We start from the raw sequence: 499124 nt of genomic DNA on the forward strand, positions 1-499124 counted from the left end.
CAGCCCCGCGCCCGGCCCGCCCCCCTCCCTCCCGCGGAAGCGCGCCTTGCTCCCGACCCACACCCCGCCTGGGGAGAAGCGCGTCTGCCTCGCCGGGCTGCCGTTCTCAGGACTTCTAGCCGATCATTTCTCGAAACGGAACTGGAAAGTTAAAAGAGTTGCTTGCTTGCTGGTGTCTCTTGCCCCTCCGTACTGTGCAGAAAAAAAAAAAAAAAAAAAGACCTCCGTGCGTCTCCGCGTGTGCAGAATTGGGAGTGATTACTGCATAAAAGAGCTCAAAAAATAAGTTGGGGGCGAGGGTGGGTGAAAGTAAAAGTTGATGAATGTTTTCCAAAAAAAGACCATCCTTGCCGGTGTTGTGCACTCTGTGCAGTAGAGCAGCTCTTAAAAAAAAAAAAACAAAAAAAGTAAACGGACGATCTAAATAGAAAATTGTAAGTAATGCACTTGTTTAGGGAAACTATCCAGTGTTCATCTTGTGTTAGGGGGTATGGTTTCTAGAAAGTTCCAATTCGTCCCCATGCCGCCGCTGAGTCCCCTGCTAGAAAATCCCAAAGCAAATTACAGCATTTGCTAAAATTTATAGATGCAGTGTGGCTTTCTACACACCTACACACGTAAGACACACCAGGGATTGGGCATCTTGTACATAAAAGAGCAGTCTAATAGTTCGGGAAAAATACAACAAGGTTATTGCTCTCTGAAAAAACCAAATTGAATAGAACACTAAACAGATTATGATATAGAGCAACTGCATAGACATGAGGAAATGGTATGATTACCAGGAGGACAAAAATGTCATTTCTATTTTTTATTTTTATGACTTTGCATTTCTCATAGTAATGTTGTGTTCAGATAAGCTATCATGCTGGAATAGGACCTTGGTTGTCAGTTATCTCCAGAAGTAATTTTAGTTTTCTTATGCTGCAGATTCTTCAGTGAGTTTTTAGTCATGTTCTGCTTCTCAAACTTAAGAGGCGGATCTCAACAAATTAAAAAACTTGTGAGGTATAACCGACGTACATAAACCCATATTTAAAGGGTACCATATGAGAAGTTTTGATGTGTATACAACCCCAAAATGGATTCCATAATCAAGATAATGAATGTAGCCACCAGTCTCCACAAGTGTCCTCTACCCTGTTGATGTTCTCTTGCACTCCAACCCCACAACCAAGTAACCACAGGCCTGCTTTCTGTCACTTAGTTTGTATTTTCCAGAATTTTAGATACAGTGTGTACTTGTCTAGCTTCTTTTTCTCAACCTGAGTTTCATCTACATTATTGCACTTAATCATTTATTTTTTTATTGCTGAGTAGTCCATTGTATGAATATGCTCCTCTTTGTTGATCCATTCACCTGTTGATAAACATTTGCTTGGTATCCAGGATCAGGCTATTACAAATAATGAACTTTCACTCCTATAGAAGTCTTTGTGTGCACATGCCCTCTTTTCTCTCAGATACATATCTAGGACCTTACCATTAGACTTGTATACCAAAGTATGTGCACTCTAAGGAAGCAGAGTTCCTATAAAGGATATGCAGGTAAATATATGATCTTTTCTGTATTTTAAGAGTAAGCCTAATCAGCTGATTGTGGTGAAATGCGCATAGGACAGAGGATGTCTAGACACCTGGGAATTATTCTCAGCAGGTAACAATCCCTCTTGATTCAATATCCGCACCTGTGAAAAAGAGGGTAGCGACACTAGATGATCTCTAAAGCCCGTACCAATGCCTAGACTTCATACAGAGCTTAGCTCCTCTCCAGTAGTAAACAAAACCCAACCAAAGAGACTTGATGGTAGGTTATCTTCTGCCCAACCTTCTCCACAGCTTCAGGTTATCTTTATACCAACCCAGGCTACATTTTATGCAGACCTGCTCCTTTTACTTTAAGTGGTAAATAGAGGACCACAGTATATACATATTTCAATTTACATATATTGTTAGTACTGCCTAGGAAGGACAATTAAATGATTGATTCCTGCTTTCTTGTGGTTTATGTTAAAGATGGTCAACACCGGGCAGCCCAGGTGGCTCAGCAGTTTAGCACCGTCTTAAGCCCAGGGCGTGATCCTGGAGACCCAGGATCGAGTCCCAGGTTAGGCTCCCTGCATGGAACCTGCTTCTCTCTCTCTTCCCTCTCTCTTCTCTGTGTGTGTGTGTGTGTGTGTGACTCTCATGAATAAATAAATCTTTAAAAAAAATAATAAAGATGGTCAACACTAACTTGTGTAAAGAGGCTACTGCCAGCAGTAGGGAGCTAATTAAGTAAACTGGTTTAGCGAGAAAATGGAATATTATGCCATCATTTAAAATCAGGTTTTTAAAAAAATACTGAAAAAATGATAAAATTTTCACAGTGCTGTAAGGGAAAAGGGGAGTATGGTCCCAATTTGTGTAAAAGTATGCATAAGAAATTACTGCAAGGGTGTATCCCAAACAGTTAATAATAGCTATCTTTCGGTTGTGAGATTAATTATTCTTTCCTCCTTTATGATTTTCCAAATTTGGTACAATGGATCAATTTTAAGTCATTAAAACTTATACAAATATGTAACTTTATAAAATTATTATGATAAATGAAAACCTCAAGGTGAGTAGAGGCTCCCACATCCTGCACATCAGCTAGTTCATAGGCATTCAAATAGAGATAGATGGGACGGCTAGAGTGGTAACTTGCACAATAGGACAAGGTATGGAATAGTCAGGAGAGTCCAGATTCAGACAACAAGGGATACCTGCCACTCTGGGGAAGGAGAAATCGAAAGAAGAGCAAGAAAAGATCATTGAAAGGGGGGTTTTGGCAGCTTCTTTGGGAAAATAATCCCAGAGGAAAAGCCAGCATGAGAACATAGAAGTGAACTGAGCAAGTAAAAGGAGAAGACAGTAAACCTGCCCAGAAAGAAAGGGGATGACCGGGGAAAATGCTCTTTCTGTGAATTGAGTGCTCCGTGAGGACAGACTCAAACCCTTGTTACAGTGCCTGGCACAGACCAAGGGCTCGGTCAGTGTTTGTGGAATCAATGAATGAATGTAGGATAAAGATCAGCAAACTGGGATACAAGTGAGGGAGCAATGCAGGAAAAAATGTCCTCCAGGGTCTCCTGATAGGTCACACACAAAAGGGAATATCCAAGCCCTAACCTATATACACTGATCGTAATTTATAACATATTTATTAGGCTCCATTTACATACATCATAGTAAAAATATTTACAAAGCAGACAATACTATAGATAAAATGAATGCATTTTATACCTCTTATCATTTGATTCCTTCCAAATTTGAGGAAATAATGCCTAAGTTCCTTTCCCCCAAACCTAAATTCCTTTCTCCTCTCTTTCCGGGCAGAAATGAGCCTAGAGAATGGATGTGAAGTGGCCTTTCTAAATATTCCTCCATAGGGGATCCCTGGGTGGCGCAGCGGTTTGGCGCCTGCCTTTGGCCCAGGGCCCGATCCTGGAAACCCGGGATCGAATCCCACGTCGGGCTCCCGGTGCATGGAGCCTGCTTCTCCCTCTGCCTATGTCTCTGCTCTGCCTCTCTGTGTGTGTATGTGTGTGACTATCATAAAAAAATAAAATAAATATTCCTCCATATTGTGGGGTGCTACAGCCAGTTCATACTGCCCAGAGAGCAGATTGTGTACATCTTTCCCCATTTCAGTTAGTGATGTCACACTGGTAGCTTGAAATCAGTATTTACAACTCCAAAGTCATCAAAAGCTACAAATCAGGGCTCCCTCACCAGCATACTGTTCTTCCCATAGTGCATACATCATTTCCTTGCTGTCCTCTGTTTCCCTGCCTTGGCTAAAAGCCTAGGGAGGACAAGGACCTCGTCTGTCATGTTTATAGTTGTATTCCCAATGTCTAGCACCTGCCTGGCATCAAACTGATGCCATATACATATTGATTGAGCCAAATAATCACCCGCATACTGGTTAGCAAGCATTTGAGCACCCTGAGCTAACAACTGGGTTGGCTGCTCTGGCAGAGGAAGAAAGGATCAAATACTCCACCATCCCCTCACATTTCGTTGGCCAATGTTTGTGATTTGGTAAAGTTTCCTAACCCTGTTCGGGTTGCCAGATGAAATATAATTTTTGCACGGACCATACTAAAACCAAAAAAGTATTGATTGTTTTTGTGAAATTTGAATTTAGTTGATCCTCCTATATTTTTATTTATTATATCTGGCAACCCTGGCCTTTTTGAACTAAGCAGAAAATAGTTAATGAGTTATTACCTTGTAAAGTTGAAAACTATGACCTAGAAATTCCATTCCAAAGAACATATCCTACAGGAATTCTTGCTCATGTGTTACAGGACATAAGAACAAGAATGACCATAGCAGCCAAAAACTGGAAGCCACCCAGATGTCCATCAACAAGAGAATGGATAAGTAAACAGTTATATATATTCACTCAATAGGATATTACTCAACAATTAAAATGCTCGCAAGCATAATGCTGATTTAAAAGGACAAAATAAAGAAGGATGAAGTCTGTTTGACTCCATGTATAAATATCCAAAAACATTCAAACTAAATATGTTGCTTAGGAATAGATATGTGGGCAAAAGTAGGAAGAGGAGAGAAAAGAGGATGAGAAGCCAAAATCAGAGCGGTTACTTCTGTCAAGGAAAAGGGGGGATGTGATGGTGGAGAACTGGCAGGAGCTTCGAAAGCATCAGTAAATGTGCTACTTCTTAAGCTGCATGGGAGTATGGAGGTATGTTCATCTTAATTTTTTTCTTTAAGCTACGCGTGTGTATGTTTTACTTTTCTATACAAAATATTATCTTACAAATGTTTAGGACATGAAGAAAGCTGTGCCTTCTTTATCAGACTGATCTCAGATGCCCTCCTTGTCTCCTCTGCTTGGACTCATCCCCAGATTTGATTTTCTTCCTTGTGCAAATGTACGCGCACAGATGGAAACTCTAAAGATGCCTGTCCTACCATTGCAACATGCCACCTCAATAGTGTTTTGGTGGATGCTTAGATAAATTACTCCATCACATTGGATTATGAAGAATTCTCATTTCACTGAGTTTGCTCTAACTGCCCTGCACAATTCACAAAGCCTGCTTGAAGATTTTGGTGTCCATATTCCTGTAGAGCTAGTTCTAAGGTTTTGTGCATAATATGCTAGGTTATACTTTCTCTGCTCTCTCCAGCATTGGAAATGGTTTCCTACAGGTTTATCAACTCATGGAGGAGAGGGGTTGATCTATATGTAACAAAACTGGAATTACTAGATTCTCAAAACTGATTCATTTCGCCTGAGGTTAAAAAATTGTAATCAACTTCAGCACAATATTACCTCCCCAGAGTGTACTAGAAGCTGTCCTCCAAGGACATGAGTATTACAACATGTTTACGAAAACAAAGTACAACAAGCAAACAGTGCTCATGCAGCAGATTTAAAATCAACAATGTACCTCTTAACAGAGCAGTCTACTTAGAAAAGTGATTAAGAAAACATAAAACCATGTAATCTAGTGTTCCGCTTCACTCAAAATTTTACTGATTAAATTGAAATATAAATTCATCACATTAGAGGAAAGATGAAAGATTCCCAAAACTTTACAATGAACTTTGTTTCTATGATATGAAATTTTTTGTAGGCACAGGAAATCATGTTACTTTTAATAAAAATTAATATCCAACATTCTTGATTTTTGACAATATCTTTCCAATGACACAGTTTAAAGACTTTCAAAATCACTTAATGCTTTTTCCAGGAAATATAAAGTGCTAAATCTTTCTTAATCAGATACGTGACAAAAATAAGTAGAGATGTCTATAACCTTATACATATTCAGAAACTTTGAAACAATATAGAAATGTCAAATATTGATGAGAATTTCTTTCCCCTCCAAAAAGAAGTAAAAATGCCACCATAAAGCAAATGGAGGCATTCTAAGGTGCAAGTAATATTCTGTTCCTTAAATTAGGTGCTGGTTGGAAGTGAATGTTAAACAGTTTGTGAAAATTCATCAAACTGTACACACAATAAAAAGTTAGAAAAAGGGGCACCTGGGTGGCTCAGTGGTTGAGTGTCTGCCTTTGGCTCAGGTCATGATCCGGGGTCCTGGGATTGAGTCCCACATCAAGCTCCCTACAGGGAGCCTGCTTCTCCCTCTGCCTAGGTTTCTGCCTCTCTCTGTGTCTCTCGTGAATAAATAAATCGAATCTTAAAAAAAAAAAAAAATTAGAAAAAATGGAAAAAAAACAACCCTGCCACTTGTGATGATAAGTAAATACATACACATATAGACAAATATTTAAGGGAAAATAATTTTGTTTAATGAGAAAATGAGAAAGAGGGTTTTTTTCTTGTTAAGGAAAATGTTAATACAAGGGGAAATGATTGGTGGTTTCTTATGGGAAGAAGTTAAGAAAACGATGTCTTAAAATCAATAAACATACTATGAAATTTCTAAAACTGCTGCTATGAGAAAATCCTCAAATATCTAATTCACTATTGTTCATTTTGTACATTTGGTAAAGAAAGTTGTTTGGCAATGGTTGATAACCTGTATATCCACCAGTAGAAACAGTTATGGACTGATAAACATTCGTTTCCGGAAATACATGTTGAACACCTACCTGCATAAAGCAATTTGCCAGGTGCTGTGGGAGTACAGAGGTGAGTCAGACAAGGAGCTTAGAGGTGATAGCAAAGAAGAGTCAGGAAAATGACTACCATCCAAAGTTAAAATGATCCATACCAGAGATAAAGTATAGGTAAGGGGGAGATCACATTTGAGGCTTCCTAAAAGAGTAGCCAATTTTAGCTGGGCCTCGAAATGCACCAAAAAAGTGATCTAAACTGTTATTTCTTTTTCAAGATTCAAAACTCAACCATCAGAACCTGAATCTATTCCATAGACAAACTTAAGGCTTTCTTCTATTTTTTATTATAGCTTCAGTTTCATACAATCTTAAACTTTTAGTTCAGTCTTTGCTTTCTTCTCTTTTGTTGCCTTGTTTAGAGGCCTCTACACACTTTCCAATCCCTTGTAGAACTGCATCTTTTCATTTAGCATTCTCTTTGCTCTAGGGTTTGGGATGGTTTGAGAGAGAACAGGGACATAGTAACAATAGTAATTTTACCGAAGAAACTAAGTCATCTATTACTCAAAATGCAAAAGAGAAGCCTTCTAATTAAGTCAAAAGCATTACTTATATTGGTAATCAACAAAAAAGCATACAGGAACATTCTCCCATAAATTGACACAATGTGATGAATCATAAAATCATGAATCATAAAAAGAACTCATGATTTGGAAGATAGAGGTTGGAAAGAATTGGTAGAGATCTCTAAAAAAGACTTTAGCTATAGACATTAATTAATATAAACACTAATAATGATAAATGAATTGATACTAAGTCTAAAATGCTAATTGAACTATAGTAAAATATAATTATATTAAGATTTTATTTATAATGATGGGATTTCCTTGGGAAGGCAATTTAGCAATATGTATTGAGACTATTTTTTAAAAAATTATTCCTGGGGCGCCTGGGTGGCTCAGTCTGATAAACATCTAACTCTTGATTTCAGCTCAGGTCTGAATATCAGGGTCATGAGATCCAGCCCTTCCTAAGGCTCTTTTATCATCAATGAGGAGTCAGCTTCCTCCTTCTTCCTTTCCCTCTGCCCTTCTCCACCCTGTCTCTCAAATAAATAAATAAATCTTTAAAAAAAAAATATTCCTTCGATCCACTAATTTCATTCTGGGAATCTATTCTAAGAAAACAATCCTTCTTTTTTTTTTTTTTTTTTTGAGAGAGGGTGCAGGGGCTGGGGAGGGCAGGTAGAGAAAGAGTCTTAGGTAGACTCCATGCTGAATGTGGAGCACTGAGCCCCACCAGCAGCTGGATCTCACAACCCTGAGATCAGGACCTGAACTGAAACCAAGAATCCAGTGCTTAACCAACTGCACCATCCAGGTGCCCCTCTAAGAAAATAATCTTAAATTAGAAAAAAATGTGAGTTTTCTCTTTCTGCACAAAGATAACCTGCAACATTATTTATAATAATAAAAAGTTGAAAATAACCTAGATGTACAATAAAGGTATATAATAACTTATGGATCATCTACTTTATAGAATATAATAAGGTCATTAAAATGATTGTGAAGGAGCTCCTGAGTGGCCCAGTCGGTTGAGTGCCCTATTCTTGATTTTAGTTCAGGTCACGATCTGAGTCAGGAGATCGAGCCCCACCTCCTGCTTTGTGCCAGCAGGGAGTCTACTTAAGACTCTCCCTCTGCCCCTCCCCACTCAAATAAATAAATAAATCTTTTAATTAAAAAAAATGATTATGAAGATTTTATAATAACCAACGGCTGATTTGCTGATTTCAGAAAATAAAGCAGAATATGAAAACTTTATATATAATATAGTCTCAATCATATAAAATGTGTATATTAAAAAAGAGGGGCACCTGGTTGGCTTAAATGGTTAAGCTTCTCCCTTTAGCTCAGGTCATGATCATGGAGTCCTGGGATGGAGCCTCAGGCTCACCGCTCAGTGGGGAATCTGCTTGTCCTTCTCCCTCTGCCCCTCCCCCTGCTTTTGTGCTCTCTCCCTCTCAAATCAATAAATAAAATCTAAAAAGAAAAAAAATTGAAAGGAAGTATACTAAAATATTAACAGTGGTTGTCTTTGTGTGATAGAATGATGGCAGATTTTTGTTGCTGGCCTTTGTACAACTGGGTATTATCTAAATGTTTTAAAGGAATAACAATTACTTAATGAGAAAAAAAAACTTGTATATTTTCAAATGACTGGATTTACTACCCCAGATTAGATTAATAAAGAGCAACAAAAGAAGCATTAACAGGAGATAAGGGAAAAGATGTTTGGTGCCTCCTTTCCCATAGAACTTCTGAGTGTTATTGTTTGACTTTTTATTGGTACAATTAAACAAATGTAGATTTTAAAAGTATTTGTTTAAAACTCTCAGGAACCCACCAGTAGAATCAGAGGAATGTCGACCTTCTCAAATCACAGTAGAAAATAAGAGCAAACAAAACCAAGTCTGCAGAGCAAATGACAAAACTGAAAAGAAACAGCATGAAAGCAAAGGCACAGAAACATGGCAATAGAGAGACTAAGCATTGTAAGTTTAGTTATTAAATTTAGATTCCCTATTAACAGAAAAAGCTTCTCAGTTTGTGTTAAAAATTAAAATCCAATACTTTGCTGCTTATAAAAAATACATCTAAATAAAATAACACAAAAAGACTAGAAAAGAAAGAGTGGGTAAAAATGTAGTAAGCAAGCTTGCAATATATTAGAGATAGCAGTATTAGGTTACAATGGAATTCAAGGAAGACATTTTAAAGGTTATTTTCATTTAATACAAACATTAGTTACTCCTTGTGTATGCCATAGACACCAGCAATTCACAAAATGAAAAATATGATTACTTAATGATGGGAATGTAGTAGAACCACTACCTCTCCTAGTTTTCCTCTCCACCTTGAGAACAAGGGAAAACTATCCCCAGGTTCCTTTCAAGGTCAGGGGCCCATGTTTCCAGGTATAGACAATAGAACAGGGGCAAAAATAAGGTGTGTCCCAGGCAGACCAGGATTTGAAAGTCTGCATGCCACCACCACACTCTTCTCTTTTAACAGAGATTACAGAAGCCACATAATAATATGAAGCCACAAGATGAAAGTGACCTGGATCTCCCAGCCACTGCAGGGAGACCAGCTGCCTTATAAGTTGACCCACTGGCAATGGACTTTGGATGAGGAAAAAAAAAAACCTATGTTGTTTTAAGCCTCTGAAATTTGGTGCTTTATTTGCTATATATAGCCTGTCTTGTGTTAATTAATATAATAGAGAAATGTCAAACTGCCCAAATAACCAAGAAATTCAAATTAAACAAAGAGGTACCATTTTCCATATGTTAAACTGGAAAAATGACAACAACAAACCTTAAAATATTAATACTCAGGGGAATGGGGGAAAGAATAATCTTTTCTTTTTTTAAGTAAGCTCTATGTCCAGTGTGGGGCTTGAACTCACAAACCTGAGGTCAAGAGTCATGTGTTCTACCAACTAAGCCTGGCAGGTAGCCCAAGGATAATCTTTTCAATAAATTAGGCTGTCAAATGGATATCCACAGGAAAAATAAAGGCCAGATGGATTGTTGATCTAAATATGAAAATAAAAAATAAAGTTCTTAAAAGAAAAGATAGGGAAATATCTCCATGATTTATAGGTAGGCAAAGATATAAGGTATATTAAATAGGACACAAATTATGCTGACTATAATGAACAAGTTTGATAAACTATATTAATATAATATAATCACAAGGGAGCCAGGGTGGCTCAGTTGGTTAAGCATCTGCCTTTGGTTCAGGCCATGATCCCAAGGTCCTAGGATCAAGCCCTATGTCAGGCTCCCTGCTCAGTGGGGAGCCTGCTTCCCCCTCTCCCTTCTGCTTGTGCTCTCTCTCTTGCTATCTCTCTCTCTCTCTCAAATAAATAAAGTCTTTTTTTTCAAATAAATAAAGTCTTAAAAAATATATATGTATATACATAATATAATCACCAAAAGACTTTTGATCACCAAAAGATTTGATTTAAGATAATAGAAACAAACGTAGAGTGGGGAAATATATTGGCGATACATATATTTATAAGGACTTGTATTCAGAATATGTAAAACAACAACAACAAAAATGTCCTACAAATCGATAAGGAAAAGGCAAACAAAATAGTAGAAAAATAAACAAAAAACTCGAAGTTACTTCACAAAAGAGAAGTGGCCAAATGGCCAAAAAAAAAAAAAAAAAAAAAGAAAAGATGCTAAACATCTTGAGTTAACAAGTAAATGCAAATAAAAGCCAAATGAGATAGCACTCACCAGAAAGACTAAAGTGAAAAAGACAAAATGTCAGCAAGTGTGTGGAGCACTGGGAATTCCCATACATTTGGTGGGATTGAAAAGTGATACCCTTAAAAACTGAGGGCAGTATAACTAAACGAAACATATACATATGCTGCATCTGTCAGTTCTATTCCTAGGAATATTCCCAACAGCAATGCATACATGTATTCATCAAAAGACATCTATAGGAATTTCATAAAGCAGCACTACTCATAGTAGCCCCAAACCAGAAACTATTCAAATGTCCACCAGAATAAATACATTGCAGAACATTCACACAATGGAGTACTATACAGAAATGAGAATTAATGGATGACTAACACAGTGACGGATGAATTGTACAAACAATGCTGAACAACAGAAGATAGACAAGAAAGATCACATACTACACGATTCCATTTACATAAAGTTCAAAAACAGGCAAACCCTTCTATGGCATTAAAAATCAAGACAGTGGTTACCTTTGAGGGTGTGTGAGGGAGACTTCTGAGGTGGTGGTAATGTGCTGTTTCTTTTCTTTTTTTTTTTTTAAGATTTTATTTATTTATGCATGAGAGAGAGAGAGAGAGAGAGAGGCAGAGACATAGGCAGAAGGAGAAGCAGGCTCCATGCAGGGAGCCTGACGTGGGACTCCATCCTGGTCTCCAGGATCACGCCTTGGGCTGAAGGCGGCGCTAAACCGCTGAGCCATGGGGGCTGCCCTAATGTGCTGTTTCTTGATTTAAGTTTCAAGTTACATAGTGTGTTCACTTTGAAAATTCATCAAACTGTACACTTAGATTTGTACATTTTGGTGTACCTATATTTTACTTCAATAAAATATTTAACATACATAACAAAAATATATGTATGCCACAAATATATAATACCAAATTATGGCAAGTACCTAGTTAAACTTGTATTTTTTAATACAATTTAATTTTAAGTAATCTCTACACCTAATGTGGGCTCAAACCTGTAGCCTCAAGATCAAATGTCACACATTCCACCCACTGAGCCAGCCAGCCTCCTCTAAACTTGTATTCTTATGCATTGTTTTGTATAAAGGAAAAACTGGTACAACCAGTTTGGAATGTAATTTGGATATACATGTATAACACATATTACCTATATAACAGACAAATATATTCTCATTTCTGAGAATCTGTCCTAAGGAGAAAAAAAAAAAAAAGTGGGGGGAAAACTATGAATAAAAATGTTTATCAGAACTAAAGTCAACTATAACTATAGCATATCCTTTGATGTGTTTTTATTCAGCCACTGGTATGTCTGCTTTGAAAACTCTGTGAAACATGACAAAAGCTTTTGGTATAATGTCAAATACAAAAAGGAAAAGGAAAATTATGTACACCTGATTATTATAATTAAAGATATATTAGAAGAAAATAACTAGAAAGGAAAACACACAAATGATACACATACATCTTCCCTGCCTGGTCTCATCAATTCCTGTAACTCCAAGAATCACTTATGTATTGATGACTCTTAAATCTGTATCTCCAGCCCGCACATCTCTCTCGAACTCCAGGATATTCAAACTGGTCACTTCACATGTCCTCTTGGATGTTCCATGAGTCCCTCAATTTCTTCCTCCTACATTTGTTATCTTGGGTAGAAAGGTGGCCAGGAATAGGAACAGAGGTAGGGATTCAGTTATCCAAACCAGAGATCTGAGAGTCATTCTTGTTTCCCCTCATTCCTCATACCCGACATCCCCATCCTTTACCATTCCCTAAGTCCGCAAGGTCTCCTCAAGAGCCTTTGAATTCGTCCCATCCATCCATCCATCCATCCATCCATCCATCATCCTTCTGCCATTGCCTATATTATTACCCACCTAGATTATTGCAAAAGCTCTCTTTCTTTTCTTTTCTTTTTTTTTTAAAGATTTTATTTATTTATTCATGACAGACACACAGAGAGAGGCAGGGACACAGACAGAAGGAGAAGCAGGTTCCATGCAGGGAACCTGACATGGGACTTGATCCTGGGTCTCTAGGATCACACCCCGGGCTGAAGGTGGCACTAAACCCCTGAGCCACCGGGGCTGCCCTGCAAAAGCTTTCCAACTGGTGTTCCATCCTTCAGTTTCAGGCCCTTTCAGTCCAGCTGCTTATGATTATATTTGTAATACCAACTCTGAGCCTGCTTTTCCACTTTAAAAGTCTTCTGTGGCTACTTGTAAGTGATTGGATAAAGTGCAAACTCTCTAATATAGTTTATGTGATTCTTTTTATCTTTTTTATCTTGTTATCACTGGCCTGTCTTTCCAGTTTTATGCCTGGTTCATCAGAAGCCCACACTCCAGTCACACCAAAGTTATTACAGTGGCCAAACAGGTTATACTCTGTGTTTCACTCCCCTGCCTTTTTCCACCTCAGAACTCTCTTTTGTCCTCCACTTTTCCTGACCTTATTTGCTTGGCCCATTGTCTAAGACTCAGGTCACACCTTTCCTTGACTGGGAAGTCTTCAGGGATCACATTTTTACATGATTGGACTCATGGGGAACACCTAACTTTCCATCTTGTTTTTTTTTTTTTTTTTGGTGTTTTTTTTTTTAAGATTTTATTTATTCATGAGAGAGAGAGAGAGAGAGAGAGGCAGAGACACAGGCAGAGGGAGAAGCAGGCTCCATGCAGGGAGACTGATGTGGGACTTGATCCCGGGACTCCAGGATCACGTCCTGGGCTGAAGGTGGGTGCTAAACTGCTGAGCCACCCAAAGATCCCCTCCATCTTCTTTTTGTCACTAAAGTTGGAACATGAGCCATTTTCAGGATGCCCAGGCTGCTCAGTGGTTGAGCATCTGTCTTTGGCTCAGGGCATGATCCCAGGGTCCTGGGATTGAGTCCCATATCAGGCTCCCCACGGGGAGCCTGCTTCTTTCTCTGCCTGTGTCTCTGCCTGTCTCTGTGTCTCTCGTGAATAAATAAATTAAATCTTTTTAAAAAAAAAAAAAACAATTTTCTAGTTTGCCAAGGTACTCTTCATAATTATAATTTAATACCCGATGTTAACTTCCCTAGTTTCTCTGCTCCCTCAGTGTATTGCATATAATAATCTTTATCACATCACTTATGGCTTTGTTTTGTAATTTTTTTTAACGTATCCACTTCCTCCACTAGCCCCTGAATTACTTGAGGGCAAAGATTTGTGTTGTTTATTTCTATGACCTCAGCACAGAGTCTGCTGCAGAGTAGGAATTCACTAAATGAAAGTGAATGACTGAGTAAATAATGGTGGTTGTGTTAGTACAATAGAATATGAGTGATAGTTTTTTGCTTTTTCTCAGGTGCCCAAACTTAGTGGCTACTTATTCATAGATTCACCATCTTAAAAAAAATGGGGAGGCAGAGTAGTAGATTTAGAATAAAACTTTCAGTAATATTTTATCACCTTTACCATCTTCAATGATTTTTTTTCAATTCTCTGATTTATCAAACATCTCACAACCCCCAATTTTGTCTAATATGTGTATATGCAATGAAGAAAGACTGGAAGAGCATTTGTTATCTCCTGTTCTGTTTGCAACACAATCATCATGCCTAATTAATAGTTAACTCTCAGTCCTGATCTTACTAGTTCTTCTAGCAGGATTTGACTCAGCTGATTACTCCCTCCACCATGAACCTCTGTCTATTTTTTTCTTTTTTTACCTCTAGGGCATGATCCGAGTTTCCCTCCTACCTGGAGGGCTTCATTTGTTCAATCGGTCCGTTGCCAGACTCTCTGCCTCCTCTTATGATCCACTGAATGCTGGAGCCCACCAAGGCTTAGTTTTTTGCTTCCCTCTCTTCTTGTCTTGCCCCTCCTCTTTTTACCATCAGCTACCTCATTTCCTTTAGTCCTGGTTCTCAAGTCTGGCTACACATTTGAATCACTGGAGAAACTTTTTAAAACATGTCAAATCCAGGCCCTTTTTATATTAGAGTGTCTTCAGGCAGAGCCAGGATTTCAGAGGTTTTAAAGTCTCCAAGTGATTCTAATATGGGGCCAGTGTTAAGGATCACCTTGGGTGGAGTTAAGTGTGTTCTCCATGCAGATTAGTCCAAAATATATGGCCCCAGCCCTGACCTCTCTTTAAGCTTCAACCTCGAATATCCAACTGGTTCATAGCAGCTTCCCTTGGCCTATCCAATGACAAGCATATCTAAATTTTAACTCTTTTTTTTTTTTTTAATTTTAACTCTTGATTTTTGCCCCCAAACCCACTCCTTCCCCAGTCTTATTCTAGAAAGGGTCCCATTATTTAATAGTTGCTCACTCTAAAACCCTAGGAATAATTTTTGATTCTACACTCTCTTCACTTTCCACATCCATACAATTCGATCCTGATCTGCTGTACACTAAAAGAATTTTCCAAAGTTTACCATTTTTCCTCTCCTCCAAGGCTATTGTCCTAGCCTAGGCTATTATTATCTCTTACTGGTAATTGGGTCCTTGCTTCCACTCCTGGATTTCTCCCCTTCATTTCTCACACAGTGGCCAGAGAGATCTTGAATAAATATATAATTGATCATCTCATTCTCTTGCTTAAAACCCTTCAGGAGGGGGCAGGGGTGGCTCAGTGATTGAGTGTCTGCTTTCGGCTCAGGTTGCGATCCTGGAGTCCTAGGATGGAGTCCCACATTGGGCTCCCCATGGGGAGGCTGCTTGTCCTTCTGCCTCTATGTCTCTGCCTCTCTCTCTCTGTCTCTCATAAACAAATAAAATCTTAAAAAAGAAAAAAAAAAGAGAAAAGAAAAACCTTCAGTACCTATCTTCATGCTTTGAAGAAAATCCAGGTTTTGTTCACAAATGACCTGGCCTCTGTCTACATCCCCAGCCTTCCTTCTGATCCTCTCTGCCTTGCTTGCTCTGCTTTACTACATTGGCTTTCTTAAAAGTTTTTCCTGAAACAGAGCTGGCACATTCCCATCTCAGGGCCTTTTTCTTTTAATGTAAACTCCTCCCCCACTGTGGGGCTCAAACTCACAGCCCGGAGATCAAGAGTCACATGCTCTACTGACTGAGCCAGCTAGGGGCCCCCCACCTCAGGACTTTGCACTTTGTTTTCTCTGCCTAGAAAGCTCTTCCACCAGAACTTAACATGGCCTGTTTCCTCACTTCATTCAGGTCTATGCACCACTGTCTCCTCTTCAGAGAAACCCCCCTCAACCACTCTACCTGTAGTTCTCCCTCTGACCAGCTTTATTTTTCTTTATATTTTTAAAAGGTTCATTTCTTGATTTTTGAAGGAGAGAGAGGGGGAAAGAGAAAGAAAGAGAGTGAATGGGGAGAAGAGGCAGAAAGAGTGAAAGAGGGAAAGCAGACTCCCCGCTGAGCAGGGATTCCAGGACCTGAGCTAAAACCAAGAATTGACCCTTAACCAACTGAGCTACCCAGGTGCCTGCTTTATTTTTCTCTAGACGTCTTCTTCGCTATCTGAAATTATATTACATATATGTATTTTTTCTGTGTTAGTAGTCGGTGTTTTTCACCCTAGAATGCAAGCTCCCTGAGGGTCAACTTTTATTTATGTATATCTGGTTTCCCATCACCTGTTTTTATCTTTAACATATCTAAAATTGGGATGCCTCTTAAAATTAATGGCATGACATAGTGAAATTAGCAGTGTTTTTGTCTTTGTATAATACAAAATAAAAGTGAACATTATAGTCAATGTATTTTACTTTTTTCCTTTCAATTTTATTGAGATGTAATTGACATATAGCACTGTATAAGTTTAAGGTATACCACATAGTGACTTACATATATTGTGAAATGATTACCACAATAAGCTTAGTTAACATCTGTCACCTCATATACTTACCAAAAAGAGAAAAAAAAAAAAAAAAAAAGAAGGAAAAAGAAAAAATGTTTTACCTTGAGATGAGAACTTTTAGGGTCTACTCTCCCTAGCAACTTTCATATACATGTACAGCAGTGTTACTATGGTCATCATGTTATATTTCACCTCTCCGGTACTATTTTATTTTATTTTATTTTATTTTATTATTTTTTAAAGATTTTATTTATTCATTCATGATACACAGAGAGAGGCAGAGACACAGGCAGAGGGAGAAGCAGGGAGCCCGACGCGGGATTCGATCCTGGGACTCCAGATCACGCCCTGGGCCAAAGGCAGGCGCTAAACCACTGAGCCATCCAGGGATCGCCCCTTATTTATTTTATACCTCAAAGCTTATACCTTTTGACCCTCTTCATCCAATTCCCCCACCCACTACCAATAGTCAATGTGTTTTAGACTCAATGAAATATGGTGGTAGGCACTCAATAAGTAATATAATGGGCTGGGAGCACTGAATTACCATATAAATAATTAGAATAAATGTTAACATACCTGGACCCAAAAAATTATATCCTGGTTACCAAATAAATAGAAGAAATGCACCATAGAGACACCTGGGTGGCTCAGTGGTTGAGTGTCAGCTTTCGGCTCAGGTCTGATCCTGAAGTTCCTGGATCAAGTCCCACATCAGGCTCCCAGCAGGGAGCCTGCCTCTCCTTCTGCCTATGTCTCTACCTCTCTCTCTGCCTCTTTCATGAATAAACAAATAAAAAATCTTAAAAAGAAGAAGAAGAAGAAGAAGAAGAAGAAGAAGAAGAAGAAGAAGAAGAAGAAGAAGAAGAAGAATGAAGAGGAGGAGGAGGAATAGAAGAAATAGAGTTTCATTGGTACGAAGGGGACAAAGCCCTGGTTGCACCTCAAACACTATTGTGAGTTCCCTTGGAATGAAGAACCCTGTAGTCTTGAGGGTGGAGAGGGAGTCACTGGAAAGAAAAATAAAATTTGAAACTGAACTGTCGGGACACCTGGGTGGCTCAGTGGTTGAGTGTCTGCCTTTGGCTCAGGGAGTGATCCCGGGATCTGGGATCAAGTCCCACATTGGGTTCTTTGCAGGAAGCCTGCTTCTCCCTCTGCTTGTGTCTCTGCCTCTCTCTCTCTCTCTGTCTCATGAATAAATAAATAAAACCTTAAAAAAAACCCAAAAAGAAACAGAACTGTTCACCAAAGAAAAAGAAGTATCAAAGATACTGGAGAAAGTTTTGTCCAAAACCTGTATCTTCTCAACGATGCAAATATAGCGGATCACACCCTGGGTCAAAGACAGGTGCTAAACCACTGAGCCACCCAGGGATCCCCAGTAATCCTCATTTTACAAATGAGAAAGCTGATGTTTGGAGGGCTTAGGAAACTTGTCTAAAGTCACACAGGGATTAAAGAAGAAACAAGAATAGGACCCCAGGTCTGCTTGAGGCCAGGATCCATGGTCTCAACTGCTCTGCACACTGACTTTTATTTTTTTCCATTTCCAAAGACTATGCCCCTTAATTTCAGTATGGAATGTCATGGAGCTTTTGATTACAGACAAGAGCTGAAGGGGAGTGTGCCCTCACCATTTCCTACTGCCTGACTGTCTTTCTTTTTCCCTGAAAAAGAAACAGAAGGCTTGGGTGCAGACAAACTTTGTGACAACAGTGGTAACAAAAGCTCTAGAACAGGCAAAACAACAGTGAAAAGATAACTCCAAGGCTGACAAAATAACCAAGACATATTTAAGCAATTCATTAGCTGAAAGGGATTAAGAATCAGTCAGCTTTATAAGGAAAATTATCAAGAAACCTAAGATCTTACTTGTCTAAATGGACTCAAACCAAGCTGCTGTAATGTACCTTGCTTTTATTCTTTTTGTTAAACATTTATAGACTTATTAAACTAAAGAAATATAAGGTGGGTTTAAGCTTTGTACCCCTTTCCTGGTTTGGGGTATCAATTTAACTGAACATTATCAGAACACTCTTAATTTTCAAATATTATGGACTTTTACACTGATGACTATTAAATTTTATATATACTTTTTATTGCATTGGATAATTCAGTGGATTTTCAGTGCTGTAATATTTGAATGGCTCCTTCCAAGTTTCTGAGGTAGCTTGCACCTGCACTAGTTACAGCTTTTTATAGCCTCATCTAAAGATGGATTTGAAGACTATTCTAATATTTATTGTTATACCAGAATGGGTCTTACATTCCATATAAGAAGATATGGAATAGCATTTACTGACTGTATAGGGAAATTGGCAATGCTACTGTGATGACAAGAACAGTTGTAGTGGTGTGACCGATTTATTCATTTCCTTAATAACCTTCATAGTTGTAATGAGTCATCCCTGTCTCTTGTTTTAAATTATAGGGCACCCTTTTATTCCCAAACCAAATGAATATACAGGATGACATTTTTTTTCTTTCTCGCTCTCATTTCAAAGACCTAATTTTTCATAATCTAGCAGTTAAGAGAATCAGACAGACGTGAGTTGGAATCCTAGCTAAGAGTAAGAAAAGGTTAAAGAAGGTGTGGATTCCTCCACTGTCCCCGACTTGTCCTCTAGACATCTTTCAGAGGCTTTGAAACATGGCCAGGCTCTGTTGCTGTGAGTCTGACATTTAAGCAGCTAGCCCCTTCCATTCCTTATATGACAAAAGGAAGAAGAGAAGAAGATGAAGTCGTTTTTGGTTTGACAGTCAAGCAGACAGTGTTTGCTCTATCCATTAATTTCATAATTCATAAATAAGGAACTTTTTAAGGAGCCATTAAAGAATAGTCATCTGAGAAGGCAGGAGAATGCATCCACCTTCCAGGTCCCAGTGTGTTAGTAAGTGGTGTTTGTCATAGAAATTAAAATATTGAGCTGATAAGAGAAAAATCCCCAACATATTATTAGCTGTTGTATCCATATTAATATATTTCTTCTTCAGCATAGATAATTGAAATCACAGATTAGTAACATAGTAGTGCTGCAAACTAGAGAGACCTATGATTCCTGGAAACAGAGGAGGAACTGTAGGAGCTGAGAAGATTGCAACATGTTTTAACTTGTTGCTCCAGTAGCACACAAGGCTGTTCTACATTGGCTTAAAAATGAGTGACTGTTATTTAGACAAAGGTTTGAAACCAAATTTTCAATCATGTAAATTCTGCAAATGAGTCACTTGACATGTTAGAAAGAGTATGTGGACATAGAAACAATGCTAGGAGGTATTTTTGACTTTAACATCAAGTCCAAAATTAGAGAAGATGCCCCTCATGAGATATAAAACTATAGGCCTAATGAAAACGTTGAAAAGTTCAGAGATGATTAACTCTTATAATGATGATTGAGGAGTTATATTTAGATCAAGGAACAAATTCATTCTGTAAGAAACCTTGAGCACAAGAAAGTTTCTGTTTGTGTTGTGAACAAAAACAGTAAAGGTCTGCCATTTGTTCTGATCTTTCAACAGAAGCCAGAAGAATTACTGTCTCATTAAGGGAAAGAGTAGCTGAAACAAAATATGGTGTTTCTTTTATGAGCTGGAAATAAAACATCAAAGTTGGTGGTGTAAAACTATAATATCACCAAGACCCCCAAATTGTCAGACTCGCAAGTGAAAGCAATGTTGATTTATTTCTTGACTTCAATTAGTATGAATCATTTCTTGTGCTTAAGCAAGGAGGTGTAAATACAAAAACCCTGAAGCATTAATGAGCATTTGAGAAATCCAAAGTCAAAAACCGAGCCAACACATGAACCAAAGTGCTCTAAAGTTGTCATATGTCTCCAGAGCTGCTCTCCACCATGGTAACAACATGGTTAACTTCAATGTTCTAGGTCTGATGGCTTCACTTCCTAACTTGTCCAGCCAGACCTCACAATCCATCACTTCAGCCCCACTCTTGGAAAGGCAATTAACTTCATTATTTTTCTGAACAGTTATTCACTGAAATTCTGGATCAATCCAACCATTGGCTTCTCCCTGATATACCTGAACATCTGGAGAAAAAAAATCATGAAGCTATCAAAAATTAATGTTAGTAATGGATATCTCTAGGGACAGGGTTATGGGGACATTGCACTCTTTGTACTAATAAATGTAGAAGAGATGATGGAATTAGAAAAAAAAAAGTCACTTTTTGGCTATCAGCATAGTGATAATTCAGATAAGAGGCATCAATGGATGCTATTACCAAAGGGTGAAAGTGGAACGAGAAACAAAATCTTACATAGTCTCAAAGTACCTCTTTCAAATACTAATTATAAAAGGGTGGAGAGGGCAGCCCTGCTGGCTCAGCAGTTTAGTGCCACCTTCAGCCCAGGGCGTGATCCTGGAGACCCGAGATCGAGTCCCACATTGGGCTCCCTGCATGGAGCCTGCTTCTCCCTCTGCCTGTGTCTCTGCCTCTCATGAATAAAGAAATGAAATCTTCAAAAAAAAAAAGTTTAAAAATAAAATAAAAGGGTGGAGAAGTAATTTTTCAGTCAAGAGACCTCTCAGATACCATCTTAAGCAACTGATCCAATTAATGTCACCAGAAATGGGACAAACTGAAATTGTGGGCTACCCATTGGGATTCAATAAGAAGAATCCAACTTCAACACTCTGATGTTCCAGGATGATCTGTCTTATTATAAGGAAACTTCAAATAAACCTACATTGAGAGATATACGAATTTATTGGTTTGTAGTCTTAAAAAAATGTCAAGGTCATGGAATTAAGGAATGATTGAAGAACTCTTTCAGAGTAAAAGAGATGAGAGAGACGTGACAACTGGGTACAACATGACAATATGTGTTTTTTAGCACCATGACACAGTTAACTCAATTCTGACACTACCTGGAGAAAGCATCAGATCCCACAAGTTAAGGGCTCACTCTGACAAGACTGCCTCTCCCCAGTTCAGATGCCACTTGCAAGTCCAGGTTGTTACCTGTACTTCTGACCAACTAGCTATAAACCAGGGTTCCCACCCCTTCCTCAGGTTTGATTACTTTGCAAGAGCAGCAAATAGAACTCAGAGGAACATCTGCTTATGTTTATTAGATTATTATAAAAGGATAACTACCAGATGGAAGAGATGCATATGCAAGACATGAGGTAAGGGTCAAGAAGCTTCCATGATCTCTAGGTGTGCCACTCTCCCCTCATCTCTATGTGTTCACAAACTGAACTCCATCTTTTGAGTTTTATGGAGACTTCATTACACAGGCATGATTAATAAAATCATACCCAGGGCAGCCCTGGTGGCCCAGTGGTTTAGCGCTGCCTTTGACCAGGGTATGATCCTGGAGACCCGGGATCAAGTCCCACGTCAGGCTCCCTGCATGGAGCCTGCTTCTCCCTCTGCCTGTGTCTCTGCCTCTCTCTCTCTCTCTGTGTATGTGTCTGTCATGAATAAATAAATAAAATAAAGATATCTGAGGGGTGAAACTAAATTTCCAACCTCCTAACTACAGGTTTGGCTCCACCAGCAACCAGCCCCCATCCTACAGGGCTTTCCAAATCACCTGTGGTTAAAAGGGGTTTGTAATGAATATCAAGACACCTTTCCTGCTCTTATGACTTAGGAAATTCCAAGAGGGGATCCCTGGGTGGCGCAGCGGTTTGGCGCCTGCCTTTGGCCCAGGGCGCGATCCTGGAGACCCGGGATCGAATCCCACGTCGGGCTCCCTGCATGGAGTCTGTTTCTCCCTCTGCCTGTGTCTCTGCCTCTCTCTCTCTTTCTCTGTGTCTCTCATGAATAAATAAATAAAATCTTAAAAAATATAAATAAAAATAAAGATGAGTGTCTATGAATTTCCACTCATTTTGAGAAATAGAATATCAATAATGTTAAAGTTCCCAGCATGCTCCTTTCTATCTCACCTCTCTGCCCAGGAAACATTATTCTGAATGTGTTTTGTTTTGTTTTTTTAAGATTTAGCACATAGGGACCCCTGGGTGGCTCAGTGGTTGAGCGTTTGCCTTCAGCTGGCTCAGGGCGTGATCTTGGATCCTGGGATCTAGTCCCACATCGGGCTCCCTGCACGGAGCTTGCTTCTCCCTCTGCCTGTGTCTCTGACTCTCTCTCTCTATGTCTGTCATGAATGAATAAATAAAATCAATTAAAAATATTTAGCACATATATAGAAATTCCTAAATACTATTTTCAATAAATAAATTTAGCTTCCCCCTCTTCTTTATTGTTTACTTTTATTTCTTCTTTAAATCATCTGTTTTATCTTTTACCCATTTTTCTATCAGCTTGGGATTTTCCTTATTTGTTTTGGAAATAATCTTAACATACTATGGATATTATCTTTATCTGTTGTATATGTTGCAAGTATTTTTTTTCCTAGTCTGATGCTTGTCTCTTAATTTTGTAGCTTTGTGTAGTGACTTTTATTGCACAGATTTTTAAAAATATTTTATTTATTTATTCATGAGAGACACAGAGAGAGAGAGGCAGAGACACAGGCAGAGGGAGAAGCAGGCTCCATGCAGGGAGCCCGATGCGGGACTCGATCCTGGGGCTCCAGGATCATGCCCTGGGCTGAAGGCAGGCGCTAAACCGCTGAGCCACCCAGGAATCCCCCACTGTACAGATGTTTTAAATATTTATGGGGTCAAGTCTGCCTCATAAATTTATTTATGACCACTTGGTTTCTCATCCTATCCAGGAAGATCTTCTTGTTTAAAGATATCCTCCTATATTTTCTTCTAATACTTTGGTAGTTTTGTTTGTTTTTATGGTAGATCTTTAATCCATAAATAATTTATTATTTGTTTATGGTGTGAGGTAAGAATCTAAATTGTCTTTTTTTTTTCACTTGTGATAGAATAATAGCCCAGAAGAGATGTCAACACCCTAACCCCCAAAACTTATAAACATTACCTTACCTGGCAAATGATATTTTACAGAGGTGATTAAGGTTATGGAATTTGAAATGAGAAAATTATCCTGGATTATCTGGGTGGGCCCAATCTAATAACATGAATCCTTAAAAACAGAGAATTATTCATGGCTGTGGTCAGAGGGAAACATGACTGTGGAATGGTTAGAGAAATGCAATGCTGTTAGCTTTGGAGATGGAAAAGGAGGCCAAGAACCAAGGAATAAGGGTGGCATCTAGAACTGGGAAAAGCAAGGAAATAGAGGCTTACCTATAGTCTTCCAGAAAAAATGCAGTCCTGCTGACACTTCACTTTTCGTCCACTGATATCTGTGTCAGACCTTTGACCTATAGAACTGTAAGATAATGAATTTGTACTGTTTAAGGCACCAGGTTTTGGTAACTTATTAATTAGAACTTATTAATTAGAATCCATTCCTGTTCCTACTAAATTAAAATGCCATCTTTATTGCATAAATAATTCCCATGCACATGTTGGTTTCTGAACTCTTTATTTTGATAACACTGGTCAGCATGGATCTCTTTTCCTGACCCAAAACCATATTGTTTTAATTACCATTACTTTATAATTTTTTTAATGTCTTGAATCCTTCCTTTCCTTTTTTTTTTTTTTTTTTTTTTAAATAAGCTCCATGCGTAGCTGGAGCCCAATGCCAGGCTTGAACTTACAACCCTGAGATCAAGACCTGACTGAGATCAAGAGTCAGAGTCTTAACTGACTGAGCCACACAGGTGCCTTTTAATCTCCAACCCTACCTCTTTTTTAAAGACCTCATCATTTTTCTCTTTCCTCGCATCTTAACCACTTTCTCCAGCTTCACCCTCTAGTTTATTTTCCATATATTACTAGCATGATTTAAAATAAAGGTATCATCAGATTTCTACCCTTTAAGTCCTTCATGGTCATCCTTCATCTTCAATACAAAGTCCACATTCCTTGGTAAGGTGCATAAAAATGGTATGATGAAGGATGCTGCCTATCTCACAGTGTCATCTCCTGCCCCTTTGCTCCAGACATCAAAGAACTTGAAGCTCACAGAGTGCACCACACTTTCAACCCTTTGTATCTTTGGATATGTTGCTGCCTCTGCCTAGAATACCTTCCATTTCTTCTCCAAGCCAATTAGCACTGTACATTCAAAACTCAGAAGAGCATCAAATTCCCTCAGCAGACTTTCTGCACTCCTCACTGTTAGACTGAACTAGTGCTCCTCCCTTGCACTCCCATAGCAGCACAAATACATCTCTTCTAGCATTTACTTACAACTGCAATTGTTGGTTTACTTGTCTACCTCCTTCACTAGATAGTGATCTCTTCAAAGGCAGGAATTGTCTTTCATTTATGTATCCATGTGCTTAACAGAATACTAACAATCTTGTAATAATAATAAGAGTATGAAAAATAATGAAATAAGTGGTGCCTCTTATTAAAACCTGGGCTAGGTGGTTTCCATAATTTAATAGCCACTAAGTGTCAGCTCATAATTTTGTGTTCTGTGAAACTATTTTTACCTAAAAATAATATTGTCCAGCTTGTTCACTCATCTTATTCACAAGACTTGGCTACAAGCAACTTTGGGATGTTTCCAAAGGAAGAAAGTTTCCTACGTTGAACAAATTCAAAAGAACATGACTCAGGCTCTAAAAGTAATCCAGAAAAGAATTTCTTAAATATTTTGAATAGAATGGTATTATTGGATTATTTTGATAGGAATAACCCTTATTTAAATGCCTGTGAGAACCACCAGATTTGGTTAGGTGCCCCTCTTCTGTGTTCCCATAGCAATGAACACAAATATTTAGCCAACCTCGTATTGTGTGATATGGAAGTGATGTGTTTATTTTTTTCCCATTACCAGTGGTTTTCAATCAGGAGGACAGTGCAGCCCTTCAGCCCTTGTAGGGGTGTTTGGGGAAATTTTTGATTGTCATAATGACAAGAGGGAGGCGCTACTGTCATTTAGTGTCTAGAAGCCAGAGATGCTGAATATCCTACACTGAGCAGGATAACCTAGTACAACAAAGAATTATCCTGCCTAATATGCCCACAGTGACCTCATAAAGAAGCTGATTTTATTTATCTTTGATTTCCTATTGGCTAGAAGAAATCCAGCCCTGAAAGGCACTATGAATTGGAACTGCAAAGTAATGGGGGCAGGAACACCTTGTCATAATGTGTAGGTTATATGGGTTTAAATAATCCGATTACTTTGTAATCACCATTCATAGTTGATTTCTACTTTTCTGTATTATATAATTGATGAAAGGCAAATGGTAAGAGAGTAAAGTCATTAAATCAGATATCTCTTTTTCTTTTTTTGGTCCAGGTAAAGTTAATTCTGATAGAAATAGGAAAAACAAACCATCTTTAGTATTTTCTTCCATCAATCCACCCACTCAGAGTCTCCTTCATATTTTGGCATCTACCTCCAGAAACCTCCCCAATTTGGCACCACCTGGGAAAGATATCTTGGCCTGGAATATATACACCTGGAATATACCCAGCCCATCAGGGTCCAAAATCTAATTGTTTAAACTGATAATCCAAGTGGATTCTAGATAATATGGTTTCCAAATTATCTCTAAATTCCCTTCCAGTTTTAACATTCTATGATTCAATACTCATTAAAAGTCTATAATAGTTCACAAGTCCTTCCTAAGTTTGTTCATGACTCTAACCTATTAATAAGCACTTACATTTTGTGCCAGTATCATAAGTTGAAGGTCAAGAGAAAATTTTAAGAAGGGAGCACAAGACCATTTCAGTCAAGAGGGAGATATTTTCTGGGCTGCTGGGTTTTAGGTTACTCTGATCATGATTTTTAGGAAACCAGTTTCCACCATTCCCTAGGCCCATTGCCTAGTTGTAAAACAGTATTGTTTATTGTCCACTTTGGCTGGAATGTCAACTTCATAAGAACAAGATCCTTGTCAGCTCAATTTGCACTGCATTCCCAAGACCTAGAACTGTATCCATTATATCATGGCCCTCATTAAATAATTGTTGAATAAATGAATGGACTAATAAGTAATTTATTGTAAGTAGAGACTTAATCGTTTACAAATAAAAGAATAGAGTAGCATATTCTACAGCAAAAGGAAACTTCATGTTGAGGGGCAACTGTGTGACAGATTGTAAACTTTGGACTGAATTGCAAAGTCATGGGAGGGGTGAGGAACCTATATGCATGACATGAAATATAAAAACAGATATGGGTGAATTATAAAGAGCCCTTAAGCCTGCTATGAAGGTCAAATAAAATTCATTGATCCCTCAAGTCTGATTTGGGTGAAGAATATCTGATAAGCTCTCGGCAAAAATAAGATCAATTCTCAAGTGTTACCCTGAAAAATTTAGTCTTTTAGCTTAACCAATAATCTGGACACTCTTAAACTCTTATTTTACAGGATCCTCATATGCACATTAGGAACTGAGCAAAATATCTCATAAGAGTAATATTTAATACCTATCAGTGGTATACAGAGAAATGACAACTCATTTACATCATTTGTGTTTATAAGAACCAGTAATTATTTCCATTTTATAAAAGGACAAAATAAAGATATATGAAATATATAAGTCAACTATGGACCAACCTAAGTGAAATTTCACATCCTAAGTGAAATTTCTATGCAACCAGACTAAAGCAAAAGAATTTAAATAAAATTGAAAAATCAATTCAAACATTGACAGTACCATAGTTTTAAGACTTCAAATATTTCCTGATTTTATTTTATTTTTTAAGATTTTATTTATTTATTCATGAGACACACACACACACACACACACACACACACACAGAGGCAAAGACACAGGCAGAGGGAGAAGCAGGCTCCATGCAGGGAGCCTGACATGGGACTCGATCCTTGGTCTCCAGGATCACACCCTGGGCTGAAGGCGGCGCTAAACCACTGAGCCACCGGGGCTCCTATTTCTTGATTTTAAAATGTCAATGAGAAATATGGGAAAGACTTGTGAAAATAATGTGCATTATTTATTGCATAGGCTAACAAATTTTTTAAATGTTCAAAGTTCTACAGAGGATTGCAAAAGAAATTTTATCTCCTGGATCCTTAATTCAAAATCACTATTATAGGAAGTGTTTCAATTTGCAATTGTATGCAGCAGCAAATAACAGAAAAACATAATAATTTTTTTTCATGTAATGAGGAGTGTGAGGGTAAACAGTGACATCAGTCCAGAAGCCTTCCTTTCTACCTTTCTGCATCTCTATCTTAGCACATGGTGTTTGGCACTCATGTTATTTTGTGGTCACAAGACCGCTGCTCCACCTCTGGCATTGCACCTGAATTCCAAGCAGGAAGAAAGTGACAAAGGGCAAAAGGTATGTGCTAGCTAAAACCTGGAAGAGATTTTTCAGAAATCTCTATTCAGTGACTTTTCGCTAATGTCTCCTTGACTAGAACTTGTCTCACGTGGCCACCCCAAGCTGTAAGGAAAGCTGTGAAATGTACTGTTTTGCTGACACATTGCCATACTCTTGGTCTCTGTAGGATAGATGCAACTATCAAGATAGATACAACTGTTCAAGTTGATGCAGATTGAAGATCCAACTCAGAGACACCTGGTTTTGAAAGGGTGTGAACCTCAGAGGCAAATTTACCCTGATGCTGATGAAACCTACACTTTAACCTCCTCACTTATATGGATCCCTCCAAGGCCTTGGGAGAAATCCTGGACATGTGTTCGTTCACAAAGTCATATATTTTTGTAAAATTTGCACAATTGAGATATTTTAATGGCAATTAATAAATATCATTGTTCTTGCCCCTCTGAACTTTCCACCGTCATGACAGGTGAGTGTGTTGGAATGGCATGGATAGTTGGGGAATCAGGCTAAGTCAGAGCTAAATTGAGGACACATTCAGTTTGAATTAAGTGGGATATATCAAGGAGGTTCACACATTAAGGAGGTTTTGTGTATGGTTGAGTTCTTGCCAGTGTAGGAATTGTTTCCAGGGATACCCCTACTGCCCACTATGCTAATTCACCTGGCACCATGATGTGAAGGTACAGGGTTCAACATAAAGCTTGTCGATCAACCACTATAATAGGACATCAGTGACAAATTGTTCAGTGAGGGTCTTCAACTCAATGAGTAGTCAGTCACTGACGAGAATGTTTGAAATGCTCTAAAATCTCATATATGAAGAAACTAGGTAAAAGTTTCCCCAAATTTGACAATAACCCTGATACTTTACTTGACATTTCTGATAAATTTTGATGCTGAAAGAAACTTTTCTAAGTTTTAAATAACAGATTTCAAGCTTGTGTAGAGGAAAGGCAGGATTACCTTTCTAGTCCATGTAAAATGGACTTCCTATGAAGAGGAAATGGAAACCTTCCCATGAAGAGGCAAACCACAAGCATGCAGCAAAAAATATACTTTAAAAATAGAAATGTGTCAAGCAGTTAATCAAATTTGTGTTGTTTTCCCTAGACTTTGTGATATTCATGGTATGTGTCAGTTTAAAACATCTAATTTGTTGTGATTCCTTTCTTCATTTTAAATAGTTGCTTTTGTTCCTAATTTTGTATTCTTTCTACTAACAAGTCCTTCCTACCTACAAATTGGGTAACTTTCAAGTCTCATGGAACCTAGATCTGCCATTGAGCTTCAGGAAACCTGTGAGTCCCCCAATAAGAAGTAATCTCTCAGGCCTTCCAGATTTACTTTTACATCCATTGGGGAAAAAAGGAGTGTAAGGAGAGTAACAGTCTCCTCAAGTAGAATCAGACTGGCTACGATACCCACTTGAGGTGTCCTTTCCCCTGCTCTGTATCCTGAATTCACTTGGTCTTTTTAGGTGAAGGTCATTGTCGGGACCTTCATCCCACAGCATCCAGGAGTGGGCCACAGGAAGAAGCAAAATGGAGTTGAGTTGTTAATTCTTTTACTCTTCCCATGGTATCCTCACAGACTCCATTTGTCACATACCCATATTAACACTCTTTCTGCCTAGATGTAAGAAGGACATGTCCAGTAAAACATCAATCCCACAAATTTCTCCTTCTTTGGTAGGATACACTGGGGGGAGTGCTGCCTACTAGAATTTTCTCTGAAGATTCCCAAAGCACACTAGATCTTCAGAGTTTTGAAAAGTGCAGGTGGGTTGACTTTGATTCTATCAATTCCCAATGTAATTTAATCGTAAGATCCCATGAACCTTAGAATACATCTTAAGAATTTTTGCTCAAAATTGGTATACAAATGTTATATTCATATTATTGTTGCTTTCACTACACAAATGTCAAGGCTCCAAGGGCATTTGGATTTTAAGCAGCTCTTGGTAACAAGAGAAACCAATCTGTTACAATGGACTTTAGGGCGTCATGGCCCAAAGGGTAGATATAGTTTAAGACAATGTTAGTGCACCATCTGTACACACTTCAGATTCCGAGGTGTTGATGACTGTTTTTCTAGCCATTCATACAGCAGTTATTGAACCTGGTTACAAAAGAGAAGATTACAATGGAGGATGTTGTTACTTGATTATGTTTCCATGCTGTATTCTCAGATTTGGAATTAGTTCCTTTTTTTTTTTTTTTGCAAGATAACAAATTCTTTTATTTGCCAGCGAAGAGCAACACAGGTATCCAGAGATAGGACGCTACTGCCTAACCTGACCTCCTGGCTGGAGTAATGCCACAAAGGCTTCGTTGTTCACTGGCTGTAGGCACAGTAGCTTCTCAAGGAAAAATAGGGTTTTTCTACAAAAAAACTTATGTGAGGTTAACTGGGGAGAGGACAACTAGAATGGAAACAGTACCAGGGCACTCAGCTTCCCTAACCAAGTTCAACGTTGACACACATTTCCCACCGTGGAAATAACCACTGGAATAGGAAATAACCTATTATATCAATAATACTTTAACACAGGCACTTTTCAGTTTTTAGTTACAGAATCCATGGAATGATTAAGGTATAAAAGCTGCTAGTTTTCCTTGGTTAATAATAAAGCCAGTTTGGATTGCTATAAGAAATCTTGTTTAAATTTGCTCTTTAAAACATTCAGCTTAGGGACTCCTGGGTGGCTCAGTGGTTGAGGGTCTGCCTTTTAGCTCAGGACGTGATTCTAGTCTGGAACCGAGTCCCACATTAGGCTCCCTACAAGGAGCCTGCTTCTTTGTGTATGTCTCTGCCTCTCTCTGTGTCTCTCATGAATAAATAAATAAAATCTTTAAAAAATAAAAATAAAACATTCTGCTTGGGTATAAACTTGTATAGTATCATAACCAAGCATTTGGTCAAAGAAGGGAATCTATGAGTTCACCCATATGCTAAGATAAAGCAAATGCATGAAGTTAGGAGCCATGCTTAGAAATATCAATCCTAACAGTGAACGAATGAAAGGCCTACTTTAGAAGGAGAATCACTACCACCATGGCTTCAGAAACCTTACCAAAACTCTGTGTCTTAAATAACACAAGATACTTCTCCATGTTGACTTAGAGTTTTTTGTTTGCATTTATTATTTATTTATTTATTTATTTATTTATTTATTTATTTAATAATACAATTGACTGGCCTTGGACATATTTGGATTAAAAAAATTTTTGTTTTTACTTTTTGCTCTAAAAGCAAACGGTTTACATGCCAGTACATAGAGGGCATAACTGGGGCTCTCCATTGATGAAATATATTTTTTTGGTTTCTATTCACATTAGTCTGTAAACACAAAGCCCAGGAAAGTAGGGAAATCAGCCTCTGCAATCAGAGCTGCCACATACAATTGTGCAGGTTGTGAACTATACAACTGGCACAGCTATATACAGCAGCCTCCTGCTGCAATCCTTCATGGGGATCTGTGCTGTAATCTTCCATACTTGCAGAAGTCGACTGAAGAAGGGGAATCTTATGAAATCCTGTGATTTTTTTTCACACATGAAGCCAAGTTGATAATTTATTCTCTAACTTTGAGTTCCACACTCTTTATTATGGAGTACATTTTTATAGTTGGGAGAAAATCTTAGTGAAATAAAATTTGAATAAAAATTAGAAGTGGGGCTACCTGGCTGGCTCAATTGGAAGAGCATGCAACTCTTGGCCTCGGGGTTGTGACTTTGAGCCCGCCGTTGGATAGAGAGATTACTAAAAAAAAAAAAAAAAAAAAAAAAAGGAATAAACTATTTAAAAAAATTAGAACTAGGGCAGCCCCAGTGGCGCAGCGGTTTGGCGCCGCCTGCAGCCTGGGGTGTGATCCTAGAGACCCAGGATCGAGTCCTGCATCAGGCTCCCTGCATGGAGCCTGCTTCTCCCTCTGCCTCTCTCTCTCTCTGTCTCTATGTTAAATAAATAAAATCTTAAAAAAAAATTAGAACTAAAAAAACAAAATACAAATTAGAAGGGAAAGTCATTGTAATTATTTTCTATTAAGAGAAAAACATCCTTTTTAAGATATTTTAATTGAAGTGCAAGGTTTCTGGCAACCACTGCATGAATCATTATTCTGCTCATTTCCTGCTCTTTTTCTAACACACCACTTTCCTCAATGAGTTCAAAATACAGAATGTCTATGGCTGGCAAGTTGGAGTCAGTAACAGGCGTCCCTACTTTAAATCTTCTTATACTTAACTGGTAATCTCAGAATATGAGATTTCTTGCCTTAAATATGTTAGAAAAAAAGATTATGGAAAAGGAAACTGGTTAGATAACATTTTCCTCGAAATAGCATTTTTTAAAACTTCATAACAGTACAGAACTATAGGAACAAATATAAAACATTTAAAAGAATTTAATATTGTGTTTTAAAAGTGTTATCAATAGGGGCACCTGCATGGCTCAGTCAGTTAAGCATCTGCTTTCAGCTCAGGACATGATCTTGGGGTCCTGGGATGGAGCCCCACCTCAGGCTCTCTGCTCAGCAGAAAGCCTGCTTCTCCCTTTCCCTCTGCCTGCTGCTCCCCCTGCTTATATTCTCTCTCTGTGTCAAATAAATAAATAAAAATCTTTTTAAAAATAATAAATAAAAATGAAAGTTTATCAATGGATTGCCTGCATCAGAATCACTGGGAGGGCTTGCTAAAATAGAGGTTCCTGGCTCCACCCCAGACTTTTAAAATTGGGGTAGATGAGAACTCCAGAATCTGCATTTCAGCTAATACCCTCACATAACTCCTTAGAAGGCTAAGATTTGAGAACCACTGCACTAAAGTTTCTTGTTAATGGAATAGACATTATTTGTTCCTCTTGTATCCTTAATACCTAACATGCCACCTGAATCAGAGAAGATGGTCAATAAATGTTACATACGCAACTCGTATAGAGGAGATGGTCTTTCTCCTCTTAAATCACAAGTAAGTCCAATCAAGAGTTTACCTAAAGAAAGTATTCATCTAGGGACACCGGAGTGGCTCAGTGGTTGAGCATCTGCCTTCAGCTCAGGGAGTGATCCCGGGGTTCCAGGATTGAGTACCACATCGGCTCCCTGTGTGGAGCCTGCTTCTTCCTTTGCCTGTGTCCCTGCCTCTCTCTTTCTGTGTCTCTCATGAAGAAATAAATAAAATCTTTAAAAAAGAAAGAAAGAAAGAAAGAAAGAAAGAAAGAAAGAAAGAAGAAAAAGAAAAGGAAGAAAGAAGAAAGAAAGAAAGAAAAAGAAAGAAAGAAAGAAAGAAAGAAAAAGAAAGAAAGAAAGAAAGAAAGAAGAAAGAAAGAAAGAAAGAAAGAAAGAAAGAAAGAAAGAAAGAAAGAAAGAAAAAAGAAAGAAAGAAAGAAAGAATGAATCTAGAGGCGCCTGGCTGGCTCAGTCCATAAAACATATATGACTTTTGATCTCAGGGTTGTGAGTTCAAGTACCGTGTTGGATATAGAGATCACTTAAAAATAAAATATTTTTTTTAAAAAAAGGTATTTATCTATATTCTATAGTTACTAGGGAAAAACAAGTAGAAAAAAAAGTGAGGCAAAGGACATAGGATGGCCAACTGGAAATACATTGTGAATGTATTTGACATGCATATTTAATGTGTGATATAAATGCATAGCCTCACTTAATGTGCTATAAATTTGTCAGCTCAATTAATTAAAGCATGAATTTTTTTTGCTCAGAGGCACCATTTAAGAAATAACGATGGATCAACAGAGTCCCAATATCTCAACTGCAAAAAATATGTAAAATACTTGCATCTTATGGATAAGTAGAACGATTTTCGATATAAAAATTTGCACATTTAAAACTGCAATGGAAAAATCCTAGAATGAATGTGCCAAAGTAAAGGATTGAAGTGGTTTGGATAGGATGTATAAAAGGGCCATTATAACTATTGAATGAGCAGGTTGTGAGAGCAGCTGGGCTGGATAGAGTTGGTGGTTGGGTTGGCGGTGATGAGAATGGGCGGTTAGACCAGTATCCAAAGATGATTCAGAAATAAGGCCTGATTGACTAAGGGACAGAAATGATAAATGATAACAAATGGCCTTCAAAACCCTGTATGATCAGAGAAATTGGACCCTAATAAGTTTATCCTTCAATCTGGATAAGCAAATCTTTGCTTATTTCAATTCTTTACTGATTATAACTTAAAGTCTTTCATATCTATTTACCTATTGATCAAATTTAATGTAAATTATAGCACATTTCCACATTTTGGTACCTTATTTAATTGATTACAATGAATAGAGCATGGCTCTGATATCACCAGAATCAACATTCTTGGTAATGTGTAACATAAATTATTAAAAAATAAGCCTTAAGTCCTGTTCATCCAGTAAGTTTCTAATGAAAGGGCCATGTACCCAAATTCATTTTTCAAAATAATGAAAAGATTGTTTTCTAAAAGCATCTGTAACTAAATTGTTTACTACTTGGAAGTATTTCTCTTAGAAGTACTACTTTATTAGCAGCGTATATGTGTATCTTTTAGATTGGTTTTGTAGGCTAGCCCATAAAATCATGCTAGAGTCACTCTGAACTCAAAAAGCCCCAAGAATAATGAGTCTTTCTGAGCCTTGATATCTAAAGCCCTGTGTCACTCTGAAGTTCGAAGGATCACCCAGCCAGTAGGTTTTCCTGTATGTTTGTTTTGGGAGTGAGGCATAGCTGAAGAGGCAGATCCCCTTTGTCGGGGAAGTGTTTTTTCATGAGGAAGGGTTATCTTGCAGATTCAGAATTGAACCTGTACATTTCAGAGCCTAATCTCCCAAAAAGGTTCTACACAGTTGAAATTATGGAATTTGAGGTTTGGTATTTTTGTGTCTTCATCATATAGAATGCCAGTGAAAAACTTGAAATTCTGTTGTTATTTTAAATAGAGAAAGTCGGGGATCCCTGGGTGGCGCAGCGGTTTAGCGCCTGCCTTTGACCCAGGGCGCGATCCTGGAGACCCGGGATCGAATCCCACGTCGGGCTACTGGTGCATGGAGCCTGCTTCTCCCTCTGCCTATGTCTCTCTCTCTCTCTCTCTCTCTGTGACTATCATAAATAAATAAAAATTTAAAAAAATGCTTCAGTGCATCCTTCAGGTGTTTCTTTAGGCATCCCGTATACTGGGTAGTTAAATTTCAGCAGAGTAATACCCTCACATACAGGAGTTTTAAATTTTGGGGTGTACAACAATAACGATTTGAACATATTTGTATCATATGATTATCCGGAAGCTATGATTCTTTACTCTGCATACCATTCAGATGACTTACATAGCCCACATTCCACAATCCTGGTGTGATGTATAGGGATCCATAAAGGTAAACTTGAGTTTAGAAATTTTAAAATTCAGGCGAACTAAATTAGACAAAATTAAAACTATTTGGGAGATTCATATCAGGTACTAATCAGCATCAGAAATATATTAGGATCAATCACTTTGTATTATTTTTTATTTATTTAAATTACTTAAAAATTGCTTCTAAGTCACATTAGGCACTCAACTGAAACTTCGTTTTATATTATCAGCTTTCCTTATTCTAATTTCATCACAAAAGCCTGCATATTTATAGAGCAAGTTTGTGATTAGTTTCATTTATTTATTTATTTATTTATTTATTTATTTATTTATAAAGGTTTTATTTATTTATTTATGAGAGACCCAGAGAGGGAGAGAGAGAGAAAGGCAGAGACACAGGCAGAGGGAGAAGCAGGCTCCATGCAGGGAGCCCGATGCGGGACTGGATCCTGGGTCTCCAGGATCACGCCCTGAGCCAAAGGCAGATGCTCAACCACTGAGCCACCCAGGCATCCCATGTGATTAGTTTTAAATTCACTTTACCAGTGTTTGTCAATTAATTATGATTTAATTGCCACTACATTGTTTACAGATATATATGCAATGTTTCATTATCAGTCATTGAACCTTCTTAAAATCACTGGCTGGAGAGCCACTATTTGGTAAGAGCCACATTATCAACACTAACCCTGCCTGGCCTTAGTTCCGAGGATTTGAGAGGACAATTGGGCCATATATATATATATATTTTAAAGGTTTTATTTATTTATTCATAGAGATGCAGAGAGAGAGAGAGAGAGGCAGAGACACAGGCAGAGGGAGAAGCAGGCCCCATGCAGGGAGCCCGACGCGGGACTCGATCCAGGGTCTCCAGATCACGCCCCTGGCTGCAGGCGGCGCTAAACCGCTGGGCCACCAGGGCTGCCCACAATTGGGCCATGTATACAACCATTCCATTAGGAAATCACCCTTGTGACACTTTTGACAGGGGTCATCCAGCCATGGTTGGTGAGAAATTCAACTGCTCTTTAGATTTTAGCTTCCTGGATGTATAGACTGATCTAACCCATGAGAATTTTCCTCACGGTGGCCTCACAGCTGCTTCAAAGTCACTCTTTCACTTTGGTTCTAATCTTTGCTCTGGGACAACTCTCAAGAAATCTAAGTGGTTCTTTAAAGGGAGCTTTTCTATCACCCTGAAGTCATATCTTTTCTGTCAAGTCTTCCCAATGTTTACTACAGCTTAATCAGACCACAGCAAAGGGAGATGAGACTCTCAGCTCCCTTGGTCTGGACTTTACCATTAATTTAGCCTAAAACTACTTCTAGTAGACTCTCTCTCTCTATCTATCCATTCATATATTTAAACAATTTGCCTCACACTGGGACCTCATGCAGAAGCTAGTCCCAAATCCTCCCAGAGTTTGGGACTGTTACTGGGTTTTGGTAACATTTATTGAGTTCCTACTATGCCCTAAGGCATAGGGTTGTCGATGAAATATAGGACATTTAGTTAAATTTGAGTCAGATAAACAATGAATTATTTTTTAGTATAAGTATGTCCCAAATAGTGTGTGATTATACTTTGCTAAAAAATTATTCATTGTTTATCTAAAATTTAAATTTAACTGTGTCTTCTAGTTTTACTTACTAAATCTGGCAACACTTTTAAGGCATTAACTCATTTTACCTTCATGATAATACGGTGAAATTGGGTACAATTTTACTCCCATTTTATAGATAAATAATCTAATGCTAGCAGAGCCCCTACAGCTAGTGACATGGGAGTAGGGATTCAATTTTAAGCTGTCTAAAACCACGATGCTTAACTCAGGACAAGGGTTAGTTAGAAACAACTGCTGAACTTCAGAAAATACAGATGCTAGGGCCTACACAGACCTACTGAATTAAAATCTTCAGTGGAATAGCCCAGGCATTTCTGTTTGGATTGAGCTGCCAAAATTCTGGCGTGCAGCTGAGGTAGAGAAGATTGCTCTTACTGCTCCCAGATGTTTTCATATGAAGTGCTATTAAGCTGGTGTTCTGCTTGAGAAATTAATTTTTTGAACATAAAAGTAAAACTTTATATTTACCTGTTAGATTATTAGGTTTGGTCTATTTTGATAGCATTTTAAATTATTTTCAAATCTTAATTCTGGCAGTTTGGAAGATTTCTATTTCTGCAGAATAGTAGACTTAAGTTTCTTTTAGAGTCACATAAATTTTTGGGAATTTGACATACGTTATAGATTCTCTCACAGGGAGCAGGAAACACAAATGAACACCCACGCGTTTTGGCACACAATATCAGGGGTTCTGCAACCTATTGATAGATCTAAAAATCCAGGGCTAAGACTGCATTTGTAGAGGATTTTTCACTCTCCACTGAAAAATTTATTAAAAGTGTTATTAATATATTAAGTATTGTTAATTCTTTCAATGAACTTCATTAACTTTGAAAAACAAAGCTGGCTGCTTTTTTCATTGTAAAAGTAATTTTAGGAGAAATAAGTACTCCTATACCTTATTGATGAATTATATTTTTCTTCTTACTTGTGGTAAAATACACTTTACATAAAATTTACTATCTTAATCATAGTTAAGTAGTGTTAAGTGCATTCACATTGCTGTGTAACCAATCTCCAGAATGCTTTTCATCTTACAAAGCTCAAACTCTATACCCATTAAACAACAACTCCCCTTTCCTGCATTCCTAGCCCTGGCAACTACCATTCTACTTTCTATCTCTGTGAATTTCACTATTCGAGGTAACTCATATAAGTTGATTTATACAATATTTGTCTTTTTTGGAAATAGCTTATTTCATCTATGTTGTAGCATAGATGTCAGAATTTCTTTCCTTTTGAAGTTAGGATAATATTCTATTTTATGTATATACCACATTTTGTTTATCCACTCACTCATCTGTCAACAGAGACTTGGATTGCTTCTGTCTTTTGGCTATTGTGAGTAATGCCGCCGTGGACATGAGTGGTGACAGTAGAAATTTATAGAAAATTTCTTGAAGGAAATTTAGTGGTGTCAATAAAGTTACTACAGATTGGTGAATGATAAGATATATAAGTATCATAAGAAAAGGGATGAGGGATACCTGGCTGGCTCAGTTGGTGGAACACGCAACTCTTGATCTGGGGGTCATGGGTTCCAGCCCCGTGTTGGGTGTAGAGATAACTTCAAAAAATATATATATATTTTTTTTTAAAAGTAAGAGAAGGCATGATAAAATTATGGTTAAGTGAGGGATTAAACATTTAAGGAGGTCTGGTGTACAGCAAACAAATTCAAAATTTCTCTACTGGGTCAGAATTTAGAGGGATTAAAGTTAGATTGGAATATCACTGTTAAGATGGAGAAATCAATGTCAAGTCAAGATTATCAAGAGGAATATTTTTTCCAGCTCTACCATCAAAGTGACCCAGCAGAGTTAATGTCCCTGCTCTGTTGGTCATGGAATCTAATTTGTGACTCTAGGTGTGCCCAGATTTTGATCTTTAATCCTAGCAGCCATTAAAAGTATCGAATCCTATGTCCTATAATAAAGAGAAGAATCAAGATAGGCTTAATATATCGTAATGTTTTCTGAAAGCAAGCATGTTTGTAAAATGTCAGGGTGATGTCAAAAGGACAATGGAGCCAACCTAAAGAAAAAAGATACTTATGGCTACTTAAAGAATTTCATCTGTGAAAAGCCATGAATCTTTAATGATATGTAGAAAGGGAAAAGTCTACATATGTTGTATAAAATGGAAATTGTAACCTAAAAAGGTGAATGCAACAGAATATGCTTAATTCTTTTTTTTTTTTTAATTTTTATTTATTTATGATAGTCACACAGAGAGAGAGAGAGAGAGAGAGAGAGAGAGAGGGAGGCAGAGACACAGGCAGAGGGAGAAGCAGGCTCCATGCACCGGGAGCCCGACGTGGGATTCGATCCCGGGTCTCCAGGATCGCGCCCTGGGCCAAAGGCGGGCGCCATACCGCTGCGCCACCCAGGGATCCCAGAATATGCTTAATTCTTAATAAATAGGGGGATGTTGACATGTTTGGATGTTGTATTCTTTTTCCTAATGGAAGATGACAATTAATAAATTATAGATACATATTTATTTTTATTTTATTTTTTAAAAAATATTTTATTTATTTATTTATTTATGAGAGACACAAGAGTGAGAGAAAGAGAAGCAGAGACACAGGCAGAGGGAGAAGCAGGCTCTCTGCAAGGAGCCTGATGCAGAACTCCATCCCAGGACCACAGGATCATGACCTGAGCCAAAGGCAGACGCTTAACAGCTGAGGCACCTGGGCGTTCCTATAGATACATATTTATTGATTCTTTTTTTATTTTTTTTTTTTATTGATTGATTCTAAGACAATTTTGGTGCTTTTTTTTTTCTACATTTTTCACATGTAAAATTGTGCTTCTACTGTGGATGCTGTTAGTGAAGAGCTGCCCGTACATCCGTGGTCACAGCAGTTGATAACGCTTCACTTTCATTGAGTAAATGTACATTGTTGGTAGCTCAGGTTGAATTTAACTGCCACTTATAATGTCTAAAAAAAAGTTTCTTCTGTAATTTTGGCATTTGTTGAAATGAGGTATTATGTACATAGTAAAGGCAATGAACAGAGCAATGGAGTGTGCATTTGATATTAGTGAGGCCTTCATATTCAGAGGAATGTCAACATATTTTCCATATTTTTGTTCAGTGAAACAACCAAGTGCTTTATGGAAACCAAAGAAGAAAAATACCCACAAATAGATGGAGCTATGTTATATTTTGTTACTAAGATACATACAAAAAACTCTTACTATACACCAAGAAATACAACTGAAGGCCGGAAAAATGGCCAAATCCCTCTTAAGAAATGAGAGAATCTCAGTGGTGAGAGGCTAGTTTAACTAATTCCTAACTCATCCCAGACTATTGTTAAGGCATTGTGTATAGTTTAGTAAGATTTTTCTTTCTTAGGGGCACCAGGGTGGCTCCGTCAGTCAAGCATCCGGACTCGATTTCAGCTCAGGTCATGATCTCAGGGTCGTGGGATCCAGTACTCCCCCCGTCAGACTCTGAGCTTGGCACAGAGTCTGTTTGAGATTTTTTTTTTTTAAAGACTTATTTATTTATGATAGACATAGAGAGAGAGAGAGGCAGAGACACAGGAGGAGGGAGAAGCAGGCTCCATGCACCGGGAGCCCGACGCGGGACTCGATCCCGGGACTCCAGGATCGCGCCCTGGGCCAAAGGCAGGCGCTAAACCACTGAGCCACCCAGGGATCCCCTTGAGATTTTTTTTTTAAGATATTATTTATTTATTCATGAGAGACACAGAGAGAAAGAGAGAGAGGAGCAGAGACACAGGCAGAGGGAGAAGCAGGCTCCATGCAGGGAGCCCAACGTGGGACTCGATCCCGGGTCTCCAGGATAACGCCCTGGGCTGAAGGCGGCGCTAAACCACTGAGCCACCCGGGCTGCCCCTCTGTTTGAGATTCTTTCTCTTCTTCTCCCTCTGTCCCTCCCCCTGCTCACACTCTATAAATAAATAAATAAATAAATAAATAAATAAATAAATAAATAAATAAATAAATTTTATAAAAGATTTTATTTGTTCATGAAACACACACACACACAGAGGCAGAGACACAGGCAGAGGGAGAAGCAGGCTCCATGCAGGGAGCCCGATGCAGGATTCCATCCCAGGACTCTGGGACCATGACCTAACTCAAAGGCAGACACTCAACCACTGACCTAGCCAGGTGCCCTAAATCAAATCTTTTTTTTTTTTTTTTAAGATTCTGTTTATTTATTCATGAGACACACACACACACACACACACACACACAGAATGAGAGAAAGGCGAGATAGATACAGGCAGAGGGAGAAGCAGGCTCCCTGCCGTGAGCCCAATGTGGGACTCGATCTCTGAACTCCAGGATGACGCCCTGAGCCAAAGGCAGATACACTCAACTGTTGAGACACCCAGCGTCCCATCAAATCTTTTTTTAAAAAGGTTTTTTTTCCTTCTTTAAAGTATATAGACTAATGACACAGCTGATAATCGATAGTATCTTATATTTGATAAAATATGGTATATATTTTTCTCTATTTGATTAAGGAGGGAAAGGGAAAGTCTTGGAACTGTGAAATAGCCGAATAAATGAAAAAAGTAGAAACTCTACCAAAGATAGGATGAACTAAGAGATGAGGGTCCAAGAGATGGTGGAAAGATGATTAGCCACATTCTTTAAAGAGGAGGGAGGCAGTTCAATTTCTATCCCTTGTCTCCATGGAGATCAACTTCCAGATTTTTTGTTTGTGTGGGTTTATTTTTATAACATTTTATTTATTTATTTATTTTAAGTAGGCTCCATGCCTAATGTGGGGCTTGAATTCATGACCTTGAGATCAAGAGTTGCATGCTCCACTGACTAAGCCAGCCAGGCATGCCTCTGTGGAGATGAACCTTTAAAGGGTCTATTATTTCTAAGGCCTAGTAAGACTTATCTAGTTTCCCTTTAGGGGAATATACTCAATACTTAATTGGGATGTGATATTGGTTTATATAATGCTGACCAAGCAAACAAAAAAGTACATTATTTTAGGAAAAGAGATCATCTAGCAGCAAACTAAAATCTATGTGAAAACGTGGACATGAAAAGCCTCCTTCGTGTGAGTAAAACCTAACTATTAAAAAGGGGGCTTTTTTTTTTTTTTTACCAAGGAAGACACACAGATGGCAAATAATCATAAGAAAAGATGTTCAGCATCATATTTCATTAGGGAATTACAAATTAAAATATTCATGAAATATTACTACACACCTGTTAGAATGGCCTAAATCCAAAACACTGGAAACATCACGTATTGGTGTGGATGTGGAGGAACCAGAACTCTCATTCGTTGCTGGTGGAAATGCAAAATGGCACAGCTGCTTTGAAAGATAGTTATAGGTGTGGTTTGTTTGGGGTTTTTTTTACAAAAATTTAACACATTGTCACAATATAATCCAGCAATTGTGTGCCTTGGTATTTATCCAAATGAATTTAAAATGTATGTATACACAAAAATCTGCACACTGATGTTATAGCAGCTTTAGTTATAGTTACCAAAACTTGGAAGCAACCAAGATGTCCTTTAGTAAGTGAATGGATAAACAAACTGTGATACATCTAGACTATGGAATATTATTCAGCACTAAAAAGAAATAAGCTATCAAGCCATAAAAGACAGGGGCGCCTGGATGGTTCAGTCAGTTGAGCATCTGATTTTTTATTTCAGCTCAGGTCAGGAGCAGGGTTGCATAGGGCTCTGTGCTGAATTAAGGAGCCTTCTTAAGATTCTCTCTCCCTCTCCTTCTGCCCTCCCCTCCCTGCTCACATGCTATCTCTCTCTAAACAAACAGACACCAAAATAGACTCATAAAAGACATTGAGGAACTTTAGATGCATATTATTAAAGGAAGTCAGTCTGAAAAACCTACATACTGTATGATTTCAACTATATGACATTCTGGGAAAGGCAAAACTGGAGACAGTAAGAAAAGACCAATGGTTGCCAGGGCTTAGGTGGAATGGGAGGATGAATAAACAGAACACAGAGGATTTTCAGGGCAGTAAAATTATGCTGTATGATACTATAATGATGGATGCATGCCATTGATTTGTCTAAACCCATAGAACGCACAACAATAAGTTTACACCAAGGTAAACTATGGACTTTAGGTCATAATGATCTGTCAGTGTAGATTCATCAGTGGTAACAAAAGTACCACATTGGTGGGGGATATTGATAGTGGGCGAGGTTGTGCATGTGCAGGGACAGGAGAATACAGGAATTCCCTGAACCTAGTGCTCAATTTTGCTGTGAACATGAAACTGCTCTAAAAAAAGAAAGCTCTATAAAGGGGGTGGGGGTGGGCAGAGGGAGGAGAAGTATTCTGATGACACATGATTTAGGTTTGAATCACCTTGGAAAATAAAACTACAAGTCAACAAAATTGATAATTCAGGCTCTCTGACCTGGTCTGAAGCAGTCTATTTTCTTTCCTTCTTTCTTTTTTTAATTTGTCTCTCATAAAATTACCAGAAAAGTGTAATTCCAGGAAAGCATAGAAATTAGTATGTTGCAACCTTAGGAAAGTATAAAAAGAAATATAGAGATAATTTTTATTTTTATCTTTTTTTAAAAGATTTTATTGATTTGAGAGAGAGCTCACACACATGAGATGGGGGAAGGGCAGAGAGGGAGAAGTGTGGTCCCTGCCGAGCGGGGAGCCCAATGCAGGGCTCAATCACAGGACCCCCAGATCATGACCTGAGCTGGAGGTAGACACTTAACCTTAGCTCACCGAGCCACTCAGGCACCCCTTACAGGTAATTTTTAAAAATGAATTGGGCTGGCTGACTTAGTCAGTAAAGCATGTGACTCTTAATCTCAGGATCATGAGTTCGAGCTCTGCATGGGGTATAGAGATTACTTAAATAATTTTAAAAAGTAATAAAAAATTTAAAATCTTTTAAAAAGTAATAAAAGAAATGAACTCATGGTGTTGCTGTTTAGAAAAAAATATATATATATATAAATTTGATTATCACTGCTGTTTAAAGCATTTGAAATATTCTAAAAAATTCTTTACAGGGTTGTCTGGGTGGTTCAGTGGTTAAGTGTGTCTGCCTTCAGTCCAGGGCGTGATCCTGGAGTCCGGGATTGAGTCCCACGTCGGGCTCCCTGCATGGAGCCTGCTTCTCCCTCTACCTATGTCTCTGCCTCTCTCTCTCTCTCTCTCTTTGTCTCTTATGAATAAATAAATAAAATCTTTAAAAAAATAAAAATAGATAATTCTTTACATTATATTAAATTTATAATTAAATTTTATTTTTAATTTTTAAAAAAATTTCATTTATTTGACAGAGAGAGAGAACACAAGCAAGGGAAGTGGCAGGCAGAAGGAGAGAGAGAAGTAGACTCTCTGCTGAGCAGAGAGCCCAATGTGGGGCTCAATCCCAGGACACTGGGATCCTGACCCAACCTGAAGGCAGACCCTTAACTCACTGAGTCACCCAGGTGCCCCTATAATGAAATTTTAAATCATTGAAGAGAATCAATGTTTAAATGCTTAAGGAAAAATACTTTTCTAGTTTTGATTATTAGTTGTGTATGCTTAGAGCATTAATTACATTACAGAGTGGAGAGTGTTCCTCTCTATGTTTAAAAGCCCATGAGACTTCAAGAATCCCCTAAATAAGTACATATAAAAAGCCTAAAAATGCAGATACTCCTGGAACAACATAATCAAGTTTAAGAAATGTATTTTAAAGGAATAATTAAAATATGAGTGAAGGTAAAGCTATAGGATATTAATCATAGGGTTATTAAGTGTAACAAAAGTGGAAACAAATGTTCAAAAATGAGGCATTTGATGTGGATAAACATCCAGAAGTTTGCAGCTCATCCTACTAGGGAGGCTGTGAAAAATTAGTTGCTGCTCACAAAATGGTGCAGCCCCTATGCAGGGTGACTTGGCAGTGTCTTCCCAAACTACAAAGGCATTTTGACTCAGCAGTCCCACTTCTAGGAATTTATCTTTGCAACACACCTGTAATTGTAGGAAATGACATATGTATAAGTTTATTCTTTGTCCCTCCGCCTGTAATAGAAAAAAGGTGAGAAATAACCTGCCATAGAGGATACTGGTTAAAGAAACTATAGTTCATTCATACAATTTTATGCTTTGTGGCTGTAGGAGACAATGACGATGCTCTTGCAGTTCTGATAATGGAGAGGTTCTAGAAATATATTAAGTAAGAAAAAAATTGCAGAGCAGTGTAAACAGTATGTTCCCTTTTGTGTAAGAAAGCAGGGGAAATAAGAATGTATATTTGCATTTGCTTTTATTTGCATAAGAAAACACTAGAAGACACAAGAAACTAATAAAAGGAGTTACTTATAAAGAAAGGGAGGTAGGATAGGAATGAGACTTAGTGCTTACCTTTTCTATACTGTTTTGATTTTCAATTGCATGAATGTATTTCCTATTCAAAAAACTAAATTAAAAATAGAAGAATTGCTAACTAAATTATGATGTTTGTATGACAGCATACTAGATAATGATTAAAAATGATGTTGTGTTTAAATACATAGAGAGGGATCCCTGGGTGGCGCAGTGGTTTGGCGCCTGCCTTTGGCCCAGGGTGCAATCCTGGAGACCCGGGATCGAATCCCACGTCTGGCTCCTGGTGCATGGAGCCTGCTTCTCCCTCTGCCTGTGTCTCTGCCTCTCTCTCTCTGTGTGACTATCATAAATAAATAAATAAAAATAAAAAAAATACATAGAGAAATATTCAATTCTTACCTATTCACACAATAGGTAAGAAAAGCAGGTTGTAAGAAAGTAATATATGATCCTACAATCTGAGGAATTATATTTCCTTCTTTAGGATCACTTCCTAAAAGAATAACTCAGTAAAGTGTCCCTTCTTAAGTCTATTTGTTGAAACCCTAACCCCTAGTACCTCAGAATGTGACTGTATGTGGAGACAGAGTCTTCAAAGGGAAAACTAAGTTAAAATGCAGTTATTAGAGTGGGTCCTAATCCAAGATGACTGATGTCCTCATAAAAAAACAACATCTGGACACAGATAGGTACAAAAGGAAGCCTATGTGAAGAAACAGAGAAGATGACTACCCATAAGCCAAGGAGAGGGGCCTCAGAAGAAAAAAATCCTGCCTACATACACCTTGACCTTGGACACCTAATTTCCAGAATGATGAGAAAGTAAATTTCTGTTGTTTAAGGTACCTAGTCTGTGGTACTTTGTACATAGGTACAGCAGCCCTAGCAAACTAATACACTATGATCCATATTCTCAAAATTTTCAGGAGCTTATACTCAGTGGTGATGTATGACAATGATGTTTCATGCCTTCTACTAGCTAATTAGGTAGGTCAAAATATGATATCATGCCCTAATTTGCATTTCTTATTTTCTTTGCATTAAAAAAGTCATAACACTTTTCTTCTGAATTTGTTTTTTTTTTTTTTAATTTTTTTAAATTTATTTATGATAGTCACACAGAGAGAGAGAGAGAGAGAGAGAGGCAGAGACATAGGCAGAGGGAGAAGCAGGCTCCATGCACCAGGAGCCCAACGTGGGATTCGATCCTGGGTCTCCAGGATCGCGCCCTGGGCCAAAGGCAGGCGCCAAACCACTGCGCCACCCAGGGATCCCTTCTTCTGAATTTGAATGTCATGCCACTGCCATGACCTGTGAACCAACTGATTATTCTTAGATGAATGAAGCTGTGCTGGAGCATGGTGACCAAGGTGCGTGTGTATATTGCCCCTCCCAGAAAGAGGAATAAGGTTATGGTGCCACCTACACCTTCATGGTCAATATTGTTTGCTTTACATGTAACAGTCCTGGCTGGGCTGCTCCACTCCAACCCTCCTCCCGTCACCTGCCAGGCCTCATTAATCTGTTCTCCGGCTTTAACACCAGATCTCCCAGAGACCCCACCTAGGCGAGTATGTGGGACAGGCAGATATTTCAACCCCAGAAATAATCAGAAAAATCTCCATAATAAGCCCATCTAGTGGGCTAAGTGCCACACCTGTACAAAAACAAAGCAAAGCAAAGACAAACGAACAAAAACTCAGTGTGAAAGCTCAGAGATGGTTTGGAGTTGAAGTTTTTTTCCCATTATATTGCAACATCCTTATTTTGGAACCATCTAGTGACTAAATAAGACTGCTTTACATGGAAGACCTTGCTGGCTAATTAAGTTGGGGCAAGGTTAATTTATTGGCAGTGCCATGAAATGTAAAGAGGGAAGCTAGGAAGTGCTAACAGGAAATAGTTTTTCTGACTTACCAGCAGGAGAAAGGAAGCTGCGTTTGAACCTGAATGCATCCCAGAAGCTGTTGAGTAACTTCACCCAGCAGATGTATACAGCTGGGTCCACCCCGGAGAACAGTTGTGACCAACCCGCACCAAAGGCCCTTCTAAAGACAAGTCTATCTCATAAGATCTTTGTGGCAACCTCCTTAGGGCACATGAAAACCATACTTCTGGTTGATTTCTCTACTTCCTGCCCCATGTTAGATTCTTAGAAACCAAAAAGTGCTCTGAAGACAGTTGTTCAACATTTCAGAGAATTCCAATCTTACACAATTGCCAGTGCCTACAACACAGTAACGTACTGCCACAGAACCTTTTATGCAACAAAAATTTAACGTATTGTTTTGTTACTTACCTGGCTCACTTTCTGTAACAGATTTGGTTGTAGGAAGCCTTTTGGGTTTTCACCACAAATGATTTCAAACCGTTTGTCATGGTAAATTCACTTCCTCTTCCTTTTTTTGCATAGTTCAACTCACTTAAGATGCCACAGTGTGGTTACCCCATATTTTAACACATCAGAAACATAACATATAAATATACTCTGTTGATGTGCACACCGAAGTTTAATTTTTCAGTACTGTTTTCTTATGTGGGAGACAAAGGCAAGAGAAAAATTAAATTTCCTTACTACTTACAGCCCATTGGCAAGTCCTTGAAACAGGCAGAGTAACCTTCCTCTGGGAGCTCAGCTGCCTCAGTGTTGACACTTTGCTAAGGGCAAAGAGCAATCTTAGCCCGACCCCCTCGGATCCTGTGAGTCTGCTTCAAACATATAGAAATTCCTCTGGAAACTTCCTTTATCTCATCCCGCCAAGATAATGTTAGCAATCACCCTCCAAACTTAGAGCCCACCAATATACATCTGAAGGGTCTCATGACTTGAGTTTTTCCTAAACAGTAATCAATAACCTTTACCCAACAAAAACTAGCCCTCTCTGGAAACCTTGTTCCCAAAATACCTTGGAGGCTTGTGCTGTCCCTAACCCCTTCCCAACTTGAAAGTATATAATCAGCTACCCCTCACACCCCCAGTGCAGCTCTTTCCACCCATGGGTCTTGCCCCTGTGCTTTAATAAAACCACCTTCTTGCACTGCAGATGTCTCAAGAATTTTTTCTTGGCTGTCGGCTCCAAACCCCAACATTTCTACATCAGTTTCCACTGACCACTCTTAGTCCAGTATTCTACATCATGAATATATGTGGTGATACAGGAGTTAAATGATGCTCCGTTCCCCTCTCCCTCTCAGTTTAAAGCCTGTCTAACAAGCCCTGCCAGTTTGGAACTCCAGGAATTGATCAGCATCTGCACAAGTTCAGCCTGGCCAGAGGTTGTGGTTTATCACACAAACACATTTCTGGTCCCCTCCCTGCAAACTCCACTCCTTCCAATGCTACCTTCTTGCCACTTGGACCTAACATCGCCAAATTTCCTGAGATCTCTTGGGTTGATATTATCTTCAAATCTTGTAATAAGTCCTGACGTTTGATTTTATCGTGTCTTTCTTGCCTGAGTAAGTTAATATGTTCCCTCAAGCGAATAAGAGACATCCTATTAGGCTTCCTTTATCAACATCAGTGTGGTCTAAGGGAGAAGGACTCGGAACCAGGAGATAGAAGATTTCAATTCCAGCACCAGCTCTTTTTATAACTGGTTATGTGACCTTGGAAAAGCAATTTAAGTCCTCTGTTCTTCTAGCATGTAGTTTCCCAACTGTAATAAATATTATAAATCCATTCTGTCCTCATCACTTTTATCATCAAAGAACATTTATCAAATTCCTACTTGATGATGGCACCTTGCAGGGTGAGGCAGGTAGTCAAGGTCCCTGTTAGTCAGGGGTCTGAGGCAGAGCATTCGAGCTTCATATGAGGCTTTGTTCAGATGAGCCTCTTATCAGCATTTGTTCACAAAGTTTTACTGCTTTTGGAGGAATAAGAAAAACAAACAGTAAAAATCTTTTTTAAAAAATAGCCAGATTTATTTAATATTTTTTAAAAATCCATCCTTTATCTTAAGATTATACCTAATATAATTTTTAAGATTTTATTTATTTATTCATGAGAGACACAGAGAGAGAGGCAGAGACACAGGCAGAGAGAGAAGCAGGCTCTCCGGGGGAAGCCTGATGTAGAACTCAATCCCAGAACCCGGGGATCACGACCTAAGCCAAAGGCAGATACTCAACCACTGAGCCACCCAGGTGCCTCTATACGTAATATTTTATTTTGATATTTTAAAAAAAATCACTGCTTTTATGAAGTTGTGGTCAGAGTAGATGCTATTTTCTTTTAAGTAGGCTTCATGCCCAGTGTGGAGCCCAATGTGGGGCTTGAGCTCATAACCTTGACACCAAGAAGAGTGGGATGCTTAACCCACTGAGCTACGGAGGTGCCCAAGTAGATGCTACTTTCTAAAATTATACTCACCAAAATAAGAGATTTTTGCTTATAAAAAATGTTTTTCTCCAAAAACTTTGCTAATAGTTGAATTCCAAGTCCAACCTCTGGACTAGGCCATATCTCCTTGAGAAAGGGTTTGCATCCTGTCTCTAGAAGCCAATATCTTCTTCTAGACTCTGTGGTGTGGTTTTAGAACATTCTAAGCTGGTGGTCTCTGGGCAGTTGGAGGCCTAGTGTCTGCACTGCACTTGCAGTGTCCAGTGGTGTGGATAAGTCCTTTAATCCTTTTACATCTCAGGCTCCTCATCTGTAAAATAGAGTCAAGAGAGGTGTTGGGAATGGGAAAATTTTCTTCCTCCCCTCTTAGTTTTTTTGGCTGGTTGAATAATTAAGATGACATAAAACAGGTTAACAGGAGTAAAACAAAATTAATTACATACTTACCAAGACTCCACATCAATATGAGAGATTTCAGACAGGCCAAATAAGGTATATAAGTTATCTTGAATGAAGGAGAAGTGGGTATGGGTCTGGGACTTCAAAAGGAAGGAAGACAAATCACAGGAAGATGGAAAAGAGTAAATGTTTGCTAAACAAAAGTTTACTGGAATATATATATCATCCTAAAATGAACCACATGCCAAAAAGACATATTTGGGTGGTAAATTTTGCTTCCTTATAGTGTTTTTATCCTAATGAGTGACAAAGACTTTCTTCTTGACCTAACTCTACTCTGGCTCCTCTAAACTCGCAAGGTCCTGACCTTGGGCACTGTCCTTGAGCCATTAGTCTGGGTTTAGCAAGAACCTTGTTGGGTCAGTTTAGCAGAAAATCCCCCATCCCTGATATCTGATCAAATTCTTCATTCTCTTCCCTGAATATCTTATCACTTTGGCCTGCCTTCAGCAAGAATCCTGTTCAGTCAGTCAAGCAAGAATCCCATAAGCCTTGATGTTTTATCTTAGTAATTTTCCATACCCTGATCTCTACTCTGCTTTTTGGCTATAGGTCTCCACTTGGCCTTGTATTCAGAGCCAGATTTTTCCTTCCCTGCTATAAACCCCATTGTAGTAGTCTTCTTGAGTAAAATCTTCCTTTTAACAAGTGTCATGAATAACTTTTTAAAAGACTTATTTATTTGTTTGAGAGAGAGAGAGAGAGAGAGTGTGTGTGTGTGTGTGTGTGTGTACAGCCAGAAGGGGCAGAGGGAGAGGGAGTCTTAAGCAGATTCCATGCTGAGTGTGGAGCCCGGCTTGGGGCTCTATCTCAGGACTCTGAGATCACTACTTGAGCTGAAACCAAGAGTTGGCCACTTCACTACACCATCCAGGTGCCCCAATAATTCTTTTTTTAACATGCATACACAAAGGAGCCTGGATGGTAGTTGCAGTATACGTCTTCAGCCCTTTCACTCTCCCTTGGTAAGGCACATCTGAATGCCAGGTGAGTTAAATTAATGCTGCTTTTACAATGGTTCTCAAACTGAAGTGACCTCAGAATACCCTCCAGCACTCGTGGATGACAGGTTGCCAGGTCCCATCTAGAGCCTCTGATTCAGTAGGTCTGGGATATGCTGCTACTGGTGGTCCTGGAACCACACATTAAGAACTATGGTAGGAGAAGAACTTTGAATCCACTAGAATATTGTAATCAACCAATCAATCATTCACAAACTGTACTCATTTGTAATAAATTACTACATTTTGGTTCAACCGCTGAGTTTGCAACCAACCTCTCAAGGGTCTTCCAACTATAAAATTCTATGATTTTTTAAAAAAAGATTTTATTTATTTATTTGAGAGAGAGACAGAGAGAGCATGAATGAGGGGGTTGGGGAGAGGCAGAGGGAGAAGCAGACAACTCCCTGCCAAGCTAGGAGCCCAATGTTGGGCTCCATCCAAGAGCCCTGGGATCATGACCTGTGCTGAAGGCAGACACTTAACTGACTGAGCCATCCAGGTGCCCCAAAATTCTATGATGTTTAAGTGAAGCAAGACAATGAATTCAACAATTGAAGCCTGGCTCCCACTGCAATCATATCCTCTTTCAATTCTTTCTGGTATCTCCTCCTACCTGAAAACTCTAACACTCAGTGATAAGGACCAGGAATGGCAAACTGTGGCTTAGTTTCCTGTATGAATACAGAACAGAGTATTCTCCTACACGTCCTGTCAGTTGTGATGAGAATCCTTTATTCACCTCAGGTATCTCTCTAAGGAGATCAAATCTACATTCTGACTTTTCTGGGGCTGGAGGGAGGTCATCCAGCCCTAGCAAATGCTGCAATTTGCTTTCAAGAACGTCCAAGACAGGTACCATAGTGATGCATTGCCCTCAGATCAGTTTAAGTTGAAATTCAAAAGGAAACAAAGAAAATATAAATTTTATATATAGGCTTTCCTAATACTGGTGTATTTTCTTTGGAAACATTTCAGTCAATTGTTCTTCAGAGGCTGATTGTCCAAAAGAAAAAAAGGAATGTTCCCCTGTGGGTTTTGGAAGTCCATTGGCTTATGGGTCTGCAAGAAGCCAGGAAAGGCAATTTAGCAGCATAGGGAGTGAGAAGTACACTGGGCAGCTGCCCCTCCAACCAGGTGCTGTTTCTCTTAGAAGGAGGCTCTGATAGGGGTGCCTGGGTGGCTCAGTCAGTTAAATGCCTAACTCTTGATCTCCACTCAGATCTTGATCTCAGGGTCACAAGTTCAAGCCCTATGTTGGGTTCCATGCTGGATGTGGAGCTTACTTTAAAAAAAAAAAAAAAAAAAGGAGGCTCTGATGGGTGAATTCACACAGTGGAACGCTTTATTTCCTCAGGTTTTTTTTTTGTTTTGTTTTGTTTTTTTGTTTGTTTTTTTTTTTTTTTTTTTTTTTTTTTTTTTTTTTTTTACAACATACCCCACCACTACACCTTTCTAATGGGAACTGATTATAAGAATAGTCAATTCTGGTGCCTGGCTGGCTCAGTTGGTAGAGCATGTGACTCTTGATCTTGGGGTTGTAAGTTCAAGCTCCACATTAGGTGTAGAGATCACCTAAAAATAAAATGTTTAAATGGGCACCTGAGTGGCTCAATCAGGTAAGCGTCTGACTCTTGGTTTTGGCTCAGGTCATGATCTCAGGGTCGTGGAATTGAACCCCATATAGAGCTCCATGCTCAGTGAGGAGTCTGCTTGAGATTCTCTCTCCTCCCTCTGTCTCTCCCTGCTCTCATGTTCTCTCTCTCTCTCTAAAATGAAATAAATTAGCCTTTAAAAAATTAAGTAAAATCTTTTGAAAAAATAAGAATAGTCAATTCATGGTTACTCATTTTTAATTAAAAAAGCTAACATTAGGCATCTGGGTGTCAGTTAAGCATCTGCCTTCTGCTCAGGTCATGATCCCTACTCAGCAGGGAGTCTGCCTCTCCCTCTGCCCTTCCTCCCTGCTCCCGATCTCTCTCGCTCACTCTCTCTCTCAAATAAATAAATAAAATCTTTAAAAAAAAATTAAAAAGCCAACATGTATCGAGGTCCTCCACATGGTGGACACTATTATAAGAACTTTCCTCACATTAATTTATTTAACCCTTATAATAGTCCCATCAGTACTATTATCTCCATTTCCCAGACAAAGAAACTACGGTACAAAGAATTAAATAATTTGCCCAAGGTTAGTAACAGGTAAAGATAGAATTATAATCAACTCTGGTCTCAGAGTTGTATTCTATATTGCCTTTTTTTTTTTTTAAACTGAGAACAACATTTAGATTAATTGAATTCATAATTCAAATGTTTTATCGAACCACTTGACAATCAGAATGTGTTATGGGTTGAATTGTATTCCCCCCACAAAAGATATGTTGAAATCTTAACCCCCAGTTTTACAGAATGTGAACTTCTTTAGAAATAGGGTCATTGCGGATGTAATTAGTTATACTGAAATAAAGGAGGTCCTTAATCCAAGATAACAAGTGTCCTTACAAGAAGGCCATGTGAAGACAGAGACCACAGAGAGAATACCAAATGACTACAAAGGTAGATATTAGGGTTAGGCAGCTGCAAGACAAGGAATGCCAAAGACTGCCAGCAAACCATTAGAAGCTACGAAGAGGCAAGAAAGGATTCTCCTACAGAATTCAGAGGGAATTTGGCTTTGCCCCAACATCTTAATTTTAGACATCTAACTTCCAGAACTATGGGGACGATAAACTTTTATTATTTTAAGCCACCCGGTTCATGGTTACCTCGTTCTGACAGCCCTGGGAAACTAATGCAGAACAGATAACATTTTTTCTCCATTTGCTTCACACACATTCCCCCACACCCCGCCCCAACTTTCAACAGGAATGCCTTGGAATAGCAGATCCACTTGGTAGGACAAAAGGCAAAAATCTGACTTGTTCATTCATTCAGACAGCCCTGTCTGGCATGATTCCCAGAATGCTGTAGTTGCTTAATAAATGTTTGTTCATTGGATGGATTCTTCCAACATTTACTAAAGGACCATTTTTTGTCATGATTATCTAGAAATGGCACAAGTCCTGAAAACCAAGAAGAGGCAGTTAGTCACAATCCTCCTTTCAAATCTACAGATGACTTGATAAGAATTATCTACCAGAATGTCTTCCAACTATCCCTAACATAAGTAAAAATGACTGTTAAGATTTAATTTCTGTGCCCTCTGGTTCCATTGATCTGTGTATTTTTGCGTAGTAGTTCACCTCTTTTCCATTTTCTTGCCCTCCTCTGGTGGAGGTGCTAATGAATGGAGAAAAGTATGAAAAGCAGACGGCAGGAGGGAGAAGTACAACCCCAAATCTGATCATGAGGGCTTGGATAATTGAGAGGACACCATTGTCAAACGGTAGAAAAAGCCCTCTGAACACATTTTAGACACATTAGTATATAATGAAGGCTTATAAAGATACTTTTAAAATGGTTTGCCCAAAGACAAAGCATGAAATGATTTTTTTCTGAAAGTAAATTAAAGATACTGAATGAAAAGAGCAGAAGAAAAATATATATAATATAGTCTCATTTTTATAAAACAATGACAAAAGTATTTGTGTGTATAAAACTGTTTATGTATATACTGGGGTATAGTTGTTTCTAGGCACTGTCAATGAATAAAGCTGGGGTTTTGGGCATTAGTTTTAAAAAATAAAGCATTCTAATTTATAAATGTATAAGATATTCACCCACTCACTCATACTCCCCTTCCCCAGTAGTACTTCTGTGAGTACTAACAGATTTCCATTGGTTGAGCACCACATACTAGAGCCCCAAGGAAATAAGTTGCATACTAATCTATGGAAAATGTTGGAACATGGAGTGAAAATAAGAAATAAACTTTCATTATTATAGGCCATTGAAATTTGAGGTCCTTTGTTGCAACCATGGAATCTAATCTAACCTGACTATTACAGTAATTATGCACAAGGAACTGGGCTAGGTACAAATAGTCATTTTATTTTATTTTTGATTTTTTAATTTTTAAAAATTTTTAAAGATTTTATTTGTTTATTTGAGAGAGAGAGAGATAGCAAGAGAGAGCACTAGCAGTGGGGAGAGGGAGCAGCAGGTTCCCTGCTGAGTAGGGAGGCTGATGCAGGACTTGATCCCAGGACCCTGGGATCATGACCTGAGCTGAAGGCAGATACTTAACCAACTGAGCCACGTAGGCACCCCTATTTTTTATTTATTTATTTATTTATTTATTTATTTATTTATTTATTGTGCACACATGAGTAGGGGGAAGGGGCAGAGGAAGAGAAGAGAGAGAATTTTTTAAAAAGATTTTACTTACTTACTTGAGAGAGAGTAAGAGCACGGAGGGAGAGAGAGAAGCAGACTCCCTGCTGAGCAAAGAGTCCTACATGCCGCTCAATTCCAGAACCCTGAGATCATGGCCTGAGCCAAAGGCAGACACTTAATTGACTGAGCCACCTAGGAGCCCCAAGAGAGAGCATTTTAAGTAGGCTCCACAACTAGTACAGAGCCTGACCCGGGGCTCAATCTCACAACCCTGAAATCATGACCTGAACCAAAATAAAAAGTCAGACATTTAACCAACTGAACCCCAAATAGTGATTTTAATAGAAGTAGCAAGAAGTATTAGGAAATTAAAATCTTGTTTGCTTTCACATAAATCGGTAAGACATCAATCAACAAAGCAGAAGACCTACGAGAAATTAAAAACTGGCCAAATTTCCCTAAAGGCATCTGGTACTCAATTCTGATATAATAAGGGCCAGTCTCTCTGTAACAGAGGTTAAAACCCCAAGAGAAATGGAGTAGCAAGGGTATGTTTTCCATATAAAAATCACTTTGCTAGAATATGAGGACTCCATGTCACTGTACAGATTTATGAAGAAAACAGAATTCTTAATAGAGCCTTAGGCATCTGCTCCTATCATGGAGGGAAAGCACTCCCAGAAGCAAGTAGACAACATTTGCCTAGAACCTGCTATTATTACACTCTGTGCATATGGTAGCTAAAAACTCATTAGTTCTATAATTCTGGCTGAAGTTGGCAAGCCACCTCCAGAAATATTTCATACAAGCAAAGTGACAGATGGCAATTTCCTTTGTTATAGGAGGAGCTGGTTAGGGTAGTGGTCACACGAAAGTCATCTAGAGAAGAGTGAAGCTACTCTTATGTAAAGTAATTACAGCAACCTGTGATAAGTCAATCGTCATAAAACTGGCCTCATTTTTGTCATCCAAGAATGTATTATTGGTCAAACTTACATAATTTCTTTCAAATAGGATTAAAATATATTTCAGTGGACATTGTGAGGTAGATATATAATTATTTTGTAGCAGCAAAAAAAAAAGAGGGTAGCCATTTTGTTCTAATTTCCCTACAAAGCTGCAATTCCTTCTGTAAGGGCTGTTTGTTTTCTTCTCCAACATACCATCCCCATCCTCCTTCTTTTAGTAAAAATGCCGCAATGAAACTTTGAGGCTCCTGAACCCTCCCTGTGCTTCAGGTAGAGCTGACCCTCACTCACATCCCCCTGGGCTAAGTGATGAATATATAACTCAAACCAGTCAAAATACAGTATCTCCTGACCTCTTGATTTATTCAGAGATGGCCATGTGACCCAGAGTGAGCCAATGAGAGCCTTAGTCCAACTCTGTGCTGGAACTGTTCAGGAAAAGATATTCCCGCATTTCCTCGGTGGCCCAGTCAAGCGACGGACTCGTGGTTCCAGCTCATGTCATGACCTCATGGGTCCTGAGATTGAGCCCCATGGGGCTCTGCACTCAGTGGGGAGTCTGCTTGAGATTTTCTCTCTCTCCTTTTTCCTCTCCTCCCCCTACTCTCTTTCTCTCAAATAAATCTTTAAAAAGAAAAAAAAAATCAAAGAAAAGAAAAGAAAGAGATATTCTCTTTCCAATGGACAGAATGAATACAAGCCTAAATTGTTTTTGGAATCTTTGCTACCACTTCAAGAGAGTCTGTCAGACAATGCAGACATATAGAGGAAAGCAAAATCAAGAGATTTCTGGCTTCATTTTTGTATATATGGGTCCAAATAATCTTGAAGCTATCATACTCTACACTTCTTCATTTATATGAGTCAGTAAATTTCCTCTTTTGCTTTAAGCCAGTTGGGTTTTTGTTTTTTGTTTTTTTTCCTTTTGCTACCATGAGAGTTCTGACTAAGGGACTCACTATCATAGGACAAACAGCCAGAAAAAATAATATAGTCTTCCTTGGTCTTATGTCTATGACCCACTGAACCAGAAACACAAAACAAATAAATCAAACTTCAAATAAAATTTCTTACCAATAAAGTACATTTTCCCAAAGAATCTCAAAGCGTTTACAAACCATAGAGAATAAGTCCCTGGAGTTGCACAAGGCATCTTGGAAGGATAGTTAGTAAAGTTAAGAATAACACTGACCTTCTCCTGAGAATAATCTATGTGACAAAAAACTGTACAAGGCATTTTATAGCTTTACCTTATTTAATAGTCACAACTACTCTATTAAATTGGTATTATTATGCCCATTTAACAGGGGAATTGAGGTCAGAGAAGTTCATTTTCCTCAGGTAATACAGGTTGTTAGTGATCTCTCCTACATTTACTTCATGTCTTTCTGCCCCAGAATCTGTATTCTTCTAAGCAACATGGCATGTCTCTTTTTTTATATCCATATTGCCCTTTTTGTCAATATCTCCCTACTTATCCCTTCTGATTGGCCCTCCTCCTTCTGAGGTCCTAGCTGTATGGACCAGAAATAGACACCTGACCTGGGCAAGGGAATTGTATCCACTCACTTGAGAATTTAAATATGAGAGACAGAAGGAAGTTCCACTCAGTGGTAGATTCTTGAGCTGAATGGCATACATGTTACTTCTAAGACACACTTTTTTAGCTTAGGGAACAATATGGTCTTAAATCTTTCACTTTTCCAATAATTTACTCAAATTCTCATATGTTCTTTCCAAGACTTTCCAAGTCTTTCAGGGGCTTTCTTGGTACAAAAGGATCCACCCTGTCAAATCTCAAGAACACAGAACTTGAAATCTGATTAGGTCACTTCTAGTAATAGTCTTGTCCCTGATCACAGCATCACACTTCAGGGTTGGTCTTGTGCAGGCTGATGGATGCTTGCCTGTCTTCATTAGCCCAGAGTCTCATTCTTGGCCTCCAAGGTCAGAGTTTTGTTGACTTGCATTCACATATTCAACACAATGCTGGAGAGCTGGGTCTCACAGGGAAACCAACCATTGGAATTTTGTGTTTTGTTCAAGTCAACAACTTAAATTCACTCTTCTCTCTCAGTGCCAGCCTTTTGTGAAACTGTGATGTCCTATTCTACCAGAGGAGAGAACCTCTTGGTTGACACTGATGGGCTACTGGACTTTAATTCTAAGGAAAAATGGATGGGTGGGGGTCTCTTCTTTTTCCCAGGAAGTCCCTTCCTCAAGAGTAAAGGGTGCTAATAGCCCTGATATCACTAACTCTTTATCCATTAATTGCCATAAAACACACTAGCATTTCATCACTTTACATGAATAATAAAGAAATACTAAAAGACTTTGTGTAATCATTCTTGAAAGTGTTGGTGTTGGGCTTGATGCAAGAATTTTTTAGTCATTCTATGGAGAACACCAAAATCAAGGACAATGAAAACTTTTTGGTCAAACAGCTGGAATTAGGCAAAAGAGAAATGGAGTAGAGGACTGACTTTATTCTCCACTATCAAGTTTGTATGTCTATCTGGAGCCAAAGGCAGCTGGGTGGGAGACATGCAAGAGTATTTTCTCATAGGTTGGATGGGCCTCTCCTTCCCATCTATATTGCATTGACACACACTTTTAAATTATGAGTTATTTGAACTATATAGAAAAATACAGTGGTTGGTGCCCCAAGCTCAGGACCTTTAGGGAGGACAGATGTGTGGAACCTGCAAAGATCCCAGTGAAATATCCTGACCGGGTTCTGGTGGTTGTGGAAAAAGTCTCAGGCTCTTAGATCGTTGACATTGACAAATAGAAGTGGCTCAGTTCATGTGGATTTTTAAACGTGATTTATTATTTTATTATACACTTTATAAAAAGTCCAAACACACACATACCCTCCCATTATGGTCAGGAAGGGGGCTCACATCTTTAATGTAAACTGGCCACCTTCTAAAGTAGGCCATATGTTTGTTTTTCAATCCCAAGATACTTCTCATCCCAACTACAAAAAAAAAAAAAAAAAAAAAAAAGGAGCTGTAAAGGGTATATAAAGACAAATGAGGTGGTTTTCTTGCTCTTGTTACAGTACAATCACTTAAGATGACTAACAAACCAGAAGTATAAGAAGGAAGGGGGGAAAAATCACCTTAATTAAGGAATGGAATATGTATGTTACCTGCAAGCAGCGGATGTATTTGTGGTCATTGGCATCTCCTCTAAATTAACTGGTTTGTAGGGACATGGGTACATGAAACAGTGAGACAACACGTGCCAGGCAATTGCTTGTACTTGTTTCCAGAGGGCACCTGTTTCCTGCACTCTTTAATAACTAAAGACAAATTACAGGAGGACTTGGCATTTAGATTTTGCCCACTTTGAGAAGCGATCTTCCTGTTTGTGGATAAAACAGTCCCACAGTCCAGCCTAACTGTGGGACAGCTTCATGAGAAGGAAAAAGATGAAGATGGATTCTTGTATGTGAGCTACAGTGGAGACAACACTTTTGGCTTCTGAGGGCCAATGCTGGGCTAGCTGCATCGTTCCTGCTTGTGTAACTTGTTAACAGCCGGCCGTTTTCAGTTACCAGACCGCTTCACAGAGACCTGCTAGTACATTTGTAACTGGGTTTATTTCTTAATATATTGGAAGGTTGTGTTTCCTGAGGCTAGTAAATTATCATACAGAATTCTATTTTGAATTTTCCTTTCCTTTTTGTGCACTGTCCTCATGGCTGTACTCCAGGGAACTTGTTCCTCTGAGGATTATATTTAATGAAGATATTTCCAGATTAAAGTGAGGTAGGGGGCCATTAAAGTAAATGGAAGGGAGATGATGGATTTCTTCTGGATTATGTTTGAAGTGTTAAAGCTGGCTAAGTATGAAAAGCAATCCAAATGGCATCCTTAGCAATCAAAACACTTGCTTCACTAGATTTGGGCAACTGCCAATCATATTGGACTGAGCTAATGTCTTTCTCTTTCTGAAACTATTAAGGTATATCACTAACAACAAAACTTCCCCTTATAAAGGCAAAAAAAAAAAAAAAAAAAAAAAGGAAAAAGAAAAAGAAAAAGAAAAATACAGAGAATAATTCCCAATAAGTAATACCCAATTTACCTCCAAGCTTTGACATATTTTAACTTTTTGCACTATTATATTAGTTTCCTGGGGCTGCCATAACCTATTAGCACAAAATTGATGGCTTAAAACCATAAAAATTTATTCTGTCAAAGTTCTAGGTGCCATAAGTCCAAAACGAAGATGTCACCATGGTTGATTCCTTCTGGAGGCTTTGAGGAAGAATCTTTTGCATCCCTCTCTCCTATCTAGTGGCTGCCGGCAAACCTTGACTTTCCTCTACGTGTTTTCTCCCCTTCTCTCCTCTTCAGAAAGATACTTCTTGGATTGAGGGCTCACTCTGATTCAGGATGATCTAGTCTCCAGATCCTTAACTGAATTACAGCTGCAAAGACCCTTTTCCCAAATAAGGTGATGAACATAGGCTTTTGATGGAACATACTCTTTTGGAGGCCACCATTCAAACCCAGTATAACTATTCACTTTAACTCTTACAAATAAAATGGTGCACATATTGTTGAAATTCCCTCCTCAACCCCCTTCTATCTATTTTGCTTTATTCCCACATGTAATAACTATCCTAAGTGTCACTGCCATATATGCTCTAGTACTTTTACTACCTTTGTATCCACAAATAACATGCAGTTGTTTCTATACAGACATTACCTTTATAAGACTAAAAGATTTTTATAAGTGATATGGCTCAGTATATTTTCTTTGCAACTTATTTTTTTTTCACTGAACCTTAATATTTTAAGATTGATACATGTAGCTTTGATTTATCGCTTTTGACAATAGTATGAATATCCCACACTTTATTTATACAGTCTTCTGTTGAAAGAGACTTAGTCTTTTATAATTGGTGTATTATAAACTTTATGGTCATGATCATCCCAGGGTGTATCTCCTTATCCTTATACACATACATATGTGAGAATTTTTACAGTGAAGACCCTGGAGTGGAACCAATAGGTTTTTTCCACCTCTATTTTTCTATTTCCTAGAAGAGACTAGGTAAATATTAAGTGTTGTTCTTAAAGGTTTGCTAATATTAAACTATAAACTGTCAGGGTCTCATTCTGTTTTGGGGATGGATTTTTTTCACTATAGTTCAATTTCTTTAATGATTATAAGCATATTAAGGTTTTAAAACTTCCTTTTTAGTTAATTTTGGTCATTTACTTTTGTCTAGAAAATTATCCACTCTGTTTTTATATTTTCAAACGTCTGGGCTTACGGTTATTTATAGTAACACACGCTCTCTCCTAAAAAATAAAATAGATTTTTAAAAAGGAGAGGTGCTTGGGTGGCTCAGTTGGTTAAACTTCTGACTCTGGATTTCAGCTCAGGTCATGATCTCCAGGTTGTGAGATGGAGCCCCACATAGGGTTCCTGCTGGACATGGAGTCTGCTTAAGATTTTCTCTCTCCCTCTCCCTCTGCCCCTCTCCTCCTTCTCCTTCTTTAAAATAAATAAAATATATAATAACATGAAATTGTGGTTTTATAAGGTCAAAATGTTGAATATTGGCCATTTCATAAGATTTAATTGACATAATTTCTTGTGGCTTTATTTTATTTATTTATTAAAGATTTTATTTATTTGACACAGAAAGAGAGAGAATGAGTACACAAGCAGGGGGAACTATAGAGGGAGAAGCAGGCGATCCACTAATCAGGGATCCTGGGACCCTAAGATCATGACCTGCGCCTAAGGCAGTTGCTCAACTGACTGAGCCACCCAGGCACCACTCTTATGGCTTTAAATTTTCCTTCTTTATCTGTAATTATAAACCCCTTCCAATCTTAATATCATTACACGTACCTCCTGTATATTTTTAGTTTATCACCAAACATTTTATTAATCTTTCAAAATATGATTATCTCTTCATTTTTAAAGAATTTCTACTTAAAAAATTTCTTCTGGCTACCTTTGAATTTACTCTGCTGCTGTTTCTCCAACTTATTGAACTGAACATGGAGCCATGGATTTTTAATACTTCTATTATCATATATGCATACATTGAAGGCTATGGTCTCTCAGGTGTATCCAAATTTCAATAAGTAATATTTTTATTGTCATTTAGCTCTACATATTTATTTATATCTTAATTTTTCACTGAAAAACAAATTGTAAATTATTTAGGGGTGCCTGGGTGGCTCAATCAGCTGAGCATCTGCCTTCAGCTCGTCATGGTCCCCAGAGTTCTGGGATCAAGCCCTGCATCAGGCTTCCTGCTTGGCAGGGAGCCTGCTTCTCCCTCTCCTGCTCTCCTTGCTTGTGCTCTCTTTCTTTCTCTGTGTCAAATAAATAAATCTTTTTAAAAAATTTTAAAAATAAGATTAAAAAAAGAGTAAATTATTTTAAAATGTATTTTTTAGTTTCTTCAATATATGTCTTGTTTATTCATTTACTTGCCATCTTTTTAATAATTCACTTCAAATTTTATTACATTTTTTTAGAGAAAATATCTCTTTTTTTTTGGAATTTCTCCTTTTATGGTCTAAGGTATGACTTTTTTTTTTTTTTTAAGATTTTATTTATTTATTCATGAGAGACACACAGAGAGAGAAAAAGGCAGAGACATAGGCAGAGGGAGAAGCAGGCTCCATGCAGGGAGCCCAGTGTGGGACTCGATCCTGGGTCTCCAGGATCACGCCTTGGGCTAAAAGCAGTGCTAAACCACTGAGCCACTGAGGCTGACCAATTGTTTTTGGAAGAGTTCATGTATGTTTGAAAAGAATGGGCATATTTTCATTTTGATGGTAGAATATTGTTTTTACATGAAGCTCATAATTGTATAATTCAAGTCTGCTAGAGGCTTAATGCTTATTTTCCCTGTTAGATCTATTAGTTTTAGATAGATGTATTAAAATCTTCTGCTATGATTTAGATTTGTAAAATTTTCTTGTGATCCTGTTCATTTTTGCCTTTTATACTTTAGCTTGGTTATTAGGAATATACAAAGATGGCAGTTATTTTCTCTAAGTGCTTTTACAACATTATTCTTTTGCCTCTATTTTGTTATCTATCCAATGTAGGCAATCTGTTTTTCCTTTTTGTTTATTTTTTTTTAGATATTTCTCTTTGTCTTTAATGTTCTGCTGTTCCAGAACATTAAAGACATGTTCATGATGTTTCTAGGTAGATTCCTACTTGGAAATCTAAGAGAGTACCAAGACTGCAAAGGTGCTGCCACTCAGCACCCATACCTGAGGGCCAATATCCTGATTTAGTCTTACCTTGAGCTATTGGCAAATTTTGGATTTTACTACTCTGGCTTTGAGCTTTTGCTTCATTTCCAGAATTAATTGTTTCTCATACTATTTTCTTTATTCATTTCTTCCCTTAAAGAAGGATTTAGTAGGAGCTTCTGGGTTGCTCAGTCAGTTAAGCATCCAGCTCTTGGTTTCAGCTCAGGTCATGATCTCAGGGTCCCACACTCAGTATGGAGTCTACTTAAGATTCTTTACCCCTCCCTCTCCTTCCTCCTCCACTCCTCCTCCCCCACTCAAGTTCACTCTCTCTCTAAAATAAGTAAATAAACAAGCAAACAAATAAGTAAATAAATGTCTTCTAAAAATGATTTAATAATATTTTCCCCAGCACTGCTATGTGTTTATAGTGGGAAGAGGTGCTTTGTCAGCTCTGTTGTCAATATTAATAAATCAGTAAATTAGAAGGGTCTGGAATCTTCTTTACTCTTCTGTGAAAGCATGAAGAAGCAATGAAGAGTCAGCTGCTTTCCACTGAGAACTTGGCATTGAGAATCAAGAAACAATATTCTTTCATCCAAAATCCCTGCATGACTTAATATCACTGCAACTTAAAATTGTGACAACTTGAAGATTAAAATGTATAAAAGTGAGTGATGCTATTGTGAAAGGACATGTTTTATTCACATTTTATAGAGGAAGAATTGAGGCTCAGAAGTTAAGTAACTTGGGACACCTGGCTGGCTCAGTTGGTGGAGCATGTGACTCTTGATCTCAGGGTTGTGAGTTTAAACTCCACATTAGGTACAGAGGTTACTTAAAAATAAAATCTTAAGGGTGCCTGGGTTGATCTAAGCTGAGGTCTTAATCTCAGGATTGTGAGTCCGAGCCCTGCATTGGGCTCCACGCTATGCATGGAGCCTATTAAAAAGAGAGAGAGAGAGAGGTAATTTGTCCAAAGTTACAAAGACTCTAAGTGAAAGAACTGAGATTTTAAGCTATGATTCTGAGACCAAAGCACACACTTTCCCTACTATGTTGCTTTCTAGGAAATTGTAATCTTTATAACAAGAAGAAACACATTTAAAAGGTAAAAACTAAAGAATCAGAATATATATATAAGGGCTAAACTGTAGTCCAGAAAAAACTATAAAAGGAAGATATCAATGTGGTGTGTATATATATATATATATATATCTTTATTCCTTTGGAGAGAAATGAAATAGCTACATGCCAGTTGAATGCATTCCTCACAGATAGAATTACCTGTTGAGTACAGTTTTGGAGGAGCTCACCAGATGGCATTCCAAATGAGAGATGCCCACATGGACTGTGAAGGTATAACGGCTTTCAAACATCTATGTCTGTCTCTCTGGTAAATGACACTGCTTTGAAAGGTAGAACTTTTTTTTTTTTTTTTTTTTTTTTTGTCTTTTGAAGGTTATGTTCATTTGTAAAGAGAGGCACATCTGCCTTATATTGGATGGATCTGTGTAGACATCAGATTGTATGTGGTAGTTAACTCAATGATATTGGGTGATTCTGAGGGCAAAGATGCTCTAGCTAATTTTATTGCCCCTAATATTCCTATTCTTATTTCTTCATATGACAAAGGGATATGATTTTACAAGCAAATATACTATTTCCTGATGTAAAGTTGATGATATCTGATGTTCTGAATTTTAATTCTAATGTTTTATGCTGTATATAACAGAAAACCCAAATTGAAAGTAGCTTAAACAGTAAGGAATTAATTATTCCATATAGGACTTCTGAGATAGAGTGATTTCCAGAGTGGTTAAGAGCCCAGCAGTGTCATCAAAGACTATTTCCATGAAAAATGTGGCTCTTAAATTAAAAAAAGAAAAAAAAAAAAAAAGGGATCCCTGGGTGGCGCAGCGGTTTGGCGCCTGCCTTTGGCCCAGGGCGCGATCCTGGAGACCTGGGATCGAATCCCATGTCGGGCTCCCGGTGCATGGAGCCTGCTTCTCCCTCTGCCTGTGTCTCTGCCCCTCTCTCTCTCTCTCTCTCTCTGTGACTATCATAAATAAATGAAAATTAAAAAAAAAAAAAGAAAAATGTGGCTCTTTCCATGTTTTCTTGCTCCTATCCACAGTGTGTCATTTTTTGTCCTCCTGCTTTTCTCATCATGGTTCCAAGATGGCTGCCTCATCCCCAGGCATCTTTTCCTATACAATAATGTTAAGATATCAAAAAGCGGCAACTTTCCCTCACAATGGCAGAAAAACCTTTCCCAGAAGCTGTCGTAGAAAAGTTTCTTTCAAGTCTTTCAAAAGCAACTTTCAAGTTGCTAGAATTACCTTACACATCCATTCCTGAACAATCAATGACAAGAAAGATGGAATTTCCACAATGGACTTTGCTATCAGAGACTTACTCTTTGAAGCTAGAGAAGTACTCCTTCACTGAGCACATGGCCATGATAAGGGTGAACCAAGTCAGAGTTCCGTTGGTAAGCAATATAGGAGGGAGTGGCTGTTGATAGGCAACTAACAGTACTTGCAACATTTAAGACCTGTTGGACAACGGAAATGTGCTAACAATTATCAATTATTAGCTTGGTCTTGATTGAAGAAGGGGGACTATCATTATTTAACCACCAAAGTGCTATGAATGACATTTTGGCTTTAGCCACAAATACATTTTCTTTTTCAGTTCATGAAGCTTGAGTTTGTATCTTAAAATAGTATAGTTTTGCCTGCTCAAAATAGCATCCCCCTCCTTTTTGTTTTTGGTTTTTGAAAATCAAAATTTTCACCACTCCAAACAAATGAATATTTTGGGCACTGCTAACCACTTAACTCCTTCTCTAACCATAGAACTGAGTATGTGACTTAGCATAGCCAAATATACTCCTCTCTCTGCACACAATGATTGGTCTATGATGAGCACATGGCACAGACTAGGTCAGTGTCTTTCTCAAGACTTATCTTACTGGAGAGGAAAGAAAATAATACATTTCTGAGAGTTAGTTAGAATTATAAACCTACACACAAATGCAGCCATGATTCTAGATGCATAGCTACAGCTGTCTTGAAACAATGAGAGCACACGTAGAAAAAAACAAGCAAGATTTGGAATAGAGCAGCAGCTCGGGTGGCTCAGGGTTTAGTGCCACCTTCAGCCCAGGGCCTGATCCTGGGGACCCGGGATCGAGTCCCATGTTGGGCTGCCTGTATGGAGCCTGCTTCTCCCTCTGCCTGTGTCTCTGATGAATAAATAAATAAAATCTTAAAAAAAAAAATTGGAATAGAGAGAGGGAGAAAAAAAGGACAGAGACAGGGTAGCATTTAATTCCCTGAACCCCGCATTTCTGCCCCTCTTAAGACTTCGTGATTTGAACTTACAAATTCTTTTTTGTTTTAAGTTTAACTTGAATTAGACTACTCTTAATTGCAACAAGAAGAGTCCTGATTAAATTGTCTTTAATTACCTAAAGTATAGTTGGTTAAACTATAGTAGAGGAGGATCCATTGTACAATAGAGGGACTGTATCAGTCAGGATTCAATCAGGAGGTAGAAACCATACAGTAATCTGAACAGATGAAGTTTAACATGAAGAAATATTAATCATAACAGAGAACAGCACAATGAAGGAACGGGATAGTAAGAAGTAAAGGAAGCTCTAAATAATATAGGAATAGCAGCTATAATGGAGCTGCCTCTACCCCAAGGGCTGAGATAGGGTAAATGTGGAAGAATTTCCCAGCCTGACTAGATTTAGAGCCAGACCTTGTTGGAGTGGGTGGGGCAGGCAACTCACTGAAGGGCAGAGAAGTCTCTGTGGTGCCATATTAGTGCAACTTTCTGGAAATACTGCTAAGAAAAGCTGTTAAAGGAGAGGTATCTTTCTGGAAACATTCCACTACAAAACCACCTGAGTGGGTGCCAAGGGAAGCTTCTGGCTGCAGTGGTCCAGTTCTGGAGAAAACTCTTGTATTGCTGGTTGCCAGAGTTGCCACCTACACTTCAGGAGCCTGCTGCAAGGCACGCAGGAACCAGGAAGGAAAACAATTTCTACCTGCAGTGTATCTCCAGCAGTTCCTGCTGTCAAAGCTTAATGTCCCATTGGTTGGCAAAGAAAAAAATATTTAAAATATTTGAATATTAAAAGATCAGAGCCTGATAGGAATTTTTATTAGGCCTTCTTCCCTATGCTAAAATGAAACTATGTACCCAGAGGGAAAGGAAAACTTTCTGAAGACTTTGTGGAAGAATTTACTAAAATATTCCAAAGACAGATAGCTCTAAATCCAGAACACCACAGCCTTTTGATTTCCATCTAACCTGGAAATATTCTCCCCTATTTAAAGATGCAAACTAGGATAATGTAACTGGATGGGTAGATCAACGTGTGACGTGATTTCAGTAGAAACCACATTCTTAGAGGAATTGAAAGCAAATATCTTTATATCTTTATCCTACAAATGTTTGCAAGACCAGATATCCAGCTCTGGACATAATTCAAAATCTACCTATCTATCCTTTCTTTTTTTTTTTTTTTTTTTTACAAATGCCAAAGCCTTCCCTACTTATCTCAAAAGGATTATAAGTATTGTAAAACTTCTGGCCTTAGGAAACAAAAATTCCTCCTAGAGGAACTGGCATTCTTTCCCTGTGCCTTTGAGATGTAAATGTTCTATGTGGTCTTCTCCAGCAACTCTCATCTAGGTGATCTCCTCGAAATACTAACTTTAGAGAGGTAATCCTTATCAGAAGAAACACAATAAGGGAAGTTGATGCGAATGAAGAATCTAAAATGTCTTCTCCACAAATAATAGAAAAAGCTTTTGCCATCAGAGCAGGTTAACTTATTCCAACTATTCTTAAAACAGCTAGTGAGTTGGGACGCCTGGGTGGCTCAGTGGTTGGGTGTCTGCCTTGGGCTCAGGGAGTGATCCTGGGGTCCTGGGATGGAGTCCTGCATCAGGCTCCCCTCAGGAATCCTGCTTCTCCCTCTGCCTGGGTCTCTGCCTCTCTCTCCATGTCTCTCATGAATAAATAAATAAAATATTAAAAAAAAAAGGAAAAAAATAAAAAAAGGAGAAACTCAAGCAGATTCCACTGAGTTTTGCATTATCATACATGTCTCAGGACTAAAATTTGAAAATGAAAACCATGCTTACATGTTTACATGCCTACATGTTTAAATGTATCTCTATACATGTGTAGCAAATGTGTGGCATTTTCCACTTGGGATCATATTGTTAAAATTACTTTGTAGAAGAGCTCTGTTTAATTGGCTTAAAGAAAACTAAATGTGTTGGGGCCTGTGTAGCCCAGTTGGTTATGCATTTTGCCTTCGGCTCAGGTCATGATCCCAGGGTTCTGGGATGGAGCCCCACATCAGGCTCCCCACTCAACCCTCCCTATCTCTCTGTCAAATAAATAAATAAAATCTTAAAAAAAAAAAGAAAACTAAGTACTAATATGAATTAGTATTAGTACTAATATAAATAGTACTCAAAAATATAATATATTATATTTATATAATATATTATCTCAAAAATATAATAGAAATTAACCCAAATGCTCTACAAGTTCATGTGATATTGGAAATATTTGGTATTAAAGCTAATTTAAGTTTGTTCATTTAATTAAAATAGAAATGTCTTTGGAATTATTAACATTTTTTTAAGATTTTATTTATTTATTCATGAGAGAGACAGAGAGAGGCAGAGACACAGGCACAGGGAGAAGCAGGCTCAATGCAGGGAGCCCGATGTGGGACTCCATCCCAGGACTCCAGGATCACACCCTGGGCTGAAGGCAGGCACTAAACTGCTGAACCACCCAGGGATCCCTGGAATTATTAACACTGAAGGTAATGCAGACACACAACTTTTATTCTACCTGGATTTATTAGTCAAACAAGTTTATGTTATGCCTTTTATGAAATTTGTCAGCAAGAAAAATAATGGTCTTTATGATATGCCTACATTTAAAAAGTTTCCAAATCATTTTGACAACCTAAAACTTTAAAGTTTATTAAGTTAAATTAAATGACAGATGGCTAATAAAGATCTATATAATTTCCAAATAAGATATAATACTGAAACCTTAATTCCTGAATATAGGCTTATTCATTTTTGGTTTGCTCCTACAGAGAAAATTAAAAAATAATTTATATTAGGAAACATGTCTAATACATGAATACTGAAAAATGTACAAGAAAGTGCATTTCTAAAGGTTACAGAAAGAATTTATAGGCCTGCTAATCCATAGACTGCTAATGTAAGAGATAGCTCGCAATTGTTTTCTTCTTAATTTCCACTAGAAACTAAAGTTTTTAAGGGTTAAGAATTCTAGCATATGTAATTAAAACTACTTGAAATATTAAGGGAAACATCTCTATATGCAAGGATGCATGTTTTCAAAAAGAGAAGGGATGAGGAATGGGGACATGTTTTTGCCAAGGGAAAAGAATATAAATTTGTCCCAAAGTAAAAAAGAAAAACTGGTTATTTCAGAATGGGAAAAGGGAAAATAAAATAGAAAATTATATAGAAAATTGGGAAGAAAAAAAAAAAGAAAATTGGGAAGAGAGGAGCACCTGGGTGGTGTAGTTCAGTAAGTGATGGACTCTTGGTTTTGGCTCATGTCATGAGCCGTGTGTCAGGCTCTGCACAGAGCGTGGAATCTGCTTGAGTTTCTCTCTCCTCCCTCTGCTCTTCCCCCTCATGTGCTCTCTCTAAAACAAACAAACAAACAAATATTTCTTTAAAAAGAAAGAAAATTGGGAAGAGAGAAAACTTTTACGTAGTCAAGTTAGCTAAAAATGGAATTTTTAATATAAGGATTTAAAATATAAGGTTTAATATCAAGTGTACTTATATAAAACTAAAACTTATTTTTTTCCCTTTTTTAAAAAAGATTTTATTTTTTTATGTTTTTAAAGATTTTATTTATTTATTCATGACAGACACACAGAGAGACACAGGCAGCAGGAGAAGCAGGCACCATGCAAGAAGCCCTATGTGGGACTCGATTCTGGGTCTCCAGGATCAGGCCCCAGGCTGAAGGTGGCGCCAAACCACTGAGCCCCCCCAGGCTGCCCTTTTCTTTATGTTTTTAAGATTTTATTTATTTATTCATGAGAGACAGAGAGAGGCAGAGACACAGGCAAAGGGAGAAGCAGGCTCCATGCACTAAGCCCGATGTGGGACTCAATCCCACATCCCCAGGATCATGCCCTGGGCCAAAGCCAGGTGCTAAACTGCTGAGCCACCCAGGCATTCCTCCTTTTGATATTTTTGACAAATTTTCCAAATTCAAATTCTAAATGAATTCCTTTTGATCTCAAGCTAGCTGGAATTTTAAAGAGCATCCCTGGAATATTTCAAAGGATTTGTTCTCCCTCTTCATAAAAGAGAAATACTAGACAAATTGTATGAAAGCCTAGAAATCTGATATGTCCTGGTATAATGTTTTCAGTCATAATTTTACTACTATCTTATGTTGTCACAGAAATAACCAAATGTGTTTGTCAAGTGCACTGTAATGAACTCTAATCAGATCTTTAATTGTGGCCATTTTTAAGTCTTTGTCATTTATAGAAGTTACTGTTTTACTCTGACATTTTTGTGGGTGTGTTTCATCTTCAGAGAGAGATTCATAGAAAGGACCCTAACAAGTACAGATTTCTCATAACTTTAAGATCATCCCATTGAGCTGAATAAGAATTTACAGAACTCTAAGGGAAAACCTGATTCATGAAACTTAACAGCAGAACAAGAGTTAATAACATGGAATTGAATGAACTGATGAGGATAATTATAATTTGTTATGACTTTTTTTTGTTATGACTTTTTGTTTGAACTGCTGATCATTTAATGCTTTGTTTTTCTGGATTTGAGGAAATCTTTTTCTCTTTTCTCTTAACCTATCTATGACCTATAGCAATTTGGAACAAAGAGGAAATAATTATTTTTCCCCACACCTGGTCCCTCCAGAACTCAGAAACTAAGATCTTAATGAATATTCTTATTTTTCATGTCAATATAGTTACTTGCATAAATCAATAAGAATCTGTTCTCCTTGTAATGGGACACAGTTGGAAACATTGGTTATATTACCAAGGCTTTGGATGGAATGTCATATTTGAAAATGATGTGCATAAAATCAGGTAAGACCAGTTTAAATAAACTAAGGTTGACTTTACAGAGCCAATAAAGCCCCTTGGAAAAACAGCCTGGTTTCTTACTTACAGAGTTCCTGACAGCTTTTACCAGGTGAGTAAGAGAGGTCATTTCCTGGCAGATGCAAGAATCTCAGGATATTTGGGAAACCTTGAAAAGAGAGGAATTCACCCAAATTATAGGTATTGCAGGCAAAATCTGAAGGCAAGTCCTTGGCTTCCTAGCTTCAAGAGACTTTTAAAAGACCAATTTGAGATTCCTTATGAAAAGTTTCAGCAAAGCAGATTTAAAAGGGTCTGTCTATACAGGGATACCTAGCTAGCTCAGCTGATAGATCATGCAGCTCTTGGTCTCAGGGTCTTGAGTTCAAGCCCCATGTTGGGTGTGGGCGCGTACTTATAAATAAGTAAGTCTATATGGCCAATCACTATTCTTGTTGTACTCGTGTATATATGGGACAAGTTTATTGAAACTAGATTTATTTTGTTTTGTTTTTAAATATTTTATTTATTTATTAGAGAGACAGAGTGAGAGAGAGTGCACAAGACAGGGGAGGGTCAGAGGGAGAAGCAGACTCCCTGCTGAATGGGGAGCCCAATGTGGGGCTTGATTCTGGGACTCTGGGATTATGAACTGAACCAAAAGTAGATAGCCAACTGACTGAGCCACCCAGGCACCCCTAAATTAGACTTATTTTGTAAACAAATTTGTATTATTTGGTTATCTCTGGTAGAAATAAGGATGGTTTTAAAGAGAAAAATTATGTTTCAATAGAAACTATAATACACACTTCTGGATATCAGATTCTAGTTCTGTTAATTGTCTTTGAGGTTTTGTTTTCTAACTATAAACTGGACTGGATTCTAAATTTTAGTTTCTCCAAATATCTGGCTACAATTCTCCAAACTAATGTTTCCATTTTCTCCCATCGTTCTTTTTTTTTTTTTTTTCTCCCATCGTTCTGATTTGGAATTACTACAATGACTGCCCTTGAATGTCCTAGGATAGTACTATATCAGTTTTCCTCATTATCCAAATGGAGGCCAATTTCAAAGACTTGAACCTTGGTTACACATCTCACAGCTAAAAAAGGGTCCACTTGACATCTAGTCCTGTGCAGACACCGGAGACCTCTAAATCACATCAACTAGGAAGAGAAGTAAGTGACATCAATGTAGCCCACTTCTACACAAGGTGCTGGGTCAAGACTTCATACTCTAAATAAACATAAAACCTTTTCTTTTTCTCTTTCTCCCCTTTACTCTGACATTGGCCTGAAAAGATAATGTCATCATCTGTATCTGCCAGACCACTGTTAAGGGGGATAACTCTCAGACTGTTGGATTTATCTCCAAAAACTCTGATCTGTCTATTAACAATACCACCTTAGTGGGAGTGGTTTGTGCCCAGAGTTTATCTTTTTTTTTAAATTGAAGTTTGATTTGCCAACATATAGTGTAACACCCAATGCTCATCCTATGAAGTGTCCTCCTCAGTGCCCGTCACCCAGTTACTCCGTTCACCTGCCTGCCTCCCCTTCCACTACCCTTTGTTCCTTTCCCAGAGTTAGGAGAGACAGAATTTATCTTTGTCTGCGGTGATTATCATTCCCCTTGGGCCTATACATGCCTCAATGACTGGTGTATAACTGGGCAATGTCTCCTAGGTTGCCTAACTGTGCCCCTAACTATTTATAGATAAAGAGACAGCTTTTTTTGTCAACTCCCCCAAATTTACACTGTTAAGTTAGAAAAGACCTATCAGGAGACATTCATGATTCAGGATTTATTTCCTTTGCCAGGGCCCTATTTCCTTTGTTAGGAACAGAAGCAAATGAGGCTATGATCAGGAACCTCTCCTGAACTTTTGAAGATATCATAGCATCTGCTACTAAAGCAATGGCTGCCCAATAAAAATCCTTAGGCTCTCTGGCCAAAATTGTTCTTGATCATAGGATATGCCTTCACCGTCTTTTAGCTGAGCAGAAGGTGTCTGTACAGTGGTGAGTACCACCTGCTACACTTGGATTAACACTTCTGGGCAAGTTGAAATTCAGGAACATAAGATCACAGAGCAAGCCACATGGCTTAAAAAAGTGACTCAACAAGATCTTTCTTTGGCTTATTTTATTTTTTAAAATATTTTTTAAAGTTATTTTTTTAAAAGACTTTATTTATTTATTCATGAGAGACACACAGAGAGAGGCAGAGACGTAGGCAGAGGGAGAAGTAGGCTCCACTCAGGGAGCCTGATGCGGGACTCAATCCCAGGTCTCCAGGATCATGCCCTGGGACAAAGGCAGGCACTAAACTGCTGAGCCACCCACGGATCCCCTAAAAAGTTATTTTTAAGTAATCTCTACACTCACTGTGGGGCTCAAACTTAAAACCAAGGGTTTTAAGGGTTGCATGTTCCACCAACTGAGCCAGCCAGGCACTCCTGATTTATTTATGATTGATTTGAGTCTTGAGGACCATGACTTTGAAGTGCACTCTAGACATTGTGAATTATCCTGCTTATAATAATCATAGGAGATCCCCTGGTGAGCTATATTTTCTCAAAAGTTTTAAATGTATGTTTGTAGCTGCTAACCACCAAGCAATTGATCTCCCTAAGACTGGAACATCAGAAAAGGAATGATGAGAATAACTGACTTTAAAAAAATGTGAACATGAAGTTATGATCTGTGAATACTACAGAAATTCAGCAAAAAATTCCATGACCTGTGAACGCCACACAAAAAATCAGCAAGAACTGCAAAGACTTCAGACTGGTAGCTGGGAGTTGTGCTAATGCCTTAAATTTCGATCACATCTCTCAGTTATGCTGAGAGTCTGATCAAAAAGGGGGAATTATTAAAAAGAGATAACAGGTCCAAAATGGAGTCACTAGGACTAAGCCCCCCATCAGCACATCAAGACTTAATACCTAACCTAATTGCAGTTTCAACCTCCCCAGGAATATAATCTTAACTAGTCAATCTGGAATTATCTGGTCAGCACTAATAAGGTTATCTGACGGTCTTTCCACAAAGGAAAGTGACCTTCCTTGAAATACTTCACTGTTTGCTAGAATAACTTCCTTGCCCTGCCTCCTTCTGCATATAAAAGTCTATAGACATTTTGTACAGCCCCTTGGAGCTCCTTTCTATCTGTTAGATGGGATATTGCAGCTTCATGATTTGTTGAATAAAGCCAATTAGATCTTAAAATTTACTCAGTTGAATTTTGAATTTTGTTTTTCTTTAACACTATGTATTAGACATTGTGCAGGATCTGGAGTTGGGTAGCCTGAGTTTGAATTTTCATTTGACCCTTTACTGGTTATGCAGGATACTCAACCATTCCCTTTCCTATTTCTTTCATTTATAAACTGATCATAATAGTACCTCCCTCAATGGTTGGTTTGAGGATTGAGTAAATTAATATGCTCAATTGGTTAGAACAATTCCATTCCTCATAGTAAGTAGCATGAGGGAAGAAAAAGATTTTTAACTCTACCCTTCTGGATTCTTGGCTGAGACATCCCTGTAATAAAAAGTCAGATTAGGGATGCCTGGGTGGCTCAGCAGTTAAAATGTCTGCCTTTGGCTCAGGGTGTGGTCCTGGAGTCCTAGGATTGGGTCCCATGTTGGGCTCCCTGCATGGAGCCTGCTTCTCCCTCTGCCTGTGTCTCTGCCTCTCTCTCTCTCTCTCTCTCTGTGTCTCTCATGAATAAATAAATAAAATCTTAAAAAAAAAGATTGACAGTAGAAAAACAAACAGAAGTTTAATAATGTATATATCTTCTGTATATACTAGATAGAAATCAAGGAAAACTCAGTAACTCTCTGAAATGGCCCAGGCCATCACCTTAAATACCATCTTCAGCTGAAGACAAAAGAAAGACATTGGGGTTGAGGAGTCACTTAACCTGTGACGTTACCAGGAAGGCACAGTAAACAATGGTATGGTGGCTAAGCAGATTTGTCTCAATGCCTTCTCCATCAATAAGAATTTCTAGAGATTTGGTCATCCCCCTCTTCCTGGCACAACAAGGAAGACACCCTTATGAATGGAGATTTTCCTTATATGTGTATATGTCTTTCAGGAAAGGATAACTTCTACTTGTTTTTCAGATCTTCTCCAGTGTCTGTGATTTTTTTTTTTTAAATAACCAGCTTCAAATAATCAATATGCCAAAGAGGCATATTTTGGGGTGACAAATTCTGTTTGCCTTCAGTAGTTTTTATTATTAAAATCAAACCCTGGAAAATACAACCACCAGAGGCCTATAAAAGAAGACAAGGCTGAATTATTTGCAGACCCAAACCGTTCTACGCTCTAATTCTTGACACTTTCCTCTACCAAAAGAGCTTTTCTAAGTGAGTAAAACAAAGAAATAGAGAAGAAAGGTGGACAGATAAAGAGACAGAGAGATACTGCAGTGTTTTCTTAGTCCTTCAGTAACCAAGTGACCAGTTTCTGCTCTTTCCTCCCATGTTCCTAATTAGGTTCTACTTGACGGAAGAACCCACCATTCTTTAATTTCTATAGTGAAGCCTGGGTCAGTGGCAAGAGGAGTCTATACTCTTTAGTTGATGCTTTCTTAGAGAAGCTCTGTTCTGATTTTATTATGTAACAGATGATTGATAAAGTGAACAATCATCATGTCAGTTTAAATTATGTCTTTGAGGCACTTGGATGGCTCAGTTGGTCAAGTGACCTTGCCTTCGGCTCAGGTCATGATCCTAGGGTCCTGGGATGGAGCCCCACATTGGGCTCCCTTCACATCAGAGTCTGCTTGTCCTTTTCTCTCTGCCCCTCCCCCTCCTCCTACTTGTGCTCTCTCAAATTAAATCTTAATAAAATAAAATAAATAAATTATGCCCTTTATCCTGACTCTAACCAAAAATTTGCAAAAGATCCTCTCTTTGTCAATTTGCTATGATCAGAAGTGCACTTTCTGTGAAGCTTTTCCTCCGATTCACAAGCACCAAAATGCAGCAGTGGGATGGCGGTGGTGGTGGTGGTGGTGTAAAAGAGCCTGGAAAAGAGGAGTCCTATGGTAGTGGGTGCAGGGCCTATTTGTAGATTGAAATAAGGAAAGGACGAACTGTACACATTCCAGGTTGTAGAACAAAGACTTAAGAGTAGAAGTGAAGGGTGGATTTTGGCTGAATATAAGCTAAAATTTCCTAAAAGAGCCACTCTAAAGCAAGTTAGGCTATCACATTAAGTAGTGACTTCTCCAAAGTAGACATGTTCAAACTCAAGTAATAGGTTTTATAAAGCAGATTCTTGTGTTGGTGGGAAGAATGGAAGAGGTGACCTCTAGGCTTTCTATGAGTCCATGGCATTTGATGGTATGAGGGACAGCTGGGTGCTGACAATCTTACAGGGAGCTACTTAGTAATGGTCACTTGTTCAAAGGGTTGGTCATAAATGGATTCTTACTTGGGTATGCTGACTCACCAGACATTGTCAAAGCTCTCATTATTTGATCTTCTCAGCAAACCAAGTATCAATTATTATGCTGCTTTTACAAAGGAAGCAACTGAGGGTCGGAGAATTAAGGTTGCCAATCTTAAATTGAATCCAATCTTGTCTGTCTTTGACGATTGTGTTCTTAAACACTTTACTAAACTGAAACAGTGATTGCAAACATGTAAACATATTTTAGACCCTCAAGCACACTTTAAAGGTAGTAAAACAGGGGCAGCCCGGGTGGCCCAGCGGTTTAGCGCTGCCTTCAGCCCAGGGCATGATCCCAGGATCAAGTCCCAAGTTGGAGCTCCCTGCAAGGAGCCTGCTTCTCCCTCTGCCTGTGTCTCTGCCTCTCTCTGTGTCGCTCATGAATAAATTTTTAAAAATCTTTTTAAAAAGGTAGTAAAACAAGTTTAGATACAAAACACTATAACTACAATGCCCTTAATAGCCACTCATTAACAAAATCTCTTCTGCTTTTCAGAAAATCTTCCTCCCCACCCTCCATACCCCCCACCCCCCTCAGTTTTAAAGCCTCCAGGCCTAAGGCATGCTATGAATAAATCACTCTTTAAAGGTCATCATAGACTTTACAGTTTCTCCTTTTGTGTATGCTAATTTAGAATTTTGAATAGTAAGACCCGCGTGTTTTTAATGACATCACTGTTCTTATATCCTCTTTCCTTGACCCTTCTAGTTCCTGCTTAGAAAAAAAAATCATGTTCTTATAGGTGAGGAAATTGTTTTCCTTCTATCCTTTTAGGTTCTGTGGCTAGTCTAAGAATTAAGTTGCCATAAAGCAGATTAATGGAGGGGGGGTTGGATTTAATTAGGGGCCTGGGAGCCTCCTAAAGATAGGAGACTCACAAGTCAGCCAGGTGACTGAGACGGTATACCATCCTGAACTATGAAAAAGGATAAGGATTTGGGGCTTCTGGGTGTGTGGGTGTGTGGAGGCAATTTCTGAGAAGATGGAGGAGGAAAGGCAAGGTAAATAACAGATTTGTTTTGCAGATGATTTGTTATACAGATGATCTCTCAGGTGAAAAAAGTTATCCCTGGTAGTAATTCTCTTCCTTGTCCAGGTACCCTTTTCTAATGGAAATTCCTTTTATAAATATAGATTTACCCAATACATGGAGAATTTTATACCTACTTTTAGGCCAGGAGGAAGATAAAAAGCTTCTCCTAAGACTTCTGGGTCTTCATTCTCTTCAGTTCAAAATAATCCACAAGCCTGAGTGGTATGTTTTGGGGTAGCATGTTCTGAACACCTTCACTTTCCTTTTTGTTGTTGTTGGTTTTTTTCCTTCTACCAGTGTCCAAAGTCTGTCTAACCAATTTGTTTCCTTCAAACCAGGAAAATTTGTTCTAGTAACTGAGTTACTAATTTGTTCAATTAACCTCCTCCTTTCATCACTTCTCAATTAGCTGAAGTGTGTTCTTTGCTAAACCCTGCGGTTTTACAATCTGCTCTGGTCAACCTGCATCTTCAAAGAGACTTTTTTTGCTTAATCAAAAATACTTTAATTGCTTCTTAATAAGACTAGAACCATTTAAAAATAAGTTACACATGGTAAAGGTACAGGGCTAGGTAGTCTATACACCTCACTTGATTTATAGTCTCAAAAATGATGCTGTCAATAAAAATGATGTCAGTTGAATCTGATTGTCCCCTTGGAAGCCATAGAAAGGAGATGAAGCATCTGACAAGGGCCTGAAGCCCATGATTTAATGAATGCTAGGAATTCATTAAAATGAAAGAAGTGAGAAACTGGAAGGAATTTTAAAAATCAACCAGAGACTCCATTTCTTCTACTTCACAAGTAAGAAAAGCAACCTCACACTCCACAGTCAATAAATCATATATTTAATGCTGAATAGTGTGTAGTTTTCAAAAATATATGTAATCCAAATAGTAATTCATCACACACAACTTCAATTTTCATGATAATAACATATGAACACGCTATAAAAAGTCTTTTTTAATATTCTTCGTAATTTGTTCCTTATTTTTACCATAGCAAAGCAAAAATTGAAGGATCATTATACCTCAAGCCAAGGAACTGAAAACAATTTCTAAAGTAGATTTTGAGAAAGCTTCCTGGGAAGGTAACTTTGAGGAATATTTGGGGGAGAGTTTTGGGCACATTGTTTAGGAAAGTTTGTTTCACTGTCTAACTTCCTAGCTTTGTAACTGAAATTAGTGGTGTTAAACTGAGGTACTGTAAAAATACATATTTGGTCTTTGCCCTCAGTTCCTGGCACTGGATCTCTTTAAACCCTTGGAATGTCCTGAGTGGTGGGAGTGTCTTTTGTGGTTCATAAGGAGCCCCTTTTAAACATATCAAAGTATATGCTAATGAAATGACTCCAGGTGGGAGCCCCTAGATAGCTTCAGGATGGGGACTGGTCCAGGAATGGCCAAACTGTGTGATTAATGCCTTGGAACTTTCAGTGTCCCCTCCTTTCTAGTGAGGGGAGGAGCTGGAGATTGAGTTCAATCACCAATGACCAATGATTTAATCAATCATGTCTACTTAATGAAACTTCAATAAAAACTCTTGAACAATGAGATTCAGAAAGTTTTGAGTTGGTAACGTCAATGTGCTGGGAAGGATAGCATGGCAGCTCTGCACTGGCACACACTCCCACCTCCACAAGCATTCCTTTTGCATCTCTTACATTTAGCTGTTACCGAGTTGTATCCTTTAAAATAGACTGGTAAACATAAGTAAAGCTCTTTCCTAGGTTCTATGAATTGTTCTAGAGAATTATCACACCTGAGGGAGAGTCATGGGAACCCCTAAATTTGTAGCCAAGTTGGACAGAAGTGCAGGTAGCCTGGAGATCTAGGATATTTGACTGGCATCTGAAGTGGGTATTCTTGTGGTACAGAGTGCTCGGAGTGATTACGGAATTGAATAGAATTTCAAGACACTCAGTGTGGGATGGAGAATTGGTGTTGGAATAATGCATTTGTTGTTGGAAAGAAACCAGATTTGGTGTCAGAAAAAAATACACATAGGTATATGCAAGATTAGGATCTATTAAATGTTTGTTTCCATGCAAAAATTCATATGTTGAAGTCCTAACACCAACTGTGATGGTATTTGGATATGGTAAGTAATTAGGTCATGAAGGTGCTGCCCTCCTAAATGGGATGGGATTAGCGCCCTTTTAAGAGGATGACAGTACTAGGGTTTTCTCTTTTAGCCACATGAGGATATAGAAAGTCAGCAGTCTGCAACCTGAAAGAGGATTTTCACCAGAACCTGACCATACTAGCACCCTGATCCCAGACTTCTAGCTTCCAGACTGCGAGAGAGAAATTTCTGTTGTTTGTAAGCCACCTAGTCTTTGGTGCTTTGTTACAGAACAGACTAAGACAGGATCCATTTTCTCCCAATTGGTCAGATGATGCTACATCACAGTACTTGTTACACTGTGTTGAACTGCTTCTTTCTTTATCTGACCTCCTAGACAGGAGCACTTGAAAGTGTATCTGTGTTCCAAAGCCACACATAAGGGGTAAATGTAAGTTCTGTGGGCCTAAGGCTTATAAGTTGGGGGAGGGGAGAATCCTTCAGTAGAATACAAAATTAGGTGGGAAGAAATCACAGCAAATTACAAATATTAAGACCTGATTAGTACTGTAAAACTTATAAAAATGAAATCTTTTTATTTAACTGCCCAACAACTCTATAATGCATTTCTTATATTAAAGATTTTATTTATTTATTTGACAGAGAGTATACAAGTAAGAAGAGAGGCAGGCAGAGGAGAGGAAGAAGCAGGATCCCCACTGAGCAGGAAGCTGGACATGGACTCGATCCCAGGACCTTGGATCACGACCTGAGCCAAAGGCAGAAGCTTAACTGACTGAGCTACCGAGGCGCCTCCTACTTTTTTGATTCATACTTTTTGATTGCCTCTTATGAAAACAGTTTAGAAGTTCATTTCCTACATAGGGATTAGAAAGATAGTTCATTCCTAAACTGGGATGGCCAGCAATAACCGAACTATTCACAGAAATGACTGCCAACCAAATAAAGGTATCCCACTAAAACCAAACAAAATGTATTCCTAACTTAACTTCCCTTAGATGGGTCCCTGAAGTGACCACAGACTTTCTAAGGCCATCAGACACAAGGGAAAATTATGATATCAGACTGGAAAGAGATAACAGTCTTAACCAACTGTGGTTAAAATATTTTACTTTTGCAAATTTTGCAAAAACATATGATCACGTGAATATATTGCTAGATGCCCCATGAAATAATGAGTCCTTGAAAAATCCAGATTTTTGACTTCACAACAAATCCTCTTCCTAGCACAGTGCCAGGCACAAAATCAGTGCCTAATAAGTACTTGAAGAGTCCATCAGTGAAAGAGGTCACCTGTGTGCAGTCTGTCAAAGGGCAGTAACTACTACATGAGTGGGGAAGGCAGAAGTAAGCGCTTTGAGTTCATTATTCCAAGTCAGGGTGTGTCTGAGCTTTCCTTTTATTTATTTATTAAAAAAATTTTTTTTGCCTTTAAGATTCCATTTATTTATTCATGAGAGACACACAGAGAGAGGCAGAGACACAGGCAGAGGGAGAAGCAGGCTCCCTGTAGGGAGCCCGATGTGGGACTCGATCCCAGGACCCTGGGATCATGCCCTGGGCCAAAGGCAGGCACCAAACCAATGAGCCACCCAGGGATCCCCTGAGCTTTCCTTTTAAACATTTGTTCCAATGTAGTAAATAATAATAATAAGTTCCTCTGGTTGAAAACAGTGAAGTGATTAAGTCCCAACAACTCTGAAAATAACTTTTGCAGCACATACCTCGTGTTCTCTTCTTGCTGCATAAAAGCAAAGAGAAGGCAGGCAAATCTCTTGGAAGATAGGGACTTTTTCCACATCCCTCCTGCCCTGATTCTGAATATCCCTTTAACTGCTTAGCCTCATCGCACTGGTGAGTATCACCATAATTTGGGACAAAGTTCTTTAAAAACTTTGATATGATAAATTCTTTCTCATCTTCAGATGAGGGCTTACATTTTATATTCATCAAATAAAAATATGAAAAGATTTTTTTTTTTTAGATTTTATTTATTTATTCATGAGAGACACAGAGAGAGAGAGAGATTGGCAGAGACACAGGCAGAGGGAGAAGCAGGTCCATGCAGAAGCCCGATGTGGGACTCGATCCCAGGTTTCCAGGATCATACCCCGGGCTGAAGGCAGACGCTAAACTGCTGAGCCACCCAGGGATCCCCTGAAAAGAAGTTTTAAAAATTTTTAGCTGGCACTTAATAGTCACCATCAGGAAAAGGCCTTCACAAACTATTTAGGGAACACTTCTGATCATGAAAATAACAAACATTTTCAGAGTTTGAAAGAGTAACTTCAAGAGTTCATATAAAAAACACACTCCATCCTAATCATATAGGCCACCTACATCCTAGCTGAAAAATGAGCTATGTGCTAATATTATGGAATATGGCAAAGGTCTGTATTGCTGTGTAGATTATGGTTTCTTTTATAGCCTCAATCTGGGTTGCACCCCAAGTCGTGACTATGGGGACAAATGGTTGTGACCTCACTGGGAATCAGACAGGCGTGTCAGACTAACAAGATCAAGTCCAAAGTTGGAGAAAAGTAAAGCTAATAAATATAGGCTATATAATGGATAAGGAGTCACAGATAGAAACACTGGAAACATACCCAAGTTAGACATGAGTCCTGTTGGATGTGTATCTATAGTTTCTCCAACATTAGGTAGTCAATTCCCCTTAAAAATTCTACATAGGAGATATTTACTATTGCTGGGGTGGTTACTCATCATCTGAAACTCCTTGTGTTTGGGAATGAACGTCGTTTTATGAGTCTTAGTGGGAAATGGTCCTTACTTCTCACTTTAGAAGTAGAAAATCCAGATGCTCATTTCCCAGTTTCCTTGCTGGGAGGTTGGGTCACACAGTGGGCAAAGCTAATGAGAAATACCTGTCTTAGACTTTGAATCAGCGATGGGAAACACACATATTGCCGAGAATCTTTGTGTGTGTGTGTGTCTGTTGGGGGGTGGGGAGTGGCAATGTCACCAGCTAGACCACAAGACCCTGGCCTTTACTGTCCACCTGCTTGAACTCACCTTTGTCTTAACATTTTCCCCTGAGCGGGATCCCTGGGTGGCGCAGCGGTTTGGCGCCTGCCTTTGGCCCAGGGCGCGATCCTGGAGACCCGGGATCGAATCCCACATCGGGCTCCCGGTGCATGGAGCCTGCTTCTCCCTCTGCCTATGTCTCTGCCTCTCTCTCTCTATCTCTGTGTGACTATCATAAATAAATAAAAATTAAAAAAAAAAAAAAGTTAAAAAAAAAAAAAAAAACATTTTCCCCTGAGCTATTCTTTCTGGGTTTCCTCTTAACTCAGACAAATGCAACCCAAAACCACCCCCCAGGTGATGGCAACTGTCCCGACAAAATCTCCCACTGGCCCAGACCACCTAGATGGTTGGAGCTAAGCCTGTACAGATGGACCATGGAGTGACATCTAGAATGACCTACAACTAATTTTACTTCATTATAATACTAATATCTCTGCCCAAGGAGACAGGATGAATAATACAATGTTTATGTATAGACATTTCCTTAAGCTGTGTATGTGACCTTATGCCCGCCTCTACATAGGATGACAAGTCTTCCCTATCTAATAATCATTCTAACCCTAAACAAAAGAAACCCATTCACCCTCTGTCAGGGAGTCATGGTTTTGGAAACCATTCTCAGCAATCTCCTTACTTGCTGCAAATAGAAGTTTTCTTTGTGTGACAACTCAGCCTGATGCAGTTTCTGACTCACCAAGGAGCCAACTCAGGTTGGTTTGGTTACATCAACAGTAGCAACATCAAGTGTGTGTAGGGGGGGTAGTGTTTGATGACATGGTTTTTGATGCAGCAAACAAAGGCAGAAGAAAATTTACTCCATTTCCTTACTACCTACAGCCCACTGACAAATCCTTGAAACAGGCAGAGCGACATTCCTCTAGGAACTCAGCTGCCTGGATGTTAATGCCTTGCTAACCTTAGCCCAACCCTCAGGGTCCTGTAAGTCTACTTGAACATATAAAAATTCCTTTAGAAAGTTCCTTTATCTCTATCCCCCAAGATACATGTTGGCAATCACCCCCCAAGCGTATGACACACCAACATACATCTGAAGGGTCTCATGACTGGTTTTTTTTTTTTTGTTTGTTTGTTTTTTGTTTTTTTTTTTCATGACTGGTTTTATTAGACAGTAATAAATGACCTTTTCCCAACAATAGCTAGGCCCTCAAGGTCCTGGAAATCTTATTTTCAAAATTCCTCAGAGACTTACACTCTCCCAACTTGAAAGTGTCTACTGGGCCACTCATGACCCCAGTGCAGCTCTTTTGGCCCACAGGTCCTGTCCCCATGCTTTAATAAAATAATTTTTTCTTGGCCTGTTTGCTTTGAACCCTAACGTTCTTTCCTACATCAGTTTTGGCCATGGTCCTGGCTGCTTTGTGCCCTCCTTGTTCTTACCCATTTTTCAAGCCTGGCAATTGTAGGAATTATTCAATATTGTTTCCAAAATTTTTTTCTCTCACACATCCTTGATCGTCTTTCTTTCTTTCTTTCTTTCTTTCTTTCTTTCTTTCTTTCTTTCCTTTCTTTCTTTTTTTTTTTTTTTTTTACTTAAATCAGCCAGAAGGGGCATCTGGGTGGCTTAGTGGTTGAGCATCTGCCTTTGGCTCAGGTCGGGATCCCCAGGTCCTAGGATAGATTCCCACATCAGGCTCCCCGCAGGGAACCTGCTTCTCCTTCTGCCTGTGTCTCTGCCTCTTTCTCTGTGTCTCTCATGAGTAAATAAATAAAATCTTAAAAAAAAAATCAGCCAGATTTAGCTTCTGTTGTGTGAAACTTGTGACCAAATTGTAGCTCTGACACCTTGGTCACAAGTTAACTGCTATTTTAGGGGGCTTAAAGGGCACTTTGAAATTTTGAGTAGTTCTCTTTAAGTATTTAAACATAACTTCATTCTGCATTTTAAACCAAAAAAAAAAAAGTTAACATCTATTATGATCATTGATCCTCATAGTAACACTTAAATAGTATTACTTAATTGTATTAAGAATGTATTAAGAATAAGCATGTATTAAGAATACAACTTTATGGCTTAGGAAACTGAGGCAGAGAACCAAAGTGCTCTGCCGAAGTAACAAAACCCATTTCATGGCAGAGCTAAGAATGCTAAAACATAGACTTAAAAAATAAAATAAAAATAAAACATAGACTTATATCTTTCTTTTTGTCTTTAATAATCTTTATTGTGAAAGAAAAAGAAAAATGGAGAGAAAAGTGCAGCCTTAACTCAATTCATATAAAGAGCAAAAAGGTAATGACCAGTGTCAAAATAGTTCCTTCTGTCAAGGCAGCCCCCAAACTCTGAAACCAGAAGTCAGCAGAAAAGGGCTTTTAAGTTCCTCACTTGTTTTACTGCTAAAGACCCAAATCAAGAGATTCCTCCTTTTTCTGTGGCCAGCTTAGATTGTGACCAATGGAGGAGGGCAGTCACCAGATAACCAATCATCAATTCTCTCTGTTTAAGAATGACCTCTGTAAGGTTATCTTAAGGGGAGCAATTGCTGCTAAAAACACAGCCATGAAGTAATCAGAAAGGCTTTTTCTAGCACAATTCCCAAAGGAGATATTTGTACCAAATAACATATTTAAAACAAACCTACTCTGAAGAATACATTTCAGTTCCCTCATAATGCTTCTGCTTTATATAAAACTCAACTCTGTAAAGAGTAACTTGAACAATCATAGCTCCCAGGATATCAACCCCAAAACAGTAATGTGCATTTAATGAGAACCTCAAGGAACGTTCCTTAATTTGGAAGAGGTGCTGTCTACAGGCAATGGTTGTAGTTATTGCAGGCAACCACTGAGAGTTCAGCTGTTGTGTTAAAAATAAAAGGTCGGATTCCATCTTGGAGTTTCTCACAGATGATGTTCTATTCACTCTGACAAATAACAAAATGCTTTGGGAAGTTAATTCTTTTGTGTACACTGCTTTAATTCTGTTTTTTTTTTTTTTTGTCTAGATTTATTTTTAAAATGTATGGCTGCTCATTTATATCCTGTATTATCTAGCCCCAGATAATGAACGGCAGCCTGAACGAAGCGTCCATAGCAACTGCTGCCTCTGCTTGTCGCTGGAGGGCAGGGGAATGAGTAAGTCTAGCAAAAGGGAAAGCCGATTTTTTTTTCTTTTGAATAAGCTTTTTATTTTAAAAGAATTTTAGATGGACGGGATTATTGTGAAGATGGTACTAGGAGGTTCCATATACCCCACACCAAGTTTCCCCTATTGTTAACGTCTTACATTAGTACATTCATTACAGTTAATGGACCAAGATTGATATATTGCTATAAACCAAAGTCTGCCATTTAGTCGGATTTCCTCAGTTTTTTCCCCTAAAGTCCTCTTTCTATTCCAGTATCCCACCTAGAATGCCACATATTTAGTTGTTGTGTCTCCTTAGGCTTTTGGCTCTTAGAGTTCCTCAGTCTTTCCTTGTTTTTGATGACCTTTTGAGGAGGACTGGTCAAGAATTTTATAGAATGTTCCTCTAATGAGATTTGTCTGATATTTTTCTCATGATGAGACTGGGCTTATGGATTTGGGGGAGGAAGACCACAGAGGTAAAGCGCCATTCTCATCCAATCATATCGGGGGGTACATACCATTAACATGGCTTCTCATGTTAATGTTAGGGAAGGCTCACTCTTTCTCCCACTCCTCGGTACTTTTCTCTAGGTCCCCAAATAACACTGACTTGCTTTCCCTTTTGCTTATTTAATTATTGTAATTTCGAAAATAAAATTGAAGATCTAATATTCAAAGGTAGAAAGAGTCCCTAATGCAGTCAGGAAGTCTATAAATTGCAGACCTGCACCCAAGGAGAGGCAGGGACAGACCTTTGTGTCTGAGCCTCTGCCTTCTCATTGTTCCCCTGACAAATCAAATCACCCCAGACTGATGAGACTTCTCACATCAGAATATAAACCAGGTGATACTGTCAGTAAAGGACAAGAGGAACTGCCAATCGTGTCAATCATATTGTCCAGAAGATTTTTATACGGCTTTGGTTTAGCTAAATACAGTTGTAATCCATTTCTGTTGCTAAGCATCTTATTTTTATTAGGCAAGTTACACTATTTGAAATGCAAACAGAATCTGGGTTTTGTAGTGTAGTGCCTGGGAAAAGAAAGCGGGGGGTGGACTAAATGTCAATGACTTTGGTCAGTTTGAGCTTCCAGAATAGTGTGGTACAGTTTCCTAAATCCACCTTACAAATGAGTCCAGGGAATGACCTGCTTTCATCTTGCAGCCTACTTTATTTTATTGCCATCTCTGTATGTCTTATTTCACATATCTTTCCTGTCAGCTACAGAAAGGCTGAGCTACGGCTATGGCTGCTGAGCTCTGTCTATCCACAGTCATGTGGCTCAGGTGACAATGAAACAAATGGCTCACTCAGATGAGCAAGGGCTCTCCAGAGCAGAGTAATCTATAGGAGAGGGAAACAAAAAGCTATTTAAAATCTTTCCTCATGAGAAGACTCTGGAAATATATTAGACAGTACAAGGAGTCTATGGGTTGCTAAAAATTGCAGCAGGTGACCCAGGGAGGTTTATGTAGAAAATTCTTCTCTGGCAGTTGAAGAAAAGCAGAATGGGTATTTGTCTATCTCAGTGGCTTAAGAATAAGCTTCTCTTAAAACAAGCATAGACTAAATGTACTAGTGTTCATAGTTGCAAATGAGAAACCAACAGTAGGCTGTTTGAGCAGAAAAGGAATGTTTTTACAGAGGTCAGCAAATGTGACCTGCCATTTATTTCTGTATGGCCCGCAAACTAAGAATAACTTTAAAAGGGTATTTCATGACCCAAGAAAATTATATGAAAGTCAAACTTCCATGTCCATAAGTAGAATGTTATTGGAGCACAGGCACACTTATTTGATTATATATTTTCCATAGCTGCTTTCCTGCTATATTGGCAAAACTGAATAGTTGGGACAAAGACTGTGTGCCCCACAAAACCTAAAGTATTTACTAATGCCTTAGTCAGTTTGGCTGCCATAACAAAATACCATAGACTGGCCTAAACAAAGAAATTTATCTTCTCAAATTCTGGACATGAGAAGTCCAAGATCAAGGTGCCAGCATGGTCAGTTTCTGGTGAGTGTTCTCTCCTGCGGTTGCAGACTTGGTTGCCTTCTTGCTGGTCCTCAGAAAGAAAGAAAGAAAGAAAGAAAGAAAGAAAGAAAGAAAAAGCAAGATCTCTGGTGTCTCTTCCTATAAGGGCATTAGTCTGGGCCCCACTCTCATTATTCCATCTAAACCTAATTACCTCCCATATCCCGATTTGAAATAATCATCATTTTGGGAGTTAGGACTTCAACATATGAATTTTCCGGGGGACACAATTCAGTCCATAGTCCATTCTATAAACTATCCCTTTACAGAAAAGTTCTGCTAATCCCTGTATTAAAAGATAGCAGGACACTCACAAATTCTCCTAGAAAGCCAGAGTATCATGCTACACTGTCAGAGGCAACACAGCCAGGAAATTCACAAAATCATATTGAAAACTGGTTCAGGGAGACTCCACTTCTTCCGCCCCAAGGTGCTGCTAGTACTTCCAACACCAGGCAGTAGACAGAACTCTAGGAGCCTTAGCACTGCAGCCTCTGTAAACTGGAATGTTGCTCTTTGCACATCACCAGAATAGATGCATCCAGTGCCTGCTACTTTCACACAAACTTTTGACTTAAAGTCTGGTGGAGGTGGAGGTTGTTGGCTGGCTCAGTCAGAGAAGCATGCAACTCTTGATCCTGGGGTAGTAAGTTTGAGCCCCATGTTGGGTATAGAGAATACTTAAATAAATAAATAAACAAACAAACAAACAGACAAATAAACTTGAAATAAATAAATACTTAAAGTTCTGTGAGGGTGGATCTGTTTACTGTGTTCCAGATCACGTGACTATGTTACCTACAGCTGCAAGGGAGGCTGAGACAATGAGCATCTGGAGGTGCAGTGATTTTTGCAGTGATGGGGGTAGGGAACCCATCATGTGGGGAATTTCCTAAATATGTAATGGTACTATCTGGTAGCCAGACACAGTGTTAAAATGACTTGTTTCTGCCTTGTTTTCCCTTCACCGTTTCCCCTGATGACTATTACCTCTTAAATGAACTCTTGTTCTCTTTGGGAAGTATCCCCATGTGGCATCCCAATATTTGACAAGCCTTCATGGATCTAGAGATTGTTCTTGACAAAATGAGAAGTGGGATAAAGTAGGGCTCAGTGATAAGGAACCCTTCTTCAATGGCAAGACATGCTTCTGTCTCTCCCTCCTTTCCTTTCTAAATTCTCTGCACCAGAGATGAGCTGCTATCAGTCTTTACCACTTTGGAATTGGGATTTTTCTCCTCTCTCTGGGCCAGAATTTATTTTGATTCTGACCAAAACAACACAGACATTTGGGGATAACTAGACCAAAAAACATCAGGGTTTTGCATTCCCTTTGTTCTCTTTAAAATCCCAGGTTAGGTGAATTTCCACTTGTAGCCAAGGTTGGGTAACAGACACCAGCTTTGACTTTGTGCCCCTGAACAACCAAATTTCCTGACTTCCACTAAAATGACAACAACAGTGACAATAACAACAAAAACCCAAACCCACAAAAACCCACATGAAATATATAAAACAATAGGTTTCAAACACTGGACATCAGGCATTGAAAGATACAAGATGAAGCACTATAATTCACGTAACTGGTCCTCACAGAGAGAAAGACTGAGCTTACTGCCTTGGGAGAATTTCTAGGTAGCAGGTACTGGTACAGGTACGGAGATCCTGGGAGGAGTATGGCCCACTTCTGGTGCTGAAAGTCCTGGTTGATCAAGAAATCTAGTGTTCCGGGGAGGAACGAGCTCCACAGAGAGAATTCTGGCAATCTGTAGAGTCCCTTTTGAGTGCTAAGCAGAATACTCATCAGCCCATGTCAGCAAGAGAGCTGTCCAAGGCTGGGGAAAGAGCAATCTTCCGATTGGAAAGAACAGTGCTCATTGGTAACACAGGACCAGGAATTTTGCCTGCTTCCACCAGCTATACTGGTAAACCTCAAAGTTCAGAGGGCATTTAGGAGAGTATAAAGTAAGATCTTAATGGGGAACTGGTCCTACTTAACAGAACTTAGAAGCAAGATAAAAGATACTTAAGCTCTTTCTAGGTAACTTAACTGTATCCCGGAACAAAGTTTAAAATACAAGAATGCAAAAATATCCAGCACCTAAGAGAGTAAAATCACAATATTTGCTTCCAGTTAAAACCTACCAGGCATCAAAGAAGCAGGAAAATACAACCATAATAAGTAGAAAAACCAACCAACTGAAACTGATGCAAAACTGACAGGAATTAGTGACAAGACGTTAAAACAGTTATTATTATATTCCAGATGTTCAAAAAGTTAAGCAGATACATGAGAAAAAAAAAACAAATTTCTAGAGATCAAAAAACATCTGAGATGAAAATTACAGATTAATGGCAGAAGAACAGATTAATGAACTTGAGACACAGCAATAAAGATGAAACAAAAATGAAAGAAAGAAAAGAGGATTATAAAACAACAGAAAGAGAATCAGTGAGACAACTTCAAGCATCCTCATATACATGTAATCAGTGTCCCCAAGTGGGGAGAGGGACAGAAAAATTATTTGAAGAAATTATAGCTGGAAATATTCCAGCTTTTTTGAAAACTATAAATCCACTGATCCAAGAAGCTCAATAAATTCCAAGTACAAGAAACGTGAGGAAAACTACACTAAGATACCTCAGAATCAAATTGCTCAAAATTAGCAACAGAGGAAATCTTAAAAAAAAAAGAGAGAGAGAGAGAGAATCTTAATAGCAGCCATAGAAGAAAAGGCACATTATGTATAGAAAATCAAAGATAAGAATGTTTCCTTATGGGAAACAATGCAAGGATAAGACAGTGGAGCAACATCTTTAAACTGTTGTAAAAAGCATTGAACTATGACCCAGAAATTTATACCCAGCAAAAATATTTTTCAAAGGGTAAGACAGAACAGACTTTTTCAGATATACAAAAACTGAAAGACTTCATCACTAATAGACATATGCTACCATAAATTGTAAAGGAAATCTTTTAGGTAGAAGAAAAGTAACACCAAATTGAAATATGGACCTACATAAGAATGCAGAGCAACAAAAATGGTAACTATGTGAGCAAATATGTAAGATCTGCATTTTTTTAGTTTTTTGTTTTGTTTTTTTGTTTTTGTAAAGTCAATCCTCAACATGGGGCTGGAATTCACGACCCAAGATCCAGTCACATGCTCTAGCAACTGAGCCAGCCAGGCGACCGGTAAGATTGTTTTTTAAAAAATTTAAATATCTTTAAAAGATAATTTATGGCTCAAACAAAAATAATAACAATGTATTGGGGGGATTATAACTTATGCATGAGTAAAACATGCAAAAACAATAGCATAACTGTTGGGAGGGAGAAATGGAAGTATACCATTATAAAATTCTTATAGTATATGTGAAGTGGTATAATATCACTTGAAGGTGGACTGTGACACACCTCACACCTACCAGAATAGCTAAAATCAACAACACAATAGGTATTGGTGAGGATGTAGAGAAAAAGGAACCCTCCTACACTGTCAGTGGGTACGCAAAGTGTAGAAAACAGTATAGAGGTTCCTTAAAAAGTTAAAAATAGAACTACCCTGTGATTCAGCATCATACTATTGGGTATTTACCCAAAGAATACAAGAACAGTAATTCATAGGGATACATGCACCCTTGTGTTTATTGCAGCATTATCTATGATAGCCAAGATATGGAAGTAGCCCAAGTGTCCACTGAAAGATGAATGGATATAAATGTGACACATATATATATAATATATATATTATATAATTATATATATATATGAAAGAATGAAATCTCGCCATCTGAAACAACATGGATGAAGCAAGAGAGTATAATGCTAAGCAAAATCAGTCAGAGAAAGACAAATACCAAATGATTTGACTTATATGTACAATTTAAGAAACAAAATACATAAGCAAAAGGGGGGAAAAAAAAGAGAGGCAAATCAAGAAATAGGTCTTAACTAATAGAGAACAAACAAACTTATGGTTACCAGAGGGGAGGCAGATGGGGGATGAGTTAAATAAGTAATGGGGATTTTACAGTTTTACAAGCGTAGGAGTACACTTGTGATGAGCACCGGGTGTTGTATGGAAGAGCTGAATCACTATATTGCACACCTGAAACTAATATAACATTGTATGTTAACTAACTGGAATTAAAATAAAAACAAAAAAAAAAGAAGAAGAAGAAGAAGAAAAGAAAGTAGGGGCACTTGGTTGGCTCAGTTGGTTGAGTATCCAACTCTTGATTTCTGCTCAGGTCATGATTTTAGGGTCATGGGATCAAGCCCTGTGTTGGGCTCTCCACTCAGTGGGGAGTCTGAGAGTCTCTCCCTCTCCCTCTGCCCCTCCTCCTCCTGCTCTATTGCACTCTCTCTCTCCTAAATAAATAAATATTAAAAAAATAAGAAAGTAGACTGTGCTAAGTTAAACATATATACTAACAATCCTAAAACAACCACTAAAATAACAAAACTAGGGATCCCTGGGTGGCACAGCAGTTTAGCGCCTGCCTTTGGCCCAGGGCGCGATCCTGGAGACCCAGGATCGAATCCCACATCGGGCTCCCGGTGCATGGAGCCTGCTTCTCCCTCTGCCTGTGTCTCTGCCTCTCTCTCTCTCTGTGACTATCATAAGTAAATAAATAAAAATTTAAAAAATAAAAATAAAAAAAATAAAATAAAATAACAAAACTAAAAGTTTTAGCTAATAAGTCAACAAAGGAGATAAAATGGAATCATAAAATATACTTACTTAATCTAAAAGAAGACAAAAAAAGAGAAATCAAGAATATAGAGGTCAAAGAGAAAACAAATAGATGATAGATTTAAATTTAACTATGGCAATAACCACATTATATATAATGGACTAAACATCCCAATGACAAGTCAGGTTGGATACAAAAAGAAAGACCTAAAAAACAAACAAACAAACAAAGACTTTCCTTTATGCTGCTTAAAAGGAATCTACACATATAATGGACACAAATAGGTTAAAAGAAAGAGGGAAAAAATATATGCCATATAGCACTAGTCAAAGAAGTTTGAGTGGCTATCTAACTAAATGAAAAGTAGATTTCAGAATGAAAAATATTGCCAAGGATAAAGAAGGTTATTTTATAATGATAAAGGGGTCAATTCATCAATAGGACAAAATGATGAGCTGCAAAAAAAAAAAAAAAAAAAATCAACAATCCCATCCAAAAATTATAATAGTACTCTTTCAGTAATAGAACACTACTAGCAACCAAGACTTAATTGGCATCAACAAACATCAGCAAAATAACATTCTTTTTAATTGCATACAAAATATTTGCCAACATGGACCTTAGCATAGGTCTATTTAACAGGTCTCAATACATTTAATAATTTAAATATATTTTCTCTGCCCACAGTGAACTTATATTACTAATCAAAAAGGTCCCAAATATTTGGAATTAAATAACATGCTTCAAAGTAACCCATGGGTCAGAAAAAGAGTCAAAGGAGAAATTAGAAAACTATTTGACTTGGATGTAAATACAACACACCAAAATTTGTACAGGGCTACTGAAGATGTACTTACAAGACAATTTATGGCTCCAAATGCCTGTATTAAAATAAAGGACTCAAATGAGTGACTTCACTTTCCACTGTGAGAAACTAGGAAAAGAAGAGCAAATGACACTTAAAGTAGGCCGAAAAAACAGTAATAGTAAAGATCAGAGTGGAAATCAATGAAATAGAACACAGAAAACCAATAAAGAAAAATCAATGAAACCCAAAGCTGGTTTATCATCCTTATTTGGAAATAGAGTCTTGTAAATGGGACTTGCAGAGCTTCTATCTGACAAAGGACTTGCACATAGAATATATTTTTACAAAGCCTTCAAAGATCAATAATAAAAATAAGCAACCCAATTAAAAAAAATGATCTGGAGATTCAAACAGACGTGGATGGCAGATAAGCATATTTTAAAAAATGGTCAGCATCATTAGTTATTAGGGAAATGCAGATTAAAAACATAACTAAATACCATGATACATTTACTGAATGGCTAAAATTAAAAAGATTGATCATACCAAGTGTTGACAAGGAGGTGAAAGAACTTGAACTCTTCATACTGCTGGTTGGAAAACGGTTTGGCAGTTTCCTAAAAAGTTAAACATACACCTACCATATGATCCAGACATTCACTCCTAGGTATTTACCTTAGAGAAAATAAGTATATGTTGACTTATACATGAATGTTCATAGCATCCTCATGTGTAATAGCCCCAAACTGAAAACAATTCACATGTCCATCTATAGGTGAGTGGATAAACAAACTGTGGTATATGTACCCAAGGGAAAACTCCCCAGCAATAGAAAGGAATCAACTGCTGATATACTCAACCACATGGATAAATCCCCAAATAATTACATTGGGCAAAAACAGCAGACACAAAAGAGTATGTACTGCATGAGTTCATTTATATAATATTCTAGAAATTCAAACTGACGTATAGCTATAGAAAACAGATTAGTGAATGAGGAGATGGGCAGGTACAAGAGGAAGAGATTATAAAAGGGCATGAGGAAACTTTTAGGGGTGATATTTAAACTATCTTGATTGTGGTGATGATTTCTTGGGTATAACTCATACATCAAAACCTATCAAATTGTGCATTTCAACCATATGTTATTTACTGTATGTTAGTCATACCTAACGAAAGTTGAAGTTTAAAAATAATAAATATCAGTTATTTTAAAAAATCAATGTTAGCCAGTCATCACCCATACTGTGTCTGACCTCCTCACTCTTTGAAGTGGGGATTCTTCATTCATCATAATGGTTCATGCCCAGAACTGGTAGTTCTTTTGTGGAGTTTGCTCTGTTCTCTTAGAGCCATGTCTTTGCAAGCCATCCAAGGTGATAGGAACGGGTGGGGGCCATGATGTTGAGCTTTTGTATTTCTCTCTTCAAGGCAGAAATTGAGGACCCTTGGGATCTTCCAATCACAATTTTCTTATCTCATTTGAGTGGCTGCAGGCAGGTTTCTTTGTTTTATTTTACAGAAACATAAAAAACGAGCATGATTCCTAAACAAAGTAAGATATTTGAAGATGTTCTTGTCCCTCAATGCAGATATAAAGCCCTATCTTGTGAGAAAGGACACAAAGATTCATACGCGCCTTGCTTGAGAACAAGAGATGTCTCAGTTTGGTAATCTCATCTGCTTCCCATGAGAAAAAAGAATTTTTACAATGAAGTGTCAGAGGGTCTTCAGCCCCCATGGAAGGGATTTTCCTGAGGGGATCCCTTAACAATCTTCCTGTGTATTTAAGCCAATATCCTCTACCTCCTAGGGTACTTTGCCTTACCTCTAACTGTGGAATAAAAGGTTTTGTCTTATTAAGAGATTCTGAGGCATGGGGAGAATGGAAAGTATTTTGGTTGGTGGGGGATGAAGTCACATGGTTGCATTCTTCCCTGGATATGATGAAATCATAGGGGAGAAACACTCAAGGTAAAGTACTGTCAACTACCATATTCCAGAGATCATTAGCTTTCCTGAAGCAGTCAGTGACTGGAGCAGATAAACTGCTGGCAATAGATGGTAAGGACCATAAAGCAAATGGGTTCAACTTTGTAGGCCTTATTTCTCCATTCTTTCTTTTCTGGATTTGTGGGTGCCCCTTTAGCCCCCTTCCCTAGCAAAATTTCCCAAACCTTGGCTGCCTCCCAAGCTTCAGAGTCACCTCTATCCCATCAGGCCAAGTGGCAGGCTACTCTGCAATGTGATGTGTGGGTGTCCAAAGGGCTCCCACTCAAAAAACTTCCCTTCTTTTAGGATGATTCGAGCATTCTTTCCAGTCTTCTGCACACGTGGACTATGTGAGAGGAATCCTCAAGGGGGAATTACTCAGGATTGCAGACGTTCCTCCTGGCAAGTTTCCCTGACAGGGAAAACTGATTGGGCTCTGGCCTCAATCAGCTGGATGGGGCTGGGATGTGTTTTGCATGCCTGGGTCCCAGGATATGGGTTCCTGCTTTGTGAGAGTGAGGAACTGAGGGTCAGCTTTACGGCTGGGGATGTGTGTGAAAAAACAGTGTGTGCATTTTGTATTGTGCCTGAAAATTACTATGGAACTCTAGGGAGACCCTCAAAAATGAATAAAAAGACCATTTGGTCTTTTAGTAAATGTAAGCTCTCCTCATAGGAAGCACCTCAGAGAATATTTTCAAAGGTAAGATCTGAATAAAGTGAAAAGTATTACTTTTATCTCTATTACTTGATGGGCAACAAGCTATTCTATTCTTTAAGGCCTAGTAATCAGTCCCAGAAATTATCTGAGTACAGGAATACTTTAAGTGGACATAAAACATTAAAATAAACTACATCGATCAACTTTCAGCAAAACCCAACTCGACATTTTGTTCCCCCTCAAAAAGTACCTAGTAAATCAGTTTGAACAAAAATGAACCCCATATGTAATTCAATTGAGAAATAAGTACATAAACATGAAAAATATTCAACAATAAAAAAGGAGACTACAATAAAAGTAGTTTCTTATCTAATCTCCGTCCCTTGTTACCCTGTCCCCTCCATGGAGCATTGTTAACAATTACTTAATCTATACATGCTGTTGATATATACATTGTGTATATACATAGATACAAACACACATACACAGAGCAGATAGGTAAGTAGATAGATATATAGGTATCTCTTATCTCCTTTTTTATTATCGTCTTCAAACTTATAGAAGAATTTATTTATTTATTTATTTATTTATTTATTTACTTACTTACTTATTTAAAGATTTTTAAATTTTATTTATTCATAGAGACACAGAGAGAGAGGCAGAGACACAGGCAGAGGGAGAAGCAAGCTCCATGCAGGGAGCCCGACGTGGGATTCGATCCAGGGTCTCCAGGATCACTCCCTGGGCTGCAGGCGGCGCTAAACCGCTGCGCCACCAGGGCTGCCCCTTATAGAAGAATTTAATGCATCAATGACAAAGATTACAACTAACATGAACATTGTTTTATCAGTCATGGTACTGGAACAGGCGGCATGCTCATATTGGGGAAATTGAGTAGAGTTTAGTAAAATAACAATTTTCCAAGTTGCAAGCAGGTTTAAGGAAAACAATAAAGTATAATGCAGTATTCAATGGCTTATCCAGGTTTTGTGGTGTCTAAGGCATACTCAATTTTTAAAACCTTCTTTAAGAAAGGAATGCAAAATAATTGATGCAAAAACAATTTAGAGGTTAAGATGAGAAAGAAAGCATATCAAATCACAAACCTATAAAACTACAAATACCACATGTCACAAAAGCTAGATAATACCATCCTCATATCACTATTAAACGTATCACATCTCTTTCATATTCTTTTTGGTTTTTGTTTTGCTACATGCTCTTTGATTGCCACTTCATATGGCATTGACATTATCCTCTATGGAAAGAACAGAAAGCTAATTTAGTCTTTCCTCTAACAAGTCTCTTTCTGGATTCTCTACCCTGTTCAGTTGGTCCATGAGTTCCTCCCTATGAAAACAGTCCAGTGTCACAATTGGAAAAATAATTTATAGCACATGTCCTGCCAAGCATTGCTCACAGATGCTTTTTTTTTTTTTTTTTTTTAAGTGCAAAGGCCAAGGCATTTTATAAAGCTAAGGAAATTTAGTCCACCTTCCATGTCTAAGAATGATTTTATCATTCTTATCCCTTCAGGATAAAATCTAAACTTTTCTGCATGACAAATGAGGCTTCTTATCCTCCCATTCCTTCTTACCAACCTGGCCTCATCCCTTATCACCTCCTTTCTACCACCTCCACCTGTTCTTTACGGCATATTGCACTAACACTCAGCTATCTATTGCTCCAGAACATGCTATGCTCAGTCCCATTCCTGAGCATTTGCACGCCATGTTCTCTCTGCTTGGAATATCCTCCTGAGCTTGTCCACCTGGCAAACCTACCCCATGCCTTCCAGTCACAGATGAAATGCTATTCCCTCGGTACAGCTTTTTTTGACTCCCTCAGACACATGTCAGGTTTTCTTCTCCTTTGTCACTATCCCATTGATAACAATTTTCTTATCCTCATTCATAACTTTCTGGAGGTCACAGCCAGAGACTTCTCATCTTTGTATCCAGGTACCCAGCACGGGGCTTGGCATGCAGTAGGCATTCAATGACTGTGTTTTCAATGAATGAACACTGAGCAAACTTCTTTATGCCTAGCACTGTGTTAAAATGTTATCTCACTTTTTGTTCATAACAACCTTATGTAGAAGTATCATTATTCTTATTTTACAGATGAAGAAACTGATGCTTAATGAGTTTAGATGATTTGCCCATAGCTACTTCAACCCAGTTGACACCAAAAATTTATGTTGTTTCCTACATTATGCTCTTCCCCTTACAGGTAAATTGTGCAATTTTGGTAGTACTTATGCTAGCTGCGAATGGCATGCTGATATTATTTTTTTGAAATAATATACTGTTCTTCATTCCTTGAGAGATCAAAACCCCATTATGTTTCTGACCCACCACCCCCACTGAAATTGTTCTTTTTTCAAGGTCAACAAGTGATCTTTTTACTGCTGAATCCAATGATCACTTTTATCTTTTTGACTCTCAATAGTTTTCTACAAAGTTGACTCTCTCTTCATTCTGGAAATAAGTTTCTCTCTTGGCTTTTGTGACATTCTTTCAGTTTTTTCTTTTTTTTTTCTTACCTCAGTGGGCACTCTGTCTCAATTCCCTTTTCTGACTCTTCTCTTACCTACCTCTAAATACTAGACTCCTTAGAATGAGGTCTTGAACTGGCCCCTCTTCTCTGCCCACTCACTGCCCTAAGTGGACTCATCCAGTCCCAGGAAAGTAGATAGGATCCGTACGCTGCTTGCCAATAGCCTATCTTCAGTCCAGTTGTCTGCTTACACTCATGAGTCCAACAAACGACTTGATGTCTCTACTCAATTGCTTCAGTTTATGCCCTCAGTTTTCATTGGCATCTTTTAGTTTCTCCCCTCAAAGATGTTCCTCTCTCAGTGGTACAATTACTATTTGCTATGTGACAAACCATTTCAAATCTTAATAGGTTAGGAATTCAGACAGGGCACAGCAGAAATGACTTATCTCTGAATAAAAATATCTTGGGACCTCAGCTGGAAAGACTGAGACTGAGGGTGACTTAATAACGCAGGGCTGAAATTATCTGAAGACATCTTTTACACATCTGATTGCTGATCCTGGCTGTGAGCTGGGACCTCAGCTAGGACTGTTAACTGGAACACTTACACATGGCCCCTTTATGTGCCTAGGTTCCTTCACAGCCTAGAGAAGCCTCAGCGTAGGTGGACTTACATGGTGGATCAAGCAAACTTCCAGCAGAGAAGGTATGATTTTTTTTGGTCTAAATTCAGAAGTCCCAGCGTCAATTCCACTGTTACTCTATTGGGAGAAGTAGTCATAAGCCCGCTCGAACTCAAGGAGAAGGGATGTAGACCCCACTTCTCAGTAGGATAAATAGATAAATAGATATCACTTGCATCTCCTAACTGGTCTCACTACTTCCATGTTTGTTCTATTTCAATATACTTTCTTTTAAAAAAATATTTTATTTATTTGAGAGAGAGAGAGAGAGTGCACGTGCACCAGAAAGAGAGTACAAGTGAGGTGAGGGGCAGAGGGAGAAGCAGACATCCCGTTGAGCAGGGAACCTGATGTGGGGCTTGATCCCAGGACCCAGGATCATGACCTAAGGCTGAGGGCAGTTGCTTAACTGACTGAGCCATCCAGGCGCCCCTCCAATATACTTTCAATATAATAGTAAAGTGATCTTACTAAAATGATCAATCTTTTTCTCCTGCTTGAAAACCATCAATGATTTCCTAAAACCACTAATTATAGCAAACTTTATTTATTTTAGTGAACTTTTTATTCACTCTCTCATCACCCTCAGAGCTCATTTACAATCTGTAAGTATAATGCTTATTTGTGTACCTGTTTATTTTGGGACTTCTCCATTAGAATGTAAACTCCATGAGGGTCTCTTTAACTGACTTATCTTCAGCACCCACATTGCTTGGCATATAGTAAGTGCTGAGAAAAAAATTGTTGAATATAATAAATGGATAGGTGATGGATGGATGATCTATTTATCCAATGGCAGCAAAAAGAAAACAAATTTCCTCCTGAGTGCCTTTTTGGTCAAGAAGAAATGATAATTTCCTTAAGAAGTCCTCCCCCATGAGAGCCAGTCCAGTTCCTTGCCTTCTGAGATTCCCAAACTTCATGAGATTCCAGACATCAGATCCAGTCCTAGAATGTACCTGGCATCTTGGGCCACACTCTGTCCCTAGAGGAGGTTGTCAAATGATCAAAGCAATATATCACCTGCTCTCTCTTAGAGGTATGGACATCATTAAACCATGCTGGTTTTTGAAGCTCAGAGAGATCTATAATGGGTTTCCTAATATCCCCATTTGTTGTTGTTGTTGTTGTTGTTGTTCAGGTAGCCTTTTAAAGCCAGGCGTGACCATCCACTTTTAGATCATCATCTTTGCAAACATTTTGTAATCCCAAACATTCAAAGACAGAGACACAATGGTTTCCAAATACTTTGAATTCATTACAATACCACATCTATGCATTTTAGTCCCTATTCCTCTAAGAGCTATAGGCATTTTTTGATTTTCCCAAACTAACTAAAGAGAATCAGAATGAAGTAATTTTGAAAGCATTTTTTTGAGAATTTTGTCTATTTCTTTAAGCTTAATAAACAGCTTTAGGTGTCAAAAGACCAGCACTCCAAATCACCCATCTAAAGGCTTTTTGACAATCACATTCAGTACTAAAGGTTGGTTTACCATTTCATTTGGCCTTATCACTATGTTATTTCTTTTTTTTTTTCCCTTTTATTCACACTGGATCTTCAGCCAAGGAAATGTACTTCCAGTTTCCATTCAAGGAAGATTTTGTTTTTATTGTTTTTGCTGCACTTCTTTTTCTTTATTTTTTTCTTACCTTATGATAGCTTGCTATGTTCTCTCTATAGTTTACTCTTAAAACAGTATTTAGGCTCTTTACAACTTGCTACCTTTATTGATAACAAAATGGAAGCTTATTTGTCTCTTCCCTTTGAATCTCAGGAAGGATTTGTCAAGTGTGATGTTTAAAAAAAAAAAAAACCCAACAAACCAACTGTATCTGTTTGGCAAAGATTCACTGCTGCATTTGTGATTCTCCTCTCTAGTACTTTTCCTGGGACTGACAGTTTTTTGGTCTATTTCACTGGCTGCTGTTAACATGTTCCCCTACACTGTCTCATTCCCAATGGTTTGGTAGCAAGTCTGCGATGAATGAGTCTGGTGAACTGGAAAATAGAGTTAACATCTGGATCCCTCCACATTCTCCCTTGACCCATGTATAGGCTACTTCTTATCCTTAACCCTTGCAAAGAGCCAGGCAACTACTCTAATACCTATTCATTTATCTACAAGTGGAGACTGTGAAACCTTTATGAATGCAAAACATGGCTGCCATATGTGGGATTTTTCTCCCCTACATTTTCTCCTTGGAGAGTTTAAGATTTAACTCTCTGATATTTAAAGGATAGTTTTATGGTGAGGAAAAAGAGAGAGTGAATGTTAATGAGCAACATTTTTATCAATTCTCTCAGGCTTTACCCAAACCATTCAACTATTTTATTTCTAAGAAGAATTCTACAAAGTCTTTTCAGATGGAAATCCTTTGGACTAGTGCCTTCCAGACCAACCTTGAGAACAATTTAATGTGACTGGGTTTTTATTGTTTTCAGTTCCTTCAAAGAAAGGCAAATATTTACTACATCTGATACTTTGTCTCTAGTCAACTGATTTTCTAAAAAGACAGGGTCTTTTTGAGCACTTTATTTTCTTCTAAGTACTCTGAAAAGTATTCTGTTTTGCAGTGCACTTCGTAATGTTCCATCTGTTCTGATTTTTCAGAGGCTTTTTTTTTAATCTCCTCAGAAAATTCAATGAAAAAAGGTAAAGGCTTTACTGCCAGTAAATTTTTGTTTCTCTTCTTTCTGGGAAAGAGCCAGTTTGAGTTTAAAAATAGACTTGAGAAATGTCTACAGCTTGAGATTCATTCAATCCACTAATATTTGCTCTAGAATAATAAGGAGATTTGATACATCTGAACTAAAATGATCCCCATATTTGTCACCTTTCCATTTCACATCAAATTAAACACCATAGCAGCCTTCTGTCAAAGCAAATTCCATTATGTTAACCACCCCCTCTCTCTTATTTTTAATTTATCCTGAAAAATGTGAAGTTGGCTGTATAGGTCATTCTATGTTAAACATTTATCAATTGATGGTATTTATTATTAATTTCCAATAGCAGTTTACTGTGGTCCTAGTATCAGATAGCCACTGGAATAAAAATATTGGGGCAATAAAAAGAATGGCTTAATTTTAAAGTTTTGTTTTTTTTTAAATCAGCATTATTGAGGAATAATTGACTACAGTAAAATTCACAAAATTTAAGCGTACAATTAATTCTCATAAGTACATATATTTATTTAATAACCCTCACAATTGGGGTTACTGTGTGGCGCAGTCAGTTGAGCATCCAATTCTTGGTTTCAGCTGGGGTTGTGATCTCAGAGTAATGAGATTGAGCCCTGCATGGAGCATAGAGCTCCATGCAGAGTCTGCTTGGGATTCTCTCTCCCTTTCCTTCTGGCCACCATCCTCCTCCCCTATACTCTCTCTCTCTCGAATTAATAAATCTTTTTTTTTTTTTAAGTTCAAGTTCTTTTTTTTTTTAAGATTTTATTTATTCATGAGACACAGAGAGAGAGAGAGAGAGAGGCAGAGACATAGGCAGAGGGAGAAACAGACTCCCTCTGTTTCAGGAGCCCGATGTGGGACTTGATCCCGGGACTCCTGGATCACACCTTGGGCCAAAGGCAGGTGCTAAACCACTAAGCCACCCAGGCGTCCCTAAATAAATCTTAAAAAAAACAAAAAACAAAAAAACCCCTCACAATTATGGCATAGGACATTTCCATCAAAGCTAAAAGATTCCCTCCTGCCCTTTGCAATTCCCTTCCTATCTTTGGGACCAGCCAACCACTAATCTGCTTTCAGTAATTCTAGTTTTGACCTGCCCAGTATGTTACATAAATGAAATTATAGTGTGTGGTCTTTCAGATCTGCCTTCTTTTTCTTAGCATAATGCTTTTGGGATTCATTCATGTTATGTCTATGAGTAGTATGTTCCTTTTAAATTCGGAGTAGTATTCTACTGTATAGACATAGAACACGTTATCTATTCATGCATTAGCTGGTGAACATTTGGGTGAATCCAGTTTTTGATGATTATAAACAAAGTTGTTAAGAATACTCAAGTACAAGTCTTTGAGTGAAGTATGTTTTCATTTCTGTTGAGTGAATATCTAGGAGTGGGATTGCTGGATCAAATAGTAAGTCTAGGGATCCCTGGGTGGCTCAGTGGTTTAGCACCTGCCTTTGGCCCAGGGCATGATCCTGGAGTCCTGGGATCGAGTCCCACATCGGTCTCCCTGCATGGAGCCTGCTTCTCCCTCTGCCTGTGTCTCTGCCTCTCTCTCTGTGTGTCTCATGAGTAAATAAATAAAATATATTTTTTAAAAATGGTAAGTCTATGTTTAATTTTCTAATTAAACATAGCTATATTGCATTCCATAGTAGATGTATAATTTTACATTCCCACCAGCAATGTACAAACATTGTAGTCATGCCACATTCTTGACAATACTTGGTATTGCCAGTGTTTTTAAATTTTAGCCTAAATTTTAGTGCCTGTGTAGTGGTATTTTATTGCCATTTTAATTTGCATTTCCCTAATGACTAATGGTATTAAACATCTTTTGATGCACTTATTTGCTATGTTCTTCTTCAGTGACATGTCCTCAATTTTTTTTGCCTTAAAAATTAGGTTATTATTACTGAGGTTTAAGAGTTCCTTATTCTGTGTATAAGCCCTTTATCAGATTTATATTTTAGAAATATTTTCTTCCAAAAGAATGATAGAATTTAGCTAAGTCAGAGGATCTCTGATTAGCTGGTAAATCTAAAATTGTGGCTTCTTGAGTTTCTAATGTCAAATGAAAGTTTTAGATATTAACACATTGACACTTTGATATAGACTTATGAACAATGTCAAAAAAACTTATATAATAAGATGCTTTGATGCTTTGCCCTAGAAGCAATTCATCTATGCTTATAAAATCAATTCTGAAGTTGCTGTGGGTAAATTCCCATATAGAATGTTTCCAGAGTAAAGTAAATATTTCCCACAGTGGGGATGGACTTAAATTATGGCAACTCTAATGCTTACAGGAAAAGTAGAGTGTACTCTAGGAAGAGAGGCAGATAAAGGACACTTAGGCAAGTTCCTGTATGTCCTCTTCTGGTTTTTATCTTACTTTCCTTAAAATATATTTTTCTTCTTTTTCTTAGTAACTTTTAATCTTTATAATTTCAAACTTACAGAAAAGTGACAAGAATAATACAAGGAAATCCTAAATACTCTTTATCCAAGTCCATCAGTTTTTACATTTTGCCCTAACTTACATCTGATATTTTTAATATTTCATAAAAAAATAAAGGTTAGGCTTTTCTGATATTTTTATTTCCGTTTATCTTTAACCTAAGTGATAGAAAAAGTAGTAATTAACATGCCAATTTAATGTCCTGGAAGAGGGCAGCCCTGGTGGTTCAGTGGTTTAGCGCCGCCTTCAGCCCAGGGTGTGATCCTGGAGACCAGGAATCGAGTCCCATGTCGGGCTCCCTGCATGCTCCCTGCATGGAGCCTGCTTCTCTCTCTGCCTCTCTCTCTCTCTCTCTCATGAATAAATAAATAAAATCTTTAAAAAATAATAATAATATCCTGGAAGACAGAGACACAAAGAATTCTGTCACAGAGGTTTGGAGACCCAGCACTATGTATAGCTACCATATGAAGCCAACCACCATTCACCTCTGTAGGCTAGCTTTGCAGCCCATTTCCTGACCTCTTTCTGGTATCATTGGCTCCCACCAAAAGCTCTTGTACTTGACTCTTAGTTTTGATAACTGATACTGTTTTTATTAACCTAATATCTTTTTATAATAGTAATTCTTAAAAAAGATTATTTATTTATTCATGAGAGACACAGAGAGGCAGAGACATAGGCAGAGGGAGAAGCAGGCTCCATGCAGGGAGCCTGATGTGGGACTCGATCCTGGGTCTCCAGGATCAGGCCCTTATCTGAAAGCAGACACTCAACTGCTGAGCCACCAAGGCATCCCTAACCTAATCCTTTATGTATCCTCTACCATTGGTAAAGCCAACCCAATTCAACCCACCAGGGACCTTAATTCCGGTATGCTGCTTTCTTAAGCACTGACAGCAGGCAAGGTATCCAAGCAAAACTAGTGATACTAGGTATCCCAGCACTGAGAATCAGAGAAGACACATTAGTACTGAAAAAAACCTTGAGATCATTCAGTACAACTTGCTCATCTTCAGATGAAGACATTGAGGCCCTAAGTGATTTAATATATTATTTGAGGTCACAAGTAAGTTAGTAGCAAAGGCATGACTAAAATTCTAGTTTCATGCTTTTTTTCAACAATATAATTCTGCTTCAAATAGTTATTACTACTAATAATTAATTTTCAGGTAAAAAATTCATATATTTGCTCATGGAGTTAACATATATTTATTGAGCATTTACAATGTAGTAGGCACTAGGTGTACAAGATACCTAATGTGCCTTCCCAGAACTTACTGTCTAGCAGAGAAATAGATTATTAAAAAGTAATTATGTGCGGAGGCTGGGTGGCTCAGTCAGTTAAACAACTGATATTGGGTTCAGGTCATGATGTTGGGATCCTGGACTAACCCTGCATCTGGCTCGGTACTCAGTGTAGAGTCTGGTTGTCTCTCTCTCTCTCTGGTCCTCCCCCAGCTCTCTCTCTCTCTCACACACACACAAACCCACAGACTCCCTCTCTCTCTTACATAAATAAACAAACAAACAAACAAATACAGTCTTTTTTAAAAAGGTAATTACACACAGCAGAAAACAGTACAGAAGTTCCTCAAAAAATTCAAAGCAGCTCCACTTCTGGAATTCAAAGCAGGGATTTGAACAGATACCTGTACACTGTATTAGTCATTTCAAGCTGATGTAACAAAATACCACAGACTGGGTGACTTAAACAACAGAAATATGTTTTATCTCTTTTCTCTTAAAAGAGAAGTCCAAGACCAGGGTGGTTTCAAGGCCATTTCTGGTGATGTCTGTCTTTCTAGCTTGTAGATAGCTGCCTTTTTGCTGTGTCCTCATTTAGCCTCTTCTCTGTGCATGCAGACAGATCAAACTCTGATCTCTTTCTCTGCTCTTAATTAAGGACAACAGCCCTATCTGATTAAAGTCCCACCCTTATGATGTCGTTTGGCTCAGGACATTATCTTGGGGTCCTAGGATCAAGCCCTCTGTTGGGCTCCATGCTCAGCTGGAAATCTGCTTCTCCCTCTCCTTATGCCCCTCCCCCCACTCTTGCTCGCACTCTCATTCTAATAAATAAATGAAATCTTTATATTCAGTGAAAGAAGCCACACATAAAAGGATAGATATTATATGATTCCACATGTATGAGGTATCTAGTGAACCCAAATTCATGGAGACAGAGAGCAGAACAGTGGTTTTCAAAGGCTGAAGAGAAAAGGAAATGGAGAGTTATTGTTTGATGGGTACTGGGTTTCAGTTTAGGATGATGGAAAAGTTGTGGAGGTAGATGGTGGAGATGGTTGCACAACAATGTAAATGTACTCAATGCCACCGAACTATACACTTAAAATAGTTAAATATAAGTTTAATGATATGTATATTTTACCACAATAAAACAAAAAAATAATTTTGACTTCACTATGTGTCCATACTATGAAGAAACTGGATTTAGTATTTTCACTTAAAATTGAGAAACAAACAAAACAAAAACAAAAACAAAAAAACCCTACCAGTGAAGGGTACTAGCCCTTTATTTATTTTCTTTAATTTTTATTTATTTATGATAGGCACACAGTGAGAGAGAGAGAGAGAGGCAGAGACACAGGCAGAGGGAGAAGCAGGCTCCATGCACCGGGAGCCCGACATGGGACTCGATCCCAGGTCTCCAGGATCACGCCCCGGGCCAAAGGCAGGCGCTAAACCGCTGTGCCACCCAGGGATCCCTACTAACCCTTTATTACAGACAGAAAATCTGAGGCTCAGATACATTTACAGCTTGCCCGTTATCATAAAATGAGTAAGCATCAGAGCTATCTCTGTAATCATAGCCATTCCTGAGTATAGAACCTGAGTTCCTTCCATTGCACTAAGAAAGGTTCAAGCCAACAATAAAAATTTTTTTAAAAAAGGAAAAACAGGTAATAAATAAATAAATAAATAAATAAATAAATAAAGTTGAGAAACAAGTCCTAGGATGTGCTCACTTTGGCAGCACATATACTAAATAAAGTTGAGAAACAAGTCCTAGGATGTGCTCACTTTGGCAGCACATATACTAAAATTGGAACAATAGAGAGATTAGCATGGTCCCATGAAAGGATGACAGACAAATTCGTGATGTGTTCCATTAAAAACAAAATTGAGGCATCTGGGTGGCCTTTGCCTTTGCCCCAGGCCATGATATCCAGGTCCTGGGATCCAGCCTCACATCAGGATCCCCACTCAGCAGGAAGTCTGCTTCTCCCTTTACCTCTGTCCTTCCCCACTATCCCACTCCCATCCCCTACCCCCACCCCACTCCCACTTGTGTTTTCTCTCTCAAACAGGTAATAAAATCTTTTAAAAAATTGAGACACAAGACAAAGTATGAAGTAATGGTTTTCAGACAGTGGACATATGAAACATATGAATCCCTCAGTGAAAAGAAGTAAATGAGGTGATCCCTATGATGGCCCTAGTTTAGTACCTAGAGAGTTTCCAGGCTATAGCACAGGGAGAAAAATCCCAAACAGAGCCCAGCAATCTCCCTGAGTTGAGTAGCCAGAGTTGAGAGTTTGGAGGAAGCAAGGTAGACAGAATTCACAGGGCAGAGTGCCAGAGAGAAGAGAGTTGTATGAGAGAGCAAGGGCTCCAGAAAACTATGGTTCCTTTTCAGTCTTCAGGTAAGTAGCAACTGGACATGTGAATGAGGAACCTACCCAAGTAAGGGAAAAGACCCAGCAGAAAGAAGCTTACAATCTTCAGACTTCACACAGGGCCAGAAATATTTTATGTTCCTAGCACCCAGATTGGAAAACTTTGTGCTATACTCGTTATCAAGAAGAATGCTCAGAAGGGTATTGTTCTGGTATGGCTAAACTCAGTACTCTAATCCAATCATGAAAATAAACCAGATAAAATCCAAAAGAGAGGCATCCTATTATAACCTAACCAGACCTCTGAAAACTTGAAAGGTCATTAAAAACAAGGAAATTCTGGGGATCCCTGGGTGGCTCAGCCATTTAGCCTCTGCCTTCAGGGCAGGGCGTGATCCTTGAGTCCCGGGATCAAGTCCCACATCGGGCTCCCTGCATGGAGCCTGCTTCTCCCTCTGCCTGTGTCTCTGCCTCTCTCTCTCATGAATAAATAAATAAAATCTTTAAAAACAAAAAACAAAAAACAAGGAAATTCTAAGAAACTGTCACAACCAACAGGAACCTAAGGAGACATGACAAATAAATGTTAATTTGGTATGCTAAAAGAATCCTGAAAATAAAAAGTATATTAGGGAAAGAATAAAGAAATCTGAATAAACTATGGACGTTAGCTGATAATATGTAATATTGGTTCATTACTGCAACAAATATACCATACTAATGTAGGCTGTTGGTAATAGGGGAAACTGGATATGGGAGGGGGAGTGAGTGGAATGGCTAAAATGGGAACTCTCTGAACTGTTTTATTAGCCTTCTACAGTTGTCATAACAAATTACCACAGATCAGAAGGCTTAAACCTTATTTTCTCACAGTTCTGGAGGTGGGAAGTCCAAGATCATGGTACCTTCAGGATTGGTTTCTGGTGAGATCTCTCTTCCTGGCTTGTAGACAGCTGCCTTCTAACTGTGTCCTCATTTGGCTCTTCCTTTGTGCATAGGTGTGGAAAGAGATTTATCTCTGGTGTCTCTTCCTCTTCTTACAAGGACACATGCCAGGGCCTCACCCTTATGATGTTACTTAACCTTAATTACCTTCCTAAATGCACTATTTCCAAATACAGTCACATTGAGGATTAGAGTTTCAACATATAAATTTTGAAGGGACACAATTCAGGCCATAACAGAAGAAAGAGATAGGAGGACAAAACATTTTGAAGAAATAATGGCTGAAAAATTTCCAAATTTAATGAAAATCCTAAGCCCACAGATCTAGGAAGCTCAACAAACCAAAGCATAAGAAACAAAAAGAGAACTACACCAAAGCACACATCAGAATCAAATTGTTCAAAACCAGTCAAAAGAGAAAAATCTTATGAACTTCCAGAAGAACAAAGAATGACAGTAGACCAATCAAGTCTTTGTCTGAAAAAAATGCAAACCAGAAGACAATGAAGCAATGTCTTTAATGTACTAACAGAAAAAAACAAAACAAAATAAAACAACTGTCATCCTAGAATTTTATACCCAGTGAAAACATCTTTCGAAGTGAAAGGACAAATAGAAACTTCTTCAGATATACAAAAGCTGAAAAAATTTGCACCAGTGGATCTACACTAATAAGAGATGCTAAAGGACACCCAGGAAAAAGGAAAATTATACCACATGGAAATCTGGATTGTACAAAGGAAACAAGAATACCAGGAATGGTAACTCTGTGGCTGGATAGAAAAGACTTTTTTTTGGTTATTTTTTAAAAATCTCTTTAAAATAGAATTGATTATTTGGGGCATCTGGGTGGCTCAGTTAGGCATCTGCCTTTGGCATAGATTGTGATCCCAGGGTCCTGGGATGAAGCTCCACATAGGGCTTCCTGCTCAGTGGGGATCCTTTTTCCCCTTCTTCCCTGCTCATACTTTCTCTCTCTCTCTCTCTCTCTCTCTCTCTCACACACACACAGATAAATAAATAAAACCTTGGAAAAAAATACAGTTGATTATTTAAGGAAAAATTATATGTTGTTGGGGTATGGTAAATTATTAAAAGTGAGTTCAAAATAATGCTATGGGAATGACCCAAAGCTATGAAATAGGGAGAACTGTAGGAGTTTTAACTAAAACTGCTTGCTTATTCCCTCAGCTTACAAAATAAGACATTTTGAAGCTCTTTCAGCATTAGTTTGATCACAAAGCAAGGTGATTACAGTTCCTCTGATCTTTTTACCACTTATTGCACCCTTAGTATAGTAATCTCTAGGCTTACAATTCCTCTGGAAATAAGACTCCATTTTTAATAATGTCTGTCGGGAAAACTGTAGTAGCTCCGAGTCCTATCTTTACTGATTTCAAACAAGTGTCATTTAAAACAAACTTAGGCTTAGCTTCTGGTACATGGACTCCTTTTGGGAAAAATTGGACATGAGATCTGGGTTAAAGATAGGATAATGGGAATGGATTTGTAAAATGGTTTGCATATTTCCATATTCCCATATATGCCCTTATTGGAAGCACCATTTTGCGTCACTTTTTTATAGTCTTATCTTTTTGTTCTTTTCCCAAGAATATGGGTCTTTTTTCATCAAGTATAAGGCAGACTCCTTGATGGGAGGGACCCCACTTTGGCCTCTGAAAGTACAGAAACTACTCCATAATAGGTGTGGCAAATTGAATAAGGAGAAAAAAATGCTTCATGTTTATGTAAAAATAAATGAGTTACAAATGGTTGTTAGTAGGGATCAACCATGTAGGTTGGAGGGGGTTTGGGAAGAAATGAGTTACCATTTGATTGTTTTTTCCAGCTTTATTGAGGTGTTATTCATAAATAAAATTATAAGATATTTAAAGTGTACATTGTGATAATTTGATATATGTATACATTATGAAAGGATAGAATATGCTATTTAATAAAATAAACAGGTAACACGATAGTGTATAGTGTGGAAAGATAAATATTCATCAAACTGAGTGGTGTGACTTTAGATGTTTTTCCTTGTGTGCCCATTTGTATGTTCTACTTTCTTTATAAGATACATGTTTTATTTTTTTTATTTTTATTTTTTTAAATTTGTATTTATTTATGATAGTCACACAGAGAGAGAAAGAGGCAGAGACATAGGCAGAGGGAGAAGCAGGCTCCATGCACCGGGAGTCCGACGTGGGATTCGATCCCGGGTCTCCAGGATCGCGCCCTGGGTCAAAGGCAGGCGCCAAACCGCTGCGCCACCCAGGGATCCCAAGATACATGTTTTATTTACAAAACTAGGAAGGAAAAATTACACAAAGTTGTTTTTTTTATTGAGTGAAATTCTGGACTCTTATTGAGAATTTGGACACTCAAGAGAATTTTCTCAATTATCACTTGGTTTCAATGGTTCAGAGGTGTTCTCATTTGGCAAGAAGTACGTGAACACATTCCCTTTAATAGAAGATAGACCATTCTTCCAATAGCAGTTCTTGAAATATGAAGCTAAAGTATCCTCAAGAAACCAACAGAGAAGTTTCAGGAACATTGGAAACAACCCAATGGTCCAGTGAGATTTTATGAGATTTTAAAAGTAAATTATGATACCTCCAGATAATTGGAATATTTGCAGCTATTAAAATCTATGTTCATAAGAACATTTAATAACATGGGAAGATACTCAAATTTTAACATTAAATTTAAAAATTTATATGCAGTGTTATGCTATTTGAAAAGAGAATTATATATGTAATTTAATTTCTAAAAGGAAACAGACCCAAATATTAATAAGTCTTATCCCTGGGTGATAAAAATATGAATAATTTGGCTTCTTTACTCCTTTCTCTGTTTTCAAAAATTCCTACCATGAGTTACTTTTATAATTAGAACACAATGTTATTATTATAATTATTTTTAAAGAAGTTGGCTTATAGAGCTGGAGAGTGGTTCACTGTATGGGCCTTGAAGCAGTGTGAATGTAAATCCCAGTTCTGTCAGACAGGCAAGCTACTGTCCCTTTCTCTGCCTCATTTACCTTTTAAAAAAAAAGTTTATTTTAGAGAGAGAGCACAAGGGAGGAGAAGAGGGAGAGGGATAGAGAGTCTTAAGCAGACTCCATGCTGAGTGCTGCACCTGACTTGGCTCGATCTCATGACCCTGAGATTACAACCTAAGCCAAAACCAAGTCAGTCGCTCAACTGACTGGGCCACCTTAATTTCCTTATCTTAAAATAGAGATAAATGATAGCACCTACATTATAGTGGTTGTTAAAGACTGAAAGAGTTAATTCATAATAAAGTGCTTAACACAGTGCCTGGTGGATAGTAAGCACCCTCAAATCAACCTATTATTGCTATTGTTATTATTGTAGGTTAGAAATTTTAACCTCCTACCTATTTACAAATTCAGTTATTTCAAAAAAGGCTATTTTCTGAGTACAATCACAGATCTCCAGAACTCACTGGGGCCTAAAGACAATATTTACTGTAAAAAACCCTAACAATTTTCTTGAGAATCAGATATTTAACCTGCTGAATTAGGCAGTGGAGAATAAACTAGTTAGAGACCAGCCTCTGGTTTCTTTTCCTCTTTCTTGATGACTTTAATGCTGCTGATGTGATCATTGAATTACTCTTGTTTATTCAAAGAATAGAAGGGTAAAAGAGCTCTCTCGGAATTTTTCCTTGATAGGCTCCAGATTTAGAACTGTATCTCCGCTTCTCAGAGTTTGAGAATCCTGTGATCCAAATTTGGGAGTAGAGATTTCAATCCCAAGATCATCCAGCTAATAAGGGGCAGATATAGGATTTGAACTTGTGTCTACCTGACTCCACTCTTCAATGTTCAACTTTTATCTTATAATACTTTCCAACTAAAAGAAGAAAAGCTTAAAGAAGGAAATTTTATCCATCAAAATCCAATAGTGAGACATGGAGACGATCAAGTTTGCTTCCCATTTCTTAAACAAATCAAGAGCCAGTGTGGCAGCAGTGCAAAGATCAGCTCCTGATTCTAAAACAGAGCAAACTGCAGAAGAGACCTACTTCCTTCATAAAACGGAGCATGAATTATAAAAAAAGGCCCCATGTGCACCATGAATTGGGCTAGAAATCTGTGTCCCGGTGTCATTATCTCAGGGAAATCAATTTTCTCAGTTGAGGCAACAACTCTAGGTGAATGTGTAGAAGGGAGGGGTAACTTGGTGCTCTGAGAGCCTGGAGTTTCTCTACCTCCTGCAGTACTTCTAGTCTGTGTTCTCAAACCCAATCTGTCTGCCTGTTGTCTACATCCCTGCCTGCCCAGTAGTATCTCTTTGATGTGTCTTGTTCCTGCTTCATTTTTTTTAAGGTTTTATTTATTTATTCATGAGAGATAGAGAGAGAGGCAAAGACACAGGCAGAGGGAGAAGTAGGTTCCCCACAGGGAGCCCAATGCAAGACTTGATCTCAGGACCCCAGGGTCACAACCAGAGCCAAAGGCAGATACTCAACCAGGCGCCCCTCATTCCTGTTTTTAAAGTAGGATGCCATCACTTCTGTGAAGCCTCACCCTGCTCTCTGGAGACAGCGAATCATTTTGCCTTCTACAGAGCTTACCAGCTCTGGGCCTGTTCCTTTTCACACTGTGTATGGTTGTTTGCTGTCCTGTCATACCCTAATTAACTCTCTGAGGTCAAAGATTATAACTTTACTTTTAGGTCAATGGGAGAGTAAATTAAGATAATGTAAGGAAAGTGATAGTGTCTGGTATGTAATAGGTCCTCAATAAATGTTCTGCTTTGTTGGTTCTCTCACTTGAAGACCCAGGACTTAGTGCAATTTATTCAAGGTCATGGTTACTAAACAGTTTTTTCTTTTCTTTTTAAAGATGTATTTATTTATTTTACAAAGAGAGAGAATATAAGAGCTGTGGGGAGAGGCACAGGGAGAGCTAGAAAGAGAATCTCAATCAGACTCTTGGCTGACTCTTGGCCTGATGTGGGGCTTGATTCTATGGCTCTGAGATCATGACCTGAGCTGAAATCAAGAATTGGATTCTTAATGGAATAAGCCACCCAGGCACCTCTAGACAGATTTTTCTTGAATGTATGAATGAGTAAATTAACAAATGCATTCCACCTCCTGCCTCTAGGGCAGGCATCCTATCTTATACTGATCTATATCCCCTCAAAATTTTCTTTCTTCTATTTATATCCTCTGAAATATCCATAACAACACTGGTCATATGGCTAGGTACAGTGAATAATTTGATTGATTTTCTCTTGTTGTAGAGAATATTGATAGATTGACTACTTACCTCTGGGACCGCTATAGGAAACATGTCTTCCATTGTCTGTTCCATCTTGAATAGAATAAAATTGCCAGAGGTCTTACAGACAGAGCTTTCCTCTAGTAAAACTTTAGCTTAACCCACTTTCCAAGGTCTGATTTCCTTTCTGTTTTTTTTCCTAAACAGTTAATAGCCAATATAAACTCTAGAAAAATAAGCCCTCCAAAGTGAAAACCCTGCTGAAATCCAAGTTTTTACTGTTATGATCCTATATAAGGCTTGGAGAGTCTTATTTATTTTAAATCCCAGTGCCAGGGCAGCCTGGGTGGCTCAGCAGTTTAGCGCCGCCTTCGGCCCAGGGTGTGATCCTGGAGACCCGGGATCGAGTCCCGCATGGGGCTCCCTGCATGGAGCCTGTTTCTCCCTCTACCTGTGTCTCTGCCTCTCTCTCTCTCCCTGTGTCTCTCAGGAATAAATAAATAAAATCTTAAAAAACAAAAAACAAAAAACCCAGTGCCAGCCTAGTATTTAATACATAGTAGATACTCAAAAAGCATTTCTTTAATAAATAGTCCCCCCCCTTTTTAAAAATAGTCCTTTTAAAAAAATAAAGAGAAGTTACAAATTCTATAGTATAATTTTGTGGTGGTCTTTGGCTTTAAAAACCATATAGTACAGGGGAAAGATGAAAAAATAATAATTCACATACCTGGATAGCATTATGCACTTGTAAAAGCATTTTCCCACATGTTATATAATATTACTTACATAGCATTAATTGAACCTCTATTGTATAATAGATTTAAATACCAGTGTGTCCTGACAAATCTGTAATTATGATAATGCCCATTTTATAGCTAGATAAAATAAGCTGAGATAAACTAAATGATTTACCAAGGCCACAGACTAATACTGATCCCCCTATGCTCAATTAAAATGTAAGCTTCACGAGGGCAGCCTCTCTAGCACTTAACATAGTACTTCACATATAGTAGATGCTAAATAAAGATTTGCTGAGGAAATGTTGAGGTTGGGTGACTCCAAAGCCTTTGCTCTTTCCATAACATCACCTACTACTCTGCAAAATGGTCTTTTGAAGCATCCAGAGAAAGGAGTACATCTTTTTACACTCATGAGGAACTGAGGTCCTGGGAGATAAGGCTAATTTGCCTATAGCTCACAAGGGTGACTAGGCCAGCACCAAAATTCAAGCTTCCAATTTCCTACCACTATGTTTTGTTGGCCAGTCTGCATAAAGGTCATAAGGCAGAGACAAGTTGTAGCCTACTTCCTTTCCCCAGGAAAATCCAGGGAGCCTGTTCTAGAGATACAACCAAGACTTTCTGCCTAAAAACCAAAAAGCATCCTGATGCTGGAATAAAGTTATGTTCCCCAGTAGGTAGGTGGATATTTGGGGGTTACTGGTATATAATAAAAATTACTGGTGTATAGTTACTGGTATATAATAAAAATGATACCAGAATCTGGTGTTTTGAGGTAGGGCTAAGTCTTGTGGTGATGTTCCAACTAGGCAGCTGCTACCTGACAGTAGCCACTTCACACAATTTTTTTTCCTCTTAATTGTAACATTTTATTTATTTATTTATTATAAGATTTTATTTTTTTAGTAATCTCTACACCCAGCATGAGGCTTAACTCACAGCTCTGAGATCCAGAGTTGCATGCTCTACTGACTGAGTCAGCCAGGTGCCCCAAATAGTCACGGGCCTTGACCTTTCCAAGGAAAAGATATGTGTTCAATTAAACATCTTAGGGTTATAAATACCATATATATATATATATATATATATATACTTTTTTTTTTTTTGCCAAATAGACATTTTTTTCTTCTTTTTCTTTTTCTTTTCAATACCAAAGAAAACATCCATGCACATTCTACTATGGTAATCGCTTTATCTATTTGCTAAGTCCCAACTGGGTATGTCCCTATGCTGAGTATAGTATAAAGTATGTAAGTAAATATATACATAAATAAGTAGAAGTGTATAATATTCCATATAGCATTAAAGAAGCCATGTAAAAATAGGCAAACATATACCAAACCTATAGACAATCAAATAAACCTATTATTATCTGATCTAAAGGACAATGACGTTTTTATAGCTATAGTCAAGGGACAAGCCCATCTGAATGTCATTTCTCTTTTGCTTTCTTTCTGTCTTTCCTCTTTTCTTCTGCTGCTCCTTATTTTAATCTCTGAGTTTGTTGCTCACTAATCTTTTCAAAGCATCAAAACCCATGGAGATGAACCAGATTGTATTCTGGTTACATTCACCTCTGGAATCCCAAACTTAAGTTTCTGGTCCGAGCTTGCAGAAGAGCCATACAGACTATGCCTGATGGGGAAAGAAGTCATTGGCCTCCCCATCAGCTCATGTGTTGACAAAGCCACCAAGAGAGATGATGTGTGATTATCATAGCACAAGGATATGCCTTTTATAGCTACATATCAGTCCTTGTATTCTCACACTTTCTGCTGTATGTCCTGGCAAAGCTTACTCTGAGGATGCCATGGAGTACTGAAGCTGTGTTTCCTTTGGCTATTGTTCTTTTCCTCATCTCCACACTTAATAACTCCATGTTGGGCAGTGAAATACTTGGCAAATAAAGAAAGAAATCAAGCCTGAGTGCCAGGGGCAGCCCTTTGTCATCAAAAAGGATCTGTGACTATCTTTTGCCCTTCTGTCTCCTCTTCAGTGCACTTCTGCTCCCCTCTAATTTTTCCATCTTATACATCTTTTATTGTTTTCTAAATATAGACATGCTAAAACCTCAGTGGAAAGACCATCTATTGAAACCAGAGTGATAGCAAGTAATGTGCCCAGCAGGCAAATCGCAAAACAAATAGAGGGTGCACTCAGCACTTTTGCTTCTGCTGCACAAAAGAACCCAAATAAGGCTCCTGGAAACATGGGTTGAGTAATCAAGTCCTTTTCCTGGATGTACAACAGCACAGCTTTGGGAGATAACGAATTCAGCTCATGTAATTGTACACCCGTCTAGAAGAGTAAAAGGAAGCACAAAAAGAGAAAAAAGGCGAGTGGGCCAAACTTTTAACTGCTTGCCCTCCTTCTGCACCTGCCATGACTTGCAAACATAATATTGTGTCCCAGCTGTCTACTTGTCCTGAATTCCGAGACCCCAAGACATCCATTGCCCTTGGAATTAAAGAATTACAAATGGAATTTTTGCACCTGCAAATTAAAAAAAATATAGTGAGAGAACTTAGGAAAGATCCTTTGAAACATTTCTATCACCCTTGTCAGGCTGTTTTCTGCCCCCGGTGAATACTAACCAGACATATGAGTAAGGACTCCAGAGGACCATTTGGCTGTTTCATTGAAATTAATTTTGGTTTCTACAGATTAACCATAAAGATACGCATTGGTTGCAGGTGTGCCAAAGCAGCATCGGGAAGAAAACCCAGCAAATTTTGCAGAGATGGTTAATGACTCCTGCAAAATTAATTTAAATTGAAATAGGATAAGAACATATGGAAAAAATCAATCATTCCCCGTTTTGAGTGAATATTATTTTAGCATGCATAGATTTGATATAATTTTCTTTCCTTCCTTTAAGCATCAGGATACACTCACACACAAAGTCTTTTTGCAAAAGACAAGGTTTTTTAGGGTTTTTTTTCCTCCCCAGGAAAAAGGAGATAAGTGTTTCATAAATCTTTTTCCTTGTCTAATGCTGAAACATACATCTGGGGCTCCACAGACACTGATAAAAGCCCTTCCAGAAAACCTAACTCTGTTTTTGGGGTAATTATGCTTTTCTAGTGTCTGGACACTGGTTCTGGTTTCCATTTGGAATAAGATCTGGGCCCACTTATTATGCATGTCCACATTAACTGGACAGTTTATAGAATTTAAATGTGAAATGAGGAGAAAGCATAGACACAATGGCAATAGAATGGAAAATATAAAAGAAAAATATTTTTCAAGTGTTTGAAAGGATATGACTACATTAACAAAAAACCCACAGCCACATGTTCACACTCTTATATTCCCATTTCAAAGCCATCTCCAAAGTTCGGCTCCAGTTTCTCTCGAGGGAAAAGAAACAGAAGTAGGCACACCCATTCTCAGGGATGGGTTCCCAGAGCAGGAGTTACACCAATGCAGTCTCTTCTCCACAGACATTCTTCTAATGTTATTTATAGTTTATTTACCTAGGTTACTTATACCTTGTTCCAGGAAATATTCAAAGTAACATTATTGATATAAATCTTTGTCTATATTATCCACAAATATTTAATGATATTCACTCTTCATTCAGCAATATAAATTAAGATTTGTTCTGTACCAGATATTGTTTTGTGTTAGGTATACAAAGAAGGACAAAACTAATCCCTATTCTTGAGGACCAGATAATTTAGGAATAAAACCTATATGTAACCCCCTAAATTTAAATACAGCAATACTGTTCACACAAAAATGATTTACCATTTTTTTTCCCTTTTCACTTTGGGTTTATTTTCACATATACTTATTGGACATCTATTATGTGCCAGGCAGTATGCAAGGAATTGGGGATACAAATTTGGAAACAAAAATCCAGAGAAGAATTTCAAAACAACATTCCACAATTCTAGGGACAGTGGAAAAGAAGTCAGAAGACATCTATTTGTAAATATCTGTGCCAATGGAAGTGGAGAAGAGAACTAAGAAAATACAAAAAAAAAAAAAAAAATATTCCTGTGTGGCTTTGGAAGAGATCCTAAATTTTGTGGAGTGCAGGGGGGAACAGGGAGTGGTGAAGAACTACTGACTGTCTAATTCAGCTTTCCTTAGGCTAATGTTACCACAAATCCCTGTTCCTTCAGCGTTCATTAGCTAGGGGTGGGGGTGCTGGTAGGGAAGATTAAATCCAGATTCCAGTAGTAGGGTTCAAATGTTAACTGTACAAAATCCACAAAAGAGACCATCTTGAATTAGCTGTAATTCATACAACGTCAAGAAGGAAAAGGGACAGGAGACAGCTAAAAAAGGAAAGGAAAAGGAAAGCTGGAGTAAAATAGAAGACAGAATCAGATAGTAACAGACCAAAAGAATAGTAGCCTTCTTCCAGTATTGCTGATTAGAATCCTGGTGTCAGCACTTAACCAACTGGTGTAATCAGTTTATGTGCTCCGCCTGCCTCGCTAATCCCCATGGGTCTGTGACTGTGCTCTCCAAACTTCAGCACAGTACCTGGCCCAAAGCTGGCCTTCAGTAAGCGTTGATTAAGTAGATAAGACAGTGAACCAAGTGAAGAAGACAGAAATAAGCATGCACATGTGTTCTGTATGTAGGAGGCTTTAGCTGCATTCCCTAAGTTTTGGTGTGTTGTATCCTTATTGTCATCATCTCATTTCTGACTTCTTTGACCCATTGGTTCTTCAGGCATCTGTTGTTCAATTTCTATACATTTATGAGTTTTCCAGATTTTCCATAAGGAAAGGATAACATTAAACTACGTCATTTTGGGACACCCAAGATGAACATGATTTGGAGGGGACATGAGGACACAGATTAAACACAAGGTTTCCGGATGACCTCTGCTTAGACTGAACCCATCTCTGTAAACCTGCCCTCCAGCTCTCCATCCAGAGGACACAGATGTGCTCAGTAAGTGCATATTCTTCCAAATTTCAGGTGAGGAATATATGTCCAATGACACATGGTGGCAGGCAGGGTGAGGTGGGGCATATAGCAGAATGAGGATTCCAGGGCAGGCCACGAAGCATCATGGCTGTGAGCTTAGATTCAAATTCCTATTCTGCCATTTTTAGGCCATATGATCTTTGGAAAGGTACTTAATCTTTCTAGGTTTCAATTTCTTCATTTATAAGATGGGGATAATAGTAGTACCTATTTTACAAGGTTATTGTAATAATAATAATCCATATCAAACACAGCACCATAGGAAGCTTTCAATAAATGTTAGCCAGTATTATTGTTAGCACTTTGGACCTGAAATCTGAAGGCTTTAATATCAGTTGTGCTGCTGTGCCTCTGGGTCCCCACTGGGTAAAAGAATTGGAGCAAGACTTCCTCAGTTTGAATCCTGGCTCTCCCAGGTAACAGCTATGCGACCTTTATCAGATTATTCATCTCTCTGTCTCCATGTCCTCAATCTCTAAAAAGGGGTCCAGAACGACCCTCACAAGGATATTATGAGCAGATAAATTAATACAGGTAAATGTCTTTACAATAATGTCCCATCCATGCAAAACAGGGACCCAGTCCCAGCAACAAGGAGATTTAAATTTTTGTTAAGGAAACAGACAAGAACCAATAAGGAGACAATGAAACAAAACAGTTACAAATTGTGAAAAGTGCTATGAAAGCAACAAGATAGGGTAGAAATAGAGATTGGGGAGGGGAACCTAATTAGGATACTAGGTGATCAGGGAAGCCTTTCCTGAAGTAGAAACAGTTGAGCTGCCAGCTAAAGGAGAAAAGGATGAAAAGGACTGAGAAATATCCTAATCTCAACCTTGCCAAGGACTGAAAGAATAACCTTCCAGGCATAGGGAATGGGAGATACAAGAGGCCAGAAGTCCCTTTCAAACAGAATTCCTAACAATATGTACAACTGCATAATTCTTTAGCATAAATATATCATGTTTACACAAACATGATATATAATGACATAACATGATTAGATATAAGAACATGGGCAGGTAAACATGCTTAAAACATGCCAGGCATTTCATTGGGCTACGCACATGTGCTACAGTGGTCTCCTAATGCGTACAATTATATGTAAGTGGACATGTATAGACCTGAATTTTCATAAAAAGACTAATGCAGACCTAAGTCTTCCTAATTAATGATACATTTAAGACATTCAAATAAAAGTACAGAAGAGGCAGGGGGACTCTTATTTTTAGGCTTGCATAAAGCCAAATTTACCTGGTAGCACAAGTTTATGGTGACTTATTTCCCATGTGTTAAAAATGTCGATATATAACACAATTGGGTATACATGTTGTGTTTAGCAGAGTATCCTGATGATTATATACATATACATATAACATAAGAAGAAATGGCTGTGGAATCACTAAAGTAATTTCACTAAACTCGTAGTGTCACAGAAGAGTTTGAAAAGCCCCAGTGCAAAAAGATCCCAGGTGGGAAAACATTATAACTGTCCCCATTGGCTAGTTTCATCTCATTCAGTCATTTAACATTTATTGAGCTCTATGTTATTCTTTATTCTCTGCCCCCTTCTTGCTGTGATCAATTCTCTACTCTTCCCTCTCTTGCCTAGTGTCTTGGAAGGTTGGAGGTGACCTCTTAAGGATGGCATCATTCAGGATCCCTTGCCTTGTGGCTTTTGATTCTCCATAGCCAGTGGGAACATAGCAGAAGATCAAAGGCAGGTTGTCTCCCTGCTTGGTTCCAATGGTTCCGGCAGTGACTGGTCCCTCTATAACTAAAGCACCTGCTAGCTGATCCTCCGATAGGCCTCAAGTGCTCACTAGCTCTAGAGACATCATCTCCTCTTCTTGTTTAGGCTGAGTGTTAACTGCTCCCCTCTGTTGCTAGTCTCTCAATGCTTCAGCATCCTTTGTAGATTTCCTGCCCACACTTCTGTAAATCGTCCCTTCATTAACATTTCTTCAAAATCCATTGGAGATTTTCTTTTTGCTGCTAAGACCCTGACTTGAACAAGCCTCTCTATGTTCTAAACTGGTCCTGTCCAATAAAAGATATAATGGGAGTCACATATATAATTGTAAACTTTCTGGTGGTAAAAGAAGCAGATGAAATTAATTTTGCTTTATTTAACTCAATATATCCAAAAATATATAATTTTTACATGTAATCAATATAAAAATGTACTAATAACATTTTACCTTCTCTTATTCATATGTCAGATTCTGACATACTTTACAGCTGAAGCTGTCTCACTTTACGCTAGTCACACTTCAAATGCTCAATAGCCACAGTTTTAGCTACTGTGTTAGGGCTGGAGATACAAAGATGAAGACTACTGTCCCTACATCACAGAGTAGATGGTCTGGTAAGAATGACAGACAAGCAAATCATCCCAAAAGAATATAGTGAACACATAATTAGTGATGTGAACAAGATCCTTTGGAAGTAGAGCTCTTTCTAAAGACCAGTGGTGCTTAGAGAGAGGAGATAATAGGTAATACTTGAGTGGATCCTGAATGCTGATTAGGATTTCGCCAAGAAAATGAGAGTGAAGAGGATAATGCAAGCAGATAAAGATGCCTTTGCATCTGCTCTAGCTACATCTGCTCTTCTTTGACCCTACACCTAAGATGGATATGCTGACCACCTAGGGTACACTTGAATCTCTCCAGGTACTCTGGTTCAGATTTGGGTAGCTCTCCACAGTCTTAGCATAGGCTCTGGAATGAGAAATTTTCAAAGGAAACTCAACCAGGAAATAATGGAGAGGGTGCTTGTAAGATACATGTGTGTGAGGAAAATGCCTGTAAACAGACACATTGACAAAGCCCGGAATCATTTTCCTATGGCAATGTAAATCTAGCCACTGATCGCCTTAGCTGGCTCAGGTTCCTGGGCACAAAGCTCAGCTTTATTTTCCTCATTTTATCTGTTTTCTTCACTATTCAATAAGCATTGTCACTGGACTGATATTAACATTTTTCCATTTTGTTTGTTCCAATCCTTGGGAGATGCTTCTTTTGTTGTTTTTCATCTATTGTCCTTACATGAACCTCATTTTTCTAGTGGTTCTGAGGACTTAAAGACCAAAATGGACATTCCCAAAGTCTGTCTTTCTTACATGAAAATCCTTGCCTTTAGCCAAATATGTGTCTTTTCCCATTTCAAAACACAGACTCCCAATACAACAGTTCAAGAAGTTCTATGTCTTGTCTGAGAGACAGTGACAGTTCTCTGCCCTTTGAGGGGAGGATATAACTTAAGTGACAATAAGAAATGGTCACATCTTTCCTGCTTCAACTCTCCTCAGTATACTTTGTTAGAGATTTTCAGAAGATACACCTGACTCTCCTGAATCCCCCAACTTCTGTTTTCCACCATGAAAGTATTTCACACATAAAACATTAACAAAATAGAGCCCCCACCTTTCCAGCCTAGGGCCTCAAATGAGGTTCCTTTGATGCTCTTTAGGAAGTAGTAAAGTACCCTACTGATCTCCTTGGGTGACTCCATAGTGCTTAAAAGCTGGTGATATCAGCTTAATAGATTGATTTTGAAGGATACCCAAACAGTAACGGGAGAGAAAAGGAGGATAAGGTACTATTCTTAGATACTAAAAAAGAAGTATGCGCTTAACTTGGACAAACATTCTGGCGCCTTTCTGTAGGAACAGAGCTCTGATTTCCAGGAGGTTGGAGAGCTATGGCTGTTTACATCCTTTGTCTGCAGCAGTCAGATGGTATACACTGTAGCCTTATTTTGCTTGTCTCCTTAAATCAACCATAAATCATTTTCAATGCTGAGCTTTCCACAAAAATTCCCTGTGGTTTCTTTTGGTCTCTCACTCCAACTATCATATTGCGATTCCCATTGGCAATAATGTCAGCATCTGTTCTCCATACCAGCACTATTTGCAAATACTTTGAGACCAAGTCCTTGATTACCACTCAAAAGTTCAACTTCTGTTTTCACAGAGCCAAAACACATAGTTTATTATCCAGTTTAAACAGTTTCCTATCCTAATCTGGGCAGTGGACTTCTTCAGTCCTCCCATTACTCATATTATTATTATTTATTGCTTTTTATCCTTTTCCTTCAATTCGCTCACTGTATAGATGATTAACTTTGGTCTTAAACATCACTAACTTTCCCATTCTCAGCTATGCTTCCTTCCCTCCCTAAAGATCTCTTCTAACCATGATACTGTGGAATCTAAATGTTTTTTTTTTTAATTTCCAAATGCAATCTATTTACTTATTTTATAATTCTATTTAAGTAATCTCTACTCCCAAAGTGGGGCTCCAACTCACGACCCTGAGATCAAAAGTCATGTGCTCTTCTGACTGAGCCAGCCAAGGATCCTCGAAGGCAATTTATTGATACCACCTTCTTGCTTTTCCTTTGAGTGGTCTAAGTTAGATCTCAGTATGCCAGGAACACACAAGAATCAATTACTCTTAGAGAGAAATTTCCATGGCTTACATCTGCCTTTCTCTCATCTCTCTGGCTTAAAAGAGTAAAGTTTTGTTTGTGTGTAATGTGCCTGTATGTACATGGTTTGGTTTTGGTTTTGGTTTTGTGAGTGAGTGTATGTACGTAGCTTGCTTTTGGTTTTGTTTGTTATTTTTCTAAATGACTTGGTTGAACAGTTAGTTCTTCAGTTGACCGGGTGTGCCATTCTGAGAACTGTCCACAGTCAACATTTTTTTGCGCTACCCCTTTTGCATTGAAGCTGTTTCTGGACTTGTGAGAAAGCACATACTCATACACTCATGTGTGTGTGCATATACACAGAGGCAAAACTCATATGAAAATTAAAACAATGACCTGGGGTACTTTAGCAAACCCAGCAGACCAAAGGAGTCACATCTACATTATATAAAGAGCTCTTTTATAAAAGTTAATCAAAGATATATATGCATTTATGCAAGAACTAGAAGAAATCATATAAATTATAAAGAAATCACTACTATCCTATTATATAGCTAATACCAATGCTACTACTAGCACTAACATTTTTTGAAGGTTCTCCACATGCTAGATACTATTCTATATACTTTACATTTAGAAATCCACTTAATCCTTACAGCAACTCTATAGACTGGTACTATTATTATCCTGTGTACAGATGAGAAAATGGAGCCACAGAGAGGTTAAGTGAGTCATCCATGGTTACACAGCCAGATAGATGGCAAAGGGCAAAATGAGATAATTCACAGAAGGTAAATTGCAAGCACAAATGGAAAAAATATTCAAGACTGCTAGTAATCAAAGAAAGTGCATTAAAACATTAAGTATAATTTCATGCCTCATCTTTGGTGAGGCTGTGGTTAAGCTGTCACTCTCAGATATGGTGGCAACAATGTAAATCAGTGCAAGCTTTTAGGAAAGCCATTTGTCAATACTTATAAACAACCAAAGAGGCTCCCTTTAACTCAGTAATCATACTCCTAGAAATTTATTCTTAGAAAGTTATTCAAACTAAAGTCATATGAATAGAGTTTGCCACAGTATTCTTTATGTTATCAAATATTGAAAACAATCTAAATTTCCAAAAACAATAAATACTTAGGTGAATGGAATATTATGCATCCATTTAAACTATAATTATGAGTGATAATGGTAATATAAGAATGTTTATAATACCAAGTAAAGTAAGCCAGATATAAAATTTTACCTATTTTATGGTTGCAATTAAGTAAAACTATGTATACTTATGTGCAAAGACCACAATGGAACATAAAATAATACTTGAGATGTTAGGATGGCATCTTTTCTTTTTTTAAAGATTTTTATTTATTTATTTATGAGAGACACAGAGAGGGAGAGAGAGGGAGAGACACAGGCAGAGAGAAGCAGGCTCCATACAGGGAGCCTGCTGTGGGACTCGATCCCGCGTCTCCAGGATCACGCCCCGAGCGGAAGGCAACTGCTTAACCACTAAACCACCCAGGCATCCCTAGGATGGCATCTTAAATCCATTTTTAAATTTAGTTTTAATTGCTTCATAACTGTTGTTTTCCATATGTTGCCAAAACCAGAAGTTAAGGAAGAAATAGAAGATGATGTTTTTGCCCTTTGATAATGCAAAAATTACTGAGAATTCAAAGAATCATGGACTTTTAGAGCTGGAATGGACCTTATTGAAATCTTGGTACAACTTCCTAATTTTGCAGTTAAATACTCTGTGGCAGAAAAAAAAGAATTTGGAGCCAGAATGTATAACTCAAAAATGCAAATCAGCCTTGGGTATATTTAGGGTATACTTCTCAATGAGAAATTAAATTGTTAGGACCCTGTTTTCAAATATATCATGTCAATAAGAAATACTATTTTTATCTAATTCTACTTTATTACAGCACTATCAGCTGCCTCCTTTCCCCACCTGAAGTAAACTATGTCAAAGCAAGAGTCCTATAATTCTTCACTATTTGGTACACATCGTGCATATTTTTGGTGTTTAAAAGATGTCAAAATATTTATAAAGAAGATGAGTATTTTAGTAACAATGGGAAAGCTGCTAGTCATTTTCCTGTGATGGTAACAGCAGGAATTCAATTAAGATTTGATAAATCAATTAATTGAATTTCACTTTCAAACATTGAAAAAAAATGTTTTCCAACACTGACTGACTAAAAAGAAATCTGTTTAAACCTCTTAAAAATGGGAAGCCTGGTGGCTCAATCAGTTAAGCATTTGCCTTTGGCTCAGGTCGTGATCCCAGGGTCCTGGGATGGAGTCCCATGTTGGGTTCTCTGCTCCGTGGGGAGCCTACTTCACCCTCTCCCTCTGTTTGCTGCTCCCTCCTACTTGTGTGCTCTGTCTGCCAAGTAAATAAATAAAATCTTTAAAAAAAAAAAAACCCTCTTAAAAACTGGTTTCTGGGATAGAAATGAAGAATATGGGTGAAATATAAATGTTTACTAAGCCTTGCTGAGAGGTCTTCATATACTCACCTGTGACCACAGAAGAAAAGCATGTCTTCAGGAAGAGACCCATCTGGCAGGTGAAGCTCTACTTTTTTTTTTTTTAAGATTTTATTTATTTATTCACAAGAGACACAGAGAGAGAGAGAGAGAGAGGCAGAGGGAGAAGCAGGCTCCACACAGGGAGCCCAACGTGGGACTTGATCCCGGGTCTCCAGGATCAGGCCCTGGGCTGAAGGCAGCGCAAAACCGCTGAGCCACCCGGGCTGCCCTGAAGCTCTCTACTCTTAAACCTACTTAGATTAGGATAGATTTTGGCTGGGCTCTTTGAAAGGACACATGGAAAATAATAAACACAGGAAAAGGCTAAAGAGATTCTGGAAGTCAGATTGGTGTGGGGATACTAAAGTTGTTCCAGTTGGGGCAGGAGGGGAGTGCTGTTGCAGTTTATACCAATCCTACAAGGCTGATTTGCAAGGAATATGTAAAAGGACAACTTGAGGCTATGGTGTGCTTACTACTGGGATTCAAACACGCTTGGGGAAGAGTGGCTTTAGTACACTGAGCCTCTGGGGCATCAACCCAGGAACACCAACAGCCAAAGTCATAGTGATGGCTGCTCCCACCAGTACCCTATACCTGAGCCTTGACAAATTCAGGAAGCAGCACTGGCTTTGGGCACTGGGACAGGAGGAAGGCACTCTCATCGGGTTTGGTGGAAAACCCTGGGTGCCATTTAATAGAAGTTAAGAGAGCTGTTGACACACTTTAAGGACTGAAGAAATAGAAAGTAAGACAAAAATAAGGAATAAGAATGGAAGGCTTTTTGGGATGCCTGGGTGGCTAAGTGGTAGAGCATCTGCCTTTGGCTCAGGTGGTGATCCCAGGGTCCTGGGATTGTGTCCTGCATCAGGTGCCCTGCAAGAAGCCTGCTTCTCCCTCTGCCTATTTCTCTGCCTCTCTCTGTGTGTCTCTCATGAATAAATAAATAAAATCTTACCAAAAAAAAAAAAAAAAAAAAGAATGGAAGACTTTTAAGAAGTTACTTATACATACAATCTGTAGTTTCAGAGCAGCCTCAGTGGCTCAGCAGTTTAGCGCTGCCTTCAGCCCAGGGCGTGATCCTGGAGACTGGGGATCGAGTCCCATGTCAGGCTCCCTGCATGGAGCCTGCTTCTCCCTCTGCCTGTGTCTCTGCCTCTCCCTCTCTCTCTTTCTGTCTCTCATGAATAAATAAATAAAATCTTAAAAAAAATAAAACAAACTTAAATATATTAAATATTCCAATAAAAAAGCAGAGATTGTCAGACTAAATAAAAAAAAAAGATCTGACTATATGCTGTCTACAACAGAAACATTTTAGATTCAAAAGCTGAAAGTCGGGGCACCTGGGTGGCTCAGCAGTTGAGCATCTGCCTTTGGCTCAGGGTGTGATCTGGGGTCCTGGGATCGAGTCCCACCTTGGGCTCCCTGTGAGGAGCCCGCTTCTCCCTCTGCCTATGTCTTTGCCTCTCTCTCTGTCTCTCATGAATAAATAAAATCTTAAAAACAAACAACAACAAAAAAGCTGAAAGTCAAAGAATGAGTATAAGCATTACCACAATAAAAACAATTGGGGAAAACAGTTCAAGACAAAAAAAAATTACAAGAGAAAAAAAAGTACATTTTATAATGACAAGTTAATTCATGAAGAAGATATTACAATTACAAAGACCTACACAACTAACAACAGAGGCCCAAAATAAATTAAATAAAAGCTGATAAATTGAGGGGGAGAAATAGACAATTCAACAAAAACAGCGGAAATTTCAATACTACTTATTAATGGATAGAACAACCAGACAGAAAAATTAACAAACAGACAGAGAAGACTTGAACAGTTCTATCATAACTTAACCTAGCTTGTAGTTTGGTAACATCTCACCTAGCAACAGCAGAATACACATTGTTTTCAAGCACACATGGAACATTCTCCACCATAGATCAAATGTTGGGCAAAAAATTAGTAAATGATAGCCCGTGGGCCAAATCTGGCATGGCAACAGAGAACACACATGGCTTACAAAGCAAAAAAGATTTATTCCTTATCCCTTTAAAGAAAAAGCTAATGGACACCTATGGTAAATAATAAAACTCAATTAATGAAAAAGAACTAAAGACATACAAAGTATGTTCTCTGACAACAACAGAATTAGATATCAACAGAAGGAAATTTGGGAATCCACAGTATTTGGAAATTAAACAACACCCATAGATCAAAACGTAATTAGAAGAGGTTTTGAACCAGGGAACCTGACTGGCTCAGTAGGTAGAGCCTGTGACTCTTGATCTGGGGGTTTTGAATTTGAGCACCACACTGGGTATACAGATTTCTTTAATGGGACGCCTGGGTGGCTCAGTGGTTGAGCATCTGCCTTTGGCTCAGGGTGTGATCCCGGGGTCCTGGGATTGAGTCCCTGCATCTGGTTCCCTGCAGGGAGCCTGCTTCTCCCTCTGCCTGTGTCTCTGCCTCTCTCTCTGTGTCTCTCATGAATAAATAAAATCTTAAAAAAAATCTGTAGTTTCAAGATAATAGTCACATATTTAGGTTAAGAAACCTATTCAAATTGAACAATTTTACTCTGCTTTTTTTACACCTCTAAATCGGTTTAAAATTCATGGAATTCTCTGGGATAACTTCCTTTAAGTCACACTCTAAATCAGTGGTTCTCAATTCTGGCTAAACAAAATCTCTGAAAGAATAAAAAACAACCAACCAGGGAGGCCTGGCTGGCTCAGTAGGTGGAGCAAGTGACTCTTGATCTTTAGGCTGTGAGTTCCAGCCCCATGTTGGGTGTAGATTACTTAAAAATACAATCTTTAAACAACAACGACAACAACAGCCAATCAAATGCCCAGCACCCTGGTGGATGGATGAAATTGGAATCTGGTGGTGGGACAGTGGCATCTGTAATTTTAAGAGCTTCCCAGATGTTACTAATGAACAGCTAAGGTAGAGATCCATTTGCTCTAAGTAGAGCAGTTGGATATTTTCTAGAACAGTTCTAGATTTAATGTGTATATAAATTACCCAGGAGATACTGTTAAAATGCAGATCCTGATTTGATAGGTCTGGGGTAGGGATTGAGATTCTGTATTTTTTAAAAGATTTATTTGAGAGAAAGAGAGAATGCCTGAGCTGAGGAGGGGCCGAAGGAGAGGGGAAGCAGACTCTCCACTGAGCAGGGAGTCCAATGTGGGGCTTGATTCCAGGACTCTGAGATCATGACCTGAGCTGAGATCAACAGTCAGATGTTAAGTTGACTGAGCCACCCAGGTGCCGGGAGATTCTGAATTTCTCACACCTCCCCTGGTGATGCTGATGCTGCTAGTTTGCAGACCACCTTGAGGACATAAAGGGTTTAAGAAAATTAAGACTAGTGGTTAGTCACAGAATAGAATGGGCAGAGATAAGCAACCAACAAAATAATGTACTTTTCATTAAAAAGGGCAGAATAGGAAGTATATATGGTCTCTATTATACAATCAAAACTTTTAACTTGATCACCTGATTTACATATTCTTTAGAACCAAGGAAATACTGAAATTGGGGATCCCTGGGTGGCTCAGCGGTTTACCACCTGCCTTTGGCCCAGGGCGTGATCCTGGAGACCTGGGATCAAGTCCCACATCAGGTTCCCTGAATGGAGCCTGCTTCTCCCTCTGCCTGTGTCTTTGCCTCTCTCTCTGTGTCTCTCATGAATAAATAAATAAAATCTTAAAAAAAAAAAAAAAAGGAAATACTGAAATTGGTAGCATGGACCTTTTTATATTTCCCCCTCCCTCCAATGTTTGCCATATGTGACTTCTGGTCATATCTGTTCAAAAGGGTTTCCTGGGAGCGACACTTCCCGGAACCAAGCTGTAGGCAGCACAGCTGGGAGGGGTCATTTGGATTGCAATAGCAGGGAAACTGAGGTGAGAGATAAGATAAGCAAGAATTCTGAAGGGAGATGCAAGGTCAGAAAAAGGAAAATGAATACTCTGGTCAGAAGGCAGGTGGCTGGGAGCTAGAAGAAATGTAGTACCTAGAATTCCAAATTAAGACCCTCAACAAATGCTAAGGTTCTTCCTTTGTGTCATGCCAGCACACTATGTGGGGGAAAGTCAAATGTAACACCTTATAATCGGGTTGTTTTTGTTGTTGTTGTTGTTGAGTTGTAGAAGTTCTTAATATACTTTGGATATTCAGCCCTTATCATATATATAATTTGCAAATACTTTCTCCCATTTTGTGGGCTACTGTTTCACTATGTTGAGTATGTCCTTTGACATATAAAATTTAATTTTGATGTAGTCTAATTGATCTTTTTGGACTACAAAGATTCATTACTTGTGCTTCTGGTGTCATATTCCAAGTAATCACTGCTAAACTTGTGTTATAAAGCTTTTCTCCTGTGTTTTCTTTTAAGAGTAAGTGGCCAGCTGGAGCCAGGCAATTCAAGTGGGAGTTACTTACCACATTTCAGACAAATGGGCATCCATTCTAAGTTGCAGGCAGCTAAAGAGCAAAGATCAAGTCCTATTCATGCTAGTACTGTCAGTGCCCAGTTTCTGGCACACAGCAGATGCTTAATAAATGTTTGAGTAGAACTGAACATAAGCCAAGGAAACAACAATGACCTTCTGAAATAAAAAATACCCTCAATTCTTGGGGTGCCTGGGTGGCTCAGTCGGTTGAGTGTCTAATTCTTGGTTTCAGGTCAAATCATGATCTCAGTTAGGCTTGAGATCCAGCCTCCATATCAGGCTCTGTACTCAGCAGGGAGTTTGCTTGAGATTCTCTCCCTCTATCCCTTTCCCTGCTTGTATACATGTGTGTGCACTCTCTCTCCCTCACTAAAAATAAATATGTAAATCTAAAAAAAAAAAAAGAAAAAACCTCAACCCTTTATACTTAGGAACAGTTTCTTATGGCTACTTTAAATTATTTATACTACAGGAGGAGTCCATTTTTCCTCCTCCTCCCAAAAGAGAGAAAGGCTTGATCATCATCCTTTGGGGGAAAAAAAAAGTATTAGTGATAGATTAATAATCACTACTTATTAAGCACCAATCATCTCTGGGTACCATGCCTTACCATTTGATGTGCTTTGCATTTTGTCCTTGCAACAATCTTCAGGTAAGCAATATTGTCTCCAATTAATAGTTGAGGACACTGAGGCTCAGAGATTTTAAGTGTTTTGCTTAAGGTTATACACCAGCAGTAGTAAAGCTAGGATTTATATATAAATGGGTCTCATGTTTCTTCTCTGAGAAGTTTATTTTAGGGTAAATAAATACATTTTCATCAGCTTCTAATCATGGCCCTTATAAACAAACTATTAGTAATCTTTTATCTGTCTCTAGCCTTTCCCCCAAGTTCTCCATGTTCTTTGAGTTTGGAATCAACTCAGTCTTTAAAATACCATTCAATAGGGAAAAAAAATCCACAAGTTTTGACTTCAATAAAGGAATGGAGTCATTTCTTTGTTTTAAATCAGTCTAGAAGCTATTAAGCACCTATTCACATATTCACAAAAAGTAATTTTAAAAAAATGAACAAGTAAAATAAACAATACCAGGAATCCTGGTGAGAGCTGGGTGATGCAGTGTGGTTTTGTGTGTTTAACACAGCCAAACATGTGAAAAGGATACCAGAAAGAGCACAGAGAACCTGGACTAAACATTTTTTAGGTGCAAGAGCCCAATACTGGCACTGGACACCCCACAATGGAGAGAGAACACAGGGTTCAGGAAGTGAAGCAGATCAAATACTATGATGTGGAGTTTTAGTCTCCCTGGGGTCTAGAGTCAGGCAGCTCAAGGTATGGGCTGTGGGCAGGTGCTGGTCTGTTTCATTCCCAGCCTGTACAAGGAGGGAAACCAAATAAATTTACATCTGTTGAACCTAATAAAAATCTTGGGCTTGTATACTGCCTATTTTTATTTTTTTCTGCTCATCCCTTCATTTCCAAACACTAGAGCAGGGCATGACATATAGCTGGTATGTACTGGCTGCCTGGGAGACAATAAGGAGATTGCTGGAGAGAGGGCAGACACCAGGAAATACAATGCCAGCAACTGGAGGACCTCTCCAACCCCCCCCCCCCCACCAATAATTCATCTTTGTAAAGCATTGGTCTATGACAGGTTGCAAATGTGTAAAACAAAACAAAAAGTAATAACTGGTCCTACCTCAGGTAGTTTAAGAAGTGCTGGTCTAGAGCCAGTTATTCATTTTGCAAGTCATTGTAGAAATGGTGCTAGACCTCCTGGCCATTTATTACAAATCTCGTAGAGATTTAAGTGTAGTAGGGTTCCCGGGATAAGTCACTGGTAATACCTTTGGAAGCTCACTGTTTTTAGTTCCCAGTATTCTAACATCTACAATGTGTCTGTGCATATCCTGAAGATCGCACCCATCACGAAGGCAGATGCTTATAGGCCAGGTAGGTTGTCACAAGCTTACAGGTTAATGCTGAATAACTACTGATGGTAGGTCTCTCTAAGCAGACTACTCAGCAAGTCACAAAGGGCACAGTAGAGTCCACTCCACATTGCTCTAGCCCTGGCAAATGTGGCCTGGGTTTACTCAACACCTATAAAAGGTTTAGGTAATGCCCACTCATGTTGTTTATTGCCACTTGGAGGGACCTACCTGGTCTCTTTAATCCTGCTCTCTCCATTCCTGGGAGAAGTGCCTTACAGAAGTGAATTTGGGAAACGAATCAGACATGTTTAATGTAGCCCTCCTTCACTCTCTCCCGGAAACTGGCTACTCTGTAAAAGGCTACAGGGGCAGATCCCCATGAGCAGAGTCCTGAGGCTGTTCAGCTGTTCATCTTGATTCTTGGATTCAGTAGTAGGAAGGCAAATGTTCCCATGTATCCTGAGCCATTTTCTCCAGTATCAGCTTGTCTCAGCTGGCTTACAGTTTGGGCAGAAACACAGAGATATTATTTTGGGGGCCTCTCTCAAATCTTACCAAATGGCAGTGATTGTACACTGAAGCCTTGTCTCAGAGGCTATGTCGGCCTATATTCTTCTCTTGCCTTCCATTACTTTTGTCTCAGAGGATCATAGATCATGATCACTCACTTGGTGACTACATTATACTGATACCTAATCTGTATCTTCTGTTTAGAAGTGAGACCTTCCTCTGCTACACAGTTGAATGAGGGCAATTTTCTGGCTCAATGTCCCCTTCTGCCTATACCTCTCCAGGTGTGTCCCATCTTTTTAGGCTTTTGTTCATAAAAAAAAATTAAAGATTTTACTTATTTATTCATGAAAGAGAGAGAGAGAGAGAGAGGCAGAGACATAGGCAGAGAGAGAAGCAGGCTCCCTGGAGGGACTCGATCCCAGGACCCCAGGATCATGACCTGAGCCAAAGACAGATGCTTAACCACTAAGCCACACAGGGGTCCCATTTTGCAGGTTTTTGAAGATCAATAAACACATACTTTGTGGCATATCGTGATGGAAAACACAAGGGCTCTGGAATCAAAAGGAAGAATCAGACAAAATGAATTTTTTCTCTTCTATAAACTATCAAAAACAAAATGTCTTACTGGCATTTCTACGGTACAGTTCAGGTAAACAAAAAAGCTCATGGCCTCTGCAGCCTTCTCATTTCCAAGGCCTCTTTCTTTGGCTTTTCCTGAGCTAGGCCAGGGGGCATTAAAGCTTATAGTCCATTTCTCCGAGATTCAGTTACAAGTCACTCTTGCTATAATTCTCTTTGACTTTGCATTTTTCTTTGGGTCACTGGAGCAGTATTTGGCTAATCTGGCTGTAAACACTGTCCACTTTCTCTAAGCCAGAGTGTGGCTTGGTTCTTCTGGTAGCCCTTCCTGGTGGTGACTATCTATGCAGGACTGAGCTAGAGGAATAACTGAGCCAGATTCTTTGTCACATTATTAACACAGTATGCCTCCTCAATTAGACCTTTCCTGGGCCAATAGCTTTATCTGTCTGTATTTTCCCCCCCACAAATATGGTATTATATTTGCGATATTACTTTATATTACAGGTTAAGTCCTTAAAAAAAGACAGTACTCTACACACTCCCTTGATGTATTTAAGATCTTTGTCAGTGTTTTATTTTTTAAAAGATTTTATCTGTTTGAGAGAGAGACAGAGTATAAGCAAGAGGGAGAAGGAGAGCGAATCTGAAGGAGACTCCATATGACTGTGAGATGATGACTGGAGCCGAAACAAAGTGTGGATCACTTAACTGACTAAGCCACCCAGGCGCCCCAGTCAGCGTTTTTATTTATATCACTCAACTCTGCTAGTCCAGGGGTGCCTGGATGGCTCAGGTAAGTGTCTGCCTTTAGCTCAGGTCATGATCCCAGGGTCCTGGGATGGAGACCCCACTTTGCCCTTCCCCCCACTCATGTTCTCTCTTGCTCTCTATCAAATAAATGAAAAAAAAAATCTTTTAAAAAATGTTGCTAGTCCAAACATAATCTAATGTAAAAATGCATTAATATAGAAAAGTATAGGCTTCAGATTTAAAAAGCCCGTCTCTTTGGAAAGTTACTGACCTCATAAGAAATTATGAATAAATTCCCCAATGTAGGATGAACAGAAAGTAATTTACACTCACATATAAACGTAAGTAAAGATACAGTCACATAACTAGGATACAATGTAATGTAAATGTGCCAAAGAGAAGAAAGCACAACAAAATTATAAAACTTACACGAAATAAGAAAATGTTCAACTGGGTAATAACCAAAATTTCATTAATTCAGCAATCTTGAGGACCTAGAAAGTGAGGTAGCACAAGCCAAATTCATTTGGTGTTGCAGGTCCATCTATACCAGGCCAGGCAACTGGCACTGGAATTCAGAGGAGAGGCAAGCCTACCACGTGTTGTGCAGCACAATATATTGTAGGTAAAATTCACCAAACAGGGAATTCATTATTCTTTGAGAATTTCTCTGTGCGCATGATCAGCTTCTGTGAGCACTTGGAGGAGAGACAACCCTATTAAAATCCCTTTTAAAAAGTTAAAGCTAAATGACTAAACATGAAAACTTTGAGAAATGGGGAGGAAGTTATGAGGAAAACGTCAGCTTGCTTATCCAGGGAATGAGTAGAACTTAATTTTCATTCCAGCATGGGCTGCTGGGTACCCAACTCCTTCCACTTTGGGTAGAAAACAAATCCCCAAGTTGCTACTTTAAAGCCAAACTTTAAAGGCCAGTCAGGAAATGAGCAGCACTCCCGAATGGGAAAGACTGGATCAGTGTTTTTTTCTAAAATAAACAAAAGATCTGCAAAAGTGTTTCCTTGCACTATTTGGCAAGAGAAAGAAGCACCTGGAGAGTGAGTTAGGATGAGAAACCATATAAGAAATGGGAGTAAAACAAGGATGGTTATAATGAAGCTTTGTCTCACTAATCTCCAGAGCCCAAGTGTTCTATTAGGAAACAAAGTTGCAAATGAAGAGACAATCAAAAAGACTGGTTGATTAAGAATACATTCATGGAAAGGATAAATAAAATAAATACTTTTTCTGGATCCTGAATTTCATCTTTCATTTGGATTTTTTTAAAACTTTAAAAATATCTTCTAGAGAGTCAAAGTGGAATATATACATTAAAATAAATGAAGGCTGTGGAGGAAGAAGTATGAGCAATGAGAAAAGCAATTATCCTTGGAGACAGAAATTTCCTTGCTTCAATGCAGCATGTGATGCTGGCAATTTCAGCCATTCTCTTTCAGATGATTTTCAGTGTGAGTACCAAATGCTGCTTGAGGGGACACAGTCTCAGCTCACCTGAGGGACTGGGGCATAACTAAAGATGTATGGAGAGCTATCAGATTCTTTACACCAAACATTCTGTTCAGTACGACAGCCTCAGGAGGAAGACAAGTCACCCTTGGGAGACAGGTAAGAGAAATGAGGCAGCAACTGCATAGTGTTGCCTGTGTTAAATACATAGCATTAACCCCTCCCTCCCAAACCAATGCAAATGACTCAACAAGCATCTCATCATTAATTTTATGAAGTCACACAGTTTTAGCTCTTTTTCCCAATGAAAAAGGCTTAAAGACCTGAAGGCTGAGTACCACTCCTCAATGATTTGGAAACAACCAATAATCAATACATAAAGATTAACTGAGAAAGAAAATTCATTTCTGCTTTTTCTGCAATGAGCTAGGAAGTGCCACATAAAGGAGTAATGGATTGAAAAAACTGCCAAAGAATTTGTGTAAGCATAACAAAACTCAGTTTTCCTGGACCAAACTCATCAGCCCAAGTAGGAGAAATGATGTTTGGGGCTCTTTAGGAGGCAATCAATGGCTCACTTGATTTGGTAGGCAACATCTGATAGAAAAGCATATATTCTCTGGGGGCCAGCTCAACTTAGTGTCTATCTGCTGGAGAAAATAAAAAATAAAGACACAAATCCCTGGGAAGCCAGGGACACAGCTAACTAGACGCTATCTGTGACTATTTGAAGTCCATGAGTTCGTCGAGTATTGATTTTTTCCCCTCCTTATGAAATGTTAACGGGTATTTTTATTCATTCACCTGTGTCTAGCTGTTCCTTACTAAAGGTTAAGCAGTTGTGAAGCCACATGCACTACAGAATCCAAAGCTGCTGTTTTAAACTCTTGAATAAGTTGTAGTGCCTTGCAACTCCAGGGGCAGCTGAGGGTGGGCTCTCTTTGACCATCTGGAGGTTTTAATGTGCTCCATCCATCTCATGCCAACCTGGCTTGCCAGAGTTGGGGTCACGGTGCTCCAAGACACTTCAGGAGGGTACGCAAGAGAGCTGTGCTCTGCAGCCTCCTGGGCCTCTCCAGCAGGTGCACTTGCATTTTCAATTTGATGCTGTTTTTCTTACCCTCTGCAGACACTCATACACAGAACTGTTATTACTTGTTACTGTATGTTGCTGATTCATACTCAGAGGGAAAAGTAATTTTGTCTTCAACACCTCTTCCCTGTCATTTAAGGCATATGTTAATGGAAGACAGATTTTGGCATTCATTCTCCTCTGTAGCTTTGAAGCCACAGTATAAGATGCATTATAAATGAAGATGCAACTGTTATTTTACTTCTATTTATATTTATAACAACACCAAAGCCATCTTGCAGGTACCTTTGTGCCTCTCAAATCCCAAACCATATTCCAAGAAATGCTCAACATTTTATGCTTGAATTGGCATTAATGTGGCATTAATGTACATACAATGTTTTAAAATAAAGATGTTTTCACTCATATTTTATTACTGACAATCCCTGAATTCACATATTTTAGATTATACTAAAGCTGAATCCCTTGGAAGACATTTTAAGGGCTTTTTCAGACCGCCTTTTTTTTTTTTTTCCCTATAAGTGAGGAGTATGCAAGTGATGGGTGCTGTGCTTGCTGGCTCGGAGGGGAGCCAAGTGAAAGCCTGAAGCCTGAAGGGGGTGGGGTGAGAGCAGAAGTAAACATATGCAGAATGCTGAAAAGAACTGATTGAAAGCTTTTGCTTTGTCATTCTCTCCTTCTTTTCCTTCCCAGTTGGTAACTGTGGACAAGTGAACTTACTTATTTCATAGAATCACTGGATCTAGAATGAGCTGTCACCTTGTAGACTGTCTCATCCAAACTCCTACCCATTGCTATAACTCTCCATTTGATTCAGGAGCTCTTCTTTCCTCCAGCAGCATTCCCAGAAGCATGTGAGGCTATCAATTAAAAGTGTGCTGATGAGACCAGAGGTTTTGGAATCAGACCGTTGTGGGTCCAAACTGTGGCTTGCCACTGATTTGTGGTGACATCCTGGGCAAGTTACCCCAAATCTCAGGGCCCCACTCTTATCTGTTAAATGGTCATAAGGGAAATGAATTCATAGGAATTTGAAGGTTAAAGGAAGTAATAATGTAACGCATAAAAATATAGTGTGTAAAAGACTCAGCACTGGTTGCTAAATAAAGAGTAGCTAAGTGGTTCAAAAGGAACTAAGACCCAGGCTTTCTGTTTGACTGAGGCATCTTACTGTCTTTCTCACAAGGTTTCACAAGACCTTTGAAAAAGTTTCTGTTGCTGGAATACTCTGTATGCTGCCTTGTAGATTGTAAATGCTGTTATTAATAACAATACCTCACATATATTCAGTGCTTTAGAATTTACAATGCACTTTCACAAGTTGGGGGGGGCGGGGAATACCCACGCCAACCTGTCCTCTATGGATGACTAAGGGGGGGGGGCAGGAAGTAGAAGGAGCTGAGGCTCAGCAAGAGGTCTATTAGTGATGCAAATGTGAAGTTAATCTGCACTTGTGAGGAGCATAATAAACATTAAAACCAATTAGAAGTAACAATGTATGATATATTCAGGCTTCAGAACTTGGCTCTGATGAGTTGGAAAACCATAGGAATACTTAGCAGAAGAGTGTGAGGGCAAGAATTTAACTTACCTGAAGTTTAACAGTCTAAATATGGGTGAGTTTTCACAAACAAAGGTATAGTAACGATTTAGATTACATAATGGTAGAAACCTCAACGTATTCATAATTTAGAGATAAAACTGAGTCAAGCAAGGCAAATAATTTTTCAGAAGTCAACATTTAACTGGGTGTGTTTCAATATGATAAATGGTCATACGAAATGCAAAACTTTTAATAATAGAAACTGTTACCTTGGCTTTCTTACAAACTTCTGAAACAGTTCTTCGTGTGCAAGTTTTTACATTTGGAAAATGGTCAAAAGTGAACTTTTAGAACTGGAGAAAAATGGAGGGTCCATTTTTAATATAGAATATTTCATTGTTTCCGTATTGTAAGAAGATGAAGGAACATCTTTTTCTGTTAGAAAGAAAATGGTCCTTTTGACATTCAGCTCCCTCAGAAGATGAACTTTTAAAAATCAACTCTACCTAACTAACTGGCCCTAGCTTTATGTTCATGAAGAAAAAAATTAGAATTTCATGCAGTTATCAAATATTTTAAACTAATACCCAAGCAGATACATTTGCAACACTTCATGATTTTTTAACATCTAGAGGCAATATTCCAAATCAGGTCTTTCTCTCTTTCTTTCCCCCCTCTGCCAAAAGTCATTTTGTCTAGCCACAAACTTTAAGTATGGGGCCTATTTGGGTGGATTAAGCAAGAGAAAGACTGACCAGACAAGTAGAAGACACTGGTAGAAAAGGTCCTACTGATGAGCAGCCATGTGACATAGGAGGTCTATGCTAGACTGAGCCCAAAAGAGCCCAGTTTGTGTCTCACAGTCCAAATTTGGTTGGTGTATTTTTGAAGTTTCTAAAGGTTAACTACATGCTATAATACGTTATAGAAAGACATAAAGCTGAATTTTACTGTGCCAGTCAAAAGCCTGGCTTAAATCTGCTATTTAGGACTGAGAGAGAGAGAGAGTACAATTTACATGTGTGAGAATATGCGAATGATTTTACCTTCTGTTGTTTTTAAAACCACCTTAGGCCATGATTTTTAAGTTGAGACACAAGAAAATCTGCTGGGGTTCCCATAGCAACATTAACTTATCTAACTGCCCTTGTTGTATGTAATACTTTCATTACTAGTTTGGCTTTTAAATGTACACTTTAATTATGAGATACAACTGAGTAAAGAGTGTCAGGTACTTCTGCATTTATTGACTATGCCATGTTTAAACAGAAACCTTGATATTGTATTTCTGAGGAACTGCTACCGAGGCAAGTGTGTGCAAAAAACCTTTATGTGTGGTCTTCCTTGCCGCCCCCATAGATGGTGCCACCTTACTGCATTCCGTCCCATATAGGATGCCTCAATGTCTCTAAACATATTTATAACATGTTATGGTAGGATAAAACAGAAACAAGCAAACCTTAGATTGCTCCAGACTAGAACCCAATGTGCCTTCTATACAAGGCTGTGAGAAGCTGACCCCCTCCCTATCTTTTCCCCACAATTCATCATCAGGAAGGACCCACACCAAACAGACTTGTCTTCTTCCCATCTACAGAGGGCATATGTTCAAGGACTAGCCTGACACCCACCTCTCCACAGAACATCAAGGCTTCTTCCCCCTTTCTTCCCACCAGCTCACTTCTCTCTTTGGAACCACCACTATGTGACATGCTGTTTGTGATGGGGCAGCATAGCATCCCTCCTCCCTTTTTTTTGGTAACAATATTTCATTGTCCTTTGAGGAACATTCCTCCACTCCATCCATTCAGGTGGCACCATCTATGAAGGTGGCCTACCCCGAACTGTCAGGAAATGAATCTGTGACTCAAGTTGGACCAATCACATTCTTTTAGAAAAAGGAATTTTAAGTCAATTCAAAAAAGTAAAACAGTGGGAACTGAACTCTTCCAATGTGGCCCTTCAAAGGATTGTCCATTTCTTTCAGATTTTTGTGGCTCATAACCAAAGCTAGCTGAGAAGTACCTGTTTATATATTATCTGAAATTGTGATTTAGATGCTTGGGATATGCATCTTTTGTTTTGCCAGCCAGATCCTATCTGTGCTCTCTGAAGACAGGGTTGGGTCTTTATTGATTGTATTGGTACATATAATTTAGCAGAATGTAAGTACTCAGTGTATGTTGTATAACAAATGAAAAGCCAATCTCAGAAACTCCATTTTCACAAAGTGCAATTTGCAAGCCAATTTATATCCTTTTTGAGGCAAGGTAGTAAATATATTTTTAATTGGTACAATTTAAGAATTTTCTTGGGTATAATAGTTGTCTTAAAGAGAGCTTACAACAACTTGTACACCTAAAAATAGCCTGAAAATGTTAGCATGGGTCATACTTCCCCAATTTTAGGACAGGAAAGAGAAACTAAAATTCTGTTTCAGACATTAGTCTCTGAATTAAAAAAAAAAAAGAGTTTTGAGGAAAACAGAAAATAACAAAACAAAAAATTCACCTTCATATAGGTCTTGTGGCTTGCCAGGGAAACAAGGAGAGCTGCTTCTCTGCTACTAGATAAGAGAGGAAGAGAGTTTAACTGTGTTAGACTAATGCATAAATAAATGTGTGTTTTTTTTTTGCGCTTCCAAAAAATAGCAGGGTATGGTTTCTCAGAATTATATCAGTAATTTAATTGAATGCTTATAAAATTCAAAGAACAAACAAAATGGTTAGGCATAATAAACTCAAGCAAGTTTCAGCATATTAAGTTTTGAAAACACAGAATATAGTATACTCTTCCAAATAATTTGCAAGTGCTTAAACATAGGAGCTCACCCATGATAAACAGCAGGATATACAAATTCTCTTTTCTTCTGATTGTCCTTTCAAAAATGAAAGATTTATAGAAGTCTTTGTATTGTGTAATCCTCTGGTTTGTACCTTAACATGGTACATAGTTCAGCCATGAGAAAGCCAAAGTTAAAACACCAATTTGGAGGTTTTTTGAGTCAAGTGGAATGGTTTCTGGAATTTGCCTTGAACCCACACTCGGTGCATTTTCACTTGTTTTTTCCTATTCACTTGTAAGCGACGATCAACCAGATTTTGCTTCTCGTCTAACCCAGCCTTGCAGAACATATTGTGGACTTCCCCTGTGAGACAAAAATGGCAATCAGATGTATATGTGACTGGGGCATGGTGGTAGACAAGAGGGGAGCAGTCAGGAACAATGGAACATTAATGGAATGACTGACCATCTAAATTTCATTTATACAAGAAACTCCCTAGAATAAATTGGTTAAGGAAACCTGTGAAACCAAATGGATTTCTTCTACTTCACAGGAATACACCAAGTATAAACAGCTTAACATAGCAGGCATGAACAGATATACAATACTACTGGTTGTAGATTTCAATATTTTTAAAGGTGCCCTCTGTTCTGAGGTTTTGTTGGGTTGCAGAGACCCCAAATGGCAAATTATAAAAGTACTCACATTAGTTTGGAGAAAATCCCTGAATGCAGAAAACATCATTCTGATAACATCATTCAGAAAACATTCATTCTGCATTCAAGGATTTAAACACTTTTTTTAAAAAGGGAAATTGACAAAAGATAAGTAATTTTCTATGGACTCTTAAAATCAAGTTCTCTCCTCTGGCTGTGGCATGTTATCATTTTTTTCATATCTGGGCTAACAGTACTTCTAAAATGGAACAGACTACACCTTCATTTGGGTATAAGGATGAACAAGTGATTCTTTCAAGCAATTTCAACTGGAAAAAGATTAAAAGACAAAAAGGCCATTTTCAAGCTATCATGCACAACAGTTACAATGTGGTTACAGGGTCACCAATGAGAGTTTTCACAGCTAACTATTTTCTCTTATAGATAAGCATACCTTTTGTAAAAAAATATGCTCTGGTACCATCTCCTCGAACATAAAAATTTTCAGATAAGCAATGCCCTAAAAAACATAATTGTGATTAGAGAAACTTAGTATCCCTTAAAACAAAACAAAAATTTGACATAGAATATAAATAGGACATTCTTTAAAACACATGAAAATAATTCCAAACTAAATATACCCCTTTTAAAACGAAGCTGAGTCTTATCATATCTTCCATAGTCCCGAAATAACAGCATTCCTCCAGGCTTCAGTAAGTTGGACAGTCGGTTTATAACGCCTTGCATCCTTTGAAGGCAAAGCAAGATACGGTCTGCAGAAATCTTGTTTTACATGCCACATTTAACCTTCTTCAAGACAAAATAAGGAAAGCTCAATAGGGCCAAAAAAATCTAACTGCAGATGTAATGGCGACAAAACAAAAAATATTTTGTATAGAAAGGAAAAAGGATACCAACTTGCTAAAAGATCAGATTTATTTATTTATTTTTGTAAAGATCAGATTTAAAAGACCTAGAGTAGTAATCACCCAAATGACCAGAGTGCTGACTTCACAGAGCTTGATATGTCAAAGCTGCACTGCAAAACTACATAGATGGTTCCTGGTATTTATATCAAGTTACAGTAGTTCCAAGGCAGATAAATACTGAAGTCGCTTCATTTTCCTTGCAAGATAAAATATATGGTGGAGTTGTCTCAGATTACACATTTCCTCGAAAACTAGCTCCTTCTCCTTTATTTGGTTCAAAAGTATCCTCATTTATTGTGTTACACCTCAGAGATATCATTAACCCCTTTCCTTTTCCTCTTCTTTCAGTAGCCTCTCCACAACCATTTGTCATCCAATTCTAGGTCTTCTTCTTCTTCTTCTTTTTTTTTTTTTTTTTTAAGATTTTATTTATTTATTCACGACAGACACAGAGAGAAAGAGAGAGGCAGAGACATAGGCAGAGGGAGAAGCAGGCTCCATGCAAGGAGCCTGACATGGGACTCAATCTGGGGTCTACAGGATCACACCCTGGGCTGAATGAAGGCAGCCCTAAACCACTGGGCCACCAGGGCTGCCCATCTTCTTTTTTTAATTGATATTTTGTCTCCCTTTTGTTTCTCTTTGGTAGTCCTTTAGCACAAATTGCTACCTCCTTAGGCTTGGAAGCAGAATACTTCCTAACATGCTTAATATTATTCCTCCTGTTAATTCTTCCTGCATATCATTCATGAATTTTTCTGCTTAAAATGATGGTTCTGTCAAATCATCCCTTTGCCCAAAAATGTTCATGATTTTAATCCACAGATAAAATTTCAATTTCTTAGGTGGGCCCTTAAGATCTTCTACAACTGGGGCACCTGGGTGGCTCAGTGGTTGAGCATCTGCCTTTGGCTCAGCTTGTGATCCTGGGGTCCTAAGATTGAGTCCCACATTGGGCTACCTGCAGGGAGCCTGTGTCTCCCTCTGCCTATGTCTCTGTTTCTCTCTCATGAATAAATAAAATATTAAAAAAAAAAAAAGATCTCATACAACTAGCCTGGATCTCTCCAACATCTTTCCTATCATGTCCTAATGTGAAGCATCAACTTCTGGCAAACTGTTACTTGCTTGGCTCTGAAGCAGTCCATGCCTTTGGTCATGTGGTTTCCCCTCAAAGAATTCTCTCCTTCTTACTTTCTGCCTATTTAAATTCTGTTCACACTCCAAGCCCCAGCTCAATACTGGGAAGCCTTTACTTTCTTTTTTTATTATTTATTCTTTTCATCTGGCTACCAGTCAAAGACGACCCCTTGTGACTGCTCTCGACTTAATGTTTTTGGTTAATCGTTCATGGCCTTATGTGTGATTATGGGTCAGAGATGGCAAAGATTTCAGATCTCATATCAATGCCGAGTGACTGACATTGGGTGCCTACAGAGCTCGATTGAGAAGGACTCTTAGCGTTCATTGGGAATGACAATCAGGGTACAAAATCAGTTATCAGTGTCTACCCTGAGCAGAGAATGGTAAATGCCAGCCTGTGTGCTAAGTCCTTGCCATCACTGTTTTATCCATGCTACTTAAAGCTTCTAGACTTTATTTTAAAAATGAGAAGTTTGCATCAGTTAATCTGTAAATTCCTTCCAATTAAAACACTGTTCAGTGGAATAAAGGAGTGAAAAGCCAGATTTATGTCAGGTTATGAAGGAAGTAGATAGTGAGAAAATGGAAGCAACTATGAAAAGATAGAAATATAACAGAAAGAGGTGGCATAATTAGATGAAATGCTCTCTTAAAAAACTGGAACATAAGTACATGAAAGAGAAAAAAGAAAATAATTTTTCCTTGTTTATTTTATTACAGGTTACTTTCACACTGTGTTTATGGCCTTAGGCTTTGGCAATTAAAGAAAACCATATCCAACCCTTAAAAATACTCACTTTCAGGATAATTTTTTTTTTTTTATGATAGTCACAGAGAGAGAGAGAGAGAGAGAGAGAGGCAGAGACATAGGCAGAGGGAGAAGCAGGCTCCATGCACCGGGAGCCAGACGTGGGATTCAATCCCGGGTCTCCAGGATCGCGCCCTGGGCCAAAGGCAGGAGCCAAACCGCTGCGCCACCCAGGGATCCCAGGATAAATGTTTTATGTACGGAGAAAAAGATCTTTCTGCAATTATTACTAAAACAAGTATGAAACAAAAATGCAGAAAAGTAAAAAGCCAGATACTTCAAAATGTTGTCATCTCCCTCTGCAAATCCTTTCTACCCAACTATCTTTTAAAGTCTGGGGTTGTGGGTAAAGGCAAGGGTGGGGAGCTGCTTTTCTTCATCAACCAATCTTGCTTGGCTCAGTGCCAAGTTCCAGAACCAGTTCCTGAGAACTGCAGGTGCGAGTGGGCTAGGGGAGATGGACAGGACAAGAATGGGAGAGGGTCCCTTTTCTTTATCTTACTAGGGCCAATTCTGCTATCTTCATCCACCTCTAGATGGAAGGCGAGGAAAAAGAAAAGAAGAGATTAGAAAAAGTATTAATTGGCTACTCTGTGCTTGGATCTGTGGTAAACATACTGTATTTTATTTAGCTCTTCTTTTGTAGTCTCTTATGGTTTATTCCCATTTAAGCTGAGATCCCCAGACTCGAGGTCTAGCAGAACTGCTTGCCCTTCATTTGTGTGTAGATTTTCCAAGTTGGCAAAAAGCCACTTTTCTAAAGCTTTTGTGGGGCTGAATACACTACCACAGTCCCAAATGACCCTAAAGATACTGTCTTTTCACTTATTATTGCCCTCCTTCTACTCATTCACCATATTTTTAGATCATTTCCACATAGGTAAGAAAGTGGCTAGAGACATGATACATCTGAATTTATCTTATAATAAATAAATAGAATGAACATACTGTGGGATAACAGTAGTCTTCCAAGACATCTGCTTCTCCTTCTTTTTAACATTCACTTCATATCATGAGAAAATACATTATCTAAACTAATTTCAAGTAGTGTTTTTGTGGTCTTATTTGGAATTTAAACATTTCCTGTTAGAAGTGTCAAATAGAAAATCTTGATCTCTATCCACCTACTCCATCCTTTTAACTATGCATTTTTTAAACTATGAAACAAAATACATAGATGACATCTTTTTACCAGTACCTGGATGATGCCAATATTCTGAACAGATTAGCAGAAAGACATAGATAATAGAAACTGGGAGGAAAAAGTAGCTTCATGGAATGTGATATATCTCATCAGGTGCAAATATGTTTCATTCAGATCTATTTGGAAATTTAATTTATCTTTCAACAAACAGAGTGCTCATTTCTTTTTTTTTTTCCCCCAGAGTGCTCATTTCTAAATGAAAAGTAAAAGGACTGTAAAGGGTCCTAGAGAATTTTTTTTTTTTTTTTTTTTTTTTTTTTTTATGATAGGCACACAGTGAGAGAGAGGCAGAGAGATAGGCAGAGGGAGAAGCAGGCTCCATGCACCGGGAGCCCAATGTGGGACTCGATCCTGGGTCTCCAGGATCGCGCCCTGGGCCAAAGGCAGGCGCCAAACCGCTGCACCACCAAGGGATCCCTCCTAGAGAATTTCTAATTGCAAAGGAAAAAGCACATATTAACTCAATATCTTTGAGAAAGGGTCATACTCATCAAAGACTGGTTGATGTCAAGTCTGTACCTGCCAGCAGAGAAACTTTCCTGAGGCTGAATCTACTACCACAGTAGAAAACCCAATTTTAAGAAAACCTAAAAATGCACAACCCTTGACACCACACAGGGGCTTTGATACATAAGAGGTGGCAAAATTTTAAGCAAGCTATCATTTTAATGGCTGGTAATATCTCTTTCTGTTTCCTATCTGGACAAAAGCTATGTTGGCTGTTTCAAAACATTGTGTGAACAAAAAATTTAAGTCATAAATATTTAAATGATGGCAGTAGGCCAGTCTTAGATTATAAAGGTCCAAGGTTAATCTGGCAGATCTTGAGTACCCTTAATTCCCTGGAGGACTTCTTTAAAACAGAATTTTTAAAGCCTGTGGACAGACCGGTGTGAAACCAGATTCACAGCCCACCTCTTCACGAACATTCAGTAAGATACTAAATCAAAGATGTTTGTTTCTGATCACCAAGTACAATTTCCCTCTTGGGAGTCTATTAGGCTGTTCTGAATTTGTAATTTCCTTGAAGCATTGTCACTTTTAATAGGTATGTGTCTTGCTGGAATATGCTCACTTCACTCTGACAGTGATAGAAAGCTCACTAATGAAGCAGTTTGACCAGTTTCTTTCTAAAAGTCTGGAGAAAGAAAAAACTGCATTTAAAAGGCTGCATGTTTTACACAGTGTAGTTCACTAAGTAATAAATTCAAGAATTGTCGCCTTTTTTTTTAATAGTTCTGAAAACCACGACTGATAAAGGGGGTTTACACATTTGCTTTGCCCTTTTGTCTTCGGTTACCTGTCAGGATGAATAGAAGAGAGCACAAAGACAAGGAGAATCACGTCCAGGATCCCATCTGGAAAAGGGAAGGGTAAGCCCTCATCACAAACGTCATGAACAAAGGCACAACACTGGGCTGCTCTATAGGATGAGTGCAACTATCATGATAAAGGAATACAAAAAAAAAAAAAAAAAAAAAAAAAAACGAAAAACAAAACAAAACCGTAGTTAGCAGACTTCTTGCATTTTTCTTAAAATAAAAAGGTCAAACTATATTTCTCTCTAATGCCTTTCCTCTGTAAATTTGAATACACTTTATTTCAGATTCAGTATTGTTAGTTTATTTCAAACGGTCTTAAAAAATTAAGTCTAGCACTTGGACTCGATAACAAATATTCTTCACAATCCCTCTTTAGTTTTAAAAGTAGAGTAGGGCAGGCCCTTCAGTCAACAAGCTGCATTGTCGAAGCCTATCTTATGTTATTTCAGAGGCACCGAGATGGTCCTCAGCTCTCTCTCCCAGTGCTTATTCCATGCCTCCTTTGGCTTAAAATACAAATATCCTTTACTAGGTAATCAAAAACTAGGCAACAGTAATGATTGCACAACTCTGTAAATATACTAAAAAATCACAGAGTTGTATACTTTAAAATGGTGAATTCCATGTTATGAACTATATTTCAATAAAGCTGTTATTTAAAAAAAAATCAGAGTACACACATATTCACACACACATAATTTGCCTACAAAACAACACCAAAAGGATACATAACAAAATACTAACCTTGATTAACCATAGGACTTTAGGAAGTGTGATTATAGGTGAATTTTATCTTCCTTTTTAGGCTTTTTTTTTTTTTTTAAGATTTTATTTATTTATTCATGAGAGACACAGATAGAGGCAGAGACACAGGCAGAGGGAGAAGCAGGCTCCACGCAGGGAGCCCGATGTGGGACCTGATCCCGGGACTCCAGGATCACACCCTGGGCTGAGCCACCTGGGCTGCCCTGTTTAGGCTTTTTAGTATTTTAGAAACTGTCTACCATGAATAAATATTACTCTTAGTATCAGAAATTAAGTTCCATGTACTGACTATACATACATTTCTGTTAGCAGAATTTCTATTCCTTTTCCATCTCCTAAAAATACTTTTTGCTAAGGTAATGCTTACTAGCTATTGGGGATTGGTCAAATAAATCCAGGCTCCCCACTGCTTTCCAAACAGTTTAAGACAATTTACATTTGTATCATATACATTCTCAAATTTTTTAAACATCTTTTTTTAGATTATTTATTCATTTATTAGAGAGAAAGAGAACAGAGTGAGAGAGGAGCACATGAGTGGAGAGGGGAAAAGTAGAGAGAGAGGGAGAAGCAGACTCCCCACTGAGCCAGAAGCCCAATGTGGGGTCGATCCCAGAATCCTGAGATCGCGACCTGAGCCAAAGGTAGATGATTAACCAACTGAGCCAACCTGGTGCCTCAAATTTTTTTAATTCAAAATTTTTAATGTAATGAGTGCCTACTATGTGTCAGACTCTGTGTAGGCCTCTAGAGACATAAATATGAATAAGATCACCTTATAGGGAGCACCTGGGTGGCTCAGTTGGTTAAGCATCCAACTCTTGGTTTCAACTGAGGTCATGATCTCAGAGTCCTCAGATCAAGCCCCATCTTGAGATGAAGCCCTGTGTCAGGCTCCATATTAGGCATGGAGCCTGCTTAAGATTCCCTCTCCTGGAGTGATTGAGTGGCTCAGTCGGTTGAGCATCAACTCTTAGTTTCAGCTCAGGTCATGATATCAGGGTAGTAAGACTGAGCCCTGTACCAGCTCTGCGCTCTGCGCTCTGCAAGGAGTCTGCTTGGGATTCTCTTCCTCTCCCTCTGCTCCTCCTCCAGCCTGTGTGCATACTCTCTCTCTCTCTCTCTCTCTAATAAATAAGTAAATCTTAAAAAAAAAAAAAAAATTCTCTCCCTCTCTCTCTTCTTCCCTCTCTAGAAAAAAAAAAAAAAATCACCTTGTAGGAGCTGTTGACCTTCTAGGTATACCTGTCCCTTCAACTTTATTTTAAATTTGAAATTTTAGGGTGATATCTTAGGCACCAGCTGATTATATGATTCCCAGAAATAGTAAGAACTCAGTTAAAAATGGTCACAGAGAACATCTGAAACATTTCAAAAATACCACTTCAGCAGCAAATGAATTAGATCCTTACGTGGTTCCCTTTATTTATTTTTATTTTTATTTTTTTACATGGTTCCCTTTAAAGAAAATATGAGGCATACCTTTACTAGTTCCACAGCTCCAGAAGCAAAATCACAACAATAAAGAAAGGACTCAGGAGCATCCCTATGAAAATGGAAACAATTTTTAAATCTAGGATTCATATATGCTCAGGTTACAGATGAAAGGAAACTGTAGGCTTGAACTTGTTAAGCATTTCTTTAATAGAATTTTGGATGACACCTGGCTTGTTATTTCTTCTTTTTTAGATATTGTCCTCTATAATGGTATTTGGGTGCCTTCATGCTGCTTCTGAAACAGTATTGTCTCAAATACTTACCATTAACTACAGGGTAACTTTAAAATTCCTGTCCTGGTTTTGAAGGACCTGCCTTACTCTCACATTGGAAACCTCCAAAGCTGTCCATTATCACTGCTCCATCTTCCTCCTGCTCCCCCTACCTCCCGCAGTCTTTCTTCTGTGCTTCCAGCCAGCAAGGCCTGCAGCTCCTCATAGCTTAGTCAAGTTCTGCCTTTGTGCAAGGACTCTCAGACCCCTGTGTCCTTGATGCTCCCCTATTCCCCTTTTTATGCATATAACTCATTTGGCTCTTGGGTCTCTCACAGAGGCTCTGATGCCCCTAAAGGAATAAGAATATATATATAAATATATATATATTTAATAGTATGTAAATACAACTTCTAAAAAAGAATAAGACACTAATATAATAATTCTTAGTTATCTTTTCCAGTTATTGTCAAACATTTATTAAGCTTCATGTTTGTACCAAGCATTAGAATACAAGGTAGTAAATGAAATTGTCTAATAAAATAGTAAGAGTATAAATTTTGGAACCAAATAGACCTGTGTTTAAATCCTGAATTTGCCATTTATTAACTGACTTAACCTCTCTAAGACTTAGTTGTTTTATTTGCAAATGTAAATAAAGCGAGTCATTTTTTGGCAGGGGCTGTTTATGCATATGAAAGTCTTGAGTAGTTTTAATTGGCCTCCACTAAACTTACACAGGTTCTGTTTAGCCTTTACCTGAAATTCAGTAACAACGTCTGGACCATGGTGACTCATGGGCACAAATATACTTTGAATTATGCGGGCCAGTACTCTTCTTGATTATCCCTCGTATGCTGGTATCAAATAAACTTTGCATCATGTTACTTAGTACCATGTCTGGATCACAGAAAGAGATTGGTATGTCATTAAACAATAATTATAACTATGGTCCTAGCTGGGGACATGATTGGTTTTATATAGCTTCTAGAGTGTTGTGGATAGAGCAGAGTTCCTGAAGTGTAAGTCTTAAGAATTTTGAAGAAGGGGAATAGCATTGCTGAGTGGGTAGAAGGATAAATGGTATAAGGACTTAGAGATGGAAGTTATATGCTAGGGATGAGAAGCAGAGTTGATCCCAGGAGCTCATAGCAGGATGTACAAGTGGGCCTTGAAACATATAATTAGAAGTTCTAATTTGATTCAGGAGACATTTCAAGTAAGGAGGACTACTAAATGAATATGAAATACAAGAACAAATATATATTCCACAAATAAAATCCCATCCAAGCTTAGATTATACTCTTGAATTGCTCCTCATTGATGGATACTATATTCACATACAATGCACTCATGCTGTGGCATTTGGGATTTGCATTCAATTTAAGATCAGTTAAAATATGATATATAGGATTTGGTTATGACTTGCACTGCTTATCTTCTTCATCTGTCCCATAAAAAAAACAGTGCTTTACTGCAGCCTATACCCCTATTGTTTCCTACAAAATCCATATATTCGTGACTCCTAACTTGCTGGGTGATTGCATACGTTTCAAATGTTCTCAATAAGCACTTAGATGCATAGCCCCATGTGATATGGCTAAGGGCAAGGGCTCTGGAACCGAACTGCCTATGGTTTGAATCCTGGCTCTCCTGCTCAGTTTTAAGACCCTGGAATAGTTACTTAATTTCTCTGTAATTCTGTTTCTTCATCATCAAGCAGAGATAACTATGGAATCTAAGGTCATTATGAGGATTGAAGAGATTCATATGTTTCCGGAAAGATGCATAACTCAGAGTAGGCACCTAACAAATATTAGTCATTATTATATTTGTTGCTATTGCTATTATTATTTTTACATTATTATTATTATTATTTATTTTTTATTATTTATTTTTTTGGAAGATCTGCCTCTGCCTTCTAGGAACTTAAAAACTTAAGAACATATCATGGTTCTATAAAAACGAATTTGGACACTGGCACATCTAGCTCATTATAAAAGTATGCAGTTAACCTTTGGGGAGTGGTTACTAAACAGCCACAAGAGATGGAACAGTCTAGTAGCTAAAGGAAAGCATGTACCATCTGCCATGTGTTCTACTAGTACGGCAGTATGACCTCTGAGACTGAATTCCCACTGCATCACAGCCCAAGATGAAGTCTTGTGACCACTCAATGACTTTCCAAAGCTGTTCTGTAAAATCAGCTGACAGCCTTGGCCCTTCTCCCAGTAAGCAGGTGTAAATACCACTACTACGACCACACCACCCAGCCCTCTCTTGGTAGGGGGCTTAAGCATTAAATGATCCTTGGAGAATGATATGACCTCTCAATTCAAGAGGTCTAATTATGGTAAAATATTCTGAAAATGTAAAACATTCATCCTATACTCTCTGAAAGTAATAAAACATAATTTCTTAGATAGGGAAAAAGTCTAATTCTCCCTTTGGAAAGCTAATCACTGGTTGCCTCTTAAAGATGAATTAATTATCTTAGGTTATCAAGCTACATTGATTTTTTAAAAAAGACAGAGCCAAGAAGTATAAGGGAGGAAGCAAGAGCTTGCAATTATTAGTTGGGAGGAAAAAGTAAAGAGGGAAAAATATAACTGACAAATGGGAATTCAGAGATACGAGTCCATATGTATTGAGCTCTAACCAACTGTATTATACTTTTAAGCCACCTGGAAAATCAGATTAGGGTAAAATAAAATATGCTTTCTACTTCAAGGAATACATACCATGGTTGGAGAGACAAGACTTAAATGACACATTAAATAATACCTTGAGATGAGTCATAAAGTAATACATTATTAATTGCCAAAGTCATCAATTTATGTGTTATTGTAAGCTCTGAAGTTACTGGGGTGAAGGAAACTGGCTATGTGGTAATAAAGAACAGGGAATATTGGCCCAGAAATGGGGAAAAAGGAAAACAAAGAAAATAAATACAAAAAGAGAAAGGTCATTCAGAACTGCAAATTGGCCACCATCATGTCTGCCTGGCCACTTAGCTGGTAATCTAATGGTATCAGGAAATCACTATTATTACATTAGGTTTAGAATAGTAATGAAGAATGTACTGATGTCATGATGTTGGCATTATGTTAACTGTTAAATTGAAGTGGTAGGTATATAAGAATCCATTGTGTTACTCTTTTCTGTATGCTTTTACATTTTCACAAGGAAAAGCTAAAAAATAGCATCATTAAAATTTAAAATACACACAGAGAAAAGACTGAAAGGAATTATAACAAAAATGCTGACAGCAGCTATGTGTAGGATGGTGGCGATGATGGGTGATTCCCGCCCCCCCATGGAAATGTTCTGCAATGTGCTTATGTCCGTTTTATAAAGGGCAAATAATGTGAAAGCTATTGTGTAAACTATAAAGACCATCCATAGGTAAAAGGTGCTAAAAAGCTTTGTGAGGAGTGTCTTCATCATGGATATACTATAACACATAAGTGAGGCGGTGAGCAGGAAAGGCATATCAGAGCATCTCTGCCCCTAACATCTATGTCTACCTTTTTGTCTTAGGGTTAGTGGCTATTACTGCTAAACAATTTCAAGTCTAGAGACAATCACTTGACAAAGGGAGGTCTTATTCTGGGTGTGGCTCCAGAAGTAATAAGAAAATAAAATGAGGGTTAAAGTAGAAGTTTTATTTTATTTATTTTTTTAAAGATTTTTTAAAATTTATATATTCATGATAGACAGAGAGAGAGAGGGAGAGAGAGAGAGGCAGAGACATGGGCATTGGGAGAAGCAGGCTCCATGCCAGGAGCCCGATGTGGGGCTCGATCCTGGGACTCCAGGACCACGCCCTGGCCCAAAGGCAGGAGCTAAACCGCTGAGCCACCCAGGGATCCCCAAAAGTATAAACTTTAAATTCAATTCTGTGTAAAATGGCACCTGCATACCTGGAGAAGCAAAGAGATCTCTGAAGTTAAGCGATCCACAGCTTAGTGGAAGGGTCAAATCTCTTGGTCTTTTCTTATTCTCTCATCCACGCACACATAAGCTTAAAAAAATTATTTCAAACCCATGTCTGTGAAACACTCTTTTCAGAGTAATTCCTAGTTCACATAAAATTAGACACTAAGACTAAGGCAATTCTTTTGAAACTTGCTTTAGTCATTGTTTATATGAGAGCAAGAATGCTACTGGCATACATATGACAATTTTTCCAGAATTTCTTAACGCCCCATATATACATAAAATTTTGTAGGAAAAAACTTTAAAACTCACTGTAAAGTGTTCAAAATTGGAAAAACACTATTTCCAGCACCACAGCCAACCTAAAAAATCAAAAGAATAAACAAATATGAAAACAGGTTAAATTTTCCTCACCAATGTTAGATTTTTTTATTTAAAAAAAAACAAAACTAGAAGAAATGTACTGGATGTCTAGGTGTTACAGGGTTTTCTAAACTCAAAAGCAATGAAGTCACAAGAATAATACTGACAAAAATGTAACTATGTAAACATTTTAAATTTTTACACGATAAAACTCAAACCAAATTAAAAGGTGATCAACACACTGTGGAAAAAAAACTGGCAATAAATATGGTAAGAGGAAATGAGTTCATTTAAAAAAATCAAAGAGATAAATAAGCAAAGGAAATAAACAATACAAAAGAAGTGCAAATGACTTCTAAACATTTGAAGAACTATGTGACCTAGTTAACAATGAAAGAAATGCAAATTAAAATGAGGTATAATTTTCATCTATCAAAGAGGAAAGCACTTAAAAAAAAGAATATTCTTTTTTTTTCTTCAAAAATTTATTTTTTTATTTGACAGAGGAGACAGAGTCAGAACATAAGCAGAGGGACAGGGAGAGGGAGAAGCAGACTCTTCACTAAGCAGGGAGTCCCATGTGGGGCTTAATCTCAGGACCCTGGGATCATGATGTGAGCTGAGGACAGCTGCTTAACCGCTTAACGGACTAAGCCACCCAGGCGCCCCTAAAATTAGAATATTCTAATCAATGAGGTTTATGATGAAATAGACATATATTGCCATGAGTTGATATTAACACAATTTCTTAGAAAGTGATTTGGCAATATATTTTAAGGGCATTAAATTTTTAAAATAAATTATGAGCAAGTGGTTCTAACCCAAGATAATAAAATACAGAAATGTCTATACCCACATTTGCTGGAGAAAACCTGAAAACAATTTAAATGCCTAGTATTGTAAAAATAGATAAGCAGAATTAAAGTACTTTATGTAGTAAAATATTTTGCAGTCATGAAAATGTTCATAGATAATTTTTAAGATTAAAAAAACTGCTTATGTTATGATGTTAAATAGAAACAAAGCAAAACCCCAAAATACAGGTACTCTATAGCTCAACTGCATAAAACAGTATAAACAAAAGGAAAAATTACAGTAAAATGTTAAGAGTGGTTAACTCCCTTGTATGTGAGATGGTAGATAATTTTTTCTTACCTACTCTTTAGCAAACTCTCTAATCAATGTATACAATACTACCTTTATAACCAGAGGTAAGAGATTTATTTTTGAAAATAGGCAGTTCAAGGTCTATACCAGATTACAGCTAATTATGTATCTCACTTATTTCTATTTCACTTATAAAGGGTTAATAAAAAAAAAAAGGTTAATAACAGAAAGAGATAGAAATTAAGGCCAAAATTTTATTGGTATTTAAAACTGCCTTCAAGTTAGAAATGAAAACAAATTAAAAATCACAAACTTAGGGGATCCCTGGGTGGTGCAGCGGTTTGGCGCCTGCCTTTGGCCCAGGGCGCGATCCTGGAGACCCGGGATCGAATCCCACATCAGGCTCCCGGTGCATGGAGCCTGCTTCTCCCTCTGCCTGTGTCTCTGCCTCTCTCTCTCTCTCTCTCCCTCTCTTTCTCTCTTTCTCTCTGTGACTATCATAAAAAAAAATAAATAAATAAAATAAAAAAATAAAAAAAAATCACAAACTTAGAAACTGAATATAGATATGAGTCCCTCAAATATTCTTTATGCACAGAAGTATACTGAACACTTAGTTAGATTTGATCATTTTCCCCCTAAAAAATCTGGATTATTAATAAAGCCATATGGAATATACATTTCAAAGTTATTTGCCATTCCCCATCTTTGCCCCAGCAGGACAGTACCTCTAGGATTCTGAAAGTGGCGTTGCTACCAGGAAACAATTCTGTCTTCAGAGGTCCTTTTCTGTGTTCTTTAGAGTCTAGGTTGGAAAAATGTGATCCCGCTTTCCTTTGACCATCTGATGAACCACACCTTTTCTTATTATAATTTTTTTCTTCAGGCATAGTAGGGCAGTGCATTCTTGAGAAACCATTTGCAGCACTAGTTTTTGCATGATCCCATGATAACTCTTGCAACTTCTGTTCAGTTTTTTGATCAACTGGAATAATTTCAGGAAATTCCCTCAACAGCCAATTACGATCTTTGAAAAACTTATTCTTATGAATCTTATAAAATGTGTCCCAATATTTACTAGCTTCATTCTCAAACGTAACTAAAATAAAGAAAAAAATATTTTACTATGAATTATGTTTGTTAATTACTATTTTAATAACTAAATATATTTATTTATCAACAGCCAATTACGATCTTTGAAAAACTTATTCTTATGAATCTTATAAAATGTGTCCCAATATTTACTAGCTTCATTCTCAAACGTAACTAAAATAAAGAAAAAAATATTTTACTATGAATTATGTTTGTTAGTTACTATTTTAATAACTAAATATATTTATTATATATTTATATTTATTTATTAAATATATATACTGTTAAATATATTACAGACATTATCATTTATAACAATTACATTTACTATTGAATAATTTTAATATTATAATTTTTATCTGATTTTTTTTTTTTTTGCTCTTACAGGTTAAAATTACAGAGTACTGATTCTCTCAAAATGTGTCAATATGTGGGGTATTAAGTTCTATCCCCATAAATGTCTTAATAGTTTGGCCAATAAATTTTTGTAAGGAGTATAATCATTACAAACTACTTTTCTATAATCTAAATCCTAGCTTCTTAATAATCACATTTTTACCAATAATCTATAGGGAATGATACCTCATTTTTAAATTTCTCTGTAAATGTGGTTTCAACATGACAGATATCTTGTGCAAATTGGTAAATAGACAGGAAACTGCAGAATTATAAATGACATAATCTTACAACCAGAACAGCCCATTGAAATAATCTACTCCAACTCCCTTGTTTTACATTTGAACAAAGGACAGCACAGAGATATGAACCCACTTGTTCCAGGTCCCAGAGCCAGTCACAACAGAGCCAGGACTCCTGGAATCCAGGGGCCATTCCATTCTTCCCCCACCTCCAGGGGAATCTCTTCCTATTGACATCTAATATGAAGCCTTAAAGAGATATGCCTTTTTAAAATAAATTGCCTTTTATGATGTTACCCCTTAGATTTCCCTTGGTCCCAGGGTGAGGGTTAGGTCAACAGTCTCAACTTCAGACAATTCTTAGCTTTTTCCCTCTCTTTATTTGTACCTTAAATTAATAAAATAACTCACTCACTCCTTCACTCAACAGACATTTCTTAGACACTACTGTGTATACTTGATCCCTGGGTTAAGAATTACTCTCACTCAATATAGACACATTTTTAAAAAGCTTTTATTTATTTATTTGAGAGAGAGAGAGTGAAAGAAAGAGAGAAAAAGAGAGCACAAGCACAGAGGGAGAGGGAGAAGACAACTAACCACTAAGCAAAGAGCCCAAGCCCAATGTGAGGCTTAATCCCAGGACCCTGAGATCATGACCTGAGCTGGAACCATACACTTAACTGACTAAGCTACCCAGGCGCCCCGGCACAAGACATTTTTAAAGTGCTTTCAAAGAACAAAAAAGGGGCACCTGGGTAGTTAGTTCAGTCAGTTGAGCATCTGTTTTTGGCTTGGGTCATGATCCTGGGGTCCCGGGATTGAGTCCTGAGTCAGTCTCCTTGCTCAGCGGGAAGTCTGCTTCTCTTTCTGCCCCTCCCCCAGCTCATGCTGTCTCTCCTTTTCTCTCTCTTTCTTTTTCTCAAATAAACAAATAAAATCTATGGGATGCCTGGGTGGCTCAGCCATTGAGCATTGCCTTCAGCCCCATGGCGTGATCCTGGAGTCCCAGGATCAAGTCCCACATCGGGCTCCCTGCATGGAGCCTGCTTCTCCCTCTGCCTGTGTCTCTGCCTCTCTTTCTGTGTCTCTCTTATGAATAAATAAAATCTTAAAAAAAAAAAACTATAAACAACAACAACAATAAAGATTAAAAGAGACCTTCTATTGATACAATTTCCAAGATTATGTTGGGTGTCTATGACACAACCATTTGTTAGGGGAAAAAAGATAAAGAACACATGTGTGCATATACAGAAACATAATGCATGTACATACATATTTACATGTATATGTGCAGAATATTTCTGGAAGGAAAATCATGTAATTAGTAATACTGGCTGCCTCTAGTTGTCCAAAAAGGGCAACTGGGTGTCTGGGGGCCAGAGTTTATAAAATAATTACTTGAATTTTGATCTATATGAAATTACTATCCCCCAAATAAACTAAATTACGAATAAAAACAATGGACTCATTTCTTTCCTAATTTTAAAGAAGCCCTGACTCTCAGAACAAGCAGTTGCCTGTAGTCAGGTTCATCTTTGTTACAGAATCTTGTATAGTTTTCCTTTTCTTTCCATTTTTATCTTTATGGCCTTGTACATGGATCTCCACCCATCTGGCCACAAAACTTCCTTCCCATCAAGGCTGAATTGTATCCGGCAGCAGGACTGCTATAAAGACAGAAACTCCCATCCGTATTTAAGGTCTGAGAAATGAAAGTAGACCTCTGTAACAAAAGAATTATGTGATGTTGAAGTCCAAAACATGCTCACAGCTGCACTAATGGAAAGAAGCCCATTTATGGTTAATCTAAAAATGTTACATATTATCTTTAAAATAGTTCTATCTCTACTTTTAAGAACTGGAGTGTACCTGATAAACTGTGTGAGAAAATAAAACAACATTCTGAAATCAGATTCAGGAGGAATTTAGGACACTATCAAATTTCCCCAGGGTCTTCTTACACCTTTTTTTACTTTTACCTTAAAAACTCTCTTTGTTAACTCACTCTATGCTGGTAAAAAAAAAAAAAAAAAAAAAAAAAAAAAAATTCTGTTTAATAAAAAGCAACCACCTAAGAAGACATACATTTAATCAAATCTATAGTATCTGAGTTTTCAATACCAAGCTGTGAAGTGAGTTTGAACCTATCAGTAACTAGAATATAGTATTAAACCTTGATTAATTTGTGGAAATATTCTCCTAGGAATTAACTCGGGGGAAGGGTATAAATAGCAGGACCTCAACTTGAAAGAAAAGATGTTTACAGCAGTGCTATTTAAAATAGGAAGAAGTAGGAAATAGCTCAAAAACCAACAACATAGGAGTGACCAAGCAAGCCACTCAGGTCAAAATATAGTAATTTTTCGTGGCAATTAAAATGTAAAGGACAATGATATTAACAGAAGACATTCACACAGATCGATCTATATACTGATTGCAGTTCTAAAATTTATTTTATACTGATTTATATCAGATGAAAATTTAGAGTGATGGTAACAATGTAATGATTATTAGGTAGTTCCTTCTTTTGAAAAGGTTTATCTGTATCTTATACACAAAAACAGAATCTTAGTTGAATGCTTCATTCAACTTGTCTACAAAGTTTTCTCAGTTGATGAGGGGTTGAATTTGGGTATCTCCATGTTCAAGGTCGAAAAAGTCTATGTAATTTCTTATTAAGCCCCATGAATTTATGGAGAACATTAAATATTGCCAGTTCTACAAACTACAAAATCTTGGATCAGGTTGCTATCTTAAATATAAGCCTGTAACTACTACTGTTTTAATTTCTATAGCTTATAAAGAAGATGAATCTGTAGCAAGGTAACTGGAATCTGGCTCAGATTCCAAATATATTAAGCATCTAAATTCGACCCTGGATTGTGCAATCTTTAAAAAGGATTTGATTACTAAGAGAAAAGCATGATCAAGGGCTGCTAACATGTACACTTCTAAGCCTTTTTCAAGTACATCCCACTCTTCAGGAATTAAGAGAAAAAAACCATAAATCATCATACCCATATCAACAATAACACATACTGTGTTTATTATGACCAGGCACTATGTCAAATGCTTTATTTGAATTTTTTCCCCATTTAGACATATTATTATTTCAATTTACAAAGAAATTCAAGGTCAGAGGGGATAGAAAATTTTCCAATGTTACCTACTATAGCCAGGACCTGAACTTCAAAACTCATGCTCTCAGGTTGCCTGGCTGGTTCGGCTGGAAGAACATGTGACTCTTGATCTCAGATTTGTGAGTTTGAACCCCACAGTGGGTGTAGAAATTACGAAAAGAAAAAAAAAAAAAACCTTAAAAACCTGTTTTTCTGATTTTGTACTTTCATTATGAAGCATCAAATTGAAATTAAAACCCCAGTATGACATAATCAGTATAATTAAATTGTACAAATAATGCTGATTGGAGTGAACCTTCATAAAAACAGATCAGAAATACAGAACTAAATACCATTTGATTTACAGAAAATATAAACTATGAAAGATTATATGATGAAATTATGATGAACAATGTAAACATAAAATGATCTAAGAGATCTAACAGATCTAACAGATCTAACAGATCGGGGGATTCCTGGGTGGCTCAGGAGTTGAGCATTTGCCTTCAACTCAGGGTGTGATCCCAGGCCCAAGGATCAAATCCCTGTGAGGAGCCTGCTTCTCCCTCTGTCTGTGTCTCTGCCTCTCATGAATAATTAAATAAAACCTTAAAAAAAAAAAAGAGAGAGAGAGAGAACAGATGGGTTTGTGGGACAGAAACAAAACAGAAACAGCACCCAGCATGGGCTAGGGTAAAGGCTAATCGCCTGGAACTTGCTTGCTTGTTCTTTGCTTTTTAAGTTGTGCTTTCAGTAGTTATCTCAATCAATGCTGGCAACTCATAGTTCCCAATAACATGTGACAGCTTCTGGGACACCACAGAAGCTCAATCAAACTCACAGTTATAGTTATGAGACAAGGTAAACACCAGCATATGAGTTAATTTCCTGAACTTTGAAGGTATCTGTGATAACAGGAAGTAGAAGAGCTATTTTCCTGACCATGGGTGAAAAATTTAGTTTCAACCAGCTGTTAGCTTATCTCAAGTTCAGGCTAGTAAAGTCAAATATTTAGTGTGGAGAAATGTGCCCTGTATTAATCTCGTCCAAATTATTTTCTATTTATTTATTTATTTATTTATTTATTTGCTTGTTTGTTTAAAAATAAATTCTACCCCCAACATGGGGTTCAAATCCATGACCCTGTGATCAAGAGTTACATGCTCTACCAACTGAGCCAGCCAAGCACAACCAACTGATTTTTTTTTTTTAACCAACTGATTTTCTAAACAGGCATATTAATGATCAATTTTTCTTGGAGAAGCAGTTTTCTCCTTTCGTTTTTCTACGCTCTGGATTCAGAGTCCATTGTTCTACACCAATGGCAGTAAAAGGGATGTAGTGATGTGTTTAACCACAGACAGATAAAGCAAATTCTCAATTATTCACTTCTTAAATTTAATACTGCTGAGGGGAAGAAAGAATATGACATACTAACTATATTTAAATATTCAGAATTCACCCTGAATCACATTGAATATCACAACTAAGAAATTGAATTAAACCATTTATGTATCTGCCATATATGTGATTAATATTAATTATTTAAAATTATCCTGTTAAAACATAACAAAAAGCAATGTATTTATTTATTTATTTTAAACACTTTATTTATTTATTCATGAGAGACATACAGAGAAAGGCAGAGACTTAGGCAGAGGGAGAAGCAGGCTCCCTGTGGGGTGCCCGATGTGGGACTCAATCCCAGGACCCCTGCATCAGGACCTGAACCAAAGGCAGATTGCTCAACACTGAGCCACCCAGGTGTCCCACAAAAAGCAATTTAGAGTTATTTTTGCACATCAATTATGCAAACACCTGAGCTCTCAAAGTTGGAAATTTCCACGTATCACTGATAAAAGTTCATTGTCTAGTTAAAAAAAACCTCTTAGGGCACCTGGGTGGCTCAGTTGGTTAAGCATCCAACTCTTGGTTTCACTTGGGTCATGATCTCAGGGCCATGAGATTGAACCCCCTGCTACCTTGGGCTCAGCATGGAATCTCTTTGGCATTCTTTCCCCTCCCTCCCCTCTTCCCCTTCCACTCCTCCCTGCTCAGTCTCCTGCACATATGTGTTCTCAATCTCTATCTAAAGTAAATCATTAAATACAACCTTAAAAAAAAAGAAAAAACTCTTATGAAAAATATATTTAGCATGTATATATTTATATATATATATTTATGATTTTATTTTTAAGTAATCTCTACACTCAACATGGAGTTTGAACTTAAAACCCTAAGATAAAGAGTTGCACACTCTACTGACTGAACCAGCCAGGTGCCCAGTGAAAAGTATATTTCTAACAGCACTGCATGAAATCTTAAACCAAAGATGACGTAAAAACAAGTACTCTATAAGCACACAAAATTTTCAACTACTCTATTTTTTTTTTTTTTTCTCCACATAGGACACTTTTAAGCAGTAAAGGAATTCACAAGGTAAGGTATAGTGGAATTTTCTTACTATTTTGCTGGACATAGATAACTCACCCTAGATAGATAATTATTTGGAAGAATATTTTGAAGTAAAAATAGCAGCTGCTTTTGTTATTAAGTTTTAAAAACCCATTACATTTTCTAAATTACCAGCTGAGATATAACACCCCGGAGATGTTTTTTAGGAAATTGTAAAATATAATCGTGTTAACTCAAAAACTGCCAAATGTATTTGCCTTATTTCTCTGAATTAACCTGCTTTTAAAAGAAATATGAGCTATCATAAAATTTAAAAGAAATTACCAAAAGGAAATGTAGAATTAAAATTATTAATCTCGGCATCTAAGTGAAAGAAAAACAGCTAATGAGAGCTTGGATGTTATACATTTTAATCATAGAAATGAAATGTCAACCAACTCACAGCAAAAGATTATATTGTTTGTGATGCTTAAGCTCTTATTTTCAGAACTGTGAGGGTGTTTCCTGACTTCAGTTCTCACAGCATCTGAGACAATAGGTGAGAAATGAGAAAAGGGAGTGACAGGAGAGAGTGACACACACAGAGACCAAAAGAAGTGTGCTAGAGAGTAGGCCAGCATGGGAGAACAACCAGTATTTCTTCCCAGGGCATTAAAATTAGTGAGATAAGATCAATAGACATCGTTTATGCCATATAACGATCTACAAATGGAATACTTTGTGATGGGAAAAAACGAGCTTTGTCAGAGACTTAGGACAGAGGCACAGGAGAAGAACCGGGTCAGAGCCTCCTTTGGGTTTTCACAATGTTTTCTGAGTAGAGCTTTTAAACTGATCCATTCACCTTGACCTGTATTCTTCAGAGATGCTAAATATCACATCAGAAGCCTCACCTAGGGCTTCTGCAATCTACAGGTCTATGATCCCTGGTGGAGCCTGGCTGGGGGGCTAGGAAGGTTATTGACTCTCACTGTAATGTCCTCTCACTCAATGCCATCCTCACAGCAGCCTCAGTTGCTGCTCTATGCAACTCTGCTTAAATGTGATCACACAGTCACCCTCGTTGTGTGGTGTGTGGTCCTCTCCTTGGGCTTGTGGCATGTGTGAAGTCCACTACACTGAGTCGTGCTCCAGGGTGGGGTGGGGACCCAGCAGAAACCTCCAGCACATTAAGCCATTTTATTTTATTTTATTTTATTTTATTTTTTAAGATTTTATTTATTTATTCATGAGAGACACAGAGAGAGGGAGAGAGAGGCAGAGACCCAGGTAGAGGGAGAAGCAGGCTCTATGCAGGGAGCCTGAGGTGGAACTTGATAAAGGCAGGCGCTAAACCACTGAGCCACCAGGGATCCCCAACTTTGAGCCATTTTAAAATGGAGTCTTGAGGGCAGCCCCGGTGGCGCAGTGGTTTAGCGCCGCCTGCAGCCCGGAATGTGATCCTGGAGACCCGGGATCGAGTCCCACCTCAGGCTCCCTGCATGGAGCCTGCTTCTCCCTCTGCCTGTGTCTATGCATCTCTCTCTCTCTGTGTCTCTCATGAGTAAATAAATAAAATCTTAAAAAAAAAAAAAAAAATGGAGTCTTGAGTTCTGCATCTCCACGGCAGCCAGAAAACTTGCTTAGAAAGAGACTGGAGATGCTAATAAGCAAACCAAATGCTTCAAAGCAGTATCATCAGTCCTCTCCAGCCTGCTTTTCCTGCTCCTATAGAGAGAGGCCAGTCACCACCTTTCTATTTCAGTCACACTATGGTTCTGTGGGAACTGTCATTTTCCTTTACTGCGGTTTCCAAGGCCCTAAAATAACCTTCTCATTAGCTTCACTCAAGTTCATTGTTAACATAAATAGGCCAAAATAGGCAGCCTTGTACAGAGCACTCTAAGTGAACATTATCAGCACTGCTCATCTATTTATGTCCTAAACAAATATTCAAGAGAGCATGAAAAAAATCCTTGGTTTTTCGTATCAGGAAATATACTGTAGATAATTTTTAACTTCCTGGAAACGAATTAAGATGACTGATAACTTTTAATTCTGTTTAGGCTTGACGTTCTCTGTCACATCCAGGTGGCCACTAGCAGAAGCTTGAGTAATGTGGAAAATATGTTTGTGCAGCTGCTGGCAAAGAAGCAAAATTATACTTCCTCAGAAACAGTGTGACAGAGTTCCTACAAAGGAATGTGATGTTGGCTGATTTGTAAGCAGAATTGCCACTGGTATGCACCCTCAAATCCAACCCCAACACTCCCTGGCCATATCCCTCTCTGGAACTGCATGGCTGGAGCTCATAAAAATAGAATGGTTCCATTGTGGGTCAGGTGCTCTTCTTTCCTGTCTACCCTCCAGGACACATTCATGCTTAGGATAAAGAAGGAGAATAAGCTCTAATGAATAGCAACAATGTCAGAGGATAAAGTAAGTCATCAATGGTGACAGAGGATAAGAAAGACAGAAGCGCTCTCTTCACTGCCTAAGAGCTGTCTTATTAGTTTAGTGTCTATAGCTACCTTTGCTTCAAGCCTTAGCTACAACTGTAGACAAAGTCACTAGAATAACAGTTAACTGCCAGTGAGATTAATGATTTTTTTTAAAAAATGTTATTTATTTATTTGAGAGATACAGAGATAACAACAAAGACAGAGAAAGAACATGAGCGGAAAGGAGAGGGAGAAGCAGGCTCCCAGTGGAGCAGGAAGCCTGACATGGGGCTCGATCCCAGGACCCTGAGATCACAACACAGACGCTTAACCAACTGAGCCACCCAGGTGCCCCTGAGATTAGCAATTTTCACTCTGCTTGGTTTGCACAGAGGAATTCAAACATCTTTCCCTAGGGAGTTTCAGAACATAGGATCAATCTGCAAACAAAATTGTATCTCAAGGGTTGGCAAACTTTTCTGTTAAGGGCCAGATAGTAAGTAGTCTTTGTGGTCTGCGTATGGTCACTGTTAATCACTACTCAACTGTGTAGATAGAGCTCAAGAGCAGCAATAGACAATATATAAACAAATTGAGTATGTCTGTGTTCCCATGAAACTTTATTTATAAAAACAGACAGTAGGTTGGATTTGGCTCCTAGCCCTTACCCTATCCCTAACCCTCACCAACACCTGCTCTATCTAATAGATACACTGATATTGCTACAAGAATGATTGAGAAATCATGAGGATCAGAACCAAGCTGTTCTGGTAAAACTAACCTAGGGTATTAGAAGTCAGAATAGTAGTTGCTCTTTGTGGGGTCAGAGAGGTTGGGGGGGAAGTACTGTTATTGGGACAGAAAATGAGGAAGTTTCTGGGTTAATGGTAATATTCTGTTTCTTGATGTTGATGTTGGGAAAACTCATTGAGTTTTGTGACAATTCATTTAGGAGTTGTGAAAATTTCTATGTGTGTTTGGTACTTCAATAAACTTTTTCTTTTTTTAAAAGAAAAAAGAACCAACTTGTTTTGAGGGAGAAATTAAAAACAAAACAAAACAAAAAACCAAGGTAGAACAGCTTATCTCAAGAGTTTATGTGTTGGTCAAAGTGTATATGGGTTCCTAACCATATAGTCAGAAGGACACAGACCAAATTTCTTTTAGTTTGCTTTAAAAAAAAGTCATAAAAAACACATAATATAAAATTTTGTATCTTAACCATTTTTTAGCATACAATCCAGTAGCGCTAAGTACATTCACTTTGTTGTGAAACAGATGTCCAGAACTTTTTCAATTTGCAAATCTGAAATTCTCTGTTAAACAACAACTCTGGGTTTCCTCCTCCTCCCAGCCTCTGGTAACCACCATTCTACTTTCTGTTTCTATGAATCTGACTACTTTAGATACCTCGTATAAGTGGAATCATATAGTTTTTGCCTTTTTTTGTGACTGGCTTATTTCCTTTAGCATAATATCCTCAAGGTTCATCCATGTTGTAGAATGTGACAGGATTTTCTTTCTTTTTAAGGCTGAGTGATACTCCACTGTGTGTATATACTACCTTTTGTTTATCCATTTATCTGTTGATGCACATCTGGGTTGCTTCTGCCTTTTGCCTAATGTGACTAGTGTTGCTATGAAAATGGGTGTGTGAATCCTTAAGACCCTATTTTCTTTTTTAATTTATTTATTCATGAGAGACACAGAAAGAGAGAGGCAGAGACACAGGCAGAGGGAGAAGCAGGTTCCTTGCAGGGAGCCCGATGTGGGACTCAATCCCCAGACCTGGGATCACGTCTAGATGCTCAACTGCTGAGCCACCCAGGCATCCCCAATACCCTGTTTTAAGTTCTTTTGGCTATATATCTAGAGGTGGAATTGCTAGATCGTATGGTCGTTGCATTTAAATTTTCTGAGGAACTTTCATACTGTTTTCCATAGAGGTTGTACCATTTTACAACTTTACCAATTCCACAGTGCCTAAGGGTTCATTTCTCCACATCCTCACCAATGCTTATTATTTTCTGTTTTTGTGATAGTAGCATTAGCTACTATTTTTTAGAAGCCAGCTTTGAAGGTTGACAAAGTCTTACCTCAATTAAACCCTGAATAACAAAAGGGTTCCAAGAAAAGTACCTTGAATCCTTATGAAACTTGATGTTTATCTTAAAAGGCCACAACATTTTGATATTACTTTACCATTTTTGCTCAAAGTATCTGAATTTGTTAAACATTCCTGGCCAGCACAATGCACAATAGCATACTAAAAGATGCATAGTAAGAGGGAAATTTTAAAATTTCCTTGTAGTATCTCCCAGAAAAATAATACTATGATTACCAAAAAAGCCAATAAAGAGTCAATACATAATTTATTTCACTAACTTTGGTTCCACTATACTAGAATAGTGGAATTCTCCCAAATGGAACAAGTGGATTGGCATAGGTAGATGCTAATTACTCTCCAAAGCAATGACACAATTAGGAAGACAACATGTGAACTGAATCAGTGGAAGTCTCCAGAAGTATCAGAAGCTCCAACATGTAGTTACCTACCTTGTTCTTCCAGAAGGACTCGAACAGCTGAGTTTTCCTCTACTTTTTTTCTGGCTGCTGCTTCTTCTTCATCGGACCATTGCATGTGATCCCTATCAAAAAATGAAAAGGTTGTAAAACCTGCTTCATAATTAAGGCAGAACAAGGGTGACGAGGGATACATCTTTCATTCTAAAATAATCAAAGGCAAATGATACAAACTAATTCCATGCTGAATGAATATATTTTGCGTCAGATGTTTCTTCTGATAGTGCTGGTACAACCCTGGAACTCCTACAGTTCTTCTATTAAAATCTGACTGTGCTATAAGTTCCAACCACCTTTTGCAAACGGATGCTGAAGTAATGTCCCAGGAACACTATAGTGCATGATTATTTGGATGGTAGTATGGTTTATTCTATTTTACTCTAAGGCTAAATTTATTTGCCTTTTTGTTCATTTATGAATATGGAATTTTTAAATAGTTTTTAATCTCCTTTTACAATACTTATATTCTAATACTTTGTTGTCAAATAGATATGTTTTAAAATATTTCATACTGGGCAGCTCTGGTGGCTTAGGGGTTTAGCACCACCTTCAGCCCGGGGCATGATCCTGGAGAACCAGAATTGAGTCCCACATCAGGCTCCCTGCACGGAGCCTGCTTTTCCCTCTGCCTGTGTCTCTGCCTCTGTCTCTCTCTCTCTCTGTGTGTGTCTCTAATAAATAAATATAATCTTTAAAAATAAATAAATAAACAAATAAATAAAATATTTCATACCCTCAGTCCTTTAAGTAACTTTAGATTTTCCTATTAATTGCCTTAATTTCTGTAAATGGGTTCTTTTTTTAAAATATATTTTATAGAAAAAAATAAAAAATAAATCTATTTTATTTAAATTTATTTTCCAACATACAGTATAACAACACCCAGTGCTCATCTCATCATGTAATGGATTCTTAACATTTAAATGATAGAATAGTTGATATAGTATTTAAGAAGGTCAACTTTCCAAGATCTGACACCTTCTGTAAGTATTTTCAGTTTCAGAATTTATATTTCCTATGTGAGAAGATATTATTTTCTGCTGCTAAAATGTCTTCACAGAATAGAAGCAACATCTTTATACAAACTAAATGGGGCTTTGAAGGTTTGCTTTTACAAAATTTGTATTTCCTTTTTTGCAATAGGTCAGACTATAAATGAATGATGTAATTTCCTGGAATAGACCAATTTTCTTTCTCTTTTTTCTTTTTAAAAATATTTTATTTATTTATTCATGAGAGACACACACAAACACACGCAGAGGCAGAGACACAGGCAGAGGGAGAACCAGGCTCCATGCTGGGAGCCTGATGTGGAACTTGATCCCGGGACTCCAGGATCATGTCCTAGACTGAAGACAGGAGCTAAACTGCTGAGCCACCTAGGCATCCCTAGACCAATTTTCTAAACAACAAAGCCACATTTCCAAAACTCAAGTTCCATGTAGCCTATTGATAACTGTAAGAAAAATTTCTAACATCATTCTTAACAGCTTTCTCCCTGATGAAAAAAGGATGAAATATCAAATTCTTGACATGCACCATAATGGTGGCTGGTAAACATTAACTGAGCATTTAGTATGATCATAATTATCATAATGATAATTACTATCATTTGTGTGTTACTAGGCTTTGTGCCAATCATATTACATACATATATGTCTTATTTAGTCCTTTCAAAAACCCTATGAAGGGGTTAAAGTCATGCTCCACTTATGTAAGAGGAAACAGAAATTTAGTAACTTACTTAAGGTCGCATAGCCATTAAATGACAGAATCAGAATTCAAACTCAGGTTTATCTTACTTCAAAGTTCATCCTCTTGACCAGTAGTATATTACTGTCAACGAAGACAGTGGGGGATACTGAGAGATTTGAAACTGAATACTTGGCCATAATGGGATATATATTGTCCTGATGCAGGCAGATTAACTGAAGTAAATGATAATACAATGTAGCCTACTTGGTTAATGTCAAATGTATGCAAATATAGCCAATTAAATGCTAGCTGGGCAAACAGGAAGGCTTGAGAGGGAGGGGAGTTTGGGTTTAGGTGAGGCAGAAAGGAGGTGAGGCAATTTATACATGTCATTAAGAGGCTGGGAATATGGACAGCATATACAGGAAACAACAAAATATTCATTTTGGTTGTTGTTTTTTTTTGGGTAACTGCAGATGAAGTTGACAAGTGGGTAACAGTCAGATTTCAAATGACCTTAGGTGTGAATAGTTTAGTAATATGTAAGATAAAATGAAGTGGTGGAAGGACTGGTGTAAGAGAAACTAATGAGAAATCTGTTGCAGTGGTCTAGGAGTAATGAGTCCCAGGACTAAAATGGTGGTGACAGCAAACAGAAAGGCTGAGCAGAAGGGAAGACACTGTGACAAAAACTGTAGCTGTGACTTAGAGGTTAACTAGCTGCTGGGAGATGAAGAATAGATTAAAAAACGATTCTAAGGTTTTAAAACTGAGTATCAAGGAAAGTGGAGGTGGGGGTGGATAACCAAGACAGAATAAGGAGTTGCTTTGGGTGGAATGATGATAAGCTTGGTACTATTTTGAGTCATGTTTATGTAATCAGATATGAGAGGGTATGTTCCAGTGACCTGACTATAAATATACCACCGAAAGGTGAGAAACTGCCTTCCTTTAAGAAAGATCAAAATTGGTATACTGAAATTCTCAGGAAAAGTCAATGATAATGTTAAAAAAAAAAAAAAAAAGGCAGAGTTCCAACTCTAACTACCATTATTTAAAATTGAATCATTCATAGCCCAAATAACCATTAAGCAGTTTTGTCCACTTGCTTTAATGAATGAAATTAGAATAGATTTCTAGGAGTACCTGGTGGCTTAGCTGGTTCAGTGACTGCCTTCAGCTTAGGTCATGATCTTAGTTAGGGTCCTGAAATTGAGCCTCCCAGTTGGACTTCCTGCTCAGTGAGGAGTCTGCCTCTCCTTTGGCACCCCCCTCCCTACGGCTCATGTTCTCTCTCTCTTAAATAAATAAAAAATATATATATTTTAAATTGTATTTATTAATTTGACAGAGAATGAGCACAAGCAAGGAGAGTGGCAGGTTGAGGGAGAGGGAAAAGCAGGCTTCTCACTGAGCAGGGAGCCCAATGTGGGACTCAATCCTAGGATCCCAGGATCATGACCTGAGCAGAAGACAGATGCTTAACCAATTGAGCTGCTTAGGCACCCTCAAATAAACAAAAATCTTTTAAAAAGCCCAGATTTTGTTTTGACTTATTTTAATATATGTGAGCAATCACATAACTTGGAGCTGGCAATTATATTTTATATTCTGTATATGTAAATACATATAGAGTATTATTAAATGATAGTTATAATATTAAAGGCAACGAGTAATTTATTGAAAAACAGGATTACTAAGGCTGGGTACAAGTTTCTCATCTATAAATTTCTATAGCATATAAGAAAGAAAATAGAACAATCCATTTCTCTGTAAAAAAAAAAATCAAGCTCTGAGACAATAAGAGTATATATGGTCTTTAGCTTTGAGCATTTATTTTAAACTGTTAATTTAACTTGCTTCTTCCTGAGTATTTAATAGATTTAGTTATTTCTTAAATTGCTCTAACTTCCCTACACTGTTCTTTATGTTGCTTCATTTTCTTAACTACTAAGTGAAGGGGAATATTATACCCTAAGCCCCTGCAGAACAGATTTTCCACTGTATAGTTATGGAATCCCCACAGAAATCTATAAAACATTCCTACTGTATTTATGGGGACTTCCTTCAGACCTGCTGCTTTATGGCATTTTTTATATTAAAAGAGTCTGAATCACATATACAAAACTCGACAGCAATAAGAATCATTTGGGTTTATTTTTTTTTTCATTTGGGTTTATAAGTAATAAATACCATTTCAATAGAATTTAAGTATAGAGACAAATAACTAACAAACTGAAGTAATCAGGTATTTAACAACCACTACCATTACCACCGAAGGAAAAAAATGGTTCATACAGTTTGACCTATGAGCTGTGCTTCTGGGAATTGATTGCAATGAAGTAACTCAAAAGAATAGAGAAGTTCTGTATAGAGAAGTACCTGTAAAATTGTGTTTGCCAGAAGACCAAATATAATAGCAAAAAAATGGAAACAATCTCAGTGATAGGGTAATGAAAAAATTATGGTAACTTAAAGGAGTATTATGCAGATATTTAAAATGATAAATATGACGTTTATGTGGCAACATGGAAAATGTGTATGAAACAACATGAGGTTAAAACAGCGGATCCTAAAATTATATACGTATCCTAACTAAATTATATACGTAACCACAACTAAATAAAATTATAGAGACATTGGGTGAAACAAAAACAAGTATGTTAGAATAGTGGAACTAAGAGATAATGGTCTTAAAATTTCCTTAATGTTGTAAAGCTGCTTCAAACAGAGGTAATTCTTTTTAGGGGTAGGGAGAGAGGGGCAGAGGGAGAGGGAGAGAGAATCTTTTTTTTTTTTTTTAAGATTTTATTTATTTATTCATGAGAGACACACAGAGAGAGGCAGAGACACAGGCAGAGGGAGGAACAGGCCCCATGCAGGGAGCCTGATGTGGGACTTGAACCCAGGACTCCAGGATCACGCTCTGGGCCAGAAGCAGGCGCTAAACCACTGAGCCACCCAGGGATCCCAGGGAGAGAGAATCTTAAGCAGACTCTGTGCTCAGCATGGAGCCCGATGTGGGTATTGACGTCACAACTCTGAGATGATGGCTTGAGCCAAAATCAAGTTGGTCACGTAACTGACCCACCCAGGCATCCCTCAACTAGAGGTAACTAAAAAAAAAAAAAAAAAAAAAATATATATATATATATATACATATATACTTACAAAAAAACTATACTATATGTTTAAGACATATATATACAACAATGGTTATTAAAACCTTATATCATCCTTCTTAAGGGAAAATCCAGCAATTCTTACAATAAAAAAGAAGATACATTTTCTTAAAAAAGAAAATTGGGCAAAAAGTACAAAATATACTTTAATATTTTTCCTGAAAACTTCAATTTGAGAAAAAAGAAATATCAAAAATAAAAGATAGGATTTTGAGTAAGAAGTTTTTACAACATGGCTGGTAGAATTTGTCTTATAATCTTGTAGTAGTCGTAAGTCTTATGACCAGAGTTTGTGAATGTGCATATGTATTTTCTATTCCTTCTATATGTAAAGTTTAACTGAATGAGGATTCATTGCTAAGTTGATTGTAGCAACAGTCTAAATAATTGTACATATGATTTGGTTTGGAACAGTTAAAACACACATACACAGACTCCAATTGTTTAGCTTGGGTACTAACATTTTTAAGGATCTTACCTACTGAAAATTCTGCTGAATGTGATGCCACACTACTATAATTTTTAATAATCACAAATAAACTAAACTAAAGCACTCAGTGCAAGCTATGTGGATAGAATGTTTTTCTGTCTTTGTCATTTACTGTGTATATAAAAGTCTCATTATAAAACAAAATTTAAAGACAAACTTAACAAATTTTAAGTAGCTACTGAATTAGAAATAAAATATGCTTTGGTGGGGGGTGGCACCTGGGTGGCTCAGTTGGTTAAACATCTGCCTTCAGCTCAGGTCATGATCCTGGAGTTCTGGGATCAGGCCCCACATCCTGCTCCCTGCTCAGTGAGGGGGTTGCTTCTCCCTCTCCCTCTGCTTGCCACTCACCCTGCTTGTGCTCTCTATCTCTGTCAAATAAACAAAATCTTTAAAAAATTAAAATTAAAAAAATTAAAATATTTGTGGGGTGCCTGAGTGGCATAGTCTGTTGGGTGTCCAACTCTTGGTTTTGGCTCAGGTTGTGCTCTCAGGGTCATAGGATTGAGCCCTGTGTCAGGCTCTGTGCTCAACATGGAGTGTGCTTGGAACTCTCTCTTCCTCTCCTTCTGCCCCTCATGCATATTCTTTCTCTCTTTCTAAAAAATAAATAAATCTTTGGGCAGCCTGGTGGTTCAGCGGTTTAGCGCCGCCTTCAGCCCAGGGCCTGATCCTGGGGACCCGGGATCAAGTCCCACGTCGGGTTCCCTGCATGGAGCCTGTTTCTCCCTCTGCCTGTGTCTCTGCCTCTCTTTCTCTGTGTGTCTCTCATGAGTAAATAAATAAAAATCTTTAAAATAAATAAATAAATAAGTAAACAAATAAAATAAATCTTTAAAAAAAGATATTAGGTAAAGGGAAAAAATGGAGGTTATTAGTTTCAGGTTAAAATTATTTCAATAATCCTTAATTCCAGAACAAAATCATATTTATTATATAGTTATAATAATAAATTTAGAGAAAAAGTTTTACTTTTCATTTAAATATCCTAATAGATTAATAGTTCTTAATTTTTCAAGCTCTCTTCTTGTATTGTATGTATATACACACATATATACAAACATTTTCCTATACAGCTATAAAATCTTTATAATTATGACTTAGAACTGCTGAATATGACTTGTAATTTTGGCTATGACAGAGGACACCATAATGGGCTAATCCTCCTACCAAAAACAATGAAAAGAACTGGAAAAAATATATGAAAGGAATTGTTTTTAGGCACCGGATTACACTTCAGACTATACACGACTACGATCTTTAAAAAGAGAAACAAAAGGTCAGTCCCCACATTCACCCTGGTTTTCTGTCGGCAACCTGTTCTATACTGTAGTGCAGAGAATGGCTGTCTCACTGAGTGGCACTTTTGCGAACTGAGAATACAGAAATTAGGGTTCTGAGTTGCTGAGGTAATAAGACTCTGCAGTAGAATACTGAAGAAAAGGGGGCTGGACAAAGGGACAGGCTCCTAAAGTCAGCAAGAGAGTTCTCCTACTATTTAATTAGTGCTGGCTATTCACTGTGACAGGACAGAGTCCACAGGTCCTGATGACAGAGAGGATTCTGGGGGTGAACATAGCAAAAAGAGAACTGACTGGACATAGGCAGTACAGTGCTTTGGAGGTATTGGAATTCTGGCTAAGTCAGAGTGGAGAAGCTTCTCTGAACACCTCCATTATTCAGTTAAGATCCCAGAAATGCCATGCCATAGGAATAAACCCACATTTAGTTCAGGACAATATCAAAATAGTCTCACCCTAACAACACCTAAAATTATATCTCATCTTTAAAAAGAGAACTACCCTATGACCCAGCGATTACATTATTAGGTATTTAATTTACCTGAAGGATACAAAAATAGTGATTTGAAGGGGGACATGCACCCCAATGTTTATAGCAGCAACATCTATAATAGCCAAACTATGGAAAGAGCCCAAGAGCTCACATGTTGATCAACAGATGAATGGATAAAGAAAATGTGGTGTGTGAATACATACATATATACATACACACATATATATACATATATTCATATATATGAATATTACTCAGCCATCATAAAGAATTAAATCTTGCCATTTGCAATAATATGGATAGAACTAGATAGTATTATATTAAGTAAAATCAGTCATGACCGTATGATTTCACTCATGTAGAATTTAAGGAACAAAATGAAAATAGGGGAAGGGAAAAAAAATAAAATAAGATGAAAAGAGAGGGAGGCAAACCATAAGAAACTCTTAGTATATGGTGATCCCTGGGTGGCTCAGCGGTTTAACGCCTGCCTTTGGCCCAGGGTGTGATCCTGGAGTCCTGGGATTGAGTTTCATGTCAGGCTTCTGCATGGAGCCTGCTTCTCCCTCTGCCTGTGTCTTTGCCTCTCTTTCTGTGTCTCTCATGACTAAATAAATAAAATGTAAAAAAAAAAAAGAAAAGAAACTCTTAATATATGAAAACAAACTGAAAGTGGCTTGAGGGTGGAGGGCTGCAGGAGAGGTAACTGGGTGATGAACATTAAGGAGGCCACTTGCTGTAATGTGCATTGGGTTTTGTATGCAACAGATGAATTACTAAATTCTACCCCTGAAATTAATAATATACTATATGTTTCCTAGATTGAATTTAAATAAAAATTTTTAAAAAATTATATCTCACTTGACCAAAAAGATTTGGCAGTAATTCGACCACTTGTCAGAAAAAAATCACCTTTAAAGTAAGAAAACATAATCCAGATTCCATATAAAATATCATCCATAATGTCCACCACACAATCAAAACTATTAGCATGTGAAGAAGTAGAAAATGTGATCCCTAATCAAGAGACAATGTATCCAGTAAGTATAGACTAAGAAAACTCAAATGTTAAAATAAGTACACAAGGACTTTAAAATAGCTTTAAAAAATGTTCAAAGATTTAAAGGAAAAGATGGACAGAATGGATCAACAGATGGGGATACCCCTGCAAAGAAATGGAAATCATTAAAACAAATTCTAAAACTAACCCACATATAATATCTGAAATGAAAAATTCACTGGGTAGGTTTAATAGCTAATGGGCACTATAGAAAGAAAAGGTCAGTGAACTTAAAAGACTTAAAGATGTAAAAATTATCCAAACTGAAAACAGAGGAAAAAAATGTAAAGAAAAAAAAAAAAGGACAAGTCTTCATAATCTATGGAATGAAAACAATTGGGTCTAAGAAACACAGAAGCTGAAGTCTCAGTAATAGAAGAGACAGAATGAATAAGAAAAAAACCTGAAGACTGACTAAAAATTTTCTAAATTTGATTAAAAAAAAAAAAAATCCAGAAAGCAAAGCAAATCCCAGGGATAATGCATACACAGAAAACTGCTAAAAAACAGAGATTTTTAAAAATCTTAAAAAGAGCTATTATAGAGAGGGGAAAAGCAATGCAAACATCAATTGACTTCTCATTAGAAACAACGGAGGCAAGAAGACAAATGAGTGACATCTTTAAAATAATGAAAGAACAAAGTCTATCAATGTAGATTCTATATGCAGTGAAAATATCTTTCAAAATTTAAAAATAAAAACATTTTCAGATAAACAAAAGTTAAGAGAATTTGTTACCAGCAGAATTGGTAATACAAGAAATTTTAAAGTTTTTTAGGCCAAAGAAAAATGGTACTAGATGGAGACTCAAATCCATAGGGTAGAATAAAGAGATCAAAAATGATAAATATCTGGTAACTTATAAAAGACAGCCTTTTAATACTTTTTCTCAATTTCTTAAAAAATTGCTAGCTATACGTAGCAGAAATAATAACAATGAATTATAGAACTTACAACATACATAGAAGTAAACTTTATGACAAAAATCTAACACACATTGAATGGATAAGTAGAATGATATTGTAATCTTCTAACATCTAATATTATGTGGTATAATATTCATTATTTATTTAAAGATTTATTTATTTATTTTTTTAGAGAGAGAGAGCACAGTGGGGAGGAACAGAGGCAGAGGGAGAGAGAGTCCCAAGCAGACTCCATGTGGAGTGGGGAGCTGACACTGAGTTTAATCCTAGGACTCTGAGATCATGACCTGAACTGAAACCAAGAGTTAGACGCTTAACTAACTGTGCCACCCAGGTACCCCTCACAATACTAATTCTAAGTAGCCTGTATCAAGTTGAGGAAGTAACATAATTATAGTAACACTGTAATCTCTAGGAGTATCATTATCAAAGTGTTAATGGTGTCACTGTTTCAGGTGGTTCATGAAGTCAAAATTATTTCTATAATAATACTGCTATTTGCCTTTTTTACCGCATTGACATTTGCACTGATAGTATAAAAACAATGGTGGTGCAACAGAGCGCAACTGCCCTAGTATGAAACAAGACAGTGGCACCAAAATGTACTAACAGTCATTGATTCTATACCACCATCCAGTGGGTGGTCAAGAATTCACCATTTTGTTTAAAAAAATCTAATTCACTTAAAGACTGTGCCTGATAAAACAGTAAAAATTATGTTATAAAATAATGACCCTTGAGTATAAATGTTTAATATTCTATGTGACAAAATGGAAGGCATGCATGAAGGACTTCTGCTGCATTCTGAAGTATGATGACTGACTTGTAGAAAAGTACCTGTATGATTGTTTGCATTGTGAATGGAATTATCTGCTTCCCCCCCCAGGGAATGCTATCTTTAATTGAAAGAGCAACTGTAGACAAACTATAGTTATTCAGACTTGGTATGCAGTATATCTTAAAAGTAAGTAAAATGAGGGGTGCCTGGGTGGCTTGGTCAGGTAAGTGTCCAACTCTTGATTTTGGCTCAGGTCATGATCTCAGAGTCACAGGATAAAGCTCTGCATCAGGTTCTGCCCTGGATGTGGAGCCTGCTTAAGATTCTTTCTCTCTCTCTCACCTTTGCCCTACCCTTTGCTCTCTCTCTCTCTCTTAAAAGAAAGTGAATGATATGAGCCTACACTTTAAGGAAAATAAGTGACAATTTTTGCTGCCAAAAATGAATTGTGTGTTTTAAAGCAAAAATTAGAATTTTGAAAAGTTGTATCTACCACCATGAGTTGATAGCTTCCCAATACTTAGAGATTTTCCTGATGGGAATAGTGGTGATATTACAAAGGTGACTTTTAAATATGTATAATGTATAATGAAATGTGTCAACATTTGAAAGATTTATATTATACAGGGAATCAAACTTCTCCAAATTATCCATGAATAATATTTTAAAATGATACAGAGGTAAAATATCCAAAGTACAAGATATATCAATGAATTATAATTGATATTTTTTTCCCAACTACTGCTTTCATGTATTTATTTATTTATTTATTTATTTATTTATTTATTTATTTATTTTTGATATGGTTTTGTATTTGTATATTGCAACTAAGAAACTATCACTGCTGAGATTTAGTGTAATATCAGGAAAAATACCTACAATTATCTTAAAATGCTACTAAAAAATTCCTCTCCTTTCCTAGCATATATCTGTATGTGGCCAAATTTTCTTTATATATTTCAACCTAAACAACATATCACAACAGATGGAATGAAGAAGCAGATATGAGAATCCAGCTTTTTCCACTAAGTAAGACATTAAAAAGACTTGCAAACATTTAAAATAATGCCACTTTTTTGGGGGGAACAAATAGATATTTTTGTTAAAATATGTAACTTATGTGACTGATTATTATTTTACAATGAACTAAATATTTTTAATGTCTCTGTTTTAATTTCTAATATGGAAAAGATCAATAGATATTAAATCAGATGAATAAAAGTACTTTCAGGGTTTTCAAAAATTTGAATGAAAAAGGGTTCTAAGACCAAAATTTGGAACTATTTTTCTAGGATAATATGTAAAAATGATGTAAAATCTTACATCATAGTTAAAAACGTAGTAGAGAAAATAAAAGAACAAATGAGACCAAAAAATTGAAAGATAACTTGATTATATTAATTTACAACACTTAGGAGGATTGAATGTTATCTCAATTTCTTTTTCCTTTTTCTTTTCTTTTTTAAAGAGAGCAAGGGAGGGACAGAGGGAGGGGAGGAGAGAGACTTGTAAGCAGGCTGCATGTCCAGCACAGAGCCCCACATAGGGCTCAATCTCATGACCCTGACATCATGACCTGAGCTGAAATCAAGAGTCAGATACTTAACTGGCTGAGCTACCTAGGCCCTTATTCTCTTTTTCTTTTTTGATATTATTTTAATAGATATAAAAAGGCATGTTACTCTTTAATTTGTACCTCTTTTACAGTTGTCTATTTCCCCAAATGTTCAATGTACTTCTTCCTAGATCAACTTTCCATGTCTACTGTCCATTTATCCATATAGCAAAAGGTTTTAATGTTTTTCTAACAATAACAAATATTCTATATGTTAACTTTGATATAGGGTAGTGAAAAATCAGTTAACTTTTGTGTTTCTCAATTTTCGTATTAGTAAAATAAGAGTTATAATTCTCAAAATGGTATATAATTAAGTACTTTGAAATTATAATTATCCTCTTTCTTCAAACCTAAAATACAATTATTTTCTGTACCATTAAGAAGGAAAAACCACTCCAATTAGATACATGATAAGATGTATCATGATTTCAGACATGCTAATCAGTGAAACAAATGTGAGCCTCAGATGAATGAAACACAGTTGTTATAGGTATATCAGCTAATAATTTAACTAATTTCGATTAATTCTTTTCTACTATTGACATTCACTTATACTTATGACTCCTGGCTGCCTACTTTTCTTTTCAGCTCTCATAAACATTTCCATGGACTATTTTCATTAGTGTATCAGTTTCTTACTTAGGAATGACTTATAAAAGATACACAAAAAGAAACAATGCCTTCTCACTTCTGCATACATTGGAATAGAGATCACAGCAGCTGGAAGAAACCAATACCCACTTCCCTCATTTTTATTTTATTTTATTTTATTTTATTTTTTTATTTATTTATGATAGTCACAGAGAGAGAGAGAGAGAGAGAGAGAGAGAGGCAGAGACACAGACAGAGGGAGAAGCAGGCTCCATGCACTGGGAGCCTGATGTGGGATTTGATCCCGGGTCTCCAGGATCGCGCCCTGGGCCAAAGGCAGGCGCCAAACCGCTGCGCCACCCAGGGATCCCCCCACTTCCCTCATTAAACATTTATTGAGAACCTATACCTTTCAGGCACTGAGCTGTGAACTGGAGACATAAAGATGAAGAGATTTTGGCAAAACTCAAAATTGTTAATGAGAAGAGAAGTTGTAATCAGTTATTAAAGAATAAAGAATTTATCAGGTACATAGCAAGATGGGAATGGGTACATAGAAGGCATTCTTTTAAAAATTCAAACAATACTAATGCATATAAAATATAAAGTTTAGTCTCTCATTCTCATGCCCATTTCTGAGATAAATACTTATAGGCATGATGTAAACATTTCCAGGCTTTTCTCTATATGCATATAAAAACAAAGATTTGTATACACATGTAGCACATGTACAAGAGTTCCTTAATAAAAATGAGACATACTATTTTTCTGCAACTTGCTCCTTTTGTTTAATGACATATCCTAGCCATCTCTTGATATCAATATACATGGATCTCTCTTATTTTTATTAACTGGTACATTATTTTCCAATGTATGGATATAACCATATTTTTCATTATTTTATTGAGGTATAAATGACACACAGTAAACTGCACATATTTAAAGTGCACAATCTGTTAAGTTCTGACATATGGAAACACTCATGAAACTATCACTACAATCAAGATAATGAATATATCCCATCATACTCAAAAGTTTCCATGTGTGGCTTTATAATTTCTCCTTTCCAGGCTTTCCTTTCTTTCTTTTCTTAAAAAAGATTTTACTTATTTACTTCACAAAGAAAGAGAAAGCATGCATGTGCACAAGCAGGGGGAGCAGTAGGAAGAGGGAGAGGGAGAAGCAGGCTTCCCAATGAGCAGAGAGCCTGACACAACATGGGGCTTGATTCCAGGCCCCTAGGATCATGACCTGAACCAAAGGCAGACACTTAACCAACTGAGCCACCCAGGCATTTCTGGTCCTCCCTTTCCTTCCTTTTTTTCTTTTCTTTTCTTTTTTTTTTTTTAAGATTTTATTTATTAACGAGAGACATAGAGAGTGAGGGAGAGAGGCGCAGAGACACAGGCAGAGGGAGAACAGGCTCCATGCAGGGAGCCTGATGTGGGACTCGATCCTGGGTCTCCAGGAGCAGGCCCTGGGCTGAAGGCGGTGCTAAACCACCGAGCCACCCAGGCTGCCCCTTTCTTATCACCATTCTCCAACTCCCCTGACATCCACTGGTCAGCATGCTTTCTGTTTCTATATATTAGTTTACATTTTCTACTATAGTACTAAGAGCATAATATATACTCTTTATTTTTAGTTTTACTCAGCATAATTATTGTTTTTTTTTTTAAAGATTGATTGATTGATTGATTTATGATAGAGAGAGGCAGAGACACAGGTAGAGGGAGAAGCAGGCTCCATGCAGGGAGCCTGACGTGGGACTCGATCCTGGGTCTCCAGGATCACACCCTGGGCTGAAGGCAGCACTAAACCGCTGAGCCACCAGGGCTGCCCTATGTTTAATTTTTTAAGAAACTACTAAGCTATTTTCCAAAATGGTTATACCATTTTATATTCCCACCAGTAGTGTACAAAACTTCCAGTTCATCTACATCCTCTCCAACACTCAGTACAGTATTTTGAATTTCAGCTATTATGATGTTTGTAGTAGTAGTTCATTGTGACTTTAATTTGTACTTCCCTAATGACTAATGATGGTTGATCATCTTTTCATGTGCTTATTATCCATGTATCCTCTTTGGCGAAGTGTCTGTTCAAATATTTTGCCTATTTTGTTGGGTTATTTGTTTATTGAATTTTGAGAACTTTTTATATATTTTCATTATGAATCCTTGTTTACTAAATTTGTGAGCTTTTTATATATTCTCATGAGTCTTATATTAACAATAAAAATGAGCAAATTATTGATACATGCAACAATACAGATAAATCTTAAAATAATCTTAGTGAAAGAGGCCTGACAAAAAAGAGCATACATATTGTGATTCCCTTTCTTTACACAAAATATTAGAAAATGCAACTAATCTATAATGCATGCGATATTCTTTATCCTTCCTTCTTTCTTTCCATTTCTATTTTTCTACAGATAAATTTCCTTGACATCCAACCTCACTTAGAGATCCATTTATCTTTCTCTGTAAACTCCAGTTTGAAGTCTTAGTATTATATATTTTCTCCACTTTCCTATATTTTTTGAAAGATTTTATTTATTTATTTGCGAGAGAGCATGTGCTCGACAGAGAAAGCATGAGTAGAGGGAAAGGCAGAGGGACAAGCAGACTCCCCACTGGGTGGGTGCCCCATGCAGGCCTATCCCAGGACCCTGAGATCATGACCTGAGCTGAAGTCAGATGCTTAACTGACTAAGCCACACGGGCACTCTTCCACTTTCCCATATTCTGAGGTAACAGAGGTGGGAAAGAAAGGGGAGACTCTACTGGGTAGTGGACAGCCTTTATGAAGGTGTGAATCTGCTTTCTCTTTTCTTTCCTTCCTCCTTCCCTCCCTTTCTCTCTTTGAGATTCATTAAGTCCTATATTAATCTAATTCACTTATCTAATTAAGATGTGTCCTATTCCTAAGGAGGTTTCTCTTGGGCTTGGGATAGTGCTCTCAATTCAGTATGGAACCCTGGAAAATAGTGAACCTCAGGATTTCTCTTGCTCTGCTGAGACCTTAAATTCTGTGACCATAGGCAAAGCCATTTATTTTCAAGGGTTCTTTTTCAACCTTTGCCAGGGCTACTAATGAGTATGAGTAATGATCTGTCTGCTGACCTTCTTTTCGTGGTACTACTTCTGAGAGATGAAGGTGAGGTTAGGAGCCACTCTGAGCCACATGAATCTATAGTTTCTTTCCTTGACCACTAATTCTCCATGTTTATGGACTTTTGTGGTTGCTATTGGTATAGTTCTTGCTAGCTTTTATTACTTGTTATTCATTTTGTTGGAGGAGGAACACTTTTTTTCAGATTCATCCCATCTTCTTTATCTGGAGAATTCAGGCTTCTTAGTGAAATGGGCTGGAGTTCCTTTAGAGCAGTAATCATTTCCTCTCTTAAGTCCTCCACAGAACTTAACCTAGTGATGGGTACATGTCAATATACAAAAAAGGGCTGGAGATAAAAGATATCACTTCATGTTCTATAATGGTCAACTCTAAGTATTCTGAATAACAGAGCCTGATTAGCGTTCCTAAAATACTTCTCTTGTCACACCATTCACCTGCTTTCTTTCCTTTTTTTAAAATATTTTATTTATTTATTCATGAGAGACACAGATATATAGAGAGAGGCAGAGACACAGACAAAGGAGAAGCAGGCTCCATGCAGGAAGCCTGATGTGGGACTCGATCCCGGGTCCTCAGGATCATGCCCTGGGCCAAACGCAGGCACCAAACCACTGAGCTACCCAGGGATCCCCTCACCTGCATTCAAAATGTGAAACTTCCCTTTTCAATTGGGCTGGTCCATTTGCTTACTTTGGAATACATTTCATGTATTCTCAAATGCTCATGCTACCTCTTGTCTAGAACAAATAGTCTTCACTATTCAAATCCTCCTCATCCTTCATCCTTTTTTGGGGGGGTGGGGGTGGGAGAGATGAGACAGTTTGAGAAATAAGCTTTGGACAGCTTCCTAATCAGAATGGAGCTTAAGGGTCCACTCTTTGGGAGAAAGGCCATTATGGAGGATAAGGCCACCAAGTAAGGAGGGAACAGCATGGGAGCTGGTACCAGGAGTGCCTGTGCTCAGCAGGTACTGGCAGAGCCTGGAGTGATGAATGGAGCATCCACCTTAAATCCTACCTACTCCATGAAATTTTACTAACTTTTCTTACATCCTCATCTTAGGAATCCTTCCTATTCTGAAGCTCATTCCTGTGGTCCTCACCTCCTTCACTGTATGACCTCACATACTCTATACTACTTATTTATTCATTGATACATCATTCATTGATATATCTCAATTCTCCAAATAATAATAGCAAGAACACTTATTTCAGTGAACACTTACTAAGAGTTCTAAACATTTATTGCCTTTACTACTCACAATACACATGAAGGAACTTGCTCAAGTTCACATAGCTGGGAAGAGGTAGAGTCAGGATTTACATTCAGATTATTTGGATTCTGATGCCTATACTTACCCATTATATTAACTCTCAGTCTAATAGTAAACTTCTAATGGATATGAATTGGATCTTATATTGATTCACTTATACAAACACACATATTGGGTGTGTTTATATAGGGAATATAGCTATGAAACAGATATAAACTAAGAAGACTAATGCATCACACAATCTAATAATGACAATAAAACAGATACATAAGTAATTTAAGTACATGTTAGAAAATGATAATAATATGACAGCTAATTCTTCTGTGTTATTTACTATGTGCACACATTTTACATTGTATATATTAATTTAATCCTTACAATAGCCTTTTGAGGTAGATAGTACTATTATTATTCCATTTTTAAAATGTAGAAACCAAGGCACAGAGTAACTTTCCAAGTTTAGGCCACTAGTCAGTCTGTGCTCTCAATATCTAGATGACCTCTCATGACAAATGTTATAATGGAGACAAAGAAAATACTTACCAACTGTATTAAAGAACTATATGAAACAGAGTAAGAGGAACCAAATAATACATATATAAGGAAAATTCAGACCATATAATAAGAAAGATATCTTGATAACTAAACTCTGTTAGAATTCGGTAAACAGTCTAGTATTTAAATGGGTTATATAGGGCAGCTCAGGTTGCTCAGCGGTTTAGCATCGCCTTCAGCCCAGGGTGTGATCCTGGAGATCTGGGATCGAGTCCCGCGTCAGGCTCCCTGCATGGAGCCTGCTTCTCCCTCTGCCTCTCTCATGAATAAATAAATAAATAAATAAAATCTTTAAAAAAAATGGGTTATATAATAGGAAGTCATGTTGTAGCATATAGGTCCTATCTTGGATCTACAGAGAATGGTTTAGCTCAGTATTTTTAAACTAAAGTTCATGATCCTTTTAGTGAGTCATGAAATCAACTTCATTAATCTAACCAACACTTAAAATGAGAAAGAAACAAATGGAGTAGAATAGAACAAATGGAAACTACTAATGAATGTCTCACATGGTAAAACCACACAAGAAACTTTTGTTCCTGTTTCATATATATATGCATATATGTACATGTACTGGTCCATAACGTAAACTGTACTTCTTACTGTGGATCATACTAAAAAGCTTGAAAACCACTGGCCTAGGTGATTTAGTCACAGAGATATATACATGTGCTTATTGCTTCCTTATAAATTTCAGGGATCTCCTGAAAAATCCCTACACACTTAAACTAGGAATGATATGAAATAAGGAACAAGGGCAGCCCTGGTGGCTCAGTGTTTAACACCTGCCTTTGCCCCAGGGTGTGATCCTGGAGACCCAGGGTCGAGTCCTGCGTTGGGTTCCCTTCACGGAGCCTGTTTCTCCCTCTGCCTCCCTCTCTCTGTGTCTCTTGTGAATAGATAAATAAAATCTTAAAAAGAAAAAAAAAAAAAAAAAGAAATAAGGAACGATTTTTCCAAGTAACTGTAGTTGCTCAATATAGACAGATCTCTGGGCCATGTCTCAAAAGCACTGTGAACATAGTTTCATGTCAGTGCCCCCCCAAATGAAAAATTGTGCTAAGTATAGTTAAAAGTCTTTAAGCAGAATGTAAAATGTTTCCGTCACTGTGGAAAACAGCTTAGCAGTCCCTCAGAAGGTTAACACAGTATTATCATATGATCCTGAAATTCCATTCCAAGGAATGAACTGAAAACAAAGACTTAAAAAAGTACATGTACATGCATGTTCACAGCAGCTCTACTTACAAGAGCCAAAAGGTGGATACAGCCCAAATGTCTGGCAGTGGATGAATGGATAAACCAGTTATGGTATATACATATATACATATATGCCATAACTGGTATATACATATGATGGGATATTATTCAGTCATAAATAGAAATGAAGTACTGACACATGCTACAATATGGATGAACCTCTAAGACATTAAGCTAAGTGAAATAGCCAGACACAAAAGGTCACATATTGTATGATCCCTTTTATATCAAATATCCAGAAGAGGTGAATCCATGGAGCTAGAACACCAACTAGTGATTGCCAGGGGCTGGGGAACTGTAGCATGAAGATAAACTGCTTAATGCGTAGGGGACTTTACTTGGGGATTGATGGAAAGATTTTGGAATGAGATATAGGTACTAGTTGCACAAAATCATGAATGTAACTAATGCCACTGAAATGTTCACTTTAAAATAGTTACTTTTATGTTATGTGAAATTCACTAAATTATTTTAATTTTAATTTTTTTAAAGACTTTATTTATTCATGAGAGACAGAGAGAGAGAGAGAAAGAGAGAGAGAGGCAGAGAGAGGCAGAGACACAGGCAGAAGGAGAAACAGGCTCCATGCAGGGAGCCCAACATGGGACTCAACCCCAGGTCTCCAGGATCACACCCTGGGCTGAAGGCAGCACTAAACCGCTGAGCCACCTGGGCTGCCCAACTAAATTATTTTTTAGAAAGACTAGGGCGATGTAAATACCACTCACACAAATATACAGAATCTGGAGGGTAATTCTTTCTCAGGATATTAGAAACTGAATAAAAACAGGTAACTTTTTTCCTCAAAAAAATATTTTAAAAAGAGGGTCATATATAAATAGTACTAACTACACTAGAAGCTAAATGGAAAAATAAATTGTAGACAATTCTACATCTCTGAGAGAAAATTGACAGGTATAATAGTTTTCTAGAAACACCTTTTATTTATTTATTTATTAAAGATTTTATTTATTTATTCATGAGAGACAGAGAGAGAGAGAGAGAGAGAGAGAGAGAGAGAGAGAGACATGGGCAGAGGGAGAAGCAGGTTCCATGCAGGGAGCCTGATGTGGGACTTGATCCCAGGTCTCCATGATCACACCCTGGGCCAAAGGCAGGTAGGTGCTAAACAGCTGAGCCACCAGGGAGCCCCTAGAAACACCTTTTATTTATGTATTTATGTATTTATTTAAATATTTTTTTATTTATTCATGAGAGACAGACACACAGAGAGAGAGAGAGGCAGAGACACAGGCAGAGGGAGAAGCAGGCTCCATGCAGGGAGCCTGACGAGGGACTCGATCCCGGGTCTCCAGGATCAGGCCCTGGGCTGAAGGCAGGCGCTAAACCGCTGAGCCACCCGGGCTGCCCCTAGAAACACCTTTTAAAAGTCAAAATTCAGCAAGAGAAGAAACACTATTCTTAAATACAAGGGACAAAATAAGGAAGTCAGAACTTTTGAACAGAACTTGGACTTGAAGGCAGGGGAAAGTCACCCAGTCTTCTGGTTTTCAGTTTAATTTGTAAATTAAACATCCCCCCCCCAAAAAAAAAACAACAAAGCAACAAAACAACAGGTACATGAGGAGATGATAGGAAGCAAATACTTTCCTCTTCATTTGGAGAAAATGATTTTTATTATTATGAATCTGCTTTTGGAGAGAGTTCACTATAAGTATCCTGGCACAGGCTGTATAACCTTTAAGAGGAATAGGTAAGGCTGTGGAGGAGGACTTTGATTTGATTCAAACTTTGATTGTTTCAAACTTTGATCAAAAGAACCCTAAATATCCATGAGGCTGCTACAGTGAGGGGCATTGGTTGGGGGTGGGGAGGATGGGAGGTGGAGCTGTTGATGCCCCCAGGCCTCTATACCTACACTTCATTAAGACCAGGTTTTTTTTGTTTTTTTTTTTTTTAATTTTTTTTTTTTATTTATTTATGATAGTCACACACACAGAGAGAGAGGCAGAGACACAGGCAGAGGGAGAAGCAGGCTCCATGCACCAGGAGCCCGACGTGGGACTTGATTCCGGGTCTCCAGGATCTGCCCTGGGCCAAAGGCAGGCGCCAAACCGCTGCGCCACCCAGGGATCCCAAGACCAGGTTTGTTTTTACCTTTTAAATATTGGGATTCCATGTTAGGACTTCACTTGGGAAAAAATTTTGCTGCTAAAGAAGAAGTCTGAAAACCACTGAACTAGATCAAAGATTCCTAAACCTGGCTGCTCAACAGAATTACTAAAAGAGCTTTTTCAAATTACAAATTCCTGGGCCATACCTCTAGACCTAGTGAAATAATAACTCCCCAAGGGATTCTTCTGCCGCAGCCCAAAGTGAGCCCACAGTGCCTTCGGGGCATTGACCCAGAGGACCCTTGCTTTCCTGAGAGCCTAGACAAAATAGAAAGTAAATGGGTAGGCAGGAACCTTGAACAAAAGAGCTGGTGGTAGCAGCCAGAAAAAGAACAGACAGCTAACTCACTAGACTCTAATGAAGAATTAAAAAATGGTAAATGAAGAGCTTGCCTAGGACCAGAAGTTCCTGTGGAGGTTTAATTGCCTGGCAATGATCTCACAGCCTACTCCTAACTGTCCATATTGATGATGGCAGGCAAAGTGGTCTAAATCAGCAACAGTCTGAGAAAGTATAATGTCACCCATAGATGTAATTTAAAATTTTCTAGTAGCCATGTTTAAAAAAGCTAAATTAAATTTTAATAATATATTTTAATTCAATATATCCAAAATAATATCAACATGCAGTTCAGTATAAAAATTGCTGATATATGTTACCTTTCCTTTTTTGTACTTTTTTTTTCTTCAGCTAAGACAGAAGAGATGATTTATTGTACATGTGTTACATTCAGCCACAAATGAAAACAGATTTATTCCTGAAAGTCACAGGTCCAGGGCAAAAGACCAAAAGGGACTGTTCTGGTAAAAGCAAGGTGGGTATCTCAAAGGTGGTCCCTGAGATCAGATGGTGATGGATGTTCTAGAACATAGGTATGCAATCCAACAATTTGTACCAGCATCCCTGGCCTCTGGCTTTCCTTATTTCTGCTCCTGTGGCTCCCATGGGTACACAAGCTAGTGGTTTACTTGGACCTTTGCCTCATCTTTCTTCTTTTACATTTCAGCCTGCATGTTTGCTTCTTCCTCTACTTGGCTCTCATGGTACAGAGGTTTCCAAGAAGGTGGTGATAAGGTTGAGAGTGCCTGTACTAAGTCTTCAAAATGTTATAGCACATTTCAATTCAGACTAATCAGGTTTCAAGTGCTCAATAACCACATCTGGCTAGTGGCCACATATTGTATAATATGGAATGAATTAATCAGTTTCCATTAGTCACTTAGGATCAAAACTTCATACCCAAATGCTTCCTTTTCCTTTATTCTACAAAAGCATCAAGATCTATTTATTTTTCTTTCAAAATCTCTCTCTCGGCACTTTCCTGCTTCTAGTTCTACCTGCTGATCTGTCTAGTTGGTATACTGTTAACCCAATACATGCACAGTACTTAATAGCCCATGTATAATGTTATTTCTCTTCAGTGGCTCTGTAATGCCTTCCACTTCAGCTGTGAATTCAAGAATTCACACAACCTTGCCCCCACCCCCACAACTGGCCTATATCATTCCAACTTTATCATTTACAAATCTCCTCAAAGAGTCTTTATTTCAAGTAAACTATCCTGTTCATAGCCTTTTGCATACGCCTTACACTTCTGTTTTATGACTTTCTACCCACCAAGAATGCCCTTAACTCCAGCTTTGACTCTCCAAGTCATTACTTCACAAATATTTATGTGTCAGGCACTGTACCATGTACTGGAGACAGAATTTCTCCATTTAAAGAATTTTTCCTTCATATATCAGTTATATGTCAATAAAGCTGAAATTGAAAAAAGAAAAAAAAAAAAACCTTCCGGTGCCAAAACACAAGTGGTTTTGCACTGTTGAGTTGCTCTTACAAGATATATAGAATATATGCCTTTTAAGAACACATTGGGCCCTTACAGCTTGCTGCCATGTATTGTTAATCATCATTTTTTCCCCTGTAAATAGCTATCTTTCCAAATAGAAGATGGATTTCCTGAAAGCACAGACTAGGGTCACACGAGTATGTTTTTCTTGGTCTTAGTAAGCAGTGGATACTGAATACACATTTGCTGATGGACAAGTACTTGTAAAAAGTGGAAGGGTCTGCAGGGCAGGAGGAAGGATCTACCTAAAAAGAGCCTCCCTTCCCACAATATGCTGGCAAGTCAGGACCAGAGGTGAGCAGGGATGGTCTGCAAGAACCCCAAAGCTGAGGAAAGCACCTGGGAAATGTCATTTTTCCAATTCTATTTGCAAAGAAATTCAGAATTAGCAATACTAGGATCAGTTGCCCTGCCTTTTGGATCTCAGTAATACTGATCAACTTTAAAAGTCCTTTCTTGGCACAAAATGAAAATAATACCACTGTTAATGTTTGTCATACATTTATAACATCAGATGTCAAAAGATAACTCACCACATGTTGTGTTCAAAAACTTTGGCTGGGTCAGTTAAAATCCTTGACCCCAGAGGGACTACTGGGTGATTACCACTTTGGTATCTATGTGGCACCTTTCTTAGACAGGAAACAGAATTTCTCCAAATCACATTCATCCTAAACAGTACCTGGAAAGTTACAAGTGATTAATTAATCAGTATGGATTACACAGTGTATTATTTATCTAATAGCCAAAAACTGGTCCAAAAGGTTTGCAAATTCTGCAAATGTCCTGAGAAAAGACATGAAAACCAAACATTTTTAAATAAAAGGTAAGCATGATAGCTTCTGTCCTGAAGTATTTTCAGGCTAAGAGAAGGAAAATGAATATTTAGAGTGTATACCACTGGCTGACATTCTTCATAAGTCATAGCCTTGACCAACTTTGCTTTGTTTGGTATTTGTTCATTTAATTTCTAGCACACAGCCAAAGTATGTCAGCCCAGAATCTGAATTTTGTGTATTAAAAGGCTTTTTAAAAGTGATTTTATTATTTTGATTTGGGAATTTTAAGTGAACATATTTCTTGGGAATATTTCATGACCACTCAACCAAAAGCCCAAGTACAGTAGTAGCAGAATAAGAAAACACACCTATTAAATCTCCTTCTCTAGGCTAAGCTGAAAAATATGAAATTTAGTCAAATAATAAGTAAATGCTGAAGATATGATCCCAGCAATTCTCAATTCTTTTATTTAATTAATTAATTTATTTTAAAGGTTTTATTTATTTATTCATGAGAGACAGAGAGAGAGAGAGAGAGAGACAGAGAGAGAGAGAGAGAGAGAGTGTAGCAGGCTCCAAGCAGGGAGCCTGACATGGGACTCGATCCCGGGTCTCCAGGATCATGCCTTGGGCTAAAGGTGGCACTAAACTGCTGAGCCACCTGGGCTGCCCCCAGCAATTCTAATAACCATGTATACATATATTTGTAAGAATAGTTAGTAACACATGTGTAAAATAGATTTCCCTGTACAAAATATCTACAATCCTAGCTCAAGAGGAGAATCATCAGTTGGTCCATCCCTAATTCTGGAAGAACAACTTAAACATTTAAAGAGTATATTACTTTAATTATATATTGACAAATATGTTGGCTTACAATCCTTATGGAAAAGTATCAAAAAGAAGCTCTGAAGAGTTTACTTTTTCTAATAAAAATCCATCGTACAACTACTCAGCATTTCATCCCCATTGTTGTTCATCATAACATTCAGCCTAATGCTGTAAGCTGCCAGGTAGAAACAGATGTTAAAAGGTATGTATACATAATGCACATTAGAGACTATCTAGGTACTATTTTCTGTAAAAATGACGTGTATTGTACATCCTTTATCAACTTACTGAAAGGCAATGGACTTTAAGGCTGTGATTTCCAAAACAAACTGCAGAATGTCAAAAACATCTTATTGTGCTTTTAAACGTAAAATTCAAGATTTTTCTTTTGGAGGAAAAAAAAGGCCTAGTTATACACCAAAAAGGCCATAATGGTTCCATTCAAATGTGACTAACAGTGATGAGAAACAAAACACTGAATAGCTAGTGCAGATCTCCTGTTTCTTGTTTGTTTTTCCTGCTCTGCTAAATGCAAGCTCTTTGGTGGAGGCAAATGAGATTAAATGCTCTGCCTACTACTACCTTTCCTCTGATATGCCTTTGTTCTTTTTTCCTGCTTGTGTTCCATGGAAGACTAACAAAACCCTACCTGTACAATTATTTTTAGAGCTCTCTTTCTGCAATGAATATTATTCATAAAATCTGTATGCTGAAGAGCAGAAACTGATTATACCTAGAAAGAGACAATTCATGCTCAAAAGTATAAAATGATGTAAATGTTTTCCACCCAGGAAAGCCAAGTCAAAACAAAATTTTAATCTTCAAATAATCATGTGATACTTTATCTATACAGAGAAGAGGAAGACGGGGGAAAAAGAAGATATGAGTTTCTCTCACCATAAACAATCAAGATTCTCCACAGGCAGCTGTTTAGGCAGCTGTTTTTCTAATTAACTCCAAAAACACCTTACCTCATTTTTAAATTATCCGTAACAGTCACAAACAGCCTTGCATTGTTCTTTGTCTTTTTTGTTATACAAATGACACATTTATATAACAAATACATTATAGAAAAACACATAATAAAGTTATATAAATGTCTTCTCAACTAAATTGGCGCTTCTAAGCACCAAGTTGCTTGTGAATTAATTGTTTGATTGATAATACAAAAATGATACTCATCTAACATAAATTTAATGAGAAGGAAACTACTTCATATTTTTCAGGGTAGCTCCTAAGATCCTTACAGTGTAGAAGGAAGTGACAGAAGAGTGTGACAGGATGCAGGCAGTAATCCAGTTACACTGATTACAATTTAAAGGTGTATGCTTTATGTTATGACTATCATGTTAGCTTAATGTCTACAAGGTTATGGCTCAATTTTGTGATGGGAAAAGAAGAGATAGGCAGGGTCAACCCCAAATAGAATTCTGGTAAAGAAAGTTGATTTCTGCCACAGATATTATTTGATAATATTTGCCATAAGTTACTATTTGCATAATGAAACTGTATAAATAAGTAGTTTTTTTATTTGAAATAAAGAAGTATTGCTAAAAATATTCCATTCACCCAGAAGAAGACAGAAAAGGAAGCACAGAGAAACTAAAAATGAACAGGACAGTTAGAAAACAAATACTAGGATGGCATATTTAAACCCAACTATATAAGTAATTACATTAAATGTAAATGGAGTCGAATTAAAAGACACAGACTGTCAATTTATATGAAAAAGCAAGACCTAGTCATATACTGTCTATAAGAGAAGCACTTTAAAACAAAGAGATATGAAACAAATGCAGCATGAGAAAACTGATGGGAGCTATATTAATAGTGTTAAAAACAAAACCACAGGCCCAAAACGGTGTTGCTTAGGTTAAGACCCCAAGTCAGTAGAACACGATTTAATATCTAACCTAACTGCAGTTTTAACCCCCCAGGAATGTAACCTTTAACCAGTCAACATGAGAATTTCCTGGTTTGCACTAGGGACTGACCTTTCAGTTCCTCTTAAGGAGGGCAACCTTGCCTAAAACAATGGATTCTTTGCTAATAATTTTCTTTTTTCCACTCCCTCTTTACCTTTAAAAAACTTTTCCTTTCTGTAGCCCCTTGGAGCTCTTCTCTACTCGCTTGACGGGATGCTGCCCAATTTGTGAATTAGTTAACAAAGCCAACTAGATCTTTAAACTTTGAGGCAGCCCCGGTGGCGCAGCGGTTTGGCTCCGCCTGCAGCCCAGGGCGTGATCCTGGAGACCCTGGATTGAGTCCCATGTCAGGCCCTCTGTATGATGCCTGCTTCTCCCTCTGCCTGTGTCTCTGCCTCTCTCTCTCTCTCTCTGTCTCTATAAACAAATAAAATCTTAAAAAAAAAAACTTTAAAAATTAAAAAAAAAAAATTTACTCAGTTGGGGCAGCCCCAGTAGCTCAACAGTTTAGCGCTGCCTTCAGCCCAGGGCCTGATCCTGGAGACCCGGGATCGAGTCCCATGTCAGGCTCCCTGCATGTGTCCCTCTGTCTGTGTCTCTGCCTCTCTCTCTCTCTCTCTCTCTGTGTCTCTCGTGAATAAATAAATAAAATCTTAAAAAAATAAATAAATAAAAATAAAGTGCTTCTCTTTAAAAAAAAATTAAAGTGCTTCTCCTATAGGAGCATAATGTTGGCTCTTGCTTTTTTATCTAAACTTTAATAGTATCTAGAAAGTTCCTAAATATTTAGAAATCAAGCAAAACACTTCTAAATAATCTATAAGTCAGATTTATATGAGTTAGTAAATCTTAAGGTAAATTAGAAAATATGTTGAACTAAGTAACAATGAAATCTTAAACTATCAAAATTTATGGGAAGCAGCTAGAACAATGTTTAGAGGAAACTGATAGATTTAAATGTTTTTTTCAGAAAAGAAGAAAGATCTCAAATCAATGATCCAGTTTCAATCTTAAGAAGCTAGAAAAATAGGGGCACCTGGGTGGCTCAGTCGGTTAAGTGTCTGCCTTTGGCTCAGGTCATGATCCCAGGGTCCTAGTATCAAGCCCTGCTTTGGGCTCCCTGCTCAGAGGGGAACCTGCTTCTCCCCCTCCTCTCTGCTTATGCTCTCTCACTATCTCTGTTGTTATCTCTGTCTCTTTCTCCCAAATAAATAACATCTTAAGAAGAAAAGAAGCTAGAAAAATTGTAAATGGAATGCAAAGTAAGTAGAAAGAAGGAAATAACAGAAACTAAAGGCAGAAATAAATGAAATAGAAAATGGACAAAACAGGGAAAATCAAAGCCAAAGCTGATTCTCTGAAAAGATTAATAAAACTAATAAGCCTCTGGCAAGACTGGTATCAAATACTCGTGTTTCAGAAAAAACAAATTTCTAATAACAGGAAAAAAAGAGGAGACATCACCACAGACCCTACAGACATTGAAAAGCTAATAAGGAGGTATTGTGAAAAATTTTATTTCATTTATTAGAAGGGATAAATGCCATCAAAACCACAATTTACCAATAATTACTTATGAAAACAGCACAAGAAAAAAATTCAAATAGTCCTAAATTTATTAAATAAGTTAAACTTGTAATTAAAAGCAAAACAGACATCATATCCATTAGGATGGCTACTATTTAAAAAAAAATGTATTGGTGAGGATGTAGAAAAATTAGAACCATTGTGCATTGCTGGATGAAATGTAAAATGGTGCAGGTGCTGTGGAAAACAGTCTGACAATTCCCCAAAATAGTAAACATGGAATTACCATGCAATTCAGCAATTCTTCTTCTAGATATATATCCAAAATAAGTAAAAGGAGGGACATGAAGAGATATTTGTATACCATGTTTACAGCAACATTATTCACAATCGACAAAAGGTGGAAGCAACCTGAATGTCCACTAAAAGATAAGTAAACAAAATGACATATACGTAATATGGAATATTATTCAGCCTTTAAAAAGAGGGGAATTTTGACACATGCTACAACGTGGATGAGCCTTGAAGACATTATGCTAAGTGAAATAAGCCAATCATAAAAGGAGAAATATTGTATCATTCTTCCTGTATGAAGTTCCTAGAGTAGTCACAAATTCATAGAGGCAGAAAATAGAATGGTGGTAGGCTGCCAGGAAAGGAGAATGGGAAGTTAAATGTTTAATGGGTACAGAGCTTTAGTTGGGGAAAATGAAAAAGCTCTAGAGATGGATAGTTGTGATATTTATTTAAAAATGTGAATATACTTAATGTCACTGAACTATATACTTGAAAAAGGCTAAAATGGTAAATTTTATGTATATTTCACAATAAAAATAAAATAAATTAAAAAAACCTGCCTACAAAGAAAACTGCAAGCCCCAATGGCTTCACTAGTGAATATCAAACACTTAAGGAAGAAGTAACACCCATCTTACAGAAAACAGAGAAGAGAACACTTATCATTTTGTTTCATGAGGCCAACATAACCCAGCTAAGTAGTAAAATTGTATGATGTAAAGGTAATGAATATTGACCAGATGGTCACAATGCAGTTTTTCCTCACAGGCTTCTCATTATAGTTTCAAGTTAACAAGTGTTTGTCAGAAATAAAACTGGAGGATATCTAAAAGGGAGAAACCTAGGTAAGAGTCTTCTAGGCATGTTTTAGTGTGCTTTAATTGCTAAGGCTGATATTTAGTTCGAGTTCCTTCAGTTCAAAGCAGAGAAAAATGAAGGTAACAAAAAATCTCCACAAATCCTTATTTGGTATTTGGAAAGTTTTTATTTACTGTTGGAAGCACCCAAAGAGTTTTGTGGTCCTCATCCTTCATCTAACTTAGCTCAGACTAATTCTACCATTTCAAATTCCAGTCCATACAATCAAATGGTATTTCTTTCTTTTTTTTTTTTTTTTTTTTTTAAGATTTTATTTATTTATTCATGAGAGACACAGAGAGAGAGGCAGAGACACAGGCAGAGGGAGAGGCAGGCTCCATGCAGGGAGCCTGATGCGGGACTTGATCCTGGGTCTCCTGGATCACACCCTGGGCTGCAGGCGGCACTAAACCACTGCGCCACCAGGGCTGCCCTCAAATGGTATTTCTTTTACTTACTTTGCTTATAGCTTCCCAACTGCAGCTCATCATCCTATAGTGGTTCTTCTTATCAAGTCCTGTCAAGGTCAAAATGAAACAGAATGAGCATGACTTTAGGGCAATGGCCCTCTGAGATTTCAATGCCATGACTCGGTCATGAATAATTAATTAGCTACAAAAAATCACAAAGGAAGAGATTCAGAAAGGAACTGAAGCTCATACAAATATCTGAGTGACAGAATTTCATTATCAATAACATTTACTATATTTATTAATTCTAAGTATACAGAAGTATGCCATGAAATACAGACAGATTTCCTACTAGCTTAGATATAGCTATTTTAGAATGTGAAAAAAAAGGGCAAATATACATAATGAGTCAGGTTCCACATACAGTATGACAAGCTGAGGAGAAGATGGTTTTAATACTACTTTTCTGGGCTCATCATTACCACCACATTGTGCAAAAGAAGCAGCCCTTGGTATAGGAGGTTGCCTTATGAGGAAGAGATCTCTGTTGTATCTTCAAATTTTGGCTAGATGCTTTGCTTTCTACTAAAATGGATTATCTTTTCACAATGATTCACCTATCTGTCCTACCATACCAACAAACTATACCATGTTCTACCAGAATACGTACAAGGATATTTCACATTACAAATATGAAAAAATGTTTAAGTAACTACAAATCTAATTTTTGCAGGATAATAGTTTTAAGTATATTTTAAATAAAAAGGATAATTTCAGTTGAAGGAAATACTTCATACTAAATTTTGAAAACTGAAAAAGTCTTTAAAGAAGAAAAAGCCCAATCCCAATTTATCTTTCATATAAATCTCAACTAACAAAGAAGTCAAGTATTAGCCATGTGTGAGGCCCCATTTTTTTTTTTTCTTCATTTCAGGGTGAGGACAAAGGGAAAGGGAGAAGAGAATCCTAAGTCGGCTCCATGCCCAGCACAGAGCACCACATGGGGCTCTATGTCACAACCCTGAATTCATGACCTGAGCTGAAATCAAGAGTCAGACGCTTAAATGACTGCACCACCCAGGTGCTCCTGTGAGGCCCTATTCTAAGCACTTTACAAGTATTATCTTTTTTTTTTTTTTTTTAGTATTATCTTATTTAATCTTGATTTCCCTGTAAAGGGGTACTAATTTTATACCCACATTACAGAGGAAAAATCCATACAGGCTGACATAAACTAACATGCTTAAGGTCACTCAACCCACAACTGATGATACTTTAATTTGAACCCAATCAGTCTACCTGGAGAGTTCACACTCTACCTTTTTTCTTTAGCTTTCTTTTTACATCTTTGTTATTCACATACATACAATTCATCCATTTGCCTTCCATTTTTGTACACCATACATACAAGAAAGCTCATAGCACTGATTCTCTAGTCTTGGCTGAAGTTGCTAATTTGCTGTAACTGATTTAAGGAGACCAAGAATTCCTTCTCTCCCTTCACCCCCTTCATTCTTCTCTTGGACCTTAATTAAATAGCAAGCAATGCCAATGGGAGTCAATAGTCCCCAGATTTAGGAAAGCATAATTATTCTTTTTCCAGTATTCGAATCTCAAGAGACAGACAAAGTGCTCCTGCATCACCTAAATAATGGAACATTTTATTTAATACTGGTCTTCTACTTTTACATAGCTAAGGAGTAAAAGCAAAAAAGGACTTACTTCCATTCTACTATCCTGAGCTTGATCCTAAGACTCCTTTTTCACTGGGCAGCCCGGGTGGTTCAGTGGTTTAGCACTGCCCTCAGCCCAGGGCCTGATCCTAGGGACCCAGGATCGAGTCCCATGTCAGGCTCCCTGCATGGAGCCTGTTTCTCCCTCTGCCTGTGTCTCTGCCTCTCTCTCTCTCTCTCTGTGTCCCCCCCCATGGATAAATAAACAAAATCTTTTTTTTTTTTTTTTTAAAGACTGCTTTTTCACATCTCAATACTACTAGAAGAGCACCAAAGAACAAGAGCAAGTAGTACTGTTGTTTGTGTGAGTCTATAGCAATTATCCCTGGAGCAGTCAGCTGGCTCTGAGCAAAAACTATTTATTTGGCTCCCCAAGAATGATTCCCAGTTGTCTCAGCTCACTGAAATCTCAGGGAAAGAAACCACTGTTAATCACACACTAACTGTCTGCTCTTCATTTAAAAGTTAACTCCCCTTTGATGTTTCCTAGGTTCTAAGCATCTTTTAAATAAATAAATTTGTGAGACATTTGTGTTTTTATCTTTGTAACTGTTTAGCTTTTCTTCTCAGCTGGAAGCTGGTACAAAGGTTTCATTCAGAGAAACAAACATCATCTAGGTAAAACTGCACTAACATTACCTGAGAGGCTAGCATTAATGAGAGCAAATTAAAGTGCTATTGTTATACTGTTTTTGGATAGTGAAAGCCTACAGGTAAGAAACACTTAAGTATCAACTACACTGCAGTGAAGACTGAAACTTCAATTAACCCTGGCAATTTCGGAGAACTCCAAGGGTGACCATCTGTGAGGCAAACAGCTCAGAAAACGCATACATCTTGTTTTCATCTTTCTTTGGATGATTATAATTTCAGGGTATAAATAAGGCTATTAGCAAGAACAGAACAACAACAATAATTACAGTAAGTATTTGCAGAGCACTTTGATCACACTATGACATCGGTCACTCGGCAGCTTCAAAATGGAAAGCTCATGCTTAGTGTCTGCTCATCATGACCACCCATAAAGGTGGCCACACCATGTACTCACTAGAGGCTATTGGGACTCATGAGTTATTTCTTTAAGGATTTCATGTCAACCCATCTCAAAGCAGTCTCAATCTTAAATATCTGAAGGATATACTATTCTAATTACTTTGGAAGTTGTTTCCAAAATCATGATGCTGGATTAGAATGAAATCTGTTCTACTTCATCCACCTGGCATTTCACATTTGTGTGCACTGTAGTAACTTCTGGAGGCATTAATCAGATTTGGTGCGCAGAGAAAGAGTACTAAGTTACATGCATACTTTATTTTTTTTAAGATTTTATTTATTTATTTGACAGAGAGAGTGAGCACAAGCAGAGGGAACAGCAGAGGGAGAGGGAGAAACAGGCTCTCCACTGAGCAGGGAGCCTGATGTGGGGCTTGATCCCAAGACCCTGGGATCACGACCAAAGCTGAAGGTAGCTGCTTAACTGACTGAGCCATCCAGCCACCCCTACATGCATACTTTATATGCTATCAGTTCTTATAAGTTTTAGTAAAAAAAAAAAAAAAAAAAAAAAGGGCACGTGGATGAGATTAATGTAGTTCATCCCTTAACGAGACTTCTGCTTTCCTGTTCATTGCAAATGTCTCTATCCCCAGGTATACTAGATGGCAGGAGGTACTTGTACCTGTATGCAGGATTTACCCAGTCATGTTTTGGACTAATGTATCAATAAGGCTGCACTGTTACAAAATGGAATATTATAATAAATTGTTAGATATAAAGAATTAGTGAGTATAGGTGTCCAAATGAACATAATTTCAAAAGAACATGGAATTTGGGTAGGCAGAAGCGATAGCACTGTGTATTCTATTTTAAAGAACTACAACTCTTATAACTTGCAAAAAACCAAGGCAAACTGAACCATGGACTGTCAGGGAAAATTTTGACTGCAAAACCACAGGAAGCATGATAGTTAGAAAAGAGGCCAAGAAACAAAAGTGAAATTCACAGGAATGGTATGATTTCTACACAAGAAGACAAGCTGAAGTCTCCAGAGCAATATGGAATTCTCTATGATTTTAGAGTGGGTGGCCAGAGCATGTTACATTCCTCAACAGATGAACCTATGCTTTCTACCTATAATAGTGAGGTGCTGCTCCCACTGGGATCACTCATTTTTCCCTCTTGTCTTGGAAAGTCTTCTTGGACTGGTCCTCGGTCTTTCCTGAGGCCCTTTATCCAATAGGAAACAGATCCCTGGTTTCCTTGCGGTCTTGTGATTACTTGGAGCATCTGTGATTATTTCAACATCTTGTTCTCATTCAAAAGATTTGTCTTCCTAAAAACTCAGCTTCCCAATTTTTCTTGCAGCTGCAGTGGACAAAGTACCAAGTTCTGGCTAACAGAAGTCTGCTAAACTGAAGTCTTTGCTTCCCTATGGAGGCTGAAGTCTTTGCTTCCCTATGGAGGGAAAGGAGCCAGAGGATAGCCTGCTGGCACAAACTTACCCTACCTCTTTCCTAAACTTCGATACAATACAATAGAATAGAATACAATACAGGAGGAAAAGGGTCTGATTCTTGATGGCATCACTGAATAGGTAAACCGATGGTAATTATCACCTTCCCTCTGGAGTTTTTTTCTAGGAAAGAAAAATAAATCCTTGGGATGCCTGGGTGGCTCAGCGGTTGAGCGCCTGCCTTTGGCCCAGGGCGCGATCCTGGAGACCCGGGATCGAATCCCACGTCGAGTTTCCGGTGCATGGAGCCTGCTTCTCCCTCTGCCTATGTCTCTGCCTCTCTGTGTGTGTGTGTGTGTGTGTGTGTGACTATCATAAATAAATAAATAAATTAATTAATTAATTAATTAATTAATTTAATAAATAAATAAAAAGAAAGAAAAGCGGTTAACAATTCTGAAACCACTATAAAAATATACCAGAACTGAACAATTAAGAAACAGATAGTAGATGGTTGGGAACTGAGTTTCTCACTGAGAGTGGAAGGTTACAAACAAATGAGGGGAGAATGTTGGAATGATCCACACGATAATAGATTAGAATCAGAATCATCAGTATGAACTAATGTTTAGCTTAATATAAATACAGATATTACATGTAGAAATATTTGTAGATATGAATATACACAAGTTAGTATACACACATATATTTCCTTACTCTGCTAGCTGAGAAGGCCTAGAAGCAATCACATCCCAGTAGCAGTAAAGCACATCAAGCAACTAGATCTTGGTTTCTAATACCATTGTCTAACAAAAGGAACTAGGGCTCTTTGGAGAAATTACTGCTGCTAGGACTGAGGCAGGGAATATACAAGATGAACCTGTAGTATCCTTTAGTGCCAGAAAGTAAGGAAGTGCTCAAAAAGAAAATCAAACAAACAAAACCCAAACCCCACAATGACAGAGGTATGTCAAAGGGACACATGAGCTGATTGAAAGAGCTCCTCATGGCCAAAGCTGAAACATTTTGAGCAACAAAATAGTTTTGGCTCATAACCCCCCAAACAAAACAAATATCTGTATGTCCATGTGAATATAAATGATTGACTGAATACATAATAAATGAAGGAAAGGAGACAAATCTCCCATGCAGAAGAATTCCAAATAATTTATGTAGATACTCTACCCTAAAGGAGGTGGACCATAACTTCTCATTCTGTAAGTGTGGGCTACACACTACCTCAGTCAGGTGATCAAAGTTTTTTTTTTTTTTTTTTTAAGATTTTATTTATTTATTCATGAGAGAGAGACACACACACACAGAGGCAGAGACCCAGGCAGAGAGAGAAGCTGGCTCCATGTAGGGAACCTGATGTGGGACTCGATCCCAGGACTCCAGGATCATGCCCTGAGCCAAAGGCAGACGCTCAACCGCTGAGCCACCCAGGCATCCCCAGGTGATCAAAGTTAATATCAACAGTGGATGTCATGTTGACAGCATGTATTCTCAGTATGATGTAATGAGAATAGCACTTTGCCTCTGTGTTCTTCTTCTTCCCCCAAGCCCGTAACCTCAGTCTAATCATAAGAAAAACATCAGACAAACCCCAATTTTGGAACATTCTATAAAATATAAAAAACTGTACTCCTCAAAACTGTCAAAGTCATCAAAAAGCAAGTTAATCTGAGAAACTGTCAGGGCAAAGAGGAACTAAAAGAAACATGACAACTAAATGCAATGAGGTTATTGGGGTGCCTGGGGTGGTGCAGTTGGTTGGGCATCCTTTGGCTCAGGCTGTGGTCTCAGGGTTCTGGGATGGAGCCTCCCAGTTAGTTTCCAGCTCCACATGGAGTTCAGCTTGGGATTCCCTCTCCCTCTGCCCCACCCCCTGCTCATACTCTCTCCTTTCTCTCTCAAGTAAGTAAATAAATCTTTAAAATAAAAAAGTAAAATGTGGTGTCCTGACTGAGATCTTGGAACAGAAAAGGGATATTAGGTGAAAACTAAGGAAATCTGAGTAAGCCATGTACTTTAGAAATGTATTAATATTGGCTAACTGTTCTTTATACATATGTATATATATATCATACAAATATAAGATGGTAGTAATATGAGAAACTCAGTATGGAGTGTATGGTAGCTATACCATTTCCACAATTTTTCTATAAGCTAAAACTGTTTTAAAATTAAAAGTATATGTAAAAAATTAACTTTGTATGCTTATAGCCTATAATGTGAAGGGCAGGTAGGGGTGGGGAGGTATTTATAAGACTGGAAATATAGGCCAGAGACAGATAGCAAGGAATCTTTATAACAAATTAAGCAATTTGAATGTCTATTTTTCCTTCTTTCTTTTTTTTTTTAAGATTTTATTTATTTATTTGAGAGAGAGAGAGAGACAGAGCGCACGTAAATGCACAAGTAAGCAGAGAGGCAGGCAGAGGGGGAGGGAGAGAAAGCCTGATGTGGGGCTTAATCCCAGGACCCCAGGATCATGACCTGAGCCAAAAGGCAGATACTTAACCGACTGAGCCACCCAGGTGCCTTTTTTTTTTTTTTTTTTTTTAAGATTTATTTATTTACTTGAAAGAGAGAGAGAGCACTCAGGAGGGAAGGGCAGAGGGGAGGGACAGAGTGAGAGAGAGAGAGTCTCAAGCAGACTTCATGCTGAGCACAGAGCCTGAGGGATGAGTGGTGGGAGGCTCAATCCTGTGACCCTGAGATCACAACCCCAGTCAAAACTAAGAGTTGGAGGCTCAACCGACTACATTACCCAGACACCCCTAGGCAAGTTCTATAGGCATTGACAACAACTGAAGAGTTTTAAACAGGTGAGCAACATGATCAGATTTGTATTTTATAAAAATTGTTATGATGGTTTCATACCACCAAACATGGAGTCCTATACCAGACCAGAGAAAATCAAAGCTCTGGGCCTGTGCATGTATAACTTTTAAAATCTTCACATGTGATCCTGGTGCACATCAAGTATTGAGAACCACTGCTATACAGAACTGATTAAAGGAGAGCTCCATATAATAAGAATTTGTCAGACATCATGGGAGCCAGAGAAGACAATTTCATGAGAATCAAGGAAGGGGCCAAGTCAAGACACACTTTAGAGGCAGAATCAATAGATTCTTTTGAAATGACTAGATATGAAAACAGGCTGAAGCCAAATATGCAGGCTGAAGCCAAACATGAAAGAAGATTTTTAGCTTGGGTAGCTGAGTAGAGGATGAGACTATTCAAGACAAAGTTCAGAAAAAATGTAGATAATGATGGGATGGTGGTAGGGAAGAGAAGATCATAAGTTCAGTTTGCAGGGCACCTGGGTGTTGCAGTTAGTTAAGCGTCCAACTCTTGGTTTCAGCTCAGGTCATGATCTCAGGGCTATAAGACAGAGTCCCACACCAGGCTCTGCACCTAGTACAGAGTCTGTTTCAGACTCTGCTCCTCCCTGCTGCCTTCTCTCTCTTTCTCTCTCTCAAACAAATAAATCTTAAAAGAAAAAAAGTTCAGCTTGCACATGACAAATTTTAAGGATCTCACAATGTATTTAAATGGACATTGACAATAAGTAGTTGGCAATTTAGGTAATTGGTAGGTGCTAGAGATGTAGATTTGGGAGACAAGTCACTGGTTTACAGGTGGTAGACAGGAAGTCACAGGTGTTTTGATTCTGGCTGTGTCAGCAGAAGGCAGAGTTGAGGAATAAGCAGGTCAATGGGGTAGAGGAGGTAGTGAACGTAGAGGACTATGATAGGCAATGGAAAGGAAAAGACAAATTGGATCACATCCTGAGGTGTTGCCTCATCAAATAATAATATTTGTTAAGATGCAAAGAATCTTGAGTATTTTTTTGTAGAATAAGAGAAAACTCAATGTTGAAAAAAATAGATTGAAAATACTGGAAAGAGATGGACTGTTGACAAACAAGTTTTAAGAAATGGGAGGAAGAGAAGGGAAATAAGTACACCAAAAACGTGTTAACCATGTAAGGTGTCAAGAACAATCTCATTCTCTTGTGAGTGAGAACAGGTGAGTTTGTAATAGAAGGGAAGACTGTTCAGTGAGTCCTTTCCCAATGTTCTCTTCTTTGTGCAAAGTAAGAGGCTGCAAGGTAGGGAACTTGAGAAAAGGAAGAGCAGAGGAAAAAAAAAAGAGAAAAGAAAACAATATTTGAATAAAGGAATGTTAACAGCTAATTGGCCCATCTGAAGTTGCAACTCAAATTAGCAATCACTTATTGGTTGCCTCCTGAGCACTCACTCCCCACTAATAGCTCATGGATTTGAGATCTTTGAGTTTGTAGAGACATGGAGACATGACCAGAACCAAAGATGGACTATTTAACCTATGCTAAACCAATCAGTACATTCCAAACCTATGGGCAGAGTGATTTAGAGGTACGTATGTGACTAATAAGCCTGTCCAACAGAGCACATCTTAAGTCTACTGCTAGAGATTTGGGGACAAAGATGGTTTCTTTGTACCTGCTATGCATGAAAGAGGAAGCATGAGGCCTTAAAGCTGCTGAAAGCTGTTACCAGTTAGCTCCAGGCTGCCTGGATGATTTAAACAACAGAAATTTATTTTCTCACAGTATTGGAAGCTAAAAGTTCAAGATCAAGGATCAAAGTTGGTTTCTGGCGAGGCATCACTTGCTCACTTATAGACAGCTGTGTCCTCACATGACCTTCCCTCTTGCATGCCTGTGGAGTAAGATGTCTCTTCGGTGTCTCTTTCTTTTCTTATAAGGACACAGTTTTATTGGATTAGGGCCCTACCATTATGACCTCATTTAACTTCTATTACCTCCATAAAGGCCCTATCTCCAAATATGGTCATACCAGGGAATGGGGCTTCAACATATAAATTGGGGTGGGGTAAGGGTGGGTGCGGGGGTGGGGGGGGGTTGGGATATAGTTCAGTACATAACAAAAGCCATCTTAGAGACCTGAGTGGGCCTGGCCTCAGGATGATACAATTTTAGGATGAAATGAACTCTGAGGAAGGAAAACTTAAAGGATAAAAGGAAGTTAGGTGCCATTGTTAATAGCTGGATTGAGGGGATCCCTGGGTGGCTCAGTGGTTTAGCACCTGCCTTTGGCCCAGGGCGCGATCCTGGAGTCCCGGGATCGAGTCCTGCGTTGGGCTCCCGGCATGGAGCTTGCTTCTCCCTCTGCCTGTGTCTCTGCATCTCTCTCTCTCTATGTCTATCATGAACAAATAAATAAATAAATCTTAAAAAAAAAATAGCTGGATTGAGTTTCATTTGAAGCCCATCCCACTTCTGGCTTTTTCAGTTATTAAGCCAATATATCCTGTCAATTATTTAAGCCAATCTGAGTTTTCTGTTTTTTGCAACCAAAAGCAACTGGATGGACCCGCTATATGATTTCCTTTTACCATCTGGCAGTCTGGGGGCAATATATTTGTTTTTATCTATATTAGACCTGTCCAGGCTGGTAGTACAAAAAGTAGTGGTAATATAAGGTGGCAGAATTGAGGGAAATATAACTGATGACCATGAAGCAAGCCCAAAATTACCAGAAATAAAAAATAAAGAGGACAGAGGAAAAGGGGGGATGAAAGTGGGGTGCAGCTGATGTACCTGATGTGGCTTAAGTCTGGGTTAAACAGAAATAAGGGGAAAAGGGGGGAGCACCTGGATGGCTCAGTCAGTGAAGCCTACAACTCTTGATATCAAGATTGTAAATTAGAGGGATCCCTGGGTGGCGCAGCGGTTTAGCGCCTGCCTTTGGCCCAGGGCGTGATCCTGCAGACCCGGGATCGAATCCCACATCGGGCTCCCGGTGCATGGAGCCTGCTTCTCCCTCTGCCTGTGTCTCTGCCTCTCTCTCTCACTGTGTGCCTATCATAAAAAAAAAAAAAAAAAAAGATTGTAAATTAGAGCACCATGTTGAGAGTAGAGATTACTTAAAAATAAAATCTTAAAAAAGAAAAGAAAGAAGGGGATGAGAAGAGAGATAGAACATACTGGTGAGTAATTAGACCTTCTGAATTTGCCAACCTATGTCACTTAGTAACAAAAACAGTAACACTGTAACAATGAGAAGGAAATCCTGCTTTGAATGAGAAGCTCTTAAGTGTGGCTAGAAAGAACCACAAGGTTATAAACACCTATGAAAGAGAAACACTTTAGCATGCACAAAAGCTAAAACATGGACTGCCATTCACCACCTCATTTTAACCTTCTTAAGGTCATGATAATAGATCTCCATCCCTTTGCTCTTCAGGAACAATCTCCCACTGGACACATCTATTAAAACAGGATTTGGGGCACCTGGCTGGCTCAGTCAGCAGACACTCAACTCTTGCTTGATCTCGGAGTTCTGAGCTTGAGCCCTGTATTGGGTGTAGAGATCACTTAAAAAACAAAACAAAAAACCCACACACACATTAAAAAAAAAAAAAAATCAGGGTTTGTCAAACTGAGGTCCTAAAACAATTTTTTTTTATTTTTATTTATTTATGATAGTCACACACAGAGAGAGAGAGAGAGAGGGGCAGAGACATAGGTAGAGGGAGAAGCAGGCTCCATGCACCGGGAGCCCGACGTGGGATTCGATCCAGGGTCTCCAGGATCGTGCCCTGGGCCAAAGGCAGGTGCCAAACCGCTGTGCCACCCAGGGATCCCCAAACAATTTTTTTTAAATCATGTTTTTATTATGATAATGATCTAAAAATAAAAAGGAGCAAACAAACGTATCACTGCCACTTGATTTCAGTGTCTATGTTTGCATTTATGATCTTGTTGGCAACAAGCAGCACAGATATAGTATGGGAATGATGTGCCTGAGTACACAACACACTGTAAAAGGTTCTGCAGCATTTCCCATTGAGACAAGTGGTGAAGGAATTGAGAAGACATGCAGTACACAACAGTAAAGATGTGCTGAAGTCAAAAGGAAGCTGTGTGGTGAGGTCAGTACCTTGCTAATAATTAGAGCTGCAATTTAGTCACATCAGCAGTCACATTATGCTATTAATATGAATTTTATTGGCTTTGTGATGATATTTGTACTTATTTTGATTTTATAGTTGAATAAGAGCTCTGTGCCCGAGGAGCTTATACCTAATTTTGTGTAACAATATAAGTCAATTTAAGTCAACCCAGGGGTCTGAGATTCCCCCCCCTTCAATGGAGATTTATACATTTTTCAATATTGAGAAATACTATTATTAGGAGATTCTGTTCCAGAGAATTCTCCGCCTATTCCTCAAAATAGCTGAAATACCCCTAAAGTAGGGCAGAATCACCTCAAGCCTTCTTCTTTTTAAGATTTTATTTATTCATGAAAGAGACACAGAGAGGGAGAGGCAGAGACACAGGCAGAGCGAGAAGCAGGCTCCTCGAGGGGAACCTGACACAGGACTGGATCCCAGGATCCCTGGGATCACACCCTGATCTGAAGGCAGATGCTCAACCACTGAGACACCCAGGCATCCTGTACCCCAAGCCTTCTTGGAAAGCAATTTTAGGTGAAAAGGCAAAGGGTTTGGACTAAGTTGAATCCAGGTTCTGTGACTTACTACCACACAATCTCTGATATGATATTTAACTTCTGTTGGTCTTGATTTCCTCAAAATGTGGCTAATAGGATTATTTTGAGATTTAGGAAGGTCACAAAAGGTGACCTATGTAACATATATATGTAACATGGTGCTGGGTGCATGGTAAGTGCTCAGTAAATTTTAGCTGATATCACCATTGTTATCTTTAGTCTGGTTCTTCTTACAGCTTCCCCAGGGCTTCATGAACACCACAGCATCAAGCTTTCCACTGTGCTTCTTAATATAAACAGTCTTAAAGTAGTCCCAACTTCCCAAGAAGGTAAAAGACTAATTTACCAGTGAAATGGGGAAGCAGAGCATAAAGTGCTGATTGAGGCTATAATCAGCCTCAAGTTCAAGTCATGGTCCAACAATCTATTAGCATGACTTGTAGAAAAGTCACTTTGCCTGAACCTATTGGCTCATTTGTAAAATGGAGATAATTCTTAAGTTACAAAATTCTTGCACAGAACATTATAAGCTATGTAGTGCTTCACAAATGTAAAGTTAGATTATTATTCAGTGAATTCCAGAAACATTTCTAAATGGCACCTATTAAAGCTTGAAAAGGAAAAAAAATATATCACACAAAAAACATTCCCACCTCCCACTGTTGAGCAATCAGGTACTGAGATGGTGAATTAGAACAAGCCAAAATAAAAGGAACAGTCGAGCCTTTTACTTTACTGCAACAGTGCAAGCAAGAGGCAAAGAGAAGCACCAGCTTTCTAATGTTCCATTTTTCCCTGTGGAATGGCACTGGGTGAGGATCATGTAGATGCAGCACTGAAAGGGGAACCTGTCTCCTGCCTTTTTATGGATCCATGGGCAAGAGGGAGTCGGAGTTAGGGGAAGAAGTGCTAGGGAGCTAAAGTGGACCAAGTATCTCAGCAGCAGCCCTTATTATTGTGCATGACTGCCCAGGGGAGTTTTGACTGCAATCCCTCCAGGAAACTGCAATGCACTGGCTGTGGAAATGGTAGCTTCTTCCTATGAGTCCTTCCAGGAAAAGTCTTCTAATTGCCTATGGTCAGGCCTGAAACATCACACATTCTGATCTGGAGCCAGGCTTCTCACCCAAAGAAATAAAGAATACATTCTTTAACCAAACATATAATAACCTTATTCCAAGAAATTATACAAACTAAAAAAATCAATACATTTAAGATTGATTTTCGAAAGCCAATGAATAATAATGTCACGGCAAGTTACTTACAAATAATTGAGAATATTATATTCCTTTTTTTAAAAAGACTTTATTTTTAAGTAATCCCTACACCTAACATGGGGCTTGGATTCACAGCCCAGAGATCAAGAGTTGCATGCTCTACTGACTGAGCCATCCAGGTATCACAAGGGAATATCACATTCTTAACCTCCAAGGATCACACCATGTAGAGAAACCTTAGTAATCTCCAACCTATAGAAGGTCTTATTTCTAATATCATCTGTAAGTCAGTTGTTAAGAGCTCAGAGACACATTTTCTATGGAAATATTTTAAATGGTGATTAAGATACAGGCTAGCCCACACATGCTTTTTAATCCATAATGCAGATGAAAAGAAATTTGTTTATTTTAGATGTTCTTAGAAAACTGGCAAATTCCATTTTCCCAACAGTTGAAACACTGCCAATCAATACTGCCTGGGGCGACTTGAAACTTATTTAATGCAAAAACAGTATGATTAAATGATGATTCTTTTAGAACAATAACAACAACAACAAAAAACACATAAAACCTGCCAGCCATTTCTTTGCCACCTGGTAACATAAGGTGCGTCTATAAAGTGATGCTGTTTAACTAAAAAGTAGACCTGTGGACCAAAATAAGTGTTGACCCTCCAAGTAAGTCACTTTGAGAAATTACTATGTATTCCAATAATATACATCTTTGAAATTCCATTTTCAGATAATGTCCTCATAGCAGGCTTATTCTTTTTTGATTTTTATTTTTTTAAATTTAAACTCAATTAGCTAACATATAATGCATCATTAGTTTCAGATACAGAGTTCAGTTATTCATCAGTTGCATATAATACCCAGTGTTCATCACATCATGTGCCCTCCTTAATGCCTATCACCCAGTTACCCCATCTCTCCACCCTCCTCCCTTCCAGCAAACCTCAGTTTCTTTCCCATAATTATGAGTTTTCATGGTTTGTCTCCCTCTCTGATTTCTTCCCATTACATTTTCCTTCCCTTCCCCTATGATCCTCTGTGGTGTTTCTAATATTCCTCATATGAGTGAAACCATATAATAATTGTCTTTCTCTGATTGGGGCTTATTGATTCTTTTTCATATCCTCAGTAATGGCCCATTCTTTGCTTTAGGATAATATTCCTTTTCTTTTTTTTTTTTTTTTTTGCATAAGCTATTGCTCTTTTTGCCATTAATGTATGGACTCCCATCATAACCAGCTTGGAAAGATCATATTCATTGAGATATAGCTTCTGGTATGTTCTGTTTCCTTAAACAGTCTGAAACAGTCATACCTCATAAATCAAGTTCACACAGTACATACTGTACTACCACAAATGATAGTATCCTTTGTGCTTATTCTTTTTTAAGAAGCCAAAACTATCTGGAAATATGTGCTGAATATTTTTTAAGTTTTTTTTTTTAATATAGATAGCAAAAGTAGAAAATATACAGGGGAAAAGATTCCTCTTATGATTACAACAAAAATAACATGATATACCTAGGAATAAACTTAGCCAGAAATATACAGGACGGATACAAAGAAAGCTATACAACTCTACAGAGGGGCATGGAAGATAATTTTAATAAATAGGAAGACAGTACATGAGTTCCTGAAGCTAAAGATTCAATATTGTAAAAATGCAAATTCTTAACAAAATCATCCATAAAATTAAAGAAATCCCACTCATAATTCCAAAAATATTTTTGAAGAACTTGAACAAATACAAGTTCATCTGGAAGAATAAACATGCAAGAAGTGCCAGGAAAATACTGGAAAGGAAATAGTGATGCTACTTGTGGTGGGGTTGGGTTAAGGGGGGTAGGGAAGTGCTTATCCTTCCAGACATTATAGTTCATTATAAAGCAAGTATCTTAACCATGTCTACAACAATGCCAGCATATACAGTCAAAGCAGTGGAACAGGATGGATAGTCCAGAAACTAGTCAAAATGTATGTAAGAATTCCATTTGTAATAAAGCTAGTATTTCAAATCAGTGGGTTAAGCTGGACTATTTAAAAAACTGTATTAAGAAAATGGGTTATCAGGGAGGCTGGCTGGTTCAGTAAGAGGAGCACGTGACTCCAGATCTTGGAGTTGTGGGTTTGAGCTCCACATTACATGTGGAACTTATGAGAGAGAGAGAGAGAGAGAGAGAGAGAGAGAGAGAGAGAGAGAGAGAGAGAAAGAAAGAAAGAAAGAAAGAAAGAAAGAAAGAAAGAAAGAAAAGGAAAGGGAAAAGGAAAGGAAAGGAAAAAGAAAAGAAAAGAAAGAAAAAAGAAAAGAAAAGAAAAGAAAAGAAAGAAAAGAAAAGAAAAGAAAAGAAAAGAAAAGAAAAGAAAAGAAAGAAAAGAAAAGAAAAGAAAAGAAAGGGTGGAGGGAGGGAAGGAGGGAGGTAGGAAGGAAGGGACACTTGGCTGGCTCAGTTGGTGAAGCATGTGACTCTTGATCTCAGGGTTGTAGGTTTGGGACCCAATGTTGGGCATAGAGATTATGTAAAAAAATAAAATCTTAAAAAAAAGAAAACGAAAAAGGGCTATTTACTCAGAAGGAATAAAGTTATATGCCTATGTTACATCTAACACCAAAATAAATTCCAGATAAGTTAAAGTTTTTAATGTAAAAATACTCCTTAATAAGCCTAAAAAACATAGGTGAATACTTACTAAAAAGTGGGGTAGAAAAGACCCTTTTGAACATGATACCAAAACTATGAAGAAAAAAGGAAAGAAAAAGACTAATAGATTGCTTATTAAAATGTATGGGAAGATATGCTACAAAAGACCCTGGTAGAGATACCTGCAAAACACTACAATGTATTACTACTGATATATAAAGGAATGCTCAAAAAATACTAAGGAATGCTTAGGATATACTTAGAAAAGACCTCAGTATAAAATGTGTCAATGCCATCAACAAATATTCACAGAAGAAATGCAAATGGCCACCAAACACTTAAAAATATTCATCACACTAATAAGAAATGTCTTTTAGGGACACTTTCAACTGCAAGTAACAGAAGATCCTATCCAAACTGGCTTAAATAATAAGAAAATATCATCTCTCCTAACTGGAAGTCCAGAGGTTGAGTAAGTTCTAGGCATGGTTCCTTCCTTTCCTTCCCTTCCTTCCCTTCCCTTCCCTTCCCTTCCCTTCCCTTCCCTTCCCTTCCCTTCCCTTCCCTTCTCTTCCCTTTTCTTTCTTTCTTTCTTTCTTTCTTTCTTTCTTTCTTTCTTTCTTTCTTTCTTTCTTTCTTTCTTTCTTTCAAGATTTTATTTATTTATTTATGAGAGACACAGAGAGAGAGGCAGAGACACAGGCAGAGGGAGAAGCAGGCTCTCTGCAGGGAGTCTAAAGTGGGACTCAATCTCAGCACCAGGATCATGACCTGAGCCAAAGGCAGATGCTCAACCACTGAGCCACCCACATGCCCCCTAGGTATAGTTTCTTCTTTAGTTCTGTGACGTTACTAAGGACCTGGGTTCCTGCCATTTCTCCACCCTGCTCTTCACAGCATCACCTTCATCCTAAGGCTGGTTCCCTATGCCAGTTATAAAATGGTCGCAGCAGTTTCAGCTACCACGACTAACATGGCAACATCCAGAGGAAGAAAAGGACCATTTCTTTCTTACGTGTCTTTTTAGGGATGGAGAAATTTTCTCACAAGCTCCTCAACAGGTTTGCTCTCAGATCTCAATGGCCAGAACTGGAGGTCACAGACTATTCCTACATCAGTCTCTGGTAAGAGAATGGGTTCCCATGATTACCTTAGACTAGAGGTTCTCAGTATGTGGCCCAGGGATCCCTTGGAACCCAAAACACTTTAAGGGGGTCTGCAAAAGGTTAGAATGATTTTCATAATAGTATCAACATACAATTATTTGACTTTTTTACAGAGGTGGCAGTTGCACGGATGGTACACAGGCAATGGTGGATAAAACTGCTGGCATCTTCATCTGAATCAAGGCAGTCACATCAAACTGTACTGTAGGTAGTAACTATTTTCTTCACCAACCATGCAATGACAGGAAGAGGAGGGAAAAAGCCACTTAACATATCCTTGATGAAGCAATAAAAATTGTTTTCATGGAACCCCATTTCAACTTTAGCATTTTCTCAAAAACAAAGTAAACCTGACAGGTAAACAACTGATGCCATTTGTTGCCATTAATAAAATTCAAGCTTTTAAGCAAAAAATTAGAATTCTAGAAAACCTGTGCCTACCACTGTGAGCTTAACAGCTTTCTGACACTTAAGTACTATTCCAATGAGAATAAGGTATTTTCGATATGGTATAATGAAATGTGTCAACATTTGGAAGATCTGCACAGCTCAGTGAACCAATATTTTCCAGATGACACACATGATATCACAAAATCATGCCTGGGTAAAAGATCTATTCATAGTGCAAGACAACCAACAGATTTTAATGTAACAGTATGAAAAGTTCACTGACACGGTTTTATATATTAAATTGCAATTAACTCTTAAGAAACTACCATGTACTGGAATTTGGTGTAGCATCCAAAAATATTCACATTCATCCTAAGAGACTATTAAAGTACTTCTCTTTCTAACTACCTACATTTCTACATGAGATCAGATTTTCTGCATATACATAAATCAAAAAAACATATAATAACAGACTCGATTCAGAAGCAAACATAAGAATCCAGTCAAAAAGGTAAGAGGATTAAGAGGTACAAACTTCCAGTCATAAAATAAGTCACAGAGGCAAAAAGTACAGCATAAGAAATATAGTCAATAATATTGTAATAACATTGCATGGTGAAAGATGGTAACTACACTTATCACAGTAGGTACTGAGTAATGTGCAGAATTGTTAATCAATACATTGTACATCTGAGACATATAACATTGTATTTTAAGTATATTTTATTTTTTAAAGATTTTATTTATTTGATAGAAAGTGTGAGCATGAGTGGGGGGCAAAGGGGGCGGGAGAAGCAGACTCCCCACTGATCAGGGACTCACTCCCCCCTTATTCCCTGACATGGGGCTCAATCCCAGGACCCCAGGATCATGACCTGAACTGAAGGCAGATGCTTAACTGACTAAGCCACCCAGGCGCCCTGTTAAGTATACTTTAAAAAAAAAAAAAAAAAAGAAAAATATTTCAGTCATCTTCTCTAAGCCAAATATTAAGGAGATTTGCAAAAATGTAAAACTATGCTGCTCTTCTCATTAATTTTTTTCTTTTGGAAAATATTTTTAATAAAAATGATATTCGGGATCCCTGGGTGGCGCAGCGGTTTAGCGCCTGCCTTTGGCCCAGGGCGCGATCCTGGAGACCCGGGATCGAATCCCACGTCGGGCTCCGGGTGCATGGAGCCTGCTTCTCCCTCTGCCTATGTCTCCGCCTCTCTCTCTCTCTCAATGTGTGACGATCATAAATAAATAAAAATTAAAAAAAATAAAAATAATAAAAATGATATTCATGCTAATATGCAATTGATTTATTATTATTCTTAAATGACAATAAATATTTTTATTTTTTCTTAGTTTTAATTTCTAATTCCATAAATATTGATAACTATGATCCCTATAAACAAAAGCTCTTGGAGGTACAATTTTTCAGTGTCAAGGAGTCCTGAAACCAAAAAGTTGGAAAACCACTACCTTAATTTTCTGGGGTGACATGGAGAATGGAAAGTCCATTCATTCTTTTTAAAAAGAGTATGATAGCTTACTTAATTATTTGACTTATCATTTTGGCAAAGTGAAATGATGTACAAAAATAAGCATCTGTACACATTGTCAGGGGAGATGGCTGAGAGACCTTTCCTGAGGAAAATTTGGCAATACCTATGAAAATTCTTTTCTTTATGTGGGAGAGGGGCAAGTGGGAGAGGGGCAAATGGGAGAGGGGCAGAGCCCATGTGGGGCTTGATCTCACAACCATGAAATCATGACCTGAGCTGAAATCAATAGTTGTATCCTTAACTGGCTGATCCACCCAGGCGCCCCATATCTATGAAAATTCTTAAAGAATAAATTTGATGGAAAATTCAATTTCTAGAAATATATCCTAAGAATATAATCAGAAGGATATAAGGATTTGTTACAGCATTGCTATACATTATCTTGAAAAACTCCAAACCATCTAAATATTCACCTTAGAAAACTGACTAAATTCCATATAAGGGAAAATTATGTAGCTACTTTAAAATGTTGCTTAAAAACCTAAATTTATTGATATGGAAATAAGTTAATTATTAAGTGGGGAAAAATCAGGTACAGAATAGTACCCATAGAAAGATCTCATTTTTTAAAAATTAATATGTAAAAAAAATTAATATGTATAATAATAAATATACATATGCATTAAAAAAGTCTGGGAGAATTTAGTTTTCTCTGATTAAAAGGCTCAAGGAGACCCTTCTATTTTTTTCTTACTATGTCTCAAAATGTTCTTTTTTTTTTTTTTGCTTTATAAGTAAACTCAAATAATTTTTATACTCAGGAGACATAAAAATATTTTTACAATCACTAGTTATATAAACTCTATACAATATCTACAAGTAGAAAGTCCACACTTGGAAAGGAAGGAAAGAAAAGATGGTATGGACAATAGTGATAGTAACACTCGAAAAGTGTCAATATTTTTGTCTAGTGGTCACTCATTAACATGGAGGAAAAGATGCCAGGGAATCTGCGAGAGCTTGGTAAGTGAACCCAGACAGGGTGCTGTGGCCAGTTGGATCCAGAACCAAATACCCTAGGGCCAAAAAAGTTCAGAGAAAGACAGTTTTAAAATACTCCTACTTAGCCTGGGTGGCTAAGTAGGTTAAGTATCTGCCTTTGGCTCAGGTCATGATCCCAGCCTGCTTCTCCCTCTCCCTCTGCCTGCTGTTCCCCCTGCTTGTGCTCTCTCTCCCTCTGCAAAATAAATAAATAACATAAAAAAAACCCACGACAACTCCACATAAGGCTGACAACTACAGATGCTCAGAAGGTGGGGGCAAAGAACCATGAAAGGGAAAAAAATTACTGGAAAAGGCAAAGAGTAGCAAGAATACCATATTCCAGTTACCTATAAACTTCCTATTCAGCAACTATGGTAGGTACTTGCCACATTGTTGTCTGTCATGGCTGCTCTCTCTTTCCGTTGGTAACTGTGTTTTTGGTGTGCCAGAACCTTTTCATTTATCGTGCCTGTTAATCATCAGATAGCAAACACAGATGATACCAGTCAGGTCTGCCCAGCCTAGCCTCCAAGGCCAGCTCCAGGGAAAGCTCGTGCACCCTCTGCTGGTCAGCTCCACTCCAGGACAAGAGGGTCTCTGTCCTAAGGAGACCACAAACTAGAGGGATACACTTGTGTTCTCTATGTACCTAATGTCAAGTGAAGTGTTTGGAAACCATTTTCTCAAACTGCCACCTGAAGGAAACCATTCCAGATTAAAACAATGCCTTCCTTCGTTACACAAAAGAAAAACATCATAAAAACTAAAGTGCTGGGCAGCCCGGGTGGCTCAGCGCTTTAGCAGCCTGACCCTGGAGATCCAGGATTGAGTCCCACATCGGGCTCCCTGCATGGAGCCTGCTTCTCCCTCTGCCTGTGTCTCTGCCTCTCTCTCTCTCTGTGTGTGTCTCTTGTGTATAAATAAATAAATAAAATCTTAAAAAAAAAAAAAAAAAAAACCTAAAGTGCTGTGAGAAAATATACCATCAAAGACATGTTAAATTCAAATGATTTCATCTTATTACATAATTAAGTAAGTAAAGGTATGCAATATCTAATCTGACTATAAACTTTCATTAGAGTTTCAGTGTGGTCAAAAACCTGAGAATTACTATAACAGTAATATTTGTACACGTTTTAGGAGTTACAAAAAGCTCGCACCTTCATTTTCACACCTGATCCTTAACAACAGTCCTGTAAGAAGGGAGGAAGGCAGGACAAGCATTTTAGTTATCACCATTTTACAGATGTGGGACATGAGGCTCAAGGACGTTACATGAGTTGCCCTGTTCACACAGCTACAAGACCCCATACCATGTAGGATTCCTGACTCCGAATTCTATATTCTACTCACTCAGTACACCCAAGCTGCTGATGTTTAAGGAGTTTTGTATAGAGTTAGTATGCATTTCAGGCATAGAAGTAAAAGGCATAAAACATGTTTTTATATAATACATTCCATTTTGTTTCAATTGTCACAAAAATTTTAGATGCTGATGCCTAAATCTGAGGGATTTGTACTGTAGGCAGTACTTTGTCCTAAAAAAACATCAGTTTAACAAGGCCAGTGGACATTTTAATATATCTACTGAAAACCAAATAAAATTAACTTCAGAATTTCTATATGTGGCATATAAGTACCCATAAAAAGTAAATCCTGCTAGGCTTTGTAACTTCTACATTCACTCGGTCAATACTATTTATACAACATAAAACTGGGGGTGGCAATCAAGTTCTGGCCCTGCTTTCTCTTGAGTCTTCACAATCTTAATAATTTCTCCCTTATGAAAAAAGTATTATAGATACTGCACTGTTGGAGTGCCAAGCTAAAAATCAGTAAGCTGAAGAAGAAAGATTGAATAAAATTCAGCTATAAACATAACAATCCCCAAAACTAAAGATCAAAACAAAATAGTAATGATAAATAGAATTAGACATTTATATAGCATTTGTTATGTGCCAGGCATTACTCTAAGTGCTTTACATATGATAAGTCATTTAGTCCTCCCAAGAACCCATTTAACAGATAAGCAAATGAGGCACAGAGAAGTTAAAGTAATTCCAGTTACTTAGTGTATCCAAGTTGCCATAGTTAGTTATGTTGTGAGGCTGGGATCTGAACCCAGGTAGGCTGGTAACTGAGTTCAACTTAACCACTAAAGCTATGCTGCCTCTATATAGTGGTGTCTACCATATTCCTATTGCATTTTTAAAGCAAACTTTTAATTTTAGAACAGTTTTAGATTTACAGAAGAGTTGCAGATGGTACAGAGCACTCCCATATTCTAATATAGTTTCTTCTTTCTTTCTTTTTTTTTTTAAGAGAGAGAGAAAGCATATGTACATACAAGTTGGGGGCGGGGAGAGGAAGAGGGAGAATCTTAAGCAGGCTCCACACCCAGCGCGCAGCCCATCTCGGGGCTTGAGCTCACCACCCTGAGCTCACGACCAGGCACTTCTCTAACATAGTTTCTAACATATTATTAAAATCTCACATTAGCATGGTAATTTGTTACAATTAATAAGCCAATACTACTGCATTATTATAAACCTATAACAATTTATCCAAACTCCCTTCATTTTCATTTGAAGTGTTTTTCTCTCATAGAATTCCATCCAGGGCACCACATTATGTTTAGTGATTAGGTCTCCTTAGGCTCCTCTTTGGCTCTAATAGTTTCTCAGAGTTTCTTTGTTTTTGAAGACCTTGATGATTTTGAGCAATACTGATCGGGTATCCTATAGAATGCCCCTCAATAAAATTTATGAGATATTTTTCTCATGATTAGATTGGAGTTTGGGATTTAGAGGGAAAAAAACCCCATAGAAGTGCCATTCTCAACACATCATACCAAGGGTATCCATGATATGAACATGACTTATCATGGGTTCATGTTAACCTTGATCACCTGGATGAAGTGGTGATTGAAGTTTCTCCACTGTGGAGTTATCCACCCTGACCCCTTTCCACAGTGTATTCTTTAGAAGGAAGTCACTGTGTGCAGCCCACACTTAGGGAGTAGGAAGTTATGCTCCACCTCTTTAAGGGCAGAGTATACACATAAATTATTTGAAATTATTTTGCATAGGAGATTTGTCTCTTCCTCCCCATTTATTCTATCATTTGTTTCTATCAGTATGGACTCATATTTGTTTTAAACTGGGGATTAGAACCCAATACTACTTTATTGCTCAAACTCTTCCTGTTTTGGCCATTAAGAGCTCTTTCTTCTACCATTTCTTTCTATATTTAGCTCCTATATCCTTCTGACATACTCTTGTCATTGTGTTTTTGTTTTTGAGCGCTTCCTTACTTTCTGGTACTTCAAGGTATTGCAGGGTCGTGTTGCATATTCCTTGACCTGGTCCTAGAATTAGCTATTTCTTTAAAGAGTGTTTGTTCCTTTTATTGGGAATAGATGGGGTACTTGGTGTGCTCCTTGCTACTAGATTGCTTGTAGGCCCTGTCAACTAACAAAGGAAGGACATTTATGTGGGTATATTAAACTAGTATAAACATGTCTTTATAAATGTTTCTATATGTATCCATCAATACCTACAGCAAGCTAAAGTTCATACTTTATCAACTAGAGTACAGTGCTTATGTACAGTTCCTATTGCCTCTAGTTTTAGTCTTATTTCAGTTACTTACGTTAGTATCTTTTCCTTGGCCCCTTTCAGTGAGGTTATTGCATACATTTGTAATACAGTTAGATTCTTTTATCAGTCTGCCCTCCATCCTGAACTCTATTTCCCCTTATATATTTTTAAAATTTGCCCATGTCAAGATTTAATCTTTGTGTTGTAGAGCTCTATGGATTTTAACAAATGCAGTGTTATGTATCCACCATTCCAAAATCATGAAATAGATCCATTGTCCCCCAAAAATCCTCTGTGCTATCAAATCAACCCTCTCCCTCCCCTAAACTCCCTTTTGGTTACATTTCCCTAACAGAGAATGTACTCAACATCACTGCTTCTCCTCATTTTCCCTTACAACAAGATGTTCACATTTATAAACTCATGTAATTCTCACTTCAATCCTGAGTATTTCCTCTCACCAGATGATTGAATGAAACTCAGAGAGAATAAGTGGCTTGGTTAAAATCTCACTAACTGGTGGTGTTGGCACTACAAGTTGTGTCTTTTGACTCCTGGTATGATGCTCTTTCTACTACACAACAGTGCTTCCTTGTTTCCAGCTGGTAGGGGGATGGTTATGCATAGAGATAAGAAGAAGAGAAGACAGAAATGGTGGTAGTGATCATATCTTACATTAATGGAAGCTTTTACATTAAAAATATTGAAATGGAAAAAAATAAAAATAAAAATAAAAATATTGAAATGGAATTCTAGTTCTGGTAATTTGAACTGATCACCCCAAAAACCTTTCTGTTGTAAAATACTCCCAAAAGCAGAATACATTGAAATATATATATATATATATATATATATATATATATAGTTAAAAATACATCACTGAGACAGCAAGAAAGAAAAATCCTCAGAGACCAAAAGCTAGCTACCAAAAGGTCCAGAAAGCTGAGTGAGAACTAAAGTGACCAGCTGCCCAAATCCCACAATGTATAAAAAAAATATATATCACAAAAACTTACTGAAATAAACTCAACCTAGTTTTAACATTAGAAAATATATTTAAGTAATTGACTACATTATCAGATTTAAAAAAAATTATATTATTACCTTAGCAGATTCAGAGAAAGTAGCTGATGAAATTTAACACCCATTCATGATTAAAAATCAAATATACAAGACTTTTAGCACATATGGAATGGAAGAGAATTTCATTAATTTGATAAAAAGTAGCCACCAAAAACTTACAATGTTATCCTAATAGTGAAATATTAGAAGTATTCTGTTTATAGATATGAATAAAACAATAATGTCCACTATCACTGGTTTTATTCAACACTGCATTTGAGGTCCTGGCCAGCACAGTGAGAAAAGAAAGTATAATAAATGGTAACATTTGAGAAAGAAGCAACCATGTCATGGTTTCCTGAGGACACGATTATTTACATAGAAAAATCCTCTAAGCCTTACGAATGACTTTTTTTTTTTTTTTAAACAAATGACAATTATTACTACTAAAGATAAAGTTTGGCAAGGTTGCTAAATAAAAGACCAATATACAAAAAGAAAATTTGCATTTTTATGTACTAGCAAAAATATAGTTAGAAAATCTAATTTAAAAATTTACCATTTATAACACTGACCAAAAATGTAATATATTTAGGAAGTTTGAAATATGCAAATCCTTCAAGAAAAAAATTATAGAATTTCATTGAAAGACACTACAGATCTAAATAAATGGAGAGACATATGGTCTTCATAAGTAGGATAATTTGATATGGTAAAGATGTTAGTTCTCTTCAAGTTGATATACAGATTTAATGCTATACCAATCAAAATTCCAATAAGGTTTTTTATGGAACTGAAGCTGATTTAAAAAGGTATATGAAAATGCAAATGGCAAAAAAGAATTAAGATACTCCTGAGGAAAAGGAATGAGGTGGAGGAGTGGACCTACCAGCTCTTAAGCCTTACTATGAAAGTGGTCAAGTATTAGCCCAGGAATAGAAATAGAACAAAAGAATAGAATACAGGGCCTAGAAACAGACCTGTGAATGTAAACTTGGTATACAATAGAGTTAGCACTGCAGATCTGTGAGGAAATGAAGGTCCTTCAAAAAATTGGTTCTGGGACAAATGGTTATTCATGTAGAAAAAAAATTAGGGATAATAAATGGCTATTTGTTTAAGCTGCCAAATTTGTGGTTATTAGCAATAGAAAAGAAATACACTCTTTAACATGTATAGCAGGAGACAGGTTTAAGGATGTCTATAGCAATATTTTTGTATTCTTAGAAAGAATAAAAAACTTGAAAGGAAGAAAAACCCAGCCAATAGAAAATGGATAAACTGTAGTAAATTCATACAATGAAATACCATATGGCAGTAAAAATAAATGAAATGAACTACAGGTACTTTGTCAAGTGTAATATTGACCAAAAAAATAGGCAAGTTGTAGAAGAGTACATATATATGTGTGTGTGTGTATATATATATAATATATATATACATAGTATAATTCAATTTAATGATGTTCAATAACACTCAAAGCCCAACAATATTTTACTTTAAAGAGAAAAGAGGCATCTGGGGACCAGGAGAGGCACAGAGGAGATGTCAAAAGTTGTAGGTAATGTTCTGGGTTTTTTTTTAATAAGTTGATGATAAATATATGGGTATTCACTTTATAATTATTATTTATATATTATGCTACATTATCTATAAGCGTTTTTTAAATAAAATAATTAAAAAATAAGAATAATTTATAAATTTTACTATCAACCTTTAAACCTGTATCTTTCTGGATATTTATTTATTTTTATTTTTTTATTTTTAAAAGATTTTATTTATTTATTCATGAGAGACACAGAGAGAGAGGCAGAGACACAGGCAGAAGGAGAAGCAGGCTCCATGCAGGGAGCCCGATGTGGGACTCGATCCTGGGACTCCAGGATCACGCCCTGGGCTGAAGGCAGGTGCTAAACCACTGAGCCACCCAGGGATCCCCTCTTTCTGGATTTTATATATGCATGAATGTACTTCATGTTCAAATAAATATGAAAATATACAGAGAAAAGGAAACATAAGGACTAAACTTGGGGTCAAAAGCCTCGATAATTTAAAAATAAATTTCCAAAAGTGATTCTCACCTAAACTACACCAATTACTTGTTAACTGGTCTATTTCATTCCTATAGAGAATATCCTTTCACTAGTGATTTTTCCATCACATTACCATGATCCCACATGCTATGATTCCTGACCCTTCTGGGATCTGATTTTATTTCCCTCTTTCCACATATCCTAACCACAGAACAGATCTTAACATTCCTTAGCATTAATGTCTAAAAAGCTGACATGTACATTTAAATAAAATATAAGTGTTGTTTCATAGCATAAGTAGTTCCTTGTTTATCATTTGTTCTGGGGAGTTTTGGGATGCTTATTTGTGGTTCTTATATTAAGTCTTATCAACTCTATTTCCAAAATATATCCTGAATCTGTTCACTCCTTTCCATTTCTCCTGCTACCATTCCAGTCCAAATACTATCATTGCTTACCTGAACCAACTGAATAATCACCTGTCTCCTTGCTTCCATTCTTGTCTCCCCACAGTACATTCTCCACACTATAGACATAAATATTTTATTACAACACAAATTAGATCATGTCACTCTCCTTCTTCAAATCCTCCTTTGGCTTCCTATGACAACAGATAAAATCCAAAATTCCTTCTAGCCTATCTCTTTAAGTTCATCTCCCTCATGCACATTAAAGAGCCACACTGGCCTGACAGTTTTAGAAAAAACCAAGGTTGTTACTGCCTTATGGACTCAGCATTCAAGCATCTTTCTGCCTGGAGTACTCTAACTTCAGTTCTTTGCAGACTGACTCACCATCATCATTCAGAGCTCAGCTCAAAAGTCCAATCTCCAAGAGGCTTTCCCTGACCACTCTAGCTAAAGCAGAGCTTCCAACCATTCTCTATCAAGCACATCACCTTGTTTTATCTTCTTTACAGTTCTTATCACTGTCTGAATCTTATTTTTAAAATCTATTTATTATCTTCCTCCACATATAGGAACCTTGTCTATCCCATCTACTATTATACCCAATGCCAAAATAGTTGCTAGTGTGACGTACATGAAAATAATTACATGATCTTGTGGTTTTGGGTTCAAATTTGTCTCTGAACAAATGTTCAATTTAATAACCTGAATGCTTTATTTAGTTATACTATGCTTCTTTAAACAAAGTATATGAACAAAAAGCATTTTATTAACTCCTGAATTCACAGCTCTTCTTATCTTTAAAATACCATGGTAGGGGGGCCTGGTAAGCTCAGTCAGTACAGCATACAACTCTTGATCTTGGGGTCATGGGTTCAAGCCCCATGTTGGAAGTACAGATAACTTAAAAAAATAAATTTAAAAAATATTTTAAAAATTCCATGTAAAGATGATTAAGTAATCTGTAAACACATAGGTACAGACTGAAAAAAAAAAAAAAAAAAAACACCAAAAAACAATGTTTTATGTCCCAAATTGAGAAGTTATTTTCAAATCCTGTCTGGGATATCTGAGCATGGCATTTTACCTTCAACAAATCGAGAAGATATCTACTTTATGGGTAGAGCTGTTGGGGATTAAAGTTTTTATTTTTTATTTTTATTTTTTAAGATTTTTATTTATTCATGAGACACAGAAGAGAGAGAGGCAGAGACATAGGCAGAGAGAGAGGCAGGCTCCATGCAGGGAGCCTGATGTGGGACTTGATCCCAGGACTCCAGGATCATGCTCTGGGCCAAAGGCAGGCACTTAATTGCTGGGCCACTCAGGAGTCCCAAGATTAAACTTTGTAAAAAGTTATTTCTTCTTATGAACATTGTGGTTTCCTGATGATTTTTTTTCTTGCGGATTTAAAGAATAAAGGGAGACTAAATCTTCATGTAGGTTAAAAGTACTTAGTTGCCAATAATACTGTATACATTGTCCTTAGAATAGTCCATTTATTCAACATACCAATGCATCTTAGTATACAGCCTAAAATGTGGTCACTGCACATGTATATTGAATGAATGAATGCACTACTCTAAAAACGATATATTGGGGGGCACCTGGCCAGCTCAGTCGGTAGAAGATGCAACTCTTGATCTTGGGGTTGTAAGTTCAAGCCCCATGTTGGGTATAGAGCCTACTTTAAAAAAATAAAAACAGTATGTTGGGAAGATAGACAAACAACAATTCTAATACATTGTTGCAACTAATGTATGCAGAGTAACATGTTAGAAGAAACAAGACTGTAATTAAAGTGAAGGGGTCAGGGAAAGTGTCTTGAGTGGAGCTGTGATACCTGGAATGAGTTATGAGATAAACAGATGCGAGAAGGAAAGGAAAGGAGCTACAAAGAAAATTTGAGATGTACAGATATATTGGCTTGAACAAGTGAGCATCATGTCAGAACCACAACAGCAAATGTTAAGGATGGACAAAGAAATAAGGCTGAAAGTACCGGCAAGCTGCAGATAACAGAATCCTTGCAAACTACATTAAGGGATTCAGATTTTGTCTTATAAAGCATTTATTTGTACATGGGATTTGTACATGTAGCCTCAAGGCTATGTTTCTCTTAGAGAAACCTTTTATTTTCAACTTGATAAAAATCAACAAGAACACTCTTTTAAAAGGATATGTGGATCATCTGAATAGCCACCTTTTAACTGACTACTGTCCTAAGATTTCAGTTCACATGTTTGTGTTTAGCCGCACTGGCAAACCATTGGTGCCATTTGTCACTGGCACAGGTTAATGAGAAAGAAATGGGAACTACTTCATGTAAATGATGGTGTTTGACAAGTGAAGGTCAAATGAAATCATGACGTATTGAACGAAGGAAAGCTTGGCAATGGTTTAAAGAAAGAAAAGAGGTGTAGGCAGTGAGTAATCTCTACACAAGTACAAAATGGACAGATCTTCTGTAAGGAAGCTATGCTATAGAGGACTGTGAACATTTGCTTTTAGAGCATGTTAGGTCCAGCAAAAAACAGTTTCATTGGTAACAATGAATAAGTATTCATTTGAATTTAGTTGTTTTATAATTGTGCTTCCTTTAACTTATAACTGGGAGTTACGGTTGTGTAAGATATACAACATAAGGAGTTTATATATAGTTTTATATTTGCATGTCTTTAACATACTGAAAATACTTTAAGTTAACAATAGAGAATCCTGGGTATCTACTCAGGCTTGAGAAATTCTGTTCTGGGTGATTGGGAATCACTGAAAGATTTTAATAAGGAAATGACAAATTTGTTCTTTAGAAAAATCACTGGCAGCAGTGTGGAGGGTTAGGAATTGAAAGTACTTTAGTAAGGCAGGAAGAAGGCTACTTAATATAATATTATGATAAAATGGCGGGGCCCTAAGTTTACTTAGGGGATATAGAGAGGAGATGGATAGGAGTTAGAGTCCAAAGGACTTGGTTGTGGGCGAGCAAAGGAGGGGTAACCAGGATGCCTGCCCTCTGGGGGACTTTGTGGTAAGATAAAGACAAACAAGTGAGGATGAAGGGTAATGAGGCTAGAGATGATGCATTTAAAGTCAGCAATGATTTGAATTTCATTTCATCCAAAGAAAATCCAGTTCCCTTTTCTGGGTCCCAGTTTTCTCAGTGACAGCTGCATTCATGAATTACCAAATTAACTATTATAGCGCGCTCTAAAAATACACATAGCACTCCACAGTATGCTGTAAATAAGTCATGAAAAATCAGCAAAAGCCCAGGCCCTGAAGGAAATTCAGCAGGGTTAAAAGAAGATGTGACCTTTTTTTTTTTTTTCTGAACGCTTAAAATTGTGACCCAGCGCACACTCACCCCGTATTGTACTCTGCTCTGTACTCTGTCGGTCGGATGTGCTCCCTCCCTTGTCCACGCAGGATCAAGGGGTAGCGGGCCCAGCCCACGCGGGAGATGCAAGGACACCACCTTCAAGGGACACGCAAGGCAGCGGGGCACACCTAGCGCAGCAGCGTAGCGGGAACGTTGACCCTAAAGGCAGGGAGGGGTAGTTGACAAAGTCACCTTTTACGGAGAGGAATCAACGTGGAATATCTTAGTCCAATCAGAATGTAAACATTTGGGATTTTATTACCAAAAGCAGAGGGGACAAAGAAAGAGAAAAAAAAAGGCGAGAGGAAGGAAAATACAATTATTGAGAAACCAGCCTGTGTGTCCCCGCAGGCCACAGAAGGGCAAGCTCTGGAAAAGAGCCTTTCAACACTAGTTTGGTGGGCAGGCCAGCATCTTCCACCACCAACTCAGGGCATCACGTCTATAGACCCAAAATGTCCAACGTGCGACTGAAGGGAAAGCCGCGGGGCGTACCTTTAGCACGGACGCTGCTTTGGGAGGGAGGGGGTCGCACTCGACACGGCCAGGCCCCCCTCCCCCTCCCCAGAACGAAAGCCGGGAGCCGAGGGGCGTGAGGGTACCGGGGCTGCACGGTTCGCACACCGAACCGAGACCAGGAGGCGGCAGCACAGCGCCCCCGACGTTCTGCCCGGCGCCGCGCGCAGACCCGGAAGAGAGCACCAAGCCGCCCTACTGCGCAGCCTCCGCCTGGCCGGCCGGCGGAGCTCGCGTCCCGCTGCCTGATGGGAGTTGTAGTTCTGGGAACGGGGCAGGCTCCCTCAAAGGGCTCTGGGAACTACACTTCCCGGTGAGGGGAACTGCTCCAGCAGGCCGCGCGTTTGCGGGGGCGTCACACCGCCCGCACCGGGGTACAGGGCTGCAGGGTGTTTGAGGGGCAGGCCGGAAGGGGGTGTCCTTCCCTTCACTCTGCGCTCAGGCGGTGCCGATTCCGCCTTACCTCGCCCCACTGCCGTGCGCTCCCTGCCCGGCGCCCAGTGTCCGCTTATCCTGGGCCCCTCAAGGAGTTGGGGCCTGGAGGTTCGGAGGTAACGGCCGCTGCTTGGCGCGGGAGCGAGGGGCGCCCCCCTCTTGGGCCCAGCCAGCCGCGCACCCGGCCCTCGCCTCCATGGGCCCAGCTCAGAAACCCAACGTGTGCCGCCAGCTCAGTCGCCGGGCGCTGGGCTTCTTCTCGCGGGACGCAGGCGTGGTGCAGAGGACCAACCTGGGCATCCTGAGGGCGCTGGTGTGCCAGGTGACCGCCGGCGGCTGGGAGTGGGGCCCGCTGGGGTGCTGTTTTTCCGCGTTAGAGCCCCCCTCCCTCTTTAAGAAGATGCCATGTCTTGGGCTGGGAAATCCAGGCCCTGAACCTGAGGAATTAGTAAATAGCTATTAATAGAACCGCCAAGTGCTTGGAGTTTTAAGCTTCTTACGTCTTCCTGCAAACCATCTTCCTAAAATTTGGTCCCCCCCCCCCCCCCGCTTCAAACGTGAGGCCAAAGCGAGGAAGATACGAACATAATGTTTTAAATGACCTACTTGAGATTGCTTTGAAAACTGTGGGTTTAACTCTCTCCCTTAAAATTGGTGCCCGGTAGAGACTTAACGAGTTATTATTCCCTAAACCAAAATTCCTTATGTCTTTCAGGAAAGTACTAAGTTTAAGAATGTGTGGACCACTCATTCTAAGTCACCTATAGCCTATGAGAGAGGAAGAATATATTTTGACAATTACCGGTGCTGTGTCAGCAGGTATCTTTTTGATGAACATTTTTGCTGTAATTGACCTCACTAGTTTTTATCTTAACTAGTTTTCATAGAACCACATGCTATCTCGGTGCATAATGAAATAGGGGAGTGGAAAAAGGAGCTCAAAGTAAGAGTAGATGGTAAAGTGGATGTAATTTTAAAGTCTTGTTAAATCCAAAGATGGAAATTTTATCTTTGCAAATACCAATTTAAAGCGAATTTACTTTATTTTTTATTTTTTAAGATTTTATTTATTTATTCATAGAGACACAGGGAGAGAATGAGAGGCAGAGACACAGGCAGAGGGAGAAGCAGGCTCCATGCAGAGAGCCTGACGTGGGACTCCATCCAGGGTCTCCAGGATCACGCCCTGGGCTGCAGGTGGCGCTAAACCGCTGCGCCACCGGGGCTGCCCAAATGAATTTACTTAAAAAAAATAATAATAATAAAACGAATTTACTTTATAGTGCAGGTGAAATGACAGATTGCTCAGGGTATAGAAGATATCAGAGTCAAGGGAACCAGATATCAATAAGTTAGGTGCTGCTCTAGAGAAAAATTTATGTTTTGTTTTGGAAGTACTTGCCTCTGTTTAAGAGAACATTTCAAACTTAACTTCAAAGAGAATCTCCACATACTCATTACCTAGATTCAAAGGTGATCCAGATTTTGCTGCATTTGTAGCATTTGCCCCATGACCTCCTTTTTCTTGACCTTTCTACTAAGTATTTTTTTTTTAAGATTTTATTTATTTATGAGAAACACACAAAGAGAGAGAGAGGCAGACACACAGGCAGAGGGAGAAGCAGGCTCCATGCAGGGAGCCCGACATGGGACTCGATCCTGGGTCTCTAGGATCAAACCCCGGGCTGAAGGTGATGCTAAACTGCTGAGCCACCTGGGCTGCCCATCCTTTTGTTCTTTTTTTCTTTCATTCTTTGTCTTCTCTGCTTTTATTTATTTTTTATTTTTTTTCTTCTCTGCTTTTAATTGAACATTTTATATGATTCTATTTTCTATCTACTTTAACATATCAATTATACTTCTTTTTAGAAATTTTTAATCATTGCCTTAGAACTTCCAAAACATATTTACAACTAATCTAAATCACTTTCAAGGGATGCTCAGAGGTTGAGCATATGCCTTTGGCTCAGGGTGTGATCCTGGGGTCCTGGGATCAAGTCCCACATCGGGTTCCCTGTGAGAAGCCTGCTTCTCTCTCTGCCTATGTCTCTGCCTCTCTCTCTCTCTGTCTCTCATGAATAAATAAATAAAATCTTTAAAAAAGTCAGTTTCAAGTAGCATCATACCTCTACATGGGTAGTGTAGTTACCTTATAATAGAGTATTTCTAATTGCTCCCTCTTGCCTTTTATAATGTTGCTGCCATTCATTTGATCCATAGGCTATATTCACTGAATGCCTTGTTGCTGTTATTATTGTGAACAAATTTTCATCTGTTAAATCAATTAAATATAAGAAAAATAAAGGATTTTATTTTACCTTTATTTATTTTATTTGAGAGAGAGAGTATGTGCACACATGCACATGAGCAGGGGGAAGGGCAAAGGGAAAGGGAGAGATCTCGGGCAGACTCCTTGCTGAGCATGGAGCCAGATTTGGGGCCGGATCCTAAGAGCATGACCTGAGCCACCCAGGTGTCCCTATTTATTCCTTTAAACATTCTTCTTTTTAAAGGTAGACCTATATCATCTTTCTTCCCTTTGAAGAAGGTTTTTGAATATTTCTTGTAAGGCAGATCCACTGACAACACATTCCCTCAATTTTTGTTTGCCTGAGAAAACCTGATTTCTTTTTGACTTTTGAAGGATAACTTCTTGGGATACAAAATTCTAGATTGGTTGGGTATGAAATAATGATTTATAAGAAATATATATTTGGTCATTCAGATGAAGATCTATTTCTCAGATATATTTGGTCTTCATCTACAGTTACTGAAAATGCTTTAAACCCATAAAGGTAAAATAGGTGTTTTGTTATTAATGAAGATAACTTTCTAACCCCACCCAAGAGTAAGGGCTTTTTGCCAGTAGAACCAACCATGTGATTGAGGGGTTGGAACTTTCAGTCCCAACCTCTGACTTCCAGGCAATGGAAGGGAGCTGGAGGTTGAACCAGCCAGTGGCCAGTGACTTAGTCAAACATAACTATACAGTGAAGCCTCTGTAAAACCACAAGAGGATTGGGTTTAGAGAGCTTCCCATCAAATTAAAAGAAACTAAGGAGGTGGTCATTGGAACCCCAATCTGTATAGCCCATGGATCAGAAACACAGGGGTTTCACAGCCTGGGGGTTTGGTGACTGGCATCTGAAGTGGGGGGGTGGAGGGCAGTCTTGTAGGACTGAATTCTTAACCTATCGAATCCGATGCTATCTCTAGTAGGTAGTGTAAGAATTGAGTTGAGTTCTCGGACATGCTATTGGTGTCTTAGAATTGCTCAGTGTTGTGTGTGGGAGAACCCCCACCCCTCATAATGGAATTGGGTCCAGGAGTCTTAAAAGACTGGGGTGAGGGGCATTGTTTCATCACTTTAAATATTTTACTCCATTCTACTTGCTTGCATGTTTGCTGAAGAGAAGTCCAGTGTAACTCTTATCCTGTTCTTTAGATAAGTTGCTTTTCCCCTCTGGCTTCTTTCAAGATGTTCTCTTTGTTTTTTATTTTCTATAGTATACAGGTTTTCTAATTGTCCTTCAGTTCTAGGATATTGTATTCTGCTTTTATCACTTTTTTGTTCTAGTTTGGGAAGTGTCTATTGACATATCTTCAAGTTTGCCAGTCTTTCCGTGGCTGTGTCTGGTCCACTGATGAGCCCATCAAAGACGTTCTTCATTTGTGTGGAGTTTTGATTTTTAGCGTTTCCTTTTGATTTTGTTTTTAGGTTTTTTTTTTTTTAAGATTTTATTTATTTATTAATGAGAGACACATTGAGAGAGGCAGGCTCCATGCAGGGAGCCCAATGCAGGATTCGATCCTGGGACTCCTGGATCATGCCCTGGGCTGAAGGCAAACACTCAACTGCTGAGCCACCCAGGTGCCCCATGTTTTTAGGGTTTTTAATCTCTCTGCTCAATTATCCATCTGTTCTTATACATTATCCACGTCTTCCTTTAGAGCCCTTAGCATATTAAATATAGTTATTTTAAGTTCCTAATCAGTAATTCTAAAATCTCCACCATATCTAAGTCTGGTTCTGATGACTGCTTTGTCTCTTCAATCTTTGTATTTTGCATTTTAGCATGTCTTGTAATTTTTTGTTGGAAGCTGTATGTGATATAAAAGAAATTGCAGTAAATGGGTCTTTAGAGTGAGATTTTATGTTTATCTGGCTAGAGATTAGGCTGTGTTTTCTGAAACTATAGGTGCCAGAGGCTCAAATTTCCTGTAGTGCCCTTGTTTTTGTTTGCCTGGTACTGACTCAAGTGGCTTGCTCCTGCTAAGCGTGGTTCTTGGTATTCACCTCTCTTTCTAGTTTTGGGGGCAGCAGTTTGCTCTGTAATTCGTAATTCTCAGATAGAACTAAAAACAGTTGTTGATTTTTTTTGTTCAGCTTTTTTCTTGACAGGAGTGTTGACTTCTAAGTTCTTTGCATGTAAGATCAGGAACCAGAAGTTAGAGAAGATAGTTTGAGATTTGTTCTGACCTGAGGAGGGATCCTGCCAGCAATCTTTTTCTGAGTCTGTCTGGCAAATTAGCCAGCCTACACTTTAGCTTGTATGACCAATGAATCTATAAATTTCTTCCCATTTGCCTTTCACCACAACCTCCACTGATTTTGAGAGTGCTCCTAGGCTAAAACTTATCCACACTCTGTTGCAAATGAAAGTTCCTTTAGGAAGAGAATAGTGCTATCTGCTTTACGGCCTACTTCTTTGCCCCAGGCAAAATCTTCAAGCCAAGGGTTTAGAGTTGGTACTGGGGGTGTAGGGGAATCAGTGGCAGGCTCTCTCTGAGGGACTCCCCTATTCTAAAAGCTAAGCATCTAGAGTTGAGGCAGATATTAGCCTCAGATTTTCTTACGTCTCTTACTGTGAAACCACTGCTTTATGAGGTGGGCTAAGGGTAATCAGAGCCAATGTATTCTTAGGCTTGCCATGCCAACGTACAGTTGGGGCTAGGTGGAAGAAGGAAGTCCCATTCTTGACTGCACTTACCCAGGATGCAGCCTCAGCAACAAGCAGCTGGGAGCTACATGAGAAGTGGTATCATGATGGACCCCCAAGAAGGTGGCCCTCTGGAAGCTGAGGATAGAGGGAGTCCTGTGCTCTTGGCCATACAATTGTTGAATAGTTTTCATTTTGGTGAGCTAAAAGTGATAGGGAGTGAGCACATCCTATTTTAAACATCATAGACTCTTACTATTCTTACTGAACTCTAGTAGATTTTTTTTGGATACATGTTTCTTTGCTGTATGCTCTAGGACCATCTCTAGAGACTTTAAATAGTTGTCCTTTTATAGTGTTCACCAGTTTTCCTGGAGAGCATGCCCTCAGGCTATCATGTTGGAAGTGACTATCTGGACATTTCTTTATATGATCATAATGTCACTACCACACCTAACAAAATTAGTAATAATTCCTTGGTATTTAATGGTATTTAATAACTTACCCAATTTAGAGGTATCTGCTTTAATTTAAAAAAAAAGTTAAATCTGAGTAGGTGGCATTGGTTGGTGATCTAATAGTAAATAGCTGGAGTTGTTTACTATGGCATTCAGGGGTGTTATAATTTAGAATCACATATGAGCTTCCTTTCATTCCTGTGAAATTCTATTTGTTTAGACCTTTGAATCAGAAAATCAAAGGTGAATAAAATTGTCACTCTGAAAATTGTTTCTAAATAGTAGTTTAATTTTAAAGTTCAGGGATGCCTCAGTAGCTGAGCAGTTGAGCGTTTGCCTTCAGCTCAGGGCATGATCCTGGAGTCCCGGGATCAAGTCCCACATCGAACTCCATGCATGGAGCCTGCTTCTCCCTCTGCCTATGTCTCTGCCTCTCTCTGTGTGTGTGTGTCTTTCATAAATAAGTAAATAAAATCTTAAAATTTTAAAGTTCATCAGGTAAAAAAAAGGAAAACACCTATGATCATATCTCAGTAGTAATCAGGGAAATAGAAATTAAAGGTAAGAGGCTATTTTTCACATAAAAAATGTAGTGTTCACTACTGGTAGAGGTAAATACTTTTTCAACCTTTCTGAAAGAGAATGAGGAGTTTAAAAAAAAAAAAACCCTAAAGGTATTTCATTTTTTACCCACTAATTTTCATCCTGAAATAAAGGGACTCTATCTAATTTTCACTTTACAATATTGGAATAATAGTTTATGAACTCCATGGAATTCAGCAGAGATATTCATAGTAAATATTCAAGGGTAGAGAAAGAATTCAATATGATCCAGTTTTGGAAAATAATCTGCAGGAAAGTATACATATATATAACAAAAAACTGGAAGAAATGAACCAAAATGTTAATAATGGTAATTTTTATAATCTTAGAGTATTATAATCTATTTTATTTTTCATATTTTCAGTGAATTTTATTGTGAATTTTGTGATCAGAAAAAAAAATGTTAACATTTAGTTAAGGAAAGCAAAGTAGCAAGCTATATCTTGATATTCCAAATCTCTGAAAGAAAAAAGTCACTTGGCATTGAGCAAACACTGTCTCAGTTATCAAGAAGAATAATCACTCATTTTTCTTTTTTCCCAGTGTTGCATCAGAGCCAAGAAAACTTTATGAAATGCCAAAATGTTCCAAATCAGAAAAAATAGAGGATGCATTATTATGGGAATGCCCAGTGGTAAGATTTGTTTTAGAGTATTTGTTTCCAACACATTTTTAGCCTAAAAGAACTGATTATTCTTAATATATAAAAGAATAAAGCTTAAATATCATAGTGACCCTGACTTTTGAAATGAGTCAAGAAAAAAATTATATTCTTTGCTTATTTTTTCTCATGAAATAATTTCTATTTTAAAAAATTATACATTATTATAAGTGTATTTTAAAAATTTGATGCCATTTGTAAATCTTGAAAACTAGAAAAAGTTATGAACTGGTTAAAAGTTTTATAAGCAATATAAGCTAGTTTAGAGTTATTCTCAACGTTTCTCAATAGTTTAAGAGATCATTCTACCGATTTAAGAGATCATTCTATCAAAATAAAATATTTATTTAGGGTAACAGTTATGTTACATGGTCTTTGAAAGTAGATTCCTCCATGAATCTTGTTAGGAAAGTAATAAGTCAAAAATAAAAAATAAAATAATAAAAAGTAAAATAAAATAATAGGCTAACCTCATTCTAGCAGACAAACCAGCATTGCCCTGGTACGCATTTTTCAGAACACTGTCTTCATAAGATGATAACATCTTATAGTTGCTAGAGGATTTGAAAGAATTGAGTTGTAGACAAAATGAGTTTGGTATTCTGAGCTTAAAAGGTGAAACAAATTTATTTATAGAATTACTTCTCAGAGTCCTGAATAATACTTAGAATAATACTGATGTTCATGGTGATTGTCAAACCATTTCCCAAAACTCTTGATCATACAACTTCTTTTTTTGAGGTATATTTCTACATATTGGTTTTGTATGGGATCAGTGTTTTAAGAACAGCACGTAGGAAATACTGTAGCAAATTATTCAGGTCTTTAATCTTGCTGGTTGTTTTTTTAGAAGAAATAGAACTTACAATATGTGACCAAAAATACTGTTTAAAGGCTAAGAGGCTCTGCTTTGAATTTACTGTTAAAATTCTTTCTCTTTTTAAATACTGTTGTTTTTATATAAAATTATAGTTTTCCAGAACTGCTGCTTTCTTTTTCCCTAGACACTTACTCTTTTTAAAAAGAGACACCTTTTTAAAAATCAGAAAGCTTTAAATTTATATTTTTTTCCATAATTTCTTCTTGAAAGCTGAAAATAACTGTAAAGCCTTTTAACCTATTTTCATTTGTGGGGGGAGGAGGATGACAGATTTCTTAATTGAAAAAAATTTTGAAGATACCCGTGCAAAAACACCAGAAATTTAGAGCAATCCTTGCAAAAATAAAGCTTCTAGTAACCTCTAACTCCTATTCTCACTTCTCTTTAAACATTTTTCATTTGAAGTTAAGCAAGATTTTCCATTAAGAAAAACTAAGAAGCGTATCATATTGTTGTTGACATATTGATGTGAAACCATGTTTACATCATCACTCTTTCTTTCTTTTTTTTTTTTTTTATCACTCTTTCTGAGACAATGTGTAAAATACAACTTTTGGTTTAGGAAAATAGCTCAGACCTACTACATATGCTATTTCAAATTCTTCTTTTTTAATAGGCAAGATATAAATAGTGTATTTTTTAAATTTAAAATCTCTAGGAGATGATACTTATATTAGACACCATACAATAAGAATATTTACATCATCACGTGATTTTAGTGTAAGACATCCAGTAGTTAATAAGTTTATACACACAACCAAGAAACAAACACAAAAACCTTGTTTCTTTCCCTAACATTTGAAAGGGAAGACAGATCTTTAAAAGCATGTGTAAAATAACTATGCCTTCATTCTTTTCTATTCATGTTTCAGTCTAAGTGAATACTACATTAATTTCAACTTTCCTATTCTTAACTTTCCTTTTAGAACTTTGTTCTTAAGGACTTCTGGATGGCTCAGTTAGTTGAGCATCTGATTCTTGGTTACAGCCCTTGGGGTTGTGAGATCAAGCCCCAAGTGCGGCTCTGCACTCAGTGATGGGTCAGCTTGGAATTCTCCCTCTGTCCCTCCCTGCTCTGCTCTCGCTCTCTCTCAAATAAATTTTTGAAAAAGAGAGAATTCCCTTTTTATTTTACAAATCAAAGTAGAACTCCTTGTTTCTCTTTCTTTTCCTGCCTTAGACTTCCACCTTGTGGCAGCTGCTCAGTGGCAGGTATGCCCAAGGTAGTATTCCCTCCCTTTTTGGGGGGAGTAATTCATTGGCGACAGAGAATATCTTTAAAACCAGGCCCATCTTCTGTTTTTCTTTGGCTGTCTTGATTCTGCATTCTAGCTTTTAATTTGGAGTTACGGTAGAGCCACAATCATGAAACGATTTGTCATTTTGCCATTTTGACATCTATCAAAAGGGAAAAAAGCCTTGGAATAAAGAAGCAATAAGGAGAGGGGGGACCTGAGCTGAAATCAATAGTTGGACACTTAACCGACTGCGCCACCCTGGTACCCCAAGAAACATCGATTCTAGCAGATGACTTATGCTGTTATACCTGGTTTTAAGAACTGTTATTATTATCATTGTTGAATTTGTTGAATTATTTAATGATAATTAATTCACATTTGTTGAATTATTTAATGATAAATAATAAGTAATAAATTATTTCAGGTACTGTTTAAACGTTTTATGTGAATAAACTCAATAAGTTAATGATGAAAATAATTTCCTACAGTCTCATCTTTCCTTGTCTTAATTCTCTTATTTGTACATTTAATATTCTTTGGTTTACTTATCTATTTCTTTAAAGTTTTAGCTATTTTCTTTGGACATAGATTTCTGCAGATTGTTCATGACTAACCAGTTTCATTTTTATACCTTCTGTTTTTTAGGGGGAAATACTTCCCAATCCATCAGATTATAAATCTTCACTGATAGCACTGACTGCTCATAATTGGTTATTTCGCATATCAGCAACTACTGGAAAAGTCCTTGAGAAAATATATCTTGCTTCATATTGCAAATTCAGGTATTGTGACTTTATTACTCAAGATTTTATTAAAATATATAAAATATTTATTAAAATATATAAAATATATAAAATAAACAATATATAAAATAAAATTTGAGACTTGTGGCCCAGGAAATTTCAAGCTTTTTTTTTTAAAGTTTCCCATTGTATACCTGGATCTCAATTTATAAACTCATTCTTTCTTTCCTCATGACTACATTTGAAAATCTGCGGACACAGACCCTTTATCGTTTTTTTTTTTTTGTATCACTCATAAGTAACTAACCTATAATAGATGACAAATATCTCTCCCCTCTTTTTTTAATTCCCATCTGCAAATAGTATTTTATATGTAGGTTGCATTTTATGTTGGTTTTCCTGAAGGCTAGTCTGTTTCAGTTAAATCATTGCCTAGTACAGTCTAAGAACTGTCTTTTGTTTGTTTGTTTGTTTGTTTTTTTAAGTAATCTCTATACCCGATGTGGGGCTTGAACTCAAGACCCCAAGAACAAGAGTCATTTTCCTGACTGAGCTGAGTGTTCCTAACAACTATTATTTTAACTTAGTAGTTGTATGTGTTTTTATATATGAATATAAATATTTGGAGTGAATATATGCATATAGAATGTGAAAGTAACATTTTTAATGCTTTTTATGATATTAATGTCCATTTTAAAGTAGGAATGGATTTTTTTTCTAAATTTTGAATAGTGTTTGATCAAACACAATTTTTATTCATTGACACTCTAGAAAGATTAAAACTATATTTTAGTAGAAATAGATCCATATAAAGATGTAAAGAGAATTTTTAAGTTGTTTCTTAAAAAAATTATTTTGCTTTTATAATTGAAACAACTAAAGAACTGTTTATGAAATATCTATTATATTTTGATTATAAGGAAACTGACTCAAATGCATAAACTTTCTCTTCATTCTTTTACAAGATACTTGAGCTGGGACACTCCTCAAGAAGTCATTGCAGTCAAGTCAGCTCAAAACAAAGGCTCAGTATTGGCCCGGCAGGTAGACATCTTTAAATATCAATAAATAAATTTTTAAACATCAATAAGGTGAGAAGTTTGTTTCCAGAGAAAATTGTCTGCAAATTTGTTAGGAAAGAACCAATAATCTTGGTTTCTGAAGAATGGATAAAAGTTGCTTACCATAAACTTAAGAAATACCCTTTAAACTACTCTGGAGAAGTACAGCAGATTATTTTACATTCCATAGTGGAAAGAAAGTGACAGAACCTTGTTCTTCAAAGTAAGGGAGCTATCTGTTTCAAGCAGAGAAATCACTCTAACTATTGGTAATTTTTTCTCATTTCTCATAGACATAACAGTGTAATTCTACTTTCAGATGATGTGACCATTATAATTATGTGTCTTTTGTTAGGCTCTTTATTATTAAATTCCAATTTATAATATTCATATTATATTAATATAACAATAAAAGTATAATGACAATATAATTATGTATTATATATGTTAAAAATATATTAATTTATATTATAACATTTTTAATTCAGAAAATATGTTTTATTATGCAGTATATAAAATGTTTTTGTTGAACAGTATATAAAATATGTTTTGTTGCTAAGAAATATTTATTGATGGGGTGCTTGGTTGGCTCAGTTGGTTGGGCATCTAGATACCTTTGGCTCAGGTCATAGACTCAGGATCCTGATTGGACCCTGCATTGGGCTCTCTGCTCAGCAAGGAGTCTACTTCTCCCTCTCCCTCCGTGTTCTCTCTCTCTCTCAAATGAATAAATAAAATCTTTTTAAAAATTCCTTAAAAAAAGAGAAATGTTTACTGTTATGTTTATTTTTTTTAATTTTTTTAATTTTTTAAGTAGTCCCTATACCCAGTGTGGAGTCAGACTGAGCCACCCATGTGCCCTCATGTTCTATATTTACTGTTAGAGACTTTTGTGTGTATATACGTGTGTGTTGAAGGGCTGAAGGTTTAATGGACGTATCTTGAACATGTATGCTTTCTTGTTTGAGAAACTTTGCAATGTTCATAAATTGAAAACATCCACATAACTGTATGCTAGGACAGATGGATGTTTTCAACTCATGAAAACAGTGTTTCTGAAATTCTTTTGAGAACTGCCTGTAATTTAACCTTTCCTTTCAGGCAGGCATTCAACAGCCTGTTTTGCTGTACCTTGCAGTGTTCCATGTTTTACCTTTTTCACTCATAGGGATTCTGGAGATCAATAAGAAGGTAAGAACTTACTTCTTATTTAATTGCAATATTAATTTTTTGATAAAAGATGTAATATAGTTGTTTATTTATTAGATGTTTTGATTGCAAATATTCCCCTGGCTGTAAAAAGCTTTCTGATCTAGTTTGTTTCATATCAAAATACATGAGAATGTTTCATTTACGAAGAAAGCCTAATCATCCTTTCATCTTTCTGCATGTTTTTATGCCTTTCAAGTGGATAGTGTTGAATACCTTTGGTGTCATTAACAAACCTCTACTTTATAAAATTATGAAATGAGTAAGGTGGGTTTTTTTCAGAGGGATATTTCAAAGCTTGTTAAAATGACCATTAGGAAGATGAAAAGCTGCAACAAAAAGAATCATTTTAATTGCAAAGTATAGATCTAAAACTTGTTTTATGATACATAAACAAGACTTATAATTAAATATATGAGTTTTCCAACTCATTCAGTTATAGGTTTTATTCTTGTCATTGTTCCTGATTCATGGTCTGTTATATGGGAGAGAAAAAAGGACATATTTCCTTTGAGTAAAAGAATCAATAGCCTTCTACTTTTCCATTAACAAATTGTTACTTAGTCTGGGTGGATAGTTATTTATTGGTGTTTTCTACTGGTTTTTAATTATGCACTTTCCAAGTATTACTGAGGCCAGATCTTCAGGGTCCACTAATAGTCATTAGCAAATAAGATGAACATATTAAAAAATTTTGTATAAGTATAGTATACTAAACTACATAAAGGCCAATGAATAGTATCAGTTACTTATATACTGTTTTATGCCAGGCATTTTGAGTAGTTTATAACTTTGTAACATACGGTGGGTTCAGTTTGGAAGTTAAGCAGCTACCCAAGTCCTACATAAATAGAGAAGCTGGAATTAGAACCTAGATTTGACTCCAAAGTATGAACCAATTTTAAAATAGAGTGGCAACTTTATTAGAGCACTCATTATTTGAAAATATGTTTGTGGTTCATAATGTCTTTTTTTTTTTTTAATTTTTATTTGTGATAGTCACAGAGTGAAAATATGTTTGAATTACACAAGTCCTCCTTTTCAAAGTGGAAAACAAGTATAAGCAAATAAAAAAATGAGCTAGTCACATCAAAGCAAAGCATAATTATCCTTGTAAGAGATGACAAAAAAACACAACTTATGAATTTAATTATTTTCTTTGTGCGTGTGGATTAAGTAATTGTATATGCTTATTACAATCTAGAACAGGAATGAACACTTAGCTAAGTCATAAATTGTTTCTATTTATTCTTTGATAATAATTGGAGGGATTTGGTTTTGATTAGGGTTAGTTGGAATTGAAGCGTATGTTTCACCTACTATGTGTAAAAGACTACCCAGGGGCCAGACTCAACGTGTACTAAAAGCTATTTATTGGGGTGGTAAATCTTCACTAATTTGTCTTGAGTAGGAACAGAAACAGATTTTCACTTAATTTCCACTTGTTCTTTCATTGCTATGAATATTTGTCTATGTTGGCTTTCGTTAAATATTAAATAGGCACAGAATCAAGTTTTTTTTGTTGGTGGTGTTTATCAGAGCTTTGTGGAGGATTATGACAGGATCCACTGCATAGAACAAAAACAGAAAGGGAACAAAGAACCAAAGCCACACTCAAAGTTAGCCAGGCTAAATGTCTCTATAAGTACTTGCTTGGTCTTTAACACCTTTAATTTTTATATGACTAAAATATCAAGCAGTATTAGATATTTAAAGAACAAAGTAATGATAAAAGTCTGGAGTTGGCTATTTCTCATTAGAAGTACTTTCTTAGATCCAATCTTTTCACTTTTTAGCTAAAAACTAAGTTTCTTTATAAATAACATTTTAGCATGAAGAATAGGTCCCTAAATTCATTTACTCTACTACACACATCCTGCATAGTAAAATTAGATGGTCTCAGTGTATGCCTATGTCCATGAGGAATAGGACGTTATTAAAAGATATTGACAAAACTGTAGAACGAATGGATGAACCAAATGAATGGTGCAGAATCATTTTGATGGTTAAGTGCTACACTCATTAGTGCTTCCTTTTGAGACTTTAGTGGCCTACAACCCTAATGACACTTTAACTTCAAGTCTCTAAATTATACTTAAATTATAATGGTAGGTAGCTGTGTTGTAGTGGTGACCTGAATATTAAGCAAATGCACAAACCACTGTGAAGACTCAGAGGATTGGCCTTCTGGTCTTTTCTCAGGTGATATCTACCTTTCCCCTCAGATTTTCGGGAACGTTACAGATGCTACCTTGTCTCATGGAATACTGATTGTGATGTACAGCTCAGGACTGGTCAGACTCTATAGCTTCCAAGCCATCACTGAACAGGTAGAGAAGACTGAAATTTGCCATATTAGAATAACTCGAGGTTTGGACTGAGGTATGATTTTTTTTTTTTTTTTTAATGAAATGCTTTTAGAGTAAGGCACTTGTGTAGATTTCAACTTGACAAAACTATACAAATGCAGAAAGACAGAGTAACCTTTAAAAGAGGGGAGGGAAGATAAACAGGCCCTTGAATAAATAAAGATATTTTCTCTGTCATATACATGTGAATTTGATTTTTTTCTCTCTTCAGACAGCAAATAAATAGGTGCTAAAGCCACCATTTTTGTTTTGTTTTGTTTTTAGTTCATGCAACAGAAACTTGACTTAGGGTGTGCATGCAGATGGGGTGGGACTGCTGGAACTGTAGGAGAGGCTCCTTTTGGCATTCCTTGTAATATTAAAATCACAGGTATGGCTACAATATATATAGCATTTTTTCACCTTAAAAAATAAGTGGTCATATAATTATTTATTATAATAATCCAGATGTTTCTCATAATTTAATGATAAACTCAATTCATTTTACTTCCATACAGTGTATTCCTTGTTACTGAATAGGTGTTAACAAAATCTATCACTTATTCATTGAACTGGGGATACTGAGTCTGTTTGACTTTGAATTAGGGGAAAGTGAAACCCAACATCCCTGATAAGAAAAACACAGATTAAATTTATCATAGGAAATATCTTTTCAGATTCTCAAATATCAAAAAGTTACATAACAGGGTTTTTAAAAGTATGGAAGTATATAAAAATATAACAGGATACTCATTTATTGTTGGAATCCTTTGTGGAAGACAGTTTGTCGATACATATCAAAGTTTTCAGTGTATATACTCCTTGAACAATTCCACGTCTAGGAGTTTGTATCAGATATATTCACATGTGTACAAAATGACAAATGTACAACATTATTTCTAATAGCAAATGTTTGGAAGTAATGTGTAGATTGGTAGGTGACACTAATATATCATTATTTGGCTGTATCATAAATTTAATTGTTAAAGATTTTTTTGCCTTGGTATAGAGCAATTCCCAATGTATGTTATTAAGTGATAAGAAGGAGTGTAAAATTATATATAAAAAGCTTCATTTGCATAGAGAATTCATGTTCACATGTTAAAAGTGTACGTATAAGCATATACTTTTAGATTTGCTTAGACTATATGGAAGGACACCCAAAAACCTGATAAACAGTAGTTACCTCAGAGGGATACAGATGAAAGAAAGACTTAGTTTTCCTTATATATCTTATGATGTGGTGCTCATGTTACTTAACCTTTGCCACAATGTAGTTCCTTGTTTATGCACATACACACGCAGCTCCTTGAAATTTCAAGAATTTGACTTACATACCATTTTATGGATGAATTCTAAAATTGTCGAACCAATTACTAGTTTGGACATATGGGTTGTTTTGATTTTCTGTAATTACGGGTAACATAAGAATACTCCTGTAGCTATCAGTGATTCCTGCCTGAATCACTTAGTTAAGGTGGGGGGCAGGGGGAATGGCCACTTGAAAGGATTCTGACATTCCTTCTGCCTTTACTAATGGACATTTTTCTATAAATAAAGACTTTCACTCATCACCCAGGGATGAACTATAGTTTCTCCCAAAAAAAGTCAAAATAAATACTTATTCTTTCTCTTTAATTAACAATATTTAAATAAGGAGTTGGTTTAATAGTCACTTCCCATGGTGGCAAATATTTTAGAGGTCAGCACACATAGACTCATGGATTTTTATGTCACCAAAATTACATACAGTCATTATTCTTAATGATGTTCAAATTGCCCCAAATTTGGCCAATGAGAACTCCATTATGACATACTCATAATAGCTTTGGAGAATTTCTTTGTTTTCTGGAACAGTGATATATCCCAGGTATATCTTTTATTTTCCTTGTCCAATGATCTGACAAGGAGCCATTTTAGTAGAGAATGCATCATCATTGACTGTGTTAGTTTCCTAGAGCTGCTGTAATACCACAGACTGGTAGCTTTATTTTATTTTATTATTTTTTTTAATTTATGATAGTCACACAGAGAGAGAGAGAGGCAGAGCCATAGGCAGAGGGAGAAGCAGGCTCCATGCACCGGGAGCCCGACGTGGGATTCGATTCCGGGTCTCCAGGATCGCGCCCTGGGCCAAAGGCAGGCGCTAAACCCCTGCGCCACCCAGGGATCCCCAGACTGGTAGCTTTAAATAACAGAAATTTAATCTCTTAATGTTTTGGAGGCTAAAAGTCTGAAATTAGGGTATTGGCAGAGACGATTTCCCTCTGAAGATTCTAGGAAAGAATCCTTCCTTGCCTCTTCTAGCTTCTGGTTATTGCTGACAATCTTTGGCATTTCTTGCTTTGTGGCAGCATAATTACCACTTTTTCCTGTCTTCACGTGGCCTTCTTTACTCTGTTGTCTTTGAATCTCTCTCTCTCCTTATAAGACCACTAGTGATGGGATTTAGGAACCCCCCCTTATCCAGTATGACTTCTGCAAAGACTTTGTTTCCAAATAAAGTAACATTCACAGATACTAGGGTTTAGGACTTTGATTTATCTTTTTGAGACAGTTCAAGGCCAAGATCTATTTGTGTTCAATGCAATTGGTTGTCTTTATTTTTTGGTGAACAGAGCTGGGAAATATATTAAAACAAAAATTCATTAGCTCATTCTCATACTTCCAATTTAATTGTTCTTCGATTCTATATTTGTATTTCTTTTGACTCCCACTGAACTTCTTGAATGCTAATAAAATGTTATCCTCTTATATATATGTGATAATCTTAAAATAGCCATATCAGTGCTACCACTAAAAACTGAAGTCTGGTACGAAGGTTTAGATATCTCTGAAGTTCCTTTTGTCCTTAGTGTACAGTCCTACAGAGTAATGTGTTCAAAAATTATTTGAAATTATTTTTCTATATGATTAGGTTACCAGCTTTATGTAATTGGGTTCATTTGTTTTAGTTTGTTTTCAATTTTAGGTTTATTTTTCCCTTTTGACTTTATTCTTAAACTTGTAAAATGTGTGTATATTTCAAAGGTCAAAAGATATATAAAAAGGTCAAAAGATATGTAAAAAGATATAATCTGAGAAGTTTTGTGTCCATACATAGTCCTTTCATTCTGTTATGCCTATACTAACCTGTTCATAAGTCTCCATTACTTTTGGTTTCTAGGTTAGCCCTCACCTGTTTGTTTTTATAAAAATAAGCAAATGTATGTATGTATTCTTTAAATATTACCTTCTTTCTGGGGATCCCTGGGTGGCTCAGCGGTTTAGCACCTGCCTTTGGCCCAGGACAAGATTCTGGAGTCCTGGGATCGAGTCCCACATCGGGCTCCCTGTATGGAGCCTGCTTCTCCTTCTGCCTGTGTCTCTGCCCCCCCTTTCTATGTCTATCATGAATAAATAAATAAAATCTTTAAAAATAAACAAACAAACAAATAAATATTACCTTTTTCTTATACCAAATGCAGCCTATCGTACGCTCTGTACCTTGTATTTTCACTTAACATGTATCTAAATGTTTAAGCATTTATTTAATAGAAATACATAAGATTACCTATTTTTCTTATTGAGATAAAATTGATACATATAACATTAGATTAATTTCAGGTGTACAGCATAATAATTTGATTTTGCCCAGGACAAGTCCTTTCCCACTTGCTAGTAATTCTTCATAAATCAGGATAATGTCTAAGGCTAGACATTAGGAAAAGAGGGATTCTCGATGGTTTTATCCCTTAACCATATTTATTTATTCCAGGAGCTACTTCTATAGCTGTAAAATTACAAGTAGAGGCTTTAGACAAGCATACAGTGGCTACTTAACCAAACCCAACATGCAGTCATCCACAAATTCAGAAGATGGTCCTCCAAAACCAACTGGTCCTTTATATCCTGACCGTAGCTTAGGAAGGCCCCCTGGCTCCAAGAAATAACAAATGAGCTCTTGTGTTTGTTATAAATGGTTCCTGGATGCCTTTCTTCTGCATCCTGCTGTTTCTTATCTTTTTTGATAATAGACATTCTAACAGATGTGAAGCAATATCTCATTGTGGTTTTGATTTGTATTTGCCTGATACATTCCCTATATTTTAAAATTAAAGAAAAATCATGTCCTATTATAGCCATTCTTTTATAAACCATACAACATTTTGGACAATTTATATTAAAACTGTGAAGTATCATTGCTTGACCTTTCACAGACTCAGAGCCTTATTAATAATAATTTTCTTTTTAGTGCCTCTCTTTCCACAGTCCAGCCTGTAGGAGCCTCTTTTGCTAGCTCTTATTCTTTTAACACTATACTGACATCCTTGTAAATATCCTTTATAGCAATAACTGGATGGTTCAGACCTCCTAAAATTTCTTCACTACAAGACATGAAATCAGCCACTCTCAGAATTTCTAGGACTCTTTAATTGAAAATAGTATTGAGATCAAAATTTGGGCTTTTGAGGTTAGTGGGGACCCATCAGAATTGTGATGAACAGAGTCCTGCTGCTCTTTTGGGTCCATTTTTAGCAACTGCTGAGAAAAGTATTCCTTTTTAAACACATCATTTTGGATTGACTTTTTCCCCTATTGTTATATCTATTTTTTATTCTCTATAACATATACCTACTTGAAATTTTAGCCCCAAATTCAAACTCTAATTATATTTTTTCTTTTTATAATTTTTTCTTCATTCATCATCATTTGATAGCTACCATATTATCACATGATGTTTGTACTTCTTTCATAATTTACTTACTGATATTTTTGCCCAGTTTTCTATTGGGTTCATATTTTTCTCATTAAAAAGACTTCTTTATATATTAAGAGTATTACTCTTTTCCTAAAAGGTTTTTAAAAAGTACATTAAGTATAGATGTTACGTTTATCCTTGTCCCTTTCTCAGGACTGTCAGTTTGTGAAATCACTTTTCATTATTTTTCTCTTACATGTAGCACCAAGTAGTAAATTATCCTTGTGAAGAGGCCTAATAAAGTACATGCTTCTATATGTAACATGTGGCTCTTATGAATGGTCTTCCTAAGGCAAGCCCCTTTACTGACAATGATGGCCTCATAACCAAAAAGTGAACTCTTTTTTTTTTTTTTAAGATTTTATTTATTTATTCATGAGAGAGAGAGAGAGAGAGAGAGAGGCAGAGACACAGGCAGAGGAAAACCAGGCTCCATGCAGGAAGCCCAACGTGGGACTTGATCCCTTGTCTCCAGGATCATACCCAGGGCTGAAGGTGGCACTAAACCGCTAAGTCACCTGGGCTGCCCCAAAGAGTAAACTCTTAAGGTAGAAGGGTTAAAAAAAAGAGTCCTAGATTAACCACCTGCCAAAACGGACTATGTGGTGTTTCCCATGGGCTGCCCAAAAGATATCTTGGTGTTCTAAAGCTGCAGTACCTTCCACTTACACATTTCCCTAGAAGTAAATCTGTTTTGCTCTACTTAAAATTAGTTGCCATGGAAGAGAAGAACTAAGAGGCACCAACAGACATTTCTTTTATGGTATATGACTAGATGCACCTAAACTAGTTGGGACGCCTGGATGGCTCAGTGGTTGAGCATCTGTCTTTGGCTTGGGGTGTGGTCCTGGGATCAAGTCCCACATCGGGCTCCCTGCAGGGAGCCTGCTTCCCCCTCTGCCTATGTCTCTGCCTCTCTCTGTGTGTCTCTCATGAATAAATAAAATCTTAATTAAGAAAACAGTAGTTAACTTGTCTAAAGATGATATTTATAGTAGTGGCTAACCTTGAATAAATTTCCACTGTAACAGGACCTATCCTAAGTAGTTACATTCATTATGATTAATATCACTTCTACCCTGGAAATGTTAAGACAGCTCTCAAAGTTTGCTAAGTATAACCTGTTAGTCTGGAATATGGAAGATTGCTTCCTCACACCTGAAGGAATTATTAGATACTTAGTTACCTTTTAGGATTGTTATGAGTGTTGGAAATAGCATCTAACCCAGAGTCTGGGACATACATGCCTAGTAAATGGCAGCAGCTTTTATTAGGTGTACTTTGTACACCTTCAGCCCATTTTTTCTCTCCACTCAGCTGCAGGTCACACATACCCTGGAAACAGATGTCTATAATGTTGACCTCATAGCATAATTGCTGCCTACTAGTCTTCTCTTTTCTTATCAATCAGCCTCTTTCCTGATTATATTTTATTTCTTGAGCATAGTAATTCTTCATTAATGGAAATTCATGGATGGTACATGCAAAGAAGGGTTAAATCAGTTTATGAATGAATATTCCAAGGCTACCAGAACAGAGAAACTAATAAATTCCTTTTGCCTGTCTCTACAGACACACCACCACTGCTCTTTGAAGTGTCCTCTCTGGAGAATGCTTTTCAGATTGGAGGCCATCCTTGGCACTACATCATCACACCTAATAAGAAGAAACAGAAAGGAGTTTTCCATATTTGTGCCCTAAAAGATAATTCCTTGGTAAATCATGAGTGATAGACTTCTTAGTAGTAAATTTGTATCAGAAATTCTTTATTTTCTACTTCTATAATAAGAATTCCTAAGAATTGCTTTTTATTTGTTTGTATTAATAATTCATCAGCAGTGTTAGGTACAGAAGAATACAAAGCATATAACAAACACTTGTGTGTACTATCAAGAATTTAAAAGCATTAAGATTTAAAAATTCTTAGAAACCAAAGATTTCTCATGAGCTCTCTGCAAAGCATCTTTGAAGCTCCAGAGTGGGAATTATTGATGGAATATGTTCAGGCTGCCTCTGAAATTGCTGGTGCAATATGTAGTTAGTTTTGTTTTTTCATGGTTTGCTACTATTAGCTTTCTAGAGCAGAACCAGGTAGAACTCTGTTGATCACAATGTAAGGCTTAAAACACCTTGAGTTTTCAAGAACACTGTTAAGTTACTTATGGCAGAATAGGAAGAAATGCTGCATGGTAAGACAATAGAAATTTCTACCCCTTGAATTAATTTTTCTTTATTTTCTTTTTGAAAATAATTTAGGCATGATTTATCATTTAATTTAATCTAATTTAATTTAATTTATTGAGAGCTTAATGTGTGCCAGGCATGGCAGCTGGGGACACATTCCCTTCCCTCAAGTTGAAAGTACACAAGTAGATAAATAAGATGCAGTCTCTTAAGTATAGTGATTAAGAGACGTGCAAAAGAGTGAGTGCACAGGGAGTGGTGGAGGAGTTCTTCCCTGTCTGTTTTGTACTGCTGAGTTAGTGTAGTTTATTTCTGGAACCTATATATTTGATATATCAAATAATCTGACTTTTCCTGAAGCAGACTCAGCTCATTTCACACCCATCTCTTCCAGAATCATGCTCAGTCATTGTTGGACTCGGTGACTTTTAGTTACAGGCCACCTTTCACCACGCTGAAGATCAATATGGTCTTGGGTCTGGTTATCTGTTTACATTGATTTTGCTAGCAGGGAACACTGTGTATAGTGTCTTCTAGTTTTCTTTTGTGGGGACGTTGTTCTCTTTCATTTTTTCATTCATCTATCACATGTGGCAGCTCCTGTTTGGCCCAGCCCAATGACATCATCTTTTACAGTGGCCTCTCTAGGGGCTGTTTCCTATCATGACAAGTCTCTGATTTATCACCTCACACCACTGAACATGCTTCAGCCACCAGGATGCGTCGCATCTCTCTTTTATTTAACTTTTATATAAGAACTGGTAATACATATTAGTGCATGTGTGTATAAAATGGCTTCCAACATCTATATCTAGAATGCCTGTCAAGTACACTCCTTCCGTAATAACTGATTATAGCATCTAGTCAAATCTACATTTCAACATATTCATAAATTGCCAAATCCAGAGGAAGTTTTCAGTCCTTTCGCCAGATAGTTTTGCTGTAATGACATTAACTTAAGGATGCATATGTCCATTGCTTCCCCGCCTGTCAGTCAGAAGACTAACCCAAACACATGCAGCCAAACTGAAGAATTCAGAAAATGTTTCATAGCTTTCTATTAAACTGAGCTTTAAAATCTAGCATTCTGGGATGCCTGGGTGGCTCAGTGGTTGAGCATCTGCCTTTGGCGTAGGGCGTGATCCTGGAGTCCTGGGATTTAGTCCCACATCGGGCTCCCTGCATGGAGCCTACTTCTCCCTCCATCTATGTCTTTGCCTTTCTCTCTGTCTCTCATAAATAAATAAATAAAATCTTTTAAATAAATAAATAAATAAATGAAATCTAGCATTCAAGCACATAAAAACTGCAGAAGCTGGCAATAATGCTGCCTTATATTTAACACAAAGATAATATTTATTTTGCATGTTATAGTAATTATCATAAAGAGAATTGTCTAAAGAAAGATATGTGTGGTATGTACATCTTTTATATTTTAAACAAAGGGGCATTTGGAGCTAATGCCATCTTGGACACGTTAATTTCAGTGGTTGCAACCAAAGTGCCTAATTAAATTGATTCCCTTATATGTATATGGGAATGTATATGTATATGGGAATGTAGTATTATAATGTAATAATACTGCCATTCCTTTTAAAATTATTAGAATACTTATAAAATTCCTGAAAAATTAAAACATTTACTAATACAGAAAATGTGTTAAATTCCTTTTTTTAAAAAAAGTATGGCATACAAAGCACTTATGACATAGTACCCCACCTACTTCTCTAGTCATTATATTTCTTTTGTAGGAGCCAAAATTAAATTTTTATTCATATATATGCATATACATGCTATATGGATTAACATTGTGGTGTTTTGGGTTTTGCCATCTCTTTTTAGCCATTTTGTGCTCATCCCTTGAGGCTTGTGTAAGCTCTGTTTTTATTTCATGGAATTCTGCTCACCTGGGTTGAATGCTTGATAATATCCTATGCATGGCTTGATTACTTTGTTTTCTACACTTATTTCTGTTTATGTTTCTGCTTCCCTTCCTGATTATGAGCTTTTTGATGGCAGGGGTTATGTTTAGTTCATATAAGGTACAAATACCTAGTTTGATACTTAAAACATAGTGTTCTATCAGTATATGCTAATGAAATTGGTAAGTTAATGTTTTTAAAACTTTCCCAAGTATCTAGTAAGAAAGGTGGTATCCCTGCATTTTACATTGTAGAAATTAAATAAATTTAATGAAATTAATGAATCGATGTTGGTAGTAGTTCCCAGTGCTCCTGTGTATAAGGTAAAATATTTATGTACATATGCAATCCTGTATCACGGAGCTATCTTTTTCTTTATTTTAATGTCTAAATGTCCTACGATGAAATAAATCTCTACTTGCCTAAAAGGCTAAGCGACCATTTCTTCATTATTAGAGGTTAATGTCTGACTTTTCCAAGGAGATTATATGACCTGTTTCTGAGATTTTAGGTTGGGTTGCATGTTTTTCTTTGTGCGTTATAAACACTCCTTTTGACAGTTTACTGGGGATAAGCAAGGGAGGCAGAAGTTATAGGGAACTGTGTGTGCATGATTATACAGAGTTATATCATGGAACAAGTCCTTGGACCTCAGAATCAGAGCAGCTGTTTAGCACGTGTAAAACATTGAGGAAATGATTCATCCTCGTATATCAGTTTCCTCATCAAAGTGGGGATAATAATATATGCTTTGAGTGTTGTTAAATGAAATGACTCTAAAATATCTACTGCAGTGCCTGACACAAATTGGATACTTGAAATATAATAACTGTTAAGTTACTATTCCTGAGATAAATTGTATGGTACAGAGTAAATGTTCTGGATTTCTCAAGTATGAGTGTCCTAATTCAATTCTTTTACGTATTCCAGTTCAACTGTTGATATTTTCTCTTCCTTGTACCTTTGATTTACTGATCTATCACTGATGTTAAATTTGAAACTTATTTTATTTTTCCTTGCTCTTTATTTTCAATATTTTTTCCCAACTTCAGGCAAAAAATGGGATCCAAGAAATGGAATGTTGTTCTCTCGAATCTGACTGGATCTATTTTCATCCAGATGCTTCTGGTAGAATAATACATGTTGGCCCAAATCAGGTCAAGTGAGTATTTTTATTAGTTACTTTAAAGTGAAAAGTAGCTTTTTGGAAGCATTTATTGGCATGTTTATTTTTGCCAGCTAACTGTTGACTCAGTTGTAGAAATAATTAGCTTGTTATAGTTGGTTCCTTAGAGACTGGCATCTAGAAAACTTGACTTGATTCTTTCAGCCTCATCAGTATTCTTTGTAGGTATTACTCTTTGTTGATATTACATTTAAATAAATTTTTTGATGAATGACATATGGGTAAAAGGAGATTCAGATTGGCTTGTCCTCATCATGTTTTAATTCTTCAGGATTAATGAGAGATGATTTGTCTTTGTTCTGAAAGACAGCTTCAGTGCTGAAGTTATTTTGCTTTGTTGACCTACATCTACCATCAGGTTGACCTTTCCTTCCCTGAAACACTCTTCATTTAGCTTTCCTGACACCTCAGTTCTGAATATTTTCCTCCCTCTTTGATGTGTCTTTCTTAGTATCCTTTCATGTTCTTTCTCTTCTACCCACACTTTAATTATTGGATGTCCTCAGGATTTAGACCCTATTTTCTTCTCACTCTTCATTCCCTTTCTGCATGATTCTATTTATCCCCTTGGCTTCAAAAATCGTGTATACTCCAAAACTCCAAAATTTATGTCCTATCCCAAACCTCTCATCTAAGCTCATGCCAGAAATCTGGAATTCAAAAGGGAACACTTTTTGTCTTTCATTAGTACATATACTCATGTGCATTTTCTCTCTCTTTCTCTCTCTCACACACACCCCACCCATATATCCCGTGAGTCCTTTTTTTGTGTTGTTTTTGTTGTTACTAAATATTTCTTAAATCTGCCTCTTTCTTCCCTTGGCCACTGTCACCATGTTGGGCGGATCATTGTCATCACTAGACTGGACTATAGTAATAGCCTACTTACAGGACTTCCAAGAATCCAATTTTGTACTCCTTAAGCCTGTTTTCTTCTCAGCAGGGAGAGTGATTTTTTAGAACCATTAACAAACACAAAACCTAACCAAGTGGATTCTGTTTTAACCTTTTTATGGCTTCTTGTTCATGAGATAAAGACCAACATATACTTATCATGGTCTGAAAGACCCTCCTCCCACTCAGTTTTTACTTCAGTCATGCTGTCTTTTCAGACAGCCAGGGACCTGCTTCCTCTGAAGTATGTTTCTGCTCTCTGTTGCCTTGCCTAATTTCTATTCATATTTCATCCCCAGCTTAAATATCCCATTTTCATAGAGTCCTTCCCTGATACTCCTTGTTAGATTAGCTCTCGCATCATATTTTCATTGCACCCACTGTGTGATCTTCCTCTAACACAGCAATTTTAATTAAATATTTGTTTGATTGTCTGTTTAAATATCTAGCTTTGGAGTCATCAGCTCCATAATGACAGGGAAAGAATCTGTTTTGCTGATACCTATAACCCAGTACTGAGCATAGTGCTTAGCACAGAGTAGGTGCAAGTCTTAAAGACTATAGTTCACTGTGGTTCAGCTTTAGTAAACCTTTTAATGTTTGCTGCTATCTACTTTTTTTTTCTTTCTTTTTTTATTTTTTTAAGAGCAAGAGAGAGGGAGAGGGAGTTGAGGGGCAGAGGGAGATTGATAATCGTAAGTAGGCTCCACTCCCAGTGCAGAGCCTGACCTGGGACTTGATCGCACAACCCTGAGATTATGACCCCAGCTGAAATCAAACATTGGACACTTAACTGATTGAGCCACCCAGGCGCCCCATTACCCACCTTTTAATAGTAGTTTGAGCTTATGAAAATAAGGTCCACAAAGAGTGTGTGCCCTTTTGCCAGGTTCTAGAAGATAGGCACTTTTAAGTATTGGCACTAATTAAGATAACAAATTGAGTAATTTAAAATATAATCTGATTTCTTTTTTTTTTTTTTTAAGATTTTGTTTATTTATTCATGAGAGACACAGAGAGAAAGGCAGGGACAAAGGGAGAGGGAGAAGTAGGCTCCTTGCAGGGAGCCCGATATGGGACTTGATCCCAGACCCTGGCATCACACCCTGAGCCAAAGGCAGATGTTCAACCGCTGAGCCACCCAGGCATCCCTAATCTGATTTCTTTGTCTCTGGCAAACTCTAAGGCTTCTGGCTCTCCCTGGCCACAGTAGCTGCTTCTCCCTGCCCTTCTCTGCCTGCATTGAGCTTTGAGAACTTTAAGCTTTGAGAACGTTGTGCTTTTGAAGCTTGTTAATGCTGTGAACAGATTTGCGTGGGCGGTGAGCAAATTATTTTCTTTTTTTTTTTTTTTGCTTAATAAGCTTGATCCATGAGACCATTTGCACTCAGAAAACCCAAATCTTTAAATATAATCCTACGATAAAAGTTATTAAGTAAATTGTAGTTTTTAAATATTAAATTAAATATTACTCTTTCGTGAAAACTCTTAGTTCAGGTTTAGTTGCTAATCCAGTCTGCCTTATAGTTAACTCTGAGTGTTGTTCATTGATATCTCATTCTATCTTCAGAAATAAAAAAATGCCAATATCTACTATAATGCCATGTTAAAGCAGATATGTTAAAGACCTGTTGCAGGATGACAGCTAAAGTTGTTTAGAGTAACTTTCATTCAGCCAGTTTGGAAGATGGCTTAAGCCTGAGGAAGCTGCTTCATTATCTGCTTCAGGAGTACCTGCTGTCACAGGTTTTTCTGTTTAACAAAATATCTGAATTTGAAGGAGTTTGTGGACACTAAAGTGATCAGACATTAATATTTCAAACTCAACAGGAGGAGAGGAGAACTAACTCAGTGTTGTTCCTGTAATTTTCATTTGTTGAGTTTCATTTCAGTATTTAAACTTTGGCACTTTGATGATGTGTTGGGTCTCAGGTTCTTAGAATCTTTTTTCCTTTTTCAGAGTTTTAAAGCTAAATGAAGTAGAAAATAATAGTGCCCAGCATCAGATCTCTGAAGATTTTGTCATTTTGGCCAACAGGGAGAAGAATAAAGTAAGCCAGGAATACTTTAAATTTCTTTGTATCACTGTCTATTTGAGAATATAGTGTACAAATGTGTTTGTCTTTTAGTGTGGCTGAAAAGAACAGCACAATAAAAGCCTGGGTTTTTTTGTCTACATAGGTAGCTGATCTTAGCCAGCCCCATGCACAATTGAGATTTGAAAAGAGTTGATTATATTGAGCTTATTTTGAGCTTACATTTTGCTAATTTCTGTTTCCTTTCTGGGTTTCTATTGATGAATTTTTGACCTTTGGGTTTAGTTAATTGTGCACACTTAGAGTAGGTTGGGGTAGATATGAATCTTTAAAGATCACATACCATGCTTTAACTCTAGATAGTTCTTTTCCTTTAGTGTGCAAATTAAGAACATGAAGAAAATTATGCAGAGAGAAATTTCCAAAAGCAGATCCACTGTAGTATTGCTGTACTTATACTATAGCAAAAATCAGAAGGGCGAGTGAAGTAACAAATCTGTTACATTTGTATTTATTGTTTGCCTATTTTGGTATTTTATCCATAAATTTATTTTAGTGAAGTATTTTTACTAATTGTTGGATCAGAAATCTGATTCAGATTTTTCTCAGTAGGGGAAAGAATTGTAGATGTTAGATAAGGATTGGTTATTTAATGAAATTTAGTACAGTTTTGCTATTTATTGCACATAATAGGACTCATCTTTTTATTTCTTTCCATATGATAGAATGAAAATTTACCCACTGTTACAGCTTCTGGACGGGTGGTGAAAAGAACTTTTAACCTTCTGGATGATGACCCAGAACAAGAGGTATTATTTTAACCAGAGATAACAAGCCAAACTAGTGTATACTAGCCCTGTGATTTTTAAATTAGGCTTTCCAGACTCTGGGGTAGAGGTTGGGGGTGAGTAGTTCCATGCAAACTTCATTGGTAGGATTGTGCATGGTATTTCAACTAGTCCATCCCCATCCTCTTTTTTTTTTTTTTTTAAAGATTCTATTTATTTCCTTGAGAGAGAGAGAGCCAGTGAGAGAGAGAGAGCACAAGCAGGGAAGAGGGACAGAGGGAGAGGGAGAAGCATGCTCCCCAATGAACAGGGATCCTAATATGGGACTCTATCCCAGGAATCCAGGATCATGACCTGATCCAAAGATGGATACTTAACCAGCTGCCATCCTCTCTTCTCATACTGGAATTATTCATAAGATTTGGTTTGCAGAAAGATTCATGGGACTGAAATAATTAGAAAACAACTAACTTATTGTTTTGTTTTGTTAATGAGCACACTTTCTAGGGAAATTTCTTAATAGAAAATATTTGAATTATATCTTGATGACCTTATGGCTTTTGCTTTATTTTTTACTTCTGAGACGTGGGTATGTTTGTTAATGATTGTGAGCTAGGGAAGAAGGGTGTGAGGGTGTGATAAATTAGTTCAGCCTCTGGCCTGAACTTGACATCTCCAGTCACTGAACTGATACACTTTTATCCTTTTCTTTTAAAGAGGCATTGAAAGTTCTTATGAAATGAACTGACACTGGTCATGCTTCAAATATATAACTGTTGCATGAATACTAAGTCTGTTTAGACCAGATAACTGGGTTGATTGTGTGATCATTTCTAGGTAGAAACATTAGAGTGGCCTTCTAAGGATAGTTTTTGAAAATATTTTAAAAAGGTTGGAGGTGACCTTTTTGTCACCTTTTTTTGTTGTTGTTAATTTATTTATGATAGTCACACAGAGAGAGAGAGAGAGAGAGAGATAGAGGCAGAGACACAGGCAGAGGGAGAAGCAGGCTCCATGCACCGGGAGCCCGACATGGGATTTGATCCCAGGTCTCCAGGATTGCGCCCTGGGCCAAAGGCAGGCGCTAAACCGCTGCACCACCCAGGGATCCCTTTTTGTCACCTTTTGACCAGTATGTGGCTAATCTCAAAAAGAAATAGAAATAGGTGTATATTTATTTTATAAGATATATTTTATAAAATATATATATAGTTTTATATAAAATCATATATAAAGTAAATACATGTATATTAATTTTTTGAATCATAGAAATCTATTGAGAACAAAGCAGAAAGCTCCTGTATATAAAACTATATTTGAGAAAGACAGACTAAAATTACCAAAAGGTAGCAAAAATAATATACAAGGAGAAGATGGTAGCAAAGAGAGAGATACTCTGCATCAAGAGATCAGAAAACAGAGACTTTTTAGCCTGTAAAGGAGAAGCTGAAAACTAAAATCAGTGACACCCAGGCAAGAAGTCTACTCTTTGAAGTTTGACCAAGGTAATATTAAGGCAAAAGTAAATAAAGAGGAACCACATATAATAAATCTCTGTAAATTTTTATGTCATGGGTAGTAAAAGCAGAAAATATAAATAGATTAAAAAGCAGTTTGACCAAATGTGAGTGAATGATTAATATATGGTGATTCAAAGAAACTTGCTATGCCTGCCAAAATCTTCCATCCTGTGGTCCATCCCTGGATGGCTGGCAAGGATCTGCTTCCCCTGTGAGGCTGTTGGGAGTCCCAGGTTTACTTCGTTAAACAGAGTTTGAGGTTAGAGTTTTCTCTCTTAAGTCTTTACCACCATTAATCATTTCCAGCTAACTACTCTCATCCCAGTCCTGTTCCCATGGGTTGGATTTCAGTTCCTAATTAATATTCTTCTGCAAGTATAAACAGCCATTTTTGCTTTCTTTAGAGAACCAAAACATTAAAAAAAATGGCAAATAGAGTCATAAATAGTATGTGATAAGCTATCAGTTCTTCTTAAAATGGCTTGTGTTTCTCTGGATAAGATCATTCTGACAAAGTGGGTAGTTTTTAGGTTTCAGAACTGAACTTCATATATTTAGTCCTATCTGGGAACCAGTGAACATACATATCAGAGGCAGCAATTGAATACCTCTTTTGAATTTGGAGAAGTTCTAGTTTGCTGTCATAATAGAAAATTTTAGCAGTACTTTGGCTGAGATCTACATAGACTTGGTTCTGTTAGAATCTGTAGGATACTGCTTAAAGTCTTCAAATCTTGGGACTTTAGTAGGCAGAAAGTAGAGACACATTTCTACCTATGCTCTCACCCATTCATTCTTCCTTTGTTTTTAAAATAAGTAATAGAATAGTTAAACTACAAATAGAAATAACCCTAACTAGATAACTGGATTTTGTCCCTCTTCTCTGCCTTATCCATCGATTCCCTGAGACTTTTAAAATTGTGGACTATGAAGATGAGCTGGACTTGCTTTCTGTGGTAGCTGTTACTCAAATAGATGCTGAAGGAAAAGCTCACCTGGATTTCCACTGTAATGAATATGGAACTTTACTTAAAAGCATTCCACTAGTGGAGTCATGGGATGTGGTGAGTGGAATGTAATACAAAGTTGTAAGAATTTTCTTACTAAGTGACATTTGTTGAAATAGATGTTACTGTGTTCGCGTCAGTTCAGGGTTATTTATACCGGTAACCACATGAAAGAGGATATCATCCTGCAGGACAAAATGAGTACTTCTTAAGCCTTCCTTCCCTAGGAACTAGAGGATGCCTCCTTTCTAGAGGACTTAAAGATAAAGTTTTATGTTTTATTCTGAGACATATTATTTCCTTACCATAGTCTTTGTTTCTTTTTTTGTAAGTTTGGTAACATTTTTAAAAATGGAAGTATGCTGTATTAAATCCCCCCAAATATTTAATAGAGTTGATATCTAAGCATGTAGGGTTTCCAGACACTCTTGGAAATATTTGCCTACTTTTTAAATTATTATAGAATATAAAAACTATAAGGAAGAGTAGCCTTATCCAATCTTTTGTTTTTTGAATGGAGTACCTGAGAGGTTTAGCAACTTGCCCACTGTCACACAGTGAAATAGCAGTATAGGCAATAGAATCTGGGTGTTCGGACTTCTTCAATGAGGGCTGTTTTCATTTTCAACATTTTGTGTAATACTTTTCTTATAAGTAATCTGCATATTCATAAATAATGAAAATAAATTATTTCAAGCAATTTTTTGCTTCCAAGTATATATTTGAAGATCCCTAGGATAGGTGCTGTGACATTTTAGTGATATAATTGTGAATATGGTTGTGTGAAGAGGAGATTTCATTTGACTATGTTTTTATTACAGACATACAGCCACGAAGTCTACTTTGACAGAGACTTGGTACTACACATAGAACAGAAACCCAGCAGGGTCTTCAGCTGCTATGTTTACCAGATGGTATGTGACCCTGGGGAAGAAGAAACAACGAACAGAAGTTGTGAAAAAGAGTGAGATAATTTTAAATTTTGACAAGTAGCTTATGAGACTTTTAGCCACACACCTGAGTGGCTATGTTCAGTCCTCCTTTTTGTTATCTGCATAGCAAGTGTTCCAGTATGTTGACTTCAGATGACTGTGACTTCTTTTTTAAATTCTTGCCATATACAGGGCAATAGGGACTTCAATTTATGGAAAGATTTTTTTAGAATGACACCCCAAGAAGTCTAGCATTTTAGAGCTTTTAGCTGGGGGATGATACAAATATAAAGTGTTGGGGAGCACAAAAGACAAGTTAATTTCAGTTGTTGGGGGAGGGTTATTGATGGAGAAATATTTAACATGGTTCTTAAAGGATGGTATGGAATTTTGATAGGTAAGACTAAGCAGGAGAGACAAAAAAGAAAGATGTAGAAGATATAGAAAGAAATCCCCTATCCTCTATACCAAACTTTGCCTAAGGGTAAGAAAAGAAGTCTGTAATGGAATACTTTTGAGCCATAAATGTATCATCACATTTTTCTAAATCATATATATGTATATATATGTTTTGTATTTATATGTTGCATTAGGAATTGGCTCTAGTTCCCAGATTATTTTTTCTTCTATGATTTTATTCTCTTGGCTTGGTATTCCAGTTGATTATTTATGTTTCTATCATAGATTAATATAAAATATTACAGGAAAACTTTAAGCCAGTTTCTTTTCTGATATGTAGCTTGTTCAGCTTTTAATACAATTAAAAATGTTGTACTCATTTCACCGTTCTGCTTATTTGGTGGGTTTTCCAATTCTGCTTAGGCAGTATTTTCATAACTATGCAATAAGATAAAGAAAGGTATCCTGGATCCCACCAGTTCTGCTCCTTGTAGAAGAGTATAGATAACATCTCAATTCCCACTAGTGTGTGTATTGACTGATTAGTTACAAAAGACTTTTGTTTCTATCTTAGTTGTGAAACAAGTATTTTTTCTTCTTTGTTAGGACCAATCTAAATATAATCCTGAACTCAGATAATCATTCTTCAGATTGTTAAATAAAAGCAACCTAAGGGAGAAAGTTGTTTCTTTTTGCTTCCTGTTTGAGAAATCCATTGCTGCAATCCACATGTTCAGCACATTTCTCTGATTCAGCCTCAAAAGAATAGTAAAAATAGAAGAGGAGGAAACAGCAGTAAAAATCATTGCTGATTCAAATTTAAGGTTAAAATATGGGATTGTAGCTTGGATAATTTACATTAAAATCTTTCCGTTTTGTGGGACACCTGGGTGGCTCAGTTGGTTAAGCGTCCAACTCTTGACTCAGCTCAGGTCTTGATCTCAGGGTGGTGAATTCAAGCCCCATATTGGGCATGGAGCCTACTTAGGAAAAAAAGAAAGTTAAAATCCTTCAGTTTTTCCTTTGATTTTGGCTTGATCCCATGTTAAGAATGATGTGAATTTTGCCCTTTTCTGGCCTTTGAAGTTTCTAGATAAATTTCAGGCTTATTATGTATGATCAACAGGGCTGAGGAGAGAAGATATTAACCTATTCCAGACATCAAGAAATTAGTAGCAGAGTCCATAAATTTAAAAGAAATAAAAGGAACAAACCTAAAATATAACTGTCTTTTGCACGATAGAAAAGAAGATTGCTAATGTTTTAGAATAAGGGAAAATATTTGCATGTGGGCTAACGATAGATCTTTCTGAATCTGATCCTAAGTGTGATAACCATTTGGGAAAGTAAAAGTGATTACCTTGTGAGCAAGACAATAAAACTGTCTTCATGTATTAAATTCTAATACTTCTATATCTACTAATTGAAAAATCCATTCTTGTTTTATGTATCTTTAATGGTACTATTTAATATAATATTTGAAGCTTTCAGAGCACTATAGAGACATTATTGGGGTTTCAGAGCAGTTGAATAGTTATAATGTGTTGGGTATTGCCCCAAACTTCCAATTAGACACTAACTATATCTAAACAGTCATACCCAGTGAATTTACATCTTGAAAAATATATCTGGTAAGAGGTAATAGATTAAAAATACCAGAGAAAAGAAAGAAACCAGTGTTATATGAGTTTCAAAGCACATGCAGTGCTATATAAAAGCAGAAAGCCTACTCTCTGAGAGTGTTTAAAAAAGGGATATCCTAAAACTTGAGTCCTGTCTGGTTTTTAAAAAAAGAAGTTTGAGTTTGCCCTTCTCCTTTAAGTCATTATCTTCCTTTTTGATGAATGATAGGAACTCATCTGCTCAGAAAGGCATCTGAGAACTAGCTAAGTTGCTTAGCTGCTTTTTAGGCTGGGGGCAAGTAGGAGTGGGTGGATAGAATGCTTCTAATCCAGTGATGAACTGACCACTGAGAAACTCCTAATGTTTCACCACTGCCAAAATCAAATTAGACTTGGATCCACACGCATATGATCCAGGAAGGAAATGTCCCTTATTGTGAAATAATAAGGCACTGTGGGCAGTGTAACAAACAGAAGGGTTACACCCCAACTAAAAGGACAAGCTGTACTACGTAGTTTCAGCCAATTTTAAACAGTATGTGGGAATGTGGGCTGCATGATTGTTAACAGGATGGTTGATAAAACTATGCCAAAAAGTAAAAGATAGTAAAGAATGTGGAAAATTTGTGAATAACACACATAGCAGGAGACAGTACAGCATGTTTCCCAAAAAAGTATGGGCTTTCCAGCTTCCCATAGGAGCATGGCAGCTGATCATTCTGCCACTTGCCAGGTGTGACGCTGCCATTCTCTTAGGTTAGAAGGAAGTGGCAGTTAATACTCTCCTGGCTCCTCCTTAATCCCCTGCTGTCTGCCTGACTGTTTTAGAGTCTTAAACTGGGTGCCCACCTACCTAACCAGCATTAGCGATAGGTGTAAAACACTATGGGTAAGATTTCTGAGTGTTTAATGCAAAACCGAGTGAAGCAGTATAGCTTCTTTCAGCAGGTCTAGATAATACTGATAAGAAGTGTATTTCTGCATTTCGTTCTTTGTGATTCTGCATTCTCACACTATCAATACAGCAAGATTATCATTCTTTGACTTTCTAAAACATTTCTCATAGTTTGAGGGAAAACAAATCCTATTGTAGTTGCTATTTGAACTACCTAGTGAGATGATATTCTATTTAAGCAAATTAAGGTATCCACATTCTTCCACCAATTCAATGTTTTGTTTCTTGTATGTACTTTAAAAAAAAAAAAGATAACTTACGTTTATTGAGTGCTTTCCATCTGCCAGTCACTGTGATACATATAAAATGAATTGGCTTGCTCAACATTCAGAATAATCCCTATGAAGTATGAACTACCATTATTCTTCCACATTTTGTAAATGAGGAAAGTGAGGCTTATCGAAGTTAATTTGCTCAAGATCCTACAACTTAAGTGCAGAGATAGGAAACACCTGTATCTGTTTGACACATACTTATGCCAGATTTCCTCCAAAGATCTCAAAAAGCAAATGATGTTATTTTATCTCATATATAGCATACTGATAATGATAATACTAGGTATAGAAAAGTGCTTAATGTTCTTTAAATGATGATTGGATGTCCAAATTTTGGACAAAGTTTGGATGAGATACATTTGGCCTATTCACATAGGTAACCTGATATAAAAGATGATTCTTTTATTCAGTGGTTAAAAGTAATTTTTAAAAAAGATACAAAATACAGTACTCTCATCTTGTTTATAGGTGATAATAAACACCAGTATTAGTAATTACTCTTAAGGTAACTTGGCTTCCTTTTAAAAAAAAAAAAAATTTATTTATTTATTTATTAGAGACACAGAGAGAGAGAGAGAGAAACAGGCAGAAGGAGAAGCAGGCTCCACGCAGGGAGCCGACGTGGGACTCGATCCTGGGTCTCCAGGATCACGCCCTGGGCAGAAGGCAGTGCTAAACCACTAAGCCACCGGGGCTGCCCTTGGCTTCCTTTTCAATAATGTTTATAGTTTCTTACCTTTCTTACCATGCTTATGTATGTCATCTAACTTTTGAAATTTCAGGGAAAATTCTAGGGCTAATTTCTGGTCTTTGTATTGCTATAAAACCTACCTCTATCTTACAGAAGGAATAATTTATTACAGGCATAGGATATATATTAGAAAGATGAACTGAGGGCTTTTCTCCATCATTTTCATTATGAAAAATTTCAAACATACAGCAAAGTTGATGGAATCCTACAGTAAATACCCAAATATCAACTTCATGGATTCTAAATTTTGCTCTATATATTTTATTACTCATCTCTCCATGTTACTTTTACGATGCATTTCTTTTTTTATATATATTTTATTTATTTATTCATGAGAGACACAGAGAGAGAAAGGCAGAGACACAGGCAGAGGGAGAAGCAGGCTCCATGCAGGGAGCCCGATGTGGGACTCGATCCCAGGACTCCAGGATCATGCCCTGGGCCGAAGGCAGGTGTTAAACCACTGAGCCACCTGGGCTGCCTCTATAATGTATTTCAAAGTAAATTGCAGACATCAGCATGCTTCCCCCAATAATTCAACATGCATGTAAGTAGAGTTTAATGTTTAGTTTAGTTTTTTTTTTTTTTAAGATTTTATTTATTTATTCATGAGAGACACAGAGAGAGAGAGAGGCAGAGACACAGGCAGAGGGAGAAACAGGCTCCATGCAGGGAACCCGATGCAGGACTTGATCCCTAGTCTCCAGGATCAGGCCCTGGGCTGAAGACGACACTAAACCACTGAGCCACCTGGGCTGCCCTAATGTTTAGTTTAAAAAAAAATTTTTATTTTATTTTTTTTAGTTTAAAAAATTTTTGTTATACACTTACATACAATGAAATGCACAAAAGTTAAAAATAAGCTTGCTGAGTTTTTGCAGATGCATTCATCTGTGTAACCCAAAACCTTTTCAAAATTAAAAACACAGCAGTCATTCCAGAAAGTTTCCGCATGTTCCTTCAGAGTTAATCCCTACCTCACCTATCAGGTGTTAACTACTGTTCTGATTATTTTGCCTCACAGATTAAATTTGCCCATTCTAAAACTTTATATGAATGAAATCGTAAAAAACAAAATGCTTCCTTCATTCAGCATGTTTTTGAAGTTAATTCATGTCACATGTACCAGTGATTTATTCCTTTTTATTGCTGAGTAGTCTTTTGTATGAATGTGCCAGTTTGTTTTTTCCATTTTCCTGTTGATGGACACCTGGGCTGTTTCTGCTTGCTTTTTTTTTTTTTTCTTCTTTTCTTTTCTTTTCTTTTCTTTCTTTCTTTCTTTCTTTCTTTCTTTCTTTCTTTCTTTCTTTCTGTTATGAAAAAAGTGCTCAGAACATCTTGGATATACTTTTTGTGAACATATGTCTATTCCTCTTGGGTAAACATCTAAGGATGGAATTGTTGGGTCCTACAGTAGACATCTGTTTAGCTTAATAAGGGTCCTACCAGACCCTTTTTCAAAAGGATCGTGTCATTTTACATGCCTGCTACAATGTGTGAAACTTCTAGTTGCTTCACATTTTCTCCAATACTTGTGGTTGTTAGTCTTTCTAATCTTAACATTTATGGTGAATGTAAAATCTTTCCTAGTTGTTGCTTAGATTGTTTCTACTTGCCCCTAGCAGCCCTCTTGTCAAGTTACCCTCTTTATCTTTTTTAACCTCACCCCCACCAAGAACTGCTAAAAACATTGTTTCTTCGTGATAATAATTAAGATAACTCAAAACTCAGCTTGAGTTATTCTTTCTCAAATATAGAATAAATTGTCATCAAGGAACTCTGTTTCCTTTAGTGGAGACTAATAGAGAACAAACCTGGGTTGCTAATAGTACATGTTAGAATGACTTACTGCAGCTGGACAGGGTGGCACCAGACAGAAGCTCTGTAAAACATTGTAATAAAACAGAAAATGGATTTTTCTTTTAAAGATTAGAAGTTCATGTTATTTGTAAATCAGATGAATGTTTTTTTAAAGATTTGTTTGTTTGTTTGTTTGTTTATTTGCACACACTTGCAAGCAGGGTTGAGGGTGGTACAGAGGGAGAAAATCCTCAAGCAGACTCCTCACTGAACTCAGACATGGGCTCAATCCCAGGACCCTGAGATTATGACCTGAGCTGAAACCAAGAGTCAGATGCTTCCCAGAATGAGCTACCCATGTGCCCCAATCTGATGAATTCTTGCTGTAGTATGAAACCATATTAATATTAAACAAACTTTATCATTTTCCCCAACAACTATATTGGATCTCAATGTGGTTTTTTTTTAAGATTTTATTTATTTGTTTATTCATGAGAGATACACAGAGAGAGAAGCAGAGACATAGGCAGAGGGAGAATCAGGCTTCATGCAGGGACCCCAGGATCATGCCCTGAGCTGAAGGCAGATGTTCAACCACTGAGCCACCCAGGTGTCCCTCACTGTGGCTTTAATTTATATTTCCTTATTAACTAATGATGATAAGCACATTTGCATGTGTTTATATGCCATGGATAAATTTTTTAATTTAAATTAATTTTATAGTCCTAAAAACTGTGTTCATCCTACAGAAAATATGTGCTGTGTTTTGGGAGGGGTGGGGAATCATAGTACAAGCCTCATCTAAACTGGTAATGTGTAAATTTTACATTTTCTTAACAGTTTTTGAGGTATAGTGGACATAAAACAAACTGCACATATTTAAATTGTACAATCTGGTAAGTTTTGACATGTATACAGCCATGAAACTATCACCGCAATTAAGATATTAAATACATTCCTCATCCTCAAAACGTTTCCTCTTGGTTCTTTGTAATAACCTTTGCTTCTCTCTCCTATCTTCCCAAAGCAGCCACTAATCTGTATCTGTTGCTTTAGATTGGTTTGCATTTTCTGGAGTTTTATATAAATGGGCCCACACAGTAAGTACTCTTTTTTTTTTTTCCTGGCTTTCATTCAGTATGATTAATTTGCGATCCATCTGTATTACAGTTCATTCCTTTCTATTGCTTAATAGTATTCCATTGTATGGTTATAACCCACAATTTGTTTATACATTTACCTGCTGATGTACATTTGGGTAGTTTCCAATCTTTGGCTACTACAAACAAAGCTACTATGAACACATAGTACAAATTCTTTGTATGACATTTGCTTTATTTCTGTTGGAAAATACCAAGGAGGAAATGTCTGGATAATATGTTAGATTATCCTTAACTCTTTTTTTTAAGATTTTACTTACTTATTTGAGAGAGAGAGTGTGTGTATGAGCAGGGGGAGAAGGAGAGGCAGAAAATCTGAAGCAGACTCCACACTGAGCGCAGAGCTTAACACAGAGCTCAATCCATGACCCACAAGATCGTGACCTGAACCAAAACCAAGAGTCAGATACTTAACCAACTGAGCCACCCAGGTGTCCCTATGCTTAATTTTTTAAGAAATTTCCAAAATGGCTATGCCATTTTATGTTCCTATCATCCCATCATCAGTATATGAGAGTTCCAGGTGCTCTATATCCTTGCTAACACTTGTTATGGTCAGTGTTTTTAATTTTAGAGAGTTAGCTTAGGTTATATGGTGTGAAATATGGATCAGAGTTCTTTTTTTCTATATGGATATCCAATGCAAAGGGGATACTATTACGTCTTTCACCATTAAGTATGATATTAACTGTAAGTTGTTCATAGGTGCTCCTTATCAATTTGAAGAAGTTCCTTACTATTACTAGTTTTCTGAGGTTTTTATTGGATATAGATGTGGAATCTGTCAAATACTCATTCTGCATCTATTGAGATGATCATATGGTTGTTAGTCTGTTAATATGGTAAGTTACACTGATTTTTTTTTTAATGCTAAACCAATCTTGAATTCTTGGAATAAATCTACTATCAAGTGGATTTTCTAAATTTTCTTTTCTTGTTTTAAAATTTTATTCACTTGGCAGAAACGGAGCATAAGCAGGGGGAGTGGCAGGCAGAGAGGGAGAGGGAAAAGCAGGCTTTCTGCTGAGCAGGGAACCTGGTAAGGGGCTCAATCCCAGGACTCCAGGATCATGACCAAAGCCAAAGGCAGACACTTAACCGACTAAGCCACCCAGGTACCCCAATACTTCTAAATTTATTTTTTTAAAATTTTAAAGGTTTTATTTATTTATGACAGACACAGAGAGAGAGGCAGAGACACAGGCAGAGGGAGAAGCAGGCTCCACACAGGAATCCCGGGTCTCCAGGATCATACCCCACGCTGAAGGCGGTGCCAAACCACTGGGCCATCAGGGCTGCCCAAATTTATCTAATATTTTAAGTCAGTTTTTGCATTTCCACTTTTTCATGTGTGTCATTTCCACAATAATGAATTCATAAAATTTACCATTACATTTATACTGTGGTACACATTAATTGTTTCAAGTTCATTACATTTAGATGACTTTCTTCCTTTATAAATAATTTCTAGACATTTTTGGACCATTTGCCAAATATTTCATTCTCATATTAACAGAATTTAGCAAGTTAGGGCTTATAACCTTGGAGAAGCTCTGGGCATGTTGCCAGCCTCTCCCTGTCTTATCTCAGCCGAGAGAGTTCATATACTAAATAAAATTATATCTGACATAGAAAGTCAGTTTATACCTATTGTGATCCCAGTGACCTGCTTGAACCCATTTAGTTCAATACACTTTGAAACTTTGGTGGACTGCTGCAGAAGTGATGAAACCTAATAGTTTGCTAAATTCATAAAGATGACAACCAGTGAAATGAGTGAAATGGAAGACCCTGTACCTGCTCAGATAATATGCATCCATAAATTGATCTCTCAAATGAAATTTTCAAAAGAAAATGATTTATCAATAAATTCTTTATCAATTCTTTTTTCCAGTAAAAGTTTCAAGGCTCAATTAAAGATTTTTATTTTTCTTTTAAGAGGACATCTGCTCAAGTAAACAATCATTTCTGAAGTCTATTTTGAACATTTTTTCTTTGAAAAATCACAAACTGGGCAGCCTGGGTAGCTCAGCGGTTTAGCGTCGCCTTCGGCCTGAAGCATGATCCTGGGGACCCAAGATTGAGTCCCATGTCGGGCTCCCTGTGTAGAGCCTGCTTCTCCCTCTGCCTGTGTCTCCGCCTCTGTGTGTGTGTGTGTGTGTGTGTGTGTGTGTGTGTCTTTCATGAATAAATAAATAAAATCTTTAAGAAAAAAAATCACAAACTCCAACAGCACAACTTTTCAAGCTTTATCTGTAAGAGAAACAAGACTGGTTAAAGCATGTTAAAAGAATTAACAATTTAAAAGCCATTCTAATACTTAATTTTCCTGTCTATAATCTCTTTCTCTCTTTAGAGAGCAAAGTCAGTGAGAGTTAAAGCATTTCCAGCTCCAACTTATCCCACATCTAAACCTCAGTTATTACATACTTTCTGCTTCAAAATATGCTGACGCTGTATTGTGAACTCAGAGGTCCTTGAAACCACTACTACATCTAATATAAAGTCCTAAATGTCACTTTTTCAGTTTGTCTTGGTTTCCCTTACCAGCTATACTGGTCCTATGGTTTCCATATCAATTTCTGCCAGAAAGTCTTGGTTGCCTCTGCCACTTTGGCTGCCCAATTTTTCCCAACTCTATTTTTTGAAGAGACTCTCTTTTCCATTGGATTTTCTTTCCTTCTTCGACCATAGAATTGAGGGGCCATTTCTGGGTTCTCTATTCTGTTCCATTGATCTATGTGTCTATTTTTGTGCCAGTACCATATTGTCTTGATGATCACAGCTTTGTAATACAGCCTGAAATCCAGAATTGTGATGCCTCCAGCTTTAGTTTTCTTTTTCAACATTCCTTCAGTTACTCAGAGTCTTTTCTGGTTCCATACAAATTTTAGAATTGTTTGTTCCAACTCTGTGAAAAATGCTGGTACTATTTTGATAGGGATTGCATTAAATGTGTAGATTGCTTTGGGTAGCATAAACATTTTAACAATATTTATTCTTCCAATCCGTGGAACATTTTTCCATTTCTTTGGGTCTTCCTCAATTTCTTTCATGAGTGTTCTATAGTTTTCAGAGTACAGATCTTTTACTTTGGTCATTTATTCCTAGGTATCTTATGGTTTTTAGTGTAATTGTAAGCAGGATCCATTCCTTGATTTCTCTTTCTGCTTCTTCGTTGCTGGTGTATAGAAATGTGACAGATTTCTATGTGTTAATTTTATATCCTGCCACTTTGCTGAATTCCTCTATCAGTTCTAGCAATTTTTTGGTGGTCTTTTGGGTTTTCTACAAAGAGTATCATGTGGTATACAGACACTTTTGAGAGTGAAAGGAAACATTACTGATCATTATACCTGGACCACTAAGTACAACTAAATGCTTCAACATAGACGAGCTGCGGAGAAGCCACAGAAACTGCACCTCAGAGCAGTATGGCAGGGACAGGTTAGTGAGAAAGGGGGAAGACTTTATCCTCAGCTCTAATCTGCCCCTCTTCAAATGTTCAGACATAACTCCCCTGAATTTCCAAATTAAACAAGACAGAATTCACCTTGACATCAAAGGGCAGGAAGCAAGGGGAACTCAGCAATATGATAAGAGTTCAGGTCCTAGCACTGGCAGGTTGTGCTGGCATGAAGTTTGCAGAGTCCACACAGAACAGAGTAGGTGACAGTGGCTGGAATTAGAGAGGAGTAAGGCCAAGAGATTCTGAATTTGTGCAGGATGTCTGAAAAAAAGGAGAATTGGCAAAAAATTGTAAGAAATTAGATTTCTTCCTGTGTGTTTGAATCCTGGTCTGCTTTATATCCAGGGAGTAGGGCTTATGCCAGAAAGATGACAGAGGGCACTAATCAACAAACTCAAACCTAGAGAAAAAGACCTTGGCCTTATATCAAAGATAGTTAAATAAATGTACCTTCTGTATTTTAAATTAGAATAAAATGTTTACAGATTATATATATATCTTTTTACAGTGGTTTACTTTTTAATTAACTGTCCTACCTTCTTCAATAACATCAGATAATAGAGTTTCTTTATTCTTTTTAAAAGATTAAGCCTTATTGATTTTTAAATCTTTTATTTTAATGGGGGGATATTGATTTTTTTATGGCAGCCTTGTTGGCTGTAATTCACATACTGTAAAATTCACCTTTTCAAAGTGTAGAATTCAGTGATTTTTAGTATATTCACAATGTTGTACAGTCATCAGCACTATCTAATTTCTAGAACATTTTCATAATCCCAAAGAGAAACCCCATATACATTAACAGTCATTCCCATTTCCATCCCCAGCAACCCATAGCAACCACTAATCTGCTCTATGGATTTGCCTATTTTGCACATTTCACATAAGTGGAATCATGCAAAATGTGGTCGTTTATGTCTGGTTTCTTTCAGCATAATGTTTTCGAAATTTAATCTGTGCTGTAGCATGTATTGGTACTTCCTTCCTTTTGATAGCCAAGTAATATTTCATTGTAAATGTAACACATTTTGTTTATTCATCTGTAGATAGACATCAGGTTAATTCCAATTTTTACCTATTATCAATAATGCTGCTATAAAAATTTGTATACACAGTTTTTGTATACACATTTTTATATAGATACATGATTTCAATTTTCCTGATAAATACCTAGGAGTCGAATTAGTGGATCACATTGTAGCTCTATGTCTAACTTTTTGAAGAACTGCCAAACTATTTGTTAGAGCAGCTGTACCATTGTGTATTCCCAACAGCAGTGTATGTGAGGTCCAATTCCTCCACTCCACATCCTTGTCAACACTTGTTATTTTCTGTTTATTACAACAATGCTAGTGGGTATAAGGTGGTATTTCATTATAATTATGATTTATATTTCCTTCATGATTAATGATGTTGAGCATTTTTTCATGTACTTATTGGCCATTTGTATATTTTCTTTGGAGAGATATTTACTCAAATCCTTTATCCATTTTTTTAAAAGATTTTATCATGAGAGACAGAGAGAGGCAGAGACACAGGCAGAGGGAGAAGTAGACTCCACACAAGGAACCCGACATGGGACTCCATCCTGGGTCTCCAGGATCACGTCCCAGGCTGAAGGCAGCGCTAAACTGCTGAACCACCCAGGCTGCCCCCCTTTATCCATTTTTAATGAGATTATCTTTTTATTGTTGAGTTATGAGTTCTTTATATATTTATATATTTCTTAAAATATTCCAGATACAAATCCCTTATCAGATAATGTGATTTGCAAATATTTTTTCTCATTCAATGGGTTGTCTTTTCTCTTTCCTAATGGTGTCCTATGAAGCACAGTTTTTAATTTTGATGAAGTTGGGGCACCTGGGTGGCTCAGTGGTCGAGTGTCTACCTTTGGCTCAGGTTGTGATCCTGGGGTCCTGGGATTGAGTCCTACATTGGGCTCCCCACAAGGAGTCTGCTTCTCCCTCTGCCTGTGTCTCTGCCTTTCTCTCTCTCTCATGAATAAATAAATAAATAAAATCTTTTTAAAAAATTTTTTTATGAAGTCAATTTTTTTTAAAGATTTTATTTATTTATTCATGAGAGACAATGAGAGAGAGACAGAGACACAGGCAGAGGGAGAAGCAGGCCCCATGCAAGGAACCCGATGTGGGACTCGATCCCGAATCCTGGGATCACGCCCTGAGCCAAAGGTAGACGCTCAACCGCTGAGCCACCCAGGTGTCTCTGAAGTCAAATTTTTAATCTATGTTTTCTTTTGTTGCTTGTGCTCTTGATGTTATATCTAAGAAACAATTGCCTAGATCTAAGGTCATAAAAATGTACTCTTATGTTTTCTTCTAAGAGTTTTTGGTTAGCTTTTACATTTAAGTTGATTATTTCATTTTTTTTTATAATTTTTTTTTATTTATTTATGATAGAGAGAGAGAGAGAGAGGCAGAGACATAGGCAGAGGGAGAAGCAGGCTCCATGCACCGGGAGCCCGACGTGGGATTCGATCCTGGGTCTCCAGGATCATGCCCTGGGCCAAAGGCAGGCGCTAAACCACTGCGCCACCCAGGGATCCCTTAAGTTGATTATTTCAATCTATAATCCTGAAATGAATGAAATTTAATGTTAACATTACTTATTTTCTTACTCCTTATTCCTCTTATGCAGGAAAAGAAGTGATAGTTTGATTCCAAGCTTATTCACAACTGCAAGGCTTGGGGCTGCCCTGGGAAAAGTGAGGATGAAGGGTATGAGGGATGTTGGCTGGGAGCCCATTCCCAGTAGGATTTGGTGAGAGAAACAAGCACCAGCTGCTGGCTCACTTAGAGCTGGAGGAATAAGATTTCATCTATTCCTAAGAGGACATGTGAGAGAAAGATACTGCCAACATACCAGTCCATTGCTACTAACAGGGATTATCTCCTCCATAATTATTAATGTTTCCCCTAAATTCAAGTGGATGTGGTTTTCACATATTCCTATAATGAGCGAATTCACACATTCCATGATAGAGTGAAATTAATACCTATTATTTCATAAATATTGTTAGCAAAAGTAGTGACTATGCTATAAACTTACTTGGCTTTTTGAGCAATTAACTTTTTCTGTCTCAGAATCTTAGAATTTTAACAATGTACTATGATAAATACCTCATGCCCATTTTGAACTCAATAGACTACACAGAAGTATCTAAGAATATTTTTTAGTCATTTCAAGGACAGGCCTGCTGATAACTCCTAAAACATTTTGACACAGCAACCTCTATGCCTATCTCTTGAGTTTGATCACTAAATTCATTAGGTGCTCTATCTACAAAGAGCAGCATTGTTTGTCTTGTTTTAAAGATTTTATTTATTTATTCATGAGAAACACAGAGGAAGAGGCAGAGACATAGGCAGAGAGAGAAGCAGGCTCCCTGCGGGGAACCTGATGCAGGACTCCATCTCAGAACCTGGGACCATAACCTGAGCCAAAGGCAGACGCTCAACCACCCAACCACACAGGTGCTCAAGAGCAGCATTGTTAGGGTTGCTTTTAGTGACATTGGAATAAAACAAGATGTGTTTTAATAACTACTGACACCAGCTACAAGAAATGTATGTTATACAAGGAAGTGTAGCTAGTAATAAAATGTTGTTGTTAATGAATACTATAATTACAGTAGTAGTATACAGATTAATGAAATAAGACTTTTTGTGTCTGCTGATGTTAATCTAAAATTCTGATGAATCAGAAATTCTATATTTAGATGAGTTCAGAAGTACATAGTCACTGACACTCATTCTAATAATGTCATTCATGAGTACCTTGGACATGTACTCATCTTCGAAGTTTTGAAAAATATATTGGTGATTCGAGGAGAATCAACAGATTTATCAGGAGGGAGAAGGATTTGCAAAGAGTTGGGGTGTTTTGTTTGTTTTTGTTTTGTTTTTTAGCAGAACAGTCCAGACTCATGAGGAATGGAGATATATCCTTAATGCAGTAGGGACCCAAGGTGTTGGAAGCAGTTGGAAATGACCCATTTGGGATTGGATTGTATCAGGGTATGACTGAGAATAATAAACCTAGGATTCACAGTTCAGTGGAGCTTCTTGTCCCCATGTTCTTTATCATAGATGGAACTTAATTTGAAATGGTTTTTTACAGTGTCTTTGCCAGATTTGGATCTGCATTTTAAAAATGGAGTGTAGATCTCTTCAAAGAACCAGTTACTATGGGCCACCACGTCTCAGTGTCCCTTAGATATGCCGTAACAGGGTACCACAGCTCTATTGCAGTGACAAAATTAAAAATATTTGAAAATGAAAAGTGATTTCTCTCTCACCCTCTTTTTGGATCTATCTCTGGGCTTTCTCCTTCTTATGCCTATTTTTTACATTCAGAGCCACAGTCCACCTGGAATTGATTTTTGTTTTTGTGAGATGGGAACTAACTCTCTTTTCTCCCTTTTTGTAAAAAAATCCAATCAATTCAGCACCATAAATTCCACATTTGTATTGAGACCTTTGTCATAAATTACATGTCTATATATGGACTCTATTCTGTTCCATTGGTCTATTTGTCATTAGTTTGGCCAATATCACACTGTATTGGTTACTGTAGATTTATAATATATCTTAATATCCAGTAGAGAATGTCCTCACACATTTTTCTTTCTCAGGAATGTCATGGTTACTCTTTACCCTTGACATATTCTGTGCCTTACACTCTTGAATCTATTTGTCAATTCCACAAAAATTAATTCACTGCAATTGTGATTGAAATTAAATTGACCATAGATAAACTTAGAAATGACATCTTTACTTATTTTGAATCTTCTAATACATTGACCTAGTACATCCTTCCATTTATTTATGTCATTTTCAATTTCTCTAAAAATGTTTTTAGGTTTTCTGTATTGAGGCATCACACATGTTTTTTTTATTGCTAGGTATTTGATATGCTTTGATGCTGTTATAAATGGTATTGTTTTGGGGACGCCTGGATGGTTCACACATCTATGAGTATTTCTATATTATAAATTCCTAGAGATAGAATTATTGCAACACACCCCATACAAGTTATATCAATTTATATTCCCACCAGAAATGTAGAGGCATGCCTATATTCTCACCAAATGCATTATAAAACTTTTGATATTTGTCTTTCTAATAGGTGAAAATGATATTTCATAATTTTGATTTGCATTTTTTTACTTTGGCTGAGATTGAATATTATACACCTAAGAGAAATTTTTATTTCCTTTTCTGTGAACTATTATGTTTCTAGTCTTTGCCCTTTTTCCTGTTGGTTTTTCCAGTTAATTCTTAAGAATCAGATAGTTTACAAGGTCTTATCACTTTACTGCTGTGTTTCTATTCAAAAGAACATTGCTTACAAAATACTAAAATATACATAGGTTATTTGCTTGATGCAATTTTAGAGAAACATACCAAAATGCCTTTTGACAAAGTATATATGTAGTGTTGCAATTTCAATATTTCATTGAACTCATTAAAAAGATTTTATGGGAGTTGGAGAAAAAGAACTTTCAAGGTACTCATGGACTATTAAGCAAAACTGATCAAATGCTGCACCATAGAGCAAGTCTCAAGTGTCCCAAATGTTATTCTTTACATATGGAAGAATATCTTTTCTTTCGTTTCCTACCAAGAACCAAGCTTATGTAGATTTGCTTCTGCTGAACTTTTAATCCAGTCAATGAAGTTGTGCATCATTTATCTGAAATTAAATTAGTGTGTAAGTCTGAAGTCCTAGAATAGATAAGATATCATGGACTTGAAAGTATCCAGGTAAAATGGGCAACAGATTTTCTTATCTTATTTCTTTTGCACTTAAAGTTAATTGCACCTTCTAATGATATTTTCATGGTAGGAAATTAGCCCAGCTTCTTCCACACCCATAAACTTAAATATAACTAAACCTTAAGAATATAAACACTAATCATTAACTTAGTACTTTGCTAATTGAACTGAACTCTGTATCTGGTTTTAAGATTATAATAATAGTAAATTCCTTTGGGAACCTGGATGGCTTAGTCAGTTAAGTGTCTGACTTGATTTTGACTAAGGTTGTGCGTGATCTCAGGGTCATAAGGTGGAGCCCTAAGTCATGGCTCTGCACTCAGCCAGGCGTCTGCCTCTCTCCTTCCTTTCTCTCTGCTCCTCCCCACTCCCCCACTCCCCCCCACCCCCACTCGCACTCTCTCTCTCTCTCTCTCTCAAATAAATAAATAAATCTTTTTTAAAAATTCCTTTGGAAGCAACCAAAGAAAGGATTTTCTTATCATCCAGGTTTTCCAGTTTAGGACACCAGGATATCTAATGCAAAATATCTTCAAAATAAATTCACACGTTACTTTCAAGGCTTTTGACATCTTTGGAGACACAGTAACATATTTATTTGACCAATAGAATATATTTTTATACTTTCTATACTTGAGCCATAATTCTATTTTATTAAACTGCACAAGGATTTGACAATTCGCCTTCAGAATATAAGTATATAGCCTTAATACTATGGTTAGAAAAGCTGACAGTTAATCCAGGTTGTTAATTTTACAATGCATGTACTCTTTAGCACTTGCCCTTGGAAAACTCTGACATTTTAAACATTTGGGCCATAGGTAAATGCCATTTTTTAAATATCAAATGGTTTTAGAATTGGAAGAATTCTAAAGATTTCTAAAGAATTCCTAGATTTATTCCCCTACTTAGTCATAGGTGAAAAGTGAAGCACAGAGAGATTGTGGCTTACCCAACAGATGAAAGCAGTTCAAATACACAGACTTTCTTTGTCAGTTGGCTTCCAGCAGAATAGCAGAATTATTCTAAGTTTCACTTTTGATGCACAGTAGATGGCTAGTGATGGAGACCATCCAAGGAAAATAACCTCTTATTCTTTGGAGTTGGATTTTGGTAATAAAGGGCACATAAGTTATTCTAGTGCTTACAAAGAATCAGCACTTGAAAGGCTCACACCAACAAATATCCTTATCCCCCAAATCATACCACTAGAATCAATATAAAGTTCTAAATTTGATTTTGAAAAACTATTTAAGGTCAGAATATATGAGTATATTCTTCTCAGTTTCAATGCCTATGCTGAACCACAGAAGTAAAGCTGGACTTCCAGATCATTGTACATTTCCATAAAAGGCCTTCCTGTTTAACATGGGTGAGTTATGCAAATTCTCTCAGAATAAATTTTAAAGTTAACTTCTGAAGGATACCAAATAAAATTGTATCTTGATTATATATACTCATTGTACTCATCTAGTGTACATTTGCTCAAGTAATAGAGAATTTATTTTTTAATTTTTTTAAATTTTTTATTTATTTATTTATGATAGTCACAGAGAGAGAGAGAGAGAGAGAGAGAGAGAGGCAGAGACATAGGCAGAGGGAGAAGCAGGCTCCATGCACCGGGAGTCCAACGTGGGATTCGATCCCGGGTCTCCAGGATCGCGCCCTGGGCCAAAGGCAGGCGCCAAACCGCTGCGCCACCCAGGGATCCCTATTTTTTAATTTTTTAAGAAGATTTTACTTATTTATTCATGAGAGACACAGAGAGAGAGAGAGAGGCAGAGACACAGGCAGAGGGAGAAGCAGGCTCCATGCAGGGAGCCCAATGTGGGACTCCATCCTAGGACTCCAGGATCACACCCTGGGCCAAAGGCAGGCACCAAACCACTAAGCCACCCAGGCGTCCCTATTTTGAGAATATGTACATATTATTATATCCCCAGACACACATCAGAAAATATCTGGAAAAGGGGATCCCTGGGTGGCGCAGCGGTTTGGCGTCTGCCTTTGGCCCAGGGCGTGATCCTGGAGACTCGGGATCGAATCCCACGTCGGGCTCCCTGCATGGAGCCTGCTTCTCCCTCTGCCTGTGTCTCTGCCTCTCTCTCTCTCTCTGTGACTATCATGAATAAATAAATAAAATCTTTAAAAAAAAAAAAGAAAATATCTGGAAAGGTAAGATACATGACAAAATGATGCTAGTAGTTATGGAAGATGGGATTATAGGTGAATGTTTTGTTTATTAGTTATCTTTATTTCCCAGTTTTTTTTCCAAAATAAATATTATTTGGGCTATTTTAAAAATTAAAAATACAGGGACGCGTAGGTGCCTCAGCGGTTGAGCATCTGCCTTTGGCTCAGAGCGTGATCCCAGATTCCCGGGTCCCACATCGGGCTCCTTGCATGGATCCTGCTTCTCTTTCTGCCTGTGTCTCTGTCTCTCTTTCTGTGTCTCTCATGAATAAATGAATAAAATCTTTTTAAAAAAATTAAAATACAGGAAACAAGAAGAAAAAATTAACCCAGGTTTCTATGATAGTGATCCTAACCATCTTATCATCTGGATTCACACACCTTATCCCATATTGTGTCCTGTCAGAGAGCCTGAGCCAAAAGTATGAGCATAACTGACTAGGGAACTGGCCCAGAGTTCACTCTCTAGCCTTTAGTCTGCGTCCATATGGAGAATGCTATCTTGTGACCCGCTGCATGGCAGCTGAACTCCAACATAATGTCTTTGACTATGTCATTGACTGCTTGGGACTGCCTTACAACTCCAACCCTGGGTTCCATCCTGAGAGACTAACCTCCTTTCCAGGTATTTGGCAGGAATTTGAAGATGAACTTAACATTCTCTTCAGGCGAAGCCTGCATTCCCTCCATCCCCATTTGCTAGGTGCTCTGTATGGATAGACGTTTTTGTGATTTGTTCAGCATAACCAACCACCTGGACCACCTGGACCTGCACGTACACAGGCAGACTAAGAGTATTGTTTGTAAGACTCATGCTGTGTGAATACTTTAGGAGCCTAATTGTTTAAAATATCTGAGGGCACCTGGTGTCTCAGTCAGTTGAGTGTCTGCCTTCGGTTCAGGTCATGATACCAGAGCCCTGGGATAGAACCTCTGCTTCGGCTCCCTGTCCAGTGAGGAATTTGCTTGAGATTTTCTCTCTCTCCTCCCTCTGCCCACCCCTACCCCCGGCTTGCGCACGCTCCCTCTCTTCTCCACTTTCTCTCAAATAAATAAAATCTTTAAAAAAACATACTATCTGGCCTCCAGGTCAGAACTGGCCATTCTGTTATGGACACCAAAAGCTACAAATCTTGTCTCACATCCCCTCTTGCTTGCTCCAGGCTGGGCTGCCCGCCCTCCCTGCCCCTGAATGGAATCCAGAAGGGGAAGCAGACACTGTCTTTTAGCCCAGGTTCCTTGAAAAATATAGAAACATGATAACATGGAAGGAGACCAGCAGCTTCTAGGACACCTTCTCCTTGTGACCAAGAAGACAGCAAAGGCTGAGAGTCTGGGAGATGGATACTGACTTGTGATCAATGATGGAAAGATGGGCACACAGTATATGTATCATCTGCACATTCACATACTTGGGGGCCGACAGCTCCAGTGGCCTCCAGGTTGAACCGACCAACTGCCCAAGATTGCCAGACCTGTATGCTTGGAGGGTGGGGGGAAAGGGATGCTAATAAACTTGCTCTCCCTCAGAATACACACACACACACACACAACCTTGCTCTCCCTCCAAACAGCGTGTAGGCAAACAGATGTTTCTTTTTTTTTTTAAGGTTTTATTTATCTATTAATGAGAGACACAGAGAGAAAGGCAGAGACACAGGCAGAGGGAGAAGCAGGCCCCATGCAGGGAGCCTGATGTGGGACTCGATCCCAGGTCTCCAGGATCACGCTGGGCTGAAGGCGGGACTAAACCACTGAGCCACCTGGGCTACCTCCAAATGTTTCATTTCAAACCATATTATTTGCCCCACAGCTATGGCCCTTAGTAGTATGGTCAGTTGGAAGTCTCATCTGAGGCTCCATCCAGGCCTCTCAATCGGGACTCCAGCCTGGCTGTTTCAGCAGGGCTTCCCCAGCTAATGAGGTTGGATGTTGGAAGTACCCAATTTTTTTAAAATATTTTATTTTATTCATGAGAGACACAGAGGGAGAGGTAGAGACATAGGCAGAGGAAGAAACAGGCTCCCTCAGGGAGCCTGATGCAGGACTCGATCCCAGAACCACAGGATCACTACCTGAGCCAAAGGCAGATGCTCAACCACTGAAGTTACCCAGGTACCCCCTGTAAGTACCCAATTTGATGTAAATTTGCCTTATTCTCATTTATTGCATACCTTAATCTATGTGTAGATTCCTTTCCTCTTCTGTTTCTATTAGGTTTTAATAATAATAATAATTAATAATAATAATAAAAAAAGTTTTCTATCCGTTTTGAAACTGAAACATGGCTGTTGTGAATCATTTGCAGAACACTAGGATAGAAACGTAAAGAGAGCTCTGGTCTTTGTTTTGTTCACCAATATGTTCCAAGAGTCTAGAAGAATGCCTGGCACATGATAGATTCTCAATACAGAGAACTAATTTCTTCTGTATAAGAAATGGCTTAGTCTTTTACAGAGCACACAAAATAGCAATCTCTTTATATTCTAGGACAAGGATATCTCCTTTGCTTTCTTCCTCATTCTCCATCTACTCTTATTGCATCTCCTGGAAGAGGATTTCGGACTGGTTAGTCAGAAACTTGGACAGTGATTGGGTTGAGTTTTCTAGGGACAGAAAGTTCAAAGAAGTTAGAGCTCAGTAAAAGGTCAGTTCTTGAGTGAATGGTCTTCCCCTAATACCTTCCTTCCACATTCTCTCTCACCCTGTGGCTCCATTCCTGCTTCCCCGCCCCAACCCCCACTGTTGCTAGAAGTAGGTGCTGGGTCTACTTTTCCTCATATCTGAAATGATTACAGGTGCAGGACTCAGGTTTAGTATTTGGAGGGGACTGAGCGTTCCATGAGGATAGAGACCTTGTCAATTTTTGCTCTCAATTATGTTCTCAGCACCTAGCACAGTGCCTGGCCTTTCTCTCCCTCGCTTTGTTTCTCTGTCTTTTGTCTGTCTCATCTTTCTACAGAGAGAAGTCGTTTTAAATGAATGAATGTGGAAAAATGGAGCTCAAACCATGCTTTGGATAATTTGGGAGAAAGGACACTTCCACATGATCTAGCTTAGAGTATCAGATTACTACTCTGAACTAGGGGGCCAAAATCAGCTCATTGTAAAATGCCACTTTACCTTCCATGTGCTGGTCATTGAACTGGGCATATAGTTCCATCAAGAACCTTGAAGTTTTACTGAGTTCTCTGATCATAATATCATTTAAGAGCCTCAAATCTCATCCTATTTCCCAATATGAGTCAATTTTTTTAAAAAAGTTACAGCATTTATGAGAACTAGGGTCAGGCATCTTAAAGGAGACCCTACAGGATACATTCTTTAGAACCTTCAAAAAAGCTTACTGATTTGAGATATGGAGCCTTGGAAAATTACAGATCTCTGTCCCTGGCACTAGCTAAGCATCTGAAAGGGTCACAGCTGGCCAGGCTATGGTTCAGTTGTGATTGTCAGGTGCTAGGCTCCTTGAGGTGGAGCTTCTTAAACTATAATGTGTGGATAATCATCCCCTACAAGTTTATTAAAAGGCAAACTCTGATTTAGTAGGACTGCAGTGGAGCCTGAGGTCCTGCATTTCTAACAAACTGGTCCATGGACCACACTTCGAGTAGCAAGGACCTAGAACACTGACTCCCTCTTCTTCCCATATGCAAGAATTGCTCTTGCCTTACTCTAGTAGAGCAAAAATAGTTTTTGAAAGTGGCAAGCTATTTAGGTTTATGTCTGTTTAATCACTTTCTTTTTCATAAAACTAATATTCGGGTAAAGTCCTTTTCTTTAATATATGTTAAGCAACTACCCAGGAAGACAGTGAATTTTTATTTATTTGTAAAAAATATTTATTATTATTTTTTTAGAGAGACAGAGTGCACATGAGAGGATGAGCAGGAGGGGCAGAGGGAGAGGGAGAGAGAATCTCAAGCAGACTGTGCACTGAGCACAGAGCCTGAGGTGGGACTTGATCCCAGGACACAGAAATCATGACCTGAGCCAAAACCAAGAGTTGGACGCTTAATCTACTGAGCCACCTAGGTGTCCCCAGAGTGATTTTTTTTTAAAAATCATCTGTCTCGGGGATCCCTGGGTGGCTCAGGGATTTGGCACCTGCCTTTGGCTCAGGGTGTGATCCTGGAGTCCCGGGATCAAGTCCCGTATCGGGCTCCCTAAATGGAGCCTGCTTCTCCCTCTGCCTGTGTCTCTGCCTCTCTCTCTGTGTCTCTCATGAGTAAATAAATAAAATCTTAAAAAAAAAAAAATCATCTGTCTCTTCTTCTGCAGAGGCTTGATTTTGAAATCTTAATCTACTTAAGTATCCCAGATTTTGATCAGTGTAAACGTAACAGAATGCAAACCTGTGAGAAGCTAGAATATTATTTCTTGGTTTCCAGCATAGCTTAGGGTAAGCACATTGCATATTAAGCAAGGAATCTGATTTGCAACTAAAGGACTCCTTTTTCTCAGCACAATTTTTTTTAAAGATTTATTTATTTATGATAGACATGGTGGGGGGGCAGAGACACAGGCAGAGGGAGAAGCAGGCTCCATGCAGGGAACCCGACGTGGGACTCGATCCCAGGACTCCAAGATCACGCCCTGGGCCAAAGGCAGGCGCCAAACCGCTGAGCCACCCAGGGATCCCAATAAAAATCTTTAAAAGAAAAAAGAATTTATTGGGAAGTAAAAATTACACAAAATTTTATGTATTTATTTTAAAGATTTATTTATTTATTTGTTTATTATTTAGAGAGAGAATGCACAAGCAGGGAGAGGAGCAGAGAGAGACAGAAAAGCAAAGTCCTTGCTGAGTGCAGAGTCTGCCGCAAGGCTGGATCATACAAATCTGAGATCATGACCCAGACCAAAACCAAGACTTGGGGGCCTGACCAACTGAACCACCCAGCTGCCGCTAAGCAAAATTGTATGTAAAGGGTCAAAGGGGAGGGAAGTAATCACAAAAGAAGAAATACAAATGAGCAATTAATAAATGAGAAATGCTACATTGTATAGTGCAAATTATAATGAGATAGTATGTGATGTCCATCAGATTGGCAAACTTTTTTGGGGGGAAGGGGAGGGGGATAAGGAGAGAGAATCCCAAGCAGGCTCCATGCCCAGGACAGAGCCCCACACAGGGCTCGATCTCACGACCCTGAGATCATGACCTGAGCTGAAATCAAGAGATGCTTAGCCGACTCTCTCTGAGCCACCCAGATGTTCCCTAAACATTTAAAAATACAGAACAATGATATTTATTGGCAATGATGTGAAGCCACATGATCATACAGTTCTGGTCAAATTGCTATAATCTTTTGTAGAATAATTAAGCAATTTGGTTAAAAAATTTTAGCCTAGTAGTTTCACTTTTAGGAATTTGCTTTAAAGAAACAACCAGAAGTTATTTATGTATAAAGACATTCATGAAGGCAATTTTCTAGAAGTGAAAAACTGTAAGCAACAGAAATGTCAATCCAAAAAACAGGGAATTTATTAAATAAATGATAGGGGCAGGCCAGGTTGCTCAGCGGTTTAGCGCCCCCTTCAGCCTAGGGCGTGAGCCTGGGGTTCCAGGATCGAGTCCCATGTCAGGCTCCCTGCATAGAGCCTGCCTCTCCCACAGCCTGTGTCTCTGCCTCTGTGTGTGTGTGTGTGTGTGTGTGTGTGTGTGTGTGTGTGTGTATCTCATGGGGGAAGTAAATAAAATCTTTAAAAATAAATAAATGATGGGAGTTTAGCACAGTATCTACAAGTGCAGAAATGGAGCCAAACACTTGAGTTTGAATCTCAATTCCACTACCTCCTTGCTGTGGGAACTTGGGTAAGTTGACTACCTTCTGTGCGGCTCAGTTTCCCTATCTATAAAATGGGATTTTTGTAAGAATCAAATTATTTCATACATGGAGAGTTCATAGAACTCTGCCTGGGGCATACTAAATTGTCAAGAAGCATTAGTAATTCTCATGGTTTTAGTATGACCATCAATCATCCATACACAGCGCGATCCATATGGAATATGATCACTCCATATTGATAGAGGATGAAGGAAGGTTAGGTCTCCACCTGGGGACCTTGATGGTGATAGGAAAATCTGAGTGTTGGGAGTTCTTGTACAAAATGTGGGTGCTAGGTAGAGGAATAGCCAAGAAAAGAGGAGAAAAGTATAGAAAGAGGGGGCAACAGGATACCCATGACAAAAAGTTCTGTGTGACACTCTTGCCTGGCCTGGCAAAGCTTAAAGAACACATCTGCCAGACCATCAGTAAATAAATACTAAACAATTAAAGGACAGGCTTTTATTATTGACAAGTATGGCACTCAGGACAGCTCAGCATTTAACAATAGCTCTGGATTAAGAGGATGCAAAGTTTTTCTAGGTTGGCTTTCCAAGAGCTGTATCAAGTTCTTCAAGTGTTCTTTTTTACAATCCTATCACAGTAGGATGGTGACTATACTTTGTAAGATGTAAGTTGGATTTAGCCTTCCCCCGGATTTCTGGGTAAAAAAAGCAAAAATAAGATTCAGAGATCATTTAACTCAGGGGTTCTCAACTTTTTGTGTGCCATGGACTCCTGTGGCAGGCTAAATAAAACCTATGGACCTCTCCTTCGAATACTGTTTTCAAATGCATAAAATATTTAAAAATAGGATTACAAAGAAAACCAATTACATTTAAAAAGGAGTTATCAAGGGACCCCTGGCTGGTTCAGTGGTTGAGCGCCTGCCTTTAGATCCGGGGTCCCCAGATAAGAGTCCCGCATCAGGCTCCCTGCATGGAGCCTGCTTCTCCTCCTGCCTGTGTCTCTGCCATTCTCTATCTCTGTCTCTCTGTCTCTCATGAATAAATAGAATTTTTTAAAAAGAAGGTTGATATGGAAGTGTTCTAGAACATTCCTTCCCTTGCTAATTCTCTGACTTGATCTTAGGCTAAATAAAATCTTTAAAAAATAAAATAAAAAGGGGTAATGATAATAATAATAGTAGAGTGCTTTGTTGATGCATTAATAAGATCTGCTGCAGGTCTAATAACTACTGTCACTTTAAAAAATGCTGAGCATACATGATATATTGAGATGTCTATAACAACTCTTAATGAGACATAAAAACAGTGAATTCTATTGGTGACAGAGTCATAGTCGCTACAAATACTAGTGGGGTTTGCATCCCCCCGCCCCCACCCATCCAGATCCTATCCACAGACCCTGACCTAGTTCCAAGCCATCCTGTCACAGATTAGCAAACTGCAGCCCAGTGTTGGACCCCTGTAAATTATCTAATTATATAGCAAGTAGTAGCAGATTGAAGCCCCAGAGCAATGAATACTTCCTCATTCCAAACTGCTTCCTGTTGACTGAGATCTCAAGGATCTAGTCTTAGAGGCAACATTTAAATGACAGAGGCCAACCAAAATTATTTTGGAACAAAAATAAAATTTGAACTTATATTTTCTTTTTCTTTATTTTATTTTTTTAAGATTTTATTTATTTATTCATGAGAGACACAGAGAGAAAGAGGCAGAGACATAGGGGGAAGTAGAAGCAGGCTCCATGCAGGGAGCCCAATGTGGGACTCGATCCCGGGACGCCAGGATCACACCCTGGGCCGAAGGCAGGCGCTAAACTGCTGGGCCACCCAGGCTACCCTGCTTTCTCTTTTAAAAGAATTTCTAACAGGGGTGCTTGGGTGGCTCAGTGGGTTGAGCGTCTGACTTTTGGTTTCGGCTCCGGTCATGATCTCAGGGTTGTGGGATCAAGAGCTCCTCCAGCTGAGCCCTGAATCCAGCTCCACAGTCAGCAGAGAGCCTGCTTGGATTTTTTCTCTCTCTCCCTCTGCCCTCCTTCCTGCCCACCACCACCCATTCTCGCACACTCACTCTCCTTCTCTCTTTCTCAAATGGATGAATAAATCTTTTTTTATTAAAAAAAAAAAAAGAACTTCTAACAGAAATTATAATCTCTTCCTGAAATCCAGGTCAGTTTAAGCTGATTGCTGACAAAATTTATTTAGCCTAATATTTGATCAAGGAAGAGAGCCTCTGTGCTCTACTTTCAGAGTTCAGTGATTCCTGAACTTCAGTGATTCCATGATTCCTTCAAACTTCAATAAAATATTGAGATCCATGGGCCAAAATTCTATAAATATATTTCTGATACCTCCTGTCTATGAATTCTCTTAAAAATATTGCATAACTTAACTCCTATTATTTTGAAGGCAAACAAGGAAGCATCCCATAAAGTTCTCCAAAGGTAAAATGATGTTTGGCTACTCATTAATAATAATATAACCCAGTTTTTCACATATTTTGATGTCCCATGTAGTCCCATGTACTTATAAAATCAGGTTGAGGGATGCCTGGGTGGCTCAGCGGTTGAGTGTCTGCCTTTGGCTCAGGCTATGATCCTGGAGTCCCAGGATTGAGTCCCACATCGGGCTCCCTGCAGGGAACCTGCTTCTCCCTCTGCCTGTGTCTCTGCCTCTCTCTCTCTCTCTTTCTCTCTCTCTCTCACATGAATAAATAAAATCTTTTTTTTTTTAAATCAGGTTGATATGGAAGTGTTCTAGAACTTTCCTTCCCTTACTAATTCTCTGATTTGATCTTAGGCTCTCCAATCTAATCCTCTAGTCAGGTAGTCCACAAATGTGTTCTTAAATGCCTTTCCTCTGTCAATAATTGTCCTAGATTGTATTTCTTCTTAACTAATTCCTAGAGAAAACAATTTGCCTGCCAGCATACCTCCAATGTGTAGATCAACCACTTGTAGTTGATATGTAGTCCATCTCCCTACCCAGCTCTTTTATAAAATTCTAGTATTTTCTGGGTATCTATCCCTTGCCCTTATCACTATAGGGCCAGGTCCAAGACAACTGGGAATCTCCCCTATAAACCACCACCCACAGAAATTATTCAAAGTATCCAAACATAAGTTTGTTCTACTTGCTTACCTTGCCTCTCCCATTCCTTCCCCCCAAAACCACAGTAAAGGCTCCAGGCTGCTGTTCCCCTTTCCACCTGCTCATCTTGTTTTGGTGCTTTCCTGTATGGCCCTGCATGGCTTTTCAGGCATTTAGTACTTCCAGGGCTTTCTCTTCCTAGGGAGCCATGAATATAAAAAAGTAACTTCTTCCTTCATGGCAGTCCTTTTCATGTCTGTTTGTTGAATGCACTCATCCACAACAAGTCTCAGCACATTTTTAGACACAAACCCTAAAAGAGCAGCAGCAAATAAAGTAGACCAAATCCTCACCTTGAAGTTTGTATTTTTTTGGTCTGGGGTTTATAAGCTTGCGTGGGGAGGAGGGCTATAGAGTAAATTGAACCTAGGTATGACCAAGACCCATTCTTTTCTTCTTCAGCTGATTATTTCCTGCTAACCTATGGAGTAAAGGTGGTTGATGATATTTGGGGAATCAAAGAATTGAATCCTGGGATCCCTGGGTGGCTCAGTGACTGAGCTCCTGCCTTCGGCCCAGGGCATGATCCTAGGGTCTCAGGACCGAGTCCCACATTGGGCTTCCCGCAGGGAGCCTGCTTCTCTCTCTGCCTCTCTCTCTCTCTCTCTCTCTCTGTCTTTTGTGAATAAATAAATGAAATCTTTAAAGAAAAAAAAAAAAAAAGAATTGAACCCTATTTCCCTCTTTCCTGGACAAAGGCCAGACTCTGCCTAGACTAGGCTCTACCTACTAATGTCTGGACTGAGGAGATAGGGCCAGAATAGGGTTCTTGTAATTTTATTTTGCCAGATGATTAGGAGAAAGCAAGATGATTAGGAAGAGTTACTAATCCCTTTCCCATGTACTTCTTGCCTCACCAAACTCCCAAACTCTCCTGGGATGATGATGGAAGCAATTTTAAAAATTAAATGAAGGGTCAGTTAGATCTCACAGAGCAGGATAGAGTGGGCAAACAAAAGTAATGCCTTGATTTGACCAATCCCCCTCCCAACCCTCCCAGGCATCCATGGGGAAAAGGACCTTACTGAATTAGGCCTTTTGCCTGGGTACCTCTTAGAGTGATTTCCTCACTTCCTCTGTTCTCCCCAGGTATCTTCCTCTTCTTGTGTCTGCTTTCCAGGCTGGTGTACCATTCGGCTCCCTCAGGAAGAGAGTTACTTTCTACCTCTTCCCAAACTGGGGTTCCTGAAATGAAATCTGTCCTTACTCCAGCTCTGCCCTCTTGGGGCAGTTAAACTCTAAGAGCCTCTTGAGAGGTAGTAGAGGCTGATTCCACAGCCAATCTCCCCACAGCCAGAGCTGGAGCTAATTTCCTCATCAGTTCCCTTAGAGGAGAAACATCTCAGCAAAGCAAATATTTGTTTGTGTCTTTTTTTTTTCCACAAAGACAACATAGTCTAGCCTCACATGGGGAAGTATATTCCTCTCATCAACATGGGTTTTTGTTTTTTCAAAGTCATAATCCTTGCTTTATTTTGCTACGGAGCCTTTGACCACTGCCTGAGCTTGGTTACATCATGGGTCATGCTGTCAGCTGTGAGTCACTGAGACAGCTTTCTGATCCCAAATCTCTTGTCTAGTAGAAGGAAGAACAAGATGTGAGCTCATTCCTCTTGCTAGTGGTTTTTTTCTTGTTTCATGTTATTTCTCCTTTCATAATATGTCCCAAGAAGGCATAGATAATTAGGTGGGGCAAGGAGAACAGTAGTATTAGGTGAGATGATTTTTTCACTTGTCTGTCAGGTTCCTGCAGGAAACAGCTAATTTTCACGAAGGCTTAATTGAAGACAGTGTATGAAGGGAGTGCTTACAGAGGTCCAGGGAGACTTAAGAAAACCAACAAGGAGTGGTGAAGACAGGGGACTAGCAAAGCAAGGTGGCACTCAGCACTACATGCAGGCCTGTATAAGCAAGTGGGTATGGTGTTACTTGACCCTGGAAGAATTACAGCCATGGAAGAGGGGTCACTCAAATATTGTTGTGGCAAAGAAATGCAACCACTGCAAAAACCATGGCCTGGGAAGGGGGCACTGAGAGAGAAATAGGTTGACCTCTCTTTCTTCCTACCCTCTAATCTCCTTCTTCATTGCATTGGCCAAAGCCAATTGGAAGCCAGTGGGCAAGGAGTCTGCCAGGGCAGAAGGCAAGGCAAAGAAGGATGGAGAATGGAGAGGTAAATAGAGTAACCAACACACAGTCAGTATTTGAAAATTTAAATAATGGCGCACTTATCCTACAAACCAAACCTCTGTGCACAACTTACTGTACTTTACATTAGAATGCTGGACTGTATGCACCAAAAGAAATGCAACATTACCTTATGGAAGTTCGATAGATAAATGGCATATAGGACACGTGGTTTCTAATCTCAGGATGGATGGGGTTTGGATTTTCTTTCCCTATCCCTTCATATCCTATCTCCTTACTCTGCATTCCATGTCTGTCAGGGACAAAACAAAACAAAACAAAACAAAACAAAATCTATGTCAACATGTACAGGCTTGAAGCATCACAGGTTTTTAGGAAGGCTATCCTGTGCTGTTCATTGCCCCACCTCCACCCCTCATCTTTTCCCACACACATCAGGAATCGGTTTTGATAGCATTGCTAATAGATTATCTAGTTTGACTTTAGTGGCAAATTGTTTAACATCTCCTAAGGGAAACTTCTAGTATTGAACAACTCTTGTTTTAAAAAGTTGTTAATATTAAGCCACAATATTTATTTTAAAATGTTCCTCTTTTGGGATAACTGAGTGGCTCAGGAGTTGAGTGTCTGCCTTCAGCTCAGGGCATGATCCGGGTCCCTGCAAGGATCCTGCTTCTCCCTCTGCCTGTGTCTCTGCCTCTCTCTCTGTCTCTCTCATGAATAAATACATAAAATCTTAAATAAATTAAAAAAAAGTTCCTCTTTCAAGTGGCAAGTTTTATCACAGTCAGGTCCTTAAAGGATGTTGAGAAACAAATGGAGACTGGGCTTGAAAATTGCCTGAGCAGACAAAGCCAGTTTAGTCATACAAGCAAAGTTTAATTTAGCTCATTTTGTAAGACTAATTTGACAAAGGTCATTTCTTGCTTATGCCTCTGGAAATCATAACCAAAACTTCAGCTGTTTCCCAAGATTGACACAAGATAACCACTGATCAATTTCCTATCTTTTATGAAAATTCTAATATTAAAACCAATCACTGTAAAAAAATAAAGTCACTGCTGTCTCACTACATAAGCTGCTTTATAACAATATACCTGTGCCCCTGAAACTCATTCTGTTTTGATTTGAATGCTCCTAGTTGGCAAACTGTCTTTTTGCTGTGTGCCCAGTAAATAAACTTTTATTAATCACTACTTCCATAATTCATTGGTTTTTTGTTCTTTCTGAACTTTTGACAAGAACAACTTCTTTTTTTTTTTAATTTTTATTTATTTATGATGGTCATCACAGAGAGAGAGAGAGAGAGAGAGAGAGAGAGAGGGAGAGAGGGAGCAGAGACATAGGCAGAGGGAGAAGCAGGCTCCATGCACTGGGAGCCCGATGTGGGATCGGATCCCAGGTCTCCAGGATCGCGCCCTGCGCCAAAGGCAGGCGCCAAACCACTGCGCCACCCAGGGATCCCTTGACAAGAACAACTTTAAAGCTGAAATCCTCTCAGTTTAGCTTGTAGCTTCAAGATAATTCAACACTATCCGTACCATTCGGCCATGTTTTCATTCTCCTGAGACGTTTTGTTAAATGAAATCTGGAATCCCGGAGATTCTTCCTCTCATTCTTCCTCCCTGTGAGGTCGCTACAGGAGGGCTGGGTCCCTCAACTCAAGGCCAGAACTTCATTGAGACTGCCCTCCTTGCACAGCTGCCTCTCTGGATTCCAGTAACCTGCTTCTCTTTTTAGGCCTGGGCTCTGCAAAACCCTTGTGGTTTCCTACACCCTGCCCACAACTTTGTAAATAGTTCCTGTTCATTATTAAATTGGCCAGTTGGAATGCACCAGCTATTTCTTGCCAGGACCCTTACACACTTGGTAGGATTCATTTACTGAGTAACTACTATATCCCAAGGAAGAATAAAATGATAAATTAGACAGTTAATACTCTCAAGGGGGCAGCGTGGAGAGTGGAGACAGCCACGAGAACAGGTGATTGATTATATCACAACTTCATAAATGATGCGGAGAGGCATTGGATGGGGAGGTGGGTGAGTAGAAGCATAAAATATTTAGAGGCAAGGGCAGATTCAGAGAAGTTGTCTTGGTGGAGACCTGGTCAGGAAAATTTAGAGGCAAGGGTGTGGGTAGAGTGGTCAGGAGCTGGGTGAGAAGTTTACAGCCATGGACATCAGGGCCAGTCAGGGTGTGAAGGGATGAGAGGGGAGGAGGGTTAGGCGGGGCCAGACTATAGAAAGCCTTGTCCTGCAGGGAGGGGTCCTTCCTTTCCATTTGTTTATTCCCTCTCTCTTTCTTTCTTCACCAAGGGAAAAATAATGACATAGGTGAAGTCTGCAGCTTCCTACTCATAACCCTTAATCCTGCCCTACTCTCAGGACTTGACACTCCTACTTCTTTGGCTTGAAACTGGTCGTTTCTGTTGAAAAATCACTTGCATACACCACCTGCACATCCGAAGGTCTTTTAAAATGGCAACAAGACAATATGGTAAACCAGTCCTTGGAGATGAGTGCATGTTCCCAAATGCATTCTAGACGCCCTAACAGCCAGAGCCACCTTTTTAAAAATTTTTTATTTATTTATTCATGAGAGACAGAGACAGAGAGAGAGAGAGGCAGAGACACAGGCAGAGGGAGAAGCAGGCTCCATGCAGGGAGCACCACGTGGGACTCGATCTTGGGTCTCCAGGATCAGGCCCTGGGCTTCAGGCGGCGCTAAACCGAGGAGCCACCCGGGCTGCCCCCACCTTTTCTTTAACAGCAGCAGACAACAGCCTAGTGGAGAAGGTAACAGTAATGCTGGCAAGAGGGTAAAGAGTGAAGCTTCACTAAAGTGGGGCTTTGGTCCAAAGTAGTCTGTGTAGGTGGGCATTTTTAAGAGCCATTATTTGTCACGCTGTCTAGGCAAGTCCAGGGCCCAGGACCTATGTGTCTTCCCTCCCTACAGCTCAAACTACAAGTAGTTTCCTTGCGAGGCAGAGCCTCCTCGGCACATTCCTGGCGCCGCCTGCGGACAGCCAAATCCTCAGGGCTGCGGCTCAGGAGGCTTCGTTAATCAAAATCATCACACGACCCCCTCCTGTTTTCTCAGAACTTCGCGCGAGCACCGCTGCCTTGGGCTGCCCCCAAACGGTAAGAGAACAGGGCAGGGCTCAAAGCAGGCGGTGGGGGATCCCCGGGTGGCTCGGCGGTTTGGCGCCGCCTTCAGCCCAGGGTGATCCTGGAGACCCTGGATCGAGTCCCGCCTCGGGCTCCCTGCATGGAGCTTGCTTTGCCCTCTGCCTGTGTCTCTGCCTCTCTCTCTCTCTCTCTCTGTCATGAATAAATAAACTTAAATAAAAAATGAATAAAAACAAGCGGTGGGCATGGAATCCTCCAGGCGGACTCGGACCGGCTGGTCGTCTGGCGAGGAGGCCCCTCCCCCGGGCGGGGTCGCTCCGGAGTCGGCGGCCGAGGCCCGCCCCCGGGCCGGAGCCCTAGGTCGGCCCCGCAGAGTGCGAGCGGCCGCCGCGCGGGGCATGGGGCGCTGAGGCCATGGACGGCTACAGGGGCTTCCTGGGGCTGCTGGTGTCGGCGCTGCTCGTCGGCTTCCTGGCCGTCGTCTTCAGCCTCGTCTGGGTCCTGCACTACCGGGAGGGGCTCGGCTGGGACGGGACCGCGCTCGAGTTCAACTGGCACCCGGTGTTCATGGTCACGGGCTTCGTCTTCATCCAGGGCATCGGTACTGGGCACGCCCGGGGGGCACGGGGTCCCGGGCCCCCATCTCAGCCGAGCGCGGCCGACGCGGGCGGGGCGGGGGGCGCGGGGCCGAGAGCGGAGCGTGCCCGGCCCGGAGACGGCGCGGCGGCGGCGCTGGACGGGGCCGGGGGCGCGGGGGCAGCGGGGACACCGGGGGGCACCGGGGTGCCGGGGGCAGGGGGCCGGGACCGCCGCGAGACGCCCTGCGGGGGGGCGCCTGGCCCGTACGCCGCCCACTGGCGGACTCCTCGCTGCGAGTGCCCGGGGCGCCCCGCAGGCATCCCCGGGCCCAGCCCCCCGGGCCGAGGACGGAGGCTGCAGCGCCGCGCGTCCCCACCCTGGGCCCCCAAGCCCCCCAGTCGCCCCCGGCGGGCGGAGCCTGCGCAGTCGCGGCCCCCGAGACGCTCGTGAGGCCTTGCTCCCAACTTTCTTCAGGGCTGCAGATTAGGAGAGGAAGGCGACGGGAGAATTTGCCTTCCGTCCCATCCTCCGCCCCGGGAGAAGGGCCGGGTCAGCCGACGGCCGCGGGCACTGAAGCCTGGGCTCTGGCGTCGCTCCTCCCAGAGCGTTAGGGTCGGGAAGCCGCCAGGCCCCCAGGGGTGTTGGGCTCCCTGCCGGGCCCTCGGACGGGCTGGAGCCCACCTTGTCGGTGTGGCTGCGCACCAGCCAAATCCCCCTGCGGGGCCTCCTGCGGGGCTTCCTGCGGGGCGGGGCGCTGGCCCCTAAGGCGGGACCGCCTGGCCCCCGGGATGCTGCTGCCTGAGCCCTGCGCCCGCCCTGGGCTTTGCTGTGCACGCTCCGGGGGGAGGCTGACCTGACCCGGAGGGCGGGCCCAGTCGGTGGCCGACTTTGTTTTTGCTTTGGGGATAGAATTGACATAAAGCATTACGTGTTTCATGGGTGTGACGTGGCCATGTGTATGATTATATATAGGATTTATATAAATCGGGATGGTCACCTCAAGAAGTCTGGTTAACATCTACCAACTCACATAACTACACTTTTTTTTTTTCTTGTGATGAGAACGTTTAAGATGTACTCTGTTAGCAACGTTTAAGATCTACTTTCCTAGCAATGGCTCAAATATACAATATAATGTTACTAATGTAGTCCCCGTGCTGTACCTTACATCCCCAGGACTTATTTTATAACTGGAAGTTTACCATTTGTTTTTTTTTGTTGTTGTTGTGTGTGTGTGTGTTTTTTAAGATTTTATTTATTTATTCATGAGAGACAGAGAGAGAGAGAGAGAGAGAGAGGCAGAGACACAGGCAGAGGCACATGCAGGGAGCCTGATGTGGGACTCCAGGATCAGCCCTGGGCGGAAGGCGGTGCTAAACCGCTGAGCCACCCAGGGATTCTCCTGGAAGTTTACCTTTTGACCACCTTCACCCATTTTGCCTGTGGGCCCTGCGCCCCCCCCCCCCCCCCATCCCCCTAATCCCTGGCAGTTTTTATTGTGGTTGTGCTCTGCTGCTCAGTGTCCTGATGTTTCCTTCCTCGGCTGATTGGCTGGAGGAAGCTCTAGCTAGTGGTGCAAGCAAGCAGCATTTATTTGTAGCCACTTTTCAAAAAATGAAGTCAAGGCCTGGCAGATGGAGTATTTAGAAGAAGGTAGAAAGTGGTGGGCTGGTGTTCTATCTCAGAAGGTAGTGGAAGAGAAGTGTAAAGGCTTCAGAAAGAAGTGCCCACCTCTAGATTGAAATCTCTAGCCTTGTCTCTGAGCAGGCTGCCTTTTCTCCACCAGTATGTGGCTCTCCAGAACAAACAAATGAACAAAACTCCAACCTCATTCCCAAATAAAAGACTTTTGTTTCCGTGTAAAACTTGTGCTGTAGGCATCCCGCAGGTGTGGCCATCCCCCCCTCCCCCCAAGTAGTGGCAGACATTGCTACTGCTTGGTCCACCTGGTTTGCAATAGGCGTGGGGGTGCGAGTGCCATCAGCCAGCCAAGTTAATGTTACGTAAGCTCCAGTTATTTTGCCATGGACCTAAAATGAGAAAAACATACTCAAGTTCCAAAGTTGCTGTCATCAGAAACACTCTTTCCTGCATGGTGGAGCCCGTAAGTGTGGCCAGAGCTGTCAACATCTTTTGTTTGTTCAAAGTAGTAGAAAGAGTCTCTTGATCTCTTCCAACCAGCACTTTAGAGCAGCTCCTAATACCAAGAAACTTCCCAGAGTATTCTCGTAATTGAGGGTAAGAGAAACACAGATGGTATTAGTTGTTTCCTGGCTTATCAAAGAGGAGATGGTCACAAAACAGTTGCTAACGTTCATTGAGTGCCTTCTGTATGCCCACTAAGTGCGCTCTTTCACAGGTATGTAAGGATAAGTCAAGGCACAGAGCAGTTAAGTACCTTACCCGTGGAAGGGATATGTTTTCAGTGGCCTTATTTTCAAGCTTCATTTCTCTGCCTTTATGGCAATATGCCTACTTCCTGCAAAATATTCTTAAGAGAAGCAAAAAGCTTCATCTAAAATACACCTTAAAATTTGTTATTGGGCAGCCCGGGTGGCTCAGCGGTTTAGCGTTGCCTTCAGCCCAGGGCGTGATCCCGGGAACCCGGGATGGGTCCTGCATGGAGCCTGCTTCTCCCTCTGTCTGTGTCTCTGCCTCTCTTTCTCTCTTTGTCTCTATGAATAAATAAAAAGTTTTTTTTTTTAATTGTTATTTGTGTTAAGAGTCCATTAGAGTTTTCCTAAAAAGATTTCTAGTTTCTCTAAACTTTGGGCTTAATCTGTTTATACTTACTTTTGGGCAAAAACATGTAAATTGTGGATGCCTGGGTGGCTCAGCTGTGTAAGCTGAATAAGCGTCCTACTCTTGATTTTGTCTCAGGTCATGATCTCAGGATTGTTGGGGATTCTGCTTAAGATTCCCCCTCCCCCACCCCCACCCTCAGCAAAAAACATGTAAATGGATTTTTTTTTAATGGATATTTTGGAAATTTTCATCTGTTGCTTTTGTGCAAACCTTGTTTTTTTAAAGCTTAGTTACTGTATTTCTATTAGTTTTGGAATGTTTGCCCTGTCAACACTCCCCATCCTGTTTACTATTTGGATTCCAGACTTGCAAAGCACTTTAATCAGATAATGCCCTTAATTGACATAAACATAAGCTTTTTCCTACCTACAGGCGCATGCATAGTACTCCTGAGTTTTTGTAAATCTTGCTGGGCCAGCATCTCCTCAGATACAACAATAGAAGGTCTTCAGTGGAAGGATGTACAGTAAATAGTTGACTTTGCAGGCCAGGAGGGAAATACATGTTACAGACTAACCATATTAACACAGACTTTTTTTTTTTTCTCCCCTGTGTAATTGTTTCAGGGAGGAAATTTTTAGGTTTTGGTGTTTCAGATCTCTAGTAATGAACATGATGCAATTGAGTTTGTGATGCACAAATATTTAGAGATGAGGAAGGGAAGGCTAAAATATGGTCATTAAGCATAAAAAGCCTTGCAAATACAATACCCAAACAGTAAAAAATATTTAAAACCATTTGAGAACAAATAAGAGACTTGGGAAGCACCTTTTAAGAAGTAAGCTCTGGAGTAAGCATAAAAGTTACAAAATAAATGTGTGTGCATGGGGTACACTAGGTACCTACACACGGGAGCCCAAATATATTTTGGGAAATATATGTATTCTAAAATAGAGTATGACAGAGATAGGATATCTAAAACAAATAAAAATTTAAGCTAGTGGGGGGTATCTAGTAAACATGAATGAGGAAGAGTTTCAAAGAGAACTTTAGAGGAGGCTTTGTGTTTCTCTAAAAGGAATGTTTCCCAGGAAATCAGAGAAACAACCCTTGAAAAGAAGGCCACAGAAAAGATTGAAACAAATAAACCCTCTCAAAGTGGCAGTTGACCTTTTAAAAGGTTCAGCAAGGTGGAATGTGTTATTTGGCGAAGGGTAGAAAATTCAAGTGTATAAATTTGGTGAATAGAAGTCTCAGCAATTCTATACTCCTTCCTTTTCCATCTGCTTGCTGTATAAACTAAAGGGAGAGAAACTGAATAGTCTAATTATCTGAGGTTGGCTTTGTGAGAGAATAGAACTACATTTCAGTAACATTTAAAACAAAAAGAAACTGAGTATTTCTTAAAAGGCAGTTGGCATATCCTATTAATACATCTAAAAGTGACCAAATTCCAAGTCAACTTAAGTGTATTTACAAAGGCTCTTGGGGTAGATCCTGGCAAAGAAAGTGATGGAGAAAGTGCCGCAGACACTCCAAAGTCAGCCTTGGGGACACCACTGATAATAAAACCTACCAATTGTAGGTAGGGAAAGGGAGGGTTTTTACACAGCATAGGCACACAATTCAAGGCAACCCTAAACACATTTTTTGTTATAAATGAATGCATGCAGATCTCTTTGTAACTGATGAATGTGTTTTAGAAATGATTATTTTGCTCACTTTTGTCTGACATCTAGAATGACCCCTAGAATGGCAGATGGTAGGCCAATAAATAGTTATTGGATGAATGATTGGTTCTGTACCATCATTAAATTGTTAGTAACAGAATGCAGTTCTACTCATTTGTAATGATAATAATAGCATCTAAAGTAAAAGTGCCCTCCCTTGTCCCTCAGTGATTATCCTGTGTAGCCAGTTTGGCAGCACTGATTTGTTAGAGAAGAATGGGCATCATATTATATTGGAAATGCATTGTTATTCTAAAGGCCTCAGGCTCATGAGTACTACCTGTGCCTATTGCCTACCGAAAGCCATCAAATCTCCCTTTTTCCTTCTGCATCATTAACTTTCACCAGCCATTGGATTATCTCCAACATGTTACAATTGCTATCATCTTATAAACAACCATACTCTTTACCCCATGTTCCCCCTTCAGCCACTGTTTCAATTCTCTGCTTGCCTTGCCACAGAACTTTTTGGGAATTTTTGTCAATACCTGCAGTACTGACAAAAAAATACCTCCTAATTCCTCTCCTCCATTCTCTCTTGAACCGACTGCAGTCAGGCTTTCACTGCACTGCTTCACTGAAATTGCTCTTAACGTAGTTACCACTGGCAAGCACTTTGCGCATTCCAGTGGTCTATTCTCAGCCCTCATCTTGCCTGATCAGAAAGCAGCATTTGGCATAACTGATCCCTTCCTCCTCCTTGAGACACTTCCCTCACTTGGCTTCCAAGACACCCAGCACTCTTGGCTCTTCTCTCCTTGCTGGCTGTGCCTGTCAATGTCCTTTGCTGGTTCCTCCTCATCTCGTCGATCCCTTAAATGTACAGTGCCCAAAGCTCAGTCTTCTGACCACTTCTCCTTTCTTGATGCACTCATACCCTTGGTGATCTCATCCAGTCTCATAACTTTAAACGCCCATCTTCTCACTGTATCTGATGTTTATGTCTTTGGCCTGGACTTCTCCCAGGAACTCCAGACCCACATATCCATCTGTCTACTCAAACTCTCTATTTGGATGTCAAATAGACATGTCCAAACCTCAACTCTCCGTCTTCTTCACACCTCCAAAACCACTCATCACCCAGGTTACCCATCTTAGTAAATGGTAGCTTCATACTTCGTAGACATTCATACGGTCATCCTGGATTCCTCATTTCCTATCATACTTTTCATCCAATCCTTCAGAAAATTGAATAAGCTCCAAACTCAAAATACAGTATTATCCAGACTCTGACCATTGGCTGTTTTAGTTATTTACTCCTTCATTGTCTGTCTTCTAATAGAATGAAGGCTTCCTTGTCTGTTTTCTTCACTGTTGTATCCATGGTGCATAGAATGTTACCTAACATATAATTGGCATTCCATAAATATTTACTAGGGGCACCTGAGTAGCTCAGTGGTTGAGCATCTGCCTTTGGCTCAGGTCATGATCCCGGGGTCCTGGGATCGAGCCCCATGTTGGGCTCCCTGCTCAGCAGAAGTCTACTTTTCCCTCTCCCCCTCACCCCCCTCTCCTTGCTCGTGCTCTCTCTCTCTCAAATAAATAAATAAAATCTTTTAAAAATTGTACTAAATTAAACCAAGGGCCATACCTACAAGGATGGCTTGTAAAGTACATATGTGAAGTGGTATAGTATCCACCAGAGTGTCTTTCTGTGTTCAACTAAACATTCAGAAACACAAGACTGCCAAGACCATGCTGGGCACCAGCATACTCAGAAGGATGAAGGACAGGGACCAGAGCTTCCTGCCAGGGCAGCACTGAGTATCCTAGTTCAGTGGGCATCCTTTCTGCAGTAGTTTATGTAGCAGCCATATATCCCTCCAGAAACTAGCCTCTCTCCACGTGATAGTTCAGATACCAGGAGATGAGAGCGGCAGTGATGGGATCAAAGCTTAAGTGCCCCATGCCCCACAGGAGCCAGTATCCTTTGTAATACTCTAGAGATCTGGTTTCCAGTTTCCTTGCAGGGTATATACAGTGAGCTGAAGAGTGCCCCGCCCCTCAAGATACATCCAACTCCTAATCTTATAGACCTGTGAATATGACCACAGTGTCTGCAGATGTAAAGTTAAGGATCTCAAGGCAGCGGTTTAGTGCCGCCTGCAGCCCAGGGCCTGATCCTGGAGACCCAGGATTGAGTCCCACATCGGGCTCCCTGCATGGAGCCTGCTTCTCCCTCTGCCTGTGTCTCTGCCTCTCTCTCTGTGTGTGTCTCTATGAATAAATAAATAAAATCTTAAAAAAAAAAGATCCTGATTTAGAGTGGGGCCTAAATCCAATGACTTGTGATCTTATAAAAGAAACGAAAGCTATAGAAAGATGTAGATACAGAGAGGGGAAGGTGATGTGAAGATGGAGGCAGAGATTGGAATGATGTGTCTACCAGTAACCACCAGAAGCTAAGAGAGAGGTATGGACTGGATTCTGCCTCAGAGCCTCCAGAAGGAACCAGTCCTGCCAACACTTTGATTTTGGACTTCTGGCCTTCAGAGCTGTAGGCAAATACATTTCTGTTGTTTGAAGCCACTCAGGTTTTGGTCATTTTTATGGTAGCCCTAGGAAACCAACACAGGATATAAGGGTTATCATTGCACCCTGGAAAGCCCAAAGTTTGGCATTCTTATCAGGTATTTATAGATTTTTTTTTTCATTGTTTCTCCCAGTCCATATACAGTTTACCAATCGGGGTCACTTTCATCATAAATGACGTTGCCTAATAACATTGGTATGAAGCCACTGATATCTGTTTATTAGGACAGTTAACCAAAGATCAGATCCTCATGCAAAGGAAGGTAAATGCTGTGTGTGTGTGTGTGTGTGTGTGTGTGTGTGTGTGTGTGTGTGTGTTACGGGTGGAGGGGGTACTGTAAAGAATTGGAGAGTGCCTAGTCTGGACAAAATAGGAAACCTCTTAGCTACAGCAGATTGTGGCTACATGGGGAATGCCAATCCAAAGTGGCTAGAGCTTCCCATTATCCAAGAGAATCCAGATTTTTAAAAACTGGTTTCATCTAAAAGTAAACCAGCCGCAAAACCAAAACAAAACCCGTAAACATTGTGCTGATCAAACAAAACAAATCTATGGACCAAATCCAGTCCATACCTTCCAGTTTACAGGTGACTTCTGCTGAAGCTTTCTGTCTTAACTTTGTGGGGTTTAAAATTTTTCCCTTAAAAAGTAGAACAATTAGATCAAAAATCTGTTATAATTTTTTTTCCTGTAGGAACTTTCTTAAAAAGTCAAAAAATGCTTGGAAATAACTGTACAGACTTTGGCTGTACTTTTCTAAGTCCATTCATTCATTCGGTTTTCATGTATCATACGATTTAATTAGCATACATATATTAAGCACTTACTGGATTCCAGACTCTGTGTAAAACAAATGAGTAAAATATAGCCTTGTCTACAGGCTGTACTTACTTGAGTTTGTTAGAGCTAAGTTACGATTTTCTTTTTCTTTTTTTTAAAGATTCTATTTATTCATGAAAGACACAGAGAGAGGCAGAGACATAGGCAGAGGGAGAAGCAGGCTTCCTGCAGGGGGGGCCCAATGAAGGACTTGATCCTAGGACCCTGGGATCACCACCTGAGCCAAAGGCAGACCCTCAACCACTGAGCCACCCAGGTGCCCCAAGTTATGATTTATTTTTTAGAAAACCTGAGCCCTGTGTGTTTAGAGCTGGCTAGGATTTGAAGTTCAGTTCCTAATTTTAGAGATTAAATGGTCAGACAAAGAGGTGTTGTCAGAATCAATATTACTTATAATCTGTTATAATATTGATATGAGGTGTAAGAAAATATACTTGCTGTCTCTAACAGTGCAGGATTTCTGGATATTTATAAATGTCTAGCAATTAATTGACTTTTTCTCCCTTCATACACTATTTTGTACAAAGTGGCTGCCTTTGTGATGGTTTCAGTCACTTTAAAGAGATACTTCAGTGCCAAGATACTAAAACAAATCTTCCAAATCATCCAAATCACTTCCTGCATTTTGATTTTTTTTTTAAGATTTTATTTATGTATTAATGAGAGACAGAGAGAGAGAGAGAGAGAGAGGCAGAGACACAGGCAGAGGGAGAAAAAGGCTCCATGCAGGGAGCGCGACTGAGCCGGGCCCCCAGGATCAGGCCCTGGGCTGAAGGCAGGTGCTAAACCGCGGAGCCGCCCAGGGATCCCCATTTTGATTCTTTAAAGGTTTTTAGTTTCATGATAGTCATGTAGTGAGACAGTCTGAATACACAGGCATATTTCAAAGCTCAGATTATTATTATTATTATTATTATTATTATTATTATTATTATTTTGCAGTGGCAGATAGATTTTATTGGACTGGGACACACTGGGGACCCTCACCCATGACACAGAGTGGGGGTGAGGTTGAAGATAAAAATCTAATGGGTCACTTGTGGTAGAACCACAGAGTCTAGCTGTGCTGGATGAAGGGGAGCCGAGGGCCTGGTTTTAAGCACTTGGGGTCCAAACATCTGGCCCTGTCAGCCACATGAGGGTGCCTCGGTGACCGTCCTCAGGCTCCCCTGCATATTGAGCTGGGTTCCTGTGGGGACAGTCAGGCTCTGCGCAGCTGCTGACCGGGTGGTCAGGGCGCCCTGCCCCTTTCCTCAGGTCACACTTGGTTGAGCTGCAGGAAAGCCGCTGCTCCTCTTCCTCGAGGGCCCAGAGCTGCTCCTGCAAAATCAGGATGTGTTCCTCGGGCTCCTCGAGTGACATTCTCTCTTCCGTGTCCTTTTCCTTCTTCTTTCTGGCTCTTCCTCCGTCTTCTGTTCCATCATCGTGGCCACCTCCCTGGCCGGGCCCCGGAAAGCTTGGGGGGCGCCCCAGGAGGGCAGGCGTGGTGGCCCGGGGAGCCCCGCGCAGGCCCTGGCTGCCAGCCCTCGGCCCTCGCGCCAGGCCCAGGCGGCCCCGAGCGAAGCCTGCCCGCCCCGCCCCTGCCCGCGGCTCCTGCTCCCCACCCCCACCCCCACCCCCACTCCTGCTCCCCTCCCCCCTCCTCCCCGGCCCGCGGCTCCTGCCCGGTGTCCCCGCTGCAGCTGCTGCTGCTGCTGCTGCTGCGGCCCCGGGGCCTGCGCGGGCTGCGCCTGCGCAGTGCGGGCGGGGCTCAGGCTTGGGGCGCTTCCAGGTTCAGATTCTCTTTGCTAGCCAGTGCCCCAGCCTTTCCAAGAAGATCCCTTTAAAAGGGTTCTCTGCCTTTACGTTTAACCTTGAGGCCTTTGTACAGCCTGGTACATGGCGGGGGGGGGGGGGGGGGGGGGGGGAGGAGGGGAGCGGTGCACGGGGAAATTAGTTCATAATCCTGCTTGGAATGTATACCAAGGATGTCAAAATAATACTTTATTCAAAGAATTAAGAAGTGTAATGGATATATCATATTTAGGTGTTTTAAACTTGCAGTGTACTTCAGGGCGCCTGGGTGGCTCAGTTGGTTAAGCATCTGCCTTGAGCTCAGGTCGTGATCCCAGATCCTGGGAGCCATCCTGGGAGCCGCTATAGGACTCCCTGCTGGGTAGGGAGCCTGCTTCTCCTCTCCTCCCCGCTCCTGCTCTCTGTCACTATTTCTGTCTCTCTCTCAAATAAATAAATAAAATCTTAAAAAAAAAAAAATTAGCGCCTACTTCAAACAAACCACTTTTCTTTTATTTGGGGGTTCACTTAAAGCTTATGTAAAGTCAAGTGGGCCCAAGTGTAGGGTACCTGTTGCTTACTTGAAAGGATCCTTTGGTCATATACTAGCTGTAACACTTAGATCATCAGTACAAATTTTCTTGAGTTTTTGACTTGTGCATTTTAAAAGAGGATCTGCTCAATTTCTGGGGAGATATAACAATCAGTGGACAAAATAGACATGATCCTAACCTTCATGAATCACAAGACTTAAACACAGAAGAACTAGAGTTGAGTTGTTTTCTATGTCTGGGGACATTCCTCCTTCCAAGTACCCCTCTCCACATTCTAAATTTCCATTACCTGCCATAAGACAAACCTGCTTATAGATAGTTCTGCAATGGTATGTGGATGGAAAACCAATGTCAAACCAGAGATTACATTTTATTTATTTTTATTTTTAAATATTTATTTATTTATTTGTTCATGATAGAGAGAGAGAGAGAGAGAGAGAGAGGCAGAGACACAGGCAGAGGGAGAAGCAGGCTCCATGCCGGGAGCCCCACACGGACTCAATTCCGGGTCTCCAGGATCGCGCCCCGGGCCGAAGGCAGGCACCAAACTGCTGAGCCACCCAGGGATCCCTAGAGATTACATTTTAGATAGTATATATTTTCACATATTCCTGAATTGATGAGGCAGTGAGGACCTGAGAAATTTTCTAATCATTAAATTCAATTCCAAGTTACTGTATTTTCACCTTTATTTGTCCAAAAAATGATTACACATGGGTGTTGATTTCCTTTTTCCTTTCTTCCTTGCTTTCTTAAGTTTATCACAATAGCATACTCCACTGCCAATGATTTTTCTTTTAAAAAGATTTAAAATTTGCTTCTCACATATATGTGTTCATGTTTTCCTTCATTTTCTGGGGGTAAATGATCCTTGCCAATGAGGGCCTCTAACAGAAAACCCTTGTTTCAGTTACAAGTAGCTGTTTGATGCCATTTCCCCTCCACACGGGCCCATGAGACCTTTTTCTTCCTTCTCGCTGAACCTCAGGAATGGTGTCTAGGTAAATGCCAAGACAAAGAAGCAAGATATAGTTAAAATCTGTTCTCTAGGCAGTTTTTTTTTTTTTCTAGGCAGTTTTTATAGTTGTTAAGGGTAGCTTCTTGTTTAAGAAATGTGGTTCAAAAATAAGAAAGAAAGAAAGAAAGAAAGAAAGAAAGAAAGAAAGAAAGAAAGAAAGAAAGAAAGAAAGATGGTTCAGTCTGTTAAGATTGGCCTTTCCTTCGAAGTCCACCATAGTTGGCTTATTTATACTTTTTTTTTTAATTTTTATTTATTTATGATAGTCACAGAGAGAGAGAGAGAGAGAGAGGCAGAGACACAGGCAGAGGGAGAAGCAGGCTCCATGCACTGGGAGCCCGATGTGGGATTCGATCCCGGGTCTCCAGGATCGCGCGCGCCCTGGGCCAAAGGCAGGCGCCAAACCGCTGCACCACCCAGGGATCCTATTTATACATTTTTAAGAACATTAAACACCTTATGCAAATACAGCATTTTGCAATTATCCCTCATTTATCTAAAGAGCATTTTAAATATTAATCAACTATGTAACAGAACTTCTGCAAAGCCAGGATAAGCAGAAAACCCCATGCCTCACATGAGAGGCTCTCCAATTTCCACAGGCTGCCTGCTTAGTAGAGATTTATTCACTATTAGGTTTGTGAGCTTACAAAAATACTGTTATAACTGTAAAACTACTAGGTACTCTTTCAGTCATACAGAAAGTAACATAACAGATCCCCATGTATTCATCACCCCAATTTTACAGATGTTCTGATTTTTGCTAAGGTAAAAATTTATAAACTAGAACTTAAAGCTGGTAGGAATAAAAGATAATACAGGATGATAGAGAGAGGGTAGGCATTATAACTGAGCAAGAAACTAAAAGAGGAGATTGAAGAACTTTGAACTAGATCCACAGACTGAAATACCATAATTGCTTAGACTTGTGTGAATCAGAGGCAAGCTCCTCTCCTGCCCTAGAAGCCTCTAAGGGCATTCTTCTCTGGTAATAGGACAATATGTATTATTGGTAACCCCAAATCATCAATAAAAGGTTAAATTGTGTTCCATTTATGCTACTGCTGGAGAAGGAAAGTCCGTGTGCAACCAATCTAAAAACATTGGAGTAAATGTGAAAGGTTTAAAAATCCAGTTTTAATATGTAAGGGGGAAAGAGTTTAGTTATATCGCATTCCTCTGTGATGCTCATTGTCTTTAGAAGAGTAAAAATTCTTCACTGAACATTTTTTTAAGGTAAATATTTTATCAAAGAACCACATACATACAGAAGAGTACCTAAATCATAATTTATGTGTTATCACAACATGAACACACTCATGTACTCAGATCATGAAACGACATCCCAAGCATCTGAGAATTTTCCTGGTTACCATTGTAACTTAGTTACGATAACTACTCTTGACTTCTTACATCAGAGGTTAGTTTTGACTTTGGAAAAATTTAATATAACAGGATCTAGATTGGGGAGAAAAAGTTGTTGTAATATATTGTTCATCATTTGCCTTTCAAGCAAATGTCTTCCAAATATTTCCTTTTCACATGTAGATGTTCAAGTTCCCTCAACTAAGATGAGGGCAATCCCTGGATGATAGGATGATGATGACAATGATGATGACAAAAATAATATTAATTTTAAAACACTAATTGAGTTTAAGCAAGCTACTTAACCTCTCTGTGCCTTAGTTTTCTCCTCTAGATGATGGTAATGGTGATAGTAATTGTACCTTGCTCACAGAGTTGAGGTAACAATTATAATGTAAATGTAAACATGTAGAGCACTTAGCATGGTGCCTACTATGTAGTAAGGGCTCAACTGTGTGTGTGTGTGTGTGTGTGTGTGTGTGTGTGTAATAAATGAAGTTGACCCAGAAGAGGGCGAGGTGTGTTATTAGATTTTTTTTTAAGATTTTATTTATTCATTCACGAGAGATAGAGAGAGAGGCAGAGACACAGGCAGAGGGAGAAGCAGGCTCCTCGGGTGGAGCCTGATGTGGGACTCGATCCTAGGACCCCAGGATCACAACCCAAGCTGAAGGCAGAAGCTCAACCACTGAGCCACCCAGGCACCCCATTAGATTTTAATATTATCCACAATTTTATTTTACTACTACATGATCACACAGATGGCAAAAGGCTCCACTGTGTGGATGAAAGGTCACAAAGTCATTGGGTAAAGAGGCATTTGCTTTCCTTGGTAAGTAGAAAATCATATATGGTATGCCACTGAATCAGAGGAGAAAAAGCATAAGGAGAAACCATGTGGCTGAGTTGACTCCAATTTTATTTCTAGACTTTGATCAACCCGCAGAAAGTGTTTTATTTTTTATATTTTAAAGATTTTATTTATTTCACAGAGAGAGCACAAGCAGGGGGAGTGGCAGGCAGAGGGAGAGGGAGAAGCAGGCTTCCTGCTGAGCAAGGAGCCTGATGGGGGCCTTGATCCCAGGACACTGGGATCATGACCTGAGCTGAAGGCAGACACTTAACTGATTGAGCAACCCAGGGGCCCCAAGAAAGTGTTTTACATTTATTTAAAAAATATGTATGGGTCACATAACACAAATAAAACTAATGAAATCTGAATTAAGTCAATGGATTATATTGATGTTAATTTCCTGGTTGTGATATTGTGCTATGGTTATAATTGGTAACACCATATGTTACCAGCTGTGTGCAGAGTATATGGGCTCTCTCTGTATTATTTCTTAGAACTGCATGTAAATCTATAATTATCTCAATGAGAGTTTTTTTTTTTTAAACATACTAATGGAGCTACATACTTTGAACCCAAGACTGTTCTATGCTCAAGGTTCAAGGAGAAACAGCAAAACATATTCCTGCCCTCAGAGAGGATGAAGCAGGAATGAGAAGGGACTTTGAACTAGCTTTTAGAAGTACAGGGGCACCTGAGTGCACTTACAGGTGGATTTTTTAAAAGATTTTATTTATTTATTCATGAGACACACACACACACACACACACACAAGAGTGAGGCAGAGACACAGGCAGAGGGAGAAGCAGGTTCCACATAGGGAGCCCGACGTGGGACTTGATCCTGCGTCTCCAGGATCACGCCCTGGGCCAAAGGCAGGCGATAAACCACTGAGCCACCCAGGGATCCCCTACAGGTAAATTTTTTAAAAAAGATTTTATTTATTTATTTGACAGAGCACAAGCTGGGGTGGGGGGGGGGTAGGGAGTGGCAGGGAGAGGGAGAAGCAGGCTTCCTACTGAGCAGGGAGCCCAATGTGGGGCTTGATCCAAAGACCCTGTGATCCTGACCTGAGCCAAAGGCAGACACTTAAGTGACTGAGCCACCCAAGTGGCCCTATAGGTGGATTTTTTTTGATAAACATGCTCTACATACAAAAAAAAAAAAAAAAAAAATGCTCTACAGCACTGTAAATGTATTTTCCTTATGACTTTCTTAACATTTTCTTTTCTCAGGATGCCTGGGTGGCTCAGTGATTGAGCATCTGCCTTTGGCTCGGGTTGTGGTCCCAGAGTCCTGGGATTGAGTCCCATATCGGGCTCCCCACAGGGAGTCTGCTTCTCCCTCTGCCTGTGTCTCTGCCTCTCTCTCTCTGTGTGACTCTCATGAATAAAGAAATAAAATCTTAAAAAAAAAAAACTATTTTCTTTTCTCTAGCTTATTTCATTCTAAGAATACAATATATAATATAATATGCAAAATATGTGTTAATCAACTTTATGTTATAGGTAAAGTTTCCAGTAGCCAGTAGGCTATTAGTAGTTAAGTTTTGGGGGAGTCAAAAGTTATATGCAATTTTCAATTGTGTGGGGGTCACTGACACTCCTAACTTTGCTCAAGGGTTGAGTGGTATAACTTTGTATAAGGGTCAACTTGTCTACCTGGTTGCACTAAATAGCTTGAAAAGATTGAATATAGAAATGATTATCCTAAAAGTCTCCATGTCCTCAAGGAAACGTAGCCAATCAACATTTATGAGCTATCCATATATGCTCTAAAATTAGTAAGTAGCAATCCTTCAGATTTTGGATTAGATGAAAAGAATACTGTCTTAATGGTGAGGACTGTCAAGTGTTGTGGAATGGAACCAAAGAACAGGAAGATTGACATCCTGTGCTGAAAGCTTTAAAGAGGCTGAATTCACATCTGTCTTTGTAGGTGTATATGTGTTTCTGCCTGAGATGGATTAGATAGTCTCATATGTTTTTGTGATCCTGTGAAGTTCTACATATTCAAATTATAAATGTCTTTAGTGGGAATGTGCTCTTTTTTTTTTTTTTTTTCTTGCTGGGACTAAACAATATACAGGATACACTGCTGATACAATGGAATCCATCTTCCAAGGAAATATTCTTCAAACTTTTTCAATCTGCCATACATTTTCAGATCTCTAAATTTTGCCTGTACTGGAGGGTTGGGAATAAGGGTGGGCAAAGACAGGATATTGTCTTCAGAACAAAAATTAATTGCATGCTGGCTAAGGTGATTATATGATTGCTTAAACCAGGACACTTAAAAAAAAACAGGCTTTCAAAAATGTTTTTGTTGAAGTCTAATCTACATGCAAAAATGTATATATATAATATATAGCTTGATGAATCTTCCCTCAGTAAATACCTATGTAACCAGCACCCAGATTGAGAAACAGAATATTAGCAAGAAGATAGAAAAACCTTGTATGTTCCTTTCCAGTTACTATACCCCTCCTCACAAGGGGAACTACTATCTTGACTTTTCTTATTGCAGAGATGAATTTTGCCTATTTTTAGCTTTCACATAAATTGAATCCATACAGTATATACTTGTTTATGTCTCATTTCTTGGCATCGACATTATGGGTTGATCCATATTGTTGAATGAAGTTGTAGTTATAGGTCATTCATTCTCTTTGTTGTGTATTATTCCATGGTGTGAATATATGACAATTTATTTATTCATTCTATTAATGATGGTAATTTGGGGAGTGTCTAGTTTTTGGCCACGACAAATGGTGCTGCTAATAATAATCTAGTGCATGTCTTTTGGTAAACGTGTACATATTCCTCTGGAGCATATACCCAGGAGAATTGCTGGATCATATAAGTTTAGCTTGAATAATTACTGCTGGTTTTCCAGAGTGTTTGTTGTCATTTAAACTCCTGTCAGTAGAACATGAGACCTCTCTGCCTGCTTTACATCCTCTCCAGTACTTGGCATTTTTCATGTTTAGCCATTCAGATATATGATAGACATATACTCATTTGATTTTAATTTGCATTTCTCTGTTGACTAATGAGGTTGATATTTTGCTTATGTTTGTCTCTATTTTTGGATATAATTTTTTTGTAAAATACTTGGGTAGACTCTTTTGTCTATTTAAATCTTTGTGCGTATTTTTCTATTCCTTAGTCTTTTCTTGTCAAACTAAGACACACTTCTATGAAAAAAACAGATCATAAGATTAACAATTTAGTTTTGGATTTGTTGAGTCTGGGATATATGGAGGCATCTATATAGAGACATCCTGAAGCTGTTGAGTTATGTGGGTCTGGAGTTCAGAAAAAAGTTCTGGGCTGGAGATATGAATTTTGGAGTCCCTGCCATGTGGGTAACATCTCAGTAAAAGAGTGAGGGAGGTCACCCACAGAGAAAAAGTCTTAGATCTGAGCCTGAGAGCCACCAGGGTTTGTTCATAAATTGGGAGTAAAGAAGATAAGGGCCAAAGAGCCCAAGAAGGAACTCATGAGAGGCAGGGAAAAGGGGAGAAGCAGAAGCCAAGTAAAAAGGGTTTATGGAAGGAGGGGTGTTCAGTGCATTGAAGTGTTCGACTGGTGTTGATTAAAAATAACAACACCACGTTCTGTCCCCTTTCCTCCCTTTCTAGCCATCATCGTGTACAGACTGCCATGGACCTGGAAATGCAGCAAGCTCCTGATGAAATCCATCCATGCGGGGTTACACACCGTTGCTGCCATTCTCGTAATTATCTCTCTGGTGTCTGTTTTTGATTACCACAATGCCGGGAATATCCCCAACATGTACAGTCTACACAGCTGGGTTGGACTGACGGTTGTCATACTCTACATCTTACAGGTCAGTGTCTCAGGGTCTTTATAAACATAATATAAAAAGTCAACCAGCTCTGATACCTTAGATGTTTTCTGCATATTCATATTTCTTGGAAATCATCTTCTCGTTCCCCCAACTAGGCCATTTGTTTCCATTGTAAGTATTCTTGCTTGAGGGGCCACCAGAACCACAGAATTATTTATTTAAAGATTTTATTTATTCATGAGAGACACACAGAGAGAGAGAGAGAGAGAGAGGCAGAGACACAGGCAGAGGGAGAAGCAGGCTCCGTGCAGGGAGCCCAACGTGGGACTCGATCCCAGGTCTCTAGGATCACATCCTGGGCTGAAGGCGGTGCTAAACTGCTGAGCCACCTGGGCTGCCCACTGAAGACATTTTTATTAAGTTAAAAAGACATTAGTGCTTGCCACCTTTGTCATTCAACCTTCTTTTAGAGATTTTAGCTACAAAATAATTTTTAAAAAACTGTAAAAGTAATAGAGAATTTGTGACCTTTTTTCAGTTTGCAGATCATGTAATGTATGCCTGGTAACCCAAGAGATGACCTGGGTAATAAGAGCATTTGGAAAAGTGGCTGGCTATGATAGCCATTCATAATTCAATAACTTTTGCTTAAACTAGAAACAACTACTTAAATAAGTAGAATTCATTTATAATATGGATATATAAATTATACCTAGGAATAAACTGAACAATGAGGATATAAAATATATAGAATATGTAAAATACTATGAAATCTTTTTGAGAAAACATGGTATAATTAGATACCATGTTAATAATAGAGAAAAATTAATATAAAGTATCTTTCACTCTTCAACCATATTTATGTTTAATATAATTCTGAGTTTAAGCCCAATGGGAGTCTTAAACTTGCAGAGCAAATATCCAAGGATAATCAAAAAAAATTTTGAAAAAGAAGCAAAGGGAGACCTGCCTTATTCAAAACAAGTTATTAACATGAAAGTGAAAAAATATAGTCATGGAAAGAACAGAAAGGACAGAAACTGTCCAAGTACGTATGAGAACTTTTCCTATGACACTATGGTATTTCAATTTAGTAGGGAAAGAATGCTTATTTAGTAAATATTACTATCATAATTGGTTATCCATTTGGAAGAAACTAAAAAAAAATCTGTCAGGTTTCTTAAGTTAAAAGTAAGAAGAGGAAGCAGTGTCTCTTTTTGAATCAAGACGAATTCAGGTGGAGGATCTTGGAGCTGCCACTTGTGGGTGGAGAACAGGAAGTCCCACTTCCCTGGAGCAGCAGCAGCTGCTCCCTTGCTGCTCGCTTCCAAGGCCATGACAGCCTGCACTTCAGTCCCAGAGTTTAACTGTGTGCGGACCATGCACCAAGTCTGTGAGGAGTTTGTGCCTCCACCCAAGAACAACTCAGAACCAATCCTACCACAGAGTATGAAGAGTGCGGGCAGGAGAGATTGGCAAGTTCAGATCCTCTTACCTTAGCATCGTTGGGGGTTGGCTTAGCTTCCATGTCTGGAATTATCTGCCAAGTGAAGCCAGTGTCCGGGTGGTTTCAGTAAATAAAGGAAGGAGGGAGGCAAGGAACAAAGGCTACAACCAGAAAAGGCTGAAAGGTCTTCCTTCTTCCTCATGTTTACCTATGGAGTATAAAGCATTTCAAGTGTCGAATTCTTTTCTACTTGTGAGATGTAGCCTCTGGGGCATTTTAAAAAATAACAAACTACCAGAGGTCCAAACTGTACTCTCTCGGGTTGCATTCTCTGGATATCTGACCTCTGCTTTCCTCAGCCCATTGCCAGGAAGGAGATAAGTGGTTCCTGAGATCCTTGAGCCTACCCAGGAAGGAGAGGGCCCATCTTTCCTGAGTCCATATATTAAACTCAGTAAAAATGTATTTGGGTCTGCTTGTACCTTAGGTGTTCTCTTGACCAAGGCACTTGGGTTGGACCAGCTTGGATCATCTGATCTGCTGCCTGCCCCCTGCCCAATTCTCCAGCCCCAAAAATAGAATCACAAGAATGATTCCCCTACAAAGCAAAGATCCTATATATCTCTTTTGAAGAGGAAATTAATCTGAAATGTCTTTATGACAATCTCCCCCCAAATTTTGCTGACATATCTTTTCTTTTCTTTTTTTTCCTCTTTCTGAGATGTTCCTTCTCTCTGCTTCCAAAGCATCCTCTTAGAATAGTTTTCAAAGTCTGATCCATGGAACTCTGGGTGAGGTGTGGGGTAACCAAGATTTTCAGGTGGTCTTTCTTTTCAGAGCAATTTTCATAATACTAAGATGGTATTTATCTTTGTCTCAGTTTCTTACAAGGGTTCAGGGGACTTTTCCAGAGGCTGCATTATGTGTGATATCCTATAAAACTGAATGTGGACTGGGTGACGGGCATAAGGAGGGCACTTGATGGGTTGAGCACTGGTTATTGTACTATATGTTGGCAAAAGGAATTTAAGTAAAATACTTAAAAAATTAAAATTAAAAAAGTTAAAAGCGGAAAAAAAAAGACTGAATGCAGAGACAAATAGAGGAATCCAATGATCCACTATTAAAATGATTTAAAAACATGCCACCTGGCTTGCTGTTTTTTTGTTTCAGACCATAGAGTTATTTTTCTGTAAGACATGTTATTTATGTAAATATGTAGTAAATTTGTTATCATTGTTAAATGAATCAGTATTTTTAGAGGTTTCAGTTTTAATTTCTAATATGATAAATACCAAAAGACTTAAACCATATAAATAAAAGCTCTTTGGGGTTCTCCATTTAAAAAGCCTTATTGTATGTATTTAGAAGTTACAAATCATGATAAAATTAACTGTTATGATTCCACCATCCAACCTAATTTAGAAAACAGAACCTCTACCCCCTCCTACCTCAATCCCATACTCTCTACTCACCTCAACATCTAGGGGTAGCCATGCTCTGGAAGTTTTTCCATCATTCCCTGTTTTTCTTTATAATCTTACTGCATGCCATGAATCCCCAAACAAAATGTCTAATTTTGCTTTTTTACTATTTAAAAAATATTCTCTTGATATTCGTATTCTGTTGCAACTTTTTTTCATTCTACCGATTCAACTATATTGATTCCTCTATCTGTACTCATTTTTACTTTTGTAACCCATTATACAAGTATGTTATGAATTTACTTATCCACTCTCCTGCTATTTAGACATTTGGACTATTTTCAGTTGTTTTCTGTTACGAACAATGCTATATTGAACATTCATGAACACATTTCCTGGACCTCAATGCAAAGGTTACTCTGGGTGTATATTCTCGAGTGGAATATATACTCAGCCTAAACAAGAAATGCCAAATCGTTTTCCAATTTGGTTGATCCCAGTGTGTACCTGCCAGCAGCATATAAGAGTTCCCATAAGGCATATCTTTACTAACTTGCGAATAACATGCATCCTTTGCAAACTTTTTAATTATTGCCAAACTAGTGGGTTTAAAAATGATGTCCTCTTGTGGCTTTAATGTTTATTTCACTGGTTATTCCTGTTTCTCTTCTAAGAAATCTCTGTTTGTATCTTTTGTCCATTCGAAAAATGAGGGTTTTTTTCCTTTTCCTTGAAGATTTATAGTTCTGTATCAGATTCCTTTTCATTTATATGTATTGCTTATATATGTCTTCTGGTTTGAAGCTTATATTTTCTCTTTTGTTAGTATTTACTGACAAATGGAATTCTCAATTTTAATGAAACAAATGAATCTTTTCCTTTAAGGCTATTATTTTTTATTTCGTTTTGGTAACTTGTTTGTGAGATCTTCCCCACTACTGAGGTCAAAACAAACCAGATTCTCAGGTTCTACTTCAGAACTGCTCAATCAGAAACTCTGGGTGAGGGGCCTGGCAGGATGTGCTCACAAGCCCTTCAGGTGATCAGAAGCATGCTGTTTGAGATCAGTTTGCCTAAGAGAAAAGCTTGTCTGCTTTAATCTGTTAATATAGTCAATTATGTCAGTAGATTTTTCTAATATTAAACTTGAGTGAATTAAAAACATTTTTAAATGTCTCAAGACTCTCTTTTGCTCTTTGAGATACTCAAGTTCTTATCTTTAGTTGTTTTATTTGTGTGCTAACTAGGCTTCTCAGAAAAGTCATTTCACAACTTAATGACTTTTGTTAGCAGGAGGAAATCCAACCTCTCACTTCTTTCTTGCTCAGATCCAGAGAGCAAGTAGTGTTTAAGAACACAGGATTTGCACTCAGGGAGACCTCAGTTTGAATCAGGTCCCTCCAATTGTAGCTGGTGACCATAAGACAGATTATTGAACTTTTCTGAACTTAGTTTGCTCACCTACAAATCAAGGCTTTTGATACATCCTTTACAACATCATAATCAAAGCCAAATAATGCATGGAAATGCTTGCCTACGGCTTAGCATACTGGAGTGACATGAATCAGCTATTGTTATTAGAAGTATAAGTCTTGTGGGAGGCTCCTTTGTGACCTGAAGATGGCATTTAAAATTTTATTTCTATTATAGATCCTAGACACCTTCATGATTGAGAACATACATTTTATGTCAATGAAATTTTGTTCATTAGTCCATCGATTTATTCAACAGTTAAATACGTATTGTATTTTAGATTCCTTGCTAGGCTGTAGGGGATGCATTGTTCCACAAGACAAGCATGGGAGAGAAAGGGAGATTGTGAATGTTGGGGTGAATCTATAACTATGTCTCTGCAGGTTGCAAAGCCCAGCTGGAAAATTGAACACCAACTCTATTGTAATTGAAGGAAGGAGGGAATTGTTGGCTTGGGATGCTTTTTTTGGTTTGTTTGGTTCGGTAGCAGAAAAGTGAGACTCTGTTTTCCCCATGAGGTGGTGATAAAATCATCTGCTAGTAGAAGGCATAGAGGACAGCGAGTAGTTTAAGGAAGAGGGAACATAGAGGACTAGTTGAGAAGTGGGACAATAAAAAGATTGTTGAGCAGTGTTGAAGTGTTCCTAACTGTAAACATCATAACCATGAATTTATAGTGATGTTATTTAACTCTAGTAGTACCTAGTAGACCAGAGATAGTCCTGAAGACGGCTGAGCCAGTGCTGGGATGTTGCCAGGGAGATGGGATGCAAGACAGTACGGCAAGGAGATGTAGGATATTGACAGGGGAATGTAGTGTTCAATTGTGTATTGTCTCTCTTAATAAACAACTGTGGACATATTCTAGTTGCTGCTGATGAGATGTTTTAATCCCAGGAAGAAACATGCTTATAACATCTGGAAAATGGCCTAAGACAGGGCTTCTCAAAGTATGGTCCCTAGAACAGCTTCGTTAGCATTGCCAGAGAAATTAGAAATATAGATTCTTAAGTTCCATTCCAGACCTACTGAATCAGAAACTCTAGGGATGGGGCCCAGCAATATATGCTTTAAGTGCAGGAATGAGTGAGTATATAAAATAGCAGAAAAACAGAGAGGACCTCCATATAATAATCTGTAAATCATTTGATTGCTCATTAAATCCAACTTTACGGTTAAAAAAAGAAAAAGGAAATCATACCTAATACAAAAGCTAGCTAGGCAGATATTTCCTAGTTTCATTAATGTTGTTTGCAAATAAAAGCTTTTTTAGGTTTCAGAGTTCACACATATATTTTTTTTAAACTCATTTGTTTCATAAAGTGAGATAAAACTGGAGTAGTAAAATACATTTGTAAATGAGCAGATAATAATTAGTAATTAACTGAGAAAGCCCAGGTATTTACTATAGGAACTTTAAAAGTAAACTTTTATTGTCTATTTCCAATTATAAAAGTAATATAAATACACATTAATTTTCAAATTTATAAAATACAGAAAAAATAAAGAAAAAAACAAACATCATTGATAATGCCATAATCCAGACATATCATTATATTTTGTTTCATTTCCTTCAGGCATATATTATGCCTATGAATATACATTTAAAAAAATTTTTAATGTAATTGGGATCATACTACATATTCACTTTGATATCAAAATAATAATTTTTAAATGAAATTTTATTCTTCTTTAGCTCTCTTAAGAACTCCATTGTGGTGAAGAACAGCTTTCTGTAGGTGATGGTTCCTAAACACTGGAGCACTTTGTTTGCCAATAGTTGGCTCTTAATACATGTTTGAGAGTGAAAGTAATGGAAGATTCCACTGCCTTCACTTTTAGGGGGTTTTCCAGACTGTGGTTAACCCATATCTCTGAAACAATTCAGGTGAATCAAAAGCAGTGGCCTTCAAACTTTAACATGTATTAAGAATTGCCTGGGCATTCCGTTAAAAAGCAGATTCCTGGGCCCAACTTGCAGAAGTTCTGATTTAGGAGATTTGGATATGTCCCAAGGGATCTCTTTAAAGAAAGGTGCAAGTGTTTCTGATGCAGGTCTTCTATGAACAACACTTCAAGAACCACTGACTTAAAAGGACAAAGCTGTTTTGTTTCAGTCCACTAGGTTTTAAGCTACCATACTGCTTGTAAGATGGTAACGCTAAGATGGTAAAAAGGAAATTAAGAATGATTATTATGAATTATAAATCTTTGTAAGTTGTTATAAATTTGCATCATTTGGAACACTTTTAATCAAAGTTAAGCATTCTGTAATTTTTTCCTTTCCTTTTAAAACTAATTTTCTTTTGCCAAAAAAAAATATATTTTTTAATAGTGAAAATAGCATTATAAGGGGAGTTAAATTACGTGGGGTTCTGTAAGCCAATTTCTGGCAACCCACCTGTTTAGGTCATTGAACCCTACAGGATTACAAGAGGCACACAGGATTTCCTTGAATCCTGAAAGAAATAAGAGAAAACCGAATCTTAGGAATGAAGAGTCAAGAGAACAGAAATATGGAAAATATGTATTTCCATGAGCAAGTCACATAAAAAGTGTGATGACTTTACTCACAGAGTGTATATACGCTGAGTCTTTGGTGGCCACTTACCTGAGCCCCCTTTTCATGGACAAAGCACAACCTGAACATCGGGATGCTTGCCCTTTGATACTAATGAAATCACTAAACGTCACTGAAGGAGAATTAATGACATTCTGAACCACCAAGGGGGACCCTCTGTACCATTTCTTATACACTCAGGCATTTGTGGCAATGAGTAGACAATAAAATATGCACACCAGCCTATCGAATGCATTTTTTAACTTCCATTCTTTACCATGTCCCAGAAATTTATTCTAAATGTGTTTTAGGGTTTCACACCCTTTCTGCCTTCGTTCTTCTGGTGTCCCCCAGAAGTCCTTTTATCTTAGTCAGGAAAGCTGAGCCATGATGTTGTGTTTCTCCCTGTTCTCCCTACTGCTCATACTTGTTTTGTTTGGGTGGTAGGTCCAAGGTAAGTACCTGAAAAAATGCCTCTTTAGATTCAGTAGCGTAGTGGTCACTAAATTATCTTCACTCTCTTAGGGAGAAGAGAACAGTTAATGGGCTGTGGGACAACAAAACAAATTGAAAGTGTCACCACACATCACTTACATAGGAACCTTGCTGTCCTCTGCAGAGAAGCATCCCACGAGGGATTTAATTGTCAAGGAATTGGAGATAACCTTTCTGCAGAATTTATTATTTCCTCGTTAAACAAGATTGTCAGCCTCTCGACACATACCATTTTAGGTTGAACTGACTAAATGTGTCCTATCGTATTTGGTTTTAGTGAATTGAAAATCTTTACTTCCTTTTCTACTTGGAAATAGATAAAAACAAACAAGAAGGTACCAGAATGTTCACTGTAGCTTTGTTAATGATTAAAAAAACAAAAACAAAAACAACCCAGAAACAGGAAGGGCCCCTGAGTGGCTTAGTGGTTGTCTGCCTTGGGCTCAAGTCATGATCCCTGGGTCCTGGGATCAAATCTTGCATCAGGATTCCTGCGGGGAGCCTGCTTCTCCTTCTGCCAATGTCTCTGCTTCTCTCTGTGTGTGTCTCTCATGAATAAGTAAATAAAATCTTAAAAAAAAAAACAAAAAACTAGAAACAGGAATATCCATAGAGAACTGAGTAAATTCCCAGAAGTTGGCCATTAAAAAGAATAAACCAGATGCACATATGTTAACGTGAAAAGATCTCTAAGACATACTATTAAGGGAAAAAAGAAAGGTGCAGAACAAGTATGTATGTTAAGATGCCATTTACACTTTAAAAAAGTCTCTTTTTGTACACACACAGACACACACATGCTTGTATAGGCATGGGGTTTTCTGGAAGGATATTTGAGAAAGTGGTAATAGGTGTTGCCTTTGAGTAGTTGAACTGGAGCAGAGAAATGAACTTTTCATCTTATGCCCTTGGTTCTATAGGAAGGCTTTTCCTTTTGCACATAATTGTTTTTATTTTTATTTTTATATTTTTTTATTTAAACCTTAATTTTTTTTTAAATTTTTATTTATTTATGATAGTCACAGAGAGAGAGAGAGAGAGGCAGAGACATAGGCAGAGGGAGAAGCAGGCTCCATGCACCGGCAGCCCGACGTGGGATTCGATCCCGGGTCTCCAGGATCGCGCCCTGGGCCAAAGGCAGGCGCCAAACCGCTGCGCCACCCAGGGATCCCCATAATTGTTTTTATAATAATAATTTTAAAAGTAGTTAAAGCTCAAATGATAACCTTTGTTCTTGTTGATGTTCAGCTTCTTCTAGGTGTTCTCGTCTTTCTGCTTCCTTGGGCTCCACTTTCACTCCGAGCACTTGTCATGCCCATGCATGTTTATTCTGGGCTTCTCATCTTTGGAACAGTGATTGCAACGGTACTTATGGGAGTGACTGAGAAACTGATCTTTGGCGTGTAAGTTGCATAGTTTTCTTAATGTTATATTTGAGCTATAAAATGTTAAGTTCTTATTCATTGGAAAGATGTGATTTAAACATAACAAAATTTTTAATATTAAAAATATATTACATTAAACATGTAATATAGCATTAATAATGCTTGGAAGAAGGATCAAAAAATCCAAAAAAATTATACCACTCCTATAAAACAACTAGTTTTGAAGTTACACATGCCCTTTTACTCTTTCTGATGTGCATGTTTTTTATATTAATTGTAATTATGATGCACCTACATTTTTGTATCATCCTTTTCCCAATTTTTAAGTGCTATATTATCTTCAGACTTTTAATTTTTAACAATTTTACACTATTTCAATTGAGTTATTTTAGCATATCTTAGTTTCTCCTTAATATCAAACTTCAAGGGAATTTACATAGAAGGTGTGTCAGTGTGCTTTTTTTCAGCAGATAAATTCAAGACTGTTTGACATGTTGTATCACCCTATTTGTAATTGAACACCCTTTCTCTTTTTTGTAGTTCTGGATACAGTTCGTTCCCACCAGAAGGTGTTTTCGCAAATACCCTCGGCCTCCTGAATGTGGTATTTGGGGCGCTCATATTTTGGATAGTCACCAGACCACAATGGCAACGTCCTAAAGAACCAAATCCTATCCTTTTTCAGCCAAATGGAGGCGCTCGAGAGGGAGCAGAAGGCTCAGCAATAAACTTCAGCCATGTCGACCAATCAGATTCAAAATTAAACAATGAAGTAGCAGCAAAGAAAAGAAACTTCTCTGTTGATGAGGCTGGACAGAGATCTACCATGTAAAATGTTATAGAGATTCGGCCATGTAACTTCACTTTTGAAAACTAGCTCTACAGTTTAGCTTCTCCTGTTTAGCCCCCAAGATGATTGAGCTCTGCAGAATCAATATTTATTTTACTCATAAAGTAGGATTCCTTTGAAGAGTTGGTATTGATTAAGGCCTATGAACTTACCTAAATTGGAAAGGAGATGATCAGTGTACATAATAGAAGATATAAATTGTGGTTATGTTACCTTTCTTGAGGATCTTGCATAGAACAGGTGATCAAAATGTGTCTCTCAAAAAACAAACAAACGAACCAAAAGCAGAAACAAAAATGTGTCTCTCGGTCGGTAAATTTCATTAGTTGTCAGCATCTCTGGTCTCTTGTCATGCAGTCATTTCTTGTTAATTCTGAGAATCCAGTCCTAACGTTTTAGAATCAGATCTGGGGCAGGGTTTATGCTACACAGATAACATGAGTGGAGTACAGAAAAAAATTTAGGAAAGTAACTGATTCCCTTCTCTCAGCGCCTGTCTCCTGCTCTCTCCCCAACTAGTTTGGTCTCAGATTCACCTTGGAGACCAGGATTTCTATTAGAGCATTTGGGAGCTGTGACTGAGCCAGAGATAGCTAAAGAGATCTTTTCTTTTCACACCTGGAAGTTTTTCTGAAACTCAGCTTTGTCCCAAAGCTTCTGCGGGGTTTGGTGCCCTTTATAACTCAGATTCTAAACCCAATTAGAATGGAATATGCCTGAAAACTTACGTAGCATAAACTGCTTCACACCCTCAAAGAGCACTTTTCCTCAAGTTTCTGTTTTTATTTTAGAAAGTACTTACATGGCACTTACTACATGCCAGACACTGTTCTAAGCACTTTATAAATATTAACTCATTCAATCCTCAAACTTTACAGGTTAGGTACTGTTATTATCTCCATTTTACAGCTGGGAGATCTGAAGCTGAGAAAGGTCAGTAACTTCCCCCAAGGGCATATAGCTCATCAGTGGTAGAACTGAGATTTGTCTCTTGGCTGTCTGACTTCTCAGTTCACGTCCCTAACCACTTCACTCTGCTACATTTTTCTATTATATACTAGTTTGTACCTACTCGGACTCACCGCTCGATAAATCCCAATTGCTGGAGTGCAGTGGAGTTGTTAAAGTTTACCCTCTGGCTTTTTCCAAGGCAGATTAACCAAGGAAAGGCAAATAACCAAGGAAAGGGGCCCGCCCACACCTGTAAATAGAGATGGCACCCTGCCGCAGCCAACATGCCATGGCCCAACTTGATGCCCCTTTGATCTTAAAACTATGTCTTGGTAACGAAGAAAACTTTGGGCAAGAACATCTGTAACTTCAAGATTAATTAATTACAATATTTGTTCTGAAGAACATCATCTGTTGAAGAACAACAGCATCTTAGTTGCTGAATAGCTTTAGGTTTGGAGATAGAAGAGACTCACGTCATGGTCTGCTCTTCCCAGTGACAACAGCTAAGGTCCTTCCTGATTTTGGTGGAGTTTTAGGGGATATCTGGAGCTTTGGGTTCTTAGTAGGGAATTGAGACTCAGAGGTGACATCTTTTGTGCATGGAGACCTCTGTCTAGATTCTGGGCTGACTTAAATTAAAACTTAGAGTAGTGAGGTGCCTGGGTGGCTCAATCTGTTGAGTGTCTGACCCTTGGTTTCGGCTTAGGTCATTATCTCCTGGGTCATGGGATTGAGCCCTGCCTCAGGCTCCGTGCTCAACAGGGAGTCTGCTTGAAGATTCTTTCTCCCTCTGCCCCTCCCCCCACTCATATGCATGCACATGTGCTCTCTCTCTAAAATAAAGAAATCTTTAAAAAATATCTAGAATAGTGCCTATGCTGAAATGATGCTTTTCTTTTTGGATTGGTTTGTTTGTTTTTGGTTGTTGTTGGTTTTGGTTTTTTGGTTTCTATGCAATTTTAAACTGGACCCTTTTAATGTGGGTAAAAACCTTACAGTTTACACCAAACACTCTTAACATTTTTGGTGCTTAGTGGAGTTCTTTTTAAGTTAAGTGGTAATTACCTCAGACTGAATATGAGCTTCACTCCATCATATCCATTAAGCTTCACAGCTAACCATTAAAGATTCCCTCACCAAGACACTCTTCTTAATTCTATTTCCAAAATTGATAAAGGTGTCATAAGTATGCCTAGTGCCTGGCTCAATGCCTGGCACATAGTAGGCACAATTAAATTCAGTATAGGTAGAGCATGCTACAATTTTGGTGTCAGGTAGAAGGAGTAATTGCATTGTCACACACAAACATATTTTTGATAAATGGATATTTCTTTACATAAAGGTGCCCAAAATTCCAGTTTTTTAGGGGGAAACGGGTCTGCGACAGCACCAATGATCAAAGCTGCCATTCCATTTTACAAAGGCCATGGAAGAAGTTACTAGTGAAAAGTTAATTATGGATTTGGCATGAGAATATTCTACTCCATTGCAAAGTATTTGAGCACTCATCATCTCAGCCCTTTATTTTCCATTTCTTGTGGGCTAATGTGAGAGCAATCTGGTGGATATTATAAGAACTTCTTTCTCAACCTTTATGAAAACAATGCATAGTAAAATATATCTAGAAAACCTTTCTGAGACTCTTCTTTTAATGGGCTTTTTATTCTAATGGTAATTGTACCTTTATCTTTCAAAAGCTGGTATTTCCTACCTAAAGGCATCTCTCCCCAAAATATCTCATTAAAAAGTCCACAAAAAGAAAAAGGGAGAAGAAAGCTTTAGGTATCATTTCCAAAACAGTGATTGAAATCTTCCCAAATAATTATAGCTTGTATCATCAGCAGCGGTAGTCTGGCTTGGCTTACCCCATAATCTAATTTCGGGGGGGGGGGGGGCTTTATTTTAACACTCTTCTAAATCAACACTAAAGCCTTTTCTCTGGAAGGGCTTCTTGAGAAACTTAAATGAATATGCTTTTTGAATTAACGTTCTCGAAAGTGTACAGCTTCCTGTGCTTCTCAGTGGCAGGCTTGAATTCACCCTCTGGAACACTTTCCTTTCCTTTCTTTGTGTGGTTTCATTTAATCTGTGCTGGTTAGAAACAGCATCTCAGACCTTAACAATCAAATGACAAAGAAGGCAACTGGACTTTTTAAGTAATACTGACAAGTGGTTTCTGTTTTCTAAAGGACAAAATAAGGAGGATGTCTTGTTTTTAATTAGGCTCTTTTCCCTGCTGAGCTGAAAATTGTGGTGACATCCCGGTTGACCACAACTGCCTAATCTAAAAGCTCAAAGAAAGAAGTAAAGTGTTATGCTAATTTTATTGCAGTATGATAGAATTTTTATCTTGTTATGTCCTTTCTTCGATAACTCTGACAGGAAACTGTAACTGCTATGTCTCAGAGCTGCACATAGGAAAGTATGGAAAAATGAAAACTATTATTCTTTATTCCTTACCTGATACCTGAAAACTTTTAAGTGGAAAAGATTACTATATGTTGATCTTGCCTTCTTTGGAAAAAATATTAAGTAGCCCAAACACTTTATAATTTTGTAGAAAAAATATGCATCTATTTTTTCTTGACCTGGTTTTATACAGTAATAAAAGTTATTTTGGAAGCTATTTGTGTGTGTTCACCATTTCTCTGGGCTGCAAGGTGTGGTTATTCTGAAAGTTTCTGTCCCGTGGTTTTTTTGCTTGTTTGCTTGTGGAAAGAACATTTTTTAAGTTTTATTGAAGTGCAGTCAGGGTTTTGTTTTTTTTGTTTTTTTTTTTCTTTTTAATAAAGTGTACTCTGACTACCATACCTTTTCCATTGCTGGAAGGATGAGAGAGGATGGTTTCAAAACTGCTGTGGTATTCTCTGGGCCGGATCTGAACTGGAGCCGTCCTTTAGTGCAGAAGGGACCCATAGGTTTAGGCAACCAAAGCAGATTCAGTTTAAGTTGGAACAGCGTGGAAGGAGGGCATATTTAAAAAGCCAGTTATTACAAAACTCTGTGTTTGCAGTAACTCATCCTTGAGAAAGTACATAACTCACTATGGGTGAGTTGTTGGATTTTTTTTTTTCCAAATAAGAAAAAAGGAGAAGTCCTAACTAAGTAGTGCCAATACTCGTTCAATCTTAATTTAACTACTCATTTAGCCTTTTTTCCACCTACTTTTTGTCTCCTGAGAAATGTTTTTTTCTCCTTTTTTTCCTTTTTGTCTCCTGAGAAATGTTAATGGTATTTTATATTGTGTAGCTGTAATAACACCATAATATTATATATACTGTTATGCAAGAGAGCTATAATATTGTGAATTGAATTTTTAGTTACAACATCGTTTGTCATCAATTTATATTCTTGATTTCAGGGGTATTGGATTTTATTTCAACTTGATCTTAATTGGCAAGTACTTTTGGTAATTTATAAATATATGACTCAAGTACATTAACATGTAATTTTATATCTGTTAGCTCATTTAATTTAATTTGCAGTTGTAATGGACAATTACATTGTGTGCCATGCCCAGCCCTCCCTACCACAGCTCCTTTTTACTGACTACATATCACCTGTGTTTCTTTGGCCACAGCTAATTGGATGAGAGTGGGAGATAACACATCACCCGTATGCAGCCCCTCCATAGCTGACCAATGCATAGTGAAGTGGCCTGGTATGAAATGAAAATGTCCTCTTTCATTTTATTTCAGATTGAAGAATGAGAATTTCAGAAGATTTTGGTTCTCTCCTTTCTAAGAACGTGGAATTGGGAAAACCTCAAGATTAAGGCAGGGAGAACAGAAGTTAATGGGGCTCTGAAGAGATCTAGATCAGGGATTAGGAAACTACCTGTAAAGATCCAAATAGGTTTTGTGGACCACATGGTTTCTGTGGCAACTCCTCAACTCTGCCATTGTAGCCAAAAGAGGCCACAGACAATAGTAAATGAATGAGTATGACTATGTTCCAATAAAGCTTTATTTACAAAAACAGTGGTAGGCCATATTAATCCCATAGGCCAAAGCTTGCCATTCCCTGGTCTAGACCATGAGGTAGGGCCATGATAGTGCATGACGGGCTGAAATGATAAGAAATCAAGAACTATGTGGTAAAGAGAAAATACCTATGTGGTAGAGAGGAAGAATTGGCAGGTGATAATAGGAAACACAAGTGGGCAATGGAGTAGTCTTGGGGAGGGTGGCCAGCTCAAATTAGTGGCAGGTACTAGAATGAAGACCCATGATCCTGCTGAGGGTTCCTCAGGGCTGCAGTGGATTTGGTTCCATTGGAACTGCTCCCCTGGGAATTATGGGAGATCTCGGTCTCTTTTTTGGCCCTAAATAGAATTCAGCGCATTAAATACTCCTGCTTTACAAATAAGGACACTTAGGTTCAGAACAGTTAAATGATTGGGATGCCTGGGTGGCTCAGTGGTTGAGTATCTGCCTTGGGCTCAGGGTGTGATTCCTGGGTCCTGGGATCAAGTCCCTTATCAGGCTTTCTGCAGGGAACCTGCTTCTCCCTCTGCCTATGTCTCTGCCTCTTTCTCTCTGTCTCTCGTGAATAAATAAATAAAATATTTTAAAAAATAGAGAAAAAAAGATTAAATGCTTGCTCAAGTCAACCCTGGTGAGCAGCAGTCAGAATATACACACAGGCCTTCTGACTCTTAAATTCAGAATGTTTCTCACTATACCCTTGAATCAACACTTCAGTGTACTCACAAGTTGCTACCTAACAAAACTTTGTATTCTAGAAAGCAAAGACTGATATTGTAAGATAAATCACAACTATTCATTTATAAATGCTAAATGTTTTTAACAAGGCAAAGTGGAAACTCTGATATGCCATCACAATAGATAATCTCCAAAGATGACTGTCATCAATTCCTCTTTTCCTGTATGCACACATGGCTCCTTATACCAGGGTTGAAGTCTATTTCCTCTTCCCTTGAATCTGGGCTGAGCCTTTGGCTTCCTTTACCAATGGAATGCAGAAGCGACATTCTGAGAATCTGAGCCCACACTTTAAGAGAACTCACATTCTACTTCCTGCTCTTGGAGTCCAGCCAGTATGCTGTTGAGGAAGTCTGGACTAGGCCACCAAAAGGCCACCCAAAGAGAGATCCTAGAGAATAAGAGGTCATCTTGGATGTTCCAGCCCCAGATGAGCTCAGATGCATGAGAGATTCCAAATGACATCAGTGGAACTACCCAGTGGGGCTCCAGTCAACTCACAGAATCATGAGAAATTATAAATTATCCTTATTGTAAGCCACTGTGTTTGGGGGAGGTTTGTTAGGCAGCAGTGGATATAATACACCACTTTTATTTTAAAAATCTTTTTAAAAAATATTTTATTTATTTTTTCACAAGAGACACACAGAGAGAGAGAGAGGCAGAGACACAGGCAGAGAGAGGAGAAGCAGGCTCTATGCAGGGAGCCTGATGTGGAACTTGATCCTGGGACCCTGGGATCATGACCTGAGCTGAAGGCAGATGCTCAACCTTGAGGCACCCAGGCTCCCCTTCATCTTAAACATTTATACATTTCAAAATGTTGCAAACATTAGGAAATTGGAATGGGTAGACAGTTCACTATCATGGAGGGAAAGCATTCAATATTCTATCATTGAACATGTCATATATGACCTTCAGCAGGTTGTGAAATTTTAATTTGCTGAGATTTTTTTTTTAAGATTTTATTTATTTATTCATGAGAGACACAGAGAGAGGGAGAGACACAGGCAGAGGGAGGAGCAGGCTCCTCGCAGGCAGCCCGATGTGGGACTTGATCACAGGACTCTGAGATCATCCCCTGAGTCAAAGGCAGACACTCAACTGCTGAGCCACCCAGGCGTCCCAAATTTGTTGAGTTTTTTAAAGCCATGAATTAAATATAAGTTAAGTTATGTCAAATTATTTTTCTGCATCTACTGACATAATCACAATCATATTGTTTTTCCTCCTTAATTCTGTTAATATGGTGAAATACAATGATTGGTTATGAATACTGAACCAATTTTGTACTCGTGTCATAGGTATTTCAACTATATATGTTATAAACCCATAATATAGAATTAAAAGTTTTGTTTTATATATTCATATATAATTTAAAGAAATAAAGAAGTACTGTACTGTTGCTCAGGCCATATTCCAAATGTAAAAAGTCTTCTCAGCAAAAAAAAAAAAAAAGGAAAGAAAGGAAGAAAATGAAATGAAGAAGTAAAAAAAACCCAGCCTTTTAAAATTTACTCACATACTTACCATTTCCAGTATTCATCACCCTTCCTGAAGTCTACATTTCCAATTGGCACCATTTACCCTCCTGTGGAAGAATTTCCTTTAGTGTTTTTTTAGTGAAAGTCTGCTAATGAGGAAGTCTTCTTGTCTTCATTTTTCTAAAAATACCTACATAATTTTCATTTTTGAAGAATATAGTCACTGGATATAGAATTCTGGGTTGGCAGACTTTTTGTTGCAGCACTCTAAAAATGTCCTTCTGCTGTGCTCTGGCCTCAATAATTTATGATGCTAAAACAGTAGTCCTTTGTATTATTGTTTCCTGGGATATAATGTGTCTCTTGTTTTAGCTGCTTTCAAGATTTTTCCCTTTATTTTTGGCTTCAGCAGTTTAATCATGATATATCTGGATGTAAGCTTTTTTTTTTTTAATCATACTTTGAGTTCATTGAGCTTCTTGAATCTATAAACTGACATATTTTATCAAGTTTGGGACATTTTTAGCTATGATGTCTTCAAATATTTTTCTGCCCCATTCTCTTTTCATTTTAGAATTCCACTTATAATGTGTTTGACTTTTTGATATTGTTCCTGGGTCATTGAGGCTCTCTCAATTTTTAAAAGTTATATATATTTTTAAGTAGATGAAAGCTCAAGTCATTTCACATTTCCATAGATATTTTATATTCCCTTTACTTTTAATACTTTTAATTTTGAAATAACTATAGATTCACAGAAAGTTGCAAAGATAGTAGAATGTTTTGTATATTTTTGATCAAGTTTGCAACAATGATTATATTTTACCTAAGTATAACACAATATAGAATTGACATTGGTATAATGTGTGTATATAATCTATGATAGTTTATCATGTGTAGATTTGTGAAACCACTACCACAATCAAGATACAGAACTCTTGCATCACCACAAAGATCTTGCTCATGTTACTCCTTTATATTCATACCCACTATCTCTCCCTCCAGACCACTTAAATCCTTTTACCCTCCCCATTTATAACATAATTGTCTTAAATATTTCCTCTATCTTTTGAGAATCATATCAAATAGTATTATAATTTTTGCTTCAACCATCAAAAAAATTTTAGAAAACCCATTAATGAGAAAATTTGTATCTGCCCCATATATTTACTTTCTTCATTGTTCTTCCTTCCTGATGTTCCAAGATTCATTTCTGTTTAGAGGACTTTTGTAACTATTCTTTTAGATTAGGTTTGCTGGCAACAAATTCTCTTAGTTTTCCTTCATCTGAGAAGGGCTTTATTTCCTCCATTCCTGAAAGATCTTTTCAGTAAATATGGATTTATGGATTGACACTTTTTCTTTCAGCACTTGAAAAATGTAATGCCATTCTTTTTGGCCTCCATAATTTCTGATAAGAAATATGTGGTAATTTACATTGTTTATCCTTTATAGGGAGGGTATTTCCTCTTACTGCTTTCAAGATTTTTTCCTTATTTTTTTTTCTTTTGGAAATTTGATTATGATGTGTCTTGTCATGGATTTCTTGGCCCAATCATTTCAAGCATATTTTCAATTATATCCCTGAGCATAGTTACAATAGCTGCTTTATAATCTTTGTCTATTGAATACCAATATCTGGATCATTTTGAAATGAGTTCCTATTTATTGTTCTTTTCTCTTGAATATGGGCTACATTTAGCTATTTTTTTGTATGTCTACCAATTTTTATTGTATCCTGGATGTTGAGAAAGGTTGAAGAGACTCTGGGTTATGTTATATTCCTCTAAAGAATATTGACTTTTTTTCTTTTAAGATTTATTTACTTTGAGAGAGAGAGCATGCATAAGTGAGTAGAAAGAGGAGCAAAGAAAGAGAATCTTTCAAACAGACTCCCTGCTGATCAAGGAGCCTGACATGGGGCTCAATCCCACAATCCATGAGATCACCACCAAGGCAAAACCAAGAGTCAGACCCTCAACCAACTGAGCCATCCAGGTGCACCTGACTTTTTACCGTATTTTTTTGTTTTATTTTTAAATTTTTATTTATTTTGTATATATATTTTAAAATTTTATTTAAATCCAGTCAATTAACATATAATATATTATTGGTTTCAAAGGTAGAGATCAGTGATTCATCAGTCTTATATAACTCCCAGTGCTCATTACATCACGTGCCCTCCTTAATGTCTGTCACTCAATTATTTCATCTCCCCACCCTCTCCCCTCCAGTGACCCTCAGTTTATTTCCTATATTTAAGAGTCTCTTATGACTTATCTACCTCTCTGATTTAATCTTGTTTTATTTTTTCCTCTCTTCCTCTTTTTCTTTTTTTTCCTCTCTTCCTCTTTTTCTATGATCCTCTGTTTTGCTTCTTAAATTCCATATATGAATAAGATTATATGATTATTGTCTTTCCCTAGTTGACTTATCCTGCTTAGCATAATATTCTCTAGTTCCAGCCATATCCTTGCAAATTGCAAGTCTTCATTTTTTTTTGATAGCTGAGTAGTATTTCATTATACATATACATACATATATATATACACACATATATATATATATATATATATATATATATATATATATATATATATATAATCACATCTTCTTTGCCCATTCATCCATCGATGGACATCTGGGCTCTTTCCATCATTTGGCTATTGTGGACATTGCTGCTTTAATAAACATCGGGGTGCAGGTGCCTCTTTGGATCACCACATTTGTATCTTTGGGGTAAATACCCAGTTGGAATAGTACACAGTAGTGTAATTGCTGGGTTGTAGGGTAGCTTTATTTTCAACTTTTTGAGGAACCTCCGTACTGTTTTTCAGAGTAGCTGCATCAGCCTGCATGCCCACCAATGGTGTATGAGGTTTTAATAAGTGGTTAAGGTTGGTTAAGACTCAATCCGTATACTCCATTTACCCTGAAGCAAGCAGCTGCTGAAGCCTCTGCTCTGCTCTTTTAACAGATGGGTTAAAAGAATCCATCTTAGATGGGTTGCTCAGTCTGCTCTATACTATGTATAGTTCCAGGTTGACCAGAGATGTGAGTAGAGTTTACTTGCAGTATTTAAGGCTTTTCTTAGAGGCTGTCTTCTTTCCAGGACTCTCCCCTTAGTTTCAAGCTACTGTGGTCAGACAGAATTTTATTCTCTTGCTCTTCAAGCCAGTACAACTGATCTGAGCTCTAAAGGAGATGCCGAACTTAAAAAGGCAAAAAAGGCAGACCAGGCAGCGTGATGTTTGGGTCTGTTTTACCAGATCCTGACCATCTTGTAAGCTATTTAATGGCAGAGATTGGTCCTAAGCCTAGTAAGGAACCACTGCCTAGGAAAAACCCGCCCTGGCTCCTGCTTCTCTATCTATTGCTCATTATCTCTTCCTCCTTGAGTGTTGGGGAGTTAGGATTTGTACCCTCAGGCTTATGGTAGGGCCAGATACATGTTGAATGTTTACAGAAGGTTAATCAACAAGATAAGCAGGCTATGATAGCAAGAGAGATGGTCAGTGGTGGGTAAGAGAAACAAGCATGGGGCAGCAGACCTGGTGAGAGCTGCTGCTCCTCTGTGGCTGGACAGTAGGGATTGTTGTTTGGCCCCAGGCTGAATTAAATCTCCCTTCCTGGCTCACTGGAATTTTTTCTTAAACTCTTCATTCCTTAGTTTCTCAGCGCCTTCACCTTACTATTTTTCTCTCATCAAAAGCCATTTGCATGGATGTGCAAGGGATGATGGCAACTAGAGAAGGCACTTCTAATTTGGAAGAATTTTCCTGAGGCCACTTGGAGAGTTTGATATGTGCCCACAGTGGACAAGTGTCTGCTTCTACCTGGAAAACAGATGGAGAGACAGAGGAAAAAAAAAAAAAAAAAGGTGAAGAGACAGGCTAGCTAGGTGTTCAAAAGGGAGGGGGTGGATAGAGAGAATACTGCTGTGCTGGGTTAGGCCCACAGCTCCAGAGGTTGTTGGACAAAAACCGCATCTCCAGTCCACAGGGCACTTACTCTGTCCTTAGCCATCACCTAGAAATCTGGGGATACCTAAGGCATTTCTCCTTTAAGAGGGTCTTTTGACTTTTCTTTAGGTAGCCCTCTTAGAAAAAAGTTAAGATGACTTCTCGCTGTGTACCTCCCCAGGGTCCATATCTCTTCTCACAGAGATAATCAGGATAATCTGCTGCATGAAGGACAGTCTTGGGCCCCAGAGAATAAATCTTTAACTATAGAATGTTAGGCTTTCAGAAGTTAGAGGAGAGGAGAAGAGAGTATAAGCTGCAAAGGGCTACCTATTTAAGGACAGGCAAATTTGGATGGAGAAGATGCTGGATAAGTGGGGTGTATTGGCTCCCACAACCTGCCAACCTCTGTTCTTGTTGGAGTAGCCATGTTAATGTATATTGCAAATCTGGGTAAGATGGTATGTTGTTTTTTTCAAAATAAGACAAAAAACAACCACAAAATTACCTAAGTTTTCTTTCTTCTTTTTTTTTTTTTAAGATCATTTATTTATTTTATTTTATTTTTTCTTGAGAGACACAGAGAGAGGCAGAGGCAGAGACATAGGCAAGAGGCAGAAGCAGGATTCCTGCAGGGAGCCCGACATGGGACTCCATCCCAGGACCCTGGGATCATGACCTGCGCCGAAGGCAGACTCAACCACTGAACTAACCAAGCACCCTCGATTTATCAGTTTAAATCGACATACAAAACTGGATACATGTTTCTTTGCTTTATTAAAAATATTTTTTAAAATTCTATTTCTACCCTGCAAAATTATATTAAATGTATAAACCCATTTCAATTCCCTGGTTCCCGACCTTACAAAGTACAAATGTTTGATTGATTGCGAGAAAGAAACTCACAAGATTTACAGGTTATGAAAATCTTTGTTCCCTCAAGGAAGACTAGGAAAAGGGCACTGTGGTCAGATGGTCAAGTTCCGGTTTCCTCCAGCGCTCTGGTGGATCCTTGTTCCCAGAGGCAGCCCGATGTACATGGCCATGCTCCCTCTCAATCTCTCTCTCTCGTATCCAGAGCACTGGATTGTGGGTGAGAGGCAACAGGAGACTGAGAATCAGTACCTCAGTGATTATCTATATGGCAATGATTCTTTAAAGAGTTCTTGTCTTTGGAAACAATGTCCAATAGAAAGAGAATGGACAAATACAATGTCATACTATAAAAAAAACTACATCGCCAAAAGTTAACACTATGAGTATTTAACAATATGGAAAACAGTTCATAAAATATCAATGAGGAAAATAAACTGTATATGAACAACTGGTAAATGTTAATGTGCATAATATATATGGTTATATAGTTCTCACTGGGACAGAGTAGGATTATAGGCATTTCACTTTACTCCTTTAAGATTTTTTTTTTATTATTATTTGACAGAGAGAGGGAGAGCACAAGGAGGGGAAGCAGCAGGAAGATGGAGATACACTTAATGGACACTTAATGGACCCAGGTGCCCCAATAATGGGCATTTTAAACATCCCTCTTTTCATTTTATCTGCATTTTCTAAAATCGACATGTATTACTTCTATACTAAGAAAATATCACAAATACTTTAAAATATGTATTATCAGAAATCCATCTGCCTGGTTGACATCACCCAAATCTTTGTTTTGTCTAATTTAACAAGAACTAAAAGGTAATATTTTTAAAGCCAAAATAAGTGCTATGTCAACACCAGGAAAGTAGAGCCAAAGCATTTGGCAGAGCCCAACTTGGTCAGGCACCAAACCGGCCTGAGAACCACTTGCTTTGCAGCACTGATGATCCTCAGGTCCCCAGAGGCATCAACATCTCCAAGTTTTCTAAGGGTAATGTAAGTTACTGGAAATTGGTCAATGTCAAATCCTCCAAACTGGATAAAACAGGAAGATCTGGATTCTTGTAAGAACTCTGTCATGGTCCAAGAGTGTAACCTTGGACAAGATGCTTGATCTCTCTATCCCCTGCAAAAACAGGCCCTTCTTATTTACTCACCAATGATTCATGGAAGCATTCCTGTGGGCATAGGCACTATTCATAGGCACTGCCCTAGGCTCATGCTAGAATGTTATGAACATATGTTATTCTATAGACTTGCCTCTAATTTAATTTATATTACCATTCCCATGCTTCAGCACAGAACTATCCAGAATTTTCAAGGCTTAAGAGTGGAACAGAACATTTGTAATCTAAGCATAAAGATTTCCAGAAATGAAAGTTACTGTGAGCTTTTTAAAAGTGACATCAGAGGCAAGACTGGGATTGGGATAAGGGATAAACTGAATGAAGAGTTAGAGATGGACCAGACTGGAATCCACTTGGCTTAGAACAACTTGGAGGAAGGGGGCAAAGGGGAGAATCCCTGGAGTGAAAGCAATGGAGAAAATTATAGATCATGGTAGTAAATTCCTAAGCATGATAGTCTAAATGCCTTATTTTCCCTCAATGTACAATTCATTATTCTTTTCAGGCAAGAACAATCTGAACCGAACAATATTCCTGTGTTCTATTATTGCAAGAGAGGGAGAGATTAAGCCAAACATCCTTGTCCTTGAATATTTAATATTGTACATAATGGTAATATAGATTTTGACAAAAATGGGAAAGATGGCCAAAATTCAATAGAGACTGGTGTTTTGTTCCAGAAAAACAACAGAATAAACATGGCCATAAAGGACATAATAGTGTCAGGAAAAGATATTTTTATACTTCTCAGAGGATATTTATTTATTTATTTTAAAGATATTTATTTATTCATGAGAGACAGAGAAAGAGGCAGAGACACAGGCAGAGGGAGAAGCAGGGAGCCTGACGTGGGACTCGATCCCGGGTCTCCAGGATCACGCCCTGGGCCAAAGGCAAGCACTACACCACTGAGCCACCCAGGGAGCCCCCTCAGAGAATATTTAGATACATTGTGAGGCACAGCATTTTGTTTTCATTTTGGTATATCGTAATTTGCACAACAACTGCTTACCAAGAGAACTCAAAGGGCCACCAGTGGTAAACAACTAGACAACAAACTAGGGGAAAAATGCTCACATAAGGCATGTACCCATTCTCAGATGCCACCAAACACAGACATGGATAAATGTCATGTAAGAAAACAAATAGAGGCATCTGAGTGGCTCAGTCAGATGCGTAATAGATTTTGACTCAGGTCATGATTGCAGAGTCGTGAGATCAAGCCTCACATTGGGTTCTGTGCCGAGCATGGAGTCTGCTTGAGATTCTCTCTCTGCCTCTCTCTCTACCTGTCCCCCAGCTCTGTCTCTCAAATAAATAAATAAATCTTTTTTTAAAAAAAGAAGAAAAGAAAAGAAAAAGAAATATGAGTTATTCAGTAAGGAAAACTGACCACTAATCAGAAATTTAACTATGAGAACAAAAATTCCTTTGGGCAAAACTTGGTGAGCACATTCCCTCTTTATGAGACTCCAAAGAAACCAGTGTCATGTTATTTTAAAGAACTCCACTGGGCTCAGTTATCTTAGCCAAATACAGGGTTAGTAAGGTAAAAGTGTATTATGTGTAAAAGTGGACAGTGGTTGATGGGAAAATTAAACTAGTTAGATGCCCTGAGGTCAGGACTGAAGATATTTCTGGCCAGTACGACAGTTTGAATCATTAAATGAACACTAACAGCAAATTAAACTCATTTGTCATTATACAAAAAAGTAACAATGTTCCATGATTCATAACTCTACAGTTCTCTTACTTGTGGTAAGAAGCTAAGAAAGCTCAAATGAGATCATACTAATGTTTACCCTTTGGAATCCAGAAATGTGCCATTTGAGGATTTTGGTAGCTATTATTTTCACAGACAGGTGCTCCGTATATAATCTAACACTATTGGAGTATTTTGTATGTGCAAAGGCCTGCTAGAAAACTTCTCTTGCCTCTCTCTCCTGCACACGTGCACATCTCTGCTTTTCTAAGAAAAATGCTGGAGCATTGTAATGCTTTATGGATTGTTCGTTACATAGCACGTAATGAGGGGCGCCTGGGTGGCTCAGCGGTTGAGCGTCTGCCTTAGGCTCAGGGCATGATCTCAGGGTCCGGAATCGAGTCCGCATTGGGCTCCTTGGGGGAGGCCTGCTTCTCCCTCTCCCTGTGTCTCTGCCTCTCTCTGTTTGTCTCTCATGAATATTAAAAAACATTAGTAATGAATTATGCAAAGTACATTTGATCCTCCAGAGCCTCATCCCTTACTAATTGTAAACTCTTTAGCAAGTCTATTTCTGAATTACAGCCTCTACATCTTTAGAGTGGAGCTAAGAATACCTTTTAATGGTGGTTTTATAAACAGATTCTCAAATTTTTTTGATACTCCTCCCATTGAGAGGTGGAATCCAATTCCCCTCCTTAAATATGTCCCAGACTTGGTGACTAATGTCTAAAGAATGGAATGTGGCAGAAATAATACCATGTGACTTCTGAGACTAAGTTCCCCTTGGCTCTCTTCCTTGGAATGATTGTTCTTGGAACCCAACCACTTCACCATTCGGTGGAAAAGCCTAGCCGCCACAGGGAAAGGTCACACATAGATATTCCAACAACAGTTCTAGATAATTCCCAGATGACAACCAACATCAGCTACCAGACATGTGAATGAGTTTTCAGATTATTCTAGGCCCCAATCTTTGAACCACCCCAGCTGACACTGAGCAGAGCAGAGATAAACTGTCTTCTTCCAAGTTCTCCAAAATTATGGAGTAATGAGCAAACAGGTATTGTTATGATTTTGAGCCATTAAGTTTTTGGGTGGTTTGTTATGCAGCAACAAATGACTGGAACAGATTTTGGTACTATGACAAAACAGAAAACTTGTGGCGATGACTTCAGGACTGGTCAGACTGTAGAATTTGGGCAGGTCCTCAAGAAATTGTTACTGGAAGCTTTGTGGCTTTTTTTTTTTTTTTTTAAGATTTTATGTGTTTATTTGACAGAGACAGAGTGCATAAGCAGGGAGAGTGACAGGCAGAGGGAGAGGAAGAAACAGGCTCCCAGGGACCCTGGCATTATGACCTGAGCCAAAGGCAGACACTTAACTGACTGAGCCACCCAGGCATCTCGCTTTTTTTTTTTTTTTAAGATTTATTTATTTATTTTAGAGAGTAGTAGGGAAGGGGCGGAGGGAAAGGGAGAGAGAGAATCTCAAGCAGGCTCCATACCCAGTGCAGAGCCCCATGTGGGGCTCGACCTCACAACTCTGAGATCAGGACCTGAGCTGAAATCAAGAGTCCGAGGCTTAACGGACCACGCCACCCAGGCGCCCCAGCTGCATGGCTTTTGAAGAAGCATTGGTTAGGGTTGACAGGAAAGTGAGGAAAATGTTATTGGGAGCTGCCATAAAGTGGTACAAAGTTCAGCAATATCTATCATCTGTGGTAATGTGAAAAATAGAAAATATACAAATTAATTGAATGGTCCAAGAGATTTTCCAGAAGAGTGCTACAGGTGCTGCCTGGTTTTTTTCTCTGACTACAATAAAATGCAGGAGGAGAGAAATAAGAAAGCACTGGTACGTATAGAGGAGCCAGGAATTGCTGGGTTGGAAAATAACAGCTTCTCTTTCCTCACCTCTTCAAATGGCAAAAGAAATGACTTCCAGGTAGACTGGTTTCAGAATGCTATCAGGAAAACACAGATCAAAGGTGAGGCCACCAGCGGGACTCTAATGCTGGTAAGCCCTGGGAAAGATTTTAGGTGCTGCTTCGGCGACCTTTGCAAGGAGACAAAAGGCCCACAGACAAGTGAGGGTGTTACCAGACTGTAGTTTTGGAGAATCTAAGGTAGAGAAAAGATTTACTGGCGTGGCTTTTGTCTGAGTTGGTGATAAACTGATTCCTAAGAAGCCTACAACTTTTTTTTTTTTTTTTTTTTTTAAGATTTATAATCATCTTGGACTGAGAGGGACAGTCTGGCTGTTGGATCCCCAGACTTCCAAGGGCTGAGAGGAGTCCAGAGGACTATTAGCAGCAAACATGGGCTACTTTCATTGGAGAAGGAAGACTGGCTCCAAGGATGGAACCAAGGGTGCGGTGGGCAGAGCCAAAGGTTACTTCCAGGAAATAGGGCTGAGCACTAATTGAGGAACTGGCCATGTGATCTCAGGTGGATTTCAGAGCTGCTGTGTACCAGTGACGGAAGCCTGCCTCCCCCTTTTTCTTTTTTGAATAGAACGGTGCACAGCACTTCTGGGAGTGTGTCCCACCACCCTGTAGTAAATGTGGTCGGCAGATGGCTTGTCTCTTGATTCCAGTCTTCAGATTGAAAGCAGCTGCATCCGGAGAACAGTACCCAAGGAGCCTCTGCTCCCCTGAACCTGATTTATGTGTCCAGAGCATGGACTTGAATGTGAGGGTATGGCAGGTGCAAGGTTTAAGGGATCTAGGTATGGTGTGTGTGTGTGTGTTGGGTGATGAGTGTATTTTGCATGTGTAGGGGGAAATGTAAGTAATTTATGTACAGGGGGTGAGTTGTGATCAGCTTAAAATACGTCCACAAAGTATTTGAAGTTCTTCCCAACAAAAAGTAGAGCCTAATTCTGCTTTCTTTGAACCAGAGTTGGCTTCAGTGACTTGCTTCTAACAAGATAGAAATTCTGCCAACACTTTTTCTTTTTGATTGTCTCTAGATTTTGAAACCAAAACCTGAACTGAAATCATCTAAAGAGTTAAAATTTCGATGATCTGCAATTTATTGCATTGTGGAAGATTATTTTTTATTTTGTAAAAACATTTTTTTTGTTTAATATATATTTTTTAAACATTTCATTAGTGATTGAATTCTACTTTGCCATCTGAATTGACTTGAATGTCTCAAAACAGGTAAATGCTGTAAAAGTACGCATTCTTGTTTTTTGGTGCTTTTTGTTTTGGGTCCAACTCTGACCCGTTTGCTACTACATTCCTAGTTATTTTCCCTATGAAGTAATACGCGAATTATAATAAAAGCTGTCGACTTAAAAAAAATAGAATAGATAGAATTTGGCAGAAGTGATACCATGTGACTCCTCCAACAAACTCACAAAAAGAGAGACACCTTTCACCTTGTTTTCTTTTTCTTGGAATGTTTGCTTTTGGAACCCAGCCACCATTTTGGTAGGAAGCCAAACAGCCACACAGAAAGGCCATGTATAGGTGCTTGGCCCCAGCTCCAACTCAGGGCCCTGCTAACATCAGCATGAATCAGCAAACTCTGGGTGAGTGAGTTTTCTAATGGCCTCAGCCATGGGTCTCAAGCCACCCTAGATGGGTGCCATAGGGAGCAAAGACAAACTGTCCTTTCTAAGCCCTGCCCAAATTACAAATTCATGTGAGAAATAAATGCAGTCATTGTTTGAAGGCACTAAGTTTTGGGGTGGTTTATTATGCAGCAGAGACCCAGATACTGATTCACAAATATCTACTAGAAATATCCACATATCCTAACAAAACCTTCTGACAGCGATATCATTTTATGAATTAGAAATTACAGTTGCTTTATGGTCCCTAGCTTCATCACTTGTAACTCCGGGGCCTCCAGTAAGCCAGTCTCCTGAGCTTCATTTTCTGCAACTCTTAAGATAGAAATAAAAATACTTGTCTTTAAAAAAAAAAAAACATTTATGAAGATTATATAGCAACAAGGAAAATGATAATATGTTGTAGGTTATAAAACTAGATTCAGGGCAGCCCTGGTGGCTCAGTGGTTTAGCGCTGCTTTCACCCAGGGTGTGATCCTGGAGACCCGGGATCGAGTCCCACATCGGGCTCCCTGCATGGAGCCTGCTTCTCCCTCTGCCTGTGTCTCTGCCTCTCTCTGTCTCTCATGAATGAATAAAATAAAATCTTAAAAAAAAATAAAACAAAACTAGATTCAAATGATTACAACTGTAAAAATGTACACATGAGAGACAGATTAGATTAGTGGGCTTAAAAGTGATTTTCCAAATTTCTGTAAGATTATTTACTTTAGTAATCAAAAGAACGTAAGTGTTTAAAAAAAAAAAAAATCCCATTGCACTTCCCAGCCCAAACCTGGGGAATGAGTTGGATTATTTCTTCTCACTGACCTCCCTGCTGGTTAAATCATGTAAAGTGGCTTGGAAGACTAATGGGGACAAAACAACATCCTGTTACTTGGAGTTCGGAGGTCAGCCAAGGGTAGACTCCAGAACTCAGATTTCCTGCCTCCCCAGCTAGGACGCCATTTCCTCACACTGTAGCCTCTCAATACTAGTTAGTTTTTACCTATAGGGGCTAAGCATGAAAACCAAAGCCATATTGAACGCTCATCTTTTAAATAACCAGCAGTCTCAGCTATCTGAGCTCAGAAGCCATTGTGATCCAATGGTCAGGGAGTTGGTCAAAATACATAGATTGGAAGCTTGCCTTCCCCACATACTATCTGGGGTTTTTACAGATGTGGGTAAGGATCTTGAGTGGAGATCATCCTGGATTACACAGATGGGCCCTAAATCCAATGATAAGGGTTCTTATAAGTGAGGAAGACACAGAGAGCAGAAGACCATGTGAAGATGGAAGGAGAGATAGGGGTCATGTAGCCACAAACCGAGGAATGTCTAGAACCATCAGAAGATGGAAGAGGCAAAGAAGGGATTCTCCCTTAGGGCCCCTGAGAGAACACAGCCCTGTGGACACCTTGATTTCAGGCTTCTAGCTCTCAGAACTGTAAGAAAATACATTTCTGTTGTTCTGAGCCATTGAGTTTGAGCTAATTTGTATGGCAGCCCTAGCAGACTACTAGAATGGGTGAATCTCACAACCACAACATTGAAAGAAAAAAATACTCAGGGTGCAGGGAAAAAAATGATACTGAAATAAAAGTTTAAAAACATGAAAACTGGTGCACCTGGATGACTCGGTTGAGCATCTGGCTTTTTATTCCAGCTTAGGTCATGATTTTAGGGTCCTGGGATCCAGCTCCATATCAGGCTCGCTGCTCAGTGGGGAGTCTGCTTCTCCCTCTCCCTTTGTCCCTCCCCCTCCTTGTGTGCAAACTCGCTTCCTCTCTCTCAAATAAATAAATAAATCTTAAAAAAATACCTGAAAACAGATACTTTGTATTATATTAATATATTACATATTTATATATAATATATTAATATGCATCATATATTAACAAAAGCATAAAGAAACAACTGGGAATAATAAATACCAAATTTAAGGAATGGGAACTGGGAAGTGACAGGAAAGAAGGGGGGACACAGAGGGCTCCAGCTGTATTAATCCTACTGTGTTTCTTAAGCTGAGTGGTGAGGGCAAGCATGATCAAAATCATATTTTTATTTTTATTTTTTTAAAGATTTATTTATTTATTCAGAGAGAGAGAAAGGCAGAGACACAGGCAGAGGGAGAAGCAGGCTCCCTGCAGGGAGCCCGATGTGGGACTCGATCCTGGGTGTCCAGGATCACACCCCAGGCTGCAGGAGGCACCAAACCGCTGCGCCACCCGGACTGCCCAAAATCATATTTTTAATACAACTGTGTAGGACTAAACTATTTTGTAATAATTAAATTTAAAATAACATCTAAAAGGAAAAAAGGAGAAGGACAAGAAGGGAGGCTAATAACACCGTGAAGTCAGGGAGCTTCTTCCTTGGATAATGCGTGACCTTTCAAATGTCAGCCAGAACAACATGATTTGGTACGTGTTTCTCCTGACACTTAATAAGCAGATGAAAATCACTTTGTTAATATTCAGAGTTCTGATGTGGTTTATACATAATTCCAATAGTAACCTTTTTCATTGGAAAAACACCTGTATGGCGCTGACTCTGATTACTCCCTGCGGATATTGCTTAGCTAAAAATTAATGTATCATACTTTTGAGAATGACAGACTGTGGGTTGGAATAGGAGAAAACAGTAATTTATAAGATGGAGTAATTACTGGACGATCCAGGTACTATTTACTGACTTTCTTCTTCTTTGTTCTCAAGCCAACAAAATTATTGAGTCCACATTCCCAGAGTCTCTATTAGCCGTAATCTTGGGTTGTCTATCAAAATACTGTCGGGGATTAATAAACACCACAAGCCCATAATAAGCCGCACAGGCCCCTGGTGCTCCGCTGTACAGGGGAGCTCAGCTGAAGTGTCACAAGTGTCACTGCCTGGGCTGCGAAGCCTTTGCTCCCTCGGGGCAGAAGCCACCTCCCTGGCTGCGCTACCTGCAGTGTCCACCAGGTGGCAGCAAGTCCTCGGCTGCCGACCGGGGCCTCCGTGGGCAGCGGAGGCCGCCGTTGACTTCTTCCTGTGGCTTGAGTTGCTTTTTTCTTTTAGAGCTGGGCTTTAGAAAAATATTATGACCATTTGCAATTAGAAAATTATCCAGGCTTAATCACAACTGATATAAACCAGAACCTGGTATGTGGTGTAAGAAGTCTCACCTTTTTTCCTTCTTTTTTTTCAGTACACTTGGTGATCTACTTTATTTTTTTTTTAAAGATTTTATTTATTTATTCATGAGAGACACACAGAGAGACGCAGAGACACAGGCAGAGGGAGAAGCAGGCTCCCTGCTGGGGGTGGGGGGGGAGCCTGATGTGGGACTCGATCCCAGGACTCTGGGATCAGGATCTGAGCCAAAGGCAGAGAGGCTTAACCCCTGAGCCCACCCAGGTGCCCCAATACTTTATTAAATATTTTAAAAAACATGCTTACTTTCCAAAATGCACTAAGCATGTGAATAATTTTAAATAATAAAACATTTATATTGTGAAGGCACAGTGGGAGTCAGCATCTACAATAATCAAAGAAACAGATAATCTTCCCAACAGTTTGGATTGTGTAAACGGTATCATGACAGCAGGTAAAAATATGGCTGGTCCCAGTGGTCTCCTTTTGTAGGGCACTGTCGCTAAAATCCAGATTCAGCTGGGAAATAAATGTCACATCAAGTCTCTAGTTGGCTTACTCTGTCTTACAGTGCCCAGATTCAAAAGCTCTGAACGCTTAAGCACCTACAGCACCTAAAAGGATAATTAGAAAATTAGAAAGGGGTCCTCAGAAATTCCTGAGCTGACACTGCTCTTTTTTTTTTTTTTAAGTAGGCCCCACATCCAGCAAGGAGCCCAATACAGGGCCTGAACTCATGACCCTGAGATAAGACCTGAGCTGAGATCAAGAGTGAGATACTTAACCAACTGAGCCACCCAGGTGCCCCTTTAATTTTATTTTTATTTTTATTATTAAAATTTTTTTTAATTTAAAGAAGACTCTTGCATATTCCTCAGATATAAACATTCTAAGCATGCTTGAGATATATCAAGAAAAAGAACCATGAATGAGAAAAATGCCTTCTCTAAACTGTGCATAAAGGTAGAATACCAGAAGCAGTGTGGTAACAGAATGATCACTGGCTTTGGCATCTGGGAAGACGGATTTGAGCCCTTTCCCTAAGTAACTATGGGATATGGGATATCTCTTCTTTGTAATGGATTTAATAATATCTCTCCTCCTGACCTCCTGGGTCTGTGAGACTCACATGGAACAAATAATCTAGATGCTCAATAAATGTTTGTTGAACATTGTTAAAATCAGTATAAATGATGGTGACAGGACTTTAAAAGCTGTACTTTGATAAACAACCCATAATATATAACCACAGGGTTTTATAACTAAAACATAATGTAGTAATGGTTTTCAGAAATGAACAGTGAATATCTTTCCACTCATACTAAGTAGTGGTTTTCAACTCTGGGAAGCTTTTCAAAATTCCCAGTGCCCAGGGGTTTTGGGGTGGGAACCAGCCGTTGTTTTTTGTTGTTTGGTTGGTTGGTTAAGTCGTCTGGGTGATAATAACAAGCAGCCAGATTGAGAACCACTGCTCTAATGCAAAAGTAAGTAAGTGTCATTACTGAATATTGGTTATAATTGAATCAGAGTAGAAATGAGTTTCTAGTTGAGAGAAAATGTCCACTATTTATGGCCAGAAATACAGGGCTATGTCTAGATTGCTTTTCTTTGTTATAACACTCTTTCTCTTTGTACAAAAGAAAACTTGCTTGATGAAGAAAATGTGAAAAGCACAATGAAAATAAAACAACAAAAGGACTCTAAATCTGTAGCCACTGAACACATTGGGGCATGTTCTTGCAGTTTCTTTTTTCTTGTGTATATATGCATATTTTAAAAATGAACATACTCAGGCCACGTTTTATAGCCAGTCTGTTTACTTGGGAATCCAACTTGCACATCTTTCATACCAATGAACTTTCTTCTGTGACATAGTTTTTTTTTTTTTTAAAGATTTTATTTATTTATTCATTCATGAGAGACAGAGAGAGAGAGAGAGAGAGAGAGAATGAGAGAGGCAGAGACATAGGCAGAGGGAGAAGCAGACTCTACACTGGAATCCCAATGTGGGACTTGATCCTGGGGCTCCGGGATCACGCCCTGAGCCAAAGGCAGACACTCAACCACTGAGCCACCCAGGCATCCCTTAATGACATGGTTTTTAATAGCTACTTTGCAGCTGTTAGATGCATCATAATTTCTTATTATTTAATGTTCACTTGTTTTCAGTTATTCTATTGTTATAAAAATATTACAATAAATTCCTGTAATACAGTTTTTGCACAAAGCTCTGATAATTTCTGTGACTAATTTCTCCACCTTTTATATTTACTCCTGATTAGTTTGATTAGGCTTTAGATGAATCAACAAGAAGATGAACTTCTTAGAAGTACTGATACCAATGACCTACCTCTACATTCCAGAAGTACCTCCAGAACAGCTGGATCTCTTAGCCAATACTGTCAGGTAGGAAAGCCCAATATTCACTAGGTTAGTGGTTCTCAAAGTTTGATGCATGTACAAATCTGTTGAATGCAAAGCTTGCCAAATGCTGATGTGGGTGCAAGCTGAGCTCCTGGTTGCCTAACAGGCTCCTGGGTGTTGCTGATGCTTCTGGTCAGTGGCTCTCACTTGAGTAGTGAGGGCCAAGATTATATTCCCATTAGACCCAGTATACACGTGTCTCATCTTTGGGTTTCCCAATTGTATAAAACACAATGACTTCCACAAATAAAGGGGCAGAGTTGAAATGAATATCAATTTTTAATAATGTGTTTATTCAAGCCAGTTGATTTGGACCTTTCTTTTGAAAGAAAAATTTAAGCTCTTTTAGCATTCTCTTTCATTTCCAGGTGACCAGAGGCAGCTTTTATTTCAATATTAGTAATTCTATAAAAGAGAAAATTCATGGGTTTATATCTGAGACTGATGATATATCATTGATTCCAAAGGTGAATGAACCAGCTTACCCTTTCATCCATTAATTATTGGAATCTTTCTACTTTCACGGTGGCCCTATTGGAAATCTGAATTGCGAAGTACAAGCTTAGTGACTGGTGGGATTTTCCAGGATATGTCACATTTATTTTTGACCAGGAAAAAATAAAGAAACCAATACTTCACAGTTTTTGTTTTAACAAGGTAAGGTAACCCACCATATACTTTAAATATTGACAGTTAGTGTTTAAACAACTTTTATTACAAAAGAACAATGCATGTTCATTGTAGGAAATTTGGACATATTAAGAGGTAGATAAAAAAATTAAATTCAGGATGCCTGGATGGCTCAGTGGTTGGGCATCTGCCTTTGGCTCAGGGTGTGACCCCTGGGGTCTTGGGATCGAGTCCTGCGTTGGGCTCCCTGCATGGAGCCTGCTTCTCCCTCTGCCTATGTCTCTACCTCTCTCTCTCTTCGAGTTTTTCATGAATAAATAAATAAAATGTTTTTTTTTTAAAGAATTAAATTCCATCACCCAGAGATAATTATCTTTGTTAATAATCTATTACAGGGACACCTGGGTAGCACGGTCAGTTAAACATTGGACTCTTGGTTTTGGTTCAGGTCATGATCTCAGTATCAGGAGCTCTAGCCCTGCAATGGTCTCTGTGCTCAGCAGAGTCTGCCTAGGATTCTCTCTCCCTCTCCCTGCTCCTCCCACTCATCCTTGCTCTCTCTCTCAAATAAATAAATAAATAAATAAATAAATAAATATTTTTAAAAAAATCTATTACAAGCATCTCACGTACTCAGCAGTTTAGGAAAATCCTTATTCCCTTTCTGGTTCATAAAATCCACTTCCAGACACAGATCTTGTACATTTGTTCTACTCCTTATCCTAGAAAGTAGGCATATTAAATCCAAGACACTCTTAAGAACTATTTCTTTTTCATATCCTCTGTCAGTCACATAAAATATGTTTTATTGGGGGGAAATTATTATTAGAGCACCTAAACTTTTATACTTACTCTCATAGTAAAATTATTCCACTTTTACAAGTGGATATTTGTTTAACAGTTTATAGGGTTTTTTTTCCTTAATATCAGTCTAGCAACCGTTCCTTACTGAGGCAGCAGTCCACAGTATGACAAGCTAATTAAATTAATTAACCCCTGCATGTCAGCTCACATACTGTGTTCAGTCAGTTAAAATGCCATAGATACTGCAGAATAATTATTAGACCCATGACTTGATCAGTGTTTTAGACTTTACAATAGGTCTACATACAGATATTCCGTATGTACTTTATTATGCTGTCACCACAGCAACTCTGTGAAATGTTAGTTTTATCTCTGTTTTATAAGTGACAAAACTGAGGTGCAAAGACGTTAAGTGATTTACTAAAAATCTCACATTCAGGGAGTAGCAGAACAGTGAAAATGGTACCTTTTAAATTTTTCTACTACTGACTCATTTTGTTCTTAATTTTTCTACTAAAATGTTCAGAATAAAAAGGCCTTCATTAAAAAATATAAGATACAAAGATGCAGATTTTATGCTTCTTGCTATGCTGTAAAAGTTCCTTTATCTCTGAAAAGAAAATAAAAGTATAGGGTACATATGGGAACCCTGCCCTGTCTTTTCCGTTTTTTTTTTTTTTTTTTTTGTAAATCTGAAATTGTTCTTAAAACGTTTATTTAAGGGGTGCCTGGGTGGCTCAGGTGGCTAAGCCTTCAGCTCAGGTCACGATCTCGGGGTCCTGGGATGAGCCTTGCGTGGGGCTCCCTTCTCGGCAGGGAGTCTGCTTCTCCCTCTGCCCTGCCCCCCTCACTCTCTCTCTCTCTCTCTCTCTCTCAAATAAATTGCTTTTTAAAAGTTTATTTAAATGTATAAAAAAGATAATCTTATAAAAGTGTATATATCATGTCAAATATCTTGGATGTAAATAGTTCTCAACTAATTCCCATTTCTGCCTTCACAGCCTATAATCCTGTGATGTCCTACGACCACAGACGTCTGGTCCTCTTGATATTCAAGGGTAGACTGCTGAGATTGTCCAGCCAAGAGACACATCCCACAGAATGTCTCTCAGCATCATGCAGCATCTTTTCCAGTGTGGCCCGAGACACACTTCCCATCTAGGTTTCTAATTCTTCCAGTCCCAGAAATATGCTGGCGTCCCTAAATTAAATTTCACCTTTTGGAAGATGAGCATTGCTAGGGATGATTGCCTTCGCATGCTGGCTGCACTTCAGGGCACAGTTCAAGTGCACATGTCCCCTTGCTGTCCAACAGCCCGCGACACTGCCTTAGGCCTCCCTGCCATCGCACAGCAGTGACCGGCTGGCGAGTCTTCCTGCAGGGTGGTGGCACAAGATCAGGTTAGTTTGCCTGCCTGATGGCATCATACCGAAAGTCGCCTTTCTTTTAGGAGTAAACAGAACTGAAGTGTTATTAACCTCTTTTGTTAAATATGACCCATCCTTGCCTACTCTTTTCCTTTACATCTTCTGTCTTCCAACAATGGATCTGCCAGACGGCTTCTTGGGGCATTTGGGAAATTGAATTTGGAGAAAGGATTAAGGATGAGAAGTGCTCAGGCTGGTCGTAGTAGAAAAATTTCTCTGAGAGGACCCCTGATTTTTATGTGGGCATGTGGCCTTCCCGAATCTCCAACTCCCTTGCAGCTAAGCATGGCCATATGGTATGGTCATATGACTAAATTCTGGCCAACGGCACGTGAGCCAAAATAACGTGCACAACTTCTAGGCTGTGTCTTGAAGAGGAGGGGTATGTTCCCTTCTCTCCCTCGTTCTGCTAGCAGGAATATGGGTGTGGGAATGGACCATCCTGGTCATGAAGATGAGGGCAATATCCAACAAGAGAGAAAAACACTGGGCACCTGGGTGGCTCAGCCAGTTAAGCATCTGCCTTCAGCTCAGGTCATGATGCTGGGGTCCAGGGATCAAGCCCCGCATCGGGCTCCTTGCCAAGGAGGGAGCCTGCTTCTCCTCCCTCTGCCTGCTGCTCCCCTTGCTTGTGCTCTCTCTGTCAGATAAATAAATGAAATTAAAAAAAAAAAAAAAACCACAAAACTGGGCCCTTGACTACTTTGCAAAAGAAAGCCCTAACTTTCACATGAGGGAGAAATAGTCTTCTGATTACAGCACGGCATGCCATTCTCATTGCTTCAGTGGATTTCTCCCAAAGTCAATATCTGCATCAGCCCCTGGGGTCCCTTTCATGCACTGGGCCCTCCCAGCACCCCCTACCCCACTATGATTATCTAGGCCAGCCTTAGGATACTGCAAAGGATAATTTGTTCCACACTTTCTCTCCTCTCTCTCTCCTCTCTCTCTCTCTCCTGTGGTTCGTAGATATGTTCTCTATGAAAAGCATTACACAATGTTCTTTCCCTCGTTCTGTTCTCTGCTCTGAGCCTTTGGTCACTCAATCAATCTTTCGCACTCTCTCTAAGGCTCTGTTATTAAGCTCACCACTTTTGTGCTGTTGGCATCTATTAAGGCTGCACATTCTGCGGTTCTGCTGCTCGTTCTTGGCTGACTTGTTGCACAGTTGAGTGGGGCAATTTATCGCCTTCAGAAAATTTTATCTGCACTTACACAGGAAAAGGACAGGCCCTCTCACCTAAAACCACTGAGAAGATTACTTTCCCAAGGAAAACAAGCAAATTCTCACTGTCCTATCTCATGACACAGCCTCTCCTGCAAGAACTAACTGGATCTTGCCCAGATCCAGAGACTGTAAGGGGCCCCACCCACCCCTGCAGGAAAGCTAGCAGCTGTGGGGGTGGAGGGTCATTCAGGCAAGCCAGAGCAAATTGTATCTTGAAACAGAACAACTGGTAGTCCAGGCAAGCTGTTGGCACCAGAAAGGTGCTGTCAGAATTGCAGTAACCTCTTTAATGGAAAGAAGAACATGGCATTGAGAAATCCAGGAGCAGTTACATTTGGAGAACTAGGCTGGCAGTTAGTATTAGAGAGGACCTTCAGCAGGGAGCAGGACTCTAGGCATCAGAAACGTAATGACAAAAAAAAAAGAAAAAGAAAAAGAAAGAAAGAAAGAGAAAGAAAGAAAGAAAGAAAGAAAGAAAGAAAGAAAGAAAGGAAAGAAAGAAAGAAAGAAAGAAAGAAAGAAAGAAAGAAAGAAAGAAAGATAATGACAGGACTTTGGGCCCAAGGGTGGTGATTCTCAACTGGCAGTGATTTTGTCCCTCCAGAGAACATGGGGTCATGTGTGGAAACATTTTTAGTTGTTATAATTGGGAGATGCTAATGGCATCTAATGAATAGAGGCCGGGGATGCTGGTAAACATTCTATCATGCATAGAGCAGCCCCTGCACACAGACATACACAATAAAAAATTGTCCAGCACGTAGTATCAGTAGTGCCAATGCTGCGACACTCCGCCCTAGGGAGACTAATATTAAAAGGGTGAGATCCCTATTGCAGGGATGTTGGGAGTCCTGAACAGTCTGCCAAGGCACAAGCTCAAGATGAGGAAAGTAAGATGTGGCCCCAAACCAAAGCTAGCCTGTAGGTCAGTGAGGCAGGACAGAGTCCTATTTTTCAGAACTGATGCAGTGTCATGGCCAGACTAGGAGCAAAGTAAATTCATATTAAATCCCTAGGGGATCCCACTAGACCAGATTAAGCCCCTCTAGAAAACTAGGAGGATTGTTTTACAGCAGGATTCTTATCCTAGTTCCACAAATCTTTTGGAGGCAGGGGAAGATCCATGAATATAGAAAAGGGGATCTTGATCTTTCTCAAATGATGCGCAAAATTATGTGTTTTTGGATTTTCCTAGGGTAAGGATCCAAAGCTTCCTTCAGGATCTAAACATAGGCATAAGACCCAGAAAAGATCAAAACCCACTGTTGACGGCCTGGGGCATCAGGCTGAACCTGCAGGAGAGGAACACAAGGTCTTAAGAAAGAGGAAAATGAAAAACCAATGACAACCGCTAGCAGTAATTAAACACCGCGTGCCAGGTACTGTTCTGTTGCCTAACTCAGGTTAGCTCATTTAATCTTCCTAACAATTTTATGAAGCACATAACTTTTCCAATCCCATTTCATAGGTGAAGAAACTAAGGCTAGACTTTCTCTAAGACAATGCTTCCTAACTTTCCTCACACCATGGCATCCACGTGCACACACAGACACACACATACACCAAAGCTATTTTTTTTAAGATTTTATTTATTTATTCACAAAAGACACAGAGAGGCAGAGACATAGGCAGAGGGAGAAGCAGGCTTCCCAGGGGGAGCCTGATGCGGGACTTGATCCCAGGATCTCAGGATCATGACTCGCGCAGGAGGCAGACGCTCAACCACTGAGCCACCCAGGTGCCCCACCGAAGCTATTATATAGAAAGACTGTTAGAGTTAATAAGAGACTTTAGTAAGCTGGCTATAAATAAGATCAATAAACTACAATTGAAAATCTATACTTTAGCAACAAATATTTAGAGAACACAATTAGAAGAGAGATGCCAATTATGAGGCACCTTGGAGTACATCCAACAAAACATATGCAAGATCTTTATGGAGGAATCAAAAAGTATAGTAATATTCATCAAAGGCACAGTGGGGTAAAGGGACAAGGATGCCTTCTGACCAAAGGCAGCATGGCCAAGGGATCTGCAGCCCCATGTCTGCTTCTCCTCTGCCTGCCTTGGCCTCTTCAGGGCCGGTTGAAAATCTCTAAAGCCATTCACACCACACACCACCAGTGTTCTGAATTTGCTTCCATGACATACCAGATAGAAAACTCTGCTACTAGCATCAAAGAAATTGAATGATAAGTCTTCCAACAAAGAGAACACATAAAACCTCAGTAAAGGACATTAAAGGAGATGTAAATAATATTTCCTTTAAACTATCTATAGATTTAATGATATTCTATTCATGGAACAGGATAAGCTGGCCCTAAACTATAGTTCAACAGAGAGCCAAGAATGACCAAAACATCCTGGAGATGGACGGATAGAAGCAATGACCCTACTACAAGCTATTAAAATTTGTTATAAAGTCTTCAGTAATTTGGAACATATTATTGGTTCAGAGGTAGGTCAATGGACCAAAACAGAGTCCAGAGTAAGACCCATGAATAGATGAATATGCAGAGAACTTATCTATCACATTGCAGATTAGGAGGAGGGGGACAGACCCCTCAGTATTTGTTTTTAATTTTATTTATTTTTGAGAGACACACACAGAGAGAGAGAGAGAGAGAGAGAGGCAGAGACACAGGCAGAGGGAGAAGCAGGCTCCTCAAAGGGAGCCCAATGTGGGACTTGATCCCAGGTCTCCAGGATCACATCCTGGGCCAGAGGCAGGCGCTAAACCGCTGAGCCACCCAGGGATTCCCCAGACCCCTTTGGTATTAATTGATGAGCCGTAAGAGGGAAAGGGTTAAGTGAACTCCTACCTCACCCCATACACAAAAATTAATTCTAAAAAAAAAAATTAATTCTAAATGGATAAAAGGATTAAAGATAAAACTTTAAAATTTTAGAAGAATATGTAAACTATTATCTTTCTAATTTGGAGGTAACAAAGGATGTCTGAACACCAAACTGAAAGCATAAATTCAACTACATTAAAATAACAAAACTGCTGTTCTACAAGGGAGTGAAACAGAAGCCAAAAACTGGAGGGAGACTCACTACACAGCGTAGACTCAGGTGTTGTAGCCAGACACAAGAGCTCCTTTGCATCAATAACAAAAAGATAAAAATCTACTATACAGATGAACAAATATGAACAGCCTTGAACAGGGAACACATCTAGGTGATAAATAAACATGTGAAAATACGCTCACCCTCATTAGTTACTAGAGAATTAAAATGAGTTCCTGCTTGATACTCATCAGATTGGCCAAACCAAAAACGTCTGACAATAGCAAGTGTTGGTGAGAATTTGTAATAATGGTAACGGTATCAAACACTGTTAGATGGTAATCTGGAACTATCCAGGAAAGCTGAACATGTGCCTTAACCCTACCACCAAGCTGTTTCTCTTCTGGTGTGGTAAGCAGACTTTCAGGATAGCCCCCCACTCTCACCCCATGAGCTCCACCTCTTAGTTTCCATGGTGGGTAAGTCCCTCCCCTTAAGGTGGGCGGCACCTAGTGACTGGCTTCTAACAGAATACAGCAAAATAGAATACGGAGAGCCACCTCTGAGAGGTTTCAAAAAATTGACTTCTGCCTGACTCTCGTTCTTTTTTTTTTAAGATTTTATTTATTTATTTATTTATTTATTTGTTTGTTTGTTTGTTTGTTTCTTCATGAGAGACACAGAGAGAGGCAGAGACATGGGCAGAGAGAGAAACAGGCTCCCTGCAGGGGAGCCTGATGCAGACTCCATCCCAGCACCCCAGGATCATGACCTGAGCCAAAGGCAGACACTCAAGGTGGCCCTCATTCTTGTTCACCTGTGAGAAGCAGCTGTACCTGTGGAGCGACCCACATGGCAAGAAATGAGGGCTCCACCCAACAACCAGAGAGGAGCTGAAGCTTGAGCCTAACAGCCCAGGAGGAACTGACCCTTTCTAACAACCAAGTTAAGTGAGCTTGGAAGCAGGTTGTTCCCCAGAAGATGATTAGAGCACCCACCCACATCTCCAGAGCAGACTTCGTAGAGCCCAGAGCCAGAGGACCCAGTGGAGCCTCGTCTGGATTCCTGATCCAGGATTCCTGGAAACTGTGAGATGATAACTGTATGTTGTTTTAAGCTGTTAAATCTGGGGGTGTTTTTTATGCAGCAGTCTGAGCACGAGCACGTTGGTAGGTGGAGTATGGAGTACAGGTGAGTTGTACTCACCCAGGGATGTTGATCCTTTAATCACTGGGGCTGCCAAAAGCAAGCAGATCAAGGGGACATCGGTAGAGTTCAAGAGCAGCCTCATCTGTTTACCCCAGTGTGCTGTACAATATTATGGGGTTTTTGGTATGTGTGCCATGAAGTGAAAAAGGTAGGAAAGCCCTAGACTATAAAGTAATTTCTCTTGCTTGTGAAGCGTGTATGGTAATTTATAATTTCTGGGACAATGTCCTCAATGTTTCTTCGCCTGAGAACTTGCTAAAGTTCCAAACTTTCAGACTCTGTCTTAGATCTAGGAAATCGGGTACTCTTGTGGGGTGCGGGCAGCAATCTGTGTTTTTAAAAACTTTCCAGATGATTCAGATACAGGTGAAAGTTTGAGAAATATTGTTCTAAGAATTTGTACATTTCATCTGTCTTCAAATTTATCAGCAAAGGTGTGCAAGTCTTTTCCTAAATCCTTTTAGCATCTAAATTATGTACTCTTTTCCTGGCTATGTTGTTTGTGTTTTCTCCTTGCTCTTGGTCAAGCTCTCTGAAGGTTCATCACTACTTAGTCTTTTCAAAAGATGTACTTTGCTGTTTATTTTCTGTTTCATTAGTTTTTTTCTCTTATTATTTCCATCCTTCTACTCTCTTTAGGTTTATTCTGTTACTCTGTTGCTGTTAACCAAATATTTGGGAGCACTTTTAACCAAATATTTGACTTACATTTATTAGGTAGTAGGTAACACGGATGGTATAAATTCTGGCTCTAAACACATGTTGTAACCAATTTGTGGTTATATATTCTCCAAGTATTTCTCTCACTTTTTATTTAGATCTAAAGACAACAGGTAAATCCTCCTCACTGTCTCTCTCTGGAGGGTGTTGCACCCTCACCACCACCCCTGAGTTCTACCATCTTGAATGCACCTAGTACGTCCTTTCTGGAATTTTGGCTTTCTGTGGAAAGTTTCCAGGCCATCCTCTCAGCATTTATATATAGGCCTTGTGTTTTTGTCCTCTTCAGCATATGGACACCAAAATTAGCTAGAAACCTCTGTGCCAAACACTAGCATCAGATAGGCCTACCTCTGTGGATTTTTACTTTTTTTTATTACCTATGGCAAGGATAGTCTTCCTTTTCCCAATAGGCAAGTGTATTAAAAGATACTTAAAAGTATGTTTTATCCAAAATTTTATTTTATTTATTTATTTATTTATTTTTTATCCAAAATTTTAAATTCCCTACTGGAAGACATTCTCTGGACCTCTAGTCTTCCATAGAACTAGAAATAGAAGTTATCCTATTTATAACATAAACATCTTCTTTGTTTTTTCTTTAATTTTTAAGTTGAATGCTCTTTTCATTTTTAAAAGCTTTCTTTTTTAATTTTTATTTTAAAATTTAAATTCAATTAATTAACATATAATGTATTATTGCTTTCAGAGGTAGAGGTCAGTGATTCATCAGTCTTATATAATACCCATTGTTCCTCACATCACCTGCCCTCCTTAATGTCCATCACCCAGTTACCACATCCCCCCACCCACCTCCCCTACGGTAACCCTCAGTTTGTTTCCTAGGGTTAAGAGTCTCTTATGGTTTGTCTCCCTCTCTGATTTTGTCTTGTTTTATTTTTTCCTCTCTTCCCCTATGATCCTCTATTTTGTTTTCTAAATTCCACGTATGAGTGAGATTATATGATAATTGTCTTTCCCTGATTGACTTATTGCACTTAGCATAATATCCTCTAGTTCCATCCACGTTGCTGCAAATGGCAAGATTTCATTTTTTGGGTGACTGAATAGTATTCCATTGTGTGTGTGTGTGTGTATCGCATGATATATATATCACATTATATATATATCACATCTTTATCCATCTGTTGATGGACATCTGGGCTCTCTCCATAGTTTGGCAATTGTGGACATTTGTGCTATAAACATTGGGGTGCAGAGGCCCCTTTGGATCACTACATTTGTATCTTTGGGGTAAATACCCAGTAATGCAATTGCTGGGTCAAAGGGTAGCTTTATTTTCAACTTTTGAGGAAACTCCATACTGTTTTCCAGAATGGCTGGAAGAAGATTGCATGCCCACCAACAGTGCAAGAGGGTTACCCTTTTTCTGTATCCTCACCAACATCTGTCATTTCCTGACTTATTCATTTTAGCCATTCTGACCCATATGAGGTGGTATCTCATTGTGGTGTTGATTTGTATTTCCTTGATGCCCAGTGACGTGGAGCATTTTTCCATGATCTGTTAGCCATTTGTATGTCTTTTTGGAGAAATGTCTGTTTATGTCTTCTGCCCACTTCTTCATTGAGTTATTTGTTCTTTGGGTGCTGAGTTTGACAAGTTCTTTTTTTTTAATTTTTTTTTTTAATTTATGATAGTCACAGGGAGAGAGAGAGAGAGAGAGGCAGAGACACAGGCAGAGGGAGAAGCAGGCTCCATGCACTGGGAGCCCAACGTGGGATTTGATCCCGGGTCTCCAGGATCGTGCCCTGGGCCAAGGCAGGTGCCAAAACGCTGCGCCACCCAGGGATCCCGACAAGTTCTTTATAAATTTTGGATACTAGCCCTTTATCTGATATGTCATTTGCAAATATCTTCTCCTATTCTGTTGGTTGTCTTTGGTTTTATTGACTCCTTCTTTGCTGTGCAAAAGCTTTTTATCTTGTGAAGTCCTAATAGTTCATTTTTGCCTTTGTTTTCCTTGTCTTTGGAGACTTGTCTAGCAAAAAGTTGCTATGGCCAAGGTCACAAAGGTTGTTGCCTGTGTTATCCTCTAGGATTTTGATGGATTCCTGTCTCACATATAGGTCTTTTATCCATTTTGAGTCTATTTTTGTGAATAGGGTAAGGAAATGGTCCAGTTTCATTCTTCTGCATGTGTGTGTCCAATTTTCCTAACACTGTTTGTGGAAGAGACTTTTTCCAATTGGATATTCTTTCCGGCTTTGTCAAATACTAGTTGACCATAGAGTTTAGGGTCAGTTTCTGGGTTCTCTATTCTGTTCCAATGATCTATGTGTCTGTTTTCATGCCAGTACCATACGGTCTCTGTGATTACAGCTTTGTAATACAGCTTGAAGTATGGAATTGTGATGCCATCACTTTTTGTTTTCTTTTTCAACATTGCTTTGGCTAATCAGGGTCTTTTCTGGTTCCATACAAATTTTAGGATTATTCGTTTAAAACTCTATGAAATATGTTAATGGTATTTTGATAGGGATTGCATTGAATGTATAGATTGCTCTAGGTAGCATAAACATTTTAATAATATTTGTTTTTGCAATCCATAAGCATGGGACGTTTTTCCATTTTTTGTGTCGTCTTCAATTTCTTTCATGAGTTTTCTATAGTTTTCTAACTACAGATCCTTTGTCTTTTGGTTAGGTTTATTCTTAGGTATCTTATGGTTTTGGGCACAATTGTAAATGGGATCAACTCCCTAATTTCTCTTTCTTCTGTCTCATTATTGGTGTACAGAAATGCAACTGATTTCTGTGCATTTATTTTAGATCCTGCCACTTTGCTGAATTCTTGTGCAAGTTCTAGCAATTTTTGGGTGGGGTCTTTTGGGTTTTCCATATAGAGTATCCTGTCTTCTGCAAAGAGTAAGAGTTTGACTTCTTCTTTACCAATTCAGATGCCTTTTATTTATTTTTGTTGTCTGATTGCTGAGGCCAAGACTTCTAGTAATATGTTATACAGCATTGGTGATAGTTCTTTTATATATATATTTAAGCTATAAATTTCCCTCTAAATCCACTTTACCCCACAACAATGATCAAAATAAAATTTCATTACTATTACTATGCAGTATTACTATTGCATGGGAGCAGTGCAAAATGATCTTTATGTATTTTCTCATTAATCTTCACCTAATGAGATGTGTACAATTATCATTTATCATTTTATCAATGAGGAAACTGAAGTGAGGAAAAATTAATTTCCCTAGAATCTATTTAAAAGTAGGTAGCATGTAGGGGAGCTAATATTTTAACCCAGGTTTGCCTGAATTCAAAATTAGTTCTTGCAACCAATTCAATCTATTTTCTGGAAAGAAAAAAAGAAGAGGGGGATATTTGAGATGAGAGTGAAAAGGAAAAAAATGCCATCATTTTTAGTGCTAGAGTAAAAAGCACCACACAATTGAACTAAGGGAAGGTGCAGGTTATTAAGGGAGTAATAACGACCTAACCCAAACTCAGAGAACATGGTGCAAAGTGAGGAAGTGGAGTGAGCAGTAACAGGTGTGCACAAACACTGCCTGGGCTCCCAGGCGCCCTTACAGAAGCTCAGAAGCTCGTTGTTCCCTAATTCAAATTGTTATTAATTTGTACTTTCTTGGCAATATCTCAATTGAGGAAAAAAAAACAATTTGTAATCCAAATGGCCAAATTTGTAATATATAGAACCATCACTGACCAACATATTTTTAGCCCAAAACAAAATAGTCTCTTCTGCTAATCCCAGACTTGGATCCAAGCCAACTGGCTTCTTGCTTTTATTATTTGCAACAGAATCCAGGATTCAGAGTGAATAAAAGAGCTGAACAGGAATATAACTCCCGGTAATATTGTCTCTGCGCCTTGTGCACTTATCCTTTTTGCCTCTCCCCAGGGGAAAAGCAGTTATTCTTACTTATGCTAAATCCAGTTGTTTCCCACAGTGGCCATGTAAATCTTGGCACCGAGTACGCAGCAGTATAAAAAGTCAAGGCAGTGGGAGGTGCTCACATGAGAGCAACAGGCAGCCACAAAGCCCCAAACTGTTCCATCCATTTTCTGCTAAAAATAAAGGGTTCTATTCATCAAAAACTTTTATATATTCTTATGATTTTTCTTACAAAAAAAAAGAGCCAACATGATATGCCGGCAAAGAATAACAACTCCCGGTTCACAAACCATGCCATCCTTTCATTTCCCAGAGTAAGCAAATAATCCAGAGAAAGGACAAGCAGGAGAGGCTTGGCATTTGCCGTATTCGTCAGACAAAAAAAATCTTCTGCTAAAAGGGATCTGACCTCAAATTAGACATCAAAATTGTTCAGTTTGAGGGAAACTGTCTCCTTTCTACACACCCATTTAACCAAACGAATTTACCCAAAGCCTACACATGAGAGATGTTATCGCTTTGTTTTAATGTGACTTCTAAATATTAGAGGTTTCTGATCATTTCTTCCCAGCCTAGGAGAACTGATTAGTTAGAATTCACCAAAACTGAAAGATTATTTAGATCTTATTTTTTTACTGTTTCCCATTTCCTCTCAATCTTTAAGAACGATCTTTCTGTTGTAAATCCAAATTATTGTGTGCTTTAGAAAGTTTCCTCTACTTATTAACACAATAGGACTAACTAGAATTTTTAAAGATTTAAAAAGTCACAATCCTACCCTGCTAAGAAGTCAGCTGGATTCCATTTTCTAGGCTTCCCTTGTGTCCTAAATTTGCATGCATTCATCTTACATACATACACACATTGTTGTAATCCTAGCATAGATTGGATTTTAAAAATCCCTAACGTTTGATCATTTCCTGACTTTTTTTTTCTTTCTTCCTTTTGTGCTTGCAGAATAGTTTGCCTAGAGGAGAAATCACGTTGGTCCAAGGCTTCTCATTCTTCATCATTATTCCACACTCGTAAATCCTACCTCTCTAACAAGACCAGAAAATCCTTTAGGAGTTTTTCCTATTTTCTTCTGGGCTTTCCACAGACTCTGGGAGAGTGTTAAAAGCATAGAAAATGCTTCAATGATAGAATGTTTTCAGTTACTCATTTGCTTTGCTAGGTGTTCACTTAAGTGAACTAAGAGTTATGGAATTGAATTTAAATTTCTCATTAATAAGACCATAATTACTTGAAATATGCAGGAATTTTACTAACAAACACCTCCAGAGCAGCAAGTCACTGTGTGCAAGGTCTCTTTCTTCTTTTTTGGGGTAATTTAAAATTTTATTTAAATTCAGTTTGCCAACATATAGTATACCACCCAGTGTTCATCACATCACATGCCCTCCTTAATGCCCGCAGCTAGTCACCCCATCCTCCCACCCACTTCCCCTTCTGAAACCCTTTGTTTCCCAGAGTTAGGAGTCTCTCATGGTTTGTGCATGGTCTCTCTGTGCCTACTTTATTATGTAATTTACTTAGTATATGACCACCTTTCCATGAGACTGTAACCTCTTTGAAGTCAAGAATTATATTTTTTTCATCTTTATACTTTCAGCATCTTCCATGGTTCTTTGGATGCAATGATCACTTCAGAGTGTACACTGAATGTCAAATGGCTACTGGACACCTATCTTAGTGGTCTTACAGCTAATGTAATGGGAAAGCAAGTTTAGTTATTGTCACACCATGAAAAGCAAGTTGAAGAACAATGCAGCACAATGTGATGTCACCACTTCTATGCTTCAAATGTTCTGACAAGGAGAATAAAAGACATATGTTATTAAAACATTTTTTAAAGATTTTTATTTATTTATTCATGAGAGTCACAGAGAGAGAGGCAGAGACATAGGCAGAGGGAGAAGCAGGCTCCATGCAGGGAGCCTGACATGGGACTCCATCCTGGGTCTCCAGGATCATGCCCTGGACCGAAGGTGGCGCTAAGCCACTGAGCCACTGGGGCTGCCCAAAACATTTTTTTTAATAAAATAAAAATTTAAAACCCCAAAAACTCCACATGATGGAAAAAAAAAAAAAAAGCCAAGTGACTTCAGATCTATTCTGAAGAATAGATTCTGTGAATCTAAAAGACAAACCAGTCATTTTAAAAATGTTTTTCTTTTCTTTTCTTTTTTTTTTCTTTAGAGAGGAAGAGTGAGGGGTGGAGGGTTGGCACAGAGGGAAGGGAGAGAGAGAATCTTAAGCAGGCTCCACACCCAGCATGGAGCCCCACGTGTGGCTCCATCTCACAACACTCAGATCATGACATGAACTGAAAGCAAGAGTTGGATGCTTAACCAACTGAGCCACCTACATGCCCCTAAAATGTTTCTTATGGAAAACTTCAGATATATACAAAAGCAAGAATGTTTAATGGAATGTCCAACATCAAGAGTTATTAACATCCAGCAAATCTTATGCCATTTATGCCCTGATTCATTTTCTCTCCCTACTGGATTAGTTTAAAGCTAAATCTAGACATCAAATCATTCTTTTGTAAACATTGAGGATATACCTCTATAAGAAATCTTTCATTAGACATAACCAAAATGTCACTATTTCTAAAAAAAAAAAAAATACTTTCTTCATACCATCAAGTATCATCAACATTTTAATTTTGCCTCGTTAATATTTTTCAGAGTTTTACCATAAGGATCCAAAGAAGCTCTTGCTTTTCATTTGATTGTCTTTGTTAAGCCTCTTTTAAACTATCCATTCCCTCTCGCTCTTTTTTCCTCTTGTAATTTATTTGTTGAAAGAGCTGGGTCATTTGTCTTCTAGAGTTTCCCATATCCTGGATTTAGTGATCGAATCCTCATGCTGTGTGAATCATGTTCTTCAGTTCCCTGTACTTACTCTAAGCTAGTAGTTAGATTTTCAGCCCTGTCCAGTAGAATTTTCTGTGATGATGGAAATGCTCTATATTTGCATGCATGGCTATTGCACTAGTGTGATCGAGGGACTGAATTATCTTATTTTGTTCTAATTAATTTATATTTATATAGCCACAAATGGCTAGTGCTTGTCTATTGGAGGGTATAAACAGCTTAATTGAAATTGAAATAGACACCTGTTGCTATTCCTTACTGTATTGGATTCAGGTTTGCTTGTGTATCAAGAATGCTCCGTAATGGTGAGTTTCCACTAGGGGGAGAAAAATGCCTGGTTGTCTTCTGTAATGTTAGTAGCCCCTCCACGATCATTGTATCCATTCATTCATTAGAAGGTGGCAAATGATTGTATTTTATTTTTATCATTCTTCTTCACTTGTTAGCTTAACTCTATCAAGAAAACTTCCTCTTATCAACAGTTTTATTGTTATGAGGTATAAATTACACAGGAAAGGCATAATAAATGCTTGATTCCTTTTTAAGAAAAATGATTTAGTTCCCTAGCATTCTCCAAAGATGATCAATATTTTTTTCTTTGCTTAGCATCATTATAAACTCAGAAATTTTAATGTGTTTCATTCCATTTTGTTATTATTCATCTTGTTGCTTAAATTGTCTCATCTTTGGCCCATGAGGGCCGCTTCAAATTGGCTTCTGAATCCTTTTATCACGACCCCCTTAGTTTTTCAAAGCTTCCTTGCTTTCTAATGTGACAAGATAATCCAAACTCATCAGAATCATTTCCTGCCCCAGTTAATTAACTATTTCCCCCAAGAGGCTGGTTCCTTTGGTGAGAAGTTGTGTTTAGAAACTATAGTCTGGGTGCTAGGGTAGACTGATGAGCCTGGGTTCGTCATTGTCTCTAGGCTTTTCTAGTAGATAGAACCAGGACATACTTTTTTAATAGAAAATGCATTGTGCATTCATATTTCTAACTCAAATTTGGGATTACATGGTTTTATTTAACTTCTCTGATTTTATATTTGTATCTTTTTTCTGTTGAAAATCTTGGTTCCTCATGAATCAACATAATTACTTATTTGCTTTATCCTATTACATACATAATAGTTTAGAATAAACTAGTCCAATGTTATTACTGACAATACAACTACCAGAAAAAATGTCATTTGTTTTTGGTGTTCTTTTTGTCTTAGAGTACATCCCAGTCAAATTATTGGTTTAAAATACCTTGAAATAGTTTTCTGTGCAGTTAAGCTACCTACTCAACACACAATTAGGTTTACTAACTGCATTTTTAAACTTTCACAGTTATTTCATTTTATTTTAACCATGCATAGCGTTCACATGATTCCAAAGTGGCATCTCTAAGTAAAGTAATTTGAGAAATGTCTGGCTTCTGGTTGTATTCCCTCCTTTTGTTCCTTCCACCTCTCTGGGAAATTTATTTTAAATTGGATGTTGGTTTATCTTCCACTTAAGCTAGTAAATCTGGAACTTTCAAAAATCACTATGTCCCTTGAGCCACAAGCATTCCCATCTTATTTCGCCAGGATTTATCCCATCCCTCATTCCTTCCATTTCATTTGCTCAAAGTGAGGATGATAGCAGCAATGACTCCAGTGACAGTTTGCATAAGTGTGGCTCTGGTCAGCAGTTGAAAATACCAAGTTGTTTCATACTACTTTCATGTTTGTTAGGGTCACAAAGTAGATCTGAAACCATTTTGTATTTTCTGCTGACATAGCCTTTGCCCTCTCAGAAGCAGAATGGTTGCGGCAGTGAAATAGCAGCATCAAAACTCATACCCTCAGTGAGAAAATCAGGACCATACATTTACTGAATCTTGGAAAAGGAAATCATCTAGAGGAAATGATTTAGCCATTACTCTGCTCAGATCTGCACTTAATGCATTTTAGGTAACTATTATGATCAACACCAGGAATACACTTGTAATAGGTCTTCATGTGTGGCAGTCATGAAAAGTTACCTTGTAGATCTGCAACTGCAGGGGACTATAATTGACAGAGGCCCCCATGCTGATGGCTCTGCAATCCATTGTGGCATTTTTTTAAAAAGAGCATCTATTGAGATATAATGCACATACCATAAAACTTACTTTGAAAGAATACAATTCAGTAGTTTTTACTGTATGCACAAAGTCACACAACCATCACCATTATCTGATTCCATAGCATTTTAATCACTCCAAGAGGAAGCTCTGTTCCCATGAGCACTTGCTCCTCATCGTCCACTCTCTCCAGCTATGGCAACCACTAACCGACTGTCTCCATGGATTAGCCATGTAAACGGGGTCCTACAACATATGACCTTTTAAGTCTGGCTTCTTTTGCTTGCCGCAATGGTTTCGAGGTTCATCCATGTCATGGTATATATCAGTCCTTCACTACTTTTTTTTTTTCCATTTTGTTTTGCCCTTTTTGAAATTGGGGTAAAACACATATAATGTAAAATTTACCGTTTTAACCATTTCAAGTGGACAGTTCAGTAATGTAAAGTACATTCACACTGTTGTGCACCCACTCTCCAGAACTCTTTTCATCTTGTAAAACTGAAACTTGGTACCCATAAAACAACTCCTCACTCCCCCCATTCCCAGCTTCTGGCAGCCACCATTCTATTTTCCATCTCTATGAGTTTCATTAAGAACCTCATACAAGTGGAATCATATATTATTTGTCTTTGTGTACCTGGCATATTTCATCTAATATAATGTCTTCCAGATTCAGCATATTGTAGCATATGACATGATTTCCTTCCTTTTTAAGGCTGAATAATATTCTGTTGTTTATTCCTTTTTATGACCAAGTGATATTCCATGTTATGGATTGGCCATATTTTGTTTATCCCTTCGTCAGTTGATGAACACTTTGTGGTTAATATGAATAATGGTGCTATGAACATTTGTGTCTAAGTTTTTGTGTGGATATAGGTTTTCAATTATCTTGGATACATACCTAGGGTAGAATCACTGAGCCTATTTAATTTATGAAGAACACTCAGATTGTTTTCCAAAGCAGCTCCACCATTTTACGTTCCCACTCACAATGTATGAAGTTTCCGACTTCTCCACACTAAGGTCAATTCTTGTTATTGTCCATCTTTTTAATCATAATCATCCTAGGGGATGTGAGGTATATTTCATTGTGGCTTTTATTTGCATCTTCCTAATGACTAATGATGTTGAACATCATTTCATGCTAACTGGCTATTAATGTATTTTCACTGGAGAAATTTCTGTTCAGATCCTTTGCTCATTTTTAGTTGGGTTATTTATCTTTTTATTATTGAAGTGTGTTCTCTATATATTCTGGTTTCAAGCCCTTTATCAGGTATATGATTTGCAAATATTTTCTTCTGTCCTGTGGTTGTCTTTCACTTTTTCGTCCATCATACCAGTTACCCAAAGACCATGATGCTCGTAGCTCCTCCTGTCCAATGGCTGAATAGGGCAGGGACGCTAAGGCAGGCCCATTCCTAGGAGATGTGGGACTTTTCAACTGTGGTTTAAGGTGACTGTGGCTCAAGAGTCATCACCCTCATAGCTTATTTTAGCTAAGGACTTCCCAAAAGCTTTGTTAAGCCTTCCTGAGACTTCTTAGTGGTCTAGGATCCTTCCGTCTAATCTTCCCTCCCTGTCTTCTTCACCGGGATCAGACCTGCTTTGCAGTCTGACAGCTCTCAGCCTTTTCCCTTCCCTGCCCCATATTCTCTCACTTCAGCATTTCTCTAATAAGATCTCTGCACATCTAATACTGTCTTGGGGTCCGCTTCTTGGAGGACCTAGACTAACATATCATGTGATGGCAATGTTGACACTAAAGAATGAGTTTAACAGTTCAAGGCCAAAGTTTTTCTGTAATGGATGACAGAAGTGACCAGAAGCAAAAACAAAAGTAGAGATTTGAACTCTCTAGTTTGCCATGGTGTTTCTACTCGGTGAAAAGAGCAATGATTTTCCAGCCAGATAGATCGTAGAAGCTCTGCCACTTGCTAATTTTGTGATTTTGACATGTTATTTAACCTTCCTATGCTTTAGTTTCCTCATTTGCAAAATGTTATTGTGCTATCTCTTATACTGTTTTGAAGATTAAATAAAATGTAAAAAGCATCTAGCCAAGTATAGGCACATAGTTAGTGCAAGCTCGCCAAATGTTAGCTTCCATCTCATATCCCCTTAGTGAGGACTTAGCAACATCACACTTAGCTCTTTGGGTTTTTTTTCCCCCCTCTTGGTGTTGTATTCTTTTTAAAAATTTTTAATTTAAATTTTATTATTTTTAAGATATTTTTTATTTGTTCATTTGCGAGAGAGACAGAACACAAGCATGGAGAGAGGCAGAGGCAGATTCCTTGCTAAGCTGGGAGCCAGATGTAGGGCTGGATCATGAAGTGAGCCAAAGTCAGATACTCAACCATTTGAACCACCCAGGTGCTCCTTTAAATTTTAGTTAGCGAACATACAGTGCAATATTGGTTTCTAAAGTAGAATTCAGGGCAGCCTGGGTGACTCAGTGGTTTAGCGCCACCTTTGGCCTGAGGCCTGATCCTGGAGACCCAGGATCGAGTCCCACGTCAGGCTCCCTGCATGGAGCCTGCTTCTCCCTCTGCCTGTGTCTATGTCTCTCTCTCTCTCTCTCTCTGTATCTCTCATGAATAAATAAATAAAATCTTTAAAAAAGTAGAATTCAGTGATTCATCACTTACAACACCCAGTGCTCATTATAACATATGCCCTCTATAATACCCATCACCCATCTAGCTCATCCCCCCACCCATGACCCTCAGTTTGTTCTCTATCACTAAGTGCTTTTTCGGGCTTGTTTCCCTTTCTTCCTTAATTCTTTTCCCGTTCCCATATGTTCATCTGTTTTCTTTCTTAAATTCCACATATGAGTGAGATCATACTGTATTTGTCTTTCTCTGACTTATTTCACTTAGCATAATATACTCTTGCTCCATCTATGTTGCAAATGGCAGGATTTCATTTTTAATGGCTAAGTAATATTCCATTGTATATATACCACATCTTTATCCATTCATCAGTTGATGGACATTTTGGGCTCTCTCTATAGTTTGGCTATTGTTGATAACACTGCTATAAACATTGGAGTGCAGGTAGCCCTTCAAATCTGAATTTTTGCATTCTTTGGGTAAATATATAGTAGTGGAATTGCTGGATCGTAGGGTAGTTCTATTTTTAACTTTTTTAGGAAACTCCATACTGTTTTTCAGAGTGGCTGCACCAGCTTGCATTCCCATCAACAGTATAAGAGGGTTCCTCTTTCTCCACATTCTTGCCAACAGTCTGTTGTTTCTTGTGTTGTCCATTTTGACCAGTGTTGTTGATTCTGACCATTCTGACCAGTGTGAGGTGGTATCTCATCATGGTTTTTTTTTAAGAACATTTTATTTACCTATTCATGAGAGACACAGGGAGAGAGAGAGGCAGAGACACAGGTAGAGGGAGAAGCAGGCTCCATGCAGGGAGCCCGACGTGGGACTTGATCCCGGGTCTTCAGGATCTCACCCTGGGCTGAAGGTGGTGCTAAACCACTGAGCCACCCGGGCTGCCCTCATCATGGTTTTGATTTGTATTTCCCTGATGATGAGTGATGCTAAGAATCTTTTCATAAAAAAAAAAAAAAAGTATCTTTTCATGTGTCTGTTAGCCATCTGGATGTCTTCTTTGGAAAAGTATCTATTCATGTCTTCTACCCATTTCTTAATTGGATTATATGTTTTTTGTGTGTTAAGTTTGGTAAATTCTTAATTTTTTTTAAGATTTTATTTGTTTATTTGAGAGAGAGAGTGAGAGAGAGAGAGCACAAGCAGAGGAGCAGAAAGGCAAAGGGAGAGGGAGAAAAAGACTCCCTGCAGATTGAATGTTTTTTTGGGTATTGAGTTTGGTAAGTTCTTTATAGATTTTGGATATTAACCCTTTATCAAATATGTTGTTGGCAAATGTCTTCTCCCATTCCATAGGTGGCCTTTTAGTTTTGTTGATTATTTCCTTCACTGTGCAGAAGCTTCTTACCTTGATGAAGTCCCAAGAGTTCATTTTTGCTTTTGTTTCTCTTGCCTCCGGCAGCATGTCTAGTAAGAAATTGCTATGGCTGAGGTCAGAGAGGTCACAGTTGGCTATTTGAAGACAATAATTTCTCTCTAGGATGAGTCACACACACTTTTTAGGAATAAGCAGAATGTTAAGTATCAATTTTTCTCTTGCCTGTTCCTCAGCCTCCCTTTCCTTGATCTACTCTGGCCCAGCCATTGTCCTCTTGGGTTCCTGGACACTGGATGGATGAGCCTTTCTCGGCAAGGTTCCAAAAGTAGGTCCCAGGCTCTGAGCTACACACCAGGACAACCCAGTACCTGAGCTGGCAAAGGCTCTCTTTCCCTTCTCACCTCACTAGAACATTCACGTTGCTCTGAAATGCTTCTCTTCGCCTCCAGGCCCTATTACTTTTCCAAATGCTACCCCCAATATTAACCAGCTTACTTTTTAAAAGAAATTGTTAGAGTCTGTACCTTTCTGTTGTTTTAACATGCTTCATCTTGGCATCGCCCCCACTCTCTTCCCTTCCATAGACACTGTAATTTCAAAAGGTCTTTGTGTAAGGATGAGTTTTGAAGTAAGTCTCTAGTCATCCCAGCATATCCATTACCCCAGCAAAAACCATGTTGTCCTTGGAAGTATGGACTACAGTATATATAGCTGTGTGGTAAAGATTACAAAGTTATTTTTTACTTGTCAAATACATAAAATATAAGGTTAATTCTGTAAGTTTATAATTTAAAACTTTAAACCCTGTTAGCTACAAATGTTCTAGAAAACATTATTTAAGAGCTGGTTTAATACCCAGAGAAAAACTACTTTTACTGCCATGTTAAATAAAGACATCTGATAAAGCCTGGGATTCTGTATGAAAAAAAAAGAGCAGAGTGACTCTGCAGGGCAGATGGGACCCCAAACCTGGACCAGTAGTCAAATAATTTCTTTCTTAATACAATACTGTTTATCTGGTCCACACTTGGTAAGTAAATAAAAATCTCAGCAAGCAGCTTTATAGACTTGAAAGAGTCTCTCCATCCATCCTCCAACCAATCCCTGGGATCTCTGCCTATGATCTCAGCCACACCCTGGGCCCAGCGGGCCACTCCCCCCATCCACTCCTCCCTGTGACTTATCTCTCTCTTCCTTCCTCCTCATCCTTAGATTTGAGAGGTAGGAGGGGAAGAGGGAGAAAATAAAGCCATTTGTTAGAGAGCCTTTGGTTGTTCCTGACTTACTTCAGGGTACAATGGTTTGCTACAGAGAACAAAAGAATCTTAATGGATTAAGATTCAGTTGTTTGCTATTATTTTATCTGCCACCTCACATGCCCAAAGTACTCCTAGGCACAACTATCTTACATTTATAGTGGCTTACTTTTCAGTTTTGTAAATAATAAATGCTCATTAAAACAAATACAGAAAAAAAATTTTTTAAAGATTTTATTATTTATTTTAAAGATTTTATTTATTTATTCATGAGACACACACACACACACAGGCCGAGACACAGGTAGAGGGAAAAGCAGGCTCCATGCAGGGAGCCTGACCTGGGACTTGATCCGGGGTCACCAGGATCATGCCCTGGGCTGAAGGCAGCGCTGAACTGCTGAGCCACCCAGGCTGCCCACAAAGACAGGAAATTATAAAGGCCAAAAACAACAGCAACAACACAAAATTATAAAGGTAAAAACCACCTAAAATTCCACCCTCTAGAGATAGCCATTGTTTCTATTTTGGCAAACATCTTTCCTGGTATTTCTATATACAACCTATGTATTTTAATATTCTTCAAATAAATCTTGGCTAACAAAAACAAAGTGGAGGATGCTACTTATTTAGGACACGTACATAACACTTGTGTTGGCTCAGAGCTAACATTCTCAGAGGAGAGACAAACACAACACAGAACTTTTCAGGAACTAGAATTACCTCTGTCAGATTCCCCAGAATTTCTTTCTCTTCCTCTTTTGCCCTCCCCCCTGGGGCCACCTCCTTAGAGACACCCATGTCACCCTCAGAAAACATGTCAGGGCCTGTTTCTTTCTCTTGAGACCATGTTGCATTTCAGGGGCTCAAAGGCCATCTTCTCTTTTTGCTTCATAGCAGTGTTTTTGTTGGGTACCTCTCTGTTGGCCAAGAATTTCCCAACTTGGAGGTCATTTCAGGGAAGCTTGAAAGTAAAAACAGGTCAGCGTTGAGTTGATGGAAACATTTGAACACCTGATGTTTTTCTTGGGAGCCATAAGTATCTTTTGGAAAGTGTGGATACCACTGTATACACAGGAGGATACCACACATACACAGGAGGACAGCTTTCTGCATTTTTCACTTCTATAAATATATACAACAACTATTTAGAAGACCAAAATGGCATTAAGCTAAATTATCTTTCCTTACCATTTTAAATTATGAAAAAAAAAAAAGTTAAACATATCAATGGTTCTTAAAGTTCAGGGTGACTAATAGTCATGAGAGGAACTTGTTACATAAACATATTCTTTGGCGTAAGCCCTGGAAACCTAATCAGGTGGTCTGGGTGGTGGTGGCCGGGGTGTGTGTGTGTGTGTGTGTGTATGTGTGTGTGTGTGTGTGTCAGAATTTGCATCTTTAATAAATGCAGCAGGGATTCTGAGGGAGTAGCCCTCTATTGTGGGTTGAACTGTGTCCCCCTAAAAGGTAAGTTGAAGTCCTAACTCCTGGTACCTATGAATGTGGCCTTATTTGGAAATAGGGTCTTTGTAGATGTAATCAAGTTAGGATGAGGTTATATTAGATTGGTATGGGCTCCAAATCCCAGACTGGTGTTCTTAGAAGGAGAGAGACAACACAGAGGCACATGGGGATTAAGGCCATGTGAAGATGGAGACAGAGATTGGAGTTATGTTCCCATGAACCCAGGGACACCAAGCAACCACCAGGAACTAGAAGAAGCAAGGAACGATTCTTCCCCAGAACCTTCAGAGGGAGTCTGTCCCTGCTGACACCTTCATTTTAGGCTTCTAGCCTCCAGAACTGTGAGAAAATAAATTTCTGTTGTTTTAAGCCACCCCGGTTTGTTATGGCAGCCCTAGGAGATTAATACACCCTTACATTTCACTTTAAGAAGCACTGCTATTGGAACACCTGGGTGGCTAAGTCGGTTAAGCGTCTGCCTTTGGCTCAGGTCATGATCACGGGGGTTCTGGGATCCAGCCCCACATTGGGCTCCCTACTCAGCAGAAGAGTCTCCCTCTCCCTCTCCCTCTGCCCTACTGCTACTCATGTTCTCTCTCTCTCCCACTCACTCTCTCAAATAAATAAATAAAATCTTTAGAAAAAGAAAAACACTGGTATCCACAGCAAACACATGTAAAATGCATATCAATATAACAAACTTGTTGACTGGTACTATGATATTTCAAATTAATTAAAAACAGGGAGCCTTACCCATGGACACCTTAGTTTGCATAACAAACATCTGATTATGGTTAATAACCTAGAGTGACCCATATTTTGTTCTAGGGTGTTAAGGACCAGTGCCATCTAAAACATTTTAAAGAGATTATATTAATTTTCTATGTACCAGTTTACTGCAAGTTTAGTGGCTCATAACAACACAACGATATTATCTTACCATTCTGGAAGTGAGAAATCCAAAGTGGGTCTCACTGGGCTCAAATCAAAGTGTTGGCAGGGCTGTGTTTCTTCTGGAGGCTCTGGGGGAGAATCTGTTTCTTTGCCTTTTCCAACTAGAGGCCACCTGCATTCTTTGGCTGGGTCTTCTTCTACCTTTAAAGCCAGCAATGGCTGGTTGAGTCTTTCTCATGTCACATTACTTTGACACTAACTCTTCTGCCTCCCTCTTCCACATTTAAAAACCCTTGTGATTACATTAGGCCCAACCGGATAATCCAGGATAACCCAGTATTAAGGTTAGCTGATTAGCAACCTTTATTTCATTTGTAATCTGAATTCCTCCTTACTATGCAATGTAACAGATTCACAGGTCAGGGGAGTAAGACATGGGTAGTTTTAAAAGGCCATTCTTCTGCTGCCCGCAGTAACCAATCTTTGTATTCATTGGAAATTTTTTTGCCATTTCCTCCTTTTTTTAAAAATAAAGATTTTATTTATTCACGAGAGACACAGAGAGAGAGGCAGAGACACAGGCAGAGGGAGAAGCAGGCTCCCAGTGGGGAGCCCGATACCAGATGATCCTAAGACCCTGGAATCACAACCTGAGCCAAAGGCAGACGCTCAACCATTGAGCCACTAGGCATCCCTCACTTCTTCCTTGTAAAAAATCTTCACAGTGATTCTCTGAGAGAAGTAGGGCAGATGTCATAATTACCATTGCTGTTTTGCAAATGAAGCAAGGTGTAATAAGAGATAAAACCCACATCACTGAGGTAATTTGCTTATTCATTCAACACATATTTATAAATCATACCAAAGTTGGGATTAGAACTCAGATGCCTGACTGCCAAGTTCTCTCTCCCTGATTTGACTCAGCTCTGCACTTTTCTAGAAATGAAAAAAAGTCAGGGCAATTGATTGAGATATTTAAGTCTATACTGTCTCACAGTTGTAGGAGAGTCAAAAAATAAAAAGATCATTCTCTTTTCTTCCTGCTTTCTGCAAGGAAAGCCAAATTCTTGGATTCTTGGGGCCAGCCTCTTTATTTCCAACCCCCACACTCTACAACTTCACACCCCATTACTCCTCCTTTCAGATAAGAGGATTAAAATCTTCTTAGGGGCTAGTTAGGGTTCTGTTTTAAAGGTTAACTGTTGAAGGAGCTAAGCTAAACTTGTTCCCTGAGAATAAGGTGGTGGACTTGTGAGTTAGTGTGCTGGGTCTCCCAGAGGGGAAAGTGTTAGCTTCCTTGAGCCTGGGAGGAAGAGCAGTTAGGCTTATAGGAGTTTCTGTGAGTGTTGTACCCCTGGGACCTACTTGTAAGCAACATTTCAGATGGAGGTGGCTATATGGACATCTTAATGCAACTGGATACATAGTTGATGTTAAATAAATAAATAAATGTGGTGGAAGATCCCCAAATTGGCTTTCAATAAAAAATTTCAGACACCAGCCTTCACAATCTCAGAAACCAATTTCTTAAAATCTACGTGTGTGTGTGTGTATGTACACAACACAGAGGAAATACAACTATCACTGACTTATTTAAAAAACTCATTGTAAAAGAGTAAATGATAAAAAAAGAAGAATACAGATCTATTAAATTAGAAGACACTAGAAATCAGGAACTGTCATCTACTCAGCTGAGTTTTAAAGACACACAGTTTTTGAAAATCCTAAAGTGGCGATTTGAGGTCGGTCATTGGTCCTCATCCTGATTTTCATTTACACTGTCTATGCCCCATGGCAAATCCCCATCCTGCCCCACACAATTTGAACCAGCTTAAGCAAAAGGGTAAATTTGTTGCCTCCCATAGAAGTGCTGGAGCACAGACAAGATGGTCTGCATCCTGGGCTCATACTTCCTGGTCTTGTCTCTAATTTCCATAGAAATCTGACTTACTCTCTTCTACTTTATGTTGGCTTTCTCCATGCGTGGAGGAACAGGCTTCTGGCAGTTCTAGGTTTTCACCCTTCCACCTCCCCCACTTTAGGGCAAGGGTCAACAGACTTTCTGTAAAGATCCAGGTAGTAAATATTGTAGACGTGGCAGGCTTCTAGTGGTCTCTGGTGCCTTTCCCATGGGCTCTGTTGCACCTTACTCAGTTCTGTGACTGTAGCACGGAAGTGGCCATAGACAATATGTAAGTAAACAAGTTTATGTTCCAATAAAATTTTATTTACAAAACAGCAGATAAAATTGAATAAACTATTTACAAAGCATGTATCTTACAAAGAACCCATAGCTAAAATACATAAAAAGTTCTCTAAACTCAACAGTAAGAAAGCATATGATCCAGTTAGAAAATGGGTAGAAGACCTGAATAGACACTTTCCCAAAGAAGATGTATAAGCGGTAACTAAGCACATGAAAAATGTTCAAAATCACTAACCATAGGGAAATACAAATTAAAATAATAAGATATTATTACAAATCTATTAGAATGATTAAAATAAAAATATTGACAGTACTAGGGTGCCTGGGTGGCTCCGACAAGCAGCTGCCTTTGGCTTAGGTCATGATCCCAGAGTCCTGAGATCCAGCCCTGCAGGGGGCTCCCTGCTTAGAGGGGAGTCTGCTTCTCCTGCTGCTCCCCCTGCTTGTGCTGTCTTTCTCTGTGTCAAGTAAATTAAAGAAAAAAAAGCTTAAGAATGAATGAATGAATGAATGAATAAATAAATAAATAAATAAATAAATAAATAAATAAATAAAATCTTAAAAAGAAACATTGCCAATACTGATTACTTGCAAGGATGCAAAGAAGCTAGATCTCTCCTATATTGCTGGTGAGAATGTAAAATGGTACAGCTGCTCTGGCAATCAGCTGGCAATTTCTTTTTTTTTTTTTTTAAGATTTTATTTATTTATTCATGAGACACAGAGAGGCAGAGACACAGGCAGAGGGAGAAGCAGGCTCCTCACAAGGAGCTCGATGTGGGACTCAATCCCCGGACTGGGATCATGCCCTGAGCTGAAGGCAGATGCTCAACTCCTGAGCCACCCAGGCTGGGTCCCAGTCTGGCAATTTCTTAAAAAGTTTAATGTATACTTGACATATGATCTAGCAGTTGTACTCCTGAGCATTTATCCTAGAAAATGAAAACTTTTTACACAAGAATTATATATGAATGTTTATTTGTTATAGCCAAAAACTGGAAGCAACCTAAATGTCCTTCAAAAGGTAAGTGGCTAAACAATGTGTGATCTATCCGTATGATGGAATACTACTCCGCTGTAAAAAAGAATAGACTATAGATACACACAACAACTTGGATGGCTCTCCAGGGTATTATGCTAAGTGAAAAAGTCCAATTTCAAAAGGTTATGTGCTGTTTGATCCCATTTATATAACATTCTTGAAATGACAAAATTATATAGATGGAGATTAGTGGTTGCCAGGTTTGGGGAAGGAAGTAGGGAATATGTTATTGAGGAGGGGTAGCAAAAGGGAGTTACTCTGTGGTGATGGGACAGTTCTGTATCTTGATCATGACAGTGGTTATAGGATTTGTACATATGATAAAATGCCATAGAACTATACACAAGACATAAAAAGAAAGTGAACAGTTGGTGAAATCTGCGTAAGGTCTGCAGTCTAGTTAATAGCATTGTGTCAGTGTCAATTTCATAGTATTGATAGTGTACAATAATTACATAAGATGTCATTGGGTAAACCTGGGTGATGTGTATTGGGATCTCCTTACTGTTTTTGTAACTTACTGTGGGTCTATAATTATTTCAAAAAACAGAACAAAAACAGGCAGGAGGTTGAATTTCACCAGGACATTAGTTTGTGATTCCCCTTCTTTGGAGAAAAGAGCTTCTTTCCTCCATTTCCATTCTTCCATTTTTTTTCTTCCAAAACATCCCAGAAGAAGACTCTAATTGTCCTGACTTGGGTTATGTACATCTCAGTCACTGTGGATAAAAAAGCAAGGTCATGTGATTATGACCATGTTGGAACTGGTGTGGGATGGAGGCAGTTGGTCCCTAAACAGGGGAAGGGGTGCAGGGTAGACAAAAGCATAGATGTCTACTATAAAGGGTATCTTAAAAGTCTCAAAGTTAGGAAGTACAGATGGGCCTCATGCAGAATGAAAACCAGGAACCCAAAAACCATTAGGAGCTAAAGAAGCTGTGTTCTTCATGATCTCTCGTCTCTACTCTTCATGCCTCTGCTTCATCCTTCACTTATTCTGCAGAGTGGCTTTCTCTGTTTGTCTGTGTGGTTGCCCCACAGCCATTGTTCATATATTTTCCCAATTAGAATGCTTATACTATTATTATGCTTGAACTTTACATTGTGTTGAAGGATACTAAAAGATAGTCATCTTTTGCCTTTCCACTTTGTGAAATTTGTATTACTAATTACAGGCAATTTTTATTTTATTTTTTATTTTTATGGTGCTATACTCCTATCCTAGTCTAATAAGCTATGTGTATTATTGTAAAGGCCCAGCAATATGTAACATTTGGAATGGATTTAAAACAAAAAGTGGCCTCTAGTGAAAGTCTGTATATATTATTTTAGTTTAAAAGTTTAGCAAGTGAAAAAAAAAAGTTTAGTAAATGAAGAACACTTAAACAGAGAAAGACTATCATCTCTTAGTATGTGATCAAAATTTCTGGGATCCCTGGGTGGCACAGCGGTTTGGCGCCTGCCTTTGGCCCAGGGCGCGATCCTGGAGACCCGGGATCGAATCCCACGTCGGGCTCCCGGTGCATGGAGCCTGCTTCTCCCTCTGCCTGTGTCTCTGCCTCTCTCTCTCTCTCTGTGTGACTATCATAAAAAACAAACAAAAAAAAGATTCAAAATTTCTGGAAAGATCTTTGGAGGGAATGTCATCCTTTAATTCAATAATGATCTATGACAAGTGGTGGTGTTAGTAAAGACATGGCCAAAGAGGCCCACCTTCTGGGAAGCTACAGTTCTCAGAAATGGGGGCCATTTACTGAGCAGACACTGCCAAATGTGTCTACTACACTACAAAAGGCAAACAGGTCCTGACTACATATGGCATAGCTAGCTAGCAAAATCATGATCCCACATCCTTAGAGTAGAATTTTCACTGGGAATTGGCTGCTCAGGACTATGTCTCCCAACCCTCCTTGCATCTAAGTGTGGCCATATTACTAATGCCTGCCAATGGTATGTGAATAGAAATGATGTGCACCACTCTAGGCCTGGCTGCCCTCCCTACCTCCCCAGCACCCATTTCATAAACACTTCATGCCTGCTTCCCTTCTGCTGGCTGTAGGCAAAGGACTCTGAAGAACTAGTAAATATTTTAGATTCTATAAGCCATGTAGCCTCTGTTGAAACTTCTTTGATCATTTTGCAATATATACAAATATTGAATCATTATGTTTTACACCTGAAATTAATATGTTGTACATCAATTATACCTCAGTTAAAAAATAAGTAAATAATGGTTCCTGTCCCCTTGCTTTAATAAAACCACTTTTTTGCACCAAAAAAAAGTTAATAAAATTTTAAACAAAACAAAAACAACCTATTAACTCTGACAGTGTAGCACAAATACAGCCATAGGCAATAAAACAAGTGACTGTGGCTGTGTTGGAATAAAACTTGATTTTAGTCCAACAGGTAGTGGTGGGTTGGATTTGATCCTCAGGGGGTCTATATTTTTGTGTTGCCCTTGTCATGTGACCTTGGCTACATGATGTAAACTCTCTGAACCTGTTTCTTCACCTGTGAAATGAAGAAGTTGAACTTGATCTCAGCATCTCCGACAACTCCATGACTCTACCATTTTGGTCTATCAACTGTTATTTCCACTCAAGTTCTAGCCAGAATGTATTTCATGTGAATGTTCAGGTATGTGTGTGTGCATGTGTGCATTTTAAGAGATACGTGATATACCAATAACCTTCATAGCATTTTACAAAAGTCAGAGAAAATTAACCAAAATATATATAGCAATTAACCTTTTTTCCCCAAGTTTGGGGGCAAGTAGAGGAGAAAATTGTCAAGAGAAGAAGAAAAGCATCAGGTACTTCTACAGTTAATAGAACTTAACAGATTAAATACAACAAACAAGGTAGTGAGTGAGTTCCCAATATACAGTCTCATTGAACAAGACCACAGGGTGTTGGAGCTTGATCACAGCCGTCACACAAGAGGAAAATTGAAAGTCTTTCTTTGGGAACTGCACAGCATCATTTATTAAATAAGCACCCTGGGAGCTAAAGAATTGTTTAGTTCAACAGCAACGAGACACATCGAGAAGAGAGGAGTGACGACATGAGTCCTCCAAACAACTGAGCAGTTTGTTCAGTGGAGGGATGTTAATGTGTTAAAAAAGAAATATCAGCTATAATGATAGTAGAAATAACTGAAGTTTATATTTATGTTTAGGGAGCAACCAACTTTCCAGGAACTCTAAGCACATTAACCCCCTCAAACTTCACATCAGTGGAACACTAGCCAACACTAGAATATGATTATTCTATTAAACAGATGAAAAAGCTGGAAAGGCACTTATTCATGCCACATTTATGTGTTCAAGTTTCCATATACCTAGTGTCACTTTAGGGGACATATTTCGTTGAATAGTGTATAGAAGTTATTCCACCAAAAACAATGGTAATAAATATTTTGGTATGATCAATAATATAGGAACGGTAAAAACTCATTTTTCAAATATTAGGTTCTATGTTATTTTAATCCTCACAATCCAGTGAGGTGAGCTGAAATCGTGGTGTGAATCCTGTTGGTTAGCTGAGGAAATCCAATCTAGTCATGCTCACACTCACCTAATGTAACTACAAGCAGAAAAAACATCAGAATCCAGGTCTCCTGACTTAAAAAACACTTCCCATGTGTTATTCATGGTTTCATCTTGGATGACTGACGTGAACTAGAACCAGTAACGTCTTTTCAGGACCAGCATCGTAAGTTGTATGTTCTGATGCCCGTACCTCCTTACATTGACATCTGAGGAAGCATTCACCTATGGTAACAGTGGTACTGCCACTCATGGGAAGTGTGCCATTAGGGTCACAAAGCAAGACTGGGACTGTAAGAGGGGTCAGAATGACTGAGGAGGTGACAGGGAGCCATTACTCATGTTTTTCTTCAACTCTGCCAAAGAGGATGCCAACCAATCTTTCAGTTCAACTCAACAGTCACTAATCTCAACATAGACAAAAGTATTTGGCTGGTTCCTCCATCTCAAATCCTTTTTCCCTACTTAGTTAAATCCAACCCAGACTCCAGCTTTCATTTCAAGCACGACTTAGAGAAGAAAGCCTTCACTGACCTCTAGTTCTTTGTAGCACACTCCTTTCTTTCAGCACTCTTAATTCACCTGGCAGTTGTATATCTGCCTTGGTGATTACATGTTTATTGTCACTCTTTCCAGCTGGAGAGATTGTAAGTCCCATGACAGCAGGAATCTTTGCCCATCACTGTGTCCCCTGCACCTAGCAGAGTGGCTGGTCACATAGCAGGTGCCCAATTAATATCTATTTAAATAAATTGATGGATGGATAGACGAATTAATGAGCAAATAAATTAATTAAACTTAAGGTCTAGGATTAGGAGGGCCAGGTAAAATGCAGGATGCCTAGTTAAATTTGAATTTCAGATAAACAATGAGCACTTTTTAGTGTAACTATATCCCATACAATATTTGTTACAACTTACACTGAAAAATTACTTGTCATTTAACTGAAATTCAAATTTACTGTGTTTTTATTTGTAAATTTAAATGTTGAAAATAAGGGAAAACTTAGAAGTGATAGCTCAAATCTTTTAAAATTTAATTTTGTTTTAATTTTTCCTTTTTAAATTCCAGTATAATTAACATACAGTGTTATATTACTTTCAGGCGTACAATATAGTGAGTCAGCAATTGCATACAGTACTTGTGCTCATCATGATAAATGTATCTTTAATCTCCTTCACCTATTTCACCCATTCTCCCACCTGCCTCCCCTCTGGCAACCACTAGTTCTCTATATTTATGAGTCTGGTTTTTGGTTTGTCTCTCTTTTTCTTTCTTTCTTTGTTTTGGTTTTTAAATTCCACATATGAATGAAATCAAAGGGTATTTGTCTTTCTCTGATTGACTGGGGTCTAATTGTAGATCTATACTGCTTTTTGGGGATAGCTTGAGCATGGAAATAGCCAGATTAAAGAATTCTATATTTTCTTTTTTGTTTGTTTTGTTTTTGTTTTTGTTTTCCGTATATTTTTTATTGGAGTTCAATTTGCCAACATACAGTATAATACCCAGTGCTCATTCCGTCAAGTGAATTCTGTGTTTTCAAATTACTTCCATCCTTCTTTCCCAACCAGTCCCATTTTTTTCAGAATAAGAAACCGAGATGTAAACCTCCATAGTACCATTAGAAATAAAACAGGTATTTTAACACTAACAAATTCCTGGATAATGTATTTCCAATATTAAAATTCCCTTTCTTATAATTTATTAAATTTCTCTCTCAGGACTAAAACCTCAACAATATAGATGGTCGATTTCAGCATATTTGCTTATTTACACCCAGATGTAAACATTTAGTTCCATCCCTGAAAAGCCATTTGAACGGCTGAGTTGATATTTGCTCTTCTTTTCCCTTTCTCTTAATTTTCCAAAGTGCTCACATTTCTGAACACAGGTTCTATAGTCTTTGTTCAAGCAGCAGACCTTAGCTTCTGGGACATCTGAGAGCCAAGCTCCACGATATTCACATGAATATCTATTTCTAGATTGGGAGCAGACTCACATACATACCTAGGTGCAGTCTTCTAAACCATATGGTGTTCAAACACGACATTCTTTACCTCCAACTCCCACATCAAATAAATTCATCGCTTTGGATCAAATTCCAGATCATTCCATCAGTTCTTATATCTTCACATTAACTTCTGATTTGGGGTGTTGAGGCAAATTTCCTTATAAATTTAACACCTGGAAAATATGTTAAACACAAAATTTAAAATCTTTTGAATGTTTTTTGTTTTGTTTTGTATCCAAACCCTAAATCTCATTATTATTAAAAGTGAATTTTCTTAACACCATGATAACAAATAGGCTTTTATTTCAGTCAAACCATGACCATTTGAATATAGTCAATAACTGTAATACAGGAGGAATTTCAATGGTTTTCCCAAAAAGTTATGTATCCCTCTTCCTCATGTCTCATTGTACATTTACCAGCCTTTTCTTTGACCTTCAAAAATAAAAGCCTTGAGATTCATTTTCCTGTTAGCTCCTTTAACATTTACATTAAACATTATGGAGTTCCTTTGCTTATTTTGGTTTGGGGTTTGTTTATTTTTGGAATCTGAATTGTCTTTTTATTTGGTTAGGCCTTTGGCTCTAGAAGCCACAGCAGAGTTTGGTCAAGTTGCTTAATGCTGGGATTTAGGTGGAGTCTTTTATGCCAAGAGGAGAAATTCCACAGTTCTCACAGGTCTGATGCCCTTGAGCAGACTTTTGTAAGCTTCTCACTGGAGTTGGAAACATGTATTTGTTGCTTGACATCTGACTGTGTTCCCTCAGTCTTTTATTGGACTATGGCTTTCATTACCTCTTGCTAAGCTTCATGAAACTGCTCTTTGTCTTCACTTCTTGTTTCTTTTTTTTTAAATTTATTTATTTTATTTTATTTTATTTTATTTTTTTATTGGTGTTCAATTTACCAACATACAGAATAACCCCCAGTGCCCGTCACCCAATCACTCCCACCCCCTGCCCTCCTCCCCTTCCACCACCCCTAGTTCGTTTCCCAGAGTTAGCAGTCTTTACGTTCTGTCTCCCTTTCTGATATTTCCCACACATTTCTTCTCCCTTCCCTTATATTCCCTTTCACTATTATTTATATTCCCCACATGAATGAGAACATATAATGTTTGTCCTTCTCCGACTGACTTACTTCACTCAGCATAATACCCTCCAGTTCCATCCACGTTGAAGCAAATGGTGGGTATTTGTCATTTCTAATAGCTGAGTAATATTCCATTATATACATAAACCACATCTTCTTTATCCACTCATCTTTTGATGGACACCGAGGCTCCTTCCACAGTTTGGCTATTGTGGCCATTGCTGCTATAAACATCAGGGTGCAGGTGTCCCGACGTTTCATTGCATCTGTATCTTTGGGGTAAATCCCCAACAGTGCAATTGCTGGGTCCTAGGGCAGGTCTATTTTTAACTGTTTGAGGAACCTCCACACAGTTTTCCAGAGTGGCTGCACCAGTTCACATTCCCACCAACAGTGTAAGAGGGTTCCCTTTCCTCCGCATCCTCTCCAACATTTGTTGTTTCCTGCCTTGTTAATTTGCCCCATTCTCACTGGTGTGAGGTGGTATCTCATTGTGGTTTTGATTTGTATTTCCCTGATGGCAAGTGATACAGAGCATTTTCTCATATGCATGTTGGCCATGTCTATGTCTTCCTCTGTGAGATTTCTGTTCATGTCTTTTGCCCATTTCATGATTGGATGTTTGTTTCTTTGGTGTTGAGTTTAATAAGTTCTTTATAGATCTTGGAAACTAGCCCTTTATCTGATATGTCATTTGCAAATCTCTTCTCCCATTCTGTAGGTTGTCTTTGAGTTTTGTTGACTGTATCCTTTGCTGTGCAAAAGCTTCTTATCTTGATGAAGTCCCAATAGTTCATTTTTGCTTTTGTTTCTTTTGCCTTCGTGGATGTATCTTGCAAGAAGTTACTGTGGCCGAGTTCAAAAAGGGTGTTGCCTGTGTTCTTCTCTAGGATTTTGATGGAATCTTGTCTCATATTTAGATCTTTCATCCATTTTGAGTTTATCTTTGTGTATGGTGAAAGAGAGTGGTCTAGTTTCATTCTTCTGCATGTGGACTTCTTGTTTCTGTTCCTCGGATCACAGGTTAAACCTTTCTCCAGACTGCAAAGGACTCAGAAGGTCTTACCCATGTATGACTTTGATCTTTGTCCATCCCATGTCAAATGGAGAGTGACATAGGGAATGAAATAAAGACTGAAACCAAGAGCTCGAAGGCAGAGTTCCTAGAAAGACAGTAATAACCTTTCAGAATTTGACTCTTAAAAAGTAAGGTCTGAGATAAGGCCCAAGGTTTTCCCCAAGGTTGGTCTCGTTCAAATGACCTGGGACTTAACTCTCTCCTCCAAAAATTGTGGGATGAAGAATCAGTATGATATCCACAGAGAATCTCAATTTGAATGTTGTTTCTAACCGTTACTGGCTCTCGAATCAAGGAGACAAATGTTATGTATGTTCTTTTAAAAGCTATGTTTTTGAAATTGCATCTTTTGATATCTGTTCTTGGTTGCTGTTACTGGCTAGGATGACCTATTTGCCAGCTTCAGCAAATGATAGCAGTTTCCTGGGCTGAGACTACTCTATATGCTTATGGGGAGAAAAGAAAAAAAAATTAGAAGCAATTAAGTTGAGCTAGGCTTGTAAAACAATGAATTAAAAATCCAAAGAGAGCAGGGAACGCAATAATTTCTCTGCCATGGCAGTTCCTCTTTGTTATAAATGTCCTTATTTTTAACATAAGTTTCCAGGGTGCTAAACCAATTACACTGAGGCTATGCTTAAATATTCTCTCTTAAGGGCCTATTTTAAAACATAAAGTGAAGCTTGACTTGAAATTAACCTTTCTGAAATAAATAGTTCTGACTTTTTGCTAGGGAATGGAAGAGTTAGCTACTGTCAAACATGCATTTTTCTCACAAAATGTACAATTACAGTTCTTCAAAATCTGAACAGAGAAGATAAAAGCAACTTGGTTTCAAAAGCATAAAAATTCAAGGTTTAAGGTGGCTTTACATTGATTTTTGAGGAGAATGTAATATTTTCATCAACTGCCCCTTAGATATATTTATTTCTTTGGTGTCAAGTCTTTGTTGACTTTTTGTCATTAAATTTAAAATTTCACTCCATGAACCCAGGGGTGACCAATCTGAGCCATTTATGGCTCTTCAAAGCTTGTCCAATCTTGTATGTGTGTATTTTGAAAAATTTGGACTTGCTTCTACTGCTTAAAAATGCCATTACTAATTATATGATACTGTGAGAGTAAATAGTACGTTCTTTGAAAGGCCTAAAACGACATTGCAAGGCAGAGACACATGAGGGCACTGTAACCAACCTCGGCAATCTGAGAGGTGTTTTTATAACAACCTCTGTGAGGTCGTGGGGAGAAATGCGCAGAAGGGAGGGTGGGTCTTTATCAATGACATTGATAAATTCTGACTTTTAAATGACGTTGATTAAATTCTGACTTTTAAACTCAGCCAAGACTTGCATTAGCTTTATTTTTTTTTTTTGGAGTTAAATAGTGGTTTCTGTTTCTTTTTCTTTTTTTGGTTATTTATTTATGTATTTATCATAGTTGACATATAATATTATATTAGTTTCAGGTGCACAACATACTGATTTGACAATTATGTACCTTATAAAATGCTCACAATGATAAGTCTAGGTACCACCTGTCACCATACAAAGTTACTAAATATTATTGACTATATTCCCTGTGATATACTTTCATCCCCATGACTTACTTATTTTATAACTAAAAGTTTGTACCTTTTCCTCTCTTTCACATATTTCGCCCACCCATCCATCACCTCCCCTCAGGCAACCACTAGTTTGTTCTCTGTTTAATGAGTGTTTCTGTTTTTGTTGTTTGTTTGTTCATTTGTTTTTTCTGATTCTGCATATAAGTTAAATCATGTCGTATTTGTCTTTCTCTGGCTGACTTATTTCATTTAGCATCAGCCTCTTTTTTTCATACCAGCTTAATGTTATTTTTTTAAAATATTGCTTTGATGATATTTGCACTCTTAAGTGTAACCACATCTTTGAAAAAGAAAAAGAAGAGATGGTGATTATTTATTGTACAAAGCAGATAATGGAAGTGATTATAAGCGGTCAACAACTCAATACAAATCACAGATTGGATGGATAGGTCAACTTAAAGGTTTTTAAAATTTATTTATTCAAGAGAGGCACAGAGAGAGACAGGCAGAGACACAGGCAGAGGGAGAAGCAGGCTCCTGGCAGGGAGCCAGATGTGGGACTTGATCCCTGGACAGGGGATGAGACCCTGAGCCAAAGGCAGATGCTCAACCACTGAGCCACTCAGGCATCCCTGGATAGCTCAACTTAGACAAAACTATCTGGAATCAAAAGTGGGCACTGTTAGACTTACCAGAAGGAACAGGAGACTCCATTGAGAAGCCTCTTCTCTCATCCAAAACGCAATGAGGTGTCTACACTGGTGCTAGAAAAAACTGCTGAGGGTGGAAACAGAAAGTAGTGCACTGGCCAAGTGTTCTCTGGCTCCTGGTAGTTCTATTGGTGAGTTTGTTGAACGGTGTTTTCCCGTAGTGGCCTTTTGCACCAGAATCCATAAGGTCTTCACACTCACCTGGATTGTAGGATTTGAGCATCTAGACTGCAGATTGTAGATATCCTCTCCTGGATTGTAGATGGCAGTGCCTGAGAACCTCTGAGCAGCCCAGCTGCTGCATTTGCATTGTGTCCTTGTCCCAGGCCCACACATCTTTCCCTTCCATTCATGCCTGCTGCTGTGTGGGGAGATGAGACCACACTGTAGTGTGCCCAGAACCACAGGAAATGAATGGTGGCTACCATGACTGAGGGCATGTTACCAACTTTATGATAACTACAGCAATTATTTGCTGACTGTTCAAAAGTATCCCAGGCTTTTGCTAATGGAACAGACATTTTCTGCCTTCAGGGTGAGTTGGTGAGGTGGGACATTACCAAAACAACTGTAACTCCCAGAATTCTACATAGGTTTTAGGTAGATATTTATTCTTGCCAAATGCATTTGTGCTTTACGCAATTTTGTAATGCTTTACATAATTTTATTGGACTTAATTTTTTAAAAGTGAGGCTTGTTTTAGGCTCCAGTTCTCTTTTTACAGTTAAAGTTGGGCCCCTTTTTTTCACTCATCATTCATCTACATTTCCAGATATTATTTTTACCTAGTCTGAAGACCAGGGTTTCTAGGAAAATTGGAAGAACACCCAAGTGGCTTTGCAAATTTTATTCTAAATGAACTCATTGAAAAGAATTTTTTTCTTGCAGTCTTTTAAAATTGTATGTATAAGTGAATTAACTTTGAGCGCAGCCAAGTGCAAATCCAGATGCCAATTTTCCCTTTACATCCAAGTAGATTTATATGCTTTGCCTACACAAAATAAGAGTATTTTCTCTGTTATTAGTTTGTTAATGGATCAGTTGCTAGTAATTTAATGAAGTGATTCAAAAGGAAAATATTCCAGACCATTTTAAGATTGGCCCATATTAGAAGCAGCCCAAGTGTCCATTAATAGATGAACAGATTTGGAGATGGGGTATAAATATACACAATGAGATATTATTCCATAAAAATAATGAAATCTTCCCATTTGCAACAACACAGACGGATCTAGACATTTTAATAAGCCAGTCAGAGAAAGACAAATACCTTATGGTTTCACTCATATATGGAATTTAAGAAACAAATGAACAAAGGGGAAAAAAGAAACAAATCTAAAACAGACTCTTAACTATAGAGAACAAACTGGTGGTTATCAGAGGGGAAGTGGGTGGGAGGATGGGCTAAATAGGTGAAGGAGACTAAGAGTATACTTATCTTGGGGTATATCCAGGGGATCAGCACCTGGGTGTCTCAGTTGTTTGAGCAGCCGACTCTAAATTTCAGCTGAGGTGGTGGTGATCTTGCAGTCATGGGATGAGCTCAGCTTTGGACTCCACACTCAGTGGGGAACCTGCTGGAGATTCTCTCTCCCTCTTCCTCTGTCCCTCCCCTGCTCTCTCTCTCTCTCTCTCTCTCTCTCTCTCAAATAAGTCTTAAAAAAAAAAAAAAAGAATATACTTCTCCTGATGAGCACTGAGTAGTATATGGAAATATTGAATTACTATATTGTACACCTGAAACTAATAAAGCACTACATGTTAACTACAATGGAATTATTTAAAAAAAGAAAAATAAGATTGGCCCATATTATATGATGTTTAAAAGTGCCCTAAAAGAGTGGATTTGCAGAATATTTGGATTTTAGTTGCAAGCTAGTCATATACACAATGACGTAAATAACGGTTGCAGACTCCATTGTGCAGATATTTCAGGTTAGTACTGATTTAAAATCCCTACATTCCAGGGTACCTGGGTGGTTCAGTGGTTGAGCCTCTGCCTTTGGCTCAGGTCATGGTCCTGGGGTCCTGGGATCAAGTCCCACATCAGGCTCCCTGCAGGGAAACTGCTTCTTCCTCTGCCTGTCTCATGAGTAAATAAGTAAAATATTAAAAAAAAGAATCCCTACATTCCTAGGCTCTCCTTTTATATCCATTGAATTAGAATCTCTAGAGATTTGATCTAGAATTCACACTTTCAAAACACTCCCCTTGCCAGGCGGAGAATGAGTGGAGAATAATTGTTTGGTTATCACCTGGATCAGCCGCAGGCCTCCAGTCCTTGGTCCTGCCCCTTCCAAAGGGAAGGGAGTACTGAAGCCTGTGTTTGCGCACCTGAAGACAGAAGTTCAGAGGCGTTAAGATAGCCCCACAGTAAAAGGAGGACTGGGATTCATCTGCAATCAATCAGTGCCAAGGCCAGTCTCTCTCCACTTCCTTGCAGGGAGAGAAGAATCTGCAGAAGAAAACTGGAGACAAAACATTATGAAGCAGGGGCCTGGGGTCCCCTAGACTCCTGATGCCTTGGCAATAACCATCTGGCCCGGCTGTTTCTGAGAGTTTCCAGAGGGATATTTTCCAGTTGCTTCCAAATCAGTCTGCAAGCTCTCATCACTCAGTGTCCCCTCCATTTCCAGTCCCTGCTTGCTAGTTCGTGCCATCCCATAGATGCTTGGGGAGCCATGACCTCACCAAGACTGCGATGCTCAGGGGCGCAAGGGGCTGCTTCCGGGCAGAAGTGAGAGAACGGTCCCCCTCCAAACCCACCTACCTCTGGACCCAGGCATCACACCTCCAAAAGCCTCCCAGGAACGGCTGTCAGCACCCAGTTCTTGGTCTCTGGGCAGGGTGGCTTGTGCCTTGCTCACAAAGTTTTTGTAGCAGCACTGAATCTTGCACCAAGAAGCTTCAAACACTGGCATCACATTAACAACATTGTATTTTTAAAAAGAAAAATTATCACTTAAAATATATACAGCATCTACATTTTTATTCTATTCCTTAAAAATTTTAATTCCAAAACTGGCTGGAATGTAAATGAACTCAAAGGACCTGGGTGACCTGCAGAAAACAAATGAGAGAAACGGACCTACTAGAGATTTTTATCCTAGACCCAGGTATGAGTTGAGAGCTTTGCTCTGCAGTCTTTATTTCCTCCAGGATCCTTTCCTCCTGCCTTTTCCACTGGCTTTGCTTGTTCTTTCACCTCTCTGCATATCAAACACCTGACAAGGACATTTGGTAAGAGCTCTGGTCACCCACTCATGCCCTGCTCCTAGCTCAGGATTGGTGGAAGCTAGAGCACTTATTTTATATATATTTTAATATATATATTGAAATCATATATTTATGTATTAGTGATAATCTAGTTACCAGTGAAAACACTAAGTGGGGGGGTGCCTGGGTGGCTCAGTTGGTTAAGTGGCTGCCTTCAGCTCAGATCAGGATCCTAGGGTACTGGTATTGAGCTCCGACTCAGGCTCCCTGCTCAGCGGGGAGTCTGCTTCTTCTCCCTCTTCCCCCAGTTCATGCACAGATTTCTCCTTACTTCTTTACCATATGTAGACAAACATATATAAAGTTATTTAGTAAGATCTAAGAGACCATGCAGATCATTGGGCAGAGGCCTTGTGTCCATGGGACTGAGGTAGTAATGCACTATGGCATATGACTTTTTTTTCAAGTCCTTTCAACAAGTTCTTTCGCTCGCCCTCTTCCAGGCTTTCTTTGTCATTATTCTCATCCCTGATGCCAAAACCGTGCATCATGGTATTATATCAGACCTTCCCTCTTGGACCTTGCTCTGTACTTCAAAATTGATTCCTTCCTTTTCCATATTCCCATAACCACATTCTTTTTCCCTCTGTGCCCTGCTCTTGACTGGTTTTCAAGAAAGAAAGAATCTAATCAACCCATCCTCACCAAGATGTCAATAGTAGATTTTCTTTTAACAACTTAATTGTTCCACAGATACCTCTAAAAAGATGATTCTGGACAGGGCAGAGCCCTAATCCAATGAACTAAATATCTAGTGGGTTTTGTCTACCAAGGGAATGGAGTAAGGTAGATCAGGGACAGCAGTGGGAATGTGGTGGCAAGGAGCTAGCTGGTTTTCCCCTGTGGGGTTGATTTCATCAACTTGGATGAGAGCCTGCATGTTGAAAAATTGCCACTGTTTTTCTCTCACTAAGCTTGATGGCATTATGACTTGTCCTTCAAATTTTATCTTGGGCTCAGTTTCTAGATATTATTCAGCAGGTCAGCCCATAAAACTTTTTACCTTCAAAAGAAAAGAGCTTCCAGAAAGCAATCTCTGCCATTTTCCTTGCAGAGGGAAGGAGATTTATCTTCATAAAGACATCCAGAAACAGAATTTTAAATATTTAGTATAGGGATTATGGAGTCACTTCTAGCCAAGATTCGAGACCATCTCCAGCCTTCTTTTTTTATTTTTTTATAAAGATTTTATTTATTTATTCATGACAGACAGAGAGAGACAGAGACACAGGCAGAGGGAGAAGCAGGCTCTATGCAGGGAGCCCAATGTGGGACTCAATCCCGGGACTCCAGGATCACACCCTGGGCCAAAGGCAGATGCTCAACCACTAAACCACCCATGCGTCCCCATCTCCAGCATTCTAAAATCATGCCACATATAAGGGAATCTTATAGTCTCACCTTGGATAGATGTTATATTTCTATAGTTTTATATCATCATTTTATAACAAAATTCAAAATAGAAGCACACACCATTAATAGAGTATATACTGACATAGTGGTGATCTGCTTTTCATTTCTTTATTTCTTTTTTTCAGGGTTAGGTCTATCTCAGACAAAACCATCCCACCATCCCTTTCTTCCTTAGGGCCCAATTTCCATTCACCTTCACCTCTGTTCTCTCATTGCACCTATTCCTTCCCCAGCCTGGAGTTTTCACACTCACCTTCCTGGGCATTCTTCCTTCCGGGTCATACCACTTCTCTAGTTTACCTGACCCTAACTTTCATCTTTGCCAGGTCCACAGTATCAACTAACTAATCAATCAGTGTTAAAATGTGCTAGTGGCTCAGGTATTTAAGGTTAGTTAAACATTCAAAAATCGATATAATCTATCACATCAACAGACTGAAAAAAGAAAAATCACATGATCTTATCAATAGATGCAGAAAAAGCATTTGACAAAATCCAATATCCATTCATGGTAAAAACTTTCAATAAACTAGGGATACAGGGGAACACTTCAACTCAATGAAGAATATCTACAAAAACCTGTAACTAACATCATATTTAATAGTGAGAAACTTGAAGGTTTCCCACTAAGATCAGGCAAGGATGTTCCTTCTCACCACAGATGACATGATTGCCTATGTAGAAAATCTGAGAGAATTGACAAAAATACTCCTGGAATAATAATCAATTTATAGCAAGTTTGAGCGATACATGATAATATTCAAAAGTCAATCACTTTCCTAGGTACCAGCAATGAACAAGTAGAATTTGAAATTGAAAACACAATACCACTTGCATTAGCACCCCAAAATTGAAATATCTGAATATAAGCCAACAAATATGTTCAAGTGCTATATAAGGGAAACTATAAAACTCTGATGAATAAAATCAAAGAACTAAATACATGAATAGTCCATGTTCATGGATAAGAAGACCCAATATTGTGAAGATGTCAATTCTTCCTGTAGATTTAATACAATTCCAGTAAAAATCCCAGAAAGTTATTTTATAGATATCAACAAATTGATTCTAAAGCTTATGTGGAAAGGCAAAAGGCCCAGAATAACTAACACAATATTGAAAAAGAAGAAAAAAGTTGAAGGACTGATACTACACAGCTGCAAGACTTTATAGTAAGTTATAGTAATCAAGACAGTATTGTATTGGTGAAAGAATACACAAATAGATCCATGGGTTAGAATAAAGAGCCCAGAAATAAACCCACATAAATATAGTCAACTGATGTTTGACAAAAAAGCAGAGACAGTACAATGGAGCAAAGATAATCTTTTCAACCATGATGCTGGGACAAGTGGACAACCACATGCAAAAAGAAATCTGGACACAGACCTTATATCCTTAACAAAAATTAACTAAAAATGAATGAAAGACTTAAATGTAAAATGTGAAACTATGAAACTCCTGTAAGATAATATAGAATACCTAGATAACCTGGGTATGGCAATGACTTTTTTCTTGAGGTTGGGTTAGCTGGATTGGAGTATCTGTCACTTACTAATTATTTCTTATATGCTTGAAAAATTATCCTAGGATCCTACAATGTAGAAAAATGAGAACTTAGGGAACTGCCCAAAGCCTCAGGGCTGTGGAGAGATAGAAACAGGATCAAAGTCCAAGACTGGTCTCAGAGCTCATCTTTCCACCATTCCCTGCGGCTTCTAGATATTGGGTTTATCATGGAAAGATCTAACTCAGGAAGAGTCAGATGGAAGAGATGCATAGGGAAAAGTGTGTGCAAAGTGGGGAGAATCTTCCATGCCCTGTCCAACTGCACTACTTCCAGAAATCTCTATATGTTCACCAACCATGAAGCTTGTCAATGACTCTTTTGATAAAATACCGAAGGACAATTCATGACAGAAATACAAAATTGATAAGATAGATTTCCTTAAAATAAAAAATTTCTGCTATTTGAAAGTGTCAAGAAAATGAGAAAACCACAGACTAAAAGAAAATATTTGCAAAAGCCATATCGGACAACGGACCGTTATCCAAAATATATAAAGAACTTTTAAACTCAACAAGAAAACCAACAACCTGATTAAAAAGTGGGTCAAAGACCCTAATAGACCTCCTACCAAAAAAGATGTACAGATGATAAATAAGTACATGAAAAGATGCTCCACATCATATGTCATCAGGGAAATGCAAATTAAAACAATGAGATACCACTAAACCCATATTAGAATGGCCAAATCTGGAACACTGACAACACCAAATGCTGACAAGGTTGTGGAACAAGAACTCTCCTTTACTGCTGGTGAGGATGCAAAATGGTACAGACACTTTGGAAGACAGTTTGGTGGTTTCTTACAAAACAAAATGCATTCTTACCATATGATCCAGCAATTGAGCTCCTTGGCATTTACCTAAAGAAGTTGAAAATTTATGTCCACATAGAAACTTGCACACAGACATCTAGAGCAGCTTTATTCATAATTGCCAAAAGTCAGAAACAACCAAGACATTCTTTAGTAGGTAAATGGATAAGTGAACCTACAACTGCTCTAAAGAAATATCATCTTAATAAAAGCCCACCAGGGCTCTCCCAGGTAGTCAGCATTTTATATCTGGAGATTTACAGAGACAAGATACCAGGTAGGTGTCTACTCTCTGCATTACAGACCATGGGTTTGTGATGTCTCTAGGTGCATTATTATTATTTTTTTAGAGGATTGGTTAAAGAGGTGGTGATCAGATTTTTAAAACACCAAAACATATTTCTAAAGCAGACTTACTTACCTGGACATTTCTTCTTTCTTATTCTTTTTCCTTCCATCATCCTACTTTCTAACTTCCTCTTTCTTGTGATTTTTTATTCCTTTTTCCTCAGGTTATTGAAATTCACAGCACATCACGAACAGATTAATCTGATAATCACAAGTAAGGGCCTCACTTGACTTATTTGTAAAACCAGACTTATTTAATTCTAGGAGTATATAGCTGAGGTGGTATTGGCTTCTTTCTTTGAAATGTTTCATAAACTAAAAATAAGTGTATATTTTATCTAAGAAAAATAAAATGAACTCCGATATACCCACATTTGCCCATTATTTGCCTCTCTCTAGTCCCACCCTCCATTCTAAGACAATCATTATCCTGAAATTGTGTTTATGATTCTCTTGTTTTAACTTTATTGCTTTACCACATAAAGTTGTAGTGCTCAAAGATAAGTGGTTTAGTTGTGCATGTTTTGGACTTCATATAATGTACTCTTAATTTCTCAACTTCCTCTCAATATCATGTTTGTAAGACTCAGCTCTTGACCTGCCCAGTAATAGTTCATTTACACTGTTCCATGGGAGTCTACAGGATGAATATACTACCATTGTATCCATTCTTTTGTTAAAGGACATTTGAGTTTCTAATTCTTGGATAATATGAATATTAATATTTTTGATGAAGATATGAATGTATTTCTGTTGGATATACATACAGGAATGGAATCAAAGAGAATGCCCATCTTAGATAATGGGAGACTTTTCCAAAATAGCTATATCAATTTAAATTCCTACCAATAGTTTATGAGAGTTCTTGTTGCATCATATACTTACCAGCATTTGATATTTTCCTACTTTTAAATGTTTGCCAATATGGTGGATGAAAACTGGTATCTTCTTATGATCTTAATTTGTGTTTTCCTGATTACTAATAAGGTTAAGCATGTTTTTCATACATTTATTGGGCATTCATATTTCCTGTCTGTGAAATGCCTGTTCATGCTTTCTGCTTGTTTTTCTACTGGGTTGTTCTTATCTTTTTATATTGACTTCTAAACATTTTTATATGTTCTGGATGCCAATAATTTGTTCATTTTATGTGTTACAAATATCTTCTTTCAGATTATGACTTATCTTTTCCTTTTTTTTTATTAAGGTATGCTTGACATACAATGTCGTATTAGTTTCAGGTGTACAATATAGGTATTTGACATTTGTATATATAGAGAAATGGTCATCAAAATGAGTATAGCTACAATCTGTAAATTAATACAATATTATTGTCTATATTCCCAATGCTGTACACTAAATACCCAAACTTATTTTATTTCCACAACTGGAAATTTGTACTTCTTAATCCTTTCCACCCATTTTGCCCTCCACAACCCCCTTCCCCTCTGGCAACCACCAATCTATTCTCTGTATCTATAAGTCTGAGTTTTGTTTTGTTTTTCTTCTTAAATTTCATATATAAATGAAATAATACAGTATTTATCTTTGTCTATATGACTTATTTCACTTAGCATAATATCCTTTAGGTCCATCCATAATATCTTCTAGGTCCAAATCATTCCTTTTTATGACTGAGTAGTATTCCGTTGTATATATGTGTGTGTGTGTGTGTGTGTGTGTGTGTGTGTGTATGTATACTTTATTTATCTACTTATCCAACTATGGACACTTAAGTTGTTTCCATATCTTAGCTGTTATAAATAATGTTGCAATGAACATAGGAATGCATGTATCTTTTAATTAGTGTTTTCCTTTTCTTCAGATAAATACCCACTAGAGGAATTGCTGGAACATATGGTAACTCTATTTTTAATTTTTTGAGGAACCTCCCATACTGTTTTCCGTAGTGGCTGCACCAATTTACATTCTCACCAACAGTGCAAGAGAGTTCCCCCTTTTCCACATCCTCACCAACATTTGTTATTTCTTGTGCTTTTGATTTTAGCCATTCTGACAGGTATAAGGTGAAGTCCATTGTGATTTTGATTTGCATTTTCCTGATGATTAGTGATATTGAGCATCTTTTTTCTTTTAATTTTATTTATTCATGAGAGACACAGAGAGAGAGGCAGAGACACAGGTAGAGGGAGAAGCAGGCTTGCTGCTGGGAGCCCAATGCAGAACTTGATCCCTGGACCCGAGGATCACGACCTGAGCTGAAGGCAGATGCTTAACTGCTGGGCCACCCAGATGCCCCTTGAGCATCTTTTCTTGTGTCTCTTGGCTCATTTTCTAAATGGTGGCCTTTTGATAATCAAGGGTTCTTAATTTTAATGCTATAAAATTCATCAAACTTCCTCTATTAGAACTTTGTGTATCTTGTTTAAGACACTGAGGTCATAAAATAGTTCTTCCATGTTTTTTTTCTAAAAATTTAAAAATTTTACTTTCACATTTGAATCTTTAATACAAGCTGAAATTGAAATTTGGGGTATGGGGATCCCTGGGTGGCGCAGCGGTTTGGCGCCTGCCTTTGGCCCAGGGCGCGATCCTGGAGACCCGGGATCGAATCCCACGTCGGGCTCCTGGTGCGTGGAGCCTGCTTCTCCATCTGCCTGTGTCTCTGCCTCTCTCTCTTTCTCTCTGTGTGACTATCATAAATAAATAAAAATTTAAAAAAAAAAAAAAAAAAAAAAAAAAGAAATTTGGGGTATGGTGCAGGGTATGGAGTCCAAGTTCACTTTTTTCCCCCATATGGGTATCTAATTTTCCAGTACCATTAATTGACTAACTCTCCTTTTCTGAGTGGTCTGCAATACCAGCCCTGTGCTAGAGCAAGTTTCCAGATATGGGTGGGTCAGCTTCTAGACTTTACATTCTATTGACCCCTATACCAGTGCCATAGTGGCTTAATTACTATAGCTTTATGTTAAGTTTTAATATCTGGGTGGAGCAGATATCTTCATTTGGGCATCCTTCAAGAGTGTCTTGTCTTGTCCTGTCTTGTCTTCCATACCTGATTTTAGAATCAGCTTGCCAAGTTCTATCGAAAAGCTTTGTTGGGATTTTAGTTCGAATTACATTGATTTTTAGATTAATTTGGAGAAAATTTGTACCATTATGATACTGATTCTCTCTTCCTATGATTATCCTATTTCTATTCTTTTCACTTAAGTCTCATTTAATTATTTCCATTTAATATCTTCCTTTAATATCTATTCATAGATATTTTTAATATAATATTTTAAATGATGAGTATTTTTAGAATCGCATTTTCTGTTTGTGGATCTAGAAATGTGTTGACTCAGGAAGTCAGGAATTGTAATAATTTATGTGTTCTTTTAGATTTTCTTAAAAACATTGGCAATTTTATTTTATTTTATTTTTTGGCAATTTTATTTTATTTATTTTTTCTTTTTTTGGCAATTTTATTTTTTATTCTCCCTTCCTTCTCCCATTATACCTCCAATGCAATATTGAACTGGAAATAGTAATAATAGTGGGCATCCTTGTCTTATTCATGACTTTAAGGAGAGGGATTTTAACATTTCACATTTAATGTTTGTTCTATGTAATTGGTAGATGCCTTTTATCAGAGTGAAATGTCCTTCCTATTCTTGGTTTGCTAAGCACTGTTTAAAGTCATGAATTCTTCTTGCTGTATGTCAAACATTTTTTTCTACATTGATCAAAACATTCTTGTGCTCTTTCTCCTTCATTTTGTTAATATGGGAATAATAAAAAGATTTTCTAACATTCAACTAATTCTCCTTTCCTGAAAATAAACCTAATCTCATCGTGGTTTATTATCTTTTTTATGCTGAATTCAGACTACCAATATCTGCGATTTGTACATCTATGTTCATGAGAAAAATTGCCCTGTAAAAGTTCATCTTTTTTTTTTTTTAAGATTTTACTTCTTCATGAGAGACAGAGAGAGAGAAAGAGAGTGGCAGAGACACAGGCAGAAGGAGAAGCAGGCTCCATGCAGGGACTTGATTCCAGGTCTCCAGAATCAGGCCCTGGGCCAAAGGTGGCACTAAACCTCTGAGCCACCCGGGGTGCCCCTTGTTCATCTTTATAGTTCCTGTGTCTGGCCTTTGATAGTATGATTATACTTGCTTTGCAAAATGAGTTACGTAGTATTCTCTGGTTTTCTATTCTCTAGAAGAGTTTGTTTAAGACTGGAAATATCTTCTTTGAATGCTTGTCCCATTTATTTCTGTGGTTTTTAATTTGATTCCTTTCATCTCACCTCCCCAGTCTTCCTTTCCCACACCTCTTCTTCCTCTTCTCCTTTTATCAGTTCCCTCCTGCTATATTCATTTTATCTTTCCTTAAAGAGCTTCCTGGAGTTAAAAGCATCCAGGAAATTGTACTGAAGCCCAAGTATCAAGATATTTTAACTGATGTTTTTAACATTTTCAAATATAACCTTTCTTTGTGTTCAGTGTGACCAATTAATACTGCCTAGATGTGAAAAAAAAAATAATCTGGCAGTCATTTAAAATAATACTGATTGTTAAATGGGAATTTCACTCCTCTGTTCCTAACTACTTATTTTGAAATATTTTTGAAACCAATTCAGTCACATTCATAACATGGTAATTCTAGACCTCTCTGCCTTGTGACACTCAACAATGAAGGGAAACAATTCAGTTATGTAAAGAACACATCAAAATTTCATGAGGGCAAGAGCCTTTTCACAAATAAGCTATGATGATTTTCCAGGTTTTTCTATGAACCTTTAGTTCTATGCTTTATATTTCATAGACATATGTCCTCTCCTCTGCTTTCAGATAGCACAAATGTAATTTTCTTGATGGATCATTATTTCTGAATGGTAACGATTACTTTAATTCTCTGTAAGAAAAATCTGGGACCTTTTTTTTTTCCTTTATTTTAGTTGAAATGTAAATATTTAAAAACCCTCCATGTCAATTTGATTTCTTTCTTTTCTTTCTTTTTTTTTTAAGTAACTTCATGGCTAAATACCAAATGCTCTTACAAAAATGCAAATCTCTTATTCAAAATATAATTAAATTATAACATACACAGTTTATAAGCAATTATAGTCACATAATGTATATAATTTAGAATTTTTTTGTTAAAAGGCTATAAATGCACAGTTGCTATATTAGAACAAGAAATACAATATCTTTTTCTGGAAATAAGATATACTATTGCAAAAATACCATTGGTATTTTTATAGGTAACAAATATAGGTAGGTAACAATGTAAAGTAGGCCTCTATGAAAGAAAACCAATTAAGCCTCCCTCTTTAGGAATTCTACAGGGGTCCTGCCAGTTAATTAGGTCATTTTGTGCTGAGAACAGACACGAACCTCAGAATCTATGTGACCATAATTCTATGGTCATATACAACGATTGTTAAGATTGTTAGTGTCTATTTTGTATTACTTCTTGTGAGCAGTCCCTCCTCAAAAAAAACTTAACTGAATTGGAATATTTCAAAGTGGGGATTTTTGAGTTTTCAAAGATTTAAACAGAAACTGCATTTTTCTCAATCTTAGTGTTGAGTTACCCAAATACCTATGTAGGAAGAAGGACTTCATATTAGTTTTCTAGGAATGATGGGGGAAATGCCATAAACTGGGTAGCTTAAAACAACAGAGACTTATTTTCTCCCAGTTCTGGGGACCAGAAGTCTGGAAATCCAAATGAGGTGGGACCTCACACCTTCGAAGACTCTGGGATAGAATCCTTGTTTCTTCTAGCATCTTGTGGCTCCAGGTATTCCTTGGCATGCAGTTGCAGAACTCCAATTTCTGTCTCTGTCTTTACCTGGCCTTCTTTCCTATGTCTCTGTGCCTTCTCTTCTAAGGACACTTGTCATGGATTTAGTGGCCATTTGAGTAATCCAGGATGATGTCATCTTGAGATCTTCAAGTTAATTACATCTGCAAAGTCTTTTTTTATTTTTTAAAATAATTTTTTAAAATTTAAATTCAATTTGCCTACATATATTGTAACACCCAGTGTTCATCCCATCAAGTGCCCTCCTTGCCCGTCACCCAGTTACCCCATCCCCCCCACCTCCCCTCAAAGGCTCTTTTTTTGGATGAGGTCACATTCACAGGTTCTTAGAGTTAGGATGTGGACATATCTTTCTGGTGATCACTGTTCAACCTGCTGCAGACTTAATTCTCCAACTACTGGTGGGTCTACCAGAAGGCAGTGTCTCCTGTTAGCCTTCTTTGGGGATTGCCTCTTTGAAGAACTGCTTTGTCCAAGGCTTCCTTCTATGGGCAGCCCATAGGAAAGTGGATATAAAGTGGATCAAAGTGATCAAAGGGGATGTAGAGGCCAGGCCTTCTTGGCCCAACCTGGAACAATACTGCAAAAACATTCCAGTTCTAGAACCCCGCTGTGGTGAGGTGAGGTCTTCATTTCACGCTATACCAGAGCTCAATCCTCTCCTTCCTTCTCTTCCTCCCCCCTTCTTCCTTCTTCTCTTTGTCCTCCTCCTCTTCTTCATCTTCCTTCTCTTCTACCTCCTTTTCCCTGAGTCTGCTTAACTGGGAACCCAGCCTGAAACCCTTTGATGAAATCATTCATTCATTTATCCCATCATTTATTGATTCACATACTCAATTTAATTACATCAACAAATATTATCACTTATTATCAACAAATATTTATTATCACTGCATGCCTGGCACTTTCTTTCATAAGGATGTTACAGTGAATATATTTGAATCTTTCATATATCAGTATCTCTCAGTTCCTAAAGCTGACCATCCTGGGGCCTCACTTACTAGTTGCAGATAATAAGGGCTTAGTAGAAGACCTTACAATTTGACATGGACAATCTCTTCTGTTCTGGATAAATCCCAACCTGATATAAGCTGCTATTGCTGTGATTTTCAGTTTTCCCCTAATAAAAGCATCTACAAAATCCATCAATTAAGTGTCCTGATCTAGCAGAGTTTGTGTTGACTCTAGACTTTTCACACTGTTTTAGTTTCATCTCTTAACCTTTTAAAATCTCCATATAGAGACATGGAAAGAGGAAATAATGACAGATTCACAGTATTAGAAGCATCACAGGATTTCAGAATGTTAAGGTATTATCAGAACCAAAAAATCATGTGCAACCCAATCTCCTTTCACTGCTAATGGGAAAATTGAGAGCTCATCCCACAGCTGCCTGAATCACGTAGTATATGTGACTCTGATTGTTTTATGTAGGGGTTATTGTTTCCCCATCGAGTCTGTAAAGTCTTTTGGACAGAATCTGAACCTTATACTTTCCCACCCTGCTCAGTATCTATAAAAATAAGAGGTGGGTTTTGAATAAATAATTGACTTATTGAGCCCTCTTCATCCAGCAAAACTATTTCAATCAAACGGGTAGTTTTAATCTTTTCTATATATGCAGAGACCTCTAGAGGAAATCTAATAACTTCCTATCTCTCTCAGATCCTGGGCTTAGCAATGATCACTACCAGGGAGCTCCTCCTAAAAACATAACCCAGCTTTGCACAATAGTCCAGAAATGTTATATGTATGCATATAATTTGTAGTAGCCCTGTTCCATCAAAGTAAGTTTATAGATAATGAAACAGATTAGAAATAAAATAGCACTATTTTTAAATTTAAGTGTTTAAATACATAATCATTATTGTTTCTATTCTACCTCATTCTAAAAAGGATTTGTGTTACTTACAATAAAACACATATTTCAATATATTAAAAAACTAAGAAGATGGGAAAACTGTGGTAGAAAATAAGATAAAGCTTGGGGGTGACACTAATATCCAAAGTTCATGACATTGCTAGTGGTAGGCCTAAAATTTGGCTGTGAGCATTTCAATTAATAGCATTACAGTAGAGTGGTTCAAGTTCCCAAGTCATCAGAACCTGTTTCACCCCAGATGGTGGACCTAACCAATCACAGTAATCCTATTCCTCTTCTCAGTAAGTGGTTTAAGAATGTATATATGACCAAGGTGCTTGAGTGGCCCAGTGGTTCAGTGCCTGCCTTTGGCTCAGGTCATGATCCCAGGGTCCTGGGATTGAGTCTTGCCTCAGGTTCCCCATAGGAAGCCTGCCTCTCCCTCTGCCTATATCTCTGCCTCTCTCTGTGTGTCTCTCATGAATAAATAAATAAAATCTTTTGAAAAAAATGTATATGTGACCTATTTTTGGTAAAATAGACGTGAGAGAAATTCTCCTAGATGAGGCGGAGCTTTTCAGGAAAGGTCTCCTTATTCTTATGTTTAAAAGAAAGACAAAAAATATACAGTCCCTTTCTTCCTCTGGATGTTGATGTGTCTGGATAGGATGCCTGGGCTGATGAGCCATCTGAGGATCAGCCGAAAATGAAGCCAAAACATAGGAGGTGGGGATAAGTAGAGACAAAGGAATCCCTGTGAAGAGGAGCTGGGGCCATGATACATTTCCCTGGAGCTACATTCCCTCTGACGTCTGGTTATGTTAGTTATGGCATTTTTTGGTGGTTTAAGGCAACTTGAGTTGGAGTTTTTCTGTTTCTTATAGCCAGAAGCATCCTAAATGGTTTAAAAGCAGCAGTTAAGGCTAAAGTTCTGAAGTCAGACAAACCTGGATCTATCATTTAACTTGTTCTTTTTTTTTTTTCTAATGATTTTATTTATTAATTCATGAGAGAGACACACAGAGAGAGGCAGAGACATAGGCAGGGGGAGAGGCAGGTTCCCTGTGGGGAGCCTGATGCAGAACTCGATCCCAGGACCCCAGGATCACGACCTGAGCTAAAGGAAGATGCTCAACCACTGAGCCACCCAGGCATCCCTATCATTTAACTTGTTCTACGTAAACATGAAAAAGACGTAAAACCTTTAAACATCAGTTCTTTCATTTGTACTTTGGGGGATATAATACCTACTATAGAGTCATCCTACAATTTTAGTGGAGAAACAAAGCATGTGAAATGTTTAGCACAGAACCTAATGCATCGTAAGTGCTTAATAAAGAGTAGATTTTTAGCACTGAGTAGAAACACAGGTAATCAATACCTAAGTGACTGGCTCTTTGAAATGGCAATTGAGCTTTCTCAGGCTGTAATTCAGCCTCTCAATCTGTCTTTAGTGAGGATGGAAGACAATTGACCACTTCTTGTAAAACAATCCATTACATGTTGAACAGTCATTGTTAGGGGTCTCATTTGTTAATCTTAGCTAAATATCTAAAACAAAAACCATGAACAAAGCAATTTATATCCAATTAAGTTGTGCTTTTACTGAAAGGACACAGTAGTGTGACAAGGATAGGACTCAGATCTCACTGCCAAGTGTCCAACAGACCGTGACCAAGATGGTCTTTACTATGTCTGCTCTTTGCAAATGAGCTCTTTTGAGTCTGACTGATGGGTGCTATCAACACTAGTGACTTTTGGTATAAAGGTTTCTTCCTACATCAGGCCTTGCAGAAACAAATCCTTTGGAGTCAGCCACCAAGAGACAACACAGTATTGTTCCATTTGTTTTCAAGGGGATGCACATGGTCAGTCACTAGGCCATCTCCAGCCAGTCCAGTGACCTCCTGGCATTCGGTCTTGTCCATTCAGCTGGAGAAGGATTTCAGTGTAATGTTGTATGATCCAACTATCAGAACACCCAGGATTGCATTAGCAGCAAGGATTGGGGAGGGTGGATTTGGGAAGTGGTGGGAGCTGAGGAAGAAATGTAGCTGGCTACATGAACAAATCTCTCTAGTCTATGGACTTGCTTTTTACTTTTCTCCAAAAGCAGTAAAAAATAGCTAATTTAATTATGTTTCTTGGGGACAAGAAACCTTGGATTGTACCTTCATTGTATTATTTATTGTCTGAAAGTTAAAAGAGTTGTCGTTCTTAAAATTTTTAAATAAGGTTTACATGTTAATATCTTCGAAATAAAGGCATCAAGCACATTTTTAAAAATAAAAGACATAATAATAAGGTAATTTATTTTTTAAAAAAGGAACATACTACAATGGTGAAGAGAATCAGGAGCACCAACCACAATGAACTCAATATCAGAGGCCCTTCTCCAATGTCTTGGGGGTTCTTTTATAATCTCAAGAAATGGAGGGGGTGGTGGTCAGAGAATTACTAAGACTGGATAACCTTGGTTTTAAGAGAATAATGGCAAAGCCAGTTTAATTGTAGCTAGAATAATATGTAACACTTCTGGCATTATGGAGCAATTCATTCTTATTGTAGTAATTTTTAAAAATGCGTAAATCAGAAAAAGAGAAACGAAAATTAAAAACACCCATACCCCACCACTTAGAAATCACATTTTAATATTTTGATGACTACTTTTACTGCAAACACACACATACTCATCCATATATATATATTCATGTATGTGGGACCATACATATATACTCTTATATAAACTGCATTTTTTAATGCATCATAACATTACAAATATATTTCCATATCAATAAATACATTTCTGCAATTAAATTTCTACAATGTAATTTTTTTTAAAAGATTTTATTTATTATTCATGAGAGACACAGAGAGAGAGAGAGAGGCAGAGACACAGGCAGAGGGAGAAGCAGGCTCCATGCAGGGAGCCTGAGGTGGGACTTGATCCTGGGTCTCCAGGATCACGCCCTGTGTCAAAGGCAGACATCAACCACTGAGCCACCCAGGGATCCCTCTACAATGTAATTTTAATAGCTACATAGTATTCCATTATATAGGACCTATATGTTTTATGTTATAAATAATGTGCATAACTAAACCATTAGTGTGACATTGTTAGGTTTTTCCAATGTTTTTGTTGTTATAATTAACAGAACTGTGATAATTGTAACTAAATTCCTTTACACCTCCTTATTAAATTCCTAATTTCCTTAGTATAATTTTTGCAAAGTGGAATCGCTGGTTTAAAATGTTTGTACAGGGCAGCCTGGGTGGCTCAGCGGTTTAGCGCTGTCTTCAGCCCAGGGCCTGATCCTGGAGACCCAGGATCAAGTCCCACATCAGGCTCCCTGCATGGAGCCTGCTTCTCCCTCTGCCTGTGTCTCTGCCTCTCACTCTGTGTGTCTCTCATGAATAAATAAATAAAATCTTAAAAAAAAAATAAAGTGTACAATGTTAAGTTTTTAAACATAGATTGCATAATTCACCAGGCACATTTAAATATTTTTACGAATTAAATTTTCTACTTAGAGAAAATTCTGTTGGCCTGTTAAATCATCATACTAAAATTTTCACTTTCTAAAAATTAAAGAAAAATTTCACTTTCTTTCTCAATACTTAACAGATTCATAACTTATTGTAATAGGTATTTTTAAAATATTTATTTATTCATGAGAGACACAGAGAGAGAGAGAGAGGCAGAGACATAGGCAGAGGGAGAAGCAGGCTCCATGCAGGGAGCCTGACATGGGACTTGATCCTGGCTCTCCAGGATCATGCCCTGGGCTGAAGGTGACGCTAGACCGCTGAGCCACTGGGGCTGCCCTGTAGTAAGTATTTTTATTCAAAGTTAAAATTATTTTATTTACTAATGGATCATATTCTTGAATTTCTTCTATACTCAGAATCCCAATAATGGGGTTTGTAGCTCAATCTTTTGGTCTGTTAATATAAGCAAATCTCTCTAGTAATTCTGTTCATTTTTTTATTAAATTGATCATATTACATAGAACAGTAAGATGTCACTATTTAAATTAGGTGAATTTAAAGTTGAATATGCTAGACCTTTTTGATTTGCGAATTTATTTGTAAAAGCCATGCCCACTTAGCAGTTAAATGCTCAATCTTTTGATATTAGCACAGCATGAAAAGCAACAGTTTTTATAATTTGGTGGCAAACATTTACTTTAAATATATGCATATGTATACATATATAATGTGTGCAAATATGTGTATATGCATATATACACACATATATCACATTTATTCTAGAAATATGCTTTATTGCTTACAGATGTGGAATAAATTAACTACCAAGCCAAATATTTGCAAATGTATTTGTTATTGCTTCTAATCTGTAGAGAAGACCACTGGCTAGGTGCTCCCTTTGCTGCTATTTCAATCTTAGCAAATAAGAATACAATTTAGCACTTTGCTTGGTGATTAACTCTGTTCAAAGGCTCAAGGGACACTAATGGTTAGGCAATAAACAGAGTATTTTAACTTTAAATTTTAGCCTAAATTCACAGCTTGGACTACTACTTCATTCAAATAAAACTGAGAAAAATCTGGAAAAATTTGACCCTTTCAGGGACAACTGTTATGACAAACATGAATTTCCTTAAGTGAATGTAATTCGAGTATAGAAGATGCGTTAAAAGACAATATACTAATTCTATCTATTTGGGAAGCATTGTAGACATGGGAAGTGGTAAGTCATTTTGATAGGAAAAATCTGATTTTTTAGAAACACAACAAATTGAGCAGCGGTTATGACTTTAATCATCTGAATGAAACAATGAGCTAATTATATATAATGACTTGCTGCTGTACTTTCAACACCTTCGGGGATCAATTTCATCCCAAAGTGAACAGAGCCAGCACCACATGGTCTGCTATCAAGCACTGACCTCTCTGATTCAAATGCAAAATGCTGTTGCAGATGAAATTCACTGGGACAAAATGTTCAATAGAAAGATTACATTTCCAGTGGGGCAGAAAGATATTTGCCAGCATCTCATTAAGGCTTTGATACCAAGTCTTGGATTTCAATCAGCATTGAGATAGAATGGCAATAATCCAGTAGCAAGAATGTGTCTGGGGCTTTGTTTCCCGTAGCATTATGCATTTTTCCCCATCTACAATAAAATCTTGAAAAAATGTCCAAGGGAATAGATATGGAAAGAAATAACCTTGTAGTCATTTTAATGTCAGCCACACAATGCATTCAGTAAAGCCTCTGTGGCCTGATAACTTTGCCTCTCACTAGGGGAGGAGAGGTGACATCATTTACATTTAGCCCAACACGTGAAAAAGCCTGAAATTCTCTGCACCGTAAATGTAGCATCAATTCTTCCACCTTTGCAGCCCCACCTCCCATCATTAATATAGTCCAACCATTTTATCACTGGCATTTTTATCCTCTTCCCCTGGAAGTAATTTACCGACTTAATGGAAATGTGAGAGATTTGCTTTAACAGATTTTATGAATTTAAGCAAAAGGTCCCACTGAACATTTCCGTTTGGAGAGAGGTTATTCTTTGGCCAGGAGGCATTTGTAATAGTTCAGTAATCAAAAAAGATTTGCCTTGGACTTGCTAATTTGCTCAATCTCTTAAGTAACAAAAGGGTCTAAACTCTGCCTCTCAATTTAAAGTGAGCCCATAAAAGCTTCCAGCGTAGCAAGAAAGCTAATAATCCACAATCTGAGCTTTTAACCCCATTTCAATTTGTGCAAGTGTAATATCATTAGGGACTGATTTCTACTACAGAGTAGCCATGGCTTTTCATGGAATTTAGTTCTTTATCTAAGAGGAGTTAGGGTTGCGAATGCTTCGAAGACTAGCTACTGCAAAAATAAAGCTTGTTTCCCCTGAAGGATCAGAAGCTGGGAAAACTGCAAATTTCATGGAAAAGTCTCTTTCCTATGAAACTTGTGGTCAATGCAGCCAGGTAAGAACTCTGGGTTGGATTTCGATCGAGGGGGGTGGAAATTTTAACTGTATTCCTATCCAATTTGCATGGGTTGCATCTGAAAAAGATGCAATCAGATGTATGTATCCCCAGCATCAAGAATAGTGCCAGGCACTGGGATGCTCAGTAAATACTAGCTGAATGAATGAACTGTAATAGAACGGAGCCACTGTTGGCATTTGGTCAGGGACACTGTCGCTTTGCCTCAGGCTGCCTCCACATCCTGCCGTTCTTTGGCTCCTTTGGGCTGGTTGCTACAGCTCCTCCTGCTTCCTGATGCCTCTTCCTGGAACCAACTAATCAAACCCCACAACTTTAGTGGGAAAGTGACAACTGAGAACTTGGGGTAACCTTATTTGCCAGATTCCTGAGACAGTTCTTATTTCCCAAATCTTGTTTCACTGCCCTTTAAATCATTAGCTTATCACAATTAAACTGGAGGGTGGGAAGAGGAAAAAAATAAGACAGCAGAAAGGAGGGAAGAGGTTTTGCTAAAGCTTAATTGAATTGAAGTATCTCCTCTGAATATGTCATTCTGTGAATTATTAAAAACCCCAAGTAAGCATGGACTATCTCCACACATAAGGTAAAAGGTTTAATTATATAAGCATAGGTGGCTCACCATCTTCTGATATGCAAGATAATATCATCAGTGATGAGACTAGCTTTGGTTGGTTCATAAATGTTTCTGAAGAATCAACTAGAAAGAAAACATGGCACACTTAGGCAACTGGGAGTAGTTCTGTTTGACAGAAACATAGGGAAGACTTTTTCCTTATCAACGGTATCTTCATCTCTATTAAATTCTTTGTGAAATATCCTCCCATGCCAATACAGGATCACTCTATTTGGACACCATCAGGACCTTTACCTGACCTATCTCATTGCTTTGTTAATAGGCTAAACCATGCTGAAGTCTTTCAACTTTCAGAATCAAAGAATAGAACAAATACCACTTTGGTTAGAATTAAAGTTCCTGTGGGGGCGCCTGGCTGGCTCAGTTTAAGTGTCTGCCTTCAGCTCAGATCATGATCTTCTGGTCCTGGCATCAAGCCCCACATCAGGCTTCTTGATCATCAGAGAGTCTGCTTTTTTCTCTCTCAAACTAAAAAAAAAAAATCTCTAAAGTTCCTGTGGACTACTCCTTGCCATAGGCAAGGGAGAGGGGCGGGGGTAGGATAACATATACAGGAATTCTTACCTTTGTAAATTATGCTTACATTTGTATTTTTTTTATTTTTCAAAATGTGGAAAAATTTTTGTCTTAATATTAATTTTTAAATTAATGTACATATGTAATATAAATAGTCAAATAATAGTACAAGGGCTGTGCCACACATTTCCCCACCAATAATATCTGCTCTTTTACCTGTTTATCTTTGTTTCTTTCTTCTTTCCTTTTTTTTTTTTTTGAGAGAAAGTACCCCCCCACACACACACACATGCACATACACATGCGCACATGCACAAGCTCAGGAGGAGCAGAGGGAGGGGGAGAGAGGGAATCCTAAGCAGGCTCCGCAATTGGTGCAGAGACTGATGCAGTACTTGATCTCACCACCCCAAGATCGTGACTTGAGCTGAAATCAAGAGTCAGATCTTAACCCTCTGAGCCACCCAGGCGCCCCTATTTATCTTTGCTTCTAAATAATATTCCTAAGCCACTACTTCTTCAGTTTTAGATTTCATCTGACTTCCTGCTATGAAAAATGAGAATTCTTTCTTGCCATCATATTCTGTCCTTCACTCCTCTTCATCTTCCTAGGTAGTTATAACAATTTCATTCAATCGATCTTCAATGTTTAGGTTATTATCATATTGTTAACATTATTCACAGCAGGCTACACAATATATCATAAATACATTTTTTATGGTACAATATGTATTTTCTCTAGCAATAATTGCCTCAGCTTCTCATTTGTGTAATTTTCTGGGATTCATCCCCAAACTCTCTGAAAGAAGTATAAACATCCTTCCAGTTCCTTCAGACACATCAAGTAATCTAGCAGTTCCATGTTAATTGTTTAACTGACATCCCACTGGAGTCCCAAGTTTGCTAACTTCCATCTGGCTTGGTTGTGTCCAGGCTGTTAAATGCTGAGAATTTCCTTCTCCCCGTCCTATACTGCCTTCTCTGTTCCACAGACCCTATGTCTTCTTTCTTGGCCTACTCACTTGTTTTTGCAGAGCACTGTCACCAAATTTCTTTTCTTTCTTTTTCCCCAAATATTATAAGCTTGTACAAGCAATAGAAACTACTTATTGGTTTTTTTTTTAGCTACCCATTTTTCATACTTGACTTTGAAGGTTGCTCATCAGCTGGCCTTAAAAGTAGGAGATGATGGTGATGATGATGGTGCTTCAAATGGGTTCAATGAAATCACAAGGGTCCTTAAGTGTGGAAGTGAGAGGCAGAAAGTCAGAGTGTCAGAATGATGCAATGTGAGAAAAGTATGACTTATCATTGTTAACTTTGAAGGTGGAAGGTGGCTGTGATCAAAGGGATACGAGTAGTCTCTGGAATCTGGAAAAAGACAAGAAAACAGATTCTCTCCTACAGCCTCCAGAAAAGAACACGGCCCTGCCAATAGTTTATACTCAGTGAGACTCATTTCAGACCTCTGAACTACAAAACAGTAAAATAATAAATTCATGTTGTTCTAAGACACTATGTTTGTGGTAATTTGTTATAGCAGCAATGAGAAACTAATACAAGGAGGTAAGATAAATATACACACACAATTAGCAGTTTCATCAAGTAGGATTATGTAATTACCACAAGCGTACATTGTGTAGTTTGTATAAAAGGCTAAAGGAAATCCAGAGACATGAATGTGTAGTAACAAACACTCATTGAACAAGTAGAAGATGCGAGGCACTATGTAAGATGCTTTAAGTTTGACGTCTTGTTGGGTTAATTCCAGGGATTTGATAGTTGTAAAGGAAAGGATGGAAAATAGAGAAAGACAAGTGCCTCCTCTATGTAAGAGGCTTACATAGTCATTAGATATGAATTGAAACAGAATTTGGGGTGCTGTGCTCTATTTTGGTTGTTTTGCAGAGTGTTCCACTTAAAATAGCAATCACTTTTTAAAGTCTGGCTGAGGGCAGCCTGGGTGGTTCAGCGATTTAATGCTGCCTTCAGCCCAGTGCCTGATCCTGGGATTCCGGGATCGAGTCCCGCATCAGGCTCCCTGCATGGAGCCTGCTTCTCCTTCTGCCTGTGCCTCTGCCTTTCTCTCTCTCTCTCTCTCTCTCTCTCTCTCTCTGTCTCATGAATAAATACATAAAATAAATAAAAATAAATAAAGTCTGGCTGAACATGGACCTCAGCCTTTTGAGTTGGGAGCAAATGACTTAACTCCATCCATTCCTGTTAACCATTAGACACACAGAGACCCAAAGACACATACGCCTGAACTGAACTAGCCAGCCTACAGAAGTGCTAGGGAGAAGTTTGTATAGTGAGAGTATCTGGCATGATGCCCTTGAATCTGGTTGAGCTTTAAGTATGAGAACAAATATATTCAAATCTCTTCATGGAGGCACATTCTCTGAAGCCTACAGTGAAACAAAGAACAATTGTTCTAGGCCCCCCGCTGTTGAGTCAGCGGTTTTATTTCCTCTCATTAAGTAGAGTTTGGTCTTGGAGCTCTAGAAATTACTTAACTTATTTGGTCACAAACTCATGGCAAAGAGCAGAGTTGAGCATTGACTCTTCCCTATCAAACAAGATTAACCCTTCACATGAGGATAAGGCAAAGACTTTCAAAGCCACCTTGATTAAATCCTCCTAAAAACAATTCTACCTCAAAAGCAATGCAAAAAAGGAAATGATCACCTGTGTATTCCTTTCACATGCTATGGGCATATCTTGCTATATAATAAACATTTCCAGTTGTCTCACCTATGGGTATTCACAAATATATAATCTTTTCTCTGAGAATCTGAACTGTTGTTAGTGATTAGAATTCCAAGGCAAATAAGCTAAGAAAATGACTATGAGGCCTGATTATCTTATAAGAATATTCTTCACTTGTTAATTATTTGTCCCATTTGGCCTTTTTTTTTTTTTTTAAAGATTTTTTATTTATTTATTCATGATAGTCACACAGAGAGAGAGAGAGAGGCAGAGACACAGGCAGAGGGAGAAGCAGGCTCCATGTAGGGAGCCCGATGTGGGACTCGATCCCGGGTCTCCAGGATCGCACCCTGGGCCTAAAGGCAGACGCCAAACCGCTGCGCCACCCAGGGATCCCTGTCCCATTTGGCCTTAGCATCAACAAAAGCTTCTTCCCTTCCCTCCATCGGAAGTTACAATAATGTTTTCACTCGAGGCTCCAGTTGCCAGGGCTCTGTAGGTACCCTCAGTGCCAGGAGTGCTACTACAGTGCCAAGAATATGGGCACTTTTTTTAAAAAAGAGGAGTGTGGATTTTCAAAAATGATATTAAACTACTCCCTTATGTTAATCAAGACATTCTTTGGCCTCTCCCTGGTTGCAAGTTCTTGTGGTTTACAGTACATAGAGGAGAAAGAGGAGAAAGAAAAAGGAATCCTCTGTCCTGACTGCTTTATCCCACATGCCATTTGAAGAGAAGCATCATGCATTGACAGTACAACCCTTTTTTTGTTTTACATACTCCAGACTTCAAAAGAGAAACTACACCAAAATCCAAGGAAACAGAAGAAAAAAAAAATCAGAGGAAGATAGAGGTCAATATATGTATTAAAGAATTAGAGGCCAAGGAAGAAAGAAAAGAATTCTACAATTCTCTGTTTATTAGATTAGATAGTTTAAGCAAGTCAGCAAGCAATGGGCTTGGGAAGCTCTAGGGTTTTCATTTTGTAATGTTTTTAAGCTTTTAGCCTCTTAATAGCTGAGTTACATATTTGGTCAGTTAATGTCTAACCGATAGAGCATATACAATTTCAAATTCTTAAAATGGAAAAGACTCAAGGCCAGGAAATATTATATAAGGGAATATTTTGGTTAAGACAATCAGGACTTGAATAATATCTTCCTCTGTTTCTCAGGATAACAAAATCTACCTTCTGGTTTTGGACACAATGTTTTAATTATACTATTTCTCTAGGGATATTTGAAGGGGGGAATGTTGATTTATTTATTTATTTTTTAGTAACTTTGCTGGAGTGAACTGAGTGAATGACAATAACTCTTTAGGACAATTTTCCAGAAAAAAGGGAAAAAAATTTTTTAAAGGATTTTTTAAAAGATTTTTTAAAATTTATTTATTCATGAGAGAGAGAGAAAGAAAGAGAGACAGAGACACAGGCAGAGGGAGAAGCAGGCCCCATGCAGGGAGCCCAATGTGGGACCTGATCCCAGGTCTCCAGGATCACACCCTGGGCTGAAGGCAGTGCTAAACCGCTGAGCCACCTGGGCTGCCCGAAAAAAGGAAATTTTTAAGAAAAAGGAAATTTTTAAATTAAATTCTGAACTAAGAAAGCAGTATAATCTATTTTAAATTAACACTTTGTTATAATTATAAAGTAAGTATAAAAAGCAAGGATTTTATATAGTTTTCCTAGATGCAGAAGATTGTATTCAACTTATTGAAGTACTAAAGAATAGAAGAGCTAATGTTTACAGAGTATTTACTGTGTGATTTACAGAGCGCCTACTATGTTGTGGGCACTGTGTGGTCATTTACAGTGCATGTAAGCATCAATTAGGTACTAGTATCCTTATTTTTCAGATGAGAAAACTGTGATTCAGAGAGGTGAAGCAATTTTGTCTAAGATCATATAATTTGTAATTGATAGAACCAAAAAAAAAAAAAAAAAGTCCAGATCTTTCTTAGTCCAAAGCATGTCATCATTCTACCTCTCCACTGTGCCCTCGGGGAGTTAGCTATCTCAAGGTGGATATGAAAAACACTCAAAAACATGTAACAAAATCAATACTATTAATACCTATAGAGATGAATCTCTTGGTACTTCAAAGGAAAGACAGAGAGAGGTCATTGGGTTGGAGATGGCAAGCCTAGGCTTAGCCTTCTAAGCAGAGTATGATTTAGAGTATGATTTACACAGCAGAGTGGCAACCATCCCACCAAAACCCTTCAGCCCCACCTTGGATTCCTGCTGATTAGTAGAGACATATTTGATTAGGACACATGAGCTAGTCAACCCTCCCCAAACAAAGACTAGGCCCAGCCCATTTCTGATTTCTACTATGGATACCTGCTTGTTCTGGTTTTTGACTGGCTCGCCGGCTATATCTATCTTATCCACATGCTATCTTTCTCACTAATGCCAGCCTCTTTGGTTTATTCTCAGTTCCTCAAACATTCCTAGCTCTCTCTCTCACCCACCCCCCCCCCTTTATAGGGTTTTGACACATACCTGTACCTGCAATGTTCTTCAGCACTGCAGTGTACTCCAGTATCTCCCCTCCAACCCATCACTCCAATCCATCAGGATACTTAGATGGAATCACCAGAAATTGACTCTGGCTGATTTAAACCTAAAAGACATGCATTGGAGTATACTGAGTGGTTCACAGAATTTATAGGAGGGTTGGAATACCAGGTTTGGAGAAAGAAACAAAGCAAAGCTAGACAAACAGAACTTCAGGCAAAATCACACCCAGAGCCAGTCTGAAGAAGACTCTGTTGCCTTTGCCTCTGAATGCAAAGCTCTCTTACACAAGGAAATCCTAGAGTCATTGCTCCAGAAACAGCGTTGTTACTATAGTCATTGCCACTAAAATAAATTCTTGGCTCTGCTTCTTGCTATCAGGAGCTTCTGATTCACTGCCTTGGGCAGGTAATTCTGTTTGTCCAAACCTGGGTCATGTGCCTAAGCCCTAGTTAAGGAAGGCTGGGAAAGTGAGTTCGTGGGCTTTGGAGAAGCCTGCCTCTTACCAAGACTCACATAGTGGGAAGGCCTTAAGAACAGGAAAGGAGTTCAGATGCCTGATAGCCACAAAATTCCTTTCCTTCTTCCCCTGCTTGCCTTTTCAAGACTGGCCGCTTTACAATTCAGGTCTTTATTGTACTAACTTCTGAGAGGCTTTCCCTTGACTGCCTTATCTTTTTTTTTTTTTTAAGATTGTATTTATTTATTCATGATAGATAGAGAGAGAGAGAGAGAGAGAGGCAGAGACATAGGCAAAGGGAGAAGCAGGCCTCCCCCCAAGGAGCCGGATGTGGGACTCGATCCCGGATCCTGGGATCAGGACCTGAGCCAAAGGCAGATGCTCCACCTTATCTTAAAAGATCATCAGCCTATTCTTATGTGCACCAGGTTTTATCCTTCATAGCACTTATCACAGTTGATTATTATTTATTTGGACTATATGGTTCAGGAGTACAGGAACCTTGACTTTACTGTTCACATTGTTTCCTGGTACCCAGGACCTTGCCTCACACAGAGCACTCTCAGTAAATAGTTGTTGAATGAACGAGTAAATGTACTAATACTTAGAAGGCAGAGATTCCATCTGCTTCGGTTTCTTCAGAGTAAATGTAACTTTACATTGAAGAAAGAGTTTCCACAAATTACATTGAAATTAATTAAATTACTTGAAGCCAGAACCACAGTCTTATCAATCAGCACAATACCATGTACAATTTTGCATTTCTGTTATTTTTTTTAATTTGGTGGTAATATTTACTTAACTGCCATGTGATCATGCTGTAGATTTTCACTCAGCAGTTTCTGCTCATAAACAGCCACTTGCCTCAAAATATAGATTTAAAAAAATACCTTTTAAAAGGCATATCTTGTTCTCTGTAATAAATCAGATATAATCTTGAATGCTAATATACGTCAAGTATTTTCTTATACAGAACTTCACAGCTGAAATATAGATATATCTTCCCCACCATTGAGGAGAGTTGAGTTTCCTATTGAGTCCCTTCATGGTGCCTTACCTGGTGTTTTTTATCAACTGCAACAGCTCAGTAAATAGGTTCTTAATTCACCATTAGCTTTGTAGTAATGAGTGTAGCCACTCAGTCACCACTTCCAACAAGCAGGGTCCTGGCTCTGTGCCTCTGGATTTTGAGCATGGTCTAGTACTTCTGCACCCAGAATCTGATACCTTGACTTCTAGGTTCTTCTCATAGGTTTTCACATTTTCCTTAATGTTCAACATAGGTCTGGACACACATTGTTACTTAGTGAATGTTGGCGGCATGAGGCTAGTAACTATCTTAAAATCTCTTTTAAATGTGTATACTACGGTCTATTGCCACATTTGGTGTAGTATCCTGCAGGCACTGTCTAGAGCTTACACTAAATGGGCTTTTAAGGATTGTTTCCCCATTTACAAAATTACGTGCAGGATTTTGTGTGTAGGTGAATTTATTCAAGGAGAGATCGCCTTTTCCAGTCACCTTTCTAATGAGTTAGAAGAGTTTAAGAATTACAGCTCCAAAGGTTTCTAAATCTCAAATTGTCTGTTGGAAGTATAGGTATAGACAGATTCTCCCTACACGCATACTTCCTCTAACCCTGTATTCCCTGGGAATGTAGTAATAGTAGTAACAGTAATAATAATAAACATAAACATTGTTGGACACTTACTGTGTGATAGTCACTTTTCTAAATACTTTTTCATATATTTCTTTTCTCTTTCCTTCACACTGAAACCCTATAAAATAAGTCAGCTACCCAAAATCTGTTTTAAAATATAAATTAGAACATGTAACACTTCAGTTTAAAAACGCATCGGTGATTCTCCATTGCCATCAAGATAACACCCTGGCTCATTAGCATTTGTAATGTGGACCCTGACCTAACTCCCACCCCTCTGCACAGTGCACAGCTCCAGGAGGTGGACTGGGGACCACAGCCCTTGGGACCCAGATGGTAGCAGCTTCCAATTTTGTTTTTAAACAGCAGAACATTTTTTTTTTTTTTTTTTTTACTAACAAAATTGTCATTAACCCCAATATGCAAGATAGGTAAGACCAGCATTTTCACAGCATGGATTTATTCCACACATTCAGCTTTATAACATTTAAATTTTACTTCTTATATAAGTTAATCAAAACAGCACACTTTTGATAAACACAAACATTTGAAACCAGGGTTAATTGCAGTCTTCATGGCAATGTAAACACTGAAGAAAGTTGAATCAGAGGCTTATGGCCTTTCTAAAAATACTCATACAGAATTCTGGGATTCTATGGAACACAATTTGACAAACACTGTTTCAGCATCAAATTCTTCCCACAGGGCAAGCCTTTCTCAGTCTAAACTGTGCAAAAGCTGCTGAAGATGCCATAGTCTTTGATGCCACATTTCCTATGTCTGCTATACGGATGATCCCATGCTTTCTGAGAATGTTCGGATCCTTCTGAGGTGTTTTTATATCCACGCCCATGTGAACACCTTTCTCTCTAGGACTAACTCTTCTTTGCCACCTCCTCCCCTGGGTCCTGCTGTCTTACTACCCAGAGCCATTCCCTGTTGACATATTGGCTAATTTTCCTCTAGTTTTTTGGTTTTTTTTTTTTTCTCTGTATAATTGTTTACAAGTAGTTGAAGTCATACTTTATGTATAAATTATATTCTTAGTTTTTACTTGCCATTATAACAAAAGGTTTTCTTACATCATCAAACTCTTCTGAAACGTAATTTTAGCAGTGGTATATGTTTCCACCATGTTGCCTATACCACAATTGGCTCCAGATATTCTTTTTTTTTTCCAGTTATTCTGTATGGTTGGACATCCAGATTGCTTCTAATTGTTCACAATTATTTTTGAAAGGTCATGAATATGTTTGTAAATATTCTCTTAAAATTATTTTTGTAGGGATCCCTGGGTGGCGCAGCGGTTTGGTGCCTGCCTTTGGCCCAGGGCCTGATCCTGGAGACCTGGGATCGAATCCCACATCAGGCTCCCGGTGCATGGAGCCTGCTTCTCCCTCTGCCTATGTCTCTGCCTCTCTCTCTCTGTGACTATCATAAATAAATAAAAAAAAAAAACTTAAAAAAATTATTTTTGTAGGATGGACTTTCAAATATTGAACAAACTGTTTAATGATGCAAACATTTTTGAAGCACTGAAAATTGTTTTCCAAAACCTGCAACAGTGTATACACTTACTGAAAGCAAGAAAGAGTATCTGTCTACCTGTTGAGGCCTAGAAGTTTTAAATAGTTTCTAACTTGATAGCTACCAAGTTATACTTCTTTATTTAAATTTGCATATCTTCCCTACAAGGAATTGGTCATTTTCACACATATTAGCCATTTGTAGGTACTCTATTGCAAACTGTCTTTCTCTTTGCCTTTTTATTTCTGAGTATACTAGTAATTTTTCTCTGATTTCCATGAATTCTCTGAATGTCAAAAAATTTATAAGTGGTACATTCATTGATTTTAACCCAAGTGTTCTGCTGCACAGCTACTTGAAAACAATATATCAGGCTTCACTCCTAATTGTTTACTTTGTTACAATGAGAAAAGCAAGATTCCAGTTTGTAACATTTGAACTATTAGAATTATAAATCTGTAAGGTCCAAAGTAATGAGTACTACTATAACTACATTGTAATTCATCCAAAATTCAATGACTATTTCTTGAGAGCCCATTATGGGCTAGACATTGTTCTTAGGGCTGCGGATGCTATGGCACCAAGCAAGGTAGGGGCCCACGCCCCTGCAATTTACCGTCTTCTCTCAGGTACCTTGATAATTTAGAATACACCTGAAAGCGGCCTAACTGATGGCATAAATACTGTTCTTTTTAAATTGTACAATTATTCAGAGAAAAGCTTCATAATAAGTTAAAACAATGAGGGAGCTATTAGTTACAGATGGCACTTATTGACAGCTGATGTGATAACTCTCTGGCCCGAAAGTCCTAGAAGATGACAGTTGGGATCATCTAACTCTACCTTCTCCTTCACTTCTATTCCAGTATTTAAGATTAATTTGGCACCAGGGTCAGGAAAATATAAGGACTATGGGACCCATACCTCTTTGGCTTTACCGAAAGTCACCCTTAATGCTGATCCGGTTCTCACCTTATACCTTCTAGCAACTTTTTTTAGGCTATGTGTGACCAAGTCCCTGCCAATTCTAGGAACATAACCCTTAACTTATGTTTCCATCCCTGGCTTCTTTCATCACTACTGAATTTTCTCCCTCTGCTGTTAGTTCTCTGGGCCTGGAGCTTGGTTGGACTTTGCCCTGTGGCTGGATTCTCATTTCCTGCTGCTGCATTTCTCTCATGAAGACCGATCTGCCTGCATCTGATGCTAGTTAGTCATGTTTGCTGCAGCCTGCTCAGTCAGCATCACAGATGTCTTTCTGTTGCCTCCAGAAAATATTTAGGAAATGGAATTAACAGTGATAGATGAGGGATATATGAAATCTGAAAAGGATGATTTTGAGGATTGTGCTTGGATGACTGAAGGAATGATGGTTTCATTCAGTGAGACCAGGCATAGGGAAGTTAGCAGGCTTGCTAGGAAAAATGACAGGTCAGTTTTGGGCATGTTGCATTTGAGGTGCCTGTAGGATCTCCAGAAGATATCCAGTGGAGAATTGGGTGTGTGGCTGGAGAGCTCAGGAGATAGTGTTACATTGTATAAATATTTCTTGGTGTACAAATATATATGTTTATATATTACACATATATTATATTTATACATACACACAACATTTTAATTTATTTTGTGGGGAGAGAAAGAGAGAGCATGTACACGAGTTAGGGGAGGGGAAGAGGGAGAGAGAGAATCCTAAGCAGGCTCCATACTCAGCACAGAGCCCAGTGCAGGGCTCGATGCAGGACTCGATCTCATGACCCTGAGATCATGACTTAAGCCAAAATCAAAAGTCAGATGCTTAACCAATGGAGCCACCCATGTGCCCCCACCAACAACATTTTAAAAGCTAAGTATCTGTCAATGATCAAGATTTCTGGAAAGATCACTGAACAAACCAAAGTTCTTTTCCCATTATGCAAATCTGTACATGTTGTTAATCAACATTTCTGTATAATTAGAACTCATTTCCAAGTTAATGTAGAAAGTCTTCACCATCCTGAAATTTGTCTAAAGTCAGTAAGGTCAAATGTTGAATAAATATTTATTCAAAGAGGAATATTACAGGCCAAGGCTTCTAACCTGAAAATTAATCAATCTGGGTCTGATTTGAACGTCACATAGGGTTTGTGGTTGTTTAATAGTGTTTTGCCTGCCAATCAGTAATTGTTTTCCACCATTACATTTGAAAGACAACATATTGAATAACCAAGAGTAACTTTAAAACAATAATACAAGACTGATTCTACCGCAAGAAACCAAATCAATACAAGAAATTCTGGGGGTGAAAGTACCTGCCTACCACACTTGGTGGGGGGAACATACTCCTTTAATGGGGCACTCATAATTCCCATTACAGTTAATGGGAGTTGCGTGTGTGTATCAAGAGACATGCAAGCCTTGCTGTCTCTATCAGAAAATGATTCCTTTTGTGTTGATCTTCTAGCTGTGTTTTCATTCTACCTTTTAAAACCATTACACCTAACAGAGTTTTGAGTGCATTATAGGTAACTTTAAGAAGCCATCATTATCTCCTCTCTCTTAACCACATAATAGGGGGTAGAAAAGTGAGAGCACAGTATATACACCACGCTGAGGAGAAGGAACTTGCCTTGAATTTTTGAACCCTCAGCCTATTTTCTGTAATGCTCAGTGGTGAATCACTCTTAAGTGCTCCATCATTCACTAGGATATGTGCTTCCTGCCAAAGGTTACCAGATTACAAAAGTATCCTCAGCTCAGAAGGGACTCATAATTCACCATCACCTTATTTTGACACTAAGAGAGAAAATATGTGCATCAAGACAAGTAGAGGAAATAGTGGAAAAAAAAAAAAAACCTATATTAAGTTAACAATGCAGCAAACACTCCAAAGGGAAAAATACAGACTAGAACAATAATAAGGATGATAGAAAAGTAATGCTATTAAATTATGAGGAGAGATTTGCTGGCCAGCTCATGAACACTCCCCTGAGTGAAGATAGTTTCTTAGAGAATTTCATTTAGGCATGAAAGGAAATGGGAAAGTTAAGATAGTTCTCAAAGTTGGAAGAAAATAGGTAGTTGTGCCAATGTCTGACGGACAAGGTCAAATACATTTCCTGAAGGTGAAGGAAGTATCTGGAAAATACTAAAAACACAAATGACTTTGGAAGGGTCTATTAACATGCAAAAGAACAAAGTAAGGTCACAGAGGCGGGGTGGTAGAAACCTCATGAACTTAGACAATCCAAGTGAAATGTTAGTAGGTTAACATGTAGAAAAAATAAGAGAGATACAGTATTTATGAAAAGGTGCTGAGAAATGCTGCATGTTCTTTGCCAGTAAAAAGGTCATAGTAATGTATATCTTAAATTTTAGTACATCTCCTTTTAGCAAAGTTATAACCAAACAAGTGACATTTACAGAACACCAAAAGTGTAATTACCTGTAAGCTTCATGCATTGCTAATGCAACTACAATTTTCTTTTTTGCAACATAATTTCATCATAAACTTTGATGAAAATGCACAAGGTTGTCAACAAACACTTATAAATGCTATAGTTGACTGCCTGGGAAAGACTTACTGAAGTCCCTAGAATATTTTGAGATGCCTGGATCACTGAGTAATATAACACATTTCTATTCCTTGCAAATTCCTCCCTCTCCTGATTTAGATATGTCTGTTGGTTGGTTGAAGTGCCACAGTTCAATATGCTACTTTTTTCTAAAAATATTTTAATTAAATATAACTAAGACCCTCATAAGGATAGAATTCTCTACAGATTATACAAATACAGAAGATTTATACACTTTTACAATGTACAATAAATTTTTATAGATTATATAAATTTATGTAACCTATGCCAAATCAAGATATGTGACATTACCAGCACCCTACAAACCTCCCATCCCCTTTTCCAGTCAGTAGCCCCATACCGTAACATCTACTATTCTGACTTACAGCACTAGATTAGTTTTGCCTGCTTTAAAATTTCATGTAAATGAAACCCTGCAGTATGTTCAATGTTACTTTTGTAAAATTTTCTATAAGTGGGCATATTGAGTTCAAGTGTAATTCTGGATATGAATATGTTCAACAAATGCATTTTCCTCTCTTACAAACTATTTCTACCTCTCTTACAAACTATTTCTGAGAAGTTTTGAAATGCAAATCCCCCCAAACCATTCCCCTAAAACAAAAAAACCCTTCAGTACTAATGCTAGCTATGACTCCTCCTCAGTCCTGACAACTTAAGTAGGAGTGACATGATTTGAACTAAATAATATTTGGAGTAGTAACCTTTTCTTAGCCATTACAGTTTTTCTAATCAATACTGATAATGAGGTTTTTTTTAAGTTTTAAAATGAAATAAAACAAAAACATGTGTGGGTTTTTTGTGGGTTTTTTTGTTTGTTTGTTTGTTTACACATAAACATATTAAAAAAAAAATTATATGGGCCACAGGAGAAAGTCTTTGTGTTACCCTAGATTCTAAGACAACTAACTTGTTCTCTAGAAACATTAATTACTAACTCACTTTTTGTGTATCTTTGTAAAAATACACATGGATATTTTTCTTCTTTTTTACACACATGTAATAATTATAGGCAAACTATCCTGTACTTTACTTGTTTTTTCAATTGTAAATTATATTGGAGGTCATTTGTGATAAGCACATAGAGAACCACCATGCTAATTTTAATGGCTTCATGATACTGCATTCTATGGCTCTGTCCTAATTTACTTAACCAGATTTTAGGATTTGAAAAACAGGTAAACATCCTTGTTTTGGCCAGTGATTCTTTAATCACAATGAGATAGAAATTTTGGAGCACTAAGACAGAAATTAGCTGAAGGATTTTACATATTCTTTATTCCCAAGTAGGTGGATGGAAATTCCAAAGAATATCTGGATATTTCCCACACCACTTTCAACTCACTGCCTGAAAGCAGGAGTCTTCAGCTGATGTAGTGCCCCGGGTGAGTGGGATCAAATAATAGCAGGTGGGAGGGATCCCTGGGTGGCGCAGCGGTTTGGCGCCTGCCTTTGGCCCAGGGCGCGATCCTGGAGACCCGGGATCGAATCCCACGTCGGGCTCCCGGTGCATGGAGCCTGCTTCTCCCTCTGCCTGTGTCTCTGCCTCTCTCTCTCTCTCTCACTGTGTGCCTATCATAAATAAATAAAAAACTTAAAAAAAAAAATAGCAGGTGGGAGTCTGGGGTGGAGGGTGGGGAGGTGTTGCCCATGGCCTTAGAGAAACCAGACTCCACAGAACAATCTTGGCTACCTTTCTAATGAAAGGAAGAGGTACTCTGACCTTTTTAAAAAAAGCAGTAGTTTCAAGAGTGAAAGTTTCCCCCCAGAAATCAGGAACAAGGCAAGGGTATTCTTTTTCACCACTTTATTCAACTTTGTAGTGGAAGATCTAGCCAGAGAATTAGGCAAGAAAAAGAAATAAAGGCATCCAAAAAAAATGTACAAAAAAGCTGTTAGAGCAAATAAATCCAGCAAAGTTACAGGATACAAGATTAACACACAAAACTCAGCTGTATTTTTATACACTAGCCATGAACAATCCCAAAAAGAAATTAAGGAACCAGTTGCATCTTCAATAGCATTAAAAAAAAGTAAATGCTTGGGTAAAATTTAACCAAGGAAGGCAAGACTTGTACACTGAAAACAACGCAAAACAAACTTTTGCTGGAAGAAACCAAAGAGCTAAATAAATGGAAAGATATTCTGTGATTTTAGATTGAAAGACTTCACTATCGTTAAGATGGCAATCTTCCCCAAAGGGATCGGAGATTTAATACACTCTCCACCAAAATCCTAATGGCCTTCTTAACAGAAATAGGATATTCATCCTAAAATTCATATGGAATTTCAAAGTACTTCAAATAGCCAAAACGATCCTGAAAAAGAACAAAGTTGGAGATCATACACTTTCTGATTGCAAAACTTAACTACAAAGCCAGAGTAACCAAAACACTTCCATCGCTCTAAAAAGTTCCCTTATGCTCCCTTTGGCAATTAGTCACTCAATTCCAGCTCTAAGCAGCCACTGATTTGCTTTGGTCATAGTTTTGCCTTGTCTAAGATATTAGGATGGAATCGTACAGTATGTAGTCATTTCTTTCTGACTTCTTTGACTTAGCATGATGTCTTCAAAATTCATTCATGCTGTTACACAAATGAGTAGTTCATTCCTCTCTGGTGTTGAGTAGATTTCCATCGTATAAATATATTACAGTTTTATCCATTCGTCATTTGATGGACATTTGGGTTAGTTCCAGGGTTGGTTTTTTTCTTGTTTTTGTTGTTGTTTTGTTTTCCTTTCTTTTCTATAGTTTCATTCTGTAGTGTCAAGTTCTAGATTTCATTGATCCCATTTGCAGCTAATTGGAATTCTTGGATCTGTGGATTAGTGATTTTTGCCAGTTGAGGAAAAGTGTCCTTTTGAATATTGCCTCTGTTCTCTTCTCTCTCCCCTTCCCTTCTAGAATATCATTAGATCCTTGTTAAACCTTCTCCTCCTATCTTCCACATTTCTAATCTTCCTTCCATATTACCTTTTTGTCTTTCTGTACTACATTCTGGATAACTTATTTAGTACTACCTACCAATACAAATATTTTCTCTTCTTGATTTACCCCTAATATTTCTAGGACCCTGGACAAAAGTACAAGTAAAAGACTATACACTATAGAGACATATTTAAAAGTCAAAAATCAAACTAATAAAGAATTAAATAAAATATATTCCCTCCTCCTATCTTGACAAAAAATAGGTTTGAATTTAAAATTCTTGGATACATAGAGCTCTGCACTATAATACGGCATAGTATATGCTAACTCTTAACTGCTAACCCCAAACTTCTCTCTTTTTATCCTCAGCTCCATTCCATACTGCAAAATGGCCATTTAATGTACACACTTAGGCAGCCAACCTACAAATCCAAATCCCATCATAGCCCCACAAGAGCCATTTCTTGGCCACCCCCTGAGAGTGCAGGCTACCCTCAGGAGGAGAGAACTGGAGTAGAGGTCTGCATAAGGCAACAGAAGCAAGCTTGAGACTATTTGAGGTGGGAATTTCAGTGCCCCTGGTGTTAGAAGTATGATCTGTAAGGGGGCATATAGATTTCATATGACTGGCCATATTGTTAGCCATTCAGATTCCTCAGAGCAGACTCCAAAGTATGAGGCCCAACATTGGGTGTAAAGGTAGTACTGCTCTCTTTAGCTATGTTCAACTCATCTCTTGAGTGTTTTTTTTTTTAAGATTTTATTTATTTATTCATGAGAGACCAGAGAGAGAGGCAGAGACACAGGCAGAGGGAGAAGTGGGCTCCATGCAGGGAGCCCGATGTGGGACTCGATCCAGGGTCTCCAGGGTCATGCCCTGGGCCGAAGGCAGGCGCTAAACCGCTGAGCCACCCAGGGATCCCCCTCTCTTGAGTTTTAAAATTTCAGTTAGCATATTGTTAATTTCCAGAAGATTTAATTGGCTCTTTTTTAAATCTGCTGTTTTAGTCATATTTTTATTTCCTTTATGTTTTACAATAGTTAGCCATATTTATTTTATATTTAGTGTCTGATATTCTAATATCTGAAGTCTTTGTGGGTCTTATTCTCATATATTGTCTTGGTTGTTGGCTCTTGCTTTTGTTGCCTTCTTCCTTTGTGTATTTTGTGATTTTTAAGCTTATATTTTTTGAAATTTTTCAATGTGGAATTCTTCAAAGTGTTGAATTCTTCAAAGCTTGGAATAAGATGAGTCCCTCCAAAAACATGCACGTTTGCTACTCCTAGGCGGCTAAGTAAATGACAGGTTTGGATAACTTTAAACCAAATTTTCAGTCCAGGTTTTTATGTACCATCCAGGTACTGAAATTTCAGGCTGAAAAGCCACGTGAGGGCCCACCTGTGACTGTACATTCTCAGAAATTTGCTTCCTCATTCCCATCCCATCAGTGTCAAAGTTGCTGGGCATTTCTCCAGGAGTAGAGGTAGGTTTCTTAAATCAAGAATATATTTAGAGGGGATCCCTGGGTGGCTCAGCGGTTTGGCGCCTGCCTTTGGCCCAGGGCTCCATCCTGGAGTCCCAGGATCAAGTCCCAGGATCAAGTGCCGCATCAGGCTCCCAGCATGGAGCCTGCTTCTCCTTCTGCCTGTGTCTCTGCCTCTCTCTCTCTGTCTGTCATGAATAAATAAATCTTAAAAAAAAAAAAAAAGAAAAAAAAAAAAGAATATATTTAGAGGTTTCCTTTTGAAATAGCAGTCCAGAGCAGGCCTTGGGCTTTGACTCTTGTGATCTCCTGCCTACAAGCTCTGAAAATTCACCAAGTTAGGCATATGTCATTTAGGTTCCCACCTTCTTTTATCCTAAGTGCTGTTTACTTTCTTGCCAGCTCATTGAAGCAAATCGAGGGTGTTTTATCCTACATTTTTAGTTGTTTTTAGGAGGAAGGTAAATTGGAGTACCTAATCTGTTTTATTGCTCTAAAAGTCTCAAACAATCTTAACATTTCTCCAGTCTGTTTTTCTTAATTCCCACTGCAAATGCATTGGCTCATTCACATGTAGTTTCTGGCTCCATCAAAAAGCATTCCAACTACATTCCCTGCTTCTAGTCTCTATCCTGCCTCTCCTCTCCATCTCCTATCCCTCCAACTAAGCTGTATCAATTAGGGTCTCAGCTGGAAGCAAATTCACCCAGAGTTCAAATGAAGATACTTTGATGAAAGGACCGGTTGCAGAAGGGCTGACAGAGGTAAGTGAACAATTAAACTTGATAAAGCTCAAAAAAAAAAAAAAAAAAAAAAACTTGATGAAGTACTTGGAGACTAGCTACAGAGGGGATGCTAAAGAGACAAAAGAAGGAAATAAAGTTTCCAGAGCCTAGTGAAAGAGCCATTAAGGAGGGGCCACATGCAAAAGCTGTAGCCAGGAAGGAATGAAGCTACTACTACTATCAGAGATATAACATCAAAGGAGGGAAGAAGTAGGGAAGAGATGCCAAATTTTACCTTCCATCAGTCTTCAGATAACCTTGCTTAAGCCTCTCATTAGTCAAACCCAACCACAGGGGAATCATCAAAGAAGCTGAGGTCAGCCCCCCCACCCCAGGCATAGAGATTGGCAAAGAAGGGTAAGAAATGAGTTTGAAGGCCAAAAATGCCATCACATCAGACTTTCTTCAGACTACTTCGAAAGTCATATGTCTAATATACTAAATTTACCACACCATCCTCGTATTTAAAATCTGTCGGTGGATTCACATCATCTCCAGGACTAAATCTAAACTGAGATATGTGACTTTGCCCCTGCCTGTGGCTTCATTCTCTTGTTTTTGCCCTCGCCTACAGCCATTTTGAATTATTCCAGATTTTCCAGTGGTCTATACTCTCATATTATGTACATTGGCCACATTCTTTCCTCTTCCTAAGGCAACTCTCTGCATCTTCTTTGCTTGGTTAACTACTAATTCAATCTTCCAAAGTCAAAAATTTAGTTCTGGAGTTACCTCCTTCTGAAAATTTTCTTTTCCAGAGTATTTCCATCACTTCTCTACTGAATCCCATCATAATGTTTAGTTGAACTGAGTGTCCTGACAGAAATATGCATTTTAGCTCTTTTATACAGCACCCAGCACCATTCCTGGCACATGATAGGCAATCAATAGCAAGTTTTTAAATTAATAAATGAAAACTAAACATTACCAAAAGAAAAAAAAAAGAAAGAAAGAAAACACAGTTATAAGGCCCTTTGAAATTTTAGGTTATGGGGAAAAGTCCTGAAATTCAAAGAATTTTCTTTCTCAAATTTATTTCTGTGATATTTATCTTGTATATAGGCACAGTAAGATAAAGAAGACTAGGCACAGGACTTAGAATTTGAATCCTAAAGGTTAATCTTAGGTTTGGGCAATGTCCCTCTAAAATGTAAGAAAGACAGTGCTTTGGTGTTAGCTTTGTTTCCAAATAATGCTTTAAATTATTTAAGTACAAAAATTTAAAATGTGTATTTCCCCATACATGTCTGGTAAATTCACATTCCAATGACTTTTCCTTTTTTTGTATGTTAAAAACCTAACAACTGTGGAAATCATTCTTGCTTGGTTTCAATAGTATAAAATGATTGATTTTAATTTAATAAAATTCTGGGACACTTGGGTGGCTCAGTGGTTGAGCATCTGCCTTTGGCTCAGGTCATGATTGCAGGGTCCTAGGATTGAGTCCTGACTCTACCTCTATGTCTCTGCCTCTCTCTGTGTCTCTCATGAATAAATAAGTAAAATCTTAAAAAAAAATAGTGTAAAATTCTCACTTTTAAAAAATTCTTTGAGAGAGGGCAGCTGAGTGGCTCTGCGGTTTAGCGCCACCTTCAGCCCAGGGCCTGATCCTGGAGACCCGGGATGGAGTCCCACGTTGGGCTCCCTGCAGGGAGCCTGCTTCTCCCTCTGCCCCCCTCTCTCTCATTAATAAATAAATAAAATCTTTAAAAAAAATTCTTTGAGAGAAAATTAAAATGCTATCCACCACACTGCAATAAAGTACTGGAGAATTATTTGCAATGCTGATAAACATTTATTTATCTATATTTATTTATTCCAACAGTAGTCATTTTATTTGTAGGCTCAAATGAACATTCCATGTGTATGTGATGAATATTAGGAGAAAATATGGGAATTGGAAGTCTCTATTGCTGGGGTGCCTGGGTGGCTGAGTTGGTTGACCACCTGACTGTAGACTTCAGCTCAGGTCTTAATCTCAGGTGTTGAGTTCAAGCACAGCATTGGCTCCACATCTACCTTAAAAAAAAAAAAAAAAAGAGAAGCTTTTACTGTTAATTTTCATAACTCTAACACTCCAGCTAGTCAAGTTTACAAAAGCCCAAGAATGCTAGTAAAAACCAAGACTTACGAATCTTTTCCTATTTAAAGATAAATGGTCACATTTCTGACAGAATGGGTTACACTACATTTTCAAAATTTAGGTTTATATTTTAGATATTGCCTAAGATGCCACATGAAACATCTATAAGGCATTTTTCCTCCTAAAACTGGTGCATATATCCTAAAAAAATGTTTTTCATGTGCAGTGTAATACATAAGTTCACCACCTGAAAATAATCCATAAGATCTGGCTAATGTTGAGTCAAAGATCTTATTATATGACACATGTGCATGCATGCACATAACATATATAACACACACATATATTAATAATATATATGACATTAAATGACATTAATATATTAATACATATTAATATATATGACATAATATATGACATATATTGTGTAAAATACATATATTAATATATAGTATTGATATATATTAATATGTGTTAATGCCATGTTATATGACATGTGTGAAATACATATACTAATATATATTATTAATATTAATATATATGACATAATATATATATGACATATGTATGTGTGTGTAAAATACATAACACATAGCACTGAGCAGCGGACCACAGTACGTTAAAGGGAAGCGCTGGAAGCTTCTCCTTGGAGTACTGAAGATAGAAGGCCTCGAAGTCGGAAACCGCAAGCTCAGAAAAACACTACATGTCCCAGCATGCTTCGCGACTACCATTGACCACAATTCCCAGAATGCATTGCTCGTGGCTCGCAGGTTTCCCTTGCCGCTGGGGGTTGTAGTTCTCCCTCTGTGATCCGGTCCATCTGTAAGGCGAGGGCGGTGCGGTTGCTTACTCAGCCCGTAGACCTCAGGCGTCTTCTTGCAGTCTTGGCCAGGTGCAGACACTTCGGGTCCTTCGGCTGGCAGAGTCCTTTGTCTTGTCTCTTGGTTTCTGCTTTACACAGGTGAGTCACCGCGGGGCTGCCGTTCACGCCGCAGGGCCCCACCCCTTCTTTCTGGGAGCGACCGCCTTCGGGTTGAAGCCGTTTGTCCCTAAGCTCTCGCCGTAGTAGCCGCCGCCCATCCCTCTTTGTGTGCTTCGGGAAGCGGCGGAGCTAGTGGCTGCGACTCTCGGGAGTTGGGAGCGAGGGAGACGGACGTTCGGCGGAGGTTGCAGGCGGGCGGACTCTTTCCCATCCCGCCAGCTGACAGGTGGGTTGGCTGTGCTTCCCTGAGGCCCTTCCGCCTGCTGTCTGCGGTCGGCGCTCCGAGGGCGGGGTGGCGGTGCCCGCTGCCCGCGCCGCCCGGCCCGGCTCCCGGAGGAGAGCGCGGAGAGCCGCGCGGGACTCAGGCAGGCCGGGGAGACGAGACGCCCCGCTGCCCTCCGCTGCCTCTCCTGACCCACCCGGGCTCGCCCGGCGCCCCAGGCCGCCTCTCCCAGGCGCCCTGTCCTGGGCCGCGCCCTGCTGGCCGTGACCTCGGCGGGAGAGTGACTCCTTCTCGCCTTGCTCCATTTTATGAATAAAAGTCATCACGACACGGCGTTGACAGCACCGCGCATGTTGGAAGGCGCCCAGGCGTGGAGGCTGTAGCGCGAAATTCCAGAGGCGTTCTCCTCCTTGTAGTTTCGGGAAAGTGAACTTGTCAGTCACGGAGCTTCCGGCCCGGGAGGATGAGCCGGTCAGACTTTGCTGCTGTCGGGCTTTGACTAGACTAAATGTATTTAGTTTAAGTATATTTAGTAAGCTAGTGGTAATTTTTGTGGTTTTTTGCTTATCTCAAATATTACTATTACACGTCAGTTTTAGAATTTATGGGAATTTTTGTCTGACCGGATATTGTCTTTTATCAGATTTCTAGGGATGAGTGCAGAGCTCTGGCCGTGGATTTGATCTCCGTCCTACAGCCTCAGAGCTCCTTAATGACAGCCCATGTTCTCTCTCTCTCTCTCTCTCTCTTTTTTTTTAAGATTTTATTTATTCTTGAGAGAGAGAGGCAGAGACACAGGCAGAGGGAGAAGCAGGCCCCATGCAGGGAGCCCGACGTGGGACTCGATCCCGGATCTCCAGGATTACGCCCTGGGCTGAAGGCGGCGCCGAGCCACCCAGGCTGCCCTGTTCTCGGTCTTAATAGTCGGAGACATTGTGTTAAATTTGGTCATGTGAGCATTAAAGAGCTTACTGTGTGCTAGGTACTTTGTTCAACTCTGAATATTCATTTATATAAATTTCCTTATAATGTTTTTCTTCAAATCTCAGTAATATATGTTTATTTATTTATTTAAGATTTTATTTATTTATTCATGAGAGACACAGAGAGAGAGGCAGGCTCCATGCGGGGAGCCCGACGCGGGACTCGATCCAGGGACTCCAGGATGATGCCCCAGGCTGAAGGCGGTGCTAAACGGCTGAGCCACCCGGGCTGCCCCTATATTTATTATTATTATTTTTTTAAAGATTTTACTGGTTTACTCATGAGAGACACAGAGAAAGAGGGAGAGACATAGGCAAAGGGAGAAGCAGGCTCCCTAAGGGGAGCCTGATGTGGACTCGATCTCAGGACCCGGGGTCATGACTTGAGCCAAAGGCAGGCAGACGCTCAACCACTGAGCTACCCAGGTGCCCGTCTGCTTCCATATTTAAAAATTAGATTTTATATGCTGTCTTTCCATAGCAGTGAACTTTCATAGCTTCTTGAGATTATTCTCCTCTTGAAGACTAATTTTTTAAAAGAGAGCTACTTTAACCAACTTAATGATGATTTGTCAATGATTATGTTTTTTAAGGTCGCAAACATGTCGGACAAAAGTGAATTAAAGGCAGAGTTGGAACGAAAGAAACAGCGGTTGGCCCAAATCAGAGAGGAAAAGAAGAGAAAAGAAGAAGAAAGGAAGAAAAAGGAAGTATGTTTTATTTTTAAGTAAACAATGTAAAATAATTGGATTTACAAATTTTTTTTTAATTTTTATTTATTTATGATAGAGAGAGAGAGAGAGAGAGAGAGGCAGAGACACAGGCAGAGGGAGAAGCAGGCTCCATGCAGGAAGCCTGATCCCGGGACTCCAGGATCGGGCCCTGGGCCAAAGGCAGGCGCTAAACCGCTGTGCCACCCAGGGATCCCAAATAATTGGATTTAATCTCAAATAGTTATGCCTTTCTGTAATACTTTCAGAATAGTTAAAAATCCAACAGTCGTGACTACAAATATAGCACTGTAAGTGAATTTTCCTTTAAAGAAACCAGATATGTTAAAATGACAAAACTGATAAATTAAAATATGATTTTTTTTTTTACTGAATAAAAATATTTCATATAGATTTGATTGCATTTTGGGGATTTGATTTATAAAAGTCCAATTTACATAATTTCTCTTCTAGGAATGTATGTATTACATAAGGTGAGGCACATCTATCTTTTAATGGTTCATGAAAACGTGGCATATATATCATAACTTAGTTTGGAATTTGAACTTAGTTATCTGAATGTTTTGCCAGTTTGTACTGCTAACAGTTTGTCAGAATAAATAATAGAAAATACCTAATAGGTTATTTAATTGATTAGGGAGTTTGTTATCTCTTTCATCAGGAAATATTTTCACCAAGTAGTAGGTTTGATACAACCTTAAATAGAGACCATTCTCAATAGAGTTCTAGTAAATAATCTCCTGTGTGTTCTGATTTTTCACATCACCATTTCATGTACAGCAAATATACATTGACCCTGAGCTAGAGCTATTTTATTTGTTCCTGCATTGATATGTACATTTTCCCCAACTATTTGGACAGATTTGTATACTGTTACCACAGATACGTTTTAAATGGTCAGTGTAAGATAATTTGTCCTAAGGGTGCCATTGGTACCAAGGTTTTCTATTTGATAGCCAATAGCCAAGACTTCTAGAAATCTCTTAAGGGAAAAGAAAAATCAGAAAAATTGAAAGTATGATTTATGTGCAGCATTGCTATGATGTTGTAAAGGCTTGTAAACTGAAGAATTTTCTGTGATACATTATCATAAGAACATTGGAGGTTTAAGTTAGCTGTTTGATTAAAAGTTAACTGATAGAAACAGGAGTCCGATAGGCAGATCCATTCCAAAGTAGTATCTATATAGCCTTAAACCCTTCAGTGCTGAGAATGTATTTGATTTTTGTTTTCTAAAGATGGCTATAAGTGGCATAAATAGCCTCCTGGGGGTATCTACTACATGATTTATAGCTAATTTAAAAGTTATGAAACATCACAAGAGATGATTTAATAGTATTAAACAATGAGTCTACTAATATATTGCTGTTTATACAGATAAAGTGTCAATTTGATAATATAGCCTGTTTGGCTATTTTGATGAAGTTTACTGATGACCTCTTTAAGTTAAAATGGTATTATAGAATATAATGATTGACAAAATTCACTGCATATTAATTGTATGAGTAATAGTTGTTTGGTCAAAATAGCCATCTGAGGTCTATATGTAAAACTTTTCCTTTGAAGGCTTAGATTTCATTTGAGATGTTTTGGATGCTTTGAGATTATTGAGGCTTATCTAGTTTACCTGGAAGATTTTGCTAAAAGTGACTGAAATAAAAGCTGACAATATTTTTTTTTTAAGATTTTATTTATTCATTCATGAGAGACAGAGAGAGAAAGGCAGAGACACAGGCAAAGGGAGAAGTAGGCTCCATGCAGGGAGCCTGACTTGGGACTCGATCCCAGGTCTCCAGGATCACGCCCTGAGCCGAAGTCGGTGCTAAACCGCTGAGCCACCCGGGCTGCCCAGCTGACAATAATTTTGATAACAAATGTTTTATGTTATGCAAAAGTGAATTTTAACTTTACCAAATTCAACCATGTTTTTAGTGTCATAAAAATAAGACCTATAGTTTAAAAAGACAAAAATAAAAACCTTTCTCCAGATGAATTTTTGACAAACATCTTCTACACAAAATTGCATAAATACAATGAAGACTTCATACAGAAGTTTGAGGTATTCATACTGATTTTCAACAAATCACATTGTCCATTTACTTAAAATTTGTTACCTCTTAAATAATTTAATCTTTTTTTTTTTCCCACAGTGTTGTGATATTTATATCTAAGCTTTTGTGCCACTAGAGGAGGTTTCCACAATTCTTAACTGTGGATAACAATTTCAAACTATAGATAAATAGAAGTTGACTGTACTTTTTGAATTTATCTATTAGGTAAAAACTTTAATGGGAACTCCTTGATTATGAATCATTTGGAGATTACGTACTAGAACTCTATGGAGAATGGTTTTCATTTAATATAATGTGCGTTCAAAACTCAGTCTATCCCCCAGAGTATACAGTATTAGTATATTATTTAAAATACACTTTTTTTTGCAAACGGAAATGTTTCATACCCTATGTAAATTTAAGTTTTTAACTGTAAAAATCTAGACTGATCAGAAGAAGGAAGCAGTCGCTCCTGTGCAAGAAGAATCAGATCTTGAAAAAAAAAGAAGAGAAGCAGAAGCATTGCTTCAAAGCATGGGGCTGACTCCAGAATCCCCCATTGGTAAGGATGAGAATATATCCATTTATAAGACCTAAGAATAGATGCTATTCAGCTCAGGTGTATCTGAGATGAATGCATCGACTTTAATATATTCAGCATATTTTTCATATTTGTCTCTTAAAAATGATTGATCTTCTAATTTATTCAGAATTATATTTTTTCACATGTGCCAATATATGATTATTTTGTTTTTTTAAAAGGGTTGCAAGATTAAGTACTTATTAACATACACTGAACAACCAATTGACTCTTCTTATTAAATCAGTAATTTATTTCAACATTTGTTGAATAGGTTTTCTGTGCCATACTGTATTTAGTTCAAAGATGACTGTGATTCCTTATCTTAACTCTGTATTTTTTTCTGTAGGTTAAAAAGAGGTATAATAAATCAAAGTTCTAAAAGTTTTTTTTGTATTTAGAGGTATAGGAATGGAAGGAAAAGGTAGCCGCCTAATTTCATTGCTAATAAGGGAAATAGTATTGGTAGCTTATTTTGGCAGCAATTTGACTTGCTCTTTTTTTTTTAGCTATTCATTATGATAACGGTACTAAACCATAAAGCTGAAATAGTAGAGATACTGAAAACAGTCTAATTACATGTCAGAAAGCATTAGGTGCTTGCTTAAAATAATTCTGATCTGGACGCTGTTACACAGTATTTTAGTTTGACATGGCCTTTGTCATTTAGGGTTCATTTGTGGGCTAATTCCATCTAGTTAAGGGGATAAATACCAGAAATAGTAACTGCTATTTGCCTGTTGTGAAACTACAACACAACTCTTTCTAGAGCTGATATTTCTAGAAGGTTTCAAGATGAAAAAGCTTTCAGGTCATTTGCTTTTTTCTTAATGGCAGAATTTGAAGATTGAAATATATTAATTTATATGTATTTAATAAGTTTACATTGTATATTGCAATTTTAAAAGTAAATCAATCAGAACCAGCATTGTTAAAATAGTAACTAAACCAAGTTCCTTGTTAGTTGGATGGTCTTTGATCAGTTTTTCTGTCATTGGCTTTCTTTTTCTCCTGCAGAAATTTTTTTTCCTTTTCTGTTTTTAGGACTTCAGTTTCACTGAATTCACTTGCTCATATTTCTCAGTTCATGGCCCTCCTCCATTATCAAGTCTTGAAAGACCATTCTTCAAGGGGGGTGGGGTGTGTGTTTCTCCTTCTTTCCCCATCTCCAATTTCATTTCCCTTCCCAGTCTGCATTAAGTACCCATTCTTGCGTTTTTAACTTTTGATCTGTCCTACATGTGTTACACATTTCAAAGTTTCACATGTGTGTGTTTGTATGTTTAATATACATAAATGGCCTTGTATCATTTTGTTTGTACCTTTTTGTCAAGCAGTATTTGAGACCTACCCATGTTGCTAAGTACAGATCTAGTTATTAATTTTTGACTGCATAATATTCCAATGTATTTTACTTATATGTTCCCCAAGTAATATGTACTTAGATTGCTTCTATCTCTTTGCTTTGCTATTACAGTCAATACTATAAAGAATATATACTTTCCCATTGAGAACTGTGGAAAAGTTTCTCTGGGGTGTATGCATAAGAATTGACTTGCTGTGTTATTGTGTTTAAGCTTACTTACATTTATTAGATTCTACGTACCACTCTCAAGAATGACTACTGGTTTACCCTCCTAATGCCATTGAATGAGAAAGTGACTATTTTATCATATCTACATCATCACCTGATTTTATTCAGCTTTCCAGTTTTTGCCAATTTGATGGATATAAAGTAGTATATCAAAATGTTTTAATATGAATTTATCTTTTTATACTGAGGTTGATGGTTTTTCAAATATCTATTTTTTGTCTTCTATGAATTGCATATTCATATCTGTAACCTATTTACTATTGGAGTTCTTTATCTTCTTGCTGTAGGAGTTCCTTGTATATTTTAGGAGAGGACTTCTTTGTTTTAGTCTTTCTAAAAAAAAAGAAGCCTTCTCTCAGTCTATTACCTGTTAACTCTGTTTATAGTATCTTTCATTGAAACTAATCCTTCATTTTAATATGTTCTAATCCTTCATTTTAATATGTTCAAATCCTTCATTTTGATAATAGAGCTGCCAATTATAACCCTTTTTGGTACTTTTTGGTCTTTTTTTTTTTTTTTTAAGAAATCCTTTCTTTGAGGACACAATATATATTTTCCTACATTTTTTCTTTTTTTTTTTTTTAAGATTTTATTTATTTATTCATGAGAGACAGAGAGAGAGAGAGAGAGAGAGAGAGAGAGAGAGAGGGGCAGAGACACAGGCAGAGGGAGAAGCAAGCTCCACACAGGCAGCCCGACGTGGGACTTGATCCCAGGTCTCCAGGATCATACCCTGTGCTGAAGGCAGCGCTAAACCCCTGAGCCACCCAGGCTGCCCCCTACATTTTTTTCTATTAGGCTTTATAGTTTTAACCTTCACCTTTAGATGTTTGGGTTATATTTTTGAATATAGTGTGAGTTAGGGATCCAATCTAGTTTTCTCCATATAGTTAGTTAATTTTCTCAGTACTATTTATTAAATAGTTCATCTTTTCTCTCACTGATATCTGATGCCAACTTTGTCATACAATCAGTTCCCATATATTCATGACAGTTCTGGGCTCTGTATTTTTACTGTTGATCCAATTTGTCTGGTTCTATACTATTAACCCATGGTTTTAATCAGTATGGCTTTGTATTCTGTCCTAATTTCTGATATAGGAAATCACCCCTCTTTTTTCTTCTTTTTCAAAATAGCCCTAGCTTTATAAATTTTTCTTCCTCTATAAAAAATTAAACTTTCCCCTCATCCAAATCTTGCTGCACCATATGCTACATTTAGTGATATGTTTTTAGTTTTTTTAGATATAGAAGATTCTCCACCCACTACTTTTTGCCCTATGGCATCAAGTTTTTGAAGAGAGCGGGCTGGTCTCTAGGATGTCCTACCTTCTGGGTTTATATGATGGTTTTCTCATATTTAGCTTTTGTTCTTCTATCTTTTGTATTTCTTCTCAACTGGAAATTAGACTTAAAAAACTTGTTTGGTTCAGGTTGAACATCTTTGGCAAGAGTATCTCATAAACGATTCTTTATACTTCTTGTTATATCACATCAGTAGCCCATATGCCTGGTTGTTGGGCTATTGGTGATGCTAAGATTGATTACTAGGTTACAATTGTGACTGCAAGGTCTCTCCATCATAGTTATATTTTTATTTTCCTTATGATTATCAGGTAGTATCTAGAGGTGATACTTTGGCACCATGTGAATATTCAGCTCTTCATCAACTTTTTACCAAATGATTTTAATACTACTTGGTAATTCTTATCTAAATCAGATATTAAATTAGGAGTTGCAGAATTGTTTTTATAATTCCATCATTCCATCTGCACTTATTGTCTGAAATTCTTCTGTAATGGAGAATTTTCCCTCAGTAATTAGATTTATTTGGTTACTGTAAATGAATTTCCTGTTAGAAAAGCAGAAGACATGCTTGATTTTTTTCAATTTAATTACTAATCACCTCTAGGGGTGGCAGAGATTTGGGGTGTATTTTTTAAATAGATTAGCTAATACTTTATTTACAATTTTTATATATATATTTCTAAGTGAATTTGGCTATCTTTCTTGTAGTGTCCATGCTTTAGTAGTTATGATTTTATTTATTTTTTAAAAAGATTTTATTTATTTATTCATGAGAGACAAAGAGAGGCAGACATAGGTAGAGGGAGAAACAGGCTCTCCACAGGGAGCCTGATGTTGGACTCGATCCCAGGACCCTCGGATCATGACCTTAGCCAAAGGCAGACACTCAACCGCTGAGCCACCCAGGTGCCCCAATGGTTATGATTTTAAAATAAATTGGACAGCTTTACCTTTTGCTATTTTGTAGCACAGTTTGTATAAAGGATAGATGTTACCTGTTCTTTAAAACTTGGTAGAATTCAATTGTAAAACTGCCTGGGATTACATTTTTTTCCCCCAAGGGTTAGTTGAGAGCAGAGGTTATTAGCCATTTCAGATCTCTTTGTAAGGTTATAGTCTCTTCAAGTTTTCCATTTCTTTTTGTATCAGTTTGAATTTTTTAAAACCATAATAAACATTTATTATCTCTCAGTTTCTGTCCATTAGGAATTTGGTAGTGACTTAGCTGAGTGGTTCTGGCTCAGGGTATGTCATAGCATTGAAGTCAAGATGTCAATCAGAGCTGCAGTTATCTCAAAGCTTGCCTTGTGCTAAGATTTGCTTTTAAGGTGCCTTACCCACATGGGTGGTAAGTTGGTGCTGACTGTTGTTAGTGAGAGGCCTGAGTTCCTATCTACATGGGCCACTCCACAGAACTGCTGGAGTATGCTTGCAGAATGTTAGGTTCTCCAGAGTGGTGCGATCCAAAGATAAAGACAGCCAAGAAAAAAGCTATTATTTTTATGACTTACTCTTGGAAGTCATCAATTCCACTATATTATGTTGATTGGAATTCACAAAGTATTTGGGCATGCTTTAAAACTGCCAAAGTATTTGCAGTAAATTCATAGGTCTCGTGATATTTTGAGATGATCATATGCTTTTTTCTCTTGTAATAGATTAATTTGATGATTTACAGTGATAGCTTTTGTTATGGAGAAGCATGCTTACATTCTGGAATAAACAACTTAGTTATGAGATAATTTTTTTCTTATGTGTTGCTGAATTCATTTGCAAGTATTTTATTTGGGAGTTCTTCATCTATACTCTTAAGAGAATCATACCCGTAAATTTTTCCCTTTTATTATATATCTTGTCTGGCCATTATAATAGATATAATGGTATCTGGTTATAGTAGCCACATTAAATGAGTTGTGTGGTTTTCACCTTCTTCTGTTCTCTGGCAGATTCCTAAAAAATCTTTCCAGTATTTATTTAAAATTATACCTGAAGAATACAGGATACAGATGAAAGCAGTGTCTACCAAACTTACTTGACAGTAGCCCAAAATAAAAAATACATTATATATCATGACCCAGCATGGATACTTGTTTTTCTTTTCACTACAGAATGTATTTAATAAATATTTTTTAATTATAGAAGGGTAAAAATACTGCCAGAATATTCAAGAGGATTTATTAAAAATGCCAATCTCTTCCTAAAATAGACTTTTTTCTTTTTTTTTATTCTGAAAAGAATTTGTTTTTTTAAAAAAGATAGAGCTAATAAAGTGTCTTTTAGCTTCTCATTGGTAGAATCCTATTTATTTGGTGAGTTGACTGTTTTATGAGAGACCCTTGAGAGCAGGGAAAATAACATTTTTATCCCTGGTGTCCAGCACAGGTTAGACACTTAAATGTTTGTTCAATTATTATTAGGCCATATGTCTTTCTACCTTGTAAGACCAAATAAAAGCCATCTGCTTTAAAAGCAAAATCAAAACCTGATTGTTTAAATTTCAGAAAAAAGCATTGTGTAAATTGAAATTTGAATATTTCATAAAAGAAGCATGGCTTTTTTTTTTTTTTTTTTTTTTTTTTAAAAAGCTAAATCTAAGTGGCCAGTTTTAAGAAAGTTAATTTTAGGTACAACTGTTTTCAAGACATATTGTATCCAATATAGAGTTCTTAAGCACTGATGATTGAAAAAAATAAAGTCATTCTCTTTTGATGTATAACTACTGTTTTGATGGTCTTGTAAAGAGATGAAAACAGACACTGTCAATTATTCTGCAGCCTGAGTCTGTATCAACAAGGCACAAAACATTGATTAGTGTGACAATTTATTATCTGGATTTTCTTTATTAGGAAGAAACAGAAAAACTTTGCCAGTCAAAAATAATTATTGCTTCATTTATTTCCCTTGCATGCCTTTTGAATATCTTAAATCTCATTTAAAAAAATCTCATTTTTTCCCAGTTTTATGAGAAATAATTGACATATATCACTATATAAGTTTAAGGTATATTGTATGATGGTTTGATTCACATATATTGTAAAATAATTTAACAATAGGTTTAGTTAACATCTGTCATCTCATCCAGATATACTAAGAAGAAAAGAAAAGAAATTTCTTCTGATGACAACTTTTGGAATCTATTTTTCTTAAGATTTTATTTATTTATTTATGAGAGACACAATGAGAGAGAGAGAGAGGCAGAGACATAGGCAGAGGGAGAAGCAGGCTCCATGCAGGGAGCCCGATGTGGGACTCGATCCTAGGACTCCGGGATCATGTCCTGGGCTGAAGGCAGGCGCTAAACCCTGAGCCACCCAGGGATCCCTAGAATCTATTTTTTAAACACTTTTCCTATATACCATATAACGGTATTAACTATAGTCATCATATTGTATGCTTTATCTCTAGTACTTATTTATCTTGTAATTGGTAAATTGATGAGATGGAATGAATGGTTCCCATGTACCAAGTCATTTCTTCATGTTTAGCCTAATTTTAACAAATTATTCATTATAGTATTTTAATACCACAGAATTTTATTCTTTTTAAAAATATTTTATTTATAGATGAGAGACACACACACACACAGAGAGAGAGAGAGAGAGAGACATAGGCAGAGGGAGAAGCAGACTCCCTGCAGGGAGCCCGATGTGGGACTCGATCCCGGGTCTCCAGGATCACGCCCTGGGCTGAAGACGGGTGCTAAACTGCTGAGCCACCCAGGGATCCCCACAGAATTTTATTATTTATTAATTTTTTTAGAAAAAGTTATCTGATGTTCTGAATTACATTAAAGACAATGAGAAAAAAAAAGAAAAAGACAATGAGAGAAATGAAACACTTAGAGGAGACTATTGAGAATATTTAAATTTCGTTACCAGGAGAAGAGGCCATAGAAAGGGAAAAATTAATATTTAAGAGAGTTAAGGTTTAAAGCATTATATATCAGGACAAAAAAAGGAAGTTATGAAAATAAGTTTTTCAAATGTTATTGTTCCAGGCTAAGAGTATCCACAAGAGGGCATTATTGTAGTGAGGGCTGTGTGTGAGTATTCAGTATCATAGATTAGCTAGAGGAGGGCTTACAACTTCAGGTTATCTCAGAAGCTCACTCCTTCCATTTTACTGTATCTACCAGCTCCTACTCCCTCCATTCACATTCCTTGACTGTTCACCTTTCTAGGTTCTTCTTCCTAGCAAAAGCCCCTTCTTGCAGGAGGCTTTCTTCTACCTGATAAATAATTGGGCTGTGCCTCATCTATCATCTCTGAGATGTTTGTGTGGTTCTGAGTGGTTAACTCAAACTTAATTCTAAACATAAATCTGGGTGCATTCCTAGGTAATTTCTAGTTTAAAAATATTCTAGATGTTTCCTTGCAGGCCAAGAGACAACAGTGTTGATTTTTATATCCTTGGAAGGCCAAAATCTAAACTGGTAGGAAAGGCCTTCTTGATTGAGTTTTTGTTCTAGATAATTAAAGAGTCACAGTCTTTTCAATATTACTTATGTGATCAGTGAATCCCATGATATAGATTTGTTTTTCAGTTTATTCTGTATTTCTCCTCTGGTTCTCAAAGAAGGAAATAAGTCTTTGCTCTTCATGAACTTCTAAGAAACTTAAATTCGTTCAGATATTCACCTATGTTAATGTTAAATCTTTTGTGCCTTTTTAAAGCTTTGTCTTAGGCTATATAAGAGATATATTTATATATAAGAGAGAGAGAGATAATTGGAGTGAAAGTAATGAGACTGAATCACTGTTCTTACTAAGCAGATTGTATCTCAGATACTTGGCAAAAGCTAATTAGTAATGGCTTTTGTTATTTTTATATCTGATTGGACTCTTAAATCATCTTTACAAATGAATTCTAAAGTTGAGTCTTTTTTTGAGATTTGAAGTGCTATGAGTTCAGAATTTTTTTTTAACCTCCCTGAATGCATGCTCTTTGCTCTTAGAGGTTGTTGAATCTGAGAGTATGGTGGCATTGCCTTATTGTGCAATTACTGTAGTCTTTGATTTTTCTAGACTAATTATGTTGAAATATGGTAGTGACCAAACAACACTGCCATTCCCTTTTCTGTTAATACTCTTTTTTCAATAATGATAATTTTCTTTTTCTAGGTTTGCCTCTTCTGTAGTATACATTATTTATTATTGCAAGATGAAATGGGTGAACCAGATAATTTTGAGTGTTAAATGAGTCCTTTCTATAAGCTGGCTTGAAAACTGCCTTTTGTGAGAAATGATGGTATAGCTCTGGGATGGAGATTTTTTTTGAATCACAAATTTGATGTCATGGCAATTAATTTTGCTTCTGGCTGATAAACTATAATAATTTGGTAGCCTTGCTCCTGTAACTTATATTTATCTTGGGAACTTTTATTTTGACACACTTATTGGCTAGGTTAATATGTTTATGTATGTATAATTACTGTTTGACTTATTTCCATAAAGAATTTGAGGGAACTTTTTTTATAATGTAGTCTTAGCTAAGTAAGATACTGTTGAATTTATTGAGTTGAGTCAATGATACTTGAAGTTATCAGAAAGGGGGAAAAATGCAATAAACTGAAAAAGAATTTTATACTTTATCACAAATAATTAGATTAATAGGAATATTACTGTTTTCCTCCAATCTTCTTAATATATATGTATAGTTAGAAAAATTATTCTCCTAAGCATTAAGGAATACAAAATTTCTTCTTTAATCTTTAAAAGAAAATCTTTAATATGAGAAATTATGATGCTTCACTATAATAAACACATACTTGTGCTTCAGCAGAGTAGGCAAACTGGTATGAGATACTATTTATTTCTGTATCGGTTGGGACTTAGACAAAGGAAAAACCTCACATTGAGAAACAGACAAAAAGATGAGGAATATAACCTAAATGAAGTTAGGGGGCATTAATGTCATTTTATTTTTTTAAAGATTTTATCCATTTGTTTATTTGAGAGAGATTGAGAGTGAGAGAGCACAAGCAGGGGGAGCAGCAGAGGGAGAGGGAGGCTCCCTGTTTGTCAGGGAGCCTGCTATGGGACTTGATCCCAGAACCCAGGTATCATGAGCTGGCCTGAAGGCAGACGCTTAACTGACTGAACCACCAGGTGCCCCAGTGTTCTTTTATTTTTGTTTTATTTTATTATTATTATTATCTTTTTTTAGATTTTATTTATTCACAAGAGACACAGAGAAAGAGGCAGAGACACAGGCAGAGGGAGGAGAAGCAGGCTCCATGTGGGGAGCCCGATGTGGGACTTGATTCTGGGGCTCCAGGATCACACCCTGAGCTGAAGGCAGATGCCCAACTGCTGAGCCACCCAGGCGTCCCATATTTTTAGATAGAAATCATATTTAGCTACTTTAGGTGTTATACTCAGCATCTAGCACAGTGCCATCCACTTGTGAACCGTATGAAGGTGATGTGGTTTTATAGTTGTTTCTAAGAAATTTAGTCACAAAATTAGAAACATTTAATTATTTTTTTATAGTCCTTTGGAATTCAAGAATTAATCGCTGTATCTCAGGAAACATTCTAGCTGTGTTTTTTTTCTTCTAATCTTACTATTGGTTACCAATGGAATTTGCCATTCAAAAAATAAAGATGATTAGTTTTCTACCTGTGTTTAAGATGTAATTCATCATTGGGGTACCTGGCTAGCTCCGTCAGTAGAACATGTGACTCTTGATCCTCAGGGTCATGAGTTCACATCTCACATTGAGTGTAGAGGTTATATTACCAAAAAAAAAAAAAAAAAAAAAAAAGCAAAAGATATAATTCATTGTACTAAACTTGTACATTTTGTAGATTAGCAAACCCAGCTTCTTCTTTTGTATCATGTATAAACATTTAAATATAATTTTAAGGGTTCAATGAATGTTACTCTCTCTAAAACACAGATTTTTAATTAAATACATCTTTAGGTTAGTTCCTTTGTAATTAGGAACTTCTATTTTCAGTAGACTATTAAAAGGAGGGCTTGCAACTCAACATACAATGTGTCAGTCACTTAATATTATATACTGAAAAATTATTTTAAAAAGATACTTGGGATTGGGGAGATTTATGGTAAAATTTAACCAGAAGATGGCAGTGATGATCCTCCTATACTTCCTGCAATGGTAATCAAAATGTTTTACAAATGTAATAGCATGAAATGTGCACGTTTAAGTGTTGATATATAATGTTAAGAGTGATGATTTAGGGGAAAGCATTTGCTGTTTGTTTTATATACTATGAAAAATGTATATTTTTCTATAAGAAGGGATTAAGAATATTTTGGGTGTCTGTATCTTTGTCTGTACACTTCAGTTTTTTCTGAATACTGGGGTAAGGAAGTTATCATAAGTCTTGCCTTGTTTAAGTTGCATGCATCACTTTATGTTATGCATCATGTCTAGAAGGCATGCTGTTTTATGGCCTGTTTGCATTTTTCACCCAAATTGCTGGAACTAATGGACATTTTAAAGGAGCCATTCCTTTAGCTGTAGTCATTTTCTTTAAAATGGCCCCTTTTCTTTGTGGGGGGAATAGGAAATCATTTAAGGTATTTCTGAAATAAATTGTTAGATGAAAATTAACATTTTAAAATGAATCTCAGAAAATTTTTTAGTAGTCTACTGAAGAGTATAAGTTCCTAATTACAAAGGAACTAACTCAAATGACTTTTGAAGAATATTTCAGAGTTTTGATTTTGACAACAATTATAAGTAATATTTATAATATCTGGTGATCTTAAAAGTGAGAAGTTAGAAAGGGGGGAAGGAATGCTCTCCTTTGAAAATTAGTGCCCACATTTGGTGTTGGCTGGGATGAAGATGCATCCTTTCATAATCTTGCTTTTTTTTTTTTTTAATATAAAACCCAAATGCATTTTGCCAGAGAAATTGCATGAATTGTCAGCATGCGTTGTTAACTTTGTCTTTCTCCTCTTCTTTCTACTGTTCATTTTCATTCATGTATTTTTGTTTTTTGGTTTGCCATTTTTTTTCTTTTTTGTTAATTACTTCATGTTAAATTTTGAAACGTCATAAGCTGAGCAACCTCTCCGTGTAGTAACAGCGGATACCTGTCTATTTCACTATTTAGTCCCTCCTCCTATGTCTCCATCCTCCAAATCTGTGAGCACACCAAGTGAAGCTGGAAGCCAAGACTCTGGAGATGGCGCAGTGGGATCTAGGTACAGTAAATTTCTTTTAATAGTCTAATGATAGAATGCATTTGGTGCCCACATACTGTTGATGCTTTAGAGAGACTAAATAGCTATGTTGAAACTAACATTTTGCAATCTAAGTGGCATAGAAATTATTTGTTGTAAATTAGGGAAATTTTTTTAATAGTATTTTAACTGATTAATTTAGACTGAATAGTTAATTGATTTTATACTAATTATTTTATATTAAAATAGAGATGTTAATTCATTAATTTTTTTATTTAAGCATACTACACAGGTTACTGTGTAAATTATTGTATATATAACATAAACAATGTAAATAGTGTATAAATAGTGTATGATAGTATAAAAGTATAAATGTAGTATAAATGGTATAAATACAGTGTAAAATAGTTTATAAATAATGTAAAACCTCTTTGTTGTGCTTAATTTTCCATTCAGTAATTGAAAATCTAAACAATTCAGTTTAAACCCTTCAATTGTGTTGTATTGAGTTATTAATTCTAGTTAAGATAGAAAACAGTAGTGCCTAAAATATCAAATAGAGGTAACTGCTAAGGAAACAGGAGTGTTTACTGTCTTGAGGGTATTATGCTAAATGAAATAAGTCAGAGAAAGACAAATACTGAATTATGTCACTTATGTGTGGAATCTAAAAAAACCCCCAAAACCAAAGAAATCCAAGGTCATATAGATACAGAGAACAGATTGGTGGTTGCCAGAGGTGAGAGATGGGGAATGGTTGAAATGGGTGAGAGTTTCAAAAGGTACAAACTTCTAGTTATAAAATAAGTTGTGAGGATATAATGTACAGCATAGTGACTACAGATACTAATACTATATTGCATATTTGAAGATTCCTGAGAAAGTAGATCTTAAATGTTCTTATCACAAGAAAAAATACTTTTGTAACTATGTATTGTGACACATGTTAACTAGAATTGTGGTGATCACTTTACAATATATACAAATATCAAATCATTATATACCTGAAAGTAATGTAATATTATATATATATATATTTTAAAGATTTTATTTATTTATTCATGAGACACAGGCAGAGGGAGAAGCAGGCTCCATGCAGGGAGCCCGATATGGGACTCGATCCCGGGGCTCCAGGATCATGCCCTGGGCCGAAGCCAGGAGCCAAACTGCTGAGCCACCCAGGGATCCCCAGTAATATTATATGTTATACATACTCACTTAAAAAAATGTTTTCTGCCAAGTTTTCCTGTACTCAAGTCTTCCTTATAAAACTATATTTCATATTTGTTTTAGGATCCTGCACACATGTTGAGCCTTGCTTTCCAAAAGTTCAGTAAGATTTCAACCTCTCTCCAAAGACTGTATTGGGGAAAGTATTTTTACTTATTCCTTTTTGACATATGCACACATATGAACACACACGCTCGCTAACAGCAAGTCTTTTAAAAACAGCATCATACTTTTTGACTCCCTGTGACAGCTGAAATGAGATTTAAAAACATAGTTAAAAACTTTATTCAGAATCCTCATTTAGGGCAAGAAGTTAAATGTCCTCCTGTGAAAAATCTTTTAACACACCTTTTAATAGGAAATAAAGTTTCTTATTAAGTTTCATCTTTGTGCCTGAGTCCCTCTGACTGAAGTTATAAATAAGTAATGAGTATTGAAAAGACAAGAAAAAAGAAACAAGGGAGCTAGATAATAAACTCAGTATTTTAATCGATTTGTGAATAATCAGGTTGTCATTAACAATTAGAAGACAAAAAAGTTTCACCAGTTTGGATTTGAGATGTGTTTTCCAAAACTGTTTCGTAAATAGAACCAAAATTGCAAATGTAAGCTACACTGTCATGGAGGTAAATAATAAAACCATCATTTAAGAAAAATCAAAACTTAAAAAAAAGTAATAGTACCTTATAAAATACTATATATTATAGACTAAAGGCTAAATTTATTTAGTCTAAACTTATTTTTACGACTAAGTTTGTCTCATACTTCATACTTTTCGTACAAATATGTTAATATTCCTTTGCGGATAAGCAAATGGTATTTTCAGGAGAAAGCTTTTTTCTCTTCTGCAGCATTACTTTAGTACAAATATTTACCCAAAGACTTATTGTATTTATTAAATTTATTTGTATTATAAACTATTTTTATGTAGATAATTTACCATGTTCATTTTGAATTCTGTGTTTTTGATTTTGAATAGTAGAAAGAGGGCAGCCCCGGTGGCGCAGCGGTTTAGCGCCGCCTGCAGCCCGGGGCATGATCCTGGAGACCCTGGATTGAGTGCCGCGTCAGGCTCTCTGTATGATGCCTGCTTCTCCCTCTGCCTGTGTCTCTGCCTCTCTCTCTCTGTCTCTATGAATCAATAGATAAAATCTTTAAAAAAAAATGAATAGTAGAAAGATTATTTTATTTTATTTTTTAGAAAGATTATTTTAAATGCCACATCAGCAAGTTTGCTTTTATTTTTTTTAATAGAAGTCTTTTTTATTTTTATAAAGCTGATTCTTTTTTTTTTTTTTAATTTTTTTATTTATGATAGTCACACACAGAGAGAGAGAGAGGCAGAGACATAGGCAGAGGGAGAAGCAGGCTCCATGCACCGGGAGCCTGACGTGGGATTCAATCCCAGGTCTCCAGGATCGCACCCTGGGCCAAAGGCAGGCGCTAAACCGCTGCGCCACCCAGGGATCCCAGCAAATTTGCTTTTAAAACTACTTTGTAACGTCTACTTGGTTTTATTCATTTTTTTTTTAATTTATTGATTTATTTGGGAGAGAGAGAAAGAGAAAGAAAGAGGGAGGGCAAGGAGGGGGTGGTCAGTCTGAAGCAGACTCCCCAGTGAGCACAGAGTCTAACTCCAGGCTTGATCCCATGACCCCTGAGATCATGACCTGAGCCAAAACCCAGAATTGGATGCCCAATCAGCTGAGCCACCAAGGTGCTCCCGTCTCCTCAGTTTTTGAAATTAACATGAATTAGAGGGGCAGCTGTGTGGCTCAGTGGTTGAGTGTCTGCCTTCTGCTCAGGTTATGATTCTGGGGTTCTGGGATGGAGTCCCACATCAGGCTCTCTGAGGGGAGTGTGCTTCTCCTTCTGCCTATATCTCTGCCTCTCTCTCTCTGTGCCTCTCATGAATAAATAAATAAAATGTTAAAAAAATACATATGAATTAGAATATGTCCTTCTGAGTTTGACTGCGAAACCCAGAGTTTATTAGAGACCCGTTGGAATATTGTGAATTGGTACAGGGAGTAAATACTGTTAAGAAAAATATTTATTTGTAGATAGGATACATATTCATCAAATTGCCAATATAATGTTAAATACTAGATAGATTATTACAGAAAATAGAATATTCTGGTCCTTGCCTTCATAGAACTTACATTCTAATGATTAAACCTTAAAGATATTATTCACTGTACTGAAAAGTTCGAAGCATAGAGTGCTAACTTGTGTTTAAGTTTAAAGTATAGATTTTTAATAAGTTATAAAACAAGAAAATAAGTATTTAAATATCTTTCGGGGTATTTGTTCTTATTAGAGAATGAATATAAGATTTAGTTTCTTTTCAGTTTAACAGGAGAACAAAAAAAAAAATCCTCCTTTTGAATGAGATAACCTTGTCTTTTTTTTTAACTTGTGTCTTTTTAATCTTAGTACATATATTGTCTCCTTTGAGAGCAAAGATTCAGTTTTAATTATTAACTTTTAAGAAGGCTGTGTATGTTCTTTTTTATGTATGTATGTATACATGCAAGAGTAAAAACTATGACTTCTACATCATCTCCAGATTCCATATAGGGAGATAATTAATCTTGTTAATTGGTGATTAATGAATAGCATTTCTAAATATATGGCTTTTTAAAAGAATGCTAATATCTGAGAATGAGACAGAATGAACTTGAATTGAGCAGGCGTGTTGGTAATGAAAGAATGAAGAGAATAAGAAGAAATATCACAGGAAAATACATGAAGATGTGTGAAATGTATGAACCTATACACACAACTCTGTTAACTGGGCAAGACAGTCCAAGATCAGTACACTCAAGAAGAAGGAAAAAATATATTAAACATTACCAAATGTGATATCAAGACATACCTGAATCATTATTTCCAAATGCCAAAAATTTCTATTGGGCCTGGTTGTAATTTATAAATAAATATAAAAGGCCATGAAAAGTGATATCTCTAACTCTGCAAATTCGGAGTTGAATTTCATTGTTTCTAGTTCTCTTTCTCAGTCACTTCTGTTATCTCTAAAACGTAGCTAACAGTTACTCAATTTGGTAATCCATATTTCTTGATCCTTGTTCCTTTTTCCATTCTTGATCATTTTATCTTTCAGGCTTTTGGATTATATTGGAATTTTACTTTATATGTCTGCTGATGCCTTTAATAAACATAATACTGTATGTTGTGCATGTATTTTCGGTACTGGCTATATTTTTAGATAACGTTTTATTTAATTTTAGACTTAAATGACATCCTCAACAAGGAGCTGTGGGTCACTAATAGCAGCTATACCTCTCATATAATGTAAAGTCTGGGGACAGAACATCCCTTGGAGAGCACCTCGTAGAATCCTTTCTGATTTAACAAAGCCTATTTGTTGCTATTTATTGCTTAGTAGATCTTCAGAGTGACCTTTTCTTTGCATACACACAATCCTGTTTAAATCCCAGAATCTTTCTTTATATTTTTAATATAAAGAATCTCTCTAGCTCAATTTTTTTTAAAGATTTATTTATTTGTGATATACAGAGAGAGAGAGAGAGAGTGGCAGAGACACAGGAGGAGGGAGAAGCAGGCTCCATGCTGGGAGCCTGACGTGGGACTCGATCCCGGGACTCCAGGATCGCGCCCTGGGCCAAAGGCAGGCGCTAAACCGCTGAACCACCCAGGGATCCCCCTCTAGTTCAGTTTCATCTGTTTTCATTGGTAAATTGCTTAGGCAAGTAAAATATAGAAATCTTTATTGTATTTAAATATTGTAGCTGTTTTAGTTCTATAACTTATTTAAGTATATATTAGACAAAAAGGTAGTACTGAATATATTGTGTTTAACTTTTTAATAGGGACTATGAGCATCATACAGTACTGTACGTAATTATCTTATATTCTACTAACTTGTGAGAAAGCCAGTGTGATAAAGTACCTTTTGTTCTAGTAATACAAGATTTAGTTTAAGTGGAAAAGATCCCATATAAGTTACTTACCTGTAGGCAAGGCTAAAACACAACCAAATATTTATTTAGAATTGATACTCTCTAGAAGTTTAGTTAATTAGGTAAGTCCTTGGAACACAAAATATTTTTCCTGGGAAAATTTATTTTTTCCTAGAGACAGAAATCTTTAGTTGTTTTCTAAAGCAGATGACATGTAAGCCCAAGGCAGTGCTTAACCCATAAATTACATAGGGGTCACATTTTGGAAACTTTAGCTTTTTTGTATCCCAGTGGAATAGTCTTTGGTTTTCTTACCTAAAGGCTTATGTGTTGATTCATTTCCTTTACCAATATGACAATTTCCTGCACACATTTAATGCTTTGGGCAAGATTACAATATGTTAACTAAGATGTTTCTACTAATGTTTTTTTAATTAAGAAAATTAAAATTTTAGTTATTTTTATAGTCTAGCTTGTTTTCCAAAAATCATGTATTATTCGTGTTGTTGGATGCTTTGGCTGTTCTTGTCCATTATTAGGCAATATTAGCTTCCTGTAATCTGAAAATACTGTCTTTTAACTATTCTGGGTTATATGTTTGCATCTTTAACCACATTATGCTTATGGCGTGCATTAGAGCATTGAGTGATACCTGGTATTTTTTTTTCATACTAACCAGAACATGTGGTTTTTAATTGTGAACAGTATTTTAGCTTTACCTATTCATAGAATGTATTTGCTTGACTAACTTATGGCCTTTTTTGCTAACGCTTCATGGTTGTCCTACAACCATTTAGGACGCTGCATTGGGATACAGATCCATCAGTTCTTCAGCTTCACTCAGATTCCGATTTGGGGTATTGAATAGATTTTTTACCTTCCCTCTTTTATAATTAATTTGATTCTTTGTGAAACTGTTACTTAAATTTCTAATGTACAACTATACAGTTAGGAAAAGAATTAATATTTTACTGTGACACCTCATTTATCCTCTATCATTAGTGAAAGAAATATTTTATGTATCTGATTTTCTAAGTACCTAAGTCTACCCATTTAAATGTCCAAAGTCCTTTGATTATCTCTGTAAACCTTTCTAAGCTGTATTACAAACTTCCCAGACTTTTTCTGATATGTATTCTTCATGTAACTGAACCTTTTCTGAGTTACTTGATATGAATATTAATTTATTTCCTGATGATTTCTGAGGTTTTAAGAGGAACAGAGCTGTTAGTCATTTATACTATGGCCCCAGATTGCCATTGATTTATTCATTAATTCATTCATTTATTTATTCTAGTCTCCAATGCAAATTATATATGTTTGTTGCTGCCGTTGTGCCTTTTACTTAATAGCTCTTTTCCATTGTTAATTTGTACCTTCTAAAACACGTGACCAACACCTAATTTGGAATTAATCTAAAGTAAGAGTAAATAAGTCTTCAATTAGGGCATGTAAGAAAAGTATATGAGCTTCTTGTACATTAACTGGAAGCTTCTCTGTTGACTGCCCTGAGACTCTCTCCACCCTTAGTTGCTTCCTTATTCTCAGAAAAAGTGGCTTTTGGATAAGTGAGGTATTACCACCCTACCCTTCTACCCCTAAATCTTAGAGTATTTTATTTGTTCGTTCTAATATTGTGATTTTTTTTTTTTTTTTTTTTGTCTAATTAGAACCTGTATGCAGTCAAGTTAGTAACTTGTTCCTTATGTTCTTGACTTGGCCATTTTTTCCCCAGATATGTGAGTGATTTACTTTTCAAGTAGTTTATATCTTAAAACTCAGAATATAGTGTTTCTTATTTCAAATTTTATTCTTAGAACACAAGATTACTTCAAGTCTGCTTTAAGTTTTCCCACTTAATTCTTTGATTATGTACTTTTTTTCCCCTTTTAAAACTAAGATATTCCTAAAGTGGAAAACACATTAAAAGAAATTGTTATGGCCCACTTCTGGGACCCTAGAGAAAATTAATCTGTTTAATTACTAATTTTATTATACTTTTTTGTATAGGATTTTGAAAATGTTTTATTAGAAAACAGTTAACTATTACATATCCATATATATTTCAGATATCCTGCTTGATTTTCGGAAGTTACAGCAATGCTTTTATTAGATATCCTTTTAAGTCAGTCTTATAATAGAGAGCCTCTTTGGGAGTTTGTAAGCATACTATATTATTTGATTAAATATTTAGACATCTGATAAATCAAGAAAAAATCTTCCGTATACCTAATAAAAGAGATTTTTCTTTTCTTACATTTTCCTCAGCTACAATTGTCTTCTGTTTGTCAAAAAAAGAATGAATTCTGCCTATTTAAAACAGAAGTGACTTTAAAACAGAAGTGTATTCAAGATACCTGTTGCTTTAATTCAGGTGTAGAATATTTGCATTGTAGTTTGTCCGTATATGAATCAAGGACAGTCCTGACTATGCAGAGATTAGAGATTTAAAAGTTTAAATATTTCATTTTAAGATTTAAGTTATATGATTCTCAATTTCTGCAAAGTATAAGTAGAAGAAAGGTTTTCAACAGAAACTTATTTTTCATTCTTAAACCTAAAGCCTTCTAATGGTGAAGGAAACTAAATGTGGTCTGAGTGAGATCCATATATCTGACTCTTCAAAAAAGTCTGGAATCATATCCCTACTAAGAACAGTACTCATAACCAACCATATTTAGTCCACTCTGAAATTCCTGTCCTCTAACTCTATTATTACCCACACATTTGCTCTAAGAAACTAAATTATTTGCCTTTTTAAAGTGAAAAACAAACATCTTGGATGATTCAGAAATACCTTTTGTCTTTGCTATCTTCTAAATTCTTTTGTTAGAATGAAGCCAATTCATTGTTCATCTAAAATTTCTTGAATAAAACAAGGATTTAAATTACAATTTGGATGTGCAATGTTTAATTCTTAATTTTCCAAAATAACATGGTTTGATGTAGTTAAAATGTTTCATTTGTTGTATTTAAAAACATTTATCTTCACTTTTTCTAGACGAGGACCTATTAAACTTGGAATGGCTAAAATTACACAAGTTGATTTTCCTCCTCGAGAAATCGTCACATATACAAAGGAAACTCAGACTCCAGTTATGGCTCAACCCAAAGAAGGTGAATATTTATCCTAAATATGATGGTTCTTAAATTCCCATTTTGAGTAAATGAATTCTTTCTTTTTTTTCTCTTCCTTTCTTTTTTGTTTTTTGGCCTATTTTGTAGGGAAACATAATACTAACACTTTAAGATTTCCGTATTAATGTGTTTGTTCTTAGAGTTTTAAAACCTTTTCTTTTAGAAGTTAATAAAAGTATAAACCATATGTATGGTTTTTAATTTTGTTGACATAAACTTAAGTTTTTAATCTTCATTTTGTCATTGATATGTGATGCTTTAGAATCCGGAAAGCTGGGATCCCTGGGTGGCGCAGCGGTTTGGCGCCTGCCTTTGGCCCAGGGCGCGATCCTGGAGACCCGGGATCGAATCCCACGTCGGGCTCCCAGTGCATGGAGCCTGCTTCTCCCTCTGCCTATGTCTCTGCCTCTCTCTCTCTCTCTGTGTGACTATCATAAATAAATAAAAATTAAAAAAAAAAAAGATTCCGGAAAGCTTAGGAATGTTCTATTTCTCTGTCCCCAAGCATAATCCTCTAAAAGAATATATCACACAGTAAATGAAACCATGTGAATTATGTTCTGTAGAGCACGTGATATTCTGATATGCTGTCATTGTTATGTTATCCATATTAATGAAGAACTCCAGACCTAATCTTAAACTTTTGCTTTTATGACTTAAGGGCTCTAGTGTGTTGATTTCGTAAACAGCCTTTAATCTGTATGAAATAGAGAGATGTATACATGGACATCATATTGAATGTTGAGTCTTTTGATTCTTTTTCTTTTTAAAGATTTATTTGAGAGAGAGCAAGAGCAGGGGCAGAGGGCAAGGGAGAGAGAACATCCTCAAGCAGTTTCCCCGCTGAGTGCAGAGCCCAACTTAGAGCTTGATCCCAGGACCTTGAGATCATAATCTGAGCTGAAATCAAGATTCGGCCACTTAACCCACTGAGCCACCCGGGTGCCCGAGGAGTCTTGATTCTTAAACCAGAAGGAGAAGGAGTTACCATTTTTGCATTGGGAACTAATTTTTAAAATCTTATCAGATAGTTAATGATTCAAGTATAAAGTTAATATGATAGTTCTTGTTTTTTCCAGTTAGGCTAATAAATTTATGTCACACATTAAAGAGGTTTTACATAATATATGTAATACAGGTCCACAGTTTCTTATCTAAAACCTTTGAAGCCACATATGTATTCGAATTCAGAATTTGTTAGATTTTTGAGAAGTTACTAGTAAAGTATATGTGCCGTAAGTAAACACTCCAGCTGCATCCTGGGCATTAATATTTTGGCAGCAGAAGATAAGAATATTCAAACTAAGTAAAATAAATAATGATTATAAATAGCTTTACCTCTGATCATGTCAAAGCTTACCACTAAATGAGTTACAGATTTTAGAGTTGCTGTTATTTTGGATTGTGGTCTCATAATTTTCCTTTTAGCAGTCAGTGCATAAGGAATGTTTTTTCTCTTTGGCCAGGAAAATTTATTCCTGTTTAATTGTGGAATATAAAACATTAAAACTTTGTTTATCAAGTATTTTTAGAATTTCAGTTTCATTACTGTTCACTAAGGAGAAGCAAAAATAATATTTACTTCAGGAAGCCCAGAAAATACAAGTAAGCAAAAAGGAGAAAAAAGTCTTTGTGGTGCGTGGGTAGCTCAGTCAGTTAAGCATCCAACTCTTGATTTTGGCTCAGATCATGATCTCAGGGTTGTGAGATGGAGCCCCATGTCCCAGCATGGAGTCTACTTAAGATTCTCTTTCCCTCTTTCTGCCTGCAACCCTGCTTTTTTTTTTTTTTTTAAAGATTTTATTTATTTATTCATATGAGAGAGAGAGAGGCAGAGACACAGGCAGAGGGAGAAGCAGACTCCATGCAGGGAGCCCGACGTGGGACTTGATCCCAGGTCTCCAGGATCACGCCTTGGGCTGAAGGCGCCGCTAAACCGCTGAGCCACCCGGGCTGCCCGCAACCCTGCTTTTAAAAAGAATCCTTGAGACCTTTAGCTGTTACCAAAAAAAATCTTTAAACTTTCATGTTTATATATACCTCAAAAGAAATTAGGATTATACCTATTTACAGGCTATGTACTTTTTAACAACTCTCCTTTCCCTGCCCAGATAGGATGGAGGTGAAATAAATACCTTAGACTTTTCTGTTCACTTTCATCTTGTTCCCAAAAAGAGTTGACATTATCATACGTACTATTACATTTCAAAAATTTTGAGGAAATCCGGGTAATATGTTTACCCAGGACTTTTTTTTTACTTGATTATGTGAATGTTCATTTCTGTGGATACATTGATTGGTAAAATAGCTTTCACAGAAGGAAAATCCTTATCTTACTAGAAAAAAAGCCACTGATGATAAACTTGAGACATAAGCGACTTAAAGGAAAGATGAAGTGTTGAACAGTATTAAGAATATTAATACTGCAGGATTCCATAATTTCTGGAAAATAGTATTTTATTAATATATTAATTCAAGTATTTTAATGTGTATCTTTCTGGAGCTACATTATTGTATATGTTAACTGAAAAAAAAAAAAAAAAAAACCAAGCAAAATAGCCAAAATGAAGGCACAAAGACTCATTTAAAAAGTATAATAGGCTGGTTTTCTTCATCTAATAGTTTGGAAATTTATTTTTAGTTATTCCATCATACTTACGAAATGCATTTTGGATTACTTGAAGTATAAAGTGTTCTGAAACTATTTTGGGTAATACCTATTATAATCAGTTTAAGTGAAGAGTTCCTATTTTTTTAAATAAAATTTTTCAATTATTAAGGTATTATATTATTGAGAATTCAGAAAATACAGAGAATGAAACTAGTATACTATCTTCCATCATATACAAAAGTAAATTCAAAACGGATTAAAGATTTTAATGTAAGACCTGAAGCCATAAAACTCCTGGAAGAAAACCTAAGCAATAAGCTCTTTGATATCAGTCTTAGCCATATGTACTTTTTTAGAACAGTTCTCTTAGGCAAGGGCACCAAAAACTAAAGTAAACAAATGGGGTTACATTAAACTAAAAAGCTTTTGCAAAACCATCAACCAAATAAAAAGGCAACCTAATGAATGGGAGAAGAAATTGGCAAATCATACACCCAAGAAGGGGTTAATATCCAAAATGTATAAAGAACTTAGACATATAAAAATATTTTTTTAAATGGACACAGGAATTGAATAGACATCTTTCCAAAGAAGACCTACAGATGGCCAACAGACACTTGAAAAGATGCTCAATATCACTAGTCATCAGGGAAATGCAAATCAAAGCTACAGTGAGATATTACCTCATACCTATCAGATTGGGTAGTATCAAAAAGACAAAAAATAACAAGAGCTGGTAAAAATGTAGAGAAAGGGGAAATCTTGTACACTGTTGTGAATGTAGAGAAAAGGGAAATCTTGTACACCAACAGTGTACAAGAGTATGGAGTTTCCTCAAAAAATTAAAAATGGAATCACCATACAGTCCAGCCATTCCACTTCAGGGTATTTATCTGAAGAAAACAAAAACACCAATTTGAAGAGAGACATATATATATGTATGTATATATATATAATACATATATAAAAATATATATATATGTGTATACAGATGTATGTGTATATATGTATGTATATATGTATGTATATGTATTTGTTCATTGCAGCATTATTTACAATAGCTGAAGATATAGAAGTAGCCTAAGTATCCATCAAAAGATAAATGGGTAAAGAAGATGGAATATTCCTTAGCCATAAAAAGTGAAAATTTGCCATTTGTGAAAACATGGATGGCTCTGGAGGGTATTACACTAAGTGATAACTCAAACAGAGAAAGACAAATACTGTATGTTTTCACCTGTATGTGAAGTCTTAAAAAAAAACACCAAGAAAACCCAATCAGAACAGACACAGGATTCACAGATACAGGAAACAAACTGTTGGTTGTTACCAGAGAAGGGGCAGACATTGGGGGTGGGTAAAATAGGTGAAGGGGATTAAGAGGTAGACTTCCAGTTATAAAGTCAGTCAGTCATGGGAGATATAACGTACAGCATAGGGAATATACTCAATAATATTATAATAACTTTATATGGTGACAGATGATAACTAGACTTACTGTTGGGGTCATTTTGTGGCATAAAAAATACCAAATTGCTATGAGTATACCTGAAACTAATAGGATATTTGTGACAGTTATACTTTAAAAAAATTACAGAAAGGATATAAAGAGGAAATTATTCCATTGTGTAATAATTACTGTTAATATTCTGTTTCCAGTTTTCAGTGATATATTTTTTCAAAAATTGTCTATATATACATATATAAGTTATATACATATATGATTTTATATCCATTTTGAAATTTGCATTTTTAATTGCTTATTTTTGTATGTGTGTAAATTTTGAAATGTTAACATGTAACTTATGGCCATTGAACTAATATGAATATATAACTATATAAGACTGGCATTTTTCAAAAATTCTTTTTCCTATTTTTATTTTGCAAGTAATTAAAAATTTGAAAGATCATGATATGTTAGATAAGCTGATGATCCAGAAGCACAAGATAAACTGTATTCTTTTCAGTTTTAAATTCTTTGGGGCAAGGCTTTTAGCATTACCAAACTTCAGCTTCTTTGCCAGATTTGCTGTAAGTAGAGAGACTGTTTCTTCTTCATTACTGTAATGCCTGCTCTTAGTAGTGCCTGGCATGTAGTAAGAACATAGTACTTGGAAAAAAAAAAAAAAAGAACATAGTACTTGGTGAAGGAATTAATTACTTTTACCTACTCAGGAGAATTATTTTGCTTACTTGTGTTATTTATTTTCATGCATTTACTCTAGAAGTAACTACTGGGAAATAGGTTATTTTCAAGTGTTAATGCTACAGTATAATTACTGATGAAATTGGGTGAAAAGTATGATTTGTCTCAGTTCTTGGTTTTAATATGAATATATCATATTCTAATCTTTATTTCTCTTAGATCCATAAGTGAAACCATTATGGATTCTCCTTAAAGCCTCCTTGAATTCCATGGTGACAAACTGTGTAGCTACAAATATGTTCTCATTTTGTGTCCTATGTATCCCTCTGAATGCTATGAACAAAATTGAATCTGTTAACATCTTTCAGATATATTATTTTAGCTATTTGTAATGGTTCTTCAAACTTCATGTTTAAATTAATAGCTGAGGATTTTAACTGCAAAGAGTGCTCACATATCAGGTAGAGTGTGAAGCACTTTACATTATCTCTAATCCTCTCACCAAAACCATGAGTTAAATATTTGTTCTATATACACATGAAGAAGGTAAAACTGAAGGAGATACTTTATCAAGGGACACATAGCTAGTAGCTAAGATTCTAACCAAGTCTGATTTTAAGATGTGCTTTCTCTCTCATGCTACCATTGAAGCAACACGTTCATGCTTTTATGGTGGTAACACATGATAAAAAATTCAATTTATAGTGTAATACAATACAGGCAGGGATACAGATGTATAACTGAAACAATAGTTTTATTAAGTAGCACCTCCTCTTCTCTTGTTATATTTCATTTTTTAAATGAAAAATGACCATAATGTGCTAAATTTATTGGTTGAGTTAGACCTGTAGTTTGAAAAACATTTCATTAAAGGATAGCATGGTTTAGTTTACTTATTTATTGGTATATCTGCATCAGGAAAATATTTTATGGTAATAATTGCCTAAGAGTTATGAATAAACAGCTTTGATCTTTCATTGTGCTAAATATAATTTTTATTATCTTTACTTATCAGAGGTGAAAGTAAGAAGATAAGTGAACTCAACCCAGTTTCTGATGAGTATGTCTGTGTCAGTACCACTACCTATAAATTTTTCCTGTGGACTAGACTTAGATATTTTTTAAAGGTCCATGTTTATTCATTTGCAACCTAACAAGTATTTATGATTCTATAATTTTATTGAGTATACCCTATATATGAAGGGACTATGTCATCTTTTGTTTTTTTTGTGGTTTTTTTTTTTTAGTTTCAGGTTGAATTATATAAGTGAAGGAGAATAATAAATTTATCCTGAAACCATGGGGCCATCCCCAGTTATAAAAATGAGATCATTTCCTTCCTATATATAATAATTATTTTCATGTCTAGGGCTCTTACCATTAAGTTTCTTTTCCCAATTTGTGGAAGTTTTAGGAAGAGGGAAAGAAAAAACCCTGAAATTAAGGTTTTATAATGAAAACACTTTGTGCTTAACTGTACTTGTACTTATCCATTGCTTTAATATAGTGGTTCTCAAACTTAGCCTGGTTGGTTTCCATTTAAGAATTATGTAACAAATTCCAAAACTCACCATGAGGCAAAATTGCTGAAATTATAATTTGAGTGTAGCAGACAGTAAATTAAACTTGGGTAGGCAGTGTAATCAGTGCAGGAGTAATATGAGTTACTAAATTGAAGATAAAAATTGGCCTTAGGCTTAACTCTTTCTACCATTTTTTTAAAATGGCTGAATCTCTTCTTTTAAAAAGCAGTGTTTTTTTTCTTTGTTTTTTTTGTTTGTTTGTTTTTTGTTTTTTGTTTTTGTTTTTGAAGCAGTGGTTTTTATTCTGCCTTGTTTTTCTTTTTCACCATTCTAGCCATCTTCTTGCTTTCAAGTTTACTCTTTAAGTTGGTAGTACTGTTTCTGAACTGAGATGCTTTGCTGTCTTAAAGCACCTACTGTGAATGAAATTGACTAGGAACATGTGACCTTAGTCAATTTCACTCTCTGCAGGTAAAAAGCATCTCATGGTGCCCACAGATATACTCCTGGAAAAGTTACTTTATTCCCTTACCTTTTTAAAGTCTTTAACTCTTTTGAAAATGGCTTTATTTTTTAAATCTACCTTTTTAGTATGGATTTTTTGCTGCTATTTTTATTTTATTTTTTTTTTAATTTTTATTTATTTATGATAGTCACACACAGAGAGAGAGAGAGGCAGAGACACAGGCAGAAGGAGAAGCAGGCTCCATGCACCGGGAGCCCGACGTGGGATTCGATCCCGGGTCTCCAGGATCGCGCCCTGGGCCAAAGGCAGGCGCTAAACCGCTGCGCCACCCAGGGTTCCCCTTTGCTGCTATTTTTAGATAGATTTTTAAAGAGGAAGAAATCCTATGTTATCTAATATTATCAGTTTATTGACACTTGAGGAAACTGAGGCCTGAGGAAGTTAATTGATGAGCTGCTGGTCACAATGTGAGTGAATATAGGGCTACAACCAGAACCTGACTTTTGATTTCCAATGAAGTGCAATTCTTATAATATTCCAATTTCTTATCTGTGTGGAGTTTTACAGTTACTTTTGGTATTGGTTTAGTAGCCAGATATTTTTCCTTAGGAACATGTTGATTAGTATTTGTAATGTATAGAAAAGTATTATATGTAAATAGCTTTGAATTTTTTATTGCATAATCTTAACATCTATCAGTAATCCATGCTTCCCAGGCAGACTAAATTTGTGGAACCCTTGGTTAATATTACTTTTAAAAATTGTGGAATAAATAAAGCATATAGTAAATTAGTTTTAACCCTTAGAGAATCTGTGAGAATATAAATATAATTGAAAATTAAAACATTTGTTCTTAAAGACTTGTAATCAGCATATCTGAAATTATAGCCTCAGAAAAAATGTAATATTTATGAGATCATAGATATCAGGATCTATGTCAATGATGCCAATATTGCCAAAAATCTGAATTTTGTAAAAAAAGACCATGTAGAAAACCAGATCGTGTTAAAGTAAATGGTATAATTGAAATTTTACTTCTTTTTTGTTTTTCCCCCAAGTTAACATTAGATCTGTATTCAAAATATTTCCTGATGAAACAGACTGCTATATATTTTCCCTTGTTGAGGATCTAAATTATTAAGGAAATCCAAGAGATCTTGTATATCAGTCTAGATATTTAAAAAAATAAAAAAAATGGATGCCATTGATCCATTCATGAATCTTTGTCCCAATATAAGGTTCTCTTAATATTGATTTTATTTTATTTTAAATTTTTTTCTTTATTCATTATTCATTTTTATTTATTCATTATTTATTCACAGAGAGAGAGAGAGGGAGAGACACAGGCAGAGGGAGAAGCGGGCTCCATGCAGGGAGCCCGACGTGGGACTCGATCCTGGGTCTCCAGGACCAGGCCCTGGGCTGAAGGCGGTACTAAACCGCTGAGCCACCCGGGCTGCCCTTAATATTGATTTTAAAGAGTAAGGTGTAAGTAGGTGAAATTAGGGACAACTGGATTGAAATGGAATGATTCAAAATGATGTTGATCTAGAAAAGAAAGGATTATTTTTAAAGTATAACAGAAAACTGATCATATCTGACCTATATTTTAAAACTAATGATTAAAACATTTCCTTCTGGGATCCCTGGGTGGCGCAGCGGTTTGGCGCCTGCCTTTGGCCCGGGGCGCGATCCTGGAGACCCGGGATCGAATCCCACGTCGGGCTCCCGGTGCATGGAGCCTGCTTCTCCCTCTGCCTGTGTCTCTCCGCCTCTCTCTCTCTCTGTGTGACTATCATAAATAAGTAAAAATTAAAAAAAAAAAAAAAAAAAAAAAAAAAAAAAAAAAAAAAAAAAAAAAAAAAAATAACAAAACATTTCCTTCTAATCTCATTTTATGATTTTTTGAAATTATTCATAAGTTGAGTTTTAAAAAATTAAATCATTTTTATATGCAGCAAATTTTCTGATTTTTATTTTTTTATTTTTATTTAATTTTCTGATTTTTAGAACTTAGTGGCAATTTCCTTTATACCATAAATAATTAGACCACTTTGTAAATTAGGAATACTCCCTAGCACATTAAACTATCTTAAAATAGGGCACATCAATATTAATGAAACTACGTAATTTATAGACAACAAACATTTTCTAAACAACATTAATGGACTAATGATAGGACTTGTTTTTTACTTATAATAAGAATTAATTATGATAAGTGATAGATTTAAAAGTATCACTGTTTAGTGAGGATTTACTAGGATGTTGCATATTACCTGTTAAATGTGTTGTAACATTTTAAAATAATTCAAAGTGTACTTTGTGGCTTATTCTTAGCTTAAATGTCTCTTAAGTAGAATGTGACATATAGATGAGAAAACTTGCTCTGAAGACTCCTTCCTTCAGTTTAACAAAAGCCACCCATTTTACAGATGATTTAACTTTGATTAACCTACTCCATTGTAACAGATTATTCCGACAACGGGAATTTCATTCTTCGGTGTTATTTCTAGGTGCAGCTTAATTTACAGAACAGCTTTTCTTTCCATCTCACCAAAATACATCACAATTTTGATGTTAACTCAAAGTAAAAATTCACTGGTTCATTAAACCTAGTCTTAGCATTCATTGACAAGAGATTTGTCATTTTAAAAGTAACTGCTACTTTTATGCATTCTTTACTGCTCAGTTTATAACCTTGGATTCCCTGTCAGAGAAAGCATGGAGTTAACCACTTAGCATATTGCAATGAATATTCATCAATAAATTGATGTGACATGGCAGTCCCATTTTCAGTCTTCTTCCTCTGCTGCATTCTTTTCCTGTTTTAAATACATTATAGTTTATCATGTAATAAGGACTAGCATAGAAAATCTTCAGAATTATGATGTGTTTTTTTTTATCATGTCAATAGTCCTTTAGTACCCATCATATTAGTTTTTAAAAAGAGAAGTGTATTTTGTTCAGAGGAACATTCTCTAATCTGAGGAAGATTCTCTAATCTGATATGAGGAACAGTCTCTAATCTGAGGAACATTCTCTAATCAGAGGAACATTCTCCAATCTGATATTACCGATGGACATTTTTGTCAAATATCTGAGATATATACATAGATAATTGTTTAAGACCAACTTTATAATAACAATGTTTTGTACTTTTTAAGATTAGGTAATTTGATTTTTGTTCCTTGAAATTTTATTTAGCTTAATCTTTTGACCTGTCATAGTTTTTAAATCAGTTTTTTTATCCATCTAGAAAGAGAAGTATGTACATTAAAACAAAATACTGAAAACATGTATCTAAATAGTTGGTAACTCATTCAGCTGCAACTAAACTAATCTATATGGGCAAATAGGCATAGCAAATGCCATGTGAGAGGTAAGATCACTGTCTCTAACATACTTCATCTACATTTTAAATTTTAGAAGGAAAAGATGGTCTATAAACAAGATCTTTTCTGTTAAATATGTAGATTATGAGGTCACTTAGCACTAAAGTACTGACCATATGCATTATGACAGGAATTTGACACCTGTCATTGGAAATAGTACTTAGAAGCTGTATAATGCGACAAAGTTGAGGGAGGAAAATACAATGTGGATAGGAGGCTGTAATTTATAATTCACAGTGCTCAAGAATGACCTGTCCAGCGTGTCTCAGAATCCCTCTCCTGGATTTTAGGATTTGCTTACAGTGAACCCTGCTAGTAAACAAAGTTGATTAGGATAACTGATAGCAGAAAAATGAAAAAATATATCTATTCTCAGACTTAATTTTTAATTGAAGTAAATATATCATTATTCTAAAAGTCAACTCCCAAGTTAAATGTAATTAAACTATTTTATTACATTACACCTACAGGTGACTTTATGGTAGAATTTCATCATGTTTGAGCAATACAGTATAGAATTGTCACCAGTTATACTGTTTTCAGATTAATAATCTGTTGTATATGAGAATTCATCTAAAAAGGAGTTCTGTCTTTCTCTTTCTCTGTGTGATTATTTTGCCCAAAAAAAGCTTTCATTTTTTTTAAGTAGCAGAAAAGCTGTAATTGGCATGCTTTGTAAGGAAGTGTCAATGTGCAAGAGAGTGGCGATCACTAAGAATTCTTTTACGTGTTCTTTCCCCTTTGCACCACCGCCTCCTCAGCGGGGTCACTGAGATCACTAGCTTTTCTTGAAATGGCCATTTTCACTGGCAGGTGCATTATACCCTGTATTTTCAGATTGTTTTTCCATTCTGAATGTTTGGCAGGTTGATTGCTCTGGCTGCATTGACGGAGAAAGGGCTGACAAATGCGGTTGGGCTGGCTGAAAAGACAGTGATTACTGTTTTCCTTTGTGGCTGATTGAGGCCCTTGAAAGGAAAAATTTTAACCTTCACCATTTGGTTCAAAAGTATGAGCATATATTGAAATCATTCGTGCCATTTATCCTAGTTCTGTAAACTTGTCAGAACGTAAAAATCGCTCAATTTCAAGTAATGTAGGATTGGCATACGTCATTATCATTTTGATTAAGTTGGAGGTTGTATCATTGTGTGCATTATACAGTGTCATTTAAAGCTTTCTTTCCTACAGGTACAGTTATATTTTTATTGCTTATACTATAGATTTAGAAAGATTTTCATAGCTCTCCAAACCTAACACTATGTGTGTGGTTTGGCAGCTGGTGTGGCCTACAAGCTGCATTTTGTTTGCAGGGTAAAGGCTTATCTGTAGGCCTCCTGGAGTGTGGGTAATTGCACAGGCTCACCATTGGGGAGAGACAGGATTGGAAGCAGCCAAGCGGAAGAATGTTGTGCCATCCCTTTGCCACCTTGTAGCAGAAAGACACAATCCCAGCAGTGCCATCTGGTTGTTGCTATCTAGTCAGCTGGTCTGGCTGCTGGGACCATGACTTGGCAGCTGGTTCCCATCCTTGACCATTCTTTTGTGTACAGAGCATGTATGTGTGCTTTAGATAATTTTGAACATGGGTCGGGGAAATGACTATAAATAACAAGTCTCCTTATTGAATAGGCCCTCATTACTTAAGATGCACTCTGCTACAGACGCCTGCTGCCATTCCCTTATAGACAAATGACACATCTGTTTAGGCAATGAAAATAAGCATTTTCTACATAAAATCTGAGAAGGTATGCAGAGTTATATGTTCTATAACATTTTAAAGTAAGTCATTTTAAGTTAGTTCTTGATTTGGGGAGATTTTGTAATAAAGTCTTATAAACATTCTATGTTACCTCAATATATATTTTTGTTCAAGTTAAGAAAACATTATTTTAAGTGCTTATTGCCACATCATGCAATGGTAGATAATGAGACTTGCATTTAAAATGACAGAATAGAAAATGTGGTCTCATAGCTATTATCTTTAAAATCTGCCTCTCAAATAGCAACCTGAGAGTTAATGTAAGCCGTCTTTATGCCATACGAAGACCCATTAGACACTGATGGTTTCAGATCACAAGTAAGCAGCTAGCTCTGTAGGCTATTTTAGACATTTGATTTTCTTCGTTCTACAGCATTAATGTGTCAGCATGCTACATAAAACTATGCAGGAGTTGCATGTTGTTCTGTCTGGAATGATAAATGCTTGCAAGCTTTTAGAGATTTCCATGAAGAATTTATCCTAATTGCTAATATATCTTATTTCAGTTTATGTAGTTACAAAATTTGGAATGACTATTAGAGGTACCACATAGGTATCTATAAACCCCAAGAAGTTCCACTTTCTTTTAAAATTGCATTGATGAAATTCATACTATTTTTACTTGTTCTGTCTTACAGTGGTTTACTTCTGCATTTATGTAAAGTTAGTTGTGATACCTTCTGAACTGTTGCTCAAAAGTTCATTGGTTTCATAAAAATAATTTTTGTGTTATTCTGTTTTTTTCAGATGAAGAGGAAGAAGATGATGTAGTGACTCCTAAACCACCCATTGAACCTGAAGAAGAAAAAACTTTAAAGAAAGATGAAGAAAATGATAGTAAAGGTATCTGAAAGAATTTAACTTTAAAAAAAAATTTAAGGTTTATAAAAAAAAATTACTATTTTTGTGTTAAGGTAGAATAAAATACTCCAAACCAAAGAGGTGAATCTGATTGAAAAAAAATATGTGGCATTCATTGATCCAAACTGTGATAGTGAGTTGACATGATTTGATCGACATAAATTAGACTTCAGGAAAACATTTGTTTTCCAGCTCCCCCTCATGAACTGACTGAAGAAGAAAAGCAACAAATCTTACACTCGGAGGAATTTTTAAGTTTCTTTGACCATTCTACAAGAATTGTAGAAAGAGCACTTTCTGAACAGATTAACATCTTCTTTGACTACAGTGGAAGAGATTTGGAAGACAAAGAGGGGTAATGTTTAATTGCTAAAATTATGGCTTCAGCAATGTTACTTTAAAATTACTTAGATTACTTTCAGATCAAGAGAAGTTATAACATCATCTTTTTTTGGATTTGGTCTTATTCTATAGAGAGATTCAAGCAGGTGCTAAACTGTCACTAAATCGACAATTTTTTGATGAACGTTGGTCAAAGCATCGTGTTGTTAGTTGCTTGGATTGGTCATCTCAGGTAAGTTGTAACAAAATTGGTTATTCGCTTTTTAATTAAAATTATTTATAGGCACTTTGAATTATGGAAACCTTGTATATTAAATCAGTATATATCATTTAAAGTAATAATGGATGATGGTTCTAATGTTACTGTATTCATTTTATCTTGTATACTTTGGAAGAAAGGATTGGAAACATTATTTAATTTAAAATTCAAGATTGAATTTATGTCACAACCCAGGTTTACTAACGTCAGTTGTTCACCAAATCTTTTGGTTAAAATTGCAACGTGTTTTCATAAAATGTTTTAATATTAAAACATTTTAAATAATGATAGTTTTTATTTAGAGTTGTACTAACATTCCAGTAATTGCAACTCTCAATATACTTTTCCTGAGGAAATGTTAGGTATTTGTATTTTCAAAATAATTTTGATAAAAACAGTTGAGTAACTAAGAATATGAAATGGTTCATGCATAGCATTTTTTCCCCCACTTGATTCTTGTGAGCAGTATCCAGAGCTACTCGTAGCTTCCTATAATAACAATGAAGATGCTCCTCATGAGCCTGATGGTGTGGCCCTTGTATGGAATATGAAATACAAAAAAACTACCCCAGAATATGTGTTTCACTGCCAGGTAAGATGGTCTTTTAACAGTCTTCCCTAAGTTTAAGAAGTCATTAATGAATTTAGACAAGTGCCTTTTTTCTTTTCTTGTCAACATAATGATTTCATTGGATTGGCATTTACTAAACCACTTCATGTTTGCAAACAGATGTTAACAGAAAACTGAAGACTTCTCAGTTCAACATGATCTGCCTTTTTTAGCTTTTCTGACATCTCTTATGTTTAATCACACCTAAAGTCCTTTGCAGTTGTGATTTTCTGTTATTGTGATTGATTATATAAAAGGAATCTTTTATAAAATGCCTTTTCTACAGGGACTTTCTCATGAACTTATTTGCTGAATATACAATTAGACGGTTGGCCCACTGAATTACTTATACATGGCCTGAGGAGTTGGAACTAGATAGTTTTAAATAGAAACATATGTATGAAGTAGGAAACAGATGCTGATTTTTAAAGTGGGTTTAGTGTAAGGTTAAAATTTGCAAGCCTATTCTGGTTGCATAAGTTATAATCTTTTAATAATCATAATTCTGAAAAAATGCTTAACTGAATCAAAACTAGCTTATTCTCTGTTGTCAGATTACTGTTAGAGCCAGTTGTCTATTGATTTAATACTGTAATCAAATTGAAATAATTTTTGCTTTCTTTATAAATTGAATACATTTTACATAAACAATCACTACATTTGACTTTTAAGCCAAAACTATTCTAATGGTATATTTTTCTATTCTGAAATAAAATGAAATTTTTAAACAAAGTCATTTACTTCTTTTTATAACCTTTAAACTCTTACAATAAAAGGGGAAATGCTTGTATATAGATTTATTTTTATAACTTCTCGGGCTTCTTCCATTTGAACCTTAAGTATAAAAATCTTTATTTGCAGTCTGCTGTGATGTCTGCTACATTTGCAAAATTTCATCCAAATCTGGTTGTTGGTGGTACATATTCAGGCCAAATTGTGCTGTGGGATAACCGTAGCAATAAAAGAACTCCAGTGCAGAGAACTCCGCTGTCAGCTGCTGCACACACAGTAAGTAAAGAGGTTATTTCCATTAGACTTCTGCGCTGCTTCACCATTAAATACTTAGTAGTGTCCATCAGAGTAGTCTCAGAATGTGTTTCCTTTGATGTATGAATTCCTCATCAGCCTCTAAGAATGAAGGCCTTTTTTTTTTTTTTTTTTGTATTTTTGGAAATCTGTTTTATTTAAAACTCATCTATCTTCTGAGACAACCTTTTATTAATCAACAAAATAGCATCAAACTTCACATTAAAAATATCATCAAGATATGAAACTGTTTTAATGTGAAACAGAATACCTGTGATTATGGTGTACAAATGGTTCCATTTTTTGGTAAAATAACCCAAGAAAACTTCTTTTAACATCTCTTTCTTTAGCATCCTGTATATTGTGTAAATGTTGTTGGAACACAAAATGCTCACAATTTGATTAGCATATCTACTGATGGAAAAATTTGTTCATGGAGTCTGGACATGCTTTCCCATCCACAGGTAGGTTAAACTTGGAAAACTGAACTTTTAAATCAAGTGTTATTTTTAAAGTCTATGTAATTCCCAGCTTATATTTTTCATAAATGTTTTATAATCGTATTTTAATTAATAACAGTTTATAAGCCAAAACGTGTATTAGATATAGTTTATTGTGTATATACTTTATTTTCAAACCTGCTTCATTTAATGAAAGTAAATTTGTATAAGTATTATATAATAAAAGAATTGTTCATAAACCAATTAAAATTAGAAATGTTTCTTAGAAAATTAAAAGTTGCAAGCTTGTAAATAATTTCCTCAATTTTTTTCTACGTAGGATAGCATGGAATTGGTTCATAAACAGTCAAAGGCAGTAGCTGTGACATCTATGTCCTTCCCTGTTGGAGATGTCAACAACTTTGTTGTTGGGAGTGAGGAAGGTTCTGTGTACACAGCATGCCGCCATGGCAGGTAAATCTAAACTGGAATTTGCAATTATTTAAATTTCTCCTTTTAATAATCTCATTAAAACAAATGCCCCTTGTTTAAGTAGAAATTTGTCATAGAGCCACTCATTATTTTTGACAAATTGTATTTGAGTTCAGGTATATAAAATTAAAACTTAAATACTTTTTAAAGCAAAAGATTATTTGGGTCATGATATGTTCTGGATCTTAAGTGTGGTGTGTTGTGGTTTTGTGTGTGTGCATGTACACACAGAAGTTAGTGGTAGGAAGTAGCTTTCAGCAATTGCAGATACAATATGCACATGCCACATACTGACCCGTAAAGTTGTAAATAAGATTTTCAGCCTGATTTTCCATTTTGATTTATTTGAACCTTGAGCTTTAGTTCATCTTCCTGATAATTGTGTAGTAATGTCACGTACACATTTTAAATTGACTAGTATTTCTCCTGCTGTTCAGTCTGTTTTGAAATTGTCTAGCTGTACCTTACCAATTGTTTCCTTAAAAAAAAAACTGGAGGGTCCAGATTTCATCTCAAATACAAATCAGCTTCAAAGCTTTTTTTTTTTTTTTTAAGATTTTATTTATTTATTCATGAGAGACAGAGAGAGAGAGAGAGAGAGAGAGAGAGAGAGGCAGAGACACAGGCAGAGGGAGAAGCAGGCTCCATGCAGGGAGCCTGATGTGGGACTCGATCCTGGGACTCTAGGATCACGCCCTGGGCCAAAGGCAGATGCTCAACCGCTGAGCCATCCAGGGATCCCCAAAGCTTTTGATATAAAAGTAGTAGCCTGGATTTTCTCTCTTGCATATAGTCTCTCTTCGTCTCTGTTCCATCATCTCAGATAATTGGACTTGTGAGTTTTGTTGCCAACAGCATGTTTATGGTTCAAAATGTACTTAATGCTTTAGTAGTGTTACCAAGTCTGGATTGAGTAACACTCAACATAAGTTACTCTGAGGCAGCCTGGGTGGCTCAGCGGTTTAGTGCTACCTTTAGCCCAGGGTGTGATCCTGGAGACATGGGATCAAGTCCCACGTTGGGCTCCCTACATGGAGCCTGCTTCTCCCTCTGCCTGTGTCTCTGCCTCTCTCTCTCTCTCTCTCTCTCTCCCCCTGTATCTCTCATGAATAAATAAATAAACTCTTAAAAAAAAAACATAAGTTACTCTGATGTGTTCTAAGCAGAGTTAGGTTTGTTGAAATTCTGTCAAAATGTGATATATAATCCTTAATAAAATGTATTTGTAAGCAGTCCACTTCCAAGAGATTTCCCTAATATTTTCACTTTTATGAAATAGCAAAGCTGGAATCAGTGAGATGTTTGAGGGACATCAAGGACCAATCACTGGTATCCATTGTCATGCAGCTGTTGGAGCAGTGGACTTCTCACATCTTTTTGTCACTTCATCATTTGACTGGACAGTAAAACTTTGGACAACGAAGGTATCTAAAAACAGATGTTTGCTCATTTCCTTGGGTTTCTGACACAAGGTGGTGCTCTAATTCTGCATGGAAAAGATGAAAAGCTTTCTAATAGCTTAGAATGATTCACTGATAGATCAAACCTGATAAGAAGTTATGCTGAACATGAGTTAGCCACTGGGTTTTGTAGTTTTCATAAAAGTGTGCTGATAAATATGTTAACCCCACACAAAACCAAAGACCAGTCTTCTCACTTCAGGCTTTCCAAGCACAGAACTGTTTACTCTGAAATGAGTTGGGGAAAAAGCGCCTGAGTATTTCTCATATGTCTTACATAGTTGTGTATAGCCCAACACAAGGCCATACATTTGCTCTTGGAAGAGCTTTTAAAGGCTGCAGTGGCTTACAGAGCGACGGAAAATGAGAAAAGACAAAAAACTGATATACAATAAGGCTATACATAACAAACTTAAATCATTAAGGAAATATTGTGTAAAGGCATGGGTGAATATATATTTTTGTTTTCCACAATAAATAAATAGTTTTGCTTTTAATAACCTTCGGTTATTTGAAAAAGCCCCTATAATATAAAGTGCTTTGTGATCCTTTAGCAATTCCAGATAAATGTGACATTGTCCTGCTTCAGTGAAAGTCTCAAGGCAAATCCATGAAGGGAATGTTACTTCTTGTGATAGGCCTCATAGGTTCATTTGACCCCATATTAAATGTAAGAAGCCTTGACTTTGCTGTGTAGCCATTCTGCAGTATTGCATTGTAGTTGGCAAAGCTGCATAATCAGACTATCAGACTATTCTATTTAAATGAGGTTAAATTTTTAAGCTGTATTTTTTTCATGTTTCGATTTGCCTTATTCTAGATGTTGACATTTTGAATAGTTTATCATGAGACAGAGTTTAGAGACCTTCTCTGGTTCTTCAGTTTCTTTGAGGAGACCTAGTGGTCTTAAGAGATATTACATACAGTAAATTCATATATCAAATGCTAGCCTCAGAAATCTGGGATGGACTCGCTGTTCATTCTTGCTCTTTCATGATGTTTTCTTTCAGTGTAATATGAAATGAGTTAGAAAACTTTGCCTCTAAAAGCTTGGCTTTTAAATTCGAGCATTTTCATGTTTGGCATTAGTGAGCATAAAAATAGCAGTTAAGGCTAATGAAGGAAATACATAGAAAAGTGCTTAACACAGTGTCTAACATGTAATAGGCATTTAGCAATGTTCAGTTCCTATTTCATGGGGATGAGACAGAGCTCTGAATGTGTTTTATCTCTTGTCTGTTTTCTTTCTTGTATTGTTCTTGAATTTTTGTTTTTTTTTATGAGAGTTTTCAATGAAAAAAGGTAGAAGATTCTTACAACTACAAGCAAGGAACTGTATGACCTAGCTAGTAAAGCCAAAGCAAGATACAGAATAGGAAAAATGAAGCCAACTATTTCTGTGTAGTCTGCAGGCAGGCCTGTAAGTAAGTATGTTTTTTGGTGTGCTTTCACCTTAGTAGTCCTTTGTATAAACACAAGAGACATTTATTTATTAGGTTGTTGAACACCTTCCTTTCTAGTAATTGAAAAGAATCTTTTATGAATTTGTAGATTTATTTTAATATCTCAGGCCTTCAGTTGCTAGTCTTTTAGATTTAAATTTGAGGCTTCCATCCCTGCGCATATTACCAGCAAGACTGGAAAATGAGGAATTCCTCTTCATTGCCTAAGCAAGACAGAACTTCTGTCTGTGATAGCAGACTGATTGATGCTTGCTTTTGTGGTACTCACACAGCTGGTTGATTGGTGGTTGGTATTTTTTATTCTTGTATTTTGCTGTATTTCAACATAGAACTGCCTTCTGAATAAGAATGACAGGCAGGCATATCTCTTTCTTTGCTAATTGAGCTACGCATTGCGTTCCTCTGTGGGCTTCATTTATTCATTCAACTGTGATATGTCTACCTCCCCCCACATACATACACATGTACATATTTCTCCAGTGTTAGTGGCCAAAGGAAGAGCCAACATAGAACAGGGTGTTTTTATATATGTTTAAGGGCCCTCTAAAACTTTATCAGAAGAATTACTTTTTCTTCTAACTTTTCTGCACACAAATAATTCTCTATGAAGGCTAGAAGAGCAACAATATATTAATAAGTACATATTTTTTTATTTGCTTATATCATGGCTCCCAGCATCATTGTTTTGATCTTGGATTTATACTTCATGGTCACCTGTGTTGCTGGTATTTATTTCTACCCCGCCAAAAATTCAATAGAGCCTCTGTGCTCTCCAATACAAAGGTTATGAATAACAAGCAAGGTGATTTTTTTTTTTAAGGATTTATTTGGGGGGCAGGCGGTAGCAGAAAGAATCTCTAGCAGACTTCCTGCTGAGTGTGAAGCCCAACATGGGGCTCAAGCTCATGATCCCAAGATCACAACCTGAGCTAAAACCTAAGCTTAACCAACTGAGCCACCCAGGCGCACCCCAGTAGGCAAGACTTTTAAATAATCTCTTTAAAAACATTGTTCTAATTCCATAGTAAGCTTTCTAAACCAGTATTTTCACTTTCATGAATTTAACAGACTTCAGATGTTTCTCTTCTCTGCCTCTACTTTTTTTAAGGGTTTTCTGACTCTGGAAATGGAGCCCCCATAAGTTGGAAGGAACAAATTATTAAAAAATTGCTGTATCTTTTTGTCCTTTGAGATCTGGCTCTATCCTAAGAGCAAAACAAGATTCCTCTTTTTTTTTTCTCCCATTTTATAAGTCCTCCAAAAAATCCCAGAAACTTCAATTTGACACTGCCTCAAATTTAAAGTAATCTACTTCTGTAGTCAGCTTCTAATTTTTGCCTAGTCAGGAATTTATAATGCAGTGACAGAGTTCTGGATCATCAAATTGTTTTCATGATTTTTTTTAAACTCACTTATTTTTAGTAAAGAAGATAAACAGAGGTAGATGATTTTCCACATTTTGGTAAAGTTTATACCAACCAAGACATTGCTTCTAGTATACTTGGAAGACATTATTACCTTTTCAAAATGCCAGAGTTGAGTATTCACAACAGGAGTACTTTGGCAGCCATGAAAAAGGGTAGGAGGACTGTGTGAGGAGTGAAACTTCTGGATGGTAACCAGAGGATTCCGTAAGAGCTTGATTACGAGTAGACCTTGTAAATTAGCTTAATTTTTACCACATTTAACCATACCTGTTACAAATTACTTTTAAAATACAATAATTATTTATTTGGGGCCAAGATGTTTGCATGTATGCATAGTATATATATTGTAGTCTCAGAAAAAATACCTGTCAGAACTGTATTTACCATTAAGTGTCAAGATTAAAATCATTAGGGATGCCTGGGTGGCTCAGTGGTTGAGCACCTGCCTTCAGCTCAGGGCATGGTGATCCTGGGATCCCGGGATTGAATCCCACATCAGGCTCCCTGCAGGGAGCCTGGTTCTCCGTCTACCTCTCTGTGTCTCTGCCTCTCTTCTGTGCCTATCATGAATAAATAAATAAAATCTTAAAAAAAAAAAAAAGATTAAGGGATCCCTGGGTGGCGCAGCGGTTTAGCGCCTGCCTTTGGCTCAGGGCGCGATCCTGGAGACCCGGGATCGAATCCCACGTTGGGCTCCCGGTGCATGGAGCCTGCTTCTCCCTCTGCCTATGTCTCTGCCTCTCTCTCTCTCTCTTTCTCTCTCTATCATAAAAAAATAAAAATAAAAATGATTTTATTAAAAAAAATTAAAATCATTAATGTGGTAAGAGTAGGTAGATTTCAACCTTCAGTAGTCCATACACCTTAAATTTTTTTTCACAATCCTGGATGTCTTAAATCCTCTTTTATATTTAGCTTCATTATGTAATTCTTAGAGAATACCAGTTTTAAAACAGGGTTAAAAAGATTTTCCTAATGTTGAAATAGCAACTGTGCACATATTAGACAAGTTCAAATGAAAAAATGCTTCGAACTTGGAGTGTTTCTTGGGGAAGGCTTTCTGACCTTTGGGACCCAGGCCTCCATGTTAGCATTTGCTGTAGTAACCTCCTGCTTGGCTAGTCCAGCCTGTTCTTTGCATATTCAGAAACTTAGTCTTGTCAGTCTACTAGAGTTGATTAGCTAGGGAGTGCTGACTGGAACTAACAGGCTTCTAAGACACCGATATGGAGAGGGTCAATTTATTAATTTAACAATGAGAAACAACTGCCACAAGGCCCAGATACTCATGCTGGCCTGACCAGCTCATTGTTTCCCTGTAGACAACCCACGTGGGAAGCCAAATTACAATCAGAAGATTGCTTGGTGAGCAAGGAATTGGAACAAAAGAAGTGTTCTAATTTGAATGTTTAATGGCATCAAGCAAAGATAGTGTGATTCATTCATTTTCACATAGAGATAGCCTTGCCATGGGTGGTAACTCAGAATCCACGAGCTGAGACTCTGTCCTGGACAATGCTAGAATAGGATACTGTCTTCATTTTTCTTTTAAAGACTCTGCTTCTTTGTATTTCCATTGCTTTTAATAGACACATTCCTTCTCAAAAAGTTCATATCTTCAGTCAGGTTATATAGGAAGATATTTCTGACCCTAGAATTATTCCTTTTTAAAGAGATTCTGTTTCTCTTCTGATCCAAGTGAGAACATACTTATTTCCCAGTTCTCTGGCAAGCACCTCACTGTTATGTTTGTGTATTTACTATAGGACTCGTCGTTATTAATCAGGAACTCCCCAGGTACCTTAGAAAACTATAGAATTATTGTATTAGTTTCCTAGGGCTGCTGAAACAAATTGCCACAAACTAGGTGGCTTTAAACAACAGAAATTTGTTATTTCATAGTTCTAGAGGCTGGAAGTCTAAAATCGAGATGTTGGCAAGGTTGGTGACTTTGGAGACTCTGAGGGAGAATCTGTTCCTGTGTTCCTTGCCTCTTCACTAAGCTTCTGGTGGTTGCCAGCAATCCTGGTGCTTCTTGGCTTGCAGCTGTATCACTCCAGTCTCTGCCTCTGTCATCACTGGCATTCTCCCTCCCTGTTTGTGTCTCTGTACAAATTTTTCTCTCTTAAGACCACAGTTACGCTAGATTTGAGGCCTACTCTAATGCAGTATAGCTTCAACTTAACCTTGATTATACCTGCAAAGAACCTGTTTCTAAATATCATCACATTTACAGATTCTAGATGGATGCGAATTTGCACAGGGGGTGGAGCACACTATTCAACCCAACACATAATTGTAAAGAACTCAGAAAAAATTTGGCTTCTCACTTGACCATACAGTGTTTATTTGCATCACTGTACTAGAATGAGCTGCTTTTGCATATCCAGATGCTATCTGTCATTCAGAGAAGCTTGTTTTGATTCATTCTTTTGGCAGATATGTTTGCAGATATTTTATTTGTAAGAATTTTAGAGCTTCAGTGACCTTTTGGCATTATTTAGTTAAGTGGTTCTTAGTTTTGGTCACATTAGAATAACCTGGGCAACTTTTAAAACTTTTAGTGCTCTGGCATGCCAGGCTAATTAAATAAAAATATCTTAAGGGGGAGATCCAAGCAACAGCGTATTTTAAAAATTTTTTCAGAGTTAGAAGGATTACAATGTATAGTGAAGGGTCAGAACCACTGATAGAAAACCTTTGTTTTATAAATACGGAAATAGGGGCTTAGAATAATGAAGTGACTTTTCCAAAGCCTTAAAATTAGTTTTTGGTAGCCCTGAGACAATGTTCTGGGCTTGTACCCCTCTTCAACTCCTCCCTACTGCCTCTCTGCCATTTAGGCAGAAGTTGTCTTCAAGTTAAGAAAAAATATTACCACTAAAAAGTACTTTAGGTGACCCATTTGGGATTTTAATTTGCAGTTATGTAAAATTAATATTTTATGAAACAGTATTTGATGTTAAATGTGTGATTTCTTTTTTAAAAAAAAATTTGTCCTTCGATGATCATGTTTTCTAAATTAAACTTAAAACAATTATGAAAGGTCTATAATCACATTTAAAAAAATTTTGGGAACTTGTTGCCATTTATTTTTAATATAATCTTTTACCCAGCTATAATACATTCTGCTTTTTTCTCTGGCTGCCTCATAGTGCACTGAGTAGATGAAACATTTCATCTGAATAATTTCCTGAGATATTTAGCAGTCTTCTTTTTCATTATAAACATTATAATATAATTTACATACAGCTTTTTTCATGTTTTATAAAAATGGAATCATATAATATTTATAGCTGGCTGCTTTTGCTTATTAATATTATGTTTGTGAGATTCATTCATATTGTTGAGTAGAGCTGTAGATTTTTCTCTCTTTGTATACTATTCTGGTATGTAAGTATACCACAGTTTATCCATTCTACTGCTGGTGGTATTTGGTTGATTGCAGTTTGGGGCTGTTATGAATAATGCTGCTACTCGCATAGTTGTAGTTGTCTTTTGATGGAGATAAGCACTCATTTCTGTTGGGTGTATACCTAGGAGTAAAATACTTGGCTATAGGATATGCCTTTGTTCTGCTTTAGTAGATACTGACAAGCAATTTTCCAAAATAGTTTTACCAGTTTATAATCCATATGAAAATGATATTTTAGTAGCATTTAAATATTAAATATTTAGCATACTAAATATTTTAGTATTTAGTAGCATATGAAAATTCCCCGTTCTGCTGCCTTCTCAACACTTAATATATTCTGCCTTTTTTCACTTTAATAATTCTGATGCGTGCAGTTGTATTACATTGTGGTTTTAGTTTGCATTACCTAAGACTAATGAGGTTCAACAAATCTTTCATGTTTTGTGGCCATTTTATGACATACCTATTCAGGTCTTTTGCCCATTTTTCTTTTGATAACTCCTTCTTTAGAAAATTATCTAGACCAGTATATAGTCTTACAGAGTTGAGCATGTGAACATGATGTTAATTCTGAACAACTTCTGTTTTAATAATAAATAAAACTATCACCTCAAGAGTAATATACCTTAGCATGGTGGCTCTTAATCATGTTGTGCATCAGAATCACTAGTGCAACAACACCAGAAACACTGATGAATTATTATGGTTGGGTGGGAGGCTGTGTCTGGATTTCTAAAAAGCTCGGCAGATGATTGTGATGCCCATCCTATGTTGAAAACCACTCCATCAGAGTGAGACTTTATTTGGCATTGTTACCAAAGAGAGTTATAGGAAATAGTGATCTGGAGAGGAAAAAAACCTTAGTTTCTGTTTCTTGCTTTTAAGTTTTGTAAAAATATTTCTTAATTACAAGCAAACATTTTTGGCCATTAAGTCATGCTTTCAACATTTACTGTATATCTGAAAATTATAAATATTTTTAAACTCTTGATTATAGAAAATTCTAAGTAGATACAAAGGCAAAAAGGAAGAGTATAATGAATTCATGGTATCATAAACCCATTACCTAGCTCCCACAATTATCAACACATGACCAGTCTTGTTTGATTCATTCCCATGTACAATCCCTCCCTACCCCTGGATTTTAAAGCAAATGCAGACATATTTTTTCATCTACAAATATCCAGTATGTATCTTTAAAAAATAAAGCCTAAAAAACATAACCATGAGACTCTGTATAACACCCCCCAAAAAATAAATAAACAGTAATTTCTTAGTTTTATTAAATAGCCCATCGATGTTAAAATTTTTTTTTTTTTTTTTTTTTTACTATTTGTTTGAAGCAAGATTCAAATGAGCTCCTTATGTTTGTAATTGACACATCTTTTGAGCCCCTCTTAAGATAGGGCTTCCTTCCCTCTCTTCTTGGTTATTGTTACAGAGGAAGAAACCAGGTTGGTTTTCCTGTTAGTTTCTCAGTCTGGATTTTGCATTCTTACTGTATTGTTCATAATGTTGTATATAGTTGTAGATTGTGTATACTTCCAGAAAGAGAACTTTACCCTCATGAATCACTTGGTATTTTCCTGTCCTTACAGTGACATCTCCTCAGGGTTTTTTTTTGTTTTTTTTTTTGGTCATCTGAGGTTCATTCTGCAGTAGCATGCTTGTGGATGCATTATTTTTATATGCACAAGTGTCAGGTTACAAAGGGCAATTTGGCTGTGTATAAAATCTATGAAATACATTTTTTTTGATTACCTTAAATATATTATTCTGTCATCTTCTGGCAAAAAGCATTGTTGTTAAAAAGTCTGAGGACAATCTGATTTTCTTTTCCTTAATTGTGACCTGGTCTTAGAAAACCTGAGTGATTACATTTTTTTTTCCCCTTTTCTTCAAAGGGTTGATTTTCCCAGATACACAGGATACTCTTAAATATGTAGTTTCAAGCTTTTATTTTAGGAGAGTTCTCTTGAGTTACTATTTTTCATATATAGTATTGTTTTGATTTTCTTTTTCAGGGGCTGCCTTTATAGGTGTATCTTTTTGTTCATTTCTGTCTACCACTTTTTAAAAAATTCACTTTATCTCTTTTTTCTTTTTTAAATAACAGCTTATTGAGATACAATTCATATACCATAAAACTTACCCTTTTAAAGTGTGCAATTCTTAGTATACACAGAGGTGTGCACTATCATCACCATCAAATTTTAGAACATTTTCAAATTTCAGAAAGAAACCTTTATCCATTAGCAGTCACTCCTCCTTTTCCCTTTCACCCAGCTCCTGGAAACAACCTAATCTACTTTCTGTTTCTGTGGAACTTCCTGTTATAGACATTTCATGGCATCACAATATGTGATTGGCTTCTTTCACATCATATAATATTTTCAAGCTTATCCATGTGTGGTATGTATCAGTACTTCATTACTTTTATGACCAAATACTATCCTATTATATGGATGTATTGCTTTTTGTTTATCCATTCTTTAGTTAGGAATTTTTAGGTTGTTTCCACTTTTGAGGTGTTGTGAATAATACTGCTGTGAACACTTACATACAAATTGTTGTTGTGTACATATGTTTTCATTTCTTTTGGGTATATACCTAGGAGAGGAATTGTTGGGTCATGTGTTAACTCTAATTATTAGCATTTTGAGTAACAAACTATTTTTCAAAACAGCTGTACTAATTTATATTTCCACCAGCATGTATGAGGGTTCTGATTTCTTACATCCTCGCCAACACTTGCTATTATCTGTCCTTTTTATTATGGACATCCTAGTGTGTGAAATGAAATCTCATTGTGGTTTCAATTTGCATTTCCCTGATGAATTATGATGTTGAACATCTTTTTAAATGATTACTTGCTGTTTGTGGATCTCCTTTAGAGAAAAGTTTGTTCAAATCCTTTGCCCAATTTTTTGATTGGCATATTTTCCCCTTTTTATTAATGAGTTCTAAGTGTTCTAGATACAAGTCACTTTGATTTCCAGATATTTTCTTGTATTGTATATGTTGTCTTTTCACTTTTTTGAAGGTATTGTTTGAAGCACAAGAGTATTTAATTTTGATATAGCCCAATTTATTGACTTTTATTGTTTGTGCTTTGGGTTTTGAAACCATTGGCAAGTCCAAAGTTACAACAACTTACTCCTGTGCTTCCTGGTAAGAGTTATATATAGCTTTACCTCTTTATTTGGATGTGTCATACATTTTGAGTTACTTTCTTTTCTTTTTTTAAGTTTATATTTTAATTCCGGTTACTTAACCTAATAGTGTTATGTTGTTTCAGGCATACGATATAGTGATTCAACAATTGTATACATCACCTGCTGCTCATCACAAGTGCACTCCTTGATCCTATCACCTGTTTAACCTCTATCCCCCAACACGTACCTTTCCTCTGGTAACCATCAGTTTTCTATAGTTAAGAGTCTATTTCTTGGTTTGTCTCTTTCTTTTCTTCCCTTTGTTTCTTAAATTCAACTCAATTCCAAGAAGTGAAATCATACGATATTTGTCTTTTTCTGACTCACTGATTAGTATTATACTCTCTAGATCCACCCATGTCATTGCAAATGGTAAGATTTCATTCTTTTTTATGGCTGAATAATATTCCTGTGTGTGTGTGTGTGTGTGTGTGTGTGTGTGTGTTCTTTATTCATCAGTAGGTGGACACTTGGGCTTCCTCCATATCTTGCCTATTGTAAATAATGCAGCTTTAAACATAGGGGTGCATATATCCTTCGAATTAGTGTTTTTGATATTCTTTGAGTAAATACCCAGCAATGTCATTGCTGGATCATAGGATGACCTTTATTTTTAACTTTCTGAAGAACTTTCATACCGTTTTGCACAGTGGGTGTACCAGTTTGCATTCCCACAAGAGTGCCAGAGGGTTCCTTTTTCTCCACATCCTCGCCAGTACCTGTCATTTCTTGTGTTGTTGATCTTAGCCATTCTGACAGGTGTGAGGTGATATTTCCTGGTTCCTTTTTTTAAAGGATTTTATTCATTCATTTGAGTGAAAGAGCACAAGCAGAGGGAGGGGCAACAGGGAGAGGGACAAGCAAACTCCCCACTCAGTGGGGAGCCTGATGTGGGGCTGGATCTCAGGATCCTGTATCACAATCTGAGCGGAAGTCAGCCACCTAACAGCCACCCAGGAGCACCTCATTATAGTTTTGGTTTGCATTTCCCTGATGATAAATCATGATGAGCATCTTTTCAGGTGTCTGTTGGCCATCTGGACATCTTTGGAGAAATGTTTGTTCGTATCTTCTGCCCATTTTTAAATTGGATTATTTGGTTTTTTGGGTGTTGTGTAAGTTCTTTATATATTTTGGATACTAGCCCTCTACCAGAGATGGCATTTGCAAATATCATTTCCCATTCCATAGGTTGCCTTTTATAGTTTTAGTGATGGTTATCTTCACTGTGCAGAAGCTTTTTATTTTGATACAGTTCCAATAGTTTATTTTTGCTTTTGTTTCCCTTGACTCAGGAGACATATCTAGAAAAAGAGTTGCTACAACTGATGTCAGAGAAATTACTGCCTGTGTTCCCTTCTAGGATTTTTATGGTTTCAGGTCTCATATTTAGGTCTTTAATCCACTGTGAGCTTATTTTTGTGTATGGTGTGAGAAAGTGATCCAGTTTCATTCTTTTGCAGGTAGCTGGCCAGTTTTCCAACACCATTTGTTAAAGAGACTTTTTTCCATTAGATATTCTTTCCTGCTTTGTTGAAGACTAATTGGCCATATAATTGTGGGTCTATTTTGGGTTTTCCTTTCTTGTTCCATTGATCTGTGTGTCTGTTTTTGTGCCAGTATCATACTGTTTTGATTACTACAACTTTGTAATATAATTTGATGTCTGGAATTGTGATACCTCCAGCTTTGCTCTTATTTTTCAGAATATCTTTGGGTATTTGAGGTCTTTTGTGGTTCCATATAAATTTTAATGGTTGGTTGTTCTAGTTCTGTGAAAAATGCTGTTGGTATTTTGACAGGGATTGCATTGAATGTGTAGGTTACTTTGGTTAATTATAGACATTTAAACAATATTTGTTCTTCCAGTCCATGAGCATGGAATGTCTTTTCCATTTATTTGTTTCATCTTCAGTTTCTTTCATCAGTGTTGTATAGTTTTCGGGGTACAGGTCTATCACCATTTTGGTTAAGTTTATTCCTAGGTATCTTACATTTTTAGTGCAATTGTAAATGAGATTTTCTTTTTTTTTTTAAGATTTTATTTATTTATTCATGAGAGACACACAGAGAGAGAGAGAGAGAAAGAGAGAGAGAGAGAGAGAGAGAGAGGGAGAGGCAGAGACACAGGCAGAGGGAGAAGCAGGCTCCATGCTGGGAGCCTGATGTGGGACTCGATCCGAGGTCCTCAGGATCACATCTGGGTTGAAGGCAGCCCTAAACTGCTCAGCCCCTGGGGCTGCCTCGAGATTGTTTTCTTAATTTCTCTTTGTGCTGCTTCATTGTTGGTGTATAGAAATACAACAGATTTCTGTACATTGATTTTGTATTTTGTGACTTTACTGAATTCGTTTATAACTTCTTGCAGTTTTTTGGTGCAGTCTTTCAGGTTTTCTACATATAGTATCATGTCATCTGCCAGTAGTGAAAGTTTTACTTCTTTCTTACCAATTTGGATGCCTGTTTTATTTCTCTTCGTTGTCTGATTGCTGTGGCTAGGACTGCCAGTATATGTTGAGTTACTTTTATGGTATGAGGAAGGAGGGGTGCAACTTCATTCTTGTGCATGTGCAAATCCGACTTGTCCATCATTCTTCTTGTCCATACATTTAATTGTCATGACACCATTAATTGAAGATCTGCCATAATGACTTTGCGTGGAATTTGACTAAGATCGTTTTTTGTTGCTTATTGTCTACTAGTAAAATGAGTTTTCCTCTACTTTTAGGAGGGTGAGAATGAGCAAGGATAACTTTTCTAGTTTCGTAGTCTAGGCTAAAACTCTCTCCTGTGTTTTTTGCAAAGTGGATATTTATTTCTCTGTGTCTTATACTTTCTCAGATGTGCCCTTTCTGTTTTTCTCTGCTACTTTTATCGGAGTGTTCTCTTTCCTTTTGTTCCTACTGTGCTGTATGCTACAATTTTGATTCTACTCCTAGCAGTTTCTCTTTGGTGAGACTTTGTCTTAAAAAGGGGCTTTGGTAAAAAAAAAAAAAAAAAAAAGGGATCCCTGGGTGGCGCAGCGGTTTGGCGCCTGCCTTTGGCCCAGGGCGCGATCCTGGAGACCCGGGATCGAATCCCACGTCGGGCTCCCGGTGCATGGAGCCTGCTTCTCCCTCTGCCTGTCTCTGCCTCTCTCTCTCTCTCACTGTGTGCCTATCATTAAAAAAAAAAAAAAGGGGGGGGGTGCTTTGGTTTGTTAATTTTGAGAGTTTATAAAACTCAGACTGCACCGTTAGACCTTACTTATAATATACATTGGAGTGTGCTTGCACTTATTTAGAAGTAGAATTGCACTGAACTCCCTCCCAGTTTCCTGCTGTTCTCAGACTCAGCGTGTTCCCTAACACAGCCCAGTGAGTATTTGCTGCAACTATGAGGCTCTTCTGTTCTCTGGCCCCATGCCTTTCCACACTTCTTCCTGCACAGGTGTTTGTACGACATAGGTCTTGTAGTTGGCAGAGGTTTGTTTCTACTCACTTATATTTGGAGCTTTGTGTCCTGATTTTGTTGTATGTATTGTTTGTAAATCTTCGGTTTTGCTCTCCTCATTGCTTTGTTTGGGTTTATGGGGGAGTTCAAAAAGTATACTGCAGTTGCTGTCATCCTCCCAGAATCCTCTCATAGACAAATGTGTTTGAAGCACATTCTGTTCCTTTTTTAAAACAGTATGATGTCTACAAGTTAAAAAGAAACTGCAGTCCAGTAGTTGATTCTTAGTTCATAATTCCAGGTAATTCTGTAATGAAACAAACAGGAACTTTTCTAGGCTGAGTTAAATATCATAAAATGTTGAATGTATGTTATATTTTGACTATGCTCAGAATCAACTTTTCCCTTTCAGAATAACAAGCCTTTGTACTCATTTGAGGATAATTCAGACTATGTTTATGATGTTATGTGGTCACCCACCCACCCAGCCCTGTTTGCTTGTGTGGATGGCATGGGGAGGCTGGATTTGTGGAATCTCAATAACGACACAGAGGTGAGCAGAAAAATAACAAAAATTGCACTGAAAAATAGAAAATTGGAGATTTATTGAATAATTTGTGAAATTCCTTTTATCCCAAGGAATGTAAAAGGGCTCTGTGATTGTAGCTTCATCACAAAGAAACCAAATAAGCTTTGTACCCTTAATAATAAACCGCATGCTGTGCAGAACTGAAGGGAGAAATAATGTTGCCAAGAGCACTGGGGCATTTCCTTTTACTTTTGAAAAGCACTATCATGTCTATAATGTCCTGGCAAAGTCAGTCATAAGGCAACTGGGATATTTTTCATTCATAGGCTACAAAGCAGATAGTTTCAGACTGTTGAAATATGTTAACCCTAATTCTGAATTTCTAAATTATCTCTTAGCCTTGACAGAATTGTGTATCATCCATAAACATTAGTTTTAGCCTGACTTATTTGAATGAAAGAAAAATGTATTTTGATGACTTGTTCCATGAAGGATTGAAAACATATTGTTACTGTAAAATGAATATAGAAACTAGCAAGTTTCCTAATTACTATGTTAAAACCACTTATTGGTGATGAAGTGTAACTACAGCTATTACTTATTTTTAGGTATTTGTATTTTTACCAACTTCAGCTTAAAATGTTCCTTGAATTCTATATTGATATGTGGTAGTAAGAAGTAATATTTTAGCCATTCTGTCAGAAACAATTATTGAAGGGAATGTCTCTTGTTTCCTTCCCCAACATCCCAGTCTTTCCCATATTTCCTCCTGTTTCTGGTAGTAGCCATCCAAATCCCAAAGTAAAATGGTTATATGGGGCAAGGAAGTTATGTATTAGAAATATAAGAGTAATTAAGTGTGCTAACTCCTGGTTTAGTAGTTTGAAGAAGAACATTCAAATACTCCTAGGAAAAGGTATCAAACCCTGGCTAAATAAATGGTTGGGCTTAATTATACCTTTATAGTTACCTAGAATGGTACCAATTGTATTTTTTTAGTTTGGGTTTTGGTGTTTGAGATTTGTGGTTACAGTTAAATTTGAACCTTTCCTATAATCATTAATTGAAAGAATATATCTAAATTATAGTTTTTCTCTGTAACAGTTTTGGCATTCCAGGAGTTAAATTAGTCGTCCAAGAATGACTAGTGTCAGTTTAAAGGATTACTTTTAATCAGGTTTCAAAAATTTTATTGTGCTTCCAGTCTGAGTCACATTGAATGTTTGCTCTGTGTGTGGCAAATAAATCTCTTTTTCCTCAGCATAAGAGAAGTACAGTCAGATTCCGGGGGCGGATGTGTGTGTGTGTGTGTGCGCGCGCCATTGTGTTGGGGTTATCATCCTCCCCTGCTCTAGACAGTTCATGAGAACAAGAGCTTTGGAAAGACCCATACTGCACCTTCAGTATGAACTGTTTCTAGGAACTGTGGCTCAAATCACAGGTTTCAGCTGACAGAGTCACAAGCTACAGAAGTAATTTCTGTCCTTTAAAATTGAACTGTAATCTGTTTATGAGGGCTTTTGAAATGTTTCTTTAGGGATCCCTGGGTGGCGCAGCGGTTTGGCGCCTGCCTTTGGCCCAGGGCGCGATCCTGGAGACCCGGGATCGAATCCCACGTCGGGCTCCCGGTGCATGGAGCCTGCTTCTCCCTCTGCCAGTGTCTCTGTGCCTCTCTCTCTCTCTCTGTGACTATCATAAATAAATAAAAAAAAAAAAAAAAAAAAAAAAAAAAAAAAAAAATGAAATGTTTCTTTAAAATGGGATTTTGGCCATCCGTTTTCAAACAGCTTGATTTCTTAAAAGAGTTAAAATAACAACAAAATCCTTTATTAAGAGAAGATCTTTCAAAATGATGTATGTATCCAGTCATGGGAGAATTTCTTATATAAGAACTTAAGTTATTTTCCCAAACCATTTTCAAGGATTGACTGTAATGTCATTCATAATATATCACTGAACAGGAAGAAAGTTGGAAAAATTCTTTATCTATTTTCATCTTTGTTTTAAAAAACGTAGCCAGATTGGAAGAAAGAAGAGTTACTGTTTTACATGTTTATAGAAATCTTGATGAAACTTTTAACACTGCACTATATTTTAAATGACTTTAGGTGCCAACTGCTAGCATTTCTGTGGAGGGTAATCCTGCTCTTAATCGTGTAAGATGGACCCATTCTGGAAGAGAGATTGCTGTGGGTGATTCTGAAGGACAGATTGTCATATATGACGTGGGAGAGGTATGGGGCTCACTGCCTGCAATTTCGATACATCTGTTTAGCTTTCAGGGCATTGTAGTTATGTTATGGTATATTTGTGGCTAAAACTAGTCTTCAAGGTTCAAGAATTGTATAAACCATATGATTATAAAGATAAAACTTTTTTCCACGACAGAAGCAACTCTTGAGATTAATTTTCTTTCTAAACTGGATGTTCTGTGTCCCCATGCAATGGATTTTGAGGATAATATCATACATTGGAAGTACCTTATTTCTTGAAGCAGAAATTACTAGAAATTAGAAACTCTTCAGGAAGAGGAAGAAATTTGGAGTTACAGTTGAGTTATAGATTTTGAGTTACAGACTTCAGGGCTTTATAGAATCAAGTTCTTAATTTTCTGCATTTGTAGATTTGTTTGGGCCAGGTAGTAGAAATCAAAAGTCGTTTCTTTTGAGAATTATTTGATGACTGTGTGAAAGGTGAATCTTGACTTGTGAACCTTGTTGCAATATCACTGAATCCAGCAGGATGAGTTGCATCTCTCTCATCTTTAGTACTTGGGGTGGGTATACACAATATCCAGGAGTAATTTCCTTTTTAGCCCTGACTAAAAGAAGCCTTAGTCACTCTTTCTTTTGCTATGCCTTATGATTCCCCATCCCCTCTGGACACCCTGTGGCCTCTAGCAATTGGATCTGAAGGGAGGTAGATTGAATCATTTAGAATAGACAATTGAACTGTCCACATAGATGGAATTGCTCTGTATCTGCACTAATACAGTAGCCACTAAGCACATATGGCTGTCCAACACTTAAAATGTGGTTAGTATAACTAAAGAACTGAATTTTACATTTTATTTCATTTTAAGTAACTTAAGTGTGAATAGTCACACATGTGTCTGGTAGCTAGCATGTTGGCTATCACTATCCAATCTGATCTAATATGGCAGGTTAAGAAGTAGGCACATTCATTTGCTATACTGAGTGGTTTGTGCCCTAATATGGCAGTGTCCAGATTTCTCCAATATGATAATGACAATTATCGAAAAGTCTGCGTCATCAGATGCTTCAGAGAGGCAAAAGCATCATGAGGCTCTTTTCCCCTTTAGTTGTTTATACATCACTAATGTGGTAAGAGATAGTGTACCTTCTCATGAAGGGATTAAGATATTGAAAAAGGTTACTTTGTGCTCCAAACAAAAAAATAAACACTCCTAAGAAACCAGGTGTTTGAAACATGCTTCAAAAACTTTTTCGTATTTGGAATAGAGCAAGAAGTAAAAATTTTTGAAGAATTCCTCCCCACCAGCAAAATCCATGAGATAGTGCATGGGAATTATATTTGCAGAGCATCATTGTTATTCTCTCTTGTACTGATGGTGATAACAGCAAAAGCAATTCTGAGGCTGTCACAACACACTTCCCAAACATCATCTTTTGTTTTGAAATGTATTGTAAAGCATTGTTATATTCCCTGTAATTATGGAAAGACCATTTATGTCAATTATTACTTTTTAATGGAAAAATTATTTGAAAACAAACTGAAATACTGGGTAAGATGATCTTTTTTTATTTTAGTGTACATAAAACATTGTCTTTCTTTTAACAGCAGATTGCTGTCCCCCGAAATGATGAATGGGCACGGTTCGGCCGAACACTTGCAGAAATTAATGCAAACCGAGCTGATGCAGAGGAGGAAGCAGCTACCCGAATACCTGCTTAGCTCCCAGATAGGGGATATTGTAGCCTTAGTGGATTTGGGGAAGTCTCTAAGTAGAACCTAAGACTATTTGCATGTTTCTGTCTAAATGTTAATTAAAAGGAAATTTCGTGGATTTAACCATGGATTTAATGCAGCAAGTAAATCTTAAAATGTCCCTTTTTATATAACATGCATCTTGTTTTGAATTTGTGTCATTTTTAATACAGATTGCAGCCTTTTCTGAATTCTTATAAACAGGTGTATATTTGGTATTATTCTTTTTAATTCTTTTCAACTTATAACACTATACAAGTTATTTCTAAAATACAGATTAAGTTCTGCATATTTTTAAATCACAAGTCCCTGTTATACTGATAATGTTCTCACTAACCATAATATGTAAGAACATTATTTCTTAGCCATAGCATGCATACATCTATCCAAGTTCCATTCTAATATCCTTTTTCTTTATAACTCATGTGATAGCTGTCTATAAATAAAAACAAATATGCTTTAACTTTTCAGATTTTCATTTTGATTTAGCCTTGCAATTTTAATTTTCCCATCCCTTTTATAAAATGTCTTTTTTCATTTCTTTCTTAAAGCTCTTGTTATAAGCAGTCACCTCAAATCTCATAAAGTTTTGTGTCTTAAATATGCCATGCATTAAAATGTAATAAATCTTTTGATGCATTATGAATTAATGTTTAACCTGTCAGTGAAAAAAAATTTCTCCTAGGTTAACTTTTGCTTTACTCCCTTATTTACTTTCCATCTGATATGCATTTAGTCTAAAGAATAAACAGAAAGCTGTCTATTATTTTCATTGACTGAGATTATTATGTATGTGAGCTCTCTATGACTAAAACCTCCTTTGAGAGAAATTGATTTCATGGTTGCAGTAGTAGCTATGAGGGAACAGTGTTCAAATGAACTTTGTGAATCACCTCTACATCTTGAGACCTGTTACCACACAACCTTTGTATATAAAAGCAAGTCTGAAAGGTGAGTGACAAATAGCTAAGACTAAATTTTGAAATCAACCTGTTTCAGGATTAGAGGAAAGCATAATGATCAGATCTTTATTTTATCCACTAAAATTGTCCATTTCCTTTATTTTATCCACTTTCAATTGTCTGTCCTAACCTCTTGGCCTTCAAAAGTTAAACTATTGTTTATTCAACAGAAAATAAACTAGGAAAGAAGAATAGACACCAGAATTTGAACATTTTTGTTGTTGTTTTATAATTCTAACCAAGATCCGTTGGAAGATGAATTTCCAAATAATAAAACTTCTAAACTACGAATATCGTCTAATGTAAGTAATAATCGACTAGGAATATTAGACCCAACTCTTGTTCTAGCTCTGGCACTCATGAGAAGTGTGATTTTAGCCAAGTCTTTCCATCTGTTTGTGTCTCGTTCTTTTTATCTAGGAATTAAGTTTGGATTAAATGATTGTTAAATTTCCTTCCAGCTCTAAAATTATTAATTACTTCAGGCAATTCTCCATTTTTATATATTCAGTTTTTGCAAATTAGCACCCCATAATTGCCTATTATATACCAAAGATAAGTTTTTATATTAGTAGGCAAACATCTCAAGTTAGCTCATAGTAGCAATATCTGTGAGTCAGAAGTTCAATCAGCAGGATCACACTGTCTTTGTATAGAAAAATTCATGTAATCACTACATTTTTGCCATCAATTTGTTAAAAGGACTAGAAAAAAGGAAAACATCATGACTAAGGTTGGAAATCAAGAGATGTGGCAAATCAGATGCTCTCAATTGGACTCAAGTTGTGTGTTTGATTGTCAAAGAATAAAGTTAATAAGTACTTAGTACCAGAATTTTTGCTTCTGAGGAATAACTTCTCCCTCCTACCTCAAAATACAGGGTGGACCTTGGCCCATATAACTTAGTCTGCATTTTTAGGAACACATAAATTTAATGTGAGGAACTGCCATTTAAAGTTGACTGAAAAAAAAATAATAATAAAGTTGACTGTATGATAGGAAAAAAGGAAGTACTAAGATTGTCAATATTGATGTAAAATCTTCCAACAGATCAAGCTGACTAGAAAAGTATAGTACTGCTTCTTTACTCTTTTACAAATAAAAATCTTAAAATTTTCAAGAATATCCAGTTTTGGAAATTGTACCTTATTTGTTTCCAGTTATACTTTTTTGCTGAGTGGGAACAAGCCATTGCTTTCTAGCTAATTTCTTATTTTGTTTATAATTTGGTTATTATCTTTTGAATGAGAAATTAAAGATTATTGGTTATCCTTGTTTGTGTTGAGGAAGAACACTCAGTTTTGCAGACAATAATTTCCTTACACTGAGTCTCCGAAATAATTATTTTTGGCATAATTAAAGCAAAAACACCCCACAAAAATTCATTGGTAGAGTCTATCTTCATGCTTATAGATTCAATTGCCTGTAAAATTTAGAAAATCTCTAGGTATAAAATATTGTTGCAGTAATGCTGATATACTGCATCTTGAAGGAATGGATGGGTTAAAATTCAGAGAAGGAACTAAAGGAAAGTAATACTAAGAGTGATCCTAGTGTTTGAATATTGTTGATTCATTCTGTTTTGTACTAGTACTGAATAGACTGTAACCTCTACCTCTTCAACCATATAGAAAGGAAGGGCTTGACTGAATGAAAGAAAATCTAATGTGAAGCATGTGATTTTTCATTTTCCCATTCTAGTAGGCAATGCATTTTTAAATCTTTTCCATAGTCCTGGTATTTCAACATTGGTACTATGATATTTTCTAGGTAGGAAAAGCTCTATAATTATGTATATATTGGAGAGGATGGCTCTCCAGTAATAGCTCCAGCTGCTCGATGGTTGTGAGAACTAACTTGTTTCAAACATGACAGTATCCAAGGTGGTAGTGTCATCAGTGTCATGCTGAATCTTGGGCATAAGTCTAGGGTAAAAAGCCATTAGCTTTGCCCCCATTTGATGATTTAGTGATTATCCATTTACTAAAGATTTCTATTCAGTTTTTTTTCCCCCAAGCTACATAGAAACAAGAAAGGAGTTCTTGCTTTCCTGCTATCATCTTGCTGATTGTCAGGCAACTAAAGATCTTACAGGTTTGGGAAAAAGACCTGGGACTCTTTAACTCCTTAAAAAGTTCTGGGAAATTATTTACTTAAATACCTGGTTTACAGATTCTGATGCCTCTAGTGCTACCAAAGAATTTGAAAGTGGCCCCAAAGACAAGAATAAAAGAACACCCTGTTGAGTATTTATTTTGAACTCAAGGATTACAATTAAGAACATTAACCAATCTCCTTGATCTTACTGCCCCCAAAAGGTAATAATTTGCTTGTACTTATTTTAATATGTTGTATTTTTAAAATCCTTTCACCTATAACAAACACGTTTTAGAAAAACAAGCTACAATCCTAACTCAGAATGCAAACTAGAAGACTGAATAGTTATTACATTGCAGTGCTTTTCTCAATAGGCTGCTGCTCTTGGATCTTTTGTTGGACTTTGGGTGTACAGATTCTCTTTCTGCCTGCCATATTCCCAATTCCCTAACTTCTTAAAGTTCAAATGGATTTTAGGTATTTAAGTTTTCAGTATGTAGTTTCTAACCACTGATAGTTTCAACATAGCCAATCAGCCATCTTTTACAAACTTTTCTAAAATTACAGTATTTTGTGTTGTTAGTTTCATAGCAGGAATCTCAGTTTTGGCTTCTTAATATTCCATTACCAGTTCCCAGTCAGAGGATGGAACAGCTTGCGCTCAGGTAAGCTTTCAGAAAGGTCTGTTTCACTTTGTGAGGTCATTTATTCAGGTCTCTGGTAATGTATTATCATGCCTGTCTTTTAATGTACTTGATTTGGTCAGCTGTGGGGCAGTGATTGTATAGGGTGTAGAACACACCTACATGGTGCTGAACATGCAGAGACCTGCCTCTGGTGACTTCAGAAATCAGATGTACCACCAGTAAGGCTTTGATGGCAAGTAATTTTATCTTTTGTGAATTTTTATACTAGATTTTTAAGAAGTTTTTTTCTGAACAAAGTAATGGAAATGCTTTAGAACAAAATTTCTTATAAAGTGTGGCCGGTACATGAGAAAAAGAACACTGGGCTCAAAAGACCCAAATTCTATTCCTGATACCACCATTACCAGTAACGTCACCTGGGACAAGGGGCAGTATTCTTATGTGTTAAGTGAGGAAAATGGGGCAGCCCCGGTGGCGCAGCGGTTTAGCGCCGTCTGCAGCCCAGGGTGTGATCCTGGAGACCTGGGATCGAGTCCCACGTCGGGCTCCTTGCATGGAGCCTGCTTCTCCCTCTGCCTGTGTCTCTGCCTCTCTCTCTCTGTGTGTCTCTCATGAATAAATAAATGAAATCTTTAAAAAAAAAAAAGTGAGGAAAATGTTTGCTTTCTGTGAAGATTGTAGAGATGTATGTGAAAATTTGTAGAATATAAAGTACCACACAAATAAGGGATTGTATTTATTTTTTTTAAGAATACAAAAATGGCGGCCCAGGTGGCTCAGCGGTTTAGCGCCGCCTTCAGCCCAGGACCTGATCCTGGAATCCCAGGATCGAGTCCCATGTCGGGCTCCCTGCGTGGAGCCTGCTTCTCCCTCTGCCTGGGTCTCTGCGCCTCTTTCTCTCTGTGTCTCTCATTAATAAATAAAATCTTTAAAAAAAAATGGAGAGAGACCATTTTGTGGAGCCATCTGTGCAATGTAGTAAGAGCACATCTAAGGATTTAAGTGGCTTGGTGTTCAAGAAAATCTTTTTTTAATTCTGAGACATCACAATGTTTAGGAGTAGCAGTGAACTGAGGGATATAAAATAAAATTACCAATTAAAATAGGAAAAAAATGACCCACTCTGAATTTCCAGCCTATACTCAGCTGTTGCTCTTATGTTACTTACATGTAACATGGGTTGTGATATCTGGACACTTAGAAAAGTGGACGTGGAACCCCTTTTTCAAATCAATGGGAAAACAAACTTGGTTCATGACTACCCGGCTACATGTTAGCAGAAGTGGAATCCATTTCCACAAAAATCTAGGGAACAGCAGTGAAAAGATGCTCAACAGAAAGCACCCCTCTACTCTCTGCTATTATGAATTTGGCTCTTTTAGGTTCTACGTGGAATATCATGCAGTCTGTCTGACGTACCTCACTTAATATCAACACCCATAAGTATCTCTCCATGTCGGCAGAAATGGCAGGATTTCCTCCCTTCTTGTGGCCGAATAATTGCCGTGTGGGTCCCATGACTGCTGTAGCCATTCATCTGCTGATGGACACAGGTTGATTCTGTGTCTCGGCTGTTGTGAACAAGGCTGCAATAAATCTCTTCGAAATCCTTTGTTCATTTCCTTTGGATATATATCCAGAAGAGGAATTGCTGGATCACATGGCAGTTCTATTTTTAATTTTCTGAGGGACCTCCATAATTTTTTTCCATAGTGGGTGCACCCATTTACATTCCTATCAACAGTGTACAAAGGTTTCTTTATCTTCACATCCTCACCAACATTTGTTATCTCTTCTTGATGATGGCCATTCTGATAGATATGAAGTGGTATCACATTGTGGTTTCGATTTGCATTTCCCTATGATTAGTGATGTTGAGCACTTTTTCATGTACTTGTTGGTCATTTATATGTCTTCTTTGGAAAAATAATCTATTTAGTTCCTATACCCATTTTAATGACATTTTTTGGGTTTATATTGGTATTGTATGAGTTATGTATTTTGGTTATTAACCTCTTTTTGGATAAATGATTTGCAGATGTTTCTCATCCCATAGGTTGCCTTTTCATTTTTTTTAAATTTTTGTTTGCTGTGCAGAAGCCTTTTATTTTTTTAAGATTTATTTATTCTTGAGAGACACAGAGAGAGAGAGAGAGAGAGAGAGGCTCCACTGCTGAGCCACCCAGGTGTCCCTTGTAGTTTTCATTGTACAGGTCTTTCACTTTGGTTAAATTTATTCCTGAGTGTTTTACTGCAAATAAGATAGCGTATTTCCTTAGGTGTTTCACTGTTAGTGTATAGAAATGCAAGCTGATTCTGTATGCTAATTTTTATCCTGTAACTTTGAGCTTTTTGTCCTTCAAGCTGAAGTAATTCTATAATAGGCAGCATATAGTTTTTTTTTTTTTAATCCTTGCAGCTACTCTGCCTTTTTCAGGAATTCAGCCCATCTATATTCAAAATTTTTGATAGGTAAGGATTTACTAATCTTACTGTTTCCAGTTTGTATTTCCTACCCCCACCCCCACCCCCGTTTCTGCCTACCTTTGTATTGGTGACATTTCGTGGTGGTATGTTCTTTCCCCTTTCTGAATCTTTTGTGAGTCCTGCAAGATTCCAGGTTTTTGTTTTGTGGTTATCATGAGGCTTATATAAAATAAAATGTCTCATAGGTAAAACAGTCCATTTTAAGCTGATAGCAACTGAACTTCAATTGCCTAAAAAGCATCCTTTTGCTTTTCCCTTTTATATTTTTGAAATCATTACTCTTTATATTATTTATTCATTAACAAATTATAGTAGCTATAATTTTTAATACTCTTCCTCTTTAACCTTTGTACTATATTTAAGTGATTAACAAGCATCCGCTTACAGAATTGTTTTCTGACTATATATACATATACTGCATAAACGACACCTTTACCAGTGTTCTTTCCTGTGTTTTTATGTTGCTGATGAGTGTCTTTTCAGCTTGAAGAACTCCTTTCAGTATTTATTGCAAGGCTGGGCTAGTGGTGATGAATTCCCTCAGTTTTTGTGTATGAAAAATTTCTCCTTTATATCTGAGGTATAACTTGGCCAGATGGTATTCCTGGCTGGCAGTATTTTTCTTTTCTTTTAAAGATTTTATTTATTCATGAGACGGAGAGAGAGAGAGACATAGGCAGAGGGAGAAGCAGGCCCCATGCAGGGAGCCCTACTCGATCCTGGGTCTCCAGGATCAGGCCCTGGGCTGAAGGCGGCGCTAAACCGCTGAGCCACTGAGCCACCGGCTGCCCGACCATTACTACTTTAAATAAATTTTTGGCCCCCTTCTTCCTCTTGTCTCCTTCTGGAACCTCTATTCTTCTAATATTTGTTCTTTTTTTTTTCTTTTTTTTTTAATTTATTTATTCATGAGAGACACAGAAAGAGGCAGAGACACAGGTAGAGGGAGAAGCAGGCTCATTGCAGGGAGCCTGATGTGGGACTCGATCCTGGGTCTGCCAGGATCACAGCCCGGGCTGATGGCAGTGCTAAACCACTGAGCCACCGGGGCTGCCCCTAGTATTTGTTCTTTTGATTGAACCCTATTGATCACACAGGCTTTCTTCTTTTTTTTTTTTAAGATTTTTTTTTTTTATTTGAGAGAGCAAGCAGAGAGCACAAGCAGGGAAGTGAAGAGAGGGAGAAGCAGACTCCTCAAGGGGCAGGGAGTCCAATGCAGAGCTCCATCCCAGGACCCCAAGATCATGACCTGAGCCAAAGGCAGATGCTTAACTGACTGAGCCACCCACACGCCCCTTTTCATTCTTTTTTATTGACTTTTTTCTGGTGTGTTATTTCAAAGTTCCTGTCCTCTAAATCACTTAGTCTGTCTTCCACTTGCTTTTACTCTGCTGCAGATGCTCTCTGTTGCATTTTTTTCATTTCATTCATGGACTATTACAGCTTTAGAATTTTTATTTTATTTATTTTTTTGTGATTTCTATCCCTTGGATAAGTAACTCATTTTGCTCATTTTTTCCCCCTTGATTACATTGGCTTCTGAGTTTTCTTACAGTTCATGGTTCTTCAAAAAAGCTATTTTGAATTACCAGGTAGATTGCAAAATTCCATACTTTTGAGAAGATGGTTATTGGAAAATTAATTTTAATGATGATGTTTCCTTGATTTTTTAAAATTTTTTTTAAAGATTTATTTATGATAGAGAGAGGCAGAGACACAGGAGGAGGGAGAAGCAGGCTCCATGCTGGGAGCCTGACGTGGGACTCGATCCCGGGACTCCAGGATCGCGACCCAGGCCAAAAGCAGGCGCCAAACCACTGAGCCACCCAGGGATCCCCTCCTTGATTTTTCATGTTCCTAGTTTGGCTTGCTCCTTTTACATTTGAAGGATATATGGGCTATGCTGTTCATTGGTGCTGTGATGTTTGGGGTTTTCTTTCTTTTGTGTAGCTATACCTAGGTACATACTCTTCTTCTCCTTTTAATGGCAGAATTCTTAAGCTTTTGTGTTTCCCTGGTCTTTAACCACTTGCCATGCCCACTGGAATCCTCTCAGTTTCCAGAAGGTGGTGCTATAGCTCAAGTTTGTGGTTTCCCCCTAGTCCACCTCTCCTGGTCTTTCTGATGGTGTTTACTCGACTTACTGTTGTAGCTGCACTCCAGCATGCACAGGGAACTGGCTGTAGGATTGGGGGAGATGTTGGTTTAGCCCTCGGGGTATTGGGGGTGCCTGTGGATCTGACCCAGTGGGGTGAACCTTGGGTGAATCACTCCCAGGGGGTCTGTAGGCAGACTTCCTGAGCACTATCAGCAGGAACTGCATTACTTGAATGTCCTTTGATGTTCTTACCTGGCTCTCTCCCGACCACCCTCGCTCGCTCGTCATAAAGGCCCCTCACCACTGGGGTAGCCAGGGACTTGCTGCTTTCCTTTCCCCCATGGAAGGAGTTGCCACTGCTGGCAAGTTCAGCCTAGGCAGTGTTGCTTTGCGAAAGTTCTTCTTATGGTCCACACTGAACTAAACCTGGTTTTTTTGCTCCCATGGTGCGCTGGAACCACCTCTTGTGAAGTCTGGGTTTTTGCAAATTCATTCTCATCCATGCATATCCACCTAGGACAGCACTCTCCAGGTTTGTCCCTGACTGTACCAAGAGGGTTTGAGGCAGTTTTGCTAGTTCTGCAGCCTGTAACAAGGTGTCTGCCTATTACTGGATGTGCAGGTGGGCAAGACTCCTCCCAGGTCCCCTGGCAGATGGTGCTCATTCCCGCAACTCACACAACAGTGCTTTTGTTCATGGATGGATGTCTAATTCATTTTTTAAAAAGGAGGGCAAAAAGAACATTTTTACATCACTATGATCCTGACCAACTGAGGAGTTTTAAAGATAGTTCTATTGTCCCTAATCTTTCAGTGCAAATAAAATCGATTATCACTAAAACTATTTCATGATCCCTAAGAGTATTTGCTGCTGGGAACTGCTTCTTAGTATCGATAGGTGCATCACAAAATTGTCCATGTTAGAAAGCAGAGAGCTGATATTCTAATAGTTCCTTGTAAACGATGCTGTTTTTTTTTTATTTTTATTTTTTTAAGATTTTATTTATTTACTCATGAGAGAGACATGCAGAGAGAGAAGCAGGCTCCACACAGGGAGCCTGACGCGGGACTCGATCCCAGGTCTCCAGGATCAGACCCTGGGCCGAAAGCGCTAAACCACTGAGCCACCCAGGGTTCCCCAACAATGCTTTCTGTGAATGATAATAGTACAACATATAACCAGAGGGCCATCCCAGGAGCCACTATAACAGGAGTATTCTTATTTAGTATCAGTATTTTAAGAAAGGCTACAAAAGCGTTTTTGTTCTGTTTTCTTAAAGTGGTGGTAGTAAGACTGGATCAAAAATGACAGGACAGAAGCACCTACTCTCCCTCTCAACCCGAAATCCTATATAAAGTGCTAAAGCAGAAGAAAAATAAAATCTCTACAGCACCAAGAAATAAGGGCTAGCAAAAGAGTAGAGATTTTGGAAAATGGCAGGAACATCAAAAGCAGATGAGATCAAAGCTATAGGCAAATAAAACAAATTATAACAAAGCAGATAAAGACTATAAACAGACAAATGAAAACGCAGAATCAACAGATGGAGAGAACAGGAGGGTACCCATGGGTGCTGGGCAGGGTGATCCATTAGGGAACTGATGCAAAAAAGCTAATCCCCATCCATGGGCCAAGTGGGCAGAAGGGATGTCTATACCCAGGCTGTAATGTAACAGTAGGTGAAGCCATTGGAGCCAGAGAAGCAGGGCTATGCCCCCCCCCCCCCGGTACCTGTACCCTCAAAAGGAGAAGAGAAACCTATACTGAGAATCAAATTACTGGCATAGATTCACCTGGCAGTGCAGCACAGCCCACCCCTCCCATCATGGGCTCTGATAACATCCATGGGGCACCTGGGTGGCTCCTTCGGTTAAGCATCTCACTCTTGGTTTTGGCTTGGGGTCAAGATCTCAGGGTCCTGAGATGGAGCCCTGTGTTGGGCGCCATGCTCAGTGCAGAGTCTGCTTGTTCTTCTCCCTCTGCTCCTTCCCCTTGTGTGTTCTCTCTAAAAATAAATAAAATCTTCATTAAAAAAAAATCCATAAGAAACTCTCAAACACAAAAGTGAGCAACTAAATAAATTGCAACTATGAATCACCAAAATATTTCAAAAAAGTCAATATGAAAGACCCAAGCAAAATTTTTTTTTAAAAGTCCGCAGAATAAAGAACTCTAATTAATATCCCAAAGACATCAGAACCATTAAATTTGAAAAACAACAAAAACCAAGCCAAATAGTCGAGGGATACAGCTAAACAACAAAGCTGTCAGCAGGATGATCACAAGGTGTCTTCCATTACTTGACCTAGAAGTATAGATGGAGAAAATGTGAAGGGAGGCTAAAAGATACTGGGGCAGGTCCGAGAATGACAACTTCTATCTACACAGAAAGGAGATAAATGAGAAAATGTAGAGAGAGAAATAGAATGGAAGAGATTCCTTTGGTCTGAAAAGTCTTAGGATTAAAAGGGTTCATCCCCATTCAATGTAGAACCAGATGGTTTTATTTTTTTAAATTTTTTAATTTATTTATGAGAGTCACACACAGAGAGAGAGAGAGGCAGAGACATAGGCAGAGGGAGAAGCAGGCTCCATGCACCGGGAGCCCGACGTGGGATTCGATCCCGGGTCTCCAGGATCGTGCCCTGGGCCAAAGGCAGGTGCCAAACCGCTGCGCCACCCAGGGATTCCAACCAGATGGTTTTAAAAGGAAAATTTCAAAATACCAACGCTACAGAACAAATCCTAAAAACTGCCAGAGGCCAAAGAAAACCAGTTATATTCAAGTTAACACTACTGGCATCAGTCTCCTCTTCTTTGACAAGAATATATGAAGACAAAAAAACAATTACTTTGAACTAAGAATTCTAGACTTTCAGTCCTGCATGTAGGAAGTTTAGAAGTTAAAAAAAAGTTTAGAAGTTGCTACTCTGTCCTAATAGCAAATAAAAAGCTGAACAAACAGCTCTTCCTGGATGCATAACAGTGCAAACCACTGTTCCCCAAATTGGAGAGACGGGCAAATCTAGGAAACCACAACATACTGGAGCAGTTACTTCCCTGGGAACCAGTGCCAGGGTGGGAAAACCTGAACAGTAATTGACCAACTGCGAGAGGTTCAGTGTGGACAACTCCGTTAAAAACTCCAGGGGATCCAGTCATGGGGGGTAGAGTGGGAGAGGGAATGAACACCTTTTGTGAGTTTTACCACCAGAGGCCCTACCAGTTTCTCACAGTGATTATCTGAGAGTAATCCCCTTGTGGGTCCAGCAGGACAAGGGGAAAAAGGAACTATTTTTGAAGTATGCCCGAGCATTCTGTTTTACTTAATAGGGTCTGCCCTCAGGGGAAAGTATTTAACCAGAGCCTAACTGACTTGAGGGAAGGAAAACACCCAACTCCAGCACACTCTAGCCATCATCTCCCACCTATGAGGGGGAGACAGGGCAGAACTGAGAAGCACGTATATAATTCACAGTCCAGAGGCACAGGATTATAAAATCAGAGAAATATAAAATGCTGCTCCCCTCACAACTCAGTACATTACTTAAAGGCCTTTTATACAGCAATTTTTTCCACCTAGTTGGAAAAAAAAAAAGTATGACTGATATAAAAAGAAAATGGAACCATAGAAAATGCCCCATTAAAGCCACAAAAGGCAGAATAGAAGAAAAAAGGGCAACAAATAGTAACAAATAGGTATTAATGTAAGTATATCAAGAATCACTTTGAGTGTCAGTGATCCAAATGCACCAATTAAGACAGACTGTGGGGGAGTCGGTTGAGCATCTGACTGTTACAGCTCAGGTCATGATCTCATGGGTCATGGGATCAAGCCCCACAGCAGGCTCCACACAGCAGGGAGTCTGCTTGAGAGTCTCTGCCCTTTTCCCAACTCACACCGTCTCTTACCTCTCTCAAATAAGTTTTTTTTTTAATTTTATTTATTTATTCATGAGAGACACACAGAGAGAGGCAGAGACACAAAAGGAGAAGCAGGCTCCATGCAGGGAGCCCGATGTGGGACTCGATCCCGGGTCGCCAAGATCAGGCCCTGGGCTGAAGGCGGCACTAAACCACTGAGCGACCAGGGCTGCCCTCAAATAAGTTTTAAAAAATAAAAATAAAAATTTCTCACACAGCTGATCAAAAAATAAGACCCAAATATGAGTTGAGTCTTAATATATAAAGACACAGATTAAAAGTAAATGAGTGGAGAAAAATACTCCATGCCAACAACACTAATCAAGAGGAAGCAGGAGTAGCTATATTAATTTCAGACAGAGCCGACTATGAAGACAAGTTATTGGGGATTAAGAAGGATTTTACATAATGATAAAGGGGTCAACTCTCCAAAAAGAAATAAAGACTAATAAAACTGCAAAATACATAAAACAACTATCCTAGTTGGAGACTTCAACATCCCTCTCGGGGACAGATCCAACAGGGAGAAAAATCAGTAAAGCTATTCAACAGCACCATCAACCAACTGGATATAATCAATGATCTGTAGACTACTAGAAACAACAGAATACACATTCTTCTCAGGCTCACATGGAACATTCACCAAGATAGACCACATTCTGGGTCCTAAAACACACTGAGGGCATACAATATCTGCCCTCAGACCATAATGTAATTAAATTAGAAATCAGTAACAAAAACTGGAAATCCCTACGTATGTGGAGATTAAACAACATCCTTCAAATACGTGGGTCAAAAGAAATCTCAAAAAAATTTTAAATGTTTTGAATTAAATGAAGACATCAAAATTCATGGGATGCAACAAAACCAGTGCTTGGAAGGAAATTTAGCATTGAATACATATATTAGAAAGGAAAAAAGATCTAAAATTTATCATCTAAGTTTCCACCTTAGGAAACTAGAAAATGAGCATATTAAATCCAAAGTAATTATTAGAAAAGAAATAAAAATCAGAAATCAGTGAATTGAAAACAGGTAATCAATAGAGAAAAATCAATGAAACCAAAAAGCTGGTTCTTTAAAAAGATCAATAATATTGATAAGCCTCTAGCCAGGCTATAAAAAGAGGAATTATTAATAATAACAAATGAAAGTGGAAACATCAGATCCCAAGGACATTAAAAAGATAATAAAGGAATACCATGAACAACTTTATGCCCACATATCTGATAACCTAGATGAAATGGACTAATTCCTTGAAAGACAGAATTTTCTAAAACATAAGAAATAATCTGAATAGGTTCATATCAAAGAAATTGAATCAATAATAACTCTGAAACAAAAGCACCAGACCCAGAAGGGTTCACTGGTGAATCCTACCAAATATTCAAGAAATTCTATTCTCTGCAATCTCAGAAGGCAAAAGAAGAAGGAGTATTTCCTCACTCATTCTACGAGGCCAGCATTACCCTAATACCAAAGCCAAAGACATTACAAGAAAACAGAAGCATAGACTACTCTCATAAATATAAATGCAGAAATCCTCAATAAGATATTGGGAAATTGATTCCAACAATGTACAAAAAGAATTACATTGCACAACCAATTGGGATTTTTTCCCAGGCATGCAAGACTGATCAACATTTGAAAATCATCACAACCGGGCAGCCCAGGTGGCTCAGTGGTTTAGCGCCGCCTTCAGCCCAGGGTATGATCCTGGAGACCCGGGATCGAATCCCATGTCAGGCTCCATGCAGGGAGTCTGCTCCCTCTGCCTGTGTCTCTGCCTCTCTGCCTCTCTGCCTCTCTCTCTCTCTCTCTCTCTCTCTCTCTCTCTCTCTCTCTCGTTCTCTCTTAATAATAAATAAATACATAAAATCTTTAAAAAAATCATCACAACCATCACAACAGGCTAAACAAACAAAAAAATTGCATGATCATATCAATAGATGCAGAAAAAAACATTTAACAAAATTTTGAACACTCATTCTTGGTTAAAAAAAAAAAACTTTGTAAACTAGGAATAGAAAAGAACTTCTTCAAACCTGATAAAAAAAGATCTACAAAAAAACCTACAGCTTAACATTATACTTAATGGTAAGAAACATGAAGCTTTCTCACTAAG

The 499124-nt window shown here is 37.8% G+C and overlaps 4 protein-coding genes, 2 long non-coding RNA genes and 1 other non-coding gene across 44 annotated transcripts; 4 read left to right on the forward strand and 3 right to left on the reverse strand.

Moving 5' to 3' along the window:
- Nucleotides 1-798: 798 nt before the first annotated feature.
- METTL8 (methyltransferase 8, methylcytidine) lies at nt 799-229142 on the reverse strand. Of its 20 annotated transcripts, XM_049106092.1 has the most exons (17): nt 206553-206699; nt 197920-197978; nt 191778-191926; nt 168869-168960; nt 157351-157721; nt 155465-155514; nt 150987-151050; nt 148718-148857; nt 143975-144081; nt 143788-143853; nt 142724-143040; nt 142404-142458; nt 140162-140327; nt 49676-49955; nt 47600-49169; nt 23896-23980; nt 799-1688 (listed from the first exon to the last, which is right to left on the reverse strand). In XM_049106092.1, exons 1-11 carry the CDS (start codon nt 206575-206577, stop codon nt 142868-142870), a joined length of 1296 nt encoding a protein of 431 aa, XP_048962049.1. In that variant the 5' UTR covers nt 206578-206699; the 3' UTR covers nt 799-1688; nt 23896-23980; nt 47600-49169; nt 49676-49955; nt 140162-140327; nt 142404-142458; nt 142724-142867. The 20 variants fall into 20 exon arrangements, with proteins under 20 accessions (XP_048962049.1, XP_048962053.1, XP_048962048.1 ...); XM_049106096.1 differs by lacking the exons at nt 799-1688; nt 23896-23980; nt 206553-206699 and adding exons at nt 228010-228183; nt 229004-229142 and having other exon boundaries at nt 47792-49169; XM_049106091.1 differs by lacking the exons at nt 799-1688; nt 23896-23980 and adding an exon at nt 206729-206784 and having other exon boundaries at nt 47792-49169; nt 206553-206624.
- Nucleotides 108060-108162, forward strand: LOC112668307 (U6 spliceosomal RNA). The gene has a single exon (XR_003141639.1). It is a non-coding gene; the product is annotated as a U6 spliceosomal RNA (small nuclear RNA).
- A 21-nt stretch (nt 229143-229163) lies between the features above and the next one.
- DCAF17 (DDB1 and CUL4 associated factor 17) lies at nt 229164-291044 on the forward strand. 4 transcript variants are annotated; one of them, XM_049106086.1, is made up of 15 exons: nt 229164-229297; nt 229691-229794; nt 235520-235610; nt 238401-238537; nt 239464-239542; nt 240661-240750; nt 242994-243098; nt 243402-243507; nt 249430-249572; nt 253016-253125; nt 256004-256094; nt 256805-256888; nt 259296-259451; nt 260216-260358; nt 283499-291044. In XM_049106086.1, exons 1-15 carry the CDS (start codon nt 229172-229174, stop codon nt 283557-283559), a joined length of 1626 nt encoding a protein of 541 aa, XP_048962043.1. In that variant the 5' UTR covers nt 229164-229171; the 3' UTR covers nt 283560-291044. The 4 variants fall into 4 exon arrangements, with proteins under 4 accessions (XP_048962043.1, XP_025315930.1, XP_025315931.1 ...); XM_025460145.3 differs by having other exon boundaries at nt 260216-260308; XM_025460146.3 differs by lacking the exon at nt 283499-291044 and having other exon boundaries at nt 260216-267099.
- A 2259-nt stretch (nt 291045-293303) lies between these two features.
- LOC112668086 (plasma membrane ascorbate-dependent reductase CYBRD1) lies at nt 293304-323993 on the forward strand. The gene is made up of 4 exons (XM_025460164.3): nt 293304-293580; nt 310610-310818; nt 319427-319581; nt 320104-323993. Exons 1-4 carry the CDS (start codon nt 293394-293396, stop codon nt 320393-320395), a joined length of 843 nt encoding a protein of 280 aa, XP_025315949.1. The 5' UTR covers nt 293304-293393; the 3' UTR covers nt 320396-323993.
- LOC112668087 (uncharacterized) lies at nt 295127-299351 on the reverse strand. The gene is made up of 2 exons (XR_003141444.3): nt 299150-299351; nt 295127-295588 (listed from the first exon to the last, which is right to left on the reverse strand). It is a non-coding gene; the product is annotated as an uncharacterized LOC112668087 (long non-coding RNA).
- A 48551-nt stretch (nt 323994-372544) lies between the features above and the next one.
- LOC112668088 (uncharacterized) lies at nt 372545-396889 on the reverse strand. Of its 2 annotated transcripts, none has more exons than XR_003141446.3 (6): nt 396218-396889; nt 390588-390715; nt 385867-386010; nt 385352-385430; nt 378649-378825; nt 372545-373807 (listed from the first exon to the last, which is right to left on the reverse strand). It is a non-coding gene; the product is annotated as an uncharacterized LOC112668088 (long non-coding RNA). The 2 variants fall into 2 exon arrangements; XR_003141447.3 differs by having other exon boundaries at nt 385352-385564.
- Nucleotides 396890-425788: 28899 nt separating this feature from the next.
- Nucleotides 425789-485549, forward strand: DYNC1I2 (dynein cytoplasmic 1 intermediate chain 2). 15 transcript variants are annotated; one of them, XM_025460170.3, is made up of 18 exons: nt 426053-426225; nt 427799-427915; nt 430432-430549; nt 440785-440802; nt 441562-441652; nt 447603-447662; nt 449807-449922; nt 462591-462686; nt 462897-463059; nt 463179-463278; nt 463772-463897; nt 464777-464923; nt 465292-465405; nt 465722-465855; nt 467153-467297; nt 480698-480838; nt 482923-483048; nt 484637-485549. In XM_025460170.3, the coding sequence occupies exons 2-18, from the start codon at nt 427808-427810 to the stop codon at nt 484748-484750; spliced, it is 1917 nt and encodes a 638-aa protein (XP_025315955.1). In that variant the 5' UTR covers nt 426053-426225; nt 427799-427807; the 3' UTR covers nt 484751-485549. The 15 variants fall into 15 exon arrangements, with proteins under 15 accessions (XP_035553893.1, XP_048962069.1, XP_025315961.1 ...); XM_025460171.3 differs by having other exon boundaries at nt 484640-485549; XM_049106112.1 differs by lacking the exons at nt 426053-426225; nt 440785-440802 and adding an exon at nt 425829-425978 and having other exon boundaries at nt 441508-441652.
- The last annotated feature ends 13575 nt before the right edge of the window (nt 485550-499124 follow it).

The sequence above is a fragment of the Canis lupus genome, chromosome 36, assembly GCF_003254725.2.
Source record: "Canis lupus dingo isolate Sandy chromosome 36, ASM325472v2, whole genome shotgun sequence".
NCBI lineage: Eukaryota > Metazoa > Chordata > Mammalia > Carnivora > Canidae > Canis > Canis lupus.

Bases quoted from the DNA above. Each gene is read 5' to 3' on its own strand.
- DCAF17 (XM_049106086.1), top strand. From the start codon at position 229,172: ATGGGCCCAGCTCAGAAACCCAACGTGTGCCGCCAGCTCAGTCGCCGG. The intron at 229,795-235,519 runs GTATCTTTTTGA...CTTTTTTCCCAG, and splicing joins TACCGGTGCTGTGTCAGCAG to TGTTGCATCAGAGCCAAGAA. The intron at 259,452-260,215 runs GTGAGTGGAATG...TTTTTATTACAG, and splicing joins TAGTGGAGTCATGGGATGTG to ACATACAGCCACGAAGTCTA.
- DYNC1I2 (XM_049106112.1), top strand. From the start codon at position 427,808: ATGTCGGACAAAAGTGAATTAAAGGCAGAGTTGGAACGAAAGAAACAG. The intron at 463,279-463,771 runs GTAAGTTGTAAC...TCTTGTGAGCAG, and splicing joins GCTTGGATTGGTCATCTCAG to TATCCAGAGCTACTCGTAGC. The intron at 464,924-465,291 runs GTAAGTAAAGAG...CTCTTTCTTTAG, and splicing joins TGTCAGCTGCTGCACACACA to CATCCTGTATATTGTGTAAA.
- METTL8 (XM_049106092.1), bottom strand. From the start codon at position 206,577: ATGCTTCCTCTTTCATGCATAGCAG. The intron at 155,515-157,350 runs GTACTGTCCTGC...TTGATTTTTTAG, and splicing joins CCACTTTCAGAATCCTAGAG to GTTGGCTGTGGTGCTGGAAA. The intron at 143,041-143,787 runs GTATGCTTATCT...TTTGTCTCACAG, and splicing joins AGCATATTTTTTTACAAAAG to GGGAAGTCCACAATATGTTC.
- LOC112668086 (XM_025460164.3), top strand. From the start codon at position 293,394: ATGGACGGCTACAGGGGCTTCCTGGGGCTGCTGGTGTCGGCGCTGCTC. The intron at 293,581-310,609 runs GTACTGGGCACG...CTCCCTTTCTAG, and splicing joins CGTCTTCATCCAGGGCATCG to CCATCATCGTGTACAGACTG. The intron at 310,819-319,426 runs GTCAGTGTCTCA...GTTGATGTTCAG, and splicing joins TCATACTCTACATCTTACAG to CTTCTTCTAGGTGTTCTCGT.